The sequence below is a fragment of the Callithrix jacchus genome, chromosome 2, assembly GCF_049354715.1.
Source record: "Callithrix jacchus isolate 240 chromosome 2, calJac240_pri, whole genome shotgun sequence".
NCBI classification, from domain to species: Eukaryota; Metazoa; Chordata; class Mammalia; order Primates; family Cebidae; genus Callithrix; species Callithrix jacchus.
The window spans coordinates 133560804-134137519 of NC_133503.1; the positions used below are offsets into that span (position 1 = coordinate 133560804).

At 40.3% G+C, this 576716-nt stretch overlaps 5 protein-coding genes, 2 long non-coding RNA genes, 1 other non-coding gene and 3 pseudogenes across 53 annotated transcripts; 5 read left to right on the forward strand and 6 right to left on the reverse strand.

The window, feature by feature from the left end:
- Positions 1–14945: 14945 nt before the first annotated feature.
- LOC118151494 (vesicle-associated membrane protein 7 pseudogene) lies at positions 14946–32565 on the reverse strand (annotated as a pseudogene). The gene is made up of 2 exons (XR_013532272.1): positions 32455–32565; positions 14946–15890 (listed from the first exon to the last, which is right to left on the reverse strand). The product of XR_013532272.1 is annotated as a vesicle-associated membrane protein 7 pseudogene (transcript).
- A 7-nt stretch (positions 32566–32572) lies between these two features.
- Positions 32573–92522, forward strand: WDR41 (WD repeat domain 41). 2 transcript variants are annotated; one of them, XM_008991907.5, is made up of 13 exons: positions 32573–32893; positions 35320–35435; positions 49297–49345; positions 50978–51109; positions 55353–55415; positions 63811–63922; positions 66473–66535; positions 67912–68022; positions 81949–82133; positions 84685–84806; positions 85634–85722; positions 86633–86766; positions 90319–92522. In XM_008991907.5, the coding sequence occupies exons 1-13, from the start codon at positions 32843–32845 to the stop codon at positions 90469–90471; spliced, it is 1380 nt and encodes a 459-aa protein (XP_008990155.1). In that variant the 5' UTR covers positions 32573–32842; the 3' UTR covers positions 90472–92522. The 2 variants fall into 2 exon arrangements, with proteins under 2 accessions (XP_008990155.1, XP_008990157.1); XM_008991909.5 differs by having other exon boundaries at positions 35323–35435.
- A 1186-nt stretch (positions 92523–93708) lies between these two features.
- On the reverse strand, positions 93709–441938 carry PDE8B (phosphodiesterase 8B). 42 transcript variants are annotated; one of them, XM_078365299.1, is made up of 26 exons: positions 441196–441938; positions 439469–439526; positions 383835–383871; positions 365382–365522; positions 211249–211308; positions 197926–198116; positions 194320–194379; positions 191940–191997; positions 186384–186472; positions 176230–176308; positions 171615–171755; positions 170021–170109; positions 167780–167840; positions 123500–123542; positions 119645–119740; positions 119239–119316; positions 116914–116990; positions 115216–115380; positions 112690–112735; positions 111542–111677; positions 110561–110759; positions 105490–105707; positions 104041–104161; positions 101934–102101; positions 97537–97666; positions 95191–96990 (listed from the first exon to the last, which is right to left on the reverse strand). In XM_078365299.1, exons 5-26 carry the CDS (start codon positions 211273–211275, stop codon positions 96881–96883), a joined length of 2382 nt encoding a protein of 793 aa, XP_078221425.1. In that variant the 5' UTR covers positions 211276–211308; positions 365382–365522; positions 383835–383871; positions 439469–439526; positions 441196–441938; the 3' UTR covers positions 95191–96880. The 42 variants fall into 42 exon arrangements, with proteins under 42 accessions (XP_078221419.1, XP_035147247.1, XP_035147246.1 ...); XM_078365300.1 differs by lacking the exon at positions 383835–383871 and adding an exon at positions 413305–413438 and having other exon boundaries at positions 211249–211305; XM_078365293.1 differs by lacking the exon at positions 383835–383871 and having other exon boundaries at positions 93709–96990; positions 211249–211305.
- Positions 441607–454850, forward strand: ZBED3 (zinc finger BED-type containing 3). Its single transcript, XM_008991911.5, has 2 exons — positions 441607–441703; positions 450463–454850. Exon 2 carries the CDS (start codon positions 450480–450482, stop codon positions 451173–451175), a length of 696 nt encoding a protein of 231 aa, XP_008990159.1. The 5' UTR covers positions 441607–441703; positions 450463–450479; the 3' UTR covers positions 451176–454850.
- Positions 447843–447979, forward strand: LOC118152000 (small nucleolar RNA SNORA47). Its single transcript, XR_004740379.1, has one exon. It is a non-coding gene; the product is annotated as a small nucleolar RNA SNORA47 (small nucleolar RNA).
- An 8182-nt stretch (positions 454851–463032) lies between the features above and the next one.
- AGGF1 (angiogenic factor with G-patch and FHA domains 1) lies at positions 463033–496784 on the reverse strand. The gene is made up of 14 exons (XM_035291366.2): positions 496219–496784; positions 492853–492955; positions 491621–491823; positions 490648–490812; positions 487040–487228; positions 483259–483589; positions 481669–481780; positions 480651–480702; positions 476517–476618; positions 474901–475066; positions 473436–473518; positions 469386–469513; positions 466952–467051; positions 463033–465165 (listed from the first exon to the last, which is right to left on the reverse strand). The coding sequence occupies exons 1-14, from the start codon at positions 496432–496434 to the stop codon at positions 464965–464967; spliced, it is 2151 nt and encodes a 716-aa protein (XP_035147257.1). The 5' UTR covers positions 496435–496784; the 3' UTR covers positions 463033–464964.
- Positions 496785–520629: 23845 nt separating this feature from the next.
- LOC100386841 (farnesyl pyrophosphate synthase pseudogene) lies at positions 520630–521715 on the forward strand (annotated as a pseudogene).
- A 16251-nt stretch (positions 521716–537966) lies between these two features.
- Positions 537967–541810, reverse strand: LOC144581508 (uncharacterized). The gene is made up of 3 exons (XR_013532399.1): positions 541587–541810; positions 540554–540710; positions 537967–538409 (listed from the first exon to the last, which is right to left on the reverse strand). It is a non-coding gene; the product is annotated as an uncharacterized LOC144581508 (long non-coding RNA).
- A 5205-nt stretch (positions 541811–547015) lies between these two features.
- On the reverse strand, positions 547016–563722 carry CRHBP (corticotropin releasing hormone binding protein). Of its 2 annotated transcripts, XM_002744842.5 has the most exons (7): positions 563548–563722; positions 563069–563162; positions 562593–562750; positions 560901–561111; positions 557789–557937; positions 553251–553368; positions 547016–547776 (listed from the first exon to the last, which is right to left on the reverse strand). In XM_002744842.5, exons 1-7 carry the CDS (start codon positions 563626–563628, stop codon positions 547619–547621), a joined length of 969 nt encoding a protein of 322 aa, XP_002744888.1. In that variant the 5' UTR covers positions 563629–563722; the 3' UTR covers positions 547016–547618. The 2 variants fall into 2 exon arrangements, with proteins under 2 accessions (XP_002744888.1, XP_078221441.1); XM_078365315.1 differs by lacking the exon at positions 563548–563722 and having other exon boundaries at positions 562944–563120.
- LOC118151496 (uncharacterized) lies at positions 562098–575304 on the forward strand. Of its 2 annotated transcripts, none has more exons than XR_013532276.1 (2): positions 562098–563723; positions 575022–575304. It is a non-coding gene; the product is annotated as an uncharacterized LOC118151496 (long non-coding RNA). The 2 variants fall into 2 exon arrangements; XR_008479677.2 differs by having other exon boundaries at positions 562098–563137.
- Positions 568145–568188, reverse strand: LOC118151967 (U6atac minor spliceosomal RNA; annotated as a pseudogene).
- Positions 575305–576716: the final 1412 nt, after the last annotated feature.

Genomic DNA, 576716 nt, shown 5'->3' on the forward strand with positions numbered 1-576716 from the left:
TTATCTTAGCTTTTATGGTGATATACTTCTTGGCCTTCTTATTATTTCTGGGATGGTTCTTGCCATTTCTTTTAAAGATTCCTTCTTCCCTGGCATTCTTTGGGACTGTCTTCCTCAAGACTTTTTCTGTGGAATTAGCTGCTGTCTCCAAGTTTCCATATTCAGTCTTGTTTTCCTCAACTCCCTAGCTCTTACCCTGGACCCCACAGATCCACAGCCTATCTGTACATCTGCCTGGATGGTGTCCCCACAGGCTCCCTCAAATACAAACAGGTGTGAACTTGAAAGCATATCAAGTCAGCTTCCCTTTCTAGCTTCACCTCTGTGTTTTAGTCACCTATTGGTCATGAAGCTCCATTCATTCTTCTAGGAAAAATTCCTGCAATTGTTTCAAACTTATAAGAAACCATGTGATTCATTCAGTTACTAAGTTCGTAGGTGCAACCAGGATTCAAGCTGATGTCTTAGAACCTAAAGACTAAAGACTTACTGCTTCTAAGACCCACGGCATCTTAACAGAAATCCTTGGTACCAAAAACATTCCTGAACTCATAATTTTTTTGAGTTTATAAAGATAGTTGTGTACATATGCTATTAATACCCTTGGGGGGGGCAGCATGGCAGATATAATCACATAAATGAATACTTCTGCAGTAAAATGTGTGATTATTCTCATGGAATGTGATCAGTTAAGACTATAAAAGCCTCTAGTCAGTTTAGGTCAGGTTTTGCCACAAAAATGTGGTCAGAGGCTTTGCCACCAAGTAAATTATAGAAAAATGTCAATTTTGAGAGCTTTTTGAATATTTGGAATTGTGGATAAGGGATTATGGACCTCAAAGATTAATCACTTGGAATTAATGTTTGTAGTTTTGATACAATATTTTCATTGGGCAGATGGGCAATTTTCACCATAATCATGAGAAACAAAGTATTTCCATAACTTAAAGTAGGGGGTCCCCAACCCAAGACCACAGACGGGTATCTGTCTGTGGCCTAATAGGAACCAGGCCTCACAGCAGGTGGTGAGTGGCAGGGAAGCTGGCATCAGCACCTGAGTTCTGCCTCCTGTTAGATCAGCCTCAGCATTACATTCTCACAGGATCTCAAACCCTATTATAAACTGTGCATGCGAGGAATCTAGGTTGCATATTCCTTATGAGAATATAACTAGTGCCTGATGATCTGAGGTGGAACAGTTTTATCTCAGAATCATCCCCCACCCACCCACAGTGTGGAAAAATTGTCTTCCATGAAACTGATCCCTAGTGCCAAAAAGGTTGGAGACTGCTGGCTTAAAAGGAACCTAAGGAGACAAGGAGGTACTTGGGCCAATATCAACTTGTTTGGTCCAGACTTATTGGGGTGGCCAGTCTCCTGGCATATAGACCTCCCGAAAGTCAGGGATTGAGGATGAGAAACTCAGGTGGTATTAATGAGTTTCTGCCAGTAAGATGTCCCAGAGGCATATTTTCAGATCATTATGAGGGCTCAAGTGGAACTTTGTCAGATTCCAAATTCCATCATTATCAAGGCTAGTTTTCTGCCATGTGTAAAATAAAGTCTATTTTTAAGTCTCAATAGGTTAAATAATACCTAGCATAATCTGCACAAGAATAATCTGAACCTACTTACCTATAAGTAGCTCTTATTAACAGCTATAATACACTCTGTAGTAATTGGGAACAGGGCAAAGTGACCTTCAGCTTTATGGGGTTCAGGTCTGAAAGGAAGTTCCTTTTCAGGGTGAATGAGCAGCGGAGGAGGAGTTTGCACGGAGAACATCAGGAAAGGCTCAATTTTATGAGAATAAAGCTGGTAAATTTGGTGATAGAGATAGTCATTCTATGTAGACCATCATGTAAGTCACCTCCTTGTTCAGTGGGGTACTGAGTCTTTGAGTTCTGTTTCATTGGTGGGTATTGCTTGTGTGATTTCTAGCAAGTTCATCTCTTGGTGGTTTGGTCTTCTCATGTGAAAAATCAAACTAACTGTACTTGCATCCTACTGCTTCACAAAGAAAGTGTGAAAATTAATGGGTTAATACTGGAAAAGATCTTCAGATAAAAGTAGTTGTCAATCATAGCATAGCATAGAATCATTTGGACTTTAGAATAATGGTTCCGAAGAGATTACAAAAATACCGTCAATGTGCATTTATTAGAGTAGGCCCTTTTTCAAGTTACAGCTGTAGTTTCTAATTTAGCAAATTAATTTTATTTAATCAGTCCATTCTAAATGGGCCTGGAACTCTGTCAGAGAGTGATCTTACACCAAAAGGGCAAGAGACATGATTATCGTGGCTTTCTCACCTGACTGTTAGGTCTCTAATTGTGCAATTTTTCCCAGTTAGGCTGTGGGCGCTCTGAAAATAACTAGCAACTTACAAGGAAAAGTAAGTTAGAAGCCTAAAAACATTTTTTAGGTGTTTTTCATTTGCTTACTAAAAATACAAAATTTTAACATGCTGGAAAAATATACTGGAATAATATATTTTATTAAAGAGAATTTTCTTTAATATTTTCAGTGAGTAATTCAGGGACTTAGATTACTTAATCTTCTGGAGTTTTGAATGTAATAGTTTTCTTATGGGTGTTTATATAAAAATTATAAGGAAAAATTCATGAAAAAATTTAAGTGTGTGCCTAGAATTGAAATAATTTTGAAATGGACTTCACAGCTAACAAAACACTTAAACTCATTTTAATAAAGATGAAAATTACATGATTAAAAAATATTTTTAATTATTCAATTTAACTGCATACCAAGGTGGTTTTTGTTTTTAGAACAAAAAGTTTAAAACCTGGTAGAAGTTTCACAAGAAACTATTTTCAGGTTGAATATTAAATAATTACTTCAATAAATATAATTTTGTTTGAACTCTTAGAACATTATGTTACAGATAATTTGCTAGAGCAGTGGGTAGATTAAATTTGAAAAAAATAAAGACTAAATACTTGGAGCTAAATTCCAACCTGAACTTACAATTTAATTACCATATTGATTATTTAGTAAATAAAGTGAGTACAAAAATAATGTCCTTAGAAAGTCATACAGTATAATTGATTATGGTGTCTACTACTCAAGTATAGTTTGATAAGTTTGGTCTTACATACTTTGAAAATAATTTATAGGAGGTTTAGGTATTAAAAACTCATTATATATGCAGGTACATAGAGTAATTTAAACAAGTTTATTTTACTGAATATAAATAATCAGGCAGAATACCATAATAAATAATTATTTTCCTTTTTGTGTTCATTACAGTAATTCACTGTTGAACTATATTAGTCAAGTACCTGAAATTATATTTATGGAATGCACATATTATGTGATATTAGTTGAAAAGTTTTCTTTCCGTCTCTATTCCTAGCATTTAGCTAAAGACCTTAAAAGGGTTTTTCAGTTTAAAAAAAGTAGTGTTCTTGCTTTAAACATTAGAGAAACTGAGTCTTAGAAAATTTACAAGTTTTTGGAGATCACAAAGAAAATTAGTAACAATTGCAAATAAACTACTTCTCACTGAGATTATTCATTTGGAATTAAATTTATACTGCTCATATATATTTATTTAAACATATATTATTGGATTCTTAAAGACAAAGTAGTATCCTTGAAACTTCTTTTAGGAAAGTTTGGTTTATAAACTATTTAATTTGGAAAGTGCTTTATCTTATTTTAATCTAAACACATTTCAAATTCATAGCTATTCCAGAAGAGAACTTACTCAAAATGAGGAAATAAACAAATTAAGAAAATAATATTTTTCACATTCACATTTATCATTGGAGTAAGGGGAATTTCTTGTTAAAGTGGATTCTGATCTGTGCTATATGAAAACAAATGACTTACGGAAAACAAGGCTAGAATGCCACCTGGGGGCTTTTAAGGACATCACAGTTCACTAAAACTAATAATCCTATAGGGTGAATTCCAGTTACCTCCATTTGCCCTTCAGAATCATAATTACCATCTATTTTTCCCTTTTCACTGATTTTTATAGTGATTACACAGAAGGAATCATGGTTCAAAATATTATCCTATTTTCTACAATCTACACTATCAACATATGTCTTTCCTGTAACCAAGCAATATTTTTCCTCTTAACAGACAGCATAGGTACACCATAAGATGTCTACAATTTTATATTACATTATGAGATGCAATATTAAATTATGAGGGTCAAACCAAAAAATTCCCATATATTGATATGTATCTATGGCAATGAAAATGTTCTCTCTTTTTTTGTTAATCTTAAAAACTCATAGAAGAGGTAGTCACACCAGCAGAGCCACCTCAGGGAGGTAGTAGGTGAGAAGTGGTTACAGTGTAACAGTTTTTTTTTTTTTTTGAGGGAGCTCATTTGCATTAATAATTTAGTAGTCTTTACTGAATGTTTGCTGAATATTGTTAAGAAAAAAGAAAGGCAGCTGGGTGTGGTGGCTCACGCCTATAATCCCAGCACTTTGTTTGGGAGTCTGAGGTGGGCAAATCACCTGAGGTCAGGAGTTCAAGACCAGCCTGGCCAATACTGTGAAACCCTGTCTCTACTAAAAATACAAAAATTAGCTGGGCGTGGTGGTGGTCACCTGTAATCCCAGATACTCAAGAGACTGAGGCAGGAGAATCGCTTGAACCTAGGAGGCGGAGGTTGCTGTGAGCCAAGATCATGCCACTGCACTCCAGCCTGGGCAACAGTAGTGAAACTCTGTCTCAAAAAAAAAAAGAAAAGGAGAACAGAAGGGCCCTTTGTGCTGTCAAATGATAGTAAATACAATACACATAAGATGAAAATATACAAGAGCTGCCAATGTCCTTATCTACAGTATTTTTGTTTGTTTTATAACAAAATGTTTATTTATTTATTTATTTTACCATTTTGGCTATCTTATGCTTTAACTATACCTTTTCCTCTTGGGGGGTTTTTAAGTTTCTGTTGCTATAAACAATATCATGTTTAATTAAAAGCTCATTATTCTATTTGTGAATTTATTCACATCCTTTTTTTATTACTGCTAGTTACCTATTAGCCTGACATATGTAATAGATGTTTGATAAATATGAATAAATGCTAATATTTTAGAATTTTCTAGTTGTACCAACAGAAAAGATATATCATAAAGGAAAAGGAAAAAGAATTGAAATAGATAGTGACGAGATCTGTGGGATGAAGGGTTTGGTCCATTGTTGGCAGCCTGACTATAGCTAATTTGTGCACAAGGACTATGCACAAGACTATGCATGGTCTAGCTGCAGCAGGGGCATTTAAACAAGAAGAATAAGTTTACAAGAAAGTCTGATATATTTTTTTGTTTTTGTTTTTCCATCAGCTGGTCACTGTAGCATCTTCTAGATGCTCTGGTTAGAAGTTGATGAGATTTGTGATGTTTAAAGGTGAAGATCTATAAATTATCTGTAGGTTATTTGAACTGTATTACATTACTATGGCAGAAACTAGTAGTAGTTCCCGCAAATCCATGGCAGAGTTAGAAAGGGTACTGTTATACACAGTTTATAGAAATGCAAATAATAAACATGAAAAAAATATCCAGCATATAACTAAAAATGCAAATTAAAACAATAAATTATTCTTTATCTACTAATAACTTAACAAAAATATTTTTAAATACCTGAAACAAGTAGAAAAAGGAAACTAGCCTACCATTTTACTGCTTTTCACAACATAACTTGAAGAGCAATTTGGAAATTTGTATCAAGAGCCATAAGAAGATATATGCCTTTTGATCCAGAAATTCTGTTTCTGGTAAAGAGTTCTAAAAAAAATCCTGAATACTAAACTGTTACATGCACAAAGATACTCACTGAGGCATTATTAATAATGCTGACAAATTGGAAACAATCTAAATGGTCAATATAGGGATTGGCTAAGTAAGGTATAATCATATATATTGAGTAGATTATCAAATGATCATTGAAAATAAGGGTTATTTATTTATTTTTTAAAGGTATGTGTTGGCATACAATGCCATCTCAATAAATATAATCATATACTGCCTAATGATGTTTTGGTCAGTGACAGACTGCATATATGATGGTAGTTCTATATAATTATAGTGGAGATGAAAATTCCTATTGCCAAGTGATATCAAAGTACAATGCATGACTCCCGTATTTGTGAGGAGGCTGGTATAAACAAAGCAGTCATATAACAGTAGAGCGTATATAATATGTACACTATATAACACTTGATAATAATGATGTTACTGCTTTATGTATTTACTATAATCTTCATTGTTATTTTAGAGTATATTCCCTCTACTTATTAAAAAATGTTAACTGTAAAGTTGCCTCAGGCTTATCCTTCAGGAGATTTTTCAGAAAAAGGCATTGTTGTCACAGAAGATGATTTCATATGTGTTACTGCCCCTGAAGGCCTCCTAATGGGACAAGATATGGAGTGGAAGATAGTGATATTGATGATCCTGACCCTGTGTAGGCCTAGGCTAGTGTGTGTGTTTATGTCTTAGTTTTTAACAAAAACATTTAAAAAGTAAAACAAAAAAAAAAACTCTAAAAACAGAAACAAGCATATAGAATAAGTATATAAAGAAAATATTTTTGTACAGTTGTACAATACATGTTTTAAGATGAGTTATTATAATAAAAAGTTTTAAAAAATTTAAAAGTTGTAGGCAAAAAAATTATAAGCTAAGGTTAATTTAAGATTGAAGAAAGAAAAAAATTTTTTTTTGTATTACTCTTAAATTTTATTAACGTCCTCACTTCGTGCTTTATTTAAAATGAGATGTGCCTTAAAAAGCATTCTTATACATAAATAGACCAAGGAACAGTTAGGTAATTGATCCCTAAAACATACACATCAATTTTATTCAGGTATGTATAAGAGAGGGAAATAAGCTCTAAACCTTTTTCCTTGGATTAAAAACATTTGGAAATTATTCAGGAATGCCAAATGTTTTCTGGAACAGATGTATTTTCCAATAGGAAATGCTGATGCAATTAAGAGGCATTAGTGTGGATAAAGAATACTGGTAAAACATTTTTGCTATGCTAGATAAACAAGAAAAGAGTTCAATGGGCCTAAGATACATGTCAAATAAATGAATCAGGTAGCATGAATTGAAAGATTTGGATGGAAGAACAGGTACCATGACGGAGATTATGGGACACATATATGTTCAAGGCACATGACTAGGCTAGACAGGTGGCTAGATTCTACAGACTAATTTGTTCATTCACTGAAAAAGTGTAAAATGTAATATAATTTCAGTTTAATGGCACTTATTGATAAATACTATTGGATCTAGGGTACAAAATATCTTCCTTTCAGATACACACCAAAAATACATACTAGGTAACAGATGATAGTGGCCATATGATTACAGTCCAGTAGTCTTACACTGCAGTTAAATGGTTGTTAAAATGTTTTGTATTAATTCTATACCTCATACTGTCTGTTCTCTTTAAAGTTTCACAAAAGAATTCATCAAAACTAGGCAGATTTAAGAATTTATTAAACCATAAAGAATGTTCAAACTGTTATTCAACAGGAGTCAAGCCCAAGCCCTGGAGTTGACTGCTGACCATATATATTCAGTTTGGGCTTTTTCCAGAATGGAAACATTTTTCCCACTCTACCTCCCTTTGCACAGCTAAAATGCTAGTACATCCACTGTGGTTCCCTTCTTTTTCTTTGGCAAGTCAGAGGAATTTACCTCCCCACCCCCTCTACTACACATTCTATTAGCCCTAAATATTCACAGAAGAAAAAGGAATATATTTAAAAGAACTGAAACCTTCAACAATATTTAAACCTTTGATCAGATCCAAGATGGCCCTCAAGGAGCAACTCAGGATTGCAGCTCCCAGTGAAAGCACAGAAGGTGAGTGGATGCTGCATTTCCAGAGGGATCTTTATTGCTCACAGACCAGGAGATTCCCAGGCAGAAGAGCCCCACAGGTTGCCAGCATGACTGTTTTGGCCAGCGTGGCTGTTTCGGCTGGTGCGGCTGTTTTGCCGGTGCCTGGGCATGGTGGCTCTCCATACAAAATACACTGGTCTGGTTGCCCTTTTAGGCTGGCAATTGGAGCTCCGGGAAGGCAGACTCACCCATTCATCTGATTAAACAGTTCTGAAACAGGGAGCCAGGCTAGGAGATTCCCGGGCAGCACCACTGTTTCAGCTGGTGCAGTGGGTTGCCACATGGGAAATCACACAGATCCTGGCGCCCTTTCAGCAGGCGACTGGAACACCTGGGAGAGAGTCGACTGTTCAACTTAAAAAAAAAAAAGGCTCTGAGGCAGGGAGCCAGGTGATCAGGCTCCACGGGTCCCACCCCCACAAAAACAAACAAGCAAAAAAACAACAATTGGAAACGTTTGGGGTTGAGAGTTTCACAACAAGGACAGCTGAACCTAGGACGGTGCAGCTCAGTGGGGGAGGGGCGTCCGCCATTACCGAGGCACTCCACTCCTATGGAGATAGTCTGCCATTGCTGAGGCAGCCTGCCATTGCCGAGGCAATCCACCATAACAGAGAGTCTGCAATTACAGAGGTGGGCCACCATTGCTGAGGCAGTTCTAACCACACCCATATAAACAGGACTGCAGGGAAGCTCAACAGCAGAAGGGTGGAGCCAACAGCAGGGCAGAGCCCAAAGCAGCTCAGCAAAGCCTCTGCAGGCAGACAGTGACTAGCCTGCCTCCTTGCTGGGCAGGACAGCCCTGAAAAAAAAAAAAAAGGCAGCAGCACAATGAATACTCATAAATAAAGCCCTAACTCCCTGGGACAGAGCACCCGGGGAAAAAAAGGGGGTTTATGAGTTCTGCTGCAGCAGACTTAAACGTACCTGCCTAGCAGCTCTGAATGAACAATGGAGCTCACAGCTCAGCACTTGAGTTCCTATAAAGAACAGACTGTCTCCTCGAGCAGCTCTCTGACCCTGGTATATCCAAAGAGTCACCTCACAAAAGACTGATCAGACTGACAATTGGCGGGCATCATTCTGGGTTGAAGATAGCAGAAGAAGGAATTGGTATCAACCCTTACTGTTCTGCAGCTGCTGCAGGTGATCCCCAGGCAAGCAGGGCCTGGAGTGGACCTCAGCAGTCCTACAGCAGAGGAGCCAGACTATTAGAAAAAAACTAAGAAACAGAAATAACTTCATCATCAACAATCTGAACATCCACTAAGAGACCCAATCTGAAAATCAACAACTACACAGACGACAGTAGGATAAATCAACAAAGATGGAAAGAAACCAGCGCAAAAAGGAGGAAAACACCTGAAACCAGAACACCTCTCCTCCTACAAGGGATCACAACTTCTCACCAGCAAGAGAACAAAGCTGGACGGAGAATGAGTGTGATGAAATGACAGAATCAGACTTCAGAAGGTGGGTAATGAGAAACTTCCGTGAGCTAAAAAAACATGTTCTAACTCAATGCAAAGTAACTAAGAACATTGAAAAAAGATTCAATGAAATGATAACAACTTAGGAATATGAGTTAATTGTTGGAGCTGAAAAACACAACACGAGAACTTCGTGAAGCATGCACAAGTTTCAACAGCTGAACTGAACAAGCAGAAGAAAGGATATCAGAGGTCGAAGATCAACTCAATGAAATAAAATGAGAAGCCAACATTAGAGAAAACAGCACAAAAAGGAATGAACAAAATCTACAAGAAATGTGGGACTATGTGAAGAGACCTAATCTACGTTGGATAAGTGTACCTGAATGTGACAAAGAGAATGAATCCAAGCTGGAAAATACTCTTCAGGATACTATCCAGGAAAATTTCCCCAACCTAGCAAGGCAGGCCAATATTCAAGTCCAGGAAATACAAAGAACACCACAAAGATATTCCTCAAGAAGGGCAACCCCAAGGCACATAACTATCAGATTCACCAGGGTTGAAATGAAAGAGAAAATGCAAAGGGCAGCCAGAGAGAAAGGTCGGGTCACCCACAAAGGGAAGCCCATCAGACCCAAAGCAGATCTCTCGGCAGAAACCCTACAAGCCAGAAGAGAGTGGGGGCGAATATTCAACATCCTTAAAGAAAAGAACTTTCAACCCAGAATTTCATATCCAGCCAAACTAAGCTTCATAAGTGAAGAAAAAATAAAATCGTTTGTGAACAAGCAAGTACTCAGAGATTGTGTCACCATCAGGCCTGCTTTACAAAAGCTCCTGAAAGAGGCACTACACATAGAAAGGAACAACCAGTACCAGCCACTCCAAAAACATACCAAATGCTAAAGAGCATCAACAAAATGAAGAATCTGCATCAACTAATGGGCAAAACAGCCAGATAGCATCAAAATGGCAGTATCAAATTCACACATAACAATATTAACCCTAAATGTAAATGGGCTAAATGCACCGAGTAAAAGACACAGACTGGCAAATTGCATAAAGAGCCAAAACCCATCAGAGTGCTGTGTCCAGGAAACCCATCTCACATACAAGGATTCACAAAGTCTCAAAATAAAGGGATGGTGGAAGATTTACCAAGAAAATAGAGAGCAAAAAAAGCAGGAGTTGCAATTTCCATCTCCGACAAAATAGACCTTAAAGCAACAAAGATCAAAAGAGACAAAGAAGGACATTACATAATGGTAAAAGGATCGCTACAACAAGAAGAGCTAACGATCCTAAATATATACGGACCCAATACAGGAGCACCCAGATACATAAGGCAAGTTCTTAATGACTTACAAAGAGACTTAGACTCCCACACAATAATACTGGGAGACTTTAACACTCCACTGTCAATATTAGACAGATCAACCAGACAGGAAATTAACAAGTATATCCAGGACTTGAACTCAGACCTGGAACAAGCAAACCTGATAGACATTTATAGAACTCTCCAACCCAAATCCACAGAATATACAATCTTCTCAGCTCCATATCACACCTACTCTAAAATTGACCACATAATAGGAAGTAAAGCACTCCTCAGCAAATGCAAAAAATGGAAATCATAACAGTCTCTCAGACCACCGTGCAATCAAGTTAGAACTCAGAAATCAGAAACTAACTCCAAACCACACAGCTGCATGGAAACTGAAAAATTGGCTCTTGAATGCTGACTGGATAAATAATGAAATGAAGACAGAAATAAAGAAGTTCTTTGAAACCTACGAGAACGAAGACACAACATACCAGAATCTCTGGGACACATTTAAAGCAGTCTCTAGAGGAAAATATATAGCAATAAGTGCCCACATGAGAAGAGTGGAGAGATCCAATATTGACACCCTATTGTCAAAATCGAAAGAGCTAGAGGAGCAAGATCAAAAAAACTCAAAACGAACAGAAGACAAGAGATAACTAAGATCAGAGCAGAACTGTAGGAGATAGAGACACGAAAAACTCTTCAGAAAATCAAGGAATCCAGGAGTTGGTTTTTCAAAAAGATCAACAAAATAGGCAGACCATTAGCCAGATTAATAAAAAAGAAAAGAGAGAATAACCAAATAGATGCAATAAAAAACGATAAAGGGGAAGTTACCACAGATTCCACAGAAATTCAAACCATTATCAGAGAATATTACAAACAATGCTATTCACATAAACTAGTAAACCTGGAAGAAATGGATAAATTCCTGAACACTTGTATCCTCCCAAGCCTAAACCAGGAAGAAGTTGAAACCATAAATAGACGAATAACAAGATCTGAAGTTGAGGCAGCAAATAAGAGCCTACCACACACAAAAAAGCCCAGGTCCAGATGGGTTCACAGCTGAATTCTACCAGCCACACAAAGAGGAACTGTTACCATTTTTTCTGAAACTATTTCAAATAATCCAAAAAGAGGGAATCCTTCCCAAATCATTTTATGAGACCAACATCATCCTGATACCAAAACCCGGCAGAGACCCAACGAGAAAAGAAAACTTCATGCCAATATCCATGATGAACATAGATGCAAAAACCTTCAATAAAATGTTGGCAAGCCGATTGCAACAGCACATCAAAAAGCTTATCCATCATGATCAAGTAGGATTCATCCCAGGGATGCAAGGCTGGTTCAACATATGCAAGTCTATAAACGTAATTCACCACATAAACAGGACCAAAAACAAAAACTACATGATTATCTCAATCGATGCAGAAAAGGCCTTTGACAAAATTCAACAGCGCTTTATGCTAAAAACCCTCAATAAACTCGGTATTGACAGAACGTATCTCAAAATAATAAAAGCTATTTATGACAAACCAACAGCCAATATCATACTGAATGGGCAAAAACTGGAAGCATTCCCTTTGAAATCTGGCACTAGACAAGGATGCCCTCTCTCACCACTCCTATTCAATATAGTACTGGAAGTTCTAGCCAGAGCAATCAGGCAAGAAAAAGAAATAAAGGGTATTCAAATAGGAAAGGAGGAAGCCAAATTGTCTCTATTTGCAAATGACATGATAGTATATCTAGAAGACCCCATCGTCTCACCTTAAAATCTCCTGAAACTGATAAGCAACTTCAACAAAGTCTCAGGATACAAAATCAATGTGCAAAAATCACAAGCATTCCTATACACCAATAACAGACTGAAAGAGAGCCAAATCAAGAATGAACTGCCATTCACAATAGCTACAAAGAGAATAAAATACCTAGGAATACAACTAATAAGGAATATAAAGGACCTCTTCAAGGAGAACTACAAACCACTGCTCAACGAAATAAGAGAGGACACAAACAGATGGAGAAACATTCCAGGTTCATGGTTAGCAAGAATCAATATCGTGAAAATGGCCATACTGCCCAAAGTAATTTACAGATTCAATGCTATCCCCATCAAGCTACCAATAACCTTCTTCACAGAACTGGAAAAAATCACCTTAAACTTCATATGGAACCAAAAGAGAGCCTGCATAGCCAAGTCAATTCTAAGCAAAAAGAACACAGTGTGAGTCATCACGCTACCGGACTTCAAACTATACTACAAGGCTACAGTAATCAAAACAGCATGGTACTGGTACCAAAACAGAGATATAGACTAATGGAACAGAACAGAGGCATCAAAGGCAACACAACATATCTACAACCATACAATCTTTGATAAACCTGACAAAAACAAGCAATGGGGAAAGGATTCCCTGTTTAATAAATAGTGTTGGGTAGCCATGTGCAGAAAGCAGAAACTGGACCCCTTCCTGACACCTTACACTAAAATTAACTCCAAATGGATTAAAGACTTAAACATAAGACCTAACACCATAAAAACTCTAGAAGAAAATCTAGGCAAAACCATTCAGGACATAGGAGTAGGCAAGGACTTCATGACCAAAACACCAAAAGCACTGGCAACAAAGCCAAAATAGACAAATGGGACCTAATCAAACTCCACAGCTTCTGCACGGCAAAAGAAACAGTCACTAGAGTGAATCGGCAGCCAAGAGAACAGGAAAAAATTTTTGCAGTGTACCCATCTGACAAAGGGCTGATATCCAGAATTTACAAAGAACTCAAACCGATTTACAAAAAAAAAAAAAAAAAGAACAAGCCCATTCAAAAATAGGCAAAGGATATGAACAGACACTTTACGAAAGGAGACATACATGAGGCCAACAAACATATGAAAAAATGCTCATCATCACTGGTCATTAGAGAAATGCAAATCAAAACTACATTGAGATACCATCTCACACCAGTTAGAATGGCGATCATTAAAAAATCTGGAGACAACAGATGCTGGAGAGGATGTGGAGAAATAGGAACACTCTTACACTGCTGGTGGGAGTGTAAATTAGTTCAACCATTGTGGAAGACAGTGTGGCGGTTCCTCAATGACCTAGAAATAGAAATTCCATTTGACCCAGCTATCCCATTACTGAGTATATATCCAAAGGACTATAAATTGTTCTACTATAAGGACACATGCACACGAATGTTCACTGCAGCACTGTTTACAATAGCAAAGACCTGGAATCAACCCAAATGCCCATCGATGATAGACTGGACAGGGAAAATGTGGCACATATACTCCATGGAATATTATGCAGCAATAAAAAATGATGAGTTCATGTCCTTTGTAGGGACATGCATGAACCTGGAGAACATCATTCTTAGTAAACTGACACAAGAACAGAAAATGCATTACTGCATGTTCTCATTCATAGGCGGGTGCTGAACAATGAGAACACATGGACACAGGGAGGGGAGCACTACACACTGGGGTCTGTTGCGGGGAATAGGGGAGGGACAGTGGGGGTGGGGAGTTGGGGAGAGATAGCTTGGGTTGAAATGCCAGATATAGGTGAAGGGGAGGAAGGCAGCAAATCACACTGCCACGTGTGTACCTATGCAACTATCTTGCATGTTCTTCACATGTACCCCCAAACCTGAAATGCCATAAAAAAAATTTTTAAAAATTTAAACCTTCATCTTCTCAAATTAACAGTAATGGGAAAACAGAAGATATCAAGCTATCTGTATCATAAATGATCAGCACACTGAACTTTATTCCTGAAAGTAAATACTATGGGGACAAGGATAATTCTGTGTGCTTCTAATGTGCTAGCAAAATGTTTCCCATCTAACTGAAATAAGAATGTTTCATACTTTACTTGTCTGATCTCTTAGAAGCTAGCAGCACCAACATCATTACAATTCCCCAAATAACAACTGTTATCCATTTATATTGTTTTGAAGCACCTAAAACTTCTCAATAACAAAAGACATTAAGATGAGCTGTTAGCAATACTGTCTGTCTCTTGAATACTTTTGTGTGCATATACAAAGTTTCTCCATAGTTTTAGTAGATAGCTCATAAGACTAGTGGTCACAGCTTTGTACAATTAAAAACAAAAATGTTTTTCTAAATAGATGACACTAGTTAACAAACCAAAGAAATAAACAGAAGCCTTTTTAAGACTACGGCTGCAATGAATGGTTCAATCTGAAGTTCAAGGGAATAAACTGGTTGATAAGACAAAGATAAACCTGGAGGCATAGAACAAGATTTTAAAAAGTGAGAAGAGGGTTGAAGAGACTGGCAGATACCATCTCTCAGTATGTGAAAGGCTTGAGTCACAAAGATTGCTTTTAACTCCTTGTTCTCTCATATCCTTAATTAATGTTAACTTTTTCTTTCTTATTTCTTCACACAGCTTGGCCATGTAAATCTACCACAGAGAGGTGAGACAATGATACAAATGAACACAATTGATATGATGATAATGATGATAGTGAGCTTGAGATTCTTTATACACATGGCTTGGGCAAGATTTCTGCTAGCAGTTTTGAAGGTGACAGAAGAATCCATGAGATTTTCTTTTTTGTCAATCAATAATTCCAATCTTTCTCCTCGCTGAGCTACCAGATCTACGTTTCTGACCATGATTCCTTTCAGTTCATCCACTTGGGGTTGAGTCTCCATCACTTTGTCTAGGCCCTTATTCTCAGAGTGATGCTTCAGCTGTGCAGCCAAGACACTTGAGAACTCACTTTCCTTGGCATATGGAAGTGCTGTCCGTGCTCTTGAACCATAAGCAGTCTGGAACCTCTTCTTTATCTCATTCAGAAAATTAAAGTCTCGGGAACATTCAAAATCATCATCCGTGATACAAAGATATACAATCCTGTCTTGGCAGATGTAATGAAACAAATAATTGCCATGTGAGTACCTTAGTTTGTTATTTTCAGAAGGTATCTTAGCCAGAATATGCTCTGTCACCTCCAGGAAGGTGGTGAGATGTTAAGACAGGCATTTCCTCCACACCAAGCATGTTTGGCAAAGATAGTGGGCCCTCTGGCAACAACGGCAAAAAGAATGGCCATGGCTTCAGTCCGTCTGGGCACCTACTGAGGACACGCGGCCTCGGGATCGAGGCCTGTCAGCGCAGGGTTGCCAACTGCCTGCTCCCAGGGGAGGCTGGGACTGGATGCTGCTGTCTTCTGCATGAAGCGCCAAAAGAAAAAGAAAATTAAATTTAGTGTAACCTAAGTGTTTGTAAAGTCTATAGTAGTGTATAATAATGTCCTAGGCCTTCACATTCACTCATCTCTCACTTACTGACTCACCCAGAGCAATTTCTAGTCCTTCAAGCTACATTCATGGTAAGTGCTTTATACAAGGAGACCCTTTTTTTTTTAATCTTTCATACCGTATCTTAACTGTACCTTTTCTATGTTTAGATACACAAATACTTACCATTGTGTACAAATGCCTATAGTATTCAGTAGAGTAACATGCCATATGTATTTGTAGACTAGGAGCAATGGGCTAGACCATATAGCCTAGGTGTGTACTAGACTATACCATCTAGGTTGTGTAAATACCCTCAACAATGGCACCATGACAAAAATCACCTGACAACACATTTCTCATACATATCCCTGTCATTAAGTGACCATTACTCTATTTGTCAAATATGAGTGTCTATGTTTCGGGGTTTGTTCAGGTTACATAATGAAAAGCAAAAGTAGGTAGGCATGGTCTTGGTTCTCATAGAGCTTATACCCTTGTGGGGAACACAGATGATGCAATAATTCCACTTATGGTTATTGCTATCTAGGAAAGAAACATGATTCTATAAAAGCAAATACAAAGAGAACCTGATCTAGTCTGAGATGTTAAGACAGGTATTGCTAATTAAAGGTGAGAACTTTGCACTAAGATTTAAAGAATGGAAAGAACTTAAAAAGAAAACTGGATATGAACACTATACATTAACATGGAAAGTGTCTAGGCTATGGTAACTGGAAAACACATAGTACAAAAATGAATCTGCAATATGATTATGTGTCGACACAGGTGAACAGAAAAGAAAAAGACTGGTGGGAATACATCAAAATGCTAAGAATGATTTAAAAGGTGGTACAATTTTAGGTGATTTCCCCCCACATATTTCCCTAATTTTGTATAATGTGCTACAATTACTTGTATGAAAAATGTTTTAAAGAAATGTGTTTTTTCTGTTTGAGTAACAAATAAAACAATCAGCATAACACATGTAGGGAGGCTTTGAGTCAGAGTACAAAGCAGAAAAAAATGAAAATTTTTTGTAAAGCAAAAGAAAAATAAATGTTCGATTATGCAGCGATTGACTAAGAAAAGCCTGCTGTGGACATTAGAATTTGGCTACTTCAAGTTGAAACGTGGAGCAGAAAGTTTTTTTGTTTGTTTGTTATCATTCAGAGGGTCTTCTATAGTCAAGGGAGCTAAAAAAAATAAGTTGGGATCATGAACATTTAAAAAGAAGACTTAAAAGTTGGCAAATACTATGTGGAAATAATTAACTGTTTTTAGAAATTGTTCTGTTAAAACATGTTTAAATTTTTATGAAGAAAAAAGGCATATTAGCCCTTTTAAAGGGGTGGTTTAGAAAAATCTTGGCAACTTCATGTCATGTCTAGTATTGTGTGGAAAGTAACTTTTCTACTTTCCCTGAATACAAGGAGGAAGGAGGCAGAGGGATGAATGAGGAATAGTAATTTAGTTCCCAAGGAAACCCTTTGCTAATTAGAAAAAAGACAGGATCTGTGGCTATGGCAATGTATCTAGACTGTCGTGAATTCTTCTGCTGTTATTTCCTACTCTAGAAAGAGGACACATTATAGATTTTTCTTTTTCAGTTTAAGAGCTAATTTAGTTATCTAGTGAATGTTGACCACTAGCAACAATAAGAAAGGCCATGCCACTGAAGAATTCAAGTTTCACTGGCAGGTACACAGACATACAGAGTGCCTAGCAGTAATAAGACATTAAAATCTATGAATTAGGCTCAGAAATCTTTACAAAATTTCATTAAACAGAGGTTAACAGAAGAAATGATGTACAGAAATACAATAATTAAAAAGTACATGTGCCATATAGTTTACCCCAATAATATAAAGGTGAAACAAAACCAAACATGTTCAAAATATGCCAATGAAGTGTATTTTAGCATCTGTGGAATACAATCATAATTATTTTAATTAAGGTTTTAGCTTTCAGTCAGGTAGGAAAATTGATAAGCCTTTTCATTCTGTCTTAATCAGAAAATTTCCATTGCTACTTAAGACTCCCTAAGAGAAAGGCATCTTTGAATCCTTAGTACTTGAAACAAGGTTTAACTTACTTGTAAGAAGAGTAAAATATGTGAGTACCAAATAAAATAATGCATTTATACATTAATTTGATTTCAGTGTTCAGAATTTTAAACATAATTTTCCTACCAGGAAAGTTGATGTCTCACCTGACCAATTTTATGTACAAAGATTTTTAATTTTTAACCTTCTCTTCCCAACTGCCCCCAGCATGTGCACTCACTCTTGCTCTCTCTTTATCTCTTTCTCTCCCTGTCACTCACCCCATGTAATTATAGACCATGGCTTTTCTTAATTTTGCGATCATCTGGGTAACTTAAAAATCCGTGTCCACACTGCTCCCTATGCCAATTCTGTTCGCTTCTGGGTGGAACCCAGGCATGAATAGTTTGTAATGCTCTCCAGGTGATTTCAGTGAGCAGCAAAGTTGAGAATCCTTGCTCTCCATAAACAAGTAAGCTAACAAAATTATACATTTACTTTAGCATTTTCATACTTTATCTAGATAAAGGCATAATATTGTTGTTCTGTATCTATAGATACTGGCTATGAATGCCCAGTGGGATATTATATTCATTGATTAACTGCTTAAATTCTAAGGATGGTAGAAGTGGAATAGGTGGTAAAGTAATTATAATATACATTACCCATTACTGATTTATGAAGTGTCTTAGATGTGCTCATCTGTAGTATTAATAATTAGGGTGGCTCTCAGTAAGAATCCAAACTTAACTAATGCTTCTTGGTAACCTAAATGGAGATTAGTATCTTGGAAGTCTTATGTACCAGCATTCTAAATAATCATAGTGATAGTAACAATAAAGCAATTAAGCTAATCTATTCTTGCACCTTTCTGGCTGCTGACAGTGAACTAACCTAGACTGACCTTTACTAATAGAACTGCAGATGTAATAGAACTGTGGATGGATGTTTGAACAGATTCATATTGTTAAATATTGCTCCATGGGTTACATAGAGAGAAAAAAGAAATTCTTTCCTTGTGTTGTTCATAGATTTAATGTGATACACTGTTGGCAGACTGTGGTTGATTAATAAGTCATTAAATAAGGGTCTGAAGCTAATTCAGACAATGGAATATGTTATGGTGGATTTCTGTCATCATGAATGCACTCATTACAAATACTATAATTATGAATGAAAAGCCATTAGAGATAAAGACAGATAAATCAATTTAAAATTCTACTGCATTCTGCTTAATTCCACAAAATCTACAACAAACTCACTAGTAGGAATGCATAATTCTTAGCAAAACAATTCTTTGAATAAGAGCATAGGATAATCTATTGGTGTGGTGGCCTGTATTGAAAAGAGGTCAATTGGAGAGAATGAACTGGTTGTATTTGTTAGAGGAGAAAGTAAGAGAGAGTTTTAAATAAGATTTGTGATCTGGAGGATCTTTCAGTGCACAGTTCTAAAAATTATGTTAAGTAATACCTTGTTAATAGAAATTATATTTGTAGGGCATTTTTAAAATTCTAATTTTAAAAATTGAATTTGGAGTCAGAAAAACCTAAGTCCAAGTCTTAGCTCTATTAATTAACAGGCAGTGTACATGGCTAAGATACTTTACATTTTTTTAAATTGCATTTTAGGTTTTGGGGTACATGTGAAGAACATGCAAGATAGTTGCATAGGTACACACGTGGCAGTGTGAGTTGCTGCCTCCCTCCCCTTCACCTATATCTGGCATTTCTCCACATACTATAACTCCCCAACTCCCCACCCCTCGCTGTCCCTCCCCTATTCCCCCAAATAGACCCCAGAGTGTAGTGCTCCCCTCCCTGTGTCCATGTGTTCTCATTGTTCATCACCCGCCTATGAGTGAGAATATGCGGTATTTCATTTTCTATTCTTGTGTAAGTTTGCTGAGAATGATGTTCTCCAGGTTCATCCATGTCCCTACAAAGGACATGAACTCATTGTTTTCTGATTGCTGCATAATATTCCATGGTGTATATGTGCCACATTTTCCCAGTCAAGTCTATGGGCATTTGGGTAGGTTCCAGGTCTTTGCTATTGTAAACAGTGCTGCAATGAACATTTGTGTGCATGTGTCCTTATAGTAGACCGATTAAGATTCCTTTGGATATATACCGAGTAATGGGATTGCCGGGTCAAATGGAATTTCTATTTCTAGGTCCTTGAGGAATTGCCACACTGTCTTCCACAATGGTTGAACTAATTTACACTCCCACTAGCAGTGTAAAAGTGTTCCTATTTCTCCACATCCTCTCCAGCATCTGCTGTCTCCAGATTTTTTAATGATCGCCATTCTAACTGGCGTGAGATGGTATCTCAGTGTGGTTTTGATTTGCATCTCTCTAATGACCAGTGATGATGAGCATTTTTTCATATGTTTGTTGGCCTCATGCGTGTCTTCTTTTGTAAAGTGTCTGTTCATATCCTTTGCCCGTTTTTGAATGGGATTGTTTGTTTTTTTCTTGTAAATCTGTTTGAGTTCTTTGTAAATTCTGGATATCAGCCCTTTGTCAGATGGGTACACTGCAAAAATTTTTTCCCATTCTGTTGGTTGCCGATTCACTCTAGTGACTGTTTCTTTTGCTGTGCAGAAGCTGTGGAGTTTGATTAGGTCCCATTTGTCTATTTTGGCTTTTGTTGCCAATGCTTTTGGTGTTTTGGTCATGAAGTCCTTGCCTACTCCTATGTCCTGAATGGTTTTGCCTAGATTTTCTTCAAGGGTTTTTATGGTGTTAGGTCTTATGTTTAAGTCTTTAATCCATCTGGAGTTAATTTTAGTGTAAGGTGTCAGGAAGGGGTCCAGTTTCTGCTTTCTGCACATGGCTAGCCAGTTTTCCCAACACCATTTATTAAACAGGGAATCCTTTCCCCATTGCTTGTTTTTGTCAGGTTTATCAAAGATTGTATGGTTGTAGATATGTTGTGTTGCCTTTGATGCCTCTGTTCTGTTCCATTAGTCTATATCTCTGTTTCGGTACCAGTACCATGCTGTTTTGATTACTGTAGCCTTGCAGTATGCTTTGAAGTCCGGTAGTGAGATGCCTCCCGCTGTGTTCTTTTTGCTTAGAATTGGCTTGGCTATGTGGGCTCTCTTTTGGTTCCATATGAAGTTCAAGGTGGTTTTCTCCAGTTCTGTGAAGAAAATCAATGGTAGCTTGATGGGGATAGCGTTGATTCTGTAAATTACTTTGGGCAGTATGGCCATTTCCACAATATTGATTCTTCGTAACCATGAACATGGAATGTTTCTCCATCTGTTTGTGTCCTCTCTTATTTCGTTGAGCAGTGGTTTGTAGTTTTCCTTGAAGGGGTGCCTTACATTCCTTGTAAGTTGTATTCCTAGGTATATTATTCTCTTTGTAGCAATTGTTCGTTCTTGATTTGGCTCTCTTTCAGTCTGTTATTGGTGTATAGGAATGCCTGTGATTTTTGCACATTGATTTTGTATCCTGAGACTTTGCTGAAATTGCTTATCAGTTTCAGGAGTTTCTGGGCTGAGAAGATGGGGTCTTCTAGATATACAATCATGTCATCTGCAAATAGAGACAATTTGGATTCCTCCTTTCCTACTTGAATACCCTTTATTTCTTTTTCTTGCCTGATTGCTCTGGCTAGAACTTCCAGTACTATATTTAATAGGAGTGGTGAGAGAGGGCATCCTTGTCTAGTGCCAGATTTCAAAGGGAATGCTTCCAGTTTTTGCCCATTCAGTATGATATTGGCTGTTGGTTTGTCATAAATAGCTTTTATTATTTTGAGATACGTTCCGTCAATACTGAGTTTATTGAAGGTTTTAGCATAAAGGGCTGTTGAATTTTGTCAAAGGCCTTCTCTGCGTCAATTCAGATAATCATGTGGTTTTTGTTTTTGGTTCTGTTTATGTGGTGAATTACGTTTATAGACTTGCGTATGTTGAACCAGTCTTGCATCCCTGGGATGAATCCTACTTGATCATGATGGATAAGCTTTTTGATGTGCTGTTGCAATCGGCTTGCCAGCATTTTCTTGAAGATTTTTGCATCTATGTTCATCATGGATATTGGCCTGAAGTTTTCTTTTCTTGTTGGGTCTCTGCTGGGTTTTGGTATCAGGATGATGTTGGTCTCATAAAATGATTTGGGAAGGATTCCCTCTTTTTGGATTATTTGGAATAGTTTCAGAAGGACTGCTCACAGTTCCTCTTTGCATGTCTGGTAGAATTGGGCTGTGAACCCATCTGGACCTGGGCTTTTTTTGTGTGGTAGGCTCTTAATTGATGCCTCGACTTCTGACCTTGTTATTGGTCTATTCATAGTTTCAGCTTCCTCCTGGTTTAGGCTTGGGAGGATACAGGATTCCAGGAATTTATCCATTTCTTCCAGGTTTACTAGTTTATGTGCATAGAGTTGTTTGTAATATTCTCTGATGATGGTTTGAATTTCTGTGGAATCTCTCGTGATTTCCCCTTTATCATTTTTTATTGCATCTATTTGGTTGTTCTCTCTTTTCTTTTTAATCAATCCGGTTAGTGGTCTGTCTATTTTGTTGATCTTTACATAAAACCAGCTCTTGGATTTATTGATTTTTTGAAGGGTTTTTCATGTCTCAATCTCCTTCAGTTCAGCTCTGATCTTAGTTATTTCTTGTCTTCTGCTGCGTTTTGAGTTTTTTTGATCTTGCTCCTCTAGCTCTTTCAATTTTGATGATAGGGTGTCAATTTTGGATCTCTCCATTCTCCTCATATGGGCACTTATTGCTATATACTTTCCTCTAGAGACTGCTTTAAATGTGTCCCAGAGGTTCTGGCATGTTGTGTCTTCGTTCTCATTGGTTTCGAAGAACTTCTTTATTTCTGTCATCATTTCATTGTTTATCCAGTCAACATTCAAGAGCCAGTTGTTCAGTTTCCATGAAGCTGTGCGGTTCTGGGTTGGTTTCTGAATTCTGAGTTCTAACTTGATTGCACTATGATCTGAGAGGCTGTTTGTTATGATTTCAGTTGTTTTGCATTTGTTTAGCAGTGCTTTACTTCCAATTATGTGGTCAATTTTTGAGTAGGTGCTGAGAAGAATGTATATTCTGTGGATTTGGGGTGGAGAGTTCTGTAAATGTCTATCAGGTTTGCTTGCTCCAGGTCTGAGTTCAAGCCCTGGATATCCTTGTTGATTTTCTGTCTGGTTGATCTGTCTAATATTGACAGTGGAGTGTTAAAGTCTCCCACTATTATTGTCTGGGAGTCTAAGTCTCTTTGTAAGTCATTAAGAACTTGCCTTATGTATCTGGGTGCTCCTGCATTGGGTCCATATATGTTTAGGATTGTTAGCTCTTCTTGTTTTATCGATCCTTTTACCATTATGTAATGGCCTTCTTTGTCTCTTTTGATCTTTGTTGCTTTAAAGTCTATTTTATCAGAAATGAGAATTGCAACTCCTGCTTTTTTTTGCTCTCCATTTGCTTGGTAAATCTTCCTGCATCCCTTTATTTTGAGCCTTTGTGTATCCTTGCATGTGAGATGGGTTTCCTGGATACAGCACACTGATGGGTTTTGGATTTTTATCCAATTTGCCAGTCTGGGTCTTTTGATTGGTGCATTTAGTCCATTTACATTTAGGGTTAATATTGTTATGTGTGAATTTGATACTGCCATTTTGATGCTAAGTGGCTGTTTTGCCTGTTGGTTGTTGTAGATTCTTCATTATGTTGATGCTCTTTTAATTTTAGTGTGATTTTGGAATGGCTGGTACTGGTTGTTCCTTTCTATGTGTAGTGCCTCTTTTAGGAGCTCTTGTAAAGCAGGCCTGGTGGTGACAAAATCTCTGAGTACTTGCTTGTTCGCAAAGGATTTTATTTTTCCTTCACTTCTGAAGCTCAGTTTGGCTGGATATGAAATTCTGGGTTGAAAGTTCTTTTCTTTAAGGATGTTGAATATTGGCCCCCACTCTCTTCTGGCTTGTAGTGTTTCTGCCGAGAGATCTACTGTGAGTCTGATGGGCTTCCCTTTGTGGGTAACTCGACCTTTCTCTCTGGCTGCCCTTAGTATTTTCTCCTTTATTTCAACCTTGTTGAATCTGATGATTATGTGCCTTGGGGTTGCTCTTCTTGCAGAATATCTTTGTGGTGTTCTCTGTATTTCCTGCATTTGAGTGTTGGCCTGTCTTGCTAGGTGGGGGAAGTTTTCCTGGATGATGTCCTGAAGAGTATTTTCCAGCTTGGATTCATTCTCTTCGTCCCCTTCTGGTACGCCTATCAAACGTAGGTTAGGTCTTTTCACATAGTCCCACATTTCTTGGAGACTTTGTTCATTCCTTTTTGTGCTTTTTTCTCTAATCTTGGTTTCTCGTTTAATTTCATTGAGTTGGTCTTCGACTTCAGATATTCTTTCTTCTGCTTGGTCAATTCGGCTATTGAAACTTGTGCATGCTTCGCAAAGTTCTCGTATTGTGTTTTTCAGCTCCTTTAATTCATTCATATTCCTCTCTAAGTTATCCATTCTTGTTATCATTTCCTCATATCTTTTTTTAAGTTCCTTAGTTTCTTTGCATTGATTTAATACATGATCTTTTAGCTCACAAAAGTTTCTCATTATCCATCTTCTGAAGTCTAATTCCGTCATTTCGTCACAGTCATTCTCCGTCCAGCTTTGCTCCCTTGCTGGTGAGGAGTTTTGGTCCTTTCTAGGAGGCGAGGTGTTCTGGTTTCGGGTGTTTTCCTCCTTTTTTCGCTGGTTTCTTCCCATCTTTGTGGGTTTATCTGCTTGTCGTCTGCGTAGTTGCTGACTTTTCGATTGGGTCTCTGAGTGGACACCCAGATTGTTGATGATGAAGTATTTCTGTTACTTGGTTTTCCTTCTACCAGTCTAGCCCCTTCGCTGTATGACTGCTGAGGTCCACTCCAGGCCCTGCTTGTCTGGGGTGCACCTCTAGCAGCTGTGGCACAGTGAGGGATGCTACCCTTTTCTTTTTCTGCTATCTTTGTCCCAGGATGATGCCTGCCAAATGTCAGTCTTTTGGATATAGAGGGGTCAGGGAGCTGCTTGAGGAGACAGTCTGTACTTTTTTGGAGCTCAATTGCTGAACTGTGAGCTCTGTTGTTCATTCAGGGCTGTTAGGCTGCTGTGTTTGATTCTGCTGCAACAGAGCTCATTAAAAAAAAAACCCTTTTTTTCTCAAATGCTCTGTGTTGGGGGGTTTGGGCTTTATTTTTCAATGTCCGTTGAGGTGTCCTGCCCAGCTAGAAGGCAGACTAGCCACTGTTTGCCTGCCGAGGCTCCGCCCTGCTATTGTGTGATTCGCCCTGTTCCTGCAGGCTCTGCTGTGGTCTCCACCACGCCGTGCGGTGGAGTCTCTTCGTTGTAGCGTGTTGCCTCGGCAACGGCAGACTGCGTCACCAGTGGGCGTGTATCTCAGTAGGGACGGGTTGCCTTGGCAACAGAAGGCTGCGTCAGCAGTGGGCATGTATCTCAGTAGGGACGGGTTGCCTCGGCACCGGCTTGCTGCGTCAGCAGTGGGCGTGTATCTCAGTTGGGGCGTGTTGCCTCGGTAGTGGTGGACGCCCCACCCCCACAGAGCGTCTCGGACCGTCTGCTCGGGATAGTTTGAAATTACGGTTTTGTTCGTCCCACTGGGTATCCCAAACGATCTGTCCCTGCAATCCCCTGGGCTGGCCTACTGTCCAAGTCTCATTCAGTCTCAAGTCCAGCCCTCTCAAGTCTCAGGTTGCCGGTTCAACAGGGCACCCAGACAAGCGCGCCCTGTGGGGATTGCTCGGTAGGGCCGGCCGCCGCCGCCCCGGCTGCCGGCTTCGCCAGGCAGACCTACTTCCTGGCGTCCCATGTCTTTTTTATACTTGGGAGTTTCCCCGTTCTGTGGGCAACAAAGATCAGTCTGGAAATGCAGCTCTGACTCACCTGTTTGCGGATTCAACGAGAGCTCCAATCCTGGGTTGTTCTCACAGCGCCATCTTGAGTCCTCCCCCACTCTTTCAGTTTTGATGACAGGGTGTCAATTTTGGATCTCTCCACTCTTCTCATGTGGGCACTTATTGCTATATATTTTCCTCTAGAGACTGTTTTAAATGTGTTCCAGAGATTCTGGTATGTTGTGCCTTTATTCTCATTGGTTTCGAAGAACTTCTTTATTTCTGCCTTCATTTTATTGTTTATCTAATCAACATTCAAGAGCCAGTTGTTCAGTTTCCATGAAGCTGTGTGGTTCTGAATTCGTTACTGAATTCTGAGTTCTAACTTGATGGCACTATGATCTGAGAGACAGTTTGTTATGGTTTCAGTTGTTTTGCATTTGCTGAGGAGTGCTTTACTTCCAATTATGTGGTCAATTTTTGAGTAGGTGTGATGTGGTGCTGAGAAGAATGTATATTCTGTGGATTTGGGGTGGAGAGTTCTGTAAATGTCTATCAGGTTTGCTTGTTCCAGGTCTGAGTTCAAGCCCTGGATATCCTTGTTAATTTTCTGTCTGGTTGATCTGTCTAATATTGACAGTGACTGTTAATGTCTCCCACTATTATTGTGTGGGAGTATAAGTCTGTTTGTAAGTCATTAAGAACTTGCCTTATATATCTGGGTGCTCCTGTATTGGGTCCATATATATTTAGGATCCTTAGCTCTTCTTGTTGTATCGATCCTTTTACCATTATGTAATGTTCTTCTTTGTCTCTTTTGGTCTTTGTTGCTTTAAAGTCTATTTTATCAGAGATGAGAATTGCAACTCCTGCTTTTTTTTTTTTTTTTGTTTGCTCTCTATTTGCTTGGTAAATCTTCCTCCGTCCCTTTATTTTGAGCCTTTGTGTATCCTTGCATGTGAGATGGGTTTCCTGGATACAGCACTCTGATGGGTTTTGGCTTTTTATCCAATTTGCGAGTGTGTGTCTTTTGTTCGGTGCATTTAGCCCATTTACATTTATGGTTAATATTGTTATGTGTGTATTTGATACTGCCATTTTGATGCTAGCTGGCTGTTTTGCCCATTAGTTGATGCAGATTCTTCAATTGTTGATGCTCTTTACCGTTTGGTATGTTTTTGGAGTGGCTGGTACTGGTTGTTCCTTTCTATGTGTAGTGCCTCTTTCAGGAGCTTTTGTAAAGCAGGCATGGTGGTTACACAATCTGTGAGTACTTGCTTGTTTGCAAACGATTTTATTTTTCCTTCACTTATGAAGCTTACTTTGGCTGGATATGAAATTATGGGATGAAAGTTCTTTTCTTTATGGATGTTGAATATTGGTCCCCACTCTCTTCTGGCTTGTAGGGTTTCTGCCGAGAGATCTGCTGTGAGTCTGATGGGCTTCCCTTTGTGGGTGCCCCGACCTTTCTCTCTGGCTGCCCTTAGCATTTTTTCCTTCATTTCAACCCTGGTGAATCTGATAATTATGTGCCTTGGGGTTGCTCTTCTTGAGGAATATCTTTGTGGTGTTCTCTGTATTTCCTGGATTTGAATATTGGCCTGCCTTGCTAGGTTGGGGAAATTTTCCTGGATAGTATCCTGAAGAGTATTTTCCAGCTTGGATTCATTCTCTTTGTCACATTCAGGTACACTTATGCAACGTAGGTTAGGTCTTTTCACATAGTCCCACATTTCTTGGAGACTTTGTTTCATTCCTTTTTGCACTTTTTTCTCTAATCTTGGCTTCTCGTTTTATTTCAATGAGTTGATCTTCGACTTCTGATATCCTTTCTTCTGCCTGGTCAATTCAGCTGTTGAAACTTGTGCATGCATTGCGAAGGTCTCATGTTGTGTTTTTCAACTCCTTCAAATCACTCATATTCCTCTCTAAGTTGTCCATTCTTGTTATCATTTCCTCAAATATTTTTTCAAGGTTCTTAGTTTCTTTGCATTGATTTAGAACATGTTCTTTTAGCTCATGGAAGTTTCTCATTACCCACCTTCTGAAGTCTGATTCCGTCATTTCGTCACACTCATTCTCTGTCCAGCTTTGTTCCCTTGCTGGTGAGGAGTTCTGGTCCTTTGTAGGAGGCGAGGTATTCTGGTTTCATGTGTTTTCCTCCTTTTTGCGCTGGTTTCTTCCCATCTTTGTGGATTTATCCACCTGTCTTCCAGGTGGTTGCTGATTTTCCAATTTGGTCTCTGAGTGGACTTCCAGATTGTTGATGATGAAGTATTTCTTTTTCTTAGTTTTCCTTCTAACAGTCTGGCCTCACTTCTGTAGGACTGCTGAGGTCCACTCCAGGCCCTGCTTGCCTGGGGAACTCCTGTAGCAGCGGCGGAACTGTGACGGTTGCTACCAGATTATTCTTCTGCTATCTTTGTCCCTGAATGATGCCCACCAAATGTCAGTCTGATCAGTCCTTTGTGAGGTGAGTCTTTGGATATAGGGGGCTCAGAGAGCTGCTTGAGGAGACAGTTTGTACTTTATAGGAGTTCTAGTGCTGAGCTGTGAGCTCCGTTGTTCATTCAGGGCTGCTAGGCAGGTTCGTTTAAGTCTGTTGCAACAGAACTTATAAAGCCCCCCCTTTTTTATTCCTCAGGTGCTCTGTCCCGGGAAGTTAGGGCTTTATTTATGAGTATTCGTTGCACTTTCCTGCCCAGCAAGGAGGCAGTTTAATCACTGCCTGCCTGTAGTGGCTATTATGAGCTGCTGTGGGCTCCGCCCTGTTGCCATGGGCTCTGCCCTGCTGCCGTGGGCTCTGCCCTCCTGCCCTGTGTAATTCCCTGTAGTCCTGTTTATATATGGGTGTGGTTAGAACTGCAGTGGCGATGGTGGCCCGCCTCTGTAGTGGTGGACTCTCTGTTATGGCGGGTTGCCTTGGAAATGGCAGGCTGCGTCAGCAATGGCAGCGTACCTCCGTAGGGGTCGCATGCCTCGGTAGTGGAGGACACCCCTCCCCCACCAAGCTGCACTGTCCTGGGTTCAGCTGTGCTTGCCATGAAACTCTCAACCCCAAGCGTTTTCAGTTGCTATTTTGTTTGTTATTGTGGGGGTGGGACCCATCGAGCCTGATCACCTGGCTTCCTGCCTCAGAGCCCCCCCCCCGCCTTTTTTTTTTAAGTTGAACGGTTGACTCTCTCCCAGTTGTTCCAGTCACCTGCTGCAAGGGTGCCGAGATCTGTGTGATTTCCCATGCAGTGACCCACTGCCAGCTCAAACCATGTTGCTGCCTGGGAATCTCCTGGACTGGCTTTCTGTTTAAGTCCCATTTAATCAGATGAATGTGCTAATGTGCCTTCCGAAATCTCCAATTGCTGGTTTAACAGGGCAACCAAACCCGAGTATTTTGTACGGAGTGTCGCTGCACTGTGGTCTCGGCCCAAACAGCCGTACTGGCCCAAACTGCTGCACTGGTGGCCGGTGGGGCTCTTACACCTGGGAATCTAGTCTGTGGACAATAAAGATCCGTATAAAAATGCAGCATCCACTCACCCTCTGCAGATTAACTGGGAGCTGCAATCCTGAGTTGGTCCTACAGAGCCATTTTCATCCTTCTCCCGACCAGGATGGTCTTGATCTCTTGACCTCATGATCCACCCACCTCGGCCTCCCAAAGTGCTGGGATTACAGGCTTGAGCCACCATGCCTGGCCTAGTTTTGGGTTTCATTTGTTCTTCTACTTCAAGTTTCTTATGGTATAAAGTCAGGTTATTGATTTTAGATCTTCTTTTTTAATGTAGACATTCATAGCTATAAATTTCCCTTTAGCACTGCTTTTACTGCATCCCATAAGTTTGTTGTGTTTTTGTCTCTAAGTATTTTATAATTTCTTTTGTGTTGCTTTTGCCTGTGACTCATTGGTCATTTGAGTGTTTTGTTTAATTTTAACATATTTGTGAATTTTCCAGTTTTACTTCTGTTACTGATTCCTGTTGTGGTCAGAGAAGAAACTTTGTGTGATATGTATTCTTAAAATAGATTGAGACTTATTTTGTGGCCTAACATATGGTCTGTCTAAGAATGTCCTACATGCACTTGAGATGAATGTTTATGCTGATGTTGTTGGGTAGTGTGTTCTTTATATGTGTAGATGTAATTATTGTGTTGTTCATGTCCTCTATTTCTTTATTTTCTAACTGTTTGTTCTATCTATTATTGAAAGTGGGTGAATGAAGTTTGCTACCATTGTTGTAGAACTGTATCTCTCTTCAATTCTGTCAAGTTTTGCTTCATAAATTTGACGGTCTATTATTAGGTATATAAATATTTATAATTGTTATATCTTCATGCTATATTGACTTTTCTTATAATATAATGTTTCTGTTTGCCCTTGGAAACTTTTTTGATTTAAAGCTTATTTTGTCTGATATTAGTACAACTACCCCAGCTCTCTTTTGGTTACTATTTGCATTGAATTATCGTTTTCTATTCTTTCACTTTTGATCTATTTTTATCTTTCATAGACAGCATATAGTTAGATTCTAGAATTTGCTGGGGTTTTTTTGTCAATCTGTCTTTTCCTTGGACATTTTATTTATATTTAAAGTAATTACTGATAAAGAGGGATTTCTATTTTGCTATTTGTTTTCTATATGCCTTTTAGGGTTTTTTTTTTGTACCTCATTTCCTCTATTACTGCCATCTTTTGTGTTTAGCTTACTTTTTATAGTAAATGTTGATTCTCTGATGATTTCCATTTATGTATATTCTACAGGTATTTTTTGTGTTTACCATGAGAATTACATTTAACATCCTAATGTTGTAACAAACTCATTTGAATTTATACCAACTTAACTTCAGTAGCATACAAAATCTCTGGTCCTATATTGCTTCACTCGTCCCTTTCTATTGATGGCACTAATTACATCTTTATACATTGTGTGCCCAATAATAGGCTAAGCTTGTAAAAAGTTCTTTCTTAGCTGTCCTAAGAGGAACCAAGGGAGGAAGTGTTCACCCATGGACCAGTGCTTTAAATGATCAGCAGAATATTCCTTAGATCAGAGTAATGTCACAGTGGGCAAACCCTAAAGAATATGAATAATCAGAAGGATAAAATTTAGGCTATTTGGGCAACCACATTGTCTCACTTGAAGATATTCCTTCCAGAACTGAACTCCTGATGTCTCTGGGTTTTGTTTTCACTAAAGATAATTCCCTCTTTCCTAGGGGATAGTCTCTATTATGGTCTATCTTCAGCTGTATGCAGACTGCAGTTTGGGGCTAGCACACAGAAGGCAACATGCTCCTCATCCTTGGGAGCGTGTTCTTGCTGAGTGCACTCAAAAGACATACAAAGATGAATCATAGGAGATCCCAGTTCCCTAGGGACTGTAAGTTTGTGCAGCTGCTCACAACTAACTTACCTTAAGGTAGAACATATGGCTCTCTCTTATTGGTGCCTAGGACATTGTGCCTAGGACATTTTGCCTTGTCCCTCCAGAGCAGCATTTTATGTGATTTCTTTTTGCCTCTCTACTGCATCTGTGTCCAACACATTTGCTGACTTAACGTATTGGATGGGACATTTGTAGGTTCCCTACAACACTTTACTGCTAGGAGAATTATTTGAACCTAACAAATACATATGCAAATATATATGTTTATACTTTTGCAAACTTGATCTGTATAAGTAGTTCCTAGACCAGTGATTTTCAGACCTTGCTACTCATCAGAATCACCTGAGGAAACTTCGCCAAACCCAGATTCCTATGTTCCAACCACAAAGATTACTTTAATGAGTATTAGGTGGAAGCCAGGAATCTACATTTTCAAAAGCTACCCAGGTAATTCTGATATGCAGTCAGCATAGAGAATCACAGCCCTTTGACTGCCTAAGAAAATTCAGTAGTTAAAAAAAGCTATATAAACTGTCTTCTATTCTTTAGGGAGATTCTATGTTAGTATAGCATACAGTCAAGAACACTACCAATGCAGCCACTTCCTAGCTGTTATCTTTAGACAAATTACCTAGTTGTTCAGAGCTTCAGTTTATTGATGTGTAAAGTAGGAGATACAGGTTTACTATAAGGATTTATGTAAAGCCTTAGCACAGTAGCTGTACTATAGCACACAATAAATGTTGGCCAGACTTATTCTGCTGTACACATGAGCCACTGGATTTGTCCGGATGCAGAAGTCTTCAACAGTACACCTTCTTTTTTTTTGAGACGGAGTTTCGCTCTTGTTACCCAGGCTGGAGTACAATGGCGTGATCTCGGCTCACAGCAACCTCCGCCTCCTGGGTTCAGGCAATTCTCGTGCCGCAGACTCCCGAGTAGCTGGGATTACAGGCATGCGCCACCATGCCCAGCTAATTTTTTGTATTTTTAGTAGAGACGGGGTTTCACCATGTTGACCAGGATGGTCTCGATCTCTTGACCTCGTGATCCACCCACCTCAGCCTCCCAAAGTGCTGGGATTACAGGCGTGAGCCACCGCGCCTGGCCCACAGTTCACCTTCTTGAGCCAACTTTTGAGAAAGCCAGGGAGGTTTCCTGGCCCCACAGGAAGTGCAATACCAAAGCCAAGTCACAGGGAGGGGACTTACTCTTGGCGCACACTTGCTGGCGGGGCTCGGGTTGTTGCTCCGCGCGCTTCCACCAGGGGCCGTTGGAGCTACCCAAGCTCCCTGCGCCTACCCGGCGGCGTCCCCGCGCGTGCCCACTAGGCGCAGCGCGCGCCCCGGAATCGCGGGAGCCACCTCCGCCTTAGGCCTCCGCTCCCCAAGCGACTGCCCAAACTAAGCCTCGGTGGCTGGATACGGGAGCGCTCTGGAGACAAATATCCTCCCTCCATTGTGGTCTGCATTCCTCCGGCCCCAGAGCAACTCTGGGACGGAAAGTATTAGCGTCTGTTGCGCTGCAGCCTGGGAGGAAGGAGGAAGCCGATCCCGGGGCGGAGTTCGGGCTAGACCGAGAGACGCCGGCGCCGCCCGGATGTTGCGATGGCTGATCGGGGGAGGCCGAGAGCCGCAGGGACTGGCCGAGGTAAACCCCGGGCGGGCCCACTCTGCGCCCACGGAGGCCAAGTTTGTCCGAGGGGCGGCTTCGTTTCTGTACGGCCTCCAAGGTTCCGACCGCGGGGACCAGGGCGGAGGCGGGGCTGGCTGCTGAGCTCGTGCCGTGAGCTGGGGCCGGCGGGGGGCCAAAGGCGGGAAGGCCAGAGCTTCTCGGACGCGGCGGGCCCCCCTGCGCACCCTGGAGCTGCAGACCCCACGCCCAGTGCCACGGCAGGTCGAATTGTGAGACCTTGGCTCTGGGACGCTCAGCTGGTCAGCAGTCCTGTTGGGACCTGTGACAACTTACGGCTTCTGACTATCGAAACCATCTTCATTTCCACTTAAAAAGTATTCGATTTAGCTAGAAACGAACGAGTTTTGACCGCAGCTTTCCACTTTGGGTTTATTTGATCTGGTGCCTCTTCCTAGCATCAACTGATACTTGCTCAGGGAATTTAAAAGTGATTTACCTATCCACGAACCGAAAAAGGATATAATTATGTTTAAAAAGTAATAATTTGCTTCAAGGTCAAGAACATGATTTTCTAAGGAACTGCTGTTGGTTTCATAGTCACACTTTCTTCATGGGCCCGAATAATTGAATAGACCGTGGGTAATGAGATTTTACATTTGAAATTTGAATAAAATAATTTTTTCAATCTTGAAAATGTTGAGGTCTGGAATTTATTTCCTATGCCGCATAAGAACAGAATTTGTGAATTCCATTTTATTTCTCATAAGTATTTGTTTTGATTGTTAAAAGTAAGATATTGGATTGAGAGTACTCAGTCTTCTCAGTTTTAACTTCCTCATGTCTTTGCAGTTGAGGGTATTGTCTGTTTTTAAAGTTTCTTATTTCAGATCAATCCTAAATCCTTGAGACCGTGGAAGAAGTATGGATTACTGAATAGCTGTATATGGATATATGACAATTTGGATAATCTGTTTTAACCCGGTTCTTTGGTTAGTCATATAATTGGATTAACCAGTTCTCCCATTCCTGGCAAGTTTTCATTGGAAGGGAAGCAGTTTATACAGTTTTCAAATTTCTCACCAGAACCTCTGCTAGAAGGAAGGCAGAATAATACAGAATTACTGCTTTGTGGTGGATTTTTTTTTGTAAAACATTTATACATATTTTAAATTTATATATTTTTTTATATAAAGATACTTCAGTTGTATAACTGCTGTGAACTTGTACATTATTAGAACCTATGATTTTCCCTAATTTATGCAAGAACTTTGTATGCAGCCTTCTCATTTAAGCAGTGGTTCTCAAATGGGGTGTTTTTGCCCCGCAGGAGACACTTAGTAGTATCTGGAGACATTTTTGATTGTCATACCTTGCAGAGGGTCAGTTGTATTGGCATCTAATGTGTATAGACCAGGGATGCTGCTAAATATTCCACAATGCACAGGACAGCCCGCAACAACTAAGAATTACCTGGGCTGGGCGTCGTGGCTCACGCATATAGTCTCAGCACTTTGGGAGGCTGAGGCAGGTGGATCACTTGAGGTCAAGGAGTTCAAGACCAGCCTGGCCAACAGGACAAAACCCTGTCTCTACTAAAAATACAAAAATTAGCTGGGCCTGGTGGCGCCCAGGTTCTCAGGAAGATGAGGCAGGGAGAGGCAGAGATTGCAGTAAGCTGAGATAGTACCATTGCACTTCAGCCTGGGTGACAGGGCAAGACTCTGTCTTTAAAAAAAAAAAAAAAAATTATCTGGCCCAAAATGTCAGCGTCAAGTTTGAGAAATCCAGACTTGAGTTTATTGAATTCATTGAGTCTAAATGATTTCATGCCTTCCTTTATTCACTTAGCAATCATGTATTGATTGCTTGTAATGGATGAGGCACTGTTTTAAGTCTTTGGTTTGCAGTTTTGTTTCTGCCACATTTTAACTGAGAAACATGCATTCTAAAATGTTGAGTTGGATTGGCCCATTAATTTTTTTAAGTCAGGTTTAATAGGATACAATTTACGTAAAATAAAATTCACCCTTTTTGTAAATTTATTGTGATTTGAAAATAAATTTGTGATACAAATTTGTGGTAGGAGAAGTGATTTATTTTTTGTTTATTTTTTTAGAGGGGGCCCCTTAATAGATCTAAAAATACAAAATAAAGCTTAAATATCCAAGAAACGGTCAATGCAATGAACTCCTTTTCTAAAGGGCTTATAAAAATGTAAAACGAAGACTTACCAAGGAGAAGTGTTTTATGTGGAATTGGCAGTTGTTTAGTTGATATTAGAAGTAGTAATACTTGGTATTAGAACATGATATCTTAAGGCTTTTAAAATCTTGTGTTCTTAGATGTATACCATGCCGTTATAGTCCAACATGGTCTTACAAATCATTTTATCTCTTTTTTTTTTGTCTCTTGTTTTTTGCTTTTTTTTCCCCCGATACAAGAAGTCTCCTTTACAGACAATAGGTGAAGAACAAACCCAGAACCCCTACACTGAGTTGCTTGTACTGAAAGCTCACCATGATATTGTACGATTTCTGGTAGAGTTAGATGACTACAGGTAAGAAATTCTAGTGTCTAATTGACTGTTGTTTGGGAAATTGACTATTTTAGGGAATTTCGTGTTAAACACCTTTAAAATTAATACATCTTTTCTAAAAATGTTGAAACTGTGATCATTAGTAATATTTAGTAGAAATTGAAATTGGCCTCTGCATCTTGATGAAATATGTATCTGGAGTCTTTTTTGCCCAAAGTCAGGGTGTCATGTCTGGTGGTTTGAGGGTTATGTTTGTTTGTTTGTTTGCATTCTCAGAAATACTCTTGTTAGTTTAAAAGAATTGTATGACTTTAAAATTTGGGTATATTAAGGAGAACTTGAATTTGAGAAACAAATATGATAAATGTTTATCAGGTACCTACCAGGAATGTTTTATTTTTAGTGGAAGATAAGGATTTAATCCAAAGTTTTTGTTATTGATGAAACCACTTTAAAATATACATTATTCTGTACCTCCATGCTAACATCTATAATAATTGTATTCAATATATTTGCAAACAGTGGTGAAGGTATATAGGTTTTAGGACTGTAGACTATTATTGATCTGTATATCTGTATATTAAACCCATATTCAACTATATATTTATCCTTTATAGCATGTTTCACCATAACAATTACATGATTAATGGTGTAACTCAATATTTTCTTCCTCTCTAAAACGTAAACTTCATGAGAATAAGGCTATGTGTTTCTTATTCACTAAGTATTTTTAGTACCTAGTACAGTGCCTTACGTGTGGCGGATAATTCTCAGATGGTGGCTGAGTGAATGAATGACTCCCCAGACTACTAAGCATCCGTGTTGGATGCCATCCTAATCCCCCAACCTTATTTCTGTTGTCTTCCAGTTTTTCCATTTTCATCTCTACTTTTCTCTTTTGCCTTTGCTGTTTTTTCCTTTCATTTTTCACTCCATGGATGAGTGCTACTGTGATTATTCCCAACTGACTACCACTTCTGCTGTATATTAACCTTGTTTTTTCTCTGCTTTTTTAAAAAAATTAAATTTTATTTTATTTTTTTAAATAGAGACAGGATCTCACTATATTGTCCAGGCTCATCTCAAACTCCTGGGCTAAAGCTGTCTTCCCACCTCGGTCTCCCATAGTGTTATGATTACAGGCATGAGCCACAGAGAAGGTACCCTGCCTTCTCTCTGCTTTTTAAATGTCATTGGTATTTAGTTGGTTTTACTAAATGCAGTACAGTTAGTTCTGACACAACTTGGAGTTTAGTCAAATTCCACTGGTGAAGAATCTATACAGTACCCCTCATCAGAGACACTAGCCGCAAGCCCTGTATGGGTTTGTAAGCTGCCTGTATTTCCAACTGCTGACTACAAATTCCCACTGTCCTCTCAGGCCTGATAATTCACTAGAAGGACTCACAGAACTGAGAAAATCACTATATGTAGGATTACAGTTTTATTATAAAAGATACAAATCAGGACTGGCCAAATGAAAGGATGTATATAGGGCGATGCGAGGTCCAGGGCATCCCACATGCAAAGCTTCCGTGTCCTAAAGACTTCTTGCCCTCTTGGCACATCAATGTGTATCACCAATGACTGAGCACACTTGAGCTTTGGGTATCCAAAGCTTTCATTAGTAGGCATGAGTGTTTGAATCACTGGTCACATAATTGAAGTCAATCTTAAGTCCCTGCGCACCCCCCATTCCCCCCCCCCCCACCCGACCCCACTGGTAGCACAAAGCCCAAACTTTTAAATCACTTGGTTCATTTTTCCAGCTTGGCCAGCCCCTTTCCTGATGTTATCTCAGGGCCCACTGTGAGTTGTTTCGTTAGCATACCGTTAGCATAAACACAGGTGTGGTCCAAGGGATCCACCATGAATAATGAAGACATTCTTAACACTTGGAAAATCCCAAGGGTTTAGAGACTCTCTTCTAGGAACTTGAGACAAAGCCCAGCAAAATTATTATACAATACTGTACTGCTTAACTTTTTCTTGAAAATATTTGTCTCATGTGTATTATTGGCCTGTCAGCCCTGTTTTCCTGTTGTGATGCAAGTAAACCAAATGATGACATGTTAAACAGTTAATCATCTGCAGCCTCTTTTGGCAATATTGTTGCTATGTCCTGAGAGACACTCCATTTATTTAAGTGGTCATTTTTGTGAGGAACTAATTATTTCTGGAAAAGTAGGATTTTGGAGAGCTAAAGTTTTCTTGTGCTATATTTTACCCTAGTAAGTTGCTAGATTAAAGAGAATCTGATAACTTTTTATAATCACTAACCTTTGTGTGTAAGGAATCCTAAAGTTACTTTGTCTAGTAAAGTTAAATAATAAATACACAGTACTTGATCAGGTTGTGGACTTTAAATATTTATGTAAATTGTTAAGAGTCCATGTTCATTTTTACCTTTTCTCTGTAAAATATCCTCTTGGCTGTTCCTATCCCATAGGAATAGTTAGAAGACGACTCTGTAGAAGAGGCTAGCCTGTAGAATAATGGTTAGTGTACAAATCCTGACACGGTGGTGCTCACATACACTTTAGTTGTTTAACGATAAATATTCTGTAAAGAGTAAAAAGCCATATGTGAGTGTGTCAGTTATCTATTGCTCTATCAGATATCATGCCCAACTTAGTGGCTTAACACAACCCCATCTATTTAGCTCATTATTCTGCCAGATGGCAGTTTAGGCTAGGCTCAGCTGGATGAGTCTTTGCACTAGGAGCTGCTGATCTTGGCTAAATTCACTTATGTCTCTGTCAGCTGTTAAGATTGGTGGGGACTGGCTGCTTCATGAAGGCCTTAGCTGAAATGACTGTGGCCTCCCTCCACGTGGTTTCTCAGGTGCTTTTTCACATAATGATTGTGTTCTAATAGCAGCAGCAGGACAAGCCCCAAAGTAAGACATTTTTCAAGTCTCAACTTGCATCACGTTTGCTGCTGTTTCATCAGCCGAAGCAAGTTAGGAGCTGGTACAAATTCAGTGAGTTGGTAAAGAAACTTGACCTCTTAGTTACCTCTTAGTAGAAGTAACTAAGTCCTATTGCTAATGGTGGTGGGACTATTGGAAGAGGGAATAATTTGTGGCCAGTTTGCAGTCTATCACATTGAATCTAAGATGGATGAAAAAGCTTTTGGCTTTTGTAATTCAGTAATGACACAACTTCATGATTCATATTTAATTCTTTAAAAAGTCATTTTCAAAATTTCCATATAATCAAATATGAAGTTTTTCAGTCATTTGCTGACCTATGCAACTTGCAGTCTGTGTGTTGTTTTTTAAAAATTTAATTCTATAATGTACTAAAAAAAAATAAAAGAGTCATTCTTGGTAAGAAGGACACAGGAAAATCTATAAAATATAAACATATTATGAACAGAATTAAGAACTGAACATTTTTACTCTTAATAGTTTAGAATTATCATTACCATTGCATATGTACATTATGCATTATCAGATTAGAGAAATACCTTTCCAATTTTAAAATTTTATGTCATTATATGTTTTTCGTTTCTTATTTAGTTTTTGAAGACATTACACTCTGGGTTTTTTTGGTCAGCTGTTATAATCCAGATTTCACGCTTCAAGTCTTTAGATAATATCATCTTATTGAAAATTTTGCAGAAGGATTTTCTTGTTTTCTCGGAGGCTCAGTTAAAATCAGTGAGTGGAAAATTTTCTCAGATTGGTTTTTGAACCAATTTATTTGATACCCAATAAATCCTGTATAACGTAACAGACAGCTGCCTTTTCTTTTCTTCTTTAGTAGTTTTTGAACATGAAGTGAGGGTCATATTGATTGGGAGATCACTAAGAAGGCTAAGCCTCAGCAAGAGTCTTCCAAAAAATAGACTGTGCTAAAATTGCATGTAATACTCTAGCATTGGACACATTAAACTAAACTGGGTTCATAACACATTTTAAGAAGAGTTTTCTCTGTTGCTCCTTTTACCATTCCTTGCTTCTTCAGGAAACAGACAAGGTTATGTAGGATGGTGATCATGACTGGAAAAGAATCAGATGACCCATGAAGTGCCAGACTGGAGAACAAAATGTGCCTCTAGGATGGTTGGTGAAGGTGCACATTCACAAGAAAGGAAATAAACTCAGTATAGCTTGATAGTCTACTAAAAATGAACAATATGCCCATTTTTAAGGAAATACTCTCAAGCCAAACATATTTTTTCTTATATACTAACCTTCAATAATTTAGACCCTTCTAGTATCTGGGTTCTCTGGGAAGCAGATAGTATAGTTTAGATCCTTCTAATATCTGGCTTCCCTGGGAAGGAGACACTAAAATGGGGTTAAGTGTGCAATAGGTTTATTAGAGAGAAAGCCAATGAAAGAAGGGAGGAAGCAGAATTAGACAAGGGGAGCTATCTTAGACTCAGATGCAGATGTGGCAAAGTCTCTGCCAGTCTCATGGGCACCTCTGGAGGAAAGGTTACTTTTTAGAGTTCTCTGCTGGAGAACTAGGGCTTCGTACTACTGCCTTGCTTAGTTATTTGCTGAGGGTCCTCCACTAAACATGCACCTGGCTTCTACCATCTTGCTTAAATCCCAGTGACTATGAGCCAACTGAGCTAGCATAACTTTGGCTTTAAAGTGGAAATGGATGCTGAAGTCAAAAGCTGCAGGCAGTCAAATAACTATATTCTTGACAGGAAAAACAGCTGGGCAGCGAGTCCTCTCTTGAAAGGGGGTCTGCCACACTTCCATAGTTGCAAGTTGGTCTATTTTATTTTTAAATTACAAGAACACACTCATTGACTATGTCTTTGGGCAACTTTTTAAGAAACTGTAAGTATGCCATTGGTTAATAGTTATTTGATGGCTTAAAGGTTAATGTTGTTTTTAGAGCTATTAACATACTTACACCTGGAAAAAAAAAGTATAAGCAGAATCCTTTTTATCACAAATTCCAACAGCTACAGTACTAGTAACAGACTACATATCTGGTAGTTTTTTTAAACACTTATATCCCATGTGACATTGACTTTAGACAGCTTTATTTATTATAGTAAATTTTACTAAAATCTCTTAACCAAATAACTTTTCTATTTCTAAAACCCCTAAATGACCGTTTGTGGTGAATGTGCTGATTGAATTTCTGTTGTTTTGGATCGTGCCCTGAATCAGGTAGGGAATTACAGCAGTGTCGTCATCACACAGATGCATGTGCCACCCTCGCTGCCTTTCTCTTTATTTCTAATAATTTTGTCCTTTCGGCTTGTGTTTTGGAGTTGAGCTGAATTTTGTTTAGTTGGATAAGATGTTACAAGGTTTGGGAGGATGACAGGAGTGAGTGGAAAGGTAATTACTGCTTCTTGCAGTAGCATAGAATCAAATTTTGGAATAAGGACAGCACGTGTCTAAGAGTATTTCAGTTTCAAATTAGTCACCTTAACAGTAAAATTTATAATTTCTAGATAAAATCCATCTCTCTCAACTACAAAATACCCTTACTAAGCATATGAAAATTATTGTCTTGGCCGTCTTTAAAATGTAGCTCTAAAAATCCATCTGGGCAACTTGAGCATAGATAAGGGAAAAACTGCAATGAATTCCAACATATCACATGTGTTTAAATCCATGTGTTCATAATGATACTTAAAAAAGAGAACTCACCAGTTACCTTTGGAGAATGCTAGGGAACTAACTCATTATTTTGAAAATTGGTAAATAAAGGGCAGAGTCAAGGTCTGTACTGCCTTTCTTACATAAATTGTGTCTTGGGATCAGTAATAATGAGAAGAAATTTCTCTTTATAGAAGAATTCAAGCTAGGAAGAATGATAGAATTAGAATGTTGTAATTTTGCAACCTTTGATGTATAGAGGAGGAAAAAAGCACTTTTCTTCTATCCATCTTAGATTCATTGACTAGGGCTCTAAATTAGATTTTTTTTCTACAATTTAGATAGACAAAAGATGGTTTATGAGAGAAAAACAAGTATATCAATGCATACATTGCGCGCGTGCGTGCGCGCACACACACACACACACACACACACAGAGGAGTACTCACAGTAATGCATAGGGGTGGTTAAAACTTAGGCCTAGGCTGGGCACAGTGACTCAGGCCTGTAATCCCAGCATTTTGGGAAGCTGAGATGGGAGGATTACTTGAGCTTAGGAGTTTGAGGCTAGCCTGGAGAGCATGGCAAAACTCTGTCTCATAAAAAATACAAAAATTAGCTGGATGTGGTAGGCACACCCGTAGTCCTAGCTACTTGGGAGGCTGAGGTGGGAGGACCACCTCAGCCCAGGAGGTTGAGGCTGCAGTGAGTTGTGATTGAGGCTGTTGCACTGTAGCCTTGATGACTGAGTAAGACTGTCTCAAAAAAGAAAAATAAAACTTGGGCTTATATAGCATCTTAGCAGAACAATAAATTTGTTGAGTGACAGGACAAAGGAAATGGACTTTGAGTTTCTTGGGGTGGCAAATTGTGAGAAGGCAAATATATGAGGTGGGGGTACTTTTAAAAGGGTAATTTTGTATTTTTTTTTTTTCAGGTAGAATTGGGGAGGGCAGAGCTCATTCTATGACTGCTTTTTCTCAGCTGCCTTAAGCTGAAAATAATGATTATGTCAGAGTGGCATAATTTGGGGTTACATGCTCTGAACACCTTCAAATGAAATAATGAATTTAGGCAATGATTATTGGTGGCCTAATCAATAACATATACACATACACACACAAGACAGCCAGAAATTATGTTTCCTGATGGAGTATGCAAACTGCCTCTGGGGTGTTCTTACCAAAAAGTCAGATTTGAATCTTATTTATTCTCTGGATTTAACTGTCAATTAATGAAATATAGAAGACGGAGGTTTGTGTTGGATAGCAACACAGGAAAATAGCCAGCAAAATCCAGACTGTGAGAACGCGACAAGATGGGTGACTTTCTTTTCAACAAATAAAAGAGATAATTAGAGATACATCAACCAAGTACACCATATAAGCCTTATTTGGATCCTGCTTCTAACTGTTTAAAGAATTATGATCAGGTAAATTTGACATTAAGGAAGTAAATGTTAACTTAGGTGTGATATAAAAGAGTCCTTAGAGATGCATTCTGAAATATTTACTGACGAAATGAAATACAGTGACTAGGATTTGCTTCAAACTAATCTACAGGGGGATTGGATTGGGTACAAATAAGACGGTGTTGGCTATAAGTTAATACTTACTGGAGACAGGCAGTGAGTATACGTGGCTTTTTATTATACTCTTTTCTCCACTTTTGTATATGTTTAAATTCTCCATCATGTTAAGTTAAAGAACTATCTATATTTGAAATAGAGGAAATAAAAGGCCAATTTAAAAGGTATTTTTGCCTCCATATGAAATAAAATGTTTTCTTAGATATTACTAGTGTTCAGTGGAGAACCACCCTTGTTACCTTTTGAGAATGGAATTTATTGAGAATAGAGACAGGAATGATATAGATGAATCTAAACATATCAGCTTCATAAAGTAATAACTAATACAAAGCAGGATTACAGGATGTGGCTTTTTTTTTTTTTCTTTTTTGAGATGGATTCTAGCTCTGTCACCTAGGCTGGAGTGGAGTGGTATGATCTCGGCTCACTGCAACCTCTTCCTCCCGGGTTCAAGCGATTCTTCTGCCTCAGCCTCCAGAGTAGCTGGGACTGTAGGCGTGCACCACCACACCCAGCTAATTTTTGTGTTTTTAACAGAGATGGGGTTTCTCCATATTGGCCAGGCTGGTCTCCAACTCCTTACCTCTTCATCTGCCTGCCTCAGACTCCCAAAGTACTGGGATTACAGGTATGGGCCACTGTGCCCAGCCAGGATGTGGCTTTATTATACAACCACAGTGGATTTCCTATTTCCTTATACTTCACCCTGAGTCAGTGAATCCCAGGGGCAACTGAACAGTTGCAGGCCTCCCATTCAGATACAGGCTTACCTCAAAAATAAGAGCAGACCTGTATGTTCCCTCTCTGTGAACATATGAATCTTCAGAAAACCCACAATGGGCTAGGTGTGGTGGCTCACTCTTGTAATCCCAGCATTTTGGGAGGCCGAGGCGGGTGGATCACGAGGTCAAGAGATTGAGACCATCCTGGTCAACATGGTGAAACCCCGTCTCTACTAAAAATACAAAAAATTAGCTGGGCATGGTGGCGCACACCTGTAATCCCAGCTACTCAGGAGGCTGAGGCAGGAGAATTGCCTGAACCCAGGAGGCAGAGGTTGTGGTGAGCCGAGATTGCGCCATTGCACTCCAGCCTGGGTAACAAGAGCAAAACTCCGTCTCAATTAAAAAAATATATATATAAAAAAATTAACTGGTTGTGGTGACTGGCACCTGTAATCCCAGCTACTTGGGAGGCTGAGGCAGGAGAATCATTTGAACCCAGGAGGTGGAGGTTGACGTGGGCCACAATTGTGCCATTGCACTCCAGCCTGGGTGGCAGGGCGAGACTCTGTCTCAAAAAAAAAATAATAATAATAATCCCTGAAAACTCACAAGGGTCTGAACTGAGCATGCCTAATTCATTGTCTGAAACAAATGGGGCAGAGAGAGACCTAGGATGTTTCTTTAGTAGTAGGAGTCCTCTACGAAACTTGAGTGCAGGGGAATGGAGGTTCATCTAATAGAAGTCACAGAGGTATTTTTAGTATTCTAATGCTATAACATTGATGTGTAGTTTATCTTTCTATTTGTGATTTGAGGATGGAAGAACTTAGCAAATATTTTACCTTTGCAAATAGCCATGAGAACTATGAAATCTTCACTTTATTTGTGAGCTAAAAAAGGACCTTAGACTTTTAGGTGTTAGAGTTGTGTTAATATAATACATTCTTTCTTAAGGAAAAGAAATTAGTATTGAAATAGATCTAATTAAGGAATTAGTACCATCAGTATCTATGGCTCCTGAAAATGCTTTGAAGTTTCCTTCAATTGCTTTACAAGTCTCTATCTGGATTCTTCTTTAATTTTCTTCAAGTAGTTCTAGCATACAAATAAACATATACTTCAAATGAAAATTGTGCTGTTTTTAGTTTTATCTGGTTTCTAGCATTGTATTTTTCAATGTTATTTTATTGTAAATAAATGTAGTAATGACTTCAGGCAATGATTATCAATGGGTTTTAACATCACACACACAAAACTGACTGCCAGAAATTGTTTCCTGATGGAGTATACAAACTGCTTATGAAATGGTCTTACTAAAAAGTCAGATTTGAATCTGATTAAGTCTATAGATTTAGTGATCAATTTACTAAAAATGCAGGGTACAGAGGTGCATGTTAGATGACAACACAAAGTAGTCAGCAAAATCTGGACTCTGAGAACTCTACGAGAGAGACAACTTTTTTCAACAAAAAGATTGCAAGGAAAAAATAGATGAGAACAAAACAATAGAATAAAGGAGACTTAAGAGATACATCAAACCATTGTGCTGCATAGACCTTATTAACTGTGTCCAACTGTAAAAAAAAATTATGAGAGGATCATGGAAACTACATAGTATTTTAGTTTTATCATGCATTAGAAAGTACTTGTAGGTTAGGTGGAAAGTTAATTAACCACCGGGGTGCCTGTACTGCCATAATAATGTCCTATTAATATTTTTAGTTTTTCAGTGCTTTGTAGTTATGTAGACATTGAATATACGAAGATTTATGGTTCAGGTTTATAGGCTATACTTTTTTATGTCCTTTAAGGTAATATTTGAATTTTAGGGACCTTCACTTAATTGAAATGACTTCACACGAGTAAGAACTATTAAATGAGTTTGTAGCTATTGGACATAAGAATTGTGAAAACAATTTATTTTTTACAAATCTTTATTAAGCTTTGCTGTAGTTTCAGCCCACCGTTGGAAGGAATGAGAGAACATTTTCTCAGAGATGTTCAAAGAGAAGGTGTTTAGAGGGAATTATTTTTATAAATTAAGATGGTTGTAAGTAAATTCTCTAAGGACTCATGATCTAGACCCTATAGCATCACTTAGTAAGTAATGTTGGACTGTGAGTTCTTGAAGGTCAAGAACCATCTCTTGATCTTTATTCTCAGGTTTAAGCATATATATAGTTAGTGCTTCGTAAGTATTTCTTGAATGACCAAGTGACTTATGGACTATCATAATAAATTTAGTTCTCATAATTAAGGGATGAGAGGATGGAACATTCTAGAAGGTCTACCATAGGTCTTTGTTAAACCATGTTTCACCTTGTTGAACATGCTTTTCATGAATATAATTTGTGCTTTGTCATTTAATTCTCTAGTCTCAAGGAGTAGTTTTAAAGACTTGGTTTTAAGTTTAAAAAAACATGAAGTGTATAGATAAGAATTAGGAACATGAAAAAATATAGAAATTTATTTTTGTGTGTGGTGGGATCCTGGGTTTTAAATTTTTCAAATTTCTAATTTTGCCATGGTAATATATTGATACATTAATTATGATAAAAGGAAAATGTGGGGTTACATTACTGTCATTAATGAATATAGTTCACAGAGCCCGTGAACACTTAACTGTTTGCTTATTCATTCATTCAACAAGCATTTCTCTTTTTTTAAAAATTATTATACTTTAAGTTCTGAGATACATGTGCAGAATGTGCAGGTTTGTTACATAGGTATACACATGCCATGGTGGTTTGCTATACTCATCAACCCATCATCTACATTAGGTATTTCTCCTATTGCTCCTTCCCCTAGCCCCCCACCCCAGTGTGTGATGTTTCCCTCCCTGTGTCCATGTGTTCTCATTGTTCAACTCCCACTTATGAGTGAGAACATGTGGTGTTTGGTTTTCTGTTCTTTAACAAGCATTTCTTTAGCACTTAAAATCTGCCAGACATAGTCAGAGATTCATTAGACTGGCAAGTACCATGTTATAAAGATAAAGATCAATAAATATGGTAATTCTTATACTTCATAATTCTAAGAACCGTATTTTTTTCTATTTTGACATCTCTAAAATTTGGGCACATCGTGTAATTGTGTCTTTCAGTTGCAGCTGACAGTATGTTTTCCTTAATGGTACATAAAATAAGAGTGTCTTACAATTGATATCTTAAATTTGATGAAATGCAGTACATTTCTAAACAATCATTAAGTTTTAAGATCTCAAAGCAAGAACCACAATTAACACGTCTTGACACATCCCTAACTCCTAACATGGAATCACACTAAATACGTTTTTTGCTAATCGGTAAAGAAATGTTTCTCTCAAAATCTTATCTTTAGGCTTACGTTTTTGTTATCAGTTAATTTAGAGTGTTTTTAAAAAATAGTATGTAAAATGCTATCTGGCAATATCACTTTTCTTCCATTGGATAGTGTAGCTTAAACCTTATTGACATTTGAATCCTTTTTTAATTTTATAGTTCATTACTTTTCAGGAGCTACACTATGCCTTACAATTAGAAATTCCTGGGTTGTATTTTCATTTCTGATTTGGAGATGGTTGAAGTGTATGCTTGACTGACTAGGGTTTAGTTTAAGATAAACTGATAGAGTATAGCTACTTTTTAGTTATCCATCATAATAGGATGGATAATTGTAATTTGTGAATGATATCACAACCCTTTGTTAGTTTTTTTAAATGACAGGTACTAATATGTATCAAAGTTAAACTGGTTTGTATTTTAAAGCTTAATGTTTCCTTTTTAGGGGAGGTAGTAATAAATACTGAAATGGCAAAAAAAAAAAAAAAGGTAGCAATAGAATATATATAGGAATAAAAGGCCTAAATAGTCTACCAACTCCATAATTGATGTTGGAGCGATAAAAAATTGGCTGAGATTTTATGCATTACTATTGAGCCTTGTTTAGATTTAACTTTTGTTCCCTACTGATTGAATTAAAGTGTGAGGTGAAATGCCGAATATCCCATTTCTAAACTCTCAGCTGTTCTCAGTCGTCTCTCATTATGAACTCATGAAAGTCAAACATAATAAAACAGTAATAAGTTAAAAGTTAGGGTTAGAAAGAAAGTATAAATTTTAAACTTGCAGTCTTCTAAATGGCAGAAAAGCAATTATGAGTTTAAAGAATCAATAGAAATTGATGTGTTATAACGAAAAACACTTAAGATCTTGAGTCCTGCCCTCCCCACCATCACTACACACAAAAAAAGAAATCAATAGTCCCAGAAACATAAGCTGCTAAAGATTTACTTCCAGCAGCTATTTTTGATATTTAAGGTACTGTTTACTAATATGATTGCGAAAATGTAGATAATTAAGCATAGGAAATGTATTTTTATTTTTAGAATGATCATTTTCTTTTTAATCTGTATTTTTAAAAAATAAGAATAAATCATAAGCATGGATTTAAAAAAAAAACTCTTTGCGTGATTTTTAGCCAGTTACCTACATTTAAAAGGTCCTTTCCATTAAAGATATATAGCTCTATATTTAAGAATTATTAAAAGATTTTGTCAGACTGTATTTGATCAATTTCATATCTCCTGAATACTCTTAGTTCTACCAGAAGTAGATGTACTCAAAGGGTTTTGAAATAAAAACTGAGTATGGAAATTGTCTGAGCCAGTGGAGACACTGAACTTTGAAACTGAAGATAAGAAATTTGAACATGAAGCTCATTTTGAAGTGTTAGGGAAAGTATCGCATGACTGAAATAATGGGATTTTCTTACTCATAAAGGGGTAAAATCCATTGGAACAGATGCTCTCCTAGGAACAAAGTGATTTCTGTGTCCAATGTATCAGTTCTCTCCTTTTCCCCCAATGATACATGTATGTAACACTGTTTTCTTGAATTAAGACATCAAGACTACTCAGATTTTGTTAAACTCACAGCAGATTGTTAAATATATTTGCATATTAATAGCCCAGAGCTATTAGTGGAATATCATTTCTTAATTGTTGTTCATTATAAGGGACCAGTTATATGTCATTCATAGTTGGGTCTCTTTAACAGCACTTCTTTCTCTCTTACTGAAAATAAAAACACCTGAATTTGAGTGAAAGCAATATTATGGGGACAATTTTAAACTGATTCTGAGTCATTAAATATTATGTATGAACTTGTGTGTGACAACAATAAACTATTTCACATGCTTAAAATGTGATTATTGTATTCTATTGTGTTGGATTAGTATAATATGATGATGATGAATTTTAGTATAATATGATGATGAATAATGCTGTGTGAGGGTTATTCCTCTTGATAGTGTTTGTGTTAAGGATATCTTCTACTCTACAGAATTTGGTAATTGTCCCTGTATATATGGTGAATGGGTTGTAAAAAGGAGAGAGAAGCTATAGCAGAGTATCACAGCTCATTTTTCATGCCAAGAGACAGACTTTACCTCCACATTTCAAGCATCTTCACTAAAAAACAACAAAAAAACCCTTAAAAATCCTCAAACCTTCCAAACCAAGAACAAAGCATTTGTGTGGAAAGTTTAAGGAGTTAAGCTGAGCAAAGGAGAGATCTTGACTTTAAACAATAGTTATTTACAGAGAGAATAATAGAAAGAATGAATTTATCTAACATCATAAACCCTTCCACCCTGGAATATCACTTTCTATCACTGAAGCCACTTCTCAGCTTGGTTTCATTTCTTTTAAGCCAGGGATTTCTTAAAATCATAGAATTTTAAAGCAAAGAAGGACTTTAAAGATTATTTTTACATAGCTAGCAGGTTATTATTTGTAACCCAGTAAATGTCTTATTTATCTTTTGATCTTCCATACCTGGTATAGAACCTGGAATGTGTTTTCTAAATATTTTAAAAATTAGCTTAAAGAACTTGAGCTTCATTAATATTAGTAAGTCAAATTACCACTAATACGGTTTGATGGTTCTTAATCTTAGTAATTAAATGTCACCAGTGATTTTTTTCTTGACTCTTTTTTTCCCTAACTAGATTTGCATCTGCTGGTGATGATGGAATTATATTTGTGTGGAATGCCCAGGTGTGTATTGATTATGTGTTGATTGTGTAATAAAGATATGATATAGTTGAGTATGCATTCATAGAAATACTATCCGGGGATATATTTGCGTATCATTATTATTAATTGACAGATTAATATTTAAAAAGAGCTACTTAGAATAAATCCATTTACAATGGGGACCAGTATTTCATAATGAAGAGGGAAAGTTTTTATAAATTAAGATTTTTTTTTCTGGCTGGGTGTGGTGGCTCATGCCTATAATCCCAGCACTTTGGGAGATCAGGACAAATGGATAACTTGGGCCTAGGAGTTTGAGAACAGCTTGGCCAAGACAGCAAGACCTTCTCTCTACTAAAAGTAGAAATCAGCTGGGCATAGTGGCACATACCTGTAATCTCAGTTACTCAGGAAGCTAAGGCCCGAGGATTGCTTGAACCTGGGAGGCGGAGGTTGCAGTGAGCTGAGATTATGCCACTGCACTCCAGCCTGGGTGACATAGTGAGACTGTCTAAAAAAAAAACAAGTTTTTTTCCTAAGAAACAAATGCCAAATTATGAAAATTTAAAAAATACAAAATTTTAATCTTATTTAACAAAATTTAGGTTATCAGTAGCTATGCCCTGATAGCTTAAAAATGAATAAATGAATTCATCCAAAATGAATAAATGAATTGTGTTGATTTTTGTGATCCACACAAGTTTTCTTTCAACATTGTATGATAGCATAATATAACATTCTTCTCATGTTTGACTTAATAATATTACAAAAGACTTTTTTTAAAAAAAATAAATACTTAAGGCTTCACCAAGTTTCTCCAGAGCCTCTCTTCCTGATCATTTGTTACTCAAATTATTCTTTTCTGAAGTATTTATCTTCCTTTTGCCTTTATTTTGGATTGTTATCTAGTCTGACTCTGTCAGATCTTTATTTTTGAATGGCTTTGCCTGTGATAAAAGTAATTCTTTAACATTATTTTCACCACATTCATGAAATCCTGCAATCTTCGAAAGATTTGCAACTTACATTGTATTTTTGCATGTTTACTACTTGGAAAATTAGTGAGAGACTGATGGATGAAGACATTGGATGGATGGGAATAGATGTTGGTGTTAAATAGAGATGGAGTGGCGACTAAATTTCTAAGTGGTTAACAAACTAGTGGAGATTGTGTGTGTGTGTATGTGTGTGTGTTTGTGTGTGTGTTTGTGTGTATGTGTGTAGATACGTATACAGTTATGCTGACTTTGATTTTCTTCTACAACCTTATAATTGTGAAAACTTAAATAACAAATACTTGGACAATGAGGACTCCCTATTTTTTCCCTACAAATTAAGTTACTGATGTTTTTATGCTTAATTTACACAATTATATTTTTGAAATTTAGAAAAAAGAATACTCCTTAACATTTTTTTATAAAAATACACTAAAAATTAGCATTATGGTATTAGAAAATAATCAAAATTGTTTATGGTTATTCTTTCAGCTTTTGTTTACATTTTGTGTGATTGCCCAAGTTACGTAAATTCTGAAAAAGTAATTTTAAATGGAATGTATATGTATCTTCTATATGGCAGTTCTACTTAATGTTGTCATTTATGATTATCTAAATTGTGAAAGCTAAGCCTATTAACATTTTTATGGTATTTCAGACAGGGGAAAAACTTCTAGAACTGAATGGACACACTCAAAAGATAACGGCTATTATTACATTTCCTTCCTTGGAATCTTGTGAAGAAAAACGTCAACTCATCTTGACAGCCTCTGCTGATAGAACAGTTATTATATCCTTTAATCTGGAAGAAATGAACACGCTATAGTGGCCCAACGAGCCACTACATAGTCTTTAGCTGATAGGGTCTTGTCTGTATATTCTTGTTTTAGCAAAAATGATTTTGTTCTGTTCTTTATAAGATACCGTTTATTAGGCATCTGAAAAGTATTAGGCTGGAAATAGGATGTTAAAGCTTCTGACTGATGGAAACTCCATGACTAATGCTGTTCTTTCCAGAGTTACTCCATCAGGTTGTATAAATTGAGGAAATGGGAGAATGTGGACTTAAAAATGTTTAGTTTATTATCTCAATTTGCTTTTCAATTTAGGGAAACGATGAGTAGAACTGGAGAATAATTCATATTTCTTTTTCTCACTATGCAGCAGAAGAAACCAAATGGTCCCAACCCATAAACATCTTTTGAGCATCTGAGTCTGATAGAAAAGTGACTGTTTGCTCACTGTTTAATATTTAATAGTTAAAAACAGTTTTATAAAAGTAAAATTACTTTTTCTTTTTTTTTTTTTTTTGAGACGGAGTTTCGCTCTTGTTACCCAGGCTGGAGTGCAATGGCGCGATCTCGGCTCACTGCAACCTCCGCCTCCTGGGTTCAGGCAATTCTCCTGCCTCAGCCTCCTGAGTAGCTGGGATTACAGGCACGCGCCACCGTGCCCAGCAATTTTTTTGTATTTTTAGTAGAGACGAGGTTTCATCATGTTGACCAGGATGGTCTCGATCTCTTGACCTTGTGATCCACCCACCTCAGCCTCCCAAAGTGCAGGGATTACAGGCGTGAGCCACCGCGCCCAGCCACTTTTTCTTTACTCATACTTGAGGTAAAAAGTTAAGATGGAACAGCAGTAGTAAAGTGCTATATGTAACAGGCATTGTTCTAATTGTTTTATATATATTAACTCATTTCATCTTTAAAATTAGCCATTTGACATAGGTATTTTTAATTATTCTTATTTACAGATGAAATAATAGAGTCACAGAGAGGTTGAGTAACTTCCTCAAGGCACACAGCCAGTGTAGGGCAGAACTGGCAAGTAGTCTGAATGCAGAGTCAGAGCTCTCAATCACTATACAGTACTGCCTTCATAAAATGTTTTCTGTAAACAGACTTAGCTCTTTGATATCTGTATGAGGAAGTGCATTTGTAAAGTCCAGAGTCAAGTGCTATGGATAACTATAGTCTTTCATTACTTTTTTTTTTTAAAGGTGTCAGATTAATTTTTCTTTCTTTTTTTCTTTTCTTTTTTTTTTTGAGACGGAATCTTGCTGTCACCCAGGCTGGAGTGCAGTGGTATGATCTCACTACAACCTCTGCCTCCTGGGTTCAAGCTACTCTCAAATAGCTGGGAGTACAGGCATATGGCACCACACCTGGCTAATTTTTTTTTGTGTTTTTAGTAGAGATGAGGTTTCATCTTATTGGCCAGGCTGACCTTGAACTTCTGACCTCGTGATCTTCCGTCCTTGGCCTCCCAAGGTGCTGGGATTACAGGCGTAAGCTACCGTGCCTAGCCAAGATAAGCATAAGTATATGCTTATCTGGAAGTTATGTTTAAAAAGTTTCAAGCATTGGTGAAATTAAGTTTTGGAGTAAGCCCAAAGGTATAGATGTTTCTTGGGCTCTTACAGAACCAAGACACAGACTCTAACATGCTTTAAATGAGTTCATCAGCTGAAGTGGTTTCTAGACGGTTTATAGCTGAAAAAATGTCAAGCAAAGGTTTAAATAGGGATAAACTCTTTTTATACATACACACATATACATGAACATATATAAGTATTATATTTGTGTGATTATGATACAGCATAAAATTCATTCAGATTTATAGAGAAGCTTTATTACTACTGCTCTATAGAGTCAAATATTTTATGGACTAACACTCTTTTTCAGTATCAGTGTAATTTTTGCAAAAAATAGAATTTAAAATACTTTCTTTTTATAAGACCACTACTAAGACACTATAACAATATTTTGAGGCAGTGATTAAAATTGTAGTACAGAAGTTAGTACAGTTAGCTGGGATAGTGTCACTATGAATTTTACCTGTAAGTGATAGTATGGACTCATTTCCTTTGCTGAATGACTTTTGGTGTTAGAAAAAATTCTGGCCCGCTTATTTGGCAGTCTCTTTTACCCAGATGAGTTCAAAGTTTACTCTGTTTGGGTTTTTACTACAGGTTGAGCATCCCTAATCTGAAAATCCAAGATCTGAAATGCTCCAAAATCCAAAACTTTTTAAGCACTGATGTGATGCCACAAGTCGAAGATTTTCTACCTGACATCATGTGACAGGTTGCAGTCAAAATTTTGTTTAATGCACAGAATTACCAAAAATACTGTATAAAACTACTTTCAGGTTATGTATATAAGGTATATATGAAAATAAATGAATTTTGTGTTTAAACATGGGTTCCATCCCCAAGATAGCTCATTATGATATGTACATATTCTAAATTCAAAAAAAAAAATCAGAAACAATCTGGTCTTAAGCATTTTGGATAAGGGAAACTCAACCTGTAAAAAATTTTCTTAATTAAATGCTGAAGTAGATAATTTTTTTTTTGAGACTGAGTCTTACTCTGTCACCATGTTGGAGTGCAGTGGCACGATCTCGGCTCACTGCAACCTCCACCTCCCGAGTTCAAGTGATTCTCCTGCCTCAGCCTTCTGAGTAGCTAGGACTACAGCTGTACACCACCACGCCTAGCTAATTTATTTATTTTTAGTAGAGAGACAGGGTTTTACCATGTTGGCCAGGATGGTCTCTATCTCTTAACCTCATGATCTACTTGCCTTGGCCTCCCAAAGTGCTGGGATTACAGTCATGAACCACTGCGTTCTGTCAGGTAAGTAATTTTTTAAAGCCTTAAGAGCCCAAGTTACTGAATATTAAACATTCAGCTTGCGAATAGTGAAATAAGTGAAAAGGCTGTGAGATACTACTAGAATTCTGGTAAATGTAAGGCCAGAAAACATTTTCTAATTACTGGGAGCACTTTTTATATGCTAGCACTTTCTTTAGTGTATTATATCCATAAAATGCAATTCTCATGATGATCTAGCTCCATCTAAAACGTGACATAGAATGTAGATAGTCTCCACCCTGGGTGGTTTGACTTACAATTTTTTAACTTTATGATGGTGTGAAAGTGAGCTGCATTAAGTGGAAACTGTACTTTGAATGTTGAAGTTTGATATTTTCCCACACTAGTGATACATGGGACAGTCGTCTTTCCCAGTGCTGTGCAGCAGCAGCCTGGAGCTACAGCTCCTGGTCAGCTATGAGATCTCAAGGGTAGACAGCCTTACTCTACACTTACTGTGTTGCCAGATGACTTATTTTTTTGTCCAACTGTAGGCTTATGTAAGTGTTCTCAGCACATATAAGTTAGGCCAGGCTAAGCTACAATGTTTGATAAATGTGTTAAATGCATTTCAATTTAGAATATTTTTCACTTAGAATGGGTTTATTGTTTCTCTAAGTCCAGGCACATCTGTATAATACAAATATAACAAAAGGCATTGGACATGATAAGGTTAACTAGTTTGTAAAATTAGGTTCAATTTTATACATGCATATACATTTGTATACATAGTATATATATGTATGTAAATTTGTTTTCAGACATGGTGTAAAATGTATTTCTTACTACAGGAAATGGTGTAAAAGTTTAAAAATCATTGTGCTACTAAAGTCAAGCTAAACTTGGATGTTTTATGAGAGGCCCTCTGATTATATTAAATGCATATTCAGATAATAGTAATACACTGTTAATGTCTTCTCAAATCAAGATAACAGTAGTCAATCATTCTATCCACATTATAGGGAGCTTTCAGTAAATATTAATGGACATGATAGTTTTTGGTATAAGTACTTTATGTTCATGCTTATTAGATTATGGTAGACTATTCTGGAGAATAAACTTTAAACAGTTGAAATATGTGGTGCTTGTAAAGATTCAGTACTTCAGACCACTCATTCTGTTGGCATTTTCAAATAATTTGATAGTAAAATTTACTTCAAACTTATTTTCGATTATAAGCCTGCTCTGTTAAGTTGATGACTCACTATATGAATTCATTTTTGTGGTAGTATAAACACTAACTATTTTATGTTTTATTTAAAGATTTTCTAACTGCTTAACATTTTTGTGGTTTAAGTGTTAATTAGAAAAGTTATCTCATAATTAAGATTTTAAAATTCTGTTTAGAAATTATTCCTTAACATAAATTTAGGTGTGGGACAGTGATACTGGCAGACAAGTTCAGAGAATATCTTGCTTCCAGTCTACTGTAAAGGTAAAATTTTAAATATGGCTATCTGTTTTTGTCTGAGAAGACATGATTTAAAAAGTTAGAAGAAATTACTTTGTGGGTCTTACAAGTTATTTCTTTCACACACCTGTTGTCATTTGATTCTTCTAAGACCAGATTTTTGAGAGCATATATATTAAGTGGTAGAATGTTTCCATTTGAATTTAGAATAATTCAAGGGATAATCCCTATGGTAAGATAAGCAAAAAGGTAGTACCTGGTACATTTTTATAGGTAATTCTAGGAAGAAATGTTACTTGCAGAATGACCATAATAGTAGCTGGTCTTTTTTTTTATACTTTGAATTTAAAATATACAGTTACTTGTCCCTTGACCTCCACCTTCTCTAAGGTCATAAAGGTAAGACATGTCAGTTACTTAGTTTCAAAACTAAAAATCTTATATGGCTAATTTGCTGCTACTGTTAGGTTTATTCATTTTACAAACAAATATTAATTGGGGCTTATTATATAACAGGAACTCTGCTGCATTTTAGAGAAACAAACATAGTTAATACTGGGTTGCTTATGATTTCTACAGAAATTACCTTAAGTGTTTAGAGAAAGTACCACTGTTCTTTAGTAATGTAACCAAGTTTTAGAAAAGGTAGTAGTAGTATTAGATGTTCCCTCATTTACTTTAAGGATAACTGATCTTTATATTGGAGCTAACTCTTTTGTTCCTTTTCTTCTTAATGTAAAAAGAATTGTTGTGTGCCATTAGTAGCCATCTCATGGCACTGTGCTGTTAGAAGTATCAACTTAGTAAAGTTTCAGGGGGAGAAAGTGCCATATACTATATATGCTTATATCTAACTTAACAATGGATTTTTTTATAAAGTCATTATAAAGTATTGATTTGACTAAAATCTCTGTACTTTATGTGACTTAAATGATGCACCTTTTACATTCTTTTAAAAATATTCTTGCTGTCTGAAAAACTAAGGTCATTAAGTTTCAGTGAAAAGATGTAGCATGAAAGAGCAAAGGAGGAGAAAAATTTTAATGTATTTGGGGGAAATTCCTTTGGTAAACTGTGTTATGAACTGGATATGGGAACTGGTCACATAAAAAGTATCTTATTCCAGTATACTGAAAGTAGTTTTAAAAGGGGTTTTACTATAATGTGAATCAGCTACATATTTGTATTTGTTTTCTCCTGCTGTAATTCTGTTTCACACAAATATTGCTTAAAAAAAAAAAAGCATTGCATTCATTTAGTTTGGTGGTTAAGTTGTTCTTGAATAGATAGTTTATCAAAGACATTTATATCCCTAATATAAGAAATGCTATTATTTATTTTTTGAACTAGCAAAAATTTGTATAAGGGTTGATGTTAGCAAGGAGATAGTAAAATTGGCATTTTATTGTATAGTGAGACTATAAACTGATATGATCTTCCCAGAAGGTAGTTTGGCATTATGAATGAATCTAAAGAAATTATTATAGGCATTAATCCAGTGATCATTCTAGAAAATTCTTTAAAGGAAATAATCAGAAAATAGGGCAGAGATTTATGAACAGAAATGTGTACTACAAATACATTTTTATAAATGGATGATTGCAGGTGCCCTACATGTCTTATAAGAAAATAAATTGTGTTAGATATATATATATATATACTAAAAATTATATTTCAGAAGATTAAAAGAGGAAAACAGTAGTGGTAAAGTGTTAAGAAACAAAACCATATATTACTCTCAACAAAATATTATGAAACCAAATCCAGTGACATCTAAAAAGGAAGTAGATACCATGACCAAGCAGATTTATTCCTCGAATATGAGCTTAGTTTAAAATCTGACAATGAAATATACCATAGTAAGAATAAAGGACAAAAACCACAGGATCGTCGCAATAGAAACAGAGAAAGCATTTGACAAACTCGACAACACCCTGTTGTGATAAAAATACTCAAAAATTAGGAATAGATGAGAATTTCCTCAGCCTAATAATGGGCATCTGTGAAAATCTCATAGCTAATTTCATATTAATGGTGAAAGGCTAGGCTGGGTGTGGTGTCTCATGCCTGCAATTCCAGCACTTTGGGAGACCAAGGTGAGTGGATCACTTGAACTCAGGGGTTCGAGACCAGCCTCAGCAACATGGTGAGACTTTTTCTCTACCAAAAAAAAAGCGGGGGGGGGGGATTTTGCCAAAATGGCTGAATAGGAACAGCCCCAGAGCACAGTTCCCAGCAAGAGACACAAAAGGCAAGAGAGCTTCGTATTTCCAACTGAGGTACCAGGTTCATTTCAACTGGACTGGTTGGACAGTGAGTGTAGCCCAAGGAGGGCAAACCCAGGCAGGGCGGGGCACTGCCTCACCTGGGAAGTGCAACTGACTGTAGGATCAGGAACTTCCCCCCTCCAGCGCTCTGGTTCAGATACTGCACTTCTCCCATGGGCTCTGCAACCCACAGACCAGGAGATCCCTGCCAGGCTGAAAAGTGCCCCAAATTAACAGCACGGATCTGAGGAGCAGCTCCAGCTGGCACTGTGGGTTGTTGGCACAGATCTGGGCAGACATTTTGGCTAGCACTGAGAGTGCCTGCAGGACGGAGCTACCCACTCCCTAGAAAGGGGGGACCTGAAAGCAGGTAATAAGTCTAGGCAGGTCCCACCCCCACAAAGACCAGCAAACTGAAGCCCTCTCGCATGAGAGTTTCCCAGCCAGCACATCAGTTCGAGCTCAACTTGAGATGATTGAACTTGGTGGGGGGACGGGCATCTGCCATTGCTGAAGTGGATCTAAACCTACCTGTGTAAACAAAAGCCAGAGGAAGCATACACAGCAGCTGGACTGAGTCTGTGACAGCCCAGGAGTGCCTCTGCAGGCAGACAAGGGACAGATTGCCTCCTCAAGTGACTCCGTGACCCCTGTATAACCAAAAGACCCCTCATACAGGAGAGCTCTGACTGACACCAGGTGGTACCCTTCTGGGACGAAGCTATCAGAGGAAAGATCAGGCAGCAATCCTTGCTATACTGCAAACCCCACAGGTGATTCCCAGGCAAGCAAGGTCTGGAGTGCACCTCCAGCAGTCCTACAGCAGAGGGACCAGACTGTTAGAAGGAAAACTAAAAAACCAAAAGAAACAGCTTCAACATCAACAGAAAGGATGTCCACTCAGAGATCCCATCCACAATCACCAACTTCAAAGATCAAAGGTGGATAAATCCACGAAGATGGGAAGAAACCAGCACAAAAAGAATAAAACCATCAAAGAGCAGAACGCCTCTCCTCCTCCAAGGGATCACAACTCCTCACCAGCAAGGGAACAAAACATGATGGAGAATGAGTTTAATGAATTGACAGAAGCAGGCTTCAGAAAGTGGGTAGTAACAAACTTCTGTGAGCTAAAGGAGCATGTTCTAACCCAATGCAAAGACACTAAAAACCTTGAAGAAAGGTTAGATGAAATGCTAACTAGAAAAACCAGCTTAGAGAAGAAAATAACCAATTTGATAGAACTAAAAAACACAGCATGAGAACTTCGCAAAGTTTACACAAGTTTCAATAGCCAAATAGATTAAGCGGAATAAAGGGTATCAGAGATTAAAGATCAACTCAATGAAATAAAATGAGAAGACAAGATTAGAGAAAAAGAGAGTGAAAAGAAATGAACAAAGCCTCCAAGAAATATGGGATTATGTGAAAAGACCTAATCTATGCTTGATCAGTGTACCTGAATGTGACTGGGAGAATGAATCCAAGCTGGAAAACACTCTGGAATATTATCCAGGAGAACTTCCCCAACTTAGCAAGGCAGGCCAATATTCAAGTCCAGGAAATATAGAGAATGCCACAAAGATATTCCTCAAGAAGAGCAACCCCAAGGCGCATCCCATGTTCATGGTTAGGAAAAATCAATATTGTGAAAATGGCCATACTGCCCAAAGTCATTTATAGATTCAGTGCTATCCCCATCAAGATACCTATGACCCTTTTCACAGAACTGGAAAAAAACCACCTTAAACTTCATATGTAATCAAGAGAGCCCACATAGCCAAGGCAATCCTGAGCAAAAAGAACAAAGCTGGAGCTGTCATGCTACCTGACTTCAAACTATACTACAAGGCTACGGTAATCAAAACAGCATGGTACTGGTACCAAAACAGAGATATAGAACAATGGAACAGAACAGAGGCCTTGGAAGTAACGCCACACATCTACAACTATCTGATCTTTGACAAACCTGACAAAAACAGGCAATAGGGAAAGGATTCCCTGTTCAATAAATGGTGTTGGGAAAACTGGCTAGCCATATGCAGAAAGCTGAAACTGGACCCCTTCCTTACACCTTACACTAAAATTTACTCCAAATGGATTAAAGATCTAAACATAAGACCTAACACCATAAAAACCCTAGAAGAAAACCTAGACAAAACCATTCAGGACATAGTCATAGGCGAGGACTTCATGACTAAAATACCAAAAACAGTGGCAAAATAGACAAATGGGATCTAATTACACTTAAGAGTTTCTGCACAGCAAAAGAAACTATCATTAGAGTGAACTGGCAACCAACAGAATGGGAAAAAATTTTTGCAATATACCCATCTGACAAAGGGCTACTATCCAGAGTCTACAAAGAACTAATGCAGATCTACAAGAAAAAAGCCCATTCAAAAGTAGGTGAAAGATAAGAACAGACTCTTTTCAAAAGAAGACATGTATGCAGCCACCAAACATATGAAAAAATGCTCATCATCATTGATCATTAGAGAAATGCAAATCAAAACTACATTGAGATACCATCTCACGGCAGTTAGAATGGTGATCATTAAAAAATCTGGAGACAACAGATGCTGGAGAGGATGTGGAGAAATAGGAACACTTACACTGTTGGTGGGAGTGTAAATTAGTTCAACCATCGTGGAAGACAGTGGTAATTTCTCAACAGTTTAGAAATAGAAATTCCATTTGACCCAGCAATCCCATTACTGGGTATATACCCAAAGGATTATAAATTGTTCTATGATAAAGATACATACATATGTATGTTCATTTTGGCACTGTTTACAATAGCAAAGACTTGGAACCAACCCAAATGCCCATCCATGATAGACTGGACAAGGAAAATATGGCACATATACACCACGGAATACTATGCACCATAAAAAAGGATGAGTTCATATCCTTTGTAGGTACATGGATGAATCTGGAAACCATCATTCTGAGCAAACTGACACAAGAACAGAAAACCAAACAATGCATGTTCTCACTCATAGGCAGGTGTTGAACAATGTGAACACATGGGTACAGGGAGAGGAATATCACACACTGGGGTCTGTTGGTGGGGTGGGGGACTTGGGGAAGGACAGCGGGGGGTGGGGATGTTAGGGATAACATTGGGAGAAATGCCTGATGTAGGTGACGGGGGTATGGAGAGAGCAAACCACCATGGCATATGTGTACCTATGCAACAATCCTGCAAGATCTGCACATGTACTGCAGAATTGAAAGTACAATAAAAAAAAAAAGGGAAAGAAAAATCAGTCGGGCCTAGTGGCACGTGCCTGTAATGCCAATTACTTGGGAGGCTGAGGTGGAAGGTTCCCTTGAGTCCAGGAGTTCGAGGCTGCAGTTGCAGTTGTGCCACTGCACCCTTGCCTGGGCAATAGATTGAGACCCTGTCTCCAAAAGAAAAACAAATGGTGAAGGACAAATAATTTCTGCCAAAGATCAGGCACAAGATAAGGATGTCTGCTCTCAGCACATCTGTTTAACATTGTACTGGAGGTTCCAGCTAGGGCAGTTAGGCAATAAAAAAATAAATGACGTCCATATTGGAAAAGAAGAAATAAAACTATCTCTGTTCCCCAATGACATGATCTTGTGTATATAGAAAATCGTAAGTCCACAACCAAACTATTCAGGCTAATGAATGGATTTAGCAAGGCTTCAGGATATAATATCAACACACAGAAATCAACTGTATTTCTATTCACTAGCAATGAACATCCAAAAATGAAATTAAGAAATAATTATGTTATTCCATTTACAGCAGCATCCAAAAGAATTAAATACTCAGAAATAGATTTAGTCTGGGTATGATGTCTTATGCCTATAATCCTAGCACTTTGGGAGGCCAGCGTGGGAGGATTGCTTGAGGCCAGGAGTTCAAGACCAACCTGGCCAACACAGTAATACTCCATCACTATTAGAAGAAATTTAAAGAAGTATGAGACTTATATACCCCAAACTACAAAACACTGTTGAAAGATTAAAGATCTAAATAAATGGAAAGATATCCTGAGTGTATGCATCAGATTTACTGTTGTTATGATACTACCACTACCCACATTAATCTACAGATTGAACCCAATCTTTATCAAAATTGTAGCTTTTTTTTTTTGAGAAATTGACAAACCGATTCTAAAATTCATCTGGGAGTGCAAGGGACCCAGAATAGCCAAAACAATCTTAAAATGAAAAAACAAAGTTCCAAGACACACTTCCCAATTTCAGAACTCAGTATGAAGCTACAGTAGTCAAGACTGTGCATTGGCATAATGATAGACATGCAGATCAATTGAATAGAATTAAAGGTCCAGAAATAAAGTCTCACGTAGCCAATTGATTTTTTGACAAGCATCCCAAGAACCTCTAATGGGAGAAAGAATGGTCTCTTCAAAAAATGATGCTGTGTCAATTGAACATTCACATACAAAATAATGAAATTTTATCTCTACCTCTTGTCATATCCAAAAGTTAACTCAAAATGGATCAAAGACCCAAATGTAAGAGCTGAAACTACAGAAATCTAGGGAAAATACAGGAGCAGACCTTTGTGACCTTGAGCTAGGTATCTTAAATAGACATTAAAAGCATATCAACAACAACAAAAAAAGATAAATTGGATCTCATCAAAATGAAAAGTTTTTGTGCTTAAAAGTACAAAAGCCCACAGAATTGGAGAAAATATTTTCAAATCATATATCTGATAAGGGACTTGTGTCCACAATATATAAAGAATCCAACAATAAAAAGGCAAATACTCCAAGTAAAAATAGACAAAAGATTTGAAAGAAAAATTTTTCCAAAGAAGATAAACAAATGTCAAATAATCACAGGAAAAGGAGTTTCAACATCATTAGTCATTAGAGAAATGCAAGTCAAAACCGCAGTAAAGTACTATTTCATACATACTAGAGTGGCTTCATATCTAAAAGACAAGTGTTGGTAAGAATGTGGAGCAGTTGTAACCTTCATACATTGCTGGTGGGATCTAGAATGATAAAACCACCTTGGAAAGCACTTACAGAATTATCATTTGACCTAGCAGTCTCACTTCTCGGTATATCCCCAAGATATATGAAAGTGTTAGTCCATATAAAAATGTGTACATGATTGTTCATAACAACATTATTCATAATAGTCAAAAAGGGAAACAACCTAAATGTCCATCAACTGATGAGTAAACACAATGTATACCCACGCAGTGGAATACTCTTTGGCAGTAAAAAGAAATGAAATACTGGCATAAAAAATTCAGAGATTAGACAGGGTAGGGCCACTGTATTGGTTATTTTCAACTCTTTTAATCCAAGAGTTTTAAAAGCAGCTCTGCTCAGCCTAGGCAAAGTTACTCTCTGCCTTTTATTTTCTCTTCTCTCTTGCTCTTGCTCTTTTTCTCACTTAGAGTCAGTGGGCAAGGAGAGTACTATTAAAGGTCAAGGGCTTATGTGGTACTTGAAACACTCACTTTCGTGAGTCTACCAAACGCATAGAATTGAGGAGACTTAGGCGCTGTTTATTCTACAGATACAGAGAAACTGAGGTCATAGTTTCAGTTTGATTTAAAAGAGTTTAAGCAATTGTGTATTAGTAATTTATTACTGAGTAACAAATTATCTCAAAACTTAGTGGCTTAAAACAACAAACATTTGTCATCTCACAGTGTTTGTTATCCGGACTAGACGCCATCTTATCTGGGTAGTTCTGGTTCAGGGCCTCTCCCAAGGGTCATGCGGTAGGCCTGACTGCGGTAGAGGAGCTGCCTCCCAGGAGGCTAACCTTCATGCTTGGCAAGTTATTGCTGGTAGTTGCCCAGAGGCTTTAGCTCCTTGCTACGTGGACATTTCTTCGTGTGATCACTTGAGTATCTTCACCTTAGAGCATGTAATCCAAGAGAAAACAAGGAGGGGGCCACAGTGTCTTTTATGAGTTGGTCTTGTAAGTCACACACCATTCCTCCTGCCACATTCTGTTTGGTAGAAGCTAGTCACTTAGTAGTGCCCACATGCTCTGCTAAGGAAAAATAAGCTCCACCTATTGAAGGAAGGGGTTAAAGAACTTGTGGACGTATTTTAAAACCACTGAACAATGACTGCTTGAATTTCTAACCTGATATACATTTCAAATACATTTTGCAGTGTTTGACTGTTCTTCAGAGACTAGATGTTTGGCTTTCTGGTGGGAATGACCTATGTGTGTGGAACCGAAAATTAGATCTCCTGTGTAAGACTAGCTACCTTTCTGATACAGGTAAAAAACAAATCAAGGTAATTTTAAACTATGATTGACAGACACTAGAAGACACAGCAGATCTTCAGAGAGACTGGCCCTAAGTAGAAAGGTCAATATAGGCAATTTTTCTTTTCAGTTTTGAAGATAACAGGTAGCCATATTCAATTCAGATGAGGGGTTGTATAAAATACATTTTTATCCTGAATAAGGAGGAGAAGACTCCACTCCTTTTGGCTTCCCCTTCTCTTCTAACAGAATTGTTCAAGAACTACCTTTTTTCCAATGCTCTTGGGCTATTTTTGGTGAACTATGTTTGGTGAGCATGCTGATACCTGGAAGCAGACTCTTACAACTTTACCTTAGCAGTTTTCTCTTTTTTAGTGGGGTCATTAACTTTGAATAGATTCCTAAGGATTACCTCTTTTTATAATTGTCCTTACCAAAAAGTTTATACATGTGCAAGCTTACTGATAAGGTTTCATTTTCTCAGAATTCTGTGTACATACGCTTTTGGTTTCAACAGGAAAAAAATAAATCAGTTTAAATTTTTATACCAAGGATCTTAAAAAATAAATTCCATTTTTAGAGTAAAAATATTGAAATATAAATAAGTTTTCATAACAACCTTGAAGTTACACTATTAACTATTGTTATTTCTAAAAGTAGTCAAATGGGCCTATGGGTCTCCTAGAAGGAACATTATTGTGCATATTGTTGACATTTCAGTGGTAGCAGGAGCCCTGAGAGTTTAATTTAGTTAATAAGAGCTAGCTGAGCTCCATATAGTTATGATAAAGCATCAGAAAAATAATGACTTAGGAAAACTAAATCCATACATTGCTAAGGTTTACATTTAACCACTCAGTTCAGCATTTGATTACTAACAGTCTTGCTCGAATCTGGAATACATTTCCCTGTTTACTATTATCATGAAGTATATAATTTTATGTTCATTTTCCTCTCTCTTTTATTAGCCAGTGGTGTTTGTAAATTTTATTTTAATAAAGTTATATTGTAGAATGTTGAAATTGGGGCTGAAAAACATCTTCGGTGTGTTCCTGGAAATAGCCACCTCTTATTGCAGTCTCCCTTTCTTTTGCAAGTTTTCTTTGAGTCTATACATTAAGTAATCACAGTATTGCTGTTTATCAGTGTCTCAAGAGTTAACAGAAGGCTTTGAGGGAATCTATGGGAAAGCCTTAAAAAGACCATGGGTTACCATTGGTGAGCTATTGGTCATTTGGGTTTTCCAAATTACTAGAGGCCAGATCATTAATAGTGTTATTAGACCCTTATGTCATTATGTCCTTTCATAAGCCCTGCTTGATTTATGGGCTGGTAGAGCTTCTACACGCTGTTATTCTGTGTTTGGAAATAAGCAAAGATAATCTCAGTCAATGTGAAACAATGGAAGGAGCCCTGGACTGGATGGCAGGGCACCCATGTCCTTTCCAGCTGTATGTTCTGTGATGCTGAATATTAGATTGCTACTTCTGGATTGTTGGGCTTCTAGTATTTTCAAAATAATTTAGTGAAAGATTTTAAACACGCTGTTTGCTACATTTAGAATTCTCTTGCTACCCACCTTGCTGCTCTCCCATCTCCTCTGCCTTCTCTGTACTATTCTTTCACCTTCATTGCAGCACTGTTTCCTCCTCCTTGTATATGGGAAAATAACTGTTGTGATTTTGAATAGTATTTCTGGCCAGTACAAAAGTAGGTTTTGTATTGGCCAGAAATACTATTCAAAATCACAACAGTTAGTACTTTGATGGATGGGAAAGATAAGCAAATGAGTAGACCATTTTCCACACTTGCATATATATAAATTACATATATATCACAATGGAAAAATTAAACAGTTGTTTTTTTTTTTTTTGCCAACACGTGGTGGTTCTAATATATCAACTCTTTCATTCATGCCAACAGAAGTAAAATGGTAACATACCTTATAGAAGTTATAGTTACCCTAAAATATAGTTACCTTAAAATATGATTTGGCTATGAAAAGATACTCAGACCTCTTTATCTAAATAAGTGAAATGTGTTAGAATGTTGAATCTGAGTATTTCAATAATAGAAGAAAATTGGTACATGTATTAGTGGATTACAGATATGCTATTTGAAGGCCGCTTTCTTAGCTGCTAACTGTTAGCTAGTTGATTCAGTGGCAGGGAGCCTGCTCAGGGTTCTTAAATGTATATGAGGGAAAACCCCAATTTTACATCCCTTTTCAGCTAGCCATCTTGTAAATGGGTGATGGTGATTATCTTAAGAGATCCCTGGTAAATAAGTTTGAATAGCTGAATCTACCACTCTACCACAATAGTTAAAAAAAAAAAAAACCCTTTTCTGCTCTTAATAAATCAGTAATGTCTTCCAAAGTCTAAGAAACTTACATTTAACAAAATCATTTTTATAAGTAAGCAAGTAAGGAAGTATGTGTGGAGCCAGTTCTGTGTGCTTTATCTTCTTTATGGAAAACGACTGACATAAAACTGAGAATTTTTTTTTTTTGAAATAATGTAAAAAGAAATAATTTGACCTTTGTTTTGTATGTTTTTGGAGGTATTAGTGCTTTGGTTGAAATACCTAAGAACTGTGTTGTGGCAGCAGCTGGCAAAGAACTGAGTGAGTATGAATTTTTTCTTTTTATATATATTTGAACTAGAATTGTATACGCATGCTGGAAGGACTGATTAGTTTTTTCTTTAAGGGACACCTGCATGTACCCCAGTCTTGGCTTCTTGGCATTGTTGAAGTGATACAGAGATTGTTGAAGTTTCTTTTTCTCATCAGTATTTTAATCAGTATGTTAGCTTGGTTAAACAGTATATTGCTTGTTATTCCAAAATTCCAATTTCAAGATCACTTGGTAGTATTCCAATTAAGGTAGAATTTCCCACAACACTGATAATATCAGATAGTTCTCTTTTCCATTGACTGAAAAACCTTCTTTTGACAACCAGTTTGAACATGAGTGGCTGTCAGGATTAAATAACCTTGTTAGAGGTTTGTGGTTTGGTAAAATACTGTCAGAGACACAAAAAGAAGCATGGCATGACCTATCTTCCAGAGAGAAATATGAGAAAGAAGAGATACTTTAGTAATTTGAAAAGGACATGATCTTTGAGACTTTTCACTTCTCAGATGTTAGTCATCCCAATCTTTGAATATCCACAGCAGTTGGTTCAGTGGTATATTAAAGCACTCAGTATATTGATGTTAAGCCTGTTTATAAACAAGTCCCACTCTCACTCTAGACTGAGCATTTGTGACTGGGCCTTATTCACATTTGGTATCTAGAGTTCCCAGAAGATAAATGTTTAGAAAATGTTGTCAATTGAATCACATCAGTGGATTTTATTATGGGTTTTCTGTATTGATTAAAGTTAGGATTTATACTGCTTTAAAACTATTTGTTAAAGTCAGATAATGAGTAAAGCAACACATTGAACATTACTATAGTCAGAAGAACTATGATGTATAAAAATTATAAGACATACTCAGAGAATTTATAATTTAATGGTATATGCCTAGGAATCAAAAACTTTTTTAAAAAGAAGCTACTGATGTCTTCACTGAGTTGAAGTTAAGCTTTGATTTGCAGCTTATTCTGTAGCAGTGCTTACTGGCGTGGGGACATGAGTAGAGAAAGCTGATGTGGAGGTGATTCAGGCATGTGGGCTAGTCACTGGCTAGGGAGGGAGTAAGCTGAGATAGCCAGACATGCATTGAAATCCTAGAGAGAATGGAAGCTTCAGTGTTTGGAAAAGTCAATAGAGGAAGAGGGTTCTCAGGATACATTCAGTATGGTTTTAGTAGAAAATCTCAAGCATTTAAAAGAAACAGTTTAAAGTAGTATGAATAAGACTTTTTTTTTTTGGAGATGGGTTTTTCAGTATGGTAGGTATTTTTCACTTAATGAAATACTTGCTTTAAAGCAGGAGTAGTATTTTATCCTCTTTGAGCACTGTAATAAAATTACATCTGTCTTTTTTGTTAAGTAATTTTCAGGTTGGTGGCACCCACAGAAGTATCACTAGAATGGGATATTCTTGAAGTTAAGCGCCTCCTTGATCACCAGGACAATATTCTCTCATTGATTAATGTCAATGGTAAGTTCATTGTGTACATTTATTATGTACAATTTTGTGCTTGTTAACACAACCTGCTCTGAACGTGAGCCTTGTTCTGGGATTCTAGAATAAGTCATGAAAATAATGCTTTAGATTAGTAGGGATTGTCATTTTCTTTTATTCTGAAGTTGTAGCCAGTGGAACTGAGCAAGTTTTCTAGATGGCTAGGTCTAAGATTTAGGCACAAGGAAAACAAAGCAGGGCAGAGAGAAGAAAATAGAGGAGAACATGATGATCTCAGGCACTGCTTGGTAGCTGTGGGATGACTGTCACTGGCTATTTCAGCAATTTTGGCAGCTGGTTCTGGCTAGTTCCTCTTTTGTAGAGAAGATTGGAAATATGCCCTTTTGTCTTGCTGTCCACACTATACAGTATCACATAGCAAGTTATACACTTATACTAAAATGAGCAGGATTCAAGCCAGTTGTAATCCTGATTGAAGACTCTCAAAGAAGAATACCAAACTAAAGCAAAGGTTTGCAGAAAATGGGTCATGTCTTCCCTTCCTCCTGGTGGGGGTTTTGACTTGCTATACATCTTATTTGGCTTCCTAAATGATTTCAATGAGTAGCTCCTGTGAGCTAAGTCTGACATCAGATGGCAAGACCACAAACAACTGATCTTGACATTCAGTTAGTTCACTTGCAAATAAGTGACAGCTTATATCATCAGAGCCGTGCTGGGTGATCAGTGTATGAAGTCACATGAGAGGACTCTTGGTAGCTTCAATTTGATAGTCTGGTGGGGCTTGTAGGATGTTCCTGTAAGGATGCTAGGAATATGATATAGTGGGAGGACTAGACAGCACCCCAGCAACATATCTCCCTGAGGCCTAGCTTGACTTTGTTTTTAAGCAATGTTTTATGTGAACATGAGACAAAGAGAGCAAGGGGCACAGAGAGCACCAAGTCTAGTCTCCATTTGTGACCAGACACGTGTTCAGATACACCAGTAAGAATGTCCCACTCAGCTCCAAAAATCTTCCTCCCTAATAGCCATCTTATTGTAAAACCCAGCTGCAGGTCTTTCTAAGGACTAGATTGCCTATGCTTATAGAAATAACAGTGGTTGATCTGGAGGCTCTTTAGCCATGGATGGAGACACTGCACAAAAGGCAAGTTCTTATTTGGGAGCTCTCTGAAACCTCACTGACACTGAGTCTTAAGTCTCAAGTTGCCAGGGCTGCTGAGAAAAGCCCAGCAATACTCAGCCATTACACTGGTCATGCTTAGCTATCTTGTTTTAGCAGTGAAGCACTGGTACCATTGAACCAGCATGGTTACACAAATGAAGATGATGGGTTGGTTACTCAAATGAAGATCATGGGATGGTACCAGATAGCCTGAACTTCATGACACTTCTTTTACCATGTGTTACGCAGAGGAGCCTATAGCAGTTTGTGAAAGCTTTCTTCAGGTATTCCTTTGCTAGATTCTTAAGGGAAAACTAAAGAAAAAAATGGTTAATGAAAGTTACAGAAAGCCCCATGTACTTTTTACTGTTCTTTATGATTTTTTAAAAAATTTCTTCTTCTTAAAAAAAAAAAAACAAATATGGGATACATGTGCAGAATGTGCAGGTTTGTTAAATCGGTATAGGTGTGCCGTGTGGTTTGCTGCACCTATTGATCTATCCTCTTAAGTTTTCTCCGCTCACTCCCCACCCCTCAACAGGTGCTGGTAAGTGTTGTCCTCCTCTCCGTGTTCATATTTTCTCATTATTCAGTTCCCACTTATGAATGAGAACATGCGTGGTTTGGTTTTCTGTTCCTGTGTTACTTTGCTGAGGATGATGGCTTCCAGCTTCATGACCATGTCCTTGCAAAGGACATGATCTCTCTCATTCCTTCTTATGGCTGTGTAGTATCCCATGGTATATATGTGCCACATTTTCTTTATCCAGTCTGTCATCGATTGTCATTTGGGTTGGTTCCATGACTTTGCTGTTGTAAATAGTGCTACAATAAACATACGTGTGCATTTGTCTTTGTAGTAGAATGATTTATATTCCTTTGGGCATATACCCAGTAATGGGATTGCTGGGTCAAATGGTACTTTTGCCTCTAGATCCTTGAGGCATCACCTTACTATCTTCCAGAATGGTTGAATTAATTTACATTTCCACCAGCAGTATAAAAGCATTCCTATTCTCCACAGCCTTGCCAGCATCTGTTGTTTCCTGACTTTTTAATAAACACCATTCTTACTGGTGTGAGATGGTATCTCACTGTGATTTTGATTTGCATTTCTCTGATGATTGGGGATGTTGAGCTTTTTTTCATATGTTGGCCATATAAATGTCTTGAGACGTGTCTGTTCTTATCCTTTGCCCACTTTTGGATGGAGTTGTTTTTTCCTTGTAAATTTGTTTAAGCTCCTTGTAAATTCTGGATATTAGACCTTTGTCAGATGGGTAGATTGCAAAAATTTTCTCACATTCTGTAGGTTGCCATTTCACTCTGATGATAGTTTCTTTTGCTTTACAGAGCTCTTTAATTAGATCCCATTTGTCAGCTTTGGCTTTTGTTGCAATTGCTTTTGGCATTTTTGTCACGAAGTCTTTGCCCATGCCTGTGTCCTGAATGGTATTGCCTAGGTTTTCTTACAGGGTTGTTATGGTTTTGGGTTTTACATTTAAATCTTTAATCCATCTTCAGTTAATTTTTGTATAAGGTGTAAGGAAGGGGTCCTGTTTTCTGCGAACGCCTAGCTAGTTTTCCCAGCACCATTTACTGAATAGGAGATGCTTTCCACATTGCTTGTTTTTTGTCAGGTTTGTCAAAGATCAGATGGTTGTAAGATATGTGGCATTATTTCTGAGGTCTCTGTTCTGCTCCATTAGTATATATGTCTGTTTTGATACCAATACCATGCTGCCTTGGTTACTGCAGCCTTGGAGTATAGTCAGGTAATGTGATGCCTCCAGTTTTGTTCTTTTTGCTTAGGATTGTCTTCGCTATACGGGGTCTTCTTTGATTTTGTATGACATTTAAAATAATTTTTTCTAATTCTGTGAAGAGTGTCAGTGATAGTTTGATGGGAATAGCATTGAATCTATAAATTACTTTAGGCAATATGGCCATTTTCAGGATATTGATTCTTCCTATATCCATGAGGATGTAATTTTTTCCATTTATTTGTTCCTCTTATTTTCTTGAGCAGTGGTTTGTAGTTCTCCTTGAAGAGGTCCTTCACATCCCTTGTTAGCTATATTCTCAAGTATTTTATTCTCTCTATAGTGATTGTGAATGAGAGTTCATTCATGTTTTGACTCTGCTTGTCTATTGTTGATATAAAGGGATGCTTGTGATTTTTGCACATTGGTTTTGTATCCTGAGACTTTGCTGAAGTTGCTTATCACTTTTAGAAGTTTGTGGACTCAGATAATGGGATTTTCTAAATATACAGTCATAACATCTAAAAACAGAAACAATTTGACTTCCTCTCCTCCTATTTGAATACCTTTTATCTCTTTCTCTTACCTGACTGCCCTGGCCAGAACTTCCAATATTATGTTGAATAGGAGTGGTGAGAGAGGGCATCCATGTCTTGTACTGGTTTTCAAGAGGAATGATTCCACCTTTTGCCCATTCAATATGATATTGGCTGTGGGTTTGTCATAAATACCTCTTATTATTTTGAGATGTATTCCATCAATACTTAGTTTATTGAGAATTTTTAACATCAACAGATGTTGAATTTTATCAAAGGCCTTTTCTGCATCTGTTGAGATAATCACGTGATTTTTGTCATTGGTTCTGTTTATGTGATAGATTACGTTTATTGATTTGCATATGTTGAACCAGGCTTGCATCCTAGGGATGATGCCAACTTGATTGAGATGGACAAATTTTTTGATGTGCTGCTGGATTTGGTTTGCCAGTATTTTATTGAGAATTTTTGCATCAATGTTCATCAGGAATATTGCCCTGAAGTTTTCTTTTTTAGTTGTGTCTCTTCCTGGTTTTGGTATCAGGATGATGCTGGCTTCATAAAATGAGTTAGAAGTCCCTCCTTTTCAATTGTTTGGAGTAGTTTCAGAAGGAATAATACCAGCTCCTCTTTATACCTCTGGTAGAATTCAGCTGTGACTCCATCTGGTCCTGGGGTTTTCTTGGTTGGTAGGTTATTAATTATTGCCTCGATTTCAGAACTTGTTATTTGTCTCTTCAGGGATTCAACTTCTTCCTGGCTTAGTCTTAGGAGGGTGTATGTGTCCAGGAATTTATCCATTTCTCCTAGCTTTTCTAGTTTATTTGTGTAGAGGTGTTTATAGTATTCTCTGATGCTAGTTTGTATTTCTGTGGGGTCAGTGGTCATATCCCCTTTTTCATTTTTTATTGTATCTCTTTGATTCCTCTCTCTTTACTTCTTTATAAGTCTAGCTAGCAGTCTATTTTGTTAATTTTTTCAAAAAACCAGCTCCTGGATTCATTGATTCTTTTTTTTTTTTTTTGGAGAGTTTTTCATGTCTCTTATCTCCTTTAATTCTTCTCTGATCTTATTTCTTGTCGTCTTCTAGCTTTTGGGTTAGTACATTTTACTTTATAAACTCTATGACTATAAAATTATACTACAGATAATAAGCCAAAAGCATATTTAGGAATCAAACATGACGAAGAGGTCTGGCAAAATTTGAAAATGGTTTGCTGACTATCTCATCTTGCAGTACCTAGGCACGTTAGGCATGATGTCAATGTCAGTGAACCTGAAATGTTCATGTTGTACAATTTCCTGCTTCACTTCAAGCTCTGCTCCTTTCTCCTCACCCACTACCAATGAAAGATATGGCCAGTTGCCTGGATTTCTATGTCACAGGGCAAGTCTATGTTCAGAGGGATGGCCCCAGGGCAACCTCAGAATTGTACTACAGAACACCAACAAGCGTGGATAATGAATACCAGGTTTGCTAAAAAGATGGAATGCCCAGGCAGAAGGTTTTCTAAGACAGACAAAAAATAACTGATAATCTCTCCAGGCAGAAGGCTCTGGGTGCTTCTTTATTTTATTCTTTTCCTTGTATCATGTTGCAAGCATGGTTTGGTAATCATGAAGTATTAGTACTTGTGAGGGATGGATAGACAGATACCAGGTGAGATTTTCATACTAAGTGGCTTTTGATACAGGATGAAAATTCATCCACTAATAATATTATCACTGAGGTTGTTTGTCTTGAAACAGTTTGAATGACCTCTTCGGAATTAGTTTACCCTGTATAAACTGCTTAAAAATGCATGCTGATTGGCTGGGTGCAGTGACTCATACCTGTAATCCCAGCATTTTGGGAGACTGAGGTGGGTGGATCACCTGAGGTCAGGAGTTTGAGACCAGCCTGGCCAACATGGCAAAAATACAAAATTTAAAATACAAAAATTAGCTAGGTGTGGTTGCACACACCTTTAGTCCCAGATATGCAGGAGGCTGAGACAGAATCACTTGAACCAGGAGGTGGAGGTTGCAATGAGCCAGGATTGTGTCACTGCACTCCAGCCTGGGCGACAGAGTGAGACTCCATTTAAAAAAAGAAGTGTCTGATTCAGCTGAATGCCAGTATTTTGTTTTTAGGGAAAATTCCAATTGGTCATTGACATTTTGTTTCTACTGCATGGAGAAATCACAGACACTGGAGGATTAAGTCAGAGCAGGCAGCTACATGATCTCAGCAGGTGAATTCTGTGTTAGGACTATAGACGCAGAGTGAGAGTCAAGCGGGGAATCTTCATGCCTTAACTTCTCTGGTTCTTTTGTAGTTTGAATGAAATTAGAAAAAGGAGGGAAAGGTGTGGGAAAGAAGGTCATGGGAAGATTAGTACTGCCTTAACTTTCCCATTACTAAAATTAGAAGCCTGTTTTGCTGTACATATGAGAAGTGAGGTTATTTCTCCACAGAGCAAATTCTATTTCTGTTAATAAACTACAGAAATTAGATATTAATAATCTACCTATTATGGACTTGGAGCCAAGACAAATAATGTTTACATGTAGGATTGCTGGTTATTCTGTATCTCTTGAGAGATTGTTCATGTGGTCATTAGATATTTCTGTCCTGCTGGTTTATTTGATAAATGAAATAATTAAATCATAATTACTCATCTATGTATTCCTAAATTAACAAGTAACAGGATGTTTTAATACAAAATACCACCAGGGGCACAAAAATAACATTTGATGTCTTTTTAAAATGGCTACACATTTATTATTCAATTTGATTTTTACAATCATCTCATTTAATGCATGAGGAATCCAAGATAAAGGTTAAACGACTTCCTAAAGATCACCTGGCAACAGGCCGAGCCAAAATCAGAACTTGGGTTCCTAGACTAAGTGCATTATACTCTTCTGTCTTACCCTAAATATGTAATAATTTAAATAAATTGCATTTATTTGAAATAAGTCCAACAGTTGTACATTTTCTATTAAATAGTATGTAAAGTATATAATATGTAAAATGGAAAACAATCCATTTTTAAAGGTTTTAAAAACTTGTACAAGTTACACATAATCATAGTAGAAAAATATGTAAATAGTGAAAAACATAAAAGTTAATATTAAAATCTTTCCACTGTCCAGTATTAAACACCAGTCCACATCTTTCTAGGTGATTTTCTGGGCATATGTGTATGTGTATATGTTTTGTAACAATATGTCATGAATATATTTCCATATTGATAGACATACTTTTATAACTTAATTTTTTTTTGTTTGTTTTTTGTTTTTATCGTACTTTAGGTTCTGGGGTACATGTGCAGATCATGCAGGATTATTGCATAGGTACATACATGGCAAGGTGGTTTGCTGCCTTCCTCCCCCCATCACTATATCTGGTATTTCTCCCCACGTTATTTCTCCCTACCCTCCCCACCTCTAAATGTCTGCAGTGTGTAATGCTCCCCTACCTGTGTCCATGTGTTCTAATTGTTCAGCACCTGCCTATGAGTGATACCATGTGGTGTTTGGTTTTCTGTTCTTGTGTCAGTTTGCTGAGAAAGATGATTTCCAAATTCATCCATGTCGCTATGAAGGACACGAACTCATCGTTTTTTATGGCTGTGTAGTATTCCATGGCATATATGTGCCACATTTTCTTTATCCAATCTATTGTTGATGGACATTTGGGTTGGTTCCAGATCTTTGCTATTATAAACAGTACCACTATGAACATACGTGTGCGTGTGTTTTTATAATAGAACAGTTTGTAATTCTTTGGGTATATACCCAGTAATGGGATTGCTGGGTCAAATGGTATTTCTGTTTCTAGGTCCTTGAGAAATTACCACACCATCTTCCACAATGGTTGCACTAATTTGCACTCCCACCAACAGTGTAAAATTATTCCTATTTCTCCACATCCTGTCCAGCATCTATTGTCTCCATATTTTTTAATGATCGCCATTCTAACTGGTGTGAGATGGTATCTCAGTGTGGTTATGTTTGTTGGCCTCATAGATGTCTTCTTTTGTAAAATATCTGTTCATATCCTTTGCCCACTTTTGGATGGTCTTGTTTTTTTTCTTTTCTTGTAAATCTGTTTTAGTTCTTTGTAGATTCTGGATATTAGCCCTTTGTCAGATGGGTAGATTGCAAAAATTTTTTCCCATTCTGTTGGTTGCTGGTTCACTCTAATGATTGTTTCCTTTGCTGTAAAGAAGCTCTGGAGTTTAATTAGATCCCATTTGTCTATTTTGGCTTTTGTTGCCATTGCTTTTGATGTTTTAGCCATGAGGTCCTTGCCTACGCCTATGTCCTGAATGGTTTTGCCCTAGGTTTTCTTCTAGGGTTTTTATGGTGTTAGGTCTTATGTTTAGATCTTTAACCCATCTGGAGTAAATTTTAGTGTAAGGTGTCAGGAAGGGGTCCAGTTTCATCTTTCTGCACATGGCTAGCCAGTTTTTCCAACACCATTTTTTTAAACAGGGAATGCTTTCTCCATTGCTTGATTTTGTGAGGTTTGTCAAAGATCAGATGATTGTAGATGTACGGTGTTGCTTCTGAGGCCTCTGTTCTGTTCCACTGGTCTCTGTTTTGGTACCAGTACCATGCTGTTTTGATTACTGTGACCTTGTAGTATAGTTTTAAGTCAGGCAGCATGAAGCCTCCAGGTTTGTTCTTTTTGCTTAGGATTGTTTTGGCTATTCGGGCTCTCTTTTGGGTTCCATATGAAGTTTGAAGTGGTTTTTTCCAGTTCTATGAAGAAGGTCATTGGAAGCTTGATGGGGATAGCGTTGAATCTGTAAATTACTTTGGGCAGTATGGCCATTTTCACAATGTTCATTCTTCCCAACCATGAGCATGGAATGTTTTTCCATCTGTTTGTGTCCTCTCTTATTTCGTTGAGCAGTGATTTGTAGTTCTCCTTGAAGAGGTCCTTTACATCCTTTGTTAATTGTATTCCTAGGTATCTTATTCTCTTGCTAGCAATTGTGAATGGGAGTTCACTTTTGATTTGGCTATCTGTTTGTCTGTTATTGGTGTATAGGAATGCTTGTGATTTCTTCACATTGATTTTATATCCTGATACTTTGCTGAATTTGCTTATCAGTTTCAGGAGATTTTGGGCTGAGATGATGGGGTCTTCTAAGTATACAATCATGTCATCTGCAAATAGAAACAATTTGGCTTCCTCTTTTCCTATTTGAATATCCTTTATTTCTTTTTCTTGCCTGATTGCTCTGGCTAGAACTTCCAATACTATATTGAATAGGAGTAGTGAGAGAGTGCATCCTTGTCTTGTGCCAGATTTCAGAGGAAATGCTTCCAGTTTTTGCCTGTTCAGTATGATATTGGCTGTGGGTTTGTCATAAGTAGCTTTTATTATTTTGTGATACATTCCTTCGATACCTAGTTTATTGAGAGTTTTTAGCATAAAGGGCTGTTGAATTTTGTTGAAGGCCTTCTCTGCCTCTATTGAGATAATCATGTAGTTTTTGTCTTTGGTTCTGTTTATGTGGTGGATTACATTTATAGACTTGAGTATGTTGAACCAGCCTTGCATCCCCATGATGAAGCCTACTTGATCATGATGAATAAGCTTTTGGTTTGCTGTTGCATGCTGTTTGCCAGTATTTTATTGAAGATTTTTGCATCAATGTTCATCATGGATTTTGGCCTGAAGTTTTCTTTTTTAGTTGCATCACTGCCTGGTTTTGGTGTTAGGATGATGTTGGTCTCATAACATGAGTTGGGAAGGACTTCCTCTTTTTGTATTGTTTGGAATAGTTTCAGAAGGAATAGTACCAGCTCCTCTTTGTGCATCTGGTAGAATTCAGCTGTAGACCCATCTGGACCTGGGCTTTTTTTAGTTGGTAGGCTATTAATTGCTGCCTCAACTTCAGCCCTTGTTATTGGTCTTTTCAGAGTTTCAGTGTCTTCCTGATTTAGTCGTGGGAGAGTGCAAGTGTCCAGGAATTTATTCATTTCTTCCAGATTTACTGGTTTGTGTGCATAGAGTTGTTTGTAGTAATCTCTGATGGTAGTTTGTATTTCTGTGGAATCAATAGTGATGTCCCCTTTATCGTTTTTTATTGCATCTATTCGATTCTTCTCTCTTTTCTATTAGTCTGGCTAGCAGTCTATGTATTTTGTTGATCTTTTCAAAAAACCAGCCCCTGGATTTGTTGATTTTTTTTGAAGGGTTTTTTTTTTTTTTTTTTGTCTCTGTCTCCTTCAGTTCTGCTCTCATCTTAGTTATTTCTTGTCTTCTGCTAGCTTGCTCCTCTAACTCTTTCAATTTTGATGATAGGATATCAATTTTAGACCTTTCCTTGCTCTTCATGTGGGCATTTATTGCTATGAATTTCCCTCTAGACACTGCTTTAAATGTGTCCCAGAGATTCTGGTATGTTGTGTCTTCATTCTTGTTGGTTTTGAAGAACATCTTTATTTCTGCCTTCATTTCATTGTTTATCTAGTCAACATTCAGGAGCCAGTTGTTCAGTTTCCATGTAATTGTGCAGTTTTGGGTGAGTTTCTTAATCCTGAGTTCTAATTTGATTGCACTGTGGTCAGAGACTGTTTGTTATGATTTCCATTCTTTTGCATTTGCTGAGGAGTGATTTACTTCCAAGTATGTGGTTGATTTTAGAGGAAGTGCAGTGTGGTGCTGAGAAGAGTATATGTTCTATGGATTTGGGGTTTAGAGTTCTATAAATGTCTACTAAGTTCACTTGGTTCAGATCTGTGTTCAAGTCCTGGGTTTCCTTGTTGATTTTCTGTCTCATTGGTCTGTCTGATATTGACAGTGGAGTGTTAAAATCTCCCACTATTATTGTGTGAGAATCTAAGTCTCTTTGTAGGTCATTAAGGACTTGCTTTATGTGTCTGGGTGCTCCTGTATTGGGTGCATATATATTTAGGATAGTTAGTTCTTGTTGTATTGATACTTTTACCATTATGTAATGCCCTTATTTGTGTCTTTTGATTTTTGTTTGTTTAAAGCCCATTTTATCAGAAACTAGGATTATTACCCCTGCTTTTTTTTTTTTTTGCTCTCCATTTGCTTGGCATATCTTCTTCCATCCCTTTATTTTGAGTCTGTCTGTGTCTTTGCATGTGAGATGGGTCTCCTGAATACAGCACACTGACGGTTCTTGGCTTTGTATCCAATTTGCCAGTCTGTGTCTTTTGATTGGGGCATTTAGTCCATTCACATTTAATGTTAATGTTGTTATGTGTGAATTTTATCCTCCTATTTTACTACTGGTTGGTTGTTTTGCCTTTGGTTGGCATAATTTCTTCATTACGTCATTGGTCTTTACCATTTGGTTCTTTTTTGCAGTGGCTGGTACTGGTTTTTCCTTTCTGTGTTTAGTGCTTCCCTCAGGAGCTCTTGTAGGGTAGGTCTGGTAGTGACAGAATCTCTCAGCAATTGCTCGTCCATAAAGGATTTTATTTCTCCATCGCTTATGAAGCTTAGTTTGGCTGGATGTGAAATTCTGGGTTGAAAGTTCTTTTCTTTAAGGATGTTGAATATTGGCCCCCACTGTCTTCTGGCTTGAAGGGTTTCTGCCGAGAGATCCACTGTGACTCTGATGTGCTTCCCTTGTGGGTGACCCAACCTTTCTCTCTGGCTGCCCGTAGTATTTTTTCCTTCATTTTAACCCTGGTGAATCTGACGATTATGTGCCTTGTGATTGCTCATCTACAGGAGTATCACTGTGGTGTTCTCTGTATTTCCTGTATTTGAATGTTGGCCTGCCTTGCAAGGTTGGAGAAGTTCTCCTGGATAATATACTGAAGAGTGTTTTCCAGCTTGGATTCATTCTCCCCGTCATCTTTCAGTACACCGATGAAGTGTAGATTAGGTCTTTTCATATAATCCCATATTTCTTGGAAGCTTTGTTCATTTCTCTTCATTCTTTGTTCTCTTTTCTTGCCTTCTCGTTTTGTTTCATTGAATTGATCTTCAATCTCTGATATCCTTTCTTCTGCTTGATCTATTCAGCTTTTGAAACTTGTGTATACTCCAGAGTTCTTGTGCTGTGTTTTTCAGCTCCATCAAGTCGTTTATGTTATTCTCTAAACTGGTTATTCTCGTTAGCATTTCATCTAACCTTTTTTCAAGGTTTTTAGATTCTTTGCATTGGGTTAGAACATGTTCCTTTAACTCAGAGAAGTTTTTTATTACCCACCTTTTGAAGCCTGGTTCTGTCAATTCGTCAAATTTGTTCTCCATCCAGCTTTGTTCCCTTGCTGGTGAGGAGTTGTGATCTTGTGGTCAGGGAGAGGTGTTATGTTTTTTAATGTTTTAATTCTTCTTGCACTATTTTTTTCCCATCTCATTGGATTTATATAGTTTTGATCTCAGGTAGCTGCTTGGGGAGGCAGACTTTCCTTTGCCTGCAGAGGCGCTGCTGGGCTGCCACAGGTTCAGTGGAGCTGCTGCATCTTTTATTTACTCAGGAAAATTAGGCTGACTTCTGCAATGGTGGCCACCCTTCCCCACACTGAGCTTGACCTTGACTGTTCCTGGTTGCTCTCTAGGTGCGAAACTCTGATGTAAGAGTTTTTTTTTTTAGTCTGCTGGGCTTTGTGCGGTGGAGGGGGGACCCATCCTGCTGTATGGGCTGTTTCCCTGTTTTCAGTTCCCCTTCCCACTGTGGGGAGGGTAGATCCATCCAGCTGACTTTCTGGCTTTCAGATCAGCCAGCCAGTGTTTCTGCCTAGATCTATGCTGACTGCCCCGGCTTCAGCAGAAGTTGCTGTTCTGCCCTATTCAGGCAGTTCAGCCCAGTGAAGATCTCCTGTTCTGTGGGTTGTAGAGGTCTTGGGTGGAGCACTGTATCCAAACCGAAGTCCCAGAGGGGGAGATCCCCCAGTCCTCCAGATGGAACCTGGGTGGGGCAGTGCCCCGCCTTGCCTCAACTTGCCCTATTTGGTTTATACCCATTGTCCAACCAAACCCACAAAATGAACCTGGTACCTCATTTGGAATTGTGGAGACCACGTGGCTTCTGTGTGTGTGTGTGTGTGTCTCTCTCTCTCTCTGGGAGCTGCTTTCCAGTGCTGCCTCTTATTCGGCCATCTTGTGATCCCCCTATAACTTAATTTTTAATAGCATTACTGTTTCATTTTGTTGATGTCTTATTCAGTTCTCAATTTGATGTGTAGTTATCTTCAAGATTGTGTGTGTGTGTGTGTATATATATATATATATATATATATATATATATGTATATATGTATGTATGTATGTAACAACCTTGTACATTTATGTATTTCCTTCAGGATAAATTCCTAGAAGTAGAATTGTTGAATCAAGAGATTTACATTTTTAAGGTTTTGATACAGATTAGCAAATTAATCTTTGAAAAAAACAATACCAATTTATAGTAGGGCATTAGGCAATACGTGTTCTGATTTCTTATGCTTTTGTGAATACTGACTGTATTGGGTATTTTCCTGATTTATAATATAAATTCAAGTCAATAAATGGTATCTCCTCTTTTTAAATTTATTTGATTATTAAAGGAGTTGAGCATCTTTCCACGTTTACTGACCATTTGTATTTGTTTTGCCTTTTCAGATTCTTTTCCCATTTTTTCTGCTTTATTTATCTTGTTCTTAATAATTTGCAAGAACTCCTTTTGTATCAAGTATATTAAACCAACATTGTCATCCAAGTTGCAAATTTTTCCAGCTTTTTGTCATTTAAGTGTATTTTTGTGTGTTTTTTTAAGACAGAGCCTTGCTTTGTCACCCAGGCTGGAGTGTGCAGTGGTGTGATCTCAACTCACTGCAGCCTCTGCCTCCCAGGTTCAAGCAGTTCTCCTGTCTCAGCCTTCCTTGTAACTGGGACTAAGGCGCATACCACCACACCTGGCTAATTTTTGTATTTTTAGTAGAGATGGGGTTTTACCATATTGGTCAGGTTGGTTTCAATCCACCCGCCTCGGCCTCCCAAAGTGCTGGGATTACAGGCTTGAGCCACTGTGCCCAGCCCTTGTTTTTGTTTTGCCTAGCTATTTACTAGGATCTCTTCTCCTCTGACCCCACTCTGCTTCCGTTAAAGTCTTTTACTACTCCACATTCATAAAAGGGTTCACCTTTATTTTTTTTCTAACCTTTAAGTAACTTAAGTGTTTTAATATATTTGAAACTTATTTTGGTGTATGATCCAAGATTAGGTTCTTTTACTTTTATTCTCCTTAATTGTAACCAGGTACTCCAATGTGAGGTATTTCTTTACTGAAATGAAATGCAATCATTATTACATACTAAATTACTAAGATAATTTGAGTCTGTTTCTGGACTTCTTGTTCTGTTATATTCATCGTTCTTTTGGCTTGCCTAGGTACCTCGCTGCTGTAAGTACTGTGTTTTCATAGGGCATTTCTACTAGACATTCCATTCAGTTTTACCTTTACCTAGATAAAATGATTAATAATGAGGCATATGTGAACTTTCCCTAGATTTGAGTTTTGTCACTGGCTCCCACATTGGAGAGCTGATCATCTGGGATGCCCTGGACTGGACTGTGCAGGCCTACGAACGCAACTTCTGGGACCCATCTCCACAACTGGACACCCAACAGGAAATAAAACTCTGTCAGAAATCAAATGACATTTCTATTCATCATTTCACATGTGATGAAGAGGTAAAAAATCTAGACACTATCTATAAACTTGCCTTTTAAATAAACCCAATTTCCGATTTTAAAAATTTAATTCCATGTTTGACATAGAAAAGGTATCTATCATTCATGGTTTCAAGTTGTGCTTTATAATGGTCTGATTTTTTTCTAAAATGGTATGACTTGTGTTAAAAAAGCATTTTAATCTTTGCTTCTAATCTTGAGGCAAGGAAATGATTAAATGGCTACAGATTTTAAAACTGTTGAAATTTTGGGTTGGATTAAATAATCCCATTGGATTTGAGGTTAATGCTTACACTTGTTTTAAGAAACACTGTGAAAAAGAACTCTTTTGAAGATCTGATGGATTTCCTAGTGAAGTAAATGAAATTAAAAATTTCAAGAATGTTTCTCTTAGTCCACTGGCATCTTGGAGCAAGATAAATTGAGTGAGAATTGTTGATTTCCATCCTCTAGGGCTTGGCAGTGATGCTCTTGAAGCACTTTACATCCTTTTTGCTGTAAGAGATTAGTACCAGTGGACTACTGCTTTACTTAGTAGTGGATATCCGTGTTGGTGAGAAATTTCTCGACTGAAATGTGCTATGTCCGATGGACGATATATGTCCTATGTAATCTTATCTCTGATCTGAAAACAAATCTCTTAGCATCAGGGGCTCAGAAAATGTGTTTAAAGGGCAGTTAACTTTTCAAATGTAATCACAAGAAATGTTTTAGAGTTGTACCCTTCGAGGAGAAGTCGTTGGGGAGGCTTTTCTCTCCCTACTTTGTGACTTTTTATACTGTTTGAAGTTTCTAACAGCATGCGTATTATTTTTATTAAAAATTTCATTAGTAGTGTTCTGTGGTGGGGGAGAATATGATCCGTTTTTCTTTGTACTACTCTGAAAACAAAACAAAAAACAAAAGATTAGGAAAGGAACAGGATTTTAAAACGCTAATATATTCAAAGATTGTTTTTTGTATCCCAACTTTATTTTGAAAAAAGTTAATATATGATAAAAACGGTATGGTCTCAGAAAAGATGGAGACTAGATCACTAAGAGTTGTAGCCCTACAAATTATATATTTTAAATGTTACATGTTTTTTGCTCACTTTTGTAAAAATTAATATTTAAAAGTTTTTTGTTCTATATTTCTTTTAATCTTATTTTTTGATTGATGTTTATTTTCTACTATACATGCTTGATAAAGCATTATACAGTTTTCCCTGATTTTTCTTCTTTCCTTCTATAGGGTACAGTTATTGATGACAGGTGATTGATAGTGTCTCCATTGAGTAAATGCTGCCTTCAAAGCTCATCAGTTCTCTAGTTGTGTTTATAATTTTCTTCTTGACCTTGGATAAATTACTTAAACTGTTCCCAGAGTTCCTGGTCTGTAGAACCAGGGAATTTTGGCATTGAATACAATCCATAGGGCTTTCCATTTTAGCACCTTGACTAGCAATGTTCATTAATGCCCCAGCCCTGGGCCTGAGCTGCATTGCTCATTGCAGAATACTAATCCTGAGAGTCAGGGGATCATTTCAGATTTTAGATTCCAGCAAGCCTTGGGGGCATGTTTTGGTTCAGTTATTACAGGTCTCGGTTCAGTTTGTCGTCTTGGAGGCTGTGTGATCAAGAGTAGAGAGGGCCCAGAATCTGGTGAAACCAGAAGGCATTATGTAGGGATATTTGAAAGGTCTGCCTCAAGGGAGATAGCTATTAAGTAAGAATGGATAATTCTCGGACAAGTGCTTGCAAAAATTTCAAAGGCTACTGCATGTGAGTGTGTGTTCACGTGAGGAACAAGCAAGTAACATGTTAAGTACTGTTACTACAGTAACATGACCTTGATTCTCATATTGACTCCATGTCTCAGTCCCATTTCTTGTGTGCCTGTAATCTCTTTAACTTCCTTATCTGGAAAATAGCAATAATGCTTGCTGCTCTTAACAAGATGTTGTGAGGCTGAAGTGAGATAAGTATTGGTGAAAATGCTTTCAAAAAATTAAAGTTGTTTTAGTTAAAAGGTATTTATTTCTGATAGTACTTTTGGAAAAATGTTTTTGTGAAACCCTCAGAGGATTGCATGATGATAATGTCACTATAGCTGTGATTTTTTATATCACTCGTAGGTCTCCTGATTGCTTAAGATGTGGAGTGCAAGTAATTTTGCTTGCATTTTCCAGGCAGAAGAAGCTAGGTAATTTTCCCAAGGATATAGTGTTATTTAAATGAAAACTCAGGTTATCCTTCAACAGCTTCCACTGCAAGGCCAGGCTGCCAGCTAGAGATTTTCTCCAGATATATTTCAGTGAGGAAGAAAGTAGAGGTAAGGTATATACTATGCAGACCTTTCTCTGCATTAGTGGTTGTGTCCTACCTTCTAAATGCTCGGAGCTTTCTTTAGTGCTTTGACATTTTTGGGTTCCAGAGATTAGTACTTTAATTTGGGCTAAAGGCTAGGGAAGGTAACAGTGACTTTCTGATGTCACATGAGGGCTGGAAATCCATTACACTGGGTAGGGTGAGTGCTAGTTTTATGCCCATTTCTGAACTTCTTCCCCCAGAATGTATTTGCTGCAGTTGGAAGGGGTTTATACGTGTATAACCTTCAAATGAAGCGTGTGATTGCCTGCCAGAAAACTGCACATGACTCCAATGTCCTGCACATTGCCAAACTTCCAAACAGGTACGAGTTCCCATCTGTTGTGCAATAGATGAAAGCAAGTCATGGTTCCCAGGGCTACCCGTGTCATTTCTCAAGTGGCCAAGTTACCTGGCTTGATGGCTTGACCTGCTGTGTTCTTTTGGAAATGGAGAATGCCTGAGGGCTGTCTCTAACAGAAGGGCATGTGGTAGTATTTTACAGAAATTACAAGAAGCAAGGTTAAAATGAATGACATTGAATTTCATTGTAAGAAGAGATGATTTAAAATTTGGTATTTAACAATGTAAACTACTTGGGAGCCACTTACAGTGTACCAATTTTTATATTTCTCATAAACCTACCTTCTTTTTGTTTGCTTTTGGCCAGAATGAAATGGTTGGTAGTGTCCTTGTTGTGTAAGGCTACTAAGTGAGGGGTTTCCTCTCAGGGTAGATTTGCTGCTGAGCTTCTAGGGATGGACTTACAGACAGGGAATATCATTATTTTCTATGCAGGATATTTATAGAGTGAGAGGCACCTACAGAGGAGAGGTAGCACAAGGAATGAAGGAAGGGGGCTGCTTAGGACATTGTGAAGTATAATTCATACTGTTTTCCCAAGAGCATTTTTTTAAATGGAGAGAATAAATTTATAGCATTTGAGCCGATGTAACATAGTATAACGTGTGGCTTTCCTAAAGGGTGCTTTTAGTTTGCATTGTAATGTCATATGAAATTGTGATTTTTGTCAGTTCCTGCTAAGAGCTGAATAAAAGCAGTTGAGGGCTCCACTGATTTCTCTCACTGCAAATTTAGCATTGGTCCTCAGTGGTGCACTCTCTTTGTATTACTGATTTTCTGTTCTGACAGGCAGTTAATCTCATGCTCAGAAGATGGCAGTGTACGCATTTGGGAGTTACGAGAAAAACAGCAGCTTGCAGCTGAGCCTGTACCAACAGGTGTGTGTCTTCTCTCAAAAAGGTAGTCTTTTTCTCTCTCCTTTTTTTTCATATGAAAGGCAGAAGGGCGATTATGTGAAACCACTAGAATAATGTAGAAGTGCTCTAAATAGGCATCAGATGTTTATAGAAAGTATATAGTAATTGAGATCTAGGATTTACAGCTTAATGCTGCCCTAATGTAGAACTGCCTCTTCATTTCAAGTAAGATAAAGCTTTTATTGTTTTGAGGGAAAACTTATTTTCTTGTCATCTGAATGACCAGATGGCCTAATTAAGTAAGTATTCATTTATATTGTCTATTGTTAGAATTATATACCATCAGATGCCAAACTAAAATGTTCCTTACCCTTGATGTTGAACTCAATTTATGGAAAAATACACTTTTCTTTGTGTGCTTATATCATAATATCATGAGCTCTTGACTTTCAGGTGTTTAGTTTGAAAAACAAACTCTGAAGGGTTGAATAAATTAGTTACAAACCTTTGCACAAGAAATCAGATGCTGGTACCTAGTTGCTTCTGTTTCTTTTGACTTTCTGAAGCCCTGGGTTGTTGCTTTTGCACATATACATACTTTTCGGAGTTTTGCCCTTTTTTCCTTTGACAGACACTGCTATTCAAGCCTTATGCTTCTGTCCTGTTTTATTCCAGGTGTCTTTTTGTTAATATACCTTCACCAATGGGTGGGTGACTAGGGGTAATAAAGAGAGACGAGGAACATACCTAGGTAGCTAAGAAAGATGAAACAGCATATTCAGAAAACCCTAGCACAAGGCTCAGTACTGTCCACTTAGCCCTTGACTAAAATAAGTCTGGAACCTCTTCACATTTAAATTCTGTTTTTCTGATCTCATATTATTTTTGTAAGTATAGAGCACAATAATTTTGGAAATGATTATTTTTCTAGGTTTTTTTAACATGTGGGGATTTGGAAGAGTCAACAAACAAGCCCACCAACCTGTTAAAAAGCAGCAAGAAAATGCTACTTCGTATTCACTGGAGCTTATTGGAGATTTGATTGGACACTCGTCATCTGTGGAGGTATTGCTTTTTAGGCATAGATTGTCCAGGCAGCTCGTGCTTTTGCATTTCATTGCTCTTTTCATTCAGTAGCTCTCATAAAGGTATATACTTTTTCTTGTATCTGTAGGTTTTTTGTCAGATCTGAACATGGAATGGGATAGGCTATGGTATGTGCAGTTAGGATCTCCCTTTCCAGAGATACGATTTGAGGTAACAATGCATTGCTTTTAAGAATGGGCTTGGCCGGGCACGGTGGCTCAAGCCTGTTATCCCAGCACTTTGGGAGGCCGAGGCTGGTGGATCATGAGGTCAAGAGATAGAGACCATCCTGGTCAACATGGTGAAACCCCTTCTCTACTAAAAATACAAAAAATTAGCTGGGCACTGTGGCACGTGCCTGTAATCCCAGCTACTCAGGAGGCTGAGGCAGGAGAATTGCCTGGACCCAGGAGGCGGAGGTTGTGGTGAGCCAAGATCGCGCCATTGCACTCCAGCTTGGGTAACAAGAGCGAAACTCCGTCTCAAAAAAAAAAAAAAGAATGGGCTTAATCCCTGTAATTTATAACCTGGAGATAGCTGACAATAAGGGTAATGTGAATAATGTTGACTGTATGGCAGCAGTCAGCAGAGGGTACATGAAGGGTTGTGGTTGTATGTGTACAGTGAAAGCCTTAACAGAACTGAATTCCAGGGCCTTTGTCAAATTCATGAACAGAGTCATGCTTCTACCTGCCTTTGAAGGATAATAATTAGCTTTAATGAAATCCTGTGCCTTCGTTTTCAATGTGCAAATATGAAAATTTTAGTTGAAAATTATAAAATGTATAAGCTTCTAACTTATAGAAATCCAAATACATTAATTTTGCTACAGGCACCATTGCCTATAGTGAAGGAATAAGATCAGTTGAGATAACAGATTAGTTGTGAGAATAACAGTGTAGTGATAACATCATAAGCAGAGCCCTAAGTAATGAATTTCTTCAATTGTTCTTCCCTGTATCCAAAGAACAACACATTTCTTTTCATTTGAAAGGGTATTTATGCTTAGGGGGAGCAGCGGCAGCATGCTTGTAGTGAGCATTTCCTGTATTTCAGGCAATGTGCTAACCACTGGCTGCTGAAGTTTAGAGAGAGATAAATACAGTCCTTGCCCTCATGGATCTTACCCTTGAGTGGAGAGAAGGGGTATAGACCCAGTAGGCTGTTTCCCTAGGCTGCATATGATGGACCTGGGTAAGCAGCAGAGAGTGAATACCCAGGGGTTAGAAAAAACATTTCTTGCTGAATCTTGCAAGTGGTTAGAAGATAAGGGACTTGATACTTGAGATGAACCTTCAAGTTTAGTAGAATGAGTATATAGCCTTGTCAGCAGAAGCCTTGATGTTGGGTATAGTGTCACAGTTATCTTTGCTTTTCTCTAACAAGTAGCTCATAACTTTTTTTGTTTCTGGTTGGGTGGCTATACTATATTTTGGGGAGTTTTTGTTTCTGGTTGGGTGGCTACACTCTATTGCTGGGGAGCATGGAGTATGGTAGACAAAAGGCAGGAGCACCTTTATTTAGGCTGGAGCGCTGGGTTCCTATGAACAAACACTAGTAGGAGATGAAGCCTGGAAAAGTGGTTTGGGGTCATATTATGAATGTCCTTGAATGTAAGGCTGAGGAGTTTGGACTTTATAAGTAGTAGAAACTCATATAAAAGGTTTTTAGGTGGTTGGGAAAACCCCGTAAAACACATTCAAACTGTGTTTGAATGTGGCACATTTCTCATTATATAAAAGTGTCAGCAAGAACAGAAAATGAAATACCGCATATTCTCACTCATAGGCGGGTGATGAACAATGAGAACACATGGACACAGGGAAGGGAGTACTACACACTGGGGTCTATTGGGGGGAATAGGGGAGGGACAGCAGTGGAGGGGGAGGTGGGGAGGGATAGCATGGGGAGAAATGCCAAATGTGGGTGAAGGGGGGGAAGGCAGCAAAACACACTGCCATGTATCTATGCAACTATCTTGCATGTTCTGCACATGTACCCCAAAACCTAAAATGCAATTAAAAAAAATTTTTTTTAAATAATAAAAGTGTCAGCTTCTTAGGAATTTTCCTGAGTAAAGGTGTTGACCCCTGAACATTTTTAAAAAGCATCTCTTGCTTCATTGATAAAATCTAGGCTATCTCTACATTGTCCACTGAATTTCCTCATTTGTTGTTTTTGCACTTTTTTTTTTAAACCTTTCCAAGACAGAATCTCACTATTGCCCAGGCTGGAGTACAGTAACAAAATCTTAGCTCACTGCACCTCCTGCCTCAGTCTCCTGGGTAGCTGGGATTACAGGTGCATGCCCAGCTAACTTTTGTATTTTTTGTAGAGACCGGGTGTTGCCATGTTGGCCAGGCTGGTCCTTTTTTCCATTTTCATCCTTGCTCAACCTCTCTACCTGTGTAACGAATTCTGTGTTTTCCAGTTTCCCAAGGAATTCTGCTGCCATATTTCCTCCCTTTACTCTTGCGTCCTCAGTGAAGTGCTCTCCCATGGTCTTCAGAAATGTATGTCATTTCAGAGAAAACCCTCTCTTTTTTCTTTCCCTGAGATGAATTGTGCTCTTGTTACCCAGGCATGATCTCCGCTTACTGCAACCTCAGCCTCCCAAGTAGCTGGGGTTACAGGCGCCGGCGACTATGCTCAGCTAATTTTTTGTATTTTCCTAGAGATGGGGTTTCACTGTCTTGGCCAAGCTGGTCTCAAACTCCTGACCTCAGGTGATTTGCCTGCCTCAGCCTCCCAGTGTTGAGATTACAGTCGTGAGGCACAATGCCCTGTTTTTTTAAATTTTTTATTTTACCCTTTCCTTCAAGGACCTCATCCTTTTTTCATGGGTTCATCTTTTCTCTGATACAACCCTTCACCCTGTAGTATTTGTGCTACCTTTTCATCAACACTCTCTTTTACTATTCTTAGCTTCCAACCTACTCTTTCACTGGGCAAGCCCCTTCCCCTTCTTGGGGAGTTTTCTCACATTGAAGCTTTTTCTCAATACCTGTGGTATGTCATATTCTGTACTGCATTATTTAGTACCTGATTACATAATCTTTCATTGGTACCTTTGTTTCAGTTAGAATTTGCTTTTCAGAATCTTCTTGAGGGTAGGGACCATAAACCTAGTGCTGACACTCAATACCTATGGACTGATTGAGTATCTACTTTTATGGAGAGAGCTGAAGCCAGTGTTTCTCTTGGGAAATTGAGAATTCAGACATTTTATCTATAGCCCTTGTACATAATGGTTAAAACCAATACTTCAGAAATCAGAGTATGGTAAAATCTGGAAGAACTATGGGAATTTGTGTACTTTACAAAGTAGCTATTTTGTATTTGAAGAATATTAACAAAATTCTGATTAAAATATTATGTATTATTTGTATGTGACTGTTACCAATACTGAAAAACGAAGTTTTACACTCAGATCCAAGGAGTCTCTAAAGCACATATCTCATGTGCACATGTGTTAATGTGGCATTAGCTGCTTCTCGAGGTCCCTATCATCAGTTTTCATTTTTTTTTCAGGTGTTTCTATACTTTGAAGATCATGGACTGGTGACATGCTCTGCTGATCATCTCATTATTTTGTGGAAAAATGGAGAACGAGAATCTAGATTGCGCAGTTTAAGATTATTTCAAAAATTAGAGGAGAATGGTGACTTACACCTTGCTCTCTAAGGAATTAAAAGTATAATGCATGAACCTTGTACATTAAATATAGGTATTACTCTGAAAACCATTAACATTCATTTAAATTTGTAAATTTTGTCCATAAAATTCTACATTTAACTTTTTTGTGGACCTACCAACCAGGAACATGTTGCTTCTCAGGTCCTAGTACATCCTCCAAAGAATCTACAAGTTTTCCATCTGACTTTGAGCTGCTGTTGAAGTGGTGAGTGCTGTTTTTTGAGCTTATTTTGAACCTAGACCCTTGTGAAAGGTACAAATAGAGGTAATAGTATAGTTGTGGCATTTATTAAAAGTTTTATTATTTGGGTTCCTTTAGAATTCTTTTGATGAGTTTAAAAATAGCCTTTCTCCTGCAAATTTTTCTGGTCTTTAGTAACATTAGTCTTGTACAGCACAAACTTGAATCTCTCTGCCAAAAAAATGAACATATACTGTAAGTACTGCAAGTTTTTTTTTTGTACCAATATGTTTAGATAATTTAAAAAAGGGTTTTTAGTTACACATACTAAAACCCATATGAACCTAAATGGATAGGAATCTTATGAGGGTGTATTTTTTTCCCCATTGTGAACTGGCTTGAACAGCCATGGGCTAGATTGGTACTAGAACAACTGCCCCTCATGTACCCCAAGGATAAGCACAGCTGCGCCCTGACTCACGAACTGCTTGAGACAGACTTCCTTTCTGTAGTTGTTTGCAGTGTCCATCCAGTCACTATAACCAGCCTTGTAACAGTATGTTTTCTCCTTCTGGTGCTAAAAAATAAAGTTAGAAAGTAGTCTACACATTAAAGATTGAAATTCTTAAACTACTGATTAAAGAAAGGGCAGCGTTACTGATGTTAATGGACTGACCATTTTTCCAGAAAACCTTCTACACATTTACTTGTTCATTATACAAATATATCCTACAGGGAATCTTTATAAGTTCTTTTTACTAGTTTTAGCTTTGACAGTTGCCTCCACACCCATCTACAGTCAGAGACGGGAAGAGTTAAGATCATCTAGGTAGACCAATGGCATAATGTTATCAATGAGGAAAGTGAGGCCCACTGTTGTAAGGCCTTAAAGTGAACTCTGTAGTGCCCCGTGTCACCAAGCAGGAATTGAAGACTGAATGAGAGAAAGGGTTATATAACTATCTTAAATCCGAATAACATTTAGTCATGAAAAGTTCTATGGAGAAATCACTAAGCTACCTCCATTACAGAACAGAAGACTTTCTCCCATTACTGTGTGCTTTTTTTCTTTGGGAATTCTATAATACACATATATTTGTAAAGTGGTTTTCTTAAATTGTATGATACAACAGAGTCATACATTTGTAACCGTTTTACTTCCTAGCTGTTCTGGATTAGTATTTTATGATAGTAATCTATTTAAATGGAGTGGTAAAAAACACATGAATTTTGGAAGCAAACGGTACTATAGTACCACAGCAAATTCCTTCTATCATTATACAAGCATGCTTTGGAGATATTACAGGTTAGGTGTCAGACCACATCAAAAAAGCAAGTATTGGAATAGATTGAGTCACATCTAGTTTTTGGTTTCCCAGTGTCTATAAAAATTATGTTTATACTGTAGTCTTACATTTCTAAAAAATGTACATACTTTAAAAGTACTTTATTGCTAAAAAAAATGCTAACAATCATCTGAGCCTTCAGTGAGTCATACTCTTTGCTGCTGGAGGCTCTTTATATTGCTGGTGGTTGCTGAAGGTTGGGGTGGCTGTGGCATTTCCTTTAAATAAGACAGTGATGAAATTTTCCACATCAATTGACGTCCTTTTACAAAAGATATCTCTGTAACATGTAATACTATTTAGTAGTGTTTTACCCACGGAATTTTCTTCAAAATTTGTCATCTAAAACCCTGATGCTACTTTATCAACTCAACTAAGTTTATAGAATATTCTAAAGCCTTTGTTGTCATTTCAACTATGTTTACAGCATTTTCACTATGGAATGACTGTCTCCAGAAACCACTCTCTTTATACATTCTTAAGCAACTTCTCATCTAATTAAAGTTTGATCATGAGATTACAGCATTTCAGTCACATCTTCAGGCTCCCCCTTCTTCCAGATTCCTTTTAATATTGAAATTTTGACCACCTCCCATGAATCAGAATGTTCTTATTGGTATCTAGAATGGTAAATCCTTCCCAGAAGGTTTTCAGTTGACTTTGCCCAGACCCATCAGAGGAATCACTAGTTATGGCAGCTACAGCTTTATGAAATGTATTTCTTTTAAATTAGACTTAAAAGTCAAGTGACTCCTTGACCCATGGACTACAGCATGGATGTTTTGGTAGCAGGCAAGAAAACATGAACCTCCTTGTACATCCATCTTAGCTCTTAGGTGACCAGGTGCATTGTCAATGAGCAATATTTGTAAAGAAATTTGAGTGGGTCTCAACCATAGGCTTAAAATATTCAATAAACCATGCTATAAACAGATGTGCTGTTATACAGGCTTTGTTGTTCCACTTCTAGAGCATGGGCAGAGTAGATTTAACAATTCTTAAGGTCGTTAAGGTTTTGGGACTGGTAAATAAACCCTGACTTCAGCTTAAAGGCACCAGCTATATTTGCAGGCATTGAATTTCTCCTATGAAAGTCCTAGATGACATCATCTTCCAAGAGAAGGCCATTTCATCTTCACAAACTCAGTAGTTTAGTCACCTTCAGTGATCTTAGCTAGATCATCTGGATGACTTCCTGCTGTTATCCCTTGCACTTTGATGTTATGGAGATAGATAGCTTCTGCATCAACCAACCTCTGCTTGCTTCCAGCTTTTCTGTTGTAGGTTCCTCACCTCTCAGTCTTCAAATAATTAGGCTTTGGCTTAACGGAATGTTGTGACTGGTTTGATCTTTTATATAGACTACTCAAACTTTCTCCATATCAGCAATAAGGCTGTTTCACTCTTATTTGCATGTTTACTGGAGTAACACTTTCAAGAAGTCTTCCTTTGCATAACCTGGCTAACTGTTGTAAGAGGCATGGCTTTTGACCTGCCTGGGCTTTCAAGACACCTTGAAAGCCTTCCTCAATAAGCTTAATTAGCTGTAGCTTTTGATTTAAAGTGAGAGACATGTGACTCTTTCTTTTACTTGCCCACTTAGAAGCTATTGTAGGTTATTAATTGGCTAAATTTCAATATAGTTGTGTCTCAGCAAATAAAGAGGTGCAAGAAGAGGGAGAGATTAGAAACTGCTAGTTGGTTGAACAGTTATAATATACACAACATTTATCACTTAAGTTCACTGTCTTATATGGGCATGGTTTGCAGTACCCTAAAACAATTATAATTACAAACATCACTGATCATAGACCACCTTGACAGATACAAGAATAAAAATGCTTGAAATAAATACTGTGAGAATTACCAACATGTGACCTAGACACAAAGTGAGCCCATGTTGGAAAAAATGTGCTAATAGATTTGCTCTATGCAGGGTGGCCACAAGCCCTCAATTTGTAGAAAAGGCAGTATCTTTGAAGCACGATGAAGCAGAATGCAATAAAATGAGGTATTCTCATATTCTAATTATCTGCCGTGAAAAACAACTATGTCTAGAGGGCAGTCTCCAACCCTAGGAGCTAGATTGCTTTTGTTTTCATGCATGCTCTAAGGTCAGAGAGGGGATAACAGCATGATGGAAGATTCTGGTAGGAACTCAAACCTGATGGTGTTCAGTAGTTACATGTAGACTGCTGCTAAAAGTTGGACTTTCAATTTAGAATAATAGATCAATGTAGATTACATATTCTCCATTTCTCGAGTTTAGCTTTCAACACTTAAGATACTTACAGCAGCAGAAGTAACACTATGTAGTGTTACAATGTGTACAAATGCTTTGTCATTTTTATTTAAAAATATATTTGTTACCTCAGTCTCTGGCTGTATTCACATAGCACAAGAGCACAGGGTCATCCCTCCTCTTTTTCTCTCTAAAGCCAAGTAGGTTCTGAGTGAACCAATGGGCTTTTTTGCCCTGAAGGCTCACTACTACTGACTAGGAGGGCAAGTCAATTTTAAAATCTTAAATTAGAAATAAATAATGATCTTAGGAAATTATAGGGTCATTCTGGTCCAACAATGTTTTATAACTAGCTTCCTTCTTCTCTTTAGTAGTCATGGAAATACTTAGAGTTGCATTTTCCTAATACAGCCCCCCTCAATACATGACGTTTAAGTAAACAACTCCGTATAAGAGGCAGTTATAATAGTTTATATAATATAAACTATCTGATACACATACCATCTGAAAGCCTGTATTTCTAACAAGTTGACTACATGGAAGACTATACTAGTTTGCAGCTCAGAAGATTATACTGTAGATTACACTGGTAAAGAGCAAAAATTGCTGAAGCTTTAGCTTTTTTAAAGCTAGCTCTCTTAAAGCATTTTTAAACATTTGCGCACTACTAATAAGTTTGAATTTAACATCAAACTTGACATAACAGTAAGAAGATGTCAGATAAGATGTCCCTTATCATCTAACAAAAATAATGTTACTTACCCAATAGAACTGATAGTGAGATGATCAGAAAAAGACTGTCCTTGCCTCCCTCAAGCTAGCTTCTGAAGCCTAGGCAAGTTAGCTAGCTCCTTCATATGGGATTCTGGCCTCCTGATTTTAATGTGCTCTGAAAACAAAGCGTGTGACTCATGAAATAAAGGACACTAAACCCCAAATTTGAAATTATGAAAAGTTTAGGCCAAAGAGGTAAAATAAAAACAGCTGCTGGGAATGAAAAATGGCTGTAGGAATTTAGTTACAAGTACTTCATGAAAACATTTTCATCACATTTACATAATATAGCATTACAATACAAAGCTGGCTGCTGTCCTGACCAAGCAAGGTCTCTTATCATCTAACAAAAATAATTTAGATACATTTCTTTGCATGGAATTGTCCTATTTTTCCATTTTTGGTACAAAACATAGAAAAAAACATTGGCACATTATGTAGTGATAAGTCATTTTTTCCCCATGTACAAGTTCCAAGTATTCTGCATTCCAATTTGTATGGAAAAAAAGTAACTACTGATTTAATTAATTCTCTGTTTATACCTTTTAAAAATGCAGCATGAAGTACAGAGAAAGAAAAACTAAGTTTGTTTACGGAGTCTAATATTTATAATACATAGAGAAGGATCAGCTGGGTAAAAGAAAGGAAAATCTCAAGTTTGACTATGTAGATCACAGAAAGTTGTGAAAAGAGCAGTATAAAAATATGCACTTGTGCTTTAGAAGCTTTTAGCATACAATTAATAGCTTAAAATAGTATTTACTGCCTCCCCATATGCCTATTTTCTGATATATTTACACCGCACAATTTTAACATTGTTAAAGCAAATGGCATGATTTCAAATATAGATTGGTTAAAAACATCTGAACCTTGAAACTTCCCCTGTCCCCTCCCGAAATATCGTATAGGTGGTGCATGGCACAACATCTTCCATGGGCTTACACCCAGAAATTTTGGATTTTAATAAAAATTTTAAACATTTATATAAACTTCTTTTTTTTAAAAAAAAAAAAAAAAAAAGCTTGTCCAAGGGCATTCAGATTTAATGGCTTTTATATAATACTTGGTAGAGTGCCTCATGGCTACCTCTGTGAGCCTGAAATAAGGGAAGCTCATGGATTCCCTCCCCGACAATGACATGCCACTTTTTCCCTCATCATAGATGGCTTTCTGTTAAGATGAATCCCTTTTACAGGAAAGTGGGTAAACAGGCTGCTGATACCAGTCTAGAGAGGGCACCCACCAGCCAAAGCTGCATTCTAACCTGGGTGTCACACCATTAGCAAGAAGAACCATGTAGCCATAGAGGCTGTGAAGCTAACTAGTTGATCTGTAATTTGGTCCTAGTTGTTTCACTTATTTTTTGTAGTTTTTTTCTTAGATACATCTGTTCAGATAAACTTATGACTCCTTCAGATCGATGCTCTTGAGGAAGATAGTCAAGCTAAACAGCAAATATGACTGTTATGGTAAGGGATGAGCTGAGTACTAGCTAAGCTACTTAGTCACCATCCTGGCGGATGAGCTCACAGACACCAAGGCTTTGCTTCCTGTGGCCGGCTAGTTACGGTGAATCAGCTCCATGGATTGACAGGGGTACACAGGATGACAGCAGAGCACAGGAGTTTGCCACTTTGTTCTGTCATTAAGTGTTCAAACAAATGTGTATTTTTCTTCATGGACTATAACTTTCTAAAATGAAATTTGGGGACTTGAATGATTCAAGGTCAAATATTAAACATTACCTCCTTCACCAGTACCTGTCATTGTCATTAGAAAGGAAAGCCTCTTATTTACACTACTGTGATTCACAGTGTCCTTTTTAGGTCAAGAGGCCCCTTCTGTGGCTTGGCTTTAGCTGTCAGATGGAAGCCTCAGACTTTTGCACTTTAGGTCATCTAGTGTCTTCCAGTGTTTGTAGTTGTCAGCCAGATGTTGCATCAGGGCTGGCAGATGTGCAAAGGCTGCAAGGACAGAAAGGAATCAAAAGAAACCTGTTAAGTTAGACCCTAGGAGCATCTGTAAGTGGGGGGCTATCTGAGGCAAGTTTGGGATCAGAATTAGAGGAGCCATACCCTGGGTGAGGCCTTAGGCTGTAAGGACAAGTCATTAAACACTAGTTTCTGAAATACAGGTTCTTTTTGAAAAGCTGCTCATCAGTGACATTAACAGAAGAACCTGTGATTCAGAGTAATTACATTTTGCATTCTTTCCAGAGTTTCCTCCAATGATAAAATAAAACTGCAGTAGGCTTCAGCAACATGTCCTTTAAAGAGGGAAAGACTCGCTTATCCAGTTATCAAACATCCATTGAGTCTTCTGCACATAAGGTTCTGTGCCAGGTGCTGGGGTTGCAAAGAATGCACCCCACCCCACTCAGCCACAAAAAGCTGACAGCGACATTTTTTAAAAATGTATTTTGTTTACATTTAGGCCCAGCCTACATCATTAAAGATAATCAAAGTGTAATAAAATGTTCTTTGTGGGTGACAAAACAGTAACTGTCTTACCATCCCATGCATCAAACATGTCTGTTATGAAGTAGTCAATGAAAGATATCTGAGACTTGGGGATGCTACAGGTATTCCGGTCAAACACTGGCATCACCACAGGGAGCCCCTGTCTCTTCTCTTCATCAGTCTGTAAGAAAAAAACACCACCACATAGGGCTGTAGGACATGTGAAACACTTTCATGGTAATATCCAGTTTCTCAGAACAACCCTATGAAAATGGGTCATTAGCCAGTTTTCTCAATGAAGCAATAGGCTCGGCAAGGTCCTCAGACTTACGTAAGTCAGCTGAGCTACAGTGACTGCATTTCTGTTTTTATTTTTGGGATTGAGTCTCACTTTGTTGCCAGGCTGGAGTGCAGTGGCGCAATCTCGGCTCACTGAAGCCTCTGCCTCCTGGGTTCAAGTGATTCTCCTGTCTCAGCCTCCTGAGTAGCTGGGATTACAGGCACCTACCACCACACCTAGCTAATTTTTGTATCTTTAGTAGAGATGGGGTTTCACCACATTGGCCAGGCTGGTCTTGAACCCCTGACCTCAGGTGATCTGCCTGCCTTGGCCTTCCAAAGTGCTGGGATTATAGGCATGAGTCACTGTGCCCAGCTCCAAGCCTCTTACTTTCTATGCGATACCATACCATCTCCTGACACAATGATCTCAGGGTAGTTAGCTCCTTTTCTGTGATCTGCTTTCATTATTGCAAAGTAAAAGCTATTTTCAAAGTCATAGAAACACGAATTCTTATACCAAAACTGATATTTACACTGAGAAGAAGCAATAGTGGGTAAAACTGCTAATACCTTAGCATGACTCAACAAAGTAGCACCAAACTGTATTAATAGTCATAGTCATTGTACTATTCGCTGCCACATGTTTGCACTTTAAAAAAAAGTTTCGGCTGGGCACAGTGGCTTATGCCTCTAATCCCAGCACTTTGGAGGACCAAGACAGGTGGATCACAAGGTTACAAGTTCAAGACCAGCCTGGCAAAGATGGCAAAACCCCGTCTCTACTAAAAATAAAAAATTAGCTGGGTGTGGTGGTAGGCACCTGTAATCCCAGCTACTCAAGCAGAGAACTGCCTGATCCTGGGAGGTGGAGGTTGCAGTGAGCTAAGATCGTGCCACTGCACTCCAGCCTGGGCAAAGAGTGAGACTCTGTCTCAAAAAAAAAATAGTTTCAGGCTGGGAACAGTGTCTCATGCCTGTAATCCCAGTGATTTGGGAGGTCAAGGCAGGAGGATCGTTTGAGGCCGGGAGTTTGAAGCTGCAGTGAGCCAGGACTGTGCCACTGTATTCTAGCATGGGTGAAGAGACCTTGTCTCAAAACAAAAAACCAAGTTCTACTTAACAGTGTCTTCTTTGAAGCAGTTATTAATTGTATGAAATCTTGACCTTTGAGTACATATTTCTAATATTCTGTGTGATTAATGTGATGAGATGGGAAGTACGTGCACTTGCACTGCATACCAGTCTGCTGATCGTCTGTGGAAAAACACTTATGCACTTGAATTGATCTGAACCAGCTCCTTTTTTCCATGGAGCATTATCTTTTACTCAAAAGAATGACGGTCAAACTATGATTGTTCAGATTTGGGTATTAGCCATGCAGCTTTTGAGGTGTGTGGAAATCTGAGTATTATGCACATTAAAGTAAGTCCATCATTCATTGAGCTGAATATTAAGATCTGCATTTCCTGGTGGTGTATTGAGCCAGAGGCCAGCTCAAAGGCTGCATTTGTAACTTTCATTTTTAGGTCACCCTGGTGTATGAACGTTAGTACATTCCTTTTTGGGAAAAGGACACCTAAATAGGAAGCTTACATCAAAAAACTTAAAAGCACATTTTTTTCATTCTCCATTCGCGTTGAGAATAACTAGGAGTAGTACTTAAGGTCCTCCCTCTGTGGGTCCTGGGAAACACATTGATGAACAGAGCCTTTGGCTTGGCTCATTTCAGGTCAGTTGATCAAGCAGCCTTAAAATATCCACTGGTGTCCAGGGAGTCATTTGATTCCCCACCCCTTCCTGTTCTCTCTGGAAAGCTGAGAACCACCTGTCCTACTTTTCTTCAATTCAGTGCCCTCTTTCCAGAAAGCTGCAGTTTACTTACTGGATTTCATGAACAACCCTTCTCAAAAGACAAGATATATGCAGCCACAAACAAAAATGTCCAGGCTGGGCATGGTGGCTCACACCTGTAATCCCAGTACTTTGGGAGGCCAAGGTGGGCAGATTGCCTGAGCTCAGGAGTTCAAGACCAGCCTGGGCAACACCGTGAAACCCCATCTCTACTAAAATACAAAAAATTAGCCAGGTGTGGTGGCGTGTACCTGTAGTCCCAGCAACTTGGGAGGGCGAGGCAGGAGAATTGCTTGAACCCAGGAGGCAGAGGTTGCAGTGAGCCAAGATCGCACCAATGCACTCCATCCTGGGCAACAGAGTGAGACCCCATCTCCAAAAAATAAAAAAAAAAAGTCCAGCATCACTACTCAGACATGTAAGTCAAAACCACAACAAGATACTATCTCACACTAGTCAGAATGGCTATTACTAAAAAGTCTGAAAATAAGAGATGTTGGCAAGGTTGTGGAGAAAGAATGCTTATACACTGTTGCTGAGAATATAAATTAGTTCAGCGGGCCGGGCGCAGTGGCTCACGCCTGTAATCCCAGCACTTTGGGAGGCCAAGGTGGGTGGATCACGAGGTCAACAGATCGAGACCATCCTGGTCAACATGGTGAAACCCCATCTCTACTAAAAATATAAAAAATTAGCTGGGAATGGTGGCGCGTGCCTGTAATCCCAGCTACTCAGGAGGCTGAGGCAGGAGAATTGCCTGAACCCAGGAGGCGGAGGTTGCGGTGAGTCGAGATTGCGCCATTGCACTCCAGCCTGGGTAACAAGTGAAACTCTGTCTAAAAAAAAAAAAAAAATCAGCTAGCCCCTGTGGAAAACCTTTAGGGGATTTCTCAAAGAACTAAAAATAGAAATTGCCATTCAACCTAGCAGTCTCCATTACTGGGTGTATACCCCGCCCCCACCAAAAATGAATCATTCTACCAAAGAGATACCTGTACTTGTATGTTTATTGCAGCACAATTCACAAAAGACATGGAATCAACCTTGGTGCTATCATGGATAAAGAGTATGTGGTGCATATAAGCCATGGAATACTATGCAGCCATAAAAAAGAATGAAATCATGTCCTTTGCAGTAACATAGGATAATGGTCTCCAGCTCTATCCAAGTGAAGTAATGTAGAAACAAAACCAATTACCACATATTCTTTCTTGTGAGTGGGAACTAAACACTGGGTACACACAGTGGCAGAAACTGGAAGAGTAGAGACTTCAAAAGGGAAGGAAGGGGGCAAGGGTTGAAAAACGGCTTATTGGGTACTATGTTCACTACTTGAGCCATGGATCATTAGAAGCTCAAACATCAGCATCAACAATATGCCCTTGTAACAAACTTGTAACAGCCCTGCACATGTACCCTAAATCTTACTGGGTCCTCTGCTGGCCACTCCCCTTCCCAGTCCTCCTAGGCATCACCTATTCTTCTTCTGCCCTTATTTATCCTGCCTCCTCAGTATAGTTCAGCCATGCAGACCCCACAAAATTCACTACTTGGGGCTACTACTTTGTCAACCACACACACATCAGTGCCTAGAGCCCTTCCTCGGGAAGTAGGGCTCTGTTTCAAATGTTCACTTGCAGTCTACCCTTCTAGATTTATCTCCTTTAACTCTTCTTTACACTGCCAGTTAAAGTGAACTACATATTGCTCTTTATATAAAAATTCTATTTTTCCTCCCCTTGTTGATTTTACTCAGAATGCTTTGTTCTTCCACAGAGTCTTTTCCTGTTTCCACATTTCTGTAGCCCCTGTTTTATCTAGGAAAAAAAGGCTTTCTGAACTCCTGTAGCACTTAACATAAACTTCCTTAAGATATGCTTTGTTTTTTTTTTTACCAACATGTGGATCTATCTACATCCCTTCCCCCACTGGGCTGGGAACTCCCCGTGGCCATGATGTCTTCGCTAATCCCTGTGTTCCCATAATGCACCATAAAGACGCCCAGGAATAACCTAGTAAATGAATGAAGATTTCTCAATTTTTGTGGAAGTTCTGGATCCAACAATTTGAGGATAAAAATTTACTCCCAAAGGCTCAATTTATCCCTCTTATAGAGAGACTTTTTTTTTAGTGACCAGCCTCATCCATCAGTTCCTGAGGGAAACAGAAGTCTACTCCAGGCAGAGGGGTGAGCTGCTTGGAGTAGCAGGGAGGAGTGGTTAACTAATTGGTAAAAAGTTACTCAGCTGGAGAATTCCCTAGGAGTTCCATGACCTGGGGCCCATTCCCCAAAGGGAACTGGAAAGATGGCGCACCTGTGCAAAATACTCCTCAGAGATCCTCCCAGCCCATTCAATGCACAGGTCCAAGGGGCGGCATGGGTTGGCCACGTCAGCACACTTAATCATCATGCGTTTGATCAGGATTTGGTTTTCAGGGAAGTTCTTCCCAGCAGGGTTGCATTCACAGTCGCTGCCCTCAATCTGGAAAACAGAGGGTTCAGATCAGAGTTGGTTCAAGATGATGGGGAAGACTACAAGGACTAACTCACCAGGCATTCAGTGATGATCACCGAGCACAGAGGTGAGACTGGGACTCAGCAAAGGCTGCTTTTCCTTTTTATAATTCTATATATACTGATAGATTCTTTAAAAAAAAAAAAAGAAGAATATACTAATAGAGCTTTAAAGACACTCAGCAATACAAACAGAGTTTCAAAGTTCAAAGTCCCTATCACTACCCATCTACCCCTCACATCCATTTTCTTCCCCAGAGGTAACTGCTATAGTTTTGTTTTTATTTTGAGCAATTTGATAATGTAATCTTACAAGGAATTTCTTCCTTTTTTTTTTTTCAATGTGTAACAGCAGAACTTGTATCTACTTTAATCCATTTAAAGTAGGGCAGTAGCACATACACATAAATGTGACCCTTCAATTTCTTGATTTATTTCTACTACTTAGGCCTACCAGCTCCCTCCCTCCTGTGACCTGTCCCACCCTCAACTCCCCCACACTCCCCACACTCTGGTTCTCCTAAGGCATGTGTCCACTTATGCTTTCTTGGCTGTTCTTCTGACTGGTTGGTAAGTGAGCCAGGTAGGTGTGGGGTCCTTGGAGTAGAAAGTGGTCAGGAGCAGGTGTGTTCAGCCAAGCTTAGAAAGACTGTTCCACACCCTGGTCCAGACCTAGTGGTGATATCAGTGTCCCGAGCCATGTGGCCAGGACATGAGTTTGTGCACATAGATGCAATCACAGGCCACTTACATAGAACTTGGAAGATTATTATTCTCCACTTTTAAAGTCACCATCAGATTGATTTTGGGAAAACAATTAGTTCTCCAGAGCTCTGCCAAGCCGAGACTGCATGACATTTGGGGCTTTAAGATTGGACCTATTTACTAGACTATCAATGGACAGAATATGTTCTGAAGGTTTTTGATTACTTATCAAAGTAGTACTGTTTACTATAAATACTGCAGTTAATAGTAAATTTCAATGCAGAGTTGGGGGTTTACATAGATGGATGACCTTCCCAGTTCTAAGTTCTGTGATTCTGCATACTTTTCCTTCTCTAAATCCCCAGATCCTTGCTCCCACAACTCTTCTATTGAAGGAGAGGACTCTGATGTGCTGTGGAATCCCTGGGGAAAGGTGTTAATAGGTGAGGTAGACACTGTCCCTCCATCCAGACTGGTCATGGGATGGGTCCTACACAGATAGTCTCCTTACTGATCTAGTTACTCAAGAAGATCGTTCACTATCCATCCACTTTGCCAACCTCTTCTGCTTAACAGGAATGAGCAGAAAGCTTTTCTACCCTTATGGAGTTACGAACAGCTTCATGAGTTCAGAGAACAGTGGATCTTACTAGGTGTGAACCTTCTGTTTCATGTTCCTAAAACTCAAATTGGTAAGGATCTTAAGGCATGTCCAAGGTACAGAAGTAGGTTTTACAACAAATGCTTCTGCTTTCCAGTCACTCCCAGTCTTATGGTAGTCTTCAGGTACTGGTATGCTTTTAATGTGAATCAGGAACATTCTTTGTTCTTTAAAACACTCTCCAACTTTGAGGTTTCCCAAGAGCTCAATGAACAGAGAGATAAAGGCACTGGATTCTCTAAAATGCCACCATTTATGCTAGTCTCTGCTCATCTACGGCTCCTTCCATCATATTCTTTGGGCCTAGCTTTTTTGGTCAGTACTGGCTTTTTCTCAGGGCCTTTCTTCCAAGGAGCTCAGAGTTGCTGTGGGCACAGTTCATTCTCATCCTCAAGAAAAACAAGTGGCCAGTCCTTTCAGCCCTTTACCAACTCCAAGCAAATAACCACCTTGCATTTGAGTGGGAGAGAAAATGCTTCAGGGCCAGAGCAGGCTCTCATGGAAATGTACGTGCATGTGCCTTATGGCATGGAAAGCTCACCTCAGCTGCCATTGGCTTGTTGATGCTGTTCACAAACTTATTCACATGTTCAAAGTGTTTTGTCATTTCTGTTGCCAAAACCATGTCAATAATAGCCTGGCGCAGCGTTCGATAATGGTTCCTAAAATAACCAGAAGATAAAAAGGCTTGTTCACAGTGTGTCTCGAATTATAACTATCCTGCCAGCATTTCACTACACTCCTCACAACCTAGGAGGAAGCTGGGGCAGAGTTATGAAATGTGTGCAGATCACAAGAAGAGTTTACCTGCTCGTCCTCCCAAAAATGCAGATGCTATTCTATTTTCCCCAGTGACAGCTGACCCTTCTGTATGTGATTTGTGAGTATTTTAAAAAAGAGAGAAGATACCTGTCTTACGGTGGACATTTATCTGACAAGGTGATTCCCCTCTCCCTTCCCTTGAGAACATTAAAACAGTAAGGTGGCAGGAAGTGGCAGGCAAGCACGGCAGCCACATAAGCTGGCCCCCTGTGCTCTGTGCAAACATAGTGATTCCCATTGCACAGCATGGCCACGGCCTCTTTCAATGATGGCATTAGAAGATTTTCCTGTTAATAAGTAATTCTCTAGATTGCAGTGCATAGAAGTTGTAACGAATGAAGCAACAACCCTGCCCCAAATTACCATCCAGTTCTATCACTTTTTTCTAACCTCAAGAGCCAGAATGGCTTTTGAATAAAATTGGCTATTGGAAAGAATTCTTTCTGCAAAAGTTTAAAAACCCATCCTCGATACTGATGAAACTGAAGCCAAAGCTGGGATGACTCATCTCCATGTTTTCCCAGTTGTTTTCTGGAGACCAGACTGACAGGCTCACATAGATCAGCGGTCCTGAGGCCCGAGTGAGCTCTGTGTTCTCTGTACACTGCACCCTCCCAGGCGTCTGTCCACCAGCCTGGCTGGTGCTGTGTGGAAAACACCCATAGTCTGACTGCAAGATGCTGGCGGGCAAGAGGAGCTGCTCATAATTAATCCACTTTCATCAGAGGAGAATGCAGGGCTAGGGGAACCTGCCTGACACTTCATGCTCCTGCTTCTCTGTGGGAACTACTCATGAGGGACTGTTTTAAGTGGCCGAATATTGAGCTGGCGAAAAATGGGGTGGATCATTTTCCTTGAGTTACACAAAAGACAGGATGTCCTCCTCATAGGAGGGTAAAAATATCTGCTGTACTTTCTAATAATACAATCCATATTTATGTAGTGTTCTACAGTGTATAAAACATTTTTATGAACTCACTGAAGACTAAATGAGATTTCAAAATGTAAAGGCAGTCTGAAAAATCAAGGGGCAAGGTTATTTCATCATCTGATACAGTGGGACAGCTATTATTTTCCCTTTCCCCTAAAAGGAAGCTAAGTCTTTGGGAAAACCTAGTTTACCACTTAAACTTCACAACTTGAGCACAGGAGCCCAAGCACAACAAACCTGTCAATATTCTTGAAAATGTTGCACTTGGTGTCCTTGACTGTGAGCTGGAAGGCCAGGGCAGTGTGGTGGCTCTCCAGAACCGCAGTGTCATTATAGAGCACAGCAAGCTCGCTGCCTGCATTGCAGAGGAAAGAGTTGGTCCTTCCTGGGTGATCCACGTCATGGACCGTGGCAGCAATGAGGGCTGCCACCTCATCCAGCTGATCGAGGCTTCCCTGGGATAAGGAGGAGGCAAGGTTGAGCATTACCCACTGGATCTTAGAGAACTGCATCCATCCCTGCCTGTGCAGAGGGTTGGGTCAGAGGATTTGGGATTTTCAGAACGTTTTTAGCCTGCTGAGCCTTCTGACTTCCTAGATGTGGAGAGGCGGGAATGGACATGCAGCATCGCTTTACTCTGCTGTTAGCTGTCGGGAAACCTGAGCCACAGTTACAACAGATGTTTCTGCAGGAAGAGGCCCAACAGGCCTTTTGAATTGCCCACTGGATGGTATTACTGCCGTAGCAGAAAGTGGCCTGTGATCAGAAATATTACCAATTTGCCCACTTCTGAAAAGATTTTGAGTGTGCTGGTAGCAAATGGCTCAGACACAATGAAATTATTCACACAATGGCGAAATAACTGGAGCTGAGCAGTAAAAGATGACCAAGGGAAAGAAGAATGACTGCCAGGAAAATTAAGGCTAAGGGGGCTCTTGCAGCTAGGAACAAAATTCAGCTCTGGGCTAGCAGGCAGCAGAGGCAAAAAGGGAAACCCTATTTCGAAAGCTCTCATTATGTAATTAACACAAACCAGAGCACGTGGGGGTACAAGTGTTTTCTGAGCCTGCAGCTTTAGGAGGGAGTTATCAGATGGGCTATGTTATATAAGAGATGCTATACTATGAATGTATTATTTATTGAGTGCCTACTAGGTACCAGTTATCACCACAGAGTGCCAGAGCTGCAGTGATGATTTACACCGGCACAGTCTGCACAATGGAGTTTGTCATACAGAGGGAGAGAGACAAATAAATTTTAAAACAAATAGAAGTAACTTACTGTGAGATGTGCCCAGAAGGAAAGCGCAGTTACTTTGGAAATAGAACCATGGGGCCTGGTCTACTTTTTGCAGCACTGTCCAATGTATTTTTTGCGATGAAAGAAATGTGTTCTATTTGTGCTATCCGACAAAGTAACCCCTAGTTGCATGCAGCTACTGGACACTTGAAATGCAGCAGTGCACCTGAGGAACTACATTTTAAACTTTATTTAGTAGCTACGTGAGGCTGATGGCTACCATATCAGATAACGTGAGTCCAGAGCGGGGACACTTCCAATGGAGTGATTTTTATGCTGAGCCTGAAGGGGAAGCAGGAATTGTCCAGGCAACAAGCGGCAAGAGGGAAATTCCAGGCAGAAAGAACAGCCTACATGAAGCTCCTAAAGTCCAACCAAAAAGGTCTGTTCAGGAAACGTGAAGATCATCATCATGGCTGAAGGGGAATAGCGAGTGAGAGGGAAAGTGGTCCCTAAGATGAGGGGTCATATTTTTGGTATTCTCAAAATTTGCTCTAGGAGAGCTGCTGCTCAGGTAAGGAAGGTGAACCTGTAGCTCAGCACTGTCCTGCGAGGGCACCCTGATGGCCAAGGGGCAGCACATGCATGTGCTGCTTTAGCATTGTAGTGGGCTTCCCTGAAAGCTCTGTCCCGCCAAGAAGGGAGCCATTTCCATTCACAATGCTGACCCCATGGAGCTGGTGAGCAACCCTGGGCTGACCCCAGCCAACACAACAGGCCTCCTGAGTAGCGACAGCAGAAGTTACACCTTTCATCTCTGATTCTGTGGTGCGCCCAGGGCAAGCACACACAATTGGGCCCGTTCCACTGCTGCTCAGGAGAGGCCACGGTCACCTGCAGGCACATTCAGCTATCTCCAAGCTCAGGACCAAGGACTGTCCCAACCTGGGCTCCACCTTCACTGACTGTATCTGAGCAGTGAGAACCCACAGGGCCCAAACTCTGGGCCTCCAGCTAGGGCCCCTATGGTGTGTTCAATCCTGCTGGAGTCTCAGGCCTGTTTATTTTTTAATTCTTCAGTGAAATAGATTCAAGTAACTGGGGTAGAAAACATAGAAAGCACTAGATGGAACATGCCTTTCCTTCCAGCTAACACTCACTTAAACCATGCCCTCACTGACTTTTACAAAGGGACCAATAATGGGTCCCACAGTTTTGGTGGGCAACAAGGCCTTGTCTGACCAGAAGTGGCTGGGAGGTTGGGAAGGAAGACAGGCTAGCTCAGGAGCAGAGGAGAGAAGCAAGCCCCTCCCTGTATCAGGGAGGAAATGTCCGTGGGAGAAAATCCCATCAAACCTGCAACGGGAAAAATTCCAATCCCATGGAGGGGCAGTTACCTCTGCATAGTTTTTTCCTTCTTTAACCACTAGGAGTAGATTTGGATCACAATGAGGAACGTAGGTCAGAAGGGTTTCATTCTAGATCTGCCTTTCAAGTAGTTCCTTACTCAGGATAAATATTCATGTATGCCCAGATACTAATAAAGGAATGCTTGCTATCCTGGCCTCTCCACTTGCAATAGATCCCTGGAATTGGGTAACGTCGAGAGTGGATGGGCTCTGTTGCCAATTGAAGGGGCTATTAGCTCTAGGCATGCTAGCTCTACAGCTGGGTTGGGCATGCTTTGCCATAGTGACATTTAGCCTGGCCAGGCATAAATTACAAATAAAAATTGTAATCCCAGCAATTTTTGAAGCTGAGACAGGTAGATTATCTGAGGTCAGGAGTTCCAGACGAGCCTGACCGACATGGTGAAACCCCATCTCTACTAAAAATACAAAACATTAGCTGGGTGTGGTGGTGTGCACCTGTAACCCCAGCTACTTGGGAGGCTGAGGCAGGAGAATCACTTGGACCTGGGAGGCAGAGGTTGCCGTGAGACGAGATGGCACCATTGCACTCCAACCTGGGTGACAAAGCAAGACTCCATCTCAAAAAAAAAAGAAAAAGGAAAAGAAAAAAAGAAAAGATTTTAGCTTATCGCAAAGAAATTAGGAGTGAAGATGACACAAAGAAGAGGTGAGAAAATGCTTTCTGAACCTCTTTGTCAGGGCCAGCATATCTGGTAGAAGAGGCCTCAGGAGTAAATCTTTATGGAAGCACCTCATGGTAGACCCACCAGTGATCATAGTAACTAACCCTCTGAGCTCAGAAGCCTCTTCCAGCTCAGTTTGCCAAGGCTCCTTGCAGCCCCACATTTTTGGATTCTCTGTCAGGGGCTGCCAGCATGAGAAAATGTGTTTTGAATTGTAAACATATTCTGTCTAATCTTAAGCTTGTTTCTATTGCTGTCATTTGAGAAATCTAATCAAACTCCAAATACACCAGCAGAACTCACAATTTAAAGAAATGTATTTTGGAGGAGGGTAGTCAGATATGATCAAGTTACTAAGCATTCCCTAATTTATCAAAGATTTAATCAACCTTTTCCTAGAGTGGTTCTGCTTGAGTGAGGTTCACCTCTAACTCAAGACTGCAGAAGCTACTGATCAGCTTGGTCTTGGCATTAATGAGCTCGGTGCTGATCTCAACTGGTAGCATGTGGCTTCAGCTGTGAAATATTGTGGTATAAAAAAGAGGAGCATGAACCTTTAGTAGGAATCCAAGGTTTCCTCAAAGAAAGGTGTTATAGAAACTATTAGTTTCTTAAAAGTAGAAGATATCACTATTATTTGTTTTTTAAAAGTAGAAGACAAAATTCTTCAAAAGCATCATTCTGGCCAGGCACGGTGGCTCACGCCTGTAATTCCAGAACTTTGGGAGGCCAAGGCAGGTGGATCATGAGGTCAAGAGATCGAGACTATTCTGACCAACATGGTGACACCATGTCTCTACTAAAAATACAAAAATTAGCTGGGTATGGTGGCGCAGGCCTGTAGTCTCAGCTACTTGGGAAGCTGAGGCAGGAGAATCGCTTGAAGCTGGGAGGCAGAGGTTGCAGTGAGCTGAGATCACGCCATTGCACTCCAGCCTGGCAACAGAGCCAGACTCCATCTCAAAAAAACAAACAACAACAACAAAAACCACAAAAGCATTGTTCTTGGGCCACATTGTTTTCTTGCTGATCAAAGTGAAGATCAGGATGCCTTTGGCAAAAAACTGAGAAGAAAACATCACAGCCCACTTCCTATTTTCATGCCATTCCTGCTTCTACCGGCTTCACTATAGTTCTTCTTAAGTACCTATGATCTTAATCGTTCATCAACACCTGTTCTAAGAAAATGATCTAATGTCAGGCATTTACAGATTGATGTGAATGTCAGTTCCGATATGGTGCTTCTCCCAGGGGTATCTAAACTTTAAGTTTTAGGTCTAGTTGTAGCAAAAGAATTTATAAGCTTTGGTGTGCAAGTGATAGTAGCTGGGGAGGAGGAGAGATGGGGATCTCTTACCAGTTTTAAATAGGGCTGCCCTTATGTAAAGAACAGAGCGTTCCTAGGACTGCCCTACAGATCTGCAGTGGTACAAGACAGTATTGAACTCCAGGACTAAGGGATATGGAACTCTTTCAGAATTATGCAAAAGTCATTAATATGCAGATATTCACAGTCACACACAAAACACAAACATCTATGTATGTAAATCCACGTAGAATACAGAATGCCTATGATTAATAGGGAGATTGTAATCTACCAATGACCAAGTCCTGATACTAAAATTTAATCTATAGATCTAGTAACCATTTGCTGTTAAATTAAATTCTGTCCTGCAACTCAGAAACATAGCTCCTAGTAAACATTTGGAAAATGTGTTCATGATCTGCCATGCATATAAAAGAGGCTCTATAGTGACATAAGTTATTATTTTTAGTTTTTGGAGGAGGGGAGGGCTAGCAGAAAGGTCCATGTCTTTATAACACCAAAGTGGTCAATTTGGTAACAAAAAAATAATTTTTTTTAAAGCTGTCAAGTTGGTTACAAAATAGCTGTTTGCCTAATGTACTTCCTAAGATTAAGTTCTTGGCTCTCCAATCGAGGCAGGTAAGCAGGTCATGCTATCAAAACCCTACCTTTACTCTTTCCTTTCCAAGGAAGAAAGCGGTGGCATGCAGTACGTCGGCAGCATGGGTGGAGTTGTGGTAGGCATTGGAAGAGTGGTAGTTGGCTTCAATCACTTGGAACCAGGCCCGAAGAGTGGTTTCAGAACAGTTTAAAAATTCACATACTCCAAACCGAGTGAAAACCTTTAAGCCCAGGTAAACCAACGGCCTGAAAAATAGGAAAACCCACCCCAGTTCATTGTATTCACTGGCCCAGAAACTTTTCTTCGATATTACTGGAGGGTGGAAGCATTTTTCTTCTGATGATAGCTTCACACACACAGGCATATAAAAGCGTCACCTCCAAAAATTAGGAGGTAGGATCTCTCTACCTCATCAGCCACCTTTTTGGAACTAGATGCTTCATGGAATTATTTCTAGATGATCTCTAAGCCCTAGGTCCCTCTGGCTCTGGCAATCCCTCTTCATCTATGCTCCCTAAGGAGATTGTAATCTAAGCTTAAGGACAAAAGAAAAAGTTTGGATGGTGCCAAAGTCCTATCATTTAGAGTCCCATTGCTTATTTACATTACAGGTGAGAATCATTCACATCCTACAGACCAATGCCACTGGGAAGAAACAGCTTTCTCCCCATATAGAAAAAGTCCTTTGAGATGGAGCAGACAAAAAAAAAAATCTATAGTGCTCTCAATTCCATTCTGTAGGGTAGAGCTTGAGACAAGTCTGAGGCTGAGGATTCATAGAACTCTTAGTTCACTAGGAGGGACCTGTGGATGCTCAGGCGGATCCCACATCTTACTAATACCCTCCACAAAGGAGCTCACTCGAGGCCACAGTCTCTGCTCATTCACCCCTACTCCAACATGGCACAAGAGCCAGAACCTGTGAGGTCTCTCATGGCAAAAATGTATCTCCCTTAAAGTTTCCAAATGTGAGAGTTTGAGTGTGGCCATCAATCCTGCTCTACCTTCAGCCAGAGAAGTCACATACCTTTTATGTGTAACGGCTTCCAATTCAAAGATGTTGAAGTCCCAACTCTCCTCATTATCAAGTAATTGAGAGATACAAGGGGGAACATCATTGATGGTTATTGGCATCGCCAGGTGACTGTGGCTCTGGTGCACATCTGAGCAAACAGATGGGTTGGGGAAGGCTGGTTAATTGTGGAGTCTTGAGTGCCCAGGTATCTGTCATCATCGTCATGGTTACTGCTACGAAGTCTTAGGGGGTGGGCTCGGTGGCTCACATATGCAATCCCAGTACTTTGGGAGGCTGAGGCAGGTGTATCATTTGAGATCAGGAGTTCAAGACCAGCCTGGCCAATATGGTGAAACCCCATCTCTACTAAAAATACAAAAATCAGCCAAATGTGGTGGCACGTCCCTGTAATCCCAGCCACTTGGGAGGCTGAGGCAGGAGGATTGCTTGAACCCAGAAGGCAGAGGTTGCAGTGAGCCAAGATCGTGCCACTACACTCTACCCTGGGCAACAGAGCGAGACTATCTCAAAAAAGAAAAGAAAAAAGAAAAGTCTTGTATTTCCTAGAGTAGGAACATTTTCACTTCAAGATTTTTCTGGGGTTGGGTGCAGTGGCTCACACCTGTAATCCTAGCATTTTGGTAGGCTGAGGCAGGAGGATCACGAGGTCAGGAGTTCAAGACCAGCCTGACCAACATGGTGAAACCCCATCTCTACTAAAAAAGAATACAAAAATTAGCTGGACATGGTGATGCATGCCTATAATCCCAGGTACTCAGGAGGCTGAGGCAGGAGAATTGCTTGAACCTGGGAGGCAGAGGTTGCAGTGAGCCAAGATGGCACCACTGTACTCCAGCCTGGGTGACAGAGCAAGACTCCATCTCAGAAAAAACTAAAGATTTTTTTGTTATTGAACTTCAAGACCCTCAAATAGAAAAATAATTCAGTTTAACTCTGTTTAAATGTATAGAGATTTACAATTCTTACTCTAACCATGCTCAGAGCAGTAATTTTAATTAGTTTCAAATGTAGACCATATTGATGCTTAAACTCAAATGAGAGTAGCTGGAAGTAACACCTCCCGGAACAATAATCACAACAGTGGGGACAGCACAGGCTGGAGGTAGGTCATGGTAACAAGTAGACAGATGAAAACTTACTCTTTGTGAACACATACTCGTTTCCTGACAGCCTTCTCAAGCCGTCCTTGAATAAAGGAAGAGCCTGTTAGAAACATGCTTTATATCCATTATCATTCTCCTCTTTCTTTCATTAGAAAAAGAGATTTGAATCCTGAATAACCCAATCAATCTGGAAGTCTAAGTTGAAACAAAGCTCAAAATTAAATCAGAACAGTTATCAGACAGATGATACTCTCCCTTCTGTAACTATGAGCCCCAGAAGGTGGAGAACTGGGATAGAGTGGATGTGACCGCACTCAGGACTCACAGGGAGCTGTGGGTTGGCTCTGTTTTGAGGCCATCTTCCTCTCCTGGCATTTTCAAGCCATGTAAGTGAAATCACAGGAGTGACCCACTCACCCTCAGAGGGACTGTGTTACTTGTGTCTTTAGACTTCTATTTCGAGGAGCTGAAGACATCAGCCACATTTAGGGGATTACCTTCTGATGTAGACTTTTAAAAAGATTGAGCTATTTTTTTTTATTAATAACTAATTTTTTCCCAACTATTTTTATGTTTTTAAACATGGGCATTGCTGCTTGCCTTTTAAAGAAGAGTTTCTGGGTTTGATGTCCTTGGAGATGCAGCATGAAGAAAGTGGACGAAATGCCAATGTTTTGCCATATCCGGGCTCTTGAACTAGTCCCCAAATATTCTTGAGTCTCAGCTTCCTTCCTTCCACCTTCAATCTCTGAGTACCTAAATTACCTAGATCTTTGCTTAAAAGTCATTTTAGAAATGCTTACTTGTCATTCCCAGACGATGTGTGCTAAGGTTTAAAGTAGTATTAATTAATGAAGGACTCACCTGAAGTTATACCTGGGATCTTTAGGCCTAGAGCTTAATTTTTAAAATTCAGTAAATACGGAAGTAGGAACAACCACAACTGTCCTGCCTCTAAGCTGTGTATGGCAAGAGATTCCTGGCTTTCCTTGCTGTTCTCTCGCTCTACTTCCCCAAAACCACATAAAATTGAGGTGGAATCACGTACTGGTTCTTCACAGCATCCCCTGGAGAGGAAACCCAGGATGGTATGGCAGTGAGGTAGGAGGAGGCTCGGCCATGAGGCCAAACTGAGGACTAGGTAAAACAGGTCCAGGGCAGAAGCATCTCCCCATAAGCTATGTGCACCTGTGTACCATGTCAGTTTCCTGTTGCCATGGCAATACCCAGACTTTTCCACCCCTTTTCATGGCAACAACCCAGAAATTACCACCCTCATCCTAGAAATAGCTGCAAAAACTGCCCCTTAATTTGCATATAATTAAAAGTGGGTATAAAGATGAGTGCAGAACTGCCTCTAAGCTGCTACCCAGGGCACACTGCCCATAGGGTAGCCTTGCCCTGCAAGGAACAGCCCCCCTGCTGCTACTGTCCACTGCTGCTTCAGTAGAAGTTGCTATTTAATACCACCGGCTCGCCCTTGAATTATTTCCTGGGCGAAGCCAAGAACCCTCCCCCAGGCTGAGCCCCAGTTTGGGGGCTTGCCTGTCCTGCATCAGCAGCAGGAGGGAAGGAACATGGCTTGCTCCCAGAACCAGACTGCTCCCACTGCAGTCTGTGGTGGCCACCATCTTGCAGAGCCCTTGCCGGTGCTGCCTAGAAGCTGAGGTCTGCATTGCATTAGATGGAGTTAACAGGCCCCTCCAGGGGCAGGAAGAAAACAAGAAGGCCGTCAAGTTCCAGGTGGAGGCTGAAGGGGAAAGCCAGTCAACACTCAGTGTTTGGTGGCAGGGCTGAGCACAACCTCCAAAGTCAAACTCATACATGACATCTGGACTTTTTCTCTAAAGAATTCCAGCTTCAGACTCTGATGGGTAACTCAAATAATTTGAATTTTTTTTTCCTTTTCTTTACTTGCTGACAGATTATGAAAGCCAAATAGATTACAGCAAAACACTAGAACAGGATGAGGAGTCCCTAGAAATCAGCTACTCTTGGTGGTGTAAATGGTGCTTTTTGGAATGTGGCAGTAAGAGGTTCCTTCTCCCACCCCCTCCCTGAGCCAGAACAGCCCCAATCTGCTTTTACTTTATAAATGGTACTTCTATACTAACTTTTATTTAAATAAAGGATTCTATAGTTAAGATTAAATGCTACAGTCTAACTATAAACCCTTTCATTACATAAGGAGTCAGGTCCATGGAAATGAAATCCAATGCTATACTAGATCAAGGGAAAGCAGTAGGAATCAAGAGCCTGCAAACATCCCTCTTGTACATTTAGCCCTCCATCAGTTACCCACTGACTCCCTGCAGTCATAGGAAGACTGAAGCACTGTCCCCATGGCTATGGTAGGTCAGCCTTATGGAAAGGCAAATGCAAGAGTCACTCAAATACCACTACACATATAATATGTTAATTCCAATGCAGTTGCTTCTGATTACACTAACAGTTTACAAGCAACAGGTACTCCTGCAACCACAGGTAACAGTTCCCACATCAACTAAACTCCAGAGGCCCCAGATGCCCCTCTTGCTTTTCTGGTTTTGACTCGTTACTCACAGTCATCAGGCCTCCAACAAGATCACTGGTATGGGGATCTTCATCTTTGGTACCCAGCTGAGGGGAGTACAGTTCTGTGGTCCGTAAAATCTCTAGAACTCTGTCCAAGGCTTCTGCTACTGTGACTGGGCTGTTTTCTTGGGCTGCATTGATTATATTGATAACCTAATGGAGTGAAGAAAGAATACAGTTGAGGACAAGAGGATTCTGCTTCCCCAAAGTCATATGTATGCCCAGAATCCAAAAGAAATCACTTGGTAACCATCTCTTATTCAAAATGACCAGTGCTTTCACGGTACCACCCTTCTTCCTGAAGCATGCTTTTCTCCCCATGGGCTCCTGGTGACTGTTCTCCTACCTCAGTGACTAGGCTTCCTCAGGCTCCCATGCTAGATTTATAGCAGTGGAGGTGGAGAGAAATGAATAGATCAAGAAATATTTTGGGGTAGACCAGTAGGACTTGGTGATGAATTACATTGCTAGGGTTGGGAGAGGAATGAGGATTCCCCTCCCCGCCTCTCCCCGGGCCCTCCTTCACTGGTTGGAGTGGCTCAGAGATCTGTTCTGGGCCCCTCTCTCACTCTCTCACTTCCAGAAATGGTATTTTATTTCCATGACTTTGGACACCTATGATCTACAGCCAGGAACTTTCTAATTTACCTCCCAGCCCTCAGCTTCCTTTGACCTCCAGGCTTGTACATTCAATTCCCTACCTGGCATACCTACTAGAATATCTCATAGGTCTTGCACTAAACACAAAGTCTCATTCCCTTCTCCCCACAGAAAGCACATAAACACACACAATAAAAAAAAAAAAAAAATCAAAGATAAAAGCTGTTCACCTTCTGTGGTTTCTACATCAGAAAGCACTTCTATCTACCTTATACTCATACCTAAAATCTGGGAGGCCCTGTTGACATAACACCTGCCCTCATTCCTCTCCCAACCCTAACAATGTAATTCATCACCAAGTCCTATTGGTCTACCCCAAAATATTTCTTGATCTATTCATTTCTCTCCACCTCCACTGCTATAATTCTAGCTCAACTACTTCTAGAATAGGCCCTAACTGACCTGTTCTCTTGCCGCCTCCAATCCATTCTCTGCACAGTAGCTGGGTGTTCTTTTCAACAAACGTATCTGGTCATATCACCCACCCCACACCTGAAACTCTTCAGTGGTTTCCACTACACATAAACTAAGATACAAACTCCTATGTCCCTGCTGACCAGAATGAGCTGAGCCCTGTGCAACTGACATCCTCCTCCTCTCTCCCCTGCTTACCAAGCACCTGCTGCTACGACTTTCTTTCAGCTCCTTAAATGTTCCAGTCCCTCTTTGCCCATCACAGTGCTTTTTCCCTTGCTGTTCCTGCTACTTGGAGTCTTCTTCTCTTCCTTCTTCTCCTGAGTAACATCTGTGCTTCAAATCTTGCTTCAAAATGACTCCGTTTCCCTGACTAGCCCTCTCATCCAGCCCACTTAAGGGCCCTACTGTAATTTCCTCTCACAGAACACAGTTGTTTTCCTTCACTGTCCTGATTGTAACTTAGGACAAGATGTTCATGTATTACGGGTTTACCTGCCAGCTGTTTCTTCTGCTAGACTGAGCTCCATGATGTCTGTGGGCTGTATTTTCACAGCACAGCCCAGTGCAAGGGCCCCTGACTGCCACGTGTAAGCAGCAGTCGCCACTCACCTTTGTGATGGGAGCCTCGATGGTCATGGAGTGGATCCTCGCCATAGACGGGTAGCGACGATTCTGAAGGCTTGGTGCTGGGAAGAAGGGAAGAAAGCTTCTGGTTCTGGTGGCTCAGTGTGTTTAAGTGCAGCAAAGGCGTCCCTTCATGGATGGGGCCCACTTCTCACAGGACTGCCCTCCCTTCTAAAAAGCCATGAATTCACCCATCTCTTCTGCCAATGCTGATAGCCCAGCTGCTACTTGTCTGAGTCTGGAAAGGTGATCCAGCCTGGAACTTCGGTGGCAGGAGGGCTTGGTGAGCCCCAAATCCACAAGGAGAATTTCTGAGGTAGATGGGGTCCATAAAGGCCTCCTTCCAACAGCCTAGTGATCCCCACAGGACCCACTTTTCCCCAATCACCCAACCCCAACTTTTGTAGTTCCATGACTTTCAGTCCTAAGCCACTGGCCGTAACCAGATGACTGTGCAGCCAGCATGGGAAGGGAGGCAGTTCATGGTTAGGGTCAGGGCAGAGGACCGAGCCCATTTTCAGTCTGAATTAGGGCCAATCACTCCCCCTGCCCATGCTGTTAGGCTCTTAACTCCCAAAGGTTCTAGTTCAAATCTACAGAAACTTTCATTAAAAAAAAAAAAAAAAAAAAAAGTTTATTTTTCTGAATAGGTAATGTTCATACTTGGTTTAAGATACCAAGAGTAGAAGCTTGGCTTTAAAAGCACTGTTCTCATCAGATCTTCCTACCACCCCATCTGGGGCAGGCCAGAGGGGTAGAGTCCCATTTCATGGAAGGGAACACTGAACCCAGCCTGCAGCAGAGCCTGCCTCCTGCTCAGCCGCCTCTGGGGACCCCTGGCTGCTGGTGCAGCAGCCACTGCAGGCCTGCATGCTCTTCAGCCTCCATTGTGCCCATGCTGGAGAGATGACAGTCCCCTTCAAGTTCCACTCCAGAAACAGTGAATCCACTTCAAACTCCCTCATCCCTTATCCTCTCAGTCTAAAATATTCTATCTATCCCCTCAATCCATCTCAAAATCCCTCAGTACATATTCTTTTGAATTAGAGACACATCTCCATCCCTCAAGTGCCCCATGAATTATCTATCTTTTTTTTTTATCATCTTTGATCCTTGCTTTGTCAGCCACTTTCATACTCAGCCTTCCCATTGCATCCTGAGCACTGGAAAGTCCCTCCCCCTTACCCTTTGTATTGACTCTCATCTCTCTTTTCTATCACAGGCACTAACCATCCCCTCCTCACACTCCAGAACCTATCCCCTTATCTGCCAAATAAAAACCAAATGAGTGAGTGAAATCTACTAGTCTGTTGTCCGCTCTTGAGCTCTGATCTGCACAGCATCTAACGCTGCTGGCCACTGTCTTTCTCAATCCCCTGTTGTTCTTGGTTCATGTGACATGCACTCACATGGTCACCCCAGCTATTCTGTCTTCTTCACTGGCCCTATTTCCACTGCCCACTTCCTGACTGAGACTGTGCCTTCAGTCTCAGGTTTAGACCCTATCCCCTGCTTTCACTACATCCACATGAACACACACCCCTTAGAGATGTTCTTCTGCGCCTTGCTTCACCTGTCACCTCTAGAACTGCCAAATCCACGTCTAGAGCCCCGAGTACCAGGCTTGCAGCTGGCTTCCTGGACATCTCCACCAAAATAAGATTCATCCTCTTCTCCATAATCCCAACCTAGCCAAACCTGAAGACGTTCCTTTTTCTGTAAATACAACTTAAAATTTCCCAGACACAGAGGAATGAAATGTCAGAATCATCTTTGATTTTTCTATCTCCCTGCAAATCCAACTGTTTACTGAGGCCTAGCTGATGGAACTCAAAAAATACTTTGCTAAATCCTGCTTTTCAGGGCAGAAAACATTTTCCTAAATTCTACCTCACAATTTCTGTGTGACATTTCATTAAGGAGAAGTGAGTGCATATACCTAGTACACTGAAAACTAGGTTTGTGTTGGGAGTTAGGAAGCCAGGACTGGCTGCCTCTCTGCCTCTGGCACCCAAGTGTGACCTTGTCTAGCTACTGAAACTCTGAGTTGCTTGGGTGGTTATGGCTCAACATGTTTCAAGTCATCAAGAAACAAGTCTGGAGTCCCTCCAAAGAGAGAACAAAGACTGCACAATAAGATTTTTAAATTTAATTATTAAAAACCCTAAAAACCTTTCAGCTTACTGAAAAAGAAGTTGGTGTTGTTGAATTCTTACTCTTTGGAGTTTATATGCTGATGAATTTTTGAACATATTCCTCCATCATTTTCGACATTTTAAAAAGGTCAAAGGAAACTGAAAAATGTCTTACCATCACTGCCTCGAGATGATATCGATTTCACGTCAATGGACTCTTTCCTCCTGTTCTTATATCTGAATGAATGAGGCTCTAAGGATTTCAGATTAGAAAGGGAAGGTGATTAGTTTTCAGTGTATTCACAGAAGAGATTCAAACATGTTTTTTCTTTATTCTCTAAAGAAAACAATGTTAGTTCTTAAGCACTATAAAATAATTTTAAGTCAATCACTTTCTTTTCAAATCATGAAGACACACAAAATTATAGTCATATTAGTAGTTAAATGATGACCTTTTCAATGGTGCATGTTATATCACAGTACTATAGCTTAGTATCAAGGGTTATTTAGTTCCATGAATGTAATTTTGAAAATAAACATTAGGATGGTGTAATAAACATTACAGTTGTGGTGGCTCACACCTGTAATCCCAGCACTTTGGGAGGCCAAGGCGGGTGAATCACCTGAGGTTGGGAGTTCAAGACCAGCCTGACCAACATGGAGAAACCCCATCTCTACTGAAAAAAAAAAAAAAAAATACAAAATTAGCTGGTGTGGTAGTGCATGCCTGTTATCCCAGCTACTCAGGAGGCTGAGGCAGGAGAATCACTTGAACCCAGGAGGTGGAGGCTGCAGTGAACCGAGATTGCACCATTGCACTCCAGCCTGGGTAACAAGAGTGAAACTTCATCCCCCCACCCCTGCAAAAAAAAAAAAAAAAAGAAAAGAAAAAGAATTTAAGAAAATAAACATTAAAAGTTGAGGGACATTCGGAGGGAGGGTTCATCTGGACTTGAAAGACAATATATTCAACTGGATAGGGAAGGCTTTTATGGGATATTTTAGGAAATATAATACTAATGAAACCTATAGAGATTTAAATAAGAAATTAATTCAGACCAATTTTGGGCACCTCTGAAAAGTCAGACTTCTAGATGGTCTTCTAGATTCTCTTTGAGGATGGATTTCATCAAATGATACATACTGATGATCACAGGAAAGGAAGGTGACAGTTTTAGATTCCTCCAAAATTTCAACAACTAAACTTTCACCCTTGTCCCTATTTTCTGGGGGTAGAGGCGGGGAGTGGCATGGGCAAACATTTAAAGAATTTTGGCCTAAGTCTTTACAGACTTCAAACTTAACACTGAAACTGCACCATCATGTTAATCTAAAAACTAACAAAAAGCATATGCTACCAGTGAGCGCCGAGACATAAAAAATGACAAGGCAGCAGCCTTGGCTTCAGAAACACACATTTTCAGCACATTTGCTTCTTGTGAGAGTAACTCAGAAGCCAGTCGAGAAATCTAGCTATTATATAGGATTACTCCTCACTAGGCTAAGACAGGAGGCAGACATGCACATTTCAGCAGGAAGAATGCGTTTCTCAGATGCCAATAAATGATCATATTCCAAGAAGGAAAAAAAGATGCTTCTTTAGAATTGCCTAGTGACACAAGGTGCAATTCCTAGTAGTTAAGGAAACAAGCTCCAGAGCCAAATTGCCAAGATTCAAATTTCTACTGTGCCACCCAGTAGCTGTGTAATCCTGGGAATGTTACTTAACTTCTCTGGGTCTCAGTATCCATGTCTGTAAAGTGGGGGTAATTATAGCATCTCATTTATAAGCTGTTGTGAGAAATGAGTTAATATATGTATAGCATTTAGAACAGTGTCTGCCACAGAGTGAGCATGTTGTGCATGGAGGCTGTTAATTACACCGGTTCATTTGCATGTATGTCTTTAGACACACATGATCCTGTTACACTACTTACTGTTCTACTACTTACTGTTTTCACTTTATAATATCTTAGACACTTCTCTAGATCACCTTAACCATTTATTTTAGTGTCCTAAAAACCCGATTCAACTAAAAAAATGGTTAAATCAAAAATTGAGACTGAATTATATTTATACAGCATGAAGTGAAGGTGGAACTATTATAAAGTTAATCTGAACACCATAGCTACAGAGCCTTATCTTAAATAATCTAACTTAAAATATTTATTATAACATCTCTTTTCCTAATTTTTATCTTCCATTTTCCACCTTAGTAACTTTCCTATCTGTGCATGTATGTTTCAATAGATATATTTTAAATTACGTATAAATAGTATTTTAAATGATATTGTTGGTATCATGGAATTTCTGAAACCCTGAGAAACTAATAATGCTCACTTTTGAGACTCTTGTTTTAGCCTATTCAGAGACTTAATTATGTACAGTCCTAGCATTTATTTACCAAGTAATAAATTAAGTCTCACTTAAAGATTTAAGATTAAATGCAAGATTAAGGAACCAAAATTCCTGAAAATGTAATTTCTAAACAAAACTAAAAGTAGAGAGGGTAGCTTCAAGGCTGTGGCCCAGGCTGGCTGGTTGAATTCAAAATCATTCATTAGAAATTACTCAACAATGGATGATGTTTATTCTTCCTGATTTTACCTCAGTTAAAATTAAGAGAATCTATAGCAATAGAAATTATTAAAAGTTTGGAGAAATTATTCTTCAATAAAGGCTAAAGTCAGGCGACATGACCAATTAAAGAATTCATTGGTCATTCTTTCAACAGATGTTTATATGAATTAGAAACTTAAGCCAGAGAAAGGATAAAAGAGATGTGAACGGCCATACTCTATGGCAAAAAGGAACACTGGTGCCACAAATTAAAAAAAGCTCCACTTACTGAGTACCTACTTTGTGCCAGATATTGTACTATGTACTTCAAATAAAATAATTATGTCACTTAATAATTACGACAATTCTGAAAACTACATAGGGCTATATCCCCATTTTATGGGGCCAGGCACATTGGTTCACGCCTGTAATCCCAACTTTGGGAGGCCAAGGTGGGCAGATCACAAGATCAAGAGTTCGAGACCAGCTTGACCAACATGATGAAACTCCATCTCTCCTAAAAATGCAAAAATTAACTGGGTGTGGTGGCTCATGCCTGTAATCCAAGCTACTCAGGAGTCTGAGGCAGGAGAATGGCTTGAACTTGGGAGGTGGAGGTTGCAACGAGCCGAGATCGCATCACTGCACTCCAGCCTGGGTGACAGAGTGGGACTCTGTCTCGAAAAAACAAAAAAAATGTAGGCATAGAGAGATTTTGTATGTAGCCCAAGATCAAAGAGAATAAATGGTGGAAACTATACTTCCAAGATGGAATGGTTGCAATTTACCAATGTTTGCTGAGTATTTGCACAGTGTCTATTATGTACAAGGCAATACTGGGCACTGCAAAGGACATGAAAATGCTTAGAGCAGTTTCTGGCACCCAGAAGCTCCCAAGTTACTTAAATAATACCCTTGCTCAAGTGCTACAAGAAATTAACTAAAATGTATGTGAGTGAGGGAGAGGGAGAAAACACACTTGTGTGTGAAGTGTCATTATGTTATTCCAGGCTGTTCATCCCTAGAAAGTTTTCAGAAAGAGGGAAGATAGGTACCAGTTAAATCTAGTTACTGCTAAGCATTATACATTTCCTTCTTTAATCCTCATTAACAATGAAATAGGCTTTTGCCAATTCATTTTACAAATGAAAAAAAACTGAAGCTTAGAGCAAATGAAATCTTACCAAGTATACTAGATATGATCCCCCTCATCAAGAAGAGGGACTAAACACTGAGCCCAGGGTCTGACATCATGCATTAGTGGCTGGGAAGGCCACCAACAGGGCAAAGAATGTTCCAATTCTTGGCAAGAACAAAAATATTAAATTCTTGGTAGCAGGCAGATTTTTTTTCCCCTCTAACAATCAAAAAATTCCAGGCCTTTCCACTTGCAGTCATCAGGCCCAGCTCCTGTTTTTGCGGAGGAAGCCAAGGGCCAAACAGAGTCTTGCCCAACATATGAGATGAGCGAGTAGGAAACTGAAATAGGAACGTGGTGCTTCTGCCTCCCAGCACCTAGTGACATGTTCCAACTGTACAGTCACCAAAGCAAAGGGAGACTGAACAGGGTTGAGCAACCACCGTATCGTCACCTGGGTCATACTCAACCAGTGTCTCCTTTGGGTTTATCTGTCCTACATGGTATCTAGCCAAGGAAAGAAAGACAAGATGGAGAGGACATTCAGTAGAGAAGGCTCAAGGACATTCTAAGGGATTTCTGCTTTTCTTCTGGCTTGCCAACCCTGAGATATGAGCACGTAGATTTTAGCAGTCCACCTTCTGGGGTGGTAGTTGTCAACCTAAACTTCTTCAGAGAAATGTATACACTTGAACCCACAACTGCCTCCTACGTTAGAGTTCAATTGAAGTATTCTCACCTGTCTGAGAATTGTCTCCTGAATCACGATGAATCTTGTGAATCTAAAGTCGTTCAAAAATTGGTAAAACAAGAAGAAAGATTTTAAATATGCCATTTGCTATATTTCTCATCAAACAATTTAGTGATAAAGCTCTGAAGACTTTACGAAAGCAAGAAGCTGCACATATAATATGAACAGATGAAAGTCATACACCAAGTGATACAACTACAAAGTCTCTATTACTTTCAGACACTTAGAGAATGGCTGAGCCTGAGAGCAGGAAGATTCCTAAGGCATGTACTCTCTAGGCAGGACATCTGCTTCTCCAGTCAGCTATTTTCTCATTGTGACAGCCTACAGAAATGCAGAAAGATAAAAGATATAACTAAATATAAAATTGTATAAGGCTAATACATAACCTGGTTATTTCAGATACGTTATAAAATTTTTCTGTGCTACAGAAGTAATCTGAATTTAAGTCTAGGAGTTAAAAACATTTCCTACAAAGCTCTTCAAATGCTCCAGTATAGACAGTCAATTTATAAAACGTTCTTTCACAATGAGATGTGAACTTTAGATGCAGTTTTGTACCTAGTTCTTTCTCATTATCAATTTTTTGGTTAATGATTTTGTACTAATGCTCAATAAATATCTGTCAAATGACAAAATGAAATCATTAACACTAGAAATAATAAGTGTCCTTTCTTTGGGATCCTGCATTTCTTGTTTTATAACTGACCCCAACACTGTTAGTGGGGTACATTTAGTTCTATCAAACTTGTAATCATGCTGCTTCACTGCTAAATCCACCTGCTTTCAAGTGCTCAGACCATTAAATCTTTGTAGCCACTCAATACATGGGGTAAGTTAACTTGAAAAATAAGACAGATAAGCATGTAGGACATTTGCAGAGGCAGATTAATATAGCTTAGCAACATTAACTGTAATAACCAGATATCCTGTCTGCGGAGGCCAAAGCAACTCCAGGTTGGATGCTAATCCACCATGTTGGCTTCTGATTAACCCTAGTTCCCGGATGGCCTCCAAGATGATTATTTTATCTGTTGTTCCTTGTGTAAGAAGAGCATGTACTTACCGTAAATCCTGCCCTTACATCAAAACAATCTTGGCTATAAATCCTGGCCTTAGGCAGATTCACACAGCATTCCTGCCTGTCCATACAAGTGTCCTACACATTCCTTTCCTCTGGTACTTAAGTGCTAGGTCTGTGGGTAATGGAACTCGCCACTACCCAAGGCACAGACGTGCCTTCTGTTCATAAGTTCCTATTAGCTTATAGGAATGGGATTCCTCAGCCTCTTTCTTTGGCCTCTCAGCTTCCTCAGACTGTGGGGTAGGTGGGCACTGTCCTGCCTACCGCGACATGTGTGGTAAGCCAGGCCAGGAGCTGAGAGACCCAAGAAATGGAGGAAATCTTGTGGTGGGCAGACACTTTTACATGGAATGGTGTGGCTCATGTTTCAGATGCTTGTGGACCACCCTGTCAGTGTGGGGACGCCCCCAAAATGCCAGGGGGTTTAGAGTGATGGTGAACTGAGAGCCATCCATCACACTGTGGCTCAGAAGAGCTGTGGGCAGCCAACGTGGTAAGATGGCCACCTCTCAGTGGGAGCCAGTCCTCAGCAGATGCAAAAGCAAAACAGCTGACCAGGTGCAGCGGCTCATGCCTGTAATGCCAGCACTTTGGGAAGCCAAGGCCAGTGGATTACCTGAGGTCAGGAGTTCGAGACCAGCCTGACCAACATGGTGAAACCCCCACCCCCTACTAAAAATATAGTATTAGCTGGGTGTGGGTGCCTGTAGTCCCAACTACTCAGGAGGCTGAGGCAGGAGAATCACTTGAACCCAGGAGGTGGAGGTTGCAGTGAGCTGAGACTGTGCCACTAAACTCCAGACTCCGTCTCAAAAAAAAAAGGAAAACAGCTTGAGTAGCAATTGCAGTTAAGAAAAAGATTTTATTTAAGGGCCCTACAGTCAAAAGTTACCTTAGTTAAAACTGAAATTTGGGCATCATATATATTGTTTTAAGGCCTCTGCACATCCCGTAAAACTTCTGAGTCTACTGAATTCTGTTTCTCCATTTACTTCTGTCTGTTCCTCCTTCCTCCTGCCATATGAGGAATCTAAAAAAAGGAATTTCCAACAGCCTGGGATCCCTTGGGGAAAACAGAGAAGGCACTAAAGTCTCCTCTTTGGGGGAAGAATCTGTTTTTCCTCATGAAACCCAGGAGTAATAAGCAGACAGATTCTACTCAGGTCTCAAGCCACACTCTTGTGTTATCTGATCTCTGGTTAGTGTGTGGGGAGGATGGGAAGGTGGTACAGGGATGACTTTGTACTGTGAGAGGAGCTGATCTTGGTGAATGTAATGGCCAGCAGTCACAGGCAAGAGCTATACTGTTAGAGGTGGCTGACAGCAGTTGTTTACAGCAAGTGGTTATTACTATCAGGGCTACTAATTTCCTGGCATGTTTGGATAAGAAAAGTGTAGTTTAGCCTAGAAAACCTAGGCTATACCATTCAGGACATAGGATAGGCAAGCACTTCATGACTAAAACACCAAAGCAATGGCAACAAAAGCCAAAATAGACAAATGGGATCTAATTAAACTAAAGAGTTCCTGCACAGCAAAAGAAACTATCATTAAAGTGAACCAGCAACCAACAGAATGGGAAAAAATTTTTGCAAGATATGCATCTGACAAAGGGCTAATATCCAGAATCTACAAAGAACTTAAGCTGACAAGAAAAAAACAACCGCATCAAAAAGTGGGCAAAGGATATGAACAGACACTTCTCAAAAGGAGACATTTATTTAGCCAACAAACATGAAAAAAGCTCAACATCACTCATCATTAGAGAAATGCAAATCAAAACCACATTGAGATACCATCTCACACTAGTTAGAATGATGATCATTAAAAAAATCAGGAGACAACAGATGCTGGAGAGGATGTAGAGAAATAGAAATGCTTTTACACTGTTGGTGGGAGTGTAAATTAGTTCAACCATTGTGGAAGACAGTGTGGTGATTCCTCAATGATCTAGAACTAGAAATACCATTTGACCCAGCAATCCCATTACTAAATATACACCCAAAGGATTATAAACCATTCTGTTACAAAGACACATGCACACATATGTTTATTGTGGCACTGTTTACAATAGCAAAGATTTGGAACCAACTCAAATGCCCATCAATGATAGATTGGATAAAGAAAATGTGGCACATATACACCATGGAATACTATGCAGCCATAAACAAGGATGAGTTAATGTCCTTTGCAGGTACATGGATGAAGCTGGAAACCATCATTCTCAGCAAACTGACACAAGAACAGAAAACCAAACACCACATGTTCTTACTCATAAGTGCACGAACAATGAAAACACATGGACACAGGGAGGGGAATATCACACACCAGGGCCTATTGAGGGTGGTGCTGGGGAGGGCTAACAGGGGAGTGGGGGACTAGGGGGGATAACATTAGGAGAAATACCTAATGTAGATGACAGGTTGATGGATGCATCAAACCACCATGGCAGGTGTAACCTATGTAACAAATCTGCATGTTCTGCACATGTACCCCAGAACTTAAAGTATAATAATAAAAAAAGAAAAACTAGTGTACACAGTGGCTCACTTCTGTAAGTGGCTCCACCTTTAAGCCAGCAATATAATTAAGAAACAAACTCGGCCGGGTACGGTGGCTCAAGCCTGTAATCCCAGCACTTTGGGAGGCCGAGGCGGGTGGATCATGAGGTCAACAGATCGAGACCATCCTGGTCAACATGGTGAAACCCCGTCTCTACTAAAAATTACAAAAAATTAGCTGGGCACGGTGGCGCATGCCTGTAATCCCAGCTACTCAGGAGGCTGAGGCAGGAGAATTGCCTGAACCCAGGGGGTGGAGGTTGTGGTGAGCCGAAATCGCGCCATTGCACTCCAGCCTGGGTAACAAGAGCGAAACTCCGTCTCAAAAAAAAAAAAAAAGAAACAAACTAAATTGAAAAGAAGATACTTTTTCTGGCAATCTTGTTTTCAGATAATGCTGTTTAGGTCTAAGTTCTGTGCCTTTAAGATGCCAATCTTCTTCACCTGGTTTCATCTTAGTCATGTCTTTGGCTAGGTTGTGTAAAGGTGGGAGAGAAGGTATTTGAGAACTGGCAAATGAAGAATCTTATAGGTCTATAAGATCTGTTTCTGTTTGTGTGTATGTCTATGTATATTTAGTGTGGTGTGTATGTGATGGATAATTACCAAAATATATGACAGAGCTCTAATTTGGTTTAAACAAAAAGTAAGTTCTGGCTGAGCACAGTGGCTCACTCCTGTAATCCCAGCACTTTGGGAGGCCAAGGCAGGTGGACTGCCTGAGGTCAGGAGTTTGAGACCAGCCTGAACAATATGGTGAAACCCCATCTCTACTAAAGATACAGAAATTAGCTGGGCATGGTAGTGTGTACCTGTATAGTCCCAGCTACTCAGGAGGCTGAAACAGGAGAATTGCTTGAACCCAGGAAGCAGAGGCTGCAGTGAGCTGAGATTACACCACTGCACTCCAGCCTGGGTAACAGAGTGAGACTCTGTCTCAAAAAAAAAAAGAAAAAAGAAAAAGAAAATGTTCTTATCAGAATATAGAAACCAACTCAAATGCCTGTTAGTTCAACTGACTTCAGTAATCTTTCAAATAAAACTTGCTTCAAAGTTATTTTCAGTAATTTGAAATCTTAAAGTCAGTTATGCTAAATTAAGTAATCTTAGGTTTTTCAATGGAAATTAGGGTTACTAAGAGTTAAAGTAGTAGTTAATATATGTAATTAAAACTACTAGATATGAGAGAAACAATTATATATCAGGTGAACAAATAAAGATGTGTTTTGGTAAAGAAGTTTATTAAAAACATGAAGATGAGGTTTTTGCATAAAGGAAAAGTAACCACATATTTTAAAGGCTAAAGGTTGTTTTAAAATGCATGAAAAATGATACAGATAAAACTAGCTGGATAGAAAGGGAAATGATAGAAGGATAAAGAATGAGGAACTTTTGATTGATTCCTGGTGGCCACGTGGTTGCCTATGGTATGGAGCTGTAGCTGTGCTGTGCTCAGTTACAAAGGTAAGAGTGACCAGTGCAATTTAGAGACAAATCCAACTCCTAAGGAGTTGGTTCACTGGATACACAGGATATGCAAACCAATAAGCAAAAAGTGAAATATATAAACCCTTGGTTGTTATCTATAAAAGCTAAAATAAGAGTGCCAGATTGGGCCTTGAGGCTGGGCCAAGCTCACATACGGATCCGTCTGAGCTCAGGTCACTAGCCCCAAAGCTACCTACCAAGAGGAAAATTACGACGGGGCAACAGGAAGTACCTCTGAGACCTGTGGTTGCCAAGAAGGTAGTCAATGTGGGAAATAGGCAAGACCAAGTAACTACTGAAACCAGAGGGAACAGTGTGAAGGAACTGTTCCCTTTGTAGACTGGTATCATCAGCTCCCTGGGAAACCTTTTTTTGAATTGTGAGAGTAACTCATTTGGAGCAGTGTCTTTGGTTTTAAATGCCGCAGAGTAGAAAACATGTTTAGGTTGATGCAGGACCCCCAGCTCACTACTGAACAATCACAGATGGCTATACGTGATCCAGGCACATGGGAGGTTATTCCTGAGGGAACAGCAAGCCTGATGGACTGGATAAAAGCCTTTGTAGATCGTTTACCCTGAGAATGGGGTCAGCCCAAATGCTACGTGGAGCACCCCATATGAAGCAGCTGATATGCTTTGTCTATAAGCCATGTGGAACTGGCTTTATGACAGGGATATTCACCTCCTCAATACACTCATTACCCAGGTCATGGTAAATGCTAAGAGAGACAGAGAGAGAGAGAGAGAGAAAAGAGAGACTCTGTGTGTGTGTGTGTGTGTGTGTGTGTGTGTGTGTGTGTGTGTGTGTGTGTGTTGTGCAGGATGGAGAGGGGAGGCTTTTGCATGGGCACCTCACTACTGATGCAAAATTACAAGATCAGGAAGCCTCAAATTTGCTGTCTCAACTGCCTCTCATGGATCTTACAGATGCTAATTAAAACATTAACAAGAGCATGGGGAATGGCAAAAGGAGTCAAAGGACTTAACCTAAGGAGTTACGTAAATTTTTTTAAGTTACTAAAAAAAAAAACCCTGAATTTGAAGAAATTGATAGGGGTGAAACTAAGAGGAAAAAAATAAAGGGAGAGTCATGGAATTTGTCCCAGCAGGATGGAAATCTTGGTTATTAAGAAATTGAATTAATGGGAAATTGATAGGGTAATCAATTAATGGGAAAATTCTTAATGCAACACTACCAAAAGTTGGATGGGCCATAGGTACCTCCTGCTTTTCCCCCCAACATTAAAGGAATCCAAACCAGTTTTCTGTATTTACCCTAGATTGGACAATTTTTAAAAAAAATCAAAAGGTAAAGATTAAAATGAGAAAGTTGATCAACAATTGCCTGGGGCAATGTTGAGGTAATTAATCAAGACACACTGACCCAAGTGCCCAGGTCCTGTGGCTAAACCCCCTGCTGCAAAAACTCAAAGCCTTTTTGGCAAGAAGGTAAAATGGTCTAGGGGTGAAAAAGAGAAGCTCCTGGAACAAGAACATAAAAATGTAAGGGCTGATAGAATTATAAAAGTTGAAATGTTTAAATTGGCTTTATGTAAAGCAGTTATATCTCCTTTCTGTAAATGTTTTATGCAAATGGATATTGTATCTGACTGCTTAAACATTTTTCCTACCTAATACTACAGAAGAGAAGGTATGTAAATCTGCCCTTTGAGCAATATTAATTGGACATGCTAAAGGGGAATAAGACTGCCTGAGCCCACAGAATGTAGCATGCCAGAGTGCTTGTAGGGATTAATTGTTCACTCGACAGCCCTTAGTGAATCATTTATTAGGGTGTATGGGGTAATGTCAGAGAAACACTCTAATGGGCTAACAGTGCCCAAAGAGTCCCGTGATAAAATGGAAATGGTTTATATAGGATCTTGCTACCTGAAGAGTGCAAGGAGGAGATACTCATGAGCAGAAAGCGTCTTTTTTACCCTAGAACTGACTCTGTGTGAGGAGCTGCTGGATTCTACAGTGCCCGGCAAACAGCTCTCTCATCTGACTAAGAGCTGCTTGGTTTGCAGATGGCCTTTCCATGATGAGCCACATCCTGTTTGAAAGACGTTTGGAAGATCCTGCTTGCAATCTGCTACTCTGATTGTAAAGGATACTTTTGTGAGCAAAATTTACTGCTTTTCTCTACCTGAGTTCTTCGGGATTTGGAAACTTTTCAAGAGTATTCTTATTTTATGGTAATGTAGTTATTCGCATAAATTCAGTAAGAATCTATCTTGTTTGGTAACAGGACACAATTGGAAACACTGGTTATTTCACCAAGGCTTTGACTAGAATCATGTGTTTTCAGATATGACCAGACTGCTTCGAGGAATTGACACTGACTTTAGAAAGCCAATGAAAAGTCCTTTGGCCTGGGAGGCAACGCCACACGTCTACAACCATCTGATCTTTGACAAACCTGACAAAAACAAGCAATGGAGAAAGCACTCCCTGTTTAATAAATAGTGTTGGGAAAACTGTCTAGCTATATGCAGAAAGCAGAAACTGGACCCCTTCCTGACACCTTACACTAAAATTAACTCCAGATGAAGTAAAGACTTAAACATAAGACCTGGCACCATAAAAACCCTAGAAGAAAGCCTGGACAAAACTATTCAGGACATAGGTATAGGAAAGGACTTCATGACTAAAACAACTTCATGACTAAAACACCAAAAGCAATGGCAACAAAAGCCAAAATAGACAAATGGGATCTAATTAAACTCCAGAGCTTCCGTACAGTAAAAGAAACAATCATTAGAATGAACTGGCAACCAACAGAATGGGACAAAATTTTTGCAATCTACCCATCTGACAAAGGGCTGATATCCAGAATCTACAAAGAACTAAAACAGATTTACAAGAAAAAAAAAAAAAACCCATTCAAAAGTGGGCAAAGAATATGAACAGACACTTTACAAAAGACAACATATATGAGGTCAACAAACATGAAAAAATGCTCATCATCACTGGTCATTAGAGAAATACAAATCAAAACCACATTGAGATACCAACTCACACCAGTTAGATTGGCAATCACTAAAAAATCTGGAGACAACAGATGCTGGAGAGAATGTGGAGAAACTTTTACACTGTTGGTGGGAGTGTAAATTAGTTCAACCATTGTGGAAGACAGCATGGGGATTCCTCAAGGATCTAGAAATTCCATTTGACTCAACAATTTCATTACTGGATATATATCCAAAAGATTATAAATCGTTCTATTATAAAGACACATGCACACATATGTTCATTGTGGCACTGTTGACAATAGCAAAGACCTGAAACCAACCCATTGATGCCCATTGATGATAGACTGGACAAGGAAAATGTGGCACATATACACCATGGAATACTATGCAGCCATAAAAAAACAATGAGTTTGTGTCCTTTGTCGGATACATGGATGAAATCTGGAAACCATCATTCTCAGCAAACTGACACAAGAACAGAAAATCAAACACCGCATGTTCTCACTCATAGGCGGGTGTTGAACAATGAGTACTCATGGACACAGGGAGGGTAGCATCACATACTGGCATCTGTTGGGGGGAATGGGGAGGGACAATGGGTGGTTGGGAGGTTGGGGAGGGATAACATGGGGAGAAATGCCAGATATAGGTGATGGGGGGATGGAGGCGGCAAACCATATTGCCATGTAAGTACCTATGCAACAATCCTACATGTTCCCTAGAACCTCAAGTGCAATAAAATGTGTGTGTGTGTGTGTGTGTGTGTGTGTGTGTGTGTGTGTGTTCCTTTGGAAAGACAAGCTTGGTACATTGTCTAAATGGCTCCCTTACAAGGTTCCTGGCCTGTGTTAAGTAAAGAATATCACTTTCTGACATGCCCAGGAATCAAGATAATTTGGGAACTCTAGAAGAGAGGAAATTTGCACAGGTGATATGACAAGAGTAGTCTAAACGGGGAATCCTTGGTCTCAAGGCTTTTAAAACATCAAATATAAAATTTCTTATAAAGTTCCACCAAAGCCAACTGAAAAGAAGCCAATATGACCAATCACTATTCTTGCTACACTTTAGGCAAATAATCAGGCCAAGTATCATGAGACTAAAATTTATTTTGCAAATAAATTGGTACTGCTAATTTTAATTTTTTTCCATTATTCCTGAAATACCAAGGTACTATAATTTATCCTTAATAGAAATGGGGAAACTGGATAGAGAAAAACTTAGATTCTAGTCCTAACCACTGTTTTTCTTTTCTTTTTGTTTTTTTGAGACAGTCTCACTCTGTCGCCCAGGCTGGAGTGCAGTGACACAAACTTGGCTCACTGTACCTTCTGCCTCCCACGTCCAAAGTATTCTCAACCACCCGAGTAGCTGGGATTACAGGCATGTGTCACCACACCCAACTAATTTTTATATTTTTAGTAGAGACAGGGTTTTCCCATGTTGGCCAGGCTGGTCTCCAACTCCTGAGCTGAAGAAATCTGCCCTCCTCCGCCTCCCAAAGTGCTGGGATTACAGGTGTGAGCCACCGTGCCAGGCTCTGACCATTGTTCTTGAGTTTTTATTATTTGCCTACAATTTGGGCTAATCCTGAACTATTTCCTGGCTACAAGTCTCTAAAGAAGAACCGAGGTTTAATTTTCTTCATGATGCTTTTAGTTGGCTAACAGAACAGGCTTTTTTGTTGTTCTGGCATACAAATTCTCTTTCAATTGTAATTATACTTCTACTATTTAAATTATTAATGTTAAGTATCCCTCATTATTTTCTTCTGAGAAAACTAAACTGATGGTATTCCTAAGACTAGAGATGATCCAACAGCCTCTGAACTTCCCTCATTTGGAATCCCACTGGGCCTCACCTATTTTCCATCGCCAAGTACTGCTACTGAAGCTATATAGCCACCCTCCTACAGGCTAAGAGACCATCACAGAAGAGGAAGAGTGCATGAGATGGTAAGGGCTGGCTTTGGGAGGCTGGAGTGTGGAGGTCAAAGCAACTCCATCTTGGATGCTAATGTGCCATGCTGACTTCTGATTAACCCCAGTTCTGAGAAGGCCTCAAAGATTCCCAATTGATCAACTATTCTTATATAAAAGCACATACTTATGGTAAATACTGCCTTTAGGTCAAACATCCTTGATGTTATCAATCTTCAACTGTCCTACACATCTCTCTGAATCACACTTTTGTGTGGCATAGAAGCTCTGGGTCTGGTGGTAATGGTGCAGGGATCCACCATCTTGTCTCACTGCTGCCAGAGACACAGACAGGGCTTCTGTTCTTAAGTTCTTATTAATGCTCCTTTCTGAGAAACTACAGTTGTCAATCTCTTTCTTTGGCCTATCAGCTTCCTCAGACTTTGTGGGTAGGTCTGCAATGGACCTGCCCACTACAGAACACCATCTATGACAGCTACAGGTAAAAGGTTTCAGCTTAACTGAACCACTGAAAAATCCTCATGTAAAACTGAAGGGTGAAAATAGGATTTTCTATCAACTCTTCGGCTCAGTCCATTCCACATAATTACAGAAACAGTTACATGACCAACCTGTGTGATATCCTGGTCAAAATGTGACAAAAGGCTGTGACTCATTTATCCCATAATTATGGGACATTTTTATTTCTTCTGTGAACAACTGTTTTCTACTTTCCTTTAGGGATGAAGACCATTTGCTATACAGCTACTTACTGAGCTTAGTGTGCATTTTTTATATGAAACCAAATGAATAAAATATTGGCCTTGCAAATTGTTCTCTCAAATAGCTTTAACACAAAAACACGTGATTTTTAAATGCTTTTCTTTCTGAATCAAAACACATCTCTCCTTTAGAAGCTGTGTCCTATGGCTCTTTATGTTATTAGAAACAAAACAAAAAACAAACAAAATACAACAAAAAAAAAAACCCTTTCTCATTTATCATCTGCCTCTTGGGCCAGCTGATTGGCTTGTGGAGCTCCTGCAAGGTCAACATGGGTTTTGTGTTCTGTCTGGAGTGGAGCCAGATAAAGCACAAGGCCAGTAGGTTAACATGCACATCCTGCTTTGGGGATGGAAATGAACCCCAGCTACTAGGTACAGGGAGAAGCAGGGATGACAGATAATAGTCCCATCTGCTGAGGTGGATCTGGTCTGTCCTTCTCCACATTTAATGTGACACTTGGCACTTTGAGCAGAATGTACCCCCAAACTGGCTCGCCTGCCTCTGCTGGGCTCTCTGCATGGCTTTGGCTAGCAACCCAGCCTGGAGATACTCCTTGCTCCACAGACAGAGTCTTCCTGGCTGTGGCAGCATCTGCCACCAGGAACTCTATTTTGGGACTGACTTAATGCTCTGTGCCAAGAACAGTGCCAGCAGACCTTTCCCCGTCATACCCCAGTGGTATTGGGTGTTCACTGAAGTTGACTCTGATTATCCACATACCTCTTCCAGCTAACTTATTATACAACTGATTCACTTAGATGACAAAATTCTCCTAGAATCAGAATTTTCTTATGGATTCTACACTTAACCAGCCATTTAAAATCAGTAGGAATTATTCGATAATCATTTCCTTCTTAATACTCAGTTGAGCTCATTGGGAGGATAGATACGGAGTGAGTGGGTCTGTGGTTTGGTGTTCTCTGTGGTAGGCAGCCAGGGGGATGAACTTTGCTCCACAGCCATCTCTTACATGTCTCCCACTTCTGGCAGCAGGATATCTGCAGTTTCATCATTACGGCACTCTTGTCCAAGGAGAGGTATTCTCCTTCCTTGGAACAGGCAGGGAAGCTGAGGTTTAAGAGGTTAAGAAAGTTGCCCAAGCCACACAGCTGGTGTGCAGAGCCAATTTCAAACTTGTCCCTCTGGCTCTAAAACCTTTGCTCTGTCACACTGCTCTCTACAATGAAGGCCCAGAAAGGACATGCCAGGCCTGGGCTTGTTAAACTGGGGTCAAGGAAACACCCTCTGCATTAGTGTGGGACATCTCTTTGAAATACTTTTCCTTGAAATTTAGGGGGAAGTCTGAGCATCTCTTATGGAAAGGTTTTGTTACGTGCAAGCTAACGCAAAGCACAGGGACAGGAATTCAGTACCGTCAATGCCCCTTGCCAGTCAGCCTCTCTGTAGTGTGGTGAATGTGTCTCCTCTTGTAAAAGCTTAAATGTAGCATATTCTTATGCACAGCAGTGACTGGGAAGTTTGATTTCGTGTGTTACTGGGGAAACTGAAGGCTTTAGTGCTCAGTTTCTGCAATGTGAATACTGCTGTCCTTGGCCTGTGAAGCTCTCTGCCAGAGCTCAAAGCTGGGATTCCTCAGCAAGTCCTTGGAAATTTACAGCTTGTTTCAGGAAGAAAAGTAATTTCAAACCTTTAATTATGTAAAAATATTATAGGTTGCCACGAAGTTTGCTGTCTTTGTACTAAATGCTTTGTTTACAAACATCTGATTATGCTTGGTTCTAAAAAGCACTACAAATTCTGAGTTATGTATTTGGGTGTATGTGTGCCTGATTTCAGGGTCATTTGTCTCTTAAATCGTCATTTAAAAATCCTATTTTATCTACGTACCAACCAGAATATCTAAAATTAAAAAGAAGTTTTGTCAAGGCAATAGAACAATTGGAACTCTCATACATAGTTGGAGGGAGTATAAAATTGTACAACCACTTTGGGAAAAAGGCCTGCCAGTTTCTTTTAAAATTAGCCATCCACCTACTACACGGCCCAGCAGTCCCATTCCTAAGTGTTTACTCAAGGCAAACAGAAGCATATATTCACAAGAAAACCTGTCTCAGAATGTTCAAAGCAGCCAAAAGCTGGAAACGGCCCCAGAGACCATCAGCAGAAGTAGATTCTCCACACTGTGACAGACTGATGCAAAAAAATATTTAGTAATAAAAAGGAAAAAAATGATATATCCAGTGCAGATTAATCCCAAAAATATTATGATGAGTGAGAGAAACCAACTACAACAGTCCACACTTAAGTCTAATTTATGGTTAAATAATTCAGAAGAGTGGTCACCTCTGGGGGCGAGCAGGATGGTAAAGGCTGAGAGAGACTGTGAAGGGGCATGAACGGACCTTTAGGATCATGTGGTTTGGTATCTTGATGGAATTGAGGTTCCAGTATTATACACTTTGGCAAAACTCAAGAAAGGCTATGCTTAAGATGTATGCATTTCATTGTACGTAACTTCTACCTTAGAAGAGATGAAAACAAATATTAAACTCTAGTTAATAACATGCATGCTGAAGTGACAAGGGGTGAAACATACTGATGTTTGCAACATTTTTTTGATAGTTGGAAATCTTTCAGAAAGTAGATGGATTGATGGATGCCTAGAGAGAGAAATAGATGGTTATATGATCAAGCAAAATGCTAATTACAGAACTGAGGTCCTGGGTGCATGTGTATTCACTTACAGTCTTTCTAACTCTTCTATATGGCTAAAGATTTTCATCATAAACTTTAGGGAAAATTTTATGTTCAACTGAGTATATGGATTAATGGGTGAAAAATGGAAGTCTGAAATATAGTTTCAAAATCTATGAAAATAAACAAGACAAAGGAAATTGAGAACAGCCTGAAATAGAGCAAGGTAAATTACATGTCACAGTCCCTAGGACTCCCTACCATGAGCTTGGGCATGACATAATACACTGTTTCAAACTGTAACTAGGGAATTGTGTATGGCAGCTGCCAATCTACAAACTATAAGATCTACTTAGGTAGCTATTTAAACATTGATTTTTATGCAACAAGAAGAGCTAACTATCCCAAATATATATGCACCCAATATAGGAGCACCCAGATTCATAAAGCAAGTTTTTAAGAGACCTACAAAGAGACTTGGATTCCCAAACAATAATAGTGGGAGATTTCAACACCCCACTGTCAATATTAGGCAGAGCAACAAGACAAAATTAACAAGGATACCCAGGACTTGAACTCAGATCTGGACCAAGAGGACCTAATAGACATCTACAGAACTCTCCACCCCAAATCCACAGAATATACATTCTTCTCAGCACCACATTGCACTTATTCTAAAATTAGCCACATAATTGGAAGTAAAACACTCCTTAGCAAATGCAGAAGAACAGAAATCATAACAAACAGTCTTTCAGACCACAGCGCAATAAAATTAGAACTCAGGAATAAGAAACTCACTCAAAACTGCACAACTACATGGAAACTGAACCACCTACTCCTGAATGACTACTAGATAAATAACGAAATGAAGGCAGAAATAAAGATATTCTTGAAACCAATGAGAACAAAGATGCAACGTACCAGAATCTCTGGGACAAATTTAAAGCAGTGTGTAGAGGGAAATTTATAGCACTAAATGCCCACAAGAGAAATCAGGAAAGATCTAAAATCGACACCCTAATGTCACAATTAAAAGAACTAGAGGAGCAAAAACAGACAAGTTCAAAAGCTAGCAGAAGACAAGAAGTAACTAAGATCAGAGCAGAACTGAAGGAGATAGAGACACAAAAAAACCCTTTAAAAACAAAAACAAAAAAAACCACAATGAATCCAGGAGCTGTTTTTTTTTTTTAAAGACCAATAAAATAGATAGACTGCTAGCCAGACAAAGAAGAAAAGAGAAGAATCAAATAGATGTAATAAAAAATGAAGGGAATATCACCATCGATCCCACAGAAATGCAAACTACCATCAGAATACTATAAACATCTCTATGCAAATAAATCAGAAAATCTAGAAGAAATGGGTAAATTCCTGGACACTCACACCATCCCAAAACTAAATCAGGAAGAAGTCAAATCCCTGAATAGAGCAATAACAAGGGCTGAAACTGAGGCAGCAATTAATAGCCTACCAACCAAAAAAGTCCAGGAACAGCCTGGACTTTCACAGCCAAATTCTACCATAGGTACAAAGAAGAGCTGTACCATTCCTTCTGAAACTATTCCAAACAATAGAAAAACTCATTTTATGAGGCCAACATCATCCTGATACCAAAACCTGGCAGACACACAGCCAAAAAGGAAAATTTCAGGCCAGTATCCCTGATGAACATTGATGCAAAAATCCTCAATAAAATACTGGTAAACAATCCAACAGCATATTGAAAAGCTTATCCATCATGATCAAGTTGGTTTCATCCTTGGGATGCAAGGCTGGTTCAACATATGCAAATCAACAAATGTAATTCACCATATAAACAGAACCAAAGACAAAAACCACATGATTATCTCAATAGATGCAGAGAAGGCCTTCGACAAAATTCCACAGTAATTTATGCTAAAAACTCTCAATAAACTATCTCAAGATAATAAGAGCTATTTCTGACAAACCCACAGCCAATATCATACTGAATGGACAAAACCTGGAAGCTTGCTTTTGAAAACCAGCACAAGACAAGGATGCCCTCTCTCACCACTTCTATTCAACATAGTATTGGAAGTTCTGGCCAAAGCAATCAGGCAAGAAAAAGAAATAAAGGGTATTCAATTAGGAAAAGAGGAAGTCTGTCTCTATTCGCAGATGACATGATTATGTATTTAGAAGACCCCATTGTTGCAGCCCAGAATCTCCTAAAGCTGATAAGCAACTTCAGCAAAGTCTCAGGATACAAAATCAATGTGCAAAAATCACAAGCATTCCTCTACAGACAAACAGCCAAATCATGAGTGAACTCCTATTCACAATTACTATGAAGAAAATAAAATACCTAGGAATACAAATAACAATGGAAGTGAAGGACCTCTTCAAGGAGAGCTACAAACCATTGCTCAAGGAAATAAGAGAGGACACAAACAGATGGAAAAACATTCCATGCTCTTGGTTAGGAAGAATCAGTATTATGAAAATGGCCATACTGCCCAAAGTAATTTATAGAATCAATGGTATTCCCATCAAGCTACCACTGACTTTCTTCACAGGATTGGGAAAAAAACACTTTAAATTAAAAAAAATAAAAAGCCAGAGGCATCACACTACCTGATTTCAAACTATACTACAAATATAGTAATATACAGACTATACTACAGTAATCAAAACAGCATGGTACTAGTACCAAAATGGAGATACAGACTGATGGAACAGAACAGAGGCCTCTGAAACAATGCCACACATCTACAACCATCTGATCCTCTATTTAATAAATGGTATTGGGTAAACTGGCTAGCCAGATGCAGAAAGCTGAAACTGGATCCCTTCCTTACACCTCATACAAAAATTAACTCAAGATGGATTAAAGATTTAAACATAAGATCTAAAATCTTAAAAACTCTAGAAGAAAGCCATTCAGGACACAGGCATGGGCAAGGACTTCATGACTAAAACAGCAAAAGCAATGGCAACAAAAACCAAAGTAGACAAATGGGATCTAATTAAACTAAAGAGCTTCTGCACAGCAAAAGAAACTATCAGCAGAGTGAACAGGCAACCTACAGAATGGGAGAAAATTTTTGCAATCTACCCATCTGACAAAGGGCTATTATCCAGAATCTACAAATAAATTTCCAGGAAAAAAACAACCCCATCAAAAAGTGGGCAAAGGATATGAACAGTCACTTCTCAGAAGGAGACATTTATGCAGCCAACAGACATATGAATAAAAGCTCATCATCACTGGTCATTAGAGAAATGCAAATCAAAACCACAATGAGTTACCATCTCATGCCAGTTAGAATGGCGAGCATTAAAAAGTCAGGAGACAACAGATGCCGGAGAGGATGTGAAGAAATGGAAATGCTTTTACAGTGTTGGTGGGAGTGTAAATTAATTCAACCATTGTGGAAGACAGAGTGGCGATTCCTCAAGGATCTAGAACTAGAAATACCATTTGACCCAGCAATCCCATTACTGGGTAAGGATTATAAATCATTCTATTATAAAGACACATTCACATATATGTTTATTCCAGGGGCACTGTTCACAATAGCAAAGACTTGGAACCAACCCAAATGCCCATCAGTGATAGACTGGATAAAGAAAATGTGGCACATATACACCACGGGATAGTATGCAGCCACAAAAAAGGTTGAGATACTGTCCTTTGCAGGGACATGGATAAAGCTGGAAACCATCATTCTCAGCAAACTGACACAAGAACAGAAAACCAAACACCGCATGTTCTCACTTATAGATGGGAGTTGAACAATGAGAACACATAGACACCGAGAGGGGAACATCATACATCGGGGCCTGTCTGGGGGTCGGGGGGTAGGGCATTAGGGGAGGGATGGCATTAGGAGAAATACCTAATGTTGATGATGGGATGATGGGTGCAGCAAACCCCCATGGCATGTGTATAACTATGTAACAAACCTGCACGTTCTGCACATGTGCCCCAGAGCTTAAAGTATAATAAAAAAATTTGATTTTTATTAAATTGATTGATAGAAGTGATGGATTTTATGAACTAGCCTTTTCCGCCCACCCTTAAGTTCTCCCATGACCTTAAATGATAGGATTTAAATTTATTTGCAACTTATATCTATCTCTTGTGGGAGAAAACAATATGAAAACATCCCTTTAGTATGCAGTGTTCATGTCAACCTCTTATATTTAAGAAACAAAAAATAAAAAATCATGAGACTTTTTAGCAACTGAAAGGAGTCAAGGCCAGGATCAGTACAATAACAAACAAGTAAGCAGATAAATACTGGCTGCCTCCTTCAACACTCATTTCAGAATCACCGTGGGAAGGTGGATAGCATTTGGTAGAAAAGTCTGAGTCATTCCTGACAAAGTCAAAGGCATCAGAACTCACAATTAAATCACCAGATATCTCAGTATGCAAGCCAGGGGGTCATCCTTGCTGCTGCTTCTCTTTCCTCCCCATAGCCCGTCCATCATCCCATCCTGCAAAGTCACCTGTGTCTCTCCACTACCACAACATAGGTACCATTAGCTTTCACCTGAGCTTGACAATAACTGCCCATCCCAGTCTAATCTCAACTCCTCAGCCAGCATAAGCTTGCAAACTATATCTTTAATTCTGTCATTCTGCAGTGTAAAACTCCCACCTCCCATCCATCTTAGGGTCAAACTCCAGGCAGCAAGTTGCTTCTGAGGCTCTGCTGCATGGCCTGGGCCCTGCCAGCTCTCCAGGTGCACTTCTGACCACCCCCCACTGCCCTCGGCTCTCAGCTTGCAGGCCACCTGGCTTCCTTTCCATTACTCTCGTCCTCCCATGCCCTTTCCCACCTTAGGGTCTTTGTACATGTAGCTCCTCTGCTTGGGAAGCTTCCCAGTCCACTGTCTTTCCTCTGCCTATTTGTCTTCTAGATCTTAGCTCAAACATGATTTCCAAGGGAACCCTTCCCAGGTATTTCCTGCCCATCCTACTCCCTTATAAGGTCAAGCCCTTCTGTCACATGTTATCAATGGACTTTCCCCTTATTGTATTTATAACAATTCATAAGTTAGTACTTATTTGAATAGTGTCTATCTGCCAAGTACCATGTAGGGGTTATGTCTCATTTGATTACCTTCGTATACCCGTGCTAAAACAGTACCTGGCATATAAAAGCTAATATAAAATGAATCCATAAGAGACTGAGATTGACCAGGCTGTTTGCCTTATAGCTCTGGTGAAATCACTGGTTTTAATAATTGTGCAATTATATATTTTACTTAATGCTTATGTCTCCAAAGACATTAATTTGCAGTGTTTCATGGTAAAATACTGATAGAGAAATGTCCATTTAAAAATACATTCATGGGCTCAGATAGTGTCAAATCTCACAGGCAAGAGTTGTTGTGATGGTGAGAAATTGAGGCCAAATATCTAAATGCACCCTTGTCCCTAAGCTTGAGCTCCTGACAGTCTTAACTTTTCCTGTTGTATTCAATAAAATGATAAACATGAGAGATGTTCTTTTAAACACAAAAAGATCATTCCTATTCTTATACACATTTGCAATGAAACAGGAAGTGATTTTTAAATATTTCTTAATTTTATATAGAAGAATGCAGATTTTGGTGGAAGAAAATTCTGATCCACATTTCAAACTCATAATTATATTGTTTTGTTTTTGTGCCATGCTTCACTCCCCTGAATGTTATAGAAAGGGGTAAAAACCTGGTTAAGATGAACGAAAGTACTGTTCACTTAAAGAATCACTGTAGCTTTAAACGATGACTTATTAAGCACTTTTAAGATTGAACATTCTTGATCTGCAACTTCACGACAGAACTGACTGCTTTCGTGTTTGTGACAAGACTGCTTTGATGAACTGAAGTCTGAATGCTAGATAAAGAGATGTGATCACAGGAACTGAGTCATTTGAGACCCTCCCTTCATTTACATGTAATGAAATGACAGTGTGAGTGGTATAGTACAGAACATCTTTGATCATCTTTCTTCACTCAAAATACTTTGATGAGCATTTTCTTGAAATTAAAAGGATCTGATGCATAGATCAAAGATCTTTTCTCTTCTGTTTTCAAAAACCACTTGAAGATTCACCTCTTGTACCCAAGCAGCCCCTGAACACTGAAACAAAACACCTCATGCAACCTTCTGGGCCCCTGTCCTCAGTGACTATGTTTACATAGCTCCCAAAGCCATCCACAAGCTGTTGCCATTTGTTTTCATGTATTCCAAGTTCTTGAAATACTGTAGCACCAAGACAGAAAAGAAATACGCTAATTCCAATACTTGTTATCAGATCACTTCAGTACATTTTATGAGTCTAATAGATGCAGTGTAACAGCATCTCTTTCATCTTAATAGTAATTTAAATGTTATTTATATCAAAGCAACATGCATTGGTTTGATATAGATGAAACGGCATATGAATTTCCAGGATTTACAGAAGATTAAAAACTCCTAAGCTGTTTTTTATCCCAGATCATTTTTTGCATGCCAGACAAGCACAGATTTATCTTATTCTGCTGTTAGATATATTTCCTTTGAAAAATGTTAAGCATCATTTTCCTGTGCAATGCCAGGTCTACGTCTTCAGATAGTATGCTGTCCCTTAGTCATAACTTCTCTTAGTTCCCAGAGCTTGTGCCCACTGGCTCTACATTCTACATGCATTTGCAGGAGCCTTCACAGAGAAGTACTGTCATGGTTCAGCCCAGTGATTATCATGCATGTGTCCTTATCTCATGGAGAAACACTGAATGCAAGCCAGTATTCAGGCTTAAATGTTTTATCTTTTTTGTCTTGTCTGGTTTCTCTCTAATGGCTTTCAAATACCTACAATGTAAGAACCACTGCACTTCATAACCTGGCAAATAGAGTTTTCTAATATGGAAAGATGACATATTTGTAATTTTCAAACTTATGAATGAATCAAATCCACCTGAAGGGCTTGTTAAAACTGATTGCAATGTCCCATCCCCAGAGTTGCTGACTCAGTAGGTCTGGGTGGGGCCAAGCATTTGCATCTAAGAGTTCCCAGGCGAGGCTGAGACTCTAGGTCCGGGGCCCACCTTATTAACAACACGTTAAGCTTTCGTATTCAGGGTGTGCTCCGTGTACCAGCGGCATTGATGACACCTGGAGCTTGTTAGCACCACTGACTCTCGACCAGGCGTGCTGTGATTACACCTGTAATCCCCGCACTTTGGAAGGCCAAGGCAGGCAGATCACAAAGTCAGGAGTCTGAGAACAGCCTGAGCAACATGGTGAAACCCATCTCTACTAAAAATAAAAAAAATTTTTTTTAAATAGCCAGACATGATGGTGGGTGCCTGTGTTCCCAGCTACTCAGGAGGCTGAGGCAGGAGAATCTCTTGAACTCGGGAGGTGGAGGTTGCAGTGAGCAGAGATCACACTACTGCATTCCAGCCTGGGTGAGAGAGCAAGACTCCATCTCAAAAAAAAAACCAAAAACTACTGACTCTCAAGCTTTCTGACTCATTGAATCAGAATCTACATTTTGAGAAACACTGACAGACTGAAAAGACCATAGGTTTTTGAGAAAAGCTCTTTTGGTACCTACATTTCTAGTTGTATAAACCTGGAGAACTTAAAGAGCTTTACTGAGTCTCAGTTTTATCATTGGTAAATGGAGACCAACTCCTACTATATTAGCATTCTCTAGAGAGAGAGAACAAATAGGGGATATATATACACTCACTTAAACACATATATATGTGTATGTTTGTGTATTGAGAGAGAGCGACCGAGCTAAGTTTATTATATAAATTGGCTCACATGGTTATGGCGGCTGAGGAGTCCCAGGATATGATGTCTGCAAGTTTAAGAACCAGGGAGGCAGTGGAATAAGTCCCAAAGTCTGAAAGTCTGAGAGCCAGGAGCACCGACATCCAAGGGAAGGAGAAGATGACCATTCCAGCTTAAGAAGCGAGAGCAGATTTGCACTTCCTCTGTCTTTTTATTCCATCCAGGCCCTTGGCTGATTGGATGGTGCCGCCCACATTGGGGAGGGCAGATCTTCCTGTCCCCTGATTCAAATTCAGTCCACTGATTCAAATGCCAATCTCTTTGGGAAACACCTTCCCAGAAATAATGTTTTAAAGGATCTGATGCATAGACTCCTTTTCTGGGTATCTTTTTTAAGCCTATCGAGCTGACACTTTTCTTTTTAGGATCTAAGAGGATCAAATGAGACAATATTAGCCAGTGGCTTTTAAGCCGGTCTTTACATCAGAATCACCTGGAAGGCTTCTTAAGCAACACTGCTGGGCACTGCACCCATCATTTCTGTTTCAACAGGTTTGGGTGGGAGCCTTAGAATCTGCATGTCTTACAAGTTCCCAGGTGAGGCAGAAGCTACAGGTTCAGTGCCATACTTTGAGAATCACTGGCCTTGCCTACAGTGGGTTTTGAGTTTTCTAATATGGAAAGATGACATATTTGTGGTTTTCAAACTTATGCATGAATCAAAATCACCTGAAGGCCTTGTTAAAACTGATTTCTGGGCTTTATCCCCAGAGTTGCTGACTCAGTAGGTCTGGGTGGGGCCAACCATTTGCATCTAAGAGTTCCCAGGTGAGGCTGAGACTCTAGGTCCGGGGCCGACCTTATTAACAACACATTAAGCTTTCGTATTCAGGGTGTGCTCAGTGTACCAGCGGCATTGATGACACCTGGAGCTTGTTAGCACTACTGACTCTTGGCCAGTGCCATACTTTGGGAACCACTGGCCTAGTCTACAGTGGGGCCCAGATCATGCTGGTTCCCTTTGCCTTTTCTTTCATAGGTGTATTCTGTTTGTTGAGAATCTGGGTTCAATGACATTGATTTACATTGCTTGCTCTTTCAGGATTGATTTCAGTTTCCTTTCCTCTGAAGCTCAACATTGAGCTTCTGTTGGGTGCTCTACTGAGTGGTTTACACACAAGGTAACCTGTCTCATGTTTTTGCTGTCAGTCATCCAGCCTGTGTCCCATCGCTGCTCAGTGACAGAGAGACACATACAAACAGTTACGGGAAGGAATCTCATTTTGCTTAAAGTTTCTTGTTCTTAAAGAATTGTCAGTGATGGATGGCACTTTTCTGTGTAAACCCACATGCTTCCTAGATTATATCCAGAGAATGAGGGAAATAGAGAGATCTACCATTTTCCCACCCCTGTACACTGGCACTCAACAGAGTCATTAAACTCCTTAATCACACCAGGCTTCATTTGCACTCTGATTAGCATAAGATAGAATTGATCCTCGGGCCCAGGGCTTAGTAAATCAGGTCCCTTAAGAGCCAGTGAGAAGGCGAGGGAACAGCACAGGGAAAAATTAGTAATAATGAGAGGAATGTAAAATAGTTTTATCACTGTGTGTCCTGAGATGCTGAAAATGCTGTTTGTTAGAATCTTTGTTTACATTTAGTAAACAATTACCACCCCCGCCACCCCCAGAGAAACAGGGCATCTCTAATTAGAACCTCAACTTCTAATTCAACTCAAGAAATATTTATTGGGCCTGTGAGGCAAAGACGGTTAGGTCCCAGTTCCTGCCCTCATAGGATTTACTGTCTAATAAGGGACAAACTCAGTGCCGTCACAATGAAATTATTCTTTCAGCAGGTATTTATTGGGCATATACTATGTGCTAGGCACTGGGATGTGACCAAGAACAAGGGATGAAGCTCAGGCTCTCAGCAAACTAGTTTAGACTTACCCAAAGACAGTCTTTCCCAAAAGGTGGTGTCACGTGGTCGAGGAGTTAGAAGGTAAGTTTGGGGCATTCTCAAATTTGATACTAAATAACCTTGAATCACACATTCAAGCCACTCGCTTCTTGAAATCTGCAGTTATCCCTAGTCCTAGGTAGCCCATCTGAGGATGGATGCCACCTGTGAAAAAATCCTAGGCAATGAGAGGCTTCACCTAATTTTGTCTGGAAATGCTCCATGAGAAATGAAGGCACAAAGCAGGTATTAAACAACACTCCTGTGCCCTGAAAAGGGGCAATAAAATGGATGAATTAAACAGCATTTATAAATTTTAAAGTATATGTATCTCATGTGACATAGGCAGGTTTTTTTCCTTCCAGACACAGTAAAAATGCCACCCAAGCCCACGCTGAGCACCACTACTAGACACCCGCTGGAACCTTTCCTGAGTCCGTCAGTGATGGGCTGAGTGGTACTGTGTGATGGCAGGCTAGCTGCAGGAGGACGTTAAGGAGGGATTTAACTTTCTGGTGTGGCCTGGCTGATGGAGGGGAGATGGGCACAGATGGCAGCAAATGCAGCTATGAGACCCATTCTCACCTTAAAGAGAAGTTTTATGTCCTTTCTCCTAGTTTTTCAATTGGCAGATTCTGGTACTACTATGCTGAAAATGTGCCAGGAAAACTATCTGAAATTCATGTCAGAAAGCAGAAATTTAAGCACTCGTTGCTAAAGTTTTGGTTCTGTCCAGGTAACAGTTTATTTGGGATCACTTAGACTGGCCCAGCTGTCTCACCTGACCCTCCCTACCTGGAGCCATTCATATTGAGCCTCCATTAGCAGAGGTTCCCACAGTCTTGGGCCCTCGAGCTCCCTCAAGAGATAAAACTACTCCTTTTGATGCTGCAGGTTAGGTCTGTCTCAGAAGAGAAGTCTGGCAGGAGACTTGGGGAGTGATCATCACCCACAAAACTGCCAGTCAAGGTCCTAGAAACACAGCTAAGAGCTTCATTAGTGTGCACATGAGGGGCAATGGCACATGACTACACCATCACATGTATGGCAGCTATTGTGAAAGTTTCCTAGGAAAAACAGCTGTATCCTCCGGGAACTGTTTTGGTGTCAAAAGTCCACATTAACAAGGCAATTTCTCAAGAATTAGAGAAACTAGAGTTGAGGGGTGTGTCTGTGTATGTGTGTGTGTGTGTGTGTGTGTGTCTGGTTCTGTCTGTAGTCTGCAGGCAGCTAAGACACCTATTGATTTGCTACAGAGAGAGGCAGCTGAGGCCAAGTTGGAGGGCACTTGCCCAAAGGCACAAAACTAGCCAGAGACAGACTGAAGGATGAACAAGTGTGTATGCTGCCTTCTCACCGATCTTCAGTGCTCGAGACTCAGTGACAAATATTTGGGTAAATATTAGATTAAATTTCTCTTAATTCCATTAAACCACATGTATTTAAGGCAACAACAGTAACCGTTTTAAGCAGTTTATAATGTAGGTAGATACATATGAGAACTGCAATGTAAAGGGTAAGAGGGAAGGTGGTAAATGGACTTCCAGTTTCAGTAGTTCCTATGTTTCACATGAATTGGTACCATATAGGCTAAGTAGACTGTGTAAAGTTAAAGATGTATATAGTAATCCCCACAAAATGCCAAGAGTTAACTAAAAACAACCAATGGATAAATAAAATGGCTTTTAAAAATTGTTCAAATAATCTAAAACACTTTTATTTAAAAAAAAAGAAAAAATAAAAATCAAATGTTAAAATAGTAGACCTGAATCCAATCATGTCAATAATTATGTTAGCCATTAGTGGACTAAACAATCCAAATAAAATAAAAGGCAGATACTGTCAGAATTGATTAAAAAATGAAAAGCCAATTATACACTCTGTAAAAAATACACCTTTAACAGACACAGATTGAAAGTAAATGGATGGGAAAAGACACATCATGCAAACAAGCATAAGAAGGCTGGAATGGCTGTATTACTATCAAATCAAATACATCATAAGATAGAGAGCATCACCAGCTATAAAGAAGAACATTTTATAATGATAAAAAGGTCAATTTAGAAAGACATAACAATCTGAGATGTCTATTACTTAACGACAGAGTTTCAAAACACGTGAGAAAAAAAACTGAGAGAATTAAAGGGAGAAACAGACAAATCTACAATCATAGTTGAGGATCTTAACAATCCTCTAGGAAAAACACACATAATCTGAATAATATCAATAACCTTGACTTAATTGATATTTATAAAACACTCCACCCAGTGACAGAAGAATACACATTCTTTTCAAATGAACTTGAAACACTAAGACAGATCTTAACCTGGGTCATAAAACAAGTCTCAATGCATTTAAATGAATTTAGATTACACAAAGTTTGTTCTCTGACCATAATGGAATTAAATTAGAAATTGCTAACAGAAAAAAATCTGTAAACTCCACAAATATTTAGAAACTAAAAGAAATTAAAAAACAGAAAACAGAGCTTCTAAATAACCCAGGGACCAAAGAAGAAATCAATCATCCAGTTCAAAATACATTACAATCTTGGGTATCTACCCAAGAGGAATAAAAGCACATGTATATTTGAAGACTTTTACATGAATGTTCAAAGCAACTTTATTTGTAATAGCCAAACTTGAAAACAACTAAATGTCCATCACCAGATGAACGAATAAATAAATTATGGAATAGCTAATGCACTAGAATAATACTGAGCGATAAAAGGAAGTAAACTACTAAAATCCATTGAATGGTGCACTTTAAATGGATAAATTGTATGGTGTGTGAATTATATCTCAATAAAGCTATTACAATAAAGAAATGAATAAACTGTTTGATAAATACAACAGTATGCGTGAATCTCAGAATTAGTATGCTTAGTGAAAAAGGCCTCAAAAAGGAGTATATACTTTGTAATTCTATTTTCATAAAATTCTAGAAAATGGAAGTTATTCTATAGTGATCAGTGATTGCTTGGAAACAAAGGGCAGGAAGGGTCAGAAAGGAAAGAAATACGGAGGGACCCAAGGAAATTCTTGGGGATATGTTGATAGGTTAATTATCTTGATTGGTGGTAATGGCTTCATAGGTGTGTACATACATGAGCATACAGTACATCAAACTGTATCCTTTAAATATGTGCAGTTTAATGCATGTCAGTGATTCTTCAACGAAATTGTCAAAAAATAATAATCACATGAGGTTTTACCTAAGAAGCTAGAAAAAATGAGCAAATCAAACCAAGCTGAGTAACAGAAATGCAGGAAATAATAGGGATGAGAATAGAAAGCAACAAAATAGAAAACAGATTAACAATAGAGAAAGGTAACAATGCCTACAAATTGGTTCTCCAAAAAGATCAACCAAGTTGATAAATCTCACCTAGACAGAACAATAAAAAAAGAGAGAGGACACAAATACAAATAAAGAAATGAGAGAGAGAACATTACAAATTCCACAGACATTATTAAAAGGTTGATGATATTATGATCTACTTTTGCCAAAAAATTTGATAGCCTAGATGAAATGGACAAATTTTCTGAAAACTGTAATTCACCTATATGGACATAAAAACAGAAAAGATTGAATTTTCCAATATTAAGTGGGAAAAAAGAAGATCTTCTTATGAAAAATCTTTCCACATAAAAAATTCTAGGCCAAGATACCTTCACAGGTGAATTCTGTCATACATTTAAGTAAGTGATAACATCAGTCTTATATAAACTTGTTTAGAAAATAGAGGAGAAGGGAATATTTTCAAAATCACTTAATAAGCCAGCCTGATCCTGATATGCAAACCCCAATTAAGACATTAGTAAAAAAAACAGATAGCTACAGACCAAGATTCCCTCCTAAACAGATGTGAAAGACATGACTTTTTATGTATAATATCCTAAGCAATCTATAAAGCAGCTGCTTGAACTAATGAATCAAGGAAGTTCACAGGTAGAAAGCTAATTTTAGAAATCAGTTGTAGGCTTGGCGCTGTGGCTCACGCCTGTAATCCCAATACTTGGGGAGGCCAAGGTTGGCGGATCACTTGAAGTCAGCAGTTCAAGACCAGCCTGGCCAAAATGGCAAAACCCTGTTTCTACTAAAAATACAAAAGTTAGCCGGGCGTGGTAGCACACACCTATAACCCCAGCTACTTGGGAGGCTAAGGCAGGAGAATCGCTTGAACCCGGGAGGTGGAGGTTGTGGTGAGCTGAGTCACACCACTGCACTCCAGCCTGGGCAACAGAGTGAGACTCCGTCTCCAAAACGAAAAAAAGAAAAAAAAGTGAATTGCTGAGAGTTCTTTCATTTGTTATGAGTTTTCTTTCTTTCTTTTTTTGAGAAAGAATCTCTCTTTGTTGCCGAGGCTGGAGTACAGTGGCACGATCTCGGCTCACTGCAACCTCCACCTCCCGGGTTCAAGCGATTTTCCTGCCTTAGCCTCCCGAGTAGCTGGGGTTACAGGCTTGTGCCACCATGCCTGGCTAATTTTGTATTTTTAGTAGAAACAGGGTTTTGCCATGTTGGCCAGGCTGGTCTTGAACTCCTGACTTCAAGTGATCTGCCAACCTCGGCATCCCAAATTACTGGGATTACAGGCATGAGCCACTGCACCCAGCCAAAAAATTAATTGTATTTTTATGTACTGGCAACAAACATTTAGAAAATGAACTTAGAAATCAATTCCATTTGTCACAACATCAAAAAACACAAAGCACGTTGAAATAAATTTAACAAAGATATGCAAGGCCTCTATACTGAAAACTACATAACATTGTTAAGAGAAATTAAAGAAGATCTAAACAAACAGAAAATTACCCCATGTTCATGGACTGGAAGAATCAATATCATTAAATATCAATTCTCTCCAATTGACCTATAGCATTAATGTAATCCTAATAAACTCAGCAGGCTTGGGCGGAAACATTATAAAGCTAATTCTAAAATTTAAATAGAAATTCAAAGGACACAGAATACCAAACCATTCAATGTAAGTTGAAGAATTTACATTATCTGACTTTGAGACTTACTATGAAGTAATTAAGAAAGCATGCCATCTGTAGCTTGACCAATAGATCAATGCAAAGAACAGAGTCCAGAAACAGCGCTATACTACATACTCACTTGACTTTTGACAAAGATGTCAAAACAATCCAATGAGGAAAAGAAAGTCTTTTCAACAAACGGTGCTTGAATAACGGATATCCAAATGGACAAATACTAAGCTTGATCCAATCTGACACCATCCCAAAAACTAACTCTAGATGTTAGTCCTAAAACCACCAAGTTTTTAAAGGAAAGTACAAATACAAAATACCTTTATGACTTGAGGATAGGTAAAATTTTCTTAGGTAGGTCACAGAAAACAATGAACATAAAATATTAACAAATGAGACTATCAAATTAAAAATTTCTGTTTCTAAAATACACTGTTAATAGGAAAGCCACAGAGTGAAAGTACATATCAGCAAAATGTGTATCTGGGAATAGACTGATGTATGTCTTTTCATCAGGATATATGCAGAACTAATATAACTCAATAAAAAAACAACCAAATTAAAACAGCAAAAGATTTGAGTAGACACTTTACAAAAGATGATATTTAAAAAAGACCAATAGCACATGAAAAATTGTTCAAAATTATTAGTCATCAGAGAAGTGCAAATTAAAACATGCACAGCCAACAAAATGGCTAACATTGTAAAGACCAGCAAACCAACTCTTGGCAAGGATGAGAAGCAACTGAATCTCTCTTACATCATTCTTGGGAATGTCAAATGGTAAAAACTGCTTTGGGACAACTGGAAGTTTCTTATAAAAGTAAACATGCATTTAATCCATGACTTAGTAAGTCTACTCCTAAGTATTTTCCTATGAGAAATAAAAATATATGGCTGGGTGCTGTGGCTCATGCCTGTAATCCCAGCACTTTGGGAGGCCTAGGTGGGCAGATCACATGATCAGTAGTTCGAGGCCAGCCTGACCAACATGGTGAAACCTCGTCTCTACTAAAAATGCAAAAATTAGCCAGGTGTCGTGGCAGCATGCGCCTGTAATCACAGCTACTAAGGAGGCTGAGGCAGGAGAATTGCTTAAACCCAGGAGGTGCAGTAAGCTGAGACTACGCCACAGCACTCCAGCCTGGGTGACAGAGCAAGACTCCATCTTAAAAAATCACACAAAAAAAGAATATTCACAGCAGCTTTATTCAAGATAACTCAAGACTGGCACCAATCTAGGTGTCCATCAATGGGAGAATAGATAAACAGACTGTAGTATATCCATGAAATAGAATAGTGCTCAGCAGTAAAAAGCAACCAAATCATATATGCAAAATCATAAATATGTCTCAAAAACATTATACTGACAGAAAGAAGCCTTCCACAAATGAGTTACTACTGTATGACTCCATTTAGATGAAATTCTAGAAAAGGCAAAACTAATCTATGGTGTTTAAAATCAGACCAATGGTTTCGTCTGAGGATTGGGGGACAGGTATTAATTGGGAAAAGGAAGAAGGACGGTCTTTTGAGTGGCAGTCATGGTCTACGTCTTCTTAGGGTTTAGGTTACAAAGGCGTATACATTTGTCAATGGTCACACAAAGGTACACTTACCATTTGTGCATTTCTTTTTTTTTTTTTTTTAACTCTTTTTTCAGAAACAGAGTCTTGCTCTCTTGCCGAGGCTGGAGTACAGTGGTGTAATCTCAGCTCACTGCAACCACCACCTCCTGGGTTCAAGCGATTCTCCTGCCTCAGCCTCCCGAGTACCTGGATTACAGGCATGTGCTGCCATGCCCAGCTAATTTTTGTATTTTTAGTAGAGACGGGGTTTCACCATGTTAGCCAAGCTGGTCTTGAACTCCTGGCCTGAGGCAGTCTGCCCGCCTCAGCCTCCCAAAGTGCTGGGATTACAGGTGTGAGCCACCGAGCCTGGCCTTGTGCACTTCTTTGTATGTTAATTTTAATTTTACATTAAATGTAAGCAGATATTGAACTGTTGCTAATGATATGTATGCTAAAGGCTTTAGAAAAAAGTACTAATATATGAAATTTATTTGGAAAAACAAAATACACAGAGGGATGTATATTTAAAGAGCTGTGATAATGCAAATATAGTAAAATGTTACAGGTAGACTCTAGGTGGTGGTTATTCAAGTGTTTACTGTAAAATTCTCTCCACTTTGCTGTATGCCTGACAATTTTCACAATAAAATGCTTGAGAAAAATTGGCTGGAATGTGAACTGAGGGTGAGTTCTGGGTGTCTTTTTTATAATGCCTGCTTTCCCCATGATTACAAAAAGTGGTTGAGTGTACTTCATGTTGCGAGTGGCCTGTGCCATGAAAACATTTGCTGAAAGGCACCGCTGGGAAGGGCTGTGTAGTGATCTCGAGGTACGATGCCAAGCTTGCACATTTGCTAGCTGTGTAACTGCTCTCCGAGTATCAGTTTCTTCATCTGCTGAATAAGGATAATACTATCTTATGGGCTTGATAGGATGATTAATTGAGATGATGCCTTTAAAACAGCCCAGGGCCTGTCCCAAAACAAACACTCAATAAATTATATTCATTGTTTTCAGATATAACATGCCATTTTGGATCTCTCTGCATATCTAGCTAGCCGCTTGCTTTTTTTTTTTTTTTTTTTTTGAGACAGTGTTTCACTCTTGTTGCCCAGGCTGGAGTACAATGGTGTGTTGGCTCACTGCACCCTCTGCCTCCTGGGTTCAAGCAATTCTCCTGCCTCAGCCTCCTGAGTGGCTGAGATTACAGGCATGCAGCACTATACACAGTTAATTTTGTATTTTCAGTAGAGACAGTTTCTCCATGTTGGTTAGGCTGGTCTTGAACTCCTGGCCTTAGGTGATCCACCCACTTTGACCTCCCAAAGTGCTGGGATTATAGGCATGAGCCACTGTGCCTGGCCTCAGCTGCTGGCTCTTATGTCACCTCAACCCAGCACACCTTCATCCTCCTGGCTTCTCTTGTCTAGCAGAAACCTCCATTCAGGACTCCGTGATATTCCTTCCACCTTAGAATTCATGGAACAGTTAATGCCCTACTACTCGTGTGGGGCCATTCTTTACTAATCTTTCTTCTCTGAATGCTACTACTGAAAATGGGAGGCCAAAGGTTAAGACTTCTCCAGGGAATCAAATGATTTTCAACTTATCTCTTATTCTCACATGGGACATATTAGTCACAAGGGCCACGCCAGCCTCATTGACCTCAACAGTCACACGCCAGAGAGATGGCCAAGGGAGTCAGTTCAGAACTAAGAAAAAGTGGGGGCTTTTGTGAAGAGCGCTGCAAGTGCAGATGACTCACCCAGGTCTGTGACTCAGTGTTGTTGGAAGCCTTAGAAAAAGGGAGAACTCTCCAGGCTTCAAGTTGGTATTTCCACATCAAAGGTCAAGGGCATTTCCAGGAAGACTAGCTGGAAAGTGTACTTTGGGCCCCAGATTAGTTCAAACACAAAGGGAAAGGATAACTTTGCGGCACCAGCCACTCCTCCAGGGGTGACACTCACTGGCTGCAGCGTCTGCTTCTCTGCTGTCCGCTACTGACCCAAGAGGAACCAGGGTACACGCCAGAAATTCAGCAGCCATGTAAGGAGAAAATGAATTCTGAAGACAGTGGGGCAAGTTTCTCTGCCCTTTCCTTTTTGTGTGAAGATATTTGTTTTTACTTTTTTGAGAAAACAATGTTTTAACATAGACTCCTCTTTCTAAGTTTACAAATAACAGTCCACGTTGTCTGAAAAGGATTTTTGAAAGGTCCTTTTTCCCAACAGTTTTACCCTGTTGGCCCCAGAGAAGCTAATGAGTTGAGAGACCCCAAAGGGCCTGGACCCCCTTGGTTATCATCAGCTTCTGCCTTTGGAGGGCCTACTTGGGCCTGACCTTGCACATTCTCTGCACAGATGCCCCAGGGGACAGCTGCATCGAAGTTCTCATAGCCTAAAGGGTGTTGGGTGGATTTTTCTAATTCAAATTGAAGCAGGAAACTATATAAATCCCACTCACACTACTACTTCCCCTATCAAATCTCAAACCATAAAACATTAATGTGGGAGAGAAATGGAAAAACAAACCAACCAACCAAAAACTTGTTGGCTGAATCGGGTAACGGGGCTTGGGATGTAGACTGTGGAATGAATTCTTGTTGCATTTGTCCCCAAGTCTCATTGTAATCAGGAAGTAAAGTGCCTCCATGTCAGGCCCTGCAGAGAGAGGAGCCCCAGTGCCTAAAGCCAATTCCAGGAAAAGGGCTGACTGCCCGGGACGTCATCTACCCCTTCAGAAGCACCTCCTGTGTGCCAGGCTTTGTGCTAAGTGCTGGAAACATGGCTGACAAGACATGCAGAGCCACATCCTCACAGTGCTCTCTGAGTCCAGACAGGGGAGCAGCCTTGCCCAGGTCAGCCTTCTCTTGGGCCAGTGCCTGCTCTGAAAGCCCATGCTATGTCCCTTGCCCCTTGGCCCTCACACAGCCTGAAGAAGTGCACACACAGGCTCCTGTCTCTCAGAAACCACTTCTGCTACCCAAACACATGGCTTCTCTCTGCCTGGATGCAAGCATTTATTCAATAGATATTTTCTGTGTGCCAGGACCTAGGGGGCAGACAGGATGACAATGAAGGCATGGTCCCTACCCCTGGAAGTTCCACAGTGGCCTGGTCTTCCCTGTGAGAATTATACAAAGGCCATCCTTCTATCAGCCTGCCCTGACATGAAGTGTTTGGTCAAATCAGTCTTGTCCCCCTCCAAGGCATCCAGCAGGAAAGCTCCCTAGGCGAACATAACCTCATGGCTCCAGATCTAATTCACTCAAAAATTTGGTAGTTCTCAACCTCAGCAGTACATCGGAATCCCCTGGGGTGCTCTTAGAATCCTCATGCCCAAACTGCACCCCAGACCCAATCTATCAGAGCCTCTGTTTTGGTTTGTTCTTTGATAATTCTCCAGGTGATTCCAACGTGCAGCTGAGGTTGCGAGCCACTGTGTTAGCCCCTCCACATGCCTATCCTTTTAACACAGTTGCAAAAGGGGCTGCTGTTCCCTAGCGCCAGTGGGTGGATGTGAACATTCCTCCTGTAGGGATTTCCACCATCAGACAGGTCCAGTGTTCCCCATGGATTACAACTGGCTTCTTAACGACTCTGCCTTTTGCTTTCTTTGTAACTTGTGGGCCAAAGCTCTGTGAATAGACTTAAACTCTTTCAACAGTTCAGTGATCTGAAACCTTCTCACAAACCTCTACTAAACCCAAAGCAGCTTGAGAGCAGCCTCCCCCGTGCTTTCTCTTCATTGTGCCATAATTCTGGTTTGTGTTTGCTATGAAAGTGCTCAATAGACACTTGCAGAATGAACAGCACCCGCTGAGACCTGGCCCTTTTCTTCCTCCCTAGACCCTCGAGTACATACATTGCAGCTGTTCAGCCTCCCATCCCACACCCATCTTGTTTGACTGACAAATCAAGAGGAAAAGTACCACTGAGCCCACTCCTTACATGGTGATTCTGGGTTTGGGGACAGTTGGTCAGGATAAGGAAATGCACTTTCTTCAGTTTCCTGGAGCTGGGCTCTGAAATCTCACCCAAGAAAACCTAACCTTCAGCAAATCAGGGTGAGAAGCGGACAGAAGAACACTCCAAATTCTTCCTCCTCCTCACTTCTTTTTCCAGCAATGGTACTGGAGGAGATCATACTTCTTGAAATTTTGTTCTTAGAAAGTATTTAAATAAGACACCACATAAGCAAAGGCCCAGACGCTTGACTCCAATCTTATGTGATGAACACTGCTTTGACCATGGGAGAAATAAAGGATCCTATAGACAAAGAAGCAGATTGTACAATGACAGGGTTTTAAGTGCAGATTGCCTGGAAAGTGTGGCGGAAAGATGAATTCTGAAATGCTGCATTCAGAACTGATATTTACTACTCCATTTACATTTCTGCATGCCTAACCATGCCCTCTCCTGGATGAGGTGCTCCCATTGCCTTCAAGGAGCTATGCAGGTCTGGGTCTCCAGTTTTCCATAAAAGAGGCCCAGGCTCCTCTGCAGGGATGCTGTTAGCTACCTCACTCTCTAGCCTTCCACTCATGCCTCCAAGCTGCCTGTCTGCCACTCCCTTTCATGACACATCGCATAAATAGGCCCATCCACATGGCATGATCTACTTCAGTTCAAACACCCACCAGGGGTGGCCGTGGACCCTGAAGCACCTGGAGGAAGGGTATGGACTATGGAAGAAGCCAGGCCAAGCCAGGTGGGCAGCTAAGCATCCAGGCCATTTTACTGATATAAAGCCTAGCCTCAGCTCAGGCTCCCCTACTCTACACATCGAGAGGTCCAGCCATGCTTGATCATCTTCTCCTCTACTGCCTCTAGTTGCCTTTTCACTTTTGCAGAGGATTCCTCTCCCTACAATGACGTATTCCTTTTTTTTTTTTTTTGAGATGGAGTCTTGCTCTGTCGCTCAGGCTGGAGTCCAGTGGGGCAATCTCGGCTCACTGCAACCTCTGCCTTCCAGGTTCAAGTGATTCTCCTGCCTCAGCCTCCTGAGTAGCTGGGATTACAGGCACCTGCCACCATGCCTGGCTAATTTTTGTATTTTTAGTAGAGATGGGGTTTTACCACATTGGCCAGGCTTGTCTCGAACTCCTGACCTTGGGATCCACCCACCTCGGCCTCCCAAAGTGCGGGGATTACAGGCATCAGCCACTGTGCCTGGCCTATAATGACATATGCTATCCACTGCTCAAACCCATGTCAGTCAACACCTCCTCCATGAAGTCATCCCTTCACTTCCCAAGCAAAGGAAACCTTTCTCTTATGAATTCTCCAAAGATGTACTTGTGCTTCTTTTATTTCCATATTGCTAACTACTTTAGGGTTAGAATCCTGGTTCTGACACATGCATCCTATGTGAAGCCTGGACAGGTTTCTTGACCACTTCAAGCCTCAGTTTCCTCATTTGTAGAAACTGGGAGCCTAGTATCTACCTCATGGAGTTGTGGTAAGGACTGCAGGAGTTACTGTATGAAAAGCACTTGGAGAGCAACGGATACAGTGTCAACATAGAAGGCATCTCACTTGGATTATTAAAACATAAGCTCTTCCATAAGCTCCGCTCATCAATCTTTACCAAGTGCATTCAGTAGCATCAGTGGGAGATGGGGACACAGGGACCAAGACATGATGCTGCCCTGGATGGTCTGGTCCGGCCAGGCAGTGATAGTGTGGTTGGCACCAAATCTGCTCCACAGTGGGGTGGAGGAGAGAGGTGGAAGGGGACAGTCATAGGGAAGACTCTTGACCCAGGCCAGGGGAGCAAGAGTTGTCCAGGAGGACAGGAGGGAAGAAGAGCAGGCTAGACAGAGGGAGCGGCGCACAGAGGCATGGCCAAGCCTGGCATGTGCAGGGAACTATAAACAGCCTAGTGTGGCTTGGGAAGGTGGCAGGGAAAGCAGGGAGGAGTTCGTTCCTCAACGATGCCTGATGATGGTTTAGTCAGTGATGAGGAACCACTGCTGAGCCCTTCGGAATGAGGACTGGGGACCGGATAGGCTAGTAGTCAACAGTGTGCTGCTGAGGGTTTACCAGCTTGCTGAAAAAGCAAAGATAGCTGAATATCAGTTTATTATACATTTTACTGATATAAAGCAGAGGTCAGGAAATTACAGCCCAGGCCACAATTTAGCATATGGCCACACGGCACATCGTGTACACTCTTGACATTACTAACATGATAGTGAACTATAGTAATGTGCTTGGGGAGGGAAGGGCTGTACTTATTACTTCTTAAAAATAACATTTGCTTAATTGCATGCTTATGTAATTTAATTTTTAATAATGACTGGTTTAACAACAGAACCACATAATTCCAGAAAATTAAGCAATTAGTTTTCACAGGTCAGTATGAACTGGCCACCTGTTTCTGTAATGACAGTTGCATTAGAACATAGCCTTGGCCATCATTTATATATCATCTATGGCTGCTTTCCCACTACAATGGCAGAATTGAGCTAAGTAGTTCTGCAGATACTTCAAGACCTAATATTTTCTATCTGGCCCTTTAAGAATGTCCCAGTCCCTAACATAAAGAATGTATAACACACAATTTCAAAATAATATTCAAATGTAAGGTCCTCTTGGTTGTAGATTCTATATACATAGCCAATGGATTCCCACAAAATGCCTTTGCTGTTTTTTTCTGGACTCTTATATCAGCAACCAATTTATGGTCATAGTTGATAAATGAGTGGAATCTCGGCATATATGTTAGTTGATATTTTCATTTACATCAAAAAGTAAGATGAAAGGCAAATAACAAAGATGTATGTAGGAATTTCACTCATTTTTCAGTGACGTGAGCAATATCTTTGTTGAGTCAAGTAATAGTTTGTAAATACTGGAGGAATCATTCTTGATGTTTTTGTGTTATTCACAATAAAACCACCATAGACATGATACACATTTAAGTTATCCTGTATTACTAACATTTGCTTCATCACTTTTTTAGGTCTAGAAAAATCAATCAAAAATAAGTCCTGATTTGTAGAGTTGGCCAATTTTTTTGGTCTAAAAATACTCCCCTCATGGCTGTTTAAAGCTGCCAAAATGATGTCACTGAACATGGAGTTGGGAAGATGTGTACATGGCACAGCTTTATCTGGCATTTCTATAACACAGATAAACAGACGTACAGAATGGCAAGAGCACACAATAGTAAAATATAGTTATGTGCTTGGGAAGGGATGGATTGTAAGTACTTATTTCTTACAAATAAAATTTGCTTAATTGATGCTTATATAATTTAATTTTTAATAATGGCTACTTTAACAACTAAATTACAAAATTCCGGGAAACTAAACAGTTTTCACAAGTCAGTATGAACTGGCTCCAGCACACATTACAAGGAGGCAGAGAGAGTGGTCATGAGGCTCTGTAGGATAATGAGAGTTCATTGTGGCTTGAAGGAAGTGGTGGTGCAGTGGGGAAGTGGGCCTGGAGTCAAGAGTTGTTAAGAAGACATCATCTTTGGAGCTAAGTGGCTTCTAGGATGCAGGGGGCTCAGGAAAGCAAGGATACTAAAGGTGATCCCCAGTTTAGGGTGGGGGTGACTGGGTAAATGGGGTCCCATTAGCTAAGCCAGGGATTCTATTCTAGCGAGAGCAGGTGCAAGGAGTGACTTCAGTCTCATCAATCCTGTATCTTCCCCTGGGCCAAGTGCCAGCAGGCACTACCTGCTCACTGAATGGATGATTTAGGTTGAGCAAAATGCCAGATTCCTTCATGTGAGGTGAAGAATTCCTTCTGAGAAGTCAGCCACCAACTATTGCCTTGGGAAAAAAAAAATTTCCCACAGAGTGCTGATACCCATAAGTGACCTAAAAATTGGTGAATAAGGAAAACTTTAACAGAAGTGAGGCCTAAGGCAGTGTAAAAGTCTCTTGGGCTCAATTAGTACAAGCTTCCAGAGTGAGCAGACTCTTGCAAAAGTCTGAATGACACAAATCATGTAGAAGTGCAACCTCTGGAACTTTAGTTCAACGTATGGGGAGAAAAACCCACCTGCCAAAGGCCAATATAATACTCCTCTTTAAATCCTAGTGCTCTTAAATGCATCAGAGATAAGTAGATAATATTAATTTTTAAGAAAGAGCTCATCTATTTCTGTCTATCACTCATTACCAAACCTATCTTACTTTTCTTAAGTCAAATTATTTTTTGTCTATGTTTAGGCCTCCAGGACTGAGGCTAAGCTAAGGGTAGGGTGGGAGGTCCCTGCTGAAGCTGGTTATTACTGGTGAGCAGGCATTACTGGTTTCACACAAAGAGACACTTTATTTGTAGCTCAGACCTATAGCTTCCTCCCCTCTGATTTTCCCAACCTCCACCTCCCACTTCTCCCCACCATGGGCCACATGCCTTATAAACATACATTGATGTAGCAGAGAAGACAGAATGAGAGAACAGATGGGTCAAAGAAACCGCATCACCATGCAGACACCCCCAAGCCTTTGTCCTGCTGGCTATGAGGCCAAGCTTCTCTGCCAGGGTGAAGGGCACCTGTGTCTACCTGAAACCCAGCAGCCTCTTCTCATATCATGCTCAGTGTAAGTGCATGTGGCCAGAATGTTCTCAATTTATCCTTTCCCTCACAAGCCAAAAGACCCCCTCTCAGCTTCAGACCCTCTGGGACTTCGCAGAGCCTGGCATGACCACCTCCAGCAGCCATCACCCCCACCAGTTGTGAAGTTGTCTCTCCCTCCTCTAAGCCAAGACTTCCCAAGCACACAATCCTACGGCTGGATTCTCAGTACCCCTGCCCTGTCCCCTCCTCCCTGCTGCCAGCCCCTGCTTGTCTTGTGCCCTCAGAGCCTCCTGCAGTCCCTGACATGCGGCAGGTATTCCATTCATGTCTGCTCAGGGCTTGGCTGTTCCAAACGTGGTTTCTCAGGGGGAAAAAAATGTGGTTTTGCAATATCAGAGGCCTTTCTTTAAATAGCTTCTTGTAAATATGTACTAAGGCTAAATGGAAAAATCTGGATAATTTTGTTTACTTGGTGGCTTTACCAAATATGTCAACAAATATTTCAGGGCACACAAATAAGGTACACGTGCACAAAGTCTGTATCATAGTAATATTCCAATTGTATAAAATCCATTCGAAATGTGACTAGCCGCTTTCAGAGATAGCAGTAGTCATGCTTTCAGTTGCAGTAGCCTTTTTCTCCAATTTTTAAAAAAAGAAGTCACACTTGGATGTGTGCCTTGGAAGACTGCAGAAACTATTCTTTGTAACATCGTGTGAGACATCTATCGGCTACATATAGATCAACTTTACGTGGAATAAGAATTTGGGACAAGACAGAAGCTGCATCTTTCATTTCCTAAGCCATCCAAAGGTTATTGTGTTAAGGAGTAAAACTTAGTTTTCAAAATAATTTTCTGATGTCTATGGGGCATACATAGTAGGAATTATGAAAAGGCATCACCCACAGTCCCCACCCCAAGGCGAGAACTCACCCAAAGCAGCATAAGGTTAATGATGCAATGGGTGGTGCAGATAAAAAGTGACCCTGCCCCCTTTTTGCAGGGTAGAGACATGGGCTGGAAGGTTTGGCAGATTTCTTGGAGGGAGGAGAAACTGAGTTGAGTCCTAAAGGACAGGGATGCAAGAAAAGGTCCACACCATTTAAAAGCATGAACAAAGGGCCAAATACTGGGAATTTAGGATAAACCAAAATTTTGTTTTTATCACTACCTAGCAATGAACAGAACCCAGTAAGTAAATCCCTGAAGCTCTCTCTCCTCGTTCTTGCTCCCACCACTCTCTTCTCTCAGTTCTGCTGAGAATGCCGTGAGAAATTAGACTCTGTCAGGGCTAAGGATCCTGGTTTGCCAGAAGCTGAAGGAGAAGGCCCCACATCATGCGAAGGCCCATTGGCCACACCACCCCTAGAAAGGAAAGAGGTGAAACAGACAGAAATGGGCAAATGTGGGGAGAGTAAAGCCATGGGGCAGTGGAGGCCAAGGACACATCCAAGAGAAGGCCAGCCTGAGGGTGGGAACCAGAATGAGCCACTGAGGGTCACGGGCAGCAGAAACCCATTGAGAGGATGGTCCAAGCAGATGTAAGGACTGGATGGGAAAATCTGTGGACTCTCTGGAGGCCTACAGAAGGCAACTGAAGGTAGAGTATGGATAAAAGAGAGAAGGCAAAAGAGGGAGGGAGAAAAGAAAGATGGTGTGAGGCTGCCTCTTTCCCAGAGTACTGGGCACAGTACTCAAGGATTCTTTCCTTGAGTACTTGGGTGCTTGTGAGTTCAGCTGGCTGTGAGCACAGTTCTGCGAGGCTGGACAGAAATCGACCAAAGGTACTTGAGCAGCCTGTCAGTCACACTCAGATTGCACACATCTCAGACAAGGGCCATGTTCCAGGACCTGCTGGGCTTGAAGAGAAGATCCTGGAGCCTGGTGAGAATGTGGGGCAGTCTCCTCTGTGACATGCTGGTGAAGCCAGGTTGTGCCAGGAAAAACAATCTTACTAGCTGCCAATTGGTGGCTTTGCTCTGTTCTCACAAAAGGGCAGGAGGTCATTCTGACTGGGGGGGCTGACCATCTTCTTTAACCCACCATCTCAACCTGTAGCTAAAGGGTTTTGAAGTGTATGTGGTCCCTTCAAGAATAAGCCTTCCCCACTTTGCTGCCCAGACAACTTAGGGATGGTGACCATGTCTAACTGTCCACTGGCCCTCACTAGCTCCCATGCATCCCACTTCTGTTCAGTTTTCTGGGGCCTGTGGTGTCCCCTTGCCCGAGTTTGCTCAATAGGGCATGGTACTCCCCGCTGTCCAACAAAGAGCTCTACTAGAAAGTGAGACCTAACTTTCTGCAGCAGTTTGAGAATGATTGAAAGAGGCTCTGCATCTCCCCACAAAAACATTCTCTAAATGTTTGCTTAAGCACCCATCAGAATGTCCTCTAGGGAAAGTAAAAGCCTCCTAGCTGCCTGGGAAACTGGTTACAGCATCGTTTCCTGGAGGCTCAGTGAGTCTGGGGCTGACTCATTGCTAGAAACAAGAGGATGTCTGTAGCTCATTAGCATCCAGTCACCTGCAAAAGGGCAGGTGAGGTGAATCTGTGATAGGATTTGGCAAGGGAGAGAAAGTTCAGACCAGGTCTGTCCAATAAAAATATTGTGTGAGCCATGCATGCAAACTACACATGTAATTAAAAACTTCTAGCAGCCACATTAAAATGTAAAAAGAAGAGCTGATAGCTGGGTGCGGTGGCTCACATCTGTAATCCCAGCACTTTGGGAGGCCGAGGCAGGTGGATCAGGAGGTGCTAACTTGAGGTCAGGAGTTCAAGACCAGCCTGGCCAACCTGGTGAAACCCCGTCTCCACAAGAAATACAAAACTTAGCTGGGCACGGTGGCACACACCTGTAATCCCAGCTGCTCAGGAGGCTGAGACAGGAGAATCGCTTGAACTCAGTGAACCGAGATCGTGCCTCTGCACTCCAGTCTAGTGAGACTCTATTTAAAAAAAAAAAAAAAAAAAAAAAACAAGAGCTGATATAACGTCAGGGCCCTAACTGCCTCCTTTTTTCTCTGTGCAAGTATGACTCTTGGACCATGGTTGCAGATCCTTGAAATTCTGAAGTTTGAGTCATGCATTTGCATTTGGATTTTGTCTTCATAAAAAGGCAAAAGCTTCAGGGGACCATGGTCCTCATATTCACACCAGTATGGAGAGGTGAGATAAAGTTTGAGACAGGATGCAGAGGTTGGCACGAAGGCAAAAATAAGTGTATGAAGGAGAGAAGGGGTACTTCTGGGAGGTCAGGGTAGACTGTTGCTGGCCTAAGAAAATGGAACATCCAAGAAAGAAAATTATCTTCAAGAAATGAAGTCAGCAACCTTTTCCTGTGCAGGACCAGAGGGTAAATATTCAGGCTCTGCAGGCCATGTGGCCTTAGCTCTGCCACCATAGTATGAAAGCAGCCAGAGGCGCAACACACAAGAGAGTGTGGCTGTGTTCCAGTAAAACTTTATTTACAGTGCAGGCCACATTTGGCCTGTAGGCTCTAGTTTCTTACCCCCTGCTTTAGACAATACCTACAAATCTCAGATAACCTCCTTAGGTCCTGGGTTTTGAGCTTCTCCAGTGCTTGGTTCACACCTCCTCTGTGCTGCATTCCATTTATTCTGTTTACCTGTCTGTGGCCTCCCTGGCATCTGGGGCAGATGCATTGCATCCCTAGTGCCAGTACAGAACAGGTGTTTACCTCATACCTGGGGAGAAAATGTGTGTGCAGAGGAGGGAAAGACAGCAGACAAACCTCACTGAGCATTTCCACCCTCTTGGCAAAAAGCTACAGGCTCATATAGGAAAAGGAATCTTTGCTGACAGCAAGCAGTACCAGGAGACAGCAGCCTGGCTTACGGCATCACTCCTTGTTAAAATGCAAACCCATGAGCTGATTTTGACATCAGAGCTAAACCCCAGAAAACTGCACCACCGGAACCACCTGCAGACAGGAGCCCTCTCTGGAACAGATCCCACTGCCATTCACTGCAGCCTCCTTTGATGAGAAGAAGCAACACTGAAGCTAGCCAGAGGTATAAAAATGCTTTGTTATTAGAAACTCTAAATGTCTCTCTAGGCCTGTGCAGTACCATTAGGTGACGTCAATGGCTCAGGGTATCTGAGCTCTGCGTTTCCACTTTTCTCAGAGCAGCAGCTAATTCATGGTGGTAAAGGCGTTTCTATTTAGAGCCTCAGGAAAAAAGCAGGTGGCCCCCCACCCCTGCATCCTCCAGTCTGGTGCTAAGGGCTTGCATGCTGTCCCAGTGGGACAGGAGGACTTTACAGCAGGCAGGATGCCAGGACTGAGACATTCTGTTTCATTCACGTTAGCCAGCAGCTTGAGGGCCTACTACATGCCAGGCAGTGTGAGCACGCAGGACAGCACAGACCAGTGGCCCTGCTAGAGGGGAGAGGGCAGTTTAGCACACAAATAGCTGTGAAAATGGTCGGGAGTGATACAAAGTACAGAGGGTACCCTGGGGGCCTTCAGGAGGAAGGTGCTACTTAATGTTTCCTGCACTGGGCCATGAAGAACTGGTAGGATTTGGGTGCATGGAGTTGCAGGGAGACTGGTGACAGGGAGAGTGGGGGTCCCTGTCATTAAGTGAGAAAGGGGGTAAGGAGGAGCAAGGCTGAGTTGGTGGGGGAAGGGCATGAACTGGACAAGAACTGTGCTTGGTCAATTTCTAGCATGAGAATGAATGAGCCCCAGTGGACCCGTGTCCTCTACTGTGGCTCCACAGCCCAGAAATGTTGGTCTGCACTGCTTGTGTTCAGAAGTTTGTCTCTAAAGAGACACCAGGTGTCCTGTCCCTCTCTTTCTGCCTTTGTCAGCTCTTACGAAGAACTCATTCTTTCTTCTGGTATGTTGCAATGTGGCTGTTGGAACACGTTGTTTTTTTCCCTATGAAAGGCCATTCTTTCCTTTGCCAGAGGTCTCCAAAGACTTGCCTCTCACAAGGTAATAAGTGAAAACATCCTGATTTCAGATGAAATTCTTAGGGCTGGAGGAAGCATTTTATCTTGAACTATGTCTTTTAAAGAAGCATGCGGACATGGACCCTTTTGATACCTTGAGACAACTGACTGAAGATCCTCACTGCTCACTGGGCTCACCCCACTGTCTACTCACATGCCGTTGGTTCCAGGTGATGTCCAGGCCTGGCTGGGCTTCACCTTCTCATCCAGCACTTCACACATTTCTGCCATCCCCTACTAAAATGGATTACACCACAGAAGCCCTTGAAATCCCTTAGAGATACTGCCCCTTCTTTAAAATCTTCATAAAAATCAAAGGCCATATGTTTTAAACTTTCAGAAATAGATCACTGATAATTATGTTTGTTGCATAATGGTTAATCTACAATGATATGAATATATACATAATCTACAATGAAGTGAAAATACACAGAATCCAGTAGTAAAAATACTAACCAAATAGAAAAAATACCTACACCAATGTTGCCCTCCATTATAAAATGACCTTAAAAAGTTCTTAAATATAGTGGCTTATTAAACTTCTGTTACTGCAGATGATAACATTCAAATGCATTGTTCCATATGATACAAAGGTAGGAAAAAAGCCATAGTAATAATTTGGAATGATTCTTATTTTTGTAAGAATTTATAGGGGTGAAATGCTCAAATGAATATATACTTTCCAATTGATTAAGAAATTAAGATAAAAATAGGACATTTTTTATTTGGAGGAAGAATTTTATACTTTATATATTAGAGAGTTCCTCAGCCACAAGCTAAATCATAACTGATGTGCACTAAAAATAAAGTTATATAGGCTTGCAGGGAAATAAAAAAAATTGTCAAAGAAGCATAATTTTTCCATAAACCTTCTTAATTGGCAGCTACAATTAGACATGGAGAAAGACAAGCAGAGAACAGTGGTGAGACAAGCAGAGAACAGAAGTGACGCACGGCCAAGCAGACAAAGCCAGCGAAGGGAGCTGATACTGTACCTGCTTATTATTGTCAGTGGTACAACACAGTTTCTTGAGGGAGACAAAATGCCTAATTTTCCTAATAACATAAATAATCAGTTATTAGTGAGTCAGATATGAAATGATTCAACAAATCGCCAAATGAAAACATCAACAGACGTCTTAAAGCTAAACTCCAGGGTTCATCCTAGGGCAGCTTTAAAATTCCAGCAAGACTCAGTCTACAGAAAACACAGTTTTCACACAGAGCCCACACATGCCTTTGGAAACTGGGCCTCCCTTATACATCACAGTGGGCTCAGAAACACTTCCCGAACAGTATCTCATTTTGTAATTGACTCCTAACATCTGGCTCCTAGACATCTTCAGTTGATAGGATAAAATGCTGCTACAAACATATTAGTTTTAATTCTGCTGATACTAATAATTGCATGGCTACAAAAGATTCCTTTGGGCAATGACCACATTTCATGGCTGCTGGTTTTATAGTAAGTATCCCATATTCTTTCACACTATAATTGTCACCATAATGGCATGTTTCAGGCAGATAAAAATCCTCTCATTTCAAGGTCATGGACTGGGTCCCTGAACTCAGTGGGTGGTCTTACTTTTTATCATTGTCACAAGGAAAATCAGGCAAAAGACTACAGGTACCTCAGCCCTGTGCCAAAACCAGCTCATAGTCAATATTTTACTGAGAGTAAAGCCATGAAATCCAGAGTTACATTAGGCTTTCTGCCCCAGAAGCCCATGGGGCGTCCCGCTCTCTCTCTCTTTACCTGGTTCACTTTTCTCTGGAGGCCTCTGAAAAGAGGATAGAAAATACTGGTTATTCTGTAATGAACTTCACTCAACTAAGAAGAGGTAAAATTTCCCCACTATTAATAAGAATTGCCACTAATGGCTCACTGCCTACAATTACAGGGAAAATAACACTGGAAATTGTGTCTGGACAAAAGAACTTCTTCTTATCTGTAAAATCAGAAAGATCAGAAAAAAATGTATCCTGATGGAAATTGCCGGACAATAGCATGTCTGCTCTGCTTTGGTTGTCTAATGATTCTGGTCACACATACAAAGGGATTCTTAGCTTTGATTTTCTGAGGAGATGGTCTAAGGACGAGGATAAAAACATGACAGCCATGGACATCATCTCCACCCTGTGGCTCTCAGCATGGCTTGCTGGGAGAATGGCCACGCTGAGGCCAGGCCGCTCAGAAGGAGGGCCGAGAGGAAGCTTCTCTCCAGCTCACAACCTCAGTCAGGGGCCTGTCAGTGCCCCCATCATCCAGAGTGAAGCAAAAACAGAGCTCAAAATTACAAAATGGCATGAAATACCAGGTGGTACTGATGGGAGGTAGCCTGAATTGATGGGAGAGCAATTTTGAAACTAACTAAAATTGGAGGAGAAATAAGCCATTACAAATACCTGGCCGATTTGATGAAACATCTTGTTTTCTACTCATGCAACAATTTGCAAGGAACTTAAGTACTCCTAAGAGTCACAGGTGAGACTCCCGTCCCAGTTACTGGCAGGATGATTGTGGCTTCATCTTTTTCTGACAGGTCACACAATGTTGTGTTCCTTATACACTCAAACTATGAACCTGGTGTTGACCTTCAGGCTGGTTTCGCAAGGCTCACCATGATGAGGGGGTCCTGTTTGGCTTTGTAAATCTTCTCACAAAATTTAACCAGAGGAAGGAAGAGGAATTACATATTTTTCTTATCTCTCTATAAAAGAGAGAGGCTTCTCTGGTCATCTGAAATTCAGTGGATTGAAATGCCTTCAACTCCTGGTCAGACACATATTTCTCTCTATAAACCATGGCCCCGGAGGAACAAGTCCAGAACCAGCTTGGAGGAACCAGCATGGAGCCAGGTCCTCGAGCAGGAGGAAAGGTTGGCTCCCTGTGCACTGAGTGCTAAGGCCAGCGAGCACTGGCAGGAGACCACTGTTGTTATGGGGAAAGGGAAACCCAGAAATCAAGCCCCTTTAGTGGGCACTGGGAATGACAGAAGGCGTGGATGAATCAGGTGGAGATGCGAGGCTGGGGTGATGCTTCATAACGGACATGGAAAACCCTGTTTGGGGGTTGCTACCAGCTGAGTAGAAGCACCCTTGGTCTATAATACTACCTTCAGCACAATCCTATTGTATTTGTGGATGTAAGGCTCATACTGGCATTGCAAGCCCGATGCCCATGAGGGCCTTGAGTCTTTATCTTCTGCTAAAGGAGTTGAAGAGTTTGCTCTCACCCTCCTTGGCCAATCACTGGGGTGATCTTCACGTGCTGTTGAATGCTGTCCCCGGATTTCCGTCTGGCATAGTAAACCCCCTGCCACTCCTACATGGACAAAGAGAGCTCTTAAAATCCTTCAGTCAAGGATGACAGCTGCTCCTGCAGAGGGTCTCAGCAGGCTGAGGAGTAAAGTTCCCACATGCTTTCGTTTCATTTTACAATGCCTGCTATATTGTTGTACCCACTGCAATGCTGACATGGCTGCATGTGTGAAGACAAGACCACGGATCCATGTATCCAACACCAGGCTGTCTGTCCCAGCTCCCAGGACACTTGGCCTGCGGGTGGAATTCTGCTCTCAGCCCTATGGCTGCTGTGGCACCAGGTCAAGGGATTCTTCTGAGGTCTCTCTCAAAATCTTCACTGCAATCTGTGAACCTGGCACTATCATACTAAATTTACAGATGGGCAAACTGAGGCTCAGAGAGTCTAGGTAACTTGCCCACATTAGGAAGCAGAAAATCTGCTTAAAAGTTCATGTCTATTCAACACTTGCTGAAGCCCATTATCTTTCAAACATCCTATCAGCACCCCAACCAAGGCTTCTCTGGGGTTAGTCTGGTTCCTCATAGTTTCCATGAATGAGGCCAAGGGGAGCGTAAAGATCCCTGCTCTCTGAACCTGGGAGGTTTGGCTAATCAGAAACTGAGATTCCCTGCAGCCATTTCTTGCCCCCTCTCTCATATAAGGTGGCTAATTGGTATGCATCTTGGTATGTGTGGCTGTATTCTTTTGGGAACAATTTTTGGAAACGTTTACAATATCTTGTTTCCCTTTTGGTCTCATTGCCCCAATTAAAAAAATATTTTGACCATTGTCGATGATCCAAATGTATCTGATCCCTCTAAAATGTTCCATCTATTAAATGGATACAGTGCTTATCTACTTCACATCACAGAAGGGAAGATGAAAGAAACTGTATGTGAAGAAGCATTCTGAACGCTTAACAGAAAATGCACAGGCAGTTCCAGCAATGAGAGGCAGTGCTCCACAGGAGGAGAGGGCTTCAGGGAAAATTCCTGTCAGACTTCCCCCATTTCCTTCATCCACCCAGATGAAGGGAAAGTCACTGGAGGAGCAGGTGCAGGTGGGAGGAGAAAGCTACAAATGTATGTCGAACAGTGATCAGAGAACATAAAACGAAAACTGGGAAAAAACCTGGCCTACCTGTAAATACTGATATTAAATATGTCTAGTCCCCCAAACACTGGATAAACTGAAAAAACACAACAGCTCTCTGGGTGGAACTCCGATCAGAGATACTCACAATATTTCAGCAATGACAGATGGGACATATTCATGCACAGGATGAAATATTTTTACACAGAATCACCAGATTCTCTACCAACATGATAAGCACCAGATTCACTTGAGTTCCAAAGTTAACTTAAAAATGAACCCACTTTGCAAATATAAAAGAGCTTTCACTTAATTATGACATTATTACAAAATAATGTCTTAACTAATCTTAAGAACGAAATTCTAAGACTCACAGAAAAAAAGTGCATTGGGGACAGGGTTTGTGGATTGATTTTGCGGGTGTGACCCACCTTTCCCTTCTTGATGCATGTATTGATGGTGTCGAGAAGGTCTGCCCGGTTCTTATCGCTTTTGGGCAGATCAGCGAGTTCTTTTCCCAGGAGCTCACCTTTGTGGTAGCCCATCATCCTTTCGAAGGCTGGGTTGACATACTGTTAATGGGAGGTGGGTAGAGATCAGTGTGGGGACACAAGACAGCGTTCGTGAAATGTCTGTGTGCCCTGTAGGCAGACTTGTTGGGACCCAGAGGAAGTTCCCAGGGCAAACATTCTCTGATGCAGTTGGCTGGCCAGGTCCTGCTGCCCCTCTCCATCCCCAAACCCTTCCTAGAGTAGTTGCCTCCCTCCTGGCAGCAATTTATTCATTCAACGGCCATCCTGATCACCTATAGGAAATCAGAAGAAACTTCAGCAGGAATAAACAGGAAGCTCTCATCTAGCAGCACCAGCCTCTTGGAGAACTCATCCCCCATCTACCGCCCCATGAATAAGGAAAAACTCAGAGAAAAAAAAAGAGAAAGAAACATGAATTAGGACTGGGTCCATATGTTTGTAGTTAAGAAAAAAAAAAAAAAAACAAAAAAACAGCTTCAGGCTGGGCACAGTGGCTCAAGCCTGTAATTCAATTCCAGCCCTTTGGGAGGCTGAGGCAAGAGGATCAGTTGGGCCCAAAAGTTCAACACTAGCCTGGAAAACACAGCTAGACTCTACCTGTACAAAAATAAAAAAGTTAGCCAGGTGTTGTGGCACACACCTGTAGTCCCTGCCACTGAGGAGGCTGAGGCAGAAGGATCACTGGAGCCTGGGGTTTTGAGGCTGCAGTGAGCTATGATTGCACCATTGCACTCTAGCCCAGGCAACAGAGCAAGACCCTGTCTCTTATAAACACACAAATTAACAAATACGAACTCCTTTCAACAGTGGTGGCTTATATTATGCACATCTCTGCAACTGGATTTCTCCTGTCTCTTTTCCAATTGCCACCACTTACTGAATCAGTTTTTGCTACAGTTGGGGTCACTACTAGTAGAACTGGAACAATAAATTTCAGTTAAATGGCTTGGGCAGGGGGCAGCCCTTTCAGTGCTCAGCTCAGCAGGTGTGAAGCGCCCCTCAGCAGATTCTGGAGCCAGCAGACTCAGAGGTTTCTTTCCAAAATTCTGCCCAGGGTCCTAGAATTTAGAGCCATGACCCTAGCTGACTCCCAGGTCCTGTCCCACCCTCTGATTTCTTTTCAAAGAACACAGATGGGGGCTGAGTGGAGACAGACAAGTGGTGAAGAATGTGGGGAAAAGTGAACAGACTGCATCTGGGTCATGGATTTCTTTGGGCATAAATTGCATCCATCTGCTGCTTTGGAGATGTTCAGACCAAGTTTAATCACTCTTGCCCTCAACTGCGATGGCAGCAGTCATGGACAGGGTGGTGCAGGGACACTTGGGGAGCTGTTCCCTGGGAGACACAGCCTCTATTAACACAGTCAATCCTGAGAGTTGAAGGGGTTTGCAAGATGCTCTGGTCATCAGGCCTTTGGTAGGTGAATGAAGAGGAGTGGGCCTGACATTGTCTTCATGGATATCCAGACCCTCTCCTGGTCCCATCACTGACATGCGGTAGTCAGGGCCCTCCCTAGGCAGAGAAGGGCAACATTTACAGTGTGACCACTGCTCACAAAGTCAGCCCTATGCCTCCCTGGCCCACCCTTGCAGGCTGCTGAGCTATCTGCATGTCTCCCTCATCTCTGAGCCTTTCCTCACGTGTTCTCTCTGCTTATAATACTCTTCGCCATCTCTTTCCCTCTCCTCTTCCAGGAAGCCTTCCCTGACTCCCCTGCCTTGTCCACTCCCAAGAGCTGCCACTGATGCCTGCGCAGACTTTCAGTGACTTATTACACCGAATTTAAATTTTTGTTTATCTCTCTCTCCCAGTGGACATTCAACTCCTCAAGGGCAAAGACTATTCTGAATTGATCTTTGGATACTCAGAACTATTTAGTAACTATTTGATGAATGAATGGAAAATATTAGAGAATATATTATTTTCTTTATTTGTTGGCTATATCCTCATGCCTTTTCATATGTGTTCATTCTGCCTTCTCTATTAAGTCATAAATTTGGGTAGAAGTCATGGCCCTACTTTCACACCAGGGTTTCTGAAACCTCACAATGCAACAGGTACTCCCAGCTATGGATTCCGGAGCCAAGGTACCCAAGTTCAAATCCTGGCTCTGCCAATTACTAGCTACAAAACCATGGACAAATTACTTAACTTACCTGGTTCTCAGTTTCCTCATCTGCAAAATGAGTACAATAGTGATACCTGACTCAAAGGACTGATTTAAGAAATAAATGAGTATATAAAATACTTAGAACTGAGCCTAATTTATGGCAAGTACCATATTAAGTGTTTTAAAGCAAATATAGAGAGAGTTTAGATTGATGGGGACATGGAAGGAAGAAGAGAAGAAGGAAAGGAGGGAGGGAAGATGGGTGGATAGGTAATAGATGGATAGACAGACAGACAGATATTACTTCTAAATTTTAAGTGCTGCTGCCTGACCTCTGAAGATTTGTACTCAAAAAGGCATCTAACTACTTGATTGGGGTGCCCTGAAAAGGATGCTGATATCAAGGTAAAAACATATATGAACTATCCCATCCAATGATGACATCCTCAAAATGTATAGCACATAGGTCATTTCATCTTACATACAACATCCTCTATTCATCTCCTTCCTCCTTCCTCCTGTTTTAAGTTCCATGCTATAGATTGCCGGTACATTTTTCTAAAGGAGGATGTAAAGGTTCTCTGGGGAACAAAGAGCTGTAAAGTCTTCTGTCGGAGTCCAAGTTTCCCTTCCAAGGCAGTGACTGTCCTTCCACCTCTCCTTTACAGCATCTATTATATTGGCCTCATGCTCCTGTTTCTTTCTGTTCACGGCAAAGGCTGGGAGATGATTAATATCATAATGTGACACCATCACAATATTACCTCTCCCAGGGATACAGGCTTTCTAACCACCAGTTGATAACTGGAGAATGAAAGACTCTGTTCCCTATTCTAGAAGTTGTTTGTTAGATTACAGGTGGAGAGGGACAGCTAGTGGAGCCCCTTCTCTTCATTTCTGAAATCAAATCCAGCTGCACAGTGCAAAACAGGGAGGTGCAAAGAAAATGTGCTTCGTGAATAGAATTGATTATTCAAGTCTGGGTATAAGTGGGGGAGATGTGGGATTTTTGTGCTTGGTCTGTAACAGAAACACATCTGGCTCTCTCTGTGGTCCAGAAGGCAGACCTGTGGGCAGGTGGGCCACTAACAGCCAGCAACATGAGGAAGCCTTCAGATAGATTTCAAGGAGCAGCCAGAAAACATCTTCTAAAAATACAGCTAAACAGGAAACCAGGTAGGAAGGCTTTGGAGACATGACTATATATTTTAGTTCCAATACTTATTACTAAGGCTTTTCTTGGATAAGCTCCTTGACCTTGTTGGGACTCAGTTTCCTCATCTGTACTACAGGGCAATGATGTCTCTTTCCTACCCCTACTGAATAGAAATGAGATAACTTAATGAAAGTGCTGATGACAGGGCCTAGGCAGGGTAGGCTATTGATGTCATTGGTGTGGTATGAGAACAGGGTGTGTGTGTGCGCACTGGGAGACTTCAGAGCAGACAAATGTGAGGCTTCTGCCGTGGGGTTCACTGTGTCACGCCCACTTCTTTGGTGCCCTACTGATGACAACAAGTGCTCCTCACACTCCATGCCACTCTGCAAACCAACTGCAGATAACGAAGCACCAATTAGTGGAAAGTCTACATTTCAGAGTATTTTACAAATACAGATGTCTTACTTTACAACAATTATAATAAGAACACCTCATTTCTAGAAAGGTTTCTCTGCTACAAACATTTCCTTAGGAAGATGACATTCAGGTAAGAATGCTTTATAATTAGAATACCCACTATAGGCAAATAAATGAGTATCTTTGAAAATATTCGTTTCATAGGCATTTATAAGCATTTACTGTACCATTCTGACTTACTCTATGTGAATAGGGTCTTCACAGATGGTCAAAAGAGTTTACCCCAGTTCTGGCTGGGTGCAGTGACTCACACCTGTAATCCCAGCACTTTGGGAGGCCAAGGCAGGTGGATCACCTGAGGTCAGGAGTTTGCAAACAGCCTGGCCAACATGGCAAAACCCCATCTCTACTAAAAATATAAAAATTAGCTGAGTGTGGTGGCAAATGCCTGAAATCCCAGCTACTCAGAGGCACAAGAATCTCTTGATCCTGGGAGATGGAGATTACAGTGAGCTAAGATTACCACTGTACTCTAGCCTGGGTAACAGAGTGAGAATCTGTCTCAACAAAATAAGCCGTTGTTTTTTTAAACCCCATTTCTATCAAAGAAATTGCAGGCTCTGATCTAAAGTAGTAAGTTTTTGTTCTTTATCGAATATCTAATTCTTAAGTCTATCAGTATTCTTTGCACAGTTTGAGATTTGTTTCTCCTAAGAAAATATGCTGATATATGAGGATGATGGGAAAGTACTTGATAAAAAGCGTGGCTTAAACCTGAAAGGTTCTTTTTTGATGTTAATGATATAGGTGGTTTCTTGCCATACCTGAATCACGTGGTCATCGCTTGTTATTTCTATGGCTTCATGACAGTGGTCTAATGCTGTAAACACTGAATTACAGGCCCTGAAAGTTGTAAAAGATTGAAGTTAGTTCTTCTATAAAAAACATTCACGTTTCATCTGTTAATTTAACAAAGTAAGCAGATACCACGTTCATCAAATCTATGTACTTTTTGTTATTGCCATGGTCTCAATGCTGATGTCTCCCAAAAGTTCATATGTTGGAATCTAATACCCGAAGTGATAGTATGAAGATGCAGGGTCTTTGGGAAGTGGCTAAGTTAGTGTGGCTTCATCCTCATAAATGGGATTGGTGCCTTTATTTATTTGTTTGCTTGTTTGTTTGTTTTCTTTGAGATGGAGTTTTGCTCTTGTTGCATAGGCTGGAGTGCCATGGTGCAATCTTGGCTCACTGCAACCTCCGCCTCCTGGGTTCAAGCAATTCTCCTGCCTCAGCCTCCTAAATTGCTAGGATTACAGGCACCTGCCACCATGCCCACTAATTTTTTGGTTTTTTTTTAGTAGAGATGGGGTTTCACCATGTTGGCTAGGCTGGTCTCAAACTCCTGACCTCAGGTGATCCACCTGCCTTGGCCTCCCAAAATGTTGGGATTACAGGCATAAGCCACCATGCCTGGCCTATTAGTGCCTTTATTAAAGAGGCTCCAGTGAGCTCCCTTGCACTTTCTGTCACATGAGGACATAGAGAGGGTGCCATCTATGAGGAATAGGACTTCACCTGACACAGAGCCTGCTGGCACCTTGATCTTGAACTTCTCAGCCTGCAGAACTATAAGCAATACATCTCTGTTGCTTATAAATTACTCAGCTTAAGGTACAGTAATGTCCCTCATAATGATGCTTCAACGATGGACCCAATATACAATGGTGGTCCTGTAAGATTATAATCCTAATTCCTATTGCCTAGTGACATCATGGCAGACATAACATCCTCATGTGTCCGAGATGATGTTGGCGTAAACAAGCCTACTGCACCTTATCAGCTGTATAAATGTACAGCAATACAGTAACGAAGGACTGTATATAATACTTGATAAGGGATAATTAAGATACTGGTTTATGTATTTACTATACTATTTATCTTAATACTAGACAAAATACTCCTACTACTACTTAGAAAACTTAACTGTAATGTAGCCACAGGCAGGTCCTTTAGGAGGTACTCCAGAAGAAGGCATTGCTGTCATAAAGGTGACAGCTTCACATGTGTTATTGCCCCTGAAGACCTTCCAGTGGGATAAGATGTGGAGTGAGAAGTCAGTGATATTGATGATCCTGACCCCATGTAGGCATTGGCTAAGGTGTGTGTCTTAGTTTTTAACAACAAAAAAAAAATTTAAGTAAAAAAAATTTTTTTTTGATAGAAAAAAGCTGATAGGATAATGTTATAAAGAAAGAAATTTTTTGTACAGCTGTGAAATGTGTTTGTGTTTTAAGCTAAATGTTATTAAGAAAGAGTGAAAAGTTTAAAAATATAAAGGTTTATGAAGTTAAAAAGTTGTAATAAGCTAAGGTTAACTTACTATTAAAGAAAGAAATCAATAAACTCGGTATCGACGGAACGTATCTCAAAGTAATAAAAGCTATTTATGACAAACCAACAGCCAATATCATACTGAATGGGCAAAAACTGGAAGCATTCCCTTTGAAATCTGGCACTAGACAAGGATGCCCTCTTTCACCACTCCTATTCAATATAGTTCTGGAAGTTCTAGCCAGAGCAATCAGGCAAGAAAAAGAAATAAAGGGTATTCAAATAGGAAAGGAGGAAGCCAAATTGTCTCTATTTGCAGACGACATGATAGTATACCTAGAAGACCCCATTGCCTCAGCCCAAAAACTCCTGAAACTGATAAGCAACTTCAGCAAAGTCTCAGGATATAAAATCAATGTGCAAAAATCACAAGCATTCCTCTACACCAATAACAGACTTAAAGAAAGCCAAATCAAGAACGAACTGCCATTCACAATTGCTACAAAAAGAATAAAATACCTTGGATACAACTCACAAGGAACGTAAGGGACCTCTTCAAGGAGAACTACAAACCACTGCTCAACGAAATCAGAGAGGACACAAACAGATGGAGAAACATTCCATGTTCATGGTTAGGAAGAATTAACATCGTGAAAATGGCTATACTGCCCAAAGTAATTTACAGAATCAACGCTATCCCCATCAAGCTACCATTGACTTTCTTCACAGAACTGGAAAAAACCACCATGAACTTCATATGGAACCAAAAGAGAGCCCGCATAGCCAAGTCAATTCTAAGCAAAAAGAACACAGTGGGGGGCATCACACTACTGGATTTCAAACTATACTACAAGGCTACAGTAATCAAAACAGCATGGTACTGGTACCAAAACAGAGATATAGACCAATGGAACAAAACAGAGGCACCGGAGGCAACACAACATATCTACAACCATACAATCTTTGATAAACCTGACAAAAACAAGCAAGGGGGAAAGGATTCCCTGTTTAACAAATGGTGTTGGGAAAACTGCCTAGCCATGTGCAGAAAGCAGAAACTGAACCCCTTCCTGACACCTTACACTAAAATTAACTCCAGATGGATTAAAGACTTAAACATAAGACCTGGCACCATAAAAACCCTAGAAGGAAATCTAGGCAAAACTATCCAGGACATAGGAGTAGGCAAGGACTTCATGAACAAAACACCAAAAGCATTGGCAACAAAAGCCAAAATAGACAAATGGGACCTAATGAAACTCCACAGCTTCTGCACGGCAAAAGAAACAGTCACTAGAGTGGATCGGCAACCAACAGAATGGGAAAAAATTTTTGCAGTTTACCCATCTGACAAAGGGCTGATATCCAGAATTTACAAAGAACTCAAACAGATTTACAGGAAAAAAACAAACAAGCCCATTCAAAAGTGGGCAAAGGATATGAACAGACACTTTACGAAAGAAGACATATATGAGGCCAACAATCATATGAAAAAATGCTCATCGTCACTGGTCATCAGAGAGATGCAAATCAAAACCACATTGAGATACCATCTCACGCCAGTTAGAATGGCGATCATTAAAAAATCTGGAGACAACAGATGCTGGAGAGGATGTGGAGAAAAAGGAACACTTTTACACTGTTGGTGGGAGTGTAAATTAGTTCAACCATTGTGGAAGACAGTGTGGCTATTCCTCAAGGCCTTAGAAATAGAAATTCCATTTGACCCAGCAATCCCATTACTGGGTATATATCCAAAAGACTATAAATCGTTCTACTATAAGGACACATGTACACAAATGTTCATTGCAGCACTGTTTACAATAGCAAAGACCTGGAATCAACCCAAATGCCCATTGATAATAGACTGGATTGGAAAAATGTGGCACATATACACCATGGAATATCATGCAGCAATCAGAAATGATGAGTTTGTGTCGTTTGTAGGGACATGGATGAATCTGGAGAACGTCATCCTCAGCAAACTGACACAAGAACAGAAAATGAAACACCGCATATTCTCACTCATAGGCGGGTGATGAAAAATGAGAACACATGGACACAGAAAGGGGAGTACTGAACACTGGGGTCTATTGGGGGGAAAAGGGGAGGGCCAGTGGGAGAAGGAGTTGGGGAGGGATAGCCTGGGGAGAAACGCCAAATGTGGGTGAAGGGGAAAAGGAAAGAAAAGCACACTGCCATGTGTGTTCCTACGCAACTGTCTTGCATGCTCTGCTCATGTACCCCAAAACCTAAAATCCAATAAAAAATTAAAAAAAAAAAAAAAGAAAGAAAAATGTATTAATGAACTTTGTATAGCCTAAGAGTACAAAGCTCATCGTCTCCAGTGGTGTATACACTAATGCCCTAGGCTTTCACGTTCTCTCTCCACTCACCAACTCACCCCGAGCAACTCCCAGTCCCGCAAGCTCCATTCATGCTAAGTGCCTTATACAAGTGTACCATTTTTAATCTTTCTATGCCACATTTTTACTGTGCCTTTTTATGTTAAAATTCACAAATACCATTGTGTTAAAACTGTCTACAGTATTTAGTACAGTGACATGCTGTACAGGTTTGTAGCCTACGAGCAATAGGCTATACAATATAGCCTAGGTGTGTAGTAAGCTATACTACCTAGGCTTGTGTCAGTACACTCTATGATGTTTGCAGAGTGACAAAATCGTCTAATGACACATTTCTCAAACATATCCCCATCAGTAAATGACGCATGACTGTATTTCATTATTGAAACCCTAACAGACTAAGAGGGTTAATAATATGCTTTGAGGCAAAAAAAAAAAAAAGTCATCTTTCAAGCTAAATGCATAAACAATAGCATATATATCTGTGTATATGATACAAAAAAAGAATTGTAATTCAATGAAATCCTTGTGGATCATGGAATGGACTATGTGTGTATTGAATGAAACTTCAACACTAACATGAGTCAATGACATTCTTCTGTTTCATTCACAGTTGTGGTCATGGAAAAGTTAAGTCCCCATCAATTAGCAGAACCTAATTAGGCCCTAATTAGATGTGAGGTATTCTGGCCTTTTGCAACAGACACAAAAACATTTTTTCTCCTTTTTCACTCTTGTGATGTTACTCAGTGTCCAACCGTTCCCTCTGGCATGGTGAAAGGCAAACTCAGCAGAAACTCCCCTTCCTGGTTCATTGTACCTCTGCAGCCCTCCAGGTGGGGACTCTTCTTGGTGACCTTCCCCATATATCTGGAATATTTGGAATCAGACTCGAATTTTCCTTGTTATAGTTTTAACTAATTTCCTAATCTAGAACAATTCCAAATACGGTAGGCTATTTACGTCCAGCATGGCAAGCATGCAGCTAGAGCTCTGTTATTTATACTGACTGTTTAAAGAATCCCAACCGAAGCTTACTTACACATTGCAAAAAGAAAAAAAAAAACTGTTGATTTACTGGATTTATGTTTTTTCTTAAAAAAAAAAACTCTTAAAATGTTATTTTTTCCACTCATAAAGGCATTCTAACTTTGTCATCCTATTTTGATCTGTTTAGAGGGAAGAAGGCAGAAAGAACTGGGTGAAATCTGGCTCTGTATTTTTCCAGTTTTGAGATCTGAGGCAACTTTTTGTCTTCATTTTCCCTCATGCATAAAATGAGGATAATAATATGTATTCCACAGGTTTTCATAAAGATCAAAACAGATAGTTTATGTGAGGCATTTCTTGAAGTGCTTGGGACAATGTGAGAATCCAACACATGGTACCTGTTGTTATTTTTAAGATCACAGAGCAATACTTCTTTGTTCTCTAAGGCTTTCAAAAGCCTTTGGTGAAAAACATGAATCATAACCTATCTTTTCTCATGAATATACCTGAAATGTCAAACCAAAAACAGTATTCAATAATAGCGAGGTATGCGTGCGGAGTGCAGTATTTTAGGCCAGTGCAGGACGTCATTCCTATAGTTGCAGAAATGAAGATAACAGTGTGAGAAGGTACATGAAACAAGTGATCGTGACATGGGTTAGCGGAGCAGAGGAGAATATCAACCTAACTCAACTGGAATGGCTTACAGGTGCAGTAGTGTATTTTCTTAGTTAAGTTGCTTCAGTCTACATAATTTGAACTATATACTGTCCTAGTGTCACCACTTGTAAACATGATAATTTAAAATAAGAAAAAAGAATAAAAGGGGACTTTAAAACTGCTACCGAATTTGTCACTGCACTGTGTCACAAGAGACAAGCAAGAGCTAGTCTTATCAACAGTGCTTTCCAGGCACCTGGTCCAGAACTGCATGCAGCACAGAAGGGAAGGATTTCCTGGGCAGCAGCTGTCTTTTAGAAGTCACTCATGGAGAAGCACACTCTCTGTGGGCTAATTTGTTAACTTTGAGAGTTGGATAATTAAGCTCTAATTAACACATTTTATCAAAAGACAAATTCCTCTCTTGCTTAAGTATTTTCTCTTAACTATGTAAACAGGTTTCAACTAAGTATATAAACAGGTACTTCAGACTATTATCATTTTCATTGATTCAAGAGGTTGCCTTTGTACATGATCTTAGATATAATCTCCAAAAGGTATTAAACATTCACTTTATGATTATCCACAAAGCATGAATTTTTCAATAAATATAATGCCCCATAAGACAAAGTAAATGCTTATCAACAGTTGAAATGAAAGGATATTGGTAGAAAGAGCACGCTATTTCCCACCCTTGCCCCCCATGACAAACACTACCAGACTGTAATGTTTATTTAGGCTCTCAACCTCTTTTGGTTGATAGTTCTGTTTAAATAAAGCTGCAGCAAAATGAGATAATCAATTTTGAGTCATGTTTCTAGAGTTTTAGAACTTAATTGCTTATATTAATTATTCATACTCTTCTGGCAGAAGAACCTTAGCTTTATTAATTTCTGTTCTTGGGAACCATAAAACTCTTTTGACTCAGGTATCTTTATTTTTTATTCTTCAGGTTAAAAAGTTGGAAAATTGGAAAAAAGAAATACAAGGGAAAGGTAATCTAGGTGTGGAAACCCATAAAGTACAGTCAATATCACCATTTTCCCCGTACCTTCTTTAAGAGCCCTTGAAGGTACAGGGAGAAAAGGTAAACATTACAGGAGTCCAGGTATAAAGTCTATAAATAATGTAGTGCTATGCTGAGTGGAAAGTGCGCCAGACTGAAAAAGCAGAATGCCTAGATTCTACTCCACCACTGCCACCAACATGCTAAGTAGCTGTGATGGTTCTCAGTGTTTTCCTCTGTCAGTCATGGCCAGGGTATTGAATTACATGATCTCCTGTGTCCTTTCCAAAGGTTCTCTGTCTAGACTCCACTAAAACAACACACACACACACACACACACACACACTGTCTGGAACAAGGGTGAGACTGAGCAAGGTGGTGGCTTGTAGGGAAAAGATTCCGAATACAAGTCCAAATCCCACCAGGAGTCTGGGATGAATTGGGAGCAGGTAGTGGAAGAGGTGAGAGGATCATGACCTTTCTACTTGTTGGCACTCATTACTGGACAATAAAGCAATAGGGACTGGTTATTTTAAGCCTTCACAGCTCAGTTTCCACCCCTGTAACACAATGGCTATCACACAGAGCCCAAATGAGAATAAAGTGTCCTATAAATGTCTGTTAATACTGAGAGATGTGGTTTTCCACAGAATGCAGAGTTTTGTCCATCAAAAATTTTGACTTTTTCTAAAACTGAGGAATGCCAATGTCTTAAGATTTGGAGTGAAATAAACATAATGACTTGGATGTAACTGCTAGATTGACAGATGAGTCAAACAATAGCTGGTACCACATTATTATACACTGATCAGCCCAAACTCCTGTTAAGTAGCTAAATCATTATCTTTATTTTAGATAAAATAGATCTTTTCATGATAAAGAGGTGTAACAACATCAGAAGAGATAAATGGTCATCATTTAATCTAGATTATCCTAGACACTCTTCATTTCATAAATTCTTCTGTTCAACAGAGTAATTCATCAAATGTATACACACATATGATTTAGTTCTTATATCTTTAAAAGTTATCTTCTACAGTGGAATCTTAAAATTAGACTACCTCTTCTGTTCGATCACATCAGGTGATCCTTTTTGTTTCTTGATTAAGTAAATATGGTCCCTAGACATGGGACCTGGACAGAGGTGTCTACCTTAAACGTTCACCATCACCCTGCAGTACAGACTGTCCTTGCAGAATGACAGCAATGCTACATATTTAGCTGCAGCTGGGGGCGGAATTGTAGGGGAAAGTATTATATAATTAGACTATAATTATTCTAGCATTGTATAATAAAGAGCCTCATTTTCCCAGTCTGCAACAAATGATAGAGTTGCTTGCCTGCCTTGGGGTTCAGGTATATGTACTAGATATCTCTAAGTGCTCTAAGGAGCTGGGAGGGGCCATCACATGGGTCACTGCCTGCATCTGCTGGGCCTAGATATAGTATACCTGGGGAGATGCACATAAAATCATGCACATATTCACACACACCCAAAAGGGCCATAATGTGGATAAGGTTGAGGTAGAACCCACCAAAAAGCAACAGCTGAAGCTTGTGCAGAAGGCAAGATAATCTTTGTGCAGGCAAACTCTCTTTTCTGGGCCACTGCCTTCCTGGGTCAAGTCCATTCACCAACTTCACATTGATTTGTATTAAGAACTTGAACCTTTTCATCATAACCTCAACAACGGTCCAATGTCCCCAACCAATTCTAGTAAGTGAAGGGTCAGAAGTCATAGTACTTACATAATGGTAGGTACTTAGAAACTTGCAAAGTTCTGAATCTAATAAGACCCTAAAAAGTCTTTGGTGCCCTTACTCTAAACAGATTTCAGCAGTACAGTAACCTGAAGCCTTTTCTTTATGCACTTGTGTTGGCTGGGGATATTTATTTCAAATTTCCAGGCCTGCTTTTGCCTTGTTCATCATGGACAAGGTGACCCTAACATTCCTGGGGCAGCCCCCCAATGCCCCATGTGCACTGCAGAATCTGTATTAGGGTATCTCCTGGCGCCTAACATATGCCATCACATGTAATGTTGCCTAAAAGAACAGAAGCACTTATTTAAAATCAAATAGTGGAATTGCCTATCAAAGCGATCAGGTGTTGCACTGTTCATTTTTTAGTATGGATAATACATAGTTAAAGAATTAAACCACAATAAAACCCCCCTCTTTCCAATTTTATTTATTGTGTAAACATCTAAAATAAAAATACTAAGTCTCTTTACCTTCAATTAAAAACAGTAGAGAACGGCAGAAATAATAAGAATTAATCAACATTATTAAAAGGCATAAATTGTGGAAGTAAAAGCAATGTGGGTTTCTAAAAAAATTCTGTGAGGTTCTCTGAAGCTATAGACATAAAAAGAAACCAAGGGATCTAACTTACTTATATCTTTAAAAAGTCCTTGGCAATATTTCTCACCAAGGGCTGTTAAAATACCTGAATTCCCAAAATATCTGATTTCCCACTGGCTTGAGATTCTTTTTTAATACTTTTCTACCTAAGGAAGTGACTGTTTATCCCCACACTTTATTTTTTAGAACTCTCTACCCACCAAAAAGTAACTTCCCTGACCAGGGTGCACCCCATCGGAACCTACTTCTCTGGGTTTACGTCAATCCATTTTGCCTCCCTGGGATAGAGAAGAATTAAATTTGAGAGGACTTTTATCATCTTTGAATGATAATAAGTAATCAAGATAAGATAAATAATCACTATAATAGGATGCTCTCCTACTTATTTTGTGTTGAGCTTCAAACTATCCATGACTTCTCTGTCAGCCAGAGAGAGAAGCCATGCTACAGACTTTTCTGGCATCCTACATCCTGAAGCTCCTGGGGACTGGGCCCCACAGTGGCCCATGGATGGAGAAGAGCCTCTTCCTTTCCCTGCTCTCTGGCTGAGAAGGGAGGATTGAAAAAATCAGGGTCCAAAAAGCATGCCAGAGTGGAGCCTGAACAAAACCAAGCAGGAGCTAGGACCCTGGTATTCCAACAGGGCCTAGGAGCAGAATATCCCCCATCCCAGCACTTTGGCCAGCAGCCAGACACCAGAGAATCTCAACCCTGGAATTGAGCACCAGTGACAAGCCTGCTCTTAAATCACAACATGCTTGTAAAAGAGACTTAAAACTGGTTTCTTAAAGCTACTTCATGCATGTTGAGGCCACAAACAGACTTAATGAAATTGCTGTTGCGGTTACTTAGCAGTCATTATGGCTAGCATGATAAGTATCGCCATTAGTTTGCCCCATGCCTAAAAATACAAGTAAAAATTTATAAATATTGAAGGTGGGAAGTAGAAAATAATCCTCAAAGACTATTCTTAATCTCCATCTAATTGTGCAGAAATTTAAGATTTTCCTAGGTTATAATTTTCAAATTCTGTAAATAGTGGAAAATACTGTCAAAAGAAGAAATGCTTCCAATTTATTTCTTTATATTAGGGCCTCTTGGCTTAGATACTGCTGTTGGCCAGCTGCCATTCATCGCCTGTTTAAAAGCTTCAAAATCCCTGGTATTCAGCTATGAATCCATGAGCATCAGCCTGTTGACAGATAAGATTTTCTAAAGTATTGTTAACCTCATGTTACTGTCTAATTTTGCTACATACCTTAATTTGAACTGAGAGCGAACTTCCCCATGTTCTATTTGAATCAGTTCATTATAGCAAGCAATTATGCTGCTATTCTCCATAAATCTCTGAAAAGAAAACAAATATAATACATAAGACATATATAGTTACTTCTTAGAGCGTCAAATGGAAAAACTTAACAGTTGTTCCTACTCCCAGGTAACTCCGTTATATAAGATAATTAGTAGGTAAGATGAGATGAAACAGTTGTCAAGGTGTTCAAAGTGCTTGTTTAAATGTATGAGAAACAACAGAGCAAGTAATACTGTACACTTAACTTCCTTCATAACAAAGGTAGAATAAAATACATTATGAACACTCTAGGGCATAGAATGCCTGCCTAGCCATGTTAATTACTGCAACATTTTGCTTCATATTGCACTAATAAAATCATCTAAAACCCAACACTCAGCATGTTCAGTATGCACCATATTATCAATGATCTCTTTAGAAGGGAGAGCCTACTCTTTACTTTCTTCCTAATTTTCTGAGTGCCTAATGCAGAGGAAAAGTTAAACATAGACCTCCTATATGATCCAGCAATTCCACTCCTAGGTATATATTCTAAAGAGCAGAAAGCAAGTACCCAATGAATACTTGTATGTGCATATTCATAGCAACATCATTCACCATAGCCAAAAGGCAGAAACAGCCTAAACGTCCATCAACATTTGAACAGATAAACAAATTGTGGTGTATACATACAATGGATTATTACTTGACCATAAAATGGGAAAATATATGCTACAACATGTATGAAACTCAAAAAAGTATTAAGTGAAAGAATCCAGACAGAAAAATTCACATATTGTATGATTCCATGGTTATAAAATACCTACAATAGGCCAATTGATCGAGCCAAAATGCAGATTGGTGGTTGCCAGGGTGGAGGGGAGGAGGACTAGGAGTGACTGCTTAATGGGAACAGAGTTTCCATTTGGGGATGATGAAAATGGTTTTTGTTTGTTTATTTTGCAACAGGGTCTCACTCTAACTAGACAGAGGTGGTGGTTGTATAACACTGTGAATGTACTAAATGCCACTGAGTTGTTCACTTTAAAATGTCTAATTTTAGTTTCATCTCGAATGAAAAAGAAAGACTTTCATGTATTTCTATATAAACTTAGTGAACGAATGAATAGATAAGCAAATAATAACGCAGAAGAAAATGCAGTACACATTGTCATTCATCAAAGACCCATGAAGCACTCATTTATGCTAGGCATGAGCTGCTCAAGTCCAGCGTTTAAAGAAGAGTAGCCCCTTTTTCACTTAACCCCTAAGTAATTTGGTTTACATTTCTTATATATGCTACATGATTCAGTGTAGGGTATATAGGAAGTTGAGCAGGTCTCTGACATGATCATATCAATAATTAATGAGAAATAACGAAATCAGAAATGAAAAGCAGGTAAAAAATAGTAAGAGAACAGATTTAAGGACAATTCTACTTAGGAAAGGGGAAATGTTTTACATTTTAACTGATTTTAAAAAATCATCATGCAAACCTTTCTAAGCATATGGCTGACAAACCGTTAAGTAGAAAGATAAGCAGAATTCTAAAGTATCCCAAATCACATTCTTTTGCTTCTCAGGTAGCTATATAGGCAGCGGAGGAGAATACTAGGTCCTGCTGAAAGATGTATTTCTTAGAATTCTTTCACCCAAGTTGGTCAGAGGAAAAAAATCAATCCCTCTCCTCACTCCTCTCTCTCACTCTTTCTCACACACACACACACACACACACACACACCCCACACATACACACTGGAGTGGATGGCTCCACATATCTGGAGTGGATGGCTTCTGCCTGGCTTTCCCTGGGCCTCTGGTCCTCCACTATTCCATGTGGAAGCTGGGAAGGGCTAAGGAAAGAGAGGAAGCCATAAACACACACAGCAGGGAAATACTTTCTCTTTGATTTACAGAGAAAAGTTAAACATGGTTAGATTCCATTTGAGCTTTTAGTTGGATAAAAGCTATTTATCAGCCTATCACAGAACTCTGAGGGTTGTTAGCTGATGTGTTGTAAAAACCTGAAAAAACGATGATAAACACGTTTTGAAAATGTTGGGATAACATAGAAAGAGATGTATGTATGTCATGACACTGTTCTGCAAATAATACACAGTCATTTCTATTTCTGCCTAGAAATAAATCTAAAAGGCCAGTGGCATGATGAACAATTTTAATTTTTAGCTTATCTGTATTTTCTATAATAAACATGAATTATTTTGTGCAAAAAAGGGAAAAAAATGTTGGGATAAACAAATTTAGCAGGTTTCTTTACTATAGGACTCCTCAAAGCATTTAAGATGCCAATGTGCTATGTTGCAAAAGTGCTCTGTGGATTCTCAGTTGTGGGAGGAGGGAAAACTGAGTTTTCACTGATTCCCCAAACTTATTTGACCATAGAAGCTTTTTAACATGGACCACCTATTAATAGCTTTTGGTACACTAGTGTTTTGTGGACACTAGCTTGGGAAATCTAACTTTAGTGGACTCAGTATAGAGACTGGAGTTAAACAACATGCATTTGCTTCTGGACTTTGTCATGAGTGTGAGCTCTGGCAAGTTTAGTTGTTTTGAGCCTGCTTCCTCCTCTGCAAAAATGGAGAAAATATCAAATCCCTCATCTGTAGAGGAGGATTAAGTAAATCACTGGGAACTGGGCCTGAGAATAAATCATAGCTCCCCACTTCCTACTCCACAGGAGGCCTCTCCATGGAGAACTGTGTCCTACAGTCATGCCCCCAGCATGCCTGGCACATTGCACAGAGGCAGAATTCCATAAACACTTGTGAACTTGAACAAACATTGTTGCAAATAGAAAAAGAGGCACATAAAGCTGATATAAGAACAGTTGCAACTGTCCTTTGCTAAGATGCTGGTTTCTAAAAGCATCTATACAGTCGGCTGCTTCTATACAGTTCCAGAGCCTTCCAGGGGAGTTGCTGTGGGATATGTGATAGCACAGTGTGTTCCTAGATCCCCACTCAGGGACCGCAGACTGAAGCACCAGCCAATTAGCTAGCAACACAGGGGTGAGTCTCAGCAGATGATTCAATACAATCATAACAGCTCAGAGATGGAAAACAGCCTCACAGAAAGCAAGGATAACTGGGATATTTGAAAAGGTGCTTGGGTAGAGAGTTGTGAAAGACAGGATTTTGCCCAAAAAAGGAGAACCACCACCTGAAGATCAGTCTCAGCTGATAGTGTGCCACAGAAATGCCAAGAGAGCTGTTGTAGGTGCAGCGTGCTTCTCCTGGAATGACCCCAAGCTACTGGGAGCGCCTTGACCTAACCAGCAAATGGCATCTATCAGAGCCAGCACTGAAGAACACCAGGTGGTCCCTGACAGTTAATCTGTTCATGCTGTTCATGTTCAAGGGTTATTCACTGTGGCTGACTGCAAAACACAGTCATGTCTAGGTCTGGATAGCGGGAAATGAAGCCTTCCAGAGCACAATGGACAGGTTATAAAATGTGTAAAAAGAAAACAGTGGAACTTTAGTTAAATTTTCTCAGCATTTGCACCCAAAGAGTGCCAGTTGTTTCTCCTAACTGTGAGGATATGTGCAATCTCGGCCTTCCAGACAAGATACTATCACTTCAAATGGCAGCAATTCTAAACCAATTTGAGGCAGGGTCACTGAACTAAAGGTAGAATTTCAAAAAGGATACTCAATAGCACGTACACACGTCCTAATCAAAGAAGCCCACAGCGTGTCATTGCCATTCTCCAATCACCCCCCAGGTAATGAGGAAAATCTATGTCCTTACACTCCATGAAGTCCCAACTCAAACTTGAAAAGGACAACATGGGAGTGGGGTAGAGTCAGGTGGCCAATATTACGTGGAAGTTCTATGAAGCCTGTGAATAATTTTAGAGCTTTTTCTTAGAAAAATGAGTGAGTAAAGAAAATCTGTCTCAACCACATGGCTTCTTTGCTGATTTTTCTTTTGCAACTCTTCATTCCAAAACTCAGAAGCATTGTCTCATGCATTCTCATTAAGATACAGCACACAAGAATAGCTTTCAGAACCAAATGCCAACCCTTGCAAAAAGAGACAACAGACAAGAGGAAAAAGTGTTAGGAGTGTGAAAAATATTGCAAGCTGGAAACATTCATTTCCATCACACATCGTGAGCCACTAGACTACCTTGAATCTGTTCTACAGCACTGCTACTTCTACACTGAAGCATATACCAATGCACAAAACAACTGCAGCACAAAGGTAGTTTTTGCTTCTCTGTGGGCTACAACTAAGAGGAATATAAATATATATATATATATATATATTTAAATTTATATATATAAATAAATTTTTATTTATATATATATTTAAGCCCAGAGTAGCAAAGCACCATTATTTAAAGCAAACAGAGGATTTTCATAATTCACAAGACATAGGCAGTACGCTATTTTTTAAGGAATACATCACTTCACCTATTTGGGATTCAGATTACTCTTACCAAAAGATCTTGAGACACTGGGTATGCCTAGTTAGTCTGTTGGTAAGTCTCTCTGGAGTAACCAATCTTAATCTTCACATTGAATATCAGTGTTATTCTTGATGATTATAGTTTAAGCCAGGAGGTCATAGGATTACTTGAGTTTAGATTATCAGCAAAAGCTGTATAAGTAAACCATGGTCCTCTATCCTATTAGTCTCCTAAGTGAAACCTTTTATTTTTTTTTTTAAATAGGAGTAATATATGTGTTTATTATTTTAAAAATTAAGATATTAAGTAAGGTCTTCCACAATTTCTCTATAAGGTCTTGTTTTCTTTTACTATTAGGGAATATCGTTCTTTTAAACATTCATATTTTGAAGATCTTTTTCCTCCTCCCTTTCTTCCCTTTCTTCTCTTTCAAGTCCATTCCATCATTTCCTTTCCATTTTCATGCACACAGCCTTGCCTCCAGTCTAATTTTTACCTTGAGATACTGGGTAAGCTTAATTATTTAGTTTGTTAATAAGTTTCCTTGGAGTAATTCTTAATCTTCAAGTTGAATATCAGTGTTATTCATGTAGTTTGTCACTCAAAGAATTTTTCTTTGCTGATGTTAACAGTTTAAACGGGGAGTTCACAGGGTGCTATAGTCATCATGGGTCTGTCCCTAGCATATAAGCTCTGGCTGGCCCTGATAAACAGAGGCTTGGGTGCCAATTTGGTGGAATTATCTATATATAATCACACACACATTGACTCTAATTGACTGTACTGATTTAAATAAGATTACTTTAGGATGACAGAATTTTTATCTGTATAATAAGCTGTGTTTTTATGTCATTGCATATCTGTTGCTAAGATTAATGGAGAAAACCTAGAGAGCACAAAAGGCAAAGAGGTCGACTGGCAGTTGCTTGTTACTCTCCCATGAGAACACAGTTTCTTCCTTTCCCCAACAGTCCTGGGGCTTAATTCCCTTAACAGTTCTCCGTGGCTGCTTTGGTTTCCTGGTATGAGAGAGTAGGGGTTAAGGTGCCCGCACCTGAGGGAGATGCTGGGCATCTTGTACATACCCTGTTGAAGCCTGCGTGGAGAAGAGGAAGGACTGAGGCCTCTTCATGGTCATCCGATCTGCAGCAAAGCAGAAAATGTGGTCACTCAGCAGATACAAACCAGGGTTCCTCACACTGAAACACGGGAGAGAGAGCAATGAGGCCACACAGCGTCAGCTCCAAGAGTGGCTTCCTGATAAGCACGTGCCCACGGGCACACCTGCCTTCAAGGACACAGGCCCCATATCTACCTTCCAGATGCAAAAGATTAAAAACAGTAGAGAAAACTCCGGCAGTGTACCTGGAGTTACCATCCTCGGTACACGAGTGGCCCTTTCCAACTCAGCTGACCTTTGGGGTTGAGCCACATGTCTGGGAGCAAACCCATAAAGGCACATGTTAGGTGCACTGTTCATGCTGAGACCACTGTCCCCAAACCATCTGGAAGCACACCTCCCATACCAAAACTGAGCTGGGTCCATCCAACTCTCAATGTGAGGAAGACAGCCAGCACTCCAGGCTGCAGGACCCCCAAGCCAAATGGGAGAGAAATAGCAGCAGGAACATACAGTTAGAAGGGAAAGGGAGAAAATGAAAATGGATAATTGCCACCTAGTTCACAAGAGCATTTGCTATAGTGAGCCTACTGCTGAGTCTCCGGACTTCAGTTTGTGTAGGTTGGCTTGTCACAGAAACATGCTATCACTGGGCTCTCTATCACCATGAGAGAAACAGTGTCCTGAGACAGCCAGCAAGTAAGATCGGGACATACCATAAAAATCAGAGAAGAAAAATGGAATAAAAGGGATTGGATGGAAATGCAGATAGAAAATAGGAGCAGAAGTCCCAGTGCTGACTCGTGGTATTACCCATAGCTGTTTCCTGCCTTAAGGGAAAAGCTGTCTTACCCACTCTCTTTTTCTTCAGGAACTCCAAGTTCTACCTTCTCTGACTGTTAAATCAGCAAGGCCACCAAAAGGGCTCAAGAGTATTAATAATGTTTTATTTCTTAAGCTGGTGACACAGACACAGGCATTCATTTTTATTACTATTCTCTATATATGAAATGTTTTATAATAAAACCAGAAAAAAACTGGTGACGATCATAACAAATAAGGCATAGTCAACCATTATTTGTCAAGGACTAGCAAACATATCTGCCATATGAGTTGGAAAAACAAGAGTGTTTTGTTCTTGGACCCATGTAATAAGCCAGGCTTGGGAAAAACGCTGTGTGACCTTGAATATTTCTGGTATTGTTGTCCAAGACTCTATGACCTTATTTGGATCCCAGAGTGTCCAGAAGATAAACGTTAAAAAGAGGGTTGAAAGACGCTGATCTTATGTCTCGGTTCCCCTCATTCATTCCCTGGGGAATCTTACCTCCCACCAGAATGGAGGGGTATAATGAACCTGTGGGGACAATGTCTTTACTTTCTCTGGACCACATCCCGTGATGGGTATCAAACAAAATAAGAAGACACAGCTCCTAAGAAAACACCCAAAGAGTAGCAGGTAAGTAGGAGCTTTGAGCAAGGGCAAGACTTTGAAGGCATGATTTCTTGCGGTAGCCACATGATTTTGGAATGAAGCATTTCAAGTCCCCTGGGCCAGACCTTCCTGGCCTTTGTTGCAGAATTTGTGTCAAATGCCATAACAAGGCCAAGTCCAACAGGTCCTAGGCCCTAATTAAGGTCGTATTCTCTCTGAAGCAAAATATAGCAACTGAACGACTACAACTTTCGTTACCTGCCAAGATTCCCAGCACTGTAGCTTGTACAGACAATTTTCGTTCTGTTGGCTATTTTAAGTGCTGGCCATTTCAGATGATAAACCCAACAGAGCATTCTCTCATTCTACAGTTTCACTGTATCTACAGTGCAATCCCTTTTCTTTGCCTTCCAGCACTGGGATAAACTCCACAGTCCGCCTCTAGCCGCATAACGGTCCCAACATCAACTTCACAACCCTTGTCTTGTGGATTTAGTGCCCCTTTGTTCTCATGCTTGAACATGAAAAAAAATGTGTTTCTTCTTAAATGGAAACAAGCATATCCCCATCCCTTTTCTTCAAAGAAAAAAGATAAACTGGAACAATGTTTTCTCCAGACCGCCTCCTCCTTAAATTTCCCATTCATTTCTGGCATATAAGGAGTAAACTTCTTCCCTGAGGTGTATGACTATGTGCTAACGGCAATTACATAAGATACAGAGAAAAACCTAAATATTTCCAGGAACTTGTGAAACAAACAAAACCCCCAAAGCAAGATTAAGATCTAAAACTGGTGTTCCAGGACGGAAGAGGTACCCATCACTTAGATAGCTCAAAGACCAGATTACATATGACAAACATTTCAGAATGGACAGCACTCCTTCCAGCTGGGGATGGGAAGTGCACTTACACTCGTGAAACCACTGCGAGGATCACTGTGTGCTCGGAGGGATTTGTGGCCCGGATTGACCTGCAATGAGAAGGTTCCAAGTCAGACAAAGTGATCTGGGCTTTGTTACATTAAATGAATGCGGAACTTCTTCACATTGAAAGTGAAAAAACATCAAGTCTTTCTTTAAAGAAAAGGTCCCAAAACACACAGAAGACAGCAAAGACAGATGCCCTTGTGGATTAGGACAATCTCTTCATTTCGTTAAAAATTTTTTTTCTTTTAACTCCCAGGCAAGTATCCAATAGGTGAGACCTGCCAATTTTCCACTTAAAAATTGGCAAATTCCACTTAAACTCTATTTTTTAAAATTGAAATTCCACTCTGCAAAATAAAAACAAATTGGCAATCCTACAATCCTCTTCTTATCAGTATGTACCTGGGGGAGCTAATTGGGTTTGATCTTCTTTCTTTTAAAATAGCAGATAGTTCAGAAAGTTGACCTTGAGATAAAAATTAAAGCACTTGCTGGCAGCTAGAGGTGCAAACGCTGGTTAAAGCCAATTAAAGATGGTACAAAGAGTCACTTCAGTTTTTCAGTCCTCCTATAGCTTGTGCTTAAATACTTTTAAATAACTTCGTCATGAGGCTGAGAAATGTTGCAATGTAGTACCTGACACTGTATGATGTTTGCTGTAGTAGGATCATCTGGATATAGTTTATTCCCTAGGAAGTTAAAAAGGACCAAAATAATCAGGATATAGAATTTTGAGGTCCATGAATCTTCTTAGCTGTGTCATGCTGCAGTTCAGATTCTGCACTGTTCTGGCCAGGGGGGTTGTAAATTGGACAAACTTTTTTTTTTTTTTTTGAGACGGAGTTTCGCTCTTGTTACCCAGGCTGGAGTGCAACGGCGCGATCTCGGCTCACGGCAACCTCCGCCTCCTGGGTTCAGGCAATTCTCCTGCCTCAGCCTCCCGAGTAGCTGGCATTACAGGCACGCGCCACCATGCCCAGCTAAATTTTGTATTTTTAGTAGAGATGGGGTTTCACCATGTTGACCAGGATGGTCTCGATCTCTTGACCTCGTGATCCACCCGCCTCAGCCTCCCAAAGTGCTGGGATTACAGGCATGAGCCACCACGCCCGGCCTGGACAAATTTTTAATAAAGGCCTCTACCCTTGAATCTTGTTGTGAATCAGCATGCTTGCTTTGACCTATTCTCTTGGTCTGGCCTCTGCTTATTTTGAGATACCTTGGAAGGGAACCATCATCCCCAAGAACAGAATTACTCTTGAGTAATTTGTGAAACAACATGCATTTGTTTTTCTCTCTGGCTATGGACATTTCTGCTCCTCTCTACTTTAATGGGTTTGAACTACCACCCCCCACCTCCCAGGGACAGCTGGCTCATATTGCTTCATCCTCTTCAACTGCAACATTTTCTGACCTTTCTCAAAAAATGTACCTTCTCCATATTCTGTTCTTTGAGCCCTCACACCATGTGGGAGGAAGGCTCCAGAAAATGATTGTCTGCCATATTCCCTGGAAGTGAAGTTTCCCCTGGTAGATAAATGGTATTTGAAAGAGATCCTTCGGAGAGAATGCTGTTAACTCCCAGTGGGGCAGAAGGCATAAGTCAATATTCCTTCAATGCTGGCACAGGCTACTTCCCACTCAGCCACCCTGCAGGGCAGGTCCTGCTAATGTGAAGCTACACTTATTTATACTCAGGAGCCTGCTGGATGGATACTCAGCGGAAATACCAGTTAGCACCTAATGAAAAAACACAGTGTTTCTGAGGCATGTTCTGATCTCTAGAGAAACACTAAGTATGTCTCATCTCATTCACTCTTTCCCACCTCAGTAGGCATCATGGGCACACTGCTGGGCTATATCCTAAGGTGTGGGTTTTAGGCAAGAGGCTAAAACATGTAATGAGCATAATTGGGCTGGAGCACACACTCTCTTGGTTTCTCTTGGGCCTGGCTTCCATCCTTGCCTCTTTTCTCTGGTCGCTCCAAAGGAACTGGTGTGGTAAGAGAGACCTAGGCCTCTTCCTGGATGAGAGGACTAAGGGGAAGGTGGGGCTGAGGCCCAGGGATGAATGTTAGGCGAAGGTCCCATCCTGGCTCAAGGGCAAGGGATCTAGCGCCACAGATGACAACAAAGAATGCACATCTGCCAGGAGCGTGTCACCCACCCATCTTACTAGGGAATGTATGCTGGGAGTCAAGCATTTGGAATCTGGCCACCCTCAATGTGACTAATAGTGATCGGGAAATACACTACCAGATATGTACACATAAATTCTAAAGCACATAGATTCTCTATTGTTTTTCTGTGCAGCTAGGGCAGAAGCACATTTGAGAGGAACAAAACTCTATTTCTTTATTTCAAAGAAAGATGTAAAGCTTATCTGCTAACCTGGGCCTTTGCCTGAATTAAAAGATTTCTTCCTGTTGATTTTTTTTTATAAGTAAAGTTTGTCTTAAGTCGTACCATGTATGAACAAAGAAGCGTGATATTTCTGCTATAAAACTTTGTAAGAAAAGTAAGTGGAGGCCAAGAAAAATCAGAAATACATAGTTATACAAGACCCAATTCTACTATAAAATCATCAAAAATATTTCCTAATACTAGAAATAGCATCCAGATATTTTCTGATACACTATATGTATATTTTTATATACTATTAAATAGAAAAATGTTTATGCAGAAAGATGAGATTATTTGAAGCCATTAAAACATATCTAAAACAGTTGCTTAAGAAAAATTCTTCTTTGGGAAACTGAAAATCATCAAAAAATAGCCAGGTGATGCCTGTGTTAAGAAACTTCTCTTAATCCACTAATTTCTTGTCAGGGTACCAAAGTTCTAAAAGGCCATTTTCCCACCTTTTATTTCACTTATTAACATTCAAGAAAATTCCAGCTCCCCATGCAATTGGACCCTGTCTTGGTCTAGCATTTAATTAGTGACCTCTTCCATCTAGCTTCAAAGCATTCCACTTCTGCTAAATGAATCAGTTCATCCAGAGCAAACTCTTATAACCAAGCATGTATTTATGAACAGGCCTGTGTTTCCTCCCCAGAGTGCAAGCATTTCTATAAACAAGCAGGGGGTTGGGGTCCCTGGAAGATTTTCTGTTGCTGTAAAGTGGCTGCCTTCACTCCATGACTGGGAAGCCTCCTGTGGGATCTACCCATCTGTGTCAGGCATGAAAAAATTTATATTTCACACATTTCCGATGTTCATTTTGGGACAGAATAATGAAGATTAAAATAGCTGGTTTAAATCCAAACCTTATCTGTGTAATGAGAACTGTGTGAATTTTAATGTTTTTTATGAGCAATAGACAGGGTGGGGGGAATACCCTGAAGTTATCAGGGGAGCCCAGCTCACACCTCTAAATTTAGTGCAACTCAAATGTGGAAAAGTAGAAAAGGAGAGAGAAATCTACAGAAAGGAGCTATAGCTTTCACCATAGACATTTGTATACACTGCTTAAAAACATCAACACATATTTTAGAAATATTTGAAATAAACTAAAGATATCTATAAATGAAATTCATTTTAAACTATTAAGTGAACATTTACTAAGGCTATTAAATTAGAGAAGGTACCTGCACACCGCTTCTGCATCGAAGTTCTGAGTTTGTCTATGATCAATTACAATAATTTCATGATGCTTATCAAGAAAGCATTCAAGGGCTGACTCCGGAGTCCGAGCAATATTGCATCTATAACCAGCTCTGTCACAGGCCCACCAGAAGCCATCACTCTGACTATCTTCCTTTGCAAAGATCAGCAAAACCTGAAACACAACAAAAAGAGCATCTTGAAATAAATGATCATCCACAGAGACTATTAAAAACAAGTCTATTGGCCAGGCGCAGTGGCTCATGCCTGTAATTGCAGCACTTTGGGAGGCTGAGGCAGGGGACTACTTAAGCCCAGGTGTTTGAGACCAGTCTGGGCAACACAGCAAAACCCTGCCTCTATAAAAATGAATAGAAAATTAGCCGGACACAGTACCACACACCTGTGGTCCCCACTACTCAGGAGGCTGAGATGAAAAGATCACTTGAGCGTGAGAGGTAGAGGCTGCAGTGAACCATGATCACACCACTGCACTCCAGCCTGGGCAACAGAATGAGACCCTGTCTAAAACAAAACCAAAAATAATCCCCCTCAAAACAATAAAAAAACCAGGCCTATGTTATACTGGTTAGAAACAGGGCCTCTGGAGGGAAGCTACCTGGGTTCAAATCCCAGCTCCTCCAGTTGGTTACAGTGGTCTTTGAACAAGGTATTTCACCTCTTTGGCCTACAGTTTCTTGGCTGTAAGAGTGAAAGAACAGCGCCACTTAAGTTAGTTCTCAGAACTGAATGAGCGCAGAGAAGGTGCCCAGTCACTCTGGTGGTGATTGTTACTCACTGCAATTACAAGTATTTCTAAATTTCCTAATTAGCTTTGTTTTTAAATAAGTAAAATTATTAACGAGATAGTTACCAAAGCTTAGGTTATGGTTTACATTTATAATACATATATTTGATTCCAGTTGCAAGTGGTATTTGCCTTTAAGTCCCTGGAGGCCACCTCTTTGAACTTAGCACTAACATACCTGTAGACATAAGGAAGTAGGGGAACTCAATCTCAAAAATGAATGCTAACATCCAATCTTTGCCAGAATCTGGAAAGAATGATCCCTAAGTGTAAAACTGATGGAGCTAAGTTGAGGGAAATGTGCCTCTATTGATGATTAGCCTCATTAAGAAGCAATTCTGCCCATAGGAAAGAAGACAGCAATACTTTCTGTCTCAGAAATGATTTCTCCCTCATCATCCATCCCCTGGGTCCAGGAACACAGATTCTCTGCCGGCCTACCACCACCTGAGCTCATTTATGTATTCATGGTCCATCCCCCTCACTAAAGAAGGAAGCTTCAGGAGAGTAGGACTCGGCCTGACTTGTTCCCTGCTGTACCCCTCATGCCCAGTACCAGGCTGGCACTTCCTAGACATTCAGCAAATATTTGAGAAGTGACAAAATAAATACTTGTGGGATCTTCTGAGAAACGCAAGAGGGCTTCACTATGAATAAGATGTAAGACCACCTTCCAGCAATAGATCTAATAAGAAAAACCTACAATAATTTCAAGATATTGGTAAGGCATTCAAAATTCTTCTGCACCCACCTCTGGTTTAAACAATTAGAAATAGGAGGGTAGCTTCTCAATATGAAGAGCTTTTGAGTCAATAGTCAACATATTCATCACAGTGAAATGCCAAACGTGTTTCATTTAAAATCAGAAACAAGCCAGATTGTCCAATCAGTACTATTACATTTGAAAAATACCTTATTAATTGAAAATTGGAAGTATATAGAAAAGTAGAAACAATAATGTAATGAAACACATGTACTTCTCACCTGGCTTCAGCAATAACAAACTCCTAGCCAATGTGGGTTCATCTCCATCCCTACCTGTTTTCCTAACTCTTATAATAGGTTGTGGCAAATCCAGCTATTTTATCTTATTCATATGCATCTGTGAAAGATAAAGATTTTTTTAAGAAGAACAAAACCATAATACACTTTCACACCTAAACCTCCCCAATAATTCCTTGATATCAATAAATATCTGGATATATTATATAAGCCCTTTGTTAGGAGCACCCTGGGCTGGCTAGGGTCTGTCCCTCTTCAGCCCAGGAAGCTCCTAACATGTCCAGCCACAGAGTTTCTTCCAGGAAGAAATGGGAGGTGACTCTCCCAAGAAATAAGAAAGACATAACCTTGTGGATTTTGATAACGAAAAGAAAGTCTTCAAACCAAACTGTTAACAAGGGAGCCTGAATGAGAAAAAATCAGGTAGACTGGTCGGTACAAAAAGTCAATAACCTTTTACTTGGTGTAACTGTGGTATTAACATGAGAAACTCAATATGCCAAATCTAGAAGTCAAAAAAGGTGAAAAACTTCTTGTCTCTCACCTGCCTGGCTGAAGTATGGATTTCTAAACAAGAATCTCAACAACTTATATTTCCTTGACACCATTATGCCTCAATCTTTGACTAATACAGTAAAAGAATATAACAATTATCTTGCTGGGCATTACAACAGCTATCACTAATTTTCAGAAACAGTACTTTTGACCTCTTAGGGTATGTTGATGAACAAAATAAAAATACTTTGCATTGTAGTGGTAGAGGTATAAACAATAAATAGATATTAAGTAAGTACATTGAACAGGTGCTATGTGAAACCTAGCAGAGCAGAGTAAGGGGGTCAGGAGTGGGTGCTGTCAGCAGAAGGAAGTAGGTTTTGCTAAGAAGATGACATGTGAGCAAATGCCTGATGGGAAGAGAAAAGCAAGCCCAGTTTGTCTTGGAAGGAAATGCATTCCAGGCAGAGTTGTATAAGCCCCTGGTGTGTTCTAAGGACTGCAGGGGACCCTGGGTGACAGAAGGGTGGGAGGAGGTCAGGTTCACTGCAGAGGGCTAGACCACGCTAAGGCCTTCTAGGCCAGTTGAAGGTCTTACAAAACTGGATTTCACATGGAAATTTACAAAACTGATTGAAGTTGAACAGTTGTATTAATTTTATCTTTTTATTTTCTGTGTTTCTGACCTTTGACTTCTGAGGCTTTGCTGACACTGGAAGGACTGCCCGTCTCAGGATTCGCTAATTCCTAGAGATAGCGCACAACTCTCCAGTGAGCATGCTCTGCATATGCAAATCAACCAATCCAGAGCCCATTCCCCAGACACTGCCTTTGGCTCTTACACGCCAGGTCACAATCCCCCTACCCTAATCCCCCTAGGACCAGGTACCAGACAACTAGAACCACCCATACATCCCAGACCTTTCTGAAATTAATCATACTAGCCTGGCCTCATCCAAGCCTTCCCATGGAAACTGGAAACCACAGTTGAATCTCTTGCCCGCTATCTCCTTCCACTCCCTCTGCCTCCTGACTGACTGTGGTGCTTTCCCCGCGTCGCCTGTGTGGTGCGCTGTGCCTCCCACTCTGGGAACTATTTTTTCAATGCCAATTGTTCCTAGATCTGTTGGCCTTACCATACCTGAAAAATAAAATCTATATCTGTTGCAAGATAAAGAACTGGGAATAAAAAGATGGCAGAGATAGCCATAGGCCAGTCTACCCCCCTGGGCTCCAGTCAAGGAAGCAGGTAATTATAATAAATGCACCAATACGTGGTGACCACAGATAAACAAAGCATGGACACGAATCTAAGCAAAGGAGAACAAGCAGAAGGAAGTGGTTTTGTCACATCGATCTCTCTGTACCCTTGTATCTGTTACAAGATACAGAGTTTATTATTCAGGTATGGTAAGGCCGACAGATTTTATTATGCAGGTATAGTAAGGTACTCAGGAGAGAATTTCTTTGGCTAATATTTAAATTTTTCCTATTTATAAAAAATTAATTTAGAAAGACTGCTTTTCAATTATTCAATTCCTAAGCAAAGTAAAAATTTATGAGAATAAAAAACATGTATTTTAGATTAAAACACTAGAACAATCACCTTTTTAAAATATCTATCTGCCTAACTCTTGAAAATTATACCTTCTCTAGGAAAGTGGTAGATCCAAGTAGCCCAAATTGGACTCTTTGTCATCTCCCAGACTATTGCTGGGCTAATAATATTCGGTTTCCAAGAATTTGGAATTGGAACAGAGAGACACGAAGGCTGGGAACTGGGACCTGTGGCCCATTAAGAATAGAGATTATTGACAAAATAATGTTAAACTCTTGATGTCAAAGGGCTCAGAGATGGCCCATTGACACCCCTCCCAAGCCACCCAACCCTTTTCAACTCTATCTTGGAGTCTGAAAAAAAAAATTGCACTGTCCTTTCTTAAGTACATAAGTAAATAAAAAACTATCTAATACTTCCTTATCTACTTACGTACTTTTTTTGTATAAGGTAGCTATTACTTGCAACCAAAAAATAAAAACAAAAAAATATCCAGTAATGCAGGCCCTCATCTGCTTTAATATTCTGCATATCAGTATTTATCATTTCTTTGTTTGACATGGCCACTGATTAATATTTATTGACTATTTACTGAGTTCAACAAATGATTGACTCATATAAATGATTCCACAAAATATATTTTTGAAAAATCATCACTAATGGTGTTATAACTGAACTTGATCTGTAAAGAGTAATAGCAAACTAACCTTGTGCTTGCTGAAAATAATATGCACAACATTCATTCAAAGAATATTTATTGATGGCGTGTTATGCAATATGTTAAGAACTAGGAATAAAAAGATGGCAGAGATAGCCATAGGCCAGTCTCTTCCCCTGGTGTCCAGTCAAGGAAGCAGGTAATTATAATAAATGCACCAATAAGTGGTGACCACAGATAAACAAAGCATGGACACAAATCAAAGCACAGGAGAACAAGCAGAAGGAAGTGGTTTTGTCACATCGATCTCTCTGTACCCTTGTAAACATAGCAAAAGAGCAGAAGATACAGGACTGATCTGGGCTGAAGCCTGGAACAATGAGAAAATGTCTTTCTGGAGCAGAGCCAACTTGCATTCTGTCCCCAGCCAGAACACAACTATCGGCAATCCTCACTTTGCATGCTACAGTCAGACCATAATAATGACCGTGCATGAGGGTTGAAAAATTACCTACTGAGTACAGTTTTCACTTTTTGGGTGATGGGTACACTGAAAGTCAGTACACAATATATGCATGCAAGAAATCTGCATTTTTATATTCTATAAAAATAAAAATGAAAAAACTGACCATGCAAAGCTATCTGATAAATAATGGTAAAAATTATGATTGCTTTGTGACCTTTGAAGATTTGTGTTAACATACTGAAAATTTTCTTATTCTTGGTTACAAATATACAGGGAAATGAAAAATATAAAGCTAATGTTTATTTAATATACTATAATTTAAAATATTAGACACATTGAGAATTAAGATGTTTTATTTCTTTTAAAAAACTTAAGAGTAGTTTGGACAGTGCGTGCTACCTTCTTCTAGTCATATAAATTATGAGACAAAGTGAGCATCTTTTTTGTGCCTTGGCAAATTGTCATACTCCTAACTATGGATCAGCTGATGCCATTTCATTCTCTGTGCTTTCAGTATCATGCAATATCCCCAGAGCTCCTTTAATTAATGTGAAGCTTTCTGCTGGCCTCACTTCCTCCATGACATTTTCATTCTTTTTGTCACAACCACTATCCTCATTTATAGTGATGCACTTGCATTCACTAACTTCCACTGGCTACATGTCTAGAATCTCTCAAAGATAGCAGTGTCGGCATTCCACAGTCAACCATTTCTCCTCTAAGTCCATTTACGTCTGATTCAAATTTCATCACAGCATTATCATTTTTCATTTCTTCATTGCACTTTCATCTTCGTTAGCTCATTCCCTCTTTCAGTGATTTGTTTTTGCATAATGTCATGTGGGTATCACGGAGAGACAGGAGGCAACACAACTACATACTTTGCTGTCTGTACTTATGCTGAGTAACAGGCAGAAAGCAACCAGAGTCTTTGGCTAAAACAAGTTGTGGTTAAAAAAAGTAATAGGTTACTGACGCTGCTCCACATTTGTTATTTACACAGTGATTTGTGGACTGAAGAGCCAGCTGCAAAGTTTATGCTTTATGTGTTTATTCACAGTTAAAACACTGATATAACCGCAATTTGAAACACATTGTTGGGGGTCTGGTGCTATTTAACTAAACCATGAAATCTGTGCACATTGGAACTATACAAAGCAAGAGCTACCTGCTTTTCAAAAGTAACTACAAAGACCTCAAAGAAAGCTGAAACATATCTTTTTGAAGATAGCAATAAAAATTAGAACAAAACTACTTTATCTAGTGATGGCTAATTATAAAAGAAGACGAAAACAAAAACTAACTTTTCCTCATCTTGAATAAGGCAATATAGGTGTTCATTATTACTAGTGTTCTTTCTAAATGAGGGTATATGTATGTGTCTCCAAATGGATTTTCAATGTCTACTATTAAACATCCAATTATTGGAATATTTGGTTTGGCTTTAAGCAAAAACCTGGTAACAGGGAGCTTCTAAAGCAGACCACATATATAGATCACATAATTTGTGTCTGCATAATACTAAACAAGTGGCCAATCTGATTAGGGAAGTGGTCAACTGAGTTGGAAAAAAGTGGTCTGAGAACTTTCCTTAAATGTTCTTAGGAAAGTAATGCTGATTACAGCTATAATTTGATGAGAATTTTCTAGGGGCCAGCCACTATACTGAATGTACTAGAAACTTACTGTCTCACTCAATAACCCTTTAGAGAACCTCTTTGGAGGTGTGCATTATCCCTATTTTATAGACATGAAAACTGAGGCTGAGATGGTTTAAAACTTGTTCATAGCTACACTTCCAGGAAGATTTGAACCAAGGTTGGCCTAACCCCAGGGCCTTTGCAATCACTATGTTAAGTAACCTACTGTCTCTCAGCTCCATAAATATTTTTACCTATATATTTGACCAAAATTCTTAACAACTCTGTGGTTCTTTGACACTGGCTGGACAAGGTAGAAGAAACGACTTGGTAGCAGCAGGAAGGATAGACAGGAAGAGAAATGCTGACCACAGCAAGTTACTGAATCTGAACATCTCCATCCCTCAGTCATTTCACTTAATGTGTGAAAGTCAGCTCCCTATGAGGTCATGTGATCGCCAATATATAAAATCTCCAATATATAATGATTCCAGAAAAACCCATATCCATATAACATAGAAGAATAAGTTTTGAAGGCAGATGTGACCTTGCTAAGAAAAAGCTTAGGTCACAGCTGTGGGGATCCATTTCCAAGTCCAGTTGGAAAGCCCAGCATGAAGGGAACAGAAACAGGACTCTAAGCAGAAACACATCAATTCTACACACTGGGGAAGTAAATGTGTTCCAGGTATGGATGAAGAAAAGGCCACTTGATTTTTCAGACAGTATCATGTTGATTAGAATCTCCTGCCTCCGAATACTTCCTCTGCTTTTTATTTTCTAGCCAAGATTGGAAAATATGACTTTCACTGTGGGTCGCATCCACTCACCCAGGAGAAATGTGCTCTACAGCACCACTCTGTACTTCCAATTCATTCCACTCATCACTGTGCTCCTGCCAGCTCTGTGTGGGATATGTGGAGCCCCACAGGAGGACATTTCCTGGCATGTGAGTAAATTTCCCCTGATGAACTCAGAAATGCACCCTCAAAAGCAACTATAACCTGAAATAGTCTTATCAAGCCATTTCCTCCCAAGCCCTAAGGGCTCTGAGTGATGTGGCTAATTAATATTTTTGGCATTGCAGTGAAGTAACAGAATACATAGTTTTCTTCAAGGGAAAAAGGGAAAAAACAAAAGCACTAGGACATAGCTTGATTTTTCTAAATCAATTGCAATGTGAGTAGGAGAAGCACAAAACACACAACTAGATATCAATGCCCTGAAAGTGAGAGTGTTATAAACAATAAAACTGACCTCCCAGACCTCTCTCTGTGGTAAGGGAACATGGTGCCTTCTCTCTCTCCCCTGCAACACTTAGCATGGAGCCCTGAACATAGGAGGTACTCAGTAGATTCTTAGTGGATAAATCATTGAGTCAAACTCTATGTTTGAATGAGGCCATAGTGAAGCTGTTCTTGGTTCTAAGCTGGGCTTATTATCTTTTCTAAAAGAACCTCTTAATTATTGTGTCCCTCACTCAAAGAAGGATTCTTTACCACTTGCATCTGCTGTTACTTGGAGCCAAATTCATGTGAGGGAAATCAGTGGGGTATACAGTAGCACTGGTAATGTTGCAGGTCTTGCATTGAGTGGCAGGCTTGTGAGTTTATGGTATTCACTTTGTTATTATGTTTCATAGGTTATAAGCACATATCAAAAATATTTTTGTATGTTTTAATATGCCAAATATAATAAATTCAAATTTATAGACAAGTATTTTTCATTTGTGGGAGAGTGGGGCTGTCAAGAGGTATTTCAATTCTGCAAAGGACTGTATCACGTTTGAGAGGAAAGGAAGATAGTATGGCGAGATTTTGTTATAAAATTTGGCTGCTAAACATGCACATTAAAAGTAATTTCAGGCTGGGTGTGGTGGCTCATGCCTATAATCCCAGCACTTTGGGAGGCTGAGGCAGGCGGATCGGATCACAAGGTCAGGAGTTTCCAACCAGCCTGACCAACATGGTGAAACCCTATCTCTAACTAAAATACAAAAAATTAGCTGAGTGTGGTGGTGCACGCCTGTAATCCCAGCTACTCAGGAGGCTGAGAGAGGAGAATCGCTTGATCTCCAGGGGCAGAGGATGCAGTATGCCAAGATCAGGTCACTGCACTCCGGCCTGGGTGACAAAGCAAGACTCTGTCTCAAAAATAATAATAATTATTATTATTATCATTATTATTTCAGGCCAGGCATGGTGCCTCTCCTGTAATCCCAGCACTTTGGGAGGTTGAGCAGGCAGATCACGAGGTCAGGAGTCCAAGACCAGCCTGGCCAATATGGTGAAACCCTGTCTCTACTAAAAATACAAAAATTAGCTAGGTATGGTGGCATGTGCCTGCAGACCCAGCTTCTTGGGAGGCTGAGGCAGAAGAATTGCTTGAACCCAGGAGGCAGAGGTTGCAGTGAGCTGAGATCATGCCACTGCACCCCAGCCTGGGCAACAGAGTAAGACTCCATCCCAAAAAAATAAGAATAATAATTTCAGGGTAACAACTAAAAGAATAAAAGTATACCTATGTTAGAGAAAGAACATGTTAACTGCAAAAACATTCCCAACTTGACAATATACCAAAACAAGACAAAGGAAAAAGGTTAATAAATAGAAAATACAAAATAAAACAACTGTATCAGTAATCACACTCATTGTAATCATATTTAATTCACTTATTAAAAGACAAAGATTACAGAAACAGATTTTGGTTCCCATATTTTTATTGAAAAAAAATGATAATGCTGCTTAAAAGAAGCTACTCAAAATAAAGTTACAAAGTATCTGCTATCTTTTGTTTCTGAAAAAAAATACAGAGAAAGATATACTAGGAAAATATTAACCAAAGGTAGCTGACCTGGCAATATTGCCAACAAATAAAACAGAACGTAAGGGAAAGGTTAAAATAATGATAAAAGGGACAGTCATCAGGAATAGACAACAATCAAGAACTTGGATACACCTAACAACACACTCAAAATACCAGCAAGTATTAACAGATATTGATGATTTTAACAAATCCACTGTGATTAAAAACTGATAGATCACACGGTCACAAAATAAGTCATAAAATTAATAGAGATGGTTTGAATAGCATGATTAATGAAGTTGAACTAATTCATGTCAATAGAACCCTCTGTCAACAAACAGAGAATACATCATTTTAGCACTTTTTGTGGAGTATTAGTCTAAAAACTGACTACATACCTGGCCACCAAACAAGTCACAACAAATGTTTTTTTAAAAATCAGTAGCAAAGGCATCAAAGAAATACAATAGGGAAGAATAGCCTTTGTAGTAAGTGGAGCTGGAAACAACCAGACATCAATATGGTGGGGTGGGGGGATCAGCCTTGACACCCATATCACACCATACATAAAAATCAACTTGAGAGAGATTATAGATCTAAAATAAAAGTTAAAACAATAAAGTCTCTGGAAGAAAACAGGAAATTATCTTCTTGATCTGCAGGTAGGTAAAGATTTTTAAAAGCACAGAAAGCAATAACCATTTTTTAAAAAGTGATATTAGACTGCTTCAAAATGAAAAATTATCATTTAAAAGCCAGAGTTATGAAAATGAATAAAAGAGCCACAGATTGGGAGAAAATGTTCTCAAATCTGACCAAGGAGTTGTAACAAGAATATATAAAGAACTCATACAACTCAATAACTTTTAAAAATTAACCCAATTAAAAACTGAGGAGAAAACTTGACCAAACACTTCACAAAAGAAAATAGAGGAATGGCCAATAAACAAATAAAAAAGTTCTCATCATTGGTCATGGAGAAACACAAATTTAAATCACAATAAGATAATACGACTCATCTACCAGAGTAGCTAAAATGAAAAAGAATCACAACATCAAATATTATCAAGGATTTAGAGTAAACAGAAATCTCATATTGCTTGTATGAGTGTAAAATGGCACTTTGGGAAAAGGTCTAGAAGTATCTTAAACTAAACACACTATTGTTCTGGAGGTTTTAGCCAGGGCAATTGGGCAAGAGGAAAAAAAAAAGGTATCCATATTGTGACATGATCTTGTATATAGATAATCCTATGCAATTTCTATGGGATTTCCTTAGGATTACAGGAATTTAATCTATAATATATAATCCTTAGAATTATAAGAATTTCTATAGTCACAAAAAACTAATATGAGTTCAGCAAGGTTGCAGGATACAAGATCCTGCAAAATAGAAAGATATTTCATGGTCACAGACTGGAAAACAAAATTGTTAACATAGTAATACACCTGAAATTGGTCTATAGATTCATTGCAAACCCTATCAGAGTCCCAGCTGGCTCCCCAAAATGTTCCCCACTGAAATGGACAAAATGGTCCTAAAATTCATACAAAGATACAAGGGACCAGATAGTCAAAATAATCTTGAAAAAATAAGACTAAAGTTGGAAGACTCAAACTTCAAAACTTACTACAAAGTTACAGTAATCAAGACAGTATGGTACTTGCAATGAGGACAGATACATAAATCAATGGAATAGAACTGAGAGCCCAAAAGTAAATCCTCACATTTATGGTTGATATTTGACAAAAATGCCAAGGCAATTCAATGAGGGAAAGATGAATATTTTTTAATAAATGATGCTAGGACAACTAGATAAAAATGAAGCTGGACCTCCTACCTCACACTATAAACAAATATTAATCCAAAATGGATCATAGAGCTAAATATAAGATCTGAAACTATAAAACTCTTACAGGAAAACAAAGAGATCAATGTTTACAACCTTAGCTTATGCAACAAATTCTTAGATACAACACCAACTGATGAATGAAGAATGATGCCTATAGCACAAACAGAACTCAAAAACATTCAAAACAAATGTACATATTATTAATGGACACAAACATACTAAGAGTGAGTATACAAATACATATCATAGGGTTGCTTTTAGAGAGGAAAGGAAGGGTAGCAAAGGGATAAATAAAGGGCTTAAACAGTATCTACAGTCTTTTGTTTCTGAGAAAAACTGAAACAAATAGGACATACCATTAATATTTGATAGAAGTGGGTGTCTGGTACACACATGTACCTTTATGAATATGTGAAATATTTTAACATTTGACAACCTATATTTTTAAAAGAATGAGACATCCTTACCATGAGCATTCATTGTCAGTGCGGTAAGGGCAAAAATGAAGGTAAATGAAATCAATCTAAAACCATACTAATCCCAACAAGTATTCTGGAAATTGTTTGAGAATAAGTCCTTGATATCAACTCCTTTATTTGTTATTGCCTTTATTCAAAATTGGAGTACAAGGGACATGGCTCAGAATGATTACTGAAATTTTCCATTTGTTTGTATTCTATACAAATAGTTGTGGCTGGTGTTTATTTTTCTCTGTCTCTCTGCTCCTAAATTTGTTTTCATCAAATTTTCCCAAGCTAAATCTCTTCCTTTTATTTTTTTTCCCTTTCCCTAGATTTGCATTTCTTTTTCCAAGCAACTGTAAAACATTATTTTCTTTTTCCATTTGCTCATAAATCAAATAGCACATTTCCCTGCTTGGTTTTTCACTTTCATCTATATGTTGGCTGGCTTCTTTACATCTTTCCTGCATCTTTACTTGTCTCTACCTATGAGACGAGATTCCAGGTGCTAACAAGCTACAGTTTTTACAAGGAGGAAGTTAACTTATTTAGGCCTCACAGGATGGCTTGTATGCAGATAAGGATTTGGAAATTATTTAAAAGGGTACAAACTCCATTTTCATATGTTTCTCTCAAGGGGGCACAGGAACCTGGAAGGGCGGCAAGGACAGAGTTGCTGCTATTATTAGAGTGAAGTCAATCCTACAGGCAGTTGGGCTTGTATCCTTGGATGCCAGTTCCTGCTGTGTTACAGAGCCTAGGAGGTTGTTTGGCTTAAGTCAGATGGGAGAAGCAGGGGAGCATTTTATCATCTTCTATTCCCATACTACAGCAATAGCTATCATTTACTAAGAATCTTCTCAATTAATGATAACTTCCAAAGAATGTTCTAGGCACCCTATGCTATCTCATTTAACTTATAATTCCCCGAGGCATAATCATCTCCATTTTGCAGATAGGACACTAGGTCAGAGGAGTGAAGCAATATATGCAAGGTCACACAGCTAATTAAAGGCAGAGCCAAGATTCCCACCCAGTTGTGACTCATGGCAAAACCCAGCCCTTCACCATTTCATTGCATCTTCCCTTCTGGCTGTAGCAGGATGTGGAACAGACTAGTTTTGGAATGGAAGAGTTGTTCTTACGATTCACCATGCGATCTATCCATCATATTTATACTCAAAATGGGGAAATGTTTAGGTCTTCAAGAAAACTATTTGAATCAGGCTGGACACAGTGATTTACACCTATAATCTCAGCACTTTGGGAGGTGAGGAGTTTGAGATCAGTCTGGCCAACATGGTAAAACCCCATCTCTATTAAAAATACAAAAATTAGCCAGGTGTGGTGGCACACACCTGTAATCCCAGCTACTCGGTTGGCAGAGGCAGGAGAATCACTTGAACCCAGGAGGTAGAGGTTGCAGTGAGCCAGGATCGAGCCACTTTACTCCAGCCTGGGCAACAGAGTGAGGCTCCATCTCAAAAAAAAAAAAAAAAAAAAAAGAAAAGAACAGAAAAGAAAACAATCTGAGTCACAAGGCTGAATAAAGGAGGCATACCTGAATAGGGTCCTGCGTCAGTCTCATGGGCCCGATGCGCACCTCCGCAGAAGACACCTGCTAAATAAAGGACAGCACAAGAGATTTGTCAAGTCTTAAACTACACAAGCAGATACATCCTTCCTTACACAACACATTGCATTATGTCACTGTGTGCTCTAAATTGAAGAATCCAGCTTACTAAACTGGAGATGTAGTAAGCATCATATATAACATAACATGTATAACATGATGCTGTTTTTGCAAAAAAAAATGTATATATTTATATGCATTGGAAATGTCTTTAAGGATACATCCCCAAATGCAAAGTGGTTGGGTTATTTTTACTAGAAGTGCCTGGATTTTTATAATAAGCATGTACCATTTTATGGTAGGAAACAATTCAATTCAATAATTATTTACTGAGCACCTACTATGTGCTGGTCACCATGCTATGGCCATCATTATTCTGAAATTTCAAAAGAGAATAAAAACTTCTCTCAAATCTCAAAGCTAAATCATATCTATGGTTTAAAAGCCCATCCTCTATTTAGATCCTGTTTTTCTTATCTTCCTGCTTTACTGCAGGGGTAAGCAGGTTAGTCTCACTCACATTTACCATGGATAAATTATTCATCTCAGTTGTATTTCCACAAATAAACTGAGCAACGCCACACCATGACCACAAGAGACTTGTCCCTGCCCCACAACTCCAGGAGCAAGCCTGGGGCTCTTCGGTATTCACCGGCCAACACCACCTGGCTGCCTTTGGCGAGCAGTTAGATGGAAGCAAGCATAAAGCAAATATTCGTCTTTATTTTTAATTACTTTACTTGGATTTCTAAAAATAACTTTTCTCTAGACTAATTTGGTTGAAGGTCTTGGCCCCACCTCCATGGATCCAATTTTGCTTTTCTCTAAGAGACTGTGGTCATTTGCCACTATTGGAAGCATATCCTGCATGCCACACTCTGTACTGCCCCTTGTCAGTCTGAAGGAGAACCATCAGCACACAGCAGCATTTACATGACCAGAGACCCTTGCAGTGACCCAAGGGCCACGGGAGCCTTTGCAGTTACAAAAATCAAACAAGAAAAGCAAACTTTCTTTACATTGTACTTTGCAAGACTACAATAATTTCCCTTTCTCCTTTCTTCCCCTTTCCCCGAGCTAAACTCTTGGTGCTGGTGCTACGAACCCTCTCCAAAGACCAGTCTTCTTCTCCACTGTAGGGCGGATTCTCCCATCCCACCCCAACTCAGCAATGTGAAGAACTGATGCAGGGTGCTCAGGCCGTTCACCAACCCGGCCAGCAGAAAACTCAAAGAGCCCTTTAATGACTGCTCATCTGAGGCCCTGGCCCTTCGTGGGGGGTTCTCAGGAGGGCAAGGCTGCCAGTCCTGCTCCACATGGGGAGGCAGCCTCCTCAACCATGGGTCCACTCAGCAGGCCTGGCACAATGAAAACCAACTGGAGGCCTCGAGTCCCTGAGCCTGTGAACAAGTTCCTTCAGTGTTTCACTGCTGTGTTCAGGTCAGAGCGACAGGCTCACGTTGAGTGTGGACCTCTCTTGCTCTTCTTTTCTCTAAGCAAGTCAGTATCCTGCAAGGTGTGGGTGCTGACAGCAGCAGCCTATGTGCACAGCCCCAAGAGCAACTCCACTAGGAAAGGACCAGCACCACAGCCTCCTGTGTCACTGGGCTGCCGGCCCTTCGCCCAGCTCCACTCCCAAGCCAGTTTTTGTTATTGAAATAGACACCCTTCTTCCAAAGTTGTACAACTGCAAGGACCCTTTTTACAAAGTTAATGATTAAAAAGGGAAACCAGCTGAACATGGTGGCTCTTGCCTATAATCCCAGGATTTTGGGAGGCTGAGGTGGGTAGATAACTTGAGGTCAGGAGTTCGAGACCAGCCTGGCCAACATGATGGCACCCCGTCTCTACCAAAAATACAAAAATTAGCCAGCTGTGGTGGTAGGTGCCTATAATCCCAGCTACTTGGTAGGCTAAGGCAGGAGAATGGCTTGAACTCGGGAGGTGGAGACTGCAGGGAGCCCAGATCATACCACTGTACTTCACCCTGGGCAGCAGAGGGAGACTCTAAAGAAACAACCAACAACAACAACAAAATGTAAAGCCAATTTAGTATATTAAGATAAATTTGATTGATAAGCCAAGGTATCTTTTCACTTGCCCTGTGATTTCTCCCGAGTTCACTGCCACCACACACACAGAAGCCCCGCTCCAACAAGACCAGCTGTGAATTTCTCCAGCAAAATTAGGCTCCTGAAGAAATCATCCAGTGGCAGCAAATGAAGTAATGAATAAAATCATAAATAAATTTCAAAAGGAAAAAAATGAAAAGCTACTCACATTGGAAGTCCAAGAGATAGGAAAGGACTCCTGCAAGAAGAACACAGGTTGTCCAAAAAATAATTCACCCCTAACCAATACATTGCCTGTATACTTTTTTGTATTATTTATTTTTTGAGACGGAGTCTCGCTCTGTTGCTGGAGTACAGTGGTGCTATCTCAGCTCACTGCACCTCCCAGGTTCCAGTGATTCTCCTGCCTCACCCTCCCAAGTAGCTGGGATTACAGGTGCCTATCACTATGTCCAGCTAATTTTTGATTTTGAGTAGAGACAGGGTTTCACCATGTTGGCCAGGGTGGTCTTGAACTCCTGACCTCAGGTGATCTGCCTGCTTCAGCCTCCCAAAGTGCTGGGATTTACAGGCATGAGCCACCATGCCTGGCCACTTGTATACTTTTCTAAATAATCAATATGTGCATGAAGTGTGGATACAGCTAACGTTACATGGTGTGCTGGTGGGGAGGGCAGGCGATTTTCAACTCTACCAGGAGAATATCTGATGACTGTGAACATTCCTTAAGCCCCTCTGACCCAGGCATTGTGTCAGGCACATTCACACCTGTAATCCTAGCAGCAGACAGGCAGCAGCCACTGAGCCACAGCATGGAGTTTTAAAAGCAGCTCTCAAGCTAGAAGATAATCATTTTTCTTCCTAAAGGCAGGAAAGACCCTATAACTCTCTCATAGCCACAACAGTTCTCTTCCTGCCATCCAGCATTCTAACTCTTGCCAGACCCAACCCAGCAGGAAGGTGAGCTGTGAGCTGGTGGGAGGAGAGCAGAGCTTGGAAAAGGGGCTGTCAAGTTCCTGCTAAGGGACCTTGTCCAAACCCCTGCCTCTCGCATCTCTACCATCCCTTGCCTCTCTCCTCCCAGCCCCACTTCACTGTGCTCCCTCCCATGTGCTGTCACTCTACCTCCACTGCTGGCATGGGTGCCTGTTTACCAGCTCCTCTAGTCCTGACCCATACTTTGCCTCATGTTTCTGGGCTTGCTTTTTCCTTCTTGGTCTATGCTCCAAGTCATCTGGTCTTGGCTTCTGTGTCCAGAAGAGGTCAACTGTCCCCAAAAAAACACTGGAACTTGTTCTTGCTGGTTTTGAAGGCTGGCGCTAGGCAGTGACCAGCAGGAAAAAAAAAACGAACCTGCAGCAGGTATACTCACAGACAGCGGTTTGCAGAATTCTGCTTCTGACACGGGCGCCTAAGTGCCTGCATTTCACCAATTTATAAAACAGCAATTATGAACAGAAACAGGAGATCATTTACCGACATCTGCGTAGGCAGACCAATATTCTTTACTTCAAAAAGTGAACTTTGAGCAACTGCAGATGCCCGGAGTCGTCAATTAGTGTATGAGCCCTGATTCCAGGAAGTTTGCCAGAGTCAGAGAAACAAAAGCAAGGGTAGGGGCATAGGTAACATAATTCTAGCACTTGAGAAGAGGGGAGGATGGGACCAGAGCATGAAAAGAGACACTTCCTAGCCACATGGGTTTCCCTAATAGACTAATGAGCAAAGATTGCTGAACTACAGTGTAGTTTTGACTGTGCTGTACAACATTCATAGTGTGTCAAATATTTGTGTGTACATGTGTGTGAATGGTGACATACACACCTATACACATGTAAGCAGGGTCCAATTCACCTTCACATGGAAAAAAAAAAAAACCTGAGTACTATTTTGCAGTATTTGCTGACTTCTGTGGTATAAATTACCATGGTTGATCTCAAGCTGGCAACTTGGGTCCATGCAAAATTAGGAATACATCTTTTCATTCAGAGAGGGTCTTTGTTGATCTGTAAACGTCAATATAGAATTCTGGTTGAGAGAGAGGATATAATACTTCTGGTGTGGGAGGTGGGGCTATCAAGGAAGGCTTCATGAAGGCAGGCAGATTGTGAAGAATAAGGGGATGAAGAGACCGGGTTGGGGAAAGAGATTCTAGGGATAGGGAACAGCACAGGCACAGGCATGGAGGCAGGAAAGCAAAGGTGCTGGTGGGGAGAAAACCAGCGTCCAGAGAGCTGGATTGCAGTGTGTGAAAGGCTCAGGTGTGAAGGTGGGGGTCAGATCCTCAGAGGAAACAGGAAGGAGTTCTCTTTTTTAATCTCTAAGCACCAATCACATTGCAGGTGTTTGAGCAAAGGATTAACATAATCAGATCTGTGACTTGGGAAAATCAAACATTGGCTTGCCCACTTTCTGAACCACCAAGACTAGGGATTTAGAAAAACTAAACAAAAACACTGCTATGAGTAGGAACTACAGCAATGAAAGCAAGTGGGAAAATACATTGCAATGATCAAGAAAAAAGTTACAAGAAGAAAACCCAGCTTGGCTGCACTTCAATAGAAAGGGAACTCCAAGATTCAACCCAGCTGGTGCAGGGTAGGCAGATGGAAGAGACAAACTCTCAAGAGAAATCAAGGTAGTTCAGGTTGGTTGATTCACGTGTCACGCCACCACATTCTCTAGAGGTGATTGCTGCAGCTCTTAGTAGTTTCAGCTTCAGAAATTTTGTTAAGTAACTTGGCATAGTTTTAGAGCCTTCCTCAGACAAGAGGGAAGATAAGGATTCAGGGAGGAAAGCAGTTGACCTGGAAAGCCCTTTCCTACTTCAGCAGCTTACGCATCCTTCAAGGGCCCACTCCAATGCCCTTGCCCTCTGACGCTGGTTCAAGTTCAACTTCATCCAAAGCAGAGCCAGTGATTTCTCTCCTCAGCACTCCTGTATTCATAGCACTGCTTTTGTTAGTCATTTAAATATCTCACTCCTTGGCAAGACTGTGAGTTTCTTGAGGACACAGTCTCTGCCTTTTTCACAATTTTATCCCCAGCATCTACAAGATGCTCAGTAAATGCTTTGTGGAATTGAATTAAACTGAAAAGCTCAGACAGCTTTTAAGTAACAGAGTGAAGACTGAGACTTCATTCTTCCTAACTGCCAGTGCACTGCTCTTCCATTATCTTCCAAAATTGGAAGCATTAATTCTGACTGCAGCACTCATCTTTCTGGTATGGCTCCTGGACTCCATTCAGTCTCTGCAAAATAGATGGTCCAGTGCCCTGGTAGTCTGCTTGTGCCCCGGTAGTCTGTTGACAAGGCTGGCCCAGCACTAAGAAGAAAAAGGGTATGCATGCGGGTGCGTCACGTGGGGGTGGGGCATCTGAGTTCCAAAACTCAGAGTCTGAATCTTCCCCACGTCAATGACTTCTCCTTTAGAATCCCTTCCTTCCCACCATCTACAGTACTGAGTGTTCACACACACACACACACACACACACACACACACAGCATAGGCAAGCTTGACTTGCACTTTGTGACAGGGGTCCATGGTGAAGATCATTTTACACTGAAAAGAGACCAGCTGTGGGCACAAAAATAGGCACTTTTTTATTTTTGAAACGGAGTCTTGCTCTGTCACCCAGGCTGTAGTGCAGAGGTGTGATCTTGGCTCACTGTAACCTCCACCTCCCAAGTTCAAATGATTCTCCTGCCTCAGCCTCCCAAGTAGCTGGGACTACAGGCACCCACCACCAGGCCCAGCTAATTTTTGTATTTTTAGTAGAGACAGGTTTTCACCATGTTGGCCACGCTGGTCTTGAACTCCTGACCTTGTGATCCACCTGCCTCAGCCCCCCAAAGGCTGGGATTACAGGCGTGAGCCACTGCACCTGGCCAGAAATAGGCACTTTTAAATGCTCTTCATCAACTCTGTCTGCTGCCCTGTTGGCTCTGGTTTTAAAAGAGCATTTAATGATCTTAATATGTTCCCTGTCCACCCTCCATTCTCAGGCCAAACTTAGTTCTTTATTCTTCTGAGCTCTTGGTAGACAAAGGCTGTGTCTGCCTTTTACCTTTTTAATGGGCCCCTGTCTGTCCTCTGGCTTCCAGTCAGAAAGGGACAGGCCCTGCAGCTGCTAGGTGACCCCACCATGAGGCTGGGCCTCCCTCTCTATGCTGGGAAACTCTGTCCCATCCCACCCTTCTCTCCCCTGCCAACTGTGCTTAGCACACCCAGAACATCCTCTTCCTTCTGTCCCCTCTCAGCTGTGGGCCCTGCTAGCTGGCAATGCCCTCACTCCAGCCTCCAGCCTTACCAGCTGTGGTCTGGCTGCCCTCCAGCACCTCCTGGCAACTATGACACCCTGGACCTTTCAGGGCCCAAGAGCTCATTAGGCAGCCCACGAGCTTCCCTTCTCCTTCCTGCTTCCAATCCTCTGGTCTAGAAGTTCTCGACTTGGGCTTCATATTATAAGTATGTGGGGAACTTTAAAAATATATCGATGTTTGGGTTCTATTTGACACCAAGAGAAGTGGAATCTCTAAAACCTCTAAGGATGGGGCCCAAGCATCTGCAATTTTTTATCTCCTTGGGTGTAGCCAGGGATGAGAACCACTCGTCTATTCTTTTGAGCAAACTTGTCTGTTGATAACTTCAATTCCTGCTTCTTAATGGCCCCACCTGCAGACTCTATTACATATTCATTTACTCAACAAACATCAATGGAGCACTTACCTTGTGGAAGATACAAACACCCTCCCAAGACTCAGCTATCAAGCCTGAACCCAGACACCCACAGGCATTTGTGTTTATTTCCAGATATGGCCACTGTTTTTTTCCAGATAGTTCCACAAAAAACACAAGATAATAATGTTGATATGAGGAAGACAAAGTCTTTTATATTTGGTGAATTATCCCCCCAAGCAATATCCCTATGTTACAATCAAAATCAATCAAAAAATTCTTTTTTTTTTTGTTACACAATATAGGCAGACGATTACTCATAGTTACAAGATACTCACAGCCAGTGACATATTTCACTACTTTGTGTTTTATGCCCTACTATTTAGAATAGCACATTAATTTGGCAGCACATTGTTTTATCACATAAACATACAAATGTCTACTCATCAAAATATACAACCATGAAATAAAAGATTAATCACTTTGACTTTAAAATTATAGCTTCTATTCATCAAAAACAAAAGCAAAGAGCACTGTAATAAAAGAGAGAAAAGCCCAGAGCCTGAGAGATGAAATCTAAAACTTAAAAAAACCAAAAATATTAGTAACCAGGACATAAAACAAAAATGTTTTAAACATGAGTAAAAAGACAGCCAAAAAGAAAGCTGGGGAAATGATTTGAAAAAGAAATTTACAGGAGAGGAAATGTAAGTATGAAGAGATGCATTGTCATTAGTAATCAGAAAGATAAAAATTTTAAATTACAATGAGATACTATCTTACATCCAACTATTTTTATCAACAGAATGGCAGAATCAAACATTATCTAGCATAGTCAAGAAACTAGCCCTACAGAAGCCGTTATACATTGTTGGTGGGCATGTAAATTGGTTTAGCAACTTTGAAAAGCAATTTGAGCTTATCTAGTGAAGACGAAGAAGTATATACCCTACAATTCAGCCTCCTATATAGGTGTATCTCCTGCATGCCTTCTTGTAGGGTGTATAAGAGGCACTTTCAAGAATATTCAGAGCAGTATTGTTTATAACAAAAATTTAGAAAAGTGAATCCATAATCTACTAATCCTATCACCAGAAGAAATGGATATATATATTATTGCTGTATAATATTCTATTGTATGGATAGTCCTTGATATATATAAATAAATATATATATTTATATCCATATATATATATAATTCCTCAGAATGTAGATAGGGTTTCTTGATATATACATGTATCAAGGACTATCCATACAATAGAATATTATATAGCAATAAAAATCAATCAACTAGAGTTACTCATTTAAAATGTATGAAAATTACAAACATCGAGTTAAACAACAAAACAAAAAATTACAAGTTTTAGAATGATGCATACCTTACGATACCACTTAGATAAAGTTTAAAATACTTAAAACAATATTGAATGTACTTTAGGAACATATTATAACAGTACAAAGAAATGCTGACAAACTCCCAATTGAGGCAAGTGGTCCTGCTGGTGAAGGGGATGATGAATTCAGGGAGGGGAGTGCCAGGGCTTCAACTGTAATATGAATGACCTATTTTTTTGAGCAGTGAGTAGCGAGTACATGGGTGTTTACTGAATTATCCTTTTTATCTTATTGTATATGTAGATATTTCAAAATGAATGTAAATTAGATTTAATTTTATTGGGAAAGTCTACTTCCTATTTTGGAGTTAATAATGAAGCATTAGCCACTACATAAATATTCTATATATGCTTTTTTCTTCCAGTAAAGTCTTTATTTGGTAGAATAAGGTGCTGTATTTAAAATTCCTCAGACTATAGATAGGGTTTTTCTGAAACCTGGTAAAATAAAATTCTAGAAAATTGGGCTGGGACTCAGGGGACCTTGGTCAAGATGAGTAACTGTGCTGTGCCTCAATAAGACAAGTGGGGCTGATGAATTCCCCATGTACATCATCTCACATAAAGGTCACGGCAATCCCACAAGACACCCTGGGCCCCTTTCTACAGCTAAAGAGGTTAAGCTGCAGAAAGGTTAAGCCACTTACCCAAGGGGATGAAGCTGAGATTTAAGCCCAGGCCTGCCTCACTGAGAAGGCCATGCTCTTATTTATGTATTTACTGATATCTCAGATGGTTCCAGAAAGCTCTTAAGATGGTGTACAAAGAGACTTTAGATGAGGTTAGGGTTTTTAAATGACTTATAAATAAGATGTGAAAGATCTGGCTGAGAAACAATGAGCATGGGAAAGATGAAGCAGGTAGGGACGTCGGTGTGCACGATGTTTGCACAAAGCACCCACTCCTGCTGCGGTGGGCCACCCAGACAATGAGGTCAGGCTGCAAAGAGGGAGGCAGGACCCTCAACCTCCCCCGTACACTGGACACAGTGATGCACTTTCCAGCACTGCTTCTTACACTGCACCCCACCCAGACCCTGTCCTTCCTTCCCCACCCACTGTCTCTGTTCTTTCTTGAGAAGTGCTACCACTAGACTCAGTGAGCTTTGCTGTGCCAGTGGAGCAGAGGATGCTACATCCCCATGTGTGACAAAAGATAAAGAGGCCATCCTCTTGTTAACTCTGAAATAGTAATGAGAAAAATAAACACAGAAGTCATGCAGATGCCATCTGATCTAAACACAGAAAATGTGGCTGGCACAGTCTAATGGGGAAGCCATTTCCACCTGACAAATATCAGGTGAAAGATAAATTATTTATGCAACATAGTCATGACATCTATCGTTATGAGAAAAAAACTCAGCCTGATAACGATTATGCGTTAAAATGGAAAGAAAAAAAATGATCTAGAATATAATCCACGAAATGACAAATACCCAAAGGAGGCCAGCACAAAGAAGCCTTAGAGAGATTTAACTTCAAAGGAGAAAAAAAAAATCCAAACTGCACTTTGATGCTATGATTATGTCAAAAGTGTTTCCTTTGTACATGCAGTGCAAGAATCAAGGCATCAAGCTTTCATAATGTAATAACTCAGCCACAGATGACTAGGCTGAGTGTGTGTAAACACAGCTCTATTCCAAGATCCCAAAGATCGTGCAGGGTCTAACTGGGAAAGCACAGGAATTTAAAGGCAATGGTCAAAACGTGACATCCTTCAACTGACTTCCTTCCTTTTATTAGAGATACCACTGATAATAGACACTGCTGGATGACTTCAAGCATGTAAAATTACATTGTGTAACAGAGAACAAGCAAAGAACAGCCTAGCTCAGATTATTCAGGAGGCAATTATCCAGACTGTGGAAAAACCCAAGCACTCATTTCTGGCCCACCTCCATCCTCCTGCCTGCCTTCTAATGCCTTCCTTTCCCCTGAACATTAAATGAAGATGGGAGAAAGAGGGGAGGGATGATATTTAAATCAGTCAATTTTGCTACATGGTCAGCAGTTCTGGTAAATAGATTTGATGGGCAAGGAAACAGAAACCATCTGCTAAAAATGAGTTTTAGAGATTTCCTGTGGATTTCAATTAGCCAATGCTGCCTCTGTCCTCAATTTTATCATTGATAAGCTAGAACTGCCTTAGAGGACCAAGAGTGAAATGTCTTCCCTGCTTGTCTCTATGTGAATCTCCCATTAGGGACCTGTGACCCTGAAGCACCTGGATTTTTAGCCTCAGCTGGTACCCCATCAAGAATCCAACCACACTCGCTTTCCTGACTGGTGTGTCGGGACCACTCATGCTGGGATGAATCATGACCTTCAGTCACCAAGTCCAAAGATTAGATGGCACCAGGGGTAATGAATCTTTGTTGGGCACTAATTCCCATTTAAAAACCAATCTCACTGAAATGAGCCCTATTTAAAAGTAAGTAGCCCATGCAAAGTCAGCCACAAAATGCAAATACCCACGTTTTTGAAAGGAAATTTTACTTATTTGGCAAGAACAATTATGATTTCCAAGCAGATAAGATAAAAGCATCATTCACATCCTAATGAAACACAACCTGAGTGAAACATTATACAATTAAAACTTCAACATTTGCAGAAGCTTAGCAAAGATGCTAGAAGCCTGAGACCGGCAAGGCTTCTCCTGGGAAGGTCCCCAAGGTCTCAGACCCAGCCCTTGGCCCCTCCCCTTTGCTAACACATATGGAAGACAAGCCCCACTGCACCCTGACCCTCTCGTGCCACTATATCTTACATCAAAAGCCAGTGAGACAACACCCACAACCATACTTCTTCCTTGCATTATTTTTTAAGATTTCGAGAGGTAAGCACAGGACAGCACTGAAAGGAAGCAGCCTGTTTACAGGCAGGTGACTGAGTTGAAGATGGGCTCCCATGGTCATCCCCTCACTTCTCCCCAAACCCTAAAGAGTATGAAAGGGGTACAGTTCTGTGTCTATTGGTGGAAGGGAAAACAGAAAATGCTGAAAGCACAGCAAAGGGTTAAGTAAGTCCCAGAAGACCATTTTGTGTTTAATCGAAGTATATTTCTTTTAAAAAATGGTTCGAACCCACAGGCTATCTTGGATCCACTGACATCTTCCTCTTCTCTTGGCTAGAGAACAGGCTGAGTAACATACTCTTGTCTAAGAGAGGAATGAGAGCAAGGGGCTCCCTTGTATTCTTGCTCTGCAGCTCTGCAGCTCTGCCTACTTGTCAGCCCCAGGTTCTCACCTTCAGTGCTCAAGGCAGTAAAATGTCTACACTGCAGAACACTGGCCAGGATTTTCTGATCACCGTCTAGCATCAGCAAACGTGGCTTCATGTCTCTCTGACCAGGCCCTGGGAGCAATCCTGGCCTACCCCACTGCATACATGGGAGCCCTGATCTTAGGAGACTGCCTCACAAGCTTTTCACTTACAACTCTCATGTTCCCAATCTCGCCGCAATTCTGTAAGCAACAAAGCAGATTCATGGGCTCCACTCTGCTGGAACCCTGTTTAAAATTATTACTATTTCTGATGGGCCTTGGGGCCTTTGTGTAAGAGACGCAATGCTTTAGAAATGGTGATGGTGCAGAGACAGGGCCAGGAGACATATAGTGCTACAAGTGCATCCTAGTGGAGCATCAATTCTTATGTCAAGATGAAACAAGTTTAGCAATTTCGCTACAAAGTCCCTCAAAATATTTATGTTTATCTTAGTTGAGAAGATAGGACTAGAGTATAATGTAAAGTTTACATATACTTTTAAGCTCAAGAATAAAATTTCAGGAGAATCTAGTGCTTGCAGCAGATCACTTTACCTGGCTGAGGTAGGCATCCACTTTCTCCACCCTCAGATTTGAAGAGGCTGGAAAAGCACCAATCTAAAGGAAAACGACTAATTTACAGAGCTGAGGCCTTGGCATTTTAATTCAGTCTCTAAAGTCCCATCATCAAACATAAGGATTCCCCAGGATCCCTGACAGCCAGATGGCTCAAATGCAGCCCTGGGAACAGTGTCTGGTGAACAAAATGACAGGTCTATGTGCACTTGGCATTATAACTGGTGCAAGTCCAGCCTCTTTCTAAATAACCAGTGGACAACTCTATGCATTAGAAAGCTCTGCCTTTAGTTGCACTAAAATCCTCATCTTTGTGACAGAAAGTCTTGTCCCACCCCCTCCAGGGGTGCCCACATGCTAAAATTCACCAATGAATTTTAGCCTATCTGACCTTACTCTTCAACGTTGCTGCAGCCTGTCACCTGGGTAACAACATCCTCCCCGTCTCCTTCCAAACCATCACAATTTCAACAACAAGAAGAAACTTAGGCGAACAGAGCCCATGATGTTCTGCTGCTGAGTCCACAGCTCTCAATTTAAGTCTAACCACAGGAGGAGGATCTATGAAGATTGAGATGATGTCTAGAGGGTAACAAGTGTAACAAGTGCCAGTATCAGGAGGTCCAGGCCCTCTACTTTTCCGTAATGCTTGAAAGGCACTGTTCCCTTATGAAGTGGGACAAGTACTAGCATATGGGTGGCAGGGCCTCTGAAAGGAGATAGCTGTACTCAAGAGTAGCACCAATATTAAGTTTAGATCTACAAGCTTTTAGCAAGCATCTATTATGTGCCAGGTACTGCACAGAAAATGAGCCAAAAAAGATAAGCAAGACTGAGTGTTTATGCCTTCAAAGAGCCCACAGTCTGAAGATAGGAGTGGGGAGCAGTGTGGGAGTGAAATGACCATGAAGCAATCAGTTCAATAATGGGTGGTGAGAGGTAAGCCAGAGAAACCTAAGAGCAACTTAGCTCAATCTGGGGATTCAGGCAAATTTCCAGGAAACCACAATGGAGACCAGTGTTGAAGGATCAGTGGGAATGAGTCAAGAGAAGACCAATGGCCGGAGCATTTTTGGCAGATGGAATAGCACAAGGATGGCAAAGAAAAGAGTTCGTATGAACAGTCCCAAGCAATGTGGAGCAGACAATGTGGCTGAGAGGGAGGAAGGAGCCAGGTCACAGAAGGTTGCCGTGGTGAGAAGCCTGGGCTTTACCAGGTGGACAAAGGTGTAGCACTGTTGGATTGTAGTCGACTCGATCACTCTGGTTGAAATGTGCACAGACTAAGGGGGAAGCAGAGATCAGAAAGGAGTTCCTGCAATGATCCCCATGGTTCTCAAGGTGTGGTCTTTGAACAAGCAGCATCAGCATCACATGGAACTTATAGAAGGGGAAACATTCAGGCCCCACCCGGGATCTACCAAATCAGAAACTCTAGGGATGAGCCCAGTGTGTACTGACTGGCCCTCCAGATGACGGTGATGCTTGCTAAAGTTTGAGAACTACTGGTGTTGACAAAAGATGATGAGTGTCTATGCTAGGAGCAAGTGGTGAGGAGTGCTATGATTTGAATTTCCCCTCCAAAATCCATGTTGAAATGTAATTGCCATTTTGACTGTATTAAGAGGTAGGATCTTTAAGATGCGATTAGGTCACAAGGGCTCTGCCCTCAGGAATGGACTAATGCTGTTATCTTGAGAGTGGGTTAGTTATCACAGGAAAGGGCTCTTGATAAAAGGATGAGTTTCACCCACTTTCCTTGTTCTGTCTCCCACATTTACTTGTCCTTTCTACTTTCTCCATGAGATGATGCAGTACAAAAGACCCCACCTTGGTACTGAGTTTGAGATGTCTCTACTCCATTCAAAATGCAAAGTCGGGCTTTGGGAAATAAAGTGTGAAGCTCAGGGACAGTGACACCAGCATACAGGAAAGACAGTTAAAACCTTGCCACCACTCACAGCAGAAGACCAAAGACAGAACTCTAGAGAACACCAGGATCAGAGGGTTAAGGAGAGGCAGAGAAATGCACATAAGAGGTGGAAGAAGGAAAAAGATAAGAAAAGGGGAAACAAGCAGATTCTCCCAGAACCTCAGTTACTCCCACAGAGCACAGCTAAGTAGGTTGTGTTCCCTAACTTAGAGTATCTATTTACATAACTCGCCACACTCAATAAGAGCCAATATATGATCATCTCAAGAAACATCAAGATAGTATTTTGATAAAATTCAACACATTTAAAAATTCTTTTTTAGATAGGCTCCCTAATCCATTCCTTCCTTTTCTTTCCAGGAGTCACTGACTTCCGTTTGGAGATCTCTGTTTGGTCTAAAGACATGGGCTGGGAGCAGTGGCTCACACTTGTTCTCCCAGTACTCTGGGGAGCCAAGAGTTCAAGACCAGCCTGGGCAACATGGTGAGACACTATCTCTACCAAAAATAAAAACGATTAGCCAGGCATGGTGGTGTATACCTGTAGTCCCAGCTACTCAGAAGGCTGAGGTGGGAGAATTGCTTGAGCCAAGGAGGTTGAGGCTGCAGTAAGCCATGTTTATACCACTGCACTCCAGCCTGAATGACAGAGTGAAACAAGAAGAAGAAGGAGAGGAAGAGGAATAGGAAGTGGAAGAGAAGGAAGAGGAGGAGGAGAAAGAAGAAAGAAGGAGAAGAAAAAAGGAAGAAGAAGAAAGAAGAAGGAGAGGAGGAGGACGAGGAGGAAGAAGAGGACAGGTGAATATAACTAAGCATTTCATTTTCCTGGCTACAGCAATTGGTTAGGGGTAGTCACGTGACTTGGTCTAGTCCACCCAAAGTTTATCTCAGGATTTTGCTAGCAATGCTGAGAAAAAGCTATTCTACTTCTAGGAAATATTCTCACTGCTTATCAAAAAGAAACGTGCAGCGAGGTTGTTTCCCATACATCTTGCCACCATGTAAGAATGAAAGCAACACCCTGGAAAGCAAAGTGGAAAAGTGGAAAGAAACAAGATCCTTTGTAACACTTCCAAATTCTCAGACCAAGACTTGCCCAAAGCCATATCTAACTGGATTTTTCAGTTAGGTGAGCCAATAAATCGCCTTTTTTTCTCCTTTTTAAATAAGGTTGAATGAGCCTCCCTGTGCTTAAACAGAAACAATCTCAACGGAAACAAATGACTTCTCCTTGTTGTTATTAGAGAGATCTGATGATATATACCCTTTAGGTGGACAACAGGCCACACAAGCTACAGCTGCATTAGTGTGTGGCTTCTTAAAAGGAGAGATATGAAATAATCACAAGCCAAATGACTGGTGTCAAAGCCAACACCTGAGCAGAGGAGAAATGGTATTCCAATCTAGGGATCATAGAAACACTTTTCACAGCTGTCTTTGGATCAAGAACACAGGGAATTTTGGGAAAGCCAGAGGTCTCACCAGAAGCTAATGCACACCAGTCTCACATGTCAACACCAGTCCTTATGCTAAAGCTTCTCCAGTCACATTAACTGTCAGAAGGTTCCTCAAGAAGGGTTCATGGGAAATTCATTCCCTGAGATCTGGCATGTTTGCATGGTTTGTCTGTGGTTCTCACATTTGAGGTTCTGGTTTGGCTGAATGTAGAATAATTGGCTCAAATATTTCTTTTCTAATTATCTTTAACATATTTTCCCCAGTATCTCCTGACTTAAAGCATTGCTCTCAGGGCCTGATGCCAATCTGATTTCTTTTCCTTATAAATGACCTTGTCTTTTTGCCTAGATGCCCCAAAAAACTTCTTTTTCATTATAGTGCAATTATGTTACTAGAATATGCATCGATGTTGTCATTTTAGATTGATTTTTCCTGTAAAGAATGGGATTTGGTTTTTGTTTTCAGAGACTCCTATTATATAAAGGTGTTATAAAAGTGTATGTATTATATATATACATATGTGGGTGTGTGTGTGTGTGTATATATATATAATACATTATATATTATGTATTATATATATACACATATATAATACATATATATTATGTATAATATATATATAATACATATATATTATGTATAATATATATAATACATATATATTATGTATAATATATATAATACATATATATTATATATATATATACACACACACATATATATGGACCTAGACAGATATATATTTTATATATATATCGGATATATATATTTTTATATATATATCGGATATATATATATTATATAATGAATCATCATATATTTGTGGATCTCCTTTGCTTGTCTTGCATTTTATCACTTCTTCCCAAATACTTTCTTACCTTCTTTGTTATTTCTGTTTTTCTTCTTCCTTTCTAATTTCTATACAGTGCTTTCTACAGTGTTTATTCACACTTATATTTCTTCCAGTTCGACCTTCCTTTCTTACATACTTTTTTGCTTCTATTTCTATTTCTTTTCTGAGTAACCAATTCTCTTTCATATCTTTCTGTTGTCTAATTATGTAACCTGTGTTTTTCTAATTTGCATTCATTGTAATTTGCATTCATCCTGTTCTTTCATAACTTTTAATCATTTTAAAATTTCTTTTAGCTCATTTGAAATATTAGGTTGCAGTTTCTCCTCTGCTTTGTGGGCATATTTTTCTCATTTGTCCTTACTGTTTGCCAGCTGGAGCCTGGGAAGCCTCCCCACTTTAAGTGACTATGCTCACATCGACAGCAAGCTCTCCACGCAGAGGGAACTGCCCCCTTCTTGAGATGAGTGTTGAGAGAAGTGGCTAGGTCCCCAGCACTGGGATCCCCAGAAGCCTGTCTGTCCACCAGCTGCTTCCTTCTGCAGCCTTCCTTGTTACTGTCAGTGGCTTAGCCCCAACTGCTCATATTTTTGAGTTTATACACATACTTTAATCCTTAGTTTTATGAGAGATGCTGCTTGTGGACTGTGTGCTCTGTCAATTTACATTATTGCTCTGTCTGTTTTTATGAGATGACATAAGGGGCTTAAAATTACACCAAAGAGCAGGATCCATGAAAGAAAAAAATAGTAAATTAGATTTTGTTAAAATTAAAAACTTCTGCTTTCGAAATACGCTGTGGGAAGAATGAAAACACAAACCACAGATGAGGAGAGAATACTTTCAAACATGTATGTGATAAAGGACTTATATCCAAAATATACAAAGAGCACTGAAAACTCAACAATAAGAAAACAAACCCCCAATTACCAAATGGACAAAAGATCTGAACAGACACCTCACCATGGAAAATGCCCATCATTATTTGTCACTAGAGAATTACTAATTAAAACACACTTAGTAGAAGGGCTAAAATCTAAAAAACTGATAACATTAACTGCTGGCAAGGATGCAGACTAAAACTCATTCACCACAACAAAAACAAAAAACGTAGGAATAAATTCTTTCATTCAAACATTTCTTCAACAAATGTTTACTGAGCATCGCTCTGTCCCAGTCACTGGGGAGAAACTGTTCACTGCTATACAAGCTACTAAATGGCTAGACTTGGAGTTGAACTGAGGCTGTCTGACTCCAGAACCTGTGCCTTAACACATTATATCACACAGTCAGACTGAGTGTCAGAAAATATGACTGAAATAAGTGGAATGAGATGCTGTTTCCTGGTGGAAAACCAGTCCTAAAAATATGCTAAGTCTCTCTTAAATTAACCTATATACTAATTGCTATAAATACCATGGCACAACTTTTTTAACTTGTGAAATGATTCTCAAATCCATATAAAGGAATAAATTCCAGCCACTAGCTAATAAAATTGTAAAGAGTTATAAGTATTATAAAGTTATAACTGCTCTACCAGTTGTGATAAAAATAGTTCAAAGATACAAGTATCAAAACAGTATGTTTCCAGCAGAGAGATCAATGAAAAGAGAAAATATACAACTGACCCAATTTTTACACATATCTATATCTATATATGTAAGTGATATATGTGATTTATTATATAATAAAAAATATTTTATGTCCGTTTATGAACAAGAAATGGATAATTCAATAATAATGTTGAGATAACTGGTTAATTACAGGAGAAAAATTAAGTAAACTCTATGCATCATGACATATACCCAAATTACTTCCAGATATGTGAAAATTTTAAATGGGGAAAAAAAAAACCCATGAGAGTACTAAAAAACAATTGAAGTGAATACTTCCAGCATTGAAGGGCCCAAAAGGCTTTTGTTAAAAATATCATCAAAGACATAAACCCATAAAAGATTGTTAGGTTTTTACTAAGAAAAACATATTTAAAAGCATAATAAATATTTAAATATAAAAGTGAGAAAAAAATATTAGTAATATATGATAGTAAAGGGATTGGCATCCTTATTAGAGTGTTTTGAATCTCTACTAAGTCAATAATAAAATAGGCAAACATCCTGAATAAAAAGGGTCAAGAAAAGGACAAGCAGTGTGCAAAACAAATACACAAATGGGCTATAAAATCATGCAGCAATGCTCAGCCTCTCTGGCAATCCAAAAATGCAAATCAAAATAACCAGATTCCACTTTTGACTCATCAAATTCCAAAGATTTCACAGTGAATCTCACAGTGATGATGAAGGTCAGGGGCCATGAGTATTTTCATACCCTGCTAGAGGGAGAAGAACACTGTCTGAATGACTCTGGATCCCTTAACACACAACACATGCCTTCGTGAGCCTTGGAAATTAATGAAAAAGTAAGAACCTTAAAATGTGTTTGAGACTCTTTCAATTGCTGTCCCCTTTCCACTGTTTATATCTGCCATGATATTTACCACACAATAATTTTATCACCATAACCACAAACTGTTGGGGGTAGGAGGACCATAGGAGACAGATGCCAACTCCATCCAACCACAGCCAGCGAACCAGCAAGTGATCAGCTGTGACAAGGCACATCCCAGCACCGAACACTCAAATCGATCTGCACAACCAACACTCACAGATATTTGGTGAGTGGGTGTTTAATTTAATACCTCATTAAAAAGCTAAAAAAGCTCTTAGTAAATGGAAGATTACTTTGCTCCTTAGCACAAAACGCAGGCTGCTGGAGAACTAAAGCTGCCAATGTTGCTATGTGGTAAATGGTTTTTACTGTAAGACCAGATTGGAATTCATTTTCCACATGTCGAACTAGGGGTAATAATACTTACCCCTTGGAGAGGGCAGATGCCAAATATGTATTATGGATATATCTTGGCACAGCAGGCAGTTGATAAGTGATAGATATTATGATTATAATCTCTCATTCATTCTTTTGGAAAATCCTTACTAAGCTCCACAGTGATAAGGAAATGAAATAGGCACCTTAATTTGTTATCTAACTTAATAAGCTGGGTCATCACAGTATAAACTCTTTAGTTTGAAACAAAATGTAGCCCAGAACACTTGACTTGCTTATGTGAAAACACAAATGTCAACTTCTAGATTATCTAACTTTACCCCCCACTTTCCACAAGATCACAGGAAATAAAAAATTGCTTTAAGTCCTCATTCATATTACAAAATGCTCTTCCAGATACTGGCCTCATAGTAGAGGATAGTGTTCCAAAAATTTAAGAATTGCAAGGCTCCCAAGGGGTATCCCTTCCAACCCTTTCATTTTACATATTGCCAAATAAGGCCTAATTGTATGTTGTGAGAGATGGAAAAGTTCTTCTTCAAAGTTTATATTTTAGACTACATTATAAGGAATTACAATCTCTTGGTCCATGGTCATTATCTGCTATTAGCATAAACATATAGCCATGTATATATATTCTCTAAATCAGCTATGTCTTAAATCAGCTACCTTGACTTTCTCCGGCATGTCTGAACAGAACTGGGCAAGCTCCAAACCCTGGTACATGCCATTCCTTATTTAGAAACCCTCCTGACTTTCTCCCAACTAGCTTCCTCTTTTTCCTTGTCTTCTTCCTTGTCTTCTTTCCCCTTATCTTTTCAGGAAATTTCCAAGTTTTTAGCCAGTCAGGTGAGGTCCTGTTCTGGCCAATGGAAATTGGACATAGCAGTAGCTGATGGCATCAGGTTATGAAAGTTATAAATGTCCCTGTCTCCTTTGTTCAGGTATCGTAGCCAGACTGCTGGCGAGTTGCACCCTTCCTGCAAGAAGTAAACTAGCCTTGCTGAGTAATCCAGTGTGTGGATTCTTCCCGACGTTAAACCTATTTCCAACATATGTGAAGTGTCCAAGGTCACACATAAGTGAGAGGTCACAATGGGATATAAAATTGAGGTCTCCAGGCTGCCAGGCCAATGACACTTCCATCCTGCCCCATTCTTTCCTCCTGGTAAACACCACAATGCTTTCTCTTCAAAAACAGAAACACAAAATATCACATTTTCAGATGTTACAGACAGGATGTGGGAATTGATTTACCTTTGGTCAGCTTCATTCCTAGTACCTAACTCATGATTCTGCTTAAAATTTAAGGTCAGAACCTGTAAATACATACCATGTGCAACGTTGTACGTATGGAACAACAGATAAACCACAAAAGTTAAAAGCCTTTACTAGCAATTCTAGAAGAGATTATGAATTACCTTTAAGGGAAGTGCTTGTCATGAGTTTAAAAATCTCCTCAAATGCCTTATTTTATCATTTCCCTCTTCACCTTACTTTTCAAAACCTTTTAAAGACTCTGATATACCCAGGCATGAAAGAGGACAAACTAATTATGCAGTCCCGAACCGACTCCTCTAGAGCACATGTCTCCCAGTGTGGACGTGTCTATTAGCCACAGGCAAGACGTCAGTGGCAATGTAAAAATCCAGAGATAAAAAGAGAAGTGAAGAAGGAGGGAAAAAAGAAGGTAAGAGGTGACACTCATATATGGTTGTGGCTGCATAAATTAAGGACAATTTTCTACAAACATGAAGAATCTTCTTGGACTGCTAAGCTATCTTACTAAAGCTGGGATGTAGGTCTGGGTACTTGAGTAACAATAAAAAAATAAAAGGGGCCAGCAAGATGTCACAGGAAAAAACGAGAAGCATAGACCTAGATTTTTCTCCAACTCATACATTGTCTAACTGTGTGGTCATGGACAAATCACATCATCTCTATGGATATCAGTTTTGTAAAGCAAGAGAGTTAAACACAGTGATTGTCAAACTTATCTGCAGAAATACCCGACAACAGAGAGTGATGAAGGCTGAGCATGCAGGCTGCTGTAAGTCTCAGATTTCTCTAGTCTTGTGTCTTCTATTTAAATATATGGCATGGGGATTCTACTTTCTGGGTCGGTATGACCCTGGACAATTTATTTATTCTCTCTGAACCTTAGTTTTCTTGGGCCAACTCTCCTATAAGAATAACTAGAGAAATTAGACAGAATTTTTTAAAATCTATTTGAAAGCATCAGATAGATAACAGTGCAGTGAGACTTTGTCAGACCAAAATCTGGGAGAGAAAGGAAGGGGAGAAGGAAAATGTGGCTTTTGGTGTCCATATTCTCTCAAGGCCATTGACAATTTCAGAAACAGCAGCTGAGAAGCTGAACAGAGTGTCCACCCACCACACAGAGATGGAAGGACACAACTGGAGTTCAGGGCCCATCAGGAAGTGAGGGTCTTGGAAAACATGTTAGATATTCAGTGGGGATCTCAGTGAGCTAGCTGCAACCTAGGAACAGGATTGACCTGGAAATAGGCCAGCCTTCACATGGGATGAAATGCTTCTTTGACTCATCTCAGTCACTGAGTTATTATTACCTGTCCCTTGCCCAGCTGCCAAGTAGAAGCAAAACTAAATTCAGTCTGGGGGAATATGCCATCATTTAGAGTATCAAATTATCTCTAAATGTAAAATCCAATGCTCAGAAAAAAATAACCATTTATAAGAAAGAAAATGTTGACCAATAGCCAAGAGAGAAAAAAAAAATTAAACAGACATGTGGAAGATCCAGACAGTGGGGTTATATAGACAGACTTGAAAATATGTTCAAATAATTAAAAGACAAGACACAAAATTCTGGCAAATAACTAGGAAACAATTTTAAAATCAAGTGGAAATTTTAGTAATAAAAACTACCGTTGTTAAAATTAGTTCCCAGATGGGTGGGTTTACAGGGATATTAGGCACAGTGAATAGAGAATTGAGGAACTGGAATTTACTTCAGAAAAAAAAAAGATCCAGACTAAGGCGCAGTGAGACAAAAGGACGGCAAATATAAGAGTGTAAGAGACATCCAGAACATAGAGAAAAAGCGTCACATACATGTAATTTCACTCTCAATAGGATTATACAGAAAGAACAGGTCAGAAACAATATTTGAAGAGAAAATGGTGGAGAATACTCCAGTATTGAAGAAACAAATCAAGCTGCAAAGTGAAGAACTGTGGGCCCTAAAGAGGAAAAAATGCAAAGAAGTACATTAAAGAAGAACTGGTAAAAAGCAAAACACAGGTGAAAAATGTTTAAAAATAGCCAAGGAAAAACAGAAAGAACCAGAGGTGGGACACATGAAATGATATCTTCAAAATGCTGAAATAAAATATGTTAGTAAAATATACTTCAGCTAGTAAAAATATACTTCAATAGTTAGTAAAAATATACTTCAATAATATCAATAAAGTAAGAATTTCCAAAGAAAAACAGAGAATTTGTCACTAGAACTCTTGCACCAATAATAATAATAAAGGGTGGTCTTTAGAAAGAAGGCAAGTGATCGCAGATGGAAGCTCACAGATGGGGAAAATAATGTCATTTAGAAAAAGTAAATTTGTGTGTAAATCTAAATGGATCTTGAGTATAGAAAATGACAGTAATTTCTTCTGGGATTTAAAAACACATAGAATTAAAATGTGTGACAACAGGAGCATGGAATAAGGGGGGAAATTACTGGAATTGAAGTATTCTACATTCCTTCTACTGTGTTAAGGAAGGGTAGCGATACTAACATTAGGTTAACAAGGTAAAAGTAAATTTGTAATTTCTACTAATTACAAAAAAGGTATAAACAGGGAGTTAACTAACAAGCTAAAAGAGGAAGAAATGGAAAATATTTAAATGGATAGAAATCAAGATAAGAAAAAAATACTGAATAGAATAGGTGGGAATAATACAAACTAAATAGTAAGATAGCATTAAATACAAATAAATGACTAATTATATTTAATGTCAATGAACTAGTTTCCTCTTCCAGTAAGAACTCATAAATTCCTAAACCACCAACCCTCTCACTGACAACAAAATACTTTATAACAAAACACACAAAAATGGCAACCTCAGGGCTCTGGAGAGTGAACAAAAGCAGGTGGATTTGGAGAAAGATCCAGAGAAAGAATGTAGCATCTGTTGAGTTACCCAGTTTTTCAATTGTGCCATGAGGACAGGCCACAGTCATACCATGGCATGGGATGGTGAAACTCTGATGGAGAATTCACTATCAATCTTGCCTAAGGAACCACAAGGAAGAGCCCGGAGCAACCAGAGATATTAGAGAATGAGGAAGGAATCCCTGAAAGCAGGGAGCCTAAGTTTTCTGTACAAACACTGCTCGCATCTCCGTCTGACCCTGGAATGGCTCATGCACAGGAAATGTTTTCAGGAGCCCAACAAAAAATTTAAAAATCTGTGAACTGAGATTTGAGCTGCCACCCACCTCAGGTGACATCATGTTTACCGTGTGAGTCTAATGAAGCTAATTGCCTGCTAAAATGAAACAATAAAAAGCCTCCACAGCATATCATTCACAATGTCCATGATACAATCCCCAATCACATAAGAAACACAATGGCAACCCTGAGATGACCCAGATGTTGGAATTCCCAGATGAAGACTTTAATATCACTATTATGATTGAGCTCAGTGTGGTTAAAAAAGAAAATGCCAAGCTTTTTGATGTGTTGTTGGATTCAGTAACAAACCTGCATGATCTGCACACGTACCTCAGAACTAAAAGTATAACAAAAAAAATTAAAAAATTAAAAATAAATAAATGTTTGAGATGATCAACATGTTAATTACCCTTATCTGATCACTATACATTGTACATATCAAAATATGTACTCCATGAATATGTAAAATTATTTAATAAAAAAATAAAATGTTAAAAAATTTTTTAAAATCTTGTTTTAACCAAAAAAAAAAGAAAAAGAAAACTCATGGCTGGGCATGGTGGCTCATGCCTGTAATCCCAGCACTTTGGGAGTCCAAGGCGGGTGGATCACGAGGTCAGGAGTTCAAGACCAGCCTGACCAACATGGTGAAACCCCGTCTCTACTAAAAATACAAAAATTAGCCAGGCATGGTGATATGCACCTGTAATCCTAGCTACTCAGGAGGCCGAGGCAATAGAACTGCTTGAACCTGGGAGGCAGAGGTTGCAGTGAGCTGAGATGCTGAGATTGTGCCGCTGCACTCCAGTCTAGGCGACAGAGCAAGACTTCATCTCAAAACAAGAAAAGTAAACTCATAACAAATGAAAGGAGAAGAACTCTCAGCCAAAAATAGAAAACATAAGAACAAATGAGAATTTTACAACTGAAAAAATAGAATATTGGAAATAAATATTCATTGTATAGGATTAATAACAGACTAGAAATGAGGAAGGAAAATGTCTGTGAACATGACTACCTAATACAGATTGTCCAATCTGAAGAAGAGAGAAAGAGATTGAAAAAAATAAACAGAGACCTAGGGATCTGTGGGCAACCGCAAAAGGCCTAACATATTAGCAATTAAGTCCCAGATGGAGAGAAGCAAAAGGAGATCAAAGTATTTGGGAAAAAATAGATGGGAAATTTTCCAAATTTGCTGAATGACGCATATTTACAAATTCAAGGAGTCAACAGATAACAAACAGGAAAAACACAAAGAAAATTATGTTTAGGCACATTATAATTAATCTGCTGAAGCCAAAGACAAAAGCAGCCTGAGGAAAACCACACAATACACACAGTGGGACAATGATTCAAATGCCTGCTAAATTTTCATGAGAAAGGAAACAGGATACAGAGGAACAACTGCTTTCAAGTTAAGACATTTCTGGACAAAGTAAAACTAAGGACAGTTCATTGCCCATAGATCTTCCATTATAAGAAATGTGACAATAATAATTTCAGATTAAAGGCAATGGTACCAGAAGGAAACATGACTGTTGAGGAATGAATAAAGAGCATATACATGATAATATAAAAGGTTATTTTATCTGGGTTAACAAAGAAGAATTGTGAAAAGTAAAACAAGGCCTCTAAAAAATAATATATGCCATCTGTCTTCATGACTTTGGGGTAGGAAAAAATTTCTTGGACTACATTAAATTTCTATTCATCAAAAGACATCATTCATTTAATATCCAAACTGGGACACTTCTGAAAATGAAAGGGAGGAAAATTATTACTTTGGAAGTCTAGGCATAAGCAAGGACAGTGAGGCACAAACTGGAAATATGGTGCCACTCACTATCTTAGGTAAGTACCTAATAGAAATGTGCCCAGTGAGCATCAAAAGATATGTACAAGAATGTACAGCAGTATTATTCATGATAGCTCCAAATAGAAACATCTCAAATGTCCATTAACATCGAATTGTGATGTAATCACATAAGGGAAGATTATATCGCAATGAAAATGGATTAGATACTGCAACACCCAACAAGAGAGATTATTTCTGAAATGTACCATTAAGTAAAAGAAGCCAGACATAAAATAGGATATGCTATATTATTTCATTTTACTTAAGGTTCAAAAATAGGCAACATTACCCTATGGTTTTACAAGTCAAAATAGAAAGTGAGGGAGTTTTGATTGAGAGCAGGGAGAGGAGAGGCTTCTGAGGTACTGGTTCTGTTAGTTAACTTGTGTGATAGTTATGAATGTGTTCCTTTGTGATAATTCATCAATTAGTATACTTATGACTTTTAAACTTTTGTTTACATATAATTCTTCAATTAAAAAGTTTATAAAAAAGAAATCTAGCCTAAATATCAAAACTACAAAACTCATAGAACATAGCATAGGGAAAATCTAAATGACCTTGACTTTGGCAATCACTTTTTAGGTATGACACCAAAGGCATGACCACGAAAGAAATAATTGATAAGTAAGACTTAATTTAAAGTTAAAAATTTCTGCTCTGCAAAAGATGCTGCCCAGAGAATGAGAAGACATCACAGACAGGAAGAAAACATCTGCAAAATATATATTGATAAAGGACTATTACCCAAAATTCGCAAAGAACTCTTAAAACTCAACAATAAGGAAGTGAACAACCTAATTAATAAAGGGGTAAAAGATCTGAACAGACACTTCACCAAAGAAGATACACAGATGTCAAATAAACATATGAAAAGATGCTCCACAACATATCATTAGGGAAATGCAAATTAAACCAACAATGAAATAGCACTACACTCCTATGATAAGGGAAAAACTGCAAACACTGACACCACTAAATGATGGCAAGGATGTGGAGCAATGGGAACTCTAATTCATTGTCAGTCAAAATGTAAAATGGTAGAGTCACTTTGGAACACTTGGTTTCCTACACAAAACTAAACATACTCTTATCATTTAATCCAGCAACTGTACTCCTTGATATTTACTCAGATGAACTGAAAATGTATGTCCACACAAACCCTGCACACAGATGTTTACAGCAGCTTTATTCATAATTGCCCAAACTTGAAGAAAGTAAGTTGCCCTTCAGTAGGTGACTGGATAAGTAAACTGTGGTACGTTCTAATGATAGAATATTATTCAGCATTAAAAAGAAACAGTCTGTCAATCCACGAAGAGACATGAAGGAACCTTAAATACATATTACTAAGTGAAAGGGGTTGAGTCAATCAGAAAAGGCCACCTACAGTGTGATTCCAACCATATAACTTTCTGGAAAAGGCAAAACTGTGGAGATATTAAAAATCAGTGGTTTCCAGGAATTAGGGGTAAGGGGGCGGATAAGTAGGTGGTGCACAGAGGATTTTTATGGCAGTGAAACTTTTCTGGATGATACTACAGTGGTGTGTACCTGTCACTATACATTTGTCAAGCCCCCCAGAATGTATACTATCAAGAGTGAACCTAATGTAAACTATGGACTTTGGATAATTACAATGTTGTCAATGTTGGCTCATCAATTGTAACAAATGTTCCACTCTGGGGGATGGGGGATGTTGATAGCGGAAGACGCTGTGCAGATGGCTGCAGAGGTTGGGGGTTTGGGGTGGGGTTGGGAATATATGGGAACTCTACTTTCTGCAAAATTCCACTGTGAATCTAAAACTGCTGTAAAATAATGTAAAGTCTGTTTTCTAAAAAAGGAAATCAGTGCTTAGTTACATAATGTAAAACATGTAAAGCTATTTGTATCCTCATCAATAATATATCCATACTTTTATTATTAAGACATGTATATTTCAGGGAAATAAGATTGCTACTCTGGGAGAATGTTCCTGGCTGCAGCCCAGGTTGGACATGTCTGGGCCAGGCACCTCCCAGCAAAGGGAGTCCCAGGGAGCGCTCCCCAAGGTCCGTGCAGGGCTTAGGTTCTAATTCTCGTAACATCCTTCTGCTTGACATTTTATGCTTCCACAAATTGGGATCCAGAGCAGCTTATCCAGGACAACTTCAGAGGCAGCACAGCTCCACCAGCCATGTCTGACTGTTGCCTCAGGCCACCACAGAGAGTTCTAAATTTCACACTTTCCCGAGTCTGCTGGACATTGCTCCACCAGGGCTCAAAATTCACTGTCAGAGAAGATGACTCATGGCCTAACAGTCTTTCCCCCACCTCCAGCTGCTGTGGGAGCCCAGCTACTGCTGGCACTGCCTCCAAGCAGCAGACAGGTGGCTCTAGAGGGTACCAGGGCAGCCAGAAGGAAGGGAAGGCCTCCCCACAGCACAGGGCTGTGAGTACACCCTCCAGGGCTCTCACGTCTGACTCCCAGCCAGGAATGTTTAATGACATATCATGACAGCATCAGCAAACAAATCCAAACTCAGCCAAGCATCTGCTGACTGCCAACTCCCTGCCTGTCTAAGGGGCAGTGCAGTGTGGGGGCTGAGAGCCAGATTGCCTGGAAACTCAGGGTTATTCACACAGTCTGCTACTTGGGTTTCTGAGTTGCATGTGTCCTGCTGGGAGAGAGCTGAAGAGAGCTCGTCCTGGCTGTCCTCTCTAGGGAAGGTGCATCCTGCAAGCTATCTGGGAAAGAAAAGAAGCTGGAATCACAGGGTCAGGCTGGAAGACTGGGCCTGCCATGTTGCTGGTCCCTGGGGGCAAGAGACGTGCTTAAAACCCAAATCACCGAGTCTGCCTCTGTCCATGAGTTAGTTAAGAGGTAAAGACTCTGGCTCTGAAGTCAGGCTGAACAGGATTGCATGTGGCTTCCCCAAGTCACAGAACCTCTCGGGTTGCTGTGAGTGTTCAATGGGATAGTATATAAAGTCCTTAGCAGAGAATCTGAAACACACATTACTCACTAAGTGACAGCTGCCACCAGCACCCCCAGACTCTGAAAACCTCAGATCGCCCCCACAAATGATCCCATATGCTGCGTAGTCCAGTTGGGGCTGGGTAGGAGTCGGTGCAGTGCAAAATAAAAGCAAAATTGACAGGGGTGAAGTGATACAGACACAAATTCCCAAACATCGTGGTGGTAGGCTGAATAATACCCTCCAAAGAGATTCAGGTCTTAATCCCTGGAACTTATGAATGCCATCTTGCAGGCCAAAAAGGATTTTGCAGGTGTGATTGTGTTAAGAATCTTAAGGTGGAAAGATGATTTTGGATTATTGGGGTGGGAGCCTACATGTAATCAAAAGTGTTCTCCTAAGAGGGAGGCGAATGGAACTTTGGCAACAGAAAAGGAAACGGCGATGTGACAACGGAGGCAGAGACTGGGATAAGGTGGCTGTAGGCTACAGAATGCTGGCATCCATCAGAAGTTGGGAAGATGCAGAGTGAATTCTGCCCTAGAGCCTCCAGGAGTCAGTCCTGCCAACACCTTGGTTTTACCCCATAAGATGCATTGTGAATTTCTGGCCTTCCAAAGTGCGAGAGAATAACGTCTTGTTGTTTCGAGCCATTACTTTTGTGGCAATTGGTTGCAGCAAGAGGAAACTGAGACGTTGGATTAGAATCCTGGCCAATGGCTAGGCATCCAGAAAGCAGAATCTAGGCTGGAAGCAGGAGGGATGCTGGAAGACTATCTCAGTGCCGCAGCCACTAAACCAGTTAGGTTCTGGCCTGGGCTCCAGCACCAGCCAAAACCAGAATGAAACTGGAGCTGAGGTAGAAGTCAAGTCAAAGGGCAGTGGTGTCATGAAAGGCGGCAGCGAACTGGCACTTCCACAGGCACTGTGGCCTGGGGCTTACCCACACATTCCGCATGGCAAGTTTACGTAGCAAGTGCACCTCCAGCCCCTTGGCAGGTGGACCTGCATTCACATATGAAGTGCCCACCTCAGTCAGGGTGGGCCCTGGGCCGGGCACTCCGTGCACTGGTGCTGGTCTGTGAACTGTTGCCCAACAGTAAAGAGATCAGGAAAAAAGTGACAGTAAATGCTGAGAAACCTCTGGCAATTTGGCATTGCCATATTTTTGCAAATGTTATTTTTTTTCTGTTGAATCTTCTAATAAAATACTATGCTTACATTTTGAATGCCTTTTTTAAAAGCTATTTTCCAGAAATTTGTTTTCCTTGTATTTTTGAAGGGTCTTGGTCCACAATAAATTAGAAATTTAAAACACACATACACACACGCCCACCTGCAGGTGGACAGGGAGGAGACAGCAACAGTGGCACAGGTGTGGTCTGACCATCCTTCCCATGGAGGGCTTGCACATGACTGCCTAAAGACAGAAGGGCTAGACACAGCGCATAGGCTCCATGACCTCTTTAGTGTCCTGGTTGATACCCGATCCCCTGCACTCTCACAGCCTTGGGAATGGTCCTATCTGTCAGAAGATAAAGAGGCCAGGTATAGCTCTCAAGTGCATGCCTTTCCTCATGACTACTTTCCTGCTTGATGAGGCATATTCCACTTTATCTGCACATGCTCGATGCACACCAATCCAGAGCTGGGGTGTATGCTGCACACAGGAGAAAGCTGGCCTAGGTGGGAGACACTGCTACCTATAATCCAGAAGTAGGAAAAGGCATGCAATGAAAAGAAGAAGATTATCCAGGCTGGACTACCTATGTTGCTCAAGTGCAGCATAGGACAAAGATGTTCTGCCTCCCTTGCCTCATTTGTGGCCCTGGACAACCCCATGAGACTAAGAGATTGTCACTCTCACTTCACAGAAAACCCAAAGTTGGTTCAGAGAGGCTTGAGGTAGTACAGGTGGTCCAGGAGATAATTCAAGTACAGGCTTTGGAAGTAAGACCTGTATTCAGATCCCGCCTGTCACTAACCAGCTGGATAACCTTGGAGTTATTCAACCTCTCTGGGCCTCAGTCTGCATATTTGTAAAATGTGGATACTAATAGCTGCACCATAGGGTTCTTGTGATAATTAAAAGAAGCAACATGAAAACACTTGACACACAGCATATAGCCTGAAGTCCTCAATATGTACTGGCTTTAAAAAAAAAAAAAAAAGAGGGTTGAGGGGCAGGAGAGCCACAGCTAAAGGGCAAAGGAACCAGTGCTTTCTGGCCCTAAGAACAGTGCTCTTTCCAATGCTTATGGCATCACCACACAGATGACAGCTGGAATACAGCAGCATTATAGACTCCAGTGGGACGAAAAGGATACACCACCCAGCACAACAAGAAGGCAAGATACAGCATAAAATAAAAGTGATTGACTTGGGAATGGCAACTCTTGTTTAAGTCATGCCCATGTTTTGTAAATGTAATAAAAAACTATCCTGTTTATAATACAAATCATCAAAGAATTGGAAATTTGAAACTGAGCAACTTTAATTTTTAGGTGGGAGCCCCCACTAAATCTAAATTCCATTTCCTTAGTTTTATTGTCTATACACACTCATTAGACTCCACATAATCACCAGTATTTTGTGAAATGTGATGTAAAGATATAACAGTAGATGAAACCAAACAGTTTAAGAAAATAACTTAAGTGATTTCATAAGGCGGTGTATGTGCACTTTGTGTCAGTAGTGTATAGTAATTAAAGCACTGTAACAACAGGAAGTAACATGAGTATCAAAGTTTTCCCATTGTATATTTCATGCCCTGAATGAACTAGTTTGAAATAGCAACTTAAACTAGTATTTGTCAAGCAACTTAAACTAGTATTTGTCAAGAAAAAGATAAAAAGCGTTAAAACTTATTTTTTTGTTATTAATGCTAACGCTGTTTTCAGTGTTAGCATTAATATGCAAAACCAGCCACTCAAAAACTTGAAAAAAAGTATCTCTCTGTAAAAAATAACATGTAATCTTGCTCTAAATCTCAAGTAGAATTCTTCAAAGACACACTTGGCTCTATGATTTTCATCTCATGAGAACACAGTGGTTGGAAAACTAAAATGGATAGTCCTGAGCAAGGCTATCAGTAAGGGCTAAGGGATTTGCAATGACAGCTTAGTAAGATATCCCCCAGTCCCTTTAGCCAGAAGTCAGGTTCCTACCTACCGGAACCTAACAGAAGCATGGACTTGCAAGACAATGGCTCTAGACTACTGAACCCAGGAGACACTTGTCTATAGAAGAGGTGGAGGTAAACTGAACCTTAACTCAGCGGGCTGTGATTATAAGGACAAAATGAGAATTACAAAGACCTAGTGGTGGTCCCAGGAAATGGCAGCTGAGTGTGGTAGGCAAAGACAAAGACATAAGAGCATGTGTGCCCAGGAAAACAGCTCTGATTAGCTCAACAGCCTCCAAACCAACCCCTTCCAAACTTGGATAAGAGTGAAGGCTCACTAGACTGGCCCTGACTCTGTGAAAGATAGGCATACATTCTATGTGTATCTTAGGCATAGTTTATTTTGCAAATCAGGGAACTGTGAAATGTATTTCCAGAGTGATTAAAATAATCATTCTTCAAAGTATTAGTGGTTAATGGAGTAAGTCTCACCTATGTGAAAAATTTGCTCACTGGAAAGTCTTTAGCGTCTAACTTCGATGAATGAAAGAGCCAGGAGAGAGCTGTGATGTAAGGGGAAACTACACTGATAAAATCTGAGCATCTCTGATCTTCCATTTCCTGTAAAACGAACAAAAGAGAAAGAAGAGAAATGGCAGGTAAAATGGAAGATATAATACAAACTAGAACAAAAACAGGACACAGATTTCAAAAATATAGCTACTTAAAAGGAAGCCTACATTTTTGATATGACGCAAAGAATATATGTTTTTCATGTCAGAAGGAACAAATCCGGAAGTAAAATCCCCACCAAATATGCCTATGATATTTTGCAGTTTGATGTTGCCACTGTCAGAAGATGCCTTCTGAAGACAGTTAAAAGGGAAACACCAAAATAATAAGCACAAACACAGAACCCAGAAAAGAGCTTCCTATGTGGAAGATGATTTGAATTTTTGCATTCTGACAACCCCAGTCATAGAAAATAGGTGTTTCCTAAAATTCTTTGCTAAAGGTCATCTGAGCACTATATTACATTAATATAAATCTCATCTTACAAAGATGGCTTTATAAAAAGAATATACTCGGGTGATTTTAAGACAAGATAAGAAACATCCACAATATTTAACTCTATAATTTTCCACAAATCTCCTTCTGTGTTCTACCACACCAGCCCTTGGAGAATCAAGGTTATATCTGAACAACTTGAGGCCCTCACATGCTGTGGGATAACTGGAGTGTCAGGGCTCATGGTGAGAACAACCCCCGTGAAAGCAACTGTCCTATCCTGCTTTTGATCCCAGAGATCACTGTCTAGAGGCAGGAAGGGGCTATTGCTGGAGCAATTGGTCAGAGTTATGGTAGAGAAAATGGCATCCCTTTGGGATCAGAGAAAAGCCAAAATGTAGATTTTAAAAATTCACTGTAAGGACATTTCACAATGAGGACCACTAGAGCTTCTATGTAAGAGAGATGTGCCGTAATGTATTTAAGGAATATTCTTATCCAATATTTTACAATTTTATCTTTTACTTATTTATATCCAATACATACTTTTAAGCAAAAGTTAGTATCTGAAGGGCTAAGCATTCATTACCTGAAAATTCCATGGTTACTGAGCCCAACACTGTGATTAGACACATTACACACTCAATATGTGTCCGATGCTAGACAGATAAGTGAAGGCATGAAAGAATGAGGAAAAGAATAACTAACAAAGCTCTTTATTCATTCACCAGGTATTTATTGAGGACTCTATTGTGTGCCAAGGCAGAGGCCTGACTCATAAAGTAAGCAACCAAACATGAGAATGACAGATTATGACAAGTGACATAATCAGATAATAGAAAGTGATTGGAGGCAGAAAACACTCCTTAGTTACTCTGTTACTACACTCATATTTTGGATTTTATTTTACATAATCAATTCAGTATAAAGGATAACAAATATATACTACTTGCTTTAGTTCAGAGGATAATAGTATAGATATTTATATCCCACTTCACATCATCTTTAAGTACCCTTTTGTGTGTCTGTAGGAGAGGATAACAATTCCTTTTTTTTTTTTTTGAGATGGAGTTTCGCTCTTGTTACCCAGGCTGGAGTGCAATGGTGCCATCTCAGCTCACCGCAACCTCCACCTCCTGGGTTCAGCCAATTCTCCTGCCTCAGCCTCCTGAGTAGCTGGGATTACAGGCACACGCCACCATGCCCAGCTAATTTTTTGTATTTTTAGTAGAGACGGGGTTTCACCATGTTGGCCAAGATGGTCAACAATTACTTTTAAGCTCGCCAACTGCCTGTGGTTAGATATCTTTTTCTGCATTTGAGATATTTAAATGAAATTAAACATTTAAAGAAATATCTTGGAAGCACTTTGCACATGGGACACAAAGAATTGTAATCCTCATAATAATTTCTCACAACTTGTCAAATCTGACTTTTACTGTGGGTGGATTCTTACAAGTTCACAGAATAACTAAGGAGAATTGTGCAGTAATTAAGGCAATTAAGAGCAAATCCATAACTTCTTGAGTCTTTGGTTGTATTTTAGTTGAGTCACAAGATAATTCTCTTCTCCCAGGTATCAGATTCACATTCTTGCCTTGTCTACACTTTGCTGATAATCCTACTGGGGTGTTGCACCCTCATGAGGAGCAATTTAAAACTGTTCTTTTAAAAGACAAAAATAAATTAATAATGAGACCAAAGGGAAAATGGCAGAAAAATAAAAATTTTTAAATGGTCCTCTTTTTGGGAAAAAAAGAAAAGAAAAGAAAGATTGTATGGGCAAATCTAAACAGATGTGTCACTATGAGTAACAAATTCAGAAAGGATAAACTCCACATTGTTAGCAGTGGTTACCTGTGGGGTGGGGCTGGAGGAGTAGTGATCAAAGGGAAGGACTTTACATATACAGCATATGTATTTTTTCTTTCTTTCTTTCTTTCTTTTTTTTTTTTTTTTTTAAATATGAGGTCTCACCGTTTTGTCCAAACTGGCCAAAAACTCCTGAACTCAGGTGATCCTCCTGCTTCAGCCTCCCAAGTAGCTAAGACTACAGGTGGACATCTCTATAATCAACTGTGGCAGTGGCGGGGGGGGGTGGGGAGAGAGAGAGAGAGAGAGAGAGAGAGTGTGTGTGTGTGTGTGTGTGTGTGATACTGTTACTATGTAGTATAAAGTAATATTATGCTTGATTTTTACATTATTTTTTGTGTTTCTTAGTATCTTCAAAAGATTTTTTAAGTAGGCCAGTAGATTACATTTCTGACCACATAATTTCATTTGGCTGTCAACCAAATCTCTTTCTCTTTCTCCCTCTGAAATGTGTCCACGAACTTTATCTAAAACCTGGATCCCAATTTGCATGAACAGGTGCAGCTTCCTCTTGGGCTCTCAGGTCTACAACTGCTAAAATTCTGAACTACTAATGTTTTCATAAAATAGTTAAGTTGTAAATTTCCCAACCATGACATTGAAATATCCTCTATTTTCTCATCTGTTTTTCCTCAGTGAGCGCTATCCCTTTACTAGTCATTTGATGAGGGTTATCAACAGGCTGTTTGATGAGATCAACAAAGCACATCAACCTTCTAAATTTATACTTAATTGGAAATCTGTATGTCTCAGAACACCAAGGTACTATTTGTGCCTCCATTTGTCCCCCACATGTAGCTAGGTCAGGTTGGCCATCGCTGCACATCCAGGACCTAGCACAGCACCTGGGCATGTCAGATGCTCAATAAGTACTTGTAGAATGAATGAAGAAGACACTGTCAGTCTTATGAATGGGTCCACAGGAAGGCAGCAAGAAGCAGTGGAAAGCTTTGGAATCAGATAGATCTGTGTTAGAGTTCCAACCCTGCCACAGATGACCTGTGACCTCGAGCAAAATGATTAATTTTGCTCTATAATGCAAATAATAATACGTCCCTACCTCACAGGGATTTTTTGAGGACTGAGATAATATATATGTACCTAAACATTAGCATTCATTAAATGGCAGTTCCTCTTTCTTGTGGATACTAAACTTTAGTCTAAAGATGGAACTACCTGGCAGTTCTCTTTTTACCATTGTGTTAATAAAAATCAGACTTTATTTTTTATATACTATTTTGTCCACCTCAAATGGCTTTTGCTTTATTTATTCCTGTCAAACCCAGACCAAATCTCAAGGTCAAGTTGAACCACTGCCTTTGCCTCAAAGCTTTTATCCTCTACCCCATCTCCAGCCAAAAGCAAGTTATTCTTTGTCAGTGAGTATACTACCCTACCTCTCCTATAGCATCTCATGTTGTTGGGTCTAAAGTCATCTCTATCTATGATATCTCCCCTCCTAGCTGTCAGCCTCCTGAAGGACAAGGGTGATTGCTAATTCATAACTGCACCTCTCAAAAGCATTTTCCATAGTGCTTTCTAGATAATATATGTTTAGTAAAATTTTAAAAACCAATTTAATAAACAATCATATTTTCCCATACAAAAAATAATATAATAGGCTATTCCCTGTCTGTTCAAGAAATTGCTTTGAAATAAATTACCGATAGAATTAACAGGACGGAAGCAAAGTTTCAATAACTATAAAAATATATACAGTGTTAAAATTAGGCTTCGGATTCTATAGAAAGTACATAAATGGGAGCTACATACACTGCAGTGATGACAAGGGCTTCAGTGCAGCACAAAGACATACTAAGAATCTAAAACACAAGTCTGCCACATGATACATTTGTCCTAACTCTTATAAAATCAGTTATAGTAAATACACAGCTTTCTTAAAAGAAGATTTCGATAAGCATGCCTTCTTTCTCTTCCATCTCATAACTGACCTTGTAGCCATTAGAGCCATTCAAAATTATTCTATGCATAGGTGTATTAAAACATCACTTTCTCTCCTTAAATATATACAATAAAAATATATTTTTTAAATAATAAACTTGCTATTGCCTCTCTCTTGCCAGTGCAGAAACCTCCTAGTCAAACACTTCCATACAGCTCTTGCTAGGACCTTTGGTTATTTTCGCCCCCTTTATGTTGTGCTACTCCCTTTGAACTATGTGTTCTCCTCTTAACTATATTTATTCCTACTTCTGAGCTAATAATAGAAGCTAGTGCTTATCGAGCACTTACTCTGTGCCAGGTACCCTGCTTAGTCCTTCAAAAATCAGGTACCAGCTATGGCCTTCCAGGGTGGCAAGTAGTAGCTCAGAGAAGGTGGTTCCAAACCAGACTGCAGCTGGAGGTGGTCAAGGAAGGCTTTCAGGAAGAGGCAGCTCTCAAATGGAGGTTTTAAAGGACAAGTCAGACAAAGAAGAAAGAAAAGAAACCATATGTATAAAGGGCACTGAGTTGTGAAATAACAGGACACAGGAATGTTCAAGGCACTGCAAGTCCTTTGATAACAGATAAGCCAGCTGTGGTTTGACACTCCCAAGAGAATGGATAGCTAAGAACATTAGAACAACCCGAGTCAACCAAGGTTAATTGGCTGTTCTCTCTGCAAAGTACAATGATATCAACTTAAATAAAGCCATTACTCAGTTTAGCCATAACCTGTGAACTAACAGATATCATAACCTTCTAGAAGCTCTCTCTTAATATATTCCATCATATTCCTATCTGCTGTTCCTATCCACCCTCAAGCCTCTCTGCCCTCAGCATGCTCCACTAACCTCACCCTAAGCAGGGAGCCAAGCTAACATCTGATACTCTAAGGAGAACAAGGGCAGAAGTTTAGACCAGGGTTTCCAGACCTCAACATGTGTACACATCACCTGGGGATCTTGCCAAAATCCATGTCTGTTTCAGTCAGTCTGAAGATGAGGCTGAGAGCTGACATTTCTAATGGGCTCCCAGGTGGTGCTGTTCTGAGGACCACACCTTGAGAGAAGTAAGACTCTAATGGAGTAGATTCTGCAAGTTGCACTGACTGCGTTCATATCCCTCCCCAACATGTACCACCTGAAGAACCTGTTTTAAGCCCTGGTTTTCTCATCTGTAGAATGTGAAGTGGCTGCTGTGGAAATCAGATGCGAATGTATAAAAACTATCTAGCATGTAGTCAGCTTTCAAGAAACAGGGGCTCTCATTGGTGAACAACTTTGGGGATGTCCAGCCAGGCTCCCTCTGTCTTCCCTTTTACTTCCTTCCACCTGTTCTTCATTCCACTTCTTCTGGCCTGCTCCTAGGCCATGACCTATTGATTATTCTCTATTTTACTAATATTTCCAATACTCCTCCTCTCTGCCTTCAAAAAATGTTCTTCACATAAAAAAAAACTTTCCCAGTGACTTTCAGTCACTACCTTCTCCACTCCACAGTTCAACATGAAATTTGAAATATATCTGCCTTAGCTGTCCCATCTATATATACCCCCATCTCCAACTCCTTAACCATTTGTCATCTAGATCCCACTCCCACCAAGGTAGGGAACCACTTTCTCAACTGTCCACCATTGATTCTGGATAGGGAGATCCTATGGTCTCTTTATAACTGCCATCCTTCACTTCTTGATATTAATGACTCATCACCATAGTGACCTAGAAAGAGGCATGGCAAGGGTGGGGCCTGGTCACTGAAATGCAGTTATAGCACATCCCCCTGGGAGTTTAGCCAACGTCCCCCACAATGTCATCATCTCATGGATCCCATAAATAGGGCTGACTTAATTCCTGAGTGGACAATGAGGGGTGAGCCTGTGATCTCTATTGGAAAGGGCACTGTTTTCAGGAGATGTCTGGCTTTCTGTGCAACTCCTGAGCCCTCCTAACTCCCACCTGGCTGGTAAGGTAAGCCTGGTCAGGAGCTGGAGCAGCTTCCAGAGCAAGTCTGGGCTAGGATTCTGCCAGCCCTGCTGCTTCTTTGCAGAGGGAAGTGGTATCTCTGGTTAGCTCTTCCTTCTGCCAAAGCAGTGTTCCATATTAGCAGTGTGGGGCTATGGCTTAATAACAAGAGCCCTGAGAAATCACTATCTTCTGTGCACATATGTCCCCTAGGTACCTTGTTAAACAGAGTGGACAATTACAAGCAAGATTCAGAAGTTCTCGGGTCCCTCAGCCAAATGCCATCATCAGGTCACCCCACCTCTTAAGATGTGACTCCAGTGCTAAGGGCACAAGCAGAGGTGGGAGTGAACAGTAAGAGGGAATGTGGGTAAGTCCTAGCTAGAGCAATCAGATAGGAGAAAGAAATAAAAGGCATCCATATTGAAAAGGAAGTACTCAAATTATCCTTGTTTGCAGATAATATGGTCTTATACTTGGAAAAACCTAAAAATTTCACCAAAAAATGATTAGAACTGATAAACATATTCAGTCAAGTTGCAGGATATAAAATCAACATACAAAAATCAGTAGCATTTCTGTATGTAAACAGTCGACAGGGTAAAAATCAAAACATAATTCTATTTAAAATAACTACAAATAAAATAAAATATTTAGGAATTAATGAAATAAGTGAAAAATCTCTACAATTAAAACTGTAGCCGAGCATGGTGCATGTGCCTGTAGTCCCAACTACTCGGGAGGCTGAGTTGGGAAAATCTCTTGAGCCCAGGAGTTCTGGGCTGTAGTGCACCATGCTGATCGGGTGTTCGCACTAAGTTCAGCATCAACATGGTGACCTCCAAGGAGCAGGGGAGCACCAGGTTGCCTAAGGAGGAGTGAACCAGCCCAGGTCAGAAACAAAGCAGGTCAAAACTCCCATGCTGATTGGTAATGGGATCGTGCCTGTGAATAGCCACTGCACTCCAGCCTGGGCAACATAGCAAGATCCTATCTCTTAAACACAAACAAACGAACAAACAAAAAACCATAAAATACTGATGAAAGAAATTGAAGAGAATACTAAGAAATAAAAAGATATTCCAAGTCCATGGATTATAAGAATTAATACTGTTAAGACATCCATACTACCCAAAGCAATCTACAGATTCAATGCAACCCCTATCAAAATACCAACAACATTCTTCACAGAAATAAACAAAAAATCCTAAAATTTAAGTGGAACCACAAAGACCCAGAATAGCTGAAGCTATCCTGAACAAAAAGAACAAAATTGAGGAATCCCATTACCTGACTTAAAATCATACTACAGAGCTATAGTAACCAAAACAGCATGGTGCTAGCATAAAAACATGACATATAGAGCAATGGAACAGAATAGAGAACCCAAAAGTAAATCCACACATCTTCAGTATATGTTCTTCTACATATACTGAAGCACAACGTGGTGACTATAGTCAACAACTATGAGTGTATTTACACTCATACATATGGCACCATTGCTGAAAATGTAAACTCATTTTCAGCAATGGTGCCAAGAACATACATTGAAGAAACAAAAATCTCTTTAATAAATGGTGCTAGGAAAACTGGATATCCGTATACAGAAGAATGAAACTAGAACCCTATCTCTCACCATATACAAAAATCAAATCAAAGTAGATTAAAGACTTAAATATAAGACTTCAAACTATGAAATCATTAAAAGAAAACACTGGGAAACTCTCCAGAACAATGGATGGGGCAAAGATTTCTTGAGTAATACCCCACCAGCACAGAAAACAAACCGAGAATGGATAAATGGGATCACATCAAGTTAAAAAGTTTCTGCACAGCAAAGGAAACAATCAACAAAGTGAAGAGACAACCCATGGAATGGGAGAAAATATTTGCCAGCTAACCATCTGACAAGGGATTAATAACCAGAATATATAAGGAGCTCAAACAACTCTATAGGAAAAATCTAATAATCCAATTTTTAAATGGGCAAAAGACCTGAAGAAATATTTCTGAAAAAAAAAAAGAAAGAAAGAAATACAAATGGCAAACAGGTATATGAAAAGTGCTCAACATCATTGATCACCAGAGAAATGCAAATGAAAACTACAATGAGATATCATCTCACCCCAGTTAAAATGACTTTAATCAAAAAGATAGGCAATAGGCAATAACAAATGCTGGTGAGGATGTGGAGGAAAGGGAGCCCTCATACACTCTTGGTGGGAATGTAACTTATTTTAGTACAATTACTATGAAGAACAATTTGGAGGTTTCTCAAAAACATAAAAATAGAGCTACCATATGATCCAGCAATCCCATGCTGGGTATATACCCATGAGAAAGGAAATCAGTATGTTGAAGAGATAGCTGCACTGCCATGTTTATTGCAGCAATATTCACAAAAGCTAAGATATGGAAATGACCTAACTATCCATCAACAGATGACTGGATAAAGAAAATGTGGGATATATACATAATGAAGTATATTCAGCTGTAAAAAGGAATGAGAGCCTGTCATTTTCAACAACATGGATGGAACTGGAAGTCATTATGTTAAGTGAAATAAGCCAAACACTGAAAGACAAACATCACATGTTTTCACTTATTTGTGGGAGCTAAAGCTTAAATCAATTAATTTCATAGAGATGGGGGTAGGATGATGATTACCAGAGGCTTAGAAAGGTAGTAGGGGGCAGGAACTGGAATGGTTACTTAGTACAAAAATATAGTCAGATAGAATGAATAACCTCTAGTATTTGTTAGCACAACGTGGTGACTATAGTCAACAACAGTGTATTTACATTTAAAAATAACTATAAGAGTATAACTTGATTATTTGTGACATAAATAAAGGATAAAGGCTTGAGGTGATGGATACCCCATTTACTCTGATGTGATTATTATACATTGTATGCCTGTATCAAAATATCTCAGGTACTCCATAAATAAATATACCTACCATATACCTACAAAAATTAAAAACAAAAATAATAATACAATAAAAAGGGGAATATGGGAGGAAATGAGACACTGAAAACATGAAAGCAAATGAAGCTATTTTAGTGGTCAGTGGCAGTCACTATCCCTTCACCAAACCACCTCTCCCATTCCTGAGGCCAAGTCACCCTTTCACCAGGTTTGGTTTTCTTTTTTAACCTGTTAAATAAAGATAATCACTAAGCTAATTTCAATAATACAAACTGTTCTGTAAGGAAATCTCTTCAAGGAATCTATTCATTTGTATGTGCTTCAGAAAACATTCTAATTTCAGACTAAACAATTTCCCAATCAACCTACAGACAACTCATTGGCTCAAAAGACACTGCCCTCACTTCAACTCTTTATTCTAACTGCTCTTGTAAGCAATCTCTTTGTAATCACTTCACATACCATAATCTTACCAAAGTTGACTAAATTACTACCCATTGTCTGGGGATTTGGTCAACGTGATGACTGAAGAGGCTTGTGAGAAACACACACTGATTAGGATCAAGAGCAGAGAACAACCCAAGATTGCTGGTGAGTGTTGGGACAGAGGGGAGCAGCTTCAAAGCCAGGTGGCATGCTGGAGCTTCAGCTCCAGAAGAGAGACTGGTTCCTGCTGAGATCTGCAGGTGTGGGCATTCACGACAGCCCCCTTCCAGCACAGGGAGGTGGCTACAAACCCCAAAATAAGGCAGACCTCTCACTTGAACCCATTGTGAACATTTTCCTGCCTTTTTTTTTTTTTTTTTTTTTTGAGACATAGTCTCACTCTGTCGCCCAGGCTGGAGTGCAATGACGCATCTTGGCTCACCGCAACCTGCACCTCCCAGGCTCAAACGATTCTCATGCCTCAGCCTCCCCTCAGCCTCCTGAGTAGCTGGGATTACAGACGCATACCACCATACCCGGCTAATTTTTGTATTTTTAGTAGAGACAGAGTTTCACTACATTGGCCAGGCTAGTCTCAAACTACTGACCTCAAAAGATCTGCCTGCCTTGGTCTCCCAAAGTGCCAGGATTACAGGAGTGAGCCAATGCATCCGGCATTCCTGCTATTTTTAATACTGGTACTAAACCTCCAGGAAATAAGAAGTGGTGAATGAATCACTCGACTGAGCAACAAATAAGTCTGAACACAGGGAAATGCATCATGTGGGCTCAAAGGACATAAAATGAATCAAATTCCATTGTTAACATCCAAAAACTCACAATGAGTATATAAATTTAGATGTTTGAAACAAAATCTTGAAGATGAATCTAAGTTTTCAAAAGCTCAATTCCACACCTCATAATATCCATAATTTTTTGAGTGAAATTCTCCACACATACACACACAAAAAAATCCAAGAAATAGTAAGCCCCACGCTGCATTCTGTGGGGCTGAAGGCAGGGGGCCCACAAACATGAAGAATTATAAGAGCAGCAAAAGAGATACAATTGATTCTCATTATTCAAGGTAGTTACCTTCCATAAAGTCACTCCAAACACTGAATTCATTAATATAGAATCATTGCTCCTAGGGGAAATACAGGGTTAGATTCCTGCAAGCCTCTGGTCATAGGAAGTATTTTCTTCACCTGATCAATACATAACTGTGGTCGATGTTGGTTTCTATTTAAAGACGCTACATTGAATATATACATTGTTGATTAACCACCATGGGACTCATGGCCAGCAGCACTATGACTCATGCCTGAATGAAGCTCATCTAACACATATACTTTCTTCAAAAGGGACATCATGGCCTTCTTTCCCCTAGGAATAGACAGCACTTCAGCATTATGGTAGGGAGGCCATTTTAAGCAATGAAATCACCAATGAAAAGCAGAAAAAATGTGAAAAACTTGGCACATTTTTGAGACATGTGAGAAAAGGACACATTTATAGTATTAGAGCTGAAATGGGAAGGCAGAACATCCCCTTGTTCGATCTCAGCTGGGAACATTCACATAGGATGATACAAACTTTTTTACCACTTGCACGTGTCCCCAAATGACCACAAAAGTCCTGCAAGTATTGATGTGCAAAAAATGAGGATTGACTGTACCTCCCTTCCAGTTCTCTCTTCAGTTGCAGAGAAAGTACTCTTACCTGCTCACTAGAAAAGATGTGGAAATGAAGGAACTGTTCTGCATCTACACATCGTGATCAAGGATAACTTGAAAAACGTGCAATTTAGACTTGAGCCCATTTTATCTGAAGGATATTTAATACTGAAGTAAATGTCTCTTTATGAAATATTTTGCCTTTTCTTATTTAATTCTGAAAGAATACCCAAAGAACCTTCTTAAGCTTCGCTAGCATGACAAACATAGGATAACCCTAGATGGTCGAGAGCCCGAAGACGGAAGGCACTATGTATTAGGGTCAATAACGTAAATCAAATCAGATTTCCAAGAGACCTATAGCTCTGGAGAGAAAAGATAGCTATCTTTTATGGATGGAAGTTTTAAATTTTATTTAAACTCCAATCTTTAAAAAGAATTGAAAGATGGCTAACAATGTCAAAAAAAAAAAAAAAAACTCCTAAGATTAGGACAGTTAAAAAAACAGTTTAATAAAACACTTGAAAGAGCACAGAAATTGTTATCTTAAAGACACTTGATGAACTGGCAACTGTGGTTGAAGAACAAAAGTCAGCTCTGAGCTTTCTGGCAGCAAATAAGAAAGGGAAACATTTTGATGCATAATTTCCATCAATAAGTAAAAGCCAACACACCAGATCAGCAACTCTAGAAAGGATACATTTTATGAGTACTAAAGTCCAGTAGATATTTATTGTGCCAACACCACCATTGATTATGTGTGATATCTTGATTTCTGGGTTCGCTGATATTTACGATATGGCATCACCCTAACCATCCCATAAGAGTACCTTGTGCTACTGCTAGGCAGACGAGTTACCTGCCACAGTATTAGGGTTGGGGCTAGAGACTCCCACTCAAGACATCTTACAGGGACACCATCAGCTAGTCAATAGCAATGAAAAAAGATGAATAAGATGGGAATATTTGTAAAGCCTGAACATCTGGTAGCCTGCACAAGAAGCTCAGGTGAGACCTAGGAAAGAGATGCACTTAAATGTAAAAAGAATGTCCCTCGGAATAAATTAAGAGTAGTGAAATTATCTGCTACAAATGTGCCTCTGAGGATCAATTCCAGACAAAATGGCTTATGGTTCACCTGGGTAGTTATTTTACTTATTGAACAAAGCTGATCTACTATTGCATCTTACTATTAGAAATAATAACAAAATTGTCCCCTGTAAAAATGATTTTAAAGACTTGATTCCTTTCTGGATAAATATATACTTGATCCTTAGAAACAGTAATATCTACCCATAGGATATTATAATAAATCTGGATATGTTCTCTTTGTTTAATATATCTAATGGCCACTATTTGTGAGCACTTAGCTCTGTTGCCCTGAAATAATCCCCTGCTTTTTGCTACTGAGTAGCATGGTTCATGCCATGCCTGGGATACTTCATAAGTGCTCGCTTTCATTCTGAAAATCGTCCCCACTACTATAAAAAAGGCAGATAATAACAAGTGTTGGCAAAAATGTGAAGATCCTGGAATTCTCATACACTGTTGATGAGAATCTAAATTGCTACAACTGTTTTGCAAGACAGGCAGTTTCTCAAACAGCTAAACACAGAGTTACCATATGACCCAGCAATTTCTCTAGGTATGTAACTGAGAGAAATGAAAACATGTACCCACATAAGCTTGTACATGGTTGTTCATATCAACATTATTCATAATAGTTAAAACATGAAAATATCCCAAATGTGGATAAATAAAATGTGATATATCCATTAAATGGAATATAATTCAGCAATAAGAAGGTGAAGTACTGATACCTGCTACAATATGGATGAACCCTGAAAACATTATGCTAAGAAGCCAGACACAAAAGACCACATACTGGGTCCATTTTAAATGAGTCAGTTTTAAATGAAATGTCCAGAATAGGCAAATAATAGAGATGGAAAGTAGGGATGTGTTTTTCTGGGGCTGGGGCTACTAGTGGGAGAAAATGGGTAGTGACTGCTAATGCATACAGGCTTTCTTTTGGGAATGGTAAGAATGTTGTGAAACTGATTATGGTGATGGTTGCACAACTTCTAAAAGTATAGTAAAAACCATCAAGTTGTATGCTTTAAATGGGTGAACTGTATGGTAGTAAATGATTTCTCAATAAAGCTGCTATAAAAATAAATTGAATTAATATTAATAACCTCCATTAGAAAATTAGCTATATAGTCACTCTACACAGCACCAAATACCAGGTCCTCCAACATCAGTTGGGGAAGGGGGTCTTGAAAGCCTTTAGCAATAACCTGATAAGACGTCTTCAACTTTAATAAACCAAATCACATGAGATAATCACCATGTTTTCAAATCATCCTATTTTGATGGGTAAGGGAGGGAAACAGAAGGATGGGTTTCTGTAATTTTTCAGTAGAGAAAAATCAACTTCATTCTCTATGAAAAAGTACTTATCGGATTCTATAACAGCATATCAGAAACATGGTATCTAATACAAAGCTCTTATTGCTACAAAATAAAAACATTTATTCACTTTGATATGATCCAAGAAACAAGGTTTTATTTACTTAACTACGTTCTGAGAAAGTGCACTGCAGCATCAGGATATGGTATTTAACCTGTTGCAAGATCAGCATTGGAATAAAAGTTCACATTAATCCTAATTCACTAAAGACAAAACATTTCCTATTCTCTGACAAAAATGTATTCTGCTCTAAACTCTTACCGTGCTATTCCAGTTGCCCTGACCTCTCAAATACTCTCCTTGGTGGCCTTTGTATGATCCACTAATCATTTTGTTTTTTCATCCTCCTTCTATTTTGGTGAAACCTTATAACACTGTCTCCAAACCATAGGTAAGTCTTCGAGTCAACATTCAGTGTATTTCTGTGAAGTGACAACCTTGCCCATTTCAATCAGTCTTCAGGAAACCATTTTTTAAATTACAATTATGTCAGAAAAAAGGAGGGAGTCTTCAGTTGAGGATTTATATCACAGGTCAAGCAAAGTGAAAACCCGATGCGTACTTAACCTTGTGAAACCAGTTGAGAGTGCTTAAGTAGAAAAGAGCAGCCTCCCAGTCCTAAACAAAGCAGAACCTCGGGTTCACAAAATAGACTTCAGGAGAGAAACCAAGTGTCTCCTTCGAGTCCAGCTGGCCTCCTCGGGAGGACCTGTTATAATGGTTTCCAGATACTGGCATGTTACAAGTGCACTAAAGACAGAAGTAGAAAATCAGAGGACACAACCAATTCCAGTATGCAATAAGAAAGGTAATCAAGGTGCCAAGTCAAATGTAACCAAAGAAGTTTATTTTGTGCACAAATATTGAATGCAGACATGCAATATATGTACTTGATAATAAGGTACAACTATGAAGCATGGAAATCAATTTTTGTGAAAGCAGTATATAATCAGGCCTGTCACTTTCTACACCAGCCTTTTGTCTCCAGCAAATTAGTTCTTCAATATTTGGGGCAGAAAGTGAGCGGGACATTTGTTTTCCTCTCTTAGTTCTATTTTTGAAAAATAATACTGATGATGCTTGATAGTCACACAGGGAGATTGTGGATAAAGCTAATCCATGACCACTTTAGTACTAGAGAACATGTCAGAAGAAGCATAAGGAGGCTCTTCTGTCTTCCTTTTTCTCTGTGAGCTAATCATTCTGTCCATCCCGTTTCTCTCCATTTTCTCCCTTTTTCCCTTTTTTTCTTACCAGAGACTCTCACTATCACCGCCCCTGTTCCCATACTCATTTTAACCCGTCACACTATACACATGAAGTATACTGTTACTATTTATACTTTGCAAAGTGAATAAAGGATTATGTTTCCTGCTACTATTTTTGTCTTAGTACATAATTTTTTAAATTATGTACAAAAATTGAAGCCCAATTAATTTTACCCTGGACAAAGCTGCAGTGAGGAAAAATGGAAAACAGGAGGCTATCGGCAACCTACAGAGGGACGGCCTCAAATTCACAAGAATAAAAACAGTCTACCTGTGAGTGCAAGGCACTTCTCTGAATCCACACATGGAAAATCCCTTTGCTGCTGCAGGCGCAGCCTGGGGTAGCCTTCTAAAAGTCAGGAGTAAGGTACAGCAACCACTAGGATTTAAAAGCACACCAGGACAATCCTTCTCCCACTGGACAGCCTTAGAAGGGACATTACTGGAATCCTCTTCGGTACCTGCTAATACTTCACAGGTCTAGGTGTGGACAGCAGGCCCTCTGGCCACCAATCTAGGCAGCTGCCAGAAGGCGTGTCTGGCAATGGCTGAATAGATGGATAGATACCCTCTGATGTAGGGAGAAGACTGACAATCTGGTTGATAGCTATCAATGACATCATTTTGTTAAAATGCTAGTGATTGATTAGAAACGAAATGGCATAACTGAGAGTAAAATGTAGAGAAGTAAGTGTAGTTGCCATAGTCTTGCCAGTCTTCAACTGCTGTCAAGCAATGCTTAATTTCATCTTGGTTCACCTTGGTCTACATTAAAGAGAAATGCTTAAGCTCTCACTTCCACCTCTCAAAAGGCCTGGGCTTCATGCAGATCCTAAGGGATTATAGCTGCTCCTGCCAAGGGTCTTCTCTTCTCTCTGTGGAGGTGACATTCCTCACAATCACATCTGTATACATCATATGGTGAGTTCCTTTAATAAGAACTGCAGGCTGGTTTTATTACCTCCATTAGAGAATTCTGACAGAATGGCTTCTGGCATTTTCTTCTCTTTTCTTTTTCTTTCTTTTTTTTTTTTTTAGACAGAGTAAGACTCTGTCAACCAGGCTGGAGTGCAGTAGCACAATCTCGAGGCTCACTGCAACCTCTGCCTCCCGGGTTCATGTGATTATCCTGCCTCAGCCTTCTGAGTAGCTGGGACTACAGGCACATGCCACCACACTTGATTAATTTTTGTATTTTTAGTAGAGACGGTGTTTTACCATATTGACCAGGCTGGTCTCAAACTTTTAACCTCATGATCCACCTGCCTTGGCCTCCCAAAATGCTGGGATTACAGGTGTGAGCCACGGCACCCGGCTGACTTCTGTCATTTTTCTAAGCCGCTGAACTTTTTCTAAACCTTTTAAAGATACCAGACCATTTTTATTTCCAGACATTTTAAAAGCAACAGAGTGCAACCAGCATTCAGACAGACTTTATGCACAATCTCACAGATTTGAAGCGTGGTCTTGATCAATGGTTCTTAATTTGTTTCTCCATCTTTAGCCAGTATTAGAACAGTCGTGATTCTATATTTTCATCACTTTTCTGATAAGGAAACAGGGTACTTGGGGAAAATGGCCCAACAATTAAGAAGTGAGCCACAGTGGCCAGGTGTGGTAATCCCAGCACTTTGGGTGGCTGAGACAGGCAGATCAGTAGGGGCTAGAAGTTCAAGACCAGCCTGGCCAATATGGCAAAACTCCATTTCTACAATTCATAAAAATACAAAAATTAGCTGGGTGTTGTGGTACATGCCTGCACTCCCAGAAACTTGGGTAGCTGAGGCATGAGAATTGCTTGAATCTGGGAGGGAGAGATTGCAGTGGGCTGAGATAGCACCACTGCACTCCAACCTGGGCAACAGAGCAAGACTCCATCTCAAAAAAAAAAAAAAAAAAAGAGCCACAGTAAAAATTATGAATAAAATACCCAAAGATATACTCATTTTTTAATTAAGAAATTCATTAGTATTTAAATCCTATGTAACTGATGTCTATGGATGTATTTACTATTACCTAATTGATCAAATCATTAAATCTTACACAGAAGTTTTCCAGAGGCATTTGCATACGTGGTAGCTAATTTTTAGACATCACTTTTAAAATGCTCCTTACAGGAAAAGGTCTCTTCCTTTCCCAACCAGATGATAAACTGATGAGCTGATTTCTGAAAATTATGTTTAATTGAGCAAAGTCTTAAATTTCTACTGCCATCTTAGAGCTTTTCCAAAGAGTCCTGAATGACCAAAGTAGCTGATCTTTTATATTTCATCAGTACCATTAAGAGTGATAGCTTTATTTCTGTACTCAAACTTTTTTCCACATGAAACAGGATATTAAATGACTGAAAGCTGAAATAAAGATCCCACACTATAGAGACTCATCTAGAAACAACTTGCCGGGATTTGGGACACATACCCCTCACCAGCCTGAGCTCATCTCCCCTCTTCAGTGTAATTAAGAGAAAGCTGGGGACTTTCTGGGTGAAGGGGGTTGTCGAAAGAGTTGTTGGCTCAGTAGGGATTGCTGCGGAGGTCCCCCTTCTTCTCAGAGTAGAGAAGTGGGGAGGAATTCCCCTTCCAAGTGAGGGCAGCAGCAAGGGAACTTCCCCAAGAAAGCAGTGTGCTTGCTGGAAGAGAGGCTGGCAACTCCCTCCCTGGTGAACTCTTGCTAGGTTGTGGAAAGAAACTCCTAGGCCTCCACCTGCTGCCACCAGAAGAGGTGCAGAAAAGTTCTTAGGAGAGTTGGGGCATAAACCATAGAGATGAAAGCTGCCTGGAGTAGAGCTGCCCTTGAAGGAAGAGGGCAAGAAGACAGTGAGAGAAGCCTACATTCCAGTGTCCTGTGAGGCAGAGATCTGTAACTCAGTCTATGGGCCAAGTGGACAATGTCCTTGAAAGACAGGAGCATACTTGACCTACCTAGAGGGGACTCTACCCAGGTGGGCTGCCTGCCACCAGAGTGAGGGGATTTTAGCAGGAAGAGGCTGGAGCTGTACCCAAAATGCAGGAACTAGGAGAGGAGGGTATGCAAACAGGTCAGCTGGAGAGCACAGTCCCCAGTCAAGGGATGGAAACATGCGCGTGTGTGTGCATTTGTTTGTGTGTCGGGTGTGTATTTGTGTGTGTGTGTGTGTGTATGTTGGAGGCAGGGAACAGATAAATAACCACATACTATTCCATGAGAGAAGGTATTCGGTACTCAAAGTGAGAGAGTTAGAAGACCCCCGAAAAACCAATTCTCCCCTTTTGCCTCTCACTCCCCCTGCCTAGACCCTGAGGAACCAAAATCCTGTGCAGGAGGAGGAAAAGCCAGGCAGCTGAGACAACAGCCACACAGCTAGGTCTTCCCTGCTGCGATTTCCAAGCCAAGGGCAGAGCTGAGCTGAAGAAATCGTAGGAACACTTAACTGAATAATGGGAGATGGGAGTTTTGATTACAATCAGATGGGACTTTTTAATAACTCAAAATAAGATTCAAAAGCTGTGATAGGTCCCTGAGATACAATTCAGAGATGCAGATCTGACAGAACAGGTTTGAAATAAGAGATGGGAGGGATAGAATCTGTTTGCTGATGGTATCCTATCAGGTCCAGCCTGTTCTTTAAAGTGTGGGGTTCTTTGTCACCTACTGTTTTCAGTTTTAGGCTGTGGAGAAATTCTAAGATACACCTAATGATTAAATATTAAATCAAAGTTACAGTATGAAGCAAACATGTTTTGTGCTTTTGCAAACTCCTTTCAGTGGTCTACAAGGTCTTATGCAATCTAGCCCCTGCCTATCTCCCTGGTCTACCATGGACCATGCTCCGTCGATTCACTCTGCTCTAAACACACTGGTATGCTCTGGGTTTCTCTAACACTCAAGCTCTTTCTGACCTCAGGACCCTTGCACTTTTCTTTTGCCTGGAATGTTTTTCCCTAAATTATTAAGAAAAGGGTGTTGCATATTCTCACTCACAAGTGATAGCCAAACAATGAGAGCACATGGACACAGGGAGAGGAACAAAACACAGTGGGGCCTGTCAGGGTCAGGGAGGGGGAGGGAGAGCACCAGGATAAACAGCTAATGCATGCCAGGCTTAATACCTAGGTGATGGGTTGACAAGTGCAGCAAACCACCATGGCACATGTTTACCTATGTAACAACCCACATATCCTGCACATATATCCCAGAACTTAAGATCAAATTAAATTTTTTAAAAAGGGCGTTGAGAACTCTGGCTATAAATGTTGGTTTATTTATTTATTTCTCCTTCCAGTTCTATCAGTGTTTACACAATTTGAAACCCTATTATTAGATGAATAATATTTTAATATTATTTAGTATATATGCATAATATTTAGTATATAGTCCTCTTGATTCATTGGCCTCTTTTTAGATTATAAAATGATAATACTTATCAATGGTAACATTCTTACTTCTAAAATTCATTTTGTTTAATACAAATGAATATAGCCACTTCTGCCTTCTTTTGGTTAATACTAGGCTGGTATATCCTTTTCTATACTTTTACTTTTAAGCTTTCTGTGCCTGTATATTAAAAGTGGATGTCTTGTTGACAGTACAATGAACTGGCAGCCTCCAAGTAATCAAAACCTCTGTACCATTTATTCTATCTGATAATCTCTGCTTTTTAATTCAGATACTTAGACTATTGATGTGGTTGGGCTTAAATCTATCGTCTTGCTTTTTGTTTTCTACTTGTCTTCTCTGATCTCAGTTCCCCCCATTCTCCCTTTTCTGTCTTCTTTTGGATGTACTATTTCTGAAATGTCTAATATATCTTATTTTCTATGTTAGTTTATTAGATATATCTACTTTTTTGTGATTGAGTTATCACATTCTATCTATGTTCACTACCATTCAATTCACTGCTATTACCTTAGCACCTGGAAAAATGCCTGGAACCTAGTAGGGATTCAATATATTATTCTTAAATAACTTGAATAACAGAGCTCGGCAAAACACCAATTAAACAAAATACTCAAGGAAAAGAGAATTCTAGTAAGGTAAATTTTTAGTCAAATGAAGATTATTCAGAAAATTTCTATCCTTCAACTCTTTCTTGGTTTGGGATCTTTTTCTAAAATATAATAGTTGGCTCTCCATGCCTTATACATTTAGTACATCATAACTTGGCCGTATCTCATCATTATCACTCTAAGCCCCAGCGATGCTGATGTCTGAATACAGAAATAAGGTATAGAATAGAATAAACCTGTACAGAGCCCACACCATAGAAGTCATTGATTTAGTTTCTCTTCCTCATTTTGTTAGAGCCAGGTCTCCCTGTCACCTAGGCTGTAGCACAGTGGCATGATCATAGCACTAAAAAACTGGAAACGACCTAAATGTTCATCATTACAAGATGAGCAAATGAATAATGGCAAATCTATGGAGATAGAATATTATGTTTTATTAAAAAGAATGAATTGGATTCAGGCGCACTAAAGTAGAGGGAATTTCAGGTTATCAAGATATAAGCATTTTTACCATACTCCCAAATCTCCCACATGGCTTGTGTGTATGTACATTTGCACATATAAATGTGTGTGAGCATGTATGTGCGTGTATGTTATGCTCATGAACAAAAGTTTGGGAAGACCTCACATATGTACCCAACATAAACACTGGTCACTTTGAGACGGAGGAAGAACAGAAGGTTGACATTTTCTTTGTACACATGTATGTTGTTTGTTTCAGTGCAAAAAAATATGAATTGCTTTTACAGTTTGAAAAATTTTTGATAAGAGCAAATTAAAAGAAATAAGGAACTTCCAGTTTTCCATGAGATAAGGACAACTGCCTAAATTTGAATCTCTCCAAAACCATAGAATCAACCAGGAGAGCAAATAAAACCACCCAAAACTCACATCTACAGCCAGGGCATGCTACATAATTGGCAAGGCTTACTCCAAAATGAAAATGAGGGCTCCAGCCCAGGGCAGAGAAATCAATTTCCCCTTCCCAGGGTCCACCCGAACCACAGTGAACTGGCAGCCTCCAAGGAATCAAAACCTCTGTGCCAGGACACACCCTGTACCTGGATCTGTAGTGGACAAGAGGTCCCACTAACTTGCTGGCTGAATGTACCATGACACTGTCAAGGTCCCTGGCGGGTATGGAAGGCCAGGATGGAGCACCAGCCTCTCCGCCTGCAATGCAGCCAGGTTGCTGTCTCAGCCAAAGGACCACAGTGGTTGCAAGGCAGACACGGAGGCAGTTGGCTGAGAATTCATCCAGGCAAGCTCGAAGGGGAGGTGAGGAGTAAGGGTTGCTGGGGGAGGGGAGGCAGGCTCACGTGTGAGCCAAGGCTTCAAGGTCCTGGCACAGGCTCCACTGTCCCATCAGACTTCACTTACAAAACACAAATTCAACTATTAAATTATTAAAAATTTTCAAACAGTGATTGCAGAGCATTAAACCACAGGTATCAGGCCCTTCTGAGAATGGGGCCCTGTGCAGCTGCACTGGTGGCATGTCTAGGAAGCCAGCCCTGCCTGTAGCATCACCAGGACATGAAGCATACTCTACACTCAATTACTGCATAGGGAGGGAAATGAACATCTGAAACCAGCAGAAACCTTGCCAGAAAAGAGAGTCAGGTGACAAAGCCTGGTAGGGGAAGAGAAGAAAATCACCCCCAGAAAAAGTGTACCACCCTAAGTGTGGAAATACTAAGAACAAGTCTGATCCTTTGCTACAGAGAAAATGAAAGAAGGGGCTGAAACGTTGCCAGGACCAAAGCCTTGGGAGGGCACCATTTCTGGTGGAGGGAGGCAGCTTGGAGGGTCAGATCCCCTGTGCTTGATGGTGAAAGGAAGAAAAGAAAAAGCAAGCAACAGAGATTAAAGATTCTCTAGCTGAGACTCATAAAATCAGAAGACATATCCACCCTGCCTGTCTCCCCAAAAGATACCATTTATTTAAAACAACTGCACTCCCCTGAGCCTACAGAGAGCATACACAAATGAAGAAATATAGTGAGCTCTCACCTCTACCCACACAGAAACATCTGCTATTACTGGCCCGTCCAGGAAAACCTAAGACATTTCAAGAGCAGAAAACACCAGGCACAAAAGAAATCAGTTATTGTTGAAGAAGTGATAAAACGATTTTAAAAAACTAATTCCAATTTTGATTCTTTTCATTTCATGTTACAATTAATGTTCCAACCATTATTCAACTGTATTTTAGAAATGGAAACTTGATAGGAAAAAAAAGACAAAAAAAACAAAGCCTGAAAGATCAGCCCCTTTGTGAGAAAGGCAGAAGGAAACTAAATGTGTCATTACACAACTGGGTTTGGAAGTTTGGTAACAATACAATGAGTAGAGAAAAGAGGTGGCTAATAAACCCATTAGAGATGGGAATCTTAAAAGAGAGCACTAATCTATCATTCCTCAGTGTAATTATTTCAACTTTTTTAATGACCGAATTTTCTAAATGGGAAAGCATTTATTCAAATAGTTCTGAGATCTTCTTTGTCTACTTTTGAGACAGCTTTTCACTGTAGTTCTTTTCCGAGCATAATGCATATCTACTTTTAAAAGTAAGGGATGAACAATGTCTCAGATACCTCTCAATTTCTAAAGAGTTAACACTTAAATTCTTTCAAGGAGTTCCATCATATATAATCTGGTTGCTTAGCAACCAGATTCTTTTTGTATCTGTGATCCACAATGAATAGGAAATAGATCTGAATGGAACATCATAAAATTTTTCAAGCAGGGATACAATTATAGAGATTATCTACTTATTAATTCCACACAAAGTCCCAATGCATTACTTCCTTTTAGTAATCTTTAAGGTCATAATAATGAAAAGAATGTGAAAGCATACATCATATTAGTGATAAATAAAACACATAAAATATAGAATACTCAAAATTCATTATAGTTCAGTCTACAATTACATTGAATCAACTTAGGAGCTAGATATATTAATTTAAGAGAAAACATCTTCTGTAATGCATTTGTGACCAATGATATCACCTAAGGTTGCCCTCTTTGTAAGATTCAATTTGAAGCCTCACATCAAGAACCAGGCGTATGCAACTAAAGATTTCAGGTATCCCAAGCTTTTACCCAAAACTTCTGTGCCATCAATCTAAAAAATCTTTGGAGAGTAACGTCAAATGAAGACTTTTTGAAAGAGAATTGTGTTCACTATAAGTTGACTTCATGCTGGTAAAATTTCAAATGAATAAAATAAATCTACAGGGGCAATCATCTTCAATTTCTCTTTCTTCCATACTTGGAAGGTTTTTTTCTAAGAAGCAGAATACAAATGTTAATATTTTGAGTGGCTTTTGCCAATCATTTGAAATCCTGATGCTTTGGAGACAGGAATTTGGAATCCAAAGATGTGAAAGGGAAAACTGCTAAGGAAAATGCATCAGCAGCAAATAGCACCTCTCATAGTCAAATATTTTTCTCTCCAACCTCATTTACATTAACCATTAGGTGTCTCCTGCTGAAGAATTTTCAAGTTTGATGTGATTACTGCAATTCTTTATTCTTTAAAATTTATACTCATTTACAATAAGATTGCAACACACATGAAACACTGTTTTCTTCATAATTACTTTGAACCAATATATTCATGTATTAAAGTACAAATTGCCCTCAGAGGAACATCTGATATTGCCCTAAAAACAGATGTTTACCCAGCAAACCAGGAGATCAGTTCCTGCTTCTAACATACCAATTAATTTTCTTGCTGCTTTTTCTTGAGCTATGTTTATTTTGGGGGAAAAAAATCAGTTCAAGCACTTAAATGATATTTGCTCTCTGAAAGTATGATGCTTTGCTCTACAACAAAATGTGATGTTATAAATGCAGAGATTAGACTTTGTAAAAAAGTGACCTCAACAGAAGTGTTGAAATAGAAAATTATCTGCTTAAACTCTGATACTTTTAACATGGTAACAGAAAAATTAATGGAAAACATTGGTCAGAAATACTATTCTTTTCTACCAAACCACCAACGGTCTACTCATCAAAAAAGTCTTACTCCTCAATGGCTACCTCTGCCAGGAGGAAGGATAAGATGATTATATCTATCTACCCCTTTCCAAATAAATATAGTTCTTACATAGGAAAAAGGAGTATTGAAAAGGGAAATGGACAGAAAAATGTGTCATGAAAGTATCTTCCTCAAACAGCAACAGAAATAATAGGGTAATCAATTCTCTTGTGTCAAAGTCAGAATAGAGAGCTTCCACTTCTAGTATGACACACTAAGAAATTAGCACCAAGGTGCCCAAGAAGGACCACTAAAAATACTGAATAGTTTAAAGCATCCTCTTAAAAGGCCTCAAAGAGTTATCAATGTAGTAAGCATGACAAGGCTAAATTCTAGAAGAGGAAAACCCACTTGGGTAATTTGAGTACCCATGAGTATTTGCTAATTTGGCAGAAAAAGTTGTGAAACTGAGCTTCTTATTTTAACAGCTTCAAGGGTAAAAGGAGGCTAAAGGAAAAGCCAAAGACACCAAAAGCAGAGAACGTAGTAAACCACCCAGATTCATCTGTGCCCCAAAGGCTGCAACTCTGGGAAAGGGCGGACCCCAAGTGAACCAGTCCTGGGGTGGACTGGCAGCCTGCCTTGCAGTGATGAGTCATCTAGGACACTCAAGACTTGCACTCAGAATAAGCCAGTCACCAGACGGTACCCAACACTCAGCAGAAGCCAAAGGAAACCTCTGAAGGATAACCAGGTTCATGAGCACATGTGACCACACAGCCAAGAGCCAGCAGAAACAGAAGCTGCCTTTGAACACTGAAATTACCAGCTACAGACTGTAATACAACTATAAATACAGCACTCAAAGGCATTAAAAACAAAACCTTAAATTTTAGAAAGGAATTGGAAACTATGAGAAGATGACTTTGCAGATTTGAAAAAGAACCAAATTAAAATTATAGAACTGAAAAAAGTAATAATCAAAATTAATAAATTAGTGGATGAATTTAACAGCTAATAAGATACAACTGGACAGAGAATTAAACCACAAAATATCAGAAAACTATCTGGAATATGACACAGAGACAAAAAAAGAGAGAGAGAGAGATGCAGCGGGTACAGTGAGAAAGTCTAACATTTATTTACTTGGAGTTCAAGAAGGAAAAGGGGGAGAAAATGAGGAAGAAGTATCATAAGAAGAAGTCATAGCTGAAAATGATTTACAGCCAATCAGAGACATTAATCCATGGACAAAAGTCTTTCTCGTGTGGAAAAGAGAGTCTCTGCTTTAAATGAAGGAGAAATAAATTAATAAAGAAGGGGAAAAGGTACCCCAGAACTTCAAGAGGATTTGCTCTTTAAGTAACAAAGATGGGCATTTTTTACTTAGGAGCATGGCACTTACATAAGAAGAAAGTCACACCTACACATATCACAGTGAAACTGCAGGAAACCAAGGACAAAGAAAATCCTAAAAACAGCCAGAGAAAAAAATACAGATGACCTTCAAATGGATCCTCAGAGTAGCCATTTCTCAGCAGCAATACTTCTAACAGCTCTGTAAGATCAGTATTATTATCATTTTCATTTTACAGATAAAGAGACTGAAGCACAGAAAGGTCCAAGAAAACTTGCCCAAGGTTACACAGCTAAGTGGCAGGGTTGAGATACAAAGCCAGACAGTCTGACTTCAAAGTATACGCTCCTAGCTACTATTGTTAAACAGCCTCCCTAGCTATTGAAACTGTCTTTAAGAACCTCTAATATGGCTGAATTCCACTACTACAGATGGTTATTTAGTCGAGTACCTATATTATGTGCTTTTACAACTTGACCTACAAAGAAAAATACATCTCATGATGTTCAGCCAAAATGCACCTGCAGAGTCATGCTACGTCTCCTGGAGTAGCCTTTTGCATCTCCTCCACACACCTGAGAAGAGGGACGTCCGTGGCCAGGAAACACGTCTTGTTCTTCTGGACTTGTCAGTGAATCCTGAGCCCACCAATGACTCAGGCTGGAAGGTGAGTCCAAGACAATTACAGATTATCCAAAGCTGTGGAGAGGCTAGACCTCCCCACACCTCACCCTGATTGTGGACCCTGCAGACAGAGCTATCACTGGGCAGGCAAAAATACAAAAGTCATTGTCACATGGAAAAAAAAGACCTTCTCTGTTTTCACTGCAGGAGAATTAAGTTAATGAGGAAGAGGGGAAGGCATCCCAGAACCTCAAGAGGAACTTGCTCCTTAAGTAGCAAAGATGGGCATTTTTACCTAGAAACATCGCACTTAGGAAAAGTGTCTCTGTCCCAGGTCTCTTGTCCTTATATATCCCAGAAGCAGGAGGGTCTCACCCCTTCCTGGAATCACCATAGAGGGAGAAAGGGAAGGGAGTAACCGGATTCCACTGGCAGCGAGGGCAAGGATTTCTGAATCATATGACCTTGTTTCAATCCCCAAGTTCCAAAGAGAAAAAACCTGAAGAAGTTAACAACTCTATTCCTTAATTTGTAAAAATGTAGATGATATTCTTTACCTCACAGAGTTGCTGTGAAGATGAAAATGCAACATACCCATCCCAAGAGGCTAGTGTGGAGTAGACATGCAATAAATGTAAATTTCTTATTCCTCTCCCAGTTTGATGAGAAGGAAGCAGTACGTGTTTTTCCTTTTAGATTTTAGTCATATTATGTTGTTTTTCTTTTTAAAATGGAAGCAATTAAGCAAACCAGTAATTCAGTAATTGTAGAACAGGGACGTGTGCATACAGCCTGACCAACAGAAGAAACCTCTGCATACATCTTGTACAAGGCTTGCATTGACTTGTAACGATTTTTGTTTTCACAAATCTCTGTGGTTTTTCCAAGAGATCAAATCCACACACTTCAGCCAAATGGTTTCTTTAATTCTGGAATGCTTGTCCAAAAAACTTAATTCCTCTAAATATTATCAGTGGAAAATGAAGTGCTTCTTAAGTGGCATGCTTCAGGTAAACAAGAGCAAATGGCCTTGACAGCTGATAAGGCAGGATCCTGCTAACACCTTCCCCAATTCTCCTTATTCTGCCTAGTAATTGCTGCAAATGTGGCATATTGCGTCCCACACATTTCTGAGACATCCATTACTTCAGAAAATGCTGTCAGGTAAATTAAGGACAAAGACAAAACCTTCATTCCAAATTTTCCTGATTTCTCCTTGGGTTACAGCGTGCTTTATTTTGAGCTCTTTTTTTTTTTTTTTTTTTTTGCCACTTGGTAGATATAGCCATGAAAGGTCAGAGAATCTAAACTATGTCCCTGAGTCTACATGATCGTATCCAAACGTCAGACTTGAGGCTAGAATTCAGCTTTGCCACTGAGAAGCTGTGTGACTTCAGATAACTCACTCAACCACTCTTGAGCCTGAATTTTCTTGCCTCTCACAATATCATAGCACTACTCTGAGAATTAAAGTGGACAGTGTTTGTGGTGTGCCTTTTGTAAATAGAAACTAGTTAAATGGTGCTTTTCCTATTGCAAAAATATGGATCATTCTACCTGCTACTTATTTGGATAGAATTCATTAACTACTGGTGACATGATTTGAAGAACGCTGCTTCTGTTGTTGAAGATTTACAGGACTTTCCAGGTAGATCTTGGTTATATAAATGGCAGAATAGTGGGAAATCACATGCATTAGTCTACTTGGATGACCATAACAAAATACCACAGACTGGGTGGCTTAAACAACAGAAATTTATCTTCTCAAAATTCTAAAGGCTAGAAAGTTCGAGGTCAAGTTCTGGCAGGGTTGGTTCCTGGTGGGGGCTCTCTTGCTGGCTTGCAGATGGCTGCCTTCTTGCTGTGTCCTCACATGGCAGGGCGTGGGGAGTAGCTTCCTGGTGTCTCTTCTTGTAAGGATACTGATCCTGTTGGATCAAGTCTCCACCGTTGTGACCTCATCTAGCCTTAATCACCTCCTTAAAGACCCAATCTCCAAAATACAGTCACAAAGGGAATTAGGGCTTCAACACATACATTTGGAGAAATTCAGTCCACAGCACCACATATGATGTGTAAATTTCAAGAGGTTTTCTGGCATAAGTAGATTGTCCCTTTCCCCACAGACAAGCTGGATTCTGCAGTGCATCTAATGTAGTGTTGGTGTATCAGGTAACATCCTTGCTTCCTCACAGCAGGTGCACACAGAGTTTTTCCCTGTAGTAATAAGGTATACTGGGGCAAGGAGGTTTTTGTCACCAAGGCCAATGATCCATGTTGTGGATACGGAAGAAACTGAAGCTCATGAGACAACAACAAAACTAATTTAATTTGGGCTCTCTTAATTCTTGAGGATAGAAGGTGTCCCTCTCAGTGCACATTATACTCTCACCTTTGCTTCCTGTCCAAATAGGAAGCTGGTGGTTCATCTGCACCTTGGCAACAATATTTTCTATAAATTCAACCTATATTAGCTGGGCACTTCCCATGAGCCAGGCAGCATTCTAGACCATTGGGTTCCAACAGTAAATAAAACAGGCAACAGCCCCTGCCTTCATCGAGCTTGCAATCGAGTTAATGCTCATTACCCATTTGTCACGTCTGTTTAGAACACTCTTCTGTTTCAGAGTCAGAGCTGGGTTTGTGACTGCAACTTTAGGATAATCACTTCACTTCTCTGCACCTACCTCTGTTTTCTCAGCTGTCCCATGGGGGATGAGTAGGCCTGGCTCAGACGTGCTGTTATAATAGATCCAAATGCCACCACGTGGGTGAAGTGCCCTGGGTTTTTCTGTTTACCTGCTTATAACTGCAGACTTTCCTGCATGGGTCCCCTGGACAACATTTACTGAACGCCCAGTACACTTGATGCTTAGGAGAAATCAATGTGGCCTAAGGGTGAGTGGATAAGCCAAGGGTCAGAGGCAGCAAGAATACACAGTTACCAGGCTAGGACATGATTTCCACCTCTCCTCAGGGAAACCAAATCTCTACAGAACACCAGCCCTCAGGGAGGGGGAAGGAACACATTTAGCTCTAGATACAGGAGGGAGACTTGACTGACTGCTGTGCCCTCCCCACTGTAAAATCAGTATGGTGCTGCTCTGCAGGAATCTCATGAGGATGAAGGGTGATGTGTGCAGAGTCCTAGCCCAAGGCCTGGCATGTGGTACCTGCTCCATAAAAGTGATACAGGTGAACACGCAGAGCATCCAGGCCCTCGGCAGGTCACACATGGTCACTGTGGGGCATGGCTATACCCCCACTCTGGACTAATGGTCATGGTTGTGGTCCCACAGAGCCATCAGGGATATACTCACTGTAATGTGACACAGAGGGAGGCTTGTGTGAGAATGACAGGGCCCACATTTGGGACCCTGAGGCGCCCTATGCATGACGGCAGTGCCAGGACCGAATCATGCCTTCTGCTACAGAACAGAGGGCAGGAGCCTCTAAAAGGACTGGCATTGGGAGCTACTGGCCCAGAACAAAAAGGAGAAAAGTATATCTGTGAGCCAACAGGGCCTGTGCTGGGGTCAGAAGGGTCTCGGGAGGCCAATCAGAGGTTCTCATATTTCTAAGGGTAGGGTGCCATCCCGTGTGGCACCCTACCCTTAGAAATTTGGGGGCCACTAGGGCCCTGTCGTATGTGAAGCCTAGAAGAAATGCCCACAGCACAACAATAAACCTTAATTAACTTATTTGTGCACTACATTTACATTAAAGCACTGTTTACATGATTTGCATATAAATATAATCCTTATAACAACCTATGAGATAGGTACTATGATTATCACTACTTTATAGATGTGAAATATGGGAACAGACAGGCTAAGTAACTTGCCCAAGGTCACACAGGTGGCATCAAGATCAAAGCCAGAGTGTGAGGAACTCTTACCCAACAAGAGCACCATGTTGCCTGCTGGCTCTTTTCCTTTGTAAAGCTTAGTCACTTTCCTCAACAAGCTCACAGCTTCTCCAACCTGCTCCAATAGACCAGGAATTGGAAAACTTTTTCTGTAAAGGGCCCAGACAGTAAATATTTTTGGTTTTGCAGCCCATTTGGTCTCTGTCACAACTATTTGACCTTGCCAGTGTAGTGTGACAGCTATCGTAGACAATAAGTAAATAAATGAGCACAGCTATGCTTCAATAAAACATGATGTTCACTGAAATTGGAATTTCAGATGATTTTCACCTGTCATAAAATGTTCTTCTTCTTCTAACTTTCTTTCAGTCATTTTAAAATATAAAATCTTTTCTTAAGTCATGAACCATACAAAAATAGGTATTAAGCCAGACCAGTCCTCAGGCGGGAGTTTCAGAACCCTGCAATAAATTGTACATAAAAGAGACTCTGTCCTTGTTTTATCTTCCTGACTTCAGATGGCGAGGAGTCCCCATGAAAAACCTAACTGTCCTGGGACCTGCCCCCCTGAGGGAACCCCCTATGCCACAAGCCAGGATGGCACACTCATCTGTAGATCATTGAGGTCAACACAGCATGAATGCAATAAATCCATCGAATGACTTAAAACGCATTTTTTTAAATATTATGACCAATGGAGAAGGAAAGATAAGAGGGGATGAGGCAGGGAATGGTGGCTCATGCCTATAATCCCAGCACTTTTGGAGGCTGAGGTGGGAGGATTGCTTGACCCCAGGAGTTCAAGACCAGCCTAGGCAATATAATGAGAACCCACCTCTAAAAAAATTTTTTTAATTAGCTGGGTGTGGTAGCACATACCTGTGGTCCCAGCTGCTTGGAAGGCTGAGGCAAAAAGATTGCCTGAGCTCAGAAGGTAAGGCTACAGTGAGCTGTGACTAGGCAACAGAACAAGACTCTATCTCAAAAAAGCGGGGGTTATAGGAGAGAGGAGGGATACAAAATACAAAGTAGTAAGAACATACATTTGGTTCAGAATGACCTCAGATAAGTTATCATACTTAAACACTAAACCTCGTTTCCTGTTCTTTAAAATAAGGGGTAATAATATATCTATCTCACAGGGCTGCTGTAAGGATCAAATAAGACAACACATATGTAAAACTAGCACAGTGCATAGCCCTTAGTGAACATGCACACATGTGCACACACACACAGGCTGCTCCATGAAATAAAGTCTGAAGAGAAAGAGGAAATGAGACAGGCAGAGGAGGCCCAATAATCATCATCTCACTTCATTTGCTGAATTCTAAGTTCCTGAAGGTCTGGGCTTTGTCTTCTGTGTGATCAGAGAGACTGTTGATGCTCAGTAAACAGTTACTGTTAATGATAATGATATTACCGATATGTCTCTTTAAAAAAATCTAATTATCTTGCATATAAAGTCATTGAAAAGTTACACAGCATTGATAATCTGGTTTCAATATACTCTACTTCTTGTTTTAATGCTCCCCCTAAGAGACAAGAAGTTATTTAATTTTACTCAAGACATTCTTCGCTTTTCAAACCATTGTTGGGTTTGTACATTTTGCTAATTTGGACAGTAGGAGAGTATTTTAAGGTCAAACCAATGGAGAGTAGCTAAAGTGATGCAAAGCCCATATGATAATGTTCTAGTTCATTACTTTTAGACCTATCTTGGACATAGCTCAGATATTAACTGCAGAACTAGAGAGAGGAGATATTTGGTTGTTTTAAAAAAATAATGTAAGGACTACTTCACTTAAGGTTTCCCTTAAGATACAGTATTTTCCCCTTGCCTATGATTACACATTCATTGGAATCTGTGGCCTATGTCTGCATGATATTTTTTATTAAATTTTCAACTAGGGTCTTGCCTCTCCTATCTTGAGCTTCTCATCCCCCTTGCCCTGGATGACAAGTTCCTGAGTCCATCCAGGCAGAGGTGATAAGGATGACACTGAGGGGTGACTAGTTTAATGGTCAAGAGGACTTTGCCCACATTGGGAGTGCCCCAAGGCTGCATCCCTGCCATAAGCCCAAGGCAAGAGACAGAGGGCCTGTTGATGTTTCTGTTTTCGGTCTTCCTCTTTGAAACTGACCCTACAGCTGGAGTCCTACAATGCCAGGAGTGCCATTTCAGAGGTCCACTGCCACTGGCTTACCCCACCCCCAGGCTAAGTCATTCAAAACCCATCTGAGTAGTTTTTAGGTCTGCTATGATCTTTGAGCCTGGGTTTCTTTCAGTCCTATCATCACCTTGGCTTGTGTCATCCAACCTGATTCCCCAGTGCCCTTCTTGTCACAATGGTGGTAGTGGTGGAGTGTCTTCTTCAGCTCTTCCACACACCCTGCTTCCTGCTCTTAAGTTTAGACCAAACATTAACCATTTAATCAAGCAGAAAGTGATGCAGTGGTGGCAGTGGAAATGCAGCATGTTGCAAGTACTTTGGAAAACATTTTGGTAATGTCTTAAGGAGTCACCATACAACCCTGACTTCACTCTGATGTATCTCCTCAAGAGAAATAACAAAAACACACATCCACACAAAAACTTGTATGCAAATGTCCACAGCGGTATTACTTATAATAGAACAAATTTCAAAATAACCAAAATGTCAACCAGCTGATGAATGAACAAACAAAATGTGTCCTATCCTATAATAGAACACTACTCGGCAATAAAATGGAACCAACTACTCATACATGTTACAACACGAATGAACCTTGAAAGCATGATGTTGAGTGAAAGAACTCAGACAAAAAAAGGCTACATATCACATGATTCCACTTATATGAAATTTCCAAAAAAGCTAAAACCAACAGAAAGAAAATCTGTGGTTGCTTGGGCCTGGTGGTTGGAGCAGGTTCAACTGTAAACAGGAGCTAGGGATCTTTTGGAATGATGAAAATGTTTTAAAACTGGCTTATGGTGATGTTTCCATAACTATATAAATTTATTAAAATTCATGAAACTATACACTTTCAATGGATAAAGTTTATGGTATATAAAGTATACTTTAATAAAGCTGGTTTTTAAAAAATAAATAAATAAATAAATAAAATGCAATGCTAACTCCTAAATGGCTTACTTAAAATGTAGTTAATGTTTTCTGGTAATATAGATGGCTCTGTCTACAGGTATTTCACTTTTATCTGTGGATATGCCATAAAATACATCTTCTGAGACACTCCCCTTGTCCTCCAAAAAAGTTAGGCTCGAGCTACTGGATTATATTTATAAAAGTTACCATAAACTTCTCCCACCAACATCACTGCAAATTCTTGATTAAAAGAGACCACTTTAAAAAAAAAATAAAATAAACGTGTTATAGTTGATTTTAAAAAGTATAATTGGTTGGTATTATACTTTTTATCTTGTTTGGTATTTCTTAGAATGTTAACTCTAATAAGAGAGAAATCTGACTGATAATTTGATATAAACCTTCTAACAGAAGGAGTTGATGTCTTAATTAAAGTCTCACTAATAAACTCTAACCATAATAAACTGGATCTCCAAATCATACTTATTATTTTACCCAATTAGAAATATACACAGCATCTTTTAGTGGTTTCCAAAGATTCCTGACAGCTCTGGATCTTCACTCTTTTGCTTCTTTGTTCATTTGAGTCTAACATCCTGCACAACTATTGTCTTTTGAAACACACCTTAAAACGTGCTGATGTAGATGAAATATGTTGAGCTAATAACTGTTAACTTCTCCTTAAGCACCTTTGCTACTGGTATTTGGTCACCTTTCTTTTCCTGTGCCTTGTGCTAGAGCTAAGGACTCACGGAGTTCTCTTGGAGAGCACTGGATACAGGCTGAGGGATACCAGTGAGGGGAATATGGTAAACTCGCCACCAGTTTGGTAGTTCTTCCATTTCTGGCTGCCCTCCCAATCTACCTGTTACTAATCACTTTTCAAGGTTCTTAAATAATTGTTCCATGCATTCTCGGTAGGTTTTATCATTGCATTAAGCTGGAGAGAGAGAATGGAGTGCTTATTTCATCTTACCCCAAATTAGAAGCTCCGGATATTTTACAGGAGGCTCATTGGCATACACCGTGCATGAGTTGGTGTTGGGACAAATTAAGGAAGGATTTGAACCATGAGAAAGTATTTTGTTATTGTTTGTAGTGGTGGTGAGCAAGGCAGTGGATTTTTACTGCTATCTTTTCCAGAGGCATTACAACAGCTACAGCAGCTGTTCTTAAAATAACTTCAAAACTTTAAAGCAAAATTTGAAATGCAAGTTGGTCAGACACTTGTGGTTTCTTTAGAAAATCAATGCAACTTTAATATTTTCCCAGAGAAATAATCTGATGGCTAACGTGAACTTTGCTTGAAGAACACATTATCTCGTGAGACAGCAGGAATGGTGGCTGGGAACTGGCCTTGGCACCCAGCTTTGGCCTCATCACCTAGTAACAGTCTGACCTTGGTCAAGCTACTGAACTTCTCTAACCTCTAATCCTTCATGGGTAAAATGGAGATAAGGATCATCGTGCTTACAGGACAGGATTGTTGCATGATTCAGTGAGGTAATGTACATTCTGCTCTTCATGTGGTGCTCAATAAATATTAGTGATTATTCTTACTATGATTGTTTTTGTGCCATAAGTAAAATGATTATGCCTGTTTACCTCCTCAAATTACTTTAAATCTGTTGAAATATATGGCATCTAATCATTCTTCTCTCAATATTTGAGTTCATATTTAACATCAATTAAGGTTCTTTCTTGAGACTTAAGAACAACACACTTTGAACTATGATATCTCCAGTAGTCAAAGCATTTGAATACACATTTGATTATAACAGTGAGTTACTCCCAATACTTACCAAAGAAAAGCAATGAGGCGTACGTGCTGAACTCATGGTAAGGATATCAACCAGTTTTCTGGATGTTTTATTCAAGAGCAACTCTTCCAAAAATGTTATGCTAGTGAATGCTCTAGAAAAAGAACACTTCCATTTGGCTGCTGTCTCCCCTGTTGATTGCAGCTCCTGTCTGCAACTGTCTCACTTTTTTTCTCCTTTATCCTTCATTTTTGCATTAAAAAAATTTACTATGTGTTACCAAAATGAATAGCAATCTGGTCACTTCCTAGAAAGTTTTTTAAATATGCTCATTCAGGAAAATGCTGCTTAGTTGTAACTGCATATTATTCAAGAGTCTCCTTCAACGTTTTATCCCTTCGCATTTGGAAACCTGTGTTTGAAAGACAGAATAATTTTATTTTATGGAAATGCAAATCAGAAAGCTTCTTGGAGGTAAGAATTATGTATTTTTCTTTCTTTATTTTCTTTCACTACACCTACTGCATAAAATGAGTACTGAATAATTGTCAGCTTAGTTAATTTAAATTTGAATGTGTTTGAATAATTAGTGTGGGCATAACACTTTATATAGAATATTTTACTGAAAAGATATTAATAACTAGCCCGTAGTGCTGAAGAAGATGTGGGCATAGGATTATCCGACTGGTGAGAAGGCAGATGTACACTAGGTCATGCTTTGGTTTATACTTATTTTCTTTCTACATTAGTAGAATCCTGCCTACAAGGCTTCCTGGAACTTGTGAATTTTAATTAAAATTTAAATTGTCCTTTCGAAAAACTCTCAATTGAATGACTAAAACAAAATACAAAAAACAGCTTCATTTTAACTTTTGTCTTGTGCTGTCAATGGAGAGTTTGTTCAAAGGAAGGATTACAGAAAAAGTACTAATGAAGGAAGCAAAACACTTAAACTTGGATGTACTTGGAGAAACTGACGAAGAAGGGTTAGGGTTGCTGCTGTGTTTCTCTGCTCAAGGACCCCCTATAAAACATTGTTTTCCCAGGGGATAATGGACCAGAGTTGCTATAAACAAGCCTGCTTTAAAAGCCACCCAAGTAGAAGAGCATTCTGGAGAGACAAGCCTGGGTTACTACAAGAATGAGAGCTCTTAACAGGAACATGTTTAACCTCATCTAAGATCTTACAATACAGTTGAAGCTAGAGCAGCCCATGTTTGTTAGAAGGATATGTGGAAAGTTTTAAAGTTACACAGGGATAAGAGATTGGACCATGTTCATGAAAAGTGTGGATTTCAATTTCAGAAAGGTTAGATGTGATTTTTCACACTAAAATTATCCAGTAAAGATTGGTGTTGTTTACTAACAAAGAATTAGAGAAAAGAATATCAGTAGCCCCAGGGAACTTGAAAATACCAAGAGACTGCAAAGAAGGAAGGAAAATGGAAGTCATAGGTTGCATATATACTCCTAGAATCACCTCCAGGTTGCATATATATGGATCTCACATTAAAAAGCACTTCACAGAGAACTGAATTAAGAGACAGATTAGTTTTCAGGTCACAGACTGGCCACTGGGTGGCGTACACATGGGACATATTCAAAGAGCATTGAAAAGGCTTTAAAAATGGAACTGATATAACCACAAAAAAGGCTGACTGGGCATTGTGGTCTGAACCCAACAGGGTTGATTCCCTGATAAAACAGAAATATCAAGATTTACCATAAGATTTAATCAAGACACAAAATCTAAAATTTCTGGACTTCAGAACCAGGAAAAGTATAACCTGCATGGGACAAGATAATCAACAGATGTTGTGATGATTAATTTTAAGTGTCAATTTGACTGGGCTAAGAGATGCCTGGATAGCTTGTAAAACATTGTATCTGGGTGTATCTGTAAGGATGTTTCTGGAATAGATTAGCAATCAAATTAGTAGACTGAGTAAAGACATTCACCTTCACCAATGTGGGTGGACATCATGCAATCTGTTTGTTGAAGGCCTGAAAAGAACAAAAGGGCAGAGGAAGGGCAAATTCATTCTCTCTTCTTGAGCTGGGACATTCATCTTCTCTTGCCCTTGGCCATGGGCACTCCTGGTTCTCTGGCCTCTGAACTCATACTAGAACTTAGACATTGACTCTCCTGGTTCTCAGACCTTCAGGTTTGAACTAGAACTGCACTGCCAGCTTTCCCATGCCTCCAGATTGCAAATGCCAGATCATGAGAGTTCTCTGCCTCCATAACCACAAGAGCCAATTCCTTGTAATAAACCATTTTCTGTATATCTAGCTATATCATACTGGTTCTCTTTCTGTGAAGAACCCTGATGAATACAGATGACAACACAAAAATGACAAAGATGCTAGAATTATCTGATGAAGATTTTAAGCAATTATTATTAAAAATTCCAACAAGTAAGAGTTAACACTTGAACCAACTGGAAAGATGTAAAGTATCAAAAAAGAATAGAACATATAAAAACAAATGAAAATATGAGGACTAAAAGATAGAATAACAAAAACAAAAAACTAACTAGATAGGCTCAATGTTAGCATGATTGAAGAAAAGAATCTGTGAACTTTGCAAATGAATCAATACAAATTATCCAAACTGAGCAAAAGAGAAAAGACTGATAACCTTTTGGTATTGTTGAGGTTCCTAAGACTCTAAAAAAACAGAGTCTTAGGAACCTCAGCAATAACAAAAGGTCTTACATCATGTCATGGAATTTCAGAAAGAGAAGACAAAGAAATATTTTAAGAAATAATGGTTGAAATGTTTCCAACTGTGGCAAAAGTCATAAACTTACATATTTAAGAAATTTAGCAAACTCCAAACAGGATAAACTCCAAGAAATCCATGTCCTGAAACATTATCAAACTACTGAAAACTAAAGACAATGAAAATTTCTTGAAAGCAGCCAGAGAAAATGGCACATTATTTATAGGAGGACCATGATTCAAATGACTGAAGATTTCTCACAGGAAACCATGGGAGACAGAAAGTAGTAAAATATCATCTTCAAAGTCCTGGGGTGGGGAGAACCTGTTCACTCAGGATTCTATATTTTGTGAAAATATCCGTAAGGAATTATGGTGAAATGAAGAGATTCTCAAATGCAGAAAAGACTTAAAAAGCAGTTGTCAACAGACCTGCTCTAAAAGAATCAATCTAAAGGAAAGCTTTCTGACTGGAGGAAATTGATACTAGAAGAAAACTGGAAAGATCAGGAATGAAGGAAAAGCAATAGACTGTAAATATTTGGGTAATTATAGCAGACTATTCTTCTCCTCTTGAATTCTTTAAAGTATGTTTAACAGTTGAAAGAAAAATTCATAACATGGCCTAATGGAGTTTTCAATGTACATATATCTAGTATACAAGATAACTATGAAGAGGATTGGATTTAAAAAGACTTACATGAAGATTTCTTCATATGATTTGAAGATACAGAACACTGATTCTAAGTGCACTATGAAAAGTTAAGGGTGTGTGTATTACAATCCCTAGACCAATCACTAAAAATACTACACAGAGATATAGTCAAAAACACAATAGATAAATTAAAATTGAATTCTAAAAATGTTTGAATAACCCAGAAAAAGCAGGAGAGATGAAAGAGAAGCATGAAAAACAGGGGAAGCAAACAGAAAACAAATAATAAAAGTATGGACATTAGATGTAATTCATCTAAATATATAAATTAAAAGATATAAATTGTTATGATGAATTAAAAACACATGACCCAACTACATTCTGTGAGAAACTCACTTCAAACATAATTATACAGGTGGAATCAAATGGAAAAAAATAACCAGTTGAATGCTAATCAAAAAAGGGAATAACTGTTTAAGTAAACTTCAGATCAAAGAAAATTACCGGGGATAAAAAGGGACACTACTTAATCATAAAAAGTCAATTTGCCAAGCATCCATAAAAATACTAAATATATAATTAGCGAACAACAGAGCTTCAAAATACATAAAGCAAAAACTTACAGAACTAAAGGCAAAAATAGACAAATTCACAATTACAGTTGAAGGTCTCTTTAATCAATAAACTATTAAACAGAAGGTAAGCATGAATGTAGAAAAATCTAACAATACCATCATCCAACTGAACTAAAGTGACATTATAGAACACTTTCCTAGCTGATATCATTTCATATTTTTCCTTTCTTTGTGGAAAAACTCCTCAAAATAGTTTTCTAAATTTATTTTCCCCCATTCTCTCTTTGAACCACTCTCGGCAAGATTTTGCCTCCTTCACTGCACTGAAACTGTCCTGGTCAAGTTCACTGATGACCTCCATGTTGCTAAATCCAGTGATCCAATATTGGTCTTCATCTTTTTTGAACTATCAGCGGCATAATCAGCTGACACAGTTAATTACTTCCTCCTCTTCAAAACATTTTTTCCACTTGGTTTTCAAGTGAATGTCACTACACTTCTTTCTCCTATTCAGTGGCTTCTCATTCTTAGAAACTGGATTTCTCTCCATCATCCCAGACTCTAAACTCTGGGTACCTCAAGTCTTAAACTAGGTCTTAGATCTCTTCTATCCACACTTACTCCCTTGGTGATCCCATCCAGGTTCATAGCTTCAAATGTCATCTATGCACTGATGACTCTCACATTTGTGTCTACAGGTAGAACCTTGCCCTCTCACCTCTCTTCCCTCTCACTTATTCCATCCTGAAGACACTGCCCTGCTCGTGCCTCTCTCAAAATGCCAACCATATTCCTGACTCAGGACCTCCCACCGTCTGGGATACTCCTCCAGATAGCCACATGACTCACTCCCTTGCTTCCTTCAAGTCTTATCTCAAAAGTGCCTTTCAGGAATATCCTCTCTGGCAGCACAGTACAGCAGTTAAAAGTCCAGTCAGCCAGCCTAGGTTTTAATCCTGACTTTGCCACTTCTGGGTGGTGTTACCTTAAATAAATTACCTTGTCTATCTAGGCTCCAGTTTTCTCATCTTTGAAATGGGAATAATTATAGTACCAACTAAATAAGGTTATTGAATTTTTTTTCTTGGTGATCTCCCCCAACTAGAGTGTAAGTTCTAAGAAAACAAGAACTTTTGCCTTTTATTTATTTATTTTTTTGCTCAAACATTGCCTGACACATATTAAGCCCCCACTCCAATCAATATTTGTCAAACAAATAGACAAATGAAGGTGTAAGTGAACAAAGAGAGGGGATATGAAGAAAATATTCTTTATTGATTTTGATCAATATTCCTTATAAATAAAAAAATGAGCACAGAATTTTAAGATGCATTGAATGAATGAATGAATGAATGAAAATGGTAAAAAAAAATTAGAACGTAAGCACCATGAGTGTAAGGACCTTGTTTGTATCCCCCGTTTCAAGGTCACAGTAGGAGCTCAACATTTACTTGTTGTATAGCTGAATGAATGAATGCCCTGTTTAGTCTCCTGGTGCTTAATCTGCAAGAGTGAGACTCTAACAGGAAGAAACATGAGCATGTCCCAGAGAATCCTGTTTACCCGCTGGTAGGCCCAGTGCTGAAATACACAGGAAATGGAGGTAGAATGCTGGATGTTTTATAGCAAAGGCCATTCTGAATATTTCGTCAACTGAGACTTCATAAATGCCTGGTCGTCATCATATTATTGGATTCTACACTAAAAGATCAATAAATACGGTCAATTTTTAGCCTATGCTCCCACTTTTGTTTCCCAACTTGGGGTTTCCCCAAGCACATGCGCGCGCACACACACACACACACACACACACACACACAAATCACAACCAATAGGTAAATACCAGAAGGAAAGTAGGGCAGTACTATGGGATTGTTCTGTGGTACAAGAGGGGCCCAGGGCAGCTGTGGCACATGGACAAACAACAGATGTAGGCTTCTGTGGGGCTGGTTTGTGGGATGACGGCCATGATCCTTATACTTAGGCTAGGAGGGCTAAGAATAGTCCTCATGGGTTGGGGGTAAGAGACCACTGGAAGAGTAGTCTTTCCAATAATATGATGACGACCAGGCATTTATGAAGTCTCAGACATTATATTGAGCACTTTGCATCCATGCTCTCATTTAATCCTCACTGGTCCCAGATAAGACAGGAATTACTCTTACCCCATTAAATGAATGAGAAAACAGGCTAAATAATATTCATCTAGTAGGTGTTAGCAGCTGGAATTCTAAGCAAAAGCTCTCAACCACTTACTTTCAAAGATAACAATTACCCTGGGAAGGATTTAGACTCACCTGATCTGGACATTACGGGGGGTCTAGGAATCTTGGGGAAGACTCCGGAGGAGAGAGGATAAAAGTCAAACTTCTATGGAAAGGCACTATGTAGGGAAGGCCAGACTGGAGTCTCTGGTAGACTAGACAAGCACTGCCAGCACCTGAGGGCAAACCAGAAAGTCTAGTTTCAGAGTGCTCCTTCGGCCTGTTCTATTCTGTCATCCCTGAGGCTCAGTGAAGTCCTCTTGAACATGCCAGTCTTGCCTCATCTCTGCTCTGGGAAGCAGATACAACCTCATGTTTATGAGTTGGCCAGAATACTAAAGTGAGGAGGAAGGCCCCTTCTCTCACCCTGAAGCCCATGTGGGGTTGAGTGAGGGTGAGTAAGGAGATGAAAGCAGAAGATAAAATGCCATAGGATGTAGTCAAGAGCTGCCCAGTCCTTCCAGGGCTAGGTTCTGGAGGCCATTTTACCACAAAGGTGACACTCCCTATAGAAGGTCAATACTAGAAAATCATACAAAGTGCTGGGCATGTGTACCACACTGTCATTAGGAGGTGCAGTCAAGATTCTGGAACTGGAGAAATGACCAAAGGTATAGGAAGTGAGCCACGGAAATGCAGGGACATCACCAGTGAGATTCCAGTATGGCTGCCAGATGGAATCCTCCTGATCTGAAGCTTTTCTGGACAGGTTGCAAGCTCGGGCTGACCTTTGCTCTCAGCCCCTTATAGGTGCCTCTAGGCTCCTTCTTTTTTCCATAATAGGTGCATCAGAAGTACCCAGCACAAAGCAGGTGCTCAGGAAATATATGCTAAATGAAAACATGAAAATAGATTTGGGCCATAATGCCAGTCAGTGAAGTACTGATTTAAATTGACTTGGTTCCATTATTTATCTTAGGATTCATGCCTAAAGTGAAACTTTCCCCCAATAAATTCCAAAAAACTCAAACATACCCTAAAGGTGGAAATATTAATAAAAGATATTTTGGAATGATCTGAAAGTGAAGGGCATATTTAACCTAATGCAACAAAAGTCTACTGCACATATACATACACAGCTTCAGGGGTGTGGGGTAAACAGGTACACTGAAACGCCAGCAGCTAAATCCTTATGGAGGCAGATAAACTACTAAATATAGAATTAAGTCTTCTTTCAGATCAGTTCTCCTATCCCGACAAAGGACTTTCATTGGAAAGCTTACCCTAGTAAGCTACTCATCAAGATACAAGCAGCATCCGTTGATATCTACAGTGCTATAAGACTTTGTCCTCAATAAACAAGAGAAAACAAGATGAGGTTTTCTCTTCCTTGAGGGCCCTTTAACCACCAAAACAAAGTCAAGGCAGATTCTGTGTTTCAGAGCCTGCTCTTGGGGAAAGGGGGATATAGAACTGCTCAGCCCAGAAAGCAAGCAAGTGGCACCATTTCCATACGACTGGCCTTCATGAATGGTAGAGCTTGCATTGTCACCCAGCCTTCTCTTAGCAGGAGAGAGCGGGAGGGCACAAAGGAGAAGTACAACTAAGCAACCACCCAAAAAACAAAACTCTGGCAAGCTTGCTAAGCCTTACAGAGTGTGCTGCCTTCCTCTTTACTTATAAGCTCAGGAGCCAAGGTCAGTAATAAAAGCCCACAGTACTAAGCCATGGAGTGAAATCATGGTTTCCCTACTCCAATGACAAGAAGGAAAACAAACTGATTAGCTCTCCACACAGCCAAGCCCTTACCAACATGAATCACACAATACTCCTGTGAAATTTTCCAATTCAAAGAATTTGCTATTTACAGCAGTATTCCCTTTAAAGTTATTGGTTTTTTATTGCATTTTATTGTTTTTATCTGTTAACCCTGGATTACAATTTTTTTATCATTAAAAGATAAATTAGTGAGACAAGGCAATGATGCACTTGGTTTCCATGACAACACTTCACAAAAAAAGTTCAACCTGCTGCATCACCACAGAGCACTTTGAAAATCATTTCCTAGCAACCCCAAGGGTATCCAGAGACACAGACCTTCATCTCAGCCTTTTACTTAGACCTAATAGAATTACACACACGATGACAGAGAAAACAGGTCACTCGGTTAGCACAAATATTTCAAGTTGGTATATTTCACTAATGTGTGGAGCAAAATAATACCCAGCTATGTCTGCAAGGAGATGATATATGTAGCTATGTGAATGTCTCAAACACACAGCATCTTCCCCCTCAGCTACGAGCTATGAAAGACATTAAACTGAATTCCACTTTGATTAACTTGATTTAAAGACAAGTGATCACCTTTGAATAATTCACAAATATCTACGCACCGATCTAGAAAAGAGGAATTTTAAAAGCACCCTCTACCAATCTGAAAGACAGTGTGGCCCTCTCTGTTTCAGGCTTATCACAGTACTGATATGCACCAACATATTGGGAAAATAAGAAGAATGTACGAAGTTGAAGAGACTTCATAGCAAAGTTTACAACCTAAAAGACAAGAAGCTTTTGTATAAGTAAATGTGAAATACTGAATAATTTTTTTAATATGAGAAGTGGATGTTTTTCTATGCTTGAAATATTTCTCAAGTTCTCCAAAATAACCTTCTACAACTAACAAAACATACAATGTGATCACTGTAATAGAGTTGGTTATTGTGCAAGTGAGTCTCCAATTGCAAACCACTACACCCATCCACATATCCACTGTCTGCCCTGCTCCATGTCTCAGGAGGCTGATCTGGGCAGCCTGCACAAACCTCGCTTGTGGCTGGCTTCATGTTGGCCCCATTGGCCACATCCAGCTATGTCTGGTGGGCACTGGAGGACGAGAGGAGAGGTCAGGTCACTTCCTCCCCACTCCTTCCCTGCTTCAGTGCCCTGTCCTGGCAATAGCATGTACCTTCATGAGTACTGCTTATGCCAGGGGCCCCTCAGCCAGCAGTCCCAGGGCCGGTAAGGGCTAAATACAGTCGCTAGTCTGGGCATCTCACTGTCCCTTGTATTTCCTTATCTCTGCTCACACCTCTGTAAGCAGAACCACCTTGGGTGAGCTGTTTCCCCTGGGACCGGGACTGATGCAACTTTGACAACTGCAATCAATTTTAAATTAACATGTAGCAAAACCTTTTGTCACGCGGCTTCCTTTTGACATTGTTACCATTATCATCATTCCTACTTTCTCTGATTATCATACAAAAGAAGATAGAAATGAAGGCGGTTTGAAATTCCCTCCTTTTAAACCTAAATCCAGTTACTTCCACTGTAACCAGAAAAAAAAATAGCTTAAAGAGAAACAGAATTTTTCCTTAAGAACTTTGTATCAATCTAAAAAGCAAGACTGTTTAATCCAAGTAAAAAGCAGGAAGAACTGAAAAGTAGGAAGGGGAAGTTCCCACAGACTTTCCCCTACTTCCTTTTCAGCTGGGCCTTCGTAGATTGATTTTGTCTTATTTGTGTCTTTCCAGTTTCCACGCTGTCCACTGTAACTGCCTTCGTATGAGCAGGTAGAAAATGCATTCCAAAACAACCACATGTGAATTTTGTTTCAGTCACCATTTGGAAATTGATGTAACCACCATTTCTTCTAAATTACCAAAACAAGTATGAAGAACCAACACACACTGTGTGACTCCATGCACCCAAGTCAGAAACCTGGCCCACATTTAATTCTAGTGCTTCCAGTGATTTGGGGTTAATGCTAAACTTCTGAACTAAATCTAAACCTTAGTTTCTGCACTTACAGAAATGGTGAGCAACTCTTTCAGTTCATTGAGCGAGTTCATTGTCTGAACAACATGCATTCACTGGCACCTCCTGTGGTGGCAAAAAGAAAAAGAAAAAGAAAGGTGCTGCTGGAAGATTCTTGAGACCAAGTCACTTGCTTTCACTCCAGGTCCCATCAATTTCTTCTCCCAGACTGGAGTCAGGCAGTGATTCCCATCTCTTGCCTTTGCATTGACATTGAATGTGTAACTTTTTGAAATGCACAGGATAGCCAGGCACAGTGGCTCACGCCTGTAATCCCAACACTTTGGGAAGCCAAGGTGGGCAGATCACTTGATGTCAGGAGTTCAAGAGCAGCCTGGCCAACATGGTGAAACTCAATCTCTACTAAAAATACAAAGATGTCAGGCATGGTGGTGGGCACCTGTAATCCTAGCTACTGGGGAGGCTGAGGCAGGAGAATTGCTTGAACTTTGGAGGCTGAGTTTGCAGTGAGCCAAGACCATGCCACAGCACGCTAGCCTAGGTAACCCAGAGAGACTCTACCTCAAAATAAAATAGAATAAAATAAAAATGTACAGGCTGGCCAGACCCCACAAGATTGTGATTCCACAGCTCTGGCACAGAACTCCACAGGAGATTTAGCATCCATCCTGTAAAGCCATTGTGGGGAGTGCTGTGTGTACTCTACCTTCCTTAGCTAAAAAGTTGCAGTGTAAATTAAACTGACAAGGAACACCAATATAGTTTTTCTGAAGGTCCCTGGATCTAGCAGAGAACTGAAACCCAAGTTCATGTTGAGATTTCACCTATGGGATCTTATTTAATTCTTAAAAACAACCGTGAATGAGCCATCGGGGATGCAAATCCAGCCATGTGAGATACCACTTCACACCCACAAGAATGGTTATAATAAAAAAGACAGGCAATAACAAGTGTTGGTGAGAACATGGAGAAATAGAGACCCTCATACATGCTGGTGGGAAGAGAAACTGGTACAGCCACTTTGGAGAACAATTTAGTGATTCCTCAGTTAAACACATAGTTACCATACAATGTAGCAGTTCTATTCCAAGTATATAACCAAGAGAAATAAAACCATATGTCCACACAAAAATCTGTGCAAGAATGTTCACAGCAGTATTACTCCTAAGAGCCAAAACAACCCAAATGTCCATCAATGGATGAACAGATAAACAAAATAGAGTGTAACCATACAATGAAATATTATTTGACAGTCAAGAGGAATGCAGTACTGATATATACTTCAATGAGAATGAACCATGAAACATTATGCTAAATGAAAGAAGCTAGACACAAACACTACATATTGTATGAATCCATCTATTGGAAATGTCCATAATAGGCAAATCTATAGTGCCTGAAAATACATTAATGGTCTCCAGGGGTTCCTGTGGCAGGAATGGGGAGGGATGGGGATTGGAACTGAAGGCTAATAGATTCAGGGTTTCTTTTGGGAGTGATGGAAATTATCTAGAATTAGCAGTAATGGTTTTACAACATAGTGAGTGTACTAAAAGCACAGAACTGTGAACTTTAAAATTGTTAATTTTATGTTTTGCTAATTATATCTCAATTTTCAAGAAAAAGTCAGTTACATGACACTTTTTATCTTGTGAATGGTATTCTATAGCAGTATCTGTGTGCCAGAGTACAATATTCCAAGCACTAGAGAGAGCTGGTGAATGCGTGTCCCACCTTTGGTCTAGGTTTACTAAAATTCTGACACTAATTTTTCTTTTATCCAACTGCTTGCAAGAAAGATGAATTCTGTATTTGATTCTGTCTCCTACCAGTGAAACATATGGCTTAACTAGAAAGAAAATTTACACATTACATTGATTAATTGAGAACATAAGCTCTGCAAAGAGTATTTTGAGTTGGGCTTTCCTATAGTCAGCCACTTAATTTACAAACTTACATAAACTCTTACAGACCTCTCTCTTCCACCCTTTCCTTTTCCTCTGTCAGCTTTTCTTTCCCCTGGTTCCTAAAAAGAATGTTCTGCCAAAACCTGGACATCATTCCAGACTTTTCTATCTCCCACACCTGCCTTGCCCAAACATCAAATAACTTCCTAATCACAAAATAAAAATATATGCCCTCTTATCACACTACTTGAATCTAGACCCTCTTCATCTACCACCCAAATCATTATAAATTCTGCTGAAATTGATCTTCCACACTAATGAACTCACAGCTCAGACTGTGTCATTCCCCTGTTTAAAATCCTCCCTGTGAACAGCTTGATAAAATCTTTCTTCAGCCTGACAAAGGAGAAACTCCAAAATCTGGCCCTCATCTTTCATTTTTTCCATTTCTGACACCTGCTACATGTCTTCCACATATGCTTTACACAGAACTACTTGAATGGTGGTCCTCAGGTATTTTACCCCCTCAGTGTTTGCTCATGCTGTTCCCTCTGCTTAGAACCTCTCCCTCCCTCCTGTCCCAGCTACATACCAAGTTAATCTCTGTTTGTCTTTTAAGGTTACACTCAGACATCCAGACACTGCATTATTGGAGAAGCCACTTCCAGGCAAAGTGGGTTCCATGCTCTTCCTTCATGCTTCCATGGAACATTTTTCCTCTCTCAGGCATTGCAGAACTGTAGCAGATACTTGTAGGGGAGGCAGGTTCCAAAACAGCTCCCAAGGATTCCCATGTCTTCAAACTCGTGCCCTTGTGTAATACTCTTCTTACATAATGTGACTACCATCTTGTTGATAATAGAGACTGTCTCTTTTGCTGGCTTTGATGAAACATACTGCTATGTTGGGCAGGACAGTGTGGCAAGGAACTGAGGGTGGTCTCCAGCCAACAGCCAGCAAGGAGCTAAATCTCTCAGTCTAACAGCCATCTAAAAAGTGAATCCTACTAACAACCATGTCAATAAGTTTAGAAGATGTTTTCCAATCAAGCCTTCACATAAGATCCTGCCCTAGCCAACATCTTGACTGCAGCTTTGTAAGACACCCTGGAGTACAGGACCCAGATGAGCCATGCCTGTACTCCTGACCCAGAGCAACTAATAATAAATGTGTGTCTTAAGCCTTTAAGTCTGTGGTCATGTGTTACACAGCAATCAATATCTGCTTGTGTGTTATCCCCTTCAACTACTCCAACTAAGTATAAACTCACCTAGGGAAGCAACCATCCTATTCAACTTTGTATTCCTAAGCCTAATGCAGGTGCTTGGTGCCCAGTTAGACCCTCAATATATGTTTGTTGAACTGAATCAGTCTGTCCCAAAGTTTCCACCTTTGACCTGAACCTTGCTTCCCCCTCCTAAACTGAGGCAGGTAACCAACTCTGTCTTCCCTTCTGAGTGAATCACAGCATGGTTAACATACTCCCTCTCTATGTTATCTATCTCCTATGGACATGCACAGGCACACCTTCACTCTTCATATCACTTTCTCCATATTTCAGTTCCCATGTGTACCTCCAAAATTTTGCTATGAATCTAATTCACATTTGCTCTCTCATGAGTGCATTTGCTTCTGGCACTCTTTCTTCTCCTGCCTCACTCAAACTTCGTCACACCATCTCACTCACTCATGTACCACCTATGAGCCAAGAAACCTCCTTGAGCATTGCTGGTTGATAAAGTTGATACATGTATATAAGGAAAAAGAACAAGGTCAGTTTAAAAATTATACTGGACACAAGAAAGCACTACAGGAAAAGTATCATTATGAATCAGATACGTGATTCTATCACAAAGATAGAATCTAATTTCTGAAACATACAAAAGAATACATCTATGAATTCCATTGCTAAAGTGGAAAAAAAACCTTGATTTTAGGTCTTGATGACTAATACCAAAATAAGGTACAATTACGCTCTATGCTCTCATGAAGGCTCAAGGAAGTTCTTTATAACAATCAGTGATACAGGTGTCCCTGTGGCATTCTGTAGGTGCTGACTGGGTTAATGCCAGTGTAAGCACACAGAACTTTAATGTATGACAGTGTGGCGATTCCTCAGTAATCCAGAAATAGAAATTCCATTTGACCCAGCAATCCCTTTACTGGGTATATATCCAAAGGATTATAAATCATTCTACTATAAGGACACATGCACACGAATGTTCATTGCAGCACTGTTTACAATAGCAAAGACCTGGAATCAACCCAAATGCCCATCGATGATAGACCGGACAGGGAAAATGTGGCACATATACACCATGGAACACTATGCAGCCATCAAAAACAATGAGTTTGTGTCCTTTGTAGGGATATGGATAAACCTGGAGACCATCATTCTCAGCAAACTGAGACAAGAACAGAAAATGAAATACCGCATGTTCTCACTCATATGCGGGTGTTGAACAATGAGAACATGTGGACACAGGGAGGGAGCACTACACACTGGGGTCTGTTGGGGGGAATAGGGGAGGGACAGTGGTGGGTGGGGAATTGGGGAGAGATAGCTTGGGGACAAATGCCAGATGTTGGTGAAGGGGAGGATGGCAGCAAATCACACTGCCACGTGTGTACCTATGCAACTATCTTGCATGTTCTTCACATGTACCCCAAAACCTAAAATGCAATTAAAAATAAATAAATAAATAAAAATAATTTTTTTTAAAAAAGAACTTTAATGTAAGTGGAAAGGTAGAAGTGAAGATGAACAGGCAGCTACTATTCTTCTCAAACCATTTTGCTACCATAAAAAGGGAGGAGAATTACCATGTCCAACAGATGCAAGACAAACCTCCTCTAGAAAACTTGTCTCAGAGATCTCACACCTCCATGAAAATGAAACTATAGCTGGGTTAAAAGCAGAAAGAAGTACATTTTACTCAGAAAATCCTCTGAGATTAAGATCAAGATTTAGCTTGAGCTAAAACTATATTACTATTTTACAATTGCTAGACAATTAAAGGGTCCAAGGGAAGTCTTCGTATGATAGGCAGAAGTTAATGCTCTGGATAGAGAAATATGTTCTGGAAAACACAATGTCACTATTGAACAAAAAAACTTAGACTAGATGATATGAAAATACATAGGCATAAGACCATTCTCTGTATCAACATTACAATAGCAAAAATTGCTGGAAATAATCCCCAAAAACATCAATAAGGAACTGGCTGAATAAACCGAAGTGCAGCCACATCATGGTATACTATGCAGCTATTAAGTAGGAATGAGGAACGTCTTTATGAACTATGATGGAATGGTCTCCAGGATATGTGTCAAGTGAAAAAAGGAAAACGGAGAAAAGTGAGTTCTGCAGAACATATGTTAATGCGTATTTTAAACAATGGTAGAAAAAGCATAACATTTCAAAATATAATGACCAATAAGGCAGAGGGCATGGAATGCAAGAGACAGAGACAAAATCTAAATGTCTCTGAATATACCATATTTTACATTGAAGCATATAAATAATTTACAGTATTATAACACTAAATTAAAATTAAGGAAGACCACATCAGAAGTAAAATAAAACAAATAATCCTAACCGTATTGTGCTAATCACTAACTGGCCCCTTGTTAGTAGAATAACCAAAAAGGAACTGATTCAAACAACTTAAAAACATAGTAATTTGTCTGCTCACCCTAGCAGGATAAACCCTAATGTCAAAAATCACTGGAAAAAAATTAAACTGTTTTCAGTGTTCATATTGGTCATGAAGTCGTGTCGATAACTGTTATTCTGAGACGTGCGTGTGTGTGTGCGCACATGCATGTGTGGGGCATGTGGGATCTAACAAATGAGGAATCATCATGATAAGAACCAGGATTTATGTCATGGGAAAGAGGAAACAGAAATGTAACACTAATGAGGTTAAAGAAAAGCCTTGTAGTCCTAAATTTAAACTGGATGAATAAGTATACACTCAGTGTATATTTTTATCTTTCAAAAGTATTTATTTCCTGGCTATGTCCACTTAAAAAGCACAGAAGCAATGACCAGTCCATTAGCAATGAGCATCCCAGATCATGCTTCTAAATACCATTCTTTAAGAAAATAATTAGGTTCCTGGGAGAAAAGACTAATTCTAAATCAGAGACAGAGAATGTACGCAACAAACCTGGAACATCTTATCAGTCCAAAAAGCAGGAAATCCATCAAACATTACTAGTATATTATGAAAAGGACGCAGCAGCCAAGTGGCTACTCCCATAGACAAAGTCAGGACAATTGAGCATCAGTAAGGACAATAACTGCAATGAACTATGACACATATAATATTTATAAACTGATAATTTCATAGCAATCCTAAAATCATCACTGGCTGCCTTTAGAAGATGCTAGGAAATCAACTCATTATTTTGAAAACTGGCAAATAGAAGAGTAGAATCAAGTATTTGCTTTGCCTTTCCCATAGGAACTGTACCTCAGAATAACCAACTATTTGACGGAGGGAGGTTTCTCTTTATAGAGGCACTCCAAAAGTATTGTAGAAAGAATGATACAATACTTCCAGAGACTGTAAACTGCTAACACTCTGGGCTGACAATCCCTAAGGAATCAATTGATCTAGGCAACAATCATCAGTGGCTGCTAAGGTCACCAAAAGAGACACAGCCAGACATCATGAGCCTCTTGATGAAGGTCCATGAAATTACCTGTAAAAGTAGTCTTCCCAAAAAGAAACAAGTAAGTAAACCTGAATCCTATCAACCTTCTAGATCTAACTACCAATGTACAGGGAATACAAGGCCAGGGAATGTGGTTAATGATACCACAGGAATGTAATCAGCAAAGTCCAGATTGTGGGAAACTCTGCTGGACAAATGACCCAGTTTCTTCAACAAACAAATTGTCAGAGTAAAAGAAAGAGAGGAAGGGGAACCCATAGATTAAAAGATTCTTAAGAAACATATCAATTGATTCTAATAAGTGGAGCTTATTTAAAAGATGATTTTTTAAAAATCTTTAAATGAAAATGTTTATGAGATAGGGAAACTTGAACACTGTCTTGGTATTCACTAATATCAAGAAAGTATTTTAATTTAGGGATCTGCCAATAGTATTGTGGTTGTATTTTCTAAACAGTCCTTATCTTTCAGTGTTACATGCTGAACTAGTTACAGCTGAAATAAGAGGCTGCTTTAGATTTGCTTTAAAAGAATCTCAAAGTATGGGGGAAAGTAGGAGGCATAAATAAAACAGTAGTCTTAATTTTGTTACTGTTGAAGCTGGGGATGTACAGGTGAGGTTTCATTATCCTGTTCTCTCTACCTCTGTATACATTTGAACTTTTCCATAATAAAAAATGTTCAATGATGAGCCTTCAAAAATTGGCTTGTATGTTATTATCAATAATGAGTGACACTTATTTTGTTACAGTCAAAGCCAGCAATGGTACATACATTGATTATATCATCTTCACAGCAACTCTATGAGGATGGAACTTTCACTATACTTATTTTTCTATCCTTACACAGAAGAAATTGAAAATTGAAGAAGCTAAGCCACAGAACCAAGTAGATGGTACACATAAGACTACAGCATAGTTCTCTGACATCAGATCCCAAGTGTCCAGTGAGAAAAACAGAAACCATTTTACATATATTAAGTAGAGATACCACTGCAGAGAACTGTTTACAAAGGTGTTGGAAGGTATGAATGAACAAAAGAAAGATGGAGATAGAGCTGGAGAAAGTAAAAAGATAAGGCAGTAACATCCAGAGACTATAAACTGCTAACACCCTGGGCTGACACCCACTAGCCCACACTCACGCTGATCAGCAGAGGGGCTGGCACCATCACCACTCAGGTGCACCAGTGCCGCTTAGCAGGGGCACTGCTATTGCCTATTCCTTTCTCTCACATTCCAATTTCCTGCTAGTATCTCCTACCCATGGAATCTAAAAGGAGACCATCTGGCAAAGCAGTTTGGAAGATGCAGCTTGCAGACTTCTAGCCTCAAACAATACAAAGGAAAAAATGGAAAAGCAAAAATGGAACTACTAACTAAGAGACAAAAAACCAACATGACTACTGTGCCATACTTTTCAAGTTGCAATGTCAAATTCTAATTGCTTGACTTAGAACCTTGATGTAAATTTCACTTTCTTCCTCCCTTTTTCCATCATGGTAGCTACTTGTGTGGTCATTATGCACTTGAGATGTGGGCAGTCCCTACTGAGATGCAGTGTGATCATAAAACACATTCCAGACTTTAAGAACTTAGTTCCAAAAAAAGAGAAAGAATGTAAACTATCTCATTAAAAAAATTATATTGAGTACATGTCAAAATAATATTTTTAATATATTGGTTAAGTGAACATGTATTAAAATTAATTTACCTGCTTATTTTAAGTTTTAAAAATGTGCTTCATAAAAAATTTTAAAATTATATGTGCAGGTTACATCTGGGTCACATTTTATTTCCATTGGGTAATGCTGCTGCTTTAGAGCTTCAACCCAAAGCAAGCCTTATCTGGCAGTCTCTGAACCATAACACCCAAGGGTATTCTCAGCCATCAACTCCACCAGACTTTATAGTCCTTCTTAATCCATTCTCTTGGATCCTATTTGTGTCTGGAAGCTTTTAACTCCGGGCTTCGAAAGCCTGACCTTATTTCTGCTTCTGGCCCCTGTCCATGGCCATTCAGTTGTCTGCTCCTTGGCTTTTTCTTACAGACTTCAACTGACTTACCCCTCACGCTCACAGTTCTTCATGCTCTCCCAGTAGGAGTGTCTCACCTGGAAGAGCCCAATTCCCAGTCCCTAACTCCTGCCAGCCAGCTGGCACTCAGTCAATACACTGCCTTCCCACAGAAGATGGCAATATAGGGCACAAACAATGGAAGCTCTTGAAAGGTGGAACTAAGTCATCATCATTTTTTATCCCTGCAAACCTAGCGTAGTGCCTAATATAAGGCAGGAAATACACACACAGGTACTTGAGAACCTGGCAAATTTACAGGGACTATACCTCTGTCATAGTTGTACCAATCCTTTTGGCGGTGGATCAACCCCACTGTGCAAGGAGGAGTCATGCAGCTTCTCCAAAGCCACAAAGTTTGTATAGGGCAGAGCTGGAACTCAAGCTGGAGTTCAGTGAGTACCTTTTTTTCCCCACCAGATTACCCTTTGGTAGTCACAAAAATTATAGCAAAGGAGCTGCAAGAGGGCCTTGTGCAATGCCTCCTTTCAAAAGCTCCACGATGTTTGGGGCCTTGGCATGACTGGAGAGGGCTAGGTGGACACCAGGATGTACCTCCACCCCCAGGGAGGTCAGTGGAGTCCTCATCTACAAAGAAGGAGTTTCGAATATGGGCACACTCAACTTAGCTGGAACTGTTTCTTCAAGAAAATTGCCTCACCAACTCAAATAATCTCCCTTCAGTCAAAACTGGGCAGTCTGAGCACAAATAGGTTTAATAACTGCAATGCATCAACACATCAAATACATGTAAGCCTGTAACAATCTGTAATGATACTAAGCAAATTAACAGGCAAAAAACTCACCTTAGGAGTCACCTTAGGAGAATGCTAGGGAATCAACTCTTGAAAAAAGTTTCTTGAGACATTCCAATGAATAGATGAAGACAAAATGATAGCATATCACCATTTTACATACTCTAATGACTAAAGGGTATAAGGAATGATCATTAATAAGAGTTAGCATCACAGAAAAGAGACAACCAAACATTGTATGTTTCTTGCTGCAAGAATACAATATCACCTAAAACATATTCTTGCCCCACTCCCACCCCACAAAACTTACTATCACTGATCAAACCTCTAAATCAAACTAGTTTCTAGCAAACACAGAAGGCAAGCACACATGTAAGATGTATCACGGGAAAGCAATAAATAAACTTTAGATTGGAGGAATATATACAGGACAAACAACCCAGCTTCTTCAACAAACAAATTGCAAGTATATAGAAAAGAAAGATGGGAAGGGGAAGCTACTGATGAAAAGAGACTTAAGAGGCATAGCAACCAATTGCAGTGAGTGAAGTTACTGTGTGGATACCAACAGACACTAAAAGGAAAAGTAGTAAGACAATTAGAAAAGTGTGATTGGTATTAAGTTGTCGTATTTTTGGTGCATAATGGTTTTATGATTTATTTTTAAAAACAGTTACAGTTAAAGATAACTACTGAGCTATTTGTGGATGAAACAGAAAATAAGTGCCACAAAGAAGCTAGACACACCTCTTTTTACCTGGAGATAAAATAGGACAAAGAAAACAGGACAGCTGAGCAGATGTAGCTCTGAGTCCCTATCTGTGTGATCTTGGTCAAGCCACTTGAGCCGCCTGTGCCTCCGCTTCCTCCCTAGCAATGTGAGGTGAACACCACCACCTGAGCCCCTCAGCTTTCCAGCACACCATGGATCACTAAAGATAACTACTCCCTAAAGGAACTTCACAAATTCTCCCTCATCTGCTTCATCAGCCTCTAATTAAACCCACTTCTCTCAAAGGACACCCATATACAAGAAATAGGAGTTCTAATTCAATTTTATGTTTCCTTCACAGCAATATTGCTTTAACCATGTAAATATATTCCAGCTACATGATAGGCTAAAACTTTTTTGTGCTAACCTAGAAACCTAAATGCCATATTGTTTCTATATGAAAGTCAACATTGTTTCCATATGAAAATCTATACATGGTTTCTATATGAAAGTCTTTCACTAATAGCAACTAGGTGCCTTACAAACTAATGTTTGTCATACAGTCTGCATATAAAAGTGAACGCTGCCTTTCACATTCATCCAAAACATTTCCTGGTTGTGTTTTAGAATTTAAAGTTCTCACTTTTGATACAATAAGAGATTCCAGTCTTTTGCTCCACCTCCTTCTCCCTTCTTGAAAATCTCAACAAAATCTGCAAAACTCCCCTCCTCCACTGTTCTTAGGGAGATGAGGCTAAGTGGATCACACTCCCTTGCTCTCAGCTGCTCTTCTAAAGGAATGAAGGCTCCACACTCAGTCACCCAGTACCAGTCACCTAGTGGGCCAGATCACTGCAGAGAACAGCCTGGGTGCCAGAGAGCACACCCTGGGCTCCACATGTGACTGAGAAGAAGTGCAGGGAAGCAACCACAAGGACAGGAGGAGCTGCAGGAATCTACTGGGTGAGGAGGGGTCCTAAAACTGGCTTCACAGACCCAGCATTATAGATGTGGGAGGGGGAGAGCAGGAAATCTCCTGCAAACTTACCCACCTAAGTGTTCTGTCCCAGAAACACTTCCCAGAGCAGGGTGTGTGCATGCGTGCGCATGTGTGTGTGTGCGTGCGCGCGCATGTGTGTATATGCATGTGTGTGTGCACGCACATATGTGTGCATGTTTGTGTGTGCCTGTGTTTGTGTGCATGTGTGTGTGTGCGTGTGTGTGCGTGTTTGAGGAAGCACATGACAGATGGATCTTGCGTGAAAGGTAGTATCAACCCAATGCTTGCACAGCCACAGACTAAGCTGATCTTTGCTCCCTTCAGTCTTTATTTGGCCATCCTTCTTTTGAGTATCACACTCTTGATTGTGGGGGAAAGAGACTTCTAGTTCCAACTAAGGCTCAGTTCCAAACACTATTGGTGGTTTTTGTTTCCCTGCAGAGACTCCATTTCTCGGCCGATGCTGTCAGTCAGTTTTTTAAGCTGAAAATGAGTATGTCCCATAAGGCCCCAGGACCACTAGTGGGTGAGGTGTGGATTGTTGGGTCATCACTGGCCTTCATAAATGCAGGTGTCTCTTCATGTGGTCACCGCTCTCGCCTGTAGCCCCCTCAGCAGGATCCCTGGAGTGGCCAAAAGCCCTGGCTATCCTGAACCCCAGTCACCACCTTCCAGTTCTGGAGCTTTAGTGTTATTCGTGGTTCTGATGCCTGAAAATGGCACCTTTTTCTTCATATGGTGCCCTGGGTGATAGGTTGCTTTAAAATCAATCATGTATCTTCCTATAAAAATTTCCAAAATTCAGGGTCTTGTCTCGGTTTTGTGACTCACACAGGCAACTGAGTCCCTAGAGCTAATCATTACATCTGTCTATTTGAGAGAAAACAGGTTTCAGATTTACAGTGTATCCTTTTCCCCAACGATATACTGTGTCTGACAGCACCCAAAATGCAGCAATACAAAAACCAACAGAGCTCATGCAAACCGCTTCAAAGAGCAATTAGAAACTGAGGAGGCTTCAGGTTACAAGTCTATACTAAAGAAGAATTTCACAGAGAACCTCAGGATAACACCAGAAAACCTCAGGATAACACCAAGGCCTTGACCTTTAAATTCTGCTGAGTGCAAACTCGACAGTCCTGGAACCCAAATCCCAGCCTGGGCCTTCGACTGGCAAGATTCTACTATGTTGTCTTCTTTGGAAATCCAACTGAAGCAGACAAAACCCATGTCCGTGGCAGCATTTTCCAAGGCTTTGGGATGACACATCCCTCTATAAATCGTTAGTCATCTACTGGCCAAATCAATGTACTTGAAAGTGTGGGATACATTTTCCATAAAAAAAAAAATGACATGTTTCAAAAATATCTAAATCTAAATAACCCAAATCTCATTTTAATTACCAAAAGAGTAATAATAGTGACCATAAAAATAAGAGCAGCCACTATTTGTACAACACATACAAAGTGCCAGGCACTGTGTTCAGTGAAAATAATGGCAACATGTTGTGCCAGAGCTTCTCACGTTTTTAATGCATTTTTTATTCTTCTCCAACTTCAAAACACTCTAGTTCAAGTTAATAGAAGGGATGACAGTGGATACGTGAAAGGAAAAATGTCACTCCCAAAGCCCCCTGCTCCCCTTCCCTCTGCCTGTTTATCATCCTTCTGCTCTAAATAACTGCAGTTCCAGGACCAACCACACTTGTGGCTTCAGGCTGTGTGGCCACAGGCCTGAGTATGCAACACACTTAAGGGGTGGGATCATGGGGTGAGAGACTACCTGGACCCTTTTGCCTTCAAACTTCGGTCCTTACCTTGGGCAATTTATCCCACCTCTTGCAGCCCCATTTGCCTCATTTCTAAAGTGAAAATAACAATGTGTAGCTCATAGCAGATCAGGCAGAAATAATGCAGATTTGGTGAAACAATGTATATAAAGTGCTCAGCAAATAGCAAGAACTTGAGTAACAGCTAAGATTATTATAGCTATCCTGTTTACCTTGTTGCAAAATGTACAAACCAGGCATGAAAACTTAAATCGCCTTGGAAACAAGAGGCAACCATGAAACAGTCTTACTTTCATTGATGGATTATCCAAAAGCAAAATAGTTTCTTGATTTTTATTACAGCAAACACAAGCTTCTTAAAGCAAATTTTGAGCAGAGCAGGATAATTCTACATCAGGAACTACTTTTCCGTGCATTGTCCCTAAGGAGGTAGAAAGGAGGGGGTGAAAGAAGTCAATGGTAAAGAGTAAAGTAGAAAAATCCTAAATAAAAGCTAGCTATTATTGGCTGATGTGAGAAAAACATAGACTGGGGAAGGAGCAATGAACAACTAATTCTAAACAAATATGTACTACAGCCTATTAAAAAGTAATGTTTTTGGCCAGTGGTGGTGGCTCACGCCTATAATCCCAGCACTTTGGGGACCAAGGCAGGTGGATAGCTTGAGCTCAGGAGTTGGAGATCAGCCTGGGTAATATGGTGAAACCCTGTCTCTACAGAAAATACCAAAAAATTAGCTGGGCACAGTGGCACCACCTGTAGTCCCAGCTACTCAGGAGGCTGAGGCCGGAGGATCGCTTGAGCCTGGGAGGTGGAGGTTGCAGTGAACTGAGATAATACCATTGCACTCCCGCTTGGTGACAGAGTGAGACCCGATCTCAGAAAAAAGTAGTCCTTCCTATTAAAACATAACTACCAAGACTTCCATCGTAGGGTAAAAGTAACACCTATCTTTAAAAGTGAACTCCTGGACACATTTTAATATTTTTAAATATGTTCTAAATATACACATTCTTTATTGAAAATATAACCTTATAAGCACATAGCAAAATTTATTTTTTAAACATTTTTGAGCCTGTGGAGAGAAGATTATAGAGAGCAGGAAAGTAAAATTGAGGAAAAAATGGAATAAACTGATGAAGCTGGCCCCTGAGTTTCTTATGAGGAACAAGTATTTCTCCCCCATTCCACCCTTGGGCTCTGAGTTCAGAATAGGGAGAATGACAACAAGCAGGGAACAGAGGAAATGATAAAACACATGTAATAGCAGTCAGGGGACAGAATAAACTGAAGAGAAGGATATGTTTACAGTAATAACTTCGAGGTCTCCAACCAAGATAATTGGACATATTTTAATATCATTAGTCATCAAACAGGAACTGTAAACAGTGAATTAAGTGGCCATTTTAAAATGCCATTATTTTAGACAATCATCAAAACTGCCATCTCAATTTGAGTTTATCTATACCGAGGTAGCTCCAGTGAAACTGAACATCTCTTACTATCTGCTACCAAGAGCCTTTAATATATGCTCAGGATATTTTTCATTTGCCCCTCCAGACCCACTCCCCACCCTGCTGAGTACCCTGGAAAATCTCAGTCAACAGATTCCTTCTCCCTCTGATTTCCAGATGTGGAAACCAGCAGGAACTTGATGAAAGGGAGCACAATAGTTTGAAGGGATTTACTGCCTTGGCTCCCTCCCTGCCCACTCCTCCTGAAGGCTACAGATTCTCAGGGCTTATCTGACCTACAGATTTAGTTTCTAAGCTTCCCATAGCCACCCTGCTATGGTTTGGCTGTGTCCCTACCCAAATCTCATCTTGAATTGTAGCTTGCATAATTTCCATGTGTTGTGGAAGAGACCCAGTGGGAGGTAATTGAAGCGTGGGGCAGTTCCCCTGTACTATTCTCATGGTAGTGAATAAGTCTCACAAGATCTGATGGTTTTATAAAGGGAAACCTCTTTTGCTTGGTTCTCATTCTCTCTTGCCTGCCACCATGTAAGACATGCCTTTTGCCTTCCACCATGATTGTGAGGCCTCCCTAGCCATGTGGAACTGTGAGTCCATTAAATCTCTATTTCTTTATAAATTACCCAGTCTCTGGTATGTCTTTACCAGCAGCATGAAAAGGAACTAATATACACCCTCTCCCCATGACTCTTCTAGGGTGGAAACAGCTCCCTTTTCTTCTAGCCTAGGAGTACTTCAGCATCATTTGCTGTCTTCCCTTCATTCTGCCAAAACATTTGCAGTAGTCCCTTCATTTGATTATTCTCAGTTAATCCTTTTGGATGTGCACTCTGTTTCCTGCCCAGACTCTGCCTGATCAGGGTGCAAGGAAGGACTGGTTGATTGGTCTTGCCTCATTTGTTGCTGGGTTTACAAAGTTGCCTACGGCCCTCTGATTGGTCACCACAGCCTGCTGAATAGAATAGAAAGTACAGAGCTTTTATTCTTCAATCAGAAACATCAACCTGGTTCAACAGCTGTCACCTTTGTGGAACCCCTAAATTCTAGATTTCTCTTGCCTGTCTGGCCCCAGTGTTCCCACATGCTCCCTCCAACTTTGTTGGTTTTCCAAACTCTGGACTCTGTCTGCCCACCTGGTTCCACAGGACTCACTCACTCCTTCCTATTTTGGTTACTGGCCTTAAAGTATGACCAGTCTAGTGCCACAGATCTGCCCTGTCCTCACCAGCATGTCCTGTCCTGCTGGTGCCCAGGCCATGCCTTGTGGTCACCAGAACAGAACTTCAGTAGAAACTGTATCATCTCTAAACAGCTGGCAGCTTATACTATGTTACATCCTGGCTTGAGGACTTACTTACCTTCAAAAGGAAGAATTACCTGATGGTCCTTAACCATTCATAGAACTACTGAAGAAAGTCATGAAAATTAGGGAAATGAGCTGATTCATTCTAATTAATGTGTTGGGAGAAGGAGGGACTAAATTGTAACCACATATACAATGGCAGAAGGCAAACTTGGATTTTATGAAATCAGCTTGCAGGACTCACTTGAGCTTACTAAACTTTATACTCCATTTTAAAATGAAAATGATGGTGAAAGGGCTAGCAAGAATTCCAAGAGCTGAGAAGAGAATATGTGCCTGTATCATGTAACATCCAGCCCTGCTTTAGGCTTCTCTTGTGGTGGCAAAGCAAGATATTACGACCTATACAAACCCAAAAGGATCCTGGGGAAAACTTAACCTCAAAAATCCAGTTGGCTACATGATCCAGCACTCTCCTCACTTACAGATGTTTCAGCCAATCTCAGAGGCTCAGAGTTTGACTTCGTGTACAGGGAGAGCAGATTTCCCATACAAACATGAACTAAGATGAAGGCAGTGCTATGACTACTACCCCAAATACAGACAGTGTAGTACTATGCACTCTGTTAGAGATGGCCCTACCTCATTCACCTGGTCAACAAACAGACAATTTAATTCATTAAAAAGCAGTGGTTCTCAAAGTATGGTCCCCAGCTCAGCAACACTAGCATCTGGAAGCTTGTTAGAAATTCAAATTCTGAGGCCCCACCCAAATCTACTAAATCAGAATCTCTGGGAGTGGAGTCCAGCAATCTATATTTTAACAAGCTCTCTAGGCAATTCTGATGTACACTAAAGTCTGACTTCAAAACACTGACTTAGAAAACAAAAATGACTCTTTCCAAAATAGCTCTACTCCTCCCCCAAACAAAATCTCGTTATTATCTACCATAAGTCAGTGAAATATCTATTTATTTTCCTTTTATATATAGTCAACTCAGGATTATCCTTACAAATTCTGGAGTGCTGTAGAACAGAAATATAGAAGTCACTAATGACTGGTTTAGGCACACCATTTTACAAGAGATTTATCCTTCTCATTAGGCTTTGCTTACCAAATTTCATGGATATCCCCTGAATCCTTAGCACCTATAACAGAGTCTGGCCACTGATACTGAATGAATAAATGAGCACATTCTGTATGAATGGAGAAAAAGCGGGGAGCTGGTGAAGCTGCCATCTGGAAAGTAACAGTGTCCAGTGCCAGATCCACAAAAGAGTTAACCTACACAGAGGTCATAGCAAGTTGACAGTATTGTCAATAAAGATTCTTTTCTACAACTGGCTGCCTAGTCCCAGATGCTCACAAGTAGGAACAGCTGTTATGAGAAAACTTGTAAGAATCCCTGGTTCTTCTCAGAGAGAGGTTCAACCATCTCCTCTGAGGATTTCTGAACAAAAATTACAAAACTGGCACAATATCAACAGTGAGCATCCTGCAGGATTCTCCTGTTGGAGTACTATTTTTAAAAAGGCAAGCAAAAGGGAGAGATATTGCTAGGAAGTTGCATTTTTACAGCAATTGGGAGACAAATCTAACTTCTTACCAGAAATGGAAACCCGTGATATCACTGCACTGCATATGAATTATTAATGCTTATAGTCCCTTTTTTTGCAAATTAGGTATTCAGGAAGGTTCCTGTTGACATCATGTTTGACATCATAATGCTTCATCATTCTAAAAGCTTAATGAGATGAATTATTGCTAGAAAAGAGAGAGAGAGATCAAGCACACATTTTTGCACTCTGGGGAATACCAGAGGCCAAGTAGATAATGAGGATACACTTTATAATTGATGTAAAATGATGGGGGGGGTGCAAACTATTACAACCTACCACCACTGTAAACAGGATCAAATGGTAAAGATTTTACTTTTCCACCTGCATGCTTTGGAAAGAGGTGGGGCACCACTACGCGCCTAGCAGCTATCTCAAACTCTTAAGGCAAAAAAAAGAAGAATGCTTAGTCTACAAAAAACGAAAGTAAAATTTCTATAAAATTATCTCAGCAACAAAAGGGCACAGACATGTGAACTTTAAGACTGAGAAAAGACAATACAACACCAAGTCACAAGGCCTAAAAGGATACTATTAAATAGATGAGGATAATTCTGTGATAATAATTTTGGTCGATTTGCAAAAGTGACTCTGGTCTCCAATTTCACTTCGAATATATGGTTTCTGAGATCCACACCATGCAAAGTAGTGTAAGGTCACTGAAGCAGCAGTATCATTTCCAATATTCCCAGAAATAAGTTAGAGTGAATTAAGGTCTTATTTGGAAATCTTGTTGATAAAGCAAAATGAGTTCAATTCCTACCCAGGTCAAGCCTTTTAACACTTAAGCCAAGTAGCAATGAAATTGATACAAATTTATACAAGCTGCTAATAATTGGGAATCATTGTCCCTCCAGTTTTTACTTCATTTGGTCTTTAAGTAGCCACTTGAGGAAAGTATTAAAAAATGTAGAGAATGGGTTCATTCATTATTCTTTCTTCTACTCAACAAACATGGAGTAGCTATAGTTGCCAAGTACTAAATTGAGATTCTTGTTATTCTGGAAAACAAAAATTCACAATTTCTCTTGAGCAACCAAAAAAAGTATCACAAAGTTCATGATGAATTCATGAGCTGTCACCATTCTGAACTACTGCTTCAGGTCTTCAACAATCAGGCAAAAGGATGCTCTTTACTGATAATATCCCAACTTAATATTTTCACTAAATTTAACATTTTCATTCCTGAATATTGCTCCTAAAGCTAACTTTGTGTGAACAGGGATGGGGACAGGGAGCTTGACAAAAGCAAAGTGTAGCATTCAGCACATGCCCCTGTAACAAATGGGCAACTGGTAGGTTCATATTGTCATGAATCCTAGTCTCTAGTATTTGGATATGCTATGCTGAGATCACACTGTTAACATTCAATAGTTAGGAGAGAAAGCCTATTCTTGGCACATAGTAGGTGTTCAATAAATGGTATATTTATTATAATGGTGATTATGATTATTGCCAGAGAAACACTACAACCACAAGCAAACATCAGTTAAGCTTCATGTTACAAAATCAGATGCTGTTTAAAAAAAGCACTAGGTTCATTAAAAAACTTTTGGACTTCCAGATTGAGGCCAAAACATGTTATCCTTCTCCTCACTCCTCCACTGTGGGCCGACTTCATCCAATGAAGACCAAGTTTTTAACTATTAAAAAATACAAATGTGTCTTTGACAAATAATCCATGGAATGGTTCTTGGTAATCTATTGACCAGGTAAAAGCTGTGATTCTATCTCACATGACGAGTCATAGAGATGTATTTTTTTCCTCTGTGTACAATGGGATATGCCACTGTCATCTTGTTTGCTATAAGGGAAAAAGACCCAGTGCCCAGATTTACACAATGAAAAGCCTCTTAAATGTAATAGTACTTAGAGAACATACAGGAGGGAAGTATTTAAATAATCATTTTTCTTCTGCAATTAAGAAATAAACATTTAACGATTGCGTTAACCATCCAAACAATTTTTTCCACTTCCTCAAAAATCCCACTCTCCGGAAAGATCAGATGTATGTGCAGAATCATCCTCAGACAGCTGCACTGCACTGGAAACCACGTCCCCTCACGGTGGCTCTGCTGACACTCTGAACTCATGCCCCGGTTCTCTCAATTCTGTCTAGGATGTAGCCAACCCAGAGAAACGCTACAATGACAAACAACAGGTTCCACTCTGCACGGTTCCCACATCTCTTCTCAAAACACGAACACTCATTCATTCACAAATCGCTACGCTCGGTCCCTGTGCTGAGACTCTAGCCTAGCTGGTAATCCCAGGTAAAAATCACAATACGGGACACTATCTATCCTGATGCTGCAACTGCATCAGTCACCTACAAGGCATGTAAATTCAGCTCAGTGCTCACATTTCATTCAACAGGACTGGCCACCGAAAGCTCTCAATGGTCCCCACCCCTCTTCCTGCATAAACCAAGCCACCGCCTTCCTGCCCTAAGGGAGGAACAGGCCAGCCCACCTGCTTCCCTCTGTGCTCCCTTCCCCGCCCAGTCCCCGAGGACCAGCTAAGGACACTCCCAGGACCCTTCCAGGGGCCTTTTTCTGACCACATTTCCTGGGCCCCCATCATCTCCACAAATGAAAAGTAAACTCCTCCTTGGTGACAACCGCTTCAAACCAACCGCGTCACGGTCACTCAACTCCGCCCGGAGCCCCCTACCCGTGCGAGCCCCGTCGACGGGGCGGGCTGCCCCCACCGTGTGTGCCAGCACGGGGCATTTACCTTCACGCTGGTGTAGCTGGTCTGAGTCTCGGCCTCGGCGCTGCTGCAGCAGTGGCGCCTCCGGCCCCTGCTGGTGGTCGCGGCGGGGGCTGCGGAACCTGCGCTGCTGCCGCTGCCCAGCTCGGCGCGGGCCCTGCGGACGCGGGCGGCGCTGGGGGGTCCCGATGCGCGGCTCGGGGGGATGGCGTCGGCGGCGTCGGTCTGGACGAAGAGGCCAGGCAGGGGTGCCGCGGGGCCCTGCGACACGCTGGTGGTCTGGTGGGGCGAGTTGGACTCGTCCGAGTCCCGGCAGTAGATCACGCCGCTCTGCGAGACATGGATGCTGGGGGCGCAGCCCATCCCTCGGCCGGGCTCCCCCGCGCGCCCGCCTGCGCCCGCGGCCGCCGGGACCCAGCGCACCGGCTGCCACCTGCAGTGAGTGGGCGGCCGCGGCAGCGCCCGGACTGCGCGCCCCCCGGCCTGTGCGTCCGCCCCTCCGTCGGGCTGGCCGCGATGCCCCCCGCCGAGCCTCCAGGGACAGCGAGCGTCACCCCAACTTTCCCTTTTGGGCCATCTTCCTCCCCGAGCGGGGGAGCGCGCACACACAGCGCCCCGCGCGCACCGGCGGCCGCTAACCTCCCCGCCGCGGCGCCCCAAACACGCTCCCCGCGCCTCCGCCTTCCCCTCCTCCCTCGGCACGGCCCCCGCCACCGCCCAGCTTGACCTCGCCGGGCTCCCGCACCCGCGGCCCTGGGCCAGGGCGCCTGCCCTCTCGCCCGCCCGCCTGCACCTTCTTTCCCCACTTTCGGTCTGAGCCCGTCCCCTCCCTCCCTCACTCCCACCCTCCTTCCTCCTCAGGTGCCCAGGCTCCGGGGCCGCAGCCGCCCGGGCCCCACTGCGCCCCTCCGCCCCTCCCGCAGCTCCCCGAGCTCTCGGGACTGGGCAGAGCGTGCCCGCGGCTCGGATCCGCCGCGGGGCCCCTGTGCACGGCAGCTGGCACCGCGCCTCGGCGCCGTCCCCTCCTCCTCCGCTGTCCAGAGGCCTCGTCTCTTCTACACTCATCCCGACGCCGCCCCCTGCGTCCCAGCCCCTCTTCCCCTGAAGGGCCTTGTAAGCCACTCGCTTTTCACCAACACATTTTCACACATCCCTGAGTTAAACACCAGGAGGCCCCTCCCGAAATGGCAGGGACCCTACAGCCCAGGCCCACCCACCGCGCTTGCTCCCCTCTCAACACAGCTGGGGAGTGGAGAGACCTCATTGTTCCGTCCTCTTCCCCCAGCCCCACCGCCTACTCCGAAGGCTGGGTTGGATGGTGACCCAGTCTTCAGAAGAACCCATTCCATGTCTACTCATAGTTTGGAAGTTCGTGCCAAGGGATGGGAGGCCCTGCGGAGGATGGAACCCTTGAACACACACGTTCCCCTAAGATTCAAGGAAAGAACAGAAAGAAGCTGTCTGATGGTTCCTGGCTTTCTCCCCCAGTTTTTATCTCTTCCTTGGGTGTCACTAAATGTTTAAGCTGGCTTCTACCCCATCCAGCCGCCCATGTCAACTGCTCTTCCTCACACTCTGGGCTGGGCAGTCAACAAGGCCTTCCCTCACTCCCCTTGGTAAGGCACCCCCAGACTAGGCTGCGCTGGAGGAACGGAAGAATGCCTTCAGAAGGATGGCTGCTGCCCATCCTTCACTTGCAAACTCTGAGTTACAGCTAGCTGCAAGACACCACTGCCCATTCAGTCACCGGTTCCCACAGTAATTCCTGCCCGATTGCCACAATGGCACATCGAGATACTTAGATGACCTAAAAAAGGATTTTAGCTAGAGTTGCTTATACAAACAAGGGCGAAAACAGAGGCTGAATGCAAGGCACAAATAAGTATCCAATGTTACGGTTTTTTGTTTTTTTTTTTTAATTTTCCTTTATCTTCCTGTACCAGTCTTGGATGTGACTGGATGAAGACTTCAAAAGAAAGTTCCTAACCTTCACAGAGAAGCAAGGTATCACTCTCAATCCCAAATTCAGATATACAGAGAAAGAGTCTAACCTTATTCTTTTACTTTTGCTTCTCTTCTCAGTTTAGCTCTTTCTGTTTTTGATACAAAAATTTTCATCTCCAGCTAACCTGGAAAAAGTCTATGCTATATTTTTTAATGGACAGGGAAATTACTCATAAAATTTCTGCACAGATTGGGTCCTCCTAGAAGCAGATTCCGAGATGGTATTCAGCCACCAGAGGAAGGCTTTTTAGGAAGTGTTCTTGTAGTCAACATTTGTGGAAGGAAATAAAGGGAGGGAAAGGAGGGAGGCAAGTTTGAGCAGAGGGTGAAATTGACCAAGCCTCAGGCCTCCCTGCAGGGAGGATTCTGAAGCTGGGAAAATGCTTCACAGTTGTTCTGAATTGGGACTAGGTTCTGAGTTGTTCTGATGGGCCTTTATATCCCAGCATGGACCAGTCTTTACATGCAGGCCACCTCAGCGACCTTGGGCAAGGTGGTTCTCTTCAGCTGAGGCACTGCCCCTAGGAGATGTCAGTTGAGCCAAGGGCTTTCTGCTGGCAGCACTCCCGGTAGCTGGAGGAGTAAGTCCTTTCCTGGCATCATAGCCTCCACCACAGTTCCCTTCCAGGCTGCCTGAGGACTATGCTTGCTTGCCCCATCCAGGCCTATAAGAACACCACATTAAACGGTTGAGACTGAGCTATGGAGATAGTCATTCATTTCAAACTAAGCCTCATAGCTACCATCTGCTCTACTTCTAAAGGACAATTTGAGACCTGGGAAAACAACATCAGAGTTAAATTACAAAACCACTTGTCTCTATACTAGTCCCTGATGTAATGGTGAAGTCAGGGTTTAATCATTCCTAAGCTTATCTGTGATTCTCTCATATATCTGCATTTCAGTCATTACCTTTCATAGAGCTGCCAATGACAGCCTTCACATATTGACACTTAGACCCATGCGAAATCTCATGGCACATGTCTACTTTTTCAGAGTTTTCTCTAGGAATTCGATGAAACCACCCAGAGAAAGGTACCAGTCACTCACTGAGGCTTTGAAAGGCAAGAAGACTATGATAAAATAGAAATTACAATCAATTCTGGTGGAGAACATTAGGAGCTGAATCATGAAGCTACAAGTCACCCAGAAACAAATTTAGGTTGACCTTTCTACATTAAAAATAAGAATAATTAAGCCTTGAAAGTGAAGGTGACCTCAAGGTAGCTAGTGAATAGGACTAGGCTGCTTTAGTGGGTTAACTGAACATTTCATATTAGGACCGGTGTCTTTCATTGAGTGCAACTTCTTTGTTGGAACAGAAGATAGAAGGGGAAGTGCACTAGATATACATTTTTCTTCCCATTCCCAAAGCAGCCAGTAGCACAAACACATCTTCAACTGCCAATTCTGGCTTAGTGAAAGAAAAAAATAATGTGTCCCTATCATCTCCACCAAGTGTTCTCAGTGGGAATGTGCAACCTGCCCCCATTGCTGGAACAGATCTGGCTGCTGAAACTTGCAGAAGTGTGCAAGTGGAAGAGAAATGGTTTCACTGGAATCATTCCACAGCTTAGTTCTGAGGCCCAAGTTCTTGCTTATAGAAGCGATTTCTGGACCAATTGCTACTGACCACTTCAATGCATCCCAGGTGACAGCAAAGACTACAAGTTCAGATACTGCTGATAAAATGTAGGCCCAAGTTACAGAATAAGGCCAGAAAGACCAACACTTACTTAAAAAATTTAGTTAACTTGAGAAAAATTTAGCAGCAGAAAATGTCCAAGAAGCAAATCAAAAGAAAGTAAACTAAATCAGAAATATATTGTAAAACACAACCTCCAATATGTCTAGGGTCACATGAATGGCTTGTGCGTTTTATAATAGTATTAAATAAGAGCTAACTTTAAAATTATGGCCCAAAGGCACTGCAAGATCCTGAACAATTAAGGTCCCTTCCAATTCTAAGATGGCATGACTCTTCAGGATTCCTCTAGAGAAGCAGAAAATGTGATTAATACATTTTGAATGATTCTTAGCTATACAGGTTAAAACAATAGCAGCTTTTGATTGATTTTTAGATAACCAAATATTTAATTAACCAATCAACCTTATAGAGCTTCTGAATTCAAACTATGTTCTCAACGGTGGAGCTATTGGAAGTCTAACCACCTGATAAGTGAAATGATATCGCTCATTAGGCAGCCCAGTACAGCAGAGGGTACATTGAGCTCAGGGTTAGACGGGTGAATCTGAAACCAAGTGCTGCTTCTTGTGACTGTGTAACCTGGAGCAAGTCACTTAACCTCTGGGCTTCGGTTTCCTAGATAATCCCCAGAGTCTCTAAATCACCAACACTCAAGAGTGCTATGAAATTTTTGCTTCCTTTTATTAAATTATTTTATATCTAGAATTGTGGGGCTTTTGAACAGAAAGAATAGTCCTGAACCTACATGCACAACAGAACTACCCTGAGGAATTTGCCAGAAATACACCAGTTCCCTAGTTCCATCCCAGAGACTTGGTTCAGGGGTTAAGGACAGGTCCAGCATCTATCCTTTCAAAGAAAGTGAATCCAGTATAAACTCTCCACAGCCTCCTTGAAGTTTAAATCCTTATAAGTGCCTTGGAGACCCTACCCGATGTGGGTCCTGCCAGCCTTGGACCTTGCTGAGCCCTCCCTCACTGCTCCAGCCACACCAGCCTCCTAGTTGTCTCTCCAGGATATCCAGCATTGTTAACTGGTAGCTGTTCCCTCTGCCTGTGATGCAGCTTCATCAGGACTTGCAAGGCTAACTTCCTCACTTCCTTTAAGTCTCTGCTCAAACTCTCCTACTCAGTCATGCTATTCCCAACCCGCGTTTAAAATTGCAACCCACATCCTTCTATTGTTCCTCTACCACTCCTGATTCCCCTTAGCCTGCTATTTTTCTTGTTTCACAGCACAGATCGCCTTCTAACTTATTATATAATTAGCTCACTTACTATTACGTTTATTATCTGCCTTCTCCCATTAGAATATTGGCTGTACAAAGGCAGGGGTTTGGGGGCTTCTTATTCACTGATGGGCCCCCTGCTTTTGGAACAGTGCCTAGTACATGGTAGGTATTCAAATATTTGTTGAATGCATGAATGAATTATTTTCTCCCATTTCTGTGTCTTTTGCATTTCTCTTAACTGTTATAACCCAGAATGGAAGGAGTTATTTTATTTGTTTGTTTTTAATAGTTTAGAGTTTTATGCCCTGGGTTTTTATTTTTAAAGTCAGTGAATGCCTTTGATCAGATCATGGCAGTCCTTTAGTAATGGACATCAGAAAAAGCCAAAAGAATGAAACATAATAATTTGTACGAAGTTGTTGATAGCAATATTGCCTACAATAACGAAAGTGGAGATAATTCAACCATCAAACACTTAGGAAATGGTTCAACAAATCACACATAAAGATTACCATTTATATGTACATAGACAAAACAATGTTAGGTTAAAAAATAGAGTATGTACACAGATTGATTGCAAATATAGAAGATGTGTGAACATATGTCAAGGTTCATGAGTATAAAAGTGGTGTAGACAAACAACAAATTTATTTTTCTGAAAACCAGTTTCAGTGCATAAAAAACCATGTAAATGAGTAAGTGTAATCTTCCCAATTCTCTCCACAAAAAGAATTTAGGTAACTCTCTTTTATGGATTTTGACTGATTTTTTTTTTCCAAGTGAGTTTACATAGACCGCTCTTTCAAGAGAGTAAAAATAAGTTGTTTTTTTAACTATAGATGCATCACTTCTTGGACCTTTTTCCATAGGCCAAGTGAAAGTAAGGAGAGGATTTGGCCCATAGGACAGTATTCTCTTGCCAGTTGCAGAAAATGCAAACAGAGAATGTGTAGGAGAGTCAGCCAACATCTGACTTCCTTTGGGCAACATCATCAAACTTGGAGGCCTGGGCCCTGAGTCTGCATAGTACAAAAGTGATCTGTCCTTCCTGTTAACAAGCACCCCACAGGGAGGGGCTGAATTATCCCCGCAGAGGGACTCAAGAATGCTACTAGCCTCCAGAATTTTGGACCCCAATAGTCAGGCTAGGAGAGATGGAACATTCATTTCCAAGTCTTACAAATACATTTCTCAAAAGCATCAGACATAAAAGGATATACAAATGAAACACACCATGCAGTCCTACTCCAAAGGAACTTACAGAGCATTCAGGGAGATGGTACTGACACATGAGAAATAATGGAGTACAATCCATGAGTGTCAAGGTGCCAGAACAAAGATAAGTGGTACTGTCAATTCTTTTATAGTCATTACGGCCCTTGGGAAGGGAAGAAGGGGGCTGTCAGTTGGGCCTCAACTAGAACTTTTCAATCACAGGTACCAGCATGAACAAATGCACAGAGGCAGAACTAACTTTGGTGGCATGGAGGCAATGAGCAGAAAGTATAACTAGACAGTGTCTCCTAAGGCAGGGATGATAACATTGGAAAGAGAAGAAAGAAACCGAAGGTGGAAGACCCTGAAACTACTTCTCATGTAATGGAAGTCACTGTAGGTTCTACTGCCCGTAAGGAAATATACTATGTGAAAACTTAGATTTAGAAAACAAACCCGTTGTCTTATAAAAAATATTGTTGTTTGTGAAATAATTCACATGAATACTATTTTTTTTTTTTTTTTTGAGACAGAAACTCATTCTGTCACCCAGGCTGGAGTACAGTGGTGCAATCTTGGCTTATTGCAACCTCTGCCTCCTACGTTCAAGTGATTCTCCTGCCTCCGCCTCCCAAATAGCTGGGACTACAGTTGCAAACTACCACACCCAGCTAATTTTTTTATATTTTTAGTAGAGATGGGTTTCACCATGTTAGCCAGGCTGGTCTCAAACTTCTGACCTCAGGTGATCCGCCTGCCTCGGCCAGTGCTGGAACTACAGGCATGAGCCACTGTGCCCAGCCTCCATGAGTACTCTTATAAATAGCACTTTGAGGTTTTTAGGTATTCTAAGTCAGGGTACGAAAAAAAAAAAAAAACTAAATCATGGTACAAATTATTAATTCATATCAATTTTTCTTACATTCACAATCTATAAAGCAAGGCACAAGGCATATCTGTTTCTAAATTAGCATGAGATTTCTCAAATAGCTCATGGGCAATTTTCTAAAGTTCAGGTTTCTAAGCAGGCCCTCTCCTGCATGCATGCACACCTTACTAGGTGTGCATATCATCAATTCCAAAAGATTTCATTACGTGAATGTGATGCTGAATTCATCCATTCATGCTTTCAGTAAATGCTTACTGAGTGGCTACATGTATCAGATGCTAACTAAGCACTGAGAAACAAGACAGAAACAGTCCCTACTTCTAGAGAGTTTAGAATATAATGGCGAGTTAGAAGGACAAACAAATAATAAAATTCTCTGGTAGTGATGAAGGTTATACAGGGATTTAAAATAGGTCGATGGGATAGAGTGAGACTGGGGTAGCAGGCTAAAAGTTTTCTCAGAGGACATGACATTTAAGCTAAGATTCCCAGAAAACTTTATCAAAGGGAATATCATTCTTTTTTCATCTGTCCCTCCATTCACCCATCGATGCCTTGAGAACATGGTTTAGCACCACCACTGTGCCAGATGCTGTGAGGGATACAAAGAAGTAAAATACTTAGTATTTGCCCTCAGACAATTCAGTCAGGAACACAGAGATATACACAGAGAATTGTGTTAACATTTGCTTTGAAACCCTAATCCAAGCCCAGAGAGAAAGATCACTGTGGGTGGAAATTATCTGGGAGATGTCACTGAGGAGACAGAGTATATGGCTCTTGGAAGAAAGGGCAATATTTGAATAAGTGGAAAAGAGGACATTCCAGAGAGAATAATGTGCCTAAGGCCTAGAGGTGGGAACACTTGCTAAATGCTTGAAGAACAATGAAGCAGATGACTCAGAAAGGTTTGTGGTACAGAAGAAGAGAATAACATTATTTTGGTTGACAAGGGAGGCTATAACCAGGGAGCCAAATGCCAGACTAAGCAGTTTGGCAAAATTCTAGTCATTGGAAATCACTGATGTTTTCAATAAGACTGTAACTTTAAAATACAGTTGACCCTTGAACAACACAGGGTTGGGGGCACCAACTGTCACATGGTTGAATATCCAGGTTACTTCTGACTTCTCAAAAACTTAACTACAGACCAGGCACACCGGATCATACCTGCAATCCAACGATTTTGGGAGGCTGAGGTGGGAGGATCACTTGTGGCCAGGACCTTGAGACCAGCCTGGGCAACACCGTGAAATCCTGACCCTACCAAAAATATAAAAGTTAGCCATGCATGGTGGCACACCCCTGTAGTCCCAGCTACTCCGGAGGCTGAGGCAGAAAAATCGCTTGAACCTGGGAGGCGGAGGTTACAGTGAGCCTGGATCTTGCCACTGAACTCCAGCCTGGGCAAGAGAGTGAAATTCTGTCTCAAAAAAAAAAAAAAAAAAAAAAATTTACTAATAACCTAATGTTGACCAGAAGCCTTACAGATAACATCAACAGTCAATTAACACATATTTTGCATTTTATATGTAGCGTATACTATAGTCTTACAATAAAGTAAGCTACAAAAAAGAAAATTTTATTAAGAAAAACATTAGAAAGAGAAAATATATTTACTATTCATTAAGTGGAAGTGGATCATCATAAAGGTCTTCACTCTTTTCATCTTCATACTGAGTTAGCGGAAGAGGAAGAAGGGACTGATCTTGCTGTTTCAGGGACTGCAGAGGCAGAAGAAAATCCACGTGAAAGTGGAACCACGCAGTTCAAACTCATGGTGTTCAAGAGTCAACTGTATTATTTTACTGAAATGAATTCGGTTGCATATTCAAAAAGGACTGGTGGAGGTAGTAAAGAATGAAGATCAGTAAAGACCTATGATAAACCAGGAACGGGATAATAGGGATTATCATGGCTGAACTGTGGCCTCCCAAATTTGCATTTTGAAGCCCAACCCCCAGTGTGACTATATTTCAAGACAGGACCTTTAAGGAGGTAATTAAGGTTATGAGGTCATAAGGGTGGGGCCCTAATCCAATAAGAGTAGCATCCCCTCACGCCTGTAATCCCAGCACTTTGGGAGGCCGAGGCGGGTGGATCACGAGGTCAAGAGATCGAGACCATCCTGGTCAACATGGTGAAACCCCATCTCTACTAAAAATACAAAAAAAAAAGCTGGGCACAGTGGTGCATGCCTGTAATCCCAGCTACTCAGGAGGCTGAGGCAGGAGAATTGCCTGAACCCAGGAGGCGGAAGTTGCGGTGAGCGGAGATCGCACCATTGCACTCCAGCCTGGGTAATAAGAGCGAAACTCCGTCTCAAAAAAAAAAGAGTAGCGTCCCTATAAGAAGAGGCAGCAGAGATTGCCCACTCTCTTCTGCATGCACACAGAGAAAAGAACACAGAGAGAATGCATCACCTGCAAGCTGAGGAGGGAGGCCTCACCAAACACCTACCCTGCTGGAACCTTGACCTGAGACTTCTAGGCTCCAGAATTGTGAGAAAATAAGTTTCTGTTGCTTAAGCCACCCAGTCTGTGGTATTTATTATGGCAGTCCTAGCAAACTAGAGACACTGAGTAGATGGAATTTGTAGAAACAGAAGAAAAGCATGGGGAGGGGAATTCCATGGACTTTACAGAAAACGAATTCTTAGGATCTGGTGCCTGATTAGATAAGGAGCCAGGGAGCTGGTGATATCAAAACTGATTGCAAAATTTCCAGGTTTGACGTTGAGGACAAAGTGCAAATGAGATTAGGGAGTACTCCCAGGAGAAATAAACTTTGTCTATCAAGGGAATTCTTTACCTGGATTTGCACTTTCTGGGACCCGGAATCTTGAGTCTGGAAACCAGACTCACCAAAAGCCAGTGCTGACATTGAACTCTCCCCAGAACATGATTAGAATGGGACTCTGGATAGTAGCCCTTTGTCAGATGGGTAGATGGCAAAAATTTTTTCCCATTCTGTTGGTTGCCAGTTCACTCTATTGATAGTTTCTTTTGCTGTGCAGAAGCTCTTAAGTTTAATTAGATCCCATTTGTCTATATTGGCTTTTGTTGCCATTGCTTCTGGTGTTTTATTCATGAAGTCTCTGCCCATGCCTATGTCCTGAATGGTATTGCCTAGGTTTTCTTCTAGCGTTTTTATGGTGTTAGGCCTCATGTTTAAATCTTTAATCCATCTAGAGTTAATTTTTATATAAGGTATAAGGAAGGGATCCAATTTCAGCTTTCTGCATATGGCTAGCCAGTTTTCCCAGCACCATTTATTAAATAGGGAATCCTTTCCCCATTGCTTGTTTTGGTCAGGTTTGTCAAAGATCAGATGGTTGTAGTTGTGTGGTATTGTTTCTGAGGCCTCTGTTCTGTTCCATTGGTCTACATCTCTGTTTTGGTACCAGTAGCATGCTGTTTTGATTACAGTAGCCTTGAAATACAGTTTGAACTCAGGTAGCGTGATAACTCCAGCTTTGTTTTTTATTTGTTTGTTTGGTTGTTTTTGCTTAGGATTGTCTTGGCTATGTAGGCTCTTTTTTGGTTCCATATGAAGGTGGTTTTTTTCCAATTCTGTGAAGAAACTCATTGGTAGCTTGAGGGGATAGCACTGAATGTATAAATTCCTTTGGGCAGTATGGCCAGTTTCACAATATTGATTCTTCCTAACCATGAGCATGGAATGTTCTTCCATCTTTTGTGTCCTCTCTTATTTCCTTCAGCAGTGGTTTGCAGTTCTCCTTGAAGAAGTTCTTCACATCCCATATTAGTTGTATTCCTAGGTATTTCATTCTCTTTGTAGCAATTGTGAATGGGAGTTCACTCATGATTTGGCTCTCTTTATGTCTCTTATTGGTGTATAGGAATGCTTGTGATTTTTGCACATTGAATTTGCATCCTGAGACTTTGCTGAAGTTGCTTATCAGCTTAAGGAGATTTTGGGCTGAAACAATGGGGTTTTGTAAATATACAATCATGTCATCTGCAAACAGGGACAATTTGATGTCTCTCTTCCTATTCAAATACCCTTTATTTCTTTCTCTTGCCTGATGGCCCTAGCCAGAACTTGCAATACTATGTTGAATAGGAGTGGTGAAAGAGGGCATCCTTGTCTTGTGCCAGTTTTCAAAGGGAATGCTTCCAGGTTTTGACCATTCAGTATGATATTGGCTGTGGGTTTGTCATAAATACTTATTATTTTGAGATACGATCCATTGATGCCTAGTTTATTGAGAGTTTTTAGCATAAAGGGCTGTTGAATTTTGTTGAAGGCCTTCTCTGCATCTATTGAGATAATCAGGTGGTTTTTGTCTTTGGTTCTGTTTATGTGATGGATTATGTTTATAGATTTGCATATGTTGAACCAGCCTTGCTTCCCAGGGATGAAGCCGACTTGATTGCAATGGATAAGCTTTTTGATGTGCTGTTGGATTCAGTTTGCCAGTGTTTTACTTAAGATTTTGGCATCGATGTTCATCATGGACATTGGCCTGAAATTTTCTTTTTTAGTTGCATCTCTGCCAGGTATTGGTATCAGGATGATGTTGGTCTCATAAAATGAGTTAGGGAAGATTCCCTCTTTTTGTATTGTTTGGAATAGTTTCAGAAGGAATGATACCAGCTCCTCTTTATACCTGTGGTAGAATTTGGCTGTGAACCCATCTGGTCCTGGACTTTTTTTGGTTCGTAGACTATTAATTGCTGCTTCAACTTCAAACCTTGTTATTGTCTATTCAGGAATTCAACTTCTTCCTGGTTTAGTCTTGGGAGGGTAGAAGTGTCCAGGAATTTATCCATTTCTTCTAGATTTACTGGTTTATCTACATAGAGGTGTTCATAGTAATCTCTGATAGTAGTTTGTATTTCTGTGGGATTGGTGTTGATATAATCAGGGACAACAGATGCTGGAGAGGACGTGGAGAATTAGGAACGCTTTTACATTGTTAGTGAGAGTATAAATTAATTCAACCATTGTGGAAGACAGTGTGACAATTCCTCAAGGATCTAGAAATAGAAATGCCATTTGACCCAGAAATCCCATTACTAGGTATATACCCAAAAGATTATAAATCATTCTATTATAAAGATACATACACACATATGTTTACTGTGGCACTGTTCACAATAGTAAAAACTTGGAACCAACCCAAATGTTCATCAATGATAGACTGGATAAAGAAAATGTGGCACATATACACAATGGAATATTATGTAGCCATAAAAAAGAATGAGTTCATGTCCTTTGCAGGGACATGGATGAAACTGGAAAGCATCATTCTCAACAAACTGACACAAGAACAGAAAACCAAACACCACATGTTCTCACTCATAAGTGGGTGTTGAACAATGAGAACACATGGACACAGGGAGGGGAACATCACACACTGGGGCCTGGGGAGTGAGGGGCTAGGGAAGGAATAGTAGGGGGTGAGGGGATTGAGGAGGGATAGCATTAGGAGAAATACCTCATGCAGATGACAGGGTGATGGATGCAGCAAACCACCACAATATCACGTGTATACCTATGTAACAACCTGCACAATCTGCACATGTACCCCAGAACTTAAAGTATAATAAAAATAAAAAAAATTTTAAAAAGGAATGTGGCCTTTTAAAAAGGACATGAGGCCAGGAACCTCTTTTGTGTTTGCTGCTGGATCTCTAGTACTTAGAACTAGAAATGGTACATGTTCAGTATTTGCTGAACCAATAATGAGGCTTTATGAGGAGGACAGAGAGCTATATCAGCTTTCAGGTCCTCTTCACTCACAAGCGCACCACTGCCCTTTTCCAGGGTGGCTAAGTAAACAGTTTCTGCCAAGACTTCCTTGGGATTCCCCACAGTCTGGCCTACACAATCATGTTAGTTTTTTTGCTCCATGTCTGGATTGCAAAAGTCAGCCTTTTGATACTTTTGCTTCAGATCTGCTTTTGAGCCCTGGGATCTTACTTCTTAACAAGCTCAAGGTGCCTCGAGGCTGCAGCTCTGCCTGAAGGCCCTGCTTGCTCTAGTACCTTCTGCAGTTCTGCTATCTTAATCCTCTTACACTGTGGCTGCTAGGGCTGGGAAAGGAGGTGCTCTGGAAGCTTGAAGCAGAACGTCTCTTCCTTCTTGGGGTTGGATATTTGCTCTGCAGCATGGCACTTCCTGTGTCACACCATTAAACATCTCCAAGGCAACAGTCACTGGGGGCATGACTGATTACTTCTTCATACCTCATATTTGAGGCTTATAATATCATAGACAGAAATAGATTCAGTCAGATGTGGGAGAGCTTTCCAGGGTTCTCCACACGAGTGGCTATCAAACTTTAGCATATATCAGAACTGCCTAAACACAGATTGCGAGGCCTGAGAATTTGCACTTCTAACTAATTCCCAGGTGATGTTAATGCCACTTACTCAGGGATCACACCTTGAAAACGACTTCTGTACACGTAGTAAGATACTGCAAAACAAAAACAATGATAAAGAACAAGAACAAAACAAAAATTTTTTTAAAAGCTCCTCACCTGTGATGTTTCATTTTCTGAAACACAATATAAGGTTGTGAATTTTAGGATGTCTGCAAGTTCTAAGGACAGGTTTTCAATAGTCCCCTTTACCTTTTCTGAGATGTGGGAGTAGGGGCGGGGGAAGGAGAGGCTTATTTGCAGAAGTAAACTTTAATGTTTAAATACACACCAGCAGAATAATACAAATTTCCAGTACAGTTCTTGGTTTTCTTTTGTTTCATGTAGAGTTCAAACCTAAGAAGACAAAAGTCCATAATGTTTTAAGAACCATAAAGTTCTAGGAAGCAGAGACCTGGAGGTCAGGGCAGGGGGTGATAGTGTAAATTCAATCCAGTTTAAATACACAAAACAGATAAAGTTATTTTCAGAATACAGGCAGAATAATAATGATAATGGTTATGACTTCAGGGGCAGCTTACTATGTAACTGTCTTATACTTTACACGTTTTATCTCTGTATGCTTCTCTTGTGTTTTTACCCTTCAGGTGATGTAAAATCTTTCAATATCTCCTTTCTGTTTACCATTAACCTGAACACCCACCTAGCTTGGCTAGGTAATTACTTGCTTTCTCCTGAGCATGAAGTCATCAAACGTTTATAGGTTATAAATATCCTACATAGGCCTCTAAAAAAGAAATATCACTAATACTACATGCACTGCATTTCTCACTGAGATCTAAAAGACAAGGTTAAGATACTTCATAACAGGGGATCTGATCTTTTTTAAATCACCAACATAAACATCAACTTTAAAAGAAAAGAAATAAACCTTAACTATTTAGACTTTTAAAGTGAAAGTGACATATTAGGAGATACATGGTATGAGAACTGTTTTTTGTTATTAAACTAAGAAATCAAGCTAGTATTTAAGATTTTCAAAAAAAAGATTTTCCTCCTCCTAACACTTTCATGAGAGAGAGGTATATATATTTGTAAGTCATTTTAAGTACTAAATTGCAGAAAATTCTGTAAGGAACTCAAATCCCTTCCATACTTGTACAATTCAGATGGCATGAATTTTCACATTGATTACATTTTTAATAGCCTCCGTTTCCCACTGTATGTTCAAGTGAGTAGAAAGCAATGATGTTAGAGATGCCACAGCTACAAGTAGTTCTCACTTTTAAGAAATGGTGGAAGCAAGCTTTGAGTGGCTGTTCTTAGAACTCCAGCTTTAAAGGGCTTAGAAATTCCCTTAGAAAGGTCTCGGAGCCATCTTATAGGCTAAATACTGCATCAAAAAGTCACATTAGCCCTATTTGAAGTGGGTGTACGGGAAAAGAAGCATAAGACATAGGGATCACTATGGGAAAACAGACAATTCTGCAACAAAAACCAAACCAGAAACAATTCGGTATAGTTCTCCCAAATTTATTTGAAATATCCATAGTTTTAAGTTATAAAAGAATAGAGAAAAAAAACGTCCCAGAGGACACCTTCAAATAGAATAGCATTTTCAGATGGCAACCTTTTGGACAGGATCATGAATAAAAATTTGCAACATGGGCTTCTGATGAATAAGCAGGGATCCAATTTACCCTCTTTCCATTAACAACTAGAAAATCAGATAAAATGTGTGAAACAACTATTATCAGACATTGAAAAATAGGTGGCTCAGGGCTGTAATTCATAAGAGAAGGGAAAAAGATGGAATATATAATACGACTACCCCAGCTTTCACCTTGGTGGTAAATTCAATGTCTCATTGCGGGAAAGGAGTGCAAGGCAGAGCATGGCGGTTTCGTTGATGTAAAAAGACCAAAATCATGGTTCAGACAGGCTTTTGTAGCTGGAATTTTTGTGAGAAAGAAATATATACTTTGTAAGTCATTTTAAGTACTAAATTATGGGACAGTATTTCAGAAAGAAGGAAATACATATGAAAGAAAGAGAGAGGGGCACTTGAGAGAATAGGTACTAAAATATGTATGAGTAGGGTGAAATTCCTTAGACTAGAAAGAGAGTGACTAAAAAGCTGTAAGTGAACAGTTTACAGAGCTCACACAGAACTAGGAGCTATCCAAGTTCTCTCAGCCAAAAAGGAGTGTCTTTGTTGATCACTTAGGGCATTCAGTAGAGAATTCAGTTGAGTCATACCTTAATAATAAGGTTAAAGAATTCCTAGAGAAAATACTGCAGACCTACTTTAAAAGCTCAAAAACAAACCTTGAAAGGATCCAAAGGAACCTAAATTAACTTGTGTACCAAAATAAAATCCAACACTCATTAAAGAAAGATAACAAATCTTAAACACTTAGACATTCACACTGTCTAGCATATAACCAAAATCACTAGATATCCCAAGAAGCAGGAAAGTGTGACTAATAATCAAAAGAAAAATCAATAAATAAACAGAAATGATAGAAATATTGAAATTAGCAGACAAGAACATCAAAACAGCTGCTATAATTATTTTCCAAGTATTGAAAAAAAACATAAGCATTGTGAGAAGAGAAATGGAAAATATGAAAAAAAGAATCAAATAGAACTTCTAGAAATGAAAAATACAAGTTCTGAAATGAAATGGTCAGAACTAAAAGCAGACTAGACACTCTAGAAGAAAAGATCAGTAAACTCAAAGACATGCTAATTATAGCTATACAAGTTGAATCATAGAAAAATTTTTTAAAGCTGGAAGAAAATGAATAGAGCCTTAGTTACAGAACTAAAAATTCAGCAAACCTCAAGCAGGATAAACCAAAAGCAAACCATGCTAAGATGCAATATAATATAATTTCTTAAAACCATTTATAAAAAGAAAATCTTAAGCCCGCTGCTGTGGCTCATGCCTATAATCCCAACACTTTGAGAGGCTAAGTGGGGAGGATCACTTAAGGCAAGGAGTTTAAGATCAGCCTGGGCAACATACTGAGACCCCATTTCTACTACACTAGCCTACAGTTGGGTAAAATCATCTAACACAAAGCCTGTTTTATAATAAACTGTTGAATATTTTATGTAGTTTATTGAATACTGAAAACAAAAAACAGAATGGTTGTAGGAGTAATCAAAATACAGTTAATACTGAATACATCTAACTTTCACACCATCACAAAGTTGAAATATCATAAGTTGTACCATTGTAAGTCAGCAACCACCTATATAATGTAAGATTCTTTCATTATACACTAAGGATTATACTATTATTTCAAAGCCAGCTATGATGTGTTAGAAAGTAGATACTGTAAACCTAAGAGCAACCATTAAAGACACAAAGACATATAAATAATATGAAATGGAATAATAAAATTTGCTCAATTAATAGAAAAATGCAGAGAACAAAAGAAAAGGAAATGAAAAGCAGATGAAAAATAGAAAACAAATACTAATGTGATAGACTTATAATCTACCATATAAACATTTCCATTAAATTTATGTAACTACTAATTATATTAAATGTAAATGGCCAGATACTACAATTAAACCAAGTATAAATTTGGTCTACAAAAAATCTATTTTAAATATAGAGATACAAATTGGTTAAAAGTAAAAGGATTGAATAAAATATGCCATGCAAACACTAATTATGAGAAAGCTGGAGTGGCTATATTAATGTCAGATAATGTAGATTTTAGAACCAGATAGATTCTAGGGATAATGAGAGATATTTCATTTTGATAAAATAATCAATTCATCTATAAGGCAAAACAATTCTAAAGATGAATTCTAAATATGAAGCCCAGTAACAGAGCTTCAGTACATATGAAGAAAAACTGATAAAACTGAAAAGAGAAATAGATAAATCCACAACTATACTTAGAGACTTCCTCTTGCAACAACTGATATAACAAATGTATTTGTAAGTAAATTAAACACCATTAACCAACTTGATGTAATTTATATTTATAGAACATTACTCAATAACAGCAGAATGTGCATTTTTCCAGGTACACATAAAACATGTGATGTACCACATGCTGAGCCATAAAACAAGTCTCAGTACATTTTAAAGACTGAAATCATACACAGAATGCTCTCTGACTATATGAATTTAAATCAGAAGTCAATAATAAATTTATCTGAAAAAAGTTCACAAATACTTGGAAATTAAGCAACATACTTCTAAGAAAACCATAGGTCAAATAAGAATCACAAAAAAATATAAAATATTTGAGCTGAATAAAACTTTTTGGATGTAGCTAAAGCAGTACTTACAGGGAAATTTATAGCTTTAAAAGCTTACTGGATGGCTGGCAAGATGGCCAAAGAGGAACAGCTCTAGTCCACAATTCCCAATGAGATTAACACAGAAGGCAGGTGATTTCTACATTTCCAATTTAGCTCATTTCATTCAGACTGCTTAGATAGTGAGTGCAGCCTATGGAGGGCAAGCTGAAACAGGGTGGGGTGTCACCTCACCTGGGAAGCACAAGGGGTCAGGGAACTCCGTCCCCTGGCCAAGGAAAGGCTTGAGGGACTATGTCTTGAGGAACAATGAATTTCAGCCCAGATACTATGCTTTTCCAATGGTCTTCGCAACCCAAAGACCAGGATATTCCCTCAGGTGCCTGTACCACTGGGGCTCTGGGTTTCAAGCACAAAACTGGGTAGTCATTTGGGCAGACACTGAGCAAGCTGTGGGAATATTTTTTCATACCCCAGTAGCACCTGGAACACCAGTGAGAGAGAACCATTCACTACCCTGGAAAGGGGTCTGAAGCCAGGGAGCCAAGTGGCCTGGCTCAGTGCATCACACCCCCATAGAGCCCAGCAAGCTAAGATCCACTGGCTTCAAAGTCTCACTGCCAACACAGCAGTCTGAGGTCGGCCTGGGACCATCAAGCTTGGTGGGGGGAGGGGCATCCACCATTACCAAGGCAAGGTAGGTGGTTTTTGCCTCACAGAGTAAATGAAGCCACCAAGAAGTTTGAACACCACAGCTCACAAAGCTGCTGTAGCCAGACTGCCTCTCTAGGTTCCTCCTCTCTGGGCAGAGCATCTCTGAAAGAAAGGCAGCAGCCCCAGTAAGGGGCTTATAGATAAAACTGCCATCTCCCTGGGACAGAGCACCTGGGTGAAGGGGCGGTTGTGGGTGCAGCTTCAGCAGACTTAAATGTTCCTGCCTGCCAGCTCTGAAGAGAGCAGTGACTCTCCCAGCACAGTGTTCGAGCTCTGTTAAGGAACAGACTGCCTCCTCAAGTGGGTCCCTGACCTTTGTGCCTCCTAAGAGACACCTCCCAGCAAGGGTTGACAGACACCTCATACAGGAGAGCTCCAGCTGGCATCTGGCAGGTGCCCCTCTGGGATGAAGCTTCCAGAGTTAGAAACAGGCAGCAATCTTTGCCGTTCTGCAGCCTCTGCTGGTGATACCCAGGCAAACAGAGTCTGGAGTGGACCTCCAGCAAACTCCAGCAGACCTGCAGTAGAGGGGCCTGACTATTAGAAGAAAAACAAATAAACAGAAAGGAATAGAATCAACATCAAAAAAGGATGTCCACTCAAAAATCCCATTCAAAGGTCACCAACATCAAAGACCAAAGGTAGATAAATCCATGAAGATGAGAAAAAAACAGCACAAAAAGGCTGAAAATTCCAAAACCCAAAATGCCTCTTCTCCTCCAAAGGATCACAACTCCTTTCCAGCAGGGGAACAAAACTGGATGGAGAATGAGTTTGATGAATTGGCAGAAGTAGGCTTCAGAAGGTGGGTAATAACAAACTCCTCCTAGCTAAAGAAGCATATTCTAACTCAATGCAAGGAAGCTAAGAACCTTGATAAAAGGTTACAGGAATTGTTAACTAGAATACCCAGTTTGGAGATGAACATAAATGACCTGACAGAGCTGAAAAACCCAGCATGAGAATTTCATGAAGTGTACACAAGTATCAGTAGTCAAATCGATAAAGCAGAAGAAAGAATATCAGAGATTGAAGATCAACTCAATGAAATAAAGTGAGACAACAAGATTAGAGAAAAAAGAGTGAAAAGAAATGAACAAAGTCTCCAAGCTATATGGGACTATGTCAAGACCAAATCTACATTTGATTGGTGTATGTGAAAGTGACGGGGATAACAGAACCAAGTTGGAAAACACTCTCAGGATATTACTCAGGAGAACTTCTCTAGCCTAGCAAGACGGGTTAACATTCAAATTCAGGAAATGCAGAGAACACCACAAAGATACTATTCGAGAAGAGCAACCCCAAGACATATAATCGTCAGATTCATCAAGGTTGAAATGAAGAAAAAAAAATGTTAAGGGTAGCCAGAAGAGAGGTCAGGTCACCCACAAAGGGAAGCCCATCAGACTCACAGCAGATCTCTCTGCAGAAACCCTACAAGCCAGAAGAGAGTGGGGGCCAATATTCAACATTCTTAAAGAAAAGAATCTTCAACCTAAAATTTCATATCCAGCCAAACAAAGCTTCATAAGCAAAGGAGAAATAAAATCCTTTACAGGCAAGCAAATGCTAAGAGATTTTTGCCACCACCAGGCCAGTACCAGGCACAGCAAAAACATATCCATTGTAAAGACCATCAACCTTATGAATAAACTCCATCAACTAACAGGCAAAATAACCAGCTAGCATCATGGCAGGATCAAATTCACATATAACAGTATTAACCTTAAATGTAAATGGGCTTTTAAATGCCCCAATTAAAAGACACAGCCTGGAAAATTGGATAAAGAGTCAAGACCCATCAGTGTGCTGTAATCAGGAGACCCATCTCAGATGCAAAGACACACATAGGTACAAAATAAAGAGATGGAAGAATATTTACCAAGCAAATGGAAAGCAAAAAAAAAAAAAAAAAAAAGCAGATGGTGCAATCCTGGTCTCTGATAAAACAGACTTTAAACCAACAAAGATCAAAAAGACAAACAAGGGCATTACATAATGGTAAAGAGATCAATGCAACAAGAAGAGCTAACTATCCTAAATATACATGCACTCAATACAGGAGCACCCAGATTCATAAAGCAAGTTCTTAGAGATCTACAAAGAGACTTAGACTCCCACACAATAATATGGGAGAATTTAACACCCCATTGTCAATATTAGATAGATCAATAAGACAGAAAATTAATAAGCATATTCAGGACTTGAACTCAGCTCTGGACCAAGCAGACCTAATACACATTTACAGGACTCTCCACCCCAAATCAACAATAAATTGAACAGTTGACTTTTGAACAACAGGTTTGAACTTTGTGGGTCCACTTATATGCAGATTTTCTTCTGATTCTGCTACCCCTAAGATAACAAGATCACCCCTTCTCTTCCTTGTCCTTCTCAGTTTACTCAACATGAAGATGACAAGAATGAAGACCTTTATGATGATCCACTTTCACATAATGAATAGTAAATATATTTTCTCTCCCCTATGATTTTCTTAGTAACATTTTTTCTCTGTATTTTATCATAAGAATATAGTATATAATATATATAAGATGCAAAATATGTTTTAATTGATTTCTTGTTATTGAGAAGGCTTCTGGTCAACAATAGGCTATTAGTGTCAAGTTTTTAGGAAGTTCAAAGTTATATGTTGTGTTTTTTGTTGTTGTTTTTTTTTTAATGTGCAGGGTGTCAGTATTCCAACCCCCAATTGTTCAAGGGTCAATTGTAAAATGAATGTAAATAAAGTCAAAACTACAGTAAAATGTCCCTTCAAATCTGCTAGGATGGCTATAATTGAAAAATAACAACAAAATAACAAGTGTTGGCAATGATATAGGGAAATCAGAAGTGTTAACATTGCTGTTGGGAAAGTAAAATGATGAAATGCTATGGTTTGAATGCATCCCTCAAAAATTCATGTGTTGAAAACTTGATGTTTAATGCAACCGTATCAGGGGGTGGGCCCTAATGGCAGGCATTTGCCCTCAGGAATGCATTAATGCCATTATATAAAGGGCTGGAGGCTAAGTTCGATCTCTCTTGCCCTCTTGCCCTTCTGCCTTCTGCCATGTGAGGGCATGCATTTCCTCTTCTCTGGAGTATACAGTAAGGAGTATACAGATGCAGGCACCTTGATTTTGGACTTCCCAGCCTCCCAAACTGAGAGAAAATAAATTTCTGTTCTGTTAAATTACCCAGCCTCAGGTACTCTGTTACGGCAGCACAAACAAACTAAAACATGACACCAGTGTGGAAAAGAGTTTGGGAGTCCCTAAAAGGGAGAGTTACCATGACTCAGCAATTCCACTCCTAGGCTTATACCCCAAAGAACTGACAACAGGTGTTCAAACAATAACTTGTACTTAAATGTTTAATAGCAGCACTATCTACAATAGTCAAAAGGTAGAAGTAGTCCAAATGTTCTTCAACAGGTGAATGAATAAACAAAATGTGGTATAACCATAAAATGGAATATTATTCAGCCATTAAAAAATGGAGTACCAATACATGCCATCACATGAATGAACACTTTAAAAATGCTAAGTAAAAGAAGTCAGACGCAAAGGCCACTATTATGATTCCATTTATATGAAATACCTAGAATAGGCAAATCCAGAGACAGAGAGCAGGTGCTTGCCAGGGGCTGGGGAATGTAAAGTGACTGCTGAATAGGCATGGGGTTTCTTTGTGGAGTGATTACAAAAAAATCCAGAACTTCATAGGTGTGATGGTTGCACAACATTGCACACATACTTAACACTACTTAACTGTACACTTTAAAATGGTTACAAAGGCAAATTTTATGTTATAGGTATTTTACCACAATAAAAAGTCAATGTAATTCACCACTTTAAAAGAACAAAGGAAAAACAAACATCATTTCAATAGGTGTAATAAAAGCTTTTGACAATTCACTACTCATTTACAATAAGAACTCTCAATAAGTCGGGAAAGGAAACTTTTTTAACCTGATAAAAAGCATATGCAAAAACCCTACAGTAAGCATCATACTTAAAAGATTGAATGCCTTTCCACTAAGATCAGGAACAAGGCACAGATGTGCACTATCACCAAAGCTACACTGAAGGCTCTAGCCAATAAAATAAAGCAAGAAAAAGAAGTAAAAGATACACAATTTGGAAAAGAAGCAGAATTTTGTTTATTCACAGACAATGTAATTATATGCATAGAAAATGCTGAAGGCTACAAAAACAGCTGCTAGAACTGGTAAGTGAGTATCACAGAATACAAAGTCAATAAACAAAAGTCAGTTGTATTCTATATACTAGCAATGAACAATTGGAAATTGAAATATAAAATACTGATTATAATAATATTAAAAAACATAATATTTTTCTGTAGACCTTCACACTGAAAGCTATAAAACATTGACAGAGAAATTTAAAAGCCTAGTTAAATTAAAATATACAGTGTTCTTGTATCAGAAAACTCCATATTGCTGAGAGATCAGTTCTCCCTAAGTTGATATATAGATTCAGTACAATCCCAATCAAAGCCCAGCAGGTTTATTTCTGTGGAAACTGACAAAATGATTCTAAAAATTATGTAGAAATGCAATTGCCCTAAAATAGTCAAATGAATTTTGAAAAAGAACAAAGAAGACAAACAGTGTCTGATTTTAAAATTTAGTACAAAGCCACAGTAAACAACACAGAGTGGCATGGGCATAAGGGCAAATAGATCAAAATAGTGTCCAGATACAGACCCATGCATAGGGAGTCAATTAATTTTCAATAAAAGTACCAAAGTACCTTAATTTAGAAAGTATAGTCTTTTCAACAAATGGTGTTGGAATGACTGAGTATCCAAATGCAAAAACAAAACAAGCAAAAAAAACAAAACAAAAAATCTTCCACCCTTACTTTACACCACACACAAATATTAACTTGAAATGGCTCATAGAATTTAAGAAGGAAGCTTCTATAAGTAAACATAGGAAAAAAGTTTTGTGAAATTGAGGTAGGCAAATATTTCTTTAAAGAACGTAAAAGGCAAGAACCACAAAAGAAAAACATGATAAATTGCAATTCACTGAAAATGTAAATGTCTGCTCTTTTAAAGATATCTTTAAGAAAAAAAAAAGGCAAGCCACAGACTGGGAGAAATCCAACGATTTGTATCTGGAATACATTTTTCAAGTCCTATAAGTCAATCAGAAGTCAAACAACCCAATTTTTAAAATTGGGCAAAATATTTACAACAGATAGCTCACAATACTATCTGTTGTACAATGATCAGCAATCATATTTTTAAAAAGGTCAGTAATCATATAAAAAATGCTCAGCATCAATTAGTTACCAGTGAAATGCAAATAAAACCACAATGAGATACCCACATACAGCCACTAAAATGGCTAAAATGAACAAGATTGACATACCAAGTGTTAGACAGATATGGAACAACTGGAATTCTCATACATTACTGATAGAAATGTAAATTACTACAGTCTCTTTCAAGGACAGCAGTATCTAATATTTTCTTATTAAAAATATACACTTACCATGGAAAGGCGAAATTTTGTTTCTAGGCACTTACCCAAGAGAAATGAGAACATAATGAAAAATGTCCAAAGGCTTATCTATGGACATTCACAGTAGCTTTTAAAATAATAAGCCCAAACTGGAAACAACCCAAATGTTCATTAGTAGGTGAATAAATACACAAATTGTGGTACATCCATAAAATAGAACACTACTCAAAGATGAGAAGTGACAAACTACTGATAAACACAACAACATATATGAACCAAAATCCTTATACTGGGTGAAACAAGACAGACATGAAAGGTTATATGTATGATTTTATTTACATGAAACTCTAAAACAGACTAGTCTAGTAGAATAGAAGGAAGACACTGGCTACTCGGGGTCTCTGGTGAGGGTTGGGAATTGGCTGGGAAGGAGCACACGATTCAGGCTGATGGAACTGGTCTATATCTAGACTGTGGTAGTCATTGTGTGGACACGTTACATGATGACATACTTTGTGAAAACTCATCAAACTGTACACTTTAAAGCAGGAGTCCCACACCCCTGGGCCATGGACCCCAACCAGTCTGTGGCCTGTTGGGAACTGGGCCACACAGCAGGAGGTGAGCAGCAGGCCAAACAAGCAAAGCTTCATTTTTATTTACAGCCACTGCCCCTCGTTCGCATTACCACCTGAACTGCATTTCCTGTCAGCTCAGTGGCAGCAGTGGATTCTCACAGGAGCACAAACCCTATTGTGAACGGCACATTCAAGGAATGTAGGTTGCATGCTCCTTATGAGAATCTGATACCTGATGATCTGTCACTGTCTCCTGTCACCCCCAGATAGGACCATCTAATTGCAGGAAAACAAGCTCAGGGCTTCCACCGATTCTACATTATGGTGAGTTACATAATTATTTCATTCTATATTACAATGTAATAATAATAAATATAAAGTACACAAGAAATGTAATATGCCTGGATCAACCCAAAACAATCCCCGTCTTTGATCTGTAGAAATATTGTCTTCCCAGGGTGGCAATTCCTCAAGGACCTAGAAATAGAAATTCCATTTGACCCAGCAATCCCTTTACTGGGTATGTATCCAAAGGATTATAAATTGTTCTACTATAAGGACACATGCACACGAATGTTCATTGCAGCATTGTTTACAATAGCAATGACCTGGAACCAACCCAAATGCCCATCGATGACAGACTGGATAGGAAAAATGTGGCACATATACACCATGGAATATTATGCAGCCATCAAAAACAATGAGTTCATGTCCTTTGTAGGGACATGGATGAAACTGGAGACCATCATTCTCAGCAAACTGACACAAGAACAGAAAATGAAACACCGCATGTTCTCACTCATAGGCAGGTGTTGAACAATGAGAACACATGGACACAGGGAGGGGAGCACTACACACTGGGGTCTGTTGGAAGGAATAGGGAAGGTCTGTTGGAAGGAACAATGGGGGGTGGGGATTTGTGGAGAGATAGCATGGGGAGAAATGCCAGATATAGGTGAAGGGGAAGAAGGCAGCAAATCACACTGCCACGTGTGTACCTATGCAACTATCTTGCATGTTCTACACATGTACCCCAAAACCTAAAATGCAATAAAAAAAAAAGAAAAAAAAAAAACCATCCAAAAAAAGAAGTATTGTCGTCCACAAAACTGGTCCCTGGTGCCAGAAGGTTAGGGACTGCTGCTTTAAAAGGTATATATTTTATTGTACATGAATCATACTTCAATAAAGTTTATTTTTAAAAAACTTTCAACATTTACCTCACATTATGACCCCCCAAAATTCATAAGTTGAAGTCCTAACCACCAATATGACTATTTTTGAAGATAGGACCTTGAGGAAGGTAATTAAGGTTAAATGAGGATAAAGACAGAACCCTAATCCAGTAGGACTTGTATCCTTGTGCGATGAGGAAGAGACACTGTAGAGCTCTCTCCATACACACACACAGAGAAAAAATCATGTGAAGACACAGCAAGAAAGCGGCTATGTACCAGCTAAAAAGAGGGTCATCACCAGAAACCAACCCTGACAGCACCTTGATCTTGGATTTCTAACCTTCTGAACTGTGGGAAAATGAATATCTGTTGTTTAAGCAACCCAGTGTGTGGACCACCAAGCATAAGGTAATACATTTATCATCCCTTACTAATCATATTATTCTTGGGCCTATTTTACCTTCAGCCAATTAAAGCTTTCCTAGAGCATGTATTGAGAGACCAGAGGTCGTTTTAATTCTGCAGGGAAGGCCTCTGCCAACAGTTCACAGAAACAGTGCATGTGCTAGAGCCAAAGTGATGATGAGAACACAAATGTTAGGTCTGTAAAAGCTATGATTGACACGAATCAGCCCTTACCAGGTCTAAGTGAAAGGAAGACAACAGGAGCACCTCCCTCACACCCACCTGTGTGCCAGATCAGACTTCAGTCAAGCCACTGCGTTCTCTTGGCTTCTCAGTGAGCCTCACTTAGTACTGGCCCCTAAACTACAGACTGTAGACTTCTTTTTCTCTTCCTATTATCCCATTTATCAAATAAATTCTGCAACAAATGCTTCCATTGGTTCTCATCTTTCCACTAATTATGATTCATTTATTAAGAGTAATATTTTTCAGCTGACAAACTAGACCTACTCCTCTCCTTTAGAGCTATCTTACTAGGGGCCTTAGAGATATTTTAACATCATCCTATATCTTTCTCTCCATATTCCATCTGCCTCAAATCCTGTTAGGTCCAGTTACAAAACTGATTCAGAATCTGACCATTTTTTGCCATCTTTACTGCTACCATCCTGGTCTAAGCTACCAACGCCTCTCGCCTAGATAACTGTGATGACCTCCAAGTCTCCCAGCTTCACCTGGCTCCCCTCAGGCTATTCTCCATAAGCATCCAGGGGGAGCCTCCTACAACCTGTCAGACCCTCCACTTCCCACCTGACCTTGTCTTCATAGCAGACCACATAGTCCCTGAGCGGCCTGACCCTCCACAGCCTCTCTGCCCTCAGCTCCTGCCTTCCCCCCACTCACTTCCTTTTGCTCCAGCAGCCTCCTTGCTGCACCATGGACCTGCCAAGATGCTCCTTCAGGGCCTTTCCACCCACTATTCCTCTCATTTGAAATGTTCTCTCACAAATATCCACATGGCCCACCCCCCACTTCCTTCAGTCTTCAGCTCAGATATGACCTTACCAGGGAGGCATTTTCTGACCACACTATTTAATATGCCAATGTTCCCCACCCCATCCTGGGCAGTTATTATTGCTCTTTCCTGCTTTATCTTTCTTTCTGGTGCTCACCACATCTGACACTTGCTTCCTTTCTCCCCTCTGTCTTCTTCCCTTTCCTCTCCTCCTCCTTCTCCTCCTCTAGTTTCCTTCTTAATTTTATCTCAACACTTGAAGGTAAGCCTCAAGAGATCTTTGTCTGGCATATATTATATGCTCAATAATTATGTGTTGCATGAATAATAGAAATATGTCCTTTAAGGATGACAAATCAGAGGGTGGTAGCAAGGGACCTAGGCTGACCGTGTCCTCCTTTGCTGCTCACAGCTCACATTGCCTTCCAGATTTCAAGCCTGGGGAAGGGGAGGTGGGAATGACAGCAGTGCTTGTGGTAGTGCAGAGAAAAACTCTGCAGACTGAGCAATTCCCTAGAAAGGCAGGTGGAAGGGCATAGGGGAGAAACAGAAGACCAGCTACACCCGGGCCAAGGCAAGAGGCCATCTACATGTTTAAAACAGGGAGGAGCAGATAATGCGGTGGTCCCCAACCTCTTCTCCCTTTCCCGACTGAGGGCTATGCTTTACCCTCAGCCTTCCTCATCAGGGTACAGGCTGAACTGGTACAGAAGCAAGATATTGATTCCCTAAGCCTTCAGGTCACCCATTCAGCGTTTGGAGCAGACACAGAGCCTTGTCTACTGACTCGTATGTCCTAGATACTATTACCCTTGTTCTCTGCATGCTGAGATATACAACGGTTGGGACACACTGCTTTAAGTTCCTCTAAGCAGCCTCCCTTTTACTCCCCTCACTATTTTCTCCCACTCCTCCCTTCCTACTTATTTTCCTCTTGTGCAATCCTTGCAGTCATGCGATCTTTTCTGCAGTTGCAGAGATCAGTGGGTGAGCTGTGGGCTTTCCAACAGATGTGATTCTCACAATAGGAGTGACAGCACATTGAGACCCTCAGTGCACACCATATGAAAAGATCCAAAATGCCCTTCCTCAAACAGAAAAACCTGCTCAAGAAAAGACAGATTGTGAAAATACTTCAGTGGCCATTGTCCCCCTGAAAATGCTATTCTAGAAAAAAACTAGGTGTTTCCTCTTCAAGAAATGAAAATAAGTATGGCAAAATGATGTACTTTAAACAGGAATGCCATTCAATGGGCTGTTTGACAAAGATGCTCACATTAAGCCCTTCATCAATATTATTCATCTCAACCTTCCTAATATCATCCCATCACCAGTCAGGAAAGGATTCAGAACTCCTCAGCTTTTTAAAGGACTCTTAGGTTACTATGGGTATTTTGTGCAGTTTTCAAAACAAAGATTTAATTGAAAGCTCTCTGAGCAAGTTGATTTTCCTATTTCTATTCCATTCTATTTCAACAAAGATGGTCTTGAATTTGTTTTTTAACACTAACTGGAACTAGAAACTAGATGCTGATACCCTAGAGAAGTTATGTTTTCCTACTATTTATTCAGCCATGGCCGTCTTAAACATGTATACACAGGTAAATAATTTGTGATAAATACATTTATTAAGTTACTTACGTTCTTAGTAATGTCCTAACCTTAGTAATATCCTTCATAGGTTTCACTCAAAAAGAAGTAATATTTACAACAGAGGAAATTGGCTGGCTGCATGTGTTAGATTGTTCCCTTTTCATTTGTTTATGCCTTAGTGTAATTGTCTTAATCTTCTAGAGAAAAGTTTAAAAAAATCTTTCAAAGATGAGAACCAGGGCTGGGGTCAGACAACACCAGGGTCAGGGAATGCACACCTTGGTATGGGCAGGAGAAAGTAGACTGCTTGAGAGCTTGAAGCTCTAGGGTCTTTGCCATTTTTGCCATATTTCATCAAATCTAAAATACCACTAATTGTAGGGAATGCCATCACTTTGTGTGTCACTAAGTAAAGAATGCTGCCCATCAAATAATGACAGTCCTACAAGATGCGAAAATTGCTCTCACTGGCCCCTCACTGCCTTGATTTGTTTTTAATCTATCAATTAGGCCACATGTCCTGCCTTCAGATTAGTTACTTGACATGTAAGCGGTAACCCCTTTGCACACCTCTCAATTCTGAAACATAAATCTAGCTGTAGGTACTTGAGGGTATCTTTTCTTCCTTAAAAGCACTTGGCTGCTACTTTGCAAAACAAACAAACAAAACAAAACTGAAATTGCATCATCCCTCCAATGCCAAATATTTGCCTCATCGATATCAAATTTATCCCCATGTTCTATTTCCTTGACTCCCAGTGTAAACAATAACCTTTGTGTCAAGGCCAAATCATAGTGTAACCTTTGTGAAGTCATCTTAGCCAGCAGTTAAACTCAACACATGTATTACCAACCAAGCACCTACTTCAACAAATGTTGAAAACATAAAAAGCTGAAACTGTGTACACTGTGTACACATGCATGGACAAATCTATTACAACCACTGCCTGGCTAACAGCAATTTATAAGATCCTATCCCACCATCTGTGAATAGTGGTCACAGATTCAGACTGGTAATCAATTCACAAGACACAGCAGATTTGAATCTATCACTGCCTTTATTTAGCTTTCTAGTAGGAAACAGAATGGGAAACACAGTTTGCATAGTATCTGCTATCTCTTAGGGAGGTCCAGTGACTACCCACATTTGCAGAGTCTTGGCCTCCCCTCACCCACAACGGGGGTGTGCATAGTTGCCAAAGCTGAAGAGTGTGGTTCACCCTGCCCAGGAGAAGCCACTGCTTTGGTTTCCTTCCAGATTCTTTCTTGCTCCAGTCATGGAGGCCCAAGGCTACTCAACAACTCATAGCTCTTCCAATCCTAATGCAGTCTCAGATATCAATCGTTTTACAATAACCAAGACAGATGACAATTCACCTCAGGCACAGAGCAATCCAACTGCTGTGTTTCCAAGAAAAACATGACATGAGAAGGTCAGTCTGCAGTCATCTTCCCAGACAAGTCAATGGGAAAAGGTTCCAGGCCTAAGTCTCAGGTAGGTATTAACACATCCTGATTCCAGGGTCATTAAAATGGGAAAGGAAGAGGGTGCCTTAGAAAAACTGAAATGCTGCTTTTCCAAATCAATTTAACTGCCAACTCTCGTTGTCTTAAACATAACAAGAATGATAATTTTAAGGGTCTATTTAAGGGGAAAGTCTCTTGAGTTCCTTTTTGGCTGTAAGATCTAATTAGAAACCTATGACTTTAATGTGCATAGGCTGTTGGAGCTTTAGAGTGGTAATGCAGTTACTGCCACAATAACAAATACATGCTTCCTGGGCATGCCAGGGAAGCCCTGGGAGCTCGTGTGACAGAGCCCCTGGGTTGCCTGTGCTGCTGGGACACGGGCTAAAATGCAGGACACTGGGTGTGAAGCTACAAATAATAATAGTCACCATTTTTGACACTTAGTTTGTACCAACCACTTTACGTAGATTACCTCATTTAATTGGGACAATAACCTGCAAGGGAAGTATTACTATTACCATTTGACAGGCGAGGAATACTGCTGGCAAGTAAAGGAGCTGGGATTAGAACCCAGGCAATCTGCTTCAGAGGTCGTGCTCCTGACCACTAGGTGTCCCATCTCTCACCCACAGTCCCTGCTTCACATTACAGTCAATGCCATCAATAAAAGTTTGCTTGATGTAAGTAGTAACATCAGGCCCCTTTAAATATTACCCATAATTCAGAAAAATAATAATTTGTGGGTAGGAAATGAAGGAGGGGCAGGAGGAGATGGATATGAGATAAAGAGGAAGATGACTCCATAACATGGCTCAGTAACCTACCGGCCCTCTCTAATAAAAACAGCATGACACACCTCAGGATGTGCTGTCTGACAGAAACAATGTGTTATAGGCTGATTTTTGTCCAACGAAATTCTCAGGTTGAAGTCCTAACTCCCAGTACCTCCGAATGTAACTGATACTATTCCGATATGACTGGTGTCTTTGTAAGAAGAGATTAGGACATAGATACACAGAGGGAAGACCATATGAAGACAGAGGGAAAAGATGACTATCTACAAGCCAAGAAGAGAGGAGCTCAGAATTAACCAATGCTGCTGATACCTTGATCTTACAGCTTTTAGCCTCCAGAACTATAAGTAAGTCAATCTCTGTTGTGTGAGCTATCAGTCTTTAGTACTTCATTATGGCAGCTCTAGCAAACTAATATACCCACTGATCTACCATTTCCTCTTTCTGGATACACCAAAAAGCATTTCCCTGTCTCTGTGCATCAGGTTGAGGTCTGTGTGAGTAATCCTTACCAAAAGACTGTAAATACAAGAAATATGCTTCATTTCTGGGGCAAGGCTTTTACAAGCAGTTATTGATTCTCCATTGTCTCTGTTGCATCCCTTGCCTTAGGACCATCAAGACCACATGTTCTAGATAGTGCAGTTATGAGACGGCAGAGCTCTGATAGCCTGGTGCCTTGAGTGCCTCTGTAGAGCAGGGCACTCTGCTAACCTGCTTTGGACATAAAATGTTAGTGATAAATAAATTTTTTTTATTTTTATTTTAAAAAATTTAAAGAAGGGTCTCACTATATTGCCTAAACTGGTCTCAAGCTTCTGGCTTCAAGCAATCCTCCTGCCTCAGTCCCCTAAAGTGCTGGGATTACAGGTGTGAGCCACCATGCCGAGCCTCTTTCCCTTTTTTAAGCTACTGAGGCTTCAGGGTTGATTTGTGACTGCAACATAGTCTAGACACTTCTCACACACAAAGCTCTCTGAGAAAAGCCAGGGTACCAAAACCAGATATTTAAAGAATTCATGTGTTATTAGATAAAATAATATTAAATTATTGTTTTATGGGTAAAAATGATCAAATATGGACAATTTCATTTCTTTGACCTCTAACTGCACATATTTGTAGACCCTTACAGTTGGAAAAGACCTTGGCAACCAACAAGTCCGTAGTTTACAGATAATACATCAGAGATCCTCTCAGATTAAATGATTTATCAAAAGTCCAAAAATGTGTTAGTGGAAGAATTGGACCCAAAATCAGAAATTACATTTCATTTGGGGAAGGCAAGTTAGCAGTATGTATTTAAAAGTATACATCGAAGGAAGAACCCAAGATGGCTAATTAGGAGCAGCTCAGGATTGCACCTCCCAGTGAAAGCAAGGGTGAGTGGACACCGCATTTCCAGATGCATTGTTATTGCCACAGACCAGGAGATTCCCAGGTGGACAAGCCCCACGGGTTGCCAGTACAGCTATTTTGGCCGGCACGGCAGGACTCTGCACAAAATACACGGGTCTGGGTGCTGTTTTAGCTGGCAATTGGAGCTCCTGGAAGACAGAGTCACCCATTCAACTGATAAAAAGGGGACTGAAACAGGGAGCCAGGCCAGGAGATTCCCGGGCAAAAAAGCACCACGAATCTCCATGCAGCTGTTTCAGCCGGCCTAGTGGGTCACTGCACAGGAAATCACACAGATCCTGGTGCCCTTTCAACAGGCAACTGGAATGCCTAGGAGACAGAGTTGCCCGTTCAGCTGAAAAAAAAAGGGGGTCTGAGGCAGGGAGCCAGGTGATCAGGCTCAGCCGGTCCCACCCCCACAGAAAACAGCAATCTGAAAGGCTCTGGATTGAGAGTTTCACAGCAAGCACAGCTGAACCCAGGATGGTCCAGCTCTGTGGCGAAAGGGCATCCGCCATTACTGAGGCAGTCCACCACTACTGAGGTAGTCCTCCATTGCTGAGGCAGCCCACCATTGCCAAGGCACTTCACCATTACAGAGAGAGTCCGCCATTACAGAGGTGGACTGCCATTGCTGAGGCAGTTCTAACTATACCCCTATAAACAGGACTGCAGGGAAGTTCACATAGCAGCTGGGTGGAGCCCACAGCAGCTCAGCAAAGACTCTGCAGGCAGACTGTGACTAGGCTGCCTCCTTGCTGAGCAGGGCAGCCCTGAAAAAAGGCAGCAGCATGACAGAAACTTACAAATAAAGCCCTAACTCCCTGGGACAGAGCAACTGGGGGGAAAAAAGACATTTATGAGTTCTGCTGCAGCAGACTTAAGCATACCTGCCCAGCAGCTCTGAATGAACAATGGAGCTCATAGCTCAGAACTTGAGCTCCTATAAAGGACAGACTGTCTCATCAAGTAGCTCCCTGACCACTGTATATCCAAAGAGTCACCTCATAAAGGAGAGCTCAGACTGACATCTGGCAGGTATCCTTCAGGGACAAAGACAGCAGAAGAAGAAACTGGCAGAAACCCTTACTGTTCTGCAGCCACTGCAGGTGATCCCCGGGCAAGCAGGGCCTGGAGTGGACCTCAGCAGACCTACAGTAGAGGGGCCTGACTGTTAGAAGGAAAACTAGGAAACAGAAAGAAATAACTTCATCATGAACAAACTGGATGTCCACTCAGAGACCCCATCTGAAAGTCAAGAACTATAAAGACGACAGGTGGATAAATCCACCAAGATGGGAAGAAACCAGCATAAGAAGGATGAAAACACCCAAAACAAGAATGCCTCTCATCCTCCAAGGGAACTCCTCACCAGCAAGGGAACAAGGCTGGATGGAGAATGAGTCCAATGAATTGATAGAAACAGGCTTCAGAAGGTGGGTAATAAGAAACTTCTCTGAGCTAAAAGAACATGTTCTAACCCAATGCAAAGAAACTAGGAACCTTGAAAAAAGGTTTGACAAAATACTAATGAGAATAAACAGCTTAGAGAGGAATATAAGTGAATTGATGGAGATGAAAAACACAACATGAGAACTTCACGAAGCATACACAAGTTTCAACAGCTGAATTGACCAAGCAGAAGAAAGGATATCAGAGGTCGAAGATCAATTCAATGAAATAAAATGAGAAGGCAAGATTAGAGAAAAAAGGGTAAAAAGAAATGAACAAAGTCTCCAAGAAATATAGGACTATGTGAAAAGACCTAATCTACATTTGATAGGTGTACCTGAATATGAAGGAGAGAATGAATCCAAGCTGGAAAATACTCTTCAGGATATTATCCAGGAAAACTTCCACAACCTAGCAAGGCAGACCAATATTCAAGTCCAGGAAATACAAAGAACACCACAAAAATGTTCCTCAAGAAGAGCAACCCCAATGCACATAATCGTCAGATTGACCAGGGTTTAAATTAAGGAGAAAATGCTAAGGGCAGCCAGAGAGAAAGGTCAGGTTACCCACAAAGGGAAGCACATTAGACTCACAGCAGATCTCTGGGAAGAAACCCTACAAACCAGAAGAGAGTGGGGGCCAATATTCAACATCCTTAAAGAAAAGAAACTTCAACCCAGAATATCATATCCAGCTAAACTAAGCTTCATAAGTGAAGGAGAAATAAAATCCTTTATGAACAAGCAATTACTCAGAGATTTCATCATCACCAGGCCTGCTTTACAAGAGCTCCTGAAAGAAGCACTAAACATAGAAAGGAACAACTAGTACCAGCCACTCCAAAAACATACCAAATGGTAAAGAGCATCGACACAAGGAAGAAACGGCATCAACTAACAGGCAAACCAGCCAGCTAGCATCAAAGTGGCAGGATCAAATTCACACATAACAATATTAACCCTAAATGTAAATGAGCTAACGCCCAATCAAAAGACACAGACTGGCGAATTGGATAAAAAGCCAAAACCCATTGGTGTGCTGTGTCCAGGAAACTCATCTCACATGCAAGGATACACAAAGGCTCAAAATAAAGGGAGGGAGGAAGATTTACCAAGCAAATGGAGAGCAAAAAAAAAAAAAAAAAAAAAAAAAGCAGGAGTTACAATTCTAATCTCTGATAAAATAGACTTTAAACCAACAAAGATCAAAAGAGACAAAGAAGGACATTACATAATGGTAAAAGGATCAATGAAACAAGAAGAGCTAACGATCCTAAATATATACAAACCCAATACAGGAGCACCCAGATACATAAAGCAACTTCTTAATAACTTACAAAGAGACTTAGACTCCCACACAATAATAGTGGGAGACTTTAACACCCCCATTGTCAATATTAGACAGATCAATGAGACAGAAAATTAACAAGGATATCTAGGACTTGAACTCAGACCTAGAACAAGCAAACCTAATAGACATTCACAGAACTCTCCACCCCAAATCCACAGACTATATATTCTTCTCAGCACCACATCACACATACTCTAAAATTGACCACATAATTGGAAGTAAATCACTCCTCAGCAAATGCAAAAGAACAGAAATCATAACAAACAGTCTCTCAGACCACAATGCAATCATGTTAGAACTCAGAATTGAGAAACTAACTCAGAACCACACAGCTTCATGGAAACTGAACAACTGGCTCTTGAATGTTGACTAGATAAACAATGAAATGAAGGCAGAAATAAAGATGTTCTTCGAAACCAATGAGAACAAAGACACAACATACCAGAATCTCTGGGACACATTTAAAGTAGTGTCTAGAGGAATATATATATAGCAATAAATGCCTACATGAGAAGCAAGGAAAGATCTAAACTCGACACCCTATCATCAAAATTGAAAGAGGTAGAGGAGCAAGATAAAAAAAACTCAAAACTTAGTGGAAGACAAGAAATAACTAAGCTCAGAGCAGAACTGAAGGAGATAGAGACATTAAAAAACCTTCAAAAAGTGAATAAATCCAGGAGCTGGCTTTTCGAAAAGATCAACAAAATAGACAGACCACTAGCCAGATTAATACAAAAGAAAAGAGGGAAGAATCAAATAGATACAATTAAAAAAATGATAAAGGGGATATCACCACAATTCCACAGAAATACAAACCATCATCAGAGATTATTACAAACAACTCTATGCACATAAGCTAGTAAATCTGGAAGAAATGGATAAATTCCTGGACACTTGCACCCTCCCAAGCCTAAACCAGGAAGAAGTCAAAACCCTGAATAGACCAATAACAAGATCTGAAGTCAAGGCAGCAATTAAGAGCTTACCACACAAAAAAAGCCCAGGCCCAGATGGGTTCACAGCTGAATTCTACCAGACACACAAAGAGGAGCTGGAACCATTCCTTCTGAAACTATTCCAAATAATCCAAAAGGAGGGAATTCTTCCCAAATCATTTTATGAGACCAACATCATCCTGATACCAAAACACGGCAGAGACTCAACAAGAAAAGAAAACGTCAAGCCAATATCCATGATGAACATAGATGCAAAAATCTTCAATAAAATACTGGCAAACCGATTGCAGCAGCACATCAAAAGTTTATCCACCATGATCGAGTAGGATTCATCCTGGGGTTGCAAGGCTGGTTCAACATACGCAAGTCTATAAACATAATTCACCACATAAACAGAACCAAAGACAAAAACCACATGATTATCTCAATTGATGCAGAGAAGGCCTTTGACAAAATTCAACAGCCCTTTATGCTAAAAACCCTCAATAAACTCGGTATCGATGGAATGTATCTCAAAATAATAAAAGCTATTTACAACAAACCCACAGCCAATATCATACCGAATGGGCAAAAACTGGAAGCATTCCCTTTAAAATCTGGCTCTAGACAAGGATGCCCTCTCTCACTACTCCAATATACTTCAGTATAGTATTGGAAGTTCTAGTCTGAGCAATCAGGCAAGAAAAAGAAATAAAGGGTATTCAATTAGGAAAGGAGGTAGTCAAATTGTCTCTATTTGCAGATGACATGATTGTATATTTAGAAGACCCCATTGTCTCAGCCTAAAATCTCCTGAAACTGATAAACAACTTCAGCAAAGTCTCAGGATACAAAATCAATGTGCAAAAATCACAAGCATTCCTATACACCAATAACAGACTGAAAGAGAGCCAAATCAAGAATGAACTGCCATTCACAATTGCTACAAAGAGAGTAAAATACCTAGGAATACAACTAACTAACAAGGAACATAAAGGACCTCTTCAAGGAGAACTACAAACCACTGCTCAATGAAATAAGAGAGGACCCAAACAGATGGAGAAACATTACATGATCATGGTTAGAAAGAGTCAATATCATGAAAATGGCCATACTGCCCAAAGTAATTTACAGATTCAACGCTATCCCCATCAAGCTACCAATGACCTTCTTCACAGAACTGGAAAAAACCACCTTAAACTTCACATGGAACCAAAAGAGAGCCAGCATACCCAAGTCAATTCTAAGCAAAAAGAACAAAGCTGGAACCATCACAGTACTGGACTTCAAACTATACTACAAGGCTACAGTAATCAAAACAGCATGGTACTGGTACCAAAACAGAGATATAGACAAACAGAACAGAACAGAGGTCTCGGAGGTAACACCACACATCTACAAACATCCAATCTTTGACAAACCTGACAAAAACAAGCAATGGGTAAAGGATTCCCTGTTTAATAACTGGTGTTGAGAAAACTGGTAAGCCATGTGCAGAAAGCAGAAACTGGACCACTTCCTGACACTTTACACTAAAATTAACTCCAGATGGATTAAATATCTAAACATAAGACCTAACACCATAAAAACCCTAGAAGAAAACCTAGGCAAAACCATTCAGGACATAGGCATAGGCAAGGACTTCATGACCAAAGCACCAAAAGCATTGTCAACAAAAGCCAAAATAGACAAATGGGACCTAATCAAACTCCACAGCTTCTGCACAGCAAAAGAAACAGTCATTAGAGTAAATCACCAACCAACAGAATGGGAAAAAATTTTTGCAATCTACCCATCTGACAAAGGGCTAATATCCAGAATCTACAAAGAACTTAGACAAATTTACAAGAAAAAAACAAGTCCATTCAAAAGTGGGCAAAGGATATGAACAGACACTTTACAAAAGAAGACATACATGAGGCCAAGAAACATATGAAAAAATGCTCATCATCAATGGTCATCAGAGAGATGCAAATCAAAACCACATTGAGATACCATCTCACGACAGTTAGAATGGCAATCATTAAAAAATCTGGAGACAACAAATGCTGGAGAGGATATGGAGAAATAGGAACACTTTTACACTGTTGGTGGGAGTGTAAATTAGTTCAACCATTGTGGAAGACAGTGTGGTAATTCTTCAATTTGACCCAGCAATCCCATTACTGGGTATATATCCAAAGGATTATAAATCATTCTACTATAAGGACACATGCACACGAATGTTCATTGCAGCACTGTTTACAATAGAAAAGACTTGGAACCAACCCAAATATCCATCAATGGTAGACTGGACAGGGAAAATGTGGCACATATACACCATGGAATACTATGCAGCCATAAAAAATGAGGAGTTCATGTCCTCTATAAGGACATGGATGAACCTGGAAACCATCATTCTCAGCAAACTGACACAAGAACAGAAAATCAAACACCCCATGTTCTCACTCACAGGTGGGTGTTGAACAACAAGAACAAATGGACACAGAGAGGGAAGCATCACACACTGGGGTCTGTTGAGGGGAAATAGGGGAGGGACAGCAGGAGGTGGGGAGTTGGGGAGAGATAGCATGGGGAGAAAGCCAGATGGGGAGGAAGGCAGCAAATCACATTGCCATGTGTGTACCTATGCAACAATCTTGCATGTTCTTCACATGTACCCCAAAACCTAAAATGCAATAAAAAAGAATGTGAATTTAAAATATAAAACTAAAAAAATAAAAGTATATATCTGGCAGCACGGTGGCTCACACCTGTAATCCCAGCACTCTGGGAGCTGAGGTAGGAGGATCATGTGAGTTTAGGAGTTTGAGACCAGCTGGGGCAACATAGCGAGACTCTGTCTCTACAATAATTAAAAAATTATCTCGGCATGGTGGCTCATGCCTGTAGTCCCAGCTAATTAGGAGGCTAAGGTAGGAGGACCACTTGAATAGGGAGGTCAAGCCTGCAGTGAGCCAATACTGCACTATTACACTCCAGCCTGGGCAACAGAGGGAGATTCTGTTAAAAAAAAAAAAAAAGTACATATTTAAATAGTAACCATGATCTTTCACACAGTAATTCCACCCCCAGGAACAGATTTACCAGAAATATATAAACAGGTATGCAGAAATACATAAATAAATGGATCTACTGTGTGATCTTTCACAAGTTCTGTATGTGACTGTGAAAACAGAAGTAATCCAAATGCCCATTCACAGGGATTGGTTGAATAAATGATGGTTTACTCATCTGCACTCAAGTCTATAAAGTTAAAAATAAAGGAGCTAATCTCTTTGCTGACGTGAAAAGACACCCAGGTCATAATGATAAAAGCAAGAAAATCCAGGTCGAAAAAAGAAAATTATCACTCATAAAAGATTTTTTAACTCTATGCACTGAGGTATAAAAAGCATCTGACACTTAGTAGGTACTTTTCACCCTCCCCTTTTCTTCCTACTTGCATGTCACTTGGATCATTGTAAATATACCCAGCTGGCTGGTTCAGCTCCAACACACACTAGCTGTGTGATCTCAGACAAGAAGTTTCAGTTCCCTCACCTGTAAAACTGAAAGAAATAACATCAGCCAGGTGCAGTGGCTCACGCCTGTAATCCCAGTATTTTGGGAGGTCAAGGCAGGCAGATCACTTGAGGTCAGGAGTTCGAGACAAGCATGGCCAACATACTGAAACCCTGTCTCTACTAAAAATACAAAAATTAGCCAGGCATGGTGGTGTGCACCTGTAGCCCCAGCAACTCGGGAGGCTAAGGCAGGAGAATCACTTGAACCCAGGAGGCAGAGGTTGCATTGAGCTGAGATTGCGCCACTGCATTCCAACCTGGGTGACAGAGTGAGACTCTGTCTCAAAATAATAATAATAATAGCATATCCCACAGAAGATATTGACAGGATTACATGAGAGTGTGTACATGAAGTGCTTAGTCCAATGCATAGCACATAGTAAGTACTTTTTAAAAATTCACCCATTGTGATGATATTCATCACTGAAAACCTGAAGAAACAAGGTTCTTCATGGTTTTAAATCTCTTACAATAATTATCTAATTTTAAAAATCATCATCCTGCTTATTTCCCTTCCTGAAGCTAAATTAAAAAGCTAAAGAGCGACCCAGCAATCCCATTACTGGGTATATACCCAAAGAATTATAAACTGTTCTATTATAAAGACACATGCACACATATTTTCATTGTGGCACTGTTTACAATAGCAAAGACCTGGAACCAACGCAAATGTCCATCATCAACAGGCTGGATAAAGAAAATGTGGCACATATATACCACAATGGAATACTACACAGCCATAAAAAATGATGAGCTCGTGTCCTTCATAGGGACATGGATGAATCTGGAAACCATCATTCTCAGCAAACTGACACAAGAACAGAAAACCAAACACCACATGTCATAGGTGGTTATTGAACAATTAGAACATGTGGACACAGGGAGGGTAGCATCACACACTTCAGTCAGTGGGAAGGGCTGGGGAGGGATAGCAGGGGGTGAGGAGGGTGGGGAGGGATAATGAGGGGAGAAATATCACATATAAGTGATGGGGGGGATGAAGGCAGCAAACCAACTTGCCATGTGTGTACCTATGCAACAATCCTGCATGATCTGCACATGTATCCCAGAACCTAAAGTACAATTTAAAGCAAAAAAAAAAAAAGCTAAAGAGCAGTTTAAAAAGAAAGAAAGAAAGAAAGAAAAAGCAAATACATCATATATTAGTTTAAAATGTGTTTGTTAACTAATTCTCCATAAATAAAATAAAATGTGTATATAAAGTTAAAAAAAAAGCAGTGCTTACCTCAATAAGCTCTGGCAATATTAAGCACCCAATATTTAATACAACTTTTAAAGACAGTTTCACCATTTCATTACCAAACTGATAATCTGCTTTTCTGAGAAGCTGATATTAACTGAATCATTCCAGGTAAGTCAGTTGCTTAACAGTTATAATGTAAGGGGCCTCCATGAGCTCTGTAAGACACTAGGCCCTCTTCTATTGAGGGGTCAGTCTGGGACTTCCCCTCTACTCACAACAGGGAGGCTGTGGCTAGTGTCTTTCAAACACACAGAAAAGATGTCTTCCAGGATTATATAGCCAAGCTCAAACTTTTCCAGGACTTTCTATGTGAGATCCTTCCCAGTGCATTCTAAGCATTAACAAAATCAATCAGGCTCATTTCCACCGATCTTTAAGCCTGAATGATTTGTGTAGCCCTATAAACAGATTGGAATTAAAATTCAATTCCCCCACTGATCTAGTATCTCTTCCGTCCTAAATGCTCTTTGGAAGCAAATACAGTCTGTAAAAGACTGCAAAGAACTAGTGAGTAGGCTAAGTCTGGCAGATTACTGCCAGAATGGAATCCAGAATTAAAGGCCTTCCTGGCAGCTGAGGCCAGGACAGTTTGTGCGGCTTGCCCAGAGTTTCACAACCGGTCAGTAGTACCACTGGAGCTTGGAATCCAACTCCCTGGCCTCCCAATCCATGCTCTTTCCACTGCTGATGAATTGTCATTCTTCTGTTTTTGCTTCCTGGAAAACCGAACCTCTACAAAGTTAAAATAACTTATTCAAGGTCAAGAGGGCAGTCAAACAGAACTGGCAATGGAAACTGCTGCCCAGGCTTATAAAATCTGAGAGGGCAGGTCCTCTGGCCCTCACCTCCCCAGGGGACCCTGTGTAAATGTTTTTGTTGATAGCCTCCCAAAACACCGTTTAGTGGAAGTGTCTCTTGTAGGTTATCACTGCACTTCCAACTTCAGATTCAGACAGAAGCGCCTGTCACTATAAGAGCCAGCACGCCTCCAGCTACCTTGACCTCCCGACCGTTCAGGGAAGTCTGCCTGGCGAAATAACCACCGCTCAAATGCAGGGGTCTTACAGTTCTAGTAACTCACACCTCGCTGCCAGGAGTGTTTTTCTGGAGCTGGTAACCTGACGACCGGTGTCAGATTGAACAGGAAGCAGAATGGATAGGCACAGCTACTCTTGTGCGTATAGAGGAGGCTGCGGACGGTTCAAGGCTCCTAGCCAAGCCTTTGTAAAGGCTGTTGCAACCCTCACCTCTCCCGACAGTCCACAGGAGCACAGTTACTTGATCCTGTTAACTAGTTGCATTTCAGGGGACATTCTGAACGCCTAGCAGAACGCCCCCAAGTTCAAAGTGGCAGCGCCGCCTGCACAGTTTCCCCCTTGCACTTAGCGTCCCTCCCTACACCACAGACCGTTTTCCCGGGCACTTTCCTGCGACCCCAAGGCGTGAGACCCTTTTTTACACACACCTTCCACCTCTCCCTTTGCTTCCCTCCACCTCCACACAACCCTCCCGACGGGTATGAGGCGGGAGGTTTAGCCCACGCTCTGTCTATTCACCCAGGGAGCGCTGTCCCTAGAACTGAGTGAAAGGGTGGGGGTGGACGTGGGGATAGGGGTGGGTGTCCCAAATCCGGAGTCCCGAGCGCTAGAGATAGGCATTGAGGCGCGCGCGAGCACACACACACACACACACACACACACACACACACGCCAGGCTGGGGCTGCGACTCACTACTGGAGAGGGGAGGCAGCTTCAAGAGGGGAGGCAGCTTCACAGCCACTGGAAGCTCGAGGAGGAAAACAGGGGCCCCAGCAGCCCGCGCCAGGGAAGCGTGGGAAACAACAGGCGCAACAGGAGCCCGCGGAGCCGGCCCAACAGAGAAACAGGTCGGACTCCTGCAGGGAAGCTCCGCCAATGAGGCCAAGTGCCAGGTAGATGCCAACGGCGGCTGTCTGTGGTCAATTATTATTGGGAATGATAAACGAGACGGTTACAGTAGACACTAGAGGTGCTTCCCGCCTGGGAAGGAAGGAGGGAGTTGGCTCTAGGACACGCAGGGACTAAAGAGGAAAAGAAAAGAAAAAAAGGCACCCTGGCACTGGAGTGTCTGAAAGGGGGGCCCGGAGCGGGCTCTGGGCTTGTGCCTGTGCATCCTGCGCTCCCAACCGGGCTTGCCCAGCGGCCAGGTGGGTGCCCGGGTGCGAGGAGGCGGCCAAGGGCCGCACGGACCCCACGCTGGGGACTCACCTGGTGCGCGCTCGGCGGGCAGTGTAGCTGGTCCATGCTGGAGGCGGGCAGCAGCTGGGCGCCCCGGTGGTGCCCGTGCCTGGCGCCTGGCGCCGCAGCCCGGCACAGAGGGCACCGGCCTGACGCACCCTGAACCCCGCTCCCTGGGCCTCGTGCCCACGTGAAGGGTCTGGTCGCTCTGCGGGACTCTTGCTGCGCGCCTTCACTTTCCAGACGCGTCTCCAGGCCGGCGGGTACCTGGGTCCTAGCGCCCCTCCCTGGGTGAGGAGCCCCGACTTTGAGCCCGCTGAACTACTCTGCTCTGGGCAATGTCTGCCCGGCCCCTCGAGGGAAGTTTAGCCCCACTGAAGCTGCTGAACCTGGAGCCTTTCTTGGGACTCAGGATTCGGGTTCCTAACACCCCCTTTACCGGTCTCCACTTTCCTCTCGTTGGGCCTTTACCCCTAGGAAAAACCTGAAAGATCAGATTTGCCTGCATCCCTCCACTCACGATCATATACACTATGATTTTAAAAAGATTTCCAAGTTAGAGATATTGGTTCTTATACATACATAATACATCATATGTAATAGAAAGTGTTTCCTCCAAGTAAAAGAATGAATATGAAAATAACATCTCCTGGGCTCAGTGGCTCAGGCTTGTAATCCCCACACTTTAAGAGGCCAAGGCGGAAGGATCTAATTCGAGACCACCTGAGCAACATAAGGAGACCTTAAACAAATCTATTAGGGGCTGAAGTTATCCCTCAGTCTTTATTGTAGAGACAATTTACAAACATGAGTCAAATACAGATCAAACCAAAGGTGCAACTAGGCTTCTAGAGCCGCCCCCCATCCAATTCCCCACCCATCTGTGTAGGTAGATGGAATCCCTAAATGTCTAAGCAGATACTATGAAGCTTCCACACACTTTGAGAAAGTAATACATTGTACCTAATTAAATGTCTCAGCCTTAAATGGTACTGGCATCTTGCTTGTGGCTATTACCACACCCTGCCCATACCAGGCTCCTCTGGGGCGGAGGGATTTCCAACAAAGACCTAGAGAGCATTTGCAATGCCTTTGCTTTCTCAGCTGCCCGCAGTGGTGAGTCAGTCCATTCAAAAGCAAGAGCAGAAACAATCTGTTCCTGCTGACTTTCTCATCCAGAGAGGCTGATGAGATTTCTAACGGCAGATAAGTCATTTGTAGAAAGAAAACCTAATTCATAGGACAAGGGGGAAAAAAAACAAGAGGAAAAATCATTGTTTTATTTTATTTATTTATTTTTGAGATGAAGTTTTGCTCTTGTTGCCCCAGCTGGAGTGCAATGGCGCGATTTTGGCTCACCACACCTCAGCCTCCTGGGTTCAAGCGATTCTCCTGCCTCAGCCTCCTGAGTTGCTGGGATTACAGGCACCCGCCACCACACCTGGCTAATTTTTGTATTTTTAGAAGAGGCAGGGTTTCTCCTTGTTAGTCAGGCTGGTCTCAAACTCCCAACCTCAGCCTCCCAAAGTGCTGGGATTACAGGCATGAGTCACCGCGCCCGGACTGAAAAATTATTATTTTAACATTAGCCATAAAGGCCTACAAAAAGACATGAATGCAGTATGAGTATGGGATTCACCATTTTTTTCTAGGAGCCCAAGCATTTTTTTTATAAAAGCATTCCTCGATGTGTGGACAAACTTTAAGATGACTCCTGACGATCCCCATTCCCTGGTGTGCATGCCTCTGAGTGTGGATGGAACTTGTGACCTGACTTGCTGCCCACCCATGGAACATGGCAAAGATGACCAAATGTCACTTCATACATCAGGTTATACAGTTTTGCTAGGAGAGGCTTTCTCTGGCTGGCTTTGTTAAAGCATGCAGCCATATTGGGAACCTGGCAGGGAGCTGAGGGTGCCTCTGTTCAAGAGCCAGTAAGAAACTGAGGCCCTTGGTCTAACAAACTGAAAGGAGGTAAATTCTGCCAACAATCAGGAGAGCCTGGAAGTGAACCTTCCCTAACTGAGCCTTGAGATGCAACTGCAGCCCCAGCTGACATATTGATTGCCACTTTCAGAGTAATCCCAAAGCAGAGGATCTAGTAAAGCCATGCCCAGGCTCTGACCCACAGAAACTGTGAAATAATAAATATGTGTTGTTGTAAACCACTGAATTTGTCCTTATGTAGCAATAGCAAACAAATATACTTTGTCCTTCCACAGAAGGAAAAGTGAGGCAAAGGGAGTTAGGTAGAAGGGCCAAGGTGATTTAAATTAACAGCATGATCAATCATTATTTCACACTCCTAGTCTTTTTAGGCCTGGGGAGACAAGGAAAAGCAGAACAGCAAAGAAATTAGAAGGTAAAGCATCAAGTTCAGGTTGAGATATGTGGAAAGTAAAGCAAAGCAAAAGAAGAACTTAAAGTCTGATGCAAAAAATACTCAACAGGTTGAAGGACAGTTTGAAAAACTCAGCTGACAGTGACCCAGGTTAAAAATACATGTTCTCTGAAAAAAAAATAAATTAGTTAAAAAGAAAACAAAAAAGAGAGAAACAACAACAAAGAGATGATGAGGAAGGATAAAGGCACCAAATCCTCTGAATTGTCTTCTCGCTATCTAAAAAGAAAAAGAAAAGCCATTACTATTCACTGATGAGAGTGTGAGGATTTTCCAGAAGAGCCAGTGAAGAAGTACTAAGAGGATGTCTGTGGCAACTGGAAGGGTGTCTGTTTTTTCCTGAGATACAGCATAAAAATTGACAGTATCTTAAAGCCACTAGCCTGAGTTCTGATGGTTTGCACTTACAGTAGTCCCCACTTATCCACAGTTAAAGTTTTTGCAATTCAGTGACCCACAGTCAACAGTGGTCCAAAAATATTAAATGCAAAAATTCCAGAACAAACCATTCATAAGTTGTAAATTGCATGCCATTCTGATAGCATCTAGAGGTGTCCTGCTTCCAACCTGCCCAGAACATGAATTGCCCCTTTGTCCAATGTCTCCATGTGATATCCACTACCTCCACCACATCCCCGTGAGTCACTGAGTAGGCAACCCTGGCTATCAGTTTTACTGTTGCGGTAGCCCAGTGCTGGTGTTCAAGGGACTCTATTTGATTTAATTATGGCCCCAAAGTGCAAGTAGTGATGTTGGCAATTCTATATACCAAAGTGAAACTGTAATGTGCTTCCTTTAAGTGAAACGGTAAAAGTTCTTGGCTTAATGAGGAAAGAAAAAAAATTGTATGTTGAGGTCGCTAAGACGTACAGTACGCTAAGATATTTTGAGAGAGCTAGAGACCGTATTCACATAACTTTCATTACAATCTGTTGTTACAATTGTTTTATTTTGTTATTAGTTATTACTGTCAATCTCTTACTGTGCCTAATATACAAATTAAACTTTCTCATAGGTATGTACATATAGGAAAACGCATAGTATACATAGGGTTCAGTACCATCTGTGGCTCCAGGCAGCCATTGGAAGTCCTAGAACATATCCCTTGTGAATAAGAGGGGGATACTGTATTTGTTAGGTTTTAAGTGTCTTTGGATGCCTCATGTTTAAACATTTTTTTTTCCTCCACTCCTGCTATCATACAGCAAAATAAAGCACAACACTTAACCCACTGGATATTTATCACCGACCATGCACCTTGAAGAGACTATGGAGTGGTATAAGATTGTAAAAGAGGAAGAAAGAAGAAGGGAGGGAGAAAAAGGAAGAAGAAAGAAAAGGGACAGGAGAAAGAAAGAGAAGGGACAGGAGGAAGAAAGAGAAGGAAAAAGGAAAATGAAACAAAAGAAAGGAAGGAAAGAAGGAAAAGAAAAAAGAAACCAAAGGCACAGAATTCCAAGTCTAGCTGGGGGTGGGGCTGGGGTATCTGAAACTGCACACAGAAGCTCTGCTCTCAAGCTCCCCAAGGCCTCCTGGACAACTCCAAGTGTGAGTTCCATCAATATCACACAACGAAAGTTTCTGAACCATAAAGCATCATCTCCCTACCAAATCTGATTCCTAGTGGTTCATGCTACTGACAACTCTCCTAATTCAAATCGTGGCCATCTGGCTTTCCTTCTTCTCCCTTATTTTCCATATCAACCAGCCACCACTTCCATTATTGTGTCACTGCTCTCTTTATATCCCTTTGCACCCCGACTGCCAGGAGGGAAACAGGCTCAGTGTGGGTGCCCATCCTCTCCCTACGGACCAAGCCAGGAGAGTAGGTAGTAGCCAACATGACATCATCAACTGAGATGTGCCAAAGAATCCACCGTCCTCCTGCTCATGCCCATGAATATCTCCTCCACCCACATTTGACAGGGCTTGAAATGTCCTTAAAATGTTTTTTTTTAATTGCTTCAGCATTGCTCCATCCTTAAGTTTAAAAACTGTAAATGTTTCTGTTTTACAGTAACTCTTTGTGCCTCTAAAACCTTCATAAGACTCTGTTGATCACTCTCTTCTTCCTACACTGCTTCCTTAGGAAGAGTAGACAGTGCTGGGGTAATGGAAAAGGGCAGCAAAACCAACCTAACCCCATTCACAGCTTTGACTAAGGTGCTGCGCGTCTAGTTGTTGGAATATGCGTGGGAGTGAGGTGGCTTTCACATGGCAGTTTCTGGTCACCCCAGATGTACAGTGGAATCTACCCTCTCCCAGGTTATAACTCAACAAGCAAAGATATGGGAAAAGAAGAAAATAGTTTTCTAAGAAGAAACAAATAGAAGCCAGACCATTCAGGGCTGGAAGAGCAGCAGTTTTCTATTGATAACCCCATTCTAGTTCTACTGATGAGGTTAAAATAAATGGAGTGCACCTTTTAGGTTCCCTTGAGCATGTTCTTGGTTTTTCTTCTTCAAAGATTGAAGATGTTGAGGGTGCTAACAAGCTAACATACATATGTGCGCGTGTGTATCCATATATACACGTGCGTATACATATATACATATGGATACACACACACACAAACACACATTTATATGCATGCATACATATAAATTGTTGAGATATGCAATTATATATTCATTCATTCACTCAACAAATATTTTTGAGCAACTACTATATGCCAAGAATTATTTTAGGTGCTGAGGATAGATCTGTAAGATAAATTTGTAAGATGAATCCATACTTGTCATGATGCTTACATTCTAGTGGAGGAAGAGAGATAGTTAGAAAAGAAAATGATAATTGTATCATGATCTGAAGATAGTAAAAGAACTTACTGTAATAGAGAGAAGCTGAGGTAGAATCTACTTTCGTTTGGGAAGTCAAAGAAGGCTTCCCTGGGAGGGGACATTTAAACCGGCACAGGTATTATTCCCAAAGAGCTGGGAATGCAAAGATCTGAGGAGAACAGGATTCCAGGGAAGGGAATTGCAAATGCAAAATCCCTAAGGCAGGAAAAAGCTTGGGGAGTTCAAGGAAACAACAAGAGTCCAGCCCAGAGAGGAAGCCTTGGGAGAATTTTAAGCAGAGAAGAAACACAATATAATTTGCTTTTTGAAAATCCCTCTGGTACTTGTGTGGAGAATCAATTCTAGGGATGAAGGATGGAAGCTGGCAAGGCAGGAGGATGTTGGAGCCATCCACATGAGAGATGGGGGTTACTAGGGAGAAGGGAGTGGAGATGGATAGAAAGGGTCAGGTTCAGGTTGCATGAATTTGGATTGCAAGGCTGACAGGACCTGTGATGGGTTGGATGTGGGGAGTGGAGCAAGGAGAAAGAAAAAACAAGATAACCCTTAGGTTTTTGACCTAGCCTGATGGTTGGGCCGTAGTACCATTCTCTGAGATACGGGAAAGGAGCAGGAAAAGACTAGGTGGAAAATCAAGAGTTCTGCTTTGGCCTTGTGAAATAAAAATCTCTATTAGACACCCAAGTGAAGATGTCAAAGAGGCAGCTGGATCTATGCGTCTGAGCTCAGTAGACAGGTCACCGCTACAGCCATAAATTTGGGAGTCATTAGTGTATAGATGCTACTGTGAGCTGTGGGGCTGGATGAGGTCACCTACAGTAAGGAGGATGCCATCAGAAAGGAGAAGAGGGTGGAGAACCATACTCTGGCCTTACCAACTTTTCAAGGTCATGCAGCAAAGGAGATGCCAGCAGAGGCCAGGGAGCTGAGGCCCGTGCGATAGAAGGAAAACCTGTATGTACAGAGAGAATGAAGCTGTTTCAATGACTCGTTTACTGATATAAAGAGCTAGAAAACGGACAGCCCCTAAAAGCTCTGACACAAGGAATAGGCATAGAGATGTCTCCAGTATAAATGAAAGCCTGGTGGTTGAGAGAAGCATTGAGTGAAGACCAGTGGAGGAGAGAGAGATAATCAATAACAATAATAATCCAGAGAGAGCTGATGAAGCAGTGGTTTTGGGGACGGGAAAAAAAATGCAAGAATAGGAAAGGCATTCAGGGGTACACTAGGACTTGGTAACTGATCATATATATTGGATGTGAGTAGATGACTCAGTGGCTGTGAGCGGGGATGCTGGTACCTCCCATAAAATAGAGACAGGGTGGGCAAGAACAAGCACTGATGGGGAGAAGGTTTGAGTATGTTGACACCCAGGAAGGCTGTCTAATAGATAAGAGGAAACACAGGTCTGCAAGTGAAGGGAAGTGTTTGGGTGACAGCTGAAAATTCAGTCAGCATCAATATATAGGTAAGAGAGGATGCTCTGAGAACGGGACCTAAAGACCAAGCTTAAGCAGACTACTGACCTTTAAGGGTTGAACAGAGAGTAGGACAAAGGAGACTTAGACAGATGGCTGGAAGGTAAGAGAATCAGCTCTCAGGCCAGTGGTTGGTCCCAGCATAACTCTCCCAGACCAAGGAGAGAGTGTGCTAACAGTAAAGAAATTCATCAAAAGTCAAAATGCCTTAAAAACTGCAAATGGAGAGGCAAAATGCCTTAAAAACTGCTTCTATAAGAAATGTTTCTGTGAGAACATTACTTCTGCTCTTATAGAAAATAAAATGCATACTCCACTCACCCCCTCACCACACAAACATTTAACCCGGTTACACCTTCTAGAGCTAGAAGCATTTTTCTTTCCTGTGAACAATGAGATGGGGAGAGAAAGGGAGTAAATTAATAAGCACTTCAATTTCCCAAATGTAACTAACAATTAAAATGTATTTTCAGGCCGGGCGCGGTGGCTCATGCCTGTAATCCCAGCACTTTGGGAGGCCAAGGCGGGTAGATCACGAGGTCAAGAGATTGAGACCAACCTGGTCAACATGGTGAAACCCCGTCTCTACTAAAAATACAAAAAATTAGCTGGGCATGGTGGCACGTGCCTGTAATCCCAGCTACTCGGGAGGCTGGGGCAGGAGAATTGCCTGAACCCAGGAGGCGGAGGTTGCGGTGAGCCGAGATCATGCCATTGCACTCCAGCCTGGGTAACAAGAGCGAAACTCCATCTCAAAAAAAAACAAAAAACAAAAAAAATGTATTTTCAGCAAATTCTCACAACTCTAGTAGGCTTTACATTTTTAAAAGAGGGCAATATAGATAAATTAAGAAATATTTGCCCTTCCATTCTGACTCACGTGCTATTCTTTATCTACCCCTTTGTTTCTTCTCCCCAAATTGCTTTTTCCTCCCATTACTAGTCATAATATTCAAGTTAAATACATGACTATCCTGAATAACAAAACCTCTGGGAATGAAGCAATTTTGTAACAAAATTGCCAATATTTTTAAATCAGCCAAAACCCACCTTCATAATTCAGATGAATCAGTGTTAATATAGACCATGCAGGTCAGTAACCTTCTGAGCTCTCTACTCAACAGTCAGTTGTTAGAGGCCAAAAAACAAACAAGCACAAATAAACCTCCTCACATACTTTCCATTTGTTTGCAAAGAGTCAAAGGTAAATAGTACTAATCCTCCAAAACATCCTCAGTCAGATTTGTCTACAGGATCTCCAGCCTCTACTCCTGTACCTGTTGGCTCCTCCGTCCAACCTAGACACCCACTTTGTGCTCTCCTGACCTCTTGTTCTCTTTCTCTGCCAAAAACTCTGCAGGAAGGAGCATATCCTCCACGTGTGTTCACTGAATGGCTGATAGGACCACCTCTACATGCATTCACTGATTAGCTGATGGGACTCTACCCTATATACGTATTTATTGGCTGAGTTATGGCACTCTGGTGTAACATGTATCTAAATCAAAGAAATGTGCATTACAAACCATTTACTTACATACTTTCTGGGTAATGATGGTGGAGGGGCAAATGGCTGGTGGAGGAATGGAAGCCAGAAACAAGTAAACAAGTGGAAAAGTCCTTCCGTGCTCAACTCACCTACTCCAACACCCACTGCCTCTGCCAGGTTTCCTGTTGCTCCCACAGCAGCCTGTGTTCCCCCTAGTCAGCATTGGTACTGGTATTTCCTAATGTCTTATCTTTAGTTAGGACCAGACTAAGCCTTGAGGGCTGAGGCTGTTTCTGTCTTATCTCTGAATTTCCAAACACAAAATCAGTACCCAATAAATTTTCACTGGATAAATAAATGGATGAATTAATTGAGGTTCAGGTACAAGTGTTATAATGTTGCTCTTTTAAAGTGACAAGCTATGATTGAGGGACAGACTATCCTTTATTTTTCCATCACCATCAGATGTTCTTTGTTCCCTGAGAGGTGCTTAGAAGCTTTGGTCTAAAAGTTACTAGAAGCAGAAAAACAAACACTGTCATCATCTGCTTCTCCTAGGTCCAAGAATGTTAGCTCCTTACCCTAACTTTGACTTCTCCTGTTATAAGACTTCCAATTGCATATTGTATGTTGTTTGGTGCTCTTGATGTTTTATCAGTCAAGTTATTCAGATAAATGTTTATTGTGGGTCTACTAAGGTTCAGGCTCAGTGCCGGCCACTAAGGAGTCAACAATGAACAAACCCAGCCCAGTCCCTGTGTTCACCAAGCTTGCAGTCTAGTTGAATTACTATTTTGTGAATTGTCTCAGTCAGAGACTCCTTCACCATCCACGCATTCATCTATCCATCCAATCGATCCCTTATCTTTTCTTTTTTAATAAATAAATTGCTCAGAACAAGTTGGATGTTTAGAACATACTTATCAAATGATGGCTGACTATAGTTTGGGTTGTTTTGGCATCATAGAAATATTAAAGCTAGAAAAGATAGTGCTGGATAGGCTGTGTCTGCCCCTCCAGATCATCTCTATCATTTTCCCCTTGTGTGCCCTAGGAGTCTGACCTGTGGCGAATTCATCAAGGGTCCCTGGCCCTCTGGCCTCCAGTCAGTCAGGTTCAGCCAATGAAAGGCACCAGCACAGGATGGGAAGCAGGGGCTGGCGCTGCATCCCTCCATGGCAACCCAGAAGTCTTCCCAAATTCCAATGTCGGCTTCATCCTCTGCCCCATTACCACCTGCCTAGGGGTGGAAACAGCTTCTTGGCTCTCACAAACCCACAGACACTGCACCATTTTTTAACCCTGCCCAAACCTGTGTAAATAAGCCTTCACCTGTTTCCCCAAGGGACTTAGACACAAAACCTATCTCTTGCAACCTCCAGATGTGGAATCATAATTTCCTGAAGAAAAGAATCAACTTTCAGTCTGTGGCCTTTAGAGGGGCATTGTGATTTTACTACTCCCAGCATACACAGACTCATATTTTAAAATTTTTCCTATGGGCTGGACAGAACTATGCCAGGATTAAGGTCAAGCCTGAGGTGACAACTGAAACAAGTGTACAAGGAACCAAGTGACAAATGCTTGGCATTTCAAATTCCAAGAAGCCACAGCCGGTGGAATGAAGTTCATACTATGCTGTGAGACTGACATCCATCTATTTCAGTTCTGTCCCAAGTCACACCCCTAAATAGGACAAAGTGCCATTTCCAAGTGACCTCAGGTTTCCCACCGGTTTTGTTCACAAACTTCCATCTGCCTGGAATATCTCCCCAAAGCTTGTTTCTGTTAAGTTCAATCCCTTTCCATGCTACAATAACTACACAAATGGATTCTCCTTCACAAAGGATCAAGTTTTCTATGATTATTTCAATCAGAAAATGCTTGTTTTCCTCTAGATACTTGGAGCATTTTTTTGCACTCACCCAGATCATGTACTGCTGATTTGTGTTTGAATTGTGTTCAGGTGTTTTTCTCACTCCCAAGTTTGAAGAGTCCTGAGGTCAGGACAATGTCTTACATTTTTTTGTTTATCCTGATGGACTACTGCAGTGCTTTAAAAATTGAAATTTCAAACTAAATGTTTGTTGACTGACTGAATGAATGAATTAGCAACCAAACATTTTTTCTTAGGACAGTGACATAATTTCTTCTGAGTCGCAGAAGACCAAACCATATTTCACATATTTATCTAGAAATAGCAAATTCGTAAAAGCAAATGGCACTATATTTAAGGAGAAATATTTTCAGATTGTTTCCATATGTGTTTCTATATATATCAGCTTATGTAATATTTTAAATCAAATTCAACACCATGTGGCCATGTGTCTCCTAGAAACTCATAACGATGATTTGGTTCAGAGCTTAAAACAATAACAAGAAAGTTCTTAAAGGAGATGTGTTCATTTATCCTCAGTCCTGCTTATTGTCTAGAAGTTTCCTTTCCAGTCTTGGCTCAGATGTCACTTTCTATCTGTGACCTTCTCTGATGTCCTCAGACAGAACTGCTCCCTCTCCTGAGTTTTTCTTGCCCTCTGTATAGACTTTTGTTGTGGCTTTTAACCCACTGCTCTGTGGTTAATTATGTGTCCAGCTCCCAGTGAGACCATGAGCTCCTTAGGAGAAGGGACCCAGTCTTGTTCACTTTTGTCTCCCCAAACTTAACATAGCACCTGGCACAAAGTACATGCTCATTAAATGCAGTCTGAAAGGAATTGGTCTAAAGCCAATTGCGCACTCTTGCTCCAAAAACCTAACACATGCTTCCACTGGTTTAAAAATCTGCGACGTTTATCAATTGGGTATGATGGAGGAAAACACATACATGCACAAAACTGCTCTTAGGAAATGGTATCCAATTTTCTTAGCTATAGCCATTTACTCAAAAAGATCCCAATTCAGGTATCAGGGTGACCTCCGCATTAACCCTTTTTGCTTGCAGGTGCAGGACAGCACTTTGGCACCAATTCAGGAACATGTCCTCATATAATAGCTAAAATAGGGAACTTGAGATAGAGCTGTGTTTCAAGTCAGGAAGGAGGGGAAGCTATAGTGTAGTGAGCATCTACTCTGAACTCAGCCCTTTGCAAACCTAATCACTTTCAACATTCACAGTATCCATGGGGTCAGCACAGTTTTATCACTCCATGCTGCGGCATGACATCACCAGGGGTCAGTGGAAGCATTCTTAGACACACCACAACTGGAGGTGGCTTCCTTGGAGTGAGATTCAGGACGGGGATGAGGTCAGGTGTATCTCTCACATTACCTCAAGCCAAATGGCTGCCAATTTGCAGACACACTGATCTTTCCATTCCCTGCAGCTACCGAACTCCTTCTCAGTTCAGGTGTTCACACATGCTGCTGTTGCTGCCTGCTCTGACCTTCTCCCCTACGCTCTTTTTCTGGCTACTTCCTACTTGCCCTTTAGGCCAGTAGTTCTTCAAGTGTGGTCTCCAAATAGCAGCCTCAGTGTCACTTGGAATTTGGAGACACAAATTCTTGGGATCCACCTCAGATGTTGGGAGTGAGACCTTGAAACTTGTTTTAACAAACCCTCCAGGTGGCTGTAGTGTGGGTTAAAATGTGAGAAGCACCGTTCTTGGCTTTGTGTGAACTGTACCTCTGCAGAGAGGCTTCCTAGCCCCCACCTTCCAAAGCTGAACTCTGCCCCTGCTGTTATGCTCTCCCATCTTATCAATAAAACACAGGGCCAACTGTGTTGGTGCTCCTGGAAACCTTTGTTTCCAAAAGCAAGCAAACAAACAAAACCAAACACAGCCACCAAAGTAATGAAAAGTCACTGACACCACGTCTAAATATCCTGGAAGATTTCAAGTGATAGGAGCTGGCACTGTGCCACCTCTCAGGGTGTGGCTGTCTTGTGCTTCTTGGATTTTTTTCAAGCTCCAGACTCTGTTGGTTTTACTAACTCAGAAGGCCTGAGGCCTCTCTTATCAGACCTTTGCATCAGAATCCTGAATAGCAAATGTCTTCTGACCTGAGTACAAGGAAGTCGAGATTTCTCTGGAATTAGAGGCTGAAAAACATGATTGCAAAGCTGGTGACAAGAGGCTCTACTGAAACCATGGCAGGTCTGCAGGGACCAGGCGGAACTTTCATTTCAGAGTTGGGGGAGGCACCCATGTTAGAGACACTGTGTCTGGACTTGAAGCCATGGGGAGTAACAGAGGAAGACTGTTGATGGAGCCAAGGCCACTAGTCTGTCAGCAGAGCAAGGAGCTGCGGAAAGGCCACTCTGTCACTTGTAGAACACACATGCCATTCTCTTCCCAGTCACAGCACATCCCTAAAGGTTGCTTCTGCACAGGGGATATGATTTGCCTTTGCCCCAGCAACCCTGACTTATTCCTGCCATTCCATCCAGATACAGCTCTGCTCCTGAATCTGCCCTGCCTCAGAGGGGCAGGAGGAGTGGGGTCCTGCCAGGGCACAAGTGGCAGCGCGGACCCTGCACAGGCAGTTCTGGGTCAGGGAGCTGGAACCACGCTCCTGGTGCCAGAGCCCAGTTTCATGCCCAGACGGCAGCTGGGGCTCTGTGCCAGGGCTGCCGTGCAGCCTCGCTGCTCCCTGGCCTCCCTCCAGCGCCCGTGCCAGGAAGGAACAGCCTGACACAAGTGAAGAGCGGGCAACTGGATGCTTCCAGCTCTGACTTCTCGGGCTGCCATGCCCTGTCAAAGTGTTACTCCTTTGTCCTGTTACTCCTTTGTCCTGTTCCATAGTTAATTTAGTAATTGAAGGGAAGAGGGGCAGGATAGAGACAGACAGACTCTTGTATTGTCACTGTCTCCAAACTTAAAATATTGTTTTCCAGGCTCAGGCACAAACTCACTTGTCATCGCTTGGTTCCCAACAGAGAAAAAAATACAATGGAAAATTAGATCCTGTGTCACAGTGTCATGGGTATAAATAAAATGAAAGGCTAGCTTGACGTCAGCAGTGAGGATTTTCACATTCCACTTCACTTCCTCATCATCAAACATTTGGCTCACATTACCCCTTGTGTGGTAGAAGCCAGCTAGTGTAAATGGGTGGGGGCTCTGCGCTGTGGGGACTGTTTCTCCCTCCAGATTCTCCAGGCGCCCTGGGCACACAGTCCCACAGGGTGGGCCTCACTCCATGGGCTGGGTGTTTTCTGGGTTTCAGGTGACATTCCCGGCAGATGTCACAATCCATTCTACTCATCCCTTCAATTTCCCCAAGTCTCTATTTTTCCACTCAAATGTTCCTGCTCAGGAGTAGCCAGCTTGTCTTTTCACCAGACTTCCTGAGCATACATTGAGGGGACATTTCTCTTCCTGGAGAGGAGACAGGAGGATACAGAAGGGAAGAGCTTCGTGCCCCCTTGCACAGGGAGGGGCAGGTGTGGAAGGATTCCACTGTGCCCTCAACATCAACGTGCCCTGAAAAGTGCTGTGCAAATCAGCCAGGCTGTGTTGATTCATATTTTATACACAATCTAAATTTGGAACTATTTAAACAAACCCTGTGGTAAATAATTTTGTAATGCAAACACTCCTCAACAAGTTCTTTCTTTGTAAATCTAGCTATTTCCTCTTGGGTTTTTCTCAAAGTGTTAAGCACTCCAGTGCCCCAAAGCCAAAAGTAGACATGGTCTGGTGCACGACCCAACACATCTTTATCATTAAGGGGCATCTGACTTCAAAGAATGCTGAGGAGTGTTGACAGGCAGGGCGACACTGATGAATACACCAATACCTGTTAATGCAATACAGGAATGAGTACCTGCCATGACCTTGTTTTAAATCTTCACGCTCAGGGCCATGTCACTAGATCTAGGATAGTTGTGGAGACTCTTCCCAATTCACATGCCGCCAGGCAAACTTTCAGATGTTAAATCTTTGTTTTGAAATCATTACATTCAACAAATATTTGTGAAGCCTACTTCGTGCTGGGGACCAATGTGATTCTGGGTATACAGGGATGGAGATGATCCAACTTCTGTAGCCAACTCCAGTCTGCTGGGATAGGATGTGACAGTAATGTAGGGAAGAGAGTGGCCTTGGGATCCAGTAGATAACCTTAATGCAGTTCTGTCTCTTCCTGGCTGTTTGATGTTGGGCTTGTTACTCAGCCTCTCTCTGCAATAAAGTTGCCTACCTCAGAGATTTGCAAGTATGGTGTGGGATAACCGACGTCAGGTGCTTCACAGGGTGCCTGGGCCCTGACAAGTCCTGGTAGGTGCTCAGCAGCACAGGTTCTTTTCCTGCCCTCTTCCCTGACTCGAGTTGCATCTGCTACCTAGAAAAATATACAAAAATAGAAAAGAAATGACTGTCGCATATATACACAAGGGAGTGCTCATTCTCTCACCCTAACCTATGCACACTTGCACACATGCATGCTCTTTAGCCTGGCCTGAGATAGGCGTGATCTTTCCAGGCCACAGATCACAATGTTATTTTTAGAATGAGATTTCTAACTCTGCTTCCACTCAGAGAGCAGCAGATTGGGTTGGTAATGGACTGAAATGGCATTTGGTCATTTTCCTCTCTGTGTGTACTCACTGGGGCAGGATTTAGTAACGCCTAGACCTCAGGGCCTTCTCGTTTTGTGTCCCATTATGGTACTGAAGATGACCATGGGCCTGAATTCTGGGAGACCTATTTTAGAAGATATGTTTCTATGACCACAGAAGGTTTCTTTTTTTTTTTTTTAATCTTTACCAAAAGAATCTCATGAGGAAATGGTGTTCTTCAAGAACTGTACCAGTTTCAGCCCAGGGCAGAATTGTGAAGCACATGGAGTTTCCTTCTATCGTTTTTTCTGCTTCTCCTCAACCTAAGCACTGAGCACCCAAATGCCATAGCTGGCTTCCAGAACCTTCTATGATAGTGTCTTGTCTATTTTGATACCATCCAAGCTCTTATCTTTCTTTTTTTTTTTTTTTTTTGAGGCAGTCTCACTCACCATTCCAGCTCACTGCAACCTCCACCTCCTGGGTTCAAGTGATTCTCCTGCCTCAGCCACACAAGTAGCTGGGTTACAGGCAGGCACCACCACGTTCAGCTAAGTTTTGCATTTTTAGTAGAGAAAGGGTTTTGCCATGTTGGCCAGGCTGTTCTTGAACTCCTGACCTCAAGTGATCCACCTGTCTTGGCCTCCCAAAGCGCTGGGATTACAGGAGTGAGTCACCATACCTGACCAAGCTCTTATCTTTCTTATACCTCAAAACTCATCCTTCCTATAATCCTTCCAAGATCTATCTGCTAGATGGATATGGTTTAGCCCATGAGGTACAAGGGAAATTTTATGCCAGCAGGGAGAGGGATTTTTGTTTTGTTGTTGTTGCAGTTGTTGGTTAGGGAAGCCCTATTGTCTGTCTTAGATCTACTTTAGGGCACTGATCACGCCAGGGGAGAGGATGAAATAGGCAGGAGCCTTGTACGTGCACAGAGGTTAGATTTTCCACCCACACATTCAGCATTTTCTTCTTTTCCTTTGGACCCAGTGCTATGCTGGAGCTGGCCTATACTGGTTCATGAGAGCTAAGTGTGAAAATTTCAGGAATTTTGCAAGATGGTTGTGAGACACTATTCTTTTTAAAAATTAAATCATAGCGGCAAGCAATTAAATACATTATATTTAAAACAAAAGTAAGCAATACTTAAACCCCGTTACTTCCTAATTATTTTATTATGCTTTCTCTTATCAGTGCACTTGAAGATATTTGTCTCTGAGATTTGTATGGCGGGAGTATTATATATCATGTGTGACTGCACATCTCTTTCCAACTCCACGTTCAGTGACATCACACTGGCAGCTTGAACTCAGACATGGTGGGAGCATTTACACCAGAGAATTTGGCAAACACTGTAAATCAGGGCTTTATTTAGAACCCTTTCTCCCACCAAGCAAGTTAAGCATTTGTCAGTATACCACTATTTTGACCTCTTGTGGGCCCAGGAGACTGGCTTGTAGTCAGTTACAAGTGCCAATATCAAACCTCATGAATGTGGCAAGAGACAGGCAGATATCCCCAAAGCTCTCACTATGCCTTCCCAGAGCCACTTTGCCTGGGTAATTTCTGACCCCACAAGTCACTCTTGCTGTGTCCCTTCCCCACCGCCAAGACACACGTTCCCCTCACCACACACATATACAAATGTTCCCATAGACAACACTCTCTGTTCCTTGTGAATCCCGTTAACTCCAATGCAGTCTAGGAAATCTGAGAGTCTGCCGGAGTGGGGGTTGGGTCCTGAAGCAGGGCGAATGGGTTGTTTAGGATATGAAGCTATTGTTCATACCATCTCTTATCACCATTTGGTCCTATAAGGTGAGAGAAGAGTAGTTCTGTAGACATTTTCTTGACAGACACATGCTGAACGAGTTGGGTAAAGGACTAAGCAAATAGAAGTAAACCTATAGCTTTGACCTCTGCTTTTGAAAACACTCGGCTTTTTTTCCTTCTGCAGAGTAACTGGGTCAAAAGGTATCCTCCTTAAAAGAATTCTTAGTATATTATATTTTATAAAACCACATCACATTTATTAGTGCATACAATTTTTAGAGTAACACCCAGAGATAGGCACAACACACACATTACTATCCCCAGGATGAATGAAAGAAGCCCCCAATTCAGAAGCTACCTAATCTACCATTGCCCACTTGGCTAATTTGTGAAAGAACTGGGATTAGGTTCTACAACGCCAGTTGGTTTTTAAATGTGCCATGCGTTACAAGGGCAGAAAGCATGCAATGCCAATTTTTTTAACCAGAAGTCAACCGAGTTAACCTCTGTGCTATTCACTGTCTTCTTCCTCCAAGGACTCTCATGTTAGTTAGCTTGGCACTCAATTCCATAGCACTGAGCTATTTAGAGTTTCATCCTGGCCATGTGCACCATTTATTTACCAGGAAGTAAGATTAGAGGTTGGCCTTCAGTGTCCTTAACGGGGACATCAGAGTACAAAGAAGAAGACAGCAAGGCCATGGGATCACAAGGCCACATTTCACTCATCAGTGGGGAAAGCTATTAACAGTGAAACAGCTCGGCTTGAAAAGAACATAGAGTTCTTAAACTGTGACTCCACATACCATCAACTCCTAAACATTTTTATGAGACTTTACTTTCTAATTTCTAACTGAAATACTGGGTGACATGAAGCCTTATTAATTTGCTGGCCAATTGGGCAGAGACTATGAAAAGAGGGAAGGAGAGTGGCCAGTTTTTGCAAAACAGCTGCTGACCCAGTCCTTGGGCCAGACCCAAAGAACTGGGGAAAAGAAACTCCTTATTATAACCCTGTAATGAGGGTTTTTGTTTTATAAGCTGTGATGAGAAAAAAATGTACCAAACTGTTCATAGAGGTTATTTGATGGGAAATAAAGATTTTTTTTAAAGTCCTACTACCACCAAAAGATTTTCAGTAGATAACCACCTTTTTACAGTCTTTGTTATACTTTCAGAAGCACAATAACCCCTTAAATGTATAAAGCATGTCAACCTTTGCAAAGTGTTCTTGTCTATTACTTCAACTGAGTCATGAGAACACCATATATAAGAATCCTACCATTAAATAAATGAAAGTAAAATCTTTCAAAAGACCAAAGAAATGTGGAGGGAGACATTCCTCAGAGAGGGCAGGGATGACCATGCAAGCCATTTCTCCAACTCCCTCTCATCCTATATTGCTGTGTTCCCCAGAGGTCCTCATAATTGTATTTCTGACCCTCATTTCTGTCACAAAATTGAGTCCAGAAGGTACTGTTTTCCTTTCTTTTGGTGTTTATATGCCTGCCTCATGGGCAAAATCAATGGCAAATGGCTACTTTGAGAAATAAGACACAAATCATTTTAATGTAGCTTTCCAAAGAGTAAGATTAGTGCTCCATTTTAACCTGTCTTCTGCATTTGAAGTCCAGTATATTTAGTTGTTAAGTCTGGTTAAAGCAAATATGGGAACCAATGGTTGGTTCAAATAAGTCAATTACTACTAAAAACTATTGTGAATAGTTAATAATTCTTTGGGGGCCACCTACAGACTTGTACCCTTGGAAAGGCAATTTACGAATTAGATCTTTGCAATTTGCAAAAGTGGCTCATTTTCTCTCAACCCATTGGTAAATCAGTGCCACTGATTATTGGATTGTGATGGGCGAGCTTGTCATTAATTTTAATACCAATATTTCCACATTCTCTCACTAAGTTAACATGATTTCAATATTAAAATGAAGAATACGCTCATTAACCCAAACATAACGTCAAGATGATTTGGTCAAAAATCAACTGGTTATATATGCGCAGGTCTATTTCTGGTCTACTTTGTTCCATTTAGAATATATCTATTTTTTCACTAGTACCACATTGACTTAATTACTATAGCTTTATTCTAAGTCTTGAAATCAGTATGAGTGATCCAACCTTGTTCTTCTTTTTCAACTTCTTTTTTCTATCAATTCTAGGTGCTTTTTCCTTTAATATAAATTTTAAAGCCAGCTTGTCAATTTCTACAAAATAGCCTACAGGAGTTTTGATTGGGAGTGGTCAAATCTACAGATGAACTTAGGGGAAACTGACATCTTATCAATATTAAATTTAATACATGGACTTTATTTATTCCTTCATTGATGTACATATTTTCATTTCTCTCAGTAGTATTTTATAAATTTCCAGTGTATAAGGCTTAGATTTATTTTATTTAAATTTATCCCTAGGTAGTTTAGATTTTTAATAATATAATCATTTACAAATTTTTACTTTCTAATTTCTTGTTGCTGATACATAGAAAAACAATTGATTCTCGTACATTGGCCTTGTATCCGCCAAACTTGCTAAATTTACTTATTAGTTCCAGGAGAGTGTATTTATTTATTTTGGGGGAGTATAGTACATACATGATTATATTTTCCTCAGATAAAAATATCTTGAAACTAAAAAAAAAAAAAAGAAAAAAGAAAAAAATGATCAAAACCTTTGAAAGGATACCTAACAAATGAAGAGCTAAAAATACCCAATAAGCACATAAAAAGATGTTCAACAATGTTAGTCATCAAAGAAGGCAAATTAAACCAACAAGAAAATACCCAAAAAAGTCTCCATTAGAATAGCTAATATTAAACAGACTATAGTACAAAGTGCTATAGAGATTTGGAGCAACTGAAATGCTCATCAATGTTGGTGGGAGCACAAAATGATAGAATTTCTTTTAAGAGTTTGCCAGTGTCTTCTAAAATTATATAGATGCTTATGTGTATATGTATATATACATATTTATGTTGACCTAGCAATTCTGCTTCTAGATATTTACCCAAGAGAAATGAAAACATATGTCCACAAAAGGATTTGTACTCAAATGTCCGTATCAGCCTTACTCGTGAGACCAAAACTGAAAAATCTCCTGTTGTTCATCAATAGGTGAATGGAGAAACAAATTGTGGAACAGTCATACAATGGAAAACTATACAACAATGAAAAGGAACATATTACTGATACAACAGCATGGATGAGCCTCAAAAATATCATGCTTTGAGGAAAAGTATCATTATATGATTTCATTTATATGAAGCCCAAGAATAGGAAAAAATTAACCTAAAATTATGGAAATTAGATCCAAATAAAATGGCACAAGAGAAGTTTTGGAGGTGACAGAAATATTCTATATCTTGCTTATGATCATGGTTACATTCATATACATTTATCAAAACTCACTGAATTATATACTTTAAATGGATGCATTTTATTATGTGTAAATTACATAAATTATACTGCAATTACATTGAAAAAATTCATACTAAACATCCAAAGAAAATGAGAAACTGAGAAGATTTGCCAAAAGGCAGATAACTTTGTAATACGCAAAGAACTCTTAAAAAACAATAAAAGGCCAGGCATGGTGGTTCATGCCTCTAATCCTAACACTTTGGGAGACTGAGGTGGTAGGATTACTTAAGACTAGGAGTTTGAGAACAGCCTGGGCAACATAGGGAGACCCCAGTCTCTATAAAAAATTAGAAAAGTATCCAGGCATGGTGGTTCACTTCTGTAGTCCCAGCTACTTGGGAGGCTGAGGTGGGAGGATCACTTGAGCCTGGGAGGTTGAGGCTGCATTGAGCAATAATCACACCACTGCACTCAACCTGGGCAACAGAGTGAGACACTGTCTCAAAACTAAACTAGAAGAAAAAGATGTACATACCAATAAATAATTGCAAAACACACAAAGGAGTAATTCATAAAAGAAGAAATATAAACAGACAATAAATATGGAAAAGACTCCATCTCTTTAGCCATCAAGGAAATACAAATTATTATAATGACAACATACAGTTGGCCCTTAAACAACACGGGCTTGGACCTCATAGTTCCACCTATATGTTGATTTTTTTTCAATCAAACACAGATTGAAAATACAGTATTCATGGGATGCAAAACCTGTAAGGGCCAACTTTTCCTGTCTGTGGGTTCTGCAGGGTTGACTGTGGGATATGAGTATGTGCAGATTTTGGTAAAGCAGGCAACCTGGAACCAATCCCCGATGCATACTGAGAGATGGTTATAATTTATTATTTATCAAATTGATTTTTTTTAAACTTAAACACCTGGGCTTGGTGTTTTGGGAGGGCAAAGAGAAAAGGGTACTTTCAGATCTTTAGTGGGAAGGTAAACTGGTACAGTCTTCTTGGAAGAAAAGTTGTCAGTATATATGCAGAGTCCTTTTGCTTGCACAGGATGCCTACATGCAGTGGCTGGTGGGGGCAGGCCTGTGTTCTCTCTTCAAATCACCTCGGGTGCAAAGATCCATAGGTTTAGTCCTCTGTGATGTATTTATATTCCAGAAACAAAATATAACCTTAACTTTAAATCTAACCATTATGTGCTTCTGTCCTGGGAAGTAAAATTTAATCTTAATTAGGGTAAAGCAGTCTAGCACTGAGAAGGCCCCAAATCTCCAAAGCGACCAACCATCAGCTGAGAGTCTCTGAATATGGACCCTGTAAAAGACCAAAGGAGACCAACCCTTCATATCCTAAGTGGATTCCAGGCTAAATCCTGAACAACTGCAGCATATTAGCCAGTGTGGGCTCACATGCGGCCCTGCCATTGTTAAGTGGTACTCTCCTGGAGCTCAAGACTAGCACGGCTGGAGAGCAGGAGCTTACCTATAGTGGTCAGGGTTCTCTTAGAGGGAAAGAACTAATAGGATATATAGAAACCCACCAATCCCCAACCCAAATATATATATGGAAAGGGGAGCTTATTAAGTATTAACTTACATAATCACAAGATCCCACAATAGGCTGTCTGCAAGCTGAGGAGCAAGGAGAGCCAATCCAAGTCCCAAAACTGAAGAACTTGGAGTCCAGTGTTCAAAGGCAGGAAGCATCCAGCACGGGAGAAAGATGTAGGCTGAGAGGCTAGGGCTGTCTCTCATTTTCATGTTTTTCTGCCTACTTAATATTTGCTGGCAACTAATTAGATTGTGCCCACCAGATTAAGGGTGGCTCTGCCTTCCCCAGCCCTCTTTCTCAGGTTTAGTGGGATCTGTCCTCCCACTGACTCAAATGTTAATCTCTTTTGGCAACACCCAGTGGCAATAGTTGTATCCTTCAATCCAATTAAGTTGACACACAGTATTAACCATCACACTACCTATTCACCAGACTTAGCTCAATCGCTATGGCCAGGAGGATGGAGTAGTCTCATTGGCCAGCTGGGTTACATCCTTTCTCCTATGGTGGAGGGTGACATATTCCAACAAGTCCCATTTAGATGACAGAGTAGGGCAGGAGTCCCCACAAGGGAAGGAATGATGGACACGCTTAAAAGATACAGATGTTACCACAGGAGGCAAGAAGGCATTCTCTTACCTGCATGCTCAGGCTCTCCGACTCCCTCCTGGAGTCACCAGGCCATTACTCTGTGTTACCTAAGGAGTATAGCATCAAGTAAATACACTTGATGTTGAGTCTCATGTGTTGCTTGTCATTCTATTATCCCCACGAACTAGAAAACATGGTCCCTCTTTCTCAGGTGTAGTGGGATCTGTCCTCCCTGCTGTGGGATCACAGGGGATGTGTGAGAAGAAAGACTGGGGACAAGCCACACACAGAGGAAACCCTGGAGTCCTGGAAGGAGCCTGTTTCAGCCTAGAAACGTGCGTGTGTGAAATGGGTCGGCTGCAGGTGGTTATGCAAAGCTGGTAGAAGGTATTCCACCCACGGCCGCCCACCCAGGCTCCATCCACAGAGCTCTGTAATCAACCAGATGTCCTTCTCCAGTTTATACAAATCTCTCCCTTCTTTAATTTCCTGCTGCAATTTGCACTGGCCTACCAATGACCTCCCAGTTGTTCTTACATTATTTTAGAAGAATTCAGCATGTCTCCTTAACAAGCAGGAAAGCCACTGGTGAAATCCTACCTACTTCCTTTAGCCTCCCTTGATTACCTAGGATTGAAGTACCTTCAGGTTGAGTGTCAGCTGCCTTCCGGCTGAAGTACCTCCCTTGATCACCAGCCTAGGATGATCTCCCTTTCCCCTGATCCCTACCGTTTATACTGGCGGTCATCATTCTGCTTGGTGGCAGCTTTTTGCTTGTTGATTTGAATTGCTACATATTTTTAGCATCGAAATTTATTCTTTGTGCATTCACACCTTCTCTCCCCACACGTTGCCTTCCATTTCTTTATATCCAGCTACATACAGCACCCAGTGCCAGGCAATCTAGCCTAGTGGCTCAGAACCTGGGCTTGAGTCAGTCACCTGAGTATGAATTCCAGCTCTGCCACTTACTAGCTGCATAACCCGGGACAAGTTATCAGCCTCTATCTGTCTTCTTTGTCTATAAAATGAGGATAAAAGTAGCCCCTTCACTGGGCGGCTGCAAAGATGGAGACAAATGAGTGTCCCACACAGTGCCAGCTATGAGTGTATAAGTCTCTGTAAATACCCACTGAGTGAATGGCCCTGAGAGAGGAGGGGCATTCAGTAGCTAGAGAGAGAGCTGCTCTAGAGCCAGGCTGGGAAGCTAGAGCACCAGTGCTGAGGAGCCCATGCTGTCCTCAATGGGGAGGCAGAAACCTGGGCAGCAGACTCCATGGGACAAGTTAGACTTCCGGTTAAGGGAAAGAAATGTGGGGAACTGAGGTTTCATAACACAGATTAAGGTATTATAATATTATTAATTTATTCAGCAAGCATTTATTGACCACCATTGTATGCCAGGAAATAATATATTTTTCCTTTGATATAATTAAGACAATAATAGCTAGAGTGTGCCTCTATCCATTTCTACCCGTGTTTGAGGCTCATGACTTCTAGCCTGAAACGTTGTGACTGTCTCTTAACTAGTCTTCACAGCCACCCTCATGTTTTCTTTGCTAATCTATACAGAGTAGAGCTGGCCAAGTGAGTTTTCCAAAATACCTGAACAATGTATTTCCTTTCTAATCTTTTAGTGGCTCTCCACTGCTGGGATGTCTGTCCCTTCTGGGTCCCCATACTCCAACATTTCATACTTCCAAGTATATTCAGACACAATCTCCCCTGTATCTCAACCTAGCAAATTTCTTCTTATTCTTTAAGAACCAGTTCATGTACGAGTTACCCTGGGAAGCCTTTCATATCCATCAGAGCCACCTACTGTATTTAAATAGAGTGAATTTAATGCATGGGATTGATTTTCCAGAAGGTAGAAACGGAACCACCAACTTAGAGACAGTGAAGCAAACAGTATTTTAGCACCAGAAAGAAACTGTCACTGCCCAGAGGCTGGAGGGGCGATTGAAGGAAGTCACCAGAGCTCAGAAGCCATGATCACCCTGCTGAAGCTGGACCCCAGTGGACCTGGCTAGTAGGAATTGGAGTCATGGGAAAGACCATGTGCTTTGAAAATTTAGAAGATGCTACTCAAGGCAGAGGAAGGGGAGAGCTACCCTGACTTTCCCCTTCTCCCATCCTCCAGCCTGTTCCAGCACCTCCCACAGCTGAAACAGCCAGAAACCAGCTAACACTGAACCTGAAGGGGTTGCTACACCACATCCCTTACCCCCAACCCCATTCCTGCCTCCCAAACGCCCCAGAAAGTGAGTGAACAGAGGAAGAGTGAGGGGCAGAGCTCCTTCCTTGCCTGCCTCCCCTATGGTGATAGCCACCCTCTCTTCTCTGCTCTCATTGTGATCCTAGTTTCTTTATAGCACTGATTCCACTGGGCTGTGATCTCTCTGTTTACAAGCCTGTTCCTTACTAGATTGTGGAGTTCCACAGGGTGAGACAATGGCCTTATTCATCTTGGTATCCTCAGCTCCAGGCGTAATTTATAGTAGGTAATAGGCATTTAATCGTCCTTGGGTGTCTATCGAAAGGAAATTCCTGGGGTCACCTTCCATCTCCTTTTTCAATCTACCTACCTTGACACTCTGAACTCTCCTGAGCACTGAAGAATAAACAAGAAGGAGCTTGGAGTTCATTCACCTCTCTGAGTCTACAATCCATGGCCTCGTATTTAAATTCTCCCAACAACAAATCGCAATAGTTAATTACACTCAGAGCACCATCAGCCTATCAACCTTCTACCTTCCCACAGCTACATGAAAATTATCCATGGAAATTCCCCTGAATCTCAAAATATCTTCCCTCTACCACCCAAGACGTTTCTGGGCCACCTCTCTCTGCCGTCAATCAGTGTGTGCTCGGGGTAAACAAGCTAATTTTAAAATCAGCTTAAGCAAAGCATTAGGAAGATAAATTAGCTACCTCCCAAATTGCATAATGAATGCCCAAGCAGAAGTTATTTTTATTATCCACCGTTTTTATTACCTATGTAACATTTTATCTTCCATCGTTGCAGGTGATACTTGGCTGACAGCAGAGAGAAATACCACAGGACTTAACTTCCGGCCTTGAAAATCTATACAATAATTACCAGAGGAAAAAGCCTGGTTTTTGTTTTTCTTTCCTTGAATTTGTAATACCAGCCTAGTAGCATAGCAAGAGGGTACAGAGAAAAATACCCCTGTTACTAGAGTCAACCAGGGTTCAACTCTTGGTTTTGATTTATTGCTGTACCATCATCAGCAAGTGAGTAACCTCTGAGAGAGCAGTTTCTCGACATGTAAAATGAGAGTTAAGACAGCGCCTACCTCAATGAGGATGAGAGCCAACTCATGCTTACTCCACGGTTCTGGACACTTCACACGAACTCACTCCTTTCATCTTTACCACAGCCTCAGGAAATACACACTATTATTCTTTGCATATAAGGAAATAAACATAGAGAGATTAAGTAACTTGCCCAAAAGGATATTGTAAAAATTGGGTGTAGTAACTGATCTTTATGGAAACTAGCCTTTTAACAAAGCTCCCTGGTCAAGAGGCCCGGATCCTTTACTCCTAGCTCTGCACTTCCTGTTCTGTTTTAGTTTCCCTGTGTGAAGTGTCAGACTGAGCAGCTGCCAGTCCGCGGCCTACAGGCTGGACCTGCCTGCAGCTGCAGTGTGTTGCATTGCGTAGTGTTTACGTTTTAAAAAGTAGCTGCAGTGTTAAAAATCAGATTTCCCTCTATTTCTCTCTCTCTCTCATTTCTCTCTCTCCACACATACTCGTGGGTGAACAGTGTGGGCACAGGCATAGAGAGAAAAAGAGAGAGATGAGAAAGAGAGAGAGGGAGATTTCAAGCTTTTCTTGAAAATGGGCCCATCTAGCCACATGGGCTCTTCTTCCCACAAGCAACATTCACCTCAAATTGAGCCGAGGCCATCTCCTTTTACAAGAGGCAAATATGCCCCAATTTGCCCTAGTCCCCATTTCTCACATTGTGCAACCTCCAAACTCAATAATCACTAAGGTCTCTTCCTGCCACCACTCAGAGTCCATGATTCTTTGACAACGTGACAGAGTTTCCCAGAGGAAGAATCCACTGCAGGGCACCGTAGACTTTTGCCGGATGTTTCTGTTGCATAGGGTGACCAGTGCATCCCAGTTTAACTGGGACTTTCCCCTTTTCACATGGAAAGTCCTGCACCCCAGGAAATTCCTCAATCCCAAGCACACCAGGTTAGTTGACCTATATGTCATGTCACAAGATGACCTCTAAGGTGGCCCCTCCCATCTGGGAGATGATGATGCTATTCTGCATCCTAGTAGTCCTGAGTCTCACTGGGCAACTCCTGTGGTACAGGGATGATATGCCTAGCATCCTCCCCACCACATAGTATATGTGCAGTTTCATGGCCGGTTCTCCTGATGGGACTCTGCATCTTAGGTAGGTCACTCGGTCTCTGGCCTCGCTGCCCTGCCATTCATTCATGCAACAAATATTTATTAAATGCCTTTCCTATGCCAAGCACCATTCTAGGCACTGAGGATATGGCAGTGAATGAGCAAGAACAAGGTATTTGCCCTTAGAGAACTCACGTCTAGAAAAGGAAAGACAGTAAAACCAGCTAATAATACCTGAAAGCATTTCAGATGGTGATAAACCAATAAAGAAACCATCGGCCACATGAGAAAAGCAGTCAACATGGCCACAGGCCCATCAGCAATTTGGGTAAGAGACAAAAAGTACCAGAAACGAGTCAAAATTTCTCTTGGCCTCCCATTTTGAACAATATAAAATTCTTTGGGGTTTTGTAACTCAAGGGATATACGTAACAATTCTTCAATTATGAAATGTTTCTTCCTTAGTGAAAAAAGCTTTATGGCTACAATCCATTTCAATATCAAATGTGGTTCTTACACAGATGGGTTGGAGATTTACCAAGTCATATCCACCCAAACAATAGCACAGGATTAAGAGGCCAAGCTTATTAGCAAATCAGACAACATTTTTTTAAAAGTACAGCTGGGCCAGGCATGGTGGCTCATGCTTGTAATCCCAACACTTTGGGAGGCTGAGGGGTGTGGATCACTTGAGGTCAAGAGTTAAAGACCAGCCTGGCCAACATGGTGAAACCCCATCTCTACTAAAAATATGAAAATTAGCTGGCATGGTGACAAGCACCTGTAATCCCAGCCACTCAGGAGGCTGAGGCAGGAGAATCACTTGAACCTGGGAGGTAGAGGTTGCAGTGAGCCAAGATCACACCACTGCACTCCAGCCTGGACAACAGAGTGAGGCTCGGTCTAAAAGAAAAAAAGTACAGCTGGAGCCAGGGGCCCACATGCTAAAGCAAGAAGGAGAAAAGTAAATAAGTAAATTAACTGTCCAATACCTACCCCAAAGCCCTCCCCCGAGAAGCTTTACTGCTTCAATGAAGGAAGTGACCACTTTATAACAAATTAAGTAAAAGACACTATTACAGTATGACATTCATTCATTACACAAATAGGAATTGAGCACTTGCTATGTGCCAAGACTATTATCATAAATAATGAAAGAAGGTGATACTTGGGAAGTTCAGCATTTTTTACTTTTTTGATTATAAAACAATAAATTACATTTTATAATTCTTAAGCTTAAAAAGTAATAAAAGCCCTCCTTTAAGCCAGGGTTTGTCCACCTTGGCACTCTAACATTTGGGGTGGGTAATGCTTTGCCATGAGGGGCTGTCCTGTGCTTTGTAGGATGTTCAGCAGCATCCCTGGCCTCCACTCACCAGATGCCCATAGCACCACCTCCTCTATTCCCCTCCCAAGTCATTACCATCAAAAATCCCTCCAACTTTTGCAAATATTCCCTGGGAGGGGAATCACCTCTGGTTGAGAACTGTAGCTTTAAGCAATTCATTTTCTCTCACAGTTGGGACTCAGAAGTGTAGGCACTTGGAGAGGCTCCCTTCTTCCTCTATGCAAATGAGCAGGAGAGTCTCTCCTGGAAAAACCCTTACATTTCCCTTCTCATCCTTAATGCTAATACTCAGCCCTCTCAAGAAAAGCAGTGCTCTCCTAGTCTGGCTCTGGAGGTGAGGGTGAGGGCAGGGTTGGGTGGGCAGGCTCAGGCTCCGTGAAGGCGATCAGCTAGCGTCTGGAGCTTACGTGGTGTGTGCGTCACGCTGCCCATTCAGGCCATGCCCCAGACCTGCATTCCTCCAAATGAGGAATGTGTGAACTCTGAAAGATCTAAAGCTAAGCTTTGTTAACAATGCTGGAGAAAAAGCTGCTTCTGTGTGGGGCTTACCTACCCGTAAGTCCAACAGTCTGTGGCTTCTCTAAATCAGGTGGATTAAAACTGTGCTCCCTCCTTCTTGAGCATTGTGGCAAGTGAGTCTCCAAAGCTGGGAGCAGGGGATGCCTGCCTGGCCATTCCCTGCCATAAGGACGTTACAAAGAGTCCATTGTACACAACGTAATCTAAGACAGAATCAATGCACCTGGGTGGGCCGCTTACCCCCAGCTTTGGCCGGTTATTCGGGAACAAACACTATTTGCCTAGAAGTAAACATTTTCAGTCAATAAAAAATGCCACTGTGAACTCAAGACAGGTACAGCATTTGTAGATACCTAGAACCTGGGTCCTGCCTGCTTGGAAAAAAAGAAAATCTGCATTGTGAGTTATCACTAGTAACTCAGGTTCAGTGGTCTCCAGTCATAGAAAAGAGAGGTCAAGAGGATCCGAATTCCACTTGTATTCATTTATTTAATAAATATCCATTGAGTCCCTATTGTATGCCCAGCATTGGGCTCTACCCCTGGGAAGAATTTAATTTTAGATGGACTCTTTCAGGGTTCATACGTTCAGAAGCTTCCAGAGCCTGACAGTAACCTAAATGGAAGAGGGGGAGCACTGCTTATACCCATCTGAAGGGGCCCTCTCCTCAGCTTCAGTGACCTATTGCCATAATGGTCTTCAAGTCCAGCTGAAAACAGAATTTTTACATGAAATCTTTTTTTTGTTTTGTTTTGTTGTGTTTGTTTGGTTTGTTTTGAGACAGAGCCTTGCTCTGTCACCCAGGCTGGAGTGCAAAGGTACAATCTTGGCTCATTGCAACCTTCGTCTCCCAGGTTCAAGCAATTCTCCTGCCTCAGCCTCTTGAGTAGCTGGTATTACAAGCATATGCCACTATGCCTGGCTAATTTTTTGTATTTTTAGTAGAGATGGGGTTTCGCCATGTTGACCAGGCTGGTCTCGAACTCCTGACCTCATGATCTACCTGCCCCAGCCTCCCAAAGTGCTGGGATTACAGGCATGAGCCACAGTGCCTGGCCAAAATCATTTAATTTTTAACCATAGGCCAAAATTTTAAAAGAAAAACAAAACTAACTGCCCTGCATGGATAATAGCAAACCAGTCCCTAAGCCTTTAAAGGATAACCTTTGCTTTAGACACAGTGGGGAGTGGTGGTGAACTGAGGTGCCTGGAAGGAGTGAGAAGGGTATCTTTTCTAACCCTTGCTTGCTTCGTGATCTTGGGCATGATAAAGCATATACAGATTTCAATAAAAGAATATGTGCACATGCCTGATCCATACTAACTCAATAAATGTGAGCTATGATTTTTGCTGCCATCAGGTCCACTCTTCTAGGAACCTCTTTTATAACATCTTTGACTGTTGAACATTCAACCACTGCTTGTGTGCCTCCTAATACAGGAAGCTTATGACTTCTTAGGAAATGCCAGTGGTATAAAAATCCCCAAGTCTCAATGGCTTAATCTAACATATGTTTATTTATTGCCCATGCCCCAATTCACTGTGGTCAACAGTGCTCTGTTCCAACCTATGCCTGGTGGATCTGTACCCTCTCTCGGCTGGCTGTCATCCCCCAGGACCTTCCCAGAATTCTCTGCTGAGTTATCTGCTTTCAGCTAGCTAAGAAGGGAGAGAGAGTGGGTGCGTAGAGAAAGAGAGAGAGAGAGAGAAAATGAATGAATGAATGAATGAATGAGTGAGTGAGTGAGTGAATCAGAAGCATTACATATCACATCTGCACATTCCCATTTGCCAGAACTCTGTTACATGGCCCCAACCTACTCATAAAGGAGGCTAGGACATGACATGTTCCTATGTGTCCAGAAACAGAACAGAGAAAACAGCATTGGTGAACATCTAGACAATCTCTGCCTCACTCTGCATTCACATAAACACAATTCTATGGATTTAGAATATCAACCTGCTGGTCTCTGTTTTGCCCTTCAAAGCAACACACACAGCAGCAAGACAGGTTAGGGGGCAGACAGGCTTGGATTTGAATCTTAGTTCCAATACTTGCTAACTTTGGACCTTGGCAAATTCCTTAAAAAACTGTGCCTCGGTTTTCTCATTTGAAAAATAAGGGTAGTTCAACTTGCTTCACTGGATTGTTATAAGGATGGAACAAATGCTGCCTAGCAGCTAGTATGTAACCTGTAAATACTCAGTTAATACAAGTGTCTCCTCTGGTCCTCTTATACCTGATTGCTTTGCAGGTATTTAAAGATGACTATGATTATTTCCATATGTTTTCTCTTTTTCTAGTTTTCTCAGCTATTTTCACACTTTTTATATGACATCACTGCAGGACCTCTCACTCTTCTAATGGCTGTTCCAACGATGTACCCCAGTTTGTCCCTTGACAAAGTGCCTTAGTTTGGGTTTCTCTAGAAGACCTTGAGACAACAACTTGGGTGCAGATCAAGATTAGGGGAAGTAATCTTAGGAAACACAAGTGAAGGAAAAGAGGAAGGGAGAAAAGTTAATAAATGAGTGGGTTACAGATGTATGCAACTGGGATTCAATCCCATCAGGAGCTCTGAGAAACCGTGTTGCAAGCATCTTGCATTATCACACATTCTATGTCCTGCAGGATGGGGGAGCTGGGGTATTAATCTATGAAATCCTGTTCCCATTGACTGATGGCTTTTACCAACTAAGGAGTATTAGCTGCCTTGAAAATATGGGATGGGTCTACATATAGCTGAGCAGGCTTTCCTGACCTCTAGAAAGCAAAACAGAAACACAGAGTGATGTGAGCTTATATGGACTGGTAAAGTGTCCACTGGTAAAGTGCGTGGCGGTGTTCACCACAGCTACATTGGAATCTGGTGGCTGGAAGATGTGGCTCAGTGCATCATAAGCTCTGTTACACAGCCTCTAGCAAGAGTGTCTGGAAGAATTTACCCCACACGCTCATAAATATTGTGTCTGAATGTAGGGATTATGGTGAAAAGTTATTTTATCTTTTTAATTGTTTTCATTTCCTCAAGGAAACTGTGATGGTCAGTAATATATACCGTGATCCAGGGGAGGGTTTGACCAATGTAAAACAGAAGACGTAACAGCTCATTAAAAGCAGACTGGGAATGAAAGAAGAATTAAAACTGCTTTTATTTGCAGGCATAATCCTGCATATAGAAAATACCAAGGAAGGTATATACAAAATGTCTGGGACTAATAGGAGAGTGTAGCAATGCTGCGGGATCTAGGATCAGTACTTTAAAAATCTACATATTTCTATATACTAGCAATGGCAAACCCAAAAAATAAAATTTAAAAAAATCTATTCACAAAGCATCAAAAAGAATGAACAGGAATAAATGTAATAAAAGTTTAAGACTTGTACCCTAAAAATTGTAAAACATTACTAAGAAAAATTAATGAAGATTCAAATAAATGGAGACATTCCCTACCCACAGATTGGAAGACTCAAGCTTGTCAAGATGGCAATTCCCCCTCAAATCGATTAATAGATTCAACACAATTCCTATCCAATTCCAGCAAGCATTTTTTATAAAAATTCACATACAGATCCTACAATTTATATGAAAATGCAAAGTATAGCCAAAACTATTTTGAAAAATAAGAATGAAATTGAAAGATTTCTATCACCCAATTTCAAAACTGACTCTAAAGCCACATGAATCAATACACTGTGATACTGATGTAAGGCTAGACATATCCTTAGAGATGAATGGAGAAGAACTGAGAGTTCAGATATAAACCCTTGCACTGATAGTCAATTGATTTTTTGACAAAGGTGCCAAAAAATAAAATCAATGGGGAAAGGATAGTCTTTTCTCAGCAAGTGATCCTGGGACTATCACACAGCCACATGCATGAATAGGAACTTAGTCCCTTCTCTCACATCATATGCAAAAAATAATGAACTAAAAATGGATCACAGGGTTAAAACTACAAAACCTCCGGAAGAAAATATCAGAGAAAACCTTGGTAGCTTTGAGTTGGGTAAAGAGTTCTTAGATATGACACAAAAATCATGACACTTATAGGAAGAAATAATAAATTAGATTTCATCAAAATTAAAGTTGTGTACTTCAAAGAATTAAGAAAAAAATTTAAAATAAGCTATAGGCTGAGAAAATATTTAAAATCATAGACTTGTTAACAGGCTTTTGTATAGAATAAAGAAAAACATCTTACAACTGAATAATAAGAAAAACAACTCAATTTTAAAATGGGCATAAGATTTAAATAGCCATTTCACTAAAGGAGGTACATAAATGGTTAATAAGCATATGGAAAGATGTGCAATATCATTAGTCATTAGGGAGACACAAATTAAAACCACAGTAAGATAGCACCACATACCCAATAGAATAGTTATGATGTAAAAGACATACCAAATGTTGGTGAGGATGCAGAAAAACTGAAACCCTAATATGTTGTTGATAAGAATGTAAAATGGCATGTTCATGTTAGAAAACAGTTTGACAGTTTCTTTAAAAGTTAAACATACCTTTATGATACAATCTAGTGATTCCACTCATAGGACTCTACCAAAGAGAAAGAAAATAATGTCCACATAAAAACTTACATGAATGTTTACAGCACCTTATTCATTACGGTCAAAACCAGGAAACAACCCAACTTTCCATTAACTGATGAAGAAATAAGCACAATGTAAAAGTTCACCCCGGTTTTGAGATTACAAACCTGACCTGTGATATTAAGGTTAAAAGACAAATGAGACCATTGTAGCAAGTTTGTTGACAGTTTTAAAGTATTTGACTACATAAGTGTATATCATGTCTTGTCTTGGTACCTGCATAAGGCATTTTGAAGCTGACACACTTTGTCCCCAATCTGCTGACTTACTTGAAGCAGGATCTGGGCTTGCAATTGCTCTGCTTCCCTGAATTCTTTCAGTTTTTCTGACTCGTAAGCCAGGTGTGTGTGTTTAGTTCCATAATGGACTCCGGCTTCTGTGGAGTCTGGCTCATATTTGTGAGACAATAGCCTTTTTCTGATCTTCATTTCCTGCCTGTGGGCTTCAGAGATTTGGCTGGGGTCAGATCTGCCCCCAAGCTCACGTGGCTTTTAGAGCATTGAGTTTCTTGCAGGTTGTCAGACCGAGGACCTCATTTTCTTGCTATCAGTTGGAGGCTGCCTTCAGCTCCTATGCTATATGGCCTTCTTCACATGGCAACTTGTTCCTTCAAAGCCAGCAAGGGAGAGAGAATCCCCTGGAAAGATGGATTACAAATCATTCTACTGAGGGAATGTGTTCTCTTTCCAGGGTCCACAAGGGGGCATAGTTTTAAGGGCAAAAGTTTTCCAGTACCATGCCCCCCTCCCATCTCTCTCCATCTGGGAATTTTAACAGTTTATGTTTGAATTTCGTGGGCATGGAAATAAACTAAGAGTCAATCACTCCAGCGGGAGTTCTAAGGAACTCCTTTCATTGGCCAGGGGTGTTAGAGAAGGTGGGGGTTCCTCCCAGGTTAAAAGTCCTCTTCTTCCACACCCCTTTGGACTCCATGTTTGGGTCCCCTTCCACAAATACTCTCTTCGTGGAAGCTGTCTTTCGCTCTCCTGGATTTCCCCTCTGGAGTTCCCTTCCACACTCTCTCATGGAAGCCTGTCTTCCTCTCCTAAACTCCATCTCTCTCTCTCTATTCCCTTCCACTCAGTGTGGAAGCTGCTTTCCTCTACTGGATTTCAACTTTCTGGATTCTCTCACTCAGTGTAAGAGGAGCTATCCCTCTCTGGTTTTTCCTCTCGGGGAACCCTTCTCACTCAGTGTGAGAGATAACTGTTTCTCTCTCCTCCTTTTTCTCTCTCTGATTTCAATAAATCACTTTCTACAAACACTTTTGATTCCGGCATTTACTGCACACTGCGCCGTGGTCCCATCTCTCATTCTTGAGAGGGCAGGAGACCAAAAACCTGGAGAAACGTCCTCTCATGGGACACCCTGAACCCCTGAAACCCAATATAACACTACTATAAAGACACATACCCACTACATATTAAACCACACGTATGTTTATTGCAGCACTGTTCGCAATAGCAAAGACTTAGAACTAACCCAAATGCCCATCAATGATAGACTGGATAAAGAAAATGTGGCACATATACACCATGGAATACTATGCAGCCATAAAAAAGATTAAGTTCATGTCCTTTGTAGGGACATGGATGAAGCTGGAAACCATCATTCTCAGCAAAGTAACACAAAACAGAAAATCAAACACCACATGTTCTTACTCATAAGCGGGAGTTAAACAATGAGAACACATGGGCACAGGGAGGGGAACATCACACACCAGGGCCTGTCAGGGGGTGGGGGGCTGCAGAGGAACAGCATTAGGATAAATACCTGATGTAGATGACGGGCTGATGGGGTGCAGCAAACCACCGTGGCACGTGTTTATGTAACAAACCTGCACATTCTGCACATGTACCCCAGAACTTAAAGTATTATAATACAAAAAAGAATTTTTTTACTAATAAAAAATTGTATTTACTTAGAAGCATTCAGAATGCCAACAAAACAGCTGCAACTTTTTTTTTTGCAATTACAGAGCAGTATTCAGTTAACAAAACAATTATTTCATATAAGCTGAATCAGCGACTAGTGAAAATGAAAAAACTACCATCCACATATATAACTAATTTGTGCTGTGCACCAAGAAGAATCTGCTTTAAATTTCCTTTCCAGTTTACAACCCCCATACTGTAACAGGAAAGGTCAGTGGCTATTGAAAATACACCAGGACAGAGCTAGCTAAAGACACATTCAGATGTGTATTAACTATACAAAAAAGACACTGTATAATTTTAAAACAAATGTTACACAGCCTTGCATTTCAATGTCTTTCTTTAAAAGAAGTGAGTTGTATATGGGGGGTTAAATGCTTTATAGACAAGAAAAAACTGTGCTAGAACCAACTTACTCATCATCATCTTCATCTTCATCTTCTTCCTCTTCCTTTTCTTGGTTTTTTTCAGCCTTGACAACTCCCATTTTTGCTGCATCAGCTTTCCTATAGCTCAGTATGCAGCAATATCCTTTTCATGTTTTTCCTGCAGCTTCTCAGTCTTCTTTTGATGAGGCTGCCTATCATCTGTGGCAGTGCCCTTCCACCTCTCTCCCAATTTCTTTACAATTCACAAATGGAATGGCCAAGATGTTGTCCTTCGATTTTGGGGCAATACTTAGAACAGAAGAAGAAAATGGCCAAAGAATGCCTCTTGGGTGCATTTGGGATCCTTGAGCTACTTTTTTGCCCGTAAGAGGATCTTTAGGAGGGATAGCGGTTTTCATTTCTCTTTCAAAAAGAGCCTTGTTCGCCTTTGCCATGTCTTTGACTTTCCCTTACTCTTTAACAGACATGGTCTTGCACTTCTCTGAGCACTTCCTAGAAAACTGAGAAGTTGACTGAACCATCTGGGTGCTTCTTCTTATGCGCCTCCTGACAAGTCTGCACAAAGAATGCATCTAATAACACTTTGCCTCTCTGCTTCCTTGGATCTCTTTTGGCCATGTTTAGTTATTTTTCCTCAGTGCAGCACAGAGTTGTCCACTGCCCATCTGGCTCTCACTTGCCCCAGTGCTCTATGGAACCCAATGTACTCAGAAGCTTATATAATATAGTCACATACACACAATCACATATATCTCATCATTTTTGCCAAATTCTGCTAGTTAGAAGCAAATCACAGGTTCCATTCACACTCATGGAGAAATCCCACAGGGTGAAACCAGGAGGTGGGGATTGTGGGAGCTACTCTAGCATCTGTCCTCAGTTCACCCTTTTGGCCTCCAATGATTTGTGTCCCTCTCACATACAAAATACATTTACTATTTCCCAAGGTCCCTGAGAACCTCATATCATTACAGCATCTGCTAGAAGTCCAGAATCTCATCATTTAAATCAGGTCCAGGTATGCATGAGACTCTTTGAGTGTAATTCCTCTCAATCTATAAAACTAAAGACAAATCATCTTGCTCCTAATGCACAATGAAGGAATACATATAGCAAAATAGTTACAGCCATTTCTAGTCAAAAAGGGAAGAAGAAGTAGGCAATGGAAGGTAAAAAGGAGCTATGATCCAAAGTAGTTTTAAAATCCAGCCTAGCAAATTTTAGTCAGAATTCTTTGATTAGATTTCAAGGGCTGAGAATAATTCACCATAGCTCTTGGTTCCACCCTCTGAGTCATCTTTCCTTTTTTCATGAAAAGTAGCACATGTTTGCAGCTAAGTAGTTTTATCATTCTGCTTCCTGCCAGTGGAATTTTGGAGTTCTAACAGCCTCCTTTCATTTTGTACTCTTTCTGTCCCTTTCAGTTTAACTTGACAGTGTTTTTGCCGAAATACTTTTCTTAAATACTTTGTGGGTCTCCACTAAATTTCTCTTTACACAAAAGCCACATCCAAGGTTCTTTTTGAGTTAGGCCCTCTTCTACCTTGAGTTCCTGCTGAGATGGTTGAAGGATAACTCAATTAAGCTTCCAAAAGGTCCTATTATTTGAGAGGTTCTGTGAGATATACCCTTAATCTCTAGAAAGAGCCCTTCGGATGACTGAGTTCTACTCTCTCTGATCCCTTGATCTCCCTGAGATTTTAACAAAAGCTGTACAAGTGCTACTTGGCTTTTTCTCTAGGCCAGGACTTATCTCTATGCCACATGCTCAAAAGTAATTTCTTAATTTGAACATCTTTTGCCATTTGGAGACACTAAGAATTTTCAGAACCATGAAGTCTTGATTCCTTTTTGTTTAACAGTTCTTCCCTCGATTTATTGCTCCTCTCTTGTATTTTACTACAAGCACCAAGAAAAAACCAGGTGGCACCTTCAACACTTTGCTTGGAAATCTTTTCAGCTGTATAACCAACTTCATCGCTTTGTATACATATCATTGTGATGATTCATTTGTGTGTTTCTGCTTTTAGGCGTTTGTAGCATTTAAAAGTCTTAGATATAGGATATTTGTGATTTTAGTAGTATATATCTAAAATATACTATATATTACATATATGTAGGATAATTCAATTAGTTTATAAATTAATATTTAAATATTCTGAAAATGTCACATTGTTAAATGTGTAAGCTTTTATTTTTAGTCATTTAAGGAGTATTTGAATTTTTAAGAGAATACTGTTTATTATATAATTAAAGAAAGATGTAAACAGACTACAAATTGCAGTAATTGTGCCTCTCTACACACAGAGGCCTCTCAGACATTGAAGAATTTAATCAAATGTTAACATTCCAGAAAGATTCTTGGGGAGATATTGAAAGCAGTGGAACTTAGAACCCGAGTGCCAGGCCTGGGTATCAGTTCTGTTTCCGTGAAGAGAATGGACACCGGCCTTTCAACACTGCTGCCCTGACTCCCTCTAGTGGTTCAGTCTGCAAAGACCGCCTTTCCTGATCACCAAGAGAAAAATTCTTTTGCTAGGTCATCTCTCTTCAAAGTTTTATTTGCTTGAGGAGACCAACAACAAAAAAAAAGCTCGTAAATTCTTTCTCCTAATTTTTACATATCTCTAGTCTTCATACAAACATTTCCTATGTAACTAAGTACCACCATCGACTTTGACCATCTTTGATGATAACATGCTTGTTTCTTTTCAGCAGACACTGTCCCTGTGACCCGTACTCATTGGTCCTATGTTTATCATTTGGAGCCACTCAATTCTGACCTCTCTTCCACCTGACAGCACTTCAGTTTGAAAACAGCTTCTTGTCCCCGCTGCAAAGTATCTTCTTCAGGCCAACACACGTCGTTCCTTCAGCCGCTCCTTATTTGATCCAGTTTCCAGGTTCTTCTGTCCCCGTTGCTCCCCTCTAGAGGCACTCCAATTTTTCAACAGCCCCGAAGATATCCTGACTGCCAAGACCAGACACCCAGTGTCTGAGATTGGCCCAACCGCCCCACGGAGCAGTGGGACTGACACCACCCTCCTCCTGGACACTTCTGTGAATCCATGCTCTTTTGAGCAGATTTACAAAATGAGGGACCAAAGGCTGAGATTTCTCATGTCTGGATTTTTCTTGTATGAGGCAACTTCATGCTTGTCTTACTTTACCCACCATGTAGTCCTGAAACATTTTCTGTTCTTAAACAGAACTTAGTTTCCCAAATACTAATTTGTGCAAACAACTTCAAGCAGACGAGGGCCGTGTGACCTTGGCCTACCACTGATCAGAGCAGGGTAAAAGGAAAACAAACCCTCAAGACTGACCTACTCTCTTATGAAACTGAGGCCTGGGAGCTTGAGAATGCACCTCTCATCTTCAAGCTGGGGACACCTGACTAGCCTAAATCTCCTCTGCTGCAGTTTAAACTCATTTCCTCTAATATTGCCTTCTGTGGACAAGAAGAAAAAAGATCTGATGTCAATAATGTAACATCCTTTTATAGTTTGAAGACTGATACTCACACCTCTCTCCTCTGAATGACTTTTCCCTGAAGGGCTATTTTTCAAAACCTTTCATCAGTTACTTTGTCTCCCCTGGCTCCTTTCCAATTTCTCCATAACATCTTCCACTTATGGGCCCCAAGACTGAACAGTATGTTTTAATGACTGATGTTGGCTATAGATTAAGAATTATATCTGTGAAAATATTTTCATTATAACATAGCTCATTGTTACAAAGATTTACACATGTAAGAAATCCCTGGTGTATAACAGGTTACGTTTTAAAACTTTCTTTGTAGATTAATTATTTAACATTTGGGCACATTTTTCCACAGAAACTATGTTTTATCTGGTATTTGGACTCCAAGTCTAGCAAACAAAAGCCAGTTTAATCCACAGAGCAATAATGATATCAGGATGAATTTCAAGAACAGGCGTTCTCTGATGTTGAGAATAGAAGATGCAAGCAGATGGGAATTTCTTCCTCGAGTTTCTCATCAGGAAGCCGCCCATGGGGAACATTAGGAAAGGGATGGCTATTAACTCTGGGGTCTTCTCACATTCTTTTCTGGCCCTTCCCACCTTCTTAGGTCCTGGTTCCTGATATCCTAGTGTTGCCCGAAGTCTCCTGGGGTGCTGCTGCCTCACTCAGGTCTTCCTAAAGTCGCAATTCTCCATGCCTCAACACATCTTAGCTCCTCTCTCTTATTATCCAAACACCCATTTCCTTAATGAAGCTAAGTTTGGGTGAGGGCTGGGATGATAAGCTTCTCCCTGAACCAGCTGCCATGAGTAAATTCTCAGCAAAGTGACTGTTTTTAAATGGGTAGCTTACTTATCCCAAAGACTCTCATCTGTGCAGTTTCAGGCACTGCCACAAAATGAAAAAAATAAAAAGATCACATGAAGGGAATATTTTGGGGAATGTGGAAGCCATTATAATAAATGTGCTTATTCTTCCTGTTTGGGAATCTATCCCAAATGGTACCTACTTTCCACAGATACCCTCAATTCCTCCTTTCTGAATCACAGGTTATATGCCTCAGATTGTTTTCAGCAGTTCCAAGATTTTTAAAGTGGTTTTTATCATGTGAAATTACCGAATTAAAGCAGATGGACGTCCCCTTCCACTGAAAGGGTACATACTGTAGGATGCCGTTCATATAAAACAAATCTATAATGATAGAAAACAAATTAGTAGTTGCCTAAGGAAGAAATGGATTACAAAAGGGCCTGAGAAAACTGTTGCAGGTAATGAACGTTCATTGTCTTGATTGTGGTACAGATTCCATGGGTATATGCAAAAACTGATCACATTGTATACTTTAAATATGTGCGTTTTAGTGTACATCAATTATACTCAATAAAGTCTTTAAAAAAAGAGAGATGCAATTCATATGCAAAAAAACCTAATTGACATTTATTAATAGCTTCTCAAATTTGCCTCAAGGGTTGTTTATATAAAATGAACTAAGTAAGACAGATAAAAGTGACATCCCCAACCACAGTTCCAGTTCTTTACTGCAATCTACAGAAGCAAATAGCATGAATTTAGTGTATATCCAAATCAGTCTACTGGTAATAATTTCACATATATACATATATCGTCCTAAACAATAAGGTGTATTACTTCTGTGCATTTTTTAAAGGTATATAAATGATATGTACATTTTATTCCATTAATCTCTATTCTTTACATAATGTGTTGGTATTATTTAGATACTTTATGCATGGATATATTACGTTATATATGGGAACAATCCATTCCTTCTAAAGGCCATTATAAGAATTCATATCCTAATAGAATAATATCATTCATATCAAAATAGAATGCAAATATGTTAACTTTTATTTATCAATTCTCTTTGATAGGCATTTCAGTTGTTTCTAATGTTTCATCATTATAAGTAATACTGCAATAAGCTAAGGTTTTCAAAACAAATCTCATGGTATTGGTGGTAGGAGTCACTGTGTAGTAGCCACCAGGTAGGTGTATTGACAGGTCTTCTGTGAGTCAGATATTGACAAAGCAGAACGTTCTGTTTCAAGGATCCATAGACTGCACAAAAATAGCCAAAGTTAAATAAGACCCTGTCTCGAAGTCCCAGAACAAAAAGTGGCTCTATTATGTATCCTGCAGAGTTGGAGATGATTCAGAGAACAACTCCAGTGGCCCACAGAGTTTAAATCTGATTTGGATACACTTGAGATTCAAAGCAGATGACCTCCCACAAAGCAGGTGGGGTAGATGCCTTTAGCAATAGGCCAAGGCAACTCAACTCTTATCTGTTGCTGTTTAAAGCCTTCTTGAGGGTTGTTAATGTTAAACGAGCATCAGAAAATGTACATTTATTGCTTCTAGGTTACTATGTTTGATACATATGTATTAAATCTACCTTGTTTATAGTATTAGATCCCTCTTTTGTGCTTTTTACTTTCTTGATTTGGTAAAGATTCAAAGTATATGTTAAAGCATCCATCCCATTGCTACTGTATTTCTAACAGTTTTTCTAAAAACAAACATATGTCAATTCCCAAAATTTATAGCTTTGTTATAATTTTATAATATTGAAAGGTAAAATTCACATCTCAAAAGTGTGGAGGAGAGAACTTCCAGCAATATAGCAGACTAAGATTATATAAAGGAATTCCCCCTTCAGTTACTACTACAGAGAAACATGGAGAAAAAGTACATATACATGTGTATATGTGTACAAATATGTATCTACACATACATGTGCATATATACATATATGAATATATAGTGGATGCACCTGACAGCAATAACTTAAGCATACTCTGTATGGCACCCTGTATGGCCAACACATCTGAAGGCAGTAACTTAGCCTAAGAAATGGGGGTTTCCATGTGGATGTTGCTGGAGAGAGGGTGCCAAGTGAAGGTGCTATATAAACTGCAGGCTTTTGAAAAGTAGTTGTGGTTCTCCTATCCAGCCCACTGCCACCAGTCCATCCCTGTATGTAAGATCCACCAAATCAAATCCTATATTTCATTTGCTGGCTCCAGGTCTCTTCTTTGGTCTCTTGAACCTGGTGCCATCCCTTTTTGAGTCAACAGGACAATCTATAGACAGAGAGAAAGGGAAATCCTCAGTTTCCAGAAACAAGGAGGGAGCTCAGAGGCCCAGCAGTAATTAGGGGCCAATGCCACTGCCGCTTCTGCAGGGTTTTGACCAATGGTAGGCCCTGGGGATCCGGAGATTTTAACACCCTTGCAGGCCAATAAAAATCTCTGGTGTGAGCAAGGAAGGCAACTGGATTGAGCACTCTGCAAAATCTGAGTTACTGAGGGCTGCAGTGTTGGCAAAAACAAATCAGGGGGAAAAAGCTCCCATGTCCTCATGCTACAGGTAAAAAAGAAGGGAATACACAAAAACTTGAAGTCAAGCCCGTGTCATACATTAACATAAGCTCTGAATTTTCACTGTGTGCAGAAATACCAAGAAGCATTAGAGCTGATTGAGAGTTGGTGATATCTGTAGGACTCCATCAGAAGCAAACGGAACACAGTGAAGTGAAATCACATAACCCAAGGCATACAAATCTTTACCAGGGGAGAAATCCCTGCTGAAAGAAAGCTCATAATAAAAATTACAAACCATAGGAGGAAACCATCTTGAGGGTCAGATCATGAAGTTAACAGAAAAAGTAACGCCCCAAGAAATAGAGAAAGAGATCAATCCATAGATGATTATAAAATGCATACATTTTAAACAATTTACAAGGGCAAAGGAACAGAAAATACAAAAGGAAAAAAACAGAAGAACATGTAAAAACAAAATGCAGATTTAGAAAATAAAGTTTTTTTTATAAATGAAACTTACAACCACTGTAACTCAAAACTAAATAGAAATATGTAATGGCTGAATAGAAAATAAGCAAACTGGAACTAAGGAAATGACTCAAAATGTAACACAGAAGTAAAAATGGGAAAAAAAGAATGAAAGTTTAAGATCACAAAAGACAGAAACAGAAATGACAGAAAAGACATCCACTAGGAGTTTGGGAATGAGTCAATAGAAAATGGGAAAGAAGTAATACTTGAAGTGATAATGACTGAGAATTTTCTCAGAGTTGACAAGACAGTAATTCCAAGATTGACAAGCACACTATATTAATAGCTACTGCTGTGTAACAAACCGTCTCCCAGCATTTAGTGGATTAAAACAACCACAATTTATTTAACTGGCAGTTCAGTGGGTGAGCAACTTGGGCCTGGTTCAGCTGAGAGGCTCTCTTGACCTTGAGAATGGGTTTACTCACACATTTGTGGTCATCTGGCAGATGCACTCAGCAGGCCATGGCCTGGCTCATGCCAGCCTACCAAGAAAAAAACGGGAAGAGAAGGAGCCCCCGCCCAAGAGGGCTCCCTGCAGAGAATGCTCTGTTTCATTTGGCAACTCTCATGCCACAGACAAGTTACCCTGGCAGTAACCGAAGGCCTTTGTGCTCTAATTTAATGTGCCGGGGTGTAGCATGTTCTGCCTTTTTACACAGATTGTGACAGATGTTGACTAACTGGGAATGACTGGATTCCAGGAGGGGCAATGGAGTCATTTTAATTAATGGCTTGACATTTCTTTGCCATTGTTGCAAGCTAGGTTAGTTTTACCTATGACCACTTCACCCTGAAAATTTAGCTCAAAGAATCTAAATTAAAACAGAAATTGCTACTGAGTGCAGTGGCTCAGATCTGTAATCCCGGCATTTTGAGAGGCTGAGGCAGGCAGATCACAAGGTCAGGAGATCAAGACCATCCTGGCTAACACGATGAAACCCCGTCTCTACTAAAAATACAAAAAATTAGCCAGGAGTGGTGGTGCGCTCCTGTAGTCCCAACTACTTGGGAGGCTGAGACAGGAGAATCACTTGAACCCAAGAGGCAGAAGTTGCAGTAAGCGGAGATCGCCCCACTGCACTCCATCCTGGGCAACAGAGCAAGACTCAGTCTCAAAAAGAAAAGAAAAGAAATTGCTTTGGTCAGTGTTGAAATTTGTGCTGTTAGGACTATAGTCCTAAGCCTTTTTTTCTCTTTTGGATTATGGCTAATGTTTAAAAGAATCAACAAGACTTATCTGTATCTTTACACAGCGTTTTAGATCATTGGATAGGCAAAGTAGGAAAGGTGAGTCTGTACTAAGGGAAACAAAAGCAGGCAGAAAAAATTGAAAATACAGATCATTTAAAAGAAGAAAACAACAGAGCTTTCCCATCTGAGGCTTCCTAAAACGTGAATTCCTCTTAGTGGAACCTAGAAAATCATTTGTTTTTCCTAAATAAACTCCACTGCTAGAGTTTTTGATAACTGATAGGAAAAAAGGAAATCCTGCTAAAAATCACAGTAGACTTTGGAATGAAAGAAGCCTGCTTACTTCTATTCTGGAAATACTCAGCTCTGGAAAGGGCTTCCAGGCCCATCATCCTCACATAATTGTTCTATTTGAAATATACAAGCTATGGAGGGAAAACAAAGATTAAAAACAGCAAAAAAAAAAAAAAAAAGAAAAAAAAACCACCCTGAGAGGCAAGAGGGAAAAGTGTCACCTGTCCTAAAGATTTAATCCATTTAGGACCTAAAAGCAGGGCCAGAGGGAAGGTGTAGGGAAGGGTGGGGACAAGAAACCATTCACGTGGCTTCAGGATGACAGGGGTCTGAAGAGAGGCCACCCCCAGACTCCAAATTTCCAAGGATGATGCCTGCTTCGAATATTCAGTTGTCTCCTTGTTCTCATAAATGCCCTTGGACTTGCATTACTAATGTTTGGATAAATAGTTTTAAAAATTGTGTCATTGTCATCATGGGAAGTCCAAGGGGAGTTGGGAAGTATTAGGTTGATGCAAATTAAAAGTAATGACAAAAACCACAATTACTTTTGCACCAACCTAGTAGAAGGGGTCTTTCCAGCTACCTGGGCAACCACACTTATTGCCAGTGCTTCTGGGTGGGCAGCATGCCTGTGCTTTGCTATGGTTAGTCTGTAGATTTGGCATCCTCCTTGGCTTTTTCAAACTTTGAAGTCTCCTCTTTAATGAAAAACGTCTCTCCTTGGCTTTAATGATGATCAACCTCTAGCCATTTTACCCCACATAAACCACACCCTATTTTAATCCTTTAGGTGAAAAATGCTCAACTTAGACAAGATCCACAAAATATGAGGGCAAAGGGGAGCTCTTAGCTAGAGCAAGCATGTGACTTTAACGTTTCCATAGGGAGCCTTTTGCTGTGGGGTACACAGAGGGCCACTTGCTGACTCTGGAATTTGACTGCTGGTGCTTCTTACTTTGTGTAAAGACACTCAGAACCAGATGGCATCAAGGCAGATCAGACATGGCCACTACAACAGCTGGGACAGGAGTTCAAATACACTGCTTCCACCTTGACTCTGCCTTGGCCAGAGCATCTCAAATCTATTCCTTCTTCTATGGGAAAGAGCTCTTTCCCAGCTCAATCATGCTTTCTGCTCTTGTCTTTCAATCCAGCAGCATGAGTTTACCCCTGTGGGTCCTCCCAGCCCTGCTAGGCGAGGCCGTCCTGGGGTGTTCTGCACAAGCTAGCTAGGAATTAGGCATGCACTCTTTTAACTTGAAAATAACCTAGAAGACTTTCAGCTTAAGATGATGGAGAAAAGACATTCTCTCTCCTTTCCCCTGTGAGCAAAGAGATGAAAAACAGAAGTGCACACCACAATACATGATGACAGAAAGCAACCAGAAGACTCTGGCCTTAGCAGAGTAGAGAAAGGTGAATGAAATGTAAGAACCTCAAAGAGTGAAATCACCAAGAAGCGCACTGATTTTGCGTTGTACCAGCTCTCAAAAGCCCAGGCTTTGGGCACTAGCCGGGGTGAGGCAACTGATGAAAACAGGGAGATTTGTTCAAAATCTATTTAATAAGCATTTATTCCTCGCCCATAGCCCAAACAAAGTGATGAAAACCCTTCTTACAAAAATTTTGGGGGGAAAACTAACCAGAAGGTTTCTAGTATATGATGGGGTTCAAATCCAGAATAAAAATATTGAACCATGCAAATGTTCTCCTCATCTCACCTGCAAAAATGACAGCAGCTAGGCTTATACCCTTCAGGAGGGAGACTAAAAGACTCTTCTCTCCAGATATCAATTCTCCAGAGAGAATTCCAACAGATATTGACATCTGAGTTTCTCCCACTGACAAAGCCAGCTTACTGCTATACACACTGCAGTAGAACCAAGGTGGGTGACAGATTTTAGGATGAGAGGCAGGTGAGGAGAGCTCACCCCCAGACTCCAAATTTCCAAGGATAGTACTTATTTCAAATATTCAATCTCCTTTTCCTCATAAATGTCCTTGGACTCGTATTACTAGATGTTTAGATAAATGGTTTTAAAACCCTTCCAAGCCCACAGATTTTTCACTTAGCTGGCTAGTGCTTCACTCTTAAATAAGAACATATAGTGAAGAATCAGTACACATTTGAAAAAGTTTCCTTGCATGAAAGACAGATATGAAAGTCAAACCAAGAAAAAAAAAAAACAGAAAAGGCTACTTAGAGGAAGTAGAGATAAGGTGGGGAATAAACACTTCAAAGACAAAACTAGAAATAACATCCGTAGATAAGAAGAGACAGTGCATTCACTGCATTCATTAAAGGAAAAACAGTAATATAGAAAACAAGTAAAAAGAAAGATCTTGGAAATTAAGAATAAGAAAGCTGAAGTTTTAAAAGTTGCTTGAAAAGTTGAATGATAAAGTTGAGAAACTCTTCTAAAAATAGAACTAAAAGACAGATATGGGAAGAGAGGAGAAAAGATAAGAAAATTAGAAGTTTGGTCCTGGGGGTCAACATCCAACTAATAGGGTTCCAGAAAGAGAAATTTGAGGTCAGGCACCTCAGGTTTCCCAATGCTCATGCCTGTTATCCCAGAACTTTAAGATGCTGAGGTGGGGGTAAGGAATCACTGCAGGCCAGGAGTTCAAGACCAGCCTGTTCAACATAGAAAAATCCCGTCTTTATTTAAAAAAAAAAAAAAATTCCTCTGGCTGAAAGTCTTGAGTTCCTCAACTGCAAAGGTTTCCTAAGTATCCAGTACAATGAATTCAAACCATACTAAGTCTTATTATTATTATTATTTTGAGATGGAGTTTCACTCTTGTTACCCAGGCTGGAGTGCAATGGCACGATCTTGGCTCACCACAACCTCCGGCTCCTGAGCTCAAGCAATTCTCCTACCTCAGCCTCCCAAGTAGCAGGGACTATAGGCGCGCGCCACCATGCCCAGCTAATTTTTGTATTTTTAGTAGAGACGGGGTTTCACCCTGTTGACCAGGATGTTCTTAATCTCTTGACCTCGTGATCCACCCATCTCGGCCTCCCAAATGCTGGGATTACAGGCGTGAGCCACCGTGCCCGGCCCTAAGTCATATTATTATTTCAATTAGAAATGCTATGGCATTTATGTCAAGATGAGATTAGATGGCTAAGAGATTTATTGGGAGAAATACCTGTGAAGGAAAAAGGAATGGAGAGCAGGAGAAGGTGGAGAAGCTTCAGACCAAAATGGAGGTCTGTGGGAAAGAAGAGAGGAAAGTCCCATCTAGGAAAAGCTTCAGGCCACAGCACAGTTCTGAGAAACTGACACCGTGTTCAACCAGAACAGAGGAGAGCGAGTGTCTGAGGCAAGGGCTGTTCATTAGAGGAGCCTCGCATCAGGTAGGCACAGCCTGGCTCTACTGTCCTCATCTTATTCAGTGATCAGCGGGGAGCAGTCAAACGGAAGCATGGCCTCTCTATACAGCTGTCACTCAGCTATGCTTTCCATGGCTAGTCAGCCTTAAAGGACATCTAAGTGGTATACCTCCAGGACTGCCAAAGTCTGTTTCGTGTCCTCCACAGATCCAGTTCCCCATGGCTTCTGTGGATCCTCTTCTTAAGGAGACACTTAGAAGTTAATGACAGGAACTATAACCCCTAGTGCCACCATTTGTCTTAAGTTCACAACCATAGTCATCTTCTCCTACCTGCACCATCCAATCTAAATTCCCCTCAATTTTACAGCTCTTGGTGGCTCACCTGGCAGTGTGACCCAAACCTTTATTCCAGAAGGTCTTAGCTGGAATAATCACACCCTTGTCAGGAGGAATTTGTTGCCCATGGCTAGTCACGGATTGGGCAAGACTGTAGAAAACCTTAACCGCAGGGATCACCTGGGATCCATGCACATTTTCCTCCCTGTCCCATCGTGTACAAGCAGCCTCACCTCTTCCTGCTGATGAAGGTCAATGATCTCTTCTTTTCACCTACTGGTCTCTGCATAGAAGGAGTCCAAAATGTCCTGGTGGTAGCCATAGTATGTAGTCTAATGGGACACTTGCCATGTCTCCTGCCAAGATATACCTCATTTGAGGACCAAGACCTCTAATTTCATAGAGCCCAGAGTTGTAGAGACAAGAAGCACAAAGTTCCCCAGGAGGTCACTGGAATGATAAATATGTCCACTCCTGCTTTTACTCCTTCGTTCTTAGACCCACATATTCTTCCTATTGAGGACACAGCACCATATGGAGAACCCCAGTTTAATGTACACAGTGCATCCTACAGGGTGATTTCCTATTTCAAGCACTGCCTCCAACTGGAGCTTCAGCCGTCCCTTCAGTAACCATTTCAATGCTTTATGAGGGTGGCTCCATCTAGACGATGTCGTATTTGATATGACCAGTGGATCCCATGCTCATTGTCCTATTCCCAAGCCTCTTTTGCTATGAACTGATTCCCTGGTTGATATTATGCTGTGTGTGCTTCCATGACTACAGATCAGCCCCAGGTAGTAGAGCTTGCTGGAACTCTGTGGCCAGGAAAGGCAAATCTAAAGCCAGGGCAGGTATCTAACCCTGTGATGATGAACCATGGAACCCTCCAGGATAGAAGGCCCAATGTAATTGACTTGCCAGCTACACTGGAGATGCAAAAGCTTATCTTCCAACTCAGCAAGTCCCAGAATTCTTGGGCTCTCTGTATTCCACCTACATGTTCCTTGAAACCTGGCTGATTCTTTGCTGAACTCATCTCTAGTACCTCTGATATGCAGCTACATACAACTAGCTCACACTTTTATCACTGTGCCTGAAGACTTCTCAGCACAAATCCAAATATTTTTAGGTACATATGCTAACTTCCAAGTTACCAAAAGGTGACAGTTTTAGAAAATGTCTCATCCCTGCAAAACACAGATTACCATTTTCTTTCCAGCCTCCGATAACAGTTTTCTTGTGCCCATCAGCCAGCCTCCAAACCAATGCCACTTATTTTTTGTTTTCTTGTGCCTATACGCCATTATGAATACCAATTTCTAATACCAATTAGATACTAATTTCTGACACCAAAAGCTATCACCACAAAATGTTATATGACAAACATCCAAAGATTCAGTGACTTAAAATAACAGTCGTTTATTATCATTGATCTATGAATCAGCTGAGTGTTGGCAGATCCAAGCTGGGCTCTACTGTGTAGCTCTGCTGATTCAGGCTGAGCTTGGCTAGGAGGGTTTGGCTTTGCTCCATGTGTTACTCATCCTCCTCCTAGAACCAGTGAGCTAGTCATCAGCCTGTTCTGTGCTTCTGGTGGCATAAGTCTAAGAGAACAAGCCCACCCATACAAGTGTTTTTCAGGCCCTCGCTTGCAACATACTGGCCAATATCCCACTAGCCAAAGTAAGCCAGAGGGAAGGGAGAAGAGTGAGTATTTTGAATAATAATCTAACCTACCACATGTTACTATGGATTCACAGGTCACCTCCAAAGAGGAAAAGTAATCAGATACAAAGGATTGTGAATGAGAATGGCAGAACTTTCCTCTTTGGAAGTGACCTATAATTCCCCTCTTCCTGCTGATGAAGGTCAATGATCTCTTCTTTTGGAATCATAGATCACCTCCAAAGAGGAAAATTCATCAGATACAAAGGATTGTGAATGAGAATCACAGAACTTCTCTAGAGCAATATCATAAGCTAGAAGACAATGAAATGCCTTCCAAATTCTGAGTGAAATTGTTCAAACCTAGAATTCTATATCCATCTAAATAGCAGTCAATTATAAGGCTAGAATGAAGATATTTTGAGACATGCACATGTAGAGTCTCAGTTAACATACCTCCCATAGACCTTTCCTTAGAAGCTACTGGAGAATAAGAACCACACGAAAAATGCAACCAAAACAGAGGAAGATAGAAAACATAGGAAATCCAAGTTAGGAGAGAGATGACGGAAATATAGCACAATAGCACACGAAGTTCTGTATTGTTGCACAGAAAGCAACAAGACTAGTCTAAAGCAGAGGGATGGAGGGCTCCATGGCTCTCTGCAGTGTGGGGAATTTGACTGTGTGGAAAGATATATAAGATGCCATTGTAGACAGTGGGAAAACCCAAGTATAGGTACAATGGAAAACTAAGCAAATGAAAAACAACACAGTTATTTAGATGTATGTGGAAGGAAGTAAAATCATAGTCCTATTTCAGCCATAAACAATATTTCATATTATAAGAAGAACTGTCCTATAACTACATTGAGAGAACAGGAAGAAGAAAGTGAATAATACCATAATAGAAAGCCTCCAGACAATATCCAGGGTTGATAAATCAGGAAAAAGCAATATAGCACATATTAGTTAGCAATTTGGAGGAAATGTATTGAGTCTAGAAAGTGAAATTAGAAAATATGAGGGGTGGGACATGGGGTTGTTAAATCTTTTATCAATATTGTATTGTTTTGTAAAAATATGTACACATATTACTCAGATAAATTTTTTAAGGCCTAGAGAAATGTAATACAATTAGCTTGTATATTACTTTAGTGAGAGCAAATTTCATCTATTTTATCATTTACTGAATGAATATTTTTGCTTAGTTCTAGGCATAAATATTTTTGCTTAGTTCTAGGCATCAAAATAATTATGCAGTGTTTGATGATTACAAAACACATTTGTATATATTTAATCTTGTGATTTACTTCTCACAACTCTGAGTTTGATACAGAAGCAAATTTACCTGCTGTTAATGAATTCTCAGTTGCAGGACAGCTTGCTGAGTGGACCCCTTCTAACTCTGGAAAGGAGCCCTATCAATAAGTTTATATGGTCACATAATTTTGTAAATTCTACCCAAAAAAGCCTTTTGTTAGGATCACTTCAACGCCTAATGCATCATATTTCCCCTTATGTGGACATGTTTCTAAATAAACATACAATTTTGTACTCAATTCATATTCACAAATTTTTATTCTTTCGTTTAAAGAAGGCTCCACCAAATAGTGAAAATGTCAGGCTCCTCAAACCTTGAATTCATCCTGGATAAGTATTATCTGTCCTATTTGACAAGTTGATGAATGAGGTTAAGTAGCTTTGCCCAAGTTTGCACATCTGGACTTAAACTCAAGTATTTGAATGTCCAAACCCATTTTCTTGGTTCACTACCTTATAATTCATCTCTAGATGGTAGAAGAAAAGTTAAGAGTCATTAGCCCTATTCCTGGGAAAATCCATCCTGAAACATAGATGGAAAGGGGACAAGCCTGAGCCACTGGGCTTGGGATTCACGTGGTGGCATTTTAAGGAAAAGGTGGTGGTGAATGACACAAAAAGAAAGGTCACTGAAGACAAATTATAATGACACACAATGTTCTCTTTGTCTGCCTCTGCCTAGCCACTGGAGAACAATGACACTAACATGCCTCCTGTGAAACACAGTCCTGTTGGGACAGGAAGAGGTCTCCTTTCTCCAGATGTCTCTCATTTATTCCAGTCTAGTGTCTGAGAACAGCTCTGAATATCTCTCTGGAACCAGTGTGAGGGTAGCTGAAGTCAGAGGTCAGGGAATCGAAGGCTCAAGGTTAGGAACACTTTAGGTAACTAAGCCCAATCCCTCAAAGAGAGGAGGCAGAGCACAGGGAGAGGCAGTCCATATAGTGCTTAAGAGCAGGGCTCAAACCCAGTTTCTGCCTGGGTGGAAGCCGTGTGGCTTTAAGCAAGCTATTTAATCTCTCTTCCTCAGTTTCTTCATGAGTAAACTGAGAATAGCAGTATGTTTCCATAATCTCTCTTCTACAATTCAGAATGCAAAAACCTAAAATTCTTTCAAAATTTTTTGGTGGGAAGAGATGATCTGAACTCATTTGGCAACAAAATCTAACCCAACTCATGTAAAAGTATTTATTTCATTTAATGCAAAAATCCACATGTCTCACTGTATAAATATTAATGGATTTGATTATGGAGAACAGCCCCATGGGGGTGTTTTCTACCATAAGGTGTATGTGCCATATACCTTTCTAAAATCCAGAAAATTAAGAATTTTGGTTCTAAGATGTTCAGATAAAAGCTGTGGATCTGGGCCAGGCGCGGTGGCTCAAGCCTGTAATCCCAGCACTTTGGGAGGCCCAGGCGGGTGATCACGAGGTCAAGAGATAAAGACCACCCTGGTCAAAATGGTGAAACGCCGTCTCTACTAAAAATACAAAAAAATTAGCTGGGCATGGTAGCGCGTGCCTGTAATCCCAGCTACTCAGGAGGCTGAGGCAGGAGAATTGCCTGAACCCAGGAGGTTGCGGTGAGCCGAGATCGCGCCATTGCACTCCAGCCTGGGTAACAAGAGCGAAACTCCGTCTCAAAAAAAAAAAAAAAGCTGTGGATCTGAAGTGCCTACCTCATAAGTTCGTTGTGAGGGTTAAATAAATAATAAAGGAAAGGTGCTTAGAAGAGTACTTGGAACAAAATAAGCGTTCTAGTTGTGTTTTCTATTATGGGGGAAGCCCCCAGAAGTATATTCCTGAGAGATGTTATCTGACATTTATCTGATTCCTAGGAAGCAGAACTCACTTCTTCATAAGTCAATCTAGTTTAACTATTGGTTGTTTCTAATCTAACCTTATAATAAGCTGAAATTTGCTTTCTCTAACTAGCCCACACCAGTCATAGCTATATTTCAACACAGCTTTTGCAGATAGCTACTCTGCTTCCCCTGGGTCTTCTTTTCTACATATTAATTGTTCATCAGATACTGCTCAGACCTATCCGTTAGTTCCCCTGCTCTGCTCCCACCCACTCCAGTTTGCCCATCATTATATCCTTTCAAATGCAGTGCTCAAAATAAAACCTGGAGGTGTCTATAGGTTCTGATCAGCATAGAGTGCAGTCCACATTTTTCCTATGCTCCATACTATGAAAAACAACTGCCTCTTTGTGTGGAAACAGAACCGAGATGGGAGGAGATCTGGAAACGCAATCAAGGCCATCTAGGACTTTCATTAGAAAAACATACTTTAAAAATCCAATTTCAAACCAATTTTTTTCTGGTTTCCCAGAACTAAGATGAAAAACAGTGAGCAGCCTAGACTGATGGAAATGCAAGAGTCACACAGCGTAGAGGTAGGGTGGGACGTTATGACAATTCATTCACTGTGAAACACTACAGACTGTAACACCAGAGCTAGTGTGAAGGTCATGGACCGTATCCCACAGTCCAAGAAAAATGAATGATATTCCAACAGAAGGAGAAGAACAGAGCTAAATAAAACTCTGACAAGTATCAGCACCAAGCTACAGCAAATTACTGAGAAACAGGACACTGCTCCCTCCGGTGGGCACAGCCAGACCCTACCTCATGCCTGGCCCTGGCCCGGAGTCCCTCTGGTTTAAGGAAACCTGAGCAGATAAACCTACCAGAGGGGAAGTAATCCATTTCCAAGGTAGAAATGCGATCACTCATTCAAGCTGTGATGGGAATGATGAGAAAAAACGTTATTCTCTTACAGTGACCATCCTGGCTGCCTGCAAAGTAGGCTTAGAATTCTAGATTCCTTTGGAGTCTTGGTAAAGATCTCCCAAGGGCTGGCTGATGGGTACATGGGGATTTATTATTTTCTTCTTTCTACTTTGTGAATGTTTAAAATTTTTCATAATGAAATCTTTTTAAAAAATCCTCAAGTAGCTGTAACTTTTAAAAACAAGTACAAACCCATGATGACAGTCTAATAATCGCATCTGTCCTCCTTTTCCCCACACTGAAGATTTTTTTTTTTTAATTAGAAGGTACTTTCATTAATAAACTAGTTGGGAAAATGTTGAAATTTTTTTATGTGGACACAGTAGATCATATAACAGATTACAGACCTAATAACTGAACAGAGAAATAAACTATCCAGAAAGAATTTAGACTCTGAAAACTACGTTCAAAGCTAGGTTAATGAATGAAATTGCCATCAGGCTAATATCTGGGTAAAGAGAAAAATGTTAATAAGTTTGAGGATCTTTAGCCTGGTTTCTTATTTAATCCACTGAGAAACAGATTGGTGATCATGGTCCTCAGACTCAAACCAAACCTAGTACAACCACACAGATACAAGGGTAGCCAGGACGCTGATTCGGTAAATAGACTTTGACCTAGTTTTGGTCCAATGCATCTACAAATTGACTTCCAATTTATTTATTCCTACCTGACAATGTTTTGTGTGCTGACACTTGGCTCCAGCAGGGCCTCCAGGGTACCAGAACTCTTGAGCACCATTTCCCATGCTTTTGGCCTAGACACTTACCCCAGTCACTGATGTAGGCAAGCAGTTCCACGTAGGCATAACCTGACCTTGCCTCAGTCCAGACACTGGACCTGTAGCTTTTGCTCCAAGGCTTATCTGACACTCAAGTCTGTGATGTCTGTGGAAAGCTACTTGGCAGTCATGCATGCAAAACCCATGAAGGAGGAAATTACTACTTTTGAGGTTCCCTTTGGATGGAATGTTGTCGGTGAACAGAATTAAGAACCCCCATGACCCTATCAGCAAGCCCTTGGGAGATCTTTACCAAGACTTCAAAGGAATCTAGAATTCTAAGCATACTTTGCAGGTAGCCAGGATGGTCACTGTGAGAGAAGAACATTTTTCTCATCATCCCCATCACAGCTTGAAAGGTAAGTGCAGATCCAGTGGCAATACAATTAAAGCTCTCACCTGTGGTGGATTGGGATTAGGTACAGGTGGAAAGGAGAGGCTCTGGGTCAGGTGGTAGCCATGGTACTTGAACAATAGGGAGGCAATGATAATTGGAAAGGAATGGGGAATTCATTGGCTTTTGTTAATGCTTTGAAAGTCTTAAAATAAGAAAGTGACAGGGTCATGTTAGCCAACTATCAACTCAAGCCTGCTGTGTATAGCGCAATGCTTAAAAGAACTTGATCTTTTAAACAGGGAATACTGTCTTGAAGATTAAGCCATCAGGTGACAGAGTCCATGATAATGGAGTCAGGTTTTGGCACAGTAGGAAATAGTTTACTAAAGGAACTTAAGGACCTGATAAATTAGACTGTTTTTACACTACTATAAATAAATAGCTGAGATTGGGTAATTTACAAAGAAAAAAGATTTAATTGACTCACAGTTCTGCATGGCTGGAGAGGCCTCAGGAAACTTAGAATCACGGCAGAAGGCAAAGAGGAAGCAAAAACCTTCTTCACAGTGTGGCAGGAGTGAGACATATAAGCAGGGGAAATGCCAGGTGCTTATAAAACCATCAGATCTCGTGAGAACTCACTATAACGAGAACAGCATGGGAGAAACCTCCCCCATAATCCAATCACATGGGGATTACAGCCCCGTCCTCAACACATGGGGATTACAATTTGAGATGAGATTTGGGTGGGGACACAGAGCCAAACCATTCCCCTGGGTAATGCATACAGACAGAACCTGGATAAGCTTGTAAAAGGAAGTCTTGAGGATGTTGGACCAGGTGGGTGAGTGAAATAGAAAGCTGGATAGCAGTGAATTTATTGACCTGGGAGCACCCTTGCTTGTTAGAAACTCAATGTCCTGGCAAGGATACCTGTAGCAATACACTGCAAGAGTGATTTCTTGAGGCTTGGACAAAATAGTGGCCTATAATAAATAGAAGTCCAGAGGCTGGAACTTGCCAAGCATAGCACCAAGGAAGGAGTCAGAAAACTCAGAGACATGAAAATATTAAAAGAGATTTATTTTTTCTTTTGATTATTTATGACAGATCTCAGAAAGTTTTCATCAGGAATTCACAGAGGCAAATGAGTAATCAAATTTCTATAAGCACTTATGTTTTTAAAAGTTTGTAGGGCCGGGTGCTGTGGCTCATGCCTGTAATCCCAACATTTTTGGAGGCTGAAGCCGGTAGGATTGCTCAAGCTCGGGAGTTCAACACCACCAAGGTAACATGGAGATACCCTGTCTACAAAAAAAGCCAGGTGTGGTGACACACAACTGTAGTCCCAACTACTCAGGAGGCTGAAATGGGAGAATCACCTGAGCCTGGGAGATTAAGGCTGCAGTGAGCTGTGATCTTGTCACTGCACACCAGCCTGGGTGACACAGCAAGACCCTGTCTCAAAAAAAAAAAAAAAAAAAAAAAAAGTTTGTAGAAACCACACATAGATGCCACTTTACAAAACTGAATTCCATGAAGCTCTTCCATTTTTGTCATCCTCCTCAAATGATGTATATTAGCAAATAAGGCACAATTTATTCTTGAACAGCAGTAACTAACTTTTAAGAGATTTAATTTGATTGTGGTAAAATATACAGAACATAAAACTTACCATTTTAAGTGTACAGTTCAGTAGCACTAGGTGTATTCACACTGCCATGTAACCTTTCCCACTATCCAGCTCCAGAACTTTATCCCCCCAAACTGAAACTCTGTTCCCATTACACAATAACTTCCCGATCTACGATTCCCCCAGACCCTAGCAACCTCTATTTTCCTGTCTCTGTGAATTTGCGTGTTCTAGGTACTTTGTATTAATGGAATCATACAATGTTTTTCCTTTTGTGCTTAGCTTACTTAGCATAATGTTTTCAAGGTTCATCCATGAAAGGATGATACAGGAAATATCCGAATTTATTTTCTTTAAAAAGATGAATAATATTCCATTGTATGTGTATACATCCGTTCATCTGTTTTGACATTTGAGTCGTTTATACCTTGTGGTTTTGGCAAATAACACTTCCATGGACATTGGTGTACAAGTACCTGTTTGAGTCCCTGTTTTTAATTCTTTGGGGCATATACTTAGGAGAGGAATTGCTAAATCATATGGTAATTCTCTTTTTGAAGAACCACCAAACTGTCTTCCATTGCAGCTGCACTATTTTACATTCCCACCTGCAAGGCACAATTGTTCCAGTTTCTCTGCATTCTTGCCAAGAACTGTTATTTTCCTTTTTTAAAAAAAAAAAAAAAACATCTGAGCATGATAGCTCACCCTTGTGATCCCAGCATTTTGGGAAGCCAAGGCAGGAGAATCATTTGAGGCCAGGAGTTTGAGACCATCCTGGACAACACAGAAAGACTGTGTCTCTACAAAAAAAATTAAAATAAAAAAATTTAGCTGGTGTGGTGGCACATGCCTGTAGTCCCAGCTACTCCAGAGGCTGAGGTGGAAGAATCACTGAAGCCCAGGAGTTTGTCACCCATTGCATTGCAGCCTGGGTGACAGAACAAGACCCTGTCTCAAAAGCAAAACAAAACAAAACAAAAATCCTAACAGGTGTGAGAAATTTAGAAATTTACTATTAATTTTTCAAACATTTTTCTCCCTTCTCTTTTTCCTTTCCTTCTGATACTTCAAAAGCAGATATGATATTGTTCCCCAGCTCACTGATGTGCCTTTTCTCCATCTTTTCTCTCTGTGCTTCACTTTGGGTAGCCTCTTTTCCTGTGTCATTATGTTCACTGTTCTTTTCTTCTGCTGTGTCTAATCTGCTATTATATCCATCCAGTGTATTTTCAATTTTTGATGTTGTATTTTTATCACTAAAAGCTTAAGCTTAGTCCTTTATAAATCCTTTATTTCTCATAACTTTCACATTCTTTCATCTTTTTATATGAGAGATGTATTCCTTTCTTTCTTTTTTATTTAGTTATTTTTTTTGAGACAGTGTCTCACTCTGTCACCCAGGGCAGTAGTGCAATCTCAGCTCACTACAGCCTCAACCCCCTGAGCTCAGCAGATACTCCCATCTCAGCCTCCCAAGTAGCTGGGACTACAGGTGTGCACCACCACAGTTGGCTAATATTTTGTATTTTGTCTAGAGATGGATTTTCACCATGTTATCCAGGCTGTTCTCAAACTCCTGGGCTCAAGCAATCCACCCACCTCAGCCTCCCAAAGTGCTGGGATTACAGGTGTGAGCCACCATGCCCAGCCAGAGATTTCTTGAGAGCTCTCCTCTGAAGTAATGCTGCAGTTTGAATGTTTGTCCCTTCTAAACTCACATTGAAACTTAATCCCCACTGTAACAATATTAAGAGGATGGGAAATCAACCTACAGTATTGGAGAGATGGCACTTTTGGGAGGTCATTAGAATGAGATGAGGTCATGAGTGTGGGGGATGAGTGGCTTCCTAAGAGGAGAAAGAAACAAAGCTAACATGCTCAGCTCCCTCTCTATGCCCTATACCACCTCAGGACTCTGTAGATTCCCCACCAATAGGAAGTCCTCACCAGATGCACCCCTCACCTTTGGACTTCCAGCCTTCAGAACTGTGAGAAATAGATTTCTTTTCATTATAAACGACATAGTCTCAGGTATTCAGTTGTAACAACAGAAATGGACTTAGGTGCTGTGCCTTATAAGTCATAGCTACCTTGGTCTTCTTGAACTACAATCTCTGTTTAACTCAGTGGGAATGACCACACTGTATAATTTCCTCTCCCTGAATCACAATCTTGGAGTTGCCTACACGCAGAAAGCCTATGCCAGGGTGTATATTGCCCCTTATGTTTTCCTTTTCAGGGGATCACAATCTCACTGGACTCTTATCTAATGTCTGAAAATAATTTTTTCTTACATTTTGTTTAGTTTTCTAGTTGCTTATATTCAAAATGTAATTGCAGGCTGGCTTACTCGTTCATGGTTAAAAGCAGAAGTTCTTGAAAAGGATTTTTAGTGTCAGCTCAGGTTCAGGTACAACAACCTGTTGCTAATGACACTGTCCTCCAGACTACTGTACACATGTGCTAAAACAGTAGCTGATACATGTGCTATGTCCCCAGTGTCTAGCAACACTGGTCCAGGAAGCCTGAGGCAGAAGCAGGATTGCCCTCCTCACCATCACTTCTCATGATCCACTTCCCATCTAATGAGCTTAGGTTCTGCTGAATTAATTGTCCTACTTTCAGGTAGGCAAATGTGTGCCCTAGCAGAAATGACAGAGCTTCCCATTCACCTTAAGGTATGATTATTGCTTTTGAACTTCAGGTTCCTCATGGCAGTAGACCAGCAAGAAAAAAGAGGTGTTCCTATGCTGAAAAGAGTATTCGACTCTGATTACCACAAAGAGCCAAGGCTGCTGTTACATAATGTGTGCAGGAAGGACTGTGTCTGGAACGTAGAAGATTCACAGGGACAACTGTTGATGATTCCATGACTGGTGATGGTGGATGGTTAATCACAGTGAACATGACTTTACAAGGTCAACTAAAGGCTCAGACCACTCAGAGATAAAGTTTTGAGTCAGCCATCAGGAAAGCAACCTATATTAGCCAAAGAATGGCCGAGGTTAAAGGAAATCTAGAGCAAATGGTAGAAAACGGAGAGGACAAGTGCTATTTATGGACTGGGACCCTGTTGCATCAGCGGGGAATATAACTTGTTCTGTTAACCTTCCTGTATTTAGTCCTTGTAGGATTTGGAGCTAGCCACTACCTGGAAGAAGACTCTGGGCAGACTGGACTTAATGTAGAGCACAAAAGTCCTAACAAGTGCAAGGGTGAAACTTAATGGAAATCTGTTGTGGTTTCAAAACATCTTCTGAAATTCTTTGATTTTCCTTCCTTCACAAAATGAAGGCTAATTCCCTTCTCCTTGAGTGTGAAATGTGCCTACTGATTCACTTCTAAGGAATAAAAGGTGGTAGAAGTGACAGTGTGTGATTTCCAAGACTAGGTCACAAAAGACACTGTGACTTTTTTCTCCCCCCAAAATCACTCACTCTGGGGGATGCCACGTACCATGTTATAAGGACACTCAGCAGCCCTATTGTGAGGCCCATGTGGCAGGGACACTGGAGCCTCCTGCCAAGGGCCATGTAGTACACCACATTGAAAATGGATCTTTCAGCCCCAATAAAGTTTTCAGATAAATGCAGCCCTGGCTTGAAATATTGAATATAATGTCATGGCAGATCCTGAGCTAGAAACTGTGGAGAATAGCTGTTTGTTTGTTACAAGGCATTAAGTTTGGAGGCTAATCTGCTATGCAGTAATGGGTACCTAACGCAATACTTCTGGAGCACTTTACATCTTCTTGTTTGACTCCTGGTTCTGCCTAGGCTTTGACCAGCTACACACAGGTGCAATCTGAAGCATCCCGCGTCAGCCCTTGAATCTCGTGTACCCCTAGCTCCCTACCCTGGGAATTCTCTAAGGTGCAGAGCACCTGCAAGAGGGCTTTAAGCACTGACACAATGAGAAAGAAGCCAACAGGTCAATGTTTTTCCTTCCACCACCCAGGTGTAAGGTTCTGCGGTGGATTTCAGAAAACTCAAAGGTCCTGATAGGCTTGAACAACAGTTGCTCAGTTGTAGCCAATGAGATCATGTATTTCCCTTTTTACCTCACTTTATTATAAAAATGTTCAAGCATACAGAGAATCTGAAAGAATTCTACAGTCAAAACACATATATCCCTATCTAGATTATACAACTAACATCTTACTCTATTTCTTTTATCATGTGTATATCCATTCATCTATTGTTCTATCCATCTACTGATCAATTTTTAATGCATTCCAAAGTACTTTTCAGATAACAGCATAATTCACCCTTAACATTTCAACATGCATATCATTAACTAAACTCCACTATTCATTTATGATATTTTTCTTTTAAGGCAAAATTTATATTCAATGAAATGAACAATAGTAAGTGTATTATTCAATAAGTTTGAAAAGTACATTGATGTGTGTAACCCAAACTCCTTTGAAGATGTAGAACAACATTCCCTCATGCCTGTTCTCTGTCAACTCCTACTTCTACGCCCACATCTGCACAGATCACTATTTTGATTTTTCTTCATTGTAGATTACTTCTGCCTATTCTAGAACTTTAAATAGGAAAATACCATATTGTTTTGAGTAAGGCTTCTTTCACCCAGCATGCTTTAATATTTACCCATATTATTCTATCAATACTCTATTCCTTTTTATAACTGGACAATATTCCATCGCATGAACATACCACAGTTTGTTTATCCATTCTTCTGTTAATGGGCTGTTTTCAGCCCATGTTTTGTTTTGTTTTGTTTTTCTCAGAGACAAGGTCTTACTCTATCACCCAGGCTGGGTTGCAATGGTGAGATCATAGCTCACTGCAGCCTTGAACTCCTGGGCTCAAGTGATCCTCCCACCTGAGCCTCCTGAGTAGCTAGGACTACAGATGTGTGCCACTATGACTAGCTAATGTTTTCATTTTTTTGTGAAGACAGTGTCTTGCTATGTTCCCCAGGCTGGTCTCAAACTCCTGACCTCAAGCGATCCTCCTACCTGAGGTTCTCAAAGTGCTAGGATTATAGGCGTGAGCCACCATGCCTAGACTGTTTCCAGTTTCTGACTATAGTGCATAATGCTGCTGTGAACATTCTTATACAAGTCTGTCTATATACAGATATTTTCATTTCCTTTGGGCAAATATCTAGGAATGAAATTGTTGGGTCATAGAAGGTGTGTGTTTAGTTTTTTAAGAAAGCGCCAGACCTTTCCAAAGCAGTTGTACCAGTTTACACCTCTACCAACAATTTATGAGAGCTCTGATTTTTCCACACCCCTGCCAACATTTGTTGCTGCAGTCTTTCTAATGTAGCTATTCTGATGGGCACCTAGTAGGTATCTTGTGGTTTTCATTTCAATTCTGATGACTAGTAACACTGAGACCTTTCCTGTACTTGCTGGCCATTCCTCTATTGACAGTGCCTGTTTGTGATGGCTTTTCAGCCACCTCTGCTTTACTCTCTCATTCCTCACTCCTCATCCCTAGTATCATTTTCGAAATAAATTACCTGCTTATGACTCTTTGTCTTGGCTTAACTTTAAGCATATCCAGGCTAAGATATATAGAAGCAGCTGGGGAAGCAAAGAAGGTATAACCCTACCCCTAACCTTATCCCCACCCCTGTGAAAAGGACAAAGAGGATGCTTCTCTACTCTGGGGAAATTTCACCCTTTATCAGTTAATACGTGTGCTTCCACATAATGTCTGTAGGAGGGAACCAGAAAACTGCACCTCTGGCTGGGAGTATTCTACACTGATCACATTTCTATATCCTTTACCATAAAAAAACACTTACGTCATTTAACTCCTTATTGTCTTTGCAGTAAGAATCACTAAGATGGTCATTCACACCAAGTTCAAACACAAAGGGCACTGATCCGAGGAATAAGCAGAGAAATGGCTTAGAAAGAAAAATTACTCCTTCATACCTCATGGGTTTCATACAAGACTTAGCATGGCCTCCATATGTTTGGCACCATCTTTCCCTCCTCACCTAGAGTACTCTGAAGCACCTCATGACTCCAGCATACAGGCCCAGGAGGATGAGGCTGAGAGAGAAGCCCCCTTCCTTCCACTTTCTCCTTCGGCCCGTCCTGGGCTTATGTTTGGCACCAGATCTATGTTTTCCTGCAACAACAACAAAACTTAAAAGTTAGATGCTTCTAGACTTAGATACAGAACTACCACCTTAGGTCAGTCATGGTGGCTCATGCCTGTAATACCAGCACTTTGGGAGGCCAAGGCAGGCGGATCACTTGAGGTGGGGAGTTCAAGACCAGCCTGGCCAACATAATGAAACTCCATCTCTACTAACAATGCACACACACACACACACACACACACACACACACACAAATTAGCCAGGTAATCCCAGCTACTCGGGAGGCTGAGGCAGAAGAATTGCTTCAACCCAGGAGGCGGAGTTTTCAGTAAGCCAAGATTGCACCACTGGACTCCAGCTTGGGGACAGAGTGAGACTCCATCTCAAAAAAACAACCACCACCACCAAAAACACAAAAACAAAAACAAAAAACAAAAGAACTACCACCTTAAAAGGTGCACTGAATTCACATTCAATAATGTGAATACACAGGCATTCAATAACTGTTGGTTGAAAAAATAACGAATGTATAAATGAATGGATGCACATTTCGATAGCAGCACAAGGCAGTATGTGATTTTTATGGCTACATTGCTCTTCCTGCTTTTCTTACTGTCTGCCTCTGGCTCTGTCCACCCCTTTCAGCTGTTGGCTTCTGAATGAACATCTTCCAGATCATCACCAGCCTCACCCTCTGGTTTATAGTAAACAAGGGTCTCGCTGGCGCAGTGGCTCATGCCTGTAATCCCAGCACTTTGAGAGGCCAAGGCAAGCGGATCACCTGAAGTCAGGAGTTCAAGAACAAGGGTCTCTGGAACTGGTGGACCCAGGTTTCCTGACAGCACACAAAAGACTCCTACCTGCATACCTCCTGCTAAACACCTCTCCCCTCCTTATCCCTGTCCCCCAGCACCCAGGAACCATACTATCAGGCAAGTGGGTGGTTGGGGTGACAGTGAGACCCTGTCCTCATGGTAAAGGATGGTGTCCTTTCAAGTACCAGGCATTGTCAGTCTCAATCAGTGAGTGCACACAAAACCTAGGTTCCTATTGGTCTGCCTTCCTCATCCAGATGACTGGGTGCCGAGGAAGTACACTTCCTCTTCTCTTTGATTTAAAAAAAATGCACATATATAACAGAAACATCCACAAAAGCAAACCTTTCTGTTTAATGTGGCTCTCTTTACCATTTACAGACACAGAGAACTTGTCCTGAAACACAGGCTACCAGAACCTTTTGCCCCCTCTGCTCTCATTCTAACCTCTATCCGCCCCTTAACAAGACCTAGAGGGTTCAAAGGAAATGAATCTAGATGGAAGGTGGTTTCTCTAATAGTTCAGAATGGGTGGAAGAACTAAAGGGATTAGGGTGGGTGCCCCAAGCAGGGAAAGCTGAACAAAAGGCCAGAGGCAGAAATGAGCCTAGAAGTGAAGTAGGCCTGGCTGAGAGCCTGGGGGAAAGGGGGCTCACTCTGGCAGTGGTGGTGGAGGGAGAAATGCTTTTCTCAGGATTCCGATGGGGGAACTGAAGGGAGTTGGAGTGTCAGATATGATACTCAGAGAAGGGTTCCATAAGAAACACCAACAGGGCAACTTTGGGGGTTTTGTCATGCTTCCGTGTGACCTTGTTTATGTGGAAGATTAATACTGTGCTCTTTTTTTCACTAGTATTTAGTAAAAATCCTACTGCTTTCTTGGTTTCTGTCTACTGGAAAAATTGGGCTGTACAGGCTTACATTTGCTCTCAACTGGGAACTTTTAGAAAGTATCAATTTACTTTGTTGTACAATATAGAGGTAGGTGATATTTCTAATGTTTTTCAGTTTGTTATCTCTGTTAAAACTGTGTCCTTAGAAATGTAGTTTGAGAGGCTGGATGCAGTGGTTCACACCTGTAATCCCAGCACTTTGGGACGATCACTTGAGGTCAGGCACTCAAGAACAGCCTGGCCAACATGGCAAAACTCTGTCTCTACTAAAAACACAAAAGTTAGCCAGGTGAGGTGGCATGTGCTGGTAATCCCCGCTAATCGGGAGGCTGAGGCAGGACAATCACTTGAACCCAGGAGGCAGAGGTTGCAGAGATGGCGCCAGAGCACTCCAGCCTGAGTGACAGAGACTCTGTCTCAAAAAAAAAAATTACATATATATATGGAGAGAGAGAGAGAGAGAGTATATATATATATATATAGAGAGAGAGAGAGAGAGAGAGAGAGAAACAGAGAGAGAGAAATTTAAGAACTTGGTTTTCTCAGACTCTGAAGACTTTGAAAATTTCTGTCTTCCTAGAAACAGAACTTATGAAAATCTGTGGCTTTGATTGTCTTACGTGGCAATTTGCCCAGGGAACAAGTTACTCATTGATGCATTTCTTTTTCTAAATAGCACAAGTTCTTGTGATACTGTTCTTGTGATCTTCCTTTATACGCTAGATAGTAAAATAAAAGCATGTCACTCTGCTAGGTTTCTTATCTTTCACGCTGCCCTTCCTGAATGAAATTGTCGAGTTAATGAGAGATTATGGAATCATTAAGTTCATTATCACATATTTATTCATTCATTTATTATTAATTTAATAATATTAATTTATTCATATTGTCACTAACACATGTTTATTCATCTATTGCAGGGGATTCCACATGTATTTATTAAGGCATTCTGCTAGGCCCCAAGAAGATAAAAAGAGTGAGTAGGATTATCCCAAAGCTAAGAGAAGAGGGCACATACTGTACCTTCCAGCACCGAGAGGGTGGTTGCTGTTGTATTGTTTTGCTTTAAAGTGGCAACAATGGCAACATGCAGCTGTCACTTTTTCCCTGTTCCCTCTGCTGTGCCACCACCCTTCACTCCCTCCATTTCTAACTCCACAAATTAGATCATCCTTAGGTCCTTCAGGTTCTCTCCTTTACCTATTTGTATTTAATAAGTAAATGTTCACAGAGTACCCATCCTAAGTGACGTACTTCTACTCCCAAACTTTCTCATCTGAAAACTCCTATTCATTCTTTCCCTCAAATTTCCTTCTTACCAGCTACTTCAGTTTATGTCAAGTCCTTCAAGACCTGGACCACATGACCCCTCTGTCTTATATTCCTTTCTATTCTCCATTGGGAAGATGAACTGTTTCTTTATGTTCCTAGTATACTTTGTAGGGACCTCTGTTCTAGAAAACAGCACTTATTTATTCATCCATAGAAGTGAATTCCATGCGTATTTATTAAGGCATTTGGCTAGGTCCCAAGAAGATAAAAATAATTAGAAAATAAAGTCCATTCCTCTCACTCCAGTTAAAGAAGGGGGTAAACTAATATTCAAACAAATAGTTGACAATATGATGTCATATTTTCAATATGTTTTCAATATGATGAATTGCAAGAACCCTGCCTGATATCTATTAAGGAAACTGGCTGAATAGGAGATACAATTGCAAGTATAGAGGAAGATGGTATTGTCTGAAATAACTGGATGCATGAATGGCCTAGTGGAAGGGGATCAGCTAGCGGCCATCCAGTAGTCTCTCTGCTTCTGTGATTCAAAGGCAATTGGGTACATAAGATTACTTGAAACCGCTTACTGCACCACAATCTGTGGTTGACAACCGGGACCTTTCCTTCAACTATCAGAGCAGTATTATGGGATGCCTCTAGAAAGCTGCAGCATGTATCCCTTTGCTCTGCCTTGCTGTCTTGTGATATATAGCAATTATGACATCTCCAACATGAAATCAGGGATGCAGATTACCGACTATTCACTGGCAGTCCTCGTAATTAGCTATTAAGCTTCAGCTGCCAAACCCCCAATGCAAATCTATTCAGAGGATAATTAATTAAACTTGACTTTCTCATTAGAAACCCATAGTTTTCCTAACCTTTCATTCAGGCCATGGATTCCATGTGATGAATGTCACCTTATAATTTGTCATATCAGTCATATCTATCTCACAGCACTTCATGCTACTTAAAATGACATCTCCTGATTTTGAAGAATGACAAGTTTAGAGAAAAAAAGCTCTGGCCATTTAATAATTAAAGATATTGTAAGGACGGATGTGGTGGCTCACACCTGTAATCCCAGCAACATGGGAGGCTGAGGCGGGCAGATTACTGGAAGTCAAGAGTTCAAGACCACCCTGGTCAACATGGTAAAACCGTGTCTCTACAAACAACAACAACAAAAATTCCTGGGGCAAGGTAGTGCATGTTTGTAATCCCAGCTATTTGGAAGGCTGAGGCAAGAGGATCACTTGAACCTGGGAGGCGAAGGTTACAGTGAGCCAAAATTGCACCACTGCACTCCAGCCTGGGTGACAGAGTGAGACTCCATCTCAAAAAAAAAAAAAAAAGATATTGTGAAATAAAAAGGCAGTAAAATATGTTTTAGTGACTCATTTCTATTGTATCAGCTTTGGACCATTTTAAAATCCTCACTCTTCTGGTCATTCTTCCATAGGAATGTGCTCAGATTTCAGAATGCATGATACCGATCATCATATAAACATGTTTATGTCAGATTCCTGGGCCCTGCCTTTAGATCTAGTAGGTTTGGAAGAATTCTATATGATTCTAATGCAGGTGATCCATGAACACAGTGCTCTCACCTCTGGTGTTGTACCTGGCTTTGCCAGTAACAGGACAACATTGGGCATGGGTCTCTGCCTCTACAGTCTGAGCACACCAAAAATTTCCAGGCAGAGATGGGTTTGAGCGGAAGGGCAGATATATCATTGGTTAGCCACCACTGGAGTCTGCCCTCTGCCATTTAACTTAATAAAGATCCCACAGCCTTGGGAATGAGGTATAAGGTCACAGTCAGTGATAGTAAGCCCATTTCAAATAGCTGAGGACAAGACTCTTGAATTTGCCTTTAGAACATTTTAAAATATTCAACTGTCTTGCTGTCCTTCTGCCCCATTGGTCAAAGTTTGCAGAGCCTCTTCTTTGTTCATTAATACAAACCACAAAAACAAAGGTAATATTAACCCTTTATATTTCATAGTGGGATAAGAGACTCATTGAATTTCAGGACCAGAAGAAATCATCAAGATTGTCTCATTCAACCCAAGGGCTAGAAAGTAGATAATGTGGTGACAGGGCAGAGTGCTGACTCTCAGTGCAGGGTTTGCTGATAGAACTTTGCAAAATCCTTTCGCAGCTATGCAGCATTAATCTATCTGTTTTATCTATGCCTCTGCCTCAGAACAAAACTCAAAATATTCCCTAGAAGACAAGTAATCAGATGCAACCAACCAAACTCCACTCTATCTGACTTGTAGGATGGTCTGTGGGCTGACAATCGCCTGGGACTGGACCTGCACAGGCTCTATCTTATCAATGGTAGAAGGAGCTCCAACCCCTGGAGCAAACCTGTCTTCTCTATACTAAAATTATTGTCATAAATAATCATGAACTGAAATGAATCATAACAATAACCAAAAAAGCAATGCTGACAATAAAAGTTATCTTTTGCTGAATGTGGTACAGATAATTTTTTTTTTACTTTACACAAAGTAAAAAATAAGATATTACAGCAAAAATAACGATTGATATTTTTTCATTGCATTCACATATATGTACATTTTGAGCCAGAGTCTTGCTCTGTCGCCCAGGTTGGAATGCAGTGGTGCAATTTGGGCTCACTGTAACCTCCACCTCCAGTGTTCAAGTGATTCTTGTGCCTTAGCCTCCAGAGCAGCTGTGACTACAGGCACCTGCCACCATGCCTAGCTAATTTTGTATTTTTAATAGAGACAGAGTTTTGCCATGTTACCCAGGCTGGTCTCAAATCCTGGCCTTAAGTGATCTGCCTGCCTTGGCCTCCCAAAGCGCTAAGATTAAGGGTATGAACCACACACCTGGTCCACATTAATGTATTTTTAAAGGAAAAAAAACTTAGATCTATATAGTGGCCTGTATAGAAATGAATAATGTTATAATTAAATAATAACAAGAATAGAATTTAAAATGACTAAATGTCAATTTTAAGAATGTCACTCAAAATATTTCATATATGAATAAAAATTTGCCCTTACCTAACAAAAATAGTATACCTTACAGTTTCACTGTTTTAAATTCTAAACACAAACCCAAATACTCCAAGGAATCATACAGATGATAGAAGCGAAGCAAGTGAGGTTCTGTTTCTTATCTTTGCAATCCCAGTGCTATAATTGTTTCTTTGGACTCTGCAGTGTAAATGCAGGAATATGTGCATCCCAGGGGTTAGAGGAATGACTTTGATCTGTTACAAATTCTTCTCCAAAGTAAGTGTGCTGCTGGGTCAGTGTGTGGGGCAGTGGTGGGAGGGGAAGGGGAATAAGCATTCCCTGTATAACTAGGAATTCTCTCAATTGACTTCCATGTAGAGTACAATTACTAAGTGATAATTGATGCAAAAATGTAAATTTGAAGGTTAGATATATGTTAATCAAACTCAGAAGTAATTTCAGCAATTATTTGGAACTCAGACCAACAAAAGATATTTTCAGAGTGATCAGTATTTTATCATTGGCTTTGTCTAGAATTGCTAGACCATGATAATAATTAAAAGCAGACTACATTTTAGGGTATCTGCAAAGAGCCTGTAGCTAATTGTTTTACTTATTAGGGAAAGACTGAATACTTCTCCCTAAGATAGTGAACAGGCAAGGATACCCTCCCTCATCAGTTCTATTTGATATTGTACTCGAAGTTCTAACCATTGCAAAAAAGGCATGAAAAAGAAAGAAAAGGTACAGATATTGGACAAGAAAATAGTAAAAGCATCTTTTTCACAGATAACATTTCTATGTTAGAAAATCCTAAAGAATCTAAGGAGGAAAAAAGCTACTAGAATAAAACAGTTGAATTTAGCAAGGTCATAGGATACAAGGTGAATGTATAAACTCAATTGTATTACTATATACCAGCAATGGACATTTGAAAAATAAGATAAAAGATACAATTTCATGTACAATGCCATAAAAAAATATGACATAGTTTGGGGTAAATGTAACAAAGTTTATGTAAGATCTTTACACTGAAAACTATAAAACATTGCTTAAAAATTAAATAAAACCTAATTAAATGGAGGCACAAATCATGTTCATAGATCTGAAGATCCAGTATTGTTAAGATGGAGATTCTCCCCAAATTGGCTCACATATTGAACATAATCCCTATCAAAAATCCAGCAGATCTTTTTTAAAACTGGACAAGCTGATTCTAAACTCTATATGGAAATTAAAATGACTTAGGATAACCAAAACAATTTTAATACTTTCTATAAGAGTATAGTAATCAAGATGTGATAATGGCAAAAAAAATCAGTGTGGCAGAGACAGTCCAGAAATAGACCCACATATACATGGTCAAGCGATTTTTGTGCCAAGGCATTTCAATATGGGGAAAGGGATGCTTCAGCAAATTGTGCTGGGACATTCATGGCAAAAGATCTCAGTGTTGGCCTTTTCCTCCCACCATACCCAACAATTAGCTCAAATTGTATAATAGACAACATGTAAAAGTGAAAGCTATAAAACTCCTAGAAGAAAACCTAGGAGAAAATCTTTGCAACTTTAGTGTAGGCAAATGTTTCTTGAACAGAGTATAAAACCCACAAACTATTAAAACATAATTGGTCAAATGAGCTTTTATAAAATTAATAATTTTGCTCATTGAAAAACAGTATTAGGAAGATGAAAGAGAAACCATAGAATGGGAAAAAATATTTGCAAACATATATCTAACAAAGGACTTGTATGTTGAATAGATAACGAACTAATACATTTCAACTGTGAAGACAGACCAATTAAATATAAGCAAGCTATCTGAAAAGACCCTTTGCTAAAGAAGATATATGAATAACTAATAAGCACCTGGAAAGAATTCAACTTTTTTAACCATTAGACTAAGGAAAATTTCATTAGGCATTAGGAAAATGCACATTAAAACTAAACCAAGATACCATTTCACACCAACTGGAACAACCAAAATTAAAGAGACAGGTAATACGAAGTGTCAGTGAGGATGTGGAGCACCTGGAACTCTCAGACAGTCCTGGTAGGAGTATAAAACGTTACTGTTACTTTGGAAAACACATCGTCAGGTTCTCATAAATTTAAATACATATTTACCATGTGATCTAGCAATCCCACTCCAGGTATTTATCCAAAAGAAATAAGAACATCTCTCTACAAAAAGACTTGTACACAGATGTTTATATCAGCTTTTTAATATACAGATGCTCCTTGGCTTCTTTACAATATAGTTATGTCCCAATGAAGCCATCATATGTTGAAAATATCATAAATCAAAAGTACGTTTACTATACCTAACCTAGCAGACATCATAGCTTAGCTTAGCCTACATTAAATGTACTTAGAACATTTACATTGGCTTATGGCTAGGCAAAATCATCGAACACAAGCCTATTTTATAATAAAGTGTTGAATATCTCACATAATTTATTAAATAATGTACTGAAAGTGAAAAACAGAATGGTTGTATGGGTACTTGAAGTATGAATTCTACTGAATGTGTATTGCTTTTGCAATATCTTAAAGTTGAACTTTAATAAGTCAGGAACTGTCAGTTTATACAAAATACACCAAAACTAGAAACAATCCAAATGTTCATTAACAGATAATTGATCAACAAATTACAGTGTATCTATATAATAAAATGAAACTTACAATGAAAAGGAAGAATCCACTGACACATGCAAAATATGGATCAATCTCAAAAGCATTATGATAAATGAAAGCCTGACACATTCCCTCTAAACAAAATTTTAGAAAATGCAAATTTTTCTATACTGATAGAAAGCAGATTCGGAGTTACCTGGGGGTGGGGAGAAGGGGAGACTTACTGCAACAGGATACAAGAGAAAGGGTTATGAAAACATTCTGTGTCTTGATGATTGTATACATTTTCTAAAGCCTACCAAACTGTATATTTTAAATGGAAGCATTTTATTGTACATTAAATGTCCAAAATACATTGCAAAAAGGTTCACTAAAACCAAAAACAGAAAACAAAAATACACCCAAATTCCCAAATCCTCAACCAGCTGCTTTTCTCTCAGTCCATTCCTGCTGCTATAACAACATACCACAGACTGAGTACTTTGAAACAATAGAAATTTATTTCTCAGAGTTCTGGACCCTGGGAAGTCCAATATCAGGGAGCCAGCAGATTCAGTGTCTGGAGAGGCTGCTCTCTGCTTTCAAGATGGTGACTTTCTGCTGCATCCTCTGGAGTGGGTGATTATTCAGTCCTCACATGGCAGAAGGCAGAAGGGGAAAAAGGATGAAGACCCTGAGAAGTCTCTTTTATAAGGGCCTTAATCCATTCACCAGGAAGGAGCCTTATGACTTAATCACCTCCTAAAGGTCCCACCTCTTCATACTATTATTGCATTGAGGATATACAATGCCATCAAAAATATGAAATAGTTTGGGGTAAATGTAACAAAGTTTATGCTTGTTTTGGAGAGACACAAACATTCAAACCATAGCACCGCCCATTGTCACCCATCGTTGGGTGCAGGGTTAAAAAGGGAACATCTACTATATACAGAGCTCCCTCCCAGCAAATACTTCAGCTCTCAAGCCTTCGTGTGGTTCCTTACTGTGTGGAAGAGGAATTGACCCTGCATAAACCTCTACAGAAAGCCTGGGATGGAGGTAGGCTTAAGGGCCTGCTCTGTGCTCCCCTGACTCTTGGATCCTACTTAGCTTTCTGTGGGGAAGGAAGGGCACCTCCTTCCAAGTAGAGACCTTGTTGTCCTCAGCCGCTAGGCTTCCAAAGGGAAGGAGAAGAAGGGCACAAGGAACAGAAGACACTTGTCCTGCTTCAGAACTCTCTGAAATGACAGGCGTTTTTTTTAACTGATGACTCTCTCAGTGAAAACACTAGGGTGGAAGCTTTCCATGCCTTACCTTATTCAATTCTTAAAATAACCCTAAGTGTAATTCCTGTTACCCAGTTTGCAGAGGAAAAGGCAAAAGGACCAGAAAGACTAAGAAGGTGTCTCAAGCTTTCAGAGCTAGTACACAGCAGAACAGAATCCAAGATGTCCAAGCTTCGTTCTCACCACCACACGACCTTTGGTTGCTCATGTCCATCCTTCCCCCATCACCCTTCCCCACGTGTACACAGTTGGCAGTGGCAGGCTCATGTTCAGAACAGACAGTGCCTAGGCCTGGAACACAGAGTTCTGCTCCCCACTCCGCTCCAGCTACATCAAGAGTGCCCAAAGTTCAGACTCCCATTAAGTCATTTTCTCTATAATTCAAATGCAGAAGTACTCTTAAGAGACATACAGCATTCCTGCTATTCCCGTGTACTATAAATATGTAATTTATGAAGAAAATGGGAACTCTGTGTCATATCCGAATTGAGAACTATTTGAAGAAATGAAAAAAAAATCCCATCTTATTGAGTCATAGAGAAAAATAACTACCGCACATCATACTAGTAAATAGAAATTTAAAAATAGCTTCTAGGAGGAAGTGTAAATTAAATGTTAATGTGGCCTTGAATTTATTTCACAACCTGATCAATTTCTCCCTATTAAACCAAGGTCAAATAATTTTAGATGCTAACTTGGAAAGCCTTAAGATCAATGTGCTCAACTCCCTTTCAAAAGAAGAAACATAAGTCATCTTTTCTTTGCAAACAGATATTATGGCATATAGGGCATTAGTCACTGAAGAGCGAGATGGCAGTGGGGCCACAGCTGATTTTTCTCTGGCTTGCCCAAGCATGTAGTTCAGTGCAGAGTGGATGCCTCATTTTTCTTTGCCCACCACTCCTCTTCATATGGAAAGCTGCCATCTGTACTCTGACCACGTGGTCAAGTGAATGCTGGCACCTTGGCCACGCAGGTGAGAAAGCCACCAAGTGGGTCTGTTCAAGTCCTTTCTCAAGATTTTTCAAATGTGAACTAAAGAAAGAGAGCACTGCAGGAAACCTGGCTGGCAGCTGCATTTCTGGATAAGTGGGGAAAGTCTGACTGAAAAATCCCGGATGCTCTGGGACAGTTTGTTTCCCCAGCCACCAACCTGGTGCCTCCCAGGGGTTTTGTTACAGGTAGGATCACACATCATAGACAAGACACCGTGTCAGGAGCCCTGTAGGCTGCTTCTGTCCTTCTGGAACCCAAGCTGGAGTCACAGAATCCAAGAATTCTCAGCTGCCATTGATAAATAATGCAAAATGCTTCTTAGCTTCTGCTCTGCCTTGGGCATGCTGCAAGGTATTTAATGCAATTCGCTTCATTTAATCCCCACAGCAACCTAAGGAGATAGGGACTATTGTAATCTTCATTTTACAGATGAAAAACAAACCAAACTAAGTTGGAGGCTGTGAGATGTCAAGTAATCTCACTAGGCTTTTCTCCATCACCCTAGGGAAGCTATAACCTTGCTTGCTCTAGATTTAGACTCTTTCCTAATCATCCTTGTGTAGACAGGAACTACAAAAACAACTCTAAACTAAAAGCCTGCTGCAAACGACCCCATTTAAAAAAAAATGGAGCTCACAAGTGGGAAGCTGAGAGCCCCGTATCTGGGGCCTGGCCAGCATGACAATCCAACTGGGCATTTCACTTGCACACGACATGGAATCTGCACATGGGCACCAGGGAGGGCAGCTGAGGGTGGACTTAGAGAAGAGCCTCAAATTTCTATAGAATAGGCTTTTAAAAAAAGAAACTTTATTGTGGTAAAATATACATAAAATTGACCTTTTTAGGTGGACAATTTGGTGGCATTAAGTACATTCATGTTGTGCCACCATCATCACCACCATGCATCTCCAGAACATCTTTATCTTCCCAACCTGACTGTCTATACCCATTAAACAACGATTCCCCATTTCCCCAGCCTCCAGCCTCTGGCAGCTACCATTCTGCTTATTTCTATAAACGTGACTACTCTAAGCACCTCATGCAAGTACCTACGCAGTACATGCTTTTAATGGCAAGTTTTCAGTCACTCCAAGGATTCACTGAGACCCACTCATTGCCCAGCATTGTGCTAGGCTTTATGTGGGAAATGTATGATATCTCATTCCTGCCACTGAGATCATTCTAGTTGAGCTGTGAAGGCAAGGCTGGCTTCTAAGAAACAATGTGTCAAGTGAACGGTACTAACTTGGAGTTCAAGAGAAACTTAGATGAGGGAGAGCTCCTTAAAACATAGCATAATCTAAGTAGTTTTCATAAGGGTGATGACTCAGTAACTGAGTAGGAGGTTTGGTTGGGCAGAGAGGAGGATTTCAGATTAAAGCATAAATCAGGCAGGCAGGCTGGATCATCCTGAGTAGTGCTAGCCAACACCAAGAGCAACAGCATGCTGATAGTTTCTCTGAGGACAGAGCGATAAACCCTAGATCTGCTTGTGCCCCCAAGCCACACATACTTAGATAAGGATTTGCTTTTCTCCTATTGCAAAAGAGATGCAAAAGAAAAAAACTGACCAGGTGCAGTGACTCATTCCTGTAATCCCATCACTTTCTGAGACTGAGGCAGGAGGATAGCTTGAGCCCAGGAGTTCAAGACCAGCCTGGGCAACATGGTGTGACCCCCATCTCTACCAAAAATAAAAATAAAAAATCAGGCAGGCATGATGATACGTGGCTGTGGTCTCAGCTACTAGGGAGGATAACTTGAGCCCAGGAGGTCAAGGCTGCAATGAGCTATGATCATGCCTTTGCACTCCAGCCTGGGCAACATAGTGAGACCCTGCCTCAAAAAAAAAAAGGAAAAAAAAGAAAGAATTTTTGAATGGTTGGGAGTTGGGGCTTGCTGTTGCTTTTTGTAATTATCACAGAAAACAACTAAACCAGTTCTTCTACGCAAGTTTATTTTTCCTTTGGCAAAAAGAGTTTGTAAACACTCTGAAACTTCTGTAGATGCCTGTACACCAGGGTCAGGTCACATCAACCCTGACTACACTTGGACAGTGAGAACCCTGAAATCCCAGTGGGATAAGCCTCTATGTCCACTTTAGCCAGTCATGCCAGTCCTTTAAACAAGCAGGAGGGAGCCTCACCCCAAGCCCGCCAGCACTTGAACAAGTGCACCAGTGGAGCAGTGCTCCCTGGAGACAAGGCTCTCTGTACAAGAGCTGCCTCCTAGGTCTTTTCCAAATTCCCTCCCACAGGGTCTGTCCTCTGCTTTCCCAAGTATAAGCCTCATTTAGGAACCCTGGTAGAGATGTCAGAACAAGAAGGCCTGTATCACTGTAGGTCCTATTGCTTTGCCTTTTCTTTCCTTTCTTTCTTTTTATTTCCTCTCCACCTTCCCTGTATGATGTAGCAGTAAATAAAAGTACTCCTACCTTTAGACAAAAGCATTTCTCATCGGGTGTCACAGTAGACAGCTTTGATTCTGGCCATCCATTCAGCTGTATGCATGTTAACAGAAACCACAAATGGGGAGCTAAAGTGGAACAGACAGAAAGTACACCATGGGCCTTTATGAGGCATCCTAGAGCCCTAGGAGAGGAAAAATGTGAGATGGCAGTGAGTGGGTCCTGCCTGGATCTCCTGCCAGCCTCCCCCATTCTCAGACAGTAGTAGTCATTTATGGTAAATAGATGTGTACACAACAAAGCAATACTGGGCAGCAGACTAATTCATCCTGAAAAGGAGTTGAAATTCTGAGATAAATCTCTATACCAGTTCTTCCCAACAGTTCTGAGACACAGAAATCAGTATCAAATGCCTTGCTGAGGATTTCCATAGGAAAAGAACCATTTCTTTCTGCTACCAGTATTTTCCTTTCATTCCAGTGACATAGAAAAGGTCACCCCGGTCTAGGTACAGTGCCTCACACCTGTAGGCCTAGTACTTTGAGAGGCCAAGGTGAGTGGATCATGAGGTCAGGAGTTTGAGACCAGACTGACCAATATGGTGAAAACCCATCTCTAGTAAAAATACAAAAATTAGCCAGGCGTGGTGGTGTGCGCCTTTAGTCCCAGCTACTTGGGAGACTGAGACAAGAGAATTGCTTGAACCCAGGAGGCAGAGGTTGCAGTGAGCTGAGATCGCACCACTGTACTCCAGCCTGGGTGACAGAGCAAGACTCCATCTCAAAAAAAAAGAATGAAAGAAAAGGTCCATTTCTTTCTGCTACCAGTATTTTCCTTTCATTCCAGTGACATAGAAAAGGTCACCCCGGTCTAGGCACAGTGCCTCACACCTGTAGGCCTAGTACTTTGAGAGGCCAAGGCGAGTGGATCATGTCCCCGGAGTCGGACACCCCAGCCGTGCAGGCATCTGTGCAGCAGCTCAGGCTCCTCAAGTACACTGAGACCAGTAGCACACAGCAGTGAAACATGGGAACTGCAGACCGCACTGGAGTTACTTCTTACCAACTCCATCTCCCATCTATTCTCTTGTTTATTACTTTCTGCTACATATTGAACAGGCTGAATCTTAAAAATATCTCAGTTCTGGCCTACAATATTCCAACAGTCCAACTGGTCTACTCAGCTCTAGTCTGTACTTTCTCCAAACACGTCCCCCATGCCTGCCTGAGGTGGTATATTTAAAACATAGCTCTCACCATGTCACTCTCTTGCCTAAAACTACCTCAGGATAAACTCCAAGCTTAGCTCACTATGTTTCAAGCAAAAAGAGACTTCACATATATAATTATAGTAAAAATTTCCAGTCTCAAAGATAAGTTTTAAAATTTCATAAGTATCCAAGCCAAACACCAACCAACAAAATAAACAAAAGTATACATTAATGATTTCCTAATAATAAATGGCAGAAGATGATGGCTATGGTTTAAACATGTCCCCCATATACGTGTGTGTGTGTGTGTGTGTGTGTGTGTGTGTAATCTCCACAAACAGCTAGTCTGATAGACCACTGGAATAGCCTCTTAAAGTTTCAGCTAAAGTGCCATTTGGAGGATGATACCCTGCAAACACGAAATACTGTCCTCCAGAATAAATTGCATGCATTAAATCAATGATTTATGGGTCTGTGTCCCCAACAGCTAGAATATATGACTCTTCAACACTGTATGAGCTTCCTATTACCACGAAACTTCAATCCATATTGTGCCTATTAATATTCATATAAAAGTAGCTGGACCATACCTTTACTCTCATAATTCCCAGTTCATCAAACTATCTTCCAATTTTTCCCAGATCTGCTAAGCTGCAAGCAGCTGCTAGCCACTGCATCCATCCCCTCAAAAAAAGTAATTCTGAGGTTCTGATGAAGCCTACAGCAAAAACACTTTCCCAGTCAGTCTTTCCCACCCTTGCTCCCCATTCCAGCAACTCCGTTCCCCTGGTTTCATGTCTAATTTTAGGGGGCAAGCTTTTCTTCCTCCTTCTCCTTCTCTCTTTTCCTCCCTCCTTCCCTACGTCCTTCCCTTCCTGTCTTCTTTCTTTCAAACCCAGCCAAAGATGTATATAACTAAGGAAAAACTAAGTAATCCAGGCAATCAGGACAAAAGGAAAAATGGGGGTGGGGAATAAAAGAAGAAGTAAGAAGGATAATATTAGGACACAGAGAAGTTGACCATGTGGCACTTGCAGGTGCTTTGAGTTGAACTGTGTCCCTGCAAAAGATGTGTTGAAATCCTAACTCTGCATACTTGTGAATGTGACCTTATCTGGAAATAAGGTGTTCGCAGATGTAGTCATGTTAAGACACCCATTAGGGTGGGTCTCAATCCAATATAACCAGTGTCCTTGTAAGAAGCGGGAAATTTGGACACAGACACCGATGTGGTGACAGAGGCAGGGACTGGAGGGATGCCACTGCAAGCCGAGGAACATGAGGTATTGCTGGTGCTACTGTTTGAATGTTTTTGTCCCCTCCCAAACTGATGTTGAAACATAAACCCCAATGTGCTGGGAGGCAGAGCCTAGAGGGGAGTGTTTCAATCATGAGAGCCCTGCCCTCATGAATGGATTAATGCCATTATAAAGGGCGTGATGAAGGCAGTTTCTCCTCCTACCCCTTGCCTCCTGCTATGTGATGATGAAACCAGAATGCTCTCACCCAGTGCTGGCATCTTGATAGGGAACTTACCAGCCTTCAGAACTATGAGCCAATAAATGCCTGTTAATTATAAATTACCCAATCTCTGGTATTCTGTTATAGTAAGCATGAAATAGACTAAGACAGCTAGTCAGCCAGCACCAGAACCTAGGAAGAGGTAAGGAAGTACAAGGGGTACTTCAAAAAAGTTCATCAATAATGTATACCATGCTTGGCACAGTGGCTCGTGCCTGTAATCCCAGCACTTTGGGAGGCTGAGGTGGGTGGATCATGAGGTCAGGAGTTCAAGACCAGGCTGGCAATCACAGCAAAACCCTGTCTCTAATAAAGATACAAAAATTAGCTGGGGGTGGTGGCATGCGCCTGCAGTCCCAGATACTGGGGAGGCTGAGGTGGGAGAATTGCTTGAACCCAGAGGATGAGGCTGCAGTGAGCGGAGATTGTACCACTGCACTCCAGCCTGAATAGGGTCTAATTTGAGGCATGAGGAAGGATAAGATTTCAGTTTGAAAACAGTCCATATCAGAGCAACGTGAAGTCTGCTAAAGCAAGAATCAACCTCAAATTTATGGTGAAGCTTGTGGGGACGAATGGTAAAATCATCAGTCCTTTACAGAAAGTTTATGGGGACAATGTCCCAAAGAAATCAGATGTTTACAAATGGATAAGTCATTTTAAGAAGGGATGAGACAATGTTGAAGATGAGGCCCACCGCAGTAGACCATCTACGTCGATTTGCAAGGAAAAAATTCATCTTGCAAACATTGAGCCCTAACTGAAGAGGACCAACAATGAATAGCACAAACAATGGCCAAGACCACAGATTTCTCAACTGGGTCAGCTTACACAGTTCTCACTGAAAAACTGAGTTGAGCAAAGTTTACTCAATGGGTGCCAAAACCACTGTGCTCAGATCAGCTGTGCAGAGGAGCAGAATAAACAATGGGATCATTTCTTTGAAGAATTGGAAAGGAGATGAAACATGGCTTTACCAGGATGATCCTGAAGACAAAACACAATCACAGCGACAGCAAACAAGAGGGGAAAGTTACCCAGTCAAAGTAAAAGCAGACCAGTCAAGACCAAAGTTCATGGCAACAATTTTTGGGGACACTCAAGGCATTTCACCTGTTGACTTTCTGAGAGGCCAAACAACAATAACATCTATTTATTATGAGAGAGTGTGAGAAAGTTAACCAAAGCTTCAGCCAAAAATCACCTGGGAAAGCTTCACCAGAGAGAGTCTTTCTCTACCACAACAAGGCTCCTGCTCATCCCTTTCCTCAAACAAGGGCAATGCTTTGTGAGTTTCCATAAAAAATCATTAGGCATCTACCTTACAGACCTTATGTGACTCTGTCTGATTCTTTTTTTTTTTTCCAATTGATATAGTTTGAATATTTGTCCTCTCCAAAGCTCATGCTGAAGTTTCATTCTCAATGTTGCAAGTAGGGCATAGCAGGAGGTTTTTGAGTCATGGGGGCAGATCCTTCGAGAACAGATTAATGCCCTCCCTGGAGGAGTGTGAGTTGTCACTCTTACTTCCCTCCAGATCTGGTTGTTAAAAAAGTGTCTGGCGCCTCCCTCCCCTTTCTCTTTCCTCCTATCTTGCCATGTGATGTCTGCTCCTCTTCCCCTTTTATCATAAGTGGAAGCTTCCTGAGGTCCTCACCAGAAGCAGATGCTGATGCCATGCTACTTGTACAGCCTGCAGAACTGACAGCCAAATAAGCCTCTTTTCAGGTATTCTTTTATAGCAATGCAAAATGGTACATCACTAATACTATTGAAAAAAAACTGGCCAGGCATGGTGGCTCATGCTTATAATCCTAAGACTTTGGGAAGCCAAAGTGAGAGGATCACTTGGGCCCAGGAGTTCAAGATCAGCCTGGGCAACGTGGTGAGACTGTCTCTACACAAAATACAAAATTAGCCAGGCATGGTGGTGCCTGCCTGTAGTCTCTGTTACTTGGGGGGCTGAGGTGGGAGGATTGCTTGAGCCCAGGAGGCCAAGGCTGTAGTGAGCTATGATCACACAACTGCACCCCAGCCTGAGTGACAGAGTGAGACTCCATTTAAAAAAATATATATGTAAAGTGCAACCATTTTTCTTCAGTTAATGATGTAAAACAGACTGCACTGACATGGCTAAATTTCCAAGATGCTGGGAATGGACTAGATGGCTGGTCTCATCGCTTAGAAAAGTGTCTTGAACTTAATGGAATTTATGTTGAGAAACACACTTTATATTGCTTATTTTTATCCTTTAATTTTATTTTTTTCCACAACCTTTTTGAAGTCCCCTCATATTCTTCCCTACAGGTTCCAAACGTAACATAGCCCGGCTGACACCTTAATTTTGACTTCCAACCAAACATCCAGAACTACAGGAGAATAAACACCCGTTGTTTAAAGCCAGTGTCTTTGTGATACATTGTTGTGGCAGCCCCGGGAAACTGACAGAGTAGGTATTCAACATTGGACTCTTAGCCCTCCCAGCAGCCAAAGCAGGAGACACAATCCACAGTGGGATTAAAAGGTCCCATTTGTTCAGGGCATGCAGAGCTTTTCGTGACACAGAGAGATCAGAGAAAGGTCTTTTCTAGATCCTACAGAGAAAACACTGTGGGATACAGCAGACGGCTGTAGCAGATGACATTATGACACGAAATCTGATAATGAAGTTTATGCATCTATTTCCTACAAGGTGCCTCGCTGAAGGCGGATGGCATTACCCCAAGGGACAGTTTAGTAAAAGCACATCCAGGAACCACAAAGGAAAGAGGGGACATTACCATCAACCTTATAGAAATTTAAAAAAAATTACAAAGTAACTATACTATGAAAAAGTATATACCGACACCTTAGATCATGTTGAGGAAACGAACAAATTCCTGGAAAAAATACAAATTACCAAAACTGACTCAAAAAGAAATAGACAAGCTGAACACACATAAAATAAACGAAGAGACTGAATTAGTAATCAACTTCCTATGCATAAATCAAAGCCTGGCTCCAGATGGCTTCAGTGTTGAATCTACCAAACATTTAGAGAAAAATTTAGCACTTTGGGAGGCTGAAGTGGGTGGATGACCTGAGGTCAGGAGCTTAAGACCAGCCTGGCCAACATGGGGAAACTCCATCTCTACTAAAAATACAAAATTAGTTGGGTGTGGTGGTGAGGGCCTCTCATCCCAGCTACTTGGGAGGCTGAGGCAGGGAGAACTGCTTGAAGCTGGGAGATGGAGGTTGCAGTAAACCAAGATCACACTACTACACTCCAGCCTGGGCAACAGAGTGAGATTTCATTTCAAAAAAAAAAAAAAGAACAATTAATAGCCATTCTTCACAAACTCTTTCAAAATATAGAAAAGAGCATTTGTTAACTCACTTTGTGAGTATTACTCTTATACCAAAACCAGATAAAAATAGCCCAAGAAAAGAAACCTACAGACCAAAACCACACCTGGGATGCACCCGAACAGTGTGGTCCAAAGAACACAGTTGCATAACTGCATGTCTTTGAGACAATCTTGATAAATATTTTTCTCAAACTTGGTTTGGTTTTGAGACAGGCTCTGACTCCATCACCCAGGCTGGAGTGCAGTGGTACGATCAGGGCTCATTGCAGCCTTGACCTCCTGAGCTCAAACAACACTTACCGCCTGAGTAGCTGGGACTACAGATGTGTGCTACCATGGTGGGTTGATTTTTGTTTTTGTTTTGTTGTTGTAAAGTGATTTTGCCATGTTGCCCAGGCTTGTCTCAAACTCCTAGGCTCAAGCAATTGCCCCCTTTGGCCTCCCAAAGTACTGGGATTACAGGCATGAGCCGCTGCACGGGGCCCAGCCTCAAACTGGGTTTCTGATAAGGATTAGATAGCAGATTTTAAGGCTGTAATTTCTGAAGAGAATAGGCAGAGTAAATGTCCTTACTTTTTGCCAACTTCCAGGGCAGGGGATAGAAATGAGATCTTCCTGTGAAAATTAAATGTCATTTATTTATGGTTAAATGCATGATGAAAGTTAGAGGAACTGCCACTACCAAGAACGGAAGTTTTTGTTTGTTTGTTCGTTTTTGTTTGTTTTTGCTGAAACTTAAAGTATACAGGGAAAAGAACAAAAGTTATTAGATATTTGAGACATATTTTATAGTTTGATTTTAAATTTAAAACAAGAAAGAGATTCTGATTATAAGAAAATTTAAGCATTGACTCACAAAAAAGGCTCCTTTTATCTGACTTTAAAAATAAATCAGAAACACATCTTTTTTTTTTTTTTTATTGGATTTTAGGTTTTGGGGTACATGAGCAGAGCATGCAAGACAGTTGCGCAGGTACACACATGGCAGTGTGCTTTGCTTTTCTTCTCCCCTTCACCCACATTTGGCATTTCTCCCCAGGCTATCCCTCCCCACCTCCCCCTCCCACTGGCCCTCCCCTTTTCCCCCCAATAGACCCCAGTGTTTAGTACTCCCCTTTCTGTGTCCATGTGTTCTCATTTTTCATCACCCACCTATGAGTGAGAATATGCAGTGTTTCTGTCTTGTGTCAGTTTGCTGAGGATGATGTTCTCCAGATTCATCCATGTCCCTACAAACGACACAAACTCATCATTTCTGATTGCTGCATAATATTCCATTGTGTATATGTGCCACATTTTTCCAATCCACTCTATTATCAATGGGCATTTGGGTTGATTCCAGGTCTTTGCTATTGTAAACAGTGCTGCAATGAACATTCGTGTACATGTGTCCTTATAGTAGAATGATTTATAGTCTTTTGGATATATACCCAGTAATGGGATTGCTGGGTCAAATGGAATTTCTATTTCTAAGGCCTTGAGGAATCGCCACACTGTCTTCCACAATGGTTGAACTAATTTACACTCCCACCAACAGTGTAAAAGTGTTCCTTTTTCTCCACATCCTCTCCAGCATCTGTTGTCTCCAGATTTTTTAATGATCGCCATTCTAACTGGCGTGAGATGGTATCTCAATGTGGTTTTGATTTGCATCTCTCTGATGACCAGTGACGATGAGCATTTTTTCATATGATTGTTGGCCTCATATATGTCTTCTTTCGTAAAGTATCTGTTCATATCCTTTGCCCACTTTTGAATGGGCTTGTTTTTTTCCTGTAAATCTGTTTGAGTTCTTTGTAAATTCTGGATATCAGCCCTTTGTCAGATGGGTAGACTGCGAAAATTCTTTCCCATTCTGTTGGTTGCCGATCCACTCTAGTGACTGTTTCTTTTGCTGTGCAGAAGCTGTGGAGTTTCATTAGGTCCCATTTGTCTATTTTGGCTTTTGTTGCCAATGCTTTTGGTGTTTTGTTCATGAAGTCCTTGCCTACTCCTATGTCCTGGATGGTTTTGCCTAGATTTTCTTCTAGGGTTTTTATGGTGCCAGGTCTTATGTTTAAGTCTTTAATCCATCTGGAGTTAATTTTAGTGTAAGGTGTCAGGAAGGGGTCCAGTTTCTGCTTTCTGCACATGGCTAGCCAGTTTTCCCAACACCATTTGTTAAACATGGAATCCTTTCCCCATTGCTTGTTTTTGTCAGGTTTATCAAAGATTGTATAGTTGTATGTATGTTGCGTTGCCTCCGGTGCCTCTGTTTTGTTCCATTGGTCTATATCTCTGTTTTGGTACCAGTACCATGCTGTTTTGATTACTGTAGCCTTGTAGTATAGTTTGAAATCCGGTAGTGTGATGCCCCCCGCTGTGTTCTTTTTGCTTAGAATTGACTTGGCTATGCGGGCTCTCTTTTGGTTCCATATGAAGTTCATGGTGGTTTTTTCCAGTTCTGTGAAGAAAGTCAATGGTAGCTTGATGGGGATAGCGTTGATTCTGTAAATTACTTTGGGCAGTATAGCCATTTTCACGATATTAATTCTTCCTAACCATGAACATGGAATGTTTCTCCATCTGTTTGTGTCCTCTCTGATTTCGTTGAGCAGTGGTTTGTAGTTCTCCTTGAAGAGGTCTCTTATGTTCCTTGTGAGTTGTATTCCAAGGTATTTTATTCTTTTTGTAGCAATTGCGAATGGCAGTTCGCTCTTGATTTGGATTTCTTTAAGTCTGTTATTGGTGTAGACGAATGCTTGTGATTTTTGCACATTGATTTTATATCCTGAGACTTTGCTGAAGTTGCTTATCAGTTTCAGGAGTTTTTGGGCTGAGGCAATGGGGTCTTCTAGGTATACTATCATGTCGTCTGCAAATAGAGACAATTTGGCTTCCACCTTTCCTATTTGAATACCCTTTATTTCTTTTTCTTGCCTGATTGCTCTGGCTAGAACTTCCAGTACTATATTGAATAGGAGTGGTGAAAGAGGGCATCCTTGTCTAGTGCCAGATTTCAAAGGGAATGCTTCCAGTTTTTGCCCATTCAGTATGATATTGGCTGTTGGTTTGTCATAAATAGCTTTTATTACTTTGAGATACGTTCCATCGATACCGAGTTTATAGAGGGTTTTTAGCATAAAGGGCTGTTGAATTTTGTCAAATGCCTTCTCTGTGTCAATTGAGATAATCATGTGGTTTTTGTTTTTGGTTCTGTTTATGTGGTGAATTACATTGATAGACTTGCGTATGTTGAACCAGCCTTGCATCCCCGGGATGAATCCTACTTGATCATGATGAATAAGTTTTTTGATTTGCTGTTGCAATCGGCTTGCCAATATTTTATTGAAGATTTTTTTATCTATGTTCATCATGGATATTGGCCTGAAGTTTTCTTTTCTTGTTGGGTCTCTGCCGGGTTTTGGTATCAGAATGATATTGGTCTCATAAAATGATTTGGGAAGGATTCCCTCTTTTTGGATTGTTTGAAATAGTTTTAGGAGAAATGGTACCAGCTCTTCCTTGTGTGTCTGGTAGAATTCAGCTGTGAACCCGTCTGGACCTGGGCTTTTTTTGTGTGGTAGGCTCTTAATTGCTGCCTCAACTTCAGACCTTGTTATTGGTCTATTCATAGTTTCAGCTTCCTCCTGGTTTAGGCTTGGGAGGACACAGGAATCCAGGAATTTATCCATTTCTTCCAGGTTTACTAGTTTATGCGCATAGAGTTGTTTGTAATATTCTCTGATGATGGTTTGAATTTCTGTGGAATCTGTGGTGATTTCCCCTTTATCATTTTTTATTGCATCTATTTGGTTGTTCTCTCTTTTCTTTTTAATCACTCTGGCTAGTGGTCTGTCTATTTTGTTGATCTTTTCCAAAAACCAGCTCTTGGATTTATTGATTTTTTGAAGGGTTTTTCGTGTCTCAATCTCCTTCAGCTCAGCTCTGATCTTAGTTATTTCTTGTCTTCTGCTGGGTTTTGAGTTTTCTTGATCTTGCTCCTCTAGCTCTTTCAATTTTGATGATAGGGTGTCAATTTTGGATCTCTCCATTCTCCTCATATGGGCACTTATTGCTATATACTTTCCTCTAGAGACTGCTTTAAATGTGTCCCAGAGGTTCTGGCACGTTGTGTCTTCGTTCTCATTGGTTTCGAAGAACTTCTTTATTTCTGCTTTCATTTCATTGTTTACCCAGTCAACATTCAAGAGCCAGTTGTTCAGTTTCCATGAAGCTGTGCGGCTCTGGGTCTGCAGAAACACATCTTAAGATAATAAACATATCATGCCAGCAGTCCAAATCCCACTCCTTTTCAAGCCTTGATTAAATGCTGCCACTTTCAAAAATCTGTAGCCATTCTCAATTTATGATGGCACTTGAATATTTCCTCTTACATAATCGTTCACTTTCGTCTTGGAGTTGCATTTGTCTGTCATACTGGAGTGTAATCCTCTAGAGGGCAGGGGTAGTCTCCAGACTCCTGCTTAGGCTTAGATAGTACTTTGCCCATAACCAGCACTTACTAAAAACTCCTCTATGAACTAATGAAAATATTGTGTATCTCATTACATGGTCAGTTTAAAATTGAATGAATTTTTTTAAACACTCAAAGCAATAAAGCCTCTTATTAAAACAATTGCCAGACACAATAAACTATAAAAATGTGTTCAAATATTTAAACATGAATTAGAGATAGCTTTAACCTGATTCATTTATACTAGTTACTTTTCTTTTTTATTTATTTTATTTTATTATTTTTTTTTATGGAGTCTCACTCTGTTCTAGGCTGGAGTGCTGTGGCACGATCTTGCCTCACTGCAACCTCTGCCTCCAGGTCCAAGCGATTCTCCCGCCTCAGGCTCCCAGGTAGCTGGGATTACAGGGACCTGACACCATGCCCAGCTAATTTTTGTATTTTTCTAGTAAAGACAGGGTTTCACCATGTTGGCCAGGCTGGTCTCAAATTCCTGACCTCAGGTGATCCACCCGCCTCAGCCTCCCAAAGTGCTGTGATTATAGGTATGAGCCACTGCGCCTGGCCTAGTTACTTTTCTTTTTCATTTTTTTATTGATACAAAATATTTTTGTGTATTTATGGGGTACATGTGATATTTTGATGCATATATACAATGTGTAATGATCGTCAGGGTTCTCAGGATACCCATCACCTTGAACACTTATTTCTTCACATTGGGAACATTTTAAATCTTCTCTTCTACTCGACATCACTAATAAGCAGAGAAATGCAAGTCAAAATGACATCACCTCACACCTGTTAGGATGGCTATTATCAAAAAGTCAAAAGACAGCAAGTGTTGGTGAAGATTAGAGAAAAGGGGATGCTTGTATCCTGTGGCTGGAAATGTCAATTGGTGCAGCCATTATGGAAAATAGTATAGAGGTTTCTCAAAAAATTAGAAAGAGAACTACCATATGATCCACTGATACTACTTACTACTGGGTATATTTCCAAAAGAAATAAAAACGCTATCTCCAAGAAGTATCTGCAGTGCCATGTTAATTGCAGCATTATTTACAGAAGCCAAAAGATATGGTAACAATCTAAGTGTCCACCAACTAATGAATCATAAAAGAAACTGTGGTGTGTGTACACACACACACACACACACACACACACACAGAGAGAGAGAGAGAGAGAAAGAGAGAAAGATTATTTAGCCTTAAAGAAAAAGGAAATCCTACCATTTGTAACAACATGGATGCCTTGTTAAGAGCATGCTAAGTGAAATAAGCCAGACACAGAAAGACAAATACTGCATGATCTCATACATATGTGGAATCTTAAAAATTAAAGTCAAACTCAGAGAAAACAATCTTCTCTTCTAGTTATTTGGAAATACAATGTTAACTATAGTCACCCTTCTGAGCTATCAAAAACTAGAACCCATTCCATCTTATCTGTTTGCTTGTACCCATTCACCAGCCTGTCTTCACTCCCCCACCCCTACAGCCTTCTGCTCTCTAATTCCATGAGACCAACTTCTTTAGCTCTCACATATGAATGTGAACATGTGATCTTTGCATTTCTGTGTCTGGTTTATTTCACCTAACAAGATGACCTCCAATTCCCTGCATGTTGCTGCAAATGACAGGATTTCTTTCTTTTTTTCTAGCTGAATAGTATTCCATCATGTATATATATCACATTTTCTTTACTGATCTGTTGATAAATACTTCGGTTGATTTCAATCTTGACTATTGTGAATACTGTGGCAATAAACGAATTCTTACACCCGCTGATATATTGATCAAGAATCCCTTTGATTTATTGATTTCTTTGCCTTTGGATAAATAACCAGTAGTGGGATTGATGGATCATATGATAGTCCTAGCTTTAGTTTTTTGAGAAGCCTCCATGCTGTTTTCCATAATGGCTGCATGGATGTACATTCCCACCAACAGTATACTAGTTACTTTTCTTTTCATCAGATGTCCATAGCTGTAAGTTTCCTTTGGGCCAGAAGTAATAACCTCATAGCTGACCTTCACATTGCAAAATTATCCCTTTGAACAGCAATCCCCAACATTTTTGACACCAGGGACCAGTTTCATGAAAGACAATTTTTCCATGGGCAGGGGTGGGGAATTAGTTCAGGATCGTTCAAGTGCATCACATTTATTGTGCGCTTTATTTTTATCATTATTACATTGTAATATATAATGAAATAATTATACAACTCACCATAATGTAGAATCAGTGGGAGTCCTGAGCTTGTTTTCCTGCAACTAGATGGCCTCATCTGGGGGTAATGGGAGACAGTGACAGATCGTCAGGCATTAGATTCTCATAAGGGGCACACAACCTAGATCCCTCACATGTGCACGGTTCACAATCATGCTCCCATGAGAATCTAACACCCCAGCTGATGTGACAGGAGGTGGAGCTCAGGTGGCAATGCCAGCCATGGGGAGTGGATGTAAATACAGATGAAGCTTCCCTCATTTGCTTGCCCCTTGCTTACCTCCTGCTGTGCCACCAGGTTCCTAACAGGGCACAAAGGGTACTGGTTCATGGCCCAGGACTGGGGATCCCTGCCTTTGAAGATGCCCAACCAGTTTCTTCTTCTGAAACTATTACTGGTGGTTTGTATTATTGTACCCAATTATTTCTTGTCCTCCTTTTAAGAGTATTATTCAGCTCACTTGTTGTTGATACAGACAGAAAACAGGGAAATACTGGGTAGAAGTCAGTTCCCTGGCAGAGGCCTCACCCTCAAGCCTGGAAACCCATGGCTCTAAATGAGGACAGGCATTCCTGTTTTCATGCCCAAAAGTTACATTCTGGCCCTCCGTGCCCCCCTCTCCTGTACCCATATAAACTCCAGACCCCAGGCTCCAGCAGCAGGAGATGAGCAGATGAATAGAAGAGCAGAGGAGCAACATATAAAGAGAAAAGAGAAGAAATGTTGGGAGGAATTCAGCTGGGGACAGTCAGAGAATCCACCAGCAGATGGCCAAACTCCAGGGGAAGATCATTTTCCTACTCCATACCCTTTCCAGCGCCCCATCCAACCCACTGAATGCCATCCCTACCACCTAATAACCCCCCCATCCCCCTAACATCTGCATTCACCATCCTTCAAGTCCATGTATGACCTGATTATTCTAGGACGTGGGACAAGAGCTCGAGATACAGAAAGCTGTCATGCTGACCCTCTGCCCTTGCAAAAAGGCAGAAGTTCTATTGAGCGGGTTAATGCTTAAGCCATCAGCTGACGGCAAGGCTAAAAGAGCACACTGTAACATGCACCCGCTTGGGCTCCAGGAATCACAGGCTCCTGCCCCTGGATATTGCCTTGTGGCTGGAAGCCCAATGCCCTAGCTTTTGCACCCTGGCTCCTGCACCTGTCCATCTGCATGCTCACCATCCCATAAGGGGTTTGAGCAAGGCAGAGAGTGAGCACATGAGCCGCACCCCTGTTGCATGTCCTGCAAGGGGGGTCAGGGAACTCTCCCTTTTCATTGTCACATGACTTGCAAGGCTTCCTTAACAGAGGGTTATACTTTCCTATCCACTGACAGCAAACTTTGACCAACAGAATGTGAGCAGAACTGAGGTATGCATTACGTGAGTTTTAAGAGCAGATTGTACCACTCCTGTACAAGAGCTAATTGTTAACATTTTCAGGAACTTGGCAAGTCACTTGTTAGACTGTTTGTAGCCTGAAATCGGCCATGGTGGGAGTATTTACATCATAGAAATAGCAAACACTACAAATCAGGACTTCCTCTTCTCCCTCAAAGCCGATTTACCAGCCCAGCAGGGAGCATGGCCCAGAAAATTCATCTTTCAGCCTGGAGCCTGGAAAGAAGAAAACTGGTGGAGTACTGTGAAAGCTCCCTGCAGCCACAGTAATTCGCTTGAGAAATGGACCTTTAAGCCACTGAGTTGCAAAGTTTGTTCCTTACCTGAGCATAATCTAGGCAAAGCTGGTACACCATGCTGGTGTTTTGGTTAAGACCAACAAGCGCCACCTTCATCTGTCCCGACCTAGGTTAGAGGGATTTCTTCTAATAACTTGTGACATCACGCGCCTGGAGCCTGCAAGGATGCAAACTGCGCTCGGAGACTCCGGCCCGGGAATCCAGGTCTTGGAAGGTTAATGCAAAGTTGTAAAACAATAGTTACATTTTAACCACACTCAGCTGTTGCGTCATCTTAAAACCCTGGCCAACACAAGTCTGCCGCTCGCGGACCTGGGTAGTTTCAGAGCGACCACTCTACCGCTTTCGGGTGAAGGGCCCACGTGACGGCCCCCCTTTCCCCGCAGACGCGTGAATGGAGCGCTGTGTCTTTAAGGGGGAAGCGCGGAGGTTTCCGTCCTGGACAAAATGTCAGCGAGGCGCCTGGAGGGGGATCCGCCGTCCCGGACTCCCGACCCGCCGCCGGCTCCGGCCGCGCTTCGCGGGTGACGGGGTGAGTGTGGGCCTCGAAACTCGGTGGGCGAGGCGGGCCGGGCCGGGCCGGGCCGGGCGGCGGGGAGCACAAGTGAGCAGGCCCGCGGACGCCGCCGCCGGCCTCCCTGGCACCCGCGCGGTGCGTGACCTTCTCCCAGGTCGCTGTCGCGATCGAGAGGAGGCAGGTGGGCCCGGGATTGTGCGGCAAGCCCCGCTCACAGTCTTCCTGCGCCTCATTCTCGCTCCTTCCCTACACTCCCCTTTCGACAAACGTGCTGGGAATGTGGAAACTGCTGGCCACTCTCCAGCGCTCCCTTTATTAAAGTTGTCTGATTGCAGTCTTTTCACTGGGCACAGTGGCTGGGCGCCCTGCAGTGGGTTCTTTCTGTAATTGGGACTTTCTTGATGTCGCCCACTTTTAGGGGCAGAAAGCGAATGTTGTTAGCCAGATGCTCACACCAGAATCCCCGCCCCTCCCCCACCCCTCGTGGTCCCCAAACAAAAGAATTTTCCGCCCCTTTCCGAGTCCGCTGGAGCAGTTTATGTGATTTCTTGCACTAACCAAATGTCCGAGTCTTAGTTAGCAAAGCAGAAACCCCCTTTGAAGGAAAAAATAAGTACTTGCCACCAGTCGAATTTCTAATTAGCCAAGACTACAAAGATAGGTGTTTAAGAGAAACTGTTGTAGAAACAGCTTAATACATTGACCTAATTAGGGTAATTATTTTCTGCTTTTTTTAATTCATACATTATTATGACACCTTTTGGAGGCAAGAATAGCTTGAGGCAACCGACAATTTTTTTTAAAAAAAGTATACAGCAATACATATTATAAACAGACCAAAAGCCCAAGCCAGATAATTCTCAATTTAAAAATTAAATTAAAAAATCTTTGAGTCACAAAGGCCTTCAAAGTAGGGCAGCTTTAAATCCCTATAACTGTGATTAAATTATGCATTTTTACAAGATAAAATGGAGCACCACCTTAATTTTTAGAACCATATCTATTAAGCAAAGTAATGCAGGCCTGAAATAAAGGTCCAATTTAAGGGCAGAACCCTTCACAATTTTCATTTTAAAAAGTGCATTAACAGAGAGAAAGTGCTTCTTTGCCTTTTAGCTAATGGTAGAAATATCTAAGAGTTTGGCTTATGACATTTAGGAAACATCTCTGATTCAACACATAATTACCTGTGAGTCCAGTGTATTTTTTACAGTCCACATATAACCTTCTTCTAAACTTTTTCACATTTTACTCTTTATTCTGCAATTTAGGTTTTACAGCTTGGAGGCATTTTTACTTGTCTTTTAACTTCAGCTAAGCCTTCAGCCTGGTGATTCCAGACTCATTTTTCTAATTGTCCGGATCTGTTTATAGATAGATTAATATATGGCAGTAAACTAATAGTTCAACAGAGATGGACAGATAACAGATGAACTGTGGTTTTCTTGACACTTCAGTTGTCGTCTAATTATTTGTATTAATTATTATGTTCTGCTTGGATTAAAGTCACTGGTGAAGTAAATGAAAATGTTTTCAGTGTTTCCACATATGTCTGTGTGAATTTCACATTAGTGTGAATTTCTTGTCTAAGATCCAGGCTCAACCAACATATATTTGTTTAAAACTCTGCCTGGATAACCCAACTACAGTGAGTAGCCTTGAGTATGAAAGGACAAATAAAGGTGTAATTCATTTGCTATGTCCTTTTGAGAACATTGCCTGGTTCTCTAGCCTTTAGGCTGCCAATATTTTTTATGTGTGCAAGCATAAGTATAAAATAATACAATTAACTTTTGTGGGTGCTTTATAGGATGACTGTCAATATTATAGCCATACCTTGTTTATATGCCCATATTTATACAGATTATTCATCCAGGTTCTAATCTCTTCCTTTATTCTTTATATTGGTATTTAGGGCCATCATACTGAGGAATCTGGGTTTTAATCTGATAGTTTATCAGAAGGATAGAACTTCTTCAGAAATTGAGTCAAATGGAGAGATAATTAATGTGAATGTATTGTCTTCCACAGGCTTAGATTTAGAACTCCTTCCAGATAATGAAACTCAGCTATAGCTAGTGCAGAGGCATGGTACCAGCAACACTACTCTCTCTCCTTACTTGAAATATCTAAAATCTCCATGTCTTTTCAGTTTTTTTTTTACCCTGAAATTGCACTCAGAAATTTACACTGTTAATTTCATGTTAGCAGTGCTTTTATATAGCTTAAAGAAATTTTCTTTTAAATTAGGAGTTTGGAAGCCTCATTATACAACTGAGGAACTGGAACTTTATTAGAGTTGAGTACTAAGAGAGTAATGTGTTTTGGTGGTGGATAACAATGCGTTTGCACCCTGTGGGGCATGGGATGGGAAGGGATGCTGAACTGCATGAACTTTTGTGTTAGGCCCCCAAGACCTCAGCCCCAGGAGCTACCCATGCCAGCCCCTTCCCCAGTGGAGATTATGTGATGGAATTCACCCTAAGGAGTGAGCACTGATTTCAACTTTACCACAGTCTATGAGTCCATTTTCACGCTGCTGATAAAAACATACCTGAGACTGGGCAATTTATAAAAGAAAGAGATTTAATGAACTTATAGTTCCACGTGGCTAGGGAGGCCTCACAATCATGGCACAAGGCAAAAGCCACTTCTTACATGGCAACAGCATGAGATAGAATGAGAGTCAAGCAAAAAAGAGTTTCTCATTATAAAACCATCAGATCTCATGAGACTTATTCACTACTATGAGAACAGTATGGGAGAAACTGCCCCACTGGGTCCCTCCAACAATACATGGGAACTATGGGAGTACAACTCAAGATGAGATTTGAGTGGGGGCACAGCCAAACCATATCACACAGGCATCAGAATTACTGTTGGCAGCATCTCTTTCCCCACCAGATGGTAAGCTACCTGAGGGCGGAGACTGTGTGATGTTCCTCTTGGAATGTCTAGCAGAAAGCATGCACCTGACCTTAGCAGGTACACAATGAGCATTTGAATGAGAGTTGGATGGAGTGGAGGGATGTAAGCAAAATACTCACATTCATTGGCACATTTGTATTAGTTTAAAAAAAATGTTCAAAGAAAAATTAAGGGAGCTCTTACTTTTCATTTTCTTCTTATTAGCTAACTACAGAATTAATGATATGCATTCTCATTCGGTACTTGATAAAGAAGAAATGCATATCACAGGACTTTGGCTAATGAAACCTCCCTATTCTTTTACCTTAGTGATAAGCAAGCTATTTTACATGAAGGTCAATTTACAAAGTTAAAATAAATTTAAAGGGTAAGGGTCTTGGATCTGTTACTCTTTTTTTATTTGCTCTTTGTACTCAAACAATTCCCAAAGGGATTCCTCCAACTTAAACTACTTACTCTGTTGAATAACATGTCAAATGGAAAAATAACTGCCTTTTAGCCACTAAAATCTTAACATGGGCATGTCTGAGCAGTAAATATTGGTAGTTTCCTTTTTGTTCATGCCTTGAATTTATATAACACTGGAGAGTCCAACAGTGACATCATTTGCACTATCTGATCTCAGCCACCTGTTTAGAGCCAAACAATCTTATTTCTCTTGACAGATGGGAAGATTGAGACTTGGGTGGGTGGGGCTAAAGAAACAGAGTCAGATTCATTTCATTCAGTGCAGCATCCCCCAAGTGTCTACCCTGTGCCAGAGAGATGAATGGGATGAGCTCCTCTTCCATGACATCCTGCGTGTGGATACAGAATCTCCTTCTGCAAGGCACAGCAAACTACCTGACAATGAGCAGCCCCACATGCTGGGCTTCCTCCTCCCAGCAGCGCAGCAGTGGGCTTCCCCATGGGACTGTCCCACTAGTCTCCACAGTTGAGGCTGGGCTGGCCCTGCCTGAGCTCACATGCCTGAGGAGCCAAGAGTTGTTTTGTTTTTTGTTTTTGTTTTTCTGAGACAGAGTTTTGCTCTTGTTGGCTAGGCTGGAATGCAATCATGCAATCTCGGCTCACTGCAACCTCTGCCTCCCAGATTCAAGCAAGTCTCCTGCCTCAGCCTCCTGAGTAGCTAAGATGACAGACACCCACCACCATGCCCAGCTAATTTTTTGTATTTTTAGTAGAGATGGGGTTTTGCCAAATTGGCCAAGATGGTCTCAAACTCCTGACTCAGGTAATCCACCTGCCAAGGCCTCCTAATTATAGGTGTGAGCCACTGAACCCAGCCTCTATTTTTAATTAATATAGAAATTGCAGCTGGCAGCAAGACAATATTCAACCCCAGGTAATACAGAGAACACCACAAAGATATTCCTCAAGAAGAGCAACCCTAAGGCACATAATCGTTAGATTCACCAGGGTTGAAATGAAGGAGAAAATACTAAGGGCAGCCAGAGAGAAAGGTCAGGTTACCCACAAAGGGAAGCCTATCAGACTCACAGCAGATCTCTCAGCAGAAACCCTGCAAGCCAGAAGAGAGTGGGGGCCGATATTCAACATCCTTAAAGAACAGAACTTTCAGCCCAGAATTTCATATCCTGCCAAACTAAGCTTCGCAATTGAAGGAAAAATAAAATCTTTTATGAACAAGCAAGTACTCAGAGATTTTATTACCACCAATCCAGCTTTACAAAAGCTTCTGAAAGAAGCATTATACATAGAAAGGAACAACCAGTATTAGCCTTTCTAAAAATATGCCAAAAAGTAAAGAGCATCAACATGAAGAAGAATTTACATCAATGAATGGATAAAATAGCCAGTAAACATCAAATGGCAGTAACCCTAAATTTAAGTCGACTAAATCCCCCAATCAAAAGATACAGCCAAAACCTAACGGTATGCTACATCCAGACCCATTTCACATGCAAGGATACACAAAGACTCAAAACAAAGGGATGGAGAAAGATTTACCAACCAAATGGAGAGCATAAATAAATAAATAAATAAAAAGCAGGAGTTGCAATTCTTGCATCTGATAAAATAGATTTCAAAGCAACAAAGATATAGTGGTAGAAGGATCAATGCAACAATAAGAGCTAACGATCCTAACACCCAGATACATAAGACTCATAAAGAGATTTAGACTCAACGAGACAGAAAATTAATAAAGATATCCAGGACTTGAACTCAGATTCGGAACAAGTAAACTCAATAAATATTTATAGAGCTCTCCATTTTAAATACACAAAATATACATTCTTCACCTTAAATATACAAAATGTTTATCTGCCATTATTAATACCCATTTTTAGAATAAAGCTATATTCCCGTTTTCTCTCCCTCTTTTTCTTCCTCTCCTTCACTCCTTTTTTTTTTCCTTTCTTTAAAAAAAAGAAAGAAAGAAAGAAATCGCAGCTGGCTGTGGTGGCTCACACCTGTAATCTGAGCACTTTGGTAGGCCAAGGTGGGTGGATCACTTGAGCCCAGGAGTTCAAGAAAAACCAGCTTGGGCAACATAGGGAGAACCCCATCTCTACAAAAAGTACAACAATTAGCCAAGCGTGGTGGCATGCACTTGTAGTCTCAGCTAGTTGGGAGGCTGAGATAGGAGGATTGCTTCTTGAGCCTGGGAAGCAGAAGTTGCAGTGAGCCGAGATTGCGCCACTGCACTCCAGCCTGGGTGACAGAGCAAGACCATGTCTCAAAAAAAAAAAAAAAAGAAAGGAAAGAAAGAAGAAATGACCAGACTTCTTTCCTAAAATCCATCCCATCTTTACTAGAAATTGAGAAGTGTGCCTTTTCTCTACCTCCCTTGTAACTCTGGCTGTTAGGCCTCTTAATGTTTCTGGGTGTGATAGATGTAAAATGATACCTTATTGCTACCTTAATAGCATTTCCCTGCATATAAGTGATATTGTGTACCTTTTCACGAACTTCCTGGCAATTTGAGTTTGCTGTTAGGTCATTTGCCTACTCATATTTCTCATCTGTTTTTCTATCAGGTTCTTTGTCTTTTTATTGTCAGTTCGAAGAGTTCTTTGTGTGTTATGGTTGTAGCTGAAGAGTCTGAAGAGGACTTTCCCCCTCCACACTGCAGGGGCACCTGAAATACACCCCGATTGTTTAACAGAGCTAACCAGGCTGTTACGACCTCTGGCCGTAGACTGCTGGTCACTCTGTAGATACTGAGACTGAGGACTGTATAGAGCTAGAATACAGCCACATGGTGTGGAGGACTGAGAAGGTGAGGCAGTTCTGCCCCGTGCTGCCTTCTACCGGTTAAGACCTCCAAAATGGAAGGGCTGCCCATGCAGAGATGTCCCCCTGCTGCCTTTGGAGGGGCAATGCTGTGCTGGCCAACATTTGTGATGCTGCTTGTCCCTGGCTCAGGTGAGGTCAAAGGGTGAAGACATCAAAGTCAGTGCTTCTCACCCTTGTGCCCACTTTAACTCCTAACAGATGGCATTCACCTGTGCAACACTCCCTCTGGGCATTGTAGTTTTTAGAGAAACTCAGAGAGGAAAAAGCATGACAGTAATTGGTCACCTCTGGCACTATTAGGGGCACATTAGTAAGGATGACTCTCAGACTTTGGCACAAGTAAGAGAATCTGTGGGTTTATGTGCACCTTCCAAGCTTAACACAAGAAAGCATATCAGAATGCAAAGCAATACTCTTAATGTCATAGGAAACATTTATATCTCTTTTCATTTATAAGCCAGTCACAAAGATTCATTATAATAGTCTCTCCACTTTTATGTATATCCAGGAATAAAAAAGGACCTCGGGAAAGATCAGATTTCAATATAGAAGGAAATAGAAATTTTTAAAAAAGAAAAAAGTATAGGAAAAATTCTAGGTAAAGTTAGATAATTAAAAATGTTTGTAACTCTTAAATCTTACTGTTAACCACAATGTTACATAACTGTAATATTTACTGGCCATAAAAATATTTTTCTTAAAAGTGATTTAGCCTTTAATTTCTAAAGTTTTTTTATGCTAATCGGTCTTTATCATGAGTGACCATATTTAAATCAATGCCTGTGTCTCAGAAGACATGTAAATTGCCATTTCTTTGTTAGAAGATGCATAGTATTTGTGTTTTTTGATGATTCTGGTATATTTATCTTTTTTAAAAAAATAAGAGATATGTTAAATGTCATGCCTGATCCAGAGTAGACTTACTTGGTGGGAAAAAGAATACTTACATTTTGAAAAGTACAGTGCATCTGTAATAAGACTATTAGCAACTGAATTCATAGCTTACACTAAATGCTACTATCACTATAGCAGCTGATTTTTCCTAGTCTCGTCTTTGTCTTCAGTTTTTCCCAGTTGTGTTTAACAAGAAAGATTTTGGAACTTTGTCATCTCCACTGCTGCTGTTTCAAAATCTGAAGGTATGAGTGAAATTGATCTCATTGTGCCTGGGTCTCACCTTGGCCTTGATTTTCTCCCTGAGATAAGTTCTCAGAAGAGCTCAAGAAGTCTGTCATGTGTTTTCTTCTGTTTTTCAACTTTCAAAGCAAATTTATCTAGAATCACACATTTGGTCCTTTGTGAACTTATTTCCTAAAGAATAAACTTCACCTTTTCCTGTATTCCCTTTTCTTTGATAGGTTATTGCAGTGGAGAATTATTTTCCTAATAAAAAAGCCTGTGCAGTGATAGTCATTGCATTATGTTTGGATCCCTTTAATAGATTTTGTGTTGAACAAAGCAAGACATTATTACTTTTATCTCTTTTTCTTTCTTAATTAAAAGTATTGACCAAACTCTGTATCTTGCAAATATGTAGAGGGGACCTTTTAGTTAGAATGAACAATAAAGAAAACTAATTTTATTTGTTTTATGCCTAGGGTATCTATGAAAGGGTTAGAAAAAGTGAACGGGGAATGGCGCTCGTCAGTATTTCTAGTATCTACCTTTAAGGTGGTTTGAATGCATTTCTTTTAGTGGCCTGCCTGTCCTCTGAATTTACTCCTAGCACTGCTGGGAGTAACTCCCTTGTAACTCTGAGGAACCCACCCGGTGGGCAGGGCGTGGTGGGTTCCTCAGAACTCAGGAATCGTGCTGCATGCATTGTTTCTACCCCTGGAACCTGAGAGGGCAGGAAACCCTGAGGCAATGACGGGGACCCCAGAGTCCTTGGGAAATGACCCACTGTCTAATTTAAAGGTAAAAAATTAGAATGCTGCTTTGGATATTGCCATTTCCTAAATGTGCATATTTTAAAAGCATTGCTTTCAATATTGCCAATTTTCTCACACGTAGATTCTTTTTAATAATCACAAAAACAGATATTTTTATCTTGAAAAACATACAGTCATTGAAAGCTTTTTAAAAGGCTGTTCACCATTGACTCTTCCACTCCTGAAGTTTAAGAAACAAAATTTTCATTCCCAAAGCTTTCTTTTCTGGTCATTGCTGAAGTGTGCTGTACAGAACCCAGAGAAGACTACAGAATGCAGCCTGGCTGGTATTCTGAAGACAATACCTTTTCGTCATCGTTAAGAAAGCAGACGCTGGTTAAAGCTAATACCTAGACACAGCACGGAGTTAGCTAGTTCTTCCTGTTCAAGTAGCCTTAGCCTCCCGCTATTAGTATAAATACTTGTTGACTGGGGACCCACTTGATTTCAAAGAGGATTCCTAGTATAGGAAGGGCTATACAGTTTTTTTCCTGAGGAATCAACAATACTGAAGATTAATTAGAAACCTAGACATCGTCCCACACTATAGGATTTTTATCGGTAAGAAAATGGAGGGCAGCATGATTTCTTAGGCTAACTGTAGTCTAGGAGCTGTGTGCGTGATCCTAACATTATTATTCTTCCCCTGTTCCCCAGCGTGCGGGCGCCGCAGAATGAGGAGTGGCGAGCCGGCCTGCATCATGGATGAGGCCAGCGGGCGGGACAACGCGGCGACGCGGGGCGGTCCATGTCCGGGACTGGGGCCGGCGCCGACGCCTCCGGGCCGCCTAGGGGCGCCGTACTCCGAAGCCTGGGGCTACTTCCACCTAGCCCCGGCGCGCCCCGGGCAACCGTCGGGCCACTGGGCCACCTGCCGTCTGTGCGGGGAGCAGGTGGGCCGCGGCCCCGGCTTCCATGCGGGGACCTCGGCGCTGTGGAGGCACCTAAAGAGTGCGCACCGGCGGGAGCTGGAGAGCAGCGGCCCCCGACGCTCGCCACCCACCACGCCCTGCCCGCCGCCACCCGGTCCTGCCGCGGCCCCCGAGGGCGACTGGGCGCGCCTGCTGGAGCTGATGGGCACGCTGGCCTTGCGCGGCAGCCAGTGGGAACGGGAGCTGGAGCGGCGCGAGGTGGCGGTGGAGCTGGGCGAGCGCGCCCTGGAGCGGAGGCGGAGGGCGCTGCAGGAGGAGGAGCGCGCCGCGGCTCAGGCGCGCCGGGAGCTGCAGGCTGAGAGGGAGGCGCTGCAGGCGCGACTGCGGGAGGTGAGCCGCCGAGAGGGCGCCCTGGGCTGGGCCCCAGTCGCGCCGCTGCTCAAGGACGACCCCGAGGGGGACCGGGACGGCGGCGTCATCACCAGGATTCTCCTGTAGGGGACTGGCCACTTCCCAACCCCAGGCCGTCTCTTCTCCGACCTAGGCCTTCAGCCCCCGCTGTGACCGAGGCCTGGCCAGCGGCCGCTACTCACTTGGAAGCTCCCGCTAACTGTAGCGCTTTCCACGCCCTAAAGCTTCAGCTTAAGAAGCATTTCGAAGCCAAAGCAGAACCAAAACTCACTTCCACAGGGTCACCTGAGGTGCCTGGGTAGCCTTTCGTGGGCATGCATCCAGAGGATAGGGTGGCACACTTGACACTGGAGAGTTCCAGCAGCTCCGTGAACCCACACCACCCAGTGTCATGACGGCTTAAGGCTGGGAACCTGAACCTGGTGACTTTGAAAGGATAGCGCTTCATTCCATACCAAAGACTTATTATATCACGTGCCTATACACCCAGCCCAAAGTAGAGGGTGTACGGAAATGAGAAACCTTTTTACCCCCAAAAAGAGTTCCTAATGCATAATCTGCCCAACATCAAGTTCTGAAGGGGGAAGAGGGGAACATGCCCTCTAGTTTCCCTGACTGCCCTAGCACTCTTCGGGGCAGTCCCAGAGAGCCCCCCTTTTTACTCCCCATTATTCAACCAATACCAGGTGCACTCTGTCTCCCCTCGGCCATCCTTTCCTTGCTTCTGACCCAATGACAAGTGTGGCACCTATGTCCACTTTCGGGCCTCATATCTGCCACTTTGTCAAGACATCACCTTATCCCCTCACTAGGAAGAGCGTTTCTTCCCCACATGTCATCATAGTCCTCACCTCTGGGCCAAAGGAGAAAGCAACCCTCCCACTTAAGGCCACATCTTCCTGTCATTTTCCATCCCATTCCTCTGCCATGTTTACTGGGTCTTTCCTCCTGTTATTCACCCCTTTCTCTGTCTCAGTCCCTCCCTTTCCCCCAGGCTCTTCTTCCTCAGCAATGCTCAGTCTCCCTTACTGAAAAGACTCAACCTGGAAGGGCCAGCAAGTCCTTGCCACCTATACTTCCTCCCGTTTTTACTCCTTCACTCTGGGTCAGTTTTCTATGCTACATTGAACTATTTATTTCCAAGCCGCCACAATCTCCCAGTGACCAAATAATGATGGTCTGTTTGCTGTCTTCATTTTGCTTAATCTCTCCCTTCTTGAAATTGCTCCCTTGGTAGGTGGATCCTGTTTTCCTCCAAAGAATTCCTGTTGTGTACTGGTTCTCAGTTTTTCCACAGGCCTCTTTTTCTCATTTTTTTTTATATTGAAAAATTCCACACATTCAGAAAACGCTGAAAGGCTAGCACAATGAATACTAAGATACATACCCTCCACCCGGATTGAATGGTTGCTAACAGTTTGCCAGATTTACTGTTCTCTCCACCTCATGCATGTGTACATATAATGGCATTTCACCCTATTTCTGCACAGATTTCCTGAGAACAAAGACATACCTAAAAATATAAACAGTAACTTCTTTATAGCCTCTAATATAGCGCCCTTAATCAGTGTTCAACAACTGTCTCCAGAATGTTTGTCTTGAAAAAAAAACAACACCACCAGGTCAAATCAATGTTCATACATTCTTTTGGTTTCAACTCTTCCGTCACGTTTAGCATAGAACAACCCCAACATATTTTCCCATGACACTTTTGAAGCATCCAGGCCAGCTGTCTTAGCAAATGTCCTCTATTCTGGATGTGTCTGATTGCTTCCTTAGGCCTATGTCTACACTCCACTTGTGGCACATCTCCCTGCAGAGGTGTGATCTCCTCTGGGCCAGGGACTGTTGAATATCTTCAGGCCGAGTGCTCTCCCCGGGCCTGGTCCTTCATGCCCAAACCCTTGCTGCCTGTCTCCACCTGTCCTTGCACATCCTGCCTCTACAAGTAGGAGGGCCAAATCTATTCAACCCCACATCCCACCCCTCACCTGATAACTAACATTTACTGGGCACTAACAATGTATCAGTCACATATTACACACTTAACATGCATTAATTATCTCATTTTACTCTCACACAGCAGCTCCATGGTAACACTGCTAGCTTTACAGTGTTTAAGGAAACTGAGCTCTAGTTAAGTAGCCTGTGCAAGACCACAGCTGGCCAGCAGTAGAAGTGGGATCCCACCGCAGACAGTCTCCCCCACAGATGCCATGCTGCCACTGTACCACCATGTACTACTTTCGGAGAGCGCTGCTTCCCTCAGTCAACGCAGCTGACACCTGTTTCCTCCTAACTCCAACTAATTAATTCCAGTTAATTGAATTGACTGGAATTAGTGACATTAATATTTACTGAGCATTCACCATATGTCATCAGAGGTGTGCTAAATGCTTTACTACAATTACCTGCCATGAAGCAACCCCATGACATAGGTGCTACTATGCCCATTTTGTAGATGAGACAAGTTCAGGGGAGTTAGTAACACCTTCAAGTCACACAGCGGCTAAGAGTCTGTGTGGGGTTTGAACTGTGGTCTCACTGAATGCTGGGTGCCTGCTCTGCTAAGTCTGTACAAAATACTGCACTGCCTTCCTGATGCCTGCCAAGCTCAGGGCCCATTTATCATGCATCTTCCCATCCTTGTTTCGCCCAACTGTCCCTTACCTGAGTCACAATTTGGCCAAAGCCAAAGGGATTGTCCTAAGCCAATACTGATTTATTGTATCACTCTTCCTGCCCAAAAGCCTCCAAGATCACCTGTCAATCACCTCATTAGAGTGCAAGCTCTGACTCTGTCACGTGACATTCAAGTCCCCCTCAGCCCCCATGCCACTCTTATTGTCCCTTTCCCTACATATGCTCTATGCTCCAGCCAAATTGGATTCTGTTCTTCCTGACATGACCTGGTATTGGCAACTCTATGCCTCAATTTGCCTTCCCTCCACTTTAAAAAGCCCCTTCAGTCTCTTGGTACAAAAAAAGAAAAATCCCACCCATTTTCTCAAACCACGCTTTCCTTGATTTACTCTCATATGAAGACATTTCTTACTTCTCTGGCCTCCTAGCATTTTATGTCCCACAACCCTTAGAACAGGTCAGCTAGTGTATGGCTATGGGTTTGTACCTTACCTCCCCTGCCAGACCCTGAGCCCTTGGGGGAAGTATACTCACCCCACTCCCACAGTGCCTTGCAGTCCATAGCTGCTCAATACATATTTGAGGTGCTAAACCCATTCAGTGTCGAAGATTTTTACAAATTAGTTTTCCTGTAATTATTAATATAATCATTTATCTTTAATTCTGAGTAAAAAAAACGAATAGCTTAAAAGGAAATAATTTTTTTAACTGTTTAGTTAGGAAAGATTTAATGCATCAGTTATTGGGCTGTTTGGTTTGATCCAATCAACCAACTATTCTGGTATGTAAATGTACTTTGTTATTATACAAGTAACACAAAACATATTGTCTCAATCTAGGAAGAAGAACAGAAAAAAAATACCCCAAAGTCCTGTCACCTCTGTAAAACTGCTATTAACATTTTAATAGCGTTTAATCTTTTGTATTTTGCAATTTTTAGATTACTCTAGTAATAGAATAAATTACTTTCAAGTACTGGAATTTAACTTCTCCATATGGACTTATAAATTGAGCTAGATGATCTGAACTTCCTGTTTAGAAGAAAAAAAAAAACCTTCCACAAATGTTAATCTTCTATTTCATCAATTGTAAAAACCATTAAAACATAGCAAAGATTTACTTTCAGAGTCTTACTTCCTCAAAGATGGCTAGTGTGAGCCTGAATGTCCTGTTGAGGAGATAGGAGAGAACAATTAACCTGAGTGCTGAGTTAAGGGAAGATGCTTTTACTTTCTGCTTTATACACTTCTGCCTTGTAATTTTTTACACTAAGTATGAATTACTTTTATCATAAAAAAAAATTTGTTTGCAGAAAAAAAAAGTCCTTTCCTTCAGCATTCATCTTCCTTAGTTAAAATCTCCAACACAGGCTGGGCGCGTGGCTCAAGCCTGTAATCCCAGCACTTTGGGAGGTCGAGGCGGGTGGATCACGAGATCAAGAGATCGAGACCATCCTGGTCAACATGGTGAAACCCCTTCTCTACTAAAAATACAAAAAATTAGCTGGGCATGGTGGTGCGTGCCTGTAATCCCACCTACTCGGGAGGCTGAGGCAGGAGAATTGCCTGAACCCAGGAGGCGGAGGTTGCAGTGAGCCGAGATCGCGCCGTTGCACTCCAGCCTGGGTAGCAAGAGCGAAACTCCGTCTCAAAAAAAAAGGTCTCCAACACAAGCATGAATATAATCCCCATTTCCAGAAAATCCTAGATCGAAATGCAGCCCTTGTCCACCAACTCCATCACTTGACAGATGAGGTAAACAGGTCCCAGAGAGTGACTTGTCCACCGTCAGGAGATGGTGGCTGTGGCCTGTCATCTGACTCCAGCCTACTTAATGGGTTTCTGCCTCTGGCCTTGAGGGCTCCTACTACTCACCTGAAACCATTCCCATGGAACCCAGAAGAGCAGGTTCCCTGGGGGGATTCCTGAGAAAACCTACACCCAAGCCTCAGAGATCTGCCAAGACATTCCCTTTCCAATAGAACTATTTAATATTTTTCTATCAAATAGTTGCCAAATGAGCTGCTCCTGTCAAAACTCAGTATGACTTGTGACTACAAAGTAATCTGATGAATCCCAAAAGTATATACAAATCTACCCATCTAAGTCATTTTCTCTTCAAAGTGAAAGACCTGGAAGACTATACAGTTATTCCCAAAATGCTTAAACATTTCTGGAACTCCTCTTTTAGAGTGGCCATGAGTCCCTAGCACATTTTTAAAAACATCCTTGAGTTGGCAAATACTCATCTTTCCATGATAAATTTGATTTTTTAAAAGAGCTGCCAGTTACTCAGAGTCTGGTGAATATGGTAGATGATTACCAGATTAACATTTCTGGTTAATAAGGTGAGATTATAATAAAACAATGATAATTATTTTAGTGTGGCTCATAAATTGGTCTTGATAGTGGTATATTAAGGTTAAGTAAAGGCAGCATGGTCACTGTAGAGATTAAAGCCCATTTTAGTTGGTTTATGATGTGAATGAATTCAGGTAGCACTGGGAGTCATTATATGTTTAAATAGTATTAAATGTTTCTTTTTATGAAAATCTTATGACATTCTCTGAAATCTGGTTTCACAGTATTAAAATGAGGCTTTAAGGAAAAACATTAAATGGTAATGAAAGCTTTATTCTTTCAGTATATATTCTCATGGGCTTTTGGTCAAGATAAGTAATGACCAGATGAATGAGCTGGCAACCTTCTGCCCTCTGAAGTCTATTAGTAATTGGAAGCTAAGTAAAACGTTGTCACATGTTTAAATACATTTGATAATATTCCACAGCTTCCCTGTATTCTTCGTGCTGGGCAATGAAATACCATAGCATTTTAACATAGATGAAGAGTGAGTTTTTTAAAGGAAGAATTCCAAAAGGTCATTCTTGGCTGGGCACGGTAGCTCAGGCCTATAATCCCAGCACATTGGGAGGGCCAAGGTGGGAGGATTACTTGAGTGTAGGAGTTGAAGACCAGCGTAGGCAACATAGGGAGACCCCATATCTACAAAAAAATTAAAATTTTTAACTAGATGTGCTAGTACATACTTGTCATCCCAGCTACTCAGAAGGCTGAGGTGGAAGGATCACTTAAGCCTGGGAGGTGGAAGCTGCAGTGAGCTATGACCATGCCACTGCATTCTGGAGCCTGGACAATAGAGGAAGACCTTGTCTAAAAAAAAAAAAAGACATTCTTACATAGCAGGCAAACATTGTTCACCTCCAGCCACATTAATTTTCCCATCTGTGTCTGCTCTTCACCCTCCAGAGACTTTTTGATTTACACGTTCTCCTTCACCTCCAGTTTCCAGTGACCTGATTCCTGTTGCATTTTTTTGTATAGTCATGACTTGCACAATACAATTTTTTTTTTTTTTGGTATAGTCATGCACCACACAACATTTCAGTCTATGACATATGACACATACAATGGTGGTCCCTTAAGATTATAATACTGTTTTTTTACTGTACTTTTTCTATGTTTAGATATGTTTTGATATACAAATACTTACTGCGTTAGAATTGCCTACACTATTCAGACCACAGAATGCTGTACAGGTTTGTAGCCTAGGAGCAGCAACTGGTATACCATATAGCCTAGGTGTGTAATAGGCTGTACTGTCTAGGTTTGTGTGATTACCTCTACGATGTTTGCACAATGACAAAACCACCACTGAGGCATTTCTCAGAACATATCCCCATCTGTTAAGTGATACATGACTGTACTTAGTGCTCAGATTTAGAACTGTAGAACCCAGATGTCTGAGCACATAGAGGACATACATAATTGAACAAGGGGCTGCAGCCTCAATGAGGTCCCGTTTGTTGTCTACATACCCAGAACTCTCAAACACATAACTAAAAAGATTTTGAAGGCAGAGTTTTATAAGAGTCCCATAAATAGATATGGTTTGGAAACAAACTGAAAACATTAAGAAAAAAACCCAATCCTTCCCCCAACACATACTCCACCCAAATTTTGGCTTTAAAACTTTGGAATGAACAGAAACTATTTTGGATTAATATTCTTTGAAACTATCATGGCCTGCATGTATTATTTGGACTTTACATTCTGCCAAATCCTATCTAAAAAATAAATGTAAGCTTCATGAAGGCAGGGAGCCTTGCCTGTTTTGTTCACTACTGTATCCCTAGTGCCTAGAACAGTGCCTGGCCTATGCTACGTGCTTCATGACTATTTGCTGAATTAATGTATGTTGTTGAAAGATTTTTACATATGGGGATCTGAAATCTAGTTTTTCTAAGAATTCTTCTGTAGCTCCCGTGCTCCCATGGAGTACTGAGAGCCAGGGTTGTCTGGCTAGATCTCCCTATCATTCCACCAGATGACTCCATTTCCAAAGTCATGTAGAATCCATTCCTCCTTTGAGGATTATGAGAGTCACCTACAATAACTTCTATCCTTTCTCACTATTGTCTACCAATTTCCTGCTCATTCTCCAATATTCACTTAAAAATCCAGCTCCTGACTGAGTCTTCTTGTCCACACCTATCTCCTATTGCCTTGGGGAATGGTGATGACCCATCTACTTGCTAGCCTCATTCCTTGTCCTACCTGACTTCAGTAACCTCCATCTCTACTCTGGGATTCTACTCCTACAACCATGTCCTTGGCATTGCTACCATGGGTAATAACAGTGCTAATAATCACTAATATTTGAGGGCTTATTATGTGTCAGGCAGTGTGCTCAGTGCCATACAAACCTTATCTCAATCTTCACCAAAACTTGAAACCACCTTTGCAGAAATTATGACAGTAAAAGAGATTTGCCATGACTCCATCTTGCTTCTAACTTCCAAGCTGTCCTTAGTCATTCCTGGGCAAAGACCAAACTAACTTTCAGAGGAACTTAGTTTATTTTAACTTTGAAACCAAGATGGTAACAACGCTTTCCTGAAACAAACCCCCTTCTTGCCTGGGGACCAGACTGCCTTTGTAAGACTGACAAATTAGCCACAAGATTAGAAATTATTGTTTAGGAGTTATGCAACCAGAGGCCACAAGATTTGAACCTCTCCAATTGCTCCTAGGGATAAAATCACTTTTGTAAAACCTAAGATTGGTGGCTGAAATATCTTTCAGACCTTGCATTCTGATGCACCAGCTGGAGCCACCCAGATTGATAATCTGGTTCAACCAGTCCTGGCTCACCCAGGAACAGAAGACAGCAAGAAGAACCCACTTTGACGTCCTATTATTTCAACTCTGACCAAACCCATCAGTACTCCCCACTCTCCTAGCCCGCTACCTGCCAAATTATCCTTTAAAAAAAAAAAATTTTTTTTCAGGGAGACCGACTTGAGTAACAAAACTCCAGTCTCCCACTTAGCCAGCTCTGCGTGAATTAAACTCTTTTTCTATTGCAATTCTTGTCTTGATATATCGGCTTTATCTGGGCAGCAAGCAAGGAGAACCCAATGGGCAGTTACAAACTCCATAGAAGACACTTGGGTGGAGAGGTTCAAATAAATTTTTAAAGGTCACTCAGCTTGAAAGTGGTGAAATTTTAATTTAAATCCAGGTCAGTCAGACTCTTCAGCCTGTGCTCTTAATCATCCCTTGGGATGGAAAGAATCAAGATAGAAACCCCAGGCCTGCCACTTCTGTCACATAGGCTTTTTTACTTTGAGCAAAATAAAAACCTCCTAAGCCTCAATTTTCTAATTCATAAAATGGAGTCCAGAATAAAGAATATATGTTAGGGACCTAGCACAGTGCCAGATGCAACACAAACGTTCATTCCACCCATTCCACCAGCAAATGCTTATTGAGGACCTCCCATGCATCCAATCCTGTGCTAGGTGCTGAAGACAGAGTAGTCAGTAAGACATAGAAGGTTCCTGCCTTCCAAGATGTGCACAGCACTAGGTGGATGCTCAACAAATATTTGAACAAACTCTCAGAGAGGTCATCCTACTCTCAAGATTTCCAGCCACCACTCTGCCTCCTTTCAATCAACCACAGTTTTCTGCTATAAAGCAATCTAATGAGGTTCCTTTCCTGCTTACAATCCTTCAGTATATTTCTCATTGTCTCAGAGATAAAACCCTTCATTTCTTAATTGTGTAAATTTCTTAACACAATGTACAGTTATGACCACAGGTAAGAGGCTCAGTTTTGTTCACCCCTTCTTTGTTACGCAATCGAGCCTATTTGGAAGCTTGAACTGCAAACCAGATGAATGTAGACCTATTGTAGTTAATGAGCCTGAGAACTGGAGTCACACAGTTTGGCATCCTAAACTCTCCCCATCTCACACACAAACATAGACTCACACAGCTGCAGCTCCTAAGGCAATGCAATGAGTTCCATGAAAAGATCTGAAATCTAATTGTAGGACATAGCCTATTAGTGCATTATGAAATCAATTTAGTGGATGCAACCAGCAATGTGGAAAACAAGAGTCCATTACATGAGCTAATGGCAAAGTACTGGTATACAAAATCTATGCTACACATGCTATGAACATGCTTGTATACTGAATTATAATATAAATTGTATTCATATTGCAGATCATGATCAAAATAGTTTGAAAGCTCTGTGTAGCCTCAGTTCCCATGTGTCTTCAGTCACCGCTTGATAAAACTCCATCAAGCCACTTGCAGTTACCTATTGTTTGCTTCAGTGCCTGTGGGTGTATATCAGATGGGGGGCTAGGCCCTAGGGAAGCAATAGTAAGCATAACCAAAGTCCTGCTCACATGGCACTTAGAATCTAGAGAAACAGACAAATACTACACTAACCACACTAATACATAACAGTGAACCAAGCTAAGTGGTCTAAATGAAAGAAATTGTTTTTCAAAAACACAAATCAAAAGCAATTAATCTAATCCAGGGCTTCAAGGGAGGCATCCCTAAAGATTTAATCAGCAGAGACCTAAAGACCATGTGAGAATTCACTTGGTAAAATAGGGGAGGAAGAGCATTCCACATATAATGCAATGTAAGAGTCTCCATGATCAGAGAAGGCAGCTTTGTTTCACAAACTGGAAAAAAAAAAAAAAAAAAAAAAAAAAAAAAGCCAGCATGCTAGGGCCCAGAGAACAAGTAGGGTTACACAAGTTGAGACTGGGAAAGCTGGCAGTGGCCAGATCCTTTAGGATCTTATGGCCTCAAAGTAATGGGAAGCCAAACAGGAGACGATGAGATAGGAGTTCTGACCCTCATAATAATTCAGGTTAGTGGTGACAGTGAACTGATTTAACATGTTGGAAACAGACAAAGGGGAGAAAAGCTGGTAGTAGTGAAACAGAGGCTGACTTAGGCTTCTGGCTCACACAACTGGATGGATGATGTTAGCAGCCGGAGAGAGTAAACTAGAAGAGACGAGGTTTGGAGAGGATTACAGAGTTCGTCTTGGAGTTGCATTTAAAGCGACTCTGAGGTGGATATGTAGGTCGTAAGCTCAGAATCAATACCCCAAGACAGCCTAGAAGTCATGAGTTTATAGATGGTAAATGAAACTGGGTATACATATGAGAAAAATGCCTGGGTCTGAGCCATGAAGGCCTCCCCACTTCTGGGTAAATTCTTACCACAAATGTGTATATACACATACATTAACCACACACTTATACCTGTTTACTTTTAAGTTCAAATATAGAAACAATAAAATAAAAAATGAAAGTTTGCTCACTGGGTAATTAGCAACTCAATATGTACCTTTATAATAAAAATGGAATTATGTCATATGTGCTTTGCTACAATCTGCTTTTTAAAATCAGCAATCTAGTGAGATATTCTTCTATACTAGGGTATAGGCAGTTCTATCTTATTCATTTGAATGGCTGGAAAGTATTACATAGTAGGGATGCATCAACATTTAAGCAACCCTCTAGTCCCCACTGATGGACAGGTACGTTATCTAACAATTACCAACATGCCCATTCAACATCCACTGCCCCCTTCTGCCTGGTTCACTGAACATATTTTGTTCCAATGGCAACATTCTCAGCTGTAAGTGATGGTTCATGATTGGCTTAAGCCAAATGAATCTTGTTGCCTACTTTTATAACATCTCTTCTATGGGCAGCCATGCTATCAGGTTCTGGCTAATGACCCTAAGAAGTCAGCTTCTGAGTAAGCTTTTGTTTTCCTAAAAAAAAAAGAGAACTAGCACTTCACACTGCTCTTTCCTCTTTCTGCTTTAGGTATGAATATGACGTCTAACGTTTCAAAAGCCATTTTGCAACTACAAGGCCATAAGCCAATACTAAGATTAGTAAAGCAGAAAACCAGAAGAGACAGCCCGGACCCTGAAATACACAGAAATATACTAACCACTGCCTCGCTTTAAAGAATCAAAACGCATTTCCACTTTAAAGGCTGAAAAAGTAAAATGAAATGTTTTGAACCAAAGATTCAGAGCAGAAAAATAAGTGATGCCACACTAACAAGAGAAGCACACTTAGAACAAGAAGGTGTGGAAAGTACTTTTAACTATTCCTGAGACTGCCTTTGGGTGTTGGGTCCACAAGTGCTTTCTGGACCCCTGCCAAGAACATCCCTGTGTCTTGCAACTTTACAGAATGGCTTTTGTATGCAATCTCCAAGACTCCTGCTTTCCCTTCTTTGAGATTTCTTTCTTCTTTGCCTGCTCTTTAAAAATATGTGAAATTAAGAAATAATCTTTTGGACAGGCACGGTGGCTTATGCGTGTAATCCCAGCACTTTGACAGGTCGAGGCAGGCAGACCACCTGAGGTCAGGAGTTGGAGTCCAGCCTGGCCAACATGGTGAACCCCGTCTATACTAAAAATATAAAAATTAGGCGGGCATGTTGGCATGTGCATGTAATCCCAGCTACTTGGGAGGCTGAGGCACGAAAACGGCTTGAACCCAGGAGGCAGAGGTTGCAGTGAGCTGAGATTGCACACTGCACTCTAGTCTGGGCAACAGAGAAAGACTCTGTCTCAAAAATAAAAAAATTAAAACCATAAAAAAATCTTAAAAGTCAGAAGGTTTTTGATTTGCATAAACCATTACTTTCTATTCGTTCAGAATAAAAATGAAACATCGGAAGTAACACTTTTTTCAAAAGCAGAAAAGAATTCTTATTTTTGAGAACAAGAGTGCTTCCTCTATTTAACACTGGAAAAAATTTCTATTTACTCTAATGTTGAAGGTTTCTTCTGTTCTCATCTTTGCCAGCTTCTCATGTTGTGGCAAAAATATTAGATGTTAGATTTCTTAAAATTCAGGAACTTGCAGCTCCACTTAAAATACACACTTAAAAGCTACTCAGAAAATGCATAGTGTGAATAAACAAATATTTAAAATATTAGACACAAAAAATTTATGCATAATTCAAACTGTACATAATTCACATTTACGCTTCTAAACAAATAGAAGCTCACATCTGTACTACTTTTACAATTTACAAAGTGCTTTTATATACATTTTCTCATTTGCTATTCGAGACAGACATGTGAGATAAACATTATTCTTATTTTACAAATGGAAATAGACCCAGACATTATTCAGTACTTTAACCACTAATAGTGGAACCCTGAGACTTTAGATCTGCCAAGGGGTTTAATAATGCAAATATCACATATAGTTTCATTTTTAACACCATACTTAAGTTTTCCATTTTCTTAACAGTAGAAAATGATTAAAAAAAATTTTTCCCCAATATAATACAAATGGTAAATATCAGACAGTCATATACTAACCCAACGCATAAGATTCACCAGAAGCAAAATCTCTCTGGGGAGGGTCCTATATTACATATATACAGGGCACCAGCACCAGAACCACATTTAGACTAATCATTTCCAATGAAAAGAAAACAATGCAGGGCATTCCTGTGGCCTGCAAGCCTAATTGTACATATGTATGTGTCAGACTATGCAGGGGGCTAAGAAGAATTCAAAGAAATATTTTATCCAAATTTGGAGTTTAGGGCCTGATTGTCCCAGCTTAAGGGACATACCTCTCATTTTCAGTCATAGTTTCTCTTTCTCCATCCCCTTTTCTCCCTAACTACCCTGTGCCATTAAGACTGGAAACTCTAACAGGTAGCTTTTACTTTCTGAATGATCTTTACTACTGTATGATTTTTTTCAGAATAGTCCTTATTTCTACATCTTGAAGACATTTCTTTATAGTAGATAGGGAGGCTAGAGTTCACATTCACTGCCAGAAAAGGGTCAGTTCCACTGTTAATTTCCCAGCAAACACCTGAGAGAAAAACTGAACAGAATAATGATAGCTGGCAGAGCAGTGACACCTGCACCCAGAAAGCTGCACTGCAAGTGTCTAATCTTTGAGGCTCTCCTTTGTTATAACTGCCAATTTTAAGTAGCAATTTCTGGCTGGTTGCAAATTCAAAGCAGATCAATACATTTAAATCACTGGTTCAACAAATCACTTTTTTTAATGTTATAATGTTTTTATTGCAACTGAGGATATTTTCAATAAATATCTTGAGCTGTAGGCCCTGGCTAAGTATTCCTTTTGTACTAGAAATCAGATTTCTCTGGCACAACTCCATTGCCTGCAATGGTATTTATCAAAACTACAAAACACACTATTGCAATAAGGATTCAGTTGTTCATAACTAAATATCTCATTAGCTATGAAACAAACCAAATATAAATGCTGAATATAGTACAAATCAACAGATTCTTCACAGAAGAAAACAATGAAAGATTAATTTTCTACAACATGTTGCCTGTTCATTAGTTCTTCAATAATATTACTTAGGCTATTTCAAGGATAACAAAATGTATGCACCACTACCCATGTTTTCTCAACATTTATCATCCAGGTTCTAAAGGGCACAGATAATGATGCATATAGTCAGATTTATTTTTATAAACTTTTGATGTTTCTTTTGTTGTGCATCTTACATGAATATATACAGACAAAAACAGATGTACATTTAAGTCATTAGTTATACGAATTTTGCTTAGCTAGTTGCTTTATATGGATGTTGTAAATGACAAGATAAAATAATGAAGTTTGATAAACTCATCCGTGCCCTGTGAACTTTAGTCTACTTACTGCATAAATGGACTCAGTCACTATTTACTAGTTTAAAAAAATAGTTTTTAAAAGCTGCAAACCATACGTTATTACACATTTCTGAATCAGGAAGAGGTAAACTATGACCCAGTTCGCCCATGCTGCTGATTCTTTTGGGAAGAAAAAATAAGAGTCTCCAAACTCTCTTTTTAAAAAAGCTAGAGTTTTCTTCTATGATTAACCTTTACTCTAAAGTCCCTTTTACCCAAGGTATGGTCACTGGGTCATCTTTTTGAGGTTTAGTTTCTGCGAAGTTTTCAGTAAACCGCTCTCGTGCTTTGTCCCAGTTTTTTTTGTTCTTGTTTTGAAGAAGGTGAACATCTTCAATTGAGGATGGTTTGCCTGTCCCCAAGCCTGCATGTGTTCGCCGAAGCTGAAGCTGGATCTATTACCAAAAGTTGAGCAAAGGACTTATTTTAGAGTGTAAACACATTAAAATCTATTGTCCAACTTAGGACTCTACAATTTTTTGATTTATTAAAGACTGATGCAAAAGAAAACCTGTCAAATGCATCAAATACATACAAGAATATATGTATCTTTATACATGAAACTTACACTCATTTTTCTACATTGCCTTGCCTGTCAGTAAGTGCAGCCTACTTTACAGAAAGTAGAGTACTCCTTAACCAGCAATCACCAAATTTCATTTAGATGCTGCAGAGTATGTCATTCTACCTTAACCAGAAATAATGGCAATGGATAGGTTTAAGCCTACTGCCCTATCCTTACCTAAGTAAGTGAAAGAGCAGGTTAAATATTAATAACCATAAAGAGAATCTGATTATTTTTGCAACAGGAGGAGAGCACTTCTCAATATTTTAAGAACATTCAACATCTATGATTTGAACTCAGACCTGGAACAAGTAAACTCAGTGAATATTTATAGAATTCTTCACACCAGGTCTACAGAATATACATTTTTCTCAGTATCACATTACACCTATTTTGAAAGTGACCAGATAATTGAAAGTAAATCACTCTTCAGCATTTGCATAGCATTTCACAAACTTAAATGAAATATTGGTTGGCTGTTTGTTTGTTATTTTCTTCCCTTATTTCTTCCTGTCTCCACTGTTAAGCACAATTATCGGCATAAAAGAGGTTTTTAATACCTATTTTTAGATTGCATCCCAGCCTGGGCAATAGAACAAGACTCCTGTTCTCTCTCCCTCTTTCTCTTTCTCTTTCAAAAATAAATAAAATAAAATCATAAATGGTTGTTGAACTTTGTAAAATACTTCTGCATCTGTTGAGAAAATCATGTAATTATCCTCCTTTACCATTAATATGCAAAATTACATTAATAGAGTTTTCTAATGTTGACAACTGGAAAAAAAATATCTTAAGAACATTCAAAGCTACCATTTACTGAATGCCTAATATAAGGTACAATGCTTGGGGCTTTATCTTCAACACAACCCTGAAAAAGAGTTCTTATCCCCATTTCTTCATAAGAAAATTCATGTCCGAACTTGCCTAAAGTCACACAGCTCACAAATGATAGAGCACATATTCTAATCTAGATCTGACTACAAAACCCTTGTTCTTTCCACTGTACCTCAATAAAAATGAGAAAACTGGTATATATTCACATTGATCCATCTATTATTTCTTTAGGTACTAAGTAATTATCCAGAAAGTTCTTCAGTCAGGTTACTTCTTAAGGTTTGTGTGAAAGATAACCAAACCTCCTATGAACCACGAGACTATTAAGTAAACCACTCTGTCGTTTCCCAGACATTATTCTCTGTATTCCATGTTACATGCTCTGATTCTTGAACCTAATCGATTTTTCAGCTCATACAGAATCCGCCTGTTTGTACACTAACACTGTGATTATTCTTGAATGCTCAGTACCAGGCACAATAAGACAGTTATTAAAAACAACTCTAAAACACAGAAGAACCTTTGGCTCAGGAAACGCACTTCTTATCCTAGTTTTAATGCAGGAAAAACACTCAAAAAGAGGCTTTTGAAAATTGTAACACACAAAACAAAACAAAGTTATGTGTATACATTTGGCAATTGTGAATGCTACAAAGGCAGCAATCATGTCTGTTTTTGCTTTCCACTATATTCTTAGCACTTAAGACAACATCTGGCACATTAACGTACACAGTAAATGTCTGCTCTAGGAATAAATGAATGAAATAAAATGCAAGTCTTACCGGAGTTTTCATTCCTCCACCATCCTTTCCCAGGCCCTCTCCTTTTTTCCAACCCATCTTCTCCAACATCTTCCGACCTTTGTTGCTATCAGTAATTTCACTTTAAGGAATATTAAAATGAGAGTTGATTTGCAAAAGATCTTTTAGGTCACATTTATAATAAATTCATGAATTAAACGTAACTGGTACAACTACTTTAGAAAACTGCTTGGCATTACCTAACAAAGTTGAAGACATACAAATTCCACTGGTACAAATCCTATTTAGAAAAGCATGTGCAGGTGCACCAAAAGACACACATAACAATGTTCCTCCAGCAAATCCAATAGCAACAAATCAGAAACAATCCAAATGTCCGGCAATAGTTAAAATGGAGAAATTGTGGCATATTCATACAGAAGAATATTATTCAGTAATAAAAATAAACCATACCTAACAAAATAATGTCTATATTCTTCTCTAGAAACAAAATAATTACTGAATTATTCAATGTCTTTAAAATTTTAAAATAAGTGAAATTAATCTGTTGCTGTCAGGAAGGTAATTACCTTTGGGGAGGAGAGCAGGATAGTGATTAGGTGGGGCACAAAGAGGATAAGCTTCTGGGGCGACTAATAATTTTCTATTTCTTGTCCAAGAAATGTATATTCAGCAATATGTTAATCTTATGATTTATTATTGAGGTACATACTTAGAATTTGTGTATTTTCCTATACATGTTATAGATTAAAAAGTTAAAATGAAATAAAACCTCGTAATCACTATTTGCATTTTGTCCATTATTCTGTATTCTAATTTAAGAGTATTTTATGTCTATTACATTATCTTTTCAGGTCCACAAAATATGCTGTTAGCCCTTCAATTAATAACCGAGCAATGTCAAACCATTGTGTTTTATTTTAAATTTGTCTTATTTAATTCAAATGTACTCTTTATATTTTCCAAGATTATGTTTTATATATTAAACTTAAAAAAAAGCGTCATGTCCCAGTACTTTGGAAGGCCAAGGTGGGTGAATCACAAGATCAGGAGTTTTAGACCAGCATGGCCAATATAGTGAAACCTCGTCTCTACTAAAAATACAAAAAATTAGCCAGGCGTGGTGGCAGGCACCTGTAGTCCCAGCTACTCAGGAGGCTGAAGCAGGAGAATTGCTTGAACCCAGAGAGAGTGTGCAGTGAGCTGAGATCACACCACTGCACTCTAGCCTGGGCAATAGAGCAAAACTCAGTCTCAAAAAAAAAAAAGGGTGTAATGCTGCTTTGTAGCCTATATTTTGTAATCTCTATTTCATCAAATAAAATGTCGGTGATAGATCAGACTCCATCAACTCTAAGGTACACCATTATTTATGTAGCATTAAGAAAAAATTGTTGCAATTAGTAACCATAAAACTCTTATAGTCAATGAAACATGATATTTAATCAAAACTTTGTAAGTTATAGTTTTACATGAAAAATTTATTTTAACTAAACTCAAAATTTATATTCTGAGGAAAAAAAAATGTAGCTAATATTTGATTAAAAATAGAAAAATGATCATACTGTAAGCCCTCAAAATCACCTGTTTCATTTTTATCAAAACTACTTTGCCAAGAGAAAAATGAATCAGAGAAAAATAAATACGAAAAATATTTCAGGGTCATTAAGAAGAAAAGTACTTGAGTATTTAAAATAATTATTAAAAAATACCAGTCCCAGCTGGGCATGGTGGCTCAAGCCTGTAATCCCAGCTGCTGGGGAGGCTGAGGCAGGAGAATTGCTTGAACCCAGGAGGCAGAGGTTGTGGTAAGCCAAGACTGTGTCATTGCACTCCAACCTGGGCAACAAGAGTGAAACTCCACCTCAAAAAAAAAAAAAAAAATACCAGTCCCATACCAAGTTCTTACTTGGTATACTCACTCAACTGTGTGGCTCAACTGTTAACATAATACACGTGTGCTTAAGTACGGGTGTTCATGTATACGCTCAGCAATTTTTTAGGAGATAATGGAATTCTAAGATTAGAGGAAGGAAATAAACAGACTTAGTGTCTCCATTTTGTTGTGAAAGCATTCATTTAAAAGCCACCTATCAGTCTGGTGTGGTGGCTCATGCCTATAATCCCAGAACTTTGTGAGGCTGAGGCAGGCAGATCACAAGGTCAGGAGTTCAAGACCAGCCTGCCAACATGATGAAACCTCATCTCTACTAAAAATACAAAAATTAGCTGGGCGTGGTGGCATGCATCTGTAAACCCAGCTACTTGGGAGGCTGAGGCAAGAGAATCACTTGAATCCAGCCTGGGCGACAGAGTGAGACTCTGTCTCAAAAAAGAAAGTAAATAAATAAAACTAAAGGCCACCTATCAGGATATATAGCCCTATATATCGGACCACCCTATGAATGTGATTATGAACAAAGGATGTTTCAAACCCCTGCAATTCAAAACTTACGAATGAACAGATGCAGGCGCATCATCTCTTTGGAAAGTTCCTTCACTTCCAATCTGCTCCCTACGTTTTCCAGCTCTATCTTTATATTTTGGATTCTTCAATGTCTTTTCATCTTCATATACTGTATTCTTAATAAACACAAAATATTCATTGAGGAAAAGAAAGCTGATAAATAAAATAGAATTTCTGTACATGTACCTTACTAAATATGGTTCAATGTGGCCCTATAAACAATTAAATAAAAAACCAGCTATGATATGAAGAAATTACTGGGTGTGGTGGCTCATGCCTGTAATCCTAGCACTTTGGGAAACTGAGGCAAGAGGAAAGCTAGAGGCCAGGAGTTTGAGACCAATGTGAGCAATATAGCAAGACCCCCATCTCTACTTGATTTACATTAAAGTCATAAAAAAAAAAAGATATGAAGAAATTATATTAGATATGCTACTTTTATTCTATTCCCTTTAAATTGTTTGTATTATTTCAAGTTATGGCAACATACTTATAAATAAGAAATTAATATGGTGAAAATATAGTACATTCTGACTTAATGCTGTGTTCTCATCTTGTCATAGGAACTACTAGTATTCAAATAAAAATACAGAATCCCTGGGGTTAGGAAAAAAATCTATCTCCCCTTTTCTCTAAGGAAGTGAAAGTTCCAAGGGACCTATAGTAATTTGGTATTGTTTATTGGAAGGGAAAAATGTAGACATTTTAAAAAACCCATTTACTCTGGCAATAATAGTTTTTTGTTTCAATAAGTCTCCATTTAAGTGACTAGTCACTCAACAAACATTCACTGGATGAAGAGAATGTCATATACAAGATGTGGTGGCACAAAGGATAGTCAATTCAGCATTCATAGAAGCCTTCCCTTTCCCTTTGTTATAACTTGCTGATCTTTAAATAAAAAGTATGACATTCATCCAGAGAGATGCTAGGGACCAGAGAGCAATTCAAGAAAGGTATGACAGAAGCTTTTACTTAATTTTGCTTTTAAAAAGAGAAGAAAAATACAGAACCTAGTATCCTAGTAAGTTTTTCCCCCAGAAGACAATACAGAAATTGAGCTAAAATTTTGGAGAAAACAATTTCGTTCTCTCCTTAAATGTCTTCTATTTCTTTCCCAAATTGGCCTATCTTACTCTTTCTATGATTTCTCTACCTTAGTACAACAGCAATGACAAAAAAATAAAATTTGAGAGAAAAATGTTATTTTGGCAGCAACTTATTTTTCCACATCTTCATGGAGTGTAAAAATGCAGTACAAATATACTTAAGACCTAGATTCTATATCTAACTCTATCATTTACTAGCTGGGCTACTAAGTTTTCATTTCTCAAAAGTAAACTAGAAATATTAATTGCCTTCCTGATCTATTTACAGGATTAAGTGGTAACTTTTTTAAAAAACACCTTTATTGAGATATAATTAAAATACAAATCATACACGGTGTACATTAAGATACTTTTGAGATTTATGGAGCTATGAAACTGTCACCACAAGCAAGATAATAAACATATCCATCTCTCCCAAAAGTGTCTTTGTCCCTCTTTGAAGTCCAACTCTCTAGACCTTCCCTGTGTAGCATTCCTCCCTTGTGTCTAAGCAATCAGTCATCTTCCTTCTGTCACAATACATTAGTTTGCTTTCCTAGAAGTTTATATAAGTGGTACAGAACAGTTCACCCCACTTTCCTGTTTGTAGTTCTCAAGACCAACCAGAATCTGCTGGGAATGCAACATCCTAAGGTAAGAAGGGATTGGCTGAAACAGTCCAGGCTCTGTGCCAGTCCCCACCTGGAAACAGGATGTCCTTCAACATTTCAGTCCAGTGAGTCAAATAGCCCTGAGGTTCATAACTCAAGGTGGGCTGCTTTCTAGAATCCCTCAATGGCTGTGCAAGTAGGACACACACAGTTGAGACTCCATTCACCCAGAAGACAGCTTTCTGAGTTCTGGGGTGGGGGGGGGGTGCATTTCACAATAAATCCTAGGCTTCTGTTGTCCCTTGATGCCTATTTGTAAGTAGTAAGTTTGCTTCACGTAACTTGTATGAGAGTGTGTTCTGTCTCACTGATCTCAGACAAGTTGAAAACCAGAGCACGGTGAAACTGTTCCACAAGTGGAAGCACACATACTTGTTTTATTTGGCTTCTTTCACTCAACATAACTATTCTGAGATTCATCCAGGTTGTGGCCTATATTACTAATTCCTGTTTTTTTATTGCTAAATAGTATTTTCACTATATGGATACACCATAGTTTGCTTATCTATATATAATGGACATTTGAGTTTTTCGCAGTTTTTGGTTATTCCAAAAAACAACTGCAATGAACATTTCTTTACTAGTCTTTTTATGCACATATGCTAGCATTTATCTTGGGCAAAATGTCTCAGAGTAGAATGGCTGAATTGTATGATAGGTGTATATTTAACTTCTTAAGAAACTACCAAAGCAAATGTACCATTTTACATTCCCACCAGCAGTGTATGAGACTTCTAGTTCCTCCACAACCCTGCCAATACCCGTTATAGTCAGTTTTTCAAATTTTAGGCATTCTAATAGATGTGTAGTGGTATCTCATTGTGGTTTTAATTTGCATTTCCTTAAAGACTAAGGATACTAAACATTTTTTTAGGTGTTTATTTGCCATCAGCGTATCTTCTCTGGTGAAAAAGCTATTCAAATCTTGGGCTCATTCTTTTAACTGAGCTCTTTTCTTAAGTTTTGTAAGGTTTTTTTATATTCTAAATATAGAAGTCTCTGACCAGATATATGATTTGCAAATATTTTCTCCAGTCTGTGGCTTGCCTTTTCATTCTCTTAACAGTGTCTTTGGAAAAACATAAGTTTTTAATTTTGAAGAAATACAGATTATCAATTTGTTCTTAAGAATTGTGCTTTTGTTGTTAGAAATCTTGGCCTTTTAAAAAAAAGTTTCTAGAAGTTTTAAAGTTTTAGGTTTTACTTTTATATCTATGATCCATTTTTGGATAATTTTTATAGATGGTTTAAGGTACGTATGGATCAACACTCTTTCTGTTTATGGTTTTGTTGTTTTTTTTTTTTTTGGTAAGGCTATCCAATTATTCTACCACCCCTTGTTGAGAAAGACCCCCGTGGCCATGCACGATGGCTTGTGCCTGTAATCCCAGCAGTTTGGGAGGCGAAGGTGAGCAGATCACCTGCAGTCAGGAGTTTGAGACCAGCCTGGCCAACATGGTGAAACCCTGTCTCTACTAAAAATACAAATATTAGCCGGGTGTGGTGGTGGGCACCTGAAAACCCAGCCACTTGGGAGAATGAGGCAAGAGAATCACTTGAACTTGGGAGGCAGAGGTAGCAGTGAGCTGAGATCATGCCACTGCACTCTAGCCTGGGCAACAAAGTAAGATGCTGTCTCAAAATAAAAATGAAAACCACCACTCTTTCTCCACCAAACTGCCTTCATACCTTTATCCAAACGTAACTGTCCATAAGTACATATGGATCTACTTCTGGACTATCATTTTGTTCCATCCATCTGTTTATCTTTACGCCAATATAATACTGCCTTAATCACTGGAGTTTAATTATAGTAAGTCTTGAAATCAGGTCGTATTACTTCTCCAACTATGTTTTTCAATCAATGGTATCTTTTTTGTAGATAGGATCTTGCTATATTGCCCAGGCTAGAATGCAGGGCCCATTCATAAATGTGATCACAGCTCACTGCAGCCTTGAACTCCTTATCTAAAGCGACCCTCTTGCCTCAGCCTCCCAAGTACCAGGGACTACAGACACTACCATGTCTAGCTATGTCAAGGCATCTTAATGCAAGTTTTCTGAAAATCAGAAATGTATATTTTCGAATGTAGGCAATTATCATTTTTCTGCTCCAACTTCAATAGTTTTTAGCTTATAAATACCAGAACAGTAAAGTAATAGAAATCACAAAATCATACAGCTATTTATATACAAAATCTATCCAGCATATTTAAAGACCTTTTTACTCAAAACCAGATATACAACTTAACACGTGAAATAATATTTAACATCCTCACCTGTAAACCATATTTTACTCGTATTTTCTTTAATTCTTTTCTTCTTTCCAACTCTTTTTCCTCCTTACTTAGTGTTGGACCAACTGAAAGAAAAAGAGTTTGGTTAAAAAAAAAAAACCACTAAATCTGATTTTGTAGAAAATTAAAACTGTTATTTAATAAAAAACTAAAAGAACCATTAGTAACCCATTCCAATTAACCAGAAGTTGAAATAAATATTAACATAAAGGATATTGGGTTGTGATGACGTCTTTTCAGAAGTTTGTTAACTAAACCTACTTGAGAAATAAAGCAAAAACTACAGATAGGAATTTTACAGTATAGATACCAAAATGAACAATAAACATCTCAATTTTTCAACATGATTATTACAACAGAATCTCAAATGTAGAAATATTAAGTAAATTTTGCAAAGGAACATAGCCATGTGCAAAATAAAAGCCAGAAAACCCAATATTCATGTTACTGTGTAATGCAACATACTCATTTTCAAATTAGTATCAGAAAATAAAAAAATAAACAATGAACATGCATACTTGGCATTTAGCAGAAAAATTTATGTCAAAAAAGATGACCTCTTACTAGTTCAAAGCATCTATATAAATTTTAAGAGCATTAGATGGGTGGGCTAAAAGCACAACAGTAATATCCTACAGTACTATTATAAAAACTAATGGTTCATAGACAATATACAGCATGAGCTATCAACAGGACAGAAAACATATCGATCTATAGCTCTTAACACCTTGGCCTATTACTTCCTATGTTAATATCACATGACAGAGTTCAATTGTGGATAACTTTTTTTGCATCAATACACACGTCAGAAAGAAACCAATCTTTATTAAATTATTACTTTATTAAGTCTTAGTTTTTAAATTATTTTAACTAATAAAAATTGTATATATGGTATAAACATGATTTTTGATATATGTATACATTGTAAACTGGCTAAATCAAGCTCATTAACATACCCATTACCACCTCACATACTTATCATTTTTTGTGTATGGTGAGAACACTTAAAATCTACTCTCTCAGCAATTTTCAATTACAACTGCTCTTAAGGACATTCGGCTACCACTACAGTCTGTCTCAAAAGCCTACTAAACTGGATTAGCAGAAAGAGAACTAATCCAATCTCTCCTGGTCAGAAAGCAGACCAATGCTACGTATCACACAGCTGAATTATTACATAGAAAAATCAACTACAATTACTCTATTAGCTAGGTCTCAAATCCCAAATATATGTCATTTCTTAATCTCATTTGGTAATGTTTACTGAAATATATCTCAATCTATTATTACATCAACTGGATTCAAAACCAATAACTTTTTATATAAATGTATCTCAATGTAGTATTGTACCAATTAGACATGAAGCCAGTAGCTGACTGATATTTTTAGAACATTTAAGTAATGAAAGAGAAATGTTATCACAGCCACATTTAATTATTTCACATACCAAAAGATTCATCTTTCTTATCAAGGCGAAGGTGGGCTCTAACCTGCCCTGGTTCACAGCCATCACAGGTATCACTGCCAGGGTGAATGTGAAAGGATAAGACAGTTTCTCCAATTTTCACTTCATCTCCATGCTCAAGTACATAAGGGTCACATTTAGTTTTTGGCTAGAGAGGAAACATTTTACAAAACAGAAATCAAAATAATCACATGTGGTTACCTTATATCTACTGTAAGTAATGTCTGATTATAATTTTTAAAATACCTGTTAATGAAACACACACACACACACACACACACACACACACACACATGCATTTCCCAACTTAATGACCCATAAAAAATGTTCTACTAGTGGATGAAGACTGTTGAACTGGGCAACTTGTCAAACCCACCAATCTCCCTATCCAATCAAAACTATCCAATTCTAGACTTCAATCTATTATCAAAACATATAATCATCATAGCAAAAAAGATGAAGTGTTAAGAGAATGTGATAAATGTATCACATTCTTCTCTCTTGATAACTCAGTTTTATTTCCACTTTTATTGTTACAGATTAAGAATAGGCCTCCCTCCTTCCCTGTATTTTCTTTTTTTGAGACAGTCTCACTCTGTAGCCCAGGCTGGAGTGCAATGGCGCAATCTCGGCTCACTACAACCTCCACCTCCCCGGTGCAAGTGATTCTCCTGCCTCAGCATCCCAAGTAGCTGGGATAACAGGTGCACATCCCTACACCCAGCTAATTCTTGTATTTTTAGTAGAGATGGGGTTTTACCATGTTGGCCAAGCTGGTCTTGAACTCCTAACCTAAGATGATCCATCAGCCTTGGGCTCCCAAAGTGCTAGGATTACAGGCATGAGCCACCGCACCCGGCACCTCTATTTTCTTATTATATGCCAAATACTTCGCTACATGCAGAGGATGTAAGTATTAACTAAATAGACACAGCTTCTGCCTTTAAGAAGTTTCCAATTTAGTAACATTTCCATTAAGACAATTAAAAAAAAAGGGGGGGACCTGGCCGGGCTTGGTGGCTCACGCCTGTAATCCCAGCACTTTGGGAGGCCGAGGCAGGCAGATCACAAGGTCAAGAGATCGAGACCATCCTGGCCAACACAGTGAAACCTCGTCTCTACTAAAAATACAAACAAATTAGCTGGGCGTGGTGGCATGCACCTGTGGTCCCAGCTACTCAGGAGGCTGAGGCGGAAGAATTGCTTGAACCCCAGAGGCAGAGGTTGCAGTGAGCCAAGACTGCGCCACTGCACTCCAGCCTGGGTGGCAGAGCAAGACTCCGTCTCAAAAAAAAAAAAGCAGGGGGGAGGACCTTCAAATTTGCTACTAGGAACATTTACACATTTACGCTGAATAGCTTTACAATGGATTAATAACTCAAAATAAGGCATAGATACATAAGTAGAAGTCAAAATTCAACAGCCAAGTAAGTACTCACTGATAATATACTTTTTTTCAGCCTTTCTGGAAACTATTTTCCAAACAACACAATTGGGTTTAACTCTAATCTGAACCAAATGATAAAGATTATGGCCTTCAGAAATAAAAGAATTCAGTTTAAAAATCATGTGCAGGCAATTAATACATATACACTCACCTGAAGAATCTGTTTTCCATTAACAATTGTACCATTTTGACTGCCTTGATCCACAAGGACATAACTTTGTAAGTCATGGTCAAAATGAATTTCTGCATGAAACTTAGAAAACGAAATCAAGCAATTATTAATTAGTATACTTTTCAAAACCATGAATAACAATTTCTGTATGATATGATGACGTTAACTTGAGTCTTTCATAATTTAGATTTTATTTTACTTAATACTTTTTCAGAAACACAAATTACTATATGCTTCTGGTAGAAATAGAGGCTACAGAAGAAAACGTCATCTATAACTCTACCTTTACCATGAAAAATTTAGTATATTTCCTATCCTTTTCTCCTTTGTACTGGAGTTGAGATGAAAATTTTTCACCTAATGTATTTTCCGTATCATTAAAAACTTTTTTTTTTTAGATGGGGTCTCGCTCTGTCACCCAGGCTACAGGGCAGTGGTGTGATCACAACTTGTTATAGCCTTGACCTCCTGGGCTCAGGCAATCCTCCCACCCAGCTTCCTGAGTAGCTGGGACTACAGGCGTGTGCCACCACACGTGGCTAATTTTGAATTTTTTTGTAGAGACAGGGTTTTCACCATGTTGCCCAGGCTGTTCTTGAACTCCTGAGCTCAAGTGATCCTCCTGCCTTGGCCTCCCAAAGTGCTGGGATTATGGGCATGAGTCACCACAACCCACCAAGAATTTGTAATAGAAAATGTGATTTGAAACACTCAAGGTCAACTTCTCAGAGATGTTTCCCAGATCTTCAATAGTTGGGACTAATCATTCCCTCCTTGTTCCATAGCACTTTATTCCTCTTATTTTGCTTCTTTGTCTTAACATTGTCATGCGGTTCGCCAAGTTGTTATAGAAAGTTATAGAGTTGCTGTTCATTCATTTTGCTGAATGGTAATACATTGTGTGGCTATATCATAATCTATCCCTCAATTCTTCTGATAATGGACATTCACGGTTTTTCCCCGAGGTGTTACTACTTTTAAAAATATTACTATAAACCTTCTTGTACCTGCAATCTTTTTGTGTACAAAATGCAAGCATTCCTCTGGAGTACACACTTAGGACAGAATTATTAAATCATAAGCAAATCTTAAACTTTACTAGATATTGTTTTCCAAAGTGGTTGTATCAATTCATATTCCCACCAGCAGTCTGTGAGAATTCTTGTTGCTCTATGCATAGTAAACCAAAACTTGATATTGCCAAAATGTTTAATTTTTGCTAGCCTAAGAGATGTGAAATTGCCTACTTATATTTTGCTGATTACTACCAAAACTCTTTTTAATATTTATTAGCTGTTTTGAGTTTTCTTTTCTGTAAATTTTCTTTTTATGTCCTTTGTACACGTTTTCCCAACTGGGTTGTTTAGAAAACTTTCTACACTGCCAAACCCTATTCCAAAAAGCTGTTCTATATTATGTTCCCTATAGTAGTGATATTTAATAAATGATGAATGAGGACAAGCATGGTGGCTCAAGCCTGTAATCCCAGCACTTTGGGAGGCTGAGGAGGGTGGATCATGAGGTCAGGAGATCAAGACCATCCTGGCTAACACAGTGAAAACCCGTCTCTATTAAGAATCCAAAAAAAAAAAAAAAAATTAGCCAGGTATGGTGGCACATGCCTGTAGTCCCAGCTACTAGAGAGGCTGAGGCAGGAAAATCCCTTGAACCTGGGAGGCAGAGGTTGTGGTGAGCTGTTATCACACTACTGCACTCCAGCCTAGGCAACAAAGCAAGACTCTGTCTCAAAAAACAGTAATAGGCCAGGCACACACCTGTAATGCCAGCACTTTGGGAGGCCGAGGCGGGTGGATCACAAGGTCAAGAGATAAAGACCATCCTGGCCGACATGGTAAAACCCCAACTCTACTAAAAAATAGAAAAATTAGCTGAGTGTGGTGGTGCCTATAGTCTCAGCTACTTGGGAGGCTGAGGCAGGAGAACTGCTTGAACCCACGAGGCGGAGGTTGCAGCAAGCTGAGATCGCGCCACTGCACTCCAGCCTGATGCCTAGCAACAGAGTGAGATTCTGTCTCAAAATAATTAAATAAATAATAAATAAATAAAATGGCAAATGAAAATTGATACCTTGACTACATCTGTATTTCTTAGATTACTAGAAAGACTGAATGGTTTTTCATATATTAACCACGATATTTCATTTAATGTGAATTGCCTGATATATCTTTTGCTCATTACTGTTGTCACAGTGGGGGTTGAAAACATAAATTTGCATGAACTTTTAAAAAACAAAGAACGTATATTGTGTCATATTTGTTGTGACTGTCCCAGTCTGCCTTTTAAATTTGTGTCTTAACACATAAAGAGCAAAATCATTTTGTCCTTTGTAATTTTTACCATTTTTTAAACTCAGAAAATCTATCTAGTGGTTAAAAACTTGTTTTTTCCCCTTAATTTAACATAAAGTTTCTTTTTTAAAAGTTTTTCATCTATTTGGATACATGGTATATGTGCTATCAAACTGACTTCACCAACAAATTATCCACCCCACTAGCGGATATTAGTCTAAAAGAAAGAAAGAAAAAACAGAAATGCCACCAGAAGCCTGGTGTGGCGGTGTGCCTACAGCGCTAGCTACTCAGGAAGCTGAGGCAGGAGGATCAGTTAAGCCCAGGAGTTATCAGGGGCTACAGTGTGTGCCACTGCATTCCAGTCTTAGCAAAAGAGTAAGACCCTGTCACTATTTAAAAAAAAAAAAAAAGCCACTTACAGGCAGTTCTAAGGTTTAGACTGAAGGTGGGGAAGAACCTTGGATCTCTTTGCTATTTAAGTTACAGATAAGGTTTTTTGTTTAATTTCTTTGGAGGCAGGAGACTCAAGGGTCATAGTGAAAAAGCAAGATAATCTGGTTAAAGTTAAAATTATGAGGGCATTTTCCTCTTTTTGAAGACATTCCCAAAACATGAAAGTAAATAAATAAACTTTCAAGTTTAAAATGAGAAATTATATTCCAAAAAAACAAAAATCACATAAAATCTAATTTAGGTCCACATTACAGTCCGTTAAATAAAAGTAAAATGGGAACAATGGAAGGTCAAAAAAAAAGAGAAAAGCAAAAAAGGAAAGAGATAATAACCATAAGAGAGGTAGGAAAACATAGTACTGGAAAGAGAAATATAAAGAGCCTCAGACAGATGTGGTGGCTCACGCCTGTAATCCCAGCACTTTGGGAGGCTGAGGCAAGTGGATCACTTGAGCTCAGGAGTTTGAGACCAGCCTGGTGAACCCCCAGTTGAAACCACATCTCTATGAAACATAAAAATTAGCTGGGCATGGTAGAGCATGCCTGTAGTCCCAGCTTCTTGGGGGGCTAACACAGGAGGACTGCTTGAACCTGGGAGGTCAAGGCTGCAGTGAGTCATGATCACAACACTGTACTCCAGCGGGGGTGACAGAGTGAAATCCTGTCTCAAAAAATACAAAAATAAAAAGTAAAAATAGATAAAGAGCCTCAGTAGCTAAACCTTTAGTTATTTTCTACTTATATATAACTTGACTTTCAATTCTGTTCTATTTGTTTCGAAAACTCCATTGTTCTTTTTCCTGAAACCATTTGAGACAGGGTCTCATTCTGCCACCCAGGCTACAGTGCAGTGGTGTGATCACAGCTTCCTGCAGCTTTGACCTCCTGGGCTCAGGAGATCCTCCCACATTAGCTCAATTGAGAGAAGTTTTAAAGGAGATCCCTGAGTGGTATAGGATATATTCTTGGGTTTTAGATACTCTGGGCTCAAAGTAACCACCTCCTAAGCAGTCTGAAGCCACGTATGATTCATTTTTTAATAGTCATAAAATGTAGCCTGTTTATTTCACTCAATTAATATTCATTAATGGGTACTACTTTAAGACTTAATATATGCTTTCTATTCTTATCCAGATTCTTAAAAATAAACATGATTTTGTTTATTCAAATTGTGATAAAGAATTTTTACTTTCTGAAGCACTGGAATAAACAAATCTGCACTGCCTTCATTACCATTACTACACTGCATATTAACCTTCCTATTAAATGAGAAAAATCCCTAAGCTTTCTACTGTAACAATGATATTAAAAATTACATCTAGGGAACTATGAGAAATCAAAAAGCATACCTTACTGACACCAACTTCAGGGATTCGGAGAGTATGTTCCATATCCTTTTCTCTGCAGAGTTAAGTAAAGTGTCTTTAATAATTTATGAAGCATATTATATAAATGTAGCACTGACAGAGTGACATGGAAAGAATGTTTAAAAATAGATAATGTTGGCCAGGCATGGTGGCTCATGCCTGTAATCCAGCACTTTGGGAGGCCGAGGCGGGCGGATCACAAGGTCAAAAGATCGAGACCATCCTGGCCAACATGGTGAAACCCGGTCTTTACTAAAAACACACACAAAATAGCTGGGTGTGGTGATGTGTGCTTGTAGTCCCAGCTACTCGGGAGGCTGAGGCAGAAGAATCGCTTGAACCCAGGAAGTGGAGGTTGCAGTGAGCCAAGATTGTGCCACTGCACTCCCACCTGGTGACAGAGCAAGACTCCATTTCAAAAAAAAAAAAAAAACAGATAATGTTTAAATACAAGTCTATCAACAGCAAATATCCTGTTTATGGATTATCCAGTTTCCATACTGCTTCTCTAGATTTCCTGTGCTTTCATACAGTGATTATTTGCTCATATTTTTTCTCCGAGACTCTGTTTCCTCTGGATAGAGATTTTGCATTAGTCTTCTTTGTATCCACAGCACATAGACTAATGCTTAACATATGGCCAGGTGTGGTGGCTTACATGCCTGGAATCCCAGCACTTTGGGAGCCTGAGGTGGGTGGATCACTTGAGACCAGGAGTTTGAGAGCAGTCTGGCCAATATGGTGAAACCCCGTCTCTACTAAAAATATAAACATCAGCTGGGCGTGGTGGTGCACACCTGTAATCCCAGCTACTCAGGAGGCTGAAGCAGGATAATCGCTTGAGCCCAGGAGGCAGAGGTTGCAATGAGCCAAGATTGTGCCACTGCACTCCAGTCTGGACAACAGAGCATGACTCTGTCTCAAAAACAAAAAACAAACAAACAAACAAAAATACATACTCTGAAGTAACTGAATGATATAATAATATTAGCCATTTTACCTTCCAATTGTAGCAGGGTTTACAGCAGTAATGATAAAGAGTGATCCTGTCTGCAACACAGGTGATCTGATGACAATAACTCTAATACATGGGGGCCAAATTTTGTCTTCATCTGCCAAGGAAAGAAGTGGGTAAATATTAATTTAACTGCTATGAAAAAGAATTCCATAGGGATAACTAAGAGGTATCCATAAAGAAAAATGTGTTGGTCAAAAAATCTTAATTCTGACTAAAACAAACTTCTTAAATTCTGCTGTATAATACACAGCAATTGGTAAGGCTTAACACTGTTATTAAGGTGATCAACAGAAAGGTTGCTGTGTATTTAGCATCTATCACAGTTATCAAATAATCAACTCTTTCTTTTCTAAGGTTTTGGAATGGGAAAATACCCCAAATATTTTTATATTATTTTAAGTTACAAAAATTGAGTCCACTTAAAAAAAAAAAAAAAGCTGGGCACAGTGGCTCATGCCTATAATCCCAACACTTTGGGAGGCTGAGGTGGGTGGATCCCAAGGTCAGAAAATCGAGACCATCCTGGCCAACATGGTGAAACACCATCTCTACTAAAAATACAAAAATTAGCTGGGTGTGGTGCCGTGCACCTGTAGTCCCAGCTACTCAGGAGGCTGAGGGTGGAGAATCACCTGAACCTGGGAGGTGGAGGTTGCAGTGAGGCAAGATCACGCCACTATACTCCAGCCTGGGCAACAGACCAAGACTTCATCTCAAAAAAAATAAATAAATCAAGAGAAATGCCACTGAGAACCAAAGAACAAAATAAGCTCATACACTATACAGCTGGCCCTCCATATCTGTGAGAGATTAGTTCCAAGATTCCCTCCTCTTATGCCAAAATCTATGGATGCTCAAGTCCTTAGATAAATGGTATTGTATTTGCATATAATCTATGTGCATCCTCCTGTATACTTTAAATCTCTAGATTACTTATACCTAATACAATGTAAATGCTATATAAATAGATACACTGTATTGTTTAGAGGATAACAAGAAAAAAGTTTGTACATGTTCAGTACAGATGTAACTTTCCATTTTTTTCCCTGAATGTTTTGACCTGAGTTTGCTTGAATCCACTAATGAAGAACCCATGGATACAGAAAGCCAACTGTAATATGAAATCCTGTGTTGTAAGGTATGTCTTTATATATTCAAGTAAAAAAAAATTAGGTTTACCATAATATCCACGTAACGGATTCATAATGTATACTTTTTAAAGACAACTCATTTTACAAAACTCATTTTACAAAAGTAGACTGAAAGTATGTAACACACTAAAACAGCCTTAATCCATATTTTAGGATTAGAATGTAGGTAACTCGGTTTTGTGTTCTATTGACTAGGCCATTCAATACAATAAAACTTTCTGAAAGTCCAAGTATTAGTCATTTATTCACATCCTACTCTCTAAGAATAACCAAGTGGCTGCCCACATAATTTTCAATAACATCATTAAAATAATGTTTACTTTTTGGCAGATATACTATGACTCACTAACATTTTTAATGATTTTACTCTTTTATAGTTACCAGACTGGGCTATTTACTTAAATAATGATTATTAACTCACCTTCATCCTCACTATCTTCTGCAGTTACATTGCCTTCACTGGTAATGTCTTCATCATAACTATCCTCTGTCTGAGAATCCGTAATTTCACCTTCCTCTGGTTCACTATCAGTCTCCATGATTTTCTCATCTTTAAATGATGTTGAATAAGAGATGTTTTCATGAAGAGGAGACTCTACAGTATTTCCACTGGCTGGAACAGTGAATTTTGGGGGACTATTTTTGTGATGAATGCCTATTTTGGCCTTCTTTTTCATATGTGAAAAATTTTCTTCCTCATTGCAGCTTATATGTTCAACACTGAAGGCTTTTTGATCCTCTGAATTCAAATCCTGGAGAAGGGTAGGTAGATAGTGGGAACCGGGGAGAATACTCTTAAACATCACTATCTTATTACACCAAGTTTCAATAAATTCGTGAAAATATATGTTAGTAAAATAACAATGGTTACAATCTGTACGCCCTCTTCTCACATTTCCTTTCTTGGTTAATGATATTATCATCTTCTTATCATTCAAATTAAAAATCCTATAGTTATCTCCGAGATCCCCTTAACCATATGTAAAATTAGTATTATAAGTATTATACATTTTTCTCAAAATATATCCCAAATCTGTCCCTCTATCTACTCAATGTCTTAACATTACTAGTTCAAGCCCTCATCACATATTGCCTGGATTGTGGGATAGTGGAGACCAATGATGTCCAATAAAAATGTAACACAAGCCGTATTTGTACTTTTATATTTTCTAGTAGCCACATTTTAAAAGTAAAATTATTAATGTGACAGTTTACATTTATTTTTTGTACTAAGTCTGCAAAATTCAGAGTGTATTTTACACTTAACAGCACATTTGAGTTTGGACTAGCAACACTTCAAGTGCTCGACAGCCACATGTAGCTGGTGGCTACCTTACTGGACAGTGCAGGCCTATAGAACACCTATTCTAACTTTTCTTTTTAAACTTGTAACCAATTAGCAAGTCAACAAAAATAAGACACAGAATTAGCTTTCCTTACACCATTAATTTAAAGATCCAAATGTACTCAATATGTAGCAAAATTTAGTTTTGAAATTTAGTATTTCAGATTTGGCTTGATAACACATAAAAGTTTAAAGTACAGTATCTTATTCCAAAATTTTAACTTAACTATATTTTATGAATAATCTACTGTACATTTATAGCTGATATGCCTTATAAACAAATCTATTTTTTAATTAACAAAAATGTATTTTTATCATGTACATGTTTTGAAATATATACACAATACAGAGTGGTTACATTGAGCTAATTAACATGTACATTATCGCAAATACTTATTTTTCTGTGGTAAGAAACTTAAAATTTGCTCTCAGCAGTTTTCAAGAATATAATACATTGTTTTTAACTATAGCCACCATGTTATACAATGGACAAATCTATTATTTTAATCTTAGAAAGCAAAGAGTTACTTTCTGTTTTTTTCCCCTTGTTTTCTAACACACTGTCACTTTTCCTTCTACCTTAGAGCAACATGAAGCAAATTCATATGCTCTCCTATACATTTTATTTTATAAACTATGACAGCATCTCACATGCTTATTTTTAATAAAACATTACGTTCAGCTTGGAGACTGGCTAAACATTCACAGTTTGATAAATTCTATACGCTTCTAGCAATACAAATTCACCAGGGACAACAACAAGGGCAAGGAGATAAAAAACCATGAGGAGCTTTTACGTTATAAAATTATAGCAAAAAATTTCTCTTAAAAAAGCAGTTTCTAATCTTGTATATTTATTACTGAAAAACATATGGAGGGAAAGCTATTTGCCAGTACAGAACGTTAGATATTCATTAAACAAAAAGAAAGTAGGGCTTACTTACGGGCACTGAGGCACGTATGTATATTTCAAATTATTTCCTCCTATCTCCCCTACTGTCTTCCTTCACATAACCTCCACCTACAAAAAGTGATACTCAAAAATATCTTTAAAAATAAAGAAAACAGATGAAGATACTCTCATGGCCTCACAGGTACCTTTTAGAATCCTCAGGAAATTCTCAAAATTCCAACAGGATTTTTCTTAAAGTTCTTGCCTTGGAATTCACATATTTTCAAAGAAGGATGGCAAAGATGAGTAGTTATAGGAGTGAGGCTGGACCAAAATATCACAGAATGCTTTTGACCCCATTCTCTAGTTTTCAGGAAAGGCCATGTATACTCTTTTTCTATTTTTAGGGATCCCTCTATACTCTTTTTCTATTGTTAGGGAGAGGTGCTTTCACAACCTAGCCTTTTTTTATTTTTATTTTTTGAGATGGAGTCTCACTCTGTCACCCAGGCTGGAGCGCAGTAGCATGACTTTGGCTCACTACAACCTCCACCTCCCAAGTTCAAGCAACTCTCCTGCCTCAGCCTCCCAAGTAGCCGGGATTATAGGCACGTGGCACCACACCTAGCTAATTCTTGTGTTTTTAGTAGAGATGGGGTTTCACCATGTTGGCCAGGCTGGTCTTGAACCCCTGACCTCAGGAGACCCGCCCACCTCAGCCTCCCAAAGTGTTGAGATTGCAGGCATCAGCCACCACACCCGGCCCACAACCTAGCCTTTCAAACAGTTAAACCACTAGTAACAAGCACAAGCCATTAAAACAGAAATCTTGAAAGCAAACAGAAAACTCACTTTTAGTGTTTTAGTCATACACTCTTCTATTCCTAAGTATTGTCAACAAAAAACAGAAGAACAGAAACAAATCGAATAAAGAAAAAAAAAAAAAAAAAGAATCCTAATTCCTTATGTGATCTTTACAATTTAGTATCAAGTAATTTTTCTTTGGTTAAGAAAAGAAAAACTGGCTGGCACAGTGGCTCATGTCTATAATCCCAGCACTTTGGGAGGCCAAAGTAGGCAGATCACTTGAGCCCAGGAAGTCGAGGATGCAGTGAGCCATGCATGGCGGCACCACTGCACTCAACCTGAGTGACAGAGCAAGACCCTGTCTCAAAATAGGACAGGACAGGCCAGGAAAGACAGACGGGATAGGATGGGATGGGATAGAAAACAATGAGATAAAATTTCAAGAGTAAGCTATCAAATAGTTACCACAGTTGATAAAATATCAATACAACAAACAAGCCTGCTTTCTTACCTGTAAACCACCAAACTTATCTGTTTAGAGAGTAGAAATAAGAACTCTGATAACTTTTTATATTTTCCTTCTTTCAATTTAACATTGCATGATAAGCATTTTGGGAGTTCCCCTTAGTCTTTATAAGTACCATCTGAAAGCCTACATAATACGTTTTTCAATTAAATTTAACTGTCACTTTCTTAACCATTATCTTGCAGGCCTTTAAACTCTTAATCCTAATAAATGTTATGGCAATCCATAGACGCCAGCAATGGATTTTTAGAAAATGTTTTCCTAATAGGTAAAAAATTGCTCCACATAACTAAAAAAGTTTAACCTGTCTACCTATAAACTGTGTTTTTCTTTTATTGTGAATTGTGCACTGACATCAACTTATCAACTGAGGGACTGAATTCTTCCAAACTATACAACACGAAATATTTCATCTACCCTAAATCTACCTCCTTCAAATTTCAAGAAATGCTTTCCTTTCTAGTGATAGTTTATGACAAGTCCATGTTTGCTCCATCTAAACTTTCCTTGGTTGTTACCTTAAAGGGCATGTTTGAAATAGTTATTAAATGACTGTCAGTTTCATAAAAAATTTTGGCTTAATTATCATATTATCACCAATGCATAAATTTTTAAAATTATAAAGACATTACCTTTTCCTCATTTGTTGCAGAAGAATCTGGATCCTTTCTTTTCTTCTTCAGTTTTTTATCTTTACTTTGTTTTGTGGCAGAAGTCTGATAAGGTTGCAAATCTACTCGAGAATGAAACTGATAGCGACCACTTTCCACATCACAATAGTAATAAATTCCAGTGGAAGGATCATAATAGAGCTGATTTTCCTTTCAAAGTCAAGAAAAAAAATAAACTCTATTCATGTACAAGAAAATAAACTTAACAAAAAATGCCAAATATATTCAAATGCAGTAAATATTTCTTTGAACAACTATGGTATTTTTCAGAAGACAATGAATTAAATATGAGAATAAAAATGATTTAATCTTCCAAAATACGTTACTATTCAATAGCTGACCTACTTTTTCTAGTGTGAGAAACAAGTAAATCTAAATACTAAATTGAATCATATGAAATTGTCAATACTTGACCATTTCTAACTTACAAGAAACAGCAATTTCATAGGATTCCACTTAATACACTAACAAAAATTGATACTACTTTTGAAGGCATGAAAACTAAGGCATGCATAAGAAAAAGCTGCCCATACAAGAGCAATTCTAGACACTTTATTCTTAATGACTGCACAATAATGATGTGGCAGTATAAACCCCTAAACCCTCCTATGTCATAAAACAAAGATTTGTCTTTTGATATTCATTACTTAAAATCAGCGAAGAAAATTCTGAAAATAATGTTCGTACATACCAAAAAATAACATTCTATATAATAAAATCAATAAACAATTGTCTTCACTAATTAGTTCTACAGTAAGTAAGACTTACAAGCAACCATGCAAAAATGAATTTTGCAAACTATAGATTTAAAAACCAGAAAGATAAAATTAGGTAATCACTTGTATTTATGAAACCCTGGGCCAGTACTCTATAACTGAGATTTAAGTGAACAGTCTGTATTTTATTTACATCAGAAACCCATGCAGACCAGACTTGGAAACATCTTACGATGTACTGAAATTGAGCAACTAAAACTTCCTAAAAAAGAGTAATTTAAAACCGGGCGCAGTGGCTCAAGCCTGTAATCCCAGCACTTTGGGAGGTCGAGGTGGGTGGATCATGAGGTCAAAAGATTGAGACCATCCTGGTCAACATGGTGAAACCCCGTCTCTATTAAAAATACAAAAAATTAGCTGGGCATGGTGGCGTGTGCCTGTAATCCCAGCTACTCAGGAGGCTGAGGCAGGAGAATTGCCTGAACCCAGGAGGCGGAGGTTGCAGTGAGCCGAGATGGCGCCATTGCACTCCAGCCTGGGTGACAAGAGCGAAACCCCATCTCAAAAAAAAAAAAAAGAATAATTTATTTTTCTAACTATTGATATTTGCAATTTATTGTCTTTAATCCATGCATTTTGCATATCTCTTACAAAAATACTTCAATTTCTCACCATCTTTCTCTTAACTAAGAAATTGAATGGAGGCTTTCCAATCTTTATTTCTAGTAATAATGGAACTGTTATAATTCAAACTTTTTTCATCTGTTAGTCCAAAACATAGATATTTTCAAAATATAAAAACATTTTTACTAAAATAAAAATTAGCCCAATAAAAATGGCAACACAATAAAGTTCCTAATTTACTCAGAAATATAACCTGCAAAATGTAACAAACGGTTTACAAAACAACTGATGTCAAGAGAAAGACACAGAAAGGAAGGCAGAAGATTAACAAAGACTAATATCTACTTGAAACTGTTGTTTTCCTAGAAACTACTCCCTTTGAATAAATGATTAAACATTAATTTTCTGGTTATTAATTAGCATTGTCAATTAGCATCCCCCATGAAAGAAAACCCTCTCTTCACAAATGACTTCCAGTTTACTATATGCAGACTGACAAACTAGTGAAATCTCTTACGTTAATTGAGATATTTAGTATGATTCTATGTTCTCTAGATAAGTTAACAATAATTCCAGTAACTGGAATGATGAACATCAATTCCACTTTCATGCAGCACATTCTATAGTTCCTCAGAAAAACAGATTACATTACTAGACTCTTAAGGTTGAGATATGTGAGTTCTATCACTGTCAACAAATCCTGAATGAAATCCAGTTAAGTATTGGACTTCGACAGCCGTTAACACTGTATTATAAATCAAGCACTTTATTTTCTGGTTCTATCCTAGTCAGTGATCCATTATATTTTAGATCCCATATTAAATCCCTAGGTCTTACTGTTAACAGACTGATTTTTGTTTGTTTGTTTGTTTGTTTGTTTGAGACAGGATCTCACTGTCACCTAGGCTGGAGAACAGTGGTGCAATCATAGCTCACTGCAGCCTCCATCTTCCCAGCTCAAGAGATGCTCCCACATGAGCCTCCTGAGTAGCTGGAACTACAGGATGAGCCACTACTCACCCTGCAGTCTGATTTTTTTTTAAATTTTTTATAGAAACAGTTTCACTGTGTTGTCCAGGCTCGTCTTGCACTCTTGACTCAAGCAATCCTCTTGCCTCAGCCTCCTAAATGGCTGGGATTACAAGGAGTGAGCCACCATGCCTAGTTAACAGACTGATTTTTTAAAAGAGAAATGCTTAAAAGGCATAGAATATAAAACACTGGCTATATTAAACATGCTACTAAGAATTCAAGAAAGAAGTCTACTTATGTGGCCTAATATGAATTCATAAAGTATTTGAAATAATTTTTAAAATTCTCACCCCAAGCCTAAAATTAATAACCTTATTTCTCTATTAATTCTGTGGAAAAAAAAAAAAAGTTTAGGTTCTAAAATATTTTACAATGTAGTTAATTGTCTGCGTTTATTTAAAAAGCCCTAATATTTTTAAATGTTATTTTTATACATAAAGACTTCTCCAAAACATTATCTATAATAATCACAATAAACAACCTTATTTTAAAAACTTAGAAGTGTGACATCATAAGCTATTTTAGAATTCTCTGTCAAATAGTTTTGAGTCAAACATAATTTTTTTTCCTTCTTGAGACAGAGTTTCACTCTTGTTGCCCAGGGTGGGGTGCAATGGCACGATCTCAGCTCATCACAACCTCCACCTCCCAGGTTCAAGAGATTCTCCTGCCTCAGCCTCCCAAGTAGCTGGGATTATAAGCATGCACCACCACGCCCAGCTAATTCTGTATTTTTAGTAGAAATGTGTTTCTCCATGTTGGTCAGGCTGGTCTCGAACTCCTGACCTCAGGTGATCCACCCACCTTGGCTGCCCAAAGTACTGGGATTACAGTCATGAGCCACTGTGGCTAGCCAAACATTATTTTTAAATGCAGCTTTTGCTTTCCTGCTACAATTTAGGGTTTAATATTTGACATCAGGCAATAAGAATGTATCATACAATATTAAAAGGTTGGAGATGAAGTTTGAGACCAGCCTGGCCAACATGGAGAAACCCTGCCTCTATTAAAAATACAAATAGCTGGGTGTTGTGGTGCATACCTGTAATCCCAGCTACTCAGGATGCTGAGACATAAGAATCGCTTGAACTGGGGAGTGGAAGTTGCAGTGAGCTGAGATTGCACCACTGCACTCCAGCCTGGGTGACAGAGGGAGACTGTGTCTCAATTAAAAAAAAAAAAGTCTGAGATACTTACAGAATCATAATAGAAACCAGTGCTGTGGTCAAAATATAGTCCAGTATTTTCATCATAACTAAATCCAGTCTGTGATACAGCTGCTTCTGCTGCAGCTCTCAAACTTTCAGCTAATGATGAGCCTTCTAAGGACGAATCTTCTGTTGCTAATGCAGATGCTGGCTCCTATAAAAGATACAGTCATGCCAAGTAAGGCAAAAGCTTCTGTACATCAATTAAAAGGTTGGCTGAACTAAAGACCTGAGATTGTATTTAGGAAATTATTTGAATTTCTACAATGAAAAAGGATGGCTATCAATTACTATTTGAACCACTTTTTACAATAGTTACTAGCGTGTCAGTAAATTCAACTTTGACCCAGTTTTGAAGGCACTCAAAATGAGTGACAATTATTCGAGAACAAATGTATGATACCACAGGGAAGCCATCCACAATATATAGACCCTGAAATATTGGCTAAGACAAAGATCTAGGTTTTTCAATAATTATATGTTCAATGGGAAAAAAATTTCAAAAAGATAAATGAAGGAGAAAACTGCAGATTAAATAAGATATATCAAACACAATGTGGATCCTGATTCAAACAAACTATAAAAACAAACTTATAGAACTTTCAGAGGAATCTGAACAGGGTATTTGACATAACAGAACATTAAAATTTTTTTAGGTTTAAATGTGGTACTGTTGTCCACAGTTCTTTGGTTGAGTCAAAATAGCTGGACAAATTTTGTTTCAGTTTATGTGTATCATAAAATTTTGGAATACAATGTAGCAGGAAAACCACTACACATATGAACAAGTTCTAATTTTTGTTTTTGAAAAACTGTAATATTCTTTGCATAATTACACATAAGAATGTTTATAACCCTTGCATATGCTGTGATAAACTAAAGAAGTCTCTCTTTCCACATAACAACAACAAAGAAGGACAAGTTCTTGGACATCCACAATTTCGTGTTTAGCATTTCATTACCTGTGAATTTGAGGCAAAATGGTCCTCTTGTCTACCTTTAACATTTTCTGTTCTATCAGTACCAGGGTAAGCATCATTTTCTATTTGTAACTGGTCTTTGGAATTCAAAGTAGACGTTTTGATACCTTGATCTTGTTGATCTAACAGTTCAGTCACTTTATTTGGAAGACTAACATCATTGTAGTATGTCTGATAATAATAATCTGTAGCAAAAAAATTAAGTGAAAACATATCATATTAGAATAATGTATATAAAAAGGACTTAATTCCAAAATACTGGCATTTAAACACAAAAAGCACATACTTCAAATAAAAGATTTTTATAACTGTACAAATTTTAAAAGATTAAAACAGATGGTACAGGTTAAGTGCAGAAGTGTATATTTTTTATTCTAATGTCTCCCTCAGGACCCTAGCTGTCAGCTTAAATAGAGAAAAAAAAGGTTAAGTTGGTTTACATTTTTTACAACAAGAGTAAAATAAAAATAGGTAGATGGGTTAGGTTCTATATAAAAAAACTTAACTCTCAACTTCTAACCAGATACCTTGATACTGTTGCTTATCAACTGATAATGAAATAAAAACGCAAGGAATTAGCGGTTTTTTTTTTTTTTTGGTCGAATTTCTCTACTGATGCAGACTTTTTAAAACATATCATACAGATAAGTAAGGTTAGCACTATTGCAATGTTTAGCAATTTTTAGCCAAATTATGTCCTGAATGAAGTGAGGCAAAACTTAATAGGAAAGATGACTTCTTCTTGTGATGCCTATATATTAAAACTCAATATCTCAGCTATTTTGCCTTATAACATAATGCTACTAGTGAGGCCATGGTGGTGGGCTCACCATTCCCACAAGGCTCTAAGAGATTAATACTATACACAATTCTAATCAGAACTCATCAACAAGAAAACAAATGCCCCTGGTCACAAGGAAGGCCAGCCTATGGAAGTAGATGGCTAACTGCATGCCAAAAATTACTCAGTGAGTGTGCCACTGAAAACATAATAGCAACATTACAGAAATCACAGGAATGTCAATACATTTCTACTTTTTCCGCCAGAAGAACAAATTGATTATCTGAAAATACCATATCATATGGAGAGAAGTCAACGGTATTAACTATTCTCATTTACCTTGATCTTAGTTTATTTTAAATTTAAAGAAAACTCAACATTAGCATGATTTGAATGTAACAGTATTAGCATATCCTCACTATAAACTGAATACCTGAGATTGACCAAGGAGCATGGTTCTCTGTTTGTACTTCTACATCAGACTTTTTATTATCTTCATTTCTCCCACAATACAGTATTTTACTGAGTTCTTCCACCTGAAAGAAAACAAGGCTTTAGGAAAAGAAATCATGTAACAATCTAATAATATACATACCAGTCTCTTGCTGTTATGTTTTTCTTGATAAAAGTTTTAGAGAAATGTCAAGAGCAGCAAGTTTCCCTTTCAAAAAAGCTAAAATTATTTTACTTTTTACATTTAAAAGACATTTTTGCCAGACACGGTGGCTTACGCCTGTAATTCTAGCACTTTGGGAGGCTGAGGTCGGTGGATCACCTGAGGTCAGGAGTTCAAGAACAGCCTGGCCATCATGGTGAAACCCCATCTTTAAAAAGAAAAAAAGACATTTTTATTCCTAAACTCTTACTAAATGACCAAATATCTCCTCCAAAAGTTGAACTAGATAATGAGACTTTATGAACAGGGTCCTTTATTTCTAACAAATAAGAATGTTTTTATGTTAGTGTTTTTTTTTTTGTTTTTGAGACAGAGTCTTGCTCTGTCGCCAGGCTGCAGTGCAGTGGCACAATCTTGGCTCACTGCAACCTCCGCCTCCTGGGTTCAAGCCACTCTTTCGCCTCAGCCTCCTGAGTAGCTGGGATGACAGCCGCGTGCCACCTCACCCAGCTAATTTTTATATTTTTAGTAGAGACGGGATTTCACCATGGCCAGGATGGTCTCGATCTCTTGACCTCGTGATCCACCCACCTCGGCCTCCCAAAGTGCTGGGATTACAGGTGTGAGCCACCGCGCCCGGCCCCCTATGTTAATATTTTAAAGTCAGTAGTTCTCCCTAAAGAATTAGAAAACTTCAAAATGACAAATTCTCATCCCAACTGAATTATCTAATATCATTCTGTACCTTCCACTTGTAATTCACTATCCACTTGAATATGTTAATACCACCTATAAGCTTTAATACATTTTTTCATTAAGCAGTAGTCCTATAATTAACTGCAGCAGAAGAGAACAGGGAAGGTGACTCTCCAATAGGGGCATCTGTCCTACGTGTACTTCACACACACACACTGAAATACCCTTAAAAGGATGCTACTACATAAGACAGAAAGAAACAAGAGTGTGGAAATGCCCAAAAGCAGATAACACATTGCCTCAGTGAATTTACCTCAGTCTGAGAGTACCTCAATATGAGACAATGTCTCCTACACACATGAAACCAACTAAAAAACAAGCTTTTAAATATTGATTTAATGATAAAGCTAAAGCAGAGAAAGGTGCTAAAACTGATTATATACAGATTATCCAAACACTTCATGAGTTATTCAACCTGTTGCTACTACTAGGGCAGGAACTACATTGAGGGAAGCAAGATGCGGAGCATGAAAAATTTCAGGCACTCCTCTGATTCATACAAGTACAGAGTCCATACCTGGGAATTAGTGCCCCATTAAATTCCCTGCCCTAGGAGCCTGACTGCCTTGCCCTAATCCTGGCTCTGGCTACTATCCCTATTAGTATGAATTAGACTACTTAGTGTCCAGCACATGCTGTGCACTATACTTAATGCTTTGGGTAACATCCCGTTAATTCACACAACCACCTAAAGTATTAGTTGTCCTAACCCTAATTTTACATATAAAGTATCTGACAAGTAATTTTCACAAGGCTATTTTTGGACCTGGTACAAAGTCTACACATATTATGGCTCTCTAGTAGTTCATCATTAATTCTCAAGCAAAACTTTTCAACTGCTCTAGATAAAACATATTCAGTAATTTGGGATGACAGTTAATCAAATCCACCTCTCCCCAACCAAGGGAGGCTGACTAGGAGAGTTTAAGGAGTTATTACTATCCAAAGCAGAGTCGAAACTTTCTATGTGATTTTTAATATTGAACTAAAATGGAAGCACGTGGAGGACAGTGCAGACAGTCACCTTCTATTCGCTTCTGCTGCAGTTATTTAGTCATAGAACTACTATTTTTTAAAGTGCATTAAAGCTTGTAAGTGGAATTAACATATTTAATAAGTACAGGTGGAGAACACTGAATGATATTAGATAATATGAATGGGAATTAATAGCATTTAAATTTTCTAATTCTTAAGGGAGAACTGCTGATCTCTTAAAATATTAGCATAAAAACTTTTTTTTGTAAGAAATAAAGGATCCTGTTCACAAAGTACCATTACTTAGTCTATCAAATTAACAGTAACATACAAAATGCTCTCTCAAGATCAGCAAAAAATGTTTTCTTTTAAAATCTCTAACACAAGAAGTACTTTAACGATTTAGAATTATAAAGGAGCTTTTCAAACGGCTGTCGTTAAAAAAAAAGCCTGTCATATTTTGCTCCCCTCTCCCCATATTTCTTACCATATCTGTATTCTCCTAGCACAGTTGTACACATCGTTAGGTGTGCAAATTGACTAAACAAAAAGTTTCCGATATCATAATGTCAAGAACTCTACGTAACGGCCAAAGTCATTGCAACTCAGCAGTTATTTTCATAGCTCGTTTGGTAACAAAACATTAAAAAGTTGGATGACGTCTTAGTGTTCAGCCTATATATTGGTTTTAGTAAGCGTATAAATTATAAAGAACTAGACAACAGTTAAATTGAAACTAGTGACTGGAAATAACCGGGAGAGGGTGCAACTGCCCAACAGGTCAAGGTGGAAAAAAAAATATATTATGCTCTTGGTTTTTTGTTTTTAATGTGACAGTTTAAGTATTACTATTTGTCCCTACTATTTAGGCTGAAAACGAAATAAGCTGCTTAACGTCTCCAACAAAGGCAGTTATATATCTTCCCTACTTCCACAAGAAAACCCAAGACGATAAACGCTCAGAGCACAGCGTTCAAAAGTTTGTAAAATTTTTTGTTTTCTCATGTTTCATTTTATTTCACCTTCACAACTGTGATCTATCATTCTCATCTGATGGGGAACTGAGGCTCAGTATAAGTTTACACATACGGGAAATGGCAGAGATGCCATTCTGACTCAAGGTCAACATTTTAATAAACTCAAATGTGCTCTAGAATAAATGCACCTACTGCCAATGGGATGTTGGGTCAAGTGAGAACGAAGACAATGTAGCCATAGTACTGAAGTTCAATTCACGCCCGCCGCGGGACATTGATTCAATCAAGTAACCTGAACTCGGGTTTGCTACTAATGTACCTGGAATTGTAACTATGCCGACCTTTTACTTATAATTATTTCAAGTACTCTATAGTAGTTCTGAGCCCCTGCCAGGGACCCCTTCGGAGACTATCTTGGGTTTCGAAGACCTCGCCTCGAGCTGGCTGGGGCGCGGGGCTGAGGCGGACCGCGCACCTGCGTGCGGAGCTCCTGGTTGTTGCTTTCTGCGTTCTGGTACAGCCGTTCTGTGTGATGCAGCAGCTTCTCTATCTCCCGCACCTGCCGCTTACAGCTCCGCAGTTCGCGTTCCAACTTCTCCACCTTCCGCCTCAGCTGGGCCAGCTCTGGCTCAGGGGAGGTGGGCGGCGACACCGAGGGCGGCGGCGGCGGGAACGGCGCCTCCGAAGCCATGAGGTCCGGCGCGAGACGGCTAGTAGTCGCGGAGGGGCTGCGTTCAAGCCGAAACGGCCGCCGGCGGACCCAGAAGCCAGGGGAGCGCGCGGGCAGCGAAAGGCAGCCTCACACCCGGCCGGCTGCGGTGGCCCCTGGCCATGACGCCCAGAAACTTGCTTGCAGCTGAACGGGGCTGCGGGCAACGAAGGATAACCTCTGTTTGATGTGCACGGCCTGGAAACTGGAGAACTTTGCTGGGAACTACCTTCTTCAGATACAGAGACAGGGGGAGGAGCGTCGGATAAGGGGTCCGAAACCAAGGGCTAGAAGCTCTCCGGCGGTTCCCGAATTGAGCCGGAAACAATGGCGCCAGCGGTGGGCGGGGCCAAGACGGAACAGGAAACTACGGAAAGCGGGAAAGACCGGATAGTGTACCTGAGGACGTCACGCCGCAGAGGGGCGATCCCTGAAGGGGTGGAGAGATGGTGGCAATGTGGCCCTAGAGTGATAGGGAGGCTTGCAGCCTCTGATCTTAGACGTTTGCACTTGCTGATGTTCCTTCAGCAAACTTTTGGCATAGTGTGCATTTCCTAGGTCCTTGTTTTACAGATAGCAGAGTACCCCATAAATTATTTGTAGGGGACTAATAACGATAATAGTAAACTGGGAATGGAGTGTACTGTTCTGATGCTCTACTTACTAATGTCAACCGAAAAATGAGGAGGTTGATAAATTTAGAAGAGAGCTTTATTTCTCATGAACGGTTACAGCCTGCAAGGTGGCCATTCTGACAGGCTTGGAAGCATAGACTACAGTCAGAAGCTGAGAACAGACAGTTGGAGGGAAAGGCAAAGAGAACAGTTTACGATGAGCAGAGTAGCCAAATATACATATTCAATGAGCTTTAGGAGGAGTCATGAATATTTATGAAAGGAGAAACTTGCACATGCACAATCAAGCTTCCTACCTCTCTGTGGGACCCATATTCAAAAAATGGTGGTGTTAGCATGATCCCAGAGTGAAATTTTCAGCCCTCTGACATCAAAAGGCAAAGCAGAGGACATGAAAACCCTCACTGCGAATCCCTGGTATATTGGCCAGCACTTCTCAGTGGTTGGTAGGCTCTTATCAGGAAGGAATGCTGGTGGGTATGAAATCAGCCCAACTGTCCTATAGAACTGATGTTTATGGTTTCTTTTGAATAAACCTGGAAATTGACCCTCCCAGTCTTAAAACTTCGGAAACATCTGTCTTATTTTAGTTCCTTTCCTGGGAAACCAACCATCAGGCCTCCTGTATAGTATCAAGGAACTGAAATTTACCAGATCACTGCATCTGGACAATGAGGCACCATACCATCATGATTGCCTAACCAGCCACCTGCTGCCTGTTGAATGACTCCTTATCCTTAACTTTTTCTTGGACTTTAGCACAGTTTTAACACTTGTTTCTGGAAAGGTCTTGGGCATTCTCTCTTAGGTTAATTCCTAGACACTCTGTAGTTTCATTGTGAATAAAATTTTATACTGTAGTATATTAGAGAGGGAAAGAAAAGTCAAAGTGATGAATAGGTTTCTGGCTTGGACAAGGAAGGTAGTGGTGAAAAAACATGCACTTTGAATGAAGAGGCCTTCCAAACAGGCTTTGTGTGAGGAACATGGCTGTTTATTCACCTGGGTGCAGGTGGGTTAAGGCCAGAAAGGGTATTAGCAAAACGGCAGTGGGATAGGAGTTGGTTTTATGGGTTTGGGTAGTTTTTTGGGGGGCAGAGATGTTGCAGAGTAAGTTTAGTTACAGTGGTGGGGCTGGGTGAGAGGTATTTACATTATCATAAGAACAGTTAAGATGGCAGGGTTGAGTGAGGGGCTTGTCCAGGGAAGCTCCACTGGGTGATCAGGGACAATGGCAAATGCAGGCAGGGGGTGGGAGACTTCAGCCGAGGCAAGCAGGTCTTCAGACTTTCAGACTCCAGGCTTGCATATGGACACCTGACAATAGGGACTATCGGAGAAGAGGAGGAAGGGATGCTTTAGTTTTGATTTTGTTGATTATATTGTTTGAGGTATTTGGTAAATAATGAGCACTACAGAAGCCTATCTGAAGCTTAAGAAACAGATCTGGCTGTAGAACTAGTACTGTATAAAGCAAACTTAACTGGCTCCAAGGGCTAGGGAGATAAAGCAAATAAATGGACAGGGCAGTTACTACTCAGCTCCTGAGAACTGTGGAGACATGTAGGAATGTGGATCCTGTGTTGCAGAACTTCTGATTTTTCAAAAAATATCAGGATTTGTATGTGAAATCTCTTTGTTTTAAAATAATGGTTCAAATTAGGAAAGTAATATCTGTAACTTCAGTGTCATATGATTTATTTTGTTTTGTTTTTTGGTTCAAGCAATTCTCTACCTCAGGCTCCTGAGTAGCTGGGATTACAGGTGCCATCACCAAACCCAATTTTTTTGTATTTTTAGTAGAGATGGGGTTTCACCATGTTGGTCAGGCTGGTCTTGAACTCCTGACCTCAGGTAATCCACCTGCCTTGGCCTCCCAAACTGCTGGGATTAAAGACATGAGCCATCATGCATGGTCGTCATATGATTTAATATAAGGAATTGGCTTGTGTGATTACAGAGGCTGAGAAGTCCCACAATCTGTTGTCTGCAAGCTGGATACCCAGGAAAGCCAGTGTTGTCATTTGAAGGCATGAGAGCTGGGGAGCCAATAGTATAGATTCCAGTCCATGTCTGAAGGTCTGAGAACTAGGAATGCCAAGGGCAAGAGAAGATCAGTGTTCTCGCTCAAGCAGTCAGGCAGAGCAAGAATTCAACTTTACTCTGACTTTTTCCTCTATTCAGGCCTTCAGTGGGTTGTATAATTCCCATCCACATCGGGGAGGGCCATCTGCTTTACTCAGTTTGTCAATTCAAATGCTAATCTCTGTTGGAAACAACCTTAGACACACACCAGAAATAATATTCAAAGAGATAAATGAGCATCTTGTGTCCTAATCAAGCTGACACATAAAATTAACCATCACACTTTGGAAATTACATTCATGGCCCTAATTCTTTATCTGTCTTGTTTCCTCACTAGAAGGGAAGAATCTCCTCTTCACCTTTGACCTGGTTTGGGCATGTGATTTGCTTTGGATGGTAGAATGAGGTGATGTGCCAGAAGAGTGGACCTGGTCTAAGCCTAAGTCCCGAGGCCTTAGTGATTCTGTTTGCCTTCTGGAATTCCTGCCATTGCCATGAGAAGAACACATCCAGGCATGTATGCTGGTCTCAGGAGAAAGATGAATAATACATGGAGCAGACCTCTCCTTGCTTAGATGCTCCGGCTAAGCCCAGCCTAGAGCAGAGACTTCAGGAAACCCTCAGACACATTAGCAATCCTGGTGGTAGTGATCAGCCAGCCCACACATCACCCCTAGGCTTGTGAGAAATAATGAAGAATGGTTGTTTAAAGCCACTACGGTTTGGGGTGTTTTGTATGCAGCAATAGCTAACTGATATTCAAACTGATCTAGAGCCATTGCAGGAGCCTATGAATTTAATCAGGCTGGAGTTCAAATGCGTGAGATATTACTATATTCCACAACAGAGGAATATTGTCAATTCAGTAAAAGCTGATTTATATCCAATTTCTTAGTGTCAATTCTATATTTAATTAATATCCACCTGTCATAATTTATATTGGATACAGTAAGTAGCCAACTCTTCCTTACCTTATTCAACTTTTGATGCCACACGAAAATATCTGGGAAGCTACAGCATTTCAGTAGTTCTGATTTATTGCCCCGTATTACTTTTGGTCAATTGACCATTTCTTGTTTCCTCCTCTGGAGGCCCAGAAAAGAATGGGTGGCTGTAACATTAAAACACTGGAGTGATAGTAAAGGAAGCCAAAGGAAGCTAGGTAAGGCCCTCTTCTCCACCCCCAGCTGAAATTCTTACATTTTGTACCTTTTTTTTTATGGTGGTATAATGAGTAAAAACATTGCTGTATTATGAATCTTCCCAAGTTCTCCTCCCTTCTACTCTCCCCCAATAATAAGAATTCAAACTCTCAAAGGACAGGTCTGTCCCACTGGACCAATTCTAAGTCTTTAGAATGAAAATCAGTCGTTCATACTAGAGCAGTACTTAAGCTCTTTATGGTAGGATCTTTTAAAAAATCCTAGTTCATTATGAATTAATGCTTTTGTAAGATAGAACAAACTGCATGAGTATATGGGAGAGGAGAGGTGAAATGGTACCCTTTTAATAGTTCTCAAGAAATGCCAAGTAAGTTTGGATTTTTAATTTTAAAGAGTTTTTTTAACTATTGAACTGTGCTGCTTTTTAATGCAACTGGCCCATTCCAAAAGGAATTTTTTAGTGTTAAAATACAAAATACAAAAATCAGCAATCATTGTTAAATTCTTTTGAGGGTGTTCATTGCTTGCTGGTGCCTTTCAGGCATCCTAAGCATTAGCAGGAAGGTGCCTGCCTGCTTTAGAAATCACTCAAGCTAGCCCTTGATCAACTGTGTCTAAATTGCCTGCTGGCAGGAGCATAGGTCATACCTTTGTCCTCAGCCTGAACCTGAACATGAACCTGAGCCTGTAAATAACTTTTGTTCAAAATATTAAATTTATTCATTTTCTCACTGTCTCCAAGGTTGCTGAGGGTTAAGCCCTTTCTGGATGCAACTTTAAAAAGTGTTTTTGTGGCAGGCTCTGCTAGTTGTCAACCCAATAGCCACGTTTTCCCCTTTCTGACAAGAGAACCTGAATTTTGTTCTGGGTAGCAATAACCCAGCTAAAGTCTACATTTCTCACTCTTCTTTGCAGCTAGGTGGCCGTATGTCAGAGTTTTGGCCAATAAGGTATAAGTAGAAGCAGGCAAGGCTTCTGGAAAACCTATAGTTTCCTGATGTATTCGTCCATTTTCACACTGCTGTCAAAGATGTACCCAAGACTGGGCAATTTACAACAGAAAGAGGTTTAATTGGACTTCAGTTAGTTCCACATGGTTGGGGAAGCCTCACAATCATGGCAGAAAGCAAGGAGGAGCAAGTCATGTCTTACATGAATGGCAGCGGGCAAAAGAGAGAAACTGTGCAGGGAAACTCCCATTTTTAAAACCATCAGAGTCAGTCATCTCCCATCAGGTCTTTCCCACAACATGTGGGCATTATGAGAGCTAGAAGATGAGATTTAAGTGGGGACACAGAGCCAAACCAAATCACCTGTCTAAAAAAGATAGACAGGATCGCCCTTCTCTTCCTTCTTCTTCTTCCTATCTGAAAGATGGACATTATGCTCCAGGTGGACAAGCCACATTGTGATTGTGAGATGACACCATACCCTAACGAAAGCAAACCAGAAAGATGGGAGGATCCTGGGATGTTAATGTCACTGTGAACCACGTGTCCCTGAACTTCCTCTTGATTAGTCACCATAGTAGCGTTTCTGTTTCATTCAGCCTAATGTAATGCCTAAATGGCATAGTCTTTTTTATGTAGTTTATCTACTTTGTTAAACATAGATAACTTAGTAATTTTTACTGACCTAACTTTTAGATGAAGCAATTACTGTACTGTCCTCTTGGAACACTTTAAGTGAATTCCAACTCAAGGAATAATTGTTGACATGATAAAATAACAGTAAGTTTAAGAACCTCTGGCTTCCTAGTGCTAGTTCCATTAGCATTGGAAGATATGAGAATATGCAGCATTCTTCTTGTTCATCTTTTGTTCTTCCTCTGTGTGAATGACCTAGGAAACCTTCCAGTTCAGAAATATATCAGTTGGTTCAGAGTGAAAGTTTTATGTCCTCCAAGATTTTCCCCAAAAGTCGAGTGCAGTCATACACCAAATAACATTTTGGTTGATGATGGACCATATATATGATGGTGGTCATAAGACTAAAATGGAGCTGAAAAATTCCTATCTCCTAGTGATGTTGTAGCCTCTGTAACATTATAGCACAATGCATGACCTTTTCTATGTTTACAAAGTATTCAGTACAGTCACGTGATGTACAGGCTTATAGCTTAGAAGCAACAGACTAGACCATGTAGCTTACGTGGGTAGTAGTAATCTATACCATCTAGGTCTGTGTAAGGACCTTCTATAATGTTCACATAATGACAAAATCACCTGAAAGTAATGAATATCTCAGTATCCTTATTGTAAAGCCACATAAGGCAGTTGTATTAATTGACCAGTCTCCAGCAATTAGTACCTTAAAACTTACCAGAAATTTGGCAAAGAAATGTTTGTGAGGCCGGGCTCTGTGGCTCACGCCTGTAATCCCAGTGCTTTGGGAGGCCCAGGCAGGCTGATCACCTGAGACTCCGTCTCTACTAAAAATACAAAATTAGCTGGAGCAGTGGCACCTGCCTGCAATTCTAGCTACTCGGGAGGCTGAGGCAGGAGAATCACTTGAACCCGGGAGGTAGAGTCTGTGGTGAACCCACATCATGCCATTGCACTCCAGCCTGGGCAAGAAGAGCAAAATTTCATCTTAAAAAAAAAATTCAGGTGCAGTGGCTCACGCCTGTTATCCTAGCACTTTCGGAGGCCAAGGTGGGCAAATCATGAGGGCAGGATATCAAGATCATCCTAGCAAACATGGTGAAAACCCGTCTCTACTAAAAATACAAAAATTAGCTGAGCGTGGCGGCACAGGCCTATAATCCCAGCTACTTGGGAGGCTGAGGCAGGAGACTGCTTGAACCTGGGAGGCAGAGGTTGCAATGAACCGAGATTGTGCCACTGAACTCCAGCCTGGCAAAAGAGCTAGACTCCATCTCAAAAAAAAGAAAAAGAAATAAATGTTTGTGAATATTTTCCAACCAGTATGACATAAAAATGCTTCTGGTGTGTTTTGAAGTTTTGGGCTTTTCTCCTTCCCCTTTGACAAATATTAACCAAGAAATGATATATAGAAGAAGCCATAATGATGGTGGAAAGAGGAGGGTAACTGCTTTGTGTGTGTGTGTGTGTGTGTGTGTGTGTGCACATGCACATGTAAGTATATACTACATGGGATTTGCAGATTACTGTTTGAGTCAGACTTTTAAAAATGAGTAGTAAAATTTAACAGTATAATGTCCACATATTATAAAATATTACAACAATAACTATATGTTGGCCAGGGATTATGGCTCACACCTGTAATCCCAGCACGTTGGGAAATCAAGGTAGGCGGATCACTTGAGCTCAGGAGTTTCAAATCAGCCTGGGTAACATAAAGAGACAAATAATAATTTAAAAAATGAGCCAGGTGTGGTGGCGCACTCCTGTGGTCCCAGCTACTTGGGAGGCTGAGGTGAGAGGATTGCCTGGGCCTGGGAGGTCAAGGCTCTCTCTCATTGTGTGTGTGTGTGTGTGTGTGTGTGTGTGTGTGTGTTTGTACACATACATATGTGTGTGTTGTATAACAATTACAAGACATATAATTTATATAGTATCATTTCCCTTAGATTCTTTCTGAAAGGAAAGGAATGGGTTATGAGTGTGATACACATCAGTGTATCTGAAAGAAACAAAAAATAGGGTTTGAGGAAAAACAAGAGGTACCCTAGAGAAGGTTAGGAGCTAAAGGAAGTAAGAATTTTTTCCAAGACCAAAAAGAAACAAGAGGATAAAGAGGAAATACAGGGTTTGGGGTTGGGTTGGGTATTAGGCAAATGTGCTCAAGTAGAGAGAGAATGCATTGCCCAGGAAGAGCTGGGTGGGCAGATCTGATAAAGAACCACTATGAGGGCTGTTAGGGCTCAGAAACTGCTTGGGAGCTGGGCCATCACCTACAGTTCGCTCTACTTTCATTCGTGGGAATGTCACCCCTGCCTGCACCAGGGTACTCTGATAACCATCCTCCTTGGTGCCCATGAGGACTTTATTCCTCCAGTGTCCTCCCCGACTGACTACCTAGGAGCACTCACAGCCATTCCCCTCTTTCCAACTTCACTACTCAAGGCACATAATACCCCAAGACATCCATGAACCGAAGGAGAGAGAGAGGACTGATAGGGTCCCAGATTGGACCCCCAGTGGTGGGTGTAAGGGAGCATTTCCCACTTGTACTTGGGGGTGGAATAGGATGGTGAATCAATCAAGAAATTTGAAAACATTTAACTCTGTAGGAACCTTCTCCTTTCCTCCCTCCCCTTTTTTTCCCTGAGGTGGAGCGATAGTTATTGATGATTCTCTTATAATATAAAAATATTTAAGAATATAAGAAAGGAAATTACAATGATCCAAAGGAAACATTGGAACACCACAACTGCATATTTACTTTCTTGCTGTTTCAAAGAAGGTCTAGGTTATGATCTCATCGTTCATTGATATGTACTTCTCGGCTTGTGTTAGTTCATGAGAATTCAATCTGAGATCATGATGAATAAATAATTACCAAAGTGATGGATTCCTTTCTTGGAACAGTCTCCTGATGAGCAAGGATAGAATGTAAACCTAACAACTTCTTTATCATCATCATACACTTATTAAATATAGTCATGGCATTTCATTTGGCATTGAATATACCTACATATGAGATAGCTATGAACAAATTAAGGTTAATCTGAATGTGTACCAAAACCCTAGAGGAGGAAGACGAAGTTGGGTGCTTATGCAGCTCATTAGTGTTACAGAGGATTCCAAATAGTATAGAATTAACTTGATAAATGAGTGCAATGGTTTAATTGTAACAGAGACATGTGTTAGGTAGTAAAATAACAACTTCTAAACAGAGACAGGTTAACTAAATCTCAGTTCTGTTACCCACATCAGCTATGTGACTTTAGGCAAGTTATTTAAGCACTCCGTGTTTCAGGTTCCCTCATCTGTCAAATGGAGATTAAATAATAGTACCCTTCATATAGGACCCTGGAAAGATAAAAAGCAATAATGTGTGCAAAGTGCTAAATTTAGAACCTAGCACATAGCAAGTTTGCAATGAATATTAATTATTGTTGTTCTGTTTTATAAATAGTGTTTGCTACATGCCAGGAGCTGGTCTAATTACTTTACAAAAATAATTATCTATGTGCTAGGCACTGTTTTAAGCACTGTGCAGATATTAACTCATTTAATTCTCATAACAGTCTTGCGGAATAGGTATCATCTAATCATCATCATCATCATTATCACCTCCATTTCACAGAGAAGGAGAATTAAGTCCAGAGATTAAGTAACTTGCTTAAGATAACACAGCCTGTAAGAGTCAGAGCTAGGATTCAAATTCAGACAATCTGCTTCCAGAGGCAGTGCTCTTAATCCACATGTTAATGTCATCATCACCATCATCATGAAGCCTAAATTCAGGTTTATGCATCAGCATGAAGCATTAATGTATACATATTATTAATTGATCATTAAAGTTTGTCTCCGCAATAGATCGTTTAATATGATGTGCATATTATTCTTGTAAACTATATTATCTTTTAAATGCAAAAGGTGGGCTTGATAATGAAAAAGTAGATATAGAACGATTCTAGAAAGGTCAAAAAATTAACAGAGGAGGCAGGAGAATTGCCTGAACCCAGGAGGCGGAGGTTGTGGTGAGCCGAGATCGCGCCATTGCATTCCAGCCTGGGTAACAAGAGCGAAACTCCGTCTCAAAAAAAAAAAAAAAGATTAACAGGGGCACAAATCTGTAAGGAAAGTTAGAGTTCATTGACAATTCCCTGTCTTTTTATAGAATGGCCAAAAGATTATTCTCTTAATAATTCCTACTTGCCTTTCAAGTTAGTATAATGACCAAATGTGAAAGGACTTTGTAAACTGTTTTTTAAAAACAAAGCCCTGTAGAAACGTAAGCAGAAATGTAAGCTATAATGATCTGTCTTTTATACCCTACAAGATTCGGAACAGTATTCATTTGTGTGACATATACATGCATTCACATCCATGGGAAATTTCTCAAGGGATATATAACATTTGTCCATGTTGGCTACCACTGGAGAAGTGGTGTCTGCTCTGACAAAGACTTAATTTCTTTTACCTCCTTTCTGCTGAGACTAAATGACAACTTGAAGAAGTAACACAAAACACAATTTGACCAGAAGGTGGCAATAAAGCACTGACATTTTCAAAAGGTTTCAGGCACAAGTTAAAGGACAAACATGGTATTGTCTATCTAAAGAGCCAAAATGTTGCCTGGAGTTTGTAATGGTCCATATTCTGGGCTCGATGGTCTTCAGATTAATATGGAATTAGAGGCCTGTGCTCAACTATGAGGAGCAACTCCTCATCCTTCCACCCTCACCCCAGCTGTCCCTACCCTGGAGGAGCCCAGACAAGAGGTGACTGGGAGGTAGTAAGATAAATGCCAGTACCAGGAATGTGCAGGGAGCTCCAGGAATGCGCAGGGAGCTCCAGGAATGCACAGGGAGCTCCAGGAATGCTCAGGGTGTTCCAGGATCAGGGCTATTTATCTGAAGAGTATGTCTTAGTTTCATGTTAATTTTCTCCCACAATGCCCCGTGGGAGGAAATTAACATGAAACTAAGAACCCTCATTTAAGGTCCTGGCACTATGGCTCATACCTGTAATCCCAGCACTTTGGGAGGAAGAGGCAGGTCAACATGGTGAAACCCCATCTCTAAAAAAATAAATAAATAAAAATTTAAAAAATTTTTAAAAGAATCCTTATTTAACTTTATTGTGTAAGTGGAATCCTTAGTGGGATAGTGTAGTTATATTATTTTTAATCCTTTGGTAAAGTTTTTCTATGTACCAATTTTACTGCATCTAACAATGTGATGTCTTCTTTTTGTTCTTTATCTAAGGAATGGGAAAGAATGTCAGGAGAAACGGGTGTATTTTTTGGTTTGGTTCCTTCTACCTCAGGTAATCAAAGAAGAGGATCCTTAGAAGACTCCCTTACTTCTGGGAGGTGCATATTAGTGCTGGCTGGAGTAGGCTGGGCCCGGGTTTATTAAAGGAAATCATTTTGACCCTTGTTAACATGGTAAGGAGGATCCTAATTGGGACTATTGCAATAGGTAAAAGTGTCACGCCCATGACAATAGGGGAGAGAGATTGGGTTCAACACTGAATACAGCAAGAACAAGTGGAGATTTACAGCCAAGAAGCAGGTTGGGAGTAATGGTGGTTGGAAAATTACTAAGAAGAGACACCAAAGACGGGAGATTCTTGCTAGAATGGCCAAACAGGGCTCTTGCTGAGGGCAGGAAAGTCTGATGAGATATCAAGGGCAGGTATGAGAGATTTGATTAAATATCAACAGCGATCAAATATCGAGGGTGGGGGATTCTCTCTAAACTGACTTTGCAGGATTCTTGCAAAAACTGGGCTATGTATGTTGAGGCCTAGTTGAGAAGAGGGCTCAGGAGAGACTGACTAACATTTGGTCAAGGAGAAAGTATTTGTTGGGTTCAAATGTACAGAGGGCATTAATATGTTAATTTATTTTATTGTTATTTTTTGAGACAGGGTCTTACTCTGTCACCCATGCTGGAGTACAGTGTGGTGTGAATTTGGTTCACTGCAGCGTCAACCTCCCAGGCTCAAGCAATCCTCCCACCTCAGCCTCCTGAGTAGCTGAGACCTGAGGCATGCACCACCACACCTGGGTAATTTTTGTATTTTTAGTAGAGATGGGCATTTGCCATGTTGCCCAGGATAGTACCTTAATGTAAAGCAGAATCTGCTTCATAAACTGGCAGAGTTTTGATCTTCTGCCAAGTGGCTAAGATAGCCACAGAGATACAGTGGGAATATGAATGTTTGTATATTTTGCCATATATTTTTTATTCCAATATAAAATTGTTAGGGAATTTATTTGTATAAACTTATAAGAACCTGTGCTCGGGTACTTCTCTTTAACAGCACAATTCTTACTTCAATTAATCTTTATACACTGATAAGCAATGTACCTCGCCTGTGTTATGGCTATGTTGCTTTTGCTGGAAACTTGAAGAACCACACGTGTTTTCAGGAGAAGTGTGGGCTGGCTTACACTCTAACTTTCAGAAACCAGGTTAAGCCTTAGCTCTTTAGCAGTTCTAACCAGAATGACACAATAGCTGGAAGATTAAAATATAATTACATAGTAATCCAGAGCCTTCCGAAGACCCTTATTTAAAACACACACATACACACACGCGTGCACATAAAGAACGAAGATGTGCTAAGTATCTTAAAGTTTTTATGTGTCTTATATTTAAGTAGGCACATGCTTATTAAACTCTTTCTGTGTCATTAACTTTACAGATGCCATTTTCTTTTTTCTTTTTTTTTTTTTTTTTTTTTACAGATGGGGTCTTGCTTTGTTGCCCAGACTGGAGTGCAATGGTGTGATCACTGCTCACTGCAGCCTCAACCTTCTGGGCTCAAGCAACCTTCCCATCTCACCCTACCTAGCAGCGGGGACCCTAGGTGTGTGCTACCATGCCTGGGTAATTTTATTTTTTTTTAGAAATGGGGTCTTGCTATGTGGCCCAATCTGGTCTCAAACTCCTGGGCTCAAGCAATCCTCCCACCTCAGCCTCCAAAAGTGCTGGGATTATAGGTGTGAGTTATCATGCCCAGCCTCGTAGGTGTCATTTTCAGTGATGGCTAATGTGAATACAATATTGGATAATTCAGGAACGAATGCATATTGATGTAGAGGAAAGCAGTATGTGAAGCTGTGTCTGCATCTTGTACTCACTTGTCAAATTGAAAAATGTTAGCTACAGCATTATATCACAGACAAAAAGACAAAATTACAAAACAGTAGACAAAGAAGCTTTAATTAATCAAAGTGGATGATACTGGCGAACCAATTTATTTGAAAACAGGTAACCTGTATAAATTACCCTCCCTTCCTATATGAACCATGTCATTGGCTCACCAAATGATAGACAAAGGGAAATTTCTCTCTATAGAAAGATTGTAGGAAGTAAAGAAGGAATGATGGAATTAGAATATCAGCATTTCATAGCCCCTAATAAACTAATGGACCTAAATATCAGTCATTAATGTCTGCAAACCAGATATTAAGTGTCTCTTGATAGAAGCTCATAACAATACCTGTGAATTTGTCCTGCCCCAGAATTCTAAACTGAATCTGCTCAAGCCTCTACCAATTTATAGGAAGTCAAGTATTCTCACCTAAGGGCCGTAGCCCAGGTTTGATCATATAATTTGAGGACCTAGAGGTGGCCAAAGGGTTGTGGAAAAGCACATGTGTTCATTCTTCCAGCTTGATCCTTCTCAAAGATTCTCGACACGACTAAGAGGTTACCCATTCCCCAACTCCCCAGCCAAGAAAATGAAGCTCCACCTTAGATGCCTATAGGAATCACTTGAGAAACCTTTAAAATTACCAGTGTGTGGTTTCACCTTAGACCTAATGAAGCAGGACTTTTGGTGTGTGGCCCCGTACATTTCAAAAGCTGCCCAGGCAATTCCAATGGACAACCAGGGTAAAGAACATGTTTGGAGACACACAAAAAAAGCAGGAGAAAATGATCATCCTATATATTTGCATAGTAAGTTGAATTTTCAAAAACTCAACAACCTTTTCCATTGCTTCACTGACCCCCTGAAGCCCATCTATGAATCCAGGATAGGAATGGTTATGAGCATAAACAGCAAAGCTGAAATGAGAGGTCATTCAGAAGGGAAATAAGGTAGGATAGATCCAAGCACCAAGATGGAATCACTCAAGAGCAGGAGTGAGATCTGGCAACACCATGTAGTGAGGTCTGAAGCTGGTTGGCAGTCAGTGGAAGTCTAATAGGATGAGGATGAGGCGCAGGAAGGTGCAGGAGGCAAGGTGAGTCAGACTGCAGGGTGTCCCGTAGCAGAGACCAGGAACCTTGAGTCCCTTGAGTCAGAGGATTACCACAGAAAGAGGTCCAGCATGAGTTTCCTGGAAAGCAGGTTGACTGTGAAGGCTTCTTTGCAGAAGCAAAGGCATCAGTGGGCCATACATCAAGCTCTTTTGTTTCGTAAGAGACACTTGCTACAAAGAATTAGGTTCTCTCTCTCTCTCTCTCTCTCTTTTTTTTTTTTTTTTTTTTGAGACGGAGTTTCGCTCTCGTTACCGAGGCTGGAGTGCAATGGCATGATCTCGGCTCACCACAACCTCCGTCTCCTGGGTTCAGGCAATTCTCCTGCCTCAGCCTCCTGAGTAGCTGGGATTACAGGCACGTGCCACCATGCCCAGCTAATTGTTTGTATTTTTAGTAGAGATGTGATTTCACCATGTTGACCAGGGCGGTCTCGATCTCTTGACCTCATGACCCACCCGCCTCGGCCTCCCAAAGTGCTGGGATTACAGGCGTGAGCCACCACACCTGGCCCGGTTCTCTCTTACTCATGTAGACACTGGCGCTACGGAAATTTGCTTTCTGAGTTAAGGTCAAAGAAGGAGAAGGTAAGTCAGGAACTGAACATTTCCTGGGTACTTAATATATGCCAAATTCTTTCACTTATTTCTTTGGTGAATTTCTTGCACTAAACTGGGAACTGTCAGTCTGAGGGAAGGCACACACCCATGTTAAACAGACTTGGCTCACTTTGAATGTTCTAGTTTGTATAAACTTCCAAAATAGAGAGTTAACTGGGGCTCAAAGGGTATTTTTAAATGTACCTGGGATTTCATTTTGGTTTAGTTAGCATGAGGCAAATAGATGAGAAGACTATTGCCATTGACAAGAGAGCTTGTGGTGGGGTGCAGTGGCTCACACCCATAATCCCATCTCTTTGGGAGGCCAAGGTCAGATGATTATTTGAGCCTAGGAGTTTGAGATCAGCCTAGGCAACTAGTGAGATACCATCTCTATTTTTAAAAAAATAATAAAATAAATTAAAATTTAGCTGAATGTAGTGGTGCCTGCAGTTCCAGGTACTAAAAAGGCTGAGGCAGGAGGATAACTTGAGCCCAAGAATTCAAGACCACAGTGAAATATTATTGTCTTTAATATTATTTTAAAGACAGAATCTCCATCTCTTATTCCAGCCTTAGTGACAGAGGGAGACCCCGTCTTTAAAAAAAAAAAAAATTCACAGCTCCCAAGAATAGGAGGAAAGCCGCACAGGGAAGCACCAGAGTTGATCAGGAGACGAAAGGAGGAGGGAAAAGCTTACATTGTGTTTCCGTGCGAGGAATGGGTGAGGCTGGGTGAGCAGTTGAGCAGGTTGGGCATTGGATACTTTGAAGAATCTCAGCGGGCTCTAAACTACAGAGTGATCTCTGATTGGCCAGTACCTGGGCCTGGGGTGGCTAAGGACAAGGGGATAGTGTCCCAGGCTGCAGAAGCCTGTTATAAAGAGGTGGGTAGGGTACGTGCTAGGATTGGTTGGTTTGCATAACAAAGGCATGCTCTCACAGGCAAGTTGCTCGCTCTCTGTAGGAATTAGCTGCCCCTGGGAGGGGCAGTTTCTCCTCAGGTCTGCAAGGGCCCAAGATGACAAAACTTCATAAAATATAGAAAAAAAATTAAAACATGATTAATACAAAAAGCCTTATTTCCAACTTCTAAAATACTCTTTATATCAACCAACAAAGTAACTCATATAACTGGAAAGTATTGAATAAGCAAGACCATCTTCTGATTTAATCTAACGAATACTAGTAGGTAACATTTCACTAGTTTCTTCTATGTACAACCTCCCGTGCTAAGTACTTCAAATTCTTAATTGTATTTAAGACACATATTTGTATCTTGATTGTAATAGTAGTTACACAAATCTACACATGGGATAAAATGCCATAGAATTATGCAAAGCCCTACCCTTGCTCCCCTAAGGAAGAGTGAGTGCAAAAACTGGTGAAACGTGAGTAAGAACTGAGTCTAGTTAATTGTATTGTGCCAATCAGTTTCCTGGTTTGACAGTGAACTGCAGTTATGGAAGATGTCACCACTGGAGTCAGCTGGGTGGTGGATACCTGGGACCTCACTATACTATGCTTGCAACTTCTTGTGAATCGACAATTATTTCAAAATAAAAAGTTAAAAGAAAACTGTTTGAAGCCAATACTATTTTGCCCATGAGGAAACTGAGATGTGGAGAGAGGTCAAGTAACCTGCCTAAGGTCACTTAGCTAGTGACAGTGTGATTCCAACCCAGAGCCAATGCACTATCAACCTCCCTTCAACATAGATTATATTATTCAACATAATCTTTAAATAAAATAGTGACTCCTGTTAGTCATGGGACGTATCCAGGTTCCGATATAATCTGAAAAATACATCAATAAATTCAATTATACCATGGTGCTTGAGAGTTAAACTGCAGCATACGTAAAAGTTAGTATAGGAATTGTGACTGGTCTGTATCAAGAAACAATGAGCTGATGGCACTCCAGTTTGTAGGTTTCTTTCAGCAATGAATTGTAAAATGTCAACACTTTCTTTTTTACTATTGAAAATACCAGAAATCAGATTAATGGTTATATAAAGATTTTATTCATTTACCAAGAAAAATTTTAGATCTGAGTCATAAATAACAGACAACGCACTTATTTTGTACAATCTAATCCTCTCTAATGGACAAAAAAAATTGGCATCATATTTCCAGAATTCTAATTCCATTGTTAGTAGATGAATCATAGCACTTTCTATGACATACTTGTTAAAAAGCGTTTTCACTTCATTTAGTCTTAATTACAGTGGCGATACGCAGTGCTGAATCGATTGAGCACTCGTATCTGATCTCAAGGTCTATAAAATGTCAGAAACACATAGCAATCAGAGATCTAGTACTTTTTCTTTAACATATTATATGCCTATAGAATTTAATTCATAAATATAATCTCAGTTTATTATGCGCTTCGTATCACTTTCCAAATGTTCTAAATTATTTTAGAACCCCTTGGTTATTTCTTTTATTTGGTTTAGTGTGACATGGTCTTATAGGACTTTTGATAATTTGGTATCAGGCATAAATAATCCAGGAGGTCTGGGATACATTTCAGTGTGACTGTGCTCTGACTGAGTTAAAGGACAGGAAGAGACTGAGGTGTCCTCAGCACGTGGTTGCCATATTCCTCATTTCCTCACCCTAAACTGTCTTTACAGAGCAGGTTTTTCTGTAACAGGTAGGAAGATGGTGGCCCAGTGTGGATAAGGGCACACTGCAGCTTCACCCTAGCCTGCAGTGACAAAAACCAGCAGAGTTTGGTTTCATCAGCCAGTGACCATAGGTATAGCGCTTAGAATTGGTTTTAATTTATCTATGTAAAATGCTACACAGGTTAACTGACTATCATTTTCAAAGAGAAAAAAGGAAAGGAAGGCTAATCTGAACTCAATAATATTTTTAAACATTCTAATAAATGAACTATATTATAAGTTTACCTTCATTTTTGGTCTTATTCACTGTGATGATGGCAATTTCATAAGTGTTTCTGTACAATGGACCTGTAGTTTGAAAATATCGAGAAACTTCTATAGACAATGCATTCTACTCAAATACTAGGTTTCTTAGAATGTGCTTGGACATTTAAAAGTTTCTAATATAGTCTCAGATATATGTTACTTATTAAGATAATTAGATAGATTGATTAATAAGTACAGTTTTAAAAATTATATTCCACATAATTTTATTAAGGATCCTAAGTAACCAGGTACCAGGTAACTCTCCCACATCATGATGAAAATAAGGGTTGCTGTAACCACCTAGGATATTGTACATTCCTTTGATGAGTGGCCTCAAGCTAACAAGATAGTAGAAGCCAGGAAAAAAGACCTCAATTGGCTTTGTTAAGACAAATATTGGGAAATATTAGACTAATACATACTAATACATGTATGTATTAGTCCATTTTCACACTGCTGATAAAGAGATCCCAAGACTGAGAAGAAAAAGAGGTTTAATGGACTTACAGTTCCACATGGCTGGGGAGGCCTCACAATCATGGTGGAAAGTACAGAAGAGCAAGTCACATCTTATGGGGATGGTGGCAGGTGAAGAGAGAGAGCTTGGGCAGGGGAACTCTTTTTTTTTTTTTTTTTTTTTTTTTTTTTTTTTGAGACGGTCTCACTCTGTTGCCAGGCTGGAGTGCAGTGGCACAATCTCAACAACCTCCGTCTCCTGGGTTCAAGCGATTCTCCTGCCTCAGCCTCCCGATTAGCTGGGATTACAGGTATGCACCACCACACTCAGCTAATTTTTGTATTTTTAGTAGAGACGGGGTTTCATCATGTTGGCCAAGATGGTCTCGAGCTCTTGACTTCATGATCTGCCCACCTTGGCCTCCCAAAGTGCTGGGATTACAGGCATGAGCCACTGTGCCCAGACAGACAGAACTCCTCTATCTTTTTTCTTTTCTTTTCTTTTTTCTTTTTTTTTTTTTTTTTGAGAGGAAGTCTTACTCTGTCACCAGGCTGGAGTGCATGGTGCAATCTCAGCTCACTGCAACCTCCGCCTCCTGGGTTCAAGTGATTCTTCTGCCTCAGCCTGTAGCTGGGACTACAGGCACACTACCATGCCTGGCTAATTTTTGTATTTTTTAGTAGAGACAGGGTTTCACCATATTGGCCAAGCTGGTCTTGAACTCCTGACCTTGTGATCCACCCGCCTCAGCCTCCCAAAGTGCTGGGATTACAGGCGTGAGCCACTGCACCCGGCCCTGGAACTCCTCTTTTTAAAACCATCAGATCTCATGAGATTTATTCACTATTGTGAGAACAGCATGAGAAAGACCTGCCCCATGATTCAATTACCTACCACTGGGTTCTTCCCACAACACATGGAAATTGTGGGAGTTACAATTCAAGATGAGATTTGGGTGGGCACATGGCCAAACCACATGAATGTAAAAAAAGAAGATCCCATGAGTTGATACTATAGAAATCTGAAAGTTAACAATTCAATTGCCATTATTCACTCAAAAAATACTCAGCAAATATTTATCATCTGTCTAGTAGCTGCAGATCTTTGCTATGTCCTGAGAGAGATTCACATATGGGTAACAAATTCCCTACTGTCAAGGAGCTTAATTGTCATTATCATAGAGGCACACATCTAAACGATCAAAATTAACCCAAAGGCAAAAGGACACAGGAAAAGCACAAACAAGATGCTATGGGAAGAAGGAGGAAGAAGTCAATGACTCCTTACGAGATGTTGACAATCACAAAACAGAGGACCAGAATGAGAAGGTGACACAGTCACCAATAAGGAAGCATTTGGAGGCAGCCTTCAGTGCCACACCCAAACTAAGCTGAAGGTCTCTGATGCCAGAGCTAAGTCGTATCTTCTGCTTGTATCAACTACCAACTACATGCTGAGACTCTTGAACAGTTTTCAGTGTAAACAAACTGAAACAAGCAAAAGCTCATGCTCTTGATGCATCTTGATAACATGATGTCTGGTATTGTGTGTTCATCAGGCAGTATATGTACATGTTGCCATTTGATGGATGAAATATATTTCTCATTATTGGAACCAATAAACCCAGCAGAATTCCCAGTATATTGCAAGCAGCCAGGCAGGGCCAGTAGACAAGATGCAAAGATGTGTGGAGTACAATTTAGGAGAAGTAGAGCCGGGACACCCATTTTGGGGAAGCAGAAAATGGAACTTTTTCTTTCTGGGGACTCCATCTGGGCTGAGCTGTTTAGGCGTCCAATGGACTAAGAGATAGAGGCAGTGACAATGAGAGACTGACTAATACTATGTAGGAGGAATGGATCTCATCACCAAGTTACACCGCAGACATCCAACAATAGACCAGTTGTTACTTAGCAGCACACTCATTCTCTCCCCTGCTTATTGGTTTCACATAAACATTTTCTGCTCAATTTCAGACCCTCCTGCAAATTTTCCTCTGTCCTGGAGCTCAACCACATAGTTAAAAAGATAATGCAAATGGAATTAATAATTACCAAAATCATTAAAGTCCAAAGGATCTTGATTATGAATGTTCTTTTACAAATAAGCAGTCTACAGGGATTAGCAGATGAATGTATCAGAATCTTAAGAATATTATAAGAACTTCAAATAATTGCATCCTTGTCTCACCCCATGCTTACATTATTGTTTATATTACTTTCCTTAAGAGGCTCAAGAACGCTTTTTATAATTTTTCCAATGCTATTTTGCGGCAAGACATAAGAACAAAACTCATTTTCTGATGCATAATACTGAGTAGGATGTCAATTGTAGCAACTTATCAAAGGTTGAGTTTTCCAGTTCCAAGAGAGATGCAATGTTGCTAGCTTTGAAGATGTGAAATTAGATGTAATGAAGGTGTGAACAAAGGAGTAGCTAGGCATTGCGAGTGCAGCACCCCTCTGGGTTCATCCCACTTTTCAAGCCCTCACAATAAACCTGTCCATTCTGCTTAGCAAGCAGGCTGATCTCTTTCCCAGGCTGGTAAGAAAGTGTCATATTGCTATTCATCCGTAGTCAAGTATAACTCTTTTGCTACTGGAGATAGCTCATTCATTTCTATTACAGCTTACCTTGCCACTAAAATATGCACAGAAATACCTTTCTTTATGGTGGTGTTTTCTTGGGGAAGAAATAACCTTAATCATTGAACTCATTGATGAAATTACAGTGTAACTCTGTCAGGAAACAATCCAATTGTTTCAATGATTATTTTTCTAATGGCAAGAATTTGATTTTTAAATTTTTAACTTTGAAAATGTTCTAGCATTGAACTACTTATTTAGGGTGAATCATATGTGTGTATGCAGTTTTCTGGTTATTAAGAAGTACACAAAAAATGTAAAATGTGTTCTCTGTTCCTCCAATAGCCTGAAATCTAATTATGGAAGCAAGACATACAGACTTTAAACAATTAACAAAGCAGGAGAATAATGATCAAATGCAGACAATACCCTGAAAGAAGGGATGGAAGTAATGCGGAAGAAATAGGTCTTCAGCTGGACTTGAATGACAGAGAATATTTAAGTAAGTGAAAGGGAATGGGGAGGGCATTTCAGGCAGTAGGCCAGCCTGGGAACACATCTGGAGGCACTATTGGACCTGGCTTAGAGGTGGGAGGATTGTTTGGCAAATAGAAATACTGTGTATATACACATGTAGTGATTTACCCATATGTTAGTGTTCTCTTGTTGCTATAACTAATTACCACAAATATAATGGCCTAAAACAACACAAAGGTATTCTCTAACAGTTGTGTAAGTTAGAAGTCTAACATGAGTCTCACTAGACTAAAGGTGTTGATAGGGCTGTGTTCCTTTCTGAAGACTCTAGCAAACAATTTATTTCTTTCTCTTTTCCATTTCTTTGCTTGTGGCCTCTTCTTTCATCTTCAAAGCTAGCAACATTGCATCTCTCTGATCTTTCTTCCAGAGTCACACCTGCTCTCTCCACAACCCGGAGAGCTTCTCTGTTTTTAAGGACTCATGTGATTACCTGAGGCTTACCAGAGTAATTCTGAAGACTCTCCCCATCTTAGGGTTCTTAATTTTAAATCACATCTGAAACATTTCTTTTGCCATGTAAGGGATTTAAGATTCCAGGGAGTGGGATGTGGACTTTTTTTTTTTTTTTTGAGACAGTCTTGTTTTGTTGCCAGGCGCCAGGCTGGAGTGCAGTGGCACAATCTCCGCCTTCTGAGTTCGAGTAATTCTCCTGCCTTAGCCTCCCAAGTGGCTGGGACTGCAGGCACGCACCACCATGCCCAGCTAATTTTTGTATTTTTTAGTAGAGATGGGGTTTCACCATGTTGGCCAGGATAGTCTCGATCTCTTGACCTTGTGATCCGCCTACCTGCCTCCCAAAGTGCTGGGATTACAGGCTTGAGCCACCCCCAGGCGGGACTTTTTTTTTTTTTGAAGGGGGAACATTATTTTGCTTACTACCCCCATTTGTAAAATGCTTTTATAAGATATCGTGGAGAGAACTAGGAAGTTGATGAGAAAGGCAGATGATAAAAGGAAATCCCATCTACACTGGGTAGCCTTTGAGTGTAAACAAGAAAGAGATATGATATCAGTGCTTAAGATGATCGGTATGAAACTGATGATGGGTTGGATGAAGTGAAAGAGATAAACTACTCCAAGAAGAGAAATTAACAGGTTATTACTATAATTCTAAGTTTGGGTGTAAGAACCCAGGCTAAAGCCATAATGGGAAGAGAAAAATTTGGGAAGAAGATTTAAGAAGCTTGGGAACTGATTAACTTACAGGGGATGAAGAAAAGGGATGGACATTATACAAATTCTTTCTCTCCTCCCGGGTCAGGTAGGCAATGATCAGCAAACTGGTACTCTAGACCAGTAGAAAAGACATTGCTTAAAAGGATCTTGAAGGGAAACCTTTTGCAAAGACAAAAAACTTCTAAAAATCTCACATACTAGTATATTATGACATGAATAATGTGGTAGGATATAAGTCAGTTTTTGTACACAAAATGCATATACTTGAGAATAAGCAGCACAATAAAATAATACTTTTTCTGTGTAGCCAGTATAACTCCAAAAGCAACCTTTTATAAAAGTCAGTTGTGAAAGTTTGCATTTCCATGAAAGAAAGGTTAAAAAAGTTTCATTTTCCAGAAAGCTAAGACACTATTATAAGCTTCCTTAAGTGCTTCCAGTGAAAAAGAGAGAGAAAGGAGAGGTTAATACCTTTGGGAAATGAGGCTCTCTAATTGACCACTTTCAGTTAACTCGTACAGCAGTCTTCCTTTGTTGGAGCACAGGGTTCAGGAAACATCTGTGTGACCTCAAATACAGGGGTCTGCCCAAGACCCAGGCAGCCCTGTTCATCAGGAGCCTTGACTAGAGCCAACTGCCCTATCAAATTTGGCCTTACTGACCCGGGATTCGGGTTACTTTCATTTCATCTTCACCAACAGAAAAGCTAGAATTCAAACTAAAGATACAGTAGCCAAAAAAATGTTGCAAACAGAGCAGAAAAGGGCAAAGTTATGCCTGACAAGATGCTGATGCGTGTGTGTGTGCGTGCGCGCACACATATGTATGATGCATATACATGTATATGTGTATTTGTATCTATCTTTGTATATTTACATGTATATATGTATGTGTGTATATTTACATGGATGTGTGCATGTATCTTTGTACCATGTTTCTATTATAAAACACTGAAGGATACTTGATTAAATTAACAATACAATACTTTGAATTGCTGCTTTTCTTAAAAATCTATGACTACATTAGCATAAATTCAAAAGATTTGGGATTTTTTAAATATTATATGAATTTTGAAGTCATTATCCATTCAATAACTACTAATCACAGGCTTTATTAATTTGCTGTGGAACAACATAGGGAATATCATCTATTATGTTTATTTCTGGCAGGTAATATGAATGCCTCAGAAGACTTTTACAGATATTTAAGTCATCAACAATATAGATTGAAGCCAGGTGCAATGGCTAATGCCTGTAATCCTAGTACTTTGGGAGGCTGAGGAGGGAGGATGGCTTGAGCCCAGGGAGTTCCAGACTAGCCTGAGCAATGTAGTGAGACCCTGTCTCTACAAAAAATACAAAATATCTATATATATATACATAGGGAGATATTGAAAAAGCAAGTTGTAGAATATGTAGAGTGTGACTGTGTTTTTGTAAAATAAAAAAGCTCTACAAGTGAATGTGTGTGCATTTATCTCTAGAGATTGGGAACTAAACAGGCAGAGAGAGGATGGATTGGAGGATTTTCTTTATAATGGTTTGTACCATTGAACTTATAATACAGAGAGAGTATGTATACATATATGTGTTATTTTCCTAAATGATTTTTTAGTTAAAAAAAAGTGGTGGCTAGGCACGGGGCTCACGCCTATAATCCCAGCACTTTGAGAGGATGAGGTGGGTGGATCACTGAGGTCAGGAGTTCAAGACCAACCTGGCCGACATGTTGAAACCCCATCTCTACTAAAAGTACAAAAATTAGCAGGGCATGGTGGCAGGTGTCTGTAATCCAAGCTACTCAGGAGGCTAAGACAGGAGAATCGCTTAAACCCAGGAGGCAGAGGTGTCAGTGGGCCAAGATCCTGCCACTGAACTCTAGCCTGGGTGACAGAACAAGACTTCATCTCAAAAAATACTAATAAGAGTTGTATTGTAAAAATAATTTTGCAGTTGTTCAAAATAAACTTTTCTAGATATGCGTGATTAAGTAGTCAAGACCAAGAGAGTGAAGCTCTCTGTGTTATTGTCCAGTTAGGCTGACCACAAGAGTCAAGTCTTGTCTGCCTCCTCACACCTAGTGTTCTATAAATAGTAGGCAACCCACAATACAATACTTTAAATCGAACAGAGCCCTTTGCTCCTCCCTCAGAATGAATGGAGACCAGAAATCAGATGTTTATGCCCAAGAAAAGCAGGAATTCATTCAGCACTTCTCCCAGATTGTTAGGGTGCTGACTAAGGATGAGATGGGGCACCCAGAGACAGGAGATGCTATTGCCTGGCTCAAGGAGGTCCTGGAGTACAACACCATTGGAGGCAAGTATCACCGGGGTTTGACGGTGCTAGTAGCGTTCCGGGAGCTGGTGGAGCCAAGGAAACAGGATGCTGATAGTCTCCAGCGGGCCCTGACTGTGGGCTGGTGTGTGGAACTGCTGCAAGCTTTCTTCCTGATGACAGATGACATCATGGATTCATCCCTCACCTGCCGGGGACAGATCTGCTGGTATCAGAAGCCAGGTGTGGGTTTAGATGCCATCAATGATGCTATCCTTCTGGAAGCATGTGTCTACCGCCTGCTGAAGCTCTACTGCCTGGAGCAGCCCTATTACCTGAACCTGATCGAGCTCTTCCTGCAGAGTTCCTATCAGACTGAGATTGGGCAGACCCTGGACCTCATCACAGCCCCTCAGGACAATGTGGATCTCAGCAGATTCACTGAAAAGAGGTACAAATCCATTGTCAAGTACAAGATGGCTTTCTACTCTGTCTACCTTCCTGTAGCTGCAGCCATGTACATAGCAGGAATTGATGGCGAGAAGGAGCATGCCAATGCCAAGAAGATCCTGCTGAAGATGGGAGAGTTCTTTCAGATTAAGGATGATTACCTTGACCTCTTTGGGGACCTCAGTGTGACTGGCAAAGTTGGCACTGACATCCAGGACAACAAATGCAGCTGGCTGGTGGTCCAGTGTCTGCAACGGTCCACTCCGGAACAGCGCCAGATCCTGAAGGAAAATTACGGGCAGAAGGAGGCTGAGAAGGTGGCCAGAGTGAAGGCATTATATGAGGAGCCGGATCTGCCGGCCGCGTTCTCGAAGTATGAGGAAGACAGTTACAACCACATTATGGCTCTCATTGAACAGTATGCAGCGCCCCTGCCCCCAGCTATCTTTCTGGGGCTTGCTCGCAAAATCTACAAGCGGAAAAAGTGACCTAGAGACTGCAAGGGCGGAGAGAAGGCTCTCAATAAATAAATTATTGTGTAAAAAAAAATACTTTAAATCGCTGCTTTATCAGAATATGCTCTCCACAAGCATCAGAGTATGCTCCTCAGGTGGTATGGCTCAACAACAACATGAATCTCACCCCATAAATCTGATCTTTGAATTAACTATAAGTACTAATTACTAACTCAGCCCAAGAAATATATGAAAACTGATTGTTCACCATGAATAAAAATACTTAAAATGTGTGTAATTTCCAAGAAGTACTAGCCAAATCCAATAAATATGACTTGATTTGAAATTTGACAAAATTCCCAAGTGAAGATATACAAAGCTGTGACTGTTTGATGATAATATCTTTCTCCCAGTACCCAAAACTGTACCTTTAGACTGATTCAGTTCAGTTTAATGCAATAGGAATAAAAGCTCAGTTCCTTCTTATGATAATCTTTGAATCTGGCCCATCCTTTGTTCTTCTTGACCCCAGACTCCAACAGGTCAGGGAATTCTGCTGATAAGGTAGGTCCTTTTTCCTTGAAGCATTTATCCTGCCGTGCCTGGGTTACTCAACTGCCTTCTCACTCATTACCTTGTCTCCAGTGTCTTCCCCAACTCCCTCCACACTGTGATCAACTAAATCATTTTTTGTTTTGTTTTTGTGACAGAGACTTGCTCTGTCACCCAGACTGGAGTGCAATGGCATGATCTCAGTTCACTGCAACCTCCGCCTCCAGGGTTCAAGCAATTCTCCTGCCTCTGCCTCCTGAGTAGCTGGGAATACACACACCCATCACCACGCCCAGCTAATTTTTGTATTTTTAGTAGACAAGGGGTTTTACCATGTTGGCCAGGCTGGTCTAAATCTTGTTAAAATATCATTGCATTTCTTATTATCAAAAATTTATTATAAAGATAGAGGAATTAAAAAACATTTGGTACTTAAGCAGAAATAGCCCAGAAATAAATCCATGTTAAAGATGTCATTTTAAGTCCACAGGGTAAAATATTGCTTACACAATAGATGGTGTTGGGTTAATTGGCTGGTCATTTAGGAAAAAACAGGCTGGGCTGGGTTTGGTGGCTGACACCCGTAATTCCAACACTTTGGGAGACTGAGGTGGGTGGATCACTCAAGCTCAGGAGCTCAGGACCAACCTGAGCAACATGATGAAACCTATCTTTACAAAAAAATATGAAAATTAGTCAGGTGCAGTGGTACATGCCTGTAGTCCCAGCTTCTTGGGACGCTGAGGTGAGAGGATTGCTTGCGCCCCAGACATCAAGGCTGCAGTGAGCTGTGTTCACGTCACTGTTCTTCAGCCTGGACGACAAAGTGAAACCCTGTCTCAGAAAAAGAAAAGACAAAAACAAGTTGCATGAGTAAAACTTCTAAAAATAAAATATTGGACTGGAGAACTTTCTCAGATTAATATAAAAACTAAATCATAAAAGAAAGACTTAATCATTTTGCTACTTAAAACTATAAAATGTTGTCATGACATACATACTTAAAGTTAAAAGACAAATTACATATTGAGAAAAATACTTGTCACATACATGACACAAAGAGGCTAATTTTCTTACCAAAGAGCTCTTGTCAATGAGAAAAATATCAACAATCTAATAGAAAAATGGACAAAGAATATAACCAGTTACAGAATTACAGTCAATTACTACCTGCAAAGCTCCTTGACCTCCTTCATAATTAGGGTTTCACATTAAACAACAATGACATAGCACTGTTACTTGTCAAATTGGCAAATGCCCATGAATATAAGAGGATATTTTAGGTATTTAGAATTTTTAAATATATTCATTGTTGTGATTTCAACGGAGATTATGCCACAGTGGTTTTAGTAAGTCAGGATTATCTCATTAAAAGCAAACTTTTTTATTAATACATCGTTTCTTGAATTACAAATAAGATGCTTGAGAATACTGACAATGAGGAGCGACATTAATGTAATGATATTTGTAACAGGCAGACAGAGAGACCCCCCACGGAGGTCAGTGGGAAGGAGGAAATACACAAGCAGCAAATGCTCAGACCGCTATGGCTAGGCACCCGCTTCTGCTCAACTCCAGGAAGCTACCTCCAGGCTTTACTTGGTTCACAGTCATCAGGGGAAGAAGCTGTGGGAAGAGGGCTGGGAAGTCCAGAAATTGCTGCTGAGTGCATCTTTAGAATATTGTACAATTCCTGAACCTCACTGTTACAAACAGTCCCTCAGGCCAAAGGGAGCAGTAAAAGTGCTTCCAATGCAAAGGAAGCACTTTGGGAATGCAAAGGAGCCACCAGGAAAAATTGGGCTGTTTAAATCAGTGCTTCTTAAAATGGGGTCCCTGGTCCAGCAGCATCAACAGCACCTGGGAACTTGTTAGAAATGCAGTTTCAGGCCCCACTGAGGTCTACGGAAACAGAAACTCTGGGGGTGTGTTTCTAAAACAAGCTCTCCAAGTGATTCTCATGCAGGCTATAGTTTGAGAACCACTAGTTTATTTATTTATTATTTATTCATTCACTCATTCATTCATTTCTTTCTGAGATGGAGTCTCTGTCGCCCAGGCTGGAGTACAGTGGCACAATCTCAGCTCACTGCAACCTCTGCCTCCCAGGTTAAAGCGATTCTCCTGCCTTGCCCTCCTGAGTAGCTGGGATTACAGATGCCCACCACCGCACCCAGATAATTTTTGTATTTTTAGTAGAGACTGGATTGTGCCGTGTTGGCCAGGCTGGTCTCAAACTCTTGACCACAGGTGATTCACCTCCCAAAGTGCTGAGATTACAGGTATGAGCCACCATGCCCGGCCTAGAGAACCACTAGTTTAAATCAACATTTTATCCACTTCCCTGATTATGACAGTCACTTAGATAGGGGGCAGGGAGACATGAAGCTTGTGAAAAATGCATACTCCCAGGTCTCACCTCAGACCTACTAAATCAGAATCTAAGGAAGGGCCTTGGAATCCAGATCAATAACTAATCCAGGTGAATCCATAACTAGGGATGTTTGAAAAACTGGCTTAAATGATTCCTATTACCAGATACACAATGTTAGAAACATACACTTGCCTTACACTCCAAACACCAACGTTTATTTTCTTGGAAACAAACCTCCAGGCTAGCCTTACAGCTCAAACAAGATTCTTTCAAATTATCCATTAAACAGCAGCCTCCACCAGAAGTGGTGACTCATGCCTGTTATCCCAACACTTTGGGAAGCTGAGGTAGATGAATCACCTGAGGTGAGGAGTGGGAGACCAGCCTGGCCAACATGGTGAAACCCCATCTCTACTAAAAATATAAACATTAGCTGGGTGTGGTGATGGGTTCCTGTAGTCCCAGCCATTCAGGAGTCTGACGCAGGAGAATCACTTGAACCCGGAAGGTGGAGGTTGCAGTGAGTGAAGATTGTGCCATCGCACTCCAGTGACAGAGTCAGACTCCCTCTCTAAAAAATAAAGCAAAGAAAACAAATAAATAAACAGCAGCCTCTTCAGGATGTGTTTGGCACCTCTAACCTGCAACCCTGTTACATGGTGATCTATATCTCACAGATCCTAATTTGACAGTATTCATGGTAAGAAACTGTCGATCATTCGGATGTTTGAAACCTGGTGGAACTGGGGAACATGGTGCTGCTTATTACCCTGAATAATAGCAGGCTGCTCAAAGGGCCTGGGGTGAGAAGCACCTGGAGGGAGGAGTCACAACTTCCTGCACTGAGTCATACCCTGTAAATGATTGAATGGTTACATCACTCCTTACTTGCTAAGAAGAAGAGAACTTTCTGAGGCCCAACCTTCCATCCTAAACTCTGTCATCCCCTGCTTTAGGCTGTGGGGACAGGAAAGTGGAAGTGTACTGGGTGCATCTATTCTAGATCTTAGCACTGGGTAAGCACCACATTTTGAAAGCACTCTGAGAAGCTCCTGCCCTGGCAAAGCCCAAAGGGCTCCCAGCTTCTCTAGGAAAGCAGCCACAAGTTAATGGAGACTGAAAGGCAGCCCAGTCCAGAAGCTCAGCAGACAGTATATTCAAGAAATAGAACAAAACTAATTTAACTTAGACAACATCTTTATATCTCCTATTCATTATACATACTGAAGATAAGTAAAGTCTCCAGCAGTTTTCTTCCAGTCCAGCTGTGCTTCCAAGTTCAGATGGCTGGTCTGCAGAGTAGTATGTGACCAGAGATCACAGGTTCCAAAGTCAACATTGTTGTCTTGACAAACATGAGCCGCTAAGAGCACTGGTGTTGTAGGAGAAGAGGCCGCAAAGGTCAGAATCAGCCAGTGCTTCTGAAGAGCATTGACCCGGGGACCCCGCCAGGAAAGTCTGGGGGCCTATTTATTCTCTGCATAGTCTAGTACCTTCAGCTCTCTTTAACAGCAGAAAAAAAACATCACAACGGGAAGACAGGACAGGGCAAGGATGGAATGATTCTGGGGAATTCCTAGGGATGGGGAGATGGAGGAGACAACTGTTACACAGTTGCTTCTGAAGGAGAAACACCAAGAGAAACTTGCTGAATGAGTTGGTGTTTGCTTTTCATTCTGGGCTTACAAATATCTTAGGCTTTTTTAATAGTTTCAATTTTATTTTTGTTTCATGGGGTACATGTGCAGGCTTGTTATCCCTGGGTATATCATATAATGCTGAGGTTTGGGGTACAAGTGATTCTATCACCCAGGTATTCAGCATGGTACACAATAATTAGGTTTGCAACCCTTCCCCCTCTTTCCTTCCATACTCTTATAGTCCCCAGTATCTACTGTTGCCATCTTTATGTCCATGAGTGCCCACTGTCTGGCTCCCACTTATAAGTGAGAACATGCAGTATTTGGTTTTCTGTTCCTGCATTAATTGACTTAGTATAATGGCCTCTAACTTCATCCATGTTTGCTGCAAAAAGCAGGATTTTATTCTTTTTTATAGCTGTGTAGTATTCCATGGTGTATATGTACCACATTTTCTTTCTTTTTTTTTTTTTTTTCTTTTTTTTTTTTGAGACAGTCTCACTCCTGTCACCAGGTGCCAGGCTGGAATGCAGTGGCATAATCTCGGCTCACTGCAACCTCCGCCTCCCGAGTTCAAGCAATTCTTCTGCCTCAGACTCCCAAGTAGCTGGGACTACAGGCACATGCCACTATGCCCAGCTAATTTTTGTATTTTTAGTAGAGACGGGGTTTCACCATATTGGCCAGGATGGTCTCGATCTCTTGACCTCGTGATCTGACCACCTTGGCCTCCCAAAGTGCTGGGATTACAGGTTTGAGCCACTGTGCCTGGTCCACATTTTCTTTATCTAATCCACCCTGATGGGCACCTAGGTTGATTCCATGTCTTTACTACTGTGAATAGTGCTGTGATGAGCATACACGTGCATGTCTTTTTGGTAGAATGATTTATTGCTCAGGCCAGGCGTCATGGATCATTCCTGTAATCCCAGCATTTTGGGAAGCTGAGGTGGGTGGATCATGAAGTCAAGACATCGGGACCACCCTGGCCAACATGGTGAAATCACGTCTCTACTAAAAAAAAAAAAAAAAAAAATTAGCTGGGCGTGGTGCACTCTGTCACTCAGCCTGAAATGCAGTGGCGCTATCTCAGCTCACCGCAACCTCTGCCTCCCAGGCTCAAGTTATCCTCCCACCTTAGCTTCCCAAGTAGTTGGGACTACAGGGACATGCCACCACACCTGGCTAATTTTTGTATTTTTTGTAGAGACAAGGTCTCTCTATATGACCCAGAGTGGTCTCAACTCAAGTGATCTGGCCACCTCAGCCTCCCAAAATGCTGAGATTATAAGCATGAGCTGGCTGAACACGGTGGCTCACACCTGTAATCCCAGCTTTTGGGAGGCTGAGGCGGGCGGATCATAAGGTCAGGAGTTTGATACCATCCTGGCCAACGTAGTGAAACCTGGCCTCTACTAAAAAAACACAAGAAATTAGCTGGGCATGGTGGCAGGTGCCTGTAATCCTAGCTACTTGGGAGGCTGAGGCAGGAGAATTGCTTGAACCCGGGAGGCGGAGGTTGCAGTCAGACAAATTGTGCCACCACACTCCAGTCCAAGCGACAGTGGGAGACTGTCTTGGAAAAAAAACAAACAAACAAAACCCAAAAAGATATATATATAAGCATAAGCCACCATGCCCAGCCAGGGAGCCTACTTTGATCAATAGGATCAATTACATACAGTAGGAGTTTGTATCACTAGTTGCACGTTAGAATACCCAGACCAAGCTTTAGTAAGAGCAGGTTCCAGGCATCAGTACTTCTGAAGGTTCTTAAGTGATTCTAATGTGCTGCTAGGACTGAGAAACACTATCTCATAAGTACAAATTTCAAGAATTGTTCTTATTTCAGGAATTTTTATCACTTTCTTTAAAGTTAAATTGTTAGATTATAACTAAGTACAATTTGTTTTTATGAATTTTTTAATCTATATAAGCTTGTCCAACTGGCAGCCCAGGGGCCGTGTAGCCCAGGACTGGTTTCAATGAGGTCCAGTACAAATTCATAAACGTTCTTAAAACATTGTGAGATTCTTTTTTTGCAATTTTATTATTGTTTTTTTAAGCTCATCAGCTATTGTTCAGTGTATATTATGTGTGGTCCAAGACAATTCTTCTTCTATTGTGGCCCAGGGAAACCAAAAGATTGGATATCCCTGTGGTAAACCAGATAAACATCCTTTTACATAGCATTTATCATAACTGTTAGTTTGGAAAATATGACAACTATATGGGAAAATAGAATCTGCAATACATATGGCAAACATTTAGTATCATTTACTATCAAAGAGTTCTTTGAAACCGTCAAGGAATAGACAAACACCCCAACAGAAAAATGGGCAAAAGATCAAAATGGAAAAAAAAATGTGTATGACTAGACTGGGTGAGGTGGCTCATGCCTGTAATCCTAGCACTTTGGGAGGCCAAGGCAGGTGGATCACCTGCGGTCGAGAGTTTGAGACAGCCTGGCCAACATGAAGAAACCCCGTCTCCACTAAAAATACAAAAAATTAGCTAGGTGTGGTGGCACATGCCTGTAACCCCAGCTACTCAGGAGGCTGAGACAGGAGAATCGCTTGAACCTAGGAGGCAGAGGTTGCAGTGAGCCAAGATCACACCATTGCACTCCAGGCTGGGCAACAAGAGCAAAACTCCATCTCAAAAAAAATAAAAGGTGTGACTAATAATCAGCTTTTTATGGTTTAACTTTATTACTAATGAAATAGATGCAAAATAAAGGTTGAGACTCAAAAGATACAGTGTAACCAAATAATTGAAAGAAAGAAAACTTGGAAGGAGATGAAAACAAAAAAGGAAAAAAAAGGCATCAATATCCTTAGAGAAGGAAGAGAATGTTATATTCTTGGAACAAAACTACACTAAGTAATTAAAGGTGCTGGTTTACTCACTGGGATCCTCACTGTTAAAGCCTTCAGCCATCATATTAAAGGCCTCACTGCCCTGAGGCACCAAGCTATAAGGTGGCCCATGCAGAAAGACTACATGGAGAGGCCTTGGGACTGTATGTGAAGAAAGAGATGCCTGGGCCAGGTGCAGTGGCTCACATCTGTAATCCCAGCACTTTGGAGGCCAAGACCCCCAAATCACTTGAGGCCAGGAGTTCGAGACCAGCTTGGCCAACGTGGTAAAACCTGTCTCCACTAAAAATATAAAAATTAGCCAGCTGTGGTGGCAGGCACTTGCAGTCCCAGCTACTCAGGAGGCTGAGGCACGAGAATCACTTGAATCTGGGAGGCAAAGGTTGCAGTGAGCCAAGATTGCACCACTGCACTCCGACCTGGGCAACAGAGTGAGACTCTGTCTCAAAAAAAAGATAAAAGAGATGCCTGGCCAGCCTCAGCTGCTCCATATTCCTGCCATCCCAGCCACCATTAGACTACAACCACGGGAAGACACAGCCAGAACCTGCCAGTTGAATACTTTCCAAATCCCTCACACACAGTACTGTGAGAGATAATAAAATAATTATTGTTGCTTTGTGGTAGTTTTTAGGCCGGTAATAGATTACTAGAAGAGAATTTGGTGCCTTAAGTGAGGTCCTGCCATAACAAAAGCCGGTGGAGGAAACTAGAAGGGACCTGAGGAAACCGTTGGCAGAATCACCTCACTGAGTACTTCTCAAATACCCAACCCATAGTAAACATGAGCGTTAATAAAATTATGACTGCTGTTTTTTCCTGAGACAGAGTCTTTCTCTGTCACCCAGGCTGGAGTGCAATGGTGCAATCTCAGCTCACTGCAATCCATCTCCAGGGTTCAAGCAATTCTTCTGCCTCAGCCTCTCATGTAGCTGGGATTATAGGTGTGTACCACCATGACTGGGTAATTTTGGTATTTTTAGTAGAGATGGGGTTTCACCGTGTTGTCAGGCTGGTCTCAAACTCCTGACCTAGTGATTCACCCATCTCAGCCTCCCAAAGTGCTGAGATTACGGGCGTGACCCAGTATGCCCAGCTGCTAACTGCTGTTATAAGCCAGTATATGTTGAGATGTTTTATTACATAGTAATAGATAAGCAGAATACCTCACTTGTAGCACCAAAGTCTAGACTGGTTATACCATTCAAAAGGAGAAGCAGAACCACCACGAGTGAGTGGCACGTAGGGCTAGATATGTAGATGCGGGAGGTGGTTAAGACACCTAGGTAAGAAGGCAACTTCTGCTTCTGGTGTTGGGCTTGAAATTAGCAGACCCACCACTTGGGAAAGAAGGATGAATATGAAGCAAGGACACACTGAAACCTGTGAGAACATGGAACTCAGGATGTAACTAGTTCTACAGCTTCTAGAACAGACTGCCAACCTTAATGATGTCAATCACCTGCAGGATAAGCTCGTGCCCTTCCCTGCTGAGCTGCACGTATCTACAGAGGGAACCAGCAGATTAACGATGTGTGTGAGCTGCAACGGCACCTAGCCCGCATCACACCCTACTATGCAACTGAACGAATGCAGCTTCATTTCTACCTTCCGTAAATTTCCACTGGTACATTTCTCCAACTGGAACCAAGAGCCACCCAGGGAAGGGAATTCTAGGAAATACAGTTCCAGCCAAGTTGACACAGTAAAAGTGCACCATAGGATTGACTATATAAATATAGAGGCACATTTGTCAACAAGAGGAAGATAATCACAAGATATAGTTTTGGGAGAGAAGCAGATTATAAAACAAAAAATATAATATGATCCCATTTTTAAAATAACATGTTAATAATTATAGAAAAATCCTGGAAGAATGTTAGTCATATTAGTAAAAATTTGAGTTATTTCTGCATTGATGCTGCTGTAAGCTTTTATTTTTTTTATGTTGGTCACCTGTTATGATGGTTAATTTTGTGTTAACTTGATTAGGCCATGAGGTGTCCAGATTAAACATTATTTCTGTGTGTATCTGTGAGGCTGCTTCCAGATGAGATTAGTATTTTAATCAGTGGACTCAATAAAACAGATGGTCCTCGTTAGAAGTAGAAAAGGAGGTGTGATTGGTTTAGTAAATGCCCCTTTAACTGCTTCTGAGGTCCGGAGGCTAAAGAGAGAGCTTAAGCCACTGTTAGATGACCCTGATGCAACAGCAGAACAGATGGATCCATTTTTAGGTCCTCAGTTATTTATATACTTGGACCGAGCTAATGTCAATTTCAAGTACTCCTTTTTCCTGGGAGCACAGATCCACAGAGCTGCCATGGCAGCCTGGGAGCCTGACCATCCCCCAGATCAGGGTGTCCCAGCAGCAGATACTAAGTTTCCAGCTCAAAACCCACAGTGGGACAACAATGTTGCAGCCCACCCAAATAACATGAGAGATTTAAGGGAAATGATCATTGAAGGGATTCGAGAGTCAGAGCCCTGACCTCAAAATCTCTCTAAAGCCTTTGATATACAACAGGAAAAAGATAAAGGGCCCATGAAGTTTTTAAATAAAGAGAATAAATAAGAAAATATGCTGATTTGGATCCGGAAAGCCCCCTTGGGCAAGGGATGTTAAAACTGCACTTTGTTGCTAATAGCTGGCCAGATATTGCAAGGAAGTTGCAAAGGCTAGAAAACTGGAAGAATCCACCAACAGAAGAGCTTTTTTTTTTTTTTTTTTGAGACGGAGTTTCACTCTTGTTACCCAGGCTGGAGTGCAATGGCACAATCTCGGCTCACCACAACTTCCGCCTCCTGGGTTCAAGCAATTTCTTACCTCAGCCTCCTGAGTAGCTGGGACTACAGGCTGTGCCACCATACCCAGCTAATTTTTGTATTTTTAGTAGAGATGGGGTTTCACCAGGATGGTCTGGATCTCTTGACCTCGTGATCTACCCGCCTCAGTCTCCCAAAGTGCTGGGATTATAGGCGTGAGCCACCGCGCCCGGCCCAGAAGAGCTTTTAGGAGAAGCCTAGAATGTGTATGTATGTAAGGAGGGATGAAGAAAGGCAAAGAAAAGGCAGAAAATCTTTTGGCAGAGTTCACTGAGGCAAATGGTACCAGGAGCCAGATTTAAACTCGTGCCAGCAGTTTTCCAAAGGCAGTGAGAGACGAAGTTCCTGGAATTCAGGAACTCAAAGGTACAGGAGGCAAGCTCAGTATCTCAAAAGAGGAACTCAGGAGAAGGATGGCAGGATAGATGTTACGAATGTGGAAAATCAGGCCATTTCAAGAGAGAATGTCCTGAATTAGTGCAGAGAATGCTTTTCCACTTGTGACATGGTAAAAGCCCCATAAAACTGCATACCAAAACCACACCTCAGCTTTCTGTTGAAACTGCTCTCTATAACCCTGATGTGACAGGCAAGCAGTCCAAACCCGCGCCATCTTGGCCCCTGCAACTTATAATAAGTAGCTAAGGTCCGTAATTTCCACCCTACCCAGGCAATGTGTAAACTAACGCTTATCTTGACTTCTGTGAACCACTTAAGTAACAGTCGGAATGTCCAAAGCCCCTCACCCTCATCTCTGCCCAGGAGGTAATTTATGGAATATCCAAAGTCCACTGGCCTCAGAATGTCTGAAGCCTCTCACTCCCACCTCCCCACCCCTCACCCTCACCCCCACCCCCAAGGTGGTTTATGGGCATAAAAGGTTTTGACACCCTCCTTTCGGGGCCACGTCCTCTGTGGCCGCTGGCAATAAAGACCCTGCAATTTGGCATACTTTTTTCTTGGTGTTGACTTTGTATGCTCGCTCCAGTACAACACACTCATGCCTACCTTTAAAGAAGAGGAGTAGGGCGGTCAGGGGCTCCATCCTTTTTATTTCGAGTCCCACCAGGAGCCCTTGATAAATTTGAAGGTGGGACCCAACCACGAGTTGATCACCTTTTTAATTGACTCCAGAGTGGCTCATTTACTATTTGTTTTCCCCCAGCTGACTTAACTTGTTCTCCAGAAAAATTGCTAGTCTCTGGGGCAAAAGGAGAATGATTTAAAGCAAAAATTTTGGAAAGCATAGAGGTGAAATATAAAGACGGTCAACTTGTATTCAAATTTTATTAATTCCTGAAGCAGGAACACATTTAGTAGGAAGAGATTTAATGTTGAAATTAGGCATAGGTCTACAAGTTGACCCAACAGGTTTTCTAACTTCTTTAAATTTGCTGACTACGGCAGATGAAAAGTATATTCATCCTGACGTTTGGTCCAAGGAGGGGAATAGAGGAAAGTTACAGATTCCCCCAATCCAAATCAGATAAAAAAAAACTCCAGGGGAGACAGGAAGGAGAAGGAGAAAGCAACACCCTATCTCTTTAGAAGGACAAGTAGGGTTAAAACCTGTGATTGAAGGCCTTACCAAGGATGGGCTTCTCGAAGCTGTATGTCTCCATATAACACTCCCATTTTACCTGTCAAAAACCCAGATGGGCCATATTGATTAGTGCAAAACCTTAGAGCTATAAATGAATAGTCCAAACCACTCACCCTCTTATGCCAAACCCATACACTATTGTTAGTAAGACTCCCTACAGTCAAAAATGGTTTGTCATAGGTTTAAAAGATACTTTCTGGGCATGCCCTTTGGCTGAAGACACCTGAGGGATAGTCGCTTTTGAATGGGAGGAGCCTCATACCAGACAACAGCAACAATACAGATGGACAGTTTTGCCTCAAGGATTTACAGATTCACCAAATCTTTTTAGTCATGCTTTAGAGAAAATAACAGAGAAGGCTGTTGTTCCAAAGTAGCTACGCCCGCTTAAATTCATGGATGATATTCTTATATCTGGGGAAGATATAGAAAAAGTAACTGAGTTTTCTAGACACATTCTAAACCATTTACATTCTGAAGGGCTGCGGGTCTCAAAGGGAAAACTTCAATATGTAGAACCTACAGTTAGATACTTAGGCCAGTTAATCAGTGCAGGTAGAAGAATAGGACCTGAACGGGTTGAAGGAATTGTGTCCTTGCTATTGCTCTGGACTGAACAAGAACTTAGAAAATGTCAGGGTTCATTGGATACTGTTGTCCATGGATTGATTCATTTGCATTGAGAAGCAAATTGTTATATAAAAAATTAACTAAAAGAGTACCCGATCCGCTTATATGGTCCTCTGAAGAGATGGATCAAGTTAATCTCGATCCACGTTCTATCTGGTCTAATATCCTGTGGAACACTAAAGGCTTAAGATGGACTGCTCCTACAGGCCTTTGTCAGTCCTTAAAACTTACATCCATTTCACAAAGGGAATTACTCCTTCTAGCTGTCAATATAACCAATGTAATCCTATACAGCTTACCATTACTATTCCAACATCTAAAAACTCTTCCTCCTCATTAAATCCTATTTATGGCATAGGAACCGATGTGTCAGAAAAAGATCCTAAAGAAATTTCTGAAATATGCTTTATTACTCCTTCAATCTCTTTATCAATCACTCCTCCCAGGCACAATGACAAAACCAAAGTTTCTGTAGTGGAAATAAAAGACCTAAGACAAACCGTAGCTATTGAAACAGGATACCAAGATGCAAACGCCTGGTTGAATGGATTAAATATTCCGTCTGCACTTTAAATAAAAGCAACTGTTATGCTTGTGTGCATGGTAGGCCACAGGCCCAGGTTTTTCCCTTTCCACTAGAATGATCCTAGAATCAAGTAGACATGGTAGCTCTTTTTCAAGATTCCACCCCCTGGGATAATGAATTGTGCCAGGTTCTTTCTCTGCTATTTCCTGAAGTTCAATACCCTGTGGGTCAGTCCCTGAGGGCCATACAGCCTCCATCTCCCACGGCAAAGTTCGCCTGGTTTCTTTCATGACACGGGTAGAATTTAGTGTTCCTTGGAAACTTAACAGGATGCAGTAAAAGGAGAGCTGACCCAGCAGTCCGCCCTTATTCATCCCTGATTGGATGTATGGTGGTATTGTGGAGGACCTTTACTAGACACTCTGCCAAACAACTGGAGTAGTACCTGTGCTAGCTCAGTTGCTATCCCTTTTACCCTGGCATTTAATCAACCAGAAAAAGAGAAAAGACGACACAGGCAAATAAGAAAAGCCTCAAGAGAAGCAGCCCCTTATGGGTTTTTGATTCCCATATCTATTTAGATGCAAGTGAAGTTCCTCAAGGAGTACCAAAAAAATTTAAAGCTATGGATCAAATAGCTGCAGGGTTCAGGTCAATGTTGTTTTGGTGGGTATTGATTAATAAAAATGTAGATGGGATAAACTGTATTTATTACAATCAGCAGCAATTGGTTAACTATACAAAAGGGCCTTCCAGGGGTTGGGAGTGACGAGCTTGAGACAACTTTTTTCCCTTCCCCAAGTTGAGACCTTAGCCTCAAGCATAAAACACGTTGTTGAGAGGACCTTGTGTGTCCTTCTCAGTTCTTCATTTAAAGGTAAAAGTCACCAAAGCATAATAAATAATGACGAGTTTTAAACCATTCAGAATAGCTAAATGTAGATGTGTTTGCTCATGATGTGGGTGGGAGCTGCTGCTGAGTAGAGAGAGCTGAGAAGGTGATTTTCCTTCTCAGGAGAAGTACATCAAATGTTTGGCTATAAACGGTCAGAAAGCATACTTAACAAGACAGGGGTATCTATCAGAAAGTAATTGTTTGCTGGAAACAGGCTGTCTTTTGATTGAGTAATTAAGATGGTGTCACTTGATAAAGACTGGGGGGGAATCACTCTTCCAGCTCAGTGTCATTAACCTAGCGTCATGGCAACAGGCCAGCTTGAATTCTCTCTCTGGAGCTTTCTTTCATTAATGTGTCTCCTGTTCACAAGTTACAGCTTGCTCCTTCCATTGTGTTGCTCCAAACACAAGTGACAAGGTGAAAAGAAAGTAAGGCAGATTTTATTATTTAGCACAAGCCTTCAATAAAAACAAAACAAACCAACCAGTGACTAGCTCCATTGAAAGGCAATATTCTTCCTCAGACAGGTTGTATATCCTTGTGGTTGAGAGACCAGTAGTGTCAACATCACCCAGGAGCTTGTCAGAAATGCAGAATCACCCCATAAATATAGACACCTACTATGTACCCACGAAAATTTTTTAAAATGTGAAAAAGACTCTAGGACACTAACATGGATTGACATCTTCAGAAATTCAACAACAGTTTAATTAATGTATATCTAATGCTTTGCAGATGAGTTGGCACAGGAAAATTAAAACAAAATAAAAGAACCACAGAATCTTAGACCCTATCCAGAATCAGAGTCTGACCTTTCACAGGATCCTCAGGTGATTCATAGTCACATTGAGGTTTAAGAAATATTACTGGCGGTACAGTGACTCACACCTATAATCCCAGCACTTTTGGGAGGCAGGCGGATCACAAGGTCAAGAGATTGAGACCAACATGGTGAAACCCCATCTCTACTAAAAAATACAAAAATTAGCTGGGCATGGTGGCACTTGCCTGTAGTCCCAGTTGCTCGGGAGGCTAAAGCAGAATTGCTTGAACCCAGGAAGCAGAGGTTGCAGTGAGCCGAGATCGCACCACTGCACTGAGCCTGGCACCTGGCGATAGAATGAGACTCTGTCTCAAAAAAAAAAAGAAAGAAAGAAATATTACCAAATATGGCAAGGCAAGGTGGCTCACGTTTGTAATCCCAGCACTTTGGGAGGCTGAGGTGGATGGATCGCTTGAGTCCAGGAGTTCGAGACCAGCCTGGGAAGCATAGAGAGATCCCATCTCTACTAAAACTACAAAAATTAGCTGGATGTGGTGGTACACACCTGTAGTCCCAGCTACGTGGGAGGCTGAGGTGAGAGAACCACTTGAGTCAGGAGGCGGAGTCTGCAGTGAGCCAAAATTGTGCCACTGCACTTCAGCCTGGATGACAGAGCAAGACTCTGTCTTTAAAAAAAAGAAAAGAAAAATAAACATTGCTAAATATACACTTCCTGCTAAATGACACACCACCTGTAGCTGCCTGCAAGAAGTTTCTCTTCTGAAGCTTTATCAGCCTTGGTGGCCTGTTAAGATTTTAACAAAAATCGGGAAAGAGTCACTGTTTATCCAGGAAGGGGAAGCCTTGGCAATTTGGCTCCCCAGTCACCCCAGAGATACCCATCTGTGAATCAAGAGCCATATTCCTGCAGCACCAAACAGAGGAGGCTATTGTTCTAAAAATACCACCTAGAAACTTTGCCAAACAGGAGCAAGCTTTGTCTGTTCTAGCCAGGATGCGGGAGAATGCTGTTGACTCTATGTGCCTTTTCTTTCTCTGCACAGTCCTGCATGACCCCTTGTTCACAATCAAACTGCCTTTCACATACAGGAGCACCAAAAAGCACAGGAATGGACTCCAGCAGACTCATTAGCACCTCCCCAACATCACCTCGGTCCATCACAGCAATGAATTTCTCATCTAAACCTTGACCTAAGGATCATTATAAAAGTGTCCTGAGGCTGGGCACAGTGGCTCACACCTGTAATTCCAGCACTTTGGGAGGCTGAGGCAGGTGGATCACTTCAGGTCAAGAGTTCAAGGCCAGCCTGGCCAACATGGTGAAAGCACATCTCTAATAAAAATACAAAACGAGCCAGGTGTGGTGGCACCCCCTGTAATCCCAGCTACCCCAGGGCCTGTGACATGAGAATCACTTGAACCTGAGAAGCAGAGGTTGCAGTGAGCCAAGAATGTGTCACTGCACTCCAGCCTGGGCAAAAAGAGCAAAACTCCGTGAAAGAAAGGAAAGGAAGGGAGGGAGGGAGGGAGGGAGGAAGGAAGGAAGAGAGGGAGGGAAGGAAGGATCTGCTAAATTGGTTTCATTTAGAAGGAATGAAAGAAACTAAAAGCCTTTCACTTGAGCTTTGACAATAGCCAGAAAACTCTTGTCAATAATGAATGTTAAGTGATAACATTTAATTAGCAATGGGTTATACATAGAAAGACTATTGCTTGGAATTAACATAGGCACAATCTTACATTTCTGTGTAACTGCTTGCTGTTCCTTCTATAGTTTCTCCTAAAAATGGGACAATGGCAGCTCACAACCATTTTTCCTCTTTTCAGAGATATCTTATTTGGTTGAGAACTGGGTATTGTTTTGGCTCTTGCCGTCTTCAACAGCTGTTCTTCAGTTAAGTGGACCGAGGTGATGCTGGGGAGGTGCTAATGAGTCTGCTGGCGTCCACTCCTGTGCCTTTTGGTGCTCCTGTATGTTAAAGGCAGTTTGATTGTGAACGAGGGGTCATGCTGGACTGTGCAGAGAAAGAAAAAAGGACATGATTACCTCAGACCACAAATCGTTGATAAACAAAGATTTAGCAACAGCCTTGCTTACAACACATTATAGCTGAGTGCAAGGGAAAGTTTTTCAGACCATCCCCCACACCAATATTAAATAGTATTTGGCACATGAGGAAGGTTCTTCAGAGAAACAGAACCAATCAGATGTTTTCTTTTCCTTGGGGAACCTCTGTCTTTTTCCACATAAGGCCTTCAAATGACTGGTTGAGGCCCACCCACTTCTGGAGGTGATTTGCTTTACTCAGAGTCTACTGATGTAAATGTTAATCTCATCTGGAAATTGTCTTCACAGCAACATCTAGATGAGTTTGACTAAATACCTTGATTCTGTGGCTTTGAAACCAGATATTGACTTCTCTTTAGCTATGAAAGTCCTAGACGGCATATCCTTCCAACAGAAGGGTTTTTGTCTACACTGAAAATCAGCTGTTTAGAGTAGCCACCCTTGTCAGTGTTCACAGCCAGATCTGAGTAACCTGCTGCAGCTTCTACATCAGCACTTGTTGCTCCACCTTGCACCTTTTTGTTCTGGAGATGGCTTCTTTCCTTAAACCTCTGAAGCAACCTCTTCTAGCTTCCAACTTTCCTTTGGCAGTTTCATCGCCTCTCTCAGCCTTCACAGAATGAGAGAGAATTAGAGCCTTGCTCTGGGTTAGGTTTTGGCTTAAGGGAATGCTGTGGCTGGTTTGATCTATGGAGACCACTCATAGGCCACTTTCTCCACACCAGCAATGAGGCTGTTTTGTTTTCTTATCATTTGTGTATTCACTGAAGAAGCACTTTAATTTCCTTCAATAATTTTTCCTTCGTGTTCACAACTTGGCTGACTAGAGTAAGAAGCTTAGCTTTCAGCCTCTCTTGGCTTTCAACATGCCTTCTTCACTATGCTTAATTATTTCTAGCATTTCACTTAAAGTGAGAAACCTGGGACTCTTCCTTTTACTTGAACACTTAGAGGTCATTGTAGAATTATTAATTGGCCTAATTTTAATATTCTTGTGTCTGAGAGAATAAGAAGTGCCGAGGTGGAGAAGTCAGAACACACATTTATCCATAAGTTCACTGTTTTCTATGGGCACATTTTGTGGCACCCCAAAACAATTACAATAGTAACACCAGAGATCTCTGACCACAGATCACCATAATAGGTATAATCATAATGAAAAAGTTTGAAATATTAAGAGAATTACCAAAATGTGACACAGACACATGAAGTGAACACATGTTGTTGGAAAAATGGCACCAATAGACTTGCTCGATCCAGAGTTGCCACAAAGCTTCCATTTGTAAAAAACATAGTATCTTCACAGCCCAATAAAGGGAGGTGTGATAAAACAAGGTATGCCTGTACTTTGTATTCAACAAATACTAGCTTTTTATATGATTCAAGAATAAAGCCAAACATTTTTTTATCATTTGTTGACCTTAGAGGTTTTTGGGTTTGTTTTGTTTTAAACCTGCAGACTTACAGAAAGTTGCACCAGCCTCACCCCTTCCTACCTTTACCCAGGGGTTGGCATATCACTGTCTCCTAAGGGACACTCAATGTCAGCACCGGTTGTTGTTCACTGGAAAGGCCAGGATAGGGAAGGATCACAGAGGCACCTGTTAATAAGCCTGGATGCACTGGGTGAAGGGATTGGCTTTTGCTGAGCAGATGACAGAGTTAATCTACCATTTTCTTAGCTTTGCCAATGGACCACACTATTTTATTGAATTGATAAGTAGATACTATAGACGTAAGGCCATCTGAAGGAAAAAAAATAGTAATTGAATGGTATAAAAACAAGCTATTTTCTCTTTGCCAAATAAATTCTCATCAATTAAGAGAGCCACCTCTATTTCATTGAAACGGAAAGCATTTTAATAGCATTTAAGATAAAGTTATATAACCAAAGACTTGACTGGTAAGTTTTCCAAGAAAGGGACACTCAGTGTCTGCTATGTGCCTCGGCTGGTGACTGGTACTTCATGCAAGCCATCGTGTTAAAAGGTAGGTGCTCCTGTTATACCCGACATGGGACGAACCTGCTCAATGCAATGCGGGAACACACTCGAGGACATACAGCTGGTTAATGGTTGAATCAGAACTCACCTCTACATTGGGTTCCTGAAGTCTGGATTCTTCCCTCTCCATTGTGATGACCTATATTTACAGATCTAAATCTTGCTTCTAAGGCTGGGCCCATCCACCTCTCATCCCATCCATTCCACACTGGCAAGATTGCAGTCCAGGCTGGTGCTAAACAAAACTAAGGAAATACACAGTTTGTCTTTGACAACATTCCCAACTCTATAGCAAACTTTGGTTACCTCTACAAACTTTCGGCTACCTAGTGGTTTCATCGATGCCTTGCTGGTTGTCCAGTTAGCTTTAGTGGTGCATTCACCTGAGTCTGTTTGCTTTTTAGCATCTCATACGTTTTTTTTCTGTTTATTACCCAATTTATTAGAGAGATCTCTTTGATGTAAAAAGAGAGGGTATTGTGGGAATGGGTAGATAGGGGCCAGCATCTCACTGTATATATATATATATAAAGACAGAGTCTTGCTCTGTCGCCCAGGCTAGATTGTAGTGGCGTTATCTTGGCTCACTGCAACCTCTACCTCCCAGGTTCCAGTGATTCTCCTGCCTCAGCCTCCTGAGCAGCTGGGATTACAGGCATGCACCACCACACCCAGCTAATGTTTTTTAATTTTTAGTAGAGATGGGGTTACGCCACGTTGGCCAGGCTGGTCTTGAACTCCTGGCCTTAAGTGATCCGCCCACTTCAGCCTCCCAAAGTGTTGGGATTACAAGTGTGAGCCACTGTGCCCGGCCAGCATCTAATACTCTTAATTGTGCTCACCACACTCCCTGTACTTCAGACTGCCAATTCTTGTCATGTAATGATCAGCAATAATATATGACCAAATGAATGATGGATTTATAAGTTAGTTCATTAACTAGTTACCACTCTATGGTTTGAATCTTCAAAGTAATAAGCTACTAATGAATTACTTGCTTAATTAAATATACATTTTAAGAACAAAGAAAAAAGGGGGTGTAAGGTGGTACATTTCAGTAAAGAGCAATATTTTCAGTTAGGTGCTATCCCTGAAATCATACCGTACAGGTAGCTACTTACCTTACTGGTGCCTTTGGCTGGCTTCATTACATCTGAACCATTAATAACACAGGACATGTTTTCTTATACTTTAGAAACCTGGAAAAGAGAGTCAACAGGGGGATTTCATTTTCACACTAGGAACCCCCAATATCTGATAATTCTTCTAGTTGCAAAAATCTTGGTTATTTCTAGCTCATGCAACTTTATGTCTTAATGTTGACATGAAATCTTTTCCCTAAAGCAAAAACACTTCCTGTTTTCAATTTTTCAGCTGCAGAGGGATTGAGTACACAGTGTTTTCAAGAGCAAAGCCCAGAGTCCAATTTAGAGACCGCTATTTCATTATGTTTTCAAATCCTCTAATCAAGCCTTCTTTCTGTCACCCATATTTCCTCTTTCATATCTGTTTCTTTTCTCTTTGTATACTTTAAGACATGAAGAAAAAACTTTTAAATGCAAAGAGAAAAATAGACGATAATCATTACAAATGACCCATTAGAAATGAAGCCATTCAACCTACTTATTTGAATACAAAGGTGTTTCTCTTTTCTGAAATACTCCACTGCACAGATAAGAGTGTATTCAGATATAATTTCATATAATTACCCCACAACAGGTGTTTCTTTCCACAACTGTCTTTTGGGTGCTTTTGAGCACGTAAACAAACTGCCTATAAGTAAATCCTGTCCACCAAACCTTTGTTTTTCTTTCACAAAGACTCTGCAGACAAACTCTGGCAATGTTGCCTCCCTATTAAAATAGCAAGTAGCCAGGTGCAGTGGCCCACACCTGTAATCCCAGCACTTTGGGAGGCTGAGGCAGACAGATCACCTGAGGTCAGGAGTTCCAGACCAGCCTGGCCAACAGGGTAAAACCCCCTCTCTCTATTAAAAATACAAAAATTAGCCAGGTATGGTGGCACGTGCCTCTAATCCCAGCTACTTGGGAGGCTGAGGTGGGAGAATCGCTCAAACCTGGGAGGCGGAGGTTGCAGTGAGCTAAGATCGCACCACTGCACTCCAGGGCTGAGAGACAAAGCAAGACTCCATCTCAAAAAAAAAATAAAATAAAATAACAAGCAAGAAAAGTTTGAAATTGGGAGAAATCTGGAAAAATCTTTGTCACAAAAATTTGTCCTGAGTCAAACATGTTTTCTCCCTAAAGAAAAACTACATAGCAGATGAAGAAAAACTCATCCAGTAAAAGGTAAAATTAAATAAATATAGAAGCAGAAAGACTAAGTTGTTATTGTGGACTTATTTTGTAGCCAAATTCACTAATCAATGTTTTTGGCTCCTATTGAAGAGAGGGCAATTCACTGTGAGAAGACTGGTATAAGACTGACTTTTATCCATCACTGAATCCAATAGTAGGAGTTATCCTGAAATCATTAGATGCTCTTTAGGGGTTTCTAAACTCTCAAGTATTTGCATGTTATTTTTGTATTTATGGGGATTTTTTACTGGAAAACAATTTGTAGTTTCTGTCAGATTTTCAAAGAGGTCTAAGGATCACACTGTTCTAAGATTATTTAAAGAATGTGGAAGGGTTGCATATGGTTGTATCAGTTAAAGCTTAGTGTTCATAAGATCAAAGATGTACATTTGAGGTATTTTTCTTTGGAAGAGTCGAGTCAGGCCTGTCTGGATAGTTGCAACAAAATCAGACAAAATAGCTAAGAATTGGATTTAGACAGGCCCACTATATGAAGTGTGATAATACTCAGTGCTATATACATTTATCTCAGTGGCTTAACAAAATAAAAATTTATTTCTTACTTGCACAAAGTCCACTGTGGCTATGCATAGTCAATAGGCAGCCTTCCATGTGGTCATTCAGGGATCCAGGCTTCTTGCATCCTATAGCTCTGTTTTCCTGTATGGCCTTGGAGTCCTCTGTTAGAGCCTCTGTGTCTAACAGACAGTAGATATGGGAAAAGAGAGAAGGTGTGGAGGATCACATGAAGGGGTGGACATCACTTCTACCCACATTCTTTCAGTGATAATTTAGTCACATGACCAAACCTAACTGTAAGAGAAGTTGTAAGGTGAGTTCTGATGAACACAGCATTTCTGCCCTACCCACTTAAATGAAGCAACAGTACCAGGGAGCAGTTGGAGGTAAAGAAGACATGCTGCTTTAGATACTAAGAGAAAGTCCAGTATCAGAGGCAGATCAAGATATTCCGTAGACAACAGGCTGGAAGACAGTGACAGAAGACGCAGGATTAGAGGAGGTAGAAAAGGATCCAGAAGGCTGGGCACAGTGGCTCATGCCTATGATCGCAACATTTTGGGAAGTCGAGGTGGATGAATCACTTGAGCCCAGAAGTTTGAGACCAGCTTGAGCAACATAGTGAGACCCTGTCTCTCTAAAAAAAATTTTTTTTCCTTTGAAACAAAGTCTCACTCTGTTGCCCAGTAGGTGAGATTACAGGTGCCTGCCACCATGCCCGGCTAATGTTTGTATTTTTAGTAGAGACAGGAGTTCACCATGCTGGCCAGGTTGGTCTCAATCTTCTGACCTTAGGCAATCTGCCCGCCTGGGCCTCCCAAACTGCTGGATTACAAGTGTGCGCCACTGCGCCAGGCCTATACTTTTTTTTTTAATTAGCCACAAGTGGCATGCACCTGTGGCCCCCTACCTACGTGGGAGGCTGAGGGGGAAGGTCACTTAACCTCAGGAAGTTGAGGCAGCAGGTAGCTGTGATCACACCACTGCACTCTAGCCTGCACAATAGAGCAAGACGCTGTCTCAAAAGAAGAAAAAGAGAAGCATCTAGAAAATGAGATGGTGGCAGTGACATAAAACCTATGAGCAAAAACGCTCCGAATTTTACACATGGAGATAGGAGGAATTTGGAAAATCAGTTATTGGTTGCAGAAGGCAGAGCCCTAGTCCCCTAACTGGTATTTAGAAAGACTTATAGGTAGGAGTGAGAGATAAAAATAGCATCAGATAAGAACTAACTACAATGAAATAACCAAGATCTGGAAGATTAGAGATGGAGAATGGGGCAGAAGGGCAGATAGTCCAGACAACTTTTGAGATTATTTGTACATGAACAGAACGTCAGACAAGACCTATTCAAATTCCTCTTGACCAAGGTCAGGACTGGTCCTGGAGCAGTACAGAGCCTACAGACAGAGGTGGACTGTGAGAAGAGATATGTGTGAATTAGACAAATCCTGATATGATCTGCCCTCAAATGTTAGGATTAGGGTGAGAATTAGGGCTGGGGCTACTATGTTTCTCAGCCACAGACAACAACCCTAACTAACCCTAGCTTCCTCACAAATGTCCTAAGATAAAACAGTAAAATTGAATTACTGCAATTCCTTCAGTGTACAAAGCAAATGTCCCAGTAGGAGTACAGAGGACCTGGAATGGTTTATTTGTTTAGAAGTAAGAGACAAAAATAAATATAACAGCCAACACATTTGAGATACAGGTCTTGGGCTTTAAATAAATCCAACCATTTAATGTGGACAAGAACCTTTTGAAGAAGGCACTTTTATCCTTCTGTAAAGGTACTGTAAATTACCCAAATTTTACAGATTAAAAACTAAGCAATGAAGACTTATAAGTGACTTTCTCAAGTAAGTGGGAGAGCTGGGATTCCAAGAAGTTTGGCTAGAGTCAATGACCTTAACCACTACCCTGTACTTCCTTTCTTAGAAAGTCAAATTGTTTCATATTAACTTTTACCCACCTGATGGATGTGCCTGTGAAGACACACACAATAAATCTCCTCCAGAGATTTCATTTACCATTTTGTTTCCAGAAAGCTGCCCATCCTTTTGGAACGTAGGCTAAGTAGTGGACAGTCCAAGAATAAGACATGGATAGTTCGCTGGAGTGGCCATATTGAAAACAAAAATTAACTCAAGATGGACTAAAGATTTAAACATGAGCCCTAAACCCATAAAAACCCTAGAAGAAAACCTAGGCAATACCACTCAGGACATAGGCATGGGCAAAGACTTTGTGACTAAAGCACCAAAAGCAATGGCAACAGAAGTCAAAATAGACAATTGGGATCTAATTAAACTAAAGAGCTTCTGCACAGCAAAACAAACAATCATCAGAGTGAACAACTTACAGAATGGGAGAAAATTTTTGCAGTCTACCTATCATCCAGAATCTACAAAGAACTTAAACAAATTTACAGAAAAAAACAACCCCATCAAAAAGTGGGCAAAGGCTCTGAACAGACACTTCTCAAAATGAGACATGTATGCCGCCAACAAACATGCAAAAAATGCTCATCATCACTGGTCATTAGAGAAAAATAAATTAAAACCACATTGAGATACCATCTCATGCCAGTTAGAATGGCAATCATTAACAAAATCAGGAGACACAGATGCTGGAGAGGCTGCAGAGAAATTGGAACACTTTTATACTGTTGGTGGGAGTGTAAATTAGTTCAACCATTGTGGAAGACAGTGTGGTGATTCCTCAAGGATATGGAACTAGAAATAGCTTTTGACCCAGCAATCCCATTACTGTGTATATACTCAAAGAATTATAAATTGTTCTATTATAAAGACACATGCACATGTATGTTTATTGCAGCACTATTTGGAACCAACCCAAATGCCCATCAATGATAGACTGGACAAAGAAAATATGCACATACACATCATGCAATATTATGCAGCCATAAAAAAGGATGAGTTCATGTCCTTTGCAGGGACATAGATGAAGCTAGAAACCAGCATTCTCAGAAAACCAACACAATAACAGAAACCCAAACACCACATGTTCTCACTTGTAAGTGGAAGTTGAACAATGAGAACACATGGACACAGGGAGGGGAACATCACACACTGGGAACTGTCAGGGGGTGGGAGGCTAGAGGAGGGATAACATTAGGGGAATTACCTAATGTAGATGACAGGGTGATAGATGCAGCCAACCACCATGCCACATGTATTCCTATGTAACAAACCTGTATGTTCTGTACATGTACCCCAGAACTTAAAGTACAATAATAAAATAAAATGAAATGAAAAAAAAAAGAATTTTCTTTGTAGCTTAGAGCCTTACTTTTTGCTCCAAGATGTCTTTTATATACTACATGCTAAGTTTTAAGCCAAACATGGACAAGGCTCAGTCAACAGTAAACTGCCTTCAGTATCAAAGAAGTGCTCAGATTTCTGAAAATTGTGTCTAGGAGAGTTGTAAGGTCCTTACCGTCCTTGTAGAAATGTATATCCATTGTGATGAAAACATGTATTCTTGTGCAAACAGTGTTGCTTGTGCAAACACTGCAATTCTATCTCTACTCTAAATAATTCTACTTCAGTGGCCCAGAGTTCTTCTAGCTCTAAGTCCAAAATGATTTAGTTCAGCATTTGGCTCTGCACCACATGATAACATTATATTCTGATGGCAGCAAGAAAGAAGACTACTCAGGAAAGCAAATAAAGCCAACATCAAGGTGCCAACATTCTGAATATATTTATTCATGTTTGTATTTGTGGATGAAAATTTTTTTCCATGCTACAAAGTTTTGTTAAAAACAAGTTGTTACAAATCAATAAATAATTGCTATAACTATTATCTATTGTACCAGAATAATAAATAGAAAATAAATCGTACAACTACTTTGAAACTAAACAGATATAACTACTTTGCTAAGCACAAGACTTTTTTCTGTTATTAAACTAATACAAGTGCCACTTTTCTTCCTTTGAGTATTTTCCCTTGAGATACATTTTTTTTAATTGCATGTTGCTTTGTGCTTGTCTTACCAGTCCCAGGTTTGTAGCACATCAAAGAATTACAACCACTTCCATTCAGAACTATGATCCTACCAATCAGGGGCTGATATTTTGCCACGTGTTCATTTACAGATTGCAAACATAAAAGAAGCAAAGTACAAAAATTAATGCATGTGTGTGTGTGCAGCACATGTGCATGTGCTCTAGGCTGGGAATACTGACTGGTATGAAAGACTTTTAACTAGTTGTGCATCAAAATCATACACAATGGCCATTAAAAACTCACTTAACTATCAGCATGTAAATCATTAGGTTGGTTATTCAAAGACCAGACAAACAGAATTCCCCAATACTGTTTCCATTTGGGTTTTCCAGCTCGTATGGTTCCAACTGACGATACTCAAAAGTCACACGATTTATGTGTTTTCCACTGGAGACCATGCGCACCACAGTGTTGTCACAGCCAACTTTCATTTGAGCTATAATTGATGGAAAGGATAAAAGTTTCTCAGGTTAGAAACCACACAGTCATCATTTAAATGACAGGATCATTTAAACATAATGAACGCAAGGAAACCTAGCTTCCTCTCATGTACTCATGTCATGCATCTACCATCAATTGAAATGTTTGTTTCATTCTTATTATACATTAGTTATGGAATAGTGTAATTGAATTCAGTCTTTCTCCTCATGTGCAAGAACACTATTAGAAAAATAAAACTAGCTGGAAAGAGGCAAGAAGATGTCTTCTTGGCCTTTTTTGCCTGCAAAGCCTGAGTGGTAAAGGCAGGCGAAGGCAATCAGTCTGGAGCCTGAAACAGTTGCTCTGGTTCAGGGTTTACAGTGGAAACAGTACTGCCCTCTAAGGACAGGTTGGAAATTTGCAGGGGCAATTTTTGGTTATCACCAGATCTAGAGTTGCAAGGGGTATTTAGTGGGGGCTAGAGGATGGAATGTACTATGGGACATCTATGTAGACCAAAAAAAAAAAATCTGTTTTTTTTTTTATTTAAACGAAAACTCTGGTTTTTTTTTTTTTTGAGACGGAGTTTTGCTCATTACCCAGGCTGGAGTGCAATGGTGCGATCTTGGCTCACCGCAACCTCCGCCTCCTGGGTTCAGGCAATTCTCCTGCCTCAACCTCCTGAAAAACTCTGTTTTATACATAAACAAAAAGATCATTTGCATGGTATACACATACACTGAACACACTAGTTTTTGTTTTATTACCCACTTGCAACTTTTTTCTGATTTTTTTCTGTACTATTGATATGAAATGACTTCTGATATCCTTACTTCTCTTAAATCCAATCTTATTCATTATCTGTATAATCTGACAACTTTTATATCTCCTCTAGTATGGGTTATATATTGAAACTCATATTCTTTTTATTAAGAGTTACTTTCCTCTTATTTATCCAGCCTCTAGCTGGTTCCTGAGGCAAGATTTACTGCCCTACAATAATCATCTCTGCTGTTTTAGTTTTCTACATCTTTCTTTTCCTCACTTTGTCTCTATAAGGTATGTTAAAATTCTGAAACATGCTATCATTGTCCTTGTGCAACGGGTACCACTCCAACATGTACCTGGGTTAAATGAAGTAAACTGTTCAATAGGGTTATTGAGATAAAAGTCAATTTGATGACATAAGAGATATAAGCCTTAAAATTATTTTAAAAATTAAAATATTATTTAGTTAGATATTATTAAAAATGTTAACAATATTAAAATATTATTTGACAGTCTAAGCTTCTACCAGGAGATCCAAATTTATTTTTCTTTTCCTTTCTTTTCTTTTCTTTTTTTTTTTTTTTTTTTTGTGCCAGGGTCTTGTCATCCAGGCTGGGCAGTGGTGCCATCTCAGCTCACTGCAACCTCTGCCTCCCAGGTTCAAGCGATTCTCATGCCTCAGCCTTCCCAGTAGCTGAGATTACAGGTGCATGCCATCCACATCTGGCTAATTTTTGAATTTAGGTAGAGATGGGGTTTCACCATGTTAGCCAGGCTGGTCTTGAACTCCTGGCCTCATGTGATCTGCCCACCTCAGCCTCCCAAAATGTTGGGATTACAGGTGTGAGCTACCATGCCTAGCCAAATTTATTTTCCATTAAACAATTTGGAGGTCATTCTTTTTCTGATCTTATTCTGGACTTTAATCTTTATAACATGTCCTATTTTCTTTACTTGAGTATTACTTATTTTGACCTAATTCCTAACAAAATCCAATGTAAAGGGCAGGGTCCCTAATAGTTCAATACTGAACAGCTAGGGAGGGGCTCATGGAAAACATAAAGAAAGAAAAGAATTAAGGCAGGAGAATAGGGTCTGGAGGCAGGGAACTGAAACCCAATTTGTGCTGAATCAAGGAAAAGCACTGAGGTCTGGGGGCAGGGAAACTGAGGCCAATTATCACTGACTTCCCAAAGCTGGGTCAAAAGGAAAACACCTGAGTCTGGGGGCAGGGACCTAAAGCCAATTAATGCCAACTTCCTAAAGCTGAACCAAAAGGAAAAACCCCATTCCCCAAACCTGAGTAGCAAAGGATCAAAAGCTAGTCTCCCTACATAAACCTTCCCCTTCCACCGTGTCCACCACATCTTACACAGAAAGGAAGACTGCCTTGAACCAGCCACAGGCCAAGCATGAGCTATCTCTTCATCTTCATAGGGTGCCAATTCACCTCAGCCTTTAGCCACAAACCAAATCCTTCATCCAGATAAGCTGTAATTGATAGAAACCTCAAAAGAGGCCGGGCACAGTGGCTCACACCTGTAATCCCAGCACTTTGGGAGGTTGAGGCAGGCGAATAATCTGAGGTCAGGAGATAGAGACCAGCCTGACCAACATGGAGAAACCCTGTCTCTACTAAAAATACAAAATTAGCTGGGTGTAGTGGTGCATGCCTGTAATCCCAGCTACTCAGGAGGCTGAGGCAGAAGAATCTCTTGAACCCTGGAGGTGGAGGTTGTATAAGCCAAGATCGCGCCATTGTACTTACTCCATCCAGCCTGGGCAACAAGAGGGAAACTCTGTCTCAAAAAAAAAAAAAAAAATGTAGTATGTGAAACCCAGAAAACTTTTGCAACCAGGCCCTTGGGCCGCTTGCTTGGGTCCACTCCCACCCTGTGGAGTGCTTTCTCCCTTTAATAAATCCCTGCTTTCGCTACTTAGTCCTGTGTTTCATTCCTTTGTTGCTTTGTGCGTTTTGTCCAATGCCTTGTTCAAAACGCCAAGAACCTGGACGACTTACACTCAAGGTCCCCCTTCCAATAAGGGAATGAAGTCTAAAGTGAACTGAAGAGTGATATAATTCCAGCCTTAAAAGTGTCTTAAGGCCGGGCACGGTGGCTCACGCCTGTAATCCCAGAACTTTGGGAGGCCGAGGTGGGTGGATCACGAGGTCAAGAGATCGAGACCATCCTGGTCAACATGGTGAAACCCCCCCCATCTCTACTAAAAAAAAATACAAAAAATTAGCTGGGCACGGTGGCGCATGCCTGTAATCCCAGCTACTCAGGAGGCTGAGGCAGGAGAATTGCCTGAACCCAGGAGGCGGAGGTTGCAGTGAGCTGAGATCGCGCCATTGCACTCCAGCCTGGGTAACAAGAGCGAAACTCCATCTCAAAAAATAAAAATAAAAAAGTGTCTTAAAACTGGTTTCAGTTACCTAGGTAATCTAGGCAAAAGCGGTTTTCTGGCCTTAGAATCACCTTTTTTGCCTAATTCAAGTTATGTCACTTGAGCAGAAAAATGACTTTGGCTTCAATTATCTAAGTTTTTAGGCCTGATTGTTCTTTAATCTTTGTCTTACCTTTTAACCCAGCTGAAGCACAACTCCTCAAAGGTGCTCTCCAGTCATGAGCATGGAAGTAATTCAGTGCCTCAGACTGTGCACGCAAAAAGCTAGAGAAGCTGTATGCATACCAGGCTTGAGTGTCAGTTCGCATTAGAGAATACTCTAGTTTTCAGCAAAGTGTGTTTTTAGAAATCTCTTGTTTTTACTTTTACCTTTCCATCTTCCTGGGGGTCCCTGCTTTCATTTAGAAAGCTTGCTTTGAGTCCACTCCTGCCTTAAAGCTCATCTGAAACTTTTAGAATATAGGTGGGGAGGGTGGAGTGCATATCAGGCTTTAGTGCTGACTTGTGTATCATTCATCCTTTGGTATCCTCAGGAGATTGGTTCCAAGATGCTCCCCATCCCACAGATACCAAAATCCATAAATGTTCAAGTCCCTTATATAAATGGCTATCTTTTACCTTTACCTATTTTCATGTAAACTACACACATCCTCCCATATACTTTAAATCATCTGTAGATTACCTATAATACCTAATACAATGTAAAAGCTATGTAAATAGTTGTTATACTGTATTGTTTTTTATTTGTGTTATTTTTATTGTTTTTTCCTTGATTATTTTCTAATTTTTTTATTTCATGGAGGTGTGGTCCTGCCACGCTGCCCAGGCTGGTCTCAAACTGTTGGGCTCAAACAATCCTCCAGCCTCAGCCTCCCAAAGTGCTGGGATTACACTGAATATTTTCTTTTTTGAGGCAAAATCTTGCTCTGTTGCCCAGGCTGGAGAGCAGTGGCACAATCTCAGCTCACTGCAACCACCACTGTCTGCATTCAAACAATTCTCCTGCTTTAGCCTCTTGAGCACTTGGGACTACGGGTGCGTGCCACCACACCTGGCTAATTTTTAAAACAGTTTTGGTAGAGACGGGGTTTCACCATATTGGCCATGCTGATCTTGAACTCCTGACCTCAGCCTCCCAAAGTGCTGGGATTACAGGTGTGAGACACTCACCTGGCCTACACTGAATATTTTCTATCTGCAGTTGGTTGAATCCAGGTATGGGAAACCCACAGTTAAGGAGGGCTGACTGTATATTAATTCTACTTTAGAGATGTTTATTTACTAAGGACCAGCATCAACTCAGAGAGAGAAAATACTGGTGGTCTGGCCTGGTTTTAATTATAACAGGTAACAGCTGATCAAGAGGACTGTCAGCTTTGCAGCTTCATTGTCTAGCTGGTTAACAATCAGCAGTGACAGGAGAGGAAGGGAGCTACAGTAAGAATTAATTGAGATTAGAGACTGCTGTTCTTCTGTTTTACTTTGGTCTCTCTGAAGATAATCTAGGACTACCATGTCTGAAGTAAAGATATGGGAGTGACCTTTATAGGAATGTCTTATGACAACTCTCTCCCCACCCCGCGGACTTCACTGAGTTGTTTGGTCAGGAAGTCCCATCCATCCTCACCTGACATGAGCATCATCAAGTGAAAATCCTCACTGGCCTCTGACATAGATCTGGGTTCTATTTGGCATGCTGTGCTAAATAAATCAGTCTTTTATTACCGCTGACTATTTTTAGATTTCAGAATTTACCTCTGTATTACAGTGGCCTTTAAGAGGCTAGTTTAGCTGTTAAAAAGTTATAGACTTTCAGCAGTTCTAAGAATTTCTAATAAAACTTACCACTTTGTTGTTTATTTACTATGAGTAACACATACATACATACACATACTTGAAAAACAGCTATTTTAATATTATCCTATTACTAATTGAAACCTACAATTTGAACCGTAAGTTTTTCTGTTAGTAGATAAACTCTTTAGTGTCTAGAAAATGAAAGCAGGAACCCCCAAGAAAATGGAAAGAATGCAGATTTTTAAAGCCTGGTCTTTTTCATAGTTTTACTTAAGGCCAACCTTAAACACACATTCTTATTGCTTCATAGGTTTCTCTCCCAATGTTGGATATTTTGGTAAAGATATTCATGTTATATGTAGGCTCAAAAGTAAAATCCTTATACTGGCTCAGTGTGAAAAATTGAATTTTTTTTTTTTGTAAAACTCGCCTTCCAATGTATAAAATATTGAAGAATTGCTTATTTTTAAAAAATTTTTGATAGGCACATACATCATCATCAAAGAAATACCTCACCTGGGCCATGAAAGGGGTAGCAGAGATCAGCTAAAGGTGTCATCTTGGAAGGGTCCAATCCAGTTCCTCCCAGCAGCTCCACGAAGTCTCCTATTCCCTCACACCCTGCTGAGGATTTCTAAGGGTATAAAGCAGCAGAGAAAGACACATTTAAACCAATTATAGCAGCCAAACCATTTGACCAGCACCGGGTCCATGAATTCACTCAATCAGCCCTCAACATCCTGGCAATACCATTTAATTTAACATCTGGGACTCCGGAAATTAAAAGATACTTACAAGAGAAAAAAATCATAAAAATTGCTTTTCTAAATCAGTTGAGTAATCATTTTTTTAAAGAAATGTGTGTATATTTTTTTTCATTTTTTGTTAAGCTCAAGGACTAGAATGATAAAATGGAAATCTGTAAACTCCATATAAGATGTATGGAAATTGAACCTAAAAATGCTTTACTTTTCAAATCATTTGGACATACATACTGAATCACTAGAATTTCCTAATGCATGCAGTCAGACTTAAGCGAGGTCAAATATCTACATTTTATAAATAGGGCTTTCACATCTGTTTTCCCTTCACCTAATCTCTCTTCCTCTTCTTTTTAAAGGAACTTTGTGTGCTATTGGAATACATCATTTCTACCAATAAGAATTTACATTAATTATAAATATATTAAAGAAATCATAAAATCCTGATTTGGGGCCCAAGTTTGCTACTGTTGACATTATCTTTCTCCTTTCAACTAAAACAAATTTATTCTAAGCTACTCAAAAGAATTCATCCTAAGGCTTTGTGTGATCCACGATGAGCACCTTTTCCTGCTTCTTTTTTTTTTTTTTTAAATTTTTGTAGAGATGGGTCCTTGCTATGTTGCCCAGGCCAGTCTTGAACTCCTACCCTCAAGGGATCCTCCTGCCTCGGACTCCCACAGCCCTGGGATTACAGGCGTGAGCCACCTCACCCAGCCTTTTCATCTTTTCCATACTGTCTTGTCCACAGCAATCCCTGTGCCTCACTTTCCCACACAAACAAAGCAGCCACTCTCAGTCCCAAAAGTACTTTGAGCCCCCATCTCCCATGATCAGGGCAGGCCTCACAAGTATCCCACCTGTGCAGCCACATAAGGCCAGTGCCTAAAAGGGCTCTATGCTCGGTTTAATACTCTGTTGCATTTTAATGAATTTGTAATAAGGGCTCCCACATTTTCATTTGCACTAGTCCCCAGTGTAGCCAGTTTTGCCTATGTTCTTCTTCTTCATTGAAGTTTGCTCATTAAGAGATCTAGTGGAATGTGACAAGGTGCTCAGTAGTTAACCGGATAGACCTTAACACATAGGAACCAAAATCTAAAACAGAAAACTTAAAACACACACACACACACACACACACACACACAAACACACACCTTCAGACATTTAGAAGTGAACTGACAGGTATGGTGGCTCATGCCTGTAATTCCAGCACTTTGGGAGGTGGAGGCAGGTGGATCACTTGAGGTCAGGAGTTCGAGACCAGCCTGGCCAACATGGTGAAACCCTGTCTCCACAAAAAATACAAAAATTAGCCAGGCGTGATGGTACACACCTGTAGTCCCAGCTACTCGGGAGACTGAGGCAGGAGGATCACTTGAACCTGGGAGGCAGAAGTTACTCTGAACCAAGATCACACCATTGTACTCCAGCCTGGGTGAGAGTGAGACTCTGTCTCAGAAAGAAAAAGGGGGGGGGATTGAAATACAACTGGAACTAGACAGCAAATTGGAAAATAACATAATGGCAACTGTTTCACTAGTAAGCAGGGGCAGGTGGAGATATATATTTTTAAAGGGCCTACCTACTGTGTGCTGGGTTCGATGCTTAGAGGCTTTATACATAATTGTATCAAATGATGAAATAGAGGTTTAATTAGCCCCACTGTAGACAGGCCTTCATGTTCTTGTATTGAGAGTGGAATAAGCAATTTAGCAGTAAAGGAAAAAACCTTAATTGCCTTTCCCTTGAGTAGAGGAGATCTGGGAGGAACATCTCTTAAGACTAAATTTTCCACTTTGTTTATAGGTTACAAATTTCAGCAGGTGCTGTTGCAGAGAAAAAGGCAGACTCAGGAAAGAGAAGTGGGAAATTAAGAAGTTAGGAAGAAATGGAAACTAAAATGAGGGGAACAAAACAAATAAGAAAGTTAGGTGCACTTATTCCTTGCTGTTCAATGATTTTTCTTCCCTCTTTGCAAGACTCTCAGCTTTTCTTACAAACAATGGCAGACACTGAGTCATGTAGGGACCTCTCAAGTTCAGTTCCTCAACAGTGATTCCTTAAATTTTCTTTGTGGAGGTTCTAAGCCACTACTATCTTTAGACTGCCCCACAACAATGTACCTTAAAAGTACTTGGCCAGGCACAGTGGCTCACACCTGTAATCCCAACACTTTGGGAGGCTTAGGTGAGCGGATCACAAAGTCAGGAGTGGGAGACCAGCCTGGCCAATATGGTAAAACCCTGTCTCTACTAAAAATAAAAAAAAAATTATCCAGTTGTGGTGGCACATGCCTGTAATGCCAACTACTCAGGAGGCTGAGGCAGGAGAATTGCTTGAACCCAGGAGGTGGAGGTTGTAGTGAGTGAGCTGAGATTGCACCACTGCACTCCAGCCTGGGTGTCAGATTGAGATTCCATCTCAGAAAAAAAGTACTTATATTCCTTGTACCAAATTTAAGATCCTCACACCAACTCAACGTGCAAAACTGAAGGTTTTTTTGTTGTTTTTATTTTGGTGGAACTCATCTTCCAATACATAGAAACCTGGGAAGTTTAAGAAAATCATCTCAATAGATGCATTAATAATAACTAAAGAAACGTCTCACCAGGGCCATGAAAAGGGTGGCATGGCCCTACAGCCTATTCATTGCATGGATGCCACAGTGACGTTTTAGACAGTTTACATCAGATCATGTCACTTTCCTCCCTGAACCCCTTCAGTGGTTTACCACTGCCCTTAGAATAAACTTAAACTCCCTAATGTGGCCCACGGGGCTCACTGCACTCTGGCCCTGCCCCTCTCCCTGAAGCTGTATTTTGCCAATCCTCTTCCTTCCATTTCTGGAATCCAGCAAACCCATTCCTGCCTCTGAGCCTCTCCACTGTGCCCTCTGTTCCATGACCTCATGGCTGCTGACTCCTCTGATCTATCACAGGTCTCATTTATCAAAAGGTTTCTTTCCTGACCACTTTATGTCAAGTAGCCCCCTGCCTCTCCACCCACCCCATGCTCCCAGTCACTGTCTACCACACTACTCTGCTGCATTTTCTGTGCAGCACTTATCACCATTTGAAATACATGGCAATTTTGCCTTTCTTATCCCACTCAAATGCGGGGGTCCCTGTGAGCAGGACCTGTCTTGTTTATTGCTAATTTCCAGCATCTACAATAGTGCCCTGCATATGGCAAGCACTCAGAAAATATTTTGTGAAGGAACCGATGTCTAGAACACTGTAGGCTCTAAATTGTTCAGGAGGAAACACCAAGATTAGCCCCATAGCCCCAAGAGCTAAAGTGCAGATCTCCCAGTCTGTGCTCACAACTTTCATCTTCCATCAAGAATGACGTGCAAACAATATAAAGCCAGTAAGATTGTACCGAAGATGCCCAAAAATGTCCTTATCAAAGGACTATTCTGCCACTAAGTTCCAACTTAAAAAAAAAAAAACGGCGCTAGTTCATAGGTTTAGGGCTTAAAGGAAATTGGATATACTCCTTTTCTCAGTCCCAGTTCTATTTATTTGGTTTTCACTAAAATCTGTCTGATTAGGAATTATGACTGCCTTTGATAGCAGCAAATACATGAATTATCTTAACCTAGTCATGTGAGAAAGTAAAAGGAAATGAGGATGACTCAGAGAAAAAATGCTACCAGTGCAAGAAAACGCTGTCCAACTCGGCATGAATTTTAAGGTCCATGCAGAAGTTTATTCGAAAACAAGTTGATAGGGATTCTCAGCTAATATTTTTTAGGCAAAATGTATTAAGTTAAATGTAATGCCAAATACTTTCTAAAATATTACTACATTTTGCAATCTAAAAATCCAATTTTGTATTTTATGCTACAGTTAGCACTCCTTCATAACACAGTTCTGTCAATGAGATACTTCCTTCATGTCAAAAGAAAATTCCAATAATCAGAAAAACAGCTGTGTAGATGACTCACACTACGTTCTGCTAGGAGAGAATTTTTTTAAAAGAGGCAAGTACAAGAGCGTTCAATTGTAATTATATACCACAACTTTACCAACTGAAACCATTTCTTACATCACAAGAAAAGTATTCATGTAGTCAGAGGGGGCACCTGAGTATGCAACTTGCCACATAACTGAAATAGAAGAGGGGGTTAGTTAAAGCGGCTATGGCAAACACGTGTGAGATCTAAGAGCTAATCAGAGCGACGTACTACACCAATGTGCTAGTGTCCAGGTTTGCCCTGTATGATTGCTTCTGCTCTGATAAAGCTGTGGTCTTATCAAATGGTTAGAAAACAAGTAAGCAACTCACCTTTAACTGAAGACCATTTAAGTGTCCTAGGGTGAGATCAGATACTTTGATCACCACAGGATAAATTATGGAGAAGCTGCAGTTTCGATGCTGGTGTGGAACTACCAGAGTAAACTTTCCATTTGGAGTCTGAGAAATGACATTGCAGGCTTTGCAGAAAAGGAAAAAAAAAATTCATCTGTGCATTACTTGGTTTGCTGGGTGTTTTTTTGTTTGTTTGTTTGAGATGGAGTCTTGCTCTGTGGTCTAGGCTGGAGTGCAGTGGCACAATCTTGGTTCACTGTAACCTCCACCTCCCAGGTTCAAGCATTTCTCCTGCCTCAGCCTCCCAAGCAGCTGAGACTACAGGCACATGCCACCACACCCAACTAAGTTTTTTTATTTTTAGTAGATACAGGGTTTCACCATATTGGCCAGGCTGGTCTCGAACTCCTAACCTCGTGATCTACCCACCTCAGCCTCGCAAAGTGCTGGGATCACAGGCGTGAGCTACTGCTCTCAGCCAGTTTGCTGGGTTTTTATGAAAATTTATTGTATCCTTATTCTAGGGCTCCTGTTCATGGTCTAGGGCCTTCTTGCCCAGGAAGAGAACATATATACCACAAAAGCAGTTTGGAGACAGGAAGGATTTGGGGAACAACAACCATCAGTGACACATGGATATTGTCAGGAGGCCCTGGGCTGTGACGCAGCTTCTAATCTTAATCTTAGGGAGTTATACCTTATTTATAACAATCACAAGACATAACTCAGCACCCAAACAAATACTAGCTGGTAGTAGTTTTAGTAACACTTTAGTTAACTAGAGTCCAGCTTAAAGCTAGGTTATCTGGAAAATTGAGGTTTAATGGTAAGTCTAAAACTCAAACTCTGTCTATCTGAAGGCTTCATGCATAGCATTTGGAGTCATAATGTTATTTTTTAAATAATAAAGTAAAGAATTTCAAGTATTTTCTTTCTCATTTTTACTTCATTTGTTTTTTTAATTTTTAATTTTTTATTTTAAAGCCAAGGGCCTAGGATGCAGCTCAGCAGCTTCACCATGGCCCTAGGCTTATTTTAAGTCTTTTTCTTTTTCTTTTTTCTTTTTGAGGTGGAGTCTTGCTCTGTCACCCAGGCTAGAGTGCAGTGGCACAATCTCAGCTCCGTGAAACCTCCCTCTCCTGGGTTCAAGTGATTTTCCTGCCTCAGCCTCCTGAGTAGCTGGGACTATAGGCATGTGCCACCATGCCCAGCTAATTTTTGTATTTTTAGTAGAGACAGAGTTTTATCACATTGCCCAGGCTGGTCTCGAATTCCTGACCTCAAGTGATCTGCCCGCTGTGGCCTCCCAAAGTGCTGGGATTACAGGCATGAGTCCCCATGCCAGGCCTATTTTAAATATTTTTCTATAGTGAGAAAATAGGCTGAGAAAAAAATGAAACACCGCCTTAAGACCGATCAGTCTTAAGTCTGATAAATATTTGCTGCATATTAAGTGATAAGTTAACTAAAAGGTGCATTGTTAACGTTTAATTTACTTCCAAGAACTTCTAAAAGTTTTTTGTTTTATATCTCAAATCTAAATTACAATACATTAACCAGTCTAGATATGAAAGTAGAAGCATCAGAATCTGTACTTTTTTTGCTGATTTCAGGATGAATCAACATGGATCAGAACAGGTCAGAACCACCTCCTGCCTCTTCTCATATTTCTAATTATACTTTCTTTCAAAAAGAACTGAAATTCCTTGATTGTTCTAGGAGGTTTCTTAATATGCTTTTTAAAAAGTTTTAATACAGACAGGGTCTCACTTTGTGGGCCAGCCTGATCTTTAATTCCTGGGCTCAAGCAATCCTCCTGCATCGGCCTCCCAAAGTGCTAGGATTACAGGCATGAGCCACCTCACCTGGCCCAGGAGGTTTCTGATTTCTAACCAAACAAAATATAGGGGAAACTGTCTTTTAGAATTATTCTGCTGCAGTCCTCATGAACAGCTTTTTTTTTGGGGGGGTGGGAGGGGCCGGGAGGAGCTTTTTCAAAAATTCTTTTTGTTTTTCAGAACTAGAAATCAGAAGATCAGTAGTACATTATTCTTCGGCAGATTAGGCCCCATCTTTCAGCCACATGAAGTGTTAATACTATTGTATGCAAAAATGAGAGGTATGTGTTCCTTTCCTAATTTTTTAAACAGATTTTTCTCTTAATGGGGAAAAAAACAATTAGCAGATGAATAAATTCATTGTGATTAAGATACTATGCTTTAGGCCTGGGCTGTTCAGTTGCGTAGCATAAGCTATATGTGTGTTCATTAGAAATGAACTAAATGAGTGGTGGGCTCAGAATCAGAAGGCAACATTGAAATGCTATAACCTGGCCGGGTACAGTGGCTCACACCTGTAATCCCAGCACTTTGGGAGACCAAGGCGGGTGGATCATGAGGTCAAGAGATCGAGACCATCCTGGTCAACATGGTGAAACCCTGTCTCTACTAAAAATACAAAAAATTAGCTGGGCATGGTGGCGCGTGCCTGTAGTCCTAGCTACTCAGGAGGCTGAGGCAGGAGAATTGCCTGAACCCAGGAGGCAGAGGTTGCGGTGAGCCAAGATCGCGCCATTGCACTCCAGCCTGGGTAACAAGAGCGAAACTGCGTCTCAAAAAAAAAAAAAAAGAAATGCTGTAACCTAACCCTTTACTCAGGGGATGAAAGTAAAGTATCTGTCTACCACAGGCACAGGCTGAAAGATAATGGACACTTTCAAGCCTGTGCCTGAATATCTCTAAGACTGCAACTTTATATCCCATCCCTCAAGCTTATCCTGGATTAGTGAAATGACTTGGAAGATTAAAGCTTATCACTAAATGCTTTGTAGAACCTGAGGCGATCAGAGCAAGACTTTGGAGAAAAGATAGAATTGTACTCGCCATAAATTAGTATACTACCTAACCTGGGAAATAAATTAAAAACCGTGATTTGATTTTCATAATAATTAATAGACAATATCCTTTAGGTCATTTCTAATTACAAAAAAATTTCCATTCAAGTCATTCCTCAGTTCAAATTTCTTTAAGTTTTTCGACTACCTTCGAAAAGCAGGTCTGATTCCCAAGTTCTGCCTTTTAACACTTACGAAAGAGGTTGGGGTCTGTCTTTATGGTTAATGTGAATCCACTTCCTGGTTTATGGACTCGGAAGAAGATCATGGCCACATTCTGGGAAGATCTGATGCTCCTCCTGCTAAGACCACTCTCACAGAAATCTATGTACCGCTCAGCTGTGGGGAGAGGATGATCCTGGGAACTGGGGAATTTCTCCCCCTTGAGAATCCAACCATCAAATACCTTTGGAAAAAAAATACAGACATAGACGCTATCATTTCCATCAACTCCTGAAGTCAGGGGTGAGTTGAAAAGGTGGGAAAAGTTATCCAGCAATGGGCCTTTGGTCATAAGTGAGAATTGACAGTCTACAATCTGCCTGCTTCCTTTTCACTTGTATACATTGGACGGTGAAGGTTGTTTGCAAGTAATAGGATTAATTAATTATTTTTCTTTATATGCCTTAAAGCTTCCAAAGTAAGTAAACTTCCTTATATTTTATCATTTCAACCACTTTGGTAAATGAAACCACATAGTACGTTTTTACCTTGGTCATATTTTCTACCTCCCACCTTCAGAAGAATTCCATAGAAGAGTAATTTGGGTTTCACTCAGCTTCTCTCACTAGTCATTGAAATTTGAATAAAATATCTCAAAAATCGATAACAAAAGAAAAAACTGGAGCAGCAACTTTATCCGCTAACGGCTATATACATCTATTTTTTTCCTCTCTCTTTTTAAAATATATCATCACATACTACTTTAAAATATCAAAAACTGCTTCAACAGCCAGGCAATGATGGCTGGTATGCTACCTGGGACATTTTGCCTTCACTTGTTAAAATTTGCAATTGAACAAAGGGTCAGTGTCTATCGCCTTGACTCTTAAAACCACCACAGGTCTCCAGTTTAATGAGTCCAATCTAGTCCACATTACAAAATTACCAACAACCCAGCTACAAATTACTTGTAATGCATGTGACAGGTTCCAAAATAATTCTACTTTGGAGATGTTAATCACGATTATTTTAATTGGACAGTAGAGCTCCACCAGCCACCCCAGGTTGCCCTGTTACACTTATGGAGTCTGACGACAGAAAGCAGGGAGGCAGTCAGCTTAGGGGTCTTGTCGTCCCCTCCCACCTGTCTCAATCTAGATGCCCCCTCGGCAGCCAGTTCCCTACTCCTCCAAAATCGGGTCACCAGAGCCCTGAAGACAGCCTCTGTGCGCTCAGAATGGCTCTGCCGAGCGCGGACCAGCAGGAGCGAGGCGGGCTCAGATGTGAGACGCGTGAGGCGGGCCTTCTAACCCAGACGGCTCGCGTGGTGGACCCCAGCGCTCGAGCTTTTCGGTTTTTAATCATATTTCCTCGGCCCGGGACTGCGTCACAGCGTTCCGCGCTGAGAGTTCAAGTCTTTAGACGTTCCCAGGGCCTCGAAAACGCCTAGAAGGGAATTTAGACCACGCAGCGTCCAGAGCCACCGGCCGTAGTCCTACGGGATGGGTGTGGGTCGAGGTCTTTGAGTAACGGCGAGCTTCTTGCCGTGCGGAGGGTCCTCGAGCGCCCCTCTCCGACTCGGACAGCACCGAAGTGTCTCAGAATTGCCACCGGTTACCCACGCTCGGCAGCCCCACGCTGGGCGCAGCGGCCAGCCCTTTCCAACGCTCCCGTGCCCCCACCCACCACACCCCCGGCTGGGCTGGCGGGCGGCAGGCGCCTCACCTTCAAGAAGTCGCCGCCCTGACAGTCGATGGAGACCAGGTCGTAGTGGATGGTGATGAACTCCTCCGGCTCGCTGATGAAGAAGGCGGCGCAGTGCAGCTGCGGCCGGTCGGCGGTGAAGGTGAACTGACCCTGGAGGCTCAGCATATCCAGGCACCCTGGGGGAGGAGGGCACAGGGTAAAGAGTTTCGGCCTGCAGCTGCCGTGGCGACGGCCTCAGGCGGCCCCTCTCCGCGCGCCCCACGCCCAGTCTCTGCGGCACCGAGCGCTCGGAAGCCCAGCCTCGGCTGCGCTGGGTTCCCGCGCCCCAGGCGCGCCACCCCCTCCCGCTCCCAGCTCGCCTCCGCGGACCCATCCCTAGCGAAGCGGACCGCGCCCCTGGCGGTCCAGACCAGCCTCCTCCCCGAGATGCCCGCCAGCCCTCGGCCCTCCGCACAGAGTCCGAGGCTCCTGTGAGCCGGGCAGCCCCGACTCACGCAGAGCGCGGCGGTACGGCTGCTCCCCAGCCAGCTCCCGCTTCAGGTTGGCGCTGAACAGCAGGAAAGGTTCGTAATCCGCCGCTTCCCGCAGCTGGCAGGGAACATAGGTCAATCCGGAAAAGTTCAAGGACTAGGAATGAAAAAGGGGACCAGGAGCGGGGCACCCTCCCTGCCACTCAGCATAGCGAATAAAGAGAGAGGGCTAATGTTTCTCCGGGTCCGGAGAAGACGGGTAGGTCTTAGACTCTCTCCATCCGGCTGGGGTATCTTCAGCAGCCAGAGGAAGGCAGGCAGACAGTCTGGGATGCTCAGACTCAAGGAGGAAGACCAGGATAGGGGAAACCAGGGGCAAGAGAGCATCCAGCAGAGAGAGACGAAACAGCGAACCCCAAAAGGCTGCGAGCAGAGGCAACCTGCCTGCCACCTAGGGCTCGCACGCAAGGAAGGTGAGATGGGTCAGGCCAGGGGTGGCTCACCTCTAGGTACCGGCTTTCCCCTCTTAGAGCCGTCAGGAAGATGAGAACGAAGTGACACTGAAGTTTGAAGTTGGGTGACATGCTGGCCTTGCCTCTGCAGCTGCTGTGCTCTGTTCCGGAGGTCCTGGGCTTTCCTTACCACACCCTCACGCAGACAGACTGAGAGCTGGAAGCTGGTAGGGTCCCTTTGCTGGGTCTCTTTTATAGAGCAATGGGGAGTGGAGGCTCTCTGCCCCTAACTGATCGGAGCTCCGTAACCATGGGTTACCCTGTCTAATTGACAAAGTACGTGGTGATGACGAGGGTCCAGCTCTCAGCCACAAATTTTCAGCGTGGCCCAGCATTATTCACCAAGAATTATTTCAGTCACTACAACTTAGTGCACTAAAGTGTTGGAGAATGAGGTGGAGACAAAGAATAAGGGAGGGCATTTTGTTGACCTGCCAAATGCTACATTATTCTTTTCTGAGGGCATTCAGGGAATTTTCCATTTTGCAAATCAAAGTAACAAAGTTACATACATGCACAATATACTCAAACACATATAGCCTATATTGTGTAGCCTCATCACATAACCTCGGATGGAACCATGCTAGAAATTGTTAAATAATTTAGTATTCATGCAATTACTCATGCCTCTCAGTAAGAAACGTGAGGCATTTTCAGCTTTAAAAAGAGGTAGAACAGAAGAAGTCTGATTTTGCAGAATATTGGAGAAATGCAATTGTAAGCTTTCTTCCTGTCCCTTACTCTTTGCTTTATCCTAGTCCAGTTTCTTATAAGCATTTCTTTCATGGAAAACTAACTCTGGTGTCACTGGACTTCTGGATTTTAGCTGAGCTCTGTCACTTGACCTGAATGTTTGCTTGATGTACACACTCCTAAGCCAGGTAGCTGTAGACATGACCTTCACATCCATCGGAACCACTGAGAGATTAAGACATTCCATTTCATGCCCTCAAATACCTGGATTACTTTAACACTCTGGTAAAAAGAACTGCCGAGAAGCTTTATTATAACTGCTCACCAGCAAATTTACAGGGCTAAAAAAATGACTTGGGGATCCAGAAATAAGTATAAGCTTATCTCTGCTTATTAGGAGAGAAGAGAATTGCTTCTGTGTCCAAAACTGTGGGAAACATGACGATGCTCCACTTTTGCCCTTCCTACCCCTTTCCAGTCTCTGTACAAACATTGTTATTGCAATTATTGCAAATAGTGAGACCATAATTCAAAGTTTTAAAGGAAGGAATGGCTATACTTTTAGTTTTAAAATATTCAAATTAAACAGTAATTATCCTGGCACTGTCAGAACTGGATTATTTTTATGTCAGGACGATTCTGAGCTCTGGAGAGGCTTCCTCTTTGTTGTTTAATCAGGAGGCCTTCCTGCCACAGTCCAACTTTGTAAGCAGTCCTCAGACCACAGACAGTGTGAGGGAAAAGAGTACCCAAAGCTCGTGGACACTGGCCACCATGTCCTTCTCATCCCAAGAGCTGTTTAGATGCCTGAACTTTAAAAAGGTTATAAAGAAAACTGAGAGGAATAAAGGAGGAGAAAAACAAACGATTTGACCCCAACTTGCTGGCCTCAAACATGCCAGGCCATCTTCAGGTTTATCTCCCATCCTTTTTGTGCCTAGAGGGAGCCTCAGGCCTAGTCACCCAGCATGCCATGTCACAGGCCTCTTCCCTTTCTTTTTTTTGAGATGGAGTCTTGCTCTGTCTCCCAGGATGGAGTGCAGTGGCGTGATCTTGGCTCACTACAACCTCTGCCTCTCGGGCTCAAGTGATTCTCCTGCCTCAGCCTCCTGAGTACCAGGGACTACAGGCATGTGCCACCATGCCCAGCTAATTTTTTGTATTTTTAGTAGAGATCCAGGTTTCACCATGTTAACCAGGTTGGTCTCGATCCCCTGACCTCGCCATCCACCTGTCTTGGCCTCCCAAAGTGCTGGGATCACAGGCATGAGCCACCACACCCAGCTAGGTCGTCTTCCCTTTCCCATTGACTTAGCCCCAATTCTTGGCCTGATCCCAGAATTCAGTCCAGCACTCACCTTGAAGACCTCTGCCTTTACCTCTTTGGGGGTCTGGCACCTGGTGTCACTCCAGCTCAGTGTTGCTTTATTAGCATCACCAAGGAGACATTCTTTGCCACCCAGCCCCTTTACAAGCTTATGCACATGTGCACGTGTACACACACACATGCACACAGGCACATGCATGAAAAACAGTGATGTTCCCCCGCTGCTCTCATGATGCCCCCTCCTCAGGAAACACACAGCAAGAGCTGGGAGAAAGAGCGCTAACATAGAGACTAATTTTACAATCATAGCATAGAGTCTGATTTTACTTAATCCACAAATTATAGTACAAGAATAACCTCATTCCCACCAAATTCTAGGTTATAAATTAATGTGTAGTTTTCACCAATTTGGTAAATACCAAGTAAGCCAGTGGAAACTACCTTTTTTTAAAAAAAAGTAACGATAACTAATTGATGGAAACTACAACCTATGGAGGAAAACTAAGATTAAATTAGAAAACAAGGAGAAGCCAGGTAGCCATTCCCTCTGAGAGAAAGTATTAAAAATGGGTGAGAGAAATGGAAGAGTAATTTGGATTAGGCAGAAGAAAAAGTTTCTTGGCAACAAGTAGGCTATGTTTGAGAACTAGGGAGAAATTATTTTTATGGACTGCTTTGATCATTCAAACTTAATATTTGAAAGTTGTTTGTTCAAACTGACTGGATTTTTTTTAATATGTTCTGGATAAATTCAGACTCCCCATGTTGATTGGAAATTACCTCTATGTTAACCTCCATCCTTTTCAAATATTTCAGTTTTTCTTCATCTTTTTCCAGATAGCTTCTCCAGTGTTGCTGTTATACAGTCCCTGATAGGTGCTTTTGGGGTCTTCAACTCTTATGAGGCAGGGTTACTTTCCTTTTGTTAGGTAGGATTAAGACATTTTTTTCTTTTATAAAGCCCCAGAGTGAATTGTCACCTATGTTAAGCCTAAAGATGAAATGAAGGTGGCCTCCCAATAGCCAGATCCAGATTCAATCCATGAACATGGGGGCAGGTGCAGAATTTAAAATTGTGCCAAGACTGAAGAGGTGCACACAGAGGGCTTCTGACACTTCGGCACATAAGCAATGGCAGAGCCTCCACTGGCTGCACTTGGCTTACACAGTCACGTTGTAGGCCATGTTTTCAGGGGCACCACAAAATCCCTTTGCATGCAAGTTAGAAGTTGTAATATGACCTGTAATAATAAATTTTTTATTTTGTTTATCACGTCAACACAGAACATCATTAGTACATGCTTTAGATGAACCTCCTTTTTCCTTTCCTGACTAATCAATTAGCTGAAATGTAAGAAAATTGAACATATGATTGCGTTCTTTAAGAAATAAAGACTACTGACTAAAACTCATTGTAGTTAGCCAACAACAACCAAGCACATGTCAGTTGCTTTCAAGATGACTTGCTTGAATTAATTTAGCTATTATTTTTATTGATTGTAGTAAGAAGAGTTAAAACATGAGATCTACTCTTATTATTATTTTTTTTGAGATGGAGACTCTGTCGCCCAAGCTGGAATGCAGTGGCGTGATCTTGGCTCACTGCAACCTCCACCTCCCGGGTTCAAGCGATTTTCCTGCCTCATCCTCCCAAGCTGAGACTAGGTGCATGCCACCACACCCAGCTAATTTTAGTAGAGACAAGGATGCCACCATATTGGCCAGGTTGGTCTCAAACTCCTGACCTCGTGATCTGCCCACCTCAGCCTCCCAAAGTGCTCGGATTATAGGTGTGAGCCACTGTGCCTGGCCACGAGATTACTCTCTTAAAATATATTTAAGTGTGCAACACAGTATCATCAACTATAGGCACAACATAGTACAACAGATCTCTGGAACTTACTCATCTGGCATAGCTGAAACTTTATACCCATTTTACCCTCCTCCCAATCCCTGCAACCATCATTGTACTGTCTGCTTCTATGAGTCTCACTACTTTAGATACCTCGTCTAAGTGGAATCATGCAGTATTTGCCCTTTCGGCTGGCTTCTTTCACTTAGCATAATGTCCTCAAGGTTCATCCATGCTGTAGTGTATGAGGACTTCCTCTTAGTCCATTGTATGTATATACCACATTTTCTTTATTTATTCATCAACATTTAGGTTGTTTCCATATCCTAGCTGTTGTCAATAGTGGTGCAATGAACATGGGAGTGTAGGCATCTCTTCAACATACTGATTTCAATTCTTTTGGAAAAATACCCAAAAGTGGGACTGCTGAACCATATTATAGTTCTATTTTTATAAAAACTTTTAACTTCAGGAGTACATGTGCAGGTTTGTCACATAGGTAAATGTGTGTCACAGAGGTTTGTTGTACAGGTCATTTCATCACCCATGTATTAAGCCTAGTACTCAATAGGTATTTTTCCCGATCCTCTCCCTCTTCCCACCCTCCATCTTCCAATAGGCCTCAGTATGTGTTATTTTCCCTTATGTGTCCACGTGTTCTCATCATTTAGCTCCCACTTGTAAGTGAGGACACACGGTATTTGATTTTCTGTTACTCTTGTCAAGGGGAATGCTAACCTTCTCACCTTTTATACAATACTCTATTTTAATTTTTTGAGGAAACTCCATACTTTTTCCGTAATGGCTATGCTAATTGCCATTTCCTCTAACAGTGACTAGGGTTTCCTTTTCTCCCTGCCAGCACTTGTTATCTTGTATCTTTTTTATAATAGCCATTAGAGGCCAGGCGCGGTGGCTCAGGCCTGTAATCCCAGCACTTTGGGAGGCCGAGGCGGGTGGATCATGATGAGGTCAAGAGATCGAGACCATCCTGGTCAACATGGTGAAACCCCGTCTCTACTAAAAATACAAAAATTAGCTGGGCATTGTGGTGCATGCCTGTAATCCCAGCTACTCAGGAGGCTGAGGCAGGAGAATTGCCTGAACCCAGGAGGTGGAGGTTGCGGTGAGCCGAGATCATACCATTGCACTCCAGCCTGGGTAACAAGAGTGAAACTCCATCTCAAAAAAAAAAAAAAGAAAGAAAGAAAAAACAAACAAATAGCCATTAGAACAGTTTCGAGGTGGTATTTCATTGTGGATTTGATTTGCATTTTCTCGATCATTGGTGACATTGAGCATCTTTTCATATACTGGTTGGCCATTTGTATGTCTTCTTTGGAGAAATGTCTATTAAAGTCCTTAGCCCATTTTTAAAATGACTTATTAGGTTTTTTGCTGAGTTGTAGGAATTTCTTATACATTTTGGATATTAACCACTTATCAGACACATAGTTTGTAAATATTTTCTTGCATTCTGTAGGTTACCTTTGTACTCTGCTAATCATTTCCTTCACTATCCAGAAGCTATATATTTATTTCCTTAGAGACAGAGTCTCACTCTGTTTCCCAAGCTGGAGTGCAGTAGCACAATTTCAGCTCATTGCAACCTCTGCTTCCTGGATTCAAGCAATTCTCCTGCCTCATCCTCCCCAGTAGCTGGGATTACAGGTGTGCACCACCACATCCAGGGGTTTCACCCTGTTGGCCATGATGGTTTCAAACTTTGGACCTCACACGATCCACCTGCCTCAGCCTCCCAAAGTGCTGGGATTACAGACGTGAGCCACACTGCTCTTGGCCTGCAGAAGCTTTTTAGTTTGATGTAGTCCCACTTGACTATTTTTGTTTTTGTTGCCCGTGCTTATAGTGTCATACCCATGAAATCATTGCCAAGACCAATGTCATGATGCTTTTTCCTGTTTTCTTTAGAAATTTTGTAGTGTCAGGCCTTACACTTAAGTCTTTAACTCATTTTGAGTTGAGTTTTGTGTAAGATGTAAGGTAAAGGTTCAATTTTATTCTTTTGTGTGTGGATATCCAGTTTTCCCAGCACCATTTGTTGAACAGATTATCTCTTCCCCCTTATGTATTCTTGGCACCCTTGTTGAAGATAAGTTGACCATATATTTGTGGATTTATTTCTGGGCTCTCTGTTCTGCTCAGTTGGTCTATATGTCAGTCTTTATGCTCATAACATATTGTTTTAATTACTGTAGTTTGTGATATATTTTGATATCAGGAAGTGTGGTGACTCCTGCTTGCTTTCTTTCTCAAGATTGTTTTGGCTATTTGAGGTCTTTTTGGTTTCACATGAGTTTTATAATTATTTTTCTATTTCAGTAAAAAAATGATTTGGCTATTTTTTAATGCAACTGTTTTTAGTAGATAGGGTTTATTTTTCATGTGTGTTTGAGATCAGGAAGGAAGAAACTAAGCACGTACCCTTTGGGGAACTAGTATAAATCAGCCTTTGAATGAGATGCTAACGTGCCAGCTATTTTCAACCCAAATGATGATCAACAGTCAGTAAAAGTTCAAACTTTTCAGGATTGCAAGTGACTGATATCAACTTGAGCTTAAGCCAAAAGGGAAATTTATTATCAGGACACGAAGACTTCTTCCAGAATACATGGAGGGCCAGGGCGGGGAGGATTAAAGGCAGGAGCTTAAATGTTACTGCCCAGTCTCTCTGTCTGCTAGCTGACTTTCCTGACATCCACAGTCCCTGTGGTGGTAAACAAGCCACCAACAATTCTAAGTTTTACATGTTACTGTTAAATAAAAATAAAATAAAATAATGTGCTCCACAAAATTGTAGGAAGAGGCCCAGAGGCCAGGGGTAGGATCTTTAGGATCTTGTCATAACAGGACTGTTCTTAGTGCAGCCATAGGGATAGAGAAGGGAGAAGCAGTTTTCAGAAGAAGGGATGCTGAATCCACAAAATAATAGGTATCCACAAAAGAGTAAAACAAAACAAAGCTGGATTCAATGATGTCTTTGATTGTAAATTTTCTCACATGGAAAGTGGTGATATACACTAAGAATTATTGTAGAGATCAAATAGTATAATATATATAATACATAAAGGATATATTTAAATGATAGCTGTTATTAAATTATACCAACCATATTATATGTCTTTATCACTAGTGTTTTACTCCTAATAATAATAATTTTATACAAGTGCATGTATAGGGTATGTTTTTCATATAATTATTAAATCAGAATGAATGACTTCATATTAGAACATTAACAGACTTTAAAAGCCACAGTTAGCAAAAGAGAGAACTAAGTTAAAATATAATTATAGAACTGCATTTCAAAGGATTAGCTAGGAGTGGTTCCCATTAAAGATTATAGAGTAGTTCAGCTGCATCAGAGAGAAGAGCTGAAATATAGAGTGTAGTGAAATTGAGAAGACTGAAGAAAAGGAGAACTGGAAATTATAAAGCAGAAACAGAAAATAAAATAAGTAGGAACTGCCCAAAAGAAGTAGTAGTATTCTGATCCCATATCAAGGATTGTTGAATGACATCATCTGTTAAGGCCTAGGAACACTGGGAATAAGAAAGTGGTGATTTCGTGAGAAGGCTTTCAAAGAGTAATGATGGCAGGAAAAGGATGAGAGATTAAGGGATCTATCTGCCCAGGTTGTCACAGTGAGTCAGAAACAAAGTCCAGACTAAAGAGATCTCTACGTCCAGCTAGGTAGTCAGTCCTTTACAGACAACAGCCTTGGAAATTAACCAAATGACTAGACTAGCAGCAAAAAAAAAAAATGAGATGGCGCAGGTCAAAGCAAGACACCTGCGGATGGATAACTGAAGGAGACTGGGAACTGTTCATGTTTGCACAATAGCCTTTGGAGTGACACTGTTACCTCAGCTCCCTTCAGCCTTACTCTAAAATAATGCCACAACTAACATCTAGTCAGTAGATCATAATGAAATGCCATTTAACATCCCTCACTGCCTGCATCAAAGGGAAAAGTACTGCCAGGTCCAGAACCGTTGGTGTGTCTGTCATTAAGTAGTGGTGACGCATGGGCATGTAACATCAGCCTCTTCCCTGACGGCAGAGAAATGAAGTGTAAAGAGTCTCATTCCTTAATGCCTTAGAATAGATCTAAAAGAGAAAAGTCTGCCAGCTTCGTTCAGTGACACAAGAGGATCTAAATAAGGACAGTGGAAGAGAAAACTGCAAGCTAGGCGTTGTTTACTTATCTGTGGTGCCTCCTGGCCTCACCTTGGTGGGACCTGCCAGCAGCCAGCCTGCTCCTCCCCTCTGCCAGCCTACCCCCTTCTACCCACCCTCCTTCCTTTTTTGAGCAAACCCTAATGAACAGATTCAGTTGTGTACTCATAGTATTTTTTTATATAGCTTGGAGAGCCTGTATCATATTTTATTCTAACTTGTAATATGTCTATTTTCCACCCTAAATGCAAATGCCTCCAAATTCCACCATGCATCTCACCCATCTTCCTCCAGAGTGTCCGGCACACATACACCTGGCACTCCTGGGAAGTGCCTAAAAGAAAATTGAATGAAGGAGCTTCTTAGGTGGAAACCTAGTTATAAATTAGGGAGTAGTCACCACTAAAATACTGCTGACAGCATCTGAAGATGTGGCACCAGCCAGGCAATGAGAGTCCAATGGTAAAACATCAGGAAAAGGAGGAGGTGCTGAAAGGATTCCTGGATCGCCTCTAAAAGCCCAGAGTCAGCTCTGCAGTGTGGGAGCAGCACAAGGTGGGGAGCAAGCTGGAGGGACAGGGCATGGATAGGGTGAGGCAAGTAGGGGACTCCCAGGGACACAGAAGTTAAGGGGGTACCAAAAAAACTCAGTCATGATAAATAAAATTATAATGCAATCTGTTATAAAATAAAAATTAATGCAAAAATCTGTGCTGAAAAAAAACTATAAGTTTTAAATAAATACACTGTGTCAGTGACTTTTCCTTTTGCCTCAGGCCCCTTTCTGGTTTCTGGATGTGTTGGCTAATAGAATGGAAACAAAAGGACCCTGGATTGGATGTCCCAAGTCCTGGACCCCTGGCTGGGAGCATGGGGTCATTCTCCTCATCTCTGAGATGAAGGACGTGGGAGTAAATATCAGAATCACTGCAGGAGTCAGAGAGTGTCTCAAATTGGGTAATTTGAGGAGTTTAATAAAAGGACTGTTTACAAGGTGTGGGCAGTGTGCAGGAAAAAAATGCAAGGAAGTGTGAAGTGTCCCAGGACCAAGAGCAGAGAGGAGCTGTCACGCAGCATCCTGAGCACAGAACAGGGGTAGGAGGACACAGACAGGAACAGGAGGGGCAAAAGGAAGACATCCAGCCCTGGGAGCAACCGGGTCTCTAAGGTCCTGCCATGATTTTAAAACTTCTCTGCAAATTCTTTGACACTCTTCCCACAAAAAGATAGAGGCGAATTCTCTTTCCATGTGACTTCTTGGAAAAAAGTTAGAAAAAAGCAAAATGCCTTCAGCCCATAGTTCTCTCTCTCTCATGCAAATGTGCCTTTGGTGTCCTGAGCCACCATGAAGAAGTCCAGCTACTATGAAGGACTGTGCTGGAGAAGTCACATGGAGAGACCACATACAGGGAGATGCCCTGGAGCCCTAGCTGTTTCAGTCCTCAAATGTTTGATCATCCCAGTCTGGGTACCAGAGGTGTGAGTAAAGAAGCCCAGTTCCAGCCACCATCTGACTGCACCATCATGAGAGAACCCAAGGCAGAACCATCCCATTGAGTACTTCCCAATACCCAACCCACAGGAACCATGAGATAATAAATGGCTGTTGTTTTAAGCCACTAAGTTTTGGAGTGAAGCATTATTCAGGAATAGATGACTAATACAGGCCCTTTCCATGTCTAATTTTCTACCTTCTCTGGGGCTCTGAACTGGGGAGTCCCCAAGTGCTCCAGCTATATGACAACCTTTGTCTGTGAAGCCCTTGAGCTGAATCACCATCTGTAAGGCATAGCGTTGGGCCCAGATAGCTATTTCTGAACTGAATCAACACCTGTACAAACAAGCTGACTGGTTCCAAGCTCAACTTGTGGGGGTATAGGAAGTGGCTAAAGAGCATATACTAAACACCTCAATGTCTCAGCCCTGAACCCAGCATGCTCTCACCAGCTGCTGTTAGAATTACGTATGAAAGATCAATAAACCCTGCTCCCTTTTCACTGCTGACATTTTAACATTTCTAATCATTACTATTGTGCAAACAAACAAGGTTCCTCTAAGTCATATAGGGGAAAGCGGTCATTTAATATTAAAGAAATCAGAGTTTCATTTTGTTGTTTTGCCAATATAAGAGTTATACTTGGCTGGGTGTGGTGGCGCATACCTGTAATCTCAGCACTTTGAAAGGCCGAGGCAGGAGGATCACCAGAGGTCAGGAGTTTGAGACCAGCCTGGCCAACATGGTGAAACCCTGTATCTACTAAAAATACAAAAATTAGCTACGCACAGTGACAGGTGCCTATAGTTCCAGCTACTTGGGAGGCTGAGGCAGGAGAATTACTTGAACCTGGGGGGCGGAGGTTACAGTGAGCAAAGATCACACCCCTGCACTTCAGCCTAGGCAACAAAGCAAGAGTCTGTCTAAAAAAGGAATTTAAAAAGTAATAATAGTTATATAGTAGGTCCCATTCATGTTTTTAAATATCATGGTATAAAACTGACCAGAATGCTGAATACCTTAGAGTTAAAAAGTAAACATCCATAACCAACTGAAAGTGCTGTAATTGCCAAAATTTGAACAATTTGAGCAACAAAATAAAGCAATATGATTATAAACCAGTGAATAAATTTCTACAAATCCATAATATAAATAAATAATTGAATAAATTAATAAATAGGGAGAAGAGACAAGTCTCCTGTCCAGAAGAATCCCAAATAATTTACGTTGATTCTCTGCCATCAAGGAAGGGAGCATAACTCTGTGCTTCACATAGTGACTTCCCTCCAAAGAGAATAACATGAGAAGGGGGAAGGGAGAGGTTGAGAAGCCTGACAAACGCTGTCTTAATCCCAGTCCATATCAACAGTGATGCATCACATTGGTAGTATCTACCCTGTGTACTGTCTCTTCTCATGCTGCTAATAAGGACATACCCAAGAGAGTAATTTATAAAGAAAAAGAGGTTTAATGGACTCACAGTTTCACAGGGCTGGGGAAGCCTCATAATCATGACAGAAGGTAAAGGGGGAGCAAAGGCATCTCTTACATGGCAGCAGGCAGGAGAGTGTGTGTAAAGGAACTGCCCTTTATAAAACCATCAGATCTCGTAAGACTCATTCACTATCCCAAGAACAGCATGGGAAAAACCCACCGCATGATTCAATTACCTCCCCAGGTCCCTCCCACGGCACATAGGGATTATGGGTGCGACAATTCAAGATGAGATTTGGGTGGAGACACAGCCAAACCATATCACCTTAAAAACAAAAACCTGGGATCCCAATTCACAATGCCAAAAGGAAAAAAAAAAATAGGCTGAAAGTTGAGTCATTCAAGAAACTGTCTTTCCTTTTGTTCCTAAGCAGATAGCTACTGATAAAAGGTTATATCTCCACAGGTAGCTACTCTGCCATCATCCTATCTTATGGAAGGTGCTGATTTTCTGAGACCAGAGGAATACACAGTTGACTGTTCCCCTACCTGCTCCTTTCCTCTTGCAACATGTGGATTAGCATACCCTCCCTTTTTCCCCTCCAGCCTGCTGTTCCCCTTTAAATATTGAAGCCCTTAAATTCATCTTTGGAGAAAGGCATGGACCGCAGACTGTTTTGTGATTCCTTGTTCTTTTCTTCCAGGCATATCCTTAACCTTGGCAAAATAAACTTCTAAATTAATTGAGACCTGCCTCAGATACTTTTTGGTTTACAATATGATGTGATGAAATGGTAATTTACCACTGGTAAGTTTTTTACCTTACTTCCTCTCATAAATCCTGATATGGTTTGGATGTGTGTCCCCACCCAAATCTCATGTTGAAATGTAATCCCCAGTGTTGCAGATGGGGCCTGGTGGGAGAAGATTGGCTCATGGGGGCAGATTTCTCATGAATGGTTTGGCAGCATCCCCTTGCTACTGTCCTCATGATAGAGAGTTATCAAGAGATCTGGTTGTTAACATGTGTGGCACCTCCCCTCTCCTCTTGTTCCTGCTTTCACCATGGGACACGCCTGCTCCCACTTCACCTTCAGTCATGAGTAAAAGCTCTGCGAGGCCTCCCCAGAAGCTGAGTGATGTTGGTGCCATGCTTGTACAGCCTGCAGAACCGAGAGCCAATTAAACCTCTTTACAAATTACCCAGTCTCAGATATTTCTTTATAGCAATGCAAGAACTGTATTAGTCAAGAGTCCTCTAGAGAACCCTGGAGAATGGGCTAATACAAACCCATAATAACCCAATCTAATCATAAGTAAAACAGACAAATTCCAACAGAGGGGCATCCTGACCAGTACTTCTCAAAATTGTCAAGATCATCGAAAACAAGAAAAGTCTGAGCAACTGTCCCGGTCAAGGGGACCCTTAGGAGATATGACAAGTAAATGTAACGGAGTAGCTCAGGTGGACTCCTGGACCAGAAAAAGAATAATTGGTAAAACCTAAAGAAATCTGAATAAACTATGGACTTTAGTTAATACTATTATGTAGAGATTGATTCATGAGGCCAAGCGTGGTGGTTCATGCCCATAATCCCAGAACTTTGGGAAACCAAGGCAGGCAAATCACCTGAGGTCAGGAATTTGAGACCAGCCTGGCCAACATGGTGTAATTCCATCTCTACTACAAATACAAAAATTAGCCGGGTGTGGTGGTGCACCCCTGTAATCCCAGCTACTCAGGAGGCTGAGACAGAAGAATAGCTTGAACCCAGGAGGTGGAGGTTGCAGTGAGCCAAGATTGCACCATTGCACTCCAGCGTGGGCAACAAGAGCAAAACTCCATCTCAAAAAAAAAAAGGAAGGGGGGCAGGGAATTAAACACCAATTTTGTTTCATATTATTTCACCCTTTATATGATATATAAAAATTTGCAGCCCCAAACTTGTTTTTTATTTACATCTTAGACATTGGAAGAGCAGAGCAGTCAAAGAATAATAGTGCCAAGGTTTTTTTTCTAACAAAATCTGTTTTTTCTCTAATCTGAAATATATGATTCTAAAGAAATAAATCATTTGTAATTGTCTGGGTGGGGCGGTCATAATAGGTTGCCTTAAAGTTACCGGCCATGTTATAGCGAGGCAGTGGGATGTGAAGACAG

Excerpts from the sequence above, each read along its gene's own strand:
- ZBED3 (XM_008991911.5), top strand. The coding sequence starts at position 450,480 with ATGAGGAGTGGCGAGCCGGCCTGCATCATGGATGAGGCCAGCGGGCGG.
- AGGF1 (XM_035291366.2), bottom strand. The coding sequence starts at position 496,434 with ATGGCTTCGGAGGCGCCGTTCCCGCCGCCGCCGCCCTCGGTGTCGCCG. Across the intron at positions 473,519-474,900 it reads TAAGAAAGATGAATCTTTTG|TTGGTCCAACACTAAGTAAG; the intron begins GTATGTGAAATA and ends TTTTTCTTTCAG. Across the intron at positions 465,166-466,951 it reads GTGGAGGAATGAAAACTCCG|ATCCAGCTTCAGCTTCGGCG; the intron begins GTAAGACTTGCA and ends TTTTGGTAATAG.
- WDR41 (XM_008991907.5), top strand. The coding sequence starts at position 32,843 with ATGTTGCGATGGCTGATCGGGGGAGGCCGAGAGCCGCAGGGACTGGCC. Across the intron at positions 32,894-35,319 it reads AGCCGCAGGGACTGGCCGAG|AAGTCTCCTTTACAGACAAT; the intron begins GTAAACCCCGGG and ends CCCCGATACAAG. Across the intron at positions 82,134-84,684 it reads ATTTCACATGTGATGAAGAG|AATGTATTTGCTGCAGTTGG; the intron begins GTAAAAAATCTA and ends TTCTTCCCCCAG.
- PDE8B (XM_035291350.3), bottom strand. The coding sequence starts at position 308,313 with ATGGGCTGCGCCCCCAGCATCCATGTCTCGCAGAGCGGCGTGATCTAC. Across the intron at positions 115,381-116,913 it reads TCGAGGCTCCCATCACAAAG|GTTATCAATATAATCAATGC; the intron begins GTGAGTGGCGAC and ends TCACTCCATTAG. Across the intron at positions 110,760-111,541 it reads GAAGCCGTTACACATAAAAG|GCCGTTGGTTTACCTGGGCT; the intron begins GTATGTGACTTC and ends CCTATTTTTCAG.
- CRHBP (XM_002744842.5), bottom strand. The coding sequence starts at position 563,628 with ATGTCACCCAACTTCAAACTTCAGTGTCACTTCGTTCTCATCTTCCTG. Across the intron at positions 557,938-560,900 it reads GACAGACCCCAACCTCTTTC|CCTGCAATGTCATTTCTCAG; the intron begins GTAAGTGTTAAA and ends TTTTCTGCAAAG. Across the intron at positions 553,369-557,788 it reads TAAATGGTCTTCAGTTAAAG|AAATCCTCAGCAGGGTGTGA; the intron begins GTGAGTTGCTTA and ends TTATACCCTTAG.